Source organism: Strix aluco, chromosome 15, assembly GCF_031877795.1.
Source record: "Strix aluco isolate bStrAlu1 chromosome 15, bStrAlu1.hap1, whole genome shotgun sequence".
NCBI classification, from domain to species: domain Eukaryota; kingdom Metazoa; phylum Chordata; class Aves; order Strigiformes; family Strigidae; genus Strix; species Strix aluco.
In genome coordinates this window covers 20,135,627-20,689,156 of record NC_133945.1, presented here as the reverse complement: position 1 = coordinate 20,689,156, position 553,530 = coordinate 20,135,627, and the positions used below count along the sequence as shown (strand labels likewise).

Below are 553,530 nucleotides of genomic sequence, written 5' to 3'. Positions count from 1 at the left end.
ATGCCTGAAGGAGCTGGGTGGCCGGTGTCCCCTGCCCACCTCCAGCATCCGCAGCTGGCAGCTCATGGCTGCCACCTCCACCCATCTCGGCTCAGACCCACCAGCTCCCGCCTCCTCCTGCCACATCATCTGGGCTGTGTCCACGTGGTCCCTGCTCGAGTCCCACCTGCCCTTTGCCACCACTGGTTTCTATTTGCTTTTCAGGTTCCTTGGCTCCAGTCTCTGCTTCTCTGGGTTTGGAGGACAAGGTCTACCCACGTGCTGCTCTCCGCCTCACCGCCCTGGCAGCGCTGGCCCTTCGCAGCGCAGGCAGCTCATTCCCGCATCTGTTCCCGTGTCCTTGCAGGAAGGTGACTCCCCCCCATCCCAGGACAATGGAACCTTCCCAGGCTAAATCCCAGGGGACCCTGCCAGCCCAGGACAACTGTTTCAGGGGGGAGCCACCCCAGCTGCCAACTCCCCATGGGAACCATCACCCCAAAACCAGGCTCGGGACAAACCTGCCCTTGCAGCCTTCTCTGCTGCCACCGCCCTGGTGCTGCCCCAGCCCTGGGGGGAGGCAAGGAGTGAGGGTCCCAGTGGGGTCCCAGGGGGGTTTCGGGGCCAGCCAGAGCTGGGAACATCCCTGCCCTCTTTGTGCTCCCCCTGGTAAGCGGCGCAGTGCAAATATCAGCCGGGTTCTTTGAAATGAAAATAAAACTGATAAAAGTCGGGCAAATCCTCCACCCTGGCCCCCGCTGCTGGCCCAAGCAGTGGCTCTTTCTGCCGCCGAGCCGGCTCCCGCAGTTATAAATACATTATGTATGCCGGTGTCCGTCGGCCAGAGCCTTTTGTTGATGCTGAATATGTCCTGGCCAACAAAAGTGGACTGGATTAGCCACAGTGGATTAAAAGATTTTCTTCTTGGAGTTTACCTAATAATATAACAATTGACATAGAAGGTCTCTTTGAACCCTACACGACTCTCTTATTTTACCATCTGTGAGTTTGCTTTCCGTGCCGCTGATGGGGCGCCCGTCTGCCGGTGGTGCTGGTGGTGGGAACGCTGCCTGGAGCTGAATTTGTCGCTGAGCAGAAGAAAGCAGCCCGTATTTGAAGGGAGGCAACGGGAAGGGAAAGTGGCACAACTTCTGTCCTCCTGCCTTTGTCCTCGGCCCTTCTGCTGGTGGCTCACCAGGCTCGCGATGCTGCGGCGCGAGGAGGGAAGAGACCCAAGGAGCGGGTTCAAGCAGTGGGGAAACCACTCGCTCGTCTGCAATTTGAGGTGTCCGGAGAGGTCCCGGCTGGAATAAGCTCCTTTATTAAACATGAATTTTGGGAGAGTTGCCGAACTGTGAGCCAACGGAGTTTGCTCGTCTCGGTTTCAGCCATTGGGATCCGGCCGCCGTCCCTGGTCTCCATTGCAAGATGGGTCAGGCAGCGGCAGCAGCGACACCGGGAAACATGGAGGGCAGCGGCAGCAGGGGAGGAAGACTCCCCCCCACCATCCTGCGGCGCCGCCACCGCTCGCCCCCTCCTCCGGCACACCCCGGCGTCCCAGCCCTCGGGCTTTGATCTCATACGGGGGGGCTCCATTCACAAGTCTTTCATAGCAGCCTTTGGAAATACCCGTCCTCAGAAGTCGCGAGTAATGAGATGGGGAGACGACGAGCAATTTAGGCGCCGCTCTTTCTCGCTTGCATTTTTTTTATCTCCATCTCCCCCCCTTTTTTTTTTCCCCCCTCTTTTTTTTTTTTTTTTTTCAAAGACACTTCTGGAGCAGCGCCGACTTTGTGTGGGATTGCCGCACCACCCCCAGACCTGCTGGGGGGGGGGGCAGGAATATGGGGCTCGTGCCTCTCAGCTGGGGGCCTTTGATGAAGCTGCTTTGCGAAATTTGATTTGAAAGGCCTACGATGGCAATTTGGGGAGAATGGTGGAGCCTTTCTCCACCCGCCTCTCTTTGTCTCTTGCCCGAAGGGGGGTTTCATTGTGGGTGCTGGGGCGAGGGGGTCGGGGCGGCGGCGTGGGTGGGGTGGGGCGCTGGAGGGGACCGCGGCGCGGGAGAACAATAAGCGGGGAGATGGGGAGAGTTGGGATTTCTCACCTGCCCGGGCGTTCGCAGTCCGCCATGACGGGAGCAGCCGCCCTGCTTGCCGCCGTCCGGAGCACTTTTTTTCCCCAGACTCTTGAACCTATTTCCCTTTCTTGGCAAGTGCGTGGCTGGAAGATGGGAATCTTTACTTTATATTGCAGCTTGGGCTTCCCAGCCTGATTGGCTGCGGCCAGGACCAAATGCTGGTCCTTCCATCCCATCGTCACTATGGCAACCGGCCCCGTTAGGCACCACCGATTTACTTATAATTGCTGGGTAAATAGTCAAGACAGGCCGCTTTCATCCTGCACCGAGAGATTGCTCTTCCTTGTCGCCTATTTTTCCCTTCTTTTTTTTCTTTGGAGGAGGAAGCCCTAAAGAGCAGCGACACTTAAGGAAAACTCTTTGAAGGCTGTTGCAGAAAGCAGTGCCTCCCCCTTGGCCAGCCTTTCCCCATTGCTCCCGCTGCACAATACCTCGATGCCAGGGCTTTCCTGCACTGTTGTGCAGCCCTCACCATCATCCTCCTCCTCCAAGGAGCAGCGCTGGGTGGGGATGCGTGACGCCCCATGGGTGCAACGATCTGGCCACGGCAGGCTCTTGCCACCAGGCTGCCAGCCACCGCTTCTGCCTTTCATGGGGATTTCACACCGGTTCATCCAGAGCCAGGATGGGGCCGAACAGTCCTCCATCACCTCTGCTCTCCCTTCCCCACTGCTGCCATTAGCAATTTGTGTTCACAGCGCGTGGGGTTTCTGCCCGGGCACCAGCACTGCCTGGCTCAGCCGGCCTGTGCCCCAGCTCTGCAGGACCTGCTGGTGGTGCTGGCTGGCATGAGGAAGCTCATCCCTCTGGCCTTGGCCACGCTCATCCCTGGACGCTGGGATGCTGGGGCACCTGCTCTGCCCAGCTGCCTTCATGCCGAGCCGCTCCTTGCCAGGTCTGCGAGGCACGGAGCCTCTCGTTACTCCTGGAGGGTGTTTAATTATGATGGACAGAGTGATACGTGCAGGTCTTCTTGCCAGACCCATGAGCATGGACCAGGATTCGTGCTCATAGCTGGGTGGGTCCTGCTGAGGAGAGACAGGTGGGAGCGTGGTCCCGGCCCCGACCTCATGGTCCAGGGATGGATGCTGCAGCCAGAGAACAGTAACGGGTGCTCATCCCAGCCTCACCTGCTGAAACATCTGCACAAGACCCACAGGGTACTTCTGTCCCCACCGGTCATCACAGGCACTGGAGAGCAATTCCAGAAAAATGGGAAAAAAAGGGTCTTAGGGAGAATCTAAGGGTGGGAGAGATCTGGGGAAACTCTCATGGGTGGCAGGGTGAGCTTGAGACATCTTCCCATTCCCTCCTCACAGCCATCCAGAGGGAGGAGTCCATCAAGGTGGCTGCAGGAGGGGCACTGGGAGATGCTGCCTGAGCTCCTTGCTTTGGTGGGAGAACCAGGGGAATCCCACCCTGCTTGCTGGGGAGCGCAAAGACCACAGATAATACCGTGAAATCAGTTGACAAGGGAGCAGCAAGGGGCCGTGGTGCTAGGAGGCATCTCCAGGGCTTCTGAAGGAACTGGGGGATGAACCAGCTGATCCTCAAACAGCCCAACCTACCTGCTCCCAGAAAGGGCAGTTTGGAGCGTGGCAGATACGATAACATCTTCCTTTTCACCTATTCCAGGGAGATCCAGGAAAGGACAGACCACTAACTCCGACAGCTACACCAGTGAGTTAGCAGAGATGCTCCTGAAAACAGACTTTGCGGGCAGCCAAGTAACTACACCCTACCCGGGAAACTGAGATGACTCGCAAAGGGAAGGCCTGTCTGCTAAGCCAGGATGGAAGGTGTCAGCAGCAATGTCTGTGGGTGGTGCATGCAATACAGCCCTCTCACGTGTGCAAAGGGCTGGTGACAGTGTTGTCACCAAAGGCTTCCAGAGAAGTGGAGCAGCCTGCGTAAAGGGGCTGGCTGGTGCCTGGAGCAGCTGACGCAGCTGGTCCCGGTGCTGGGCCAGCCAGGCAAACAGCCCGCCCGGGCTGCGGCAGTGCCGGGGGTTGCTGTCCCACTCGTGCTTTCTCTATTTTAAAGGCAGCTTCTCTGTGAAGTGCTTCGGAGCTTGGCTGAAAGGGGATCGCTCGCTTTCTGCTGAAGACAAGCTGGTACCTCTCCAGGTATCTACGGGCCGGGGGCCCACCCGGCCCCATTCCCAGCAGCGGGAACCTTCCACCTGCGCTTGGGGCTGGGGCCACGGGCACAGGCACCGAGGCGGTGGAGCCGTGCAGCAGAGCTGCGCTGCCCTCCCGAGCATCCTCCGGTGGTTCCCATGGTAACTCCCTGGCTCACAGGCTTCCGAGCCGGCAAGGTTTTAGCCACACGCCATCATGGCTTTAGCCACATGTGCCCACCGCCCCAGCTCCCGTGACAGGGTGTCGACACCCTCCGCCCTCTCCTCCCTGTGCTGCCCTCCTGCCTCCCGGGACGCCCTGGTCCCCCTGCAAGGTGCTCCACAAGCCCCCCCAAGCCCTGCAAAGGCCTTAAATTCTCCTTTTTTCTGCAGCATGTCATACAGAAAGCAAGGAAAAACTGATAGCAGGGGAGAGGAGCACAGCATTCATGGGAGAGAGGGGAGCTAAGCAGGACAAGCAGGTCTGTGTATGGGCGATTTCCCACCTCCACACTGTGCTGGCTCTGCACGCCCCAGGACTGCCTGGCCAGGCAGAAGCCTGCTAGCCCAGCGCCTGCATTCGAGGAGATTTCCCCGGTTTTGCTGCCAGTGCCCAGCTCCTTTAAAATCAGTAGTAGAGAACTGTTGCAAAAAGAAAAGGCCACAGTTAATGATTTCTAGAGAAAAAGCCTTGCAGCAAGGCTTGAAACCTGATATCAAAGAGACCGAGAAGTTACAATGTGAAAAAGAGGAGAAAGTACCAGGTACAGCAAAGTCTTGCTCTGGGAGTCAGAGTGTGACAAGGCTCAATTCCCAGAGTTGGAGCAATGCAGCTTAAAGACTTTCCACCACTTGAAACCACCCAAATCCATGCATGGCTTACAGGAGGAAGGATTTAACCAAACTCAGGTCCTCAACCGGGCTCAGAAGTCAATGGACAACATTCTAAGGTATAAAACGAGCAGACACACAGATAGTGATGGGCTACTGGGGCAGAGTCACCCCACATCCTGCTGGGTGGGTGAGACTCAGCTGTGAAGGTCCACCCGGGTCTCACAACACATTCAGGAGAGGTCTGTATCAAGGGCTCTCAAGGAAATTAAGATGCCTTGGAATGCGTGGGCAAGTCCCCATGTGAATAGATACCTGGCTAAAGCACAAAGTGGGCATTCTGCAGTGGTGCGAAGGGCAGGGCAGCTCCCAAGGGCCCTCTGCACAGTCCAGCACTCCTCCAGCTGCTGGGAAAAGGAAGCTGATTGGGTTTGCTGACAATACCAGGTTGATCAGGGTGAGAAAATGAGGGTTGATGAGGAGGAGATGCACAAGCACCTTACAGGACTGCCTGAAGGATTAAACAGCAGGCAGAGTTCAGCCTCTATAATGAAACAGAGGGAAAAATCCAGCCTGACTGTACGACAGTGAGCTGTCCTCACAAAAAGGAACAGACTACTTCTTACATGGATGAATAATCCATCACTAGCTAGGAAACACCAACATGGTGCTGGATGGCTCTGACACGTGCGGTGAGGATGCAGCTCCATGAAATGCCTGCCCCGTCCCTTGTACCAGCCCCAGGCTGCTTTGGACCCTGAGGTTGTCCCAGGGATGAGCCCTGTCAGTCCCAGCCCCGTCCATGCCAGGAGTGCTGCCGGAGAAGCCCACTTTGTGGCTGTTCCCTTTTCCCTCGCATCTCCCATCCCACAGGCTCCCTCCACCACCTTTTGCCCCAGCATGGGACACACATTCCCGGGGGCACTGTGTCCTGAGAGGACCTTCTCCAAGCAACCATGTCCCAGGGCCCTGCGAGCAAAGCTGGGCTCCCATCTCAGGAATGCCATTTTCTGCATTTGTCAGAGTGCTCTAACTGGCCTGAAACAGCACCATTTTCAGTGTTACCATGGCGATGGCTGCCTGGTAAATGCGTGCAATGGAGATGCACATGAACGGCAGAGTCCAGCCAGGCAAAGGTGTCTGTGGCCAGTCCCCAGCTGGCACAGCTGCCCCTCGCACCCCGCAGCACTTCCTCCTGCAGCCAAGGAGCCCAGTCTGAGCCTGTGATGCGCAGCAGGAGCTGTGGATGGAGGTAACCCCACATACTTGCCTGTTCTCCATGTGCCCAACACCCCTGGTCCAGCATCCCTGTCCCAGCTCAGCCCACTGCTGTAGGAGAGATTGCAGCAAGAACATATTAAGGGAGTAGATGCTTTTGGCAATTAATGCATTTGCATATGTAGATTTTATGAGGGTTTTTTTCCTTATGACTCCTTACTGTAAAAACTAAGCTCCCCTACAGATCTGCCCGTGCCCCTCTCCACCAGGCTCCAGCCAGGACCCCGTGTCTGGCCACAGGCTGGTCTCACTGGGCTGCCCCGAGCCACGTGCCCTGCCCGCAGCAGAGCTCTCCCCCGCGCTGTGGAGCCGGGCACCGCCAGGCCACCGGGTTTGCCGTGACGTGAGCGGCTGTGCCATCTCCTGCCTCAGCCCCTCCAGGGCTGCGGCATCTGGCCAGGACGAGCAGGGAGTTGGGTACCAGCAGCACTAGAAAACCCAGCAGCCACCCATGGAGAGCTGCCGGGTCCTTCTGGCGGGCACAGCCAACTGCCACCCAAGGCCAGGCACCCCAGGGCACCCCCAGGGATGCTCACGCAGAGCCAGGCTGTTTCCCACTGCGCTGGGCTCCCGGTGATCCAGTGTGTGGCCAATGGCTCCATCCCACCATCCCTGCCCACAGCCACTTCTGGAGGCGATGGCTTGGTGCATGAGATACTTCCTTGGGTGGATGGGAGAAGAGGGAGCACGGCACATGGCTGCAGAAGGAGCTTCAGGTGGGGTGGGGACCGTGCATACCCGCAGGAGGCAGGGGGCAGCAGAGCTATTACTCCTGCCCAGACAGGGCCCTTCCCCTCCAGCCAGCACTTGGTAGCTGGTTTTCCTCAGTTCATTACTCATCCCCCCTCCTCAAGCTGATGGCCGTTTTGCAGGGACCTTCACAAGGTGGAGGAGCTACTAGAAACTGCATCACAGAAAAAGTGAGGCTGGGAGGACCTCCAGAGGTCTCCAGCCCAAGCTCCTGCTCTGAGCAGGGCTGGCTGCAACACTAGAGCAAGTTGCTCAGGACCGTGCCCTGTCCTTCTGAAAACCTCCAAGGACGGAGGTGCCACCACCCCTCCAGACCCTGTCCCAGTGCTGCACCACCCTCCTGGGGAAGAAGTTTTCCTTACACCCAACGAGCATTTCCCACGGCACCACCCATGGCCTCCTGCCCTTCCCTGTGTCCCTCCGAGATAAGCCTGGCTCCATCTTGGTCCCAAAAATGCAGAATGACTTGTCACAAATGTTACTCACTGGCAGAGCCATGAGGATGTTTGCTGTCATTTCCCCATCACCTCTAAACATCACAAAGTAAATCCCAAGCAGTGAGCAAAGCTGTAGGAGTGAGCACAGTGTGTACCCCACAGCCACAAGCGCCCTCAGCATCCGAGTCCGGCTTTTCGGTAGAAATTGAGTCCTGCTGATTTGAAAGCAAACAGCAGTGATATTTGAAAGGCATTTGCTGGAATTGCACAAGAGTGTTTCTAAATCTCATCTCTTCTTGATAAATGCCATAGGATGGGGGGTGACTTTCAGACTGTTTTGATGTCTGCTGACCAGGTTCATGATGATTCACAGAGCTCCTAAAACCCATGTCCCTCTGCAACGGCCACCAAACCAAGAGCCTCAAAGCCACAGGGGAAAACACAGGCTTGGCTTTGAGACCAGTGTGAAAGGCAGGGACACGCTGCTTTTGCTAATGCTCCCAAGATATTACTTCTGTTTGAGTATAGATTTTTTTTTTTTAATTTACAAGTAAAACACTATGTAATTCATGAATATAAATGGGTAAGAAAATAAGTTTGTTGAGAAACATGGCCTTAACCTCAAGCTCTTGTTTTGGATCAGTGACCACGACTGGGAATCACGAGCGAGGCAGACACAATTCAAGTGCTGCTTCAAGACACCAGCTAACACTGACTGTGGAATTCAACTGCGACATCAGTATACATGTCCTGCTACTGCTGAACAGCAGAATTAGTCCAGCCATCCCAACCAAGGCTTTTCCAGTTTGGGTGCTTTCCCCAGTTAATCTTCTCTGCTTCGTTATTTTGGGGGTGATTGCCAAGCCCCCGCCACAACCAGCACATGGGCCCAATTTGCATGTTTCAAGGGGCACTTTCATTTTTGTGGCAGGCTTGCTGGGACTACGAAAGAGAATAGCATATTTTTGTTACCTGAGGAATGAATTAAACAGGAATTTCTCAGTCCTGGATTGATCACCAATCATGATGACACCTGCATGCGTGCATCTCCCAGCCCGCCATTTCAAGGCTTTGTCCACCAACACCTGGAAAACTGCCCCTCGCCACTGACCCATCCTGGGCTGCAGCACCCTCTGGGGGAAGGTTTTTCCTCATCTGCGACCTGAACCTGACACTTTGTGGCTGTGTCCACTCCTCGTTTCGTCTGCCACAGCCATCCCTCCTGCTCCTCTGTTTGACCCACAAACAGACTAACACAGGGGTCACCCCAGCCAAGCTGCACCGCTTCGGGTGGGTGATGGGCCACTTTGCACCTCACCTTGGGCCCCCTGGCCCCGGGGACGCTGGGAGGGGTGTCACCACGAGACATGCCTGCGGCAGGCGGCCTTCAGGGTGGCCTCCCCGGCTGTGACTCTGCAGGACAGCTCTTGGGAGCTCAGAGCTTCGCAGTCCGTGGGGAGCCGTGGCCCCTCCCCTTGTTTGCGCTGACAGATGCGCTGCCGAGCGGTGCTCACCTGCGACGGGCAAGGAAACCCGGGGCTGGAGTGAAAGCCTCGGGCAGAGTGCTACGGTTGGGTTTGGGTGACTAGCCCCGTTGTCCTGCCCCATCAGAAGTCCTCCTAGCACTGGCTGCAGTCCCTGCACAGGAGAATAAAACAACCAAGTGATTCTGCAGTCAAGATGTCAGCTAGCAGCCATCTCACCCAGGAAGTGCATCAAGAGACCAGCACAAACCTTGGCCTGCTGGTTTGCCTTGGGATTTTTCCTTTCATTGCTGCCTTGCTGAGATAATTTTTCACTGTTCCCCCTTCCAAGCAGTCTCCACTGCTACCCCAGCTTTATCTTCAGCTGCCAAGTTCAAGGTGACCCCGGGCAGGGCTCTCTGGCATGCTGGGACTTGCTGTGCATGCCTGCTGTGGTGCTCAGGCTCCTCATGGTGGTTGGCGTTAGGCACGAGTGGTGCCTGGCCTCGGGCCAAGGCCGGGGGCTGGTGACCTCTGCTGAAGCCTGAGGCAGGACTCGAGTCTGAGCTGTGCTCAGCAGCCAGACCCTTCCCCGTCCCGAGGTGGATTTGCAGCCTCAGGCCAACAGCACCCAACTGCATCTGTGGGTTTGTGGCCTGTGGCTTCCTGGGAACACGTTGTCATGGCAAACTACCAGCTCCTCCGATTGCCCTTGCAAGGGCAGTGAAGGAACCCGGTATCTCCAGATTGAGCCGACCTAAACAGGTTTACCACCACCACCCTACAAGCAGAATCAAGCTCTCTGCGGTCAGAGCTGGAAATGAACAGGTGTAAAACCCAGACAGGTCTAACACGGGGCCTTGAGCTATTCCTCCTCCTCCTCAAAGTGACCTGGCTGGCAGTATCACAGCCCAACTACCCCAAATGCTGCGCAGGGGCTCCCTTCCCTCCTCGAGACAGTTGCTACTCTGCTTAGCTGAAGGGCAAGCCAGCCCTGCACACTTGCAACTTGGCTTTCTCTGAAGCTGCAGCACCCCGGGTCCGCAAACAGTTTCCAGTTTTCTTCAAGTCAGCAGAGTATCTCCATGAGAGCGTGTCCTTGGGGGGAAGCTCCCAGCCACATCCAACACAGGTGTAGGGAAAGGAGCAAAGGGAAGGTTTCTCAGCAAAGGCAGGATGAAAGAATGGAGGGCTCCAACTCAGAAGTTAGGATTAACCACATCTCCAGTAGCTTTTCCCCTTGGAGAAGCTCCTATTGCACGCTTGCAGTGCCCCTGTTAGCACCCCCCGCCCCCAGCGGGACAGGAGCTCTCCCCCAAGTCTGGCTGAAAGCTCCTGCTACCCCTCATCACCCACAAACCTTCCCGAGGCAGCAGATCCTGCAGACCGGGCACGCACAATGGGCAGCACTGAAGAACAGAGTCAACTTCAAGGACAGGCAATACCAGCCGTGCAGCCAGAGCTCTCCCCAAGAGATACGGCACCACGCAACTGGAAGCTAATTTTACATAACTAAAACCTACTAGCCCCAAGGACAGAGAAGGAGCTGATAATTGCCCGCTCAGCCAGCCCAAACAGCCCCCTCACTGCCGAGGAGCTGTGAGGCACTCGGGGACCCCCAGCCAGACCTGCACCGGCACATTCCAGTAAAGCCACGGAGGGGGGCCGGGACAGAGGCACAGTGTGGAGCTTTGCTCAGAGCCGCATTAAAATGCATGAGCTGTGCTAGCCTTAATGATGAGCAGAGCTGTCAAACAAGGAGCTTGTCCCAGCTAATTATCTCTAACGAGGGCAGAGTGTCAGGGTCCCTGAGGAGCTGGGCAGCAGCTTCCCACTCAGCTCAGTTGCAGAAGAGGGAGAAGATAAGCAAATGTCATTGTGCTGGCCCAGCTACAAAATCATTAATTAGGCAAATGTGACCTTCTGTGCCAGTTTGCTCTTGAGAGCCTGGACTCGCCTGAGCCAAGACATACAGGCAGGCTGGAAACACACCAGCTTTTGCCACCCAACCCATCCCCTGCAGCACGGAGCCTCCTGTGCCTGTGGAGAGACAGCACAGCCCCAGTCTGGCAGCCCCTGACCAACCAGCCCTACCATCAGGGGCTGCACAGCTGTGCCACACTCACCTGGGGGCCCAAACAGCCCTTGCAAGGGCTCCAACCCATTCCCTGACCCAAAAAGCAGCAATGAAGTCTGGTCTTCACGAAACACCACCATTTAAATCGCATTCACCTCAACCACCTCCCTCATCCCTGGCCACCCAGTACTGCCCTGCAACGGCTCTGTGCCTACCCAGCGACCACCTCCGCAGCACCTCATCCCCAAATCTTTAAGGCAGACGTTAAGGCACTGGGAATTTCCACTCCCCTGTGGTCCTCCTCCATTCCAGTGCAGAGGGGACCAGCTGCATGCTGCTCTACAAGCCCAGTTTCTCTCTCATCATGGGTCTTGTGGCTCAGAAACAGACAGTACACTTGCCGTTACGTGCTAGCGAGGGGGAGCACGTCTCATCCCAAGACATGGTGAAGGTGAAGTCTCTTCTGGGGGCAAGTGACAATCCAGAGATATGGCTCACATGAGGTCCATCCTGCAAGCTCTGTGCTTGTCCCTCACCTCAGTGCTGAGGGGAAAGGGAGGAGAGGCTGGTTTTTCTCTAGCCAGAAACCCACTGCAGGAGCACGAAGCTTAAGGACGACACCAGTGACACACAGCACTGTTCGCTAGCGTGTAATTATGGTAAATGCTTTTCAGTCCCTTGTTGCCAGACAGGAGCAAATGCTTCAACACCCACTTCAACTACATTTTTACGAAATAAAAAGATTTCAAAGTCACCAATTTCAAACAGAAGCAGTGCTGGAACCACGCAAGGGGTCAGAGTGAGCTGTAGGGCCAGTGACTGCAGCCGGGGAGTTCAGCCCCCCGTGCTGGCAGGCACCGCCTGAGACTGGGGGTTCGGGGTCACACTTTGGGGGCACAGTCACCTCTGCTGCAGAAGGCTGGGGATTGATCTAAGTTACACCACCACTGTGTCTCACAGTCCCTGCTATAATACACTAATGAGCAATGAGTACCAGAGAAAAATTTACTGATATTCATTCCCAGAAAGCATGTTCATTTTACATCATGATCAAGCTCTCAACAGCAAGCAACTACTTGTACAGGCAGAAGAATGACATGAAGTCAGTCTTACAAGAACACTTTGAGGCCACAGGCCAGAAATTCTTTCCTCAACCCACAGGAATGGTTCCTCACTGAATTTAGGCTGTTGTTAGACTTCGATAACTGCAACATGCTCCTGGGCATGCTCATCATGCATCCCCTTCCACACAAGCGTGGTTCAGACAGAAGACTCACTGAACCCCATAGCCTGATCTGCAGCAGGGCTTTTGCTCCAAAGGTTTCTTTCCTTCTACTGCTTCTGCAGTGCCTGTTCTTTCAGTTGGTTGACGAGCTCTTCAGCATACACCTTAAAGAGTGGGACAGGGTCCTGAAACAAAGCAGAAGATAAACCACTTAAAAGGAGTGAACCTGAGCAGCACCAAGGGGTGAAGCCTAATGGAGAGCCCAGGGAGCTAGTGCTGAGGGAGTGCTAACAGTTAAAACCAGAGGAAGATGCAAACGGTTTTTTTTTCAGTGGCTGAACAAGTCAACCTGCTTTGCTGCTCCTCCAGACACAGCTGCTGCTCAGCTCTGTAACACTGCCTCAAAGATGACAGGCACCTGTGTGGGACATTCATCAGCTTTCTCAGTTCTGCCTGCAGATAAGAATCATCAGTAGCTCCCAGGGATCCCTTTTCTTCTAAAAATGCTTCCCTCCCTCCTCACACTGCCCTCTATCAGAGCTGTACTGAAGCATGTTGGGGGAACACACCCCTTTAAGAAGCTGGAGCCCCACAGGGTTCAGGGCCCAGCACTACCTCATGCAGTCAGTGCTCCCGACCTTTCGTTCCTGCTGCAGCCAAAACCAGAGCAAACAGATCTGGGAGAAACATCATCAAGTGACCACAGCACCCCAGGAAGCCCTTTTGCCTCAGCAGCTCTCTGTTGCACCCTCCTCTGCATATAGCCTCTAACAAGTGAGCTGCAGCGACAGAGGGTCACTGACTGCACGGGCCGTGAGCTTGTATCCACGTGTCCCAAAGCACACGTACAGCAGGCGGCAACCAAAGGCAAAGATGTTCACACAGCACAGCACGAGTTATGAGCCATCCCCCTAAATATCTCTCCCTTGATTGGGGGATCTAGTTTATGGTGTGCTTTAACCTAGTCCCAGGTTTTGGGCACCCAATTTTAACCAGGTTCATGTGGCTGTTCGGAGTTCTGGAGCACCACTTCCATCACCCCGGAGTGCTCAGGCTGTCACATCAGCTGGATGTGCAGCCTAATACAGCTAAGACACCTTGGTGCTAAGCATTGTCTCAGAAACTCACCTTTTTTTCTAGAAGCCTCTGTTTTTCTATTGCTTCTTCTAAACTCAAGCCAACCCACTCAGCTTCTTCTTCTGGGATCGCAAATTCCTGTGATAAAAGAAGGAGCAGGTGGTACAGTCTTTCCAGGTGATGCAAATCCTCTCCATGCCCAACTCACACAAACATGTGATCTAGTAGGAACGTTACTATAGACAAATCTTAAAACACTGTTCCCTCTTTTCTGGCAACCAAAGTCCACTTCCCTTCTCTCCTCTTTCCTTAGCGAGGGTCCTATTTTCTTTGATCGGCCATGTGTGTTGCTGTGTCTCTCCTTTGTGTAGTTCTGGGGTTGTTTCTCCACACAACTCCACGGACCATGGATGCTAGTGGTGTTTCTACGTTGGCAACCATCACCAGCTGCACAGAACTAAACCGCACACAGGCAGTCTGGACTCCTCGCTGCAGCATCAGCACAAATTCTTGCTGCTGTCAACAGTGCCAGCTCCTATCAGTGCTTATTGCAGACCCTTGCTGACCTGGATCACAGCAAAAATACATGCTTTTGTCTTCCTAAATGATCAGTACAGAAATTAGCAGCCCACAGAGAGACAAGAAAAACCTGATAAATGATGTTTAGATCTTCTCTACCTATACCCTTAACACAGGAGCATTAACACCGGTTTGTGCTGTGACAGGGTGATTAGGGCATTATAGTCTGGCCAACCAGCAAACATCACTGCAGACACCAGGGCAAGAACTGCAGGCCAGGCACCCACCTGGTACTTATTATAGATGGCCTCTCTTCTGGCTGGATCATCAGGATGCAGTTTAGGATCCCGCCGTGCAAGTCGCAGCAGCATTGTTCGCTTCAAATCCATCCCAAGCTTCGAGCACATATCGGCTTTTGGAGTCTGGAGAGATAAAGTCTGGTGTTAAACTGCACCAAGAGACCCGCTGCCAGAGAACACGTCAGCCTATCAGCACATAGACAACACTGGCAGTTTATCCACGCGCTGTAGAGGCGCTCAGGTCACATGTTATGAAAGGAAAGATCTCTTGGATTTATGCTACAACTGAGTCTGGTTCTGATCTTTAATACCGAGGGCTCCAATCAAGCTTCAGACTGGCACTAATACATTAACAGCTGCCCCCGGGCAAGGGCAGCGTGGGCGCAGACCTGCCCCACGGCGGCCGCTGCTCAGCGAGTCCCGCCAGTCCCGCTGGGCGCAGGGCCTCACCTTGAGGATGTAGAAGTCAAAGCCGTAGGCCTCGTCGATGAGGTCCAGCGTCCGCATGGTGACGGTGATGGTCAGCGTAGCGTCGAGGATCTCGCTGTAGAACTGCCGGTTAAAGAGCTGCGGCTTCCACGTCTTGGGCAGCCTGGTGGAGAGCTGGGCAGAGACCGGCGGTCAGGGCCCGGGGACGCGGCCCTCCCCGGGGGATGCTGCTGCCCGCCCGGATGGACCGAGGCCGCACCAGGAGCCGGGGGGGCCGCCTGAGCCGCGCCCCGGTGACGCAGGGTGAGAGGGAGGCCGCTGCCGGCAGGCCCTGGTCGCCCGGGATCCCCGCGCGGGGCACCGCCGGCTCGACAACACCGGCCTGGGGTAAGGAAAGACCGGAGCGCTCACCTTGTCGTTGCGCGCATATCGGAAGCCGCGGATCCAGCCCTCGCCGCCCCAGAGCCCCTCGTGGGCAGCGGGCGGCAGGTACACCGGCACCGGCACGTCCTGCACGCGCTCCCGCTCCCCGGTGCGCGGGTTCCGCCGGTAGCGCACGCCCAGCGGCCGCCAGTGCACGGGCGTAGGCGGCGTCTCGTCCTGCAGCGCCGCCAGGTAGTGCTGCGGCAGCCGCGCACAGATGCCCTCCTGCAGCCGCAGCGCGGGCCAGACCCGCGGCGCGTACCGGTGCAGCGGCATCGCCCTCCCGCCGTCCCCCGCTTCCGCTCCCAGCGGCCACCGCGGCCGGAAGCGGGGCCGGAGCCGCCTCCGATTGGCTGGCGCGGAGGGGCCGCAGGGACGACGACGACGGCGGCCGGCAGGAGCCGTGCCGCGCCCGCGTTTCGCCCGCAGCCGGCCCCGGCGGGCCTCGCTCCTGCCCCATGCCCAGCCGCCACGTGTTTGCCCTCAAATACCATTACCTTTATTAAATTATAAAACTGTAAGCTTTAAAATTTACCATATAAAATAATCACAGGTATTAACAGCAAAGGAAAAAAAAAAAAACAAAACAACCCACAACCTTTTTTTTTTTTTTTTCCCCCCAGACACAGGAATTCGCTCAGATTTTACCCAAAATAATTAACACCCCCCCACCCCCCCGGCACCTAACACAACCTTGTGCCAGGGCCAACAGTGGCAGGGGTGGAGGACAAAAGCAGAATTTCAACAATCAAACACAAAATAAACAATCACGTTAGCGGGATTTCTCGCCCCAAAGCTTCTCCGGCCTGGCAGCGGAGGCCCCTGAAGGCAGAGCAATTATTGCTTTCTCTGGGAACCGCGGCCTGCTGCGGGCCGCACGGCCACAGTGCCGGGGCTGCAACGCCGCTGTGCAAACCGAGACGGGGAGGGGGGGAAAGTGCCTAAAAGTGATAAAAGTTTGAGGAAGCCCTGAGGGCCCCGCGTCCCCCCTTCCCGCCCTGCTGCCGTGGGTGGCAGCAGCCAAAGGAAACGCGGGGGACGTGGGGACGACAGCGCTGGGCACAGGCGAGTGCTCTTCGCTCGTCCTGCATCTGTTTAAAAAGTCGGAGTTTGCAGAGGAAGGGGAGGCAGAGGGATAAAGTGCAGAGCTGAGCAGAAGGCTGGGCACTCCTCAAAGCAAAGAAATAACCTGGAGGCAAATCCTTCATTAATAGCTCATTCCTCCCCAAAGCCGCCTGAGGAGGGGCTCCCAGCAGCACACACCAGACCAACCACAGCTGGAATAAACCAGCAAGAAACGATGTATTTGAGCCCTTATCTATAGACTGAGGATGGGCAAAGACAACTTTCCTGGTTGCCAAGTTTCTGCCCTTGCTTTCTGATGCCTGTGTGCCCTATAGTAAGGCTAAGGTGAGACAGATGCTGCAAAGGAGACTGTAGCCATCTGGGGAGCCCGTGGTGATGCTCCTGGCTGGGGTGGGACATCACTGGTGGCCTCAGATCGGCCATGACTCCGCAGCACATTCAGCCTCTGAGGCACAGCAGGCCGGAGGAGCAGGGGGTGCGCAGCTCAGACACCATCCTGGCCCACCTACACTGCCCCAGGCAGATCTGTACACATGCCAAACCCACAAAAGGGAGGAAGACAATGAATACCTGAACATCGAGAGAGGAAGAGGACAGCACAGCAGCTTGGCTCCTTCCAGATGAGCTAAGAGGGCTAAAGTTAAACTTAAACTAAACCCTGCACTGCTGGGGGTTTCACAGCTCTGGGCAAGATGCTACTGATGCCTCTTGCATGTCCCCACACGGGGTTTTTTCACATTCCTGCCAAGTCTGATCCTGAGCACTGGGCCCAAGTCTGAGCCTCATTTTCCTCCCCGCCTCCCACCCCCCACCCTGAATCAGGAATAGGTAAGAGCAGCACCGCCTGTTTCACAGGGAGAGAGGCTCCAGACCCCCATGGAGACAGTGGCCAAGGGCCCAGCACACGCCAAGATCAGCTCCTTCCCTCCCCACCAGCACCAAGGGCATGCAGCATCATTTGCCCCCCCCCCCAGATCAGAAGAAACCCGTTCTCTTCGGTTCAAATGCTGATTGCAGGATGGCAGGGGAAATCCCCATCCCAGAGCCCTCTGCTAGGACAGGGGGTGCAGGGAAGAGCCCAGCAGCCAAAGCCCTGGATCCAGCTCAGCATGGGCTATGCCCAAGCCTCACGGACGCAGCAGGAGGGGAAGAAGGGTTGGCGATTTCCCCCAGGGCCATGTGGAGCTGGGGGACAGGCTATTCCTTGATCTAGAACCATGAAGAGCCTGACCCATCCCAGCAGAAAAGCAGAGGTGGCCTCAAACTTGCCTTCACAAGATAAGCGCACCATTTTCGTCTTTAAACCCGGTTCATACTGCGCTCTCCCAGTCAGTGAATGAGCACGTAAGAGGATTGCCAATGTGCGAGAGCGGGGCAGCCCAGGCAAAGTGCAACCTCACCAGCCCTCCACCTCTGCGACCGGGAGCCAAGCAGTTCAGGTGACAGCATAGAGCTCCTCACGGTCATTCTGGCAGATCTGATAGCGACAAGTGAGCTTCTGTGACCAAGCCCAGGGCTTCTTATGCTTGTCCCGGGGAGGAAGCAGGAAAGCAACGCTGCAAGCCACCAGCACGTGCCAGATGCTGTGGGTGTAGTAGTAGTTCTCATTGGTTTCCATGAATGCATATACTGAGATGGCAATGAAAGCCAAGGTGATCCCTGGGAGGAGGTAGAAAACCCAGCGCTTCCACGAGGAGGGGTAGCAGTGTCTGCGCTTCACTCCGTGGTAAACCTGGAGGTATGAAAGCACAGAAGGGTTAAGCAGCCAACCAGAAGCTTAGGCAGGGGGAAAGAGGCAGCGCTGCCTGACCCAGGAGCACCTGCCAATCTCAGAGCAAGAGGCTGTGCCTGCTGCCCCTGAGAAATTCAGCCTCCCCGCTTCTTGGGCCCATCTCTGCTATGCAAGAGCCCCAGTCCAGCTGTGGCACCAAAGCCCAGCATGCTGAGGGCTGTGGTGATGCCACAGCTCCTGCCCAGGGCACAGGCAACAGCCAGCCATTCTGGGACAACACTACAGCCGCAGGCATGCTCTCAACTGCAGCTGCAGCAGACAGACTCTGCCAAGACCCTTAACTGAGGGATTTCTCAGCTATTGGAGGGATGGAAGGTGAATCCCTTGCCCTGCCCTCCCTCTACTTGAGTGTTTGAAGGAGATCAAGCCCTGCCTGTGGATCAGCTGGAGTCTGGGGTCTGCTCTGCTACCATCATTCCCTGGAGGGGAGCTAAGGGTAGCAGGTCCTGTCTGGCTGCCCTTACTTACCCACGCTGCAATCATGATGACGAGGGCAAAGAGACAGGGACCCATCATGTTCCACACCCCTCTGCGGTCCAGCTGCAGGGACATGGCAATTAACAGGGTCCCCAAGATGAAAAGGACCTGGGAATGAGACACCACCAGTACTATCAGCACCTCATCTGCTGCCAAAGCACAGCCAACCATGCCAGAGGTAGGGAGGGCCTCGCCTCCTGGCCACCCAGCCCCACATGCATGCAGGACTCAGGAGCACCACCTTCAGAAGGAGAAATCAGAGGACCCACAAACCTTTCCCACAAATCTTAGTCCCTTCAGCCCCAGTCCCGACAAGCACACAGGTTCATTATCCTGGGACAAAACAACCCACTGGTTTAAAAATCAGGGTGGCATTGGGTGACAAACAGGCTTTGTCACCAGGCTGGACTGTGTCATTAAAATACAGCTGTGAGAGGGCTCAGCACGGCCACCCGTGGCTTGGCTGGCTCAGGTCTGGCCCTGCTGCGCAGGGTTACCCAACACTCACGTATTTCAGGATCTTCTTCACCCGGGACATGCACAGGATCGTCACCCAGATGGACACCACAGAGCCCAAAAAGTCACAGTACTGTAGTGTGTCGTAGTCCATGATGCACATCACTGCAACACCTGGCTGGTCACACGCATGGTAGAACTAGAGCCGGGGACAAAAGCAAAGGCTAGCATGAATCCAGCAGCACCACACAGCTTTCTGGGAAGGAGAGGCAGGAAAAGGCTCAGCCCATGGCAGCCAGGACCCCTCCTGGCAGTGCCACCAGGAAGCTCCACCAAACCACCATGCCACTACGGAAAGCAGAGAGCAGCCATCAACCTGCACCCTTCTGTCAGCAGCTGAGAGCTCCTAGGACAGCACCCTTCAAGTGCTCAATGCTCCAACACCATCTCCCCTCCCTGGGGTCCCACCCCCAAATACGAGCACCCGCAGTGTGCGTGGAAGAGCCCAGTGAAAATAATGTTTTTGCCAAACTCTGAAGGGGCAGGACATGGAAGCGCTTGTCCAATGATCCTAGAAGCATCTTGTGGAGCTTCAGGATGGACTGCTCCACTAAAGACTTCATTCTGATGCAGCATTTGTGATGCTCAGGGGGAGCTTGCAGGGGACCCAACAAAAGGCAATCCCTACCGTGGAGAAGAACATGGTGTAGGTGTAGACGGAGGCCTCCACCAGGTAGTAGCGATAAATAGCAACTGCTATTGCTGGCAGGAACATGAGGTTGCTCAGGGTTAGCAGGAGGGTGGCCAGGTTCTGCGCACCAACAGACTGGGCCTTGGTATCGTCCGTGCAGCTCCACCCGCCCCAACCTGTGGAGTGGAGAGGATCGTGTGGATCTCGCATGCCCTGCGTTGTCCTCCTGCAGCACCCAGCAGGAGCCTGGGATGCCTCAGAAACAGCAATCACAACCCAGGACTATCCCTGAGCCTCCTCTCCCTTGCTCCATCAGCCACTCACACTCCTGTTCTCAGGATGGTCTCATTACGTGCTCTGCTGGGGAAACTCTTGGGGAACCCCAGCAGAGCCCCATGTCTGCTCTGAGGACATCCCCCAGGTTGCTGCCACATAGCAGGGGCCATCCTATGTACAGTATGGGTCTGTCCAGCCTGGTACTTTTCATCCCTACAGTAACTCAACACACATGCTGCTTGAGGGTGATACATCAAGTGTTTGAGGCTCAGGTGCTGCGGATTGATGCTGTAAGCTGGGTGCAAGATCCCTAGATCCCAGGAACCAGGGTGGAGAATGGCCCACAGCACTGAGGAAGCCATTGGGCTCCTGTCCTACCACCTGTCACAGCAGGGCAAACTGCAGAGCCAGGACAGATTGCTCTGGGCCTTGTCCAACTGAGTTTTGAAGATCTCCAAGGATGGAGACCTGGATACTGTGCAAAGCTGAACAATTCTACTGGAGGAAAATTTGTCGTCTTCGATTTAGCTGGAAGTTTCCTTGCTGCAACCTGTGGCTGGCCTCTTGACCTTTCCCTGTGCTCCCACAGAAGAGCCCAGCTCCAGGGTCCCTGTAACCCCTGGGGGCAGTGAAAGGTGTGATTCGATCCCCCTCCAACTCTTCTCCTCCTCCTCATGGTGACATCCACATCTGCACAGAACAGTGGGAGTGAAAATTTCCTAGAGGACAGTGCATGACACAGGGCACAACGCTCAGTCTGCTGAATGGATGCTAAGAACTGAGACAGTCTCCTATGAACATAAACCTGCCATATTTTTAAAATTTAAGTTATTTTAATTCAACATTAGGACGCCCATGCCCTCCTTTTGGGGAAAGGAGGTCAGTCGCAGGCAGCCAGGGTATGTGCAGGCACTCCACGGTCAACAAGCAGAGTTAAAAGTAGCATCCATTCTACTACAGTGCCACTAGAAACCAAGCCAGCATCTTGGCCCCTTCTGCCGGCTCCCTGCCAGGCAGGGCCCAGGGAAGCTGCTCTCTCCAGTTTATTTCTGGGTCACAAATATGCAGATGGGGCATTTTGCTCCAAGCAATTCAGCAGAAAGCTGTCCTCAGCCTGATTCCCCAGTTCCCTTGGGGTGCTCTGTGCTTCCCAGAACCTGGCACCCCTCGGGGAAATTAGGATGCTGTCCTCCATCTCACTCCTCACCCAGCATCAGCCCTGCAGCAGACAGCAGGGACGTCCTGGCTCAGGCCCAAAGCAGCAATGAACCACATTTTGCCTTGTCCTTCTGCTGAGAACAGGTACATGTACCCACCCAAGCACAGCAGAGCTATCATCTTCCCTACACCACTGACTCCCGCCCAGTCTTCTCATCCCATTAAGATAATTAGCAGCTGACTAGATGTTCCTCCTCCAGGGGCACCTCTGAGTCTAAGGACTGGCCTGCATGCTGGCTCTTGGCAGGAGACAGAGCACCATGGCAAAGCACGGACAGGGACCGCAGCCCGGCCTCATCGCATCCTGTGTCAGGACCCTGCGTAACAAACTGCCCTGAAAGGCAGAGGCTCCGACACAGGCATTTTCAGGCAGCCCTGCCAACACCATGATCTCTCTAGGGATGCTCAGATGCACCTCTCCAAGCCCTGGAGAACTCCAAGCTGGAAGCAAAACGACCATTTCAGCAGAAAGTTGTCCTCAGCCTGATTCCCCATTTCTCCTGGGGCACTCTGTGCTTCCCAGGCACCCCTTGGGAAAGTCAGGGTGCTCTCAGAGAGGCCATCACGGGTGCTGAGGGCTCTCTGGGTAGGTGATGCGACCCCAGGCTGCTCCTGGCAGCTGCGGCAGACCCCAAGCTCCTTCTACCCAAACACCACCATGGAAAAATGTGGCTTCGCCTTGGGGAGGACAGAAAAGCTTCCTAGGAAAACGCACTCACCAGCCTTGCAGCTGCAGCCAGCATAGAGGTAGCCGTGTCTTCTCAGGAGGCTGCACTGCCCGTACGGCCCACAGTCGTTGAAGCAGGGGGTGAGGTATGCAAAGACGGTCACTTTGGCTTCTGCGGCGTTACATTCACTGCAAGGAGAGCAGGTCGCGTTGGTAGCCCGGTCCTTCGGGGCAGCCCTGTGCCCAGGGAACACTCTGCTCCAGTGGGTCAGGCCGCGCTCGTGCATGCAAGCTCCCCGCTATTTCAGGATCTGCTCCATCCCTCCTAAGAGCTAGGAGCAGTCGTCTCCCTCTCCACTTGGACTGCCAAACTGATGTGCAGGTGGATGTCAGCTCTCCCCAGATCCCCATAGCAGACCCCTGTACCCAGGACCAGCATCACCAGCACTGTTTTACAGCATGTTTGGCCCCTTATGCAAGGAACCGTCAGGAAGCCAACCCACAGGAGTATGGGCATAGCTGCCTGCATCTCAGAGACCCCTCGAAGGAGTAACAGCAGCATTTTCATTTACCCATTTATCACCTCAAAAATCCACCTGGGGAAGGGGAAGCTCATCCAGGCAGGCTCTGCCATCTGCAGTCTGCACGAGATGTGCCAGCTTGGCAGCAGACATGCTGCTTGGGTGCTTGTGAGACAGCACGTCAGCACTGCCACCCACCCTCTGCAGCCACAGTTCAACTGCTACCAGGTGAGACAAGCCCATGGCATGGCAGTGAGGATGGGGGTTCAGTTTTGCTCATGCTAGCCAAGGGCAGTGGGATGCTCTGAACCGGCCCCAAGGCAGGACGACACACCAGACTCACCCCTGGCCCTTCGGGCAGATGAGCTGCAGGGAGAGGAACCAGTCATCTGTCTGCGGGTACAGGACAATCAGCATCGCTTCTGCAGAGGACGTGCTCACGCTCAGAGGGTAGCCCTGGAAGAAAGCTTAAAGAAAAGAGGGTGCTGTGCTGCGCCAAGACCAGGGAAGAAGGGCCCACAGCAATCCCAGGCTGAGACCAATTGCACAGGAATCAGATGCTCCTGTGGCTCCTTGCTTCCATCCTCAGGAGGCACCAGGGGGACGGAGAGGACCCTTGCTCCTGAGACCCTTGGCTTTTCTTTCATCTCAGCTCTTGGTACCTGCCTCGACAGTACGAGGCACCTGGAAGAGCCTGTTTGCTTGGCTAGTGCTCCAGTCCAGAGCTTAGCTTCTCTGCAATACATTGACCAATCCCAAACCTCCTGCCAACGAGGCTGGAAGAGCCCCAGCTGGTAAGCAGACCTTCCTTTGGTGGAGGCTAACTCCTGGTGCCAGACTAGCACCTGCACTTCAGCACCTCTGAGCACGTGCCAGCATGAGGATTTCAGGAGGGTTCATGCCAAAATCAGTTTCCCTGGGACATCCCACAAAGCCCTTAGTCAGTTAACAGCTGACGAGGTCTAAAAGCAAAACCCCAAGTTGGTGTAGCTGAGCTGGCAGCGGGTGCCAGCATCTCTCATACCTGTGCTGCAGTTCTGTGTGGCAGTGAGGGACAGCACCGGCGAAGCAGCACTCACACACGCCACCACGGTGGCATTGCCCAGGCTCACGGACGTCTGTGCAAACAGAGCAGTGTCCCACGTCAGAGCGCCCTGATGCCACCCCCCTGCACAATTCATCTCCTGCCCACAGTATACAGGAGCAGCAGGTGAGAATAAACCCAGCAGATCAAGATCACCCATCAATTCACCAGCTCTTTCTGGGCAAACCCACCTTCGCTTCACCCTACCCTGCCCTGCCCTGCCCTGCCCTGCCCCTGACCGCAGAAAGTCAGGAGAGCCTCCCAGGGGGGCTGTGTGGCAGGGACTGCCACCCAGTTGGGACACTCACGAGCCCATCGCTTCAGCGTGAGCACAGGGCGGCAGAAGTCAGAGGCAGCAGGACATCAGGGCTGAGCCCTGCTCCAGCCCTTGGGAAGGCAATAACCAGCCCTTGCGACAAACTTCATTGTCAGAATTTCAGGGGGCTGATTTCAGGGTGTCACTGAAGGAGTCTGGGAATCAGCAACTCGGGCAGGAACATCCCTGGGTTTCCCTGCTCAGCCTCCTCTCCTGGTGGCAAGACGCCAGGCTCCCATGGAGGAGATGGCATTGCAAATGCTTCCCACTTCATCTCCTCCGTGTCACTGCCACCACATGCCAACAAGCTGTGGCATTTGAATTGGAGTTGGCAGGTGGGACACACTGGAATTGGCTAGAACAGGCTCAGAGTGTTTTGTAACAACGAAAAAGAAAGGGAAATAGTCCCACTGGTACCTACAACCCCTGGAGTTTGCTGCCAAACCAGCCCAGTAGCAGGGACAAAGCCCTGCAAAGGGAAGACAATCCCATCCATCAGCCTCCGCACCTTGTTAAGCAGGAGACTGACCACGAGGGAACCCCCGCTGTCCATGCCAGTGTTCAGGTTGAGGAGGAGGAGGGTGGGGGAGACGGAGTGCACAGGCACGCTGGGACCGTTCAAGAGCCTGTAGCGCACAGACACCACATCCAGGTCCTCACGAACAACAGGCTGGTTCTGCAGACAGAAGCTCCTCTTGTTGGACACATTGCGTGAGGCTCCTGTAGGCAGAGTGGAGCTCCCTGCTGCTCCTGCGCTACCTGGTCTGGGACCAGCTTGGCTCTGGTTTAGGCTGCTGAAGTTAAGGAATGAACTTGTACTACCTGGTCTGCAAGCTGTAAAGCAAAAAAGGAGAGGAGTCAGCACAGCCAGGACTAGCACCTCATCCAGGCAGGGCCCCAGCAGCTCCAGACCTTCAAGTGATAGCACAAACTGGGGGTATTTCAGCGGGGTCAGGCCACAGTGTTGGCCACGGCCCCTGAAAGGCACCGTGAACTCTAGCATCAGCAGGTTGGGACACCGATGAAAGCCAGTGGGTGGAAGCAACCAGGAGCTGCGGGGAAGTGGAGTGGGAACAGAGGAAGGGATAACACACAGCATCCTAACACATCAGTGTACCCAGGGAGTATTCACTGGCCAGTGGCAGAGCACAGCACGTAGCTGTCCCATAACCACAGACTGCATAAAAGTCTCTACCAGCTCCCCAGATATAAGCAGACAAGGCTGAGCAGAAAAGAGAAGCTAATCCAATACAGCTACAGGCACAAGCCATCATGTCACGGCAGCTGGAGTCCCACAGCTGGAGCCTGTCCATCGCTCTCAGAGACTCTAGTGCTCCCCTCTAACACCTGAGCTACCAGTGCCAGGCCCTCAAGCACATGGAATGAGGCTCTCCTTTGAGGAAGAGATGGCAGAAACCCCAGTAGAATAAAACTTTTAAAAATGTACCTAGTTGGTGAATTTCCAAGGCTCCAAGAGTCAAACAGGAATCATGGTCATGTAATAAGAGGATGCAAAGATGCCTATCACAGCCACGAGGACCTTGTGACCTCCTGAGTCACAAGGTGCCACCTGAAATGGTGACATCCCCTCACTACAGCCCAAGACATTACCCCAAGTAAACCTCTGTGAGATGGTTTCCTGTCTGTAGCCTGCTTACGGCCAATCAATAGTCAACATATCATTAGTTTGGTGCATCTACACAAAACTATTGTCCCCGTAAGATTTTAGGCCAGCCACTGCTTCCCAAACAGCTTTCAGAAAACACTATTGCTTCAGAGACCCTGAAATTTTCAGGCATTTCCCAACCAGGCAGCTCCAGTGAATATCACTCCTTGGGTGGACACTGGAGCCTTCACTTCTGATCCCAAAGCAACAACTAGGTCTCAGCCCCCAAGGTTATGCCCAGGCAACCAGCGCTCTAGGGAACGCAGGCCACTACTGCTAGTCACCCAAAGGCCCGAGAGAGACAGCAGACACAATGTTCTCTCTGCTCCTTCCCATAGGACTAGATGAAGTGGAAGCCCACCTGTGAAGGAAGCCACCATCTCCACCGACACATTAGCATTGGCCGCACCAAGACTCTCCACCATGATCTGCAGCCACTTCTCCCAGGGAGGCGAATCCAGGGCCAGGCTGCAGTTTACATTCCCCGTGCAGGTGATGATCCTCTGGAAGGACTGAGGCAGCATGATGGAGCCCAGCACCACGCGCACAGTGCATGATTTTTGCTCGCTTGTCACACAGCTTCGCAGCTCAAACCGCATCCCTGCGGCGTGCTTGGGAACAAAGACCCTGCAGGAGGAGGGACCAGCACTTTGTAGAGCTTGTACTCTCAACACAAGCCAGCCATGACCCATCACAGTCCCCAGGGCTTTCTGGCAAGAACTAGTGTCATGGTTTAACCCCAGAATATCAGTTGGTCAGTTGGGATCAGCTGTCCCAGCTGTGTCCCCCTCCAGCTTCTTGTGCACCCCCAGCCCACTCACTGGCGGGGCGGCGTGAGAAGCAGAAAAGGCCTCCACTCTGTATAAGCACTGCTGAGCAATAACAAAAACACCCTGTGTTATCAACACTGTTTTCAGCACAAATCCAAAACATAGCCCCATACCAGCTACCGTGAAGAAAATTAACTCTATCCCAACCAAAACCAGAACAACTAGATTGCCCTGGCTGGTGTTGTGAAAATCCTTCCCAAGGGAAACATCTCAAAGAACTAAAATTCCTGCAGCTGAACCTCTAAGAGGGAAGAGTCGAAGAAGGGTGCTCGTGTGCTCCCCCTGCAAACCCCACCACCGCAGAGAGCTCAGCAAACAGGCTTGGAGACCCCCCAGCTCCAGCCCCCCACGGGAACAACAGTGGCTTCCCCTAAGCAGCACCCATGGAAGATCCCACCCCACCATGGCCCCAAGTCTTTCCATCCGCTGCCCTCACTTACTTGACATGCAGTGGCTTAGCAGGTGAGACGATGGTTTGCAGCATGGCAACACCAGGCTCCAGAACAGGCATATCAGTGAGTCTGAGCACAAACATATCTGCCTGGAACATATAGGGGCATGGAGTGGAGAAACCCTGCAGGAGGGGAGAGCAGACAGGTCAGCTGTGGCGAGACACACTGGGCAGAGTACGATGGCCAAGACCCTCACCAGGACCCTCACCTTCACTTCAATCCTGCCAGCAGCCTCAGGGAGATGGGCAGCGATGAACCAGTCTCCGGCAGCAGGGGTGGTGATGTTCACAAAGGTGGTGTTTTGCACAGCACTGCTCAGAGTGATGCTTATGTTATAGGAGGGACGGACGGTCGCATTTGCAGGAAAACGAGTGCCCAGTGGATTAATCACAGGAGGGGCTCCGTAGCGAAAGTGCCTGTGATACAGAATGCCAATAAATCGAGGGATGTAAAGACAGTGGCAAGATAAACTGGGATACAAACTCATCAGTGGGCACCCAGGCTGGCCTGGGATCGGAGAGGAAGCAGGCTGGAAAAACCCCACATTTTGAAGTGAACCACAAGAGCCATCATTTTCATCTGGCGATGACTGGCTTCTATTAGCTTATCCGGGATTTACTTAGCGATTGGTTTAACTTGACTGCTTATTAAGATAAGGATTTACATGGTTCCATCGGCCCTGAAAGCAAATTTCCACACTTAGTGAGGTTAAACCCCAGCTGCAAGACTACTCCTTTTTTATAACCATCAGCAAATTCCCCATATAGACTAAATCATCAACGAAGAGCTTTCATTTTCTAGCTAAGATCTGCATCTTCCCTATTTCCTCTCGCAAGGAGGGTGGGCAGACAGACTAGAAAGATACTTACCATGTGACTGACTTCAGTACACCAGCACTTCTGCTTTCCAGATAAGCAGCCCAATGTTTGAAGTAGCAGAAAAGCAGGCAGCTAAGTAACATGTGAGATACTTATTTCGGCAGCCAATTTGGCATTTAATTTGCTCGCTTTTGGACTACACTCCAACAGCACATAACAGGTCCAGCAAGCAAATGTGACAGGTGATCTGTTATTAACCCATTTGAGCTTAGCCCAAGAAATGAAGACCAGCCCAGCTATGGTTTAGCTGTTGGCTTGTCCCTCACGTCCCCAAACTACTGGGAACCTTTCTGGGAAGCAAAAAGTGGAAGATCATCTGTGCCAGGCTGCTCTGGAGCAACCAGTCTGTGCCCAGGACACACCAGGGAAATGCAAGCCAAGCAGCTTCAGTCGCTTCTGAGACCTCTGTGGGGTGGGTGCCAGAGAGCCACGTGTCTCTATGGGCACAACTTGCCCAGGAAACTTGGTACCTTCCCAAGAGACAGCTCAAAGTCTTGCAAGTTTTTGACTTCAAATCCTCCAACAACTCAAGTACTGCTTTAAGCAGCATTTCTTTCACTGGCATTGAGTTTGCAATCTTCTCACGCTCTTGTGTCTGCAGGACTCAGCATTCCTCTCCTATCTCTGCTCCACACAGAGCCGCATCTCTCACAAAGTGTCCCCAGTCTCTTCAGTTCCTCTCTACTGGGGAATTTGTCCGTCTCCAGTCGGTTTGGGTCTTCTCAAGCCCCTTGCAGTCCTGCCACAGCCTTTGGTACCATGCGCAGGATCCTGCCAGGCACAGGAAGGTCCGGGAACACCTTTGCTCATGAGCAGCAACACCAGCCTTGCTGTGAAACTCTCTCCAGTGTTTCTAAGGTGTCTCTTTGACACCACATCTGATAGACAACCCCACATCCACTGGTAATGTGAACACAAAGTACTCCTACAGGTTTAAACACAGATTTAGTGCTAGTACATTAAGAAACTGGCTGCTGCAACTGGGGAACAGATGCCCTGCCTCCTACACCCAACCAACCACAGGCATGAGCAACAAGGACAAGAGAAGGACAGGAAGCCCCCATGGGCAAGCACCGGCACAGGGACATACGTACACTGTAATCTCCATGCTGGTGCACTCAGGTCCTTTCCCCCGGGATGCTTGCAGGAGCCAGCGAAGCAGCACAGTGTCTTCTGGCACATGGAAGTGGAAGAGCTTGGCGTTCCCATACCAGCTGTAGAAGGACAGCTTCTGTGCGCTCTGAGAGAAGTACTCGGAGACATACAGGGAGTCTGAAAGGGAGAAGGCATAGGAGTTGCTGGGGCGGCTGCTGGGGGCAGGCTACACCCACCCACAGAAGCACAGAGGAGTTCTAAGGCTGCTGGAGAGGAGCCCTGTGTGTCCCTGATTTCTCATCCCAGTCCCACTAGATACGTGGTGATCCACGTTGCTCCTCCAGTCAGAACCGTCCACACCCCCACTACAAAACCATCACCTGGAGCCAGAGAGCACTAAAAGATGCCTTAACTACACTCTGTGGGATGTGCTCTGAAGATCACAGATCACTGGAGACACAGAGGAGGAGGAAAAGGTCAGGAGGAAAAGTTGATGGCAAAAAAAAAAGGCAACAGAGTAGACAGCAGCAAACGCTGGGGCAAATGGTGCAGAGCAGATGGGTGCTGGTAGCACAGGGGTGCTCTGGGCTCCAACAGCAGTTTAGGGTGCCAAAAGGCAAGAGCTGTGCCCTTGTCTGTCTCTGCTGAACGCACAGGCTGATGTTATTGGTCTTACCCAGCTCAGGATACACGTACCACACAACACGCCATCTTCCTATGACATGCAACGTGATGAAAATCCATGTGCTGCAAACCTAACTGTGCTTTCAGATGTACCTTCCAAAGTCTAAAGAGTTTCCTACCTGGAAGAAAGGCTGCTGGGATAGAGAGAACAGCCCTAGGGCAGGCTGAAAGCTCATGCAAGAGGACAACAGCTCGTCAGTCAAAGTGCCATCAGGGCTAGCTAGAGTCTCCACCCATCCCTCTGCACAGCTATGCCTACAGATCCCCACCAGCCTGCTGATAATTTCACCTGCAAAATTACATATTGGTGTTATTGTTAGCACGAAACTAGCCAGACTGCACCTCAAGGATGGGAAAGAAACATCACACCAGGGTTGGGAAGGGGGTAAAACTGCACAGAGAGAGTGGAGCCAAGGCCATGCCACCCACCCAAAAACAAGGTTCATAAAACTCAGCAAGGGGGTAGAAGAATGTCTTCACATCTCTGCTGAGTCCTCCCAATGCTCCTTTCCTACTCTGGAATTCCCTGGAGTGGGGAGAAACCGTGGCAATTTTCAGACACAGGTTCCTCATTTCTATCGAGAATAAAGCGGCAAGTGTGGTTTAACTTTCCTTCCTCCAACGCTGCACAGGGTCTTGTTGGAAATACAGAGGACCCAATCGAGTTTAAGAAAGATGCCAAAGAAAGAGGAAAGCAGTCTTCAGGCAGGACCAGAGCCTTGGGACGTACTTCATGCCAAGAGGAACCTAATCCTAGCAGGAACTACGATTCATGCCCCAAAGGAGGATGCATGCTGGCCTGCACCCACAGTGCTGCAAAGACACAGGAATGGTAATCATGGGTTTAATTCCCTGGCAAATTACCAAGCCAAAGCCTCCGGGCATCCTGCAAACCCAACAGAGAAAGGAGGAAACAGGAAAGCAAGAAATACCAGCCATGCAAGCCAACTGGAGGATTCGCTGGTGGAGGAAGAGCGTGGCTGCCTCGCCTCACCGCAGGGGCTGCCCCGGTTGGGCACCCACAGGGTCCAGCCAGGGGAGCAGCACCTGCAGCACCTTAATGCACGGGGCCAGGCGAGGTCACCAGGAAGGCTGAGCCCCAGGCAGAACGGCAAGAAGTCCACAGCCTGTGGGCAGAGCCGTTCCGCTGCAGTCCACACGCCGGGGTTACGCTGCTCTCTAGGCCAGCAAGGAGCAGAGACCACAAAAGGGGCTTTTCAAGCAAATGCTCCCTGGCTGCAATGCCAACACAGTGCGTGGGCTATTACAGACAAGAGCTGGCTGCGATCCCCTACAAGCCCAGTTACATTTCACGCACAGGAGGTACAGAAGGGAGCAGTCTTTGATCAGCAGTGTCCATACCCCCAGCTGCACTCCGCACACACATGGCACGTTCGTTTCTGGAAGTCCATGGAGATGTTTGGGCACAGGATGAGGGCAGACAGGGACACAAAGCATAATTAGAGCCTGGTCCTGCTCAGCGCAACAGGTCCTGTCAGACAACCTGCACGGGGATGAGCCCTCCTGCCTTGATACAAGCTTCTCCAACCCCCTGCATGGCCAACGGCCACGGTCACCACCCACCCAGCACGTCCTCATGAAGCTGAAGTGCAATTTGTGTGGTTTTTGGGGAGGAGAGGGCAGGCAGGCTGTAAAATTAAGAACTCAAGCAATCAGCAGTGCTATTTACGGACTGGTCAATTATATGGAGCAAGCTTAAGCGCAGTGACAGGCCGAGGGCACGCAGGCAGACCTGCTCTGCCCACGCACTGCCTGTGACCAGGTTAGCAGCAGCTGTGGCTCTACCAACAAAACGCCAGCGTGGCCAAAGTCCTCACAAACAGCTTCTTGTGACAACAACCAGCCAAGCCCCCGCTCGCAGGCTTCACTGTGCTGGGCACCCGAGAGCTGGACCCAGGGAGGGAGCAGGCTGACTCCTGGGCACGCTCTGCCTCGGCTGACAAGGAAATACCACAGGCAGATAAACTGAATATCAGCAGAGAAAAGCCAGAAAGACAGGTCACCGCAGGCGAGGCGTGTGCTCCCGCAGCCCATTTGCATCGGGAGAGCGTCCTCTAGTACTTGCTGTGCTCTGTGTGTCTGTCTCTATTCAGTATGCTCTGCACCAGCATGGCAACACCTGGAAAGTCCCAATCAGCTGTCCCATGACGTTAAACAACCCTTTAAACTGAGAAAGGGAGTTGTCAAATGGATGTTGTTTCTATTCTCTCCCATACAGATTTCACATAAGCAGATCTCAAACATATTATGCAAAAACCAGAAGTGTTTTTGTGACAAAAAACAAAACACAGTAGAATCACAGATGTGCAGAAGAGACACGTAATTTGAATTTCAGAATAAAGAGCCACCTGCAATAGCTTGGATGTGTTGGTCCAAAGATGATCTCATGGTAGTTTTAGGAAATGATACCTTGCCTGCTGGTTTCAGGGCTTCCCATCAAAAGGATGAAGCCCTCATTTCAAAGCAGATGCTGTCTAAAGCTACAGAGATGGCCATCAGTCCGACTCAAGAAAAGACATGGCTATGTGGCAGGACGTTTGGCCCTTTATAATATAACAGAAACCCTCTTCCCTTAGCCCAGGTCAAAAATCTATCTATAGATGTTCCAGAAAGAGGACACCTTGCCCCTCTAGGGCTGATGTTCACTGGCTCCCAGACCTACCCCTCCGGAGGCATTCCCCCAGCCGGCGGGACGGCGCCAAGACAAACCAAGCACGGCACCTCAAGCGCAGGGTAGCTCTCCGGGGCTGGGAACCCAGCTAGCAGGATGCCAGAGGAGGGTGGGCCTGGGGCAAAAGGCCACCTCACCCATGGGCTCCCCGGCACAGCCTCTGTGCTTCGCACACGGTGGAAGCGATAACCACTGCCACCAGCCAATAGCCTCCGCCAGCACAAGCCTACCTCCGGGACGGGGTGAAGCTGGCAAACAACTTCTCCTTCGCTTTCCACCACGGCACCCGCTGGCTGCCCCTCAGGAGGGGGAGGCGCGGGCCTCAGGGACCCCAGACCCCCACGAAGAGCATCCCACTGCTCTGCCAAAACCCCGGCTCCCACCCAGCTGCCTTGATGCACTGGAAATAAAGTAACCTGAAAACAAAGCAAAACCAAGCAAAACAACCACCGCCGCCACAAACCCAGCAGAAACCCCTCTGGGTCCGGCCTGACCTCCCGCTGCTCTGCGGCGCCCGACACAAGGGCTGCTCCACCGCGGAGGGTTCACAGACCCCCCCCGAGCACCCAAATCACTCGGGAAATCACGAAGCCACCCCAAAGCCACCCCCGGCAGGAGCTGCGGGACTCAGACCGGCTCCCGGGGCTGCGCGGCAGACAAGTCCCCGCTCACTTTAACGTAAGCCGGTTGGTTTCCCACCGGCGCCTCTACCCTCCGGGACCCCGCCGGCCCCCGGTCGGGCCGCGGAGCCCCCCCCAGCCCGGCTCCTCTGCCAGCTGTGCCCCTCTGTCCCAGCCCTGGTCCCCGCGGAGCACCCCCGAACTGCCCCCGAGCACCTCCGCGGAGCATCCCCAAGCTGCCCCCGAGCCCCCCCCCCATCCCCGGCCGGGACTCACCGGGGCCGGTGCGGTTGCCGCGGCCGGCGGGGAGCGCCAGGAGCTGCAGGAGCAGCAGCAGCAGCAGCCGCAGCGGCGGCCCGGCTCCCCCCGCCATGGCCGCCCGGCGCTATCCCGGCATCGCCGCCCGCCGCCCGCCCCGCAGCGCCATCGCCGCCGCCGCCACCGCCCGCTTCCGCCGGCCCGCCCCGCCCCGGCCCGCCCCCGGCGGAACCACGGCCCCCGGGGCCGCCGCTGCCCCCGGGGAACCCGGGACGGGCGTGGGGACCCCCGGTCTCGGGGCAGCCCTGGGACCCCCGCGATGAACCTGGGACCCGGGGCTGTCCGCAGAGCGCAGGAACCTTGGGGTGCTCGGGGACAAGCCTGGAGCTTGCGGGTGCTCAGATCCTGGGGGAGACCCGGCACAGACCTGGGGGACCACCCCCCACCCCCCCCACCCCCCCCCCCCCCGTCCTGGGGAACCTCCGGGATAAGTTTGGGGACCCCCGTGATCCTGGGGAAGTCCTATCAGCACCCCAAGACCCCAGATAAGCCCAGGGAGCCCTGTGACCCAGAGACCTGAGAGAGTCCTGGGGTTCCCCGGCACCCCGATACTCCACGAGGTCCCTGAGAGCCCCGGGAGAGTGACCTTGGGGAGGGGCTCAAAACCCCGGGAGCACCCCGGTCCCGTGGGAGAGGGCCCTGGGGAAATGGGGGTGCCTGGGTGCTGGAACCGGGCTGCTGCCACGGCAGGCAGGAGCTTCTCAGTGCCGTGAAGGCAAGGTAAAATGGTAATTTAGGATCAGTTTAATCTGAAATCACAAACATTAATGTGCCTCAGTCATAACCAAACAGCCCACCATACCCTAGCTCAGCGCAGAAATTTTTGGGGAGGCTCAGCCCTTCCATCTATCTGAAGGGTGGTTTTACACGTGTTCCTAGAAAGTCCGATTGCCTTCTCAGCCCTCACACATCTGCCACATTCACAGGACTCGTAGGGGATGTGGCTGTCACAGGAACGAGCAACTCATTCTCTGATTTGGACTTCAAAAGAGCCAAGGATCTTCCCTCTAACATACCTTGTCTTTGGGATACCTTCTGACGCGTTTGTGTTCTCCACAAGAATAATCCAGTCTGGACAGAGTTCCTGCTCAGGCAAAAATCCCACCACTTGCTTACAGGTCAGCTTGGCTGAGGACTTCAGACCTTTTTCCAGTCAACCACAAACTCCCTGAAGATGGACTTTCTACTTCAGAAGCTCAAAATCTTTTCTTCTTCCTTTCACAGACCTGATACACTTCTGATAAGCTTATTAGATATGGGAAGGAAATCCCCTAGGGAAGAGACAGTCATTTTCTAGGGGCTCTGACATCACCAAAAGCCCTGTCAGAGCAGCTTATGCAATCAATAGCCAGCAATGTCCTCATCTGATTTACGAGAAGACGTCCTTGAAGTCAGCCCGAAAGCTTGAGCACCTAAAGCGTGGGATGGGAAGGGACTATTCTAACTCCCAGCTAGATTTGTTCACTGCCTGTTCATTTCCATTTGTCCCTGTGTAATACTATCCTCGGATGTTCAGAGCTCTCCTTCTGGAACGTGTCCTGCTGCCTAACGACATCATCAGCTTCCTCACCATCTTTCGGCTGGGCATGAGGATATCATCCCCTTTCTGCTATGTTGATCCTTGATGCCATGCAAGTATCCTGTAATATCCTGGTCCTCCTCTATTGTGACAGTACCCACATCTTTTTTTTTTTTTTAATGTTTTGGCCATTAATAAAAATTCCAAGGCCAGATCCAAGGTCAGATTCCATCAGTAGTTTCCCTCCAGTCTGATAATTCCCTTTCAACACTCCTGTTATCTTCTTCCTATTTTCTTGAGTTCCATCTTACAAATCTTCCACTAATTGATATTTTCTCCAGTTTAAATCACATGGTCCCAGCACCACATGATGCTGCTGTAACACGGCTCATGACTTACAACAAAGCTTATGACTGAGCTTTGGATCTTGACCCACAACTTGATGGATTTGTCTGCTCTTACTTCACTCACGCATATTGCAAATATCAATCAAAGCCTTCTTTAATGGATAGTCCTCTTCATTTTTCATAATCTGCTTATTCCTAATAGCCTTTTGATATTAGGAAATCACATTCCAGTTAGGTATTAAACTCTTTTCCTCTTGTTTTTCCTGGTTCTTTGGATATAAAGTAATTTTACAATGTTTTCCCTAAGGAATGGCAAGCCTCTTCCACATTAGCTTTGAGTTCTCCCAGTTGATTGTGCTGTTGCTCAAAAATTTTTCTTCTGAAAGAAGAATAAACAAAGTCTTCTATTCTCATTCTACGTTAACTTAGCCTTCAGCTCCACTTTAAAGGTAGTAGCTCATCATCAATCAATCCTTATGAATGACTTCCCTGCAATGTTGTCTCTACTTATAGTTATTTTCCTCTTAAAGGACAACAAATGAGATTCAAAGTCAAAGATCTGAGAGTTCTGAGCATAAATCAAACTCACCTAACGTAACGCAGAATCAGATCCCTGACACATTACAATACCTGTTTTCTCACAGCTCGGGCCCCTTAGACTTGCTCCCGTTCCCCAAGAAGAGCATTCACTGTGACAGTTTGGGGTGGTGGATGCTGTAGGACATGTCACCTCCAGACTGCCAGCTGCTCCAAACACATGCGGACACTAAAATGTTGTCATTGGCTTAGCAACTTTGTGGGTTGCTCCTTTCCCTTTTGGCTAAGCAGCCTTGCAATCTCAGAAGAAGAGGTGAGTTTGAACCAGGGAGGGTCTCCCTTTAGCTGCAGAGCTGGAGCTGGAGCTGAAGCTCCCTCCACTTCCACAGGCAGTGCTGCAGGTGGACACATGCAGATCACCATGACCTGCAGCCAAGAAGAAGATCCAGCTGCAGTGGTATCTGCCTCCTCTTGTGGTGGCAACAAAAATTGCAAGGTTTAGAAAACGGGTGATCTTCTGTCTGTGCTGAAATCTGAGGAAGCATGGTTATGCCGGGGCCAGGGCTTCTGTCTGGCTTAGTGACACACTTGGCTCTGAATAAGGTGCAGGTGCCTGTGTAATGGTTAGGGCTCACCACATCTGCTTCTTGCTCTTTGGTCCATGAGTCCTGAAGCGCAGCCCCTCCTCAGAAAGTCAGACACAGGTGGAAGACCCTGTTCTGGAAAGTGTATTTCCTACTGTGTTTTAAACCGGCCTGGGAAGAAATCTGGACTATATACTGGAAATATCCCTGTCTGAAGCTACGAGCTGGAAAAGTAAATAATGGTGACCTGTCCAAATTGAATCTATGGAGCTTTAACAATGCTGACCCATGAATTTTGATAAATATACTTCTCCTATTAATAAAGGCACTCAGCTGCTCAGCCACTGAAGGAGGTATAAAAGCTTTCTGGTTGAGCAGCTGCAGTGCACATTTTGCTGTATTGCTTTCCATAAATCCCTAGTTGGGATCTTCTTGGCCATGTGCAAAGGTCTCTGGAGAGCACAGAGCTGGCACAGTCTGCTCCCGTATTTCTGCCTGGTCAAGGAGTAAAAAAGTGGTGCTGGCTGGAAATCCCTGTGTTTTAACCATCTCAGCTAGATCCTCATTGAGTTGTGTCTACCCAGCAGCTCATTCCCTACTTGAAGTTACTGTGACAGGAGATCTGGGAAGAAGGGTATAATGAAGAACTGTGTCCCAGGAATATGGACCAAAAATCTGCTCTTAGTGTTGCACACTTTAGCTTTTGACAGAACCATCAGACGATGCTCCATCACTGCAGGAGACTGGTGAAAGGCTGTCTGATGTAGTCCATGGAGCTTTGCTATATGCAGCTTTCAGTGTTATTCACAATGGAAGAATAAGAGGTCAGTTGTTTCAGTGTAGATAAATAAGGTGACACAGATAGGGAAATATGGTCTCAAACAGAGGAGGTTGAACTTAAACTGGCTATTACAGCTCAGGAAAAAGATGCTGGAGTCCTCATTGATGGGTCACAAAAATTGTAGCCTTGATGTGCAGCAAAAAAAGCCAGCAAGATGTGGTGATGTCATCAGGAGGGGCAGGAAGAAGGCATCTTTTGCCTCATGTGTAACAGCTTGTGCACCCACATCTGTGCAGTTCTGGCCTCTGATCTAAGCCCATAGTGGACTTAGAGGCCTGAGCAGAGCAACTGAGATGATCAAGGGAATGGGGCAGCTGCAATATGAGGAGATCCTAGGAAGGCTGGGATTTTTCCCTGGAGAAGGAGGAGCAGAAAGGGCATAAAGTGAATGTGGACCTGGTGCTCATTGGATTCTGCATGACCAGCGTTAGAGGCCATTGATGAGTCTGGTAGATTGGTTTAAAATGGACATACGGGGCAGGGGGGAGAACGAACTTCTGGAACTTGCTGCCACAGGAGGCTGTGGAAACAAATAGGATCAGCAGGTTTATAAAAAGTATAGCAAATTCATGAGCTGTCAACAGACAGCTGCTGAAGGCAACAGGCAGGAATGTACCCTCTGAAATTGCTATTACTGCTGGTGTGAACGCTGGAGGAGCACAATCTAAAGTGGCTAGGCTCGTGTGCTCTCCCCACATGGCATCTCCTGTTGCTGAAAACACTGGGAGAGAGGAACCAATGATGTTACCAGCAGAACATTTTCTATGTTCTCAGTTTCACCATCCCTAAGCAAATTCAGATCTTCTCAGATGGTTCGTGTGTGGTAGGAAGACAGGGTAATCCGCTGAAAGAAAATCTTTGCATTTTTATTCAATTTCCATCCCTGTAGTGAAAATCTGATCAACCCCCAGTGGACAGTGTCAAGCAGGCCTGACTGAAAAATATTATAATCTCATTGAAAAGGGTTGCTAGTGGTACAGTTGCAGTGAAAATCTGGCTAGATCTAATTATCAGAAAAGACATGGTCAGCCACAAAAAGAAGGTGGAAAACCAGTGCAAAGTAGGCGTGGAAAGTTTCTGCCCTTTAGTTGATAAATGGCTTCCATACAGCACTGAGAAGCCATCAATGGCCAGCACTGTGTTACCACAGATCTGCTCCTTCTCCTCCCACATATAAAATCCAAGACCTGGATTCTGTTGTGAGCATCTGCAAGGATGGGGGATTCATGCTGCTTAATGCCTTTTCAGTCATGAGGGCTCACAGAACAAGACCTGGGTTTTTCACAGGTCGGCTTTGAGGTGGATCAGCAAAAAAGGTTTTCTAAGATGTTGCTTGCAATGTTGAACTTCTTGTGATGGCAAAGGGGAGCAGACAGTGTTTCAAGTTTTGTGAATACCTGTTTTTATCAGTCCTGTCCTGTCTGGAGGGGCTTGTACAGCTGTGCTTGATGTGGCTGCTTCGCTGGGAACAGTTTCTGCTTTTAGGAAAAGAAGGAGAGAAAGTGTTTGAAGTCCTTCATCAAAATGGGCATTTTAGTGAAGGCAGACTCTATTTTCTGTCTTCTGTGACCACTTTTCCTTTTTCCACTGGCAAAAGAGCCAGTGGAGAAGGTAGGAGAATCCTAAAAACTGTGGATTAAAATATGTTTCAATATCCCAGTATTTTCAGGCTGCTTGCCTGAAAAAAATCCCCTTTACCTCAGCAACTGATTGAAGCCATCTCCAAACAGTATCTCTGGAAAGTGATGGAGGGTGATGGGGTCGCAGAAACGAGACAATAGGGTCTCTTACAATTAGCAGGGCAAAAGGAGGAAACTAAGGAACTTTACACCAGTCAACTTCAAATCACAAAAAACCAGTGGGACATTTAATTGAAGAGAGAGGTGAGTAATAACTATGGCCATTGCCAAGAATGAATAATTTCAGATGAGTCTGTTTCCCTTCTGTGACAGATTCCAGTCCTTGGTTCAGCATTATTATTCACTGTCCTTTCGTCAATAACTTATGAGTTGTAATGGAGAATGTGCTTATTAAATTCTCAGATGTTCCTGAGCTACAGAGGCTGTGAGCACCCCAAAGCACTGGGTTAAAATTCAAACTTATCTAAACAAATCAGAGATCAGTTCAGTATGGAAAATCTGACGTTTAGGAAAGAGTAACTGTCCAAATACAGGGCAAACAAACTGCTTATGCAGCAGCTTTTCAACATAAGACCTATAGTTTGCACCAATCATGAGTTATTCTATTGGCATATCGAATGCCAATATGGGATGTATAAACAGAAGAACAGTTTGTAAAATGTGTGACATTTACCTTCCTCTTTCCAGCAAGAGCATCTCTCAGCTGGGGTCCCAAGATCAGCTTCCAGTAAGAAATGAATTCTGTATCTTCCCGCTGCTTCTCTGCAAAATTTTGAATGGGAAATTGCTGATAAACTCCCCTAGGACGCTTGACCTACTCCAGAAGTATGTACTTCTGTGTCCATTTCCAGGTCACGCTCTCTAGGGCCATTGATTATTTATCAGATGCTAATAAGAGTGCTATCCAAGCTACCTGGACAACACTGTTTGCAACCCCTCAAGAGACTGGTAAAAGTGTTGTGTTCAGGTAAGTCATAACTCTCAAGCTTGTTTCCTAATGTCGCTTTAGCTCCTCTTTCAGTAAAAACAAGCTCTGAGATGCCATTTGCCTTGGTGACTATCATATAACAAAATACTGTGTTGTTCTGTAGGTATCTTTGAACCACAGATGCTTTGTCCATCAAGAATAAATGTTGACAAGAGGCGAGAAAGGCCTCCAGATAGTGAAGACATCAGAACAGGCTTTTGTCTCACCTGAAGATGTTCATCTTCCTTCTTCCACTGAAGCTGCTTATTGAGACTGCCTCCTGAGCACTGCCATGGCCTGCATCAGAGGGCTTTGTCCCCAAAGTCCACCTCCTCCATGTCGCCTCATGCCATTTTGGACTGCCGCTGCTCTGGCAATGCAGAGATTGCTGCCGCCTCTCTCGTCAGCACCGGAGCTGCAACAATACGAGCTGCAGAACCAACCCAAGCCAGCACTGGGGTTGGTATTTGACCTGCCCCACTCCAGACCACCCTGCCGCGCAGCCTGCAGGGCCCGAGGCAGCTGAGCAGGAACACTGGCTCAGGCAGAGCCAAGCTGTAGAAAGCTGCTGCCAGCGTGTCTGGCCCATGGGGCAGGCTGTGTCCTGGGGCACACAAAGCCATGGCCACCAAGGGATGCCCAGTGAAAGGAGCCTGGGGCTCACATGTCCCTGTGCTATGAGCCAGGAGCCATGGGGTGCCTGACTGCTGGGGCACCCAGTGCTGGAAATGGGCTGCTAGGGAGGGTTCCTGCACCCCTCCGAGCTGGCACCAGTGTCCCCAGTGTGCTCAGGACCTGGGACTGGCTGGAAGCCCATCCTGGTAGCCTGCTTCTCCAGCTCAGCCCTGCAGGCAGGACCAAGGCTTGGCCCTCTGCACCCTCTGCCTGGCCCCGATAAAGCACCACAGCTGGAGGTCCCCATCTTGTGGCAGCAGGGACAAATGGCTGGGACAAAACTCATCTCTGTTCTTTGGAGCTCAGCAGTTCTTTGGCCAGACAGAGCCCTGGGAAAGTGCTGCAGAGCCAGGACACTGCCCACTGCCACACGCAGTGTCCTGTCTGAGGACACAACACGGCATGGGAGCAGCTGGAAGTGAAAGCCTGGCAGAGGCTGACAACTGCCAACCCCTTCCCCTCCACATACATACCATCTCCTGCATTGCTCTTACACCTTGTCTCTTATGCACACACCATGCTCAGGACCACGAGAGTCCTTTATGGCTGGGTTTGGAGGAATCCAAGTCTGTGCAGAATTTGATGCTGGCTCTTCCAGTGCTTTACACGCCAGTCCACACTGCCTTGCACACCTGTGTGCCATGACGCCCCCACTATACCCCTGCTCTCCCTGAGCTCCCCAGGGAGCAGAGGCTCTCAGCAGAGCAGACTTGTGCCCTCAGCTATGTCTGGGTGATGTCAGCTGGAAGGGTGCAACCTGCCCCAACACCCTGCTCCATGCAAAGGTAGATCAGGTTGGTCAGTGATGCCCTGACCAGCTTTCTCTTCCTCTCCTCACCGTGCCCAGGTGTGGTGGGCATGTGGGGTCACGATGCCTGTGGTGCTCTGCAGGAGAAACCCCAGGGGCTAGAGGGCCTCCCTCTTTCTCTCTCCAGAGTCATTTGGGGTCTCTCCTGCCTCTGGTGCATTCATTGATGGTGACTGGAGGCCATGGGGCTAGGGCAAATGTCCATCCTTGCAAGTGTCAGGGAGCAAAGGGGCCCATGGCAACCCCAGCTTAGCTCCATGCTGTGGCTGCGCCAGCCCCTCAGGGCTTTTCTCGAACCTTCACCCCAGCACCGACCACCTCCCAGCCCTGGCAGGGACCAGGAAGCCTTACTCAGCACCTGGCAGGTTGTAGCCCCCTGGGACTATCTGCTGCCCCGTCTCCCACCACACCCACAGCTGGAGGAGAGCCCGCACTCTCCTTTATCAGCCACCTGCAGTCCCCCCCCCCACCGTGACTGCTCTGCTGTGGGTCGCGATAAGGGCCAGGGGCTGTGCAGACACCAGCACCGCAGCACCCAGCACCACTTTGCTGCCTCTGCTCATGTTCCTGCCCTGACACCCCCTACCCTGCTGTGGTTCAGCACCCAAAGAGCAGGATCTGGGGCTGAGCTCTGTCTGCTGCCCTTGCAGTGCCCCATGCTTGCTGTCTCCCCAAGCCTGCCAGCCCCCCAGGACCCCTCCAAAGTGACTCCCCAGCAATGCAACATTAGGTGGAAACAGACGCCCTACAATGCCACACAGCCCTGCGTGCCAGGGATGCACAGAAAGATGCCCATGCGCTTCGGAGTCCTCAGGGTGCCCTCACTGTGCCACCATGCAGGGGGTCACAGGTGCCAGGAGCCCCCCTACCTCGCTGTCTCCCACGAGAAATACCAGAAGCAGATGATCTCCAACAATTTGGCCTGAACAGGGGCAGGGGGTACACAGGGCTGGTGGGGATCCCAGGACAGGCTGGGGCTGCAGGGAGCTCCCAAGGGCCAGACTCTGGCCACTCTCTGCGATTCTTTCCCCTCCACTGGTGCCTGGAAACGCTCTGCTCACTCCCAGAGCCCCACAGCTGGCCAAGCAGCATCTGCCTGCCGGGCACTGCCACCCTGATGCTGCTTCCTCTTGGAGACAGCAAAACCAGAACCCCTTTCCTCCACCTGCCCACCTGGCACTGGGAGTCCCCAGAGCAGATCCCTCCCACTCCCTCCCCACAGGCAGCAATCAGAGCAGGACACCAGGGCTGGAGCACAAATGTCAAAGATTTTATTTCAGATCATTTGTCTGCTTGCTGTCGGAAGGCTGGCAGTGTGTTGGGTCCAGCTCTAGCCACGGTGCCGTCTTAACGGTACTTGGCAGTCAGCACATTGCCCACGGCACACAGGAACTTGTCCAGGGAAGCGTGGACCTCCGGGGTCAGGGCAGAGGGGTGGTGGATGGCCATCACCACCAGGAAGCAATGGCCCAGCAGCTAAAAGGCAAAAGGAGATGGTGAGCAAGGAGGTGAGGTGAGGGGGTGGCCAGGGGGGTGCAGGAGGGAAGCCGGGCTGGTCACCGCTTCCCAGACGCTCACTTTGAAGTTGACAGGATCCACACGGAGCTTTTGGGCGTGGAGGTCACTGAGCTTGGAGAGGGCACCTGCGATGTCATCGATGTGGTTGGCAGCCTCAACCAGTGCAGCCGCCACCTTCTTGCCGTGCGCCTTGATCTGAGCAGAGCCATGGCTCAGGTCGAAGTGGGGGAAGTAGGTCTTGGTCTGGGGATAGGTGGCAAACATCCTGGGGGACAGAGGGGGTCAGGGATGGATGAGACAGGGACACATAGGACAGGGACAGTTGTGGATGGGGAGAGGATGGGGGCAGATGGAGGGAAGCGGGGACAGACAGACAGAAGAGGGGATGACGACAGGGAGGGACACATACCTCTCCAGGGTCTCAGCGCCATACTCGTCGGCATGGCCGCCGATTTTGGAGAAGACGCCCTTCACGTTGGTCTTGTCGCTGGCAGACAGCACCATGGTGTCACCTCCGCGTTGGCAGCCCCCAGCACGGGTGCCCCCGCCGGCCGCCGCCGCCCTTATATGCGGTGCCGGGGCACGGCCCGCCCCCGGCCCGCCCCGCTCCGGCCCGGCCCCGGCGGCCCTGGACCCCGGCCAGGCGGGGCCGCCGCCCGCCAACCCCCCGGCCAGCGCCGCGCCCCGCTGCTCCCCCCGGCACCGGCACCGGCACCGGGCCCGGCTGGGGGGTCTCTGCCCCCGGCACCAGCTGGGCTTTGGGTCAGGATTAGGGTTAGGGCTGCATCAGCGCAGGCTGGGTGGCCCGTCCCCTCTGGCACAGGCTGACCGCAGGGTTAGGCTTCGGTTTAGGTTTAGGCTTAGGTTTAGGCTCTGTGCTGGCGTGGGCTGAGGTTGGGGTGTGCACTGGCACGGGCGGAGGGGGCCGTGTATCCCCTCCCGGCACAGGCTGGGTTCGGGGCTCGGCGCGGGGCAGGGGCTGGGGTCCCGCTGGGGGGGCAGCTCTGGCACAGCCTGGCTGTGCTCTGGCAGGGTGCTGGCGGCAGCAGCGTGGGGCCTGGAACTTCAGTAGCGTGGTGGGTCGACAGTATCAGTAGCGTTTAGGATCGACATAGCGCTGAGAGATATGGTGTAGATGGGAACTGGGCAGTGGTAGGTTAATGGTTGGACTAGGTGATCTTCAAGGTCCTTTCCAACCTAGTTGATTCTGTGATTCTGTGGGAGTCTGTGTCCCACAGACCGGGCCTGCCCAGCACCCTGGCACCCACACGTGGCCCCGCAGGCACGTACGGACTGACCCATCCAACACAGCCTCCACGCACACACGTGAACTGCCCCGGTACCTGCCGTGCCCCGACACGCACTGCTAACGCGGCGCCTGCACCTACACCATCCTGGCACGCACACACACTGCCCCTGTACACACCCTGCCATCCCACCCAGCCCCTATCACACATCCCCGCTGCTCTCGCTCCCTCAGTGCACCCCAAACCAGTGTACCCCCAAAGTATGTGCCCTCTTCACCCCCTGCTCCCTGAACTGCAGTCACATCCCTTTGCATACAGACCCCGGAGCTCCCCTGCCCCAACCATCTCTCCTGCACACGTGATGTGTTGGCCCCAGTGCTGCGGGGTTCTGGGTGACCCTGACTCCTGGGAAGGGGGGACACTCGGCAGAGCCACGGGGATCAGCGCTGGGCGCTGACACAAGCACTGGCCTGCAGCGACAGGAGCTCACAGCCAGGGAAAGAAGGCATGCAGGGCCACAGTGCCCCACGGCGAGTCCTGTGTTCCCCAAATGATGAAGGCAAGAAGGGCAAGGAGGATGAGGATGGTGAGTAAGACGAGGAGGGTGAGGGGGCCTGTGGTGCTTCCAGTAGGTTCGAGAGCTGGCGCAGGCAGGCAGGGGACAGTTCACACCCGTGTTTCCTCCATGGCCGATGGTTCTTATCGTTTGTGTTTGGGGGAGATTAGGTCGAGCTGGCACCATTTCAGGGCAAGGAAGGAGGGGAGGACGGAGGGGCTGATCTTCTGGGAAGCAGAGCCCAGGGAAACTGGTGGGGGAGGGTGTCTGCTGCCTGTATGTGCCTCAGGGGGGCAAACTGCAAAGGCAGAAGAGCCCTTCAAACTGGTGGCACAAGAATAAATGGGTGTAAATGCACCCAATGAAAACACCAGGATGTAGACTGGGATGTGTCTGAGCATGGAGGAAAAGCACTGTGGGTTCATGAGTGCACTTGCAGGAGCAGGGGCCGCTGTGGCCCGGGGACTCCCAGCCCTGTATCTCTGTGCAGGCAGGGTCCCCGCATGCCCAGCACCCGGCAGCTGCCTGTACTCGGCCACCGCAGGCACTGCTCTCCTGATACACTCTCTCCCACCCCTCATGAACACTCGTCTCCCTCTGGTGTCACAGCGCAGAGCAAACCCAGTTTAGTATCTTACAACCCACCACCTGTGATCTAAAGACAATGATTTTTTTTTAAATTCAGGCTCCAGGCCCCTGAAACCAGTGGCCCTGTGCTGGACTGCAGCTCTGCCCGCCCCACTGCCACCCTGCCCAGGTGCCAGGGGAAGAGCAGACACCCAGGGCAAGTGTGGGGGCACTTCCCTGGCAGTCAACAGGGATTTGTGGCTCAGGGGCTTGAGCCCAAGAGCAGGGTTTGTGCTTAATGGATTTTTTTTACTCCATGAACTTGTTTGATTGCTTCTGGAGCTCATGCAGGCACTCAGCTCCTACAGCATCCTCAATAAAGTCCTAAGTAGCCGTTGTGATAGATGGACCCAGGAGGGATTCATCCTACCCCATCAGAGAATCCTTCAAGGGGATGCAAGCACCAAGTTTGGCTTGGTGCACCCTTCGCCCCTCTCCCCAGAGGGATGCAGACACAGCAGGGTGACAGGCTGAGCTCCATTCCCCAGGGTCCTCTGACAGCATCAGCCGCACCCTAAGCTGGGTCAGGGTGGAAGCAGGCAGGGCCCTGGGGGCACCCAGGGAGCCCATGGCCGGTACCTGTACCATGGCTGGCCTCACCAGCCCCTCCCTCCTTCCCCCCCTCCAGCAGGAGCACCGTGACGCTTCAGCCCACCCCAGCCCCCAGCCCCGGCACAGACAGACGCAGTGCTGTGGCAAAAGAGTCTTTATTGATGGCATCCAGGCACAGGTGGCAGTTTATCTGTACTTCTCAGCCAGCACAGCGGCCACGGCCGACAGGAACTTGTCGAAGGCAGCATGCACCTCGGGGGTGTAGTCCTTGCCCAGGTTCACAGCCAGCACCACCTGGAAGCACTGCGACAGCAGCTGCAAGGCAAAGAGGACTCAGCACCACTGCTATGGCCCCCTTACCCCCAGCCTGGTCCCTGTCCCTCATCCCCCATCCCCCATCCCCCATCCCCCGTCCCCCGTCCCCCATCCCCCGTCCCCCTCCTGCCTTGAAGTTGACGGGGTCGACGCGCAGGTTGTAGGCATGCAGGTTGCTGAGCTCAGACAGGGCCTGGCTGAGGTTGTCCATGTTCTTGACGGCATTAGTCAAGGCGTTCACCACCTTCTTGCCATGGCTGCGGACCTGCTCAGAGCCACGGGTCAGGTCGAAGTGGGGGAAGTAGGTCTTGGTCTGGGGGTAGGTGATGAACAACCTGCCGGAGCGGGACGGTCAGTGCTGCTGACCCTCAGCTGGACCCCCCCCACCAGTCCCCCATGGGGCTCCCACCCACTTGCCCCCCTCGCCCGTGGGGTCCCCAGGCCGTCCTGCACCTCCACAGGGCTTCTTCTCCTATGGCCTCTGCGTGGCCTGACACCTTGTCCCAGGTCTGCTGGATCATCTTCTTGTCATCGGCGGTCAGCATGGTGGCAGCTGGCAGTGGCGAGCAGGTCTTGGTGGCAGCTGGCAGTGGCAGACAGGTCTTGGTGGCAGCACTGCCCACGAGGACGCTCTCTTATAGCACCCAGCACCTCCATCCCGGCCTTATCTTATCGGCTGTGCAGTGCCGGGCCCAGGGAGTGGCTGCTGTGTGGCCTCGGGGGGCCCCGACTGCCTCGGGGGGCCCAGCCCTGAGGAGGCCCCGAGGGGACCCGGCTGCCCTGCCCTGTCCCGCCCCACTGCACCAGCCCCACAGCAGGTGGAGGGTGGGGGGCAGCACCCGGCTGGGCTGTCCCATGGTCAACAGCAGCCACAGGCATGCCCTGGGGGTGCCACAGCCTTGGTCTCACCGGCTGGCACATCCTCAAGCCCCCTGTGGGGACCCACCATTCCCCCTAGCCAGGCCAGGGTCCTCCCTGGCTCCACGGGTGTCCGAGCGAGTCTCACACGTGTCCCTGGTCCCTCATGTCCTCCAGCCTCTGGCACATCCAGCCCCTCTCTGTCTGAAGAGCCCCTGGGCCTCTGAGCAGGAGCCATGGACAAGCCCTCCTGGGCTCTGCTGGGCATCTGCCATGAGAAACATCATCTCTCCAGCAGCCCGAAGAAACCTGGGTGGGGAAGAACCTCCTTTTTCAGCACATGGTCTTCCCAAAGTCCATCCTGGGATGCCTGTCAGGCCTGTGCTTCTTCCCTTCTTCTCAGCCCAGCGTGTGCTCCTGCCTCTCCCCATACACACTGGGACATCCCGCAGGGCATACGGTGGTTGTTGACTGTCACATCCTTCGCTCAGCCTCTGTACAAAGTCATTGGTACAAATTTGGGGTTAGGGCCGCACCAGATGCTGACCTACCTAAGTTGTGGACTTAAATGCTCAGGTTACCTGAGAGCCACAAATGTAGAAAGTTTTAAAAACTGCTGTGGTTCAATGTGTGACACGTTTAGAGCAATTTGGTGGCTTCAGAGCTTCCTCACTGTCTCTCTCCCCCTTGCCCAAACACAGTCCCAAAATTTTGTAAAGATGAGGACCACAGCTTGCCATGCTAGTTCAGGTTGTCGATCAGAGCGTGCTTGAGACTTTGCACCACCCTTTTCATGTCAGAAGTCGTCTGAGAGAGGCATGGGCAATGAATGTAACCTGATAAATAATTCTTTTCACAGCAGTTCACACGGTGCTGTGTTACAGGTTTTTGACCAAACCAGCCCTGCTAACACACTGATGTTCTGGCTTTTGCTGAGCAGTGTTTGCACAACATCAAGTCCATCTCTGCTTCTCACTCTGTCCCCCCAGAGAATAGATTTTGGGGTGCACTATATACAACTGGGCAGATAACCCCAACTAGCCAAAGAGGCATTTCATACCATATAACACCATGCTCAGCAATAAAAGGGAAAAGAGAGGAGTTTAGGGAGTTTTAGGAGGGTTACCCATCTTTCTTGATCAGGAACTGGCTGGGCATTGGTCTACCCATGGGAAGCAGTGAGTGATTGCCTTTACAACACCTGTTTTGTTTTGCTTTCTTCCCTCTTCTTCCAATTATCCTTCACTTATTAAACAATTATTTCTGTTTGATTGTTTGTTTGTTTGATCTTGACCCCCAATTTTTCTTGCTTTTATTCTTCCTTTCCTCTTCCCCTCATCCCAGTGAGGGGGGGAAGTGTGTGAATGACTGTGTAGTGCTCAGCTGCCCACGGGGATTAACCCACAACAGGCATGTATGGAGGATCCCTGCAGTCCCCCCAGGGTGACCATCAGTTCTGAACTCTTCCCCGTCACTGCTTTCCAGGGAAACTCTGGGAATCTGTGGTCCCTCAGACACCATCAACACTGATCTCTAGTAGCCACTAGTATTCCCAAATTTCAAATGTATGTGAAGTTCCCCGGATAAAAATAAGAGATGTCAAACCGAGTGGATGGTTCCTTTACCACACCTGTCTAGCAGGTGTGATAGTCCAAGGTGTTCATGAAGCACATCAGATACTCTGTCCATACACCGTGGAGAGGAGCATGAGAAGACAATGCCCAGCATTGCTCCGGGCACATCACAACATATGGCAATGCAGGTTTTGTTCACAGCAGGCTGTGACAGGTTTTGGATAGGCCAAACCAAAAGCCTGGGTCCATTCAATATCCCAGCAGGGTAAAAGACTGTTTCCTGATCAGCCTGGAAACAGGCTTCAGTGGATTGACCTTTGGTGAGCAGTAGCAGTCGTAGGGCTTTAGCCTGTTCTGGGCTTCTGCTCAGTGTTTTGTTCTTCCCACTGCATTTACCCAGCTTCGCACATGAATTAGTACATGAATTCATTAGAACCAGAATCAGTACACAAATTTACACAGCTTAGTATTTCCTCCTCCATATTGTGTAGACATCTCAGAACACTCCTGCCTGAACACTAAGGTGTAGGTGGAACACATGGGAATGAAAACACAGAGACCATAGCTCACATTTGAATTATTTATTGGGTTTTGCAAATGACCGAGCCCCTGAATAGGGGATTTGAGAGGACTGCATGGGAAAGGATGAATACCCCAGAGCCTGGCAGCTGGGATGTGCCATGGATGTGCATTCCTCACCCTCTGTGGGGGCCATTTATCTGTACTTCTCAGTCAGAACAGAGGAAACACTGGACAGGAACTTGTCCCACGCAGCATGAGCTTCTGGGGTGAAGTCACTGGGATAGCGGGCAGCCACGGAGCACAGGATACAGTGCGAAAGCAGCTGTAAGGGAACACAGGATGAAATCCATCATAATCAGTAACAGATGTCAGTCTAGGGGTCTGCAGTGGACCTTGGTCCCAGTGTGCTTTGGGATGACAACAACGTGTCCCAAGCAGGTAACGCTGCTGCCTTGTGCTACATGTGAAGAAGCAGAGTTGCCTTTGGCATAGGGCAAAAGGCACTCCTTGATCCCACTCCCTCTTCCAAATGTCCCTTCCTTCCTCACCAAAGGGAAATGCAACAAGGTGGAAATGTTTAGAATTTACCAAGACTTTGTTCAAGACAGGAGATATAACCTGATGTGTGAGGGAGATTCATAAATTACAACAAAGGCAGCAGAGACGCGAGTCCATCTAACACAACCCATAGGAGACCCCTGAGTAGTACTTTGCTTGAGCCAGACCAGATCTTTCATTAAAAGATCCAATCTCAGGTTAAAAATCAGGTGGGGAACAAGCAGCGACATGAGTTGACGAGGCTGTGCAGTGCAGCCAGGGACCAACCTGCCATTAGCCAAAATTATCTGTGGTCTCTAATTCTGTGATGGCAGTTTTCATCCCTGAAAGTCTCTGTGCTCACTCACCCTGAAGTTCACTGGGTCCACCCTGAGGATGTAAGCATGCAGCTCACTGAGTTTGGCCAAAGCGCCTCTGATGTCATCAATGTTCTTCACAGCTTCCCCAATGGCATTCATGACCTTGGAGCCATGAGCACGAAGCTGAGCTGAGCCTTGGCTGAGATCAAAGTGAGGGAAGTAGGTTTTTGTTTGGGGGTAGCTGGAGAAAAGCCTGGAGGAGAACATGAGAATGAGATTTAGCAGTGGAAATGGCATGCATGAGATGGTAAAACCCCAGCGCAAGTGCGATGTAAACCTGCCAGCTACAGAAGTGCACTCCTTCAGCAGTTGTAACAAAGATCTGGGATCTTGAAGCAAGCATCAGGAGGGTCTTTCTGCTCTTAAACCTCTTCTGCAGTATGTGCAGATTAAAGAGTGGGCTAATCTGTGCATACTAGAGAAGAATGAAATGTTAAAAATAATTTTAAACTTAATGTATTAAAAAAAAAATAATAGCCCCAAATTGTCAGTACATTTCCTATATTACATTGCAAGCCATTTTGCAGGACCTTCAAACTAATATGAGCTGAACGAACCAGAATCGACATGAGTGGCACTCAGAGTTTTGGAAGGAGTAGTGCAATACTTTATATTGAGCTGTAAATAACATTTAAATAACTTTGAATAACATCATAATTTCTGAACAGTTTCCAGACTATTATCCCTTTTGTGCCAGCTTGCTTCATTTGTATGAATTTTGGATTACTGTGCTTACTTCATGCAGGGGGTCCAGTTGTCTTGTTTCCTAACAGTTCGTTACTTATCAACTGGAACAATGAAACATGAGTATCCAGTGAAATTAGTGGATATCTATTCTCTCAGTGCCTAGAAACTGCAAGAGAAAGCGCATCACTTATGCAATAAACCACTTCAAGTTCATTTCCTAACAGTGATAAGCCTGTTTCAGGACACTGAGTATGAATGACTTTGAATTCCTCACCAGGGCTCCTGGCTGTGAATTCTTCTGGATTGCTATAATGAAAAATAAACCTCTAGAATTAGGTTTAGAAAATTATGTTTTGCTATGAGATTTTGGAGCATTTAGTAGCACAGATATAATCCCAGAAAATTACATACCAAACGACATAGAGGTCATCCATCAACTCTCACCAATCCCTGTGTGCTCTCACTCATGCAAGTTTTGCATGAGATGCATCCTAATAGCAAAGCCAGAGGAGGCACCCTCTTTGGAGGAGTTCGGGGGGACTTACCTCTCCAGTGATTCTGCCCCAATGGCATCGGCTTGGGTAGCCACCTTTGTCCAGATGGTGACCACGGCGGCCTTCTCGGCTTGAGTCAGTGTCATCGTGCAGGAGGGTGCAGGCTCAGGCTCCTCGCAATGAGTGCTCAGGGCAGGTTTGGACTCATCGCCCTGACAGCCCTGGTTATAAAGAGGAAGGGGAGAGCAGACCTTGGCGCCTGTCCACGCTCATTGGTCACTCCAGAGGCCCACCCATGGAGGTGGGAGACTCTTATCTCCCCGTGAAACAATGCCTACTTCAGCAAGGGTCAGTGCACTGGCCTCCTCGCTTGCTGGTGTTATCAGCTTCTTGTTTCTTAACATAATGGCCGTGTGGCCAGAAGAAATTGTCTGGACATATATTGATACATGAACAGAGAGATAATGCTGGAAAATTCCAGTGACAGAGTGTTAGGACACATCTTTAAGCTGAGGAGTGTATGGACTTCAAGCATACTAAGGAGCTTGAAAAAAATCTGCATTTTCTGCCTTGCATCACAGATGCGGACACAAGACTGGGCCTTTCTGTGTCATGTCGTACACTTCCAGTATATGTGGCTGCCACGTGGCCCGATATTTAATATAAAATGTTTCCTAAGTAGTACGAGGGACAGGCTGGGAGATGTGCAGTATAGTTCAGTGGGCGAGTGAGACCCTGATTTTGGGGGAATCAGTGGAGATTTTGCCATTTGCTTCACCGCTGCCAGGACTTCACTTTGCCAGCCTCTTGCAAAGAATTAGGGATGCACTCCACAACTGATATTGCTTATAAAAGCACCAGCAGTAATGATCCCTATGGATACAGGGAGAGGGAGCTTATGAAATTGATAAGGGTCCTAGAAAAAAGCACGTGTGTGTGAGAAAGCCCAGCCAGACTTCTTTTTTTCATCACTAAATGCCTCATACTGCACATCTGTTTTCTAGCTGCGTGATCTTCCTGTTAATTATCCTTCAAACTGTACAACAGCCCTCAGCACCACAGCCAGAGCTGGCGTGTGCCGTGCTACAGCTGGACATGCACAGGAAAGCCTGGTCCCACCATAGGTGGCTTGTAGCTTCAGGGCATGGGCACACTTGATGTGTGAAGGACCAAACAAGCAAAGGGAAGATGAGCACAAGTCTGTAATCACAGATAAGTGGGCAAAGTGTCAAAGAAATACCCTAATGGAGATGGTCACTGCTGAACCTCAGGGAATTAATATCCTGCCAGCGCATGAAGCAGAGGTAAATCTTTCTGCCACCCTGATAAACTACAGCAGTCGTACACACCACTGAGCGCTGGCAGCTGTGCATGGGAAGCTGCCTGGTACAGTCAGAGAGGTCAGATAGTGTTCTGTGCCCAAATAGCTTTGCACGCTTGTGCTGAGAAGGTTTATATGTATAAGCCAGATTCCTTGCAAGACATGTCTGCATTTCACAGCAATGCTACCAACTGCTCCAGGGGATGCTCCCCAGACACGGTTGTCCTGCTAAGAGGAAAATTCTTCTAGGGATCTAATGATACTCGGGTCCAGCATACGGTTGGTTATCTGTACCAAAGTAGCAATGCCAGTGCAATCACACCACCCAGCCCCCCCTAAATATCTCACGGGAGCATACACTGAACTTGGAGCCTCTCTTGGGAGCCACGGTGCAGCTGTGTGATGTTGCTGGACAGGGGGACCTGACTGCCGGCAGGCATTGGGTTTGGGGTGGGAGCTAGGCTCTCCTGTGTGCTGTGCTCATGGTGGGGGTTTGCTCAGGGCTTTCAAGTGGGGATAGGCCTCTCCTCTTCGGGTAGACTCTGCAGCCTGTAGGAGTTGATACATTCACTACAAATAGATGTCACTATCCTGGGGCTGTGGCTCTGCCACTGCATCCTGGGCTCAGGTGGGAATGAATCAGTGGTGCCAGAGAAGCGGTAGGGATGGGGTCAGACAGCTGCTGCTGTATCCTCTGGTGTCCCCAGTGTTCTGGTGGCTGCAGTGGCACTCGCAGAAGGACTCTGACCCACCCCCTGTGCTTTGCGCTGGGCTCTGAGTTTAAGTCTTCCTGCAGGTGATCTGTCGGACGAAGAAGGAGAGACCTTGGGCTTTCCCAAGGGGCAGGCACAAAGCACTTGATGCTTCTTGGTCTGCACGCCTGGCTGGGTTCAGTGATCTTGTATTATCACCCTCTCTGTGGAGGCCAACACCTTATCTGGGATTTCATTAAGACTGTGTTCAGTACCACAGCTCCCTCCCCAGCCCTCCTGCCCACTGCCTGGGTGGCTGGGTAATTCGCTTCTCTTGGTACCTCACTTTAAGAGGGGATACAAGAGGAGACTCTCTTGACACCCGGTGAAGACAACTGATTTATAATAAGGAATATTATCAGAGTGCTTGTTGTATATCCTCCCTTTAATAAATGCCACATGTGTCCATTGTAAACCTGGAGCTAACTCTGGCTGCACAGATGCAGTGCAGAGCAGTCTCCCATTAAAAGTGCCTCTGAGGGCATGGGCAGCAGTCCTTCAGTCAGGGCACAGGAAAAGGCAATATTCAGTTTATACTGCTTAGATGGATGGAGTATCAAGGCAGGATGAATTCATCATCCCTTGCTATACACATTTTAAAAAACTTGCAGTTTTCTCATCGGAAAATTGCTTTGAAAATTAAGATGTTGTTGTTGAATATACATTTATATAATGTTTTCATTTCCTCCCCAAAGTGCTGCCTCTTACATTGCCCACTGCATGGCTGTGCCCCAAGCTCTCCTCAGTGAGAGTGCTTTTAATCAAAGGTCACTCAGTCAACACATGAGGGAAGTGACTGTGACCCAGATATACCCGGGCATAAGGCAGAGACACCATCAGGACTCCTTCCTGTTTTGCTGCCCACTGTTTAGCCTCCTGTCTAGCCATTGATCCTCCAGGACTGTAGGATTACAGTCTGTGTAGACATGAGGATCAGAGCAATGCCCGCACAGGAGGGTTCATCATGGCTGAAATCTTTATGGAATTTGAATTAATTTATCGAGAGCTACACTTGCACTATCACAAAAGCCAGAACAGCCAAAAGATGACCGCGGTTTGCTAGGAGGTCATCGCTTGCCCAGGATCAGGGCTGCACTGGGGACGGCTGGGGACACTCCTCAGGAACGTGCCTGGTGGGAGAAGCGTGATCCTTGGCCATGCTGCAGTGTGACACGGAGAGTGATGGTCTCTGCCCTTTCATGGACCTTTCAGCCAGGTTTCTCCATCCCGGTGCTCCAGCTGCCCACGGGATAGTGAGACACGGAGGTTCTGGCCTGAGTGACACGAGGAGTTGGAAAACATGATCACTGGTCACAGGACCAATAATGAATAGTCCTATGGGAAACCCCACAGACCTGCCCTCCTCCCTTGCTGCTGCTTCTCAGAGTTATGTTCATAAACCCCTAGCAGAATGTCCACCCTTGAGCAGATGACGAATATTTGCCATGAACCTGTGACGTGTGATTTTTAGTGTTAAAAAAGGTGATTTCCAGTATTAACGTAGGTCTTTCTTAATCCTGTTCCAAAAGCAGGTTGCCAGAGTTTCTCATTTTAAAAGGCAGAAGCGATCAACAGGTCTGTTTGCTCATCATAAAAGTGGGATTATCATTTTCGTCAGCCCTGACTGTAAATCCAGTGACCGATTGAATGGCACCACTGTGAGATCAGGGATAACTTTCCCCATGCACCTGTATTCTGCACAGGGCAGCCTCCCCCTCAAAGGGAATTCCCATGGATATGGTGGCACATACGTCTAACTGAAAAATTTTGGGTGTATTAAGTTTTGGAAATCTTAAAAGGGGAATTTAAGTCCTGGTTTTATCTTTAATTTCCTACCAGCTTGCAACAGTTTGCTTTAAATAAACCGCAGCCTCCAAGATGTGGAAATGACAAGAATGTCTGTAATTTATTATTTAAGAAAACAAAATTATGCTTTGAAGCAGACACACTGGGAAGTTTCAACGTAGCTGCCCAGTGCTGGTGCACGAGGAATGCTCTGCTGTGATAATACGACTGCTCTTTAATCACCCTTGGACAACTCTCTCCCCTCAGCGACACCTTCTCCTGCTTCAATTGTTATCGCTGGCCTTGCGGAGAATGGCCCTGCAGATTACGCCCGCGCCGTGTGTGCTCATCTCCCTCTTCAGTCACCCACCTCTGCCCAATGTCCTCGGGGAGGAATTGCAGAGCAACGTCCAGAGTGGGGATATCTCAGAGTGTTCAAATATCCAAATATTTTAACCAAATGCAGAAGACTTTCCATGCAAAACCCAGGACATCCTCTAACATAACTGCTGATAATTTTCTGATCTCAGTTAAATACAAAATAAGACGAATGCGCCAAGCCCGCTGCCAGCTGTTACTCTTACAGGAGTACATCTTACACCTAGAGGCAGGAGTAAGTTTACAAAGCCACAAGGCGAGTTGTACCAGTGTGGTAAAGCACCCTGAGATCTCGCAGTGAACATGAGAAACAAGATGAAGTGTGCCCTTCCTGGAGCACAGAGGGCCAAGAGGACCGACTTCCACAGCCTGCCTGCTGCAGGCATCCCGCACCGGCTAACCCACCAGGGAGTGATGAGCCCTCGCTGCCGTTTGCCACCGGCTTTTAATAAAGTTCTGGGCTCGTAATGCTGAACTGGCAGAATCACTAGAAATGACCCAAAGGGGCCGATGGAAAGAAACAGGGACGGGTGGTCCAGGCCTCCGGCAGCCCCTGCATGAGGGCTCCAGGGCCAGCACCATGGCTGGGGGGCCCAGGGGGGCACCACACACAGGCTGGGTGTGTGGCTGAACTGGGGGTGCTGGGGGCACTGGGCTGAGCTGGCTGTGGGTGGATGAAGCACTGGAATAAACTGGAGTGCCAGGAATGAAGAGTGGTGTCCATGGGCATGGGAAGTACTGGTCTAGGCTGAGGACACAGGGCTGACTGAGTGCTGGTGAGGGGGTGTGAGGTGCTGGTCTGAACTGGGGGCACTGGGCTGCACTGGGGGAAACTGCTGGGGGCTGCAAGGTGTTGGTCTGAACTGGGGGCACTGGGCCGTACTGGGGGACAGCGCTGGGGGGGTGCGAGGTGCTGGGCGGAACTGGGCTGCGAGGCGCGGGGGGCCGGCCGCGCTCTGCCCGCAGCCCGGAGGCCCCGAGCCACCGGCCCCGGCCCCGGCCGCTCGGCCCCGGCCGCTCCGCCCCGCCGGCCGCCGGGAGCCGCGGCTGGTCCCCAGTAGCGGGCGGAAGCGGAAGCCGGCGGCGGCGGGCGGCCTTCCTGCGGGCCGGGCCGGGCCGGGCCGGGCCGCGCCGCGCCGTCATGGGCGAGAGCACCAGCCCCATCAGCGTTATCCTGGTGAGCTCGGGCAGCCGCGGCAACAAGCTGCTCTTCCGCTTCCCCTTCCAGCGCGGCGCCGAGCACCCCGCCGCACAGGCCAGTAAGTGCGCGACGCCCGGCCCGGCCCGGGGACTGCGGCTGCTCCGCGCCCGCAGGAGCCTCCGCCGGGGGCTGGCGCCCCCCGTACCCCCTGTGGGGGCCTGGTATCCCACACCCCCCCCACGCCTCGTACCCTGCGTGGGGGCCTGACACCCCTGACACGCCTCGTCCCCCCCAGGCACCCCGCACACCCCCCGCACACCCACGGTAACTGCCCCACATAGTGCCAGGCGCTGCTGCCGGCCCGGTGCCTTGTGGCTGCTCCTGGGCCGGCTGAGGCGGTGGTGCGATTTCAGAGCTGTGGGGGAAGGAGGAGGCAGGCTGAGAGGTGAAGGCACCGCTCTGGGAGAGGGGGTTCGGAAGGCACTAAGTGAGCTTTAAACCGACAGCGGGTAGAAGCGGAGACACTTCAGTCCCTTGCGTTGAATAACGGGCTGGAGCAGGTTTCATTCCGTGTGGAAAACAGGAGCACGGGGCCGTGCAGGTGCCAGCCGGCCGCTGCGCAGCCCGCCTTGGTTGTACCTCTGCCTCTTGACATTCCCGATCCAGGATGGCGGCTGGGGCCGGGCTCGGACCCGCCTGCAGCCGGGAGCCCGCGGGGGCCGGGGGCAGGATGGCTGCGGTCAGGGCCAGGGTCCCCCCCGGCCTCGCCGGCGGGCGAGTGTCCTGCTGCGGGGCCTGGAGGTGCCCCGGAGCCGTGAGGCTGTGTCACTTGGGCCGCCTGCTAACTGCTGTATGTCACCAGAGGTTTGACACCCTGGTTTAGGTTGTGAGTCACTTTTTACCAGAAGAGAATTCTCTTCAACCCCCTTTTTGTTTTTATGGGTAAAATCTGAAAAGTTTTTTTGGGGGGGCTGGCTGCTTTCCTCCTGCCCCCCTCCTGGGTTTTGTTGGTAAAGGATTTCGATACCTGCCACTGCAGGAGGGGTTCTGGAGCATGGTCATTGTCCTGAAACCTAAGCAATAATGAGGGAAATGCATTGGTCAGAATTTTATTTTCCACTCTTTCTCTAACTGCAAACCTGGCACTTGAGAGAAAAGTTATTTCTGTGAATGTTTTGCTTTTTCCTCTTTAACCCCTGAAGATGTAAACCTCTTCCTCCTACTTTTTATGTGTTTTTGAGTGAGAATAGAAGAAACAAGATCTGGTACTTCTACCTAAAAAGGAAGGGGCTTTCTGCTTTTAATACTACTTTTTTTTAGATCTACCTTATAGATAATTTTTAAAAGGGCACAGACATCACTACAATGATGTACTCTTAACACAACTTTAAGGAGATTGTTCCTTGAAAAAGTTGTCTTTATTCTTTGCTTCAGATAAACCAAGGAGTCGATATGCGGTGAACAGCTCTGGTGACACCACAGAAGATCAAGATGGGGACTCCAGGTAGGGGGAAAACATTTCTCCTTGCCTAAGAGTTTGAAACAGAGGAGAGGTGGCCGGTTGCTCTCTTGCCTCCTAGTTCACTAGGCAAATTCTCTCAGACTGTATAGAAGATGACCTGCCAATAAATGCTTTAATGCCAAGTTATGAGCAAATTAGTGCTTAGTAATGAGGAACGTCTCATGAGGGAATGCTACTGAATCTGTTGTTTTCTGGGCAAGGTATAGGTCAGTTATTTTATGCTCGTTAGAAAGGCAATATTACTCTTTCAAAATTAGGAGTATTAATCCTTTGGCAAAATTCCACTTTTCTTTACCTGCCTCCCTCTAACTGGATATATTATTCAATTGCCTCAAATTCTTCCCTAGCTCATGTAATTGTCGTATGGAACTGCTGTGCACTAATGAATAACTAATTTTGTTTCTCCAGATATAGCTGCCTTTGTGTCTGTGGAGTGAAATAGTAACTCAAAAGGAAACCAAGACTTAAAGATAGTTTTAAAATTACAGGAAATCAGTGGGTTACAAATGCATTGCAAATAGGCAGTGTTACGTATGTACGAATGGACCCTCTAATTAGTTTTTGTAGAAAATTTGAAATCTGCTGTGTGGTTCTAAATTTATGGCTATCAGATATGAGACAAATCTGGGAAAGAAAAGGGGGTTTTTGTCTGTTGGACTATGGTTCAATTTCAGATCTTTTTTGTGATGCGTGTTTTGATCTCCAATGTCAATAAAATGGGGTAGTTGCTGCTCTTCTCTCATATAAGAGTGAAAAAGAATTACTCATCACTTGCCCCCCCCAAAGAAATTTAGATCCCAACCTTGCAAAATGTAAGCTCGTTCTTAACTTTGAGAATGGTTTAGCTGAAATTAAAATCACCCATGACAGTAAACTTTATCAATTCATATGTTTTTCCAGGACTGGGATACAAAAAACCATATTTTGCTTGAGGTCATTCGTATCTCTTGCCTCTTCTGGTGTCTTTCAAACCTTCAAACACTGTCGTGTCTCCAGGGAGTGCACTCTGGTACAGGGCACAACTCCAGTGGGAGCGAGCCGTGGTTTTGTAAGTTTGGTGACTAGTGAACGGTGTTTCAGACTGCTGGGGACGGCAGCTAGTGTGCACACGAGGAAGGCTCAGTGCACACGTTTGCTGGTTATCTCAGGGGTTTTGTTGGTTGCTGTTCAAAACCCTGGCTCTAGTATTTCCCTAGATAGATTCAGACAGTGTTGGAATGGTACCAACTTCTGTCTGATACTGATTCTTGTTGCCTCTGCCATTTTGGCAGGTTGGACAAAGCACTTAATGCAGAGCTGCGTTTGCTGGATGTTACCTGTGGTGCTGAATTACTGTGTTGCAGCATGTGGCTACTACAGTGATGCAGGAAGAGCTTTTATCTTTTCAAATTATGGTCAGATGAGAAAACTGCTAGTATTTTCCTGAAACTGGTTTTAAGTAGATTGAATGTGCTGGCGTGTAACCTACATAAAACCAAAATTTAGATTATTTCATTGTAGTGATGTCCAGAGCTGTGGTTTTGAAAGTTAGTGCTTAATCTCCTCATTAGGTATTTATTATTAAGCTTTTAGTGTTTAAAAGAATTTATGATCTCTCATCTGAGCTCGCTGAATCAAAGTATCACAGTTCTGAAGCACTGAATGAAGGAATGTTAAGACAGAAATCGCCCTCTGCAGTGATGGTCTTCAGAGAAAAGAAGTTGTCATTTGTACAGTTTTGTATTCATGCTGCAGTGTCTGCACTTGACTCTTACTAAAGTCAGTGTTGATAAGCCCTATAACTGCTTAGATGAAGTTGAGGTGTCAGCCAACGCTGGCCTGTTAGGAGGGAATCCCTTAATATTATGTCCTGCGGATCTGTTTATAGCTGCCATGGAGGTGAAGGGGAAATAGAAGAAGAGAAGCATTTATGTTGCTCTGAAAGTGCTGGTTCTGCTAGAGGCCAGATACCAAGGTCCAGCACACTGCTTGTGCTGCTTATGTGACTGGGCATCTGCACTCAGAAATTCAAAGTCTCTTTGAAAATTGCATTTGTTTCAAGTTTGCTTATTGAAAAGCTTTTTCCCAATACCTGGGTAATCAGTGTTGTAAGTCCGCTGCATCCCCTACAACTGATGTAGCAGCTAAACGTGTCCTTCTCTTCAATGATAGCAGCTAGTAGAAGAAATCACTGATTTGCTTTATATACTAAGTACTATTAATTTATACTGGGCAAGAGGAGTTTTGTTGGCAGAGTTAATATCTTTCATTGGACTTACTGATACAGGTGGAAAAAAGGGATCTTCAAAACTGTGTACAACAGGTTGCTCAGACTTTTGATTTGTATCAGACCATTTTGGGAGTAACAGAAGTTGACGCCTGTGGTGCAGAAGAGATTCTAAGGGGAGAGTGGAGGCAGAAAGGTGCAGATGTCTTCGAGAGAGTGAGATGCATATGATTTGTAAACTAGGAAAGGAAAGAGTTTAATTATCATTTGCTGTAAAAACAGTGTTGCCCTTGAGCTCCTGGGTTTTTCTCCTTACCAGTGTTATGAATTTTTGCTCCCGGGCTCCTGTTTGGAATGTGTTTTGTATGTTCCCATTGACGACCAGGCTGGAGACACCAGGAATGGAGAGACTGGTTTTGTGAGAGCCGTTCCCATTACCCCAGTGGCAGCTCTGCCCCTGTAAGTTCGTTCTTCCGCAGTGCGGTGGTGCAGCGGTTCTCTTGCCGAAACAGTTTAGTAGTCCATGGAGACATTTCATCAGCCTGAAGTCCAGCCTATTTTCTGGTGGTGGTGATTTGCTGATTGGAGTTGTCCTTGATGAAAGTAATTCATTAAGTGGTTTTGTATTATTTCTGGGAGGCTTCTTCAAGGAAGAGTTAAAGATCCCTTTAAATCACCGCATATCAGTAGCATCTGTGGAGGTTTTTGGTGGCACAAATTGAGGCTTTGGAGTGGACAGACTGCTAGGTTGAGTTGATGGTGTGTGGCAAGTTTGATAATGTTGAAGGGTTGGGTCTTTCCCATGTTTTTGTGTTCAGTAGCAAAGGTTATTTCAGATTTGTCTTGTTGCTGCAATAGTTCTTATGATGGTTGGATTCATCCATTTTTATACTGGATGGCTGTCTTTAATTTACTAGCAATCTAGCACCAATGGTCTCCTAGATAAGGTTCGTTGTGGTTTTTTTCCTAAGCTACTGGAACCCACATCGATTACTTTTGAGCTGACCTTTCCTGGAGCAGTTGAGGTGTATGTATTTGTTTATGGCATCAGAAAGGACAAAATTAGATCAGTTTAGGTGCCTTAACTCTCCATTTCCATATAGCACATATGTATGTATAATTGGATTTCTTTTAACCTTCAGACTCAAATTTACTGGTGATTGTTGAACTCTTTGTTTTTTATAGACAATTGCAGCCTATTCATAACAATCCTACCTCTAGGTTACTGGTGTGTATTTGTATTAGTTTCTACAGTGTAGCATTTCTACTTGTATTAATTCCTACTGGAGCTGTGTGTTTGGATCTTCAGGATATAGATTTTTCTTCCTTTTAAAAGCAAGTCAACCAGCAAAAGTAGTTGAGGTGTGTTGATGGTGGCCATGCAACAAAAAGGTGTTCAGAAGAATCTGTCACTGTCAAAACAAATTGCCAGTCAAGTGTTTCTCTGTTGGCTTCTTCTCAGCCTTTCATCATTTGTTTTTGCTCTCTTCAAAAACATCCTTCAGTTTTTGCATACTTTACCAGTGATACATACCCCTCACTGCTCATCCAGATGCCTGCCAGTCTTTTTTTTTTTTTTTTTTCCCTGAAAGAACATGAGGCAATTACTCTTTTGAAGCCATAAAATAATGTTTTGTTAAATTGGTTTGAAATGTTTTTTGTAGTTTTTCTGAAGGTGGTATAGTCAGCAAGCAAAAATTCTAATGAAGATGCATGTATAGTAACATATGTTACACCAGACTTTGCATTTTTTAGTAGCGTAACTGACTAAGTGAAGGAGGTTTAGCAAGTTTGACAGCATTGATGTCATTAGTTGGCCAAATGCTTCTGTTATAAAAAAAGTCAAGTTACTGACAAACAAGGACTTGAATGTCCCTTTCTAACAAACAGTAGTTCTCCTGTGATAACATTTCTGTATCCTCTGTCCCTCCTTCACTGGACTCCAGTGTTCTTCCTTGTATTTATTCTGAAAGGCTTCCTTTCTGTAAGCCCATGCTTTTCCATTCATCCGTCCGTCCCTTTAAAAACACCCTTCCTGTAATATCACCCCCTTTGTATAGTTTGTCATTTGGGATTGCTCTAGATTCCCTTTTCAAAATGACCAGTAGAAATGTGCTGTCTTTTGGATTAATAATTGTTGGAGGTTTTAATTTTGTCTCTATGGACAGCATAAAAGTTTTATCAGATTCGTTTTTCAGTATATTTAGGAAATTTGTTTCAGGAAACAAGTCCTTTTTTTTCTTGTTATTTGGAACAAACAGCAGCAGACTGTTAAAATGAAAATAGGTGTTTGTTTCTCTGTTATAAAAGTGAGTACAGCTGTTAACAGAGCCTTGCTCTCTACCCCTGTTGAAAAGAAGGTTTTCAGGTTCTTTGCCTTGAAAACTTTTTCAGCCTACTTGTCCTAAGTTTCTGCTCCTTGCCTAGGGAGACAGATGAAAAATGACTTCATGCTTGTGCTGTGATTCTGGACAGACTTGTACCTATTGTTTAGATCCCTGGGGAGAGCAGCAGCAGCTCTGTGTGCAAGGCCCTTTACAGAATCCTGGCTGTGTGTGCAACAATAAATGTTTGGCATCCTCTTTTTCTAAGTCTTGTGGTATGGAAGCACCAGAACCAATTGTGAAGAGCTGTGGGTCATTTGGTGCTGCACAGGATGTTCCTTGGGTGAAAATGCTAGTTAATAGGCTAGAGAAAAACCTGAAGTTTAGAATCTGCTCTAAATCAGACTGCAGCCTCTTCTATTTTCTCCTAAGGTAAGCATGAATTAAAAAGTACAGTGTAAATACAGCTCCATAAAGGCAATGTATTGTGGGAACACAGTACAGCAGCCAGTGTTAGTGAGAGGTCTGAAATGCCTTAGCCTGTTTTCGGCATGTTGTCAATCTAAGCCTGCAATATATCCCTGGAGTTCACCTACCATTAACTTTTGACTCTCCTCTGTAGTTATATTTCCTTTACAGGAGTTTAACCCTTAATAGTTCATCCTAGTTTTTAATATTATCTCTTTTTTTTTTTTTTTTTTTTTTTGTATTTTGTGTACTTGCCTCGTTTATTTTCTTTTGTTGTGTTTTGTTTTGTGTTTATGGCCATGTTCCCATTTCAGAGACCAATGTCCTCTAACTGATGAGCAATTGGTTTCAGGGTAAGACCAAACGTTCTAAACAATCACCTTTGTCTAGAATGGCTTTCTTTTCTCACCATCCTTTTAATTGTGCTTTGTTTCTGGTTTCTGTTTTACACTGAATGATGAGATAATTATATGCTAAATCACAATGTCTGTAGGAAACATATTGCTAAAGGTTTATGCTAGGATAATTACAAAGGTCCTACTAACATTTCCGTGCTTCCTGTAGGGTATCCAGAATGGGTGTGGTACTGTCCCTTCTGTGAATTGAGAAAAGTTGTGATCCTTCGAGAATGCAACAAGTGTAGTCTTGGCATTGTAGTTATTCCAAAAGGAGCCCTAAAATAAATTGCTTTCTGATGAGCAATAAAAGTACAGATCAATGGGTAAACTATTTAATCCCACAGTGATTATGGAGAGCTCTTCAGAGACCTGGTTTTGAGCACCTGTGCTGGTTGCTTGTTCTTGGTGCCCCACTAAGCTCAACTGGATTGATTGCATTATGCCCCCTTTTTGAATGTGTGGAGGGAAAAGTGGTTATCTCAGCCCAGGGCCCCAGAAGTATTAAACTGTCTCTCTAGTCCCTGCTTAACATAAAGATGCTCACTTAGTTACGCAGCTCCCATTCTAAACTATTTCAAAGAAGAATTCTTTATTAAAACCTTGTTTTGAATTCCTGTGGTATATAAAAAGTTATTATCCATTCTTGGGGAAAAAATGAATTTGTGTTTGAGATTCTTTTCCCCCTCCCTTTCCGTGTGCTAAAGCAATTGTTGTTTCAGCTGGGTTTCCAGAGGAGATGCTGGTGACAGCAGTCGATCTGCACTAGTGTGGTTTGTATCGTACTGCTGGACTGTCTGCTGTTGCTGCTACGTTGAGCTTGTGATAGGAGTGGTAGGATATTTTGGGCAAACCAAAGCTTTTGGTTTTTGTATTTAGTTTCTGCCTGCTGAATTCCTTAGTACAGGAGAGGTTTGCTTCCCTCTGGAAATCACACTGCTCAGACTAATCTCATAAAAGGAGAAGGGACTGTTACTGCCCAACTGTGAAACCTAATCTGCTTCTAACAAGCTCTTGGACTCTGATAAGTCAGTATTTTTAGGTCATCTTAATATACCTCAGAGATTAGAAAATCAGTATTAAAATATTTAAAGTAAAAGTGTTATTTTCTAAGATGAGTTGATGAATTGAAATGATGGGAATAATGTATCTGCTGTCCCTCAATTTCCCTATCATCCTGAGGCCTAAGGAATGTGTAAATTATGTAGAGCATTGGGGGGAAAAAAACCCAAATCAGAAAAACCAAGAAATCTAGGCTGTCAGATGAGAGAGCAGGACTGGAGTCCAGGTTGCTCTTGGGAGAGCCTGTGGTGATACCAGGTGTCTGTACCCATCAGGGAGCACCCGTGTAACCCATCACAGGGTTATCTGTCCTGAGCGTGTCATCTGGCTGCAGTCACCGTACTCTCCCAGAAAGAGAAGTCTCTGCTAGTGAGAAGATACTGAGGACTTTACAAAATCAAGCTTTTAATGTCCGCCTCCCCACAGAGCCACATACAAGGTAGAGCAGACAGAGGGCTGTAGGTGTCATGAGCTCTGCTGAGGAACTGCTGAACTGTTATATTAGCACCACGTTTATCTGTTAAAAGATCTGCTGGTGTAATTCCTTGTAAAAGTCAAATCTTAACAGTGGTGAAAGTCATCATAATGATCGGTTTTCCAGCTCCCAGGGTATCCTTTGCCAAGGCTGGGGGAGGGAAGAGTAACTAATTTCTCACCAGCAAGCAGGCATTTTCTAGTTTACCCTCCTTCTCCCTTCACCCCACAAAACATATGCTTGTTTTGGAACCATTGCTATTACAGTCTTCCTGGCTCCATGATGAGTCAATTAATGAACACAGCTGAACAGGGCAAGAAGAGGGGGAAAAGCTCACTGCTGTCACGGTGACATTTTTTCCTATTTTGAATGTGATCTCCAGGGACTCTCAGTCCAGATCCTGTTTGAGGACGCTTTGCCCTTTCTTCACAAACTCTGTGTGCTGTGCAGCCCCGTGCAGTGCGGTGGCCGAGGAGCGTGGGCTCGGTGGCCCTAGGAGTCTCTGGCTAGTCTGCCCTCTCTCTGCTTGCCCTTAGCTGTGTTTGAAGCAGAGCAGCCAGGGATCTGGATGTTTGTACACAGCTGCTCCTTCCATAAGCCAAGTGTAAGCAGCGTGCTGTGGTCAGGATGACCTGTTTGTACAAACACCAGAGGCTTTGACAGTTTGTAAAGTCCCTCTGTTGTCCTTCATTTTCAGTCTATGTAGGTCTAATAAAAGAAATGCCCCATGGGTCATATGCAGATGGATAGACACAAAAGATCTGTCTGTGTGCATTTGTCTTAATTTCTGTAGTACTCCATAGCTCACTCAGACTGAAGCAGGAATATGGTGCATTAATTCCTTCTCTGGGCATCGAGGGCTCACTTGTGGCCAAGAGATAAGGTGAGCGCAGCACACACCCATGCCTGCCCTTTTCTCTGAGTGATAGTGGGTTATCTGGGATACCTGCCTGGTGGAGGGGGATGGTCTGACAGGGACATATATCCCTGAATGTAAATAAAGAAAATGAAATAAACGTCTTCATTCTTAAAAAATTGGTCTCATCAGAAACTGGTTTGAAATTTATGTGGTTAAATGGGAGCCTCTGAGAAATCGGATGAGGAAAGAACTCACTAATATCAAACCTTGCACTGCTCCTGTTCTAGAACAAGTTCCCTCCGGCAGCTGAGGTGTTCTTCCCTGTGGATTTGAGCTTCACTGTCTCAGGGGACACCCTGAGGAAAACAAGTGTTTGTAGAGACCAGACAGATGTAAGGCCTTTGGAAAGAGCAGTTGCAGAACTCCTCCCTTGTCACTCTGGATTCTCACCTGTTTTTGCAGTGGTAGCTGTATTTTGCAGGGGCAGACTCCTTATAGATACTTGCCCTCCTGTCTCGCAGCTGCCGCCTTCCCACCACGGATCCAGAGCAATCCAGTAACACCAGTGGTCGGTGTTGGGAAGGGCCTGCCCTGTCACAAATTTGTCTCAGTTTGGTTTATCGAATGAGAAAGCCCAGGTGAAGCCAGGCAGCTCTCAGAAGGGTGCTAGTGGTCTGTTGACCACAGGTTCAGATCTGTTAAGTGAGTAACTTTGAATCTCACTGATGAGCTTTGGGAAAGGAAGGACAAGCATTGGTTGTATGTTTCTTCTAATTGAATCAGCTCTTTCTTGCCTTCCTCTCTGCCATACTGGGTGGCTTAAAGATCTCTGTTGTGCTTGAGTGACAGGCTGTGTCAATATGTAGTTGCTTAGTAAGTTCATTAACCTGCAGCTAAATCCAGGCAATGGCTAACTTGAGCTGTTTTGATATTTAAGCGAACTGCATCTAATCTTTCCAATGTATTTTGCTGAGCATGTAATTAAATAAGCATGACCCTGCAGTCTTTGTTGTGAATGCTTCCTGTTTTATAATTGTGATGATCTGAGAGAAGTAATTAAAGGGTTCTTAATTTTCCATAATTGGTGGTACTCCAGGTACAGCAATTTAGACACAAAATGCTTTAAAAACTTGTGAGTTAAATATACCTGTATTTGGAGGAATATTCTGGGGGTATGCTTTTTGAAAATTGTAATAACTTCTGTTTCTGCTCTTCAAGGTTTTCAGATGTCATCCTGGCAACAATTTTGGCTACCAAGTCAGATATGTGTGGCAAAAAGTTTGAACTGAAGATTGATAATGTTCGCTTTGTTGGTCATCCCACGTTGCTTCAGCATGCGCTTGGCCAGGTACGGTATGAAGGCCACTCTGGGGACCTGCCTTCTTTATAAACTGTCTGGCTTAGTTAGGAAACTTAGAATTCAGAATGTGCTTGTTGGCTTTTGATCCTGTTTTTACTTCCTGATGCTCAAAGCTGTCTTTTACTTACTTCCAGATAAATACAGTGAGTGGGAAACTGAGGGAGCCGGGTCAGTGATTCACAGAAACCCCCTTCTGGTTACTGTCAAAAAGCAGTGTGGGTAAAGAGAAGTAATACTAAGCAGTCCAGCTCAAAAATCTGTTTCTCACTAGGTTAGTTATTGCAAGTTAGCTTTTTAGCACCTCTAATTAGGCACCTCTAATTAGTATAGCAGCTAAAAAAAACAACACCCAAAACCTTCACAAGCGCTAAAAGCTTCATCAGAGCCTTGTTTGGCTTTTAACTCTTTTCTGGTGCTGAAGATGATTCGCAAGGCTTGGTTGGAATAGGTAGGATGTTGAAAGAGGTCTGATACTTTCTTGTGGATGAAGTCAGGCTGCTGTTTGCATTGAGACCTTGCTCTCTGGTCTGTGTTTTAACTGCTTGGAATGAAAGCAGTTGCCACCTAGGCTATGGAAAAGGTCCTGCTTAAACCCAGAAAAGAACTTACGTGCTTCTATGTGCAAAATATCCCCTGTCCCATTCCTTCTTCCTGATAGACTGTAAGAATTAACTAGGCTTTGGTAATTTCTGAACCCAACAGTGATCTCTGTCACTGAACTGCTTTGGTCTCATTTTTCATCAAATTTACTAAGTCGTTCATTTTTTTAGGGAAAAAAATCTGCTTGCCAATTCTATCATCCTCTCTATCTATAATTAGAGGTGCAAGCAGATTGTTGGCAACTGCTGCTTGATATTTAGAGGACCAGACTGCTTTAATCCAAGTGAGGAACTGGCCTAAGCATCAGAAAATGCTAGTGTTCCACTTTCGAAACTCAGTTGTGAGTCTACAAGAAATGTGACTCACCAAGACTCTGTCCTCAAATGTTTGAGCTGTTTTGGAAGACAGAATTCAAGTGTCCCCAAGTGCATCAGCAGCCCCAGACAAGGCAAGTGATGGACCAGGCCCAGGGTCCATACAGGGACCCCAGCCGGGAGCAAAAGGAGGCAGGACCAGAGACAGGGCTGGAGGACGAGGCTGCAATGGACTGAACAAGGGTCCAGCCAGGAGAGAAGCTACATACAACACAGGTCGAAGGTCCATCCAGGAGGCAGGGCTGGAGACAGGCACACCTCTAGGCCCTGGGCTGAGCTTAAATGGGACTCCTGGGTCATGGGCTAGCATGTGTGGTGGGGGAGCCATTGGGACTGGCCAGGGCCATTGAGACCTTTCGGTGCCCTCAGGACCCTCACAGCTGTGGCCTGTTCTCTCACAGTGTCAGATTCTGTTAATTTTGCTAATCTAGTCCGAAAGGCACAACTTCCTAAATGTGGTGTAAACAAGGTTGTAAATTTGTGTTTGGAATTTTTTCACCACACATTACTATACCTTTTTATCCACTTCCGGTCAGTTTTATCCTAATTGCATGAAATGTCTCTTCATTTTCAATTTGTCTAAATAAAATTGCATCTGGGTAGACAAACTTATAAAATGCTGTGAACACTTTTTTGTTACTTCCTGTAGGATCTTCTTTTTGGGTGTGTCTTATCACCCCAGTAGGCACCCCAGAACTTTCTAGTGTCCAGAATGTTCTAGACGTGGCGGCCATCTCTGCTAGTTCATTTGAGTCTAAATCTGGGCCCCTTTTGCAGTTAGGAGGAAGCTAGATGGAGCTCCTTTCCCATGGAACAAAGGCAGTGGCCAGAGTAACCTGACAGTCTCTGGTTTGGGTTTCTTCAGAGTTCATACTGCAGTAAATTAATCCATGGGACAGCTCAGCAAATTCTTACTCAGATGAGATTCTGGAGTTACAAGAGCACAAATATTTAATCATGTGTGCCAGACCACCATTTATGTAGCAATATTCTGAATTCTTCAAATTCCTTCAGCATTTTCTTAACCAGCTTAGTCATTTCTTCTTTTTTCTGGACAAGAGGTGATATGAAATCTGGCCTGCATCACAACTGATGTTAATGGTGGAAGCTTTTTGATTTTAAGGAAGGAATAGGATTAGCCCCTACACTCAGAAACGCTTTTGAGTCTTTCTTGAAGTTCACAAGACATCCTGGAACCTGTAACACCAGAACAAATAAACACAGTAAATTGGCTTTACCACCCTCCCATCACTGCCTTTTTGATAGAACTTCACTTACACTTAGCAAAAACAAAAATACGCATCACTTCTTTTAGTTTCTCTATTTTTTAAGACTACTGAGTGAAAGCACTCGGATTTTGGAGTTCGCTGCCGAGCAGTTCGTTGCTGATGCTTGGGACCTGTCAGGAAGGGTGGATGCAGCTCTGCTTTTGCCAGCTTCTCTGTGTTTGCCCTTCTCAGATGCACATATGTTGGGTAGAGACCGAATATTAGGTTAGCTGGGTGTTTGGCCTGGCAGGTTATAGCTGTTTTCACTTGGGATTGGATGGGTGTTCAGCAGGGAGCTTCGGGGGTGGCAGGAATGTCCTCTGGATTTTGTGCTCCATCTTGTGGCGACGCTTGCTCGATTCAGAGTTGTTAGTCTCGGATGTGCAAATTCAACTTGCTTGTCTTGGCTTCCACTGTTCCTCCCCAGCAGAAAGTCTGTGCCTGCATTGGGGATAAAGATATCTGCTGCAGAAACAATAGGGGAGGGCAGAGAATGTGTTTGAAGTCCTGCAGGAAGGGAAAATCAAACCTTTTATTTTAGTACTACAGTTCTAGAGCATATTTTTTCTGATTAAAAGCAACAGTTTGTAACATGATGCAATCCAAATGAGGATTTTAGGAAAGGAAAGAATGTGTGGCCTGGGATGAGAAATCTATGGACTTCTCTTTAATTAATATATATGACAACTGTGCTAAGGAATTTACACCTAGGGTCCCTAATGATGCTAAAATATGATAGTAAAGACACCTAATAAGACGGCTGTCTTAACTGATTCTCATTCCCATGGTCATGACCAAAATGCTTTGGTTTAAGTTTTCACAGCTTCTCAGAAAAGGTGGTTGTTGTAGAGTAACTGTGGCTTAAAAAGTCCCATAGTTTTATTTTTTAAAAGTCAAATTTGATGGTATAATTTGAATTGTCTGCTCTCTTTTTGCAGCAAACTTGTTACTTGACTGAGTTAGCCTTTTTATTTTTCAGGTATCCAAAACTGATCCCTCACCAAAGAGAGAGATGCCCACTATGATTCTCTTCAACGTGGTATTTGCACTAAGGGTAAGGACTGTCTTCATTCCATCTGACATTGGGATGTGCTTCGGATGTATAAGAGAATGCAGCAGACTCGTGCTCCGGTAATCTCTTGTAAAACATTCAGTGCCTGATTTCATTGCGATGTTTTAATTTGAAACAACAAACCCAAACAACGTGGAATATGACGCTAACAAGTGGAAAAGTTTTCCAGCCCAGTGGAAAACAAGTACAGTTGTTCTCTTCAGGACATTTCTAGAGTTTTTGGTTTTAAATACCCAGAATGTAAAGGCATGCAAGACACTTCGCAAAATAGCTACAAATGCAGTTGCAGGTCCTGTATGTTTCTTGTCTTCTGTTATTAGTGAGCTGGTAATCTGCTGTGATTTTTCTAGACCCTGCAGTTGAGGCTTGTCCAACTAAGCTGTGTAAGGAGGCAGCCTGGGTCTGACCGGCCTGTGTGTCGGATACCGTTCTCTGTACGTGACTGCTCTACTCCTGCCCAGGATAGGACCAAATCCACCCAGCTGCAGTAGTGTGCTGCCCAGCCCTTGCGACACCGTGCAGCTCGGGCCTTGGTGGTCGGTTCTGCTCCAGAAGCAGAGGCAGCAGGCGGTGTGGACAGTGCCTCATGCTTGGGCAGCCTTAAGAGTCAGGTCCCCACCATGGCCTTGGCCAACCCAAGCTTGCTCAGTCCAGAGTCATTCAGAAGCCTACTGTGGCTCTGAACAGCACTGTTTTGAACGCTTACTCATGCTGTATGATACAGAGACATGTGCCTTTGCTCAGTGTCTCTAGGCTTTTTTTTATAATTAAATGGCCAGTGTTTGAAAGCTGTCTCCTCTTATCAATGAGATCATTGTAAAGGAAGAGTGCCAGGGAGCAGCAGCTGTAGCATTCTAAATGAGATGAAGGTACAAGTGAAGAATAAATAACTTTTGATGCTCAGCAAGAACCTGAAGCAAATACGTAGTTTTTGCTTGGAATTTTTTTCAGGCCTACTCTATTGACTAGATATTGGTATCTGTGTTAAGGGATGCTGGCCTGGCTAATTAGGTGGTATAAAACCCCAGAAATTTCATTATGTTCGAGCATTATTTGATTTCTGAGCTCTGGCTTTCTCTTCCCAGCCCACAGGTTGCATCTGTGGAGCCATCGTATTATTTTTTTGTCATGTATACGTATGAAGAAACATTTTAAAAATAAAGGAGTTGGAATAGCTGTCTTTATGGAAATGGTTGATTTTTGCTCAGTTGGATATAATGTAGTGATTTAAAAGCCTCCAGCTCCCTGCTTATGAAATTACTTTTTCTTTTTTTTTTCCTTTCAGCACTAGAGCACTAGTATTTTTCTTACCACTGGCTTTCCAGTGGTGACTAACATGGACCTGGCCACAGTCCAGGTGACTTGTCCTCAGTTGAACAGCAAGGCTTCACACAAGACAATTATCCTGGCAATTGGTCTGAATCCACCAAGAAATCGTTCACTGAGTTCTGCTGGGGATCTAGTGTTCTTGTGCTCTGGGACATCGTTAGGTGCTGAATTTGCAGTACAGGAGTTGATTTTAGATTTCACACATTAAGAGACATTAGCTTCAAGAATGTTGGTGTTCTGGTGTATTGGTGAAGCACCATGCTTTGGTTGTAGGTAAGTGTGTGTAAATGCACATGCAGACACAAACATTCATGCACATTGAGTCATGTGGAAGCAGAAGTGTTGAAACCAGTGCTCTTTCATTCACAATATTGCAAGAGCTTGGTGAAGTGCAATGAAGACTATTATCTAGCCTACATTTTCCTAGAATGTAATTTCTAGTGGTTCTCCTAGGAAAACTTACTTCCTTTTGCATTTTGGCAATGTGATGATACTGATGTAATTGTGTGTGTAATGCAGCACTAACTCATATTTGCCAAATGAAACACTCTTAGTTCATAGAGAGCTGTCAAGTTTCTGGAAAGTGCTGTGCAAGAGGCAAGTGGAAATTTTCTCCTAGCATGGTGTAGTGTGCTGCAGAGGGTGGGTGGAGGCATAAAGAGATAAAGATGAGAGTCCATCTGCAGTGGGCAGACAGAGCAGGCAAAGTCCCAAATGCTATAATCAGCACTGATCCTGCTGTGTTTAAGCTTCAGGGTTACCAACGTGTCGTGACTCAGCAAGAACAGTGGAATCAAAAAATGATGACTCATGGTTTGCTGGTTTACATGCCAAGTTATCGCTTGCTAGAACTGTAAATTCCTTTAAATGTCTTAACAAACAAGAAGCAGCTGCTTACTCAGACTGGAGCCACCAAGTCCCCCCCCCCCGTCAGCTGTACTTACACGATAGATTTTTCCAGCACTTTCACTCTGGGACTTGCACGAATGCAGTGTTAGCAATAAGCCATATTTGTGAAATGTTTGGGAGCGTAAATCCAAATTCATTTCGGTTTGGGATCAAATTGTTGATCGTGTGTTGGTAATTCTTACCTAGTTACTGTCTTGTCAGTATATAAGACAAACAGCAGTATAGCAGCATGGGGTGAACGGGCTATGTTAAAGGCACTGCAGTCCTTACACCTTCAGGGACTTGAACATCGTAATATTTCACCTTTTCAAATAGCTTGACACTTTCTTTTCTCACTGTGTGAAATTGGTCTCTCTAGCGGAAGGCCCGTTAACAACTGGAGAAAATAAACCAGATGAGAGTATCATACTCCAGGTGCTGTGTTCATTTGATGCACATAGACAAGCTCAGAAATCCTTGAGTCTTCTCTTTACCTTTGGACATCTCTGAGCTTCTGCTTTGCTGCTGCTGGAGAAAATTCCTTTCTTTTGCCAGTTATCAGAGGCTGACTTTTGGTATCTACTGAAGATAATTATTTTGACTACTTATGCATCACTGCAGTTCCATATATGTGATTGTGGCTGAATGACCAACCTGTTTCTTTTCTGTGTTGCCTGCAGGCCAATGCAGATCCATCCGTGATAAACTGCTTACACAACCTCTCCCGGAGAATCGCCATCGTCTTGCAGCATGAGGAACGCCGCTGCCAATACCTGACCAGGGAGGCCAAGCTGATCTTAGCTATTCAGGATGAAGTGTCTGCCATGTCAGAAAGTGAGTGCTGAGCTTAGCTTTGTGCAGGAATATGTTTGTCCAGGAGCACATTTTCAGAAAAGTGCTGATTGTGCCTTCTTACTTCTTTTGTGGCTGGGATCAGTACGAACAAGTTCTGGTGCTCTTTAGCATTCTGACAGCCTTTGATGGCATTTTACCTCATCCAAGATCACTATCCCTATGCAGAGATGTCAGCTTTAGAAGTGAAGTAGCTTCTTTACTTTCCTTACTAGCTCAGTTCAGCGCTATCACTGGAGAATGTGCGCTGAACCATCACATTTGGATCTTCTTCTCAGGCTGAGATGGAAGAACTCATACGTAGCCTGCTTCACCCAACCTAGAGCAAGTTTCCCATGCTTTAATGCTGTGTGCTGAGTCACCAGACTTCTTGTGTGGAAAATTTATTCTTACATGTTGTTACCATAGCTAGCAAACAGTTACAGAGCATTTTTATAGACTGTATTTCAGAGCAGTTTACTATAATAATGTGCACTATTTAAGGTGAACTCTATCTGACAGTGATGCATCATCTTGCTGCAAGCATTAAAAATTAAAACTGATGTATAAAACTAAAAGCACTTGAAATCATCACTTGTCAAATTCACAGTTACATGTGCTTAACTGAGTTGAGGTTTAGGACAAGTTGGCAATAATTCACTATTATTATTCTAACACATGACTTATTGTAAAAGCTTTGAAAGATAATTGTAGATTGAAAAGATATGGATTCTGTCCCTAAGATACTGGTTGGTACCTAGTACGGGAAGAGGAAACTCTTTGCTTCGAAATCAGTTGTTTGCTTTCTTGTTTTGAAATTTTCCATAGCCACAGAAGGGCCCCAGTCACCTTTTCATCACATCCTACCCAAGTGCAAACTGGCCAGAGATCTCAAAGAGACATATGACAGGTAAGTGGGATTTTCTTCCTAGCTCACAGTATATTGCTTCTCACTGAGACGATGTTATCCACCTCTTCATGCTGTTGACTCATTGGGATTTGTGTTTCAGACCTAGCTTGCCAGGCAAAATGTTTGCAGAATTGCTATCCTAATCATTACCTTGGTCTCCCTTTGGATATGTTATGGTTCTTAAAAGTTGGTGATGTTTGTCACAGCTTTAAGAATTATTATTTTCATCCTTAGCACAGACACACATAATGACAACTGAATCGTAGAATTGGAAAGTGTTGTAATATGAATATCATACTGCTGCAGAAATGCTCTAAACCTGCAGCCAAGTGAAAAATGCTGCACCTAGCACTGATGGCAAGTCAGATACTGCCCTGGCTTCATTTGGTTACACTGTGCATGTCTGGACAGTAAATTTGGATTAGGTGGTGAGACTTTCAGCCGAATGAAAAGTGTAACATGCTGTTTCTTGACTGGATTAAAAGTTCTGGCAAGGATTTCAAAGGAGTGTGGAGTTAGTGTTGAATTTCAGCAGGAGCTGGCACCAGCTTCCTCCAGCGTACTTCTGCTCTGACAGCTTGTCAGTGCAGGCTCCTCAGGCGAGGCAGACCCCTCGCTTCGGGATACGTGCTTGGCGAAAGACCTTGACAAGGGAGCACAGAAGGTTTTGGTGGGGAGGGAGATGATGTGCCCCTTGATTAGGGTGCTTGTCAGGCCTTGGGAGAATTACTCTGGAGCTCTTTGACTGTAGAGCACATTGTATGACATCAGACAGACCCTTTAGCCTCCCTAGATTGCGGTTCCCTTTGTACAAAGGGAATAATTGCAAAGCCCTGTAAGGTAAGGCACCGAGAGCCTAAATAATGTAACGATTGCAAAGCACATTAAGAAAACTTCTAATAAGCTGGTTTTTGCTATGTTCAAGAGCTGTGAATTTCAGCTTGTTTGGAAGGAATTTTGTATGTTGTTTGATACTTGATAAACAACATGAAACAACATACTAAAGCTTAAACTAAGGCACTTTTTATGTAGCCTGTAATGCTAATACTAAACTTGACCTACTACTTAGATTTTTCTGTTCCTCTAGGGCTATGTCTTTGTGACTGGGCAAACCCTAAAATGCTTCCAAACATTTTAGTGACACAGTGACATCTTGTGGCATTTAGCAGTGACTGGAGGAACATGTGGCCCAAGCTCTTGGAGTGTGCTAAGACAACCCTTCCATGACATGAGGAGGAATAGACTGACCACGGAGAAACACACATTGGTGCTGCCCCCAAGATGTAAAATCAATCAGTGTCTTCCTCATTTAGTCATTGAGAGCGGGGGAGAAGTGGTGCAAGTTAGATTTTGACACTTTAACGTGACATTGTCATAAGCTGATATAAGAAATAAGGTGTTGATAAAAAAATATCTGTGCATTTGGTTGGAAAGCTCTATTTGAAGAATAAACAGCTGGCTGGGTGGTAAGGTGGTGTTCTGTGGTATTTTTCCATTAATGCTTCATATGAGAGAATAGGAAACATGCTTATTTCATCTGCAATCAGATCAGTTGAGAGAGGCAGCAGCACCTTGCCAGGCAGGCGTAGAATTAAAATTAATTTTTGGTAAGGTAGAAGAAATGGTCTAGAAATAGGATTTTTATTTTGCAACTCCAAGATGAAGAATTCCTGTGTGGCAACAACTCTGGAGTGAAGTCTGTGTGGTCTTCTATGAAATGAGCGTTAGTCACAAGTGACATGGGGTTGCAGGAAAAGCAAGTAGACAAGAATGCATAAAATAAAAGTCTTGTCTGTAAGATAGGAACCAATCCCACTCAGGATTGTAAAGCCCCTGCTGTAATAAATATTGTATCCAGTTTCGGGCATCACATTTCGAGAAGGATTTGGGCCACCTAGAGAGTGTGGAGGAGTGTGAATGACCTAAGAGGAAAGATTGAAAGATCTGGTCTGTTTCTTTTAGAGGAGAAGAGACTGCTGGGAAGTGTTCAAATGCATGCAGTGACAATGTGCTGTTTTAAATTTACAGAGATTTCTGGCATAGCCTTTGGCATAGGGGAACAGCACAGTAAAGTGGAGGGAGCACTTTGAATTGCAGATGGGAACGCAGCGCTCAAGCTAGCATTTCCCAGTGTCTGCTGGTGTCTGCAATGCCAGTCAAAGGCCTCTCCAACGATCAGGGTTGCTCCAGAGGTGCTGTCGAGCCCTTGGTTTCCTGTAGATGGTGCTGAGGTATTTCAGGCAAGACCCAACATGTCCCTTAGCAAGTTGGTTTGTGCAAAACCATGAGTGTATGAATCTTTTTATAGTTCAAAATGTCCCTTGCGTTTTGAATGAAATGCCTGTATTTTATAACGCGGGAACAATAGCCAGGTCATCTTGACTGTAACACTATTGCTGCTATAGTTAATGGAGTGTTAATAAACTGACAGTTTAGAGGTAATCAACATCTAGTTCCTGGGACCTTTTTAGAGAAAAGGAATGGAGAAAACTAGAATGTTTCTTTTTAATTAGTTCAGAAAATAGATTAAAATAGTCTTCGTTCAGCTTGTCCCCAAACTCCAGCATTGGTGTGGAACAAAAAGCAATGGCTTTAGGACTAAGAAAGTCCAGTTGCCAGTATCTCCAGCACTGAAAAATTTACCAGTGTTGCAGTGGGTGTCTCTTTTAAGCCAGTGTTCAATTTAGGGAATTAAGACAGCTTTCACCAAGTTTTATCTGCAACTGCATATAATATGTTAGCTTGATACTAGCTAACTGCCTGCTGTTTTTAGCAAAGTTCTCTTAGCTTTATATTGGAATAGAAGTGAAAGTATGGGGAGGTTTTTGGGGAGGATTGGATTGTTTGTTTCTTCTTTTTAATACACAAAGAGCCTTTATACATTTTTAGCCCAGTGGGATTTGAACTGACTGGTAGATCTAGCCTATGTCAGCAGCTCAGGGAGAAGTGGAATAATTATATGAGACCTAATGAATTATTAGATATAATTTGTGTGGCTGTACTGTAAAATATAAACCCAACTACAGTTACTTATCAAAGGATGGGCAATGTGTCCTTTACAAGGAAATGTGAAATAATTTCAAAGCTCTAAGTAGTCACAACCTCTAACAAAAATAAACAAACTCCAAAGCTACAAGCTCGTCTTCACCAAACTAGAAAACTTATTATTAATTTCTGATATAAATAGGATTGACATAAAATGAGGTGTGCATATGTAAAAATTCATAATCCTTTTATTGAATATCAGGTGGGATTGTCTCTGTTTTGCCAATAGTTATGAAAAAGAAGGCTGCAGTTCTGTGAGATACTGGCCAGCTTTTGGGTTCCCATTTTGGGGCAGTGGCTCACAGTTGCTGTTCAGGGCAGAGCATAATAGAGCAAAAGAGCAGTGATATTCCAAAAAATGTTCCCCAGCTTCCTGCAGCTCTGGAGGTGGTTTCTGTATATTCAACAGCCTTCAGCTGATCTCACTTCCCGGAATTACTCCACAATCCTGTGAGCCAGAGTAAATATTTAACAACCACAGCATCCTCTGATAAGGAGGTCCATGGCTTAACTAGTTTCTGTGTTTCTTTCTATTTGTTCTGAACTTTGTTTCTTCTAGTATCATGAGATATCTCATAGGTCTTACAATGGAGAGACATTAAACAGCTTTTTTCCTATTTACTTCTCCCTGTCTCAGTTTTAGACTATGATATCCCCTCTCAGTATCCTAATCCCTCACCATGTATCCCTCAGTATCGCTCATCATGTATTATCTAATCAGAGATTTAAAAAAAAAATGTTAAAACTAAGTGTTCATGGGGTAAAATGAGATGTCTTTGAGGTTTAATAGCCAGTTAGAGTATGGGAAATGAAGCTATTTTTGCCCAGTTACTCTTGAAGTCTGGGGGAAGAAGGAAAAGTTGCAGCAAGGTCTCTGGATACCAGTTAAGTGATATAACAGCAGATGAAATTCCCTATAGATAGATGTAAAGTAATGCGTGTAAAGCCAAACAACCCTTATATAGTACCTAACTGCTGTGAAAAGAGTTTTTGGAATTACATCAGGTAGTTCAGTGAAAATGTCAACTCGGTGAAAAAGCTCAGGGTACAGTAACACCACAAAAAATTCTCATAAAATGTGAAGAGTGGTTAGGAAATGAGCAAAGAACAACAGAGAGCCTTCTGTAAACTCCTGGTGTACCTACTTCACTTTTGAATCTTTGCAATTCTGGGTTTCCTATCAGGAGCTACTTAAACTGTGTCCCTGAGGTTCATAGCGTGCAATGCAGCCTGGACTCTTTGCTCCACAGTTTTAGTTGGTTAAGGATAATAAAGTAGAATTGGAGCTAGGTGACTCTCTGATGCGACTTTGAAAACTTGTTTTCTTGGTATTCTCTTCTGTTGCTGGTTTTTGCCATTCTGCTTCTGCCCATAAAAGAAGGTGGCTTCTGGGTCTGCTGGTCCCCAGCCAAAAAGCTTGGGGCAACTCGTGGAGGTTTGTGAGGCTCACAGTAAAAAGCTTGCTAAATAGGTGACTTATAGGGGAATCTGTAAAAATGAAGACAAGTGTGGGTCTGAACTTCACTTTCTGTGACTTGACTGTATTTCATGTTGCATGAATCTTTGTGTATATATTGGTGAAATTATTTAACTCTGTTGGCTGTTAAGGGCAGTCGCATACATTGCTGCTGGAGGATGTAGCTTATTCCTTGTCAAATTATTAGAAACTTAAATTATTTTCCATTCAAGGAGGGGCAGGTGAAGGAGAAATCATGTACATAAAGCTATAATAAAGGCTTGAAATTGCACAGTTGAATGCAAATGTAGAAGAATGAAATTAAGATCCAGATCAGAACTGAAAACTGGTTTTCTTGTTGTCTTTAATTCTAGGCTCTTGTATAGTGCACTGTAGACAAAATTATGCTGAGGAGAGTATAATTATGTAATTAAAGCTTCTGCCTTAGTGCACTTGGACCGAAGAATGAAAGGAACCAACTGTATTTTTTTTCTGTTTCCTGAATGTTAAAGGGAAGATATCCTTGCAAGTGTTTCATGTTTTCGTGTACCTCTGCTTCTTTTTGGTAACCTGTTTTAACAACCCTGATAGCTTTCAGGTAGTCTCTTAACTCACATGTTCTGTTCATTTATTGTCATGTTTTCTCCTGTGGGTATTTGGCCCGGTAGATAGTGTGGATAACTGCTGCTTCAGGATGCCCTTTACCTTGATGTATTTTGAGAGAATCCAGCTTTATCTGTCAGTTGGTGTATGTCTGGTGGGACAAGCAGTGTTACTGGAGTTGCAGCATTTAATGCAAGAAAAGCAGAGGTGTTTGCTGTGCTTTGCATGTTCCTTCAGGGTTTGGAGCCTCTGATCAGATGTGAGGTGGTAGTGCCAGAGAGACAGTGGATTCATCCTTTCAGTTCCTCTTAAAAAAAGGAAAACATACATAGTACCTACTCCATTTGCAACTTGAAAGATCTGTTATTTTTCAGAGGTCAGTGCCAGATTTGAGAACAAAACCATGGCCTTTGCTTTTGAAAAGCATTGTCTGCAGTGAGATTTTCCCTAATGAGTCTGATCATGCACAGGGCAGGATGGGATCGTGTTGGCTCTCTCATCACTCTGTTGTGGTTTGGTGAATAGTTACACTGGCAGCCAAAGCTACCCAATGTTTTTGTTTTAAAGCTGAATTTTCAGGTCTTTCTAATCCCTGTATACAACCAGATGAACTTGAAAAAGAGCATGTTAGTTTGTGGCCTACAGTTGAATGCTAGGTATAAATGTTTAAATCACCACATAAAGAGTTTCCAAGACACTTATCTGCTCCTGGCCTGTTCCTGGCATGTTTTAAAATCTGTTTTGTGTAGAGGGGAAATTCGTGGGTGTTAAGGACACAAAAGTCATATTACGAGTCTCAACACACTTGAATTTGAAATTCAGACTGGAATTTTCAGAGTGCAAACTTTGAAATTTTATTTTAGGCCCCAAAAAGTTCTTTTGGAACAAAGTTTAAAATCAAAGGACATACTGAGAAATTCAGCTCTCCAGTGTAGACACATTAGCTGTTGCTTAAGATTGATTTGCAAGTTTATATGTATTCCTAACTCAGTATACCTGAAAATATGTGGTGGGCCTTGCCTCTTCCTCCCTGTTCAGTCCCACTGCCTTGAGCAAAGCTGTTCCCTGGGCAGTGTTGTGAAGGTTTGCAAGGTGGTGCTTGCTTAGCTCCTTGTGGTATGTTACCCTTATGGTATCTTTACTCATATTTAAGTAAATATAGTATATTTCATCTATAGGTGATAGATGAAATATACTGGTATATTTCGTCTGTTGTCTAGATTTACAGACTTCTGTAGAACTACCTGAATCACATTTGTGCTCTAATCTCCCAGCTTTCTGGGTTTTTTCAGTAAAAGAGGCTTATAGTTGCTTTCAGGCTGAACATGAGGGTCAGACTTTATTGTCATTCCTGAGATGTCCATCACTTCCACTCCAGCCCTGGTGTCTGAAGTCAGCTTAAAGGCTTAGCTTGGTCCCTGTGGTTTCCTAGAATGAAGAAAGCATTTAACAAGCATGTGTGTGACAAGCAGGAGTAGGTTAGTAGGAAAGAGCAGAACCGAAGGAGTCCATTATTGTGGAAATGTGCTGCTCATAACACCCCTTGCCCAGTACAGACATCTCCTTTTCTTTTTCCTTGGAGAGGAAGATGGAAATTGGAGGTTAAAACATTGTGCCCAATTCATCTTGTCCTTTGCAGCTCTGGTCTAGGGAATTTTCCAGTGCCTTGTAGTAGATCTTCAAGAAACTCTTTTAACTTGAGATACTGCTGCAATGTTAAGAGCAGAGGGAGCAGAAGATCACTGGGTGAAGCCTTTCACATCCCCCCAAAGACTCATAGGGGATAATGCTCTGTAAGTACAAGTTAAGGAAGCCCTTGCAGCTATGAATCAGCTGGTCCTTAGCCAGTCTGGGGATAGACAAGGTACATTCAGTCTTTTCTTGTCCTGTGCAGGGGTGAATCTGGACCACTGTTTTCATTTGTTATACATGGTAAATGTATTTATTTTCTTCCTGTTTTAGTCTCTGCACAACAGGGGTGGTCCGTTTACATATCAACAACTGGCTGGAAGTGAGTTTCTGCTTGCCTCATAAAATTCATTATGTTGCCACAAACTTTATACCCCCTGAAGCAATTGAGAGAAGCCTGAAATCTATCAGGTAAGAGCAAGCTCTGTCCTTCAGAGTGTGGCCAGTCCTTCCAGTTCCAAGTGTGGTGCTGCAAATATCTGTGCTGGCACACCTGGGAGGATGAAGTGACACTGAGCTGTAGCAGTGGTGGGGGCACGGACTGATACAGGACTCCCTGAAGCTGATGCCGTGGTACCATGATGCTGCTGTATACGTGGCGGTGTGAAACCACAGCTTTTGTGTTAACGTGTTAATATTAGGTGGCTGTACTGAGGTGATGCTGCAAGAGAGGTTTGTGCTGTTTCCAGTCAGAGGAATTGTGTGTTCATTTTAATCTGTTGACCCAGAAGTAATTTTGCTTTTAGAAGAAAGAGACCCCAGACCCTGTGATATCTTAGTCCTGCATTCCAGGTTTATAGCTTTTTACCTGCAAAAGTAACTAACTTTTGCTTTCTTCCTTTCTTCTACTCTATTCTGTATTTCAGTAATGCAGATGAGCAGTTTTCAGACTAGTTCTCCAGGCTTAATTGCACGTCAGCACAGTGCAGTCTTTTTTTATCTAGTCACTGGGGCATCCAGTTACCATATAGCCCTCTATCCCCATTTTATAGGGAGCATCTTACTTTGTGACATAAAAATAAGCTTATTCTGAACCCACTTACAGCAAAAGAATGATATTAGAAGCTATTTTTTACCAGTAGATTGACCCCAGGTATCATGGTCTGGCAATAACAGCCTTTGGGAAAAACTGCAGTTTACTGTGCAAATGTATTCTATTTTTCTGCAGGCCTTACCATGCCTTATTACTTTTAAATGATGAGAAGTCATTGCTTAATGAGCTCCCATTGGACTGCTCTCCTGCCCTGGTGAGAGTAATTAAAACTACCTCTGCTGTGAAGAATTTGCAGCAACTGGCTCAAGATGCTGACTTAGCGTTGCTGCAGGTACGGGGAACTGTCAGCGGCAGCTGAAATTCTTTTAAATCACGAGGTGTTTTCTTTCTGTGCGCCAGCGGGTTTCTGTGGTACGTGAGCACATCAGTTCTCTTGGTGTGAGCAGAGCGCACAGAGAAAGCGTGAGCCTTAGAGCGTGGGGAAAGGTTGGAGAAATGAAGGGCAGCAGTGCAGCAACAGCACTCGACAGTCTTACAGCCACATCCAAATCACAGATTGCTGTGGGGTAGCAGGGCTGCCTGGAAGTCTGGAGTTACACTGCCCAGAGCAAGTCCATTAAAGCAGGCTGCTCAGGAACTTGTCTGTTCAAATTCTAAATACCTCCAGGGGTGCCTCCCACAGCCTCTCTGGGCCCTGGTCCAGCGTTTGACCAGCATCAGAGTGAAAAACTTTCCTCATATCTAATGGGAATTTCCCATCTTCCACCTTGTGTGTGTTGCCTCCCGTCCTGTCTCTGTGCCCCTCTGAGAAGAGTGGCTCTGTCTTCTCTGTGCCTTCCTGTTAGGTAGTTAAAATCAGAACAAATACTACTCTTGACTTACACCACAGTGGTCTGTCTTGGTTCTGCCACGTTGATGTCTTGCAAATGGAGGCACCCAAAATGCAAGTGAAAGCTTACAGCTGCCATGGCCAAATATGTTGCTTCCCCTGGATCTGCCAAGATCTTTTCTACTGAAGAGCTCTGAAAGCCTGTGCAAACCTACCTATTGATTTCCCTTATTCTGAAAATTTTTACCGAAGCCTAAAGGAGAGCTTCCCTGGGACTTTGCTGAGTCCTGGGAAGAAGCTCTACTTCAGGCTTCGGCAAAAATTTTGAACCAGGCAGCAGCTCTTTCTGAATGCCTTTCCAGTATTGACAACCAGATTTCAAATCTGAATTGCTCAAGGTGATGTGATGAGCCCTTGAAAAGGGAAGTTTATGCCAGTGAAGGGAGCGAGACTGGCAATCACGTGAGACACGAGGCCACTGAGAGACCACTGTGGAGGACTGCAGTCATTGCGGCCCTTTCCTTGTCGGGCCTGATGGTGATATTAGATGATACAGGAGAGGGGGGAGCCACTCTGTACTTCTCAGGGTTGGTTCAGACCCGGGGATGCAATCTATGCTTTGTGTGACAGTGGAGAAGAACGTGGCTTGTCATCTCACATGCTCCTGGTTGTAGGTCTGGGCCTTCTCTTATTCAAAGGGAAAGATCCTGTTTTGTAATAAAATTTCCAGGTCTGCTTACAGTGGCCTGTGGTGTTGCTTGGTGTTATATAGCTATGGGATGAACTCTGGAAATTCCCTACTGCTTCTGTAGTTTTGTTCTCCACAAAAAAGCAAAGTTAAATGCATCTAATGATACAGGCTGGATTTTATGTCTCATAGACGCTATTTATGTGGCTCTTCCAGAGCCATTAACAACCACTGACTTGTTTAACATATTAAACTACTTTGTGTAACTCATTACTGAAATATCTCAGTGTATTAAAAAGGCAGGGTTGGTTTCCTTTATTTTTGTGTCATAGTAGAGGTCGAGTCTTTTGTTTTATTTTTCATGTATAGCGCTTAATGCATTTTGTGCATAAACAAAAATAGGTTTTTGGGACATGAAAAGTAACTAAACTTCTATTGATACAGATTGAAGAAGTTCCTTTAAGGCAGGAAATACTTAGAAATGTGAAGCGAACCTCTGGAAATTCATAACCTTGTCAAATGCTTTTTGATGTGCCACATGTTATATTAAACCATGAATTTATTCTGAAGGCAGGGTGAAAGAGTGGAACATTTTTCTTTCATTTAATCTCAAACAAGACTTTTCTGTCATTGTATGGAACTCTTGCTGAGTTTCAATTTTGCTTTTGCTCCTCTAATTTTTCCCTGTTTTCTCAATGCAGGTTTTCCAGCTTGCTGCACATCTCGTTTACTGGGGAAAAGCAATTATTATTTATCCGCTGTGTGAAAACAACGTCTACATGCTTTCTCCAAATGCCAGTGTCTGTCTGTAAGTAGAAGGAAAGTGAGTGACTGTAGCAATGAGGTGGTGAGAAGTGCAGATATGCTTTCCTTCCCTGTCTTACTGGATACAGAGTGGGATGTTTCTTCACGTATGGATTTGTTCAGACTGTACAAAACACAGACCATTACATGTGCCTGAACTCGCAAAGCCAGTGTGTGGTGGGGAGGAACATCACAGCAGATCAATATGCTTCTGCAGTGATGTGGGTCTTGGAAGCAATATTTATCCTGTGAAGCTACTTTTAGTATTTTTAGTACGCTTGCTCACCGAATGTCCGTATCAGAAAGGCTGTATGAACCTGAAGCGATATGGAAACATTTACAAAACAACATACTTCATGATTAAGTTAAATAAATGAGTGTTTCATAGGACTGTCTGTGTATCTGGCACATCACCTTAATTTAATCAAAAGTAACAAATCAGGGTAGCGTTGCTATCAGTGTTGTGTTGTTTCACGTGATGGCATTTTATACTGATAGGCCTTCTCGCAGACAGAAGGCGATGCGGCCATTTTGAGAGCAGGCAGCAGCAGTGCAAGGAATATGGAGACAGTGGTGGGTATTTTTGCTCTGCTGAAGATTGGCAACCCTTTCTGTGTTGGATTTGAGATGTTTTTAGAATGTGTGTTGGAACTCAGTTATAGGAAAATAGTTTTAAATCAAAACTTCTGTGATGGAAATATAAAAATAGGGCTGGAAGGGACCCTGAGGTCATTCAGGAACAACTGTGCCTATGTCATATATGGCAGTGCTGTTCTTAGAGACTTTTGTAGATGGAAATGATAAGAAAGACAGTTTTCCTAATATTTAACTTGACTCTCCTTTACTTCTGATCAGTGATACTGCTTGTCCTGTCAGCATAGGCAGGAAGAACCGTCACATCTGCAGCTGCATTTTGCATATGCAAAGATTGAAGATTGTGTGTCTATCCTGCCCATCCCTGTCTTGTCTTGACTGCCTAACCCCTGTTCCTTTGATCAGAGACTGCGCAGGTCTAGACTTTTTATCATTTTTATTTTTCTCCTCTGGATTCCCTTCACATGAACGTTAATGCCAAGATAAAAGCACATATGCTTCTTGCTTACTTTTGCAGGATGGAAAGCGCCATAAACTATCCTTACTGTTTTTCTAGATCACACAGAATATTTCATTTGGGAATTGGCACTTCTGTAATGCTTAAATGGATAAGTGTTATGCTGACCAGCAATATAAAACTGATTTCTGCCTTTACCTCTTTTCTGTAGTTATTCTCCATTAGCAGATGCGTTTTCTTGTCAGTTCCGAGGCCACAACCTGCCGTCGATGCTTTCCAAGTTCTCCCTCCCAGTGTCACTCTCAGAGTTCAAGAATCCACTCGCGCCACCCGTTCAGGAGGTGAGATGGGGAGTGTACACAAGCCCCTTGTTTTCCTGCTAATGAGAGCAAGGAATGGTGTTGCTTCTGGAGTTACGTAGTCAGGAACCTGCTATTGCAGGTTTAGAGGTTGCCAATTACTGTGTTTCTAACCATATGATTTGTTGTTTCATATCCACATGCCAAAAAGCTGTGGGGATGTTCAAGGTGAAGTTGTGTGGATACTCTGCTAGGAAATCACAATCCTAAAAGAAAAATCAGAATGTTTCTTTTTCTTGAGTGATATAGTAGGGAAGACTGAAACTCCATTTGGTCTGTTGAAAACTGTCATAAATTAGTAGGGCTGAGTGCAAGTTTGTGGATTCCTCACAATCACATTTAATTTTATTGTATTCCATCTGCTTTAGGTTCACAATCTGGTTTTAAAAGCAAACTGTCTATTCACTTAGCTTTTGCTATGAAACTGGAATTGTTTAAAGGCTGTTAGAGGAAGTAGACGCAGCATGTAGTCAACAGAAGTCCATGTGTTACAGCATTAGCATTTTAACGTTCAGATTTGGGATAACAATATACGGAGTTTGGATTTGTGAGCTGTTGTTTTGCTTACATATAGATCATGGCTTGCAGCATTTCTGGGAACTGGTGAAATGCAAGAAGGAGCTCAGTGATGTGAGGTCTCCTGGCTGACGCTGTTTTCTTCCCAGATGAAGAAGCCTGGACCTCTGTACACAGCTCATTGTGGCAAAGGAAGCATAGGCAGATTTCTTTAGCTGATTTCTTGCAGTGTTGTTGCTAGCCTTCATACTTTGATAACTTGCTGGCTATACGAATTTAGCCACTGTTCAGATATTGAGAAGATTAACATCAATTGCACACACAGGCACAATTGTGAGAGAAGAATTTGTTGTAATTACAGGTTGGCAGAGATTATGATCGGAGATAAAGATAAGTAATGATGTAGTGTCTAATCCCAATAGTATGTATTGGTCAGTTGCCACCTTGGGAGGCAGGGGAAGAGCAGTTTTACTGTTCTGTCAGTACTTCTCTGTAGTTACAGACAAATCAGTGTCCTGGAAATTGAAGCTGAATTAATGGCATTGATTTTACTCTAGCTGCAGTAGCTTCAGGAGACATTCTCAGTACTCCTTTTAAAATTAATTACTTGCCTTAATACTTCTCCTTCAATACTTTTGGTTGTTCTCAGACGTCCTACTTTTGTTTGAAATACACGAATAGACTCTGCCACTTACTACTGCAGTTATGCCTTGAAACAACAGTGTGTGATCAATGTTTGCCAGAGCTGCTGGAGTGCTAAAACGGCTCTTTTAGAGTGTGCGCCTTCTCTCTGATGCTCACCTGTCTGTGGTGGGGTCCTAAAGGTCAACAGCACCCCTTGTTTTCATCATCCCTTCAGCATGTGTGGAAGGAGGAAGGGTGATGCTGTGATACAGAAGTGCCTTCTACAGTCTGAAAAGAGGAGGTGAGAACTGTGGTTGCAGAAGACTCGGGGCCGCATTGGCAAGACGTGTGCATGAAGATGAAGTAGACCACCCTACACTGGTGGGCTGTTTTGAGTCAGGGCAGGCTTCTTTTTGATAAAGCTAAGTGTGACAGTTCTTGGGGGAGTTTAGACTAGAGAGTGTTTTTTGATGTTTTCATATCGGTGCATTTTCTTCTACTTTGATTTACCTATGTAGAACTATTTGTATTATTGTTTTATTAGGAACTAGCCTTTTAAGAGAGATGAATCCAATCCCTGTCCTGAAGTGGTCAGGCTCCAATTGTAATTAACAGAGATCTAGTTGACAGAACAATTAATCTGATGAAATGTGGGTGGGTTTTTGTTCCACTGTGCGGTGATAAAAAATGCTGTACTCTGAACTGTAAATATTGGCAAATTGGATTTGTTTTGCCTTTGAAAAAAGTTAACAAAGTTGGGACCTTTCACTGTAATTTTGTCCTTTGTTTACATAAGAGGGGATGTGGGGAGTTTTTTGACTTTGAAGATTTTCACTAGTGGTCTGTTATCTTGTGCTTTTCATCATGCTGACTGTACTGTCTCCGTATTACTGAAGGTCATCCGTGCTAGAAGGTCAGTACTGTGGGAAGGGCTGTATTTTCTGCAGAAACTATTATGGTCTCATGGCATCCATCCCCTTTGATTCTTGTCTTAAGCATGGGATTGGCTCCCTCCTTTTGGCATGTGCTTCTGGATGGGCAGAGGATATGGAAGGCATTAATAAAGTCCACAATACAAAATAGGAAAGCTGTTGAAGAGCTCTTCCTCCTGTTTTTATACAAAGCTGTGCTGCTTGATTTGAAAGAGGACAAAGTTATTTTTGTTTGCTTACTGTTACATGGGTGGAATTGCTCCATTCCTTTGAGTAGATAAAAAAAATGTGACACTGGCATTTTTATACTTAGGGTGCTGTGGTATTTTTTGACTGGTAGGAGGTACAAACAACCTGCAATACCCGGAGCAGGGACAAGACTGTCTTGAAAGACGGAGTGCATGTCTACATGCTGTTTTTGGTGTCTGTCTGTCAAGTAGGCAGGAGATGTCTAGTGAGTGGTGTCTGCCAGGACCACTAGTGCTCTCAGCTGTGCCCCATGCTAGAGACAGAATTCTTCTTGAGTCTGTCATCTTGATCTCTTTTCTTGCCTGATGATGAGCAGTATATTGCAGTTGAACTCTGTGGTGGTAGTATATTTATCAGTGGTCTTGTGCTTATAATTTTAAAAGATTTTATTATTTGTGCAGTAATCTGTATGCTAGCTTCCCTCTCTCTGTGTTTAACCTGCCTTGCTTGGATAGCAATATTGCAGCAGCATGAGGATAAGCCTACGCCTACAGCTCAGCTGATCTAACGATATCTTGGTGCTGCTGAGAGGAGGCCCTGGTTTTCCTTTCCACCCTCAGGTGTGTGCACACATGCCTTCCTCCTTTCCCTCTTCCCTTTGCGCTAGAGCTCTGGATCCTGTCCAGCTTGGCTGTTCACTCCACTTGTTTCAGCTGCACTAGCTTTCTACCAGGTTAGCAGGTGGAATTTGCGCAGGGGGAGATCCAGCAAGCTCCAGGGCTGGTGCTGAACAAGGGAGGCATTTCTGCAGCTGGGGATGTGAGTGAGGAAAGCAGAAGCTATTCTCCCCTTTTTCCAGTGGTGAGTTGTCTGTTAGCTCCACCGTGCTGTATGGTGTCACCCGGATTTGCAGCAATCCAGTGCAGCCTGGCAGTGTCCTGAACAGCAGCCAGTTTAGCTCACGCTGCTGGTGCTAGATCTCACCAGGGTGCGGCCATGGGGTGAGGAGATCCTGCGAGCTGATACAATAGGTGAACTCCTCTTCCCTTTCAGTGTTTTTACTGGAAAAGAGACAGTTTGCATCTCCTCTACCCTGACCCCAAAGGAGCCGTCCTTCCTCCTGCTGCCTGTAACTGTTGGTTCCTTCCCTGTGCTCTCCTCTCGCACACGTGGCACAGCTTGATGTGACTGCAGAGCACACCAGAGTGGAGCTCTGGTGCTGTTCAGTGTGGTGCACACCCCTTCATAACCTCCTGTGAAAGCACAGAAACACTCGGTGACCTAAAACCTTTAGGCTGGCACACGTTCATTGATATATGTGTACTAGGCACTGCGGTTGGGGCATGGGAATGCTTTAACCTGCTTTTCAGTGCAAGGCTTTCTTTGCACAATATCAAAGTTTCTTCACTCAGCTACTCTGTGCTAAGTTTCTTTGCAAACCAAGAGAAAGGGATAGTGCTTGTGGCTTTCCCTCATCTGTGCATTATGGCCTCAGCTAGTTCATCTGTTTCAGAAGCAGCTATAACGTCTCTCTAGCCTGCCTTGAGGAACAAGCAGGAGGGATCTTCCCACCCATAAGGTAGGAGTGTACCTAGGTGAATTAGACATCCTGTTTCCTCCCTGCATCCCCTTCACTACACTAGCTCTTTATCACAATGCACATTGTTATTATTATTGTAGTTATCTAGTTCTCCCTTGATGGGGCTAGGATAACTGCGGAAAAAAACAGATGGGAAAGTATGACAGCTGCTGCTGAACAAAATAATGTTTAATTTTTCACTTTTGTTTTAATAAGTCTGGCCATCCTGTTGGGAGTAAGGCACCGGTGGATGAGGCCTCTGCCTTATGCATCCGGAAAACGTGCTGTGCTTTGTGTAACAGCTCGGTGGAAAATGAGCAAGTATGTCAGGGGATGGGAGTGGGAGGAGAGCTGCATGCAAATACTGAATGGGCAGTTGTGTCTTCCCAGAGACACACTGCAAATGTGACTGTTCCGCTGGGCATCTGGAAGGCATTAAGAGTCATGGGAGCTTTTGTTGGCAGCAGTATGGGAGTAATGTTAAGGTGCATTTATATTCAGTTGGACTAGGTATAAAATCAGGGGGTTTTAGTGTGGCAAGTTAAAAAAATATGTCTTTCTACACCTAAATGGAGGGTGTGGTTAAGCTGAGAATTCAAAGCTGTTACCTAATGATTAAAATGGCAATATGAGACAATAAATGTTTTGTCCTACACTAATAGGGGGTCTTTAAAGACTGTTTTCTGTAGAGCAGGGAGAAGTTTTACTAGCTGATCTATTTTCATAAAATAGCGTGGTTTGAATGGTAAAGAAAGGTCATACATTTCAGCAAACATCCATTTACCCCAGCGACTTTGAAGGTGCTGTTCTACTGAGCCAAGGCAGCCCTTAGTTCTCAAGTCTGACTTTGAAGAGTGCACGTGTCAAGTAACTATATAATCCAGACTGGAGAAAGGGGGCTCATATACTTCAGTAGGCAAAACAGGCTGTGTTTTAACTCATATTTTATGGTCATGTAGTAAGAAACAAGCTAGGATTGAGTGCTTCTGGGTTGCTGTTTTCCCTTCCCTTTCCTGAACTTGTTGCTGGTCCCAGTTATCTTGGCGTTTTCCTCAGCTTTTTAGGTCTGGGAAAGAAAACAGCCTTATAAAGTCCTTGCAGGAAATGTGGTTTATTTAACACATTACTCAAGAGTTTTACAAACGCTCCCTTTGGTTCCCAGAGGGAAGAGAATAATGAATGCTGGATCTTGTCCCTCCAAGACTTGGGGCTGAGCTTTCCTCTGACTGTCCCAAACTGCCCAGATGGGCTGACGTATAATGCCCGTGTTTTCAGAAGCTAATACATCTTCTCTGCTTTTGTCAATAAGCACAAAGCGATGTATTGTTACCAACACGTTCCGTTCAGTGCTGCCTCGCATGACAACATGCTCTAACTTTGCCCGGGGCCTGCTGCGCCGTGAGCACGGAGCGGTCCAGATGCTGCAGCAGACAGGACCCTCATACAGCAGACTGGAAAGAGGCAGCATGGGGAGACGGGAAGGATGTAAAGAATATGGATGAAATTTAGAGTTGATTTTTAGTTAAATTAAGCAACAAAAAATGTTTTGTTTTATATTTCCATCATGGTCCTGGTGTTTCAGCCAAGAAAGGCTGGATATAGACTCCTGCCATGCCAGATGATGACAGTGAGTGGAGGCAGTCGTGGGACTGAAGTATATCCTTGCCTGGGAAGCTACTCCCAGCCCTTTTGGCTTCAGCAACGAGCCCAGCTAATCAAGTAGACTGAGACCAAGCATGAAGATAACCCTGTATCTCTGAGGGAGGAAGAGCATTTCCAACAGTCAGCACAGCACAGATGGTGCAGAGAAGCCTCTTCTCCTGCAGACCTGTCTGTAAGCTCCATCAGAGCTCAAGAGGAGCAGATGGAGAATGGATGTAAATTAGGTGTTTGTGTCCAGAAGGACAAGCAGCAGAATGTATTAGCAAAGCTTCTGCTAGACCTTATCTGTGAAAACACTTGCTGCTTTTGGTAAGAAATAGGTTTAAACCTGGAAAAAGTGGAAATGGTGTGAGGCACGTTGGCAGTGATGGCACAAAGCGCACCATTGTGGGCATGGTGCTAGTTGCAGGATGCTGCATTGCTTGGGCTTTTTTCTAGGACTAGATTTTAAGAGGTACCAAATTCTCACTGAAGTCTAGCTTACTATAGAACACTGTCAATGATCATCATTGTCTCTTATCTGGGGATGGTTGTTCAGGCTCACTTCAGTATGGAAGAACAGTTTTCTCTAGTTCTCAGGTTAGTCACAGCCAATCTCCAGCTCTCCCACTTACAGCACAAAGGCAGTTATAAAGCTGTAACACCACTTTTGCCTGGCTTCTTGTTCCACTGAGCCACAGCTGCTGGCTCAGGGGTGGCTTTCTAGATATTTACACAAGAGCGTAGAGGTGAAGGTGCATACGCAGGATTAGAGTGTGTTGGATAAGACTTTCCACGCACATGGAGCTGTAAAAAAAGCAACTGGCTATTATTTTAATTCATGAAACCACCAAAGTGACCAGTGGAGGTTGGTCTAGGTCAGGCCCTGCCCAGCAGATTCTGCAGGTCCGGTAGAGCCTGTCTTACTGTCTCCTTGAATTGCCTTGGATTTTTCCAGAGTTATTTTGTGCTGTGAAATGTGCAGACCTCTTTCATTTGATGTGAAACTAGCTAATCAGACATCACTGTGTGCCAACAGGTTGGAAATTTAAGTAAAATATATGAGACATCTTTCCATCCAGGCCTGCATTTGGAAGGAAGGTTTTTAGCAACGTAATCACTGGAGTAAGCCTCCTCTCTCTTTCAGGCTGATTTCAGATGTTAGCAAAGCACTATGCATTTGGTATCTTTTGCCAACTTTACTCGTCTTTAGATTTTCTATTAAACATGTAAAATGAATTATGGCTTTTCTAAAAAAGATGTTTGAAGGCGATCCCAGATAATATGTATTAACATTAAAATCCATTCAGCCCCCAAAAGTGGTAATCCCTGAAAAGACAGGGTGTGGGTCTGTCTGCAAACAGAAGATGTTTCTTTTGTGATTTGATAGCAGAGGAGGAACTGAGAATTACAAGATTTATGGAAAAAGGAAAATTATGTGGGCTGATGAACTTCAGTTTGGGGCTTTTATTGAGATTTGGCCTGTTATCCTGATGATTAATACAGCAGAGCCAGCTTCCTTCTCAGAGTCTGAGCTCATTCTGCATGTGTTTCTCTCACCAAAACAGTGTTGGTTGCTATGAAATCCCCAAACAGCTTTTGTCAGTGAATCAGTGTTTTCAGAGCCATTAGCTATGGGAAGGGTTGCCTGCAGTGATATGAAAAGGCTTTTTGTGCAGAAATTCAGACACGGTGATGTGTTTTGAATGCTCCTTCAAAACTCCTGAAAATAGGCCATGCCAAGAACCTACAAATGCTTGTCCCTCACTCTGCCCACTGTTTTCAGCATCGCTCTGGGGACATTGTGCAGGTCTTCAGCTGCTGGAATACAAAGGTGTTGCACATGTTTGTTTAATATGAGCGTCATCTCTTGGAGCTCCTGAAACTCTTGCCTGTCTGCACCCTAAAAAACCAGACGCCTTTGTAAGCTTAGCCTGTCCTATTATTGCAGAGGAATGGTGAGCAAATGGGGGATATTAACCCTTTGCATTGCGAGGGGACTCCTTGGCAGCAGCAGGCTGCTGTCTCTTGCCAAGGTTTCTGGTGCTGTTAGCACTGTTTCTGTATCGCTGAGTCCTGGCAGGGCTCTGATCTCCAGAGTCTCTCCCATGGTTATGCAGCAATTTCTCATCTGACAGCAAATGGCTCCTACTTCTGGGCACCTGTCTTGGTTGCTTCAGCTCTGCCCCATCACCCTGCCCTCTCCTTGGGTTTCTGGGGGAAGCTGTACTTTAATCTGACCACTCTGGGATTAACCCTTCGGTGATTACTGATTTTAGTGGGCTTTTTGTAGAAACCAGCAAACTGGTCTCAGGGCTCACGCTGTTGGGCTATGGGCATCAGGGCCTGCATCCGGTTGACTCATTTTCCATGCCTTGTCTCTCAGAAGGAAGACTATCCCATTTTTGTAGCACCTACTAAACATGTTTTGTTAAAAGAAGATGGAACAGCTCCAGGTGGGCTTGTATGGCTGAAGCCATATGTGGTGAGGGCGGTCAGCTGCTCTGCTAGAACGTGGCAATGCTGGAGCTATGGCAAGGGGCAGGGCTGGTTCGTTTGAGGACACTGGCTGTGGTGGTCAGTGTTGCATAAAGATACGTTGATCATTAAAGGCTTGATTACAGCCTGAGCACCCACAGAGGCTTTGGGTGTGATGAACGTGTGTGCCTGGTCACCTTTTTATGATTGGAGAAGAGATAAAACTGTTGTGTGTGGGGGAAAGCATTTCTCCTTGTGACTCCTTAGTCACAAAGCTTAACCTTTGTGCATTGTTTTCCTCCTGTGTTTTATTTCACGGTTGTTTAATACCTCATTTCTCACTCTGCAGACTCAGCTCATTCAGATGGTGATATGGATGCTCCAACACCGGCTTCTTATTCAGCTTCACACTTATGTCTGTCTGATGGTGCCACCAAATGAGGAGGATTTCCGAGCCCAAGATGAAGACATGCCCTTTACTGCCAGAGTTGGAGGCCGAAGTTTAAGCACCCCCAACGCTCTCAGCTTTGGCTCTCCAAGTATGAGCACACTTTTCTCTGCTGTTCAGAGTACAGCCCACTTCTAGAGCTTCCCTTAGTGATGCCTAGGGTAATCAGGCCTTGGTTGTCTTTGCTGGAGTGCTTACTAATTAGGTCCAGCCCTTCTTAAATTTAGAGCTGGGCATTGGTGAAAGTCCTAAGGGCTATTAGACCTTAAATTCTTGTTTTTAAAAAGAAGTAGTGCTTTGTAATTTGCCAAGTTCTCATTTGGTCATGTAAAGTATCAGAGGTACTTCTGTTTTTTTGAAGCAACTTCCTACTTCCTTGCTATACTCAAAAGTAACTGCCATGTTCCTCTGGCTGCACCACTGTTACTGCATGAACCTTGGTTTTCAGGAGAGAAGGACAATTGTGACAATTTGTTTCAAACAGCATTGATTTCTGTGGGCTGTAGAGCCACCTAAGGAGATGCAGAGCCAGCTGTCTTTCTCAATCACAATCAATCTCATCACAAATGGTTGATTTCTGTTTGTCTCCTGATTTCTTTAATCTCCTCAATGCCATTCTTCAGGGTGATTCCAGGAAAACATTTTTTCGGGGTAAAAATCATACAATGCTGAAATCCCCAAACTTTCCTGTCTCTGCTGCTATGAGCAACATTCTCAGAACGCTACTGGGGTTGGATATCAAGAGAGATTCTCTGTACAACTTTCAGCTTTACAGAAGTCATGAATTAGGGCAGAAATCTTGGAACATGAGTCAGATCAGTCTGCGATCTGCTTATTCTGGCTCACTCACAAGAGGATATTGCTTCTTGGCCTTTCTTTCTGCTTGCTCCCACCTTCTGTGCTGTTAGGCTTTTCATGTTACCACTTCACGGTATTCCAGCACTGCTGGCTGGGAATTTTCTTTTCAGTGTTTTTTATGGACTGTTTATGGTCTCCAGAAGTACAATTTTCCACACAAATTGATGCCTTCGTTGAAACATTTGACTTTCCCATTGAGAAAATCGCTGTGTTGTCATATGACTAATTGCAGATACATGTAGCATTTCAAGAGCCACTTTCTTTGCTCTACAAATCTGAAGGGATTATTTGGAAAGACTGTATAGAAACAGCCTGAATTGATAATCTTTGCATCATTATGCTGAGGAATATAAAAATTATGTGTCTCTTTCTCTCTTCCCCTGATAGCTAGTAGTGATGACATGACTCTGACAAGCCCTAGCATGGATAATTCTAGTGCTGAGTTGATACCTGGTGGGGACTCACCCCTAAATAAAAGGATGACGGAGAATCTCCTAGCAAGCTTGTTGGAACACGAGCGGGAAGCTATCCTTAATGTCCCTGCTGCCCAAAATCCAGAAGATCTTCGCATGTTTGCAAGGTAAGAAATGAGGAGTGCAGAATGTAATCTTTTTTTTCTTATCCTTGTTGTTTTATTGAAGGCTTGGTGTGGACTCAGCAAATCCTGTTAGCTTGGGATTTTGGAGGATAAATTCTTTCGGGTTTGTTCCCCTTACACCTATTTCATCTGTGCACATCAGTTTTTGACAAAAACTAATGTACGTGTCACAAGAACACTTGTTAACAAAGAGTCCTAGATGTGTGAAGGAGCATCAGGGCGTATGGTTGGACAACACGGACTTCACTGTTTGCCTGCCAGTTTTCCTGAGTCCACACATGGTAGTTATAAAACTGCATAGCCTGAAAAAACCTTCTAAGCTTGCAAAGCAAAGACCCAGTCATGCTGATGCTGTCATTCTGTGTCCGTTGCTATTTCCAAGCCAGCTATCCTGTATTTTAAGGTTTGTAAACTCCATGCAAATATGAGACAGAGACAAAGAGCATAAGACACAAAGCCAGCCTGAATACTTCTACAGACCAGTCTACAAACATTTCAAGGTCTGTTCTGCGGAGATGAGCTGCTCGTTACGTTAGGTTAGTTAGGTTAAAGTCATTAGGATGTGTGATTAGTAGCACACAGTTTTGTTACAAATTTCAACACAACAAAATACACAAGATGTGGTTCTGCACATGGTAAAAAGCAGAATAGCTTCCTAACCAGCCATCTGGGAAAAAGGTGTGGGGGAAAATACTTTTTCTTCCTAAGCATTTCAAAACACAGTGGCATCACTGGAATGCAGCTTTCACTGGTTTTCATACTTGTAGAGCAGAAAACCACCTGAGGCAAGTACTGCAGCTTTTTCTATACTTCCCACATTCAGTTGGTAGTCCCCTGAAAACCCGGGTCTTGCCCTAGGATAAATATAGTCAAGTAGCCTAGAGAAACTAATTGCAAGAAAATGTTTTTCTTGTCTGTGTCAAAGTTTGCAGCTGTGCTCTGCTCGGGTGTTTTCATAGAGCTCTCCCAAGCTTGCGGGTAGTTACTGCTGAGTTACTTGTCTTCTCCATCTTCTGTAAACTGTTCAGAGGATATTCTGATTGAGAGGCAACACTTTGGCCATTTGGGAACTTTGAAATGTTTTTGCCTCATTACCAGTTAAGCCATTACCAGTGAGAAAGGCAAGTAAAAACAAAATCATAACTGGTGATATCTTAAGACTGAATTTGTGGGGGACGCTTTGGACCAGTTTAGTGGCAGTGCAGATTCTTAGATATCCTAGGGAGAGGAAAGGAATTCATGATTGCTCCCCTGTCACTTCCCTCATCTGGGTAAAACAGCCATTTGAAAGCTTTGGAATTGCAGATGCAAAAAATTACTTTGATTTCTTCATAAAATCAGTTGCCGTAACCAGGCAGCTGTCTGAATGATGTTTATTTTGCAGTTTGCTTGTGCACCAGGTTCTTCTGCAGATCCCCAGGATGGCTTTGCTAAGTCTGAATTTCCATTCTACTATAGATTGAATTGACAGCAGCATAGCTTACTTTTAAGTCAACAACGAGGAAGAGAGAAGATACGATAAACAAATGGGTCCTGTGGGTAGGATGCTGGAGTGTACCCATAGAAATGTTTATGCAAGACACTCTTGGTTACTGGTGGCTTTATGAGACACCATAACTTGGAGGTTGTGGGTGTATTTTCTCTCATTTCGTGCCATAAACCATCAGAGATAAATGTCTTCTGGGTAAACCTATTGCTCTTAATGATAGTGTAAACAATTGTGGAGAAGTGAATGAGCTGATGTCCCTCATTACCCTAATCCAGGTTACTGTGCCAGCTTCGTTTTGAGGAATAGCAGCCTAATGAGGGCTGTGCTCTGGCAAATAGCTCTGCTGTATCAGCTGCCTCCTAGAACAAACTCCTGCTATAAATGCATAGTTAGTGCACTAAATGTACTCCAACTGCCCTTCCAAGTGTAGTTGTGTGTGCACACAAAGGGATGGGCTATTTTCAGCAGAGCAGTAAAGTTTGTCCTGATACATTTTCTTGTGTCTATGCCTCTGAACGCCTGTTACTCATTAAACAGATGGCAGAAAGAGCTTGTGCCTGTCCATTGCTATGCACAGCTGGTATTTGCAAGACAGAAACCTGAAGGGGAAATAAGGAATAGTGAAGCTTGGCTTCAGCACTGGCTGCATTAACCCTCATTACATTGAATAGGAATTGAAATCCAAGTTCTTTACTTAGGTGCTGCTGGTGGAGGGTTGGCATGTACTTCCAGAAGTAAACTTAAGGAGGAGACAAGTTTTTTTTTGAGCTAAATCTTCGGTAATGTACACAAAGTGTTCCTCACTGCACATTAATCAGTGCTTTTAAAGGCAGTTTGAGGCTTCACTCATGGCTTCTCTTCCAAGCCATGGCTGTGGAGTCCTTTCAGGATGCTTTTTCTTGCTCTTAGATTGGGAAATGGAGACCTTTTACACCACTGAGGAATGCTTATTGGTGGCACTAAGCTGTGGACAGTTCTCCATTTTCAAGCAGTGCTGGTGGAAGGGTTATCTCCTTGGCCAGAAATAAGCTAATTTTATTTGAACGACTAGTGTGAGATAATGCTTTTTTTTTAGTTTTTAAGAACACTACACTGCTGTTAGATGGGCAGCTCCTATAACTTAAAGAGGGGAGAACAGTGATGAGCAATGGAAAGCAATAATCTTCCATCACTGGATCTGGATCTGCACATCTGTCAACAGACACATCCGTGCAGCTTCAGAGGCACTCAAATGCAGTGTTACTGCCCCAAGAAGTGCCATCTTATGTCCTGTTTGGGTCCTATAAATGTTCATTGCCCAAAAAGGCAAAGGTAGTGCCCATCTTCACTGGAGCTGTGAGCCCCAAGTTACAGTTTTGTAGACTCTAGTTGGATTTTTGGGAAAACTTCTTCCCTGGGAGGGCAGTGCAGCCCAGGACAGATTACCCAGGCATGTGGGGGGATTTTCATCCTTAGAGGGTTTCAGAGCTTGGCTAGAAAAAGCTACAGCATTGGCAACAGTCCTGCTGGAGCAGGATGCTGGACGGGACTTTGGAGGTGTCTTCCAGCCGGCATTTTTGTGATATTCTTTAATATCCTCTCTAACTTTTATTGGAGTGGAAAATATTTCATCTTGACCGGTTACAAATCCAGACTCTTTTTGCATATAGGATGGATTTATTTATTGGAAAACTGCTTAGTCTGTGTTGCTGTTGAAAGCCAGTTTGTAATCATTTGCACGGGAGACAGCTGGGCCAGGAGATGGGCGCATGGGCAATCACAGTGAGCAGCTTTATAAAGGGAGAGAATACGTAGCTTTTAAAATCTTTTTCGAAGTCACTTTTTGAACAGTGATACAAGTTATAAGATGCAAAAATTTCTGTTAATACCTCATGGAATGGTCTGGTTTTGACACATACACACACAAACCGACGCTGTCCCTGCTGATGGCTGCTTCTCAGTGCACACTGGTTGCCGTCGGCCCAGGGGAGGAAGCCAGTTGGCCTGATTTAAATACCCAGTGGGAGATAGTGCAAAAGGCAAATGCACAGCCCGGCTAGTGGAAAGGTAAATATGGCTGGAGCTTGTCCGTCTGTTGTTTGTTTGTACTGCAGGTAGAGACGTAGCAATAATGTTCTACAGAATGGTGTCAACTTGAGAGCTGGCGGATGCACATCAAAGCAGAAGGGAGCCTGCAGCGTGCTGGGGGCTGCACAGCCCCAGGCTGCCTGCAGGGATGAGGCAGTGAGGTTCCTGGCTCCGAGCCTACATACAGGTGTTTGGGGAACAAGAGAGGGGTGAGAGGAGGGACATGGCAAATCGGGGAGCAGAGAAACCCAAATGGCAGTGGACTAGAGGTGACGCCCACTCTGGGCACTGTAGAAGGAGGGTGTGATGGAGGGAGACTCGTTGCACAGTGGCTCCTGTCCAGTCACCCATGAAGGGTGATGGGTGCCAGGAGTGCTGAGCCTGAGCAGCGGAAGGCAGCCAGGCAAACGCCAGTCCTTCAGGGAGAGCACAAGAGGCCCCATCCCACTGTCATGTGAAAATAGGCAGGAATGCTCTGAGGGATATTCGGTGTCTTTTGAGGGCTGTTCCTGCATGAGGACTGTATGAATGAATTGGAAAACAGATCTTGTCATCTCCCCTCATTTTTACTGTCAGTTGGCATGAAGCAGCAGCCCAGCATATTCCCAAACTGCAGATGGGTATGGAAACATGAGCAAAAGCTGCTGAAGCGCAGAGCACAGTGTGCTGTGTAACACATGCGGACGCACATCTGGCTGCGGAGCTGGGGAAGTGATTCTGGCATATGCGTTCAGGCCTTGACGGGTAGAAGTATTTGAGTGAAGTGTGCGGTACGGTTCCTGCGATTGGGAGACTGTCAAGACAATTAAGAGACTGACTGAGCAGCAAACTCAAGCTTCATCAGGAGGGCTGGCTTGGTGGTACGGCTCTGAAGGCTCTCGGGGAGCAGGTCCTCGGCCATCAGGGACTTGCTGCAGTGCAGAGGCTGCAGCAGTTTGTCTTAGACCCTGCCGTGACTGGCGGTGCAGGGCTGAGCTTATCAGATGGCTGTAGCATGTTGGTGGCCAGCAAAGGGGTATCGGTGCTGTTTCTGTTTAAAGAGAACTGTAAATTTAAGAAGCCAGTGTGGTTTGAGCTTAGGCTTCAGGGTTTTCGCTCCCTTTGGGGGCTTTACAATACCCAGAGCTTCTCTGGGGTGCGTGTCACCAAAATGTCCATCTCCCTGTTGTGACTGCTCCACCTAACCCAAACCGACCGAACCTCAAGAGTGCATGACCTGTAGTTACCAAGCTCCTTGGGCTGCTGTGAGGGAAAATACACTCTTCATTCTAAAAGCAGGTGTAGGTACCTAGGCCTCTGATGTGGAGCTGTGACAGAAGGGTGTTGTAGACCCAGCTAAGAGAGGACAGAAATAAATCTGCCACATCCTGACTTCTCAAGGCTTGTTGGCACTTGTGGTTTCTTGCTTTCTGGAGTTAAAACTATGTTGAAAATTGATAATCATCTCAGGAAAAGCCCCAGGCTAGGAAACCTTTTAGTACAAGGAAGACCTTTGCAAAGCTCCAAAGCACGGGGAGTCCCCTGGTTTTGCAGGGGATTTCTCTGCTAGGCACGCCTAAGGTAAGAACTCATTTAATTCACTTCATTTTTCATGTAAATGAGGGACACAACCCAAACACCTTCTGCTTTGCATCCCAGGGGAGAGGAAACCTTGAGGGTGGCAGTGTCAGTTCTTGTTGCATGCACTCGCTTTTGGCCCACGTGCCTCCCTTGCTCTCCTTCCCCACAGGCTGCTGCACTATTTCCGAGGCCGACACCATTTGGAGGAGATCATGTACAACGAGAACATGCGTCGCTCCCAGCTGCTGATGCTGTTTGACAAATTCCGCAGCGTGCTGGTGGTGACCAGCCACGAGGACCCCGTGATTTCAGTTTTTCAGTCTCTCTTAAAGTGACTCTACTGGCAAAGGAAGGGAACCTGCTACAGGCTCCACACTGATAGTCTAAAAGATGCCTAAAAACTAAAGGAGGTGATTTCAATTCCTTCTTGCCGTGTGACATAGAGCAGGTTCTTCCTCCTCCGTGCCTTGCTTTCCCATCTGCTCCCTGTGGCGACAGCCGGGGCCGGTCTGTGGGCTCGGGGCCTGCTGCAGGACAGCACACGCTTGCTCAGCCTGGATTCCTGCTGTGCCACGTTCACAGCACGGGAGCTGCTGGTTCACAGCCCTTCCCTGACCCTGCTCCCTCCCCATGGCTCCCGAGAGTGGGCCAAGATGTCCACTGCAGTACTTCACCTGTGGGTGGATGCTGGTGCATCAGAAGCGCTTCCTCTGCTCTCCAACAACGTCACTGCTGGGTCATTCCGCCGCGAGCACCGTTTGTGAGCAGCCTGTCCCCATGGCAGAGCGCACGCGGCCTCTGCTCAAGGGCAGCATGGAGTTGGCCTGGCTTTTAGGGAAGTGTCCCTGGGCGCCGAGGAATTCTGTTTGATTGTTGTTATCTGGCAGCAGTGAGGACAGAGGTAGGAAGGCAAAGTATCACAAGTAAACAGTTTCATGAATGAGAATGACTCGCTCATTGTGTTACAGCTTATTTCCTCTCCCGGGTATCCTTATTACTAAGTGTCTATTGTCACATGGCTGTCACCAAGCAGCCCATGTGTTTGTGGGTTTTCAGGGTTTCCAGTTTTTGACTGAGGGTGGGGAGCTTGGTTGTGGAGCAGAACTGAAATTAGCTGGCCAAGCTGCAAGTGCACAGATGTGTTGGTTCCACACAGCCAGAGGCTGGTGCTGAGGGCACTCAGACTCATCCCCCAGGGCTTGTTTTGTTCGTCCATTCCCCTCGCTGCAAGGATGGCTGTGGCTGCAGGGAACCAGACGGGGAACCTGGCCTGGGTTAAAGCTCTCCAGCTGAAAACCAAGATCCAGGTCTGTACGTGGCAGCTTCAGGACTGTTCCTCCCGCTGTGCTGGGGACAGCAGGAGCTTATGCCACCTCCCCCCATCCTGCGTGAGGCCACCGGTCCCCACAGCGGTCACTGCTCTGTGCTGTGCACCCGGGAAGGGGGGGACACACCTTCACCTCCATGGTGGTGGCTTCCAAGGCTGCGTGGTGTTAAAAGACTGCCAGGCTCCTCCTTAAGACCCTCCCTTACACCACACACACAAGCTGGAGTTTTTCCCAGAGTTTCAGGCTCTCGCAGAGCAGCTTCACTTGCCCACGCAAACTGGGTTAAACTGTGAGCTTTACGTTAACTTACCGACCACCAGCAAGGCACAGTTGTGCCAGGGAGCCCAGTGTCCCCAGTGCACCAGATACCCGATGACAGCTCCGCTCTCATGGTCCCTTCCACGAGTCTTCCCCTGCAGCTGCAAGCAGGGATGTTACGGAAGAGCAAAAGCAATATCTGACCTAAAAATCAGATCAACATGGCTGTAGGGCCCCAGTCCCAGCATACCCACAGCAACTGCATCTCAGGGTGAGCTACTGAGATCAGTGTAACAAGGGCTGTTCAGAAGGGCTCAAACAAGATTTTTTTCATGTGATGGGGACAAGAGTTTTGAAAGACTTGAGCTTTTTTCTTGCATGTGAATCCTGGGGGTGGGGGGGGAAGGGGGTGGTATCCCTGTCACCCTTCAAACTGCCAGTGTGGCTGCAGTTCTGCAGGTTCTGCCCTAAATCCCAGAGGTGTTTTCCTCCTGTATGTGGCAGGCTGCAGCATCGCAGAAATCTCAGTGTTGGTGCTTTCTCTGTGTTGGGGTTCACACGGTGGTAAGTTGAAGTGGTTTCAAAACCAGCTAGGAAAAACAAAAAGCATTCTTGTTCTCTAAGCTGGATGTTATAGACTGGTGTAGGTTGGAAGGGGTCTCTGGAGGTCTTTTGTCAGAGAAAATGTGTTAGATCAGGTCACTCAGGAGCTTGTCCAGGGGAGGTCTGAATGTCCCACAGCTTCTCTGGGTCACGGTTCCAGTGTTTGACCACCCTCACATGGTGAAAATTTTTTCCATACAGCTAATGAGAATTTCCTGTTTCCTGGCTTGTGCCCATTGCCTCTCATCCTGTCTGACAAAAGCCTGGCTCCCTCTTCTCCACCCCCTCCCAAGAGGTAGTTGTAGAGAACAGTAAGATCCCTCCTTTACCTCCTCTGCTCCCAGCTCTCTCCTCTGTCAGCAGCTCAGAGCTGTGACCCTTCACCACTCATCCCCCTAATTACGCCTGGATCCATGGACAAGGGAGAAAGTGGCCTTCAACAGCCACAACCGACCTCACTGCTGGCTGGGAGACCCATGCCCCTCTACCCCACAAATAGAATTCCACCTTGCCCCATCCATTGTGATAAAGTACATTTATTGTTAAAAACCCCCAAGCCCCTGTGTGTGCCCTGGCTGCTGCCGTGACGCAGCCTGAAGCCATCATACAGAGCACAGCTCAGGTCCTGGCCAGTGGCACACCTGTGAGACTTGTCAGCTGCAAGAGAAGTGTCCCATTGCTGCCATCTCTCTCTCGGTTTTCTTGTCTACAACACTCACAAATTTGTTTCCTCGTAAATAAAACCTGAGAGGTTTCTGTGCCCACTCTCCCCTGTTGCCGATACCAATCCTCGTTGTGGCCACCACGTCCTGCTCCCCGGGCGGGTCGTGTCCAGGTACCATCCAGATGGCTGCGTCTTGCGTCAGGTCCCTTTGGTCAAAAGCCTTGTCAATGCCAAACGCCTGGCAGAGCTTGGAGGGCCCGTTACACAGCTGCCAGTCCTTCAGGAGCTTTGTGGGTCCTTTCCTTGAAGCACTGCGCAGCTCTCTCATCGCATCTAAACCCTGAAGAGGTTCCAAAGAGCGAAGTAATACTGCGGCCCCTTCCCCTGTGCAGAACAAGAACCAGGTGTTAGCACAGGTTTATGTGGAGAACATCTGGGCGTTCAGCCCTGCCGCCAGCGGCTCAGCTCAGCCCCAGAGCGCAGGGAGGCACCCGCAGCCCCCAACCACAGGGTCTGTCCTTCCCTCGGGTCGCTCTGCTTCAAGTGCCAGGCTCCAGAGTCAGCAGCTAACGCAGGGTCAGCGCCCTCCCTTCCCCCTTCGGAATGCCCAGTGTCCCATAGCTCCGCGTCATTTATTCATCAGCGCTGACTTGCTCTTCCCCAACCCCACTTCTGGATGTTACTAAGCCTAGCTGCTGCTCCAAGGCTCACCAGAGGGCAAGAGGTTTTTCTTATGTCAACACAATGTTCAGGAATAAATACACATATGGTTCAGTTTGGGCGTAGCTATCTAAAGCTGCTCCCAAACCCAGTGGATTTATAATAAACTGATTACAAGAACTCCAGCTGACAAAGGAGAGGAGGAATGAGTGGGGATGCGGCCAGCAGGCAGAGGCAGCTCGCAGAGTTAGGCTGGACAAAGGCGGCTGGGAGGGAGCGGCAGGCGCTTGGGGGCAGCTGCTGAGTGTGCCGCTGCGGGAGCCCTGGCTGCACGTGCTGCCAACTCAAACTGCCCCGTGGAGGTGTAACGGCAGGTGGGACGCCCATGGCTCTGGGGAACTGCACAGCCACGCCACGGAGCGAGCCAAACCCTCGGGCCAGGGAAGTTCAGGGGACCTCGGGGCTACACGGTCTCTGGCTGTGGGATGCGCGGCCCTGGGAGCATCACTTCGGCAGAGAAGACCTTTCTATGACAAGAAGTGAAGAAAAGTGACAGATTCTCTTCTTAAATGTGATTTGCCACTCTGTCAGGAGCCTTAGGAAGCTCCAGCCCCCCACAGCTGTTGTAGCCAGCTGCCCTCCCTGATTTTGGTGACAGTGAAGCAAAGGTGCAGCTGTGAGCACAGGCATTCCCCTGAGACAAGGATCTCCAGCCTAAGTGGGACACAAACACCTCCCTGGTATTTTCCACTGGACAGCACGGAAGGTCTTCTCATGACCTCGAGTGGGCGAGGAGCGCGCCTGGTAAAGCGGTCTGTGTGCTGGCCCACACAGCAGCCCTTGTGCCGGGGCCGCCCACGACATTCCTCCCCGCCAGCATCTGCGAGCTCCGTGATGCCGCTCCGCGAGAATCCCCTCTCCCTCTCCAGCCTCAAACATCTGGAGCCATGCTCACGCCTGGCAAAGGCTTTTTTTGTAGGCACTGACAGATCCCTGAGGATCTGCGATTTCCAAAAATAGCATCCCTCCCTGATTTTGTACAAATCCCACACTAAATTACCCTCCTGGGCTCCCAACTGAGCCTATCAACTGAGGACCTGATGTCTGGCTTTGCAAGGTGTGCCTATTGCCCTGAACCTGCTCTAACCCCCCCTGCCCTCAGTACAGCTCCATGAAGTCAACAGACTTATTTCCAACAGCTGTCAGCAATCTGTTCCCCGGCACTCCCTTCGCTAAGGAAGGGGATTGATGCTAATCTGGCAGCCAAAAGCTGCTTCCCTGTACTACAGTGATTTAGAGCTCAAAGGTCATTTTAGATTTTTAAGAACATGCTCCATGTCCTAAATCTGCTTTTTATCCACGCACAAAGAAACATCCTTCACCTCAGGATGCCGCCTCACTCGCCAGCAACAACTGTGGAATTCTGAGCAATCACTAATTACACTGCTCGCTTTCATCCATCACAAATGGAAACCGTGGTTTGACTTGAATTGAACTGAGTCCTTGGGAGTTCATGGGAAGAGAGACAAGCACTTGGAGAAACCGCAGGTGCTCCCAGAGCGCCGGCAGAGCCATGGCAGGGGGTACCTGGCATTTCTCTCTCTGGCTGCTCTTTCTGCACTTCCACCAGAAGGTCTTCACGCTCTCTCTAGCTCTGTGCAACACAGACACCACGCTCTGCCCCTGAATGTGACCACAACCCCGCCAGAGCTGTGGGAAGAGCTGGAGACAGCAGGCAGGGTAAGAGTGCAGGGATGCCAGGGACCTACTGCCTCCTCTGCCCCCATCTGTCCCTGCACCCCGGGGCTGATGCTCAGGTCCTCCTGAGCATACTTGCCCATCAGAAGTTTTATTTTAACTACCAAAGAGTAGCCAAATCCTTCTGAGTCAACTCCTGCCTGCCAGAGTGCTTCAGGCTGCCTTCCTCCCTCCCTGCAGCCTGCGGCAGTTTGCTCTCAGGGGTTATCTGGCCGCAGCATCTGCCTGACACGATCTGGCCGCTGACACGCCATCCGCAGCAGTGCCAGTCCAGAGATGCCGAGTATCTGCCTCCCATGCCTGAGTCACTCCATATAATGAGGAGCATTCAGAGCTAAAAGCTGGGATCTAATAACGCAGAGGCCAGTTCTCTCCTTGAGCAGCTAAAAATCAAAGCGATAGGGAAGTCCCACACCCCCACTGCGCAGCTTGCTGCTCCTTCCCTGGAACAGCTCCAGCTCCCATTCTTGGAAACAGCTCTTGGCCACTGAAGAAAATTTTCTCTTCTCTCCACCCGTCTGACTCACTGCTCCCAAAAACCTTCCTTCAAAGTCCTAGTCTAAATCTGAAAGTTAGGGGGAAGTCCATGCAGTGGGACCCCGGGCCTGGGTAGAGCACCACTGAGATCTCGATTTTACAAGTTATTCTTTCAGATCTGGCAGCAAAACGCACACCTTGGCAAATTCCTGAGGAACAAACAGGGCAAAGTCAAAGAGAAGCTTGACTGGCATTTACCCTCTTCCTGAAGTGCGGGAAGCCCAACATCCCTCTTAACCCTTGGGAAAGCTCTTTGTACTAAGATTACCGTGCTGCTCGGGATATACTGTAGGATTCACGCATGCTGAAAGACTCTGGTTATATTTTTTCTATAAACTCTTCTTCCTCTACCGCTATGATTTCTCCAAAGAACCAATGTAGTGATGCCCTCCATGGCTTCAGGCAGTGGGAGTATTTCACCCAGTGATGGAAAGACTTCTCACAGTAAAAGCCCCACGACGCAGCTTTATCTCAGTGATGTGCACAAAGAATTCCCCTTCCCCAGCAACAGAAAATATTTGAGCCCACCCTTCAACGTGTTACGGTTTTACAAACACAAAGATACAGTCAAGTGAACTCGACTGAACACACTAACAGCCACAACTTCGTGCCCCAGCAAAGCGGCAAAACAACCTACAGCTGAAGCGCTTCTGACGTCTGTTGGCAGCATCAGGCTGGGCTGGGGACATGCTGCTGAGGACACTACAAGTGGTGGTGGTTCTCAAGGCGAAGTCTCTGCTTTTGTAGCTGCTCTACCAAGCACCTCTGCCAGCACAGCTCTGCTGGTGACACCCCTTTTTCTATCCCCGAGTGGTACTGCTGAGCCTGAAGTCTAGCATAAGCCAAATATAGAAAACAGAAGAGAAAGTTTATTCCACCTGGTGTTAAAACAGGCAAGGCTGTGAGGTTACAGTCAAAACAGGAGATCTCTAAAGAGCCAGAGTCTCACAAGCCAAATACCCTGTTCTTGACAAGCTGAGCGGAGGGAACAAGTACGAGCTGCATGTAATGCTCTGCACATCTCATACAGGCCTCAGATCCTGAGCTGGTTAAGGACCAAGAAGGCCCCAGCATGATTCAAGTCGGTGTTAAACTACTTTTTAAAACAAAGTCTGCTGCACAGTCCAATTCATGCTGCTTGCCTGGTCCCAACAGCGTGTGTCTGGGACAGCCCTGTGCAGTGTCTGTGCCAAGGAGGCAGGCACAGACAGCCCAGGGATGGTGCAACACTCTGACCTCTCCAGTAAAAGGACAGCAGCCTTCATTAAGCTAGCGACTCCAAATCAGCTCTGCGGTCACTCAGGTCAAGAGTCTGAGAAGCAGCAGGACAGCAGTCACTGCCAGCACTGAAGAGGATATACTGGTTGTCTGAACTGCTTGATTTCCTCCTACAAGGATCCTGTAATTTAAGCAGCACAGGGACTTGCCTGCACTACAAAACTAGATAGTTTAAGCCAGCTAAGAATTTGTTTGTGATTATTAATTTGTGCTGACTTTAGTAAACCACCTCAAACCACACTAGATCTCAGTTAAATCTATGTGCTTGTTCCAACAGCCTCCAGAAAGAAATGCTTTGTTAAAAATCAGTGTACGACTGCATGAGTATTTTGATGCAAACCACCCAATGGCCAAACAGAAACACCTTTCAAGAGTCATTTGGAAAATCTCTATAGAACTGATTTCTCCTGAAATCAACCTCTGGTTTTCCCCTAATTCTCATGTCATTCAGTATGAACTTTGCTAACATGTATCCAGGTCAAAACTGAAATGGCTTAACACAGGGTCAATTTGTGGGTGTTTGAAGACATCAGGGAACCCCCCAAAACCTTTCCCCTTCTCCACTGCTCCAATTTGCTGCAGCAATGCCATACGATATTCCCAGATGTAAACCCCAGCGACTCACATAAAGCAAGTTGCTCTGCTGTCCCAAAATTTGTGTGCATGTCTAGACTTGTTCTGCTCCTCCCCTCCATCTACAGGAAGATATAACGAAACTGGAAGAGATTCAGGGACAGGCAACCAGCATTACCAAAGTTACAGACTGGTTTTGGAGCAAGAGCCTAAGGAAGGAATAACTAAGCAGGCTAGAAACCTTCAGCTTGGAAGACAGTTGAGGGGAGAACATGAAAGATCCTGGGAGATCATAGGAGGCAGAAGATCATACATGGGAATAGATGCAAGCATTCCACATTTGTGGTGCTCTGAGCTTTGCACTACCAAAATCCAAGAAAAGAGTGATGCAGCTCTGAGACATCACTGGAGATGTGCCCTTTGAAAAGGGAAAGCATTTAGTGTTCTCTCAGTAATTTCTGTTCAGTCTTTCCAAGCGGCACCATCAGAAATAATATGTTCATGTTCCTTTCCTGGTCAGTCACTCAGGTTTTCTCAGCACTCCCAGGGAGACTGAAGTACTCAGATAGTTTGCATCAAATTCCCTGCACAAAGATGATGAAATCCTACTACATCAGAAGTTCATGCTGTAAGTGTGGTCTGTGCTACTAAGAAAGACCAAGCTATGCCACAAGAGGGTGTTTTTTTTTTTTTGCCAGTGTTTCCTTGTGTTTTCTGCACAGCCACAGCCAGATTCAAAACAAAGTTTCCAAGATCTGCCCCACCCACACCCAGAGAATGAGATGCTTTTGCCTTCTACCCAGGTGCATAGTGCCACCACAGAAGAGCACTTCCTCAATCCCTCCTCAGACTAAACAGGGCAAGCTGCTTCTCAGTCTGTGTTAAGATGAGAAAAGCATCTCAGGTATGGTTCCTCCTCAGATTCTTTCAACACACCTGCACATGGGCAAATATACTGAAGGAGTAAATCCTACTGGTGTAGATGCATCTGTGATACACACCAGGCAGAGCCATGCCATTTGCTTCAGTGCGTCCCTGACAAAGCTGGCAGTGACAGCTGTGCCTGGTGTCAGCATAGCTGCATGTACCACAGGCCAATGGAGACTAAGTTTGTAACAAAAAAATCCAACTAAATCCATCACAACAGTGAGCTCTCTAACTGATTTGCTACAAAACTAAACACAGGTATATAAGGGAAAATTTCCCAAAGTATACGCTTCAAAGAAATCTTTTTAGAATTCAAAGGCTAAGCATCTTTTTTTAATAAAAATTCTTATTCCTACTATTTCAAACACTAAGAATCCCATCCTGAAAAATGAACCGTTCTGCTTTCATTATCTGAACAGATTTGGCAGAGACAATGTAATGAAATTCACATGTGTTCCTCCACCAGACTCCAGACCTCCATTTAGAAAGACAGGCTCTTCCCCCACAGTATAACCTGGCACTGTTTTCCCGCGTGGCTCCTGTCCAAAGGCCAAAACCTGAGGATTAATGGTCACTGTTACAACATTTGCTTTCCACTTAGGAATATACAAGCGGTGAGGTTTTTTAAGCTGTATCTTTGAAGTGGCCAAAAATAAAAGAAATTATTTTTGACATTTTTTTTTAAACAAAACGAGTATTTATCACAAAATACCTGCTGCTGTTTCAAGGTGTCTAATTAACCAACAGTTTTATTGCAAGGCAAACACTGTCATTCTTACAGGAAAGAAAAAACCCCAAGTTTTAGAAGTAACACTTGCATGTTAAGAGGAGCTGTGGAAGGAGAGTCTGAGTAAATTCCAGAATAATTTGATTAGGGGTTTATTATATTATCTTGAGAATAATAAAAGAAGATTGAAGATTCTGTAACAGTCTGGGTATTTTGATTTGGGTTGGGGTTTTTTTTTTCAGTTTTAAGATACAGCAAAGCAGCTAAAACACTCCTACGTTGACTCCTTGCTTAGGATATCTCAGACTTTTTTGTTTTCCCCAACATTTACAGCTTCTGAAGATAAAGGTAGGAGACAGAAGAGTTTCTTGTCATGATAACAGACACCAAGATTTAGGTTGTCATTAGACTGCAAGTTTACTTCTACGTCACCACTTTCAAGGAACAAAGTTCAGTGAATCACATGAATAAGGCAGCAGCCCAGGTCATCAAAACTGAAAGCTCCATCCTATCAAGATTCTCCTCCAGTTCTTAGTCTTTATTTCTGTTCCTGAACAGCTCACACAGCTCACAGCTGGGACCAAAACCCCACCGGGCTGGCCACCATGCAGCTGGAGAGGGGCCCTGCTTGTAATATTGGAAGTTAATTTGCTGTCTGTCCACTGTTATGTACTGTTCACAGTGGCAAAACCCCAGTCCCAAGGAAAGACTCTGGCAGCAAGTCACTGACTTCACAGGGCCCCCAGGAGCTCACAAGCAACTGCAACACAGCAAGCGTAGCTTGAAACATCATCCCTATGCTGTAGGCGTTAAATCTCTTTCAGCCTCAACTTACCTTGGCTGGAAACATTCACGCAGAAATAAATCCCGTAGATCTGATACACGTACAGAGTTCCTGGTTTCATGAACATTGCCGCGTTCCGTTGAGTTTGCTTCCCACCTTTTGAGTGGGAAGCTTCATCTTCCCCACCCAGATAAGCTTCTGTTTCAACAATCCTCCCCCAGAGTTCTCTGCCATCAGGAAGTTTGCGAACTAAAATCTGAAAGAGAGGTCAGAGTGTATCAGTTAGCAACCCTCTGTACAACACAACCAGAGCGCAAGAGCTGTGGAAACAAAGAAGTCAAAAACGACCTGATGGTACTACCTACTGTCCTCTCCACCTAGCAGCCCAGTGTGTGAGCTAACGTGAACTTTTTCAGCTTCTACTGTCCAGGCCACACCTCAGGACAATAAGATCCTACCTGTCATTCACCCCACAAAATGCCTGGAGTGTCTAGATGTGGCAGTATCATAACGAACCAATTTACAATCCTATAAAGCACAGAGCACAGAGTTGCTTTTGTGGTTATTTTCTGTATTCTCCACCCCAGTTCACCAGGTTTAAGGCAAGAACGCATGACCAATATCAACCTTGAAGCATCATGAATATATATTCTTTAGATCAGAAGAAGTATGACAGTGGCACAGTTAAACACAATTAACTACTATGATTAGATAGACTCTCTACATAGAGATGTTCCAAATAAGTCCTAGTCCCTAACCATAATCATGACCAGAGTGAGTATCAATGCTATTTCTGTATTTTCTGCACCCCGGAGAGGGGCAGTGCAGGGAAGCTGGGAATTGGCTTCAGGCAGAACAACAACAGATCTTTGTTATTACAGTGTGTTCCTTGCTGCTGATCCCTCCTTAAATAAAACAAAGCAGATGCGGGGGAAAAAAAGCACATGACAGTGAAAAGATTCTCTTTAAAAATAAAACAATCACTAAACTTTGTATGAAGTTTTTGGTGGTTTGACCCGATTTCTAAACTTCTTATTTTACTTAATGTGTGTTTAAGAAATACTGCAGTAATAGTCTCACTTGGGCAACAGCTATCAGTTTAATTATACGACATTCAGCGCTTCCATATTTGAAAACCGGCCATTCAACAGTGTCCTTCAAGAAACAAAGCTTAATTCCTAACAGATGTTTGTGCTGGATTGCTGATGCAGTTATTGACCTGATCTGGTATGGGTGCTCCAGAAGGCACCTTCAAATGTTGTGACTCCAGTATATCACTGTTTCCCTACAGCACTTCTCAAACGTTGAAAACAGTTTATTATTTCTATGAAAAAGGCAGTGATTTCGGAAAAGCACTGGTGTTTAGCAACTGCCTGTAAACACCCCAAAAGCACACCCATGAGGCTGCATTTCTCTGTCAATATGATGAAATGCAATGGTTAGGTTATGATTTTAAAAGCATGCAGGCATTTCCCTGACTCTTCAGACACACCAAATATTCACAGTTAAAACAGTTAAAAAATGGTTATCATTCACAATACCTCACAGTAAACTACTTTATAGAGGTTTTTATTTCTCACTGAGGATGTATCTTGGTGCTATGACAGTTCATTTTGAAAGGCCATTTATTGTGTGTAGGCTTTGGGGTATTTTTTTGTTTCCAAGAACTCAAGTATCATGTTTAAGGTAAACGATATTAACATACTAGCCACCTCCAAAATTTGATACAATGAAGATAATGAATGAAACACTAAATTACCCTTATAGTTATAATTCTAAGAAAATGACAGAATAGACTGGGTCATGGGGGACTGGGCATTACACTTTAAAGAAAAACTAAAATTAAGATAGAAATAGCCTGACTTGTAATTCTAGGCCTAAATAGGAAAAGTATAGAATCAGGACTACAATATCATCTGCCCAGGGTAACTGAATGCATAAGGATGTCGGAGTCATTAAGACAACAAAAAAATGCATCAGTACTGGGAGACTTCAGGTACCCTCAGGTAGACCAAGTAAATACCACAGTAGGACAGGACACAGGCTACGTTAAGACACCATCAAATGCTTTGCAGAGAGAGTAATCAGGGATCTCTCAAGAAAAGACTAAACTCTCAAACAGAACCAGAGCAAAATGCAAAGTCCTTTCCAAAGACTTATCCCTGAAAAACAACTCTGTGTCATGACCATGAATTATAAAGTTCAGTGTCCTTCCACAAGCATTAAGGTCCAAAAATAATCTATCAGAGTTCTGCTTCCCAGCAAAAGGGGGAAACTACACACAGGGAGGAAGCTTGTTAGGAAGAACTTAAGAGGCAGCCAAAGGTTAAAACTGGAAAGGCGAGCCTCTAGCAGGATGTCTATAAAGATAGCAAACACACTACATATCAGAGTGAGGTTAAGACAGACCAAAAAAAACCCCAGCAGTGTTAAAAAGCAGAGCAAAGGCATCTATTACAAGCAAGACAATATCCTCAGAAAATAATAAAAAAAAAGCTAGACACAGTAAGACAGGCCAAAACCAACAGTTTGTGGAAAAAATTTCTGAATTTATCTAAACGAATGAGAACCCAGAAAGCCCGTTCACCCTACAGACAATAAAGGTATAAAAAAGACTCACAGAAGATAAGACCATAGCAGTGAAACTAAAAACACATTTTGCAATTGTGTTTAGAGGTCCCAGACTGGAACTCTTTATAGGGAAAACACTGGAGGAACTCCCTCTCATGGAAAAAGCAGGAGAGATTTTAAGGACTCACTAAGCAGAAGAGACACATTCAATCTCTCCCACTCTGATTTCCACAGGCTTTCAACAAGGTCCAAAGATTCCTCAAAGTTTCTGCAATGGGATAAGGAAGAAGGTCCTTTCATGAACAAGTAATGGCTTGAAAACTCAGAAACAAAAGACAGGAATAGCAGTTTTTGGAGTGAAGAGAGTTTAACTGGAACTGTGGAGTCCTAAACATCTCCACACCAGGGCCTGTGCTGCCTGACATGTTTGTGTTAATAACCTCAGAAAGGTGACTGTTAGAGAGCTCACCATGTGTACTGACAGTATCGAGTTACTCAGAACAGCAAAAATAAAAGCAGGTAGTATGAGATACAACTTTCAAAGCATTCAGGGCAGCATAAAAGAAAGTACCAAGCAGTCTGCTGAACTTGCAGATAAGTATGAAATATTTGAGTACACTATGACAGTGGATACTGGTCAAGAAAGGCCACGGGCCTGCCATGCTCTCAGCATGACAGGAGAGTAAAATGGAGGCAGAGAAGGAGATGTTGCTGACTGCAGAGCATTACTTTCCACTGGGCTAAGCAAGAGCAAAAAACAAATAAAGGCATACCTGAAAGGAAAATAATGGGCTGCAAACAACCTTCAAACCACAACCAGAAAACTACATTTCAGTAAACCAGAAAAAAGGGAGAAAACTCCACAAAAAAATAATTCTGAAATGTGACAGTAAACTAAACCTGAAAAAATACTCCTCTGATTACATCCAAAATAGATTTGGCTACTAGTCTTTAAATTCCACTGTACTTAACAAGAGAAGGAATGAGAACTGTATTCTTAAAATAGCAAAGCCTTGGAGTCAAATGACAAAAAAAATATTTCATCTTTTTACTCCAAGTTATTAGCTAGCACATGCTCCAGTACAGTAATCTCAGTGTTCGTGTCTTACCTGCCCCAGAAAGGACTTGGCCAGACTAATACAGGGCTGGTTGAAAAAATCTGCTTCTAGCTGGTAAGAACTTTTTTTCTCTATCGCAAAATATTTGCTGCTTTTTGGAGAAGAATCCCCATCAGGCGTAGTGTTCAGGTTCTCCAAGGCATCAAATGGAGGGAAGCTGGAGTTGCTTTGGAGAGTACTTAATTGAGCCAACAGCTTTCTTTTTCTTGACATAGTTCTAGAAAATCGATATAATCATAATTAGGAATATAAAGCTTATTTAAAAAGTAACTAATTTCCACAAACTCTCATTTTTACACATCTCTCCAGAACAATGAATCTGAAAGCTGTAACTAATTGGACAACCTAGACAAACTACAGAAGGAGGTGACAGATTTAGCTGTGTCTACATGAGGGTAGGCAAATATTGGGCTCTACTATTAAGCAAATAGAAAACTGCAGTTTGAGTATTCATCTTTTAAGGACTGCAGCTAAAAAGCAACTCTGCTCCACTGAAGTTTTATGTTAGGAAATTCAGAAATTGAAAACAAAGATGAAGCAGTACCACACACTTTTTACTGAGAACTAACGGAATCTGTTAAGCAGATGGAAAAAAATAGGAAACAGCCACCTCAAAAATTGTGCTGACTTAAAGTCCACAGAAGTCACGTATCAATCATTTTAAACAGTAATGTCACTGGATCAGAATCTGAAACTCCTCAGGACACAGAACATTGAGTTGGGAGATGCCCTTTTTACAATCAGTGACAAACTTGTTTATCATGCTGTAGAAATGTTTGTGTTAGAACCTCCAAAAAATAAGCTTTAAGTTCAACATACCAGAAATATGAAGAGTAGTCTGTTCCAGTCAACAGTATGTATTTGAGGTAACTACAAAACCTGAAATTGTTCTTCCAGGGTTGTCACCAATTTACTATGTGAGCTTCAAAAAGTTAATGTTTCTTCTTCTGTGCCACCTGTCGAACAGGAACAAACTTATTTATTCCCTGTATGAAGCACTCTGAAATAGGCTACGAGATTCTGGAGCTGGAGATCATGATACCAACAGTGCAACATTAGCTCAAACTCAAGAACAATTTGCAGTTTTCTACTGGTCTAGCAAAAGACCATCTCCCAGCTGGGGCATCGCTGGAGATGCTCTTTAGTTTTTACACAAAAGGCTATGAAAACAGTGGGGAGTGCACTTTTCCTATACTGAATACACAAAAAGCTGAAACCAAGCTTTTAAAATTCCCCCATTGACACTAAATTTGAAAAGCGTCAGCCTCAAGAAAGGACTCTTACAAGACAATGCAAAGACACCAGGTTTTAGAAGATGCCTCATCAGTTCTGAAATTCAACCACATGTGGATATAAGGGAAAAAAAGCAAAAGTTCAACATCACACACAATCAGAAACGGAGAAAGAATCCTACGTACAGCTGAACCTGCAAGGGAAGCATATACATAATCAACTAGCTGTTGCCACTAATTTTTCACCAGGATCATCAGCTTTTAAAAATGACTACAAAAACTTTCACCATCAAAAACAATCTTTATCTTGCTCTGACGTTTCTCACAAAGAAAGATCCACCAGCAATAGTTTCCTTGAACCACACTGAAACAAATTCAGCATTGCTACACCGCTGCCAATTCCCCAACAGCGTTACATTTCACTTCAGAAGAATCCAGACACAAACATATAAAAATAGGCAGCCAAAAAAAAAAAATCACATTGGCACAACTTGCAGAGAGATGGGATTTTTTTTTTCCCTAAATCTTTATTTCAGTAATTCAGTGACATCAGAGACTTGCCATAGAATGCCCAGCTCCATGCCAGGTATTCTGCTCTGAACTGTGACTTTCACCTGGTGGGAATCCTCAAAAATTTTGTCAGAAGTCACCAGCCTGCCTCAGAAAAAATTGCCTGGTGGACTTTGCAAATGAGAGTCCTGTCTAGGAGAAAGGGTGCGAATAGGAAAAAGGGTTGCAGGAAGGAAGGGATGGAGGAGGGACACTTCCCTATGCTGACCCTGTAAAAGACTCAGCTGAGGGAACGTTTGACACTGAAGTCAGTAGCTCCAGACTTCTCTGACATTATTAACTGGAACTTCCACTTCATCAGCCATACATAAAGACATGCTGAAAACATGGCCAATTTGAGTTGAGCATTAACTCATTTGGTAATTTGTGCTCTTATGGAATGCGACATCAGAAACAGGATCTGAGTTGTGTGGCACCTATTGCATTTCCAATTAAGTAATTCTTAAAAGCTGCAAGTGCTCTCATGTAAATGTTACACCGGCAGCCCCAGGGCACTTGTAATTTCATTGCTATGGGCTGATCCTAGACAGATCTCAGCATCTTCAACTCTCATTAGAAATAGCAGTAGGAAACTGCCTTACAGTCATGAGAAATGGGTCACATACAGAAATGTGATTGCTTTAAAAGCAAAAACACAGAATGAGGGGACTGCGATACCATCTCGGAAATCCAGAAGAGCACCAGTCTAGCCTTTGTCTCCCTGCTTGTTCATACCAAGATATGAAACATCAAACTCTATGCCTCAAAGCCTATCTACACTGTCCATGAAGGATGCTGCTTGCATATACAAATTCCTTCTTGCCTGTGAAAAAGCACACTGTAGAACACAGTACATATCAAGTGGCCAAGTCCTATGTATTTGGGAAGCAAGAGACACAATCTCTGCACATCTAAATCTACAAATTCTTCAACTCTTCATTTCCATCTAGATTTTCTTGCTTGTATAGTAAAACAAATTCTACTTCTGTGCCTAGAATAAGGACCATCTGTGGGTTTAATCACTTTTTACTAATCCTGTTGTAACTAGCTACAATTTGTAGCAGGAGCCTAGGGAAGAACAGAAGCACACATCCCCCAGGTCTCCAGACCAGAACCTTCTGAACCAGGCATAGTTTCTGTGTACTTCATAATTGTGAGCTTATGCAGTCATCCCTGAGCCTGTGTAAAACTACCCAAACCGAGGCTTTACTGAAAGAAAGCTGCATAGAATTAGTCATTATGGCTCCAAAAACTCACTCATTTTGTGTGTGAAATTAAAACTGCTCCCCACCCACATGAATCACTTTACATTTGCAATTCATCATCCTCAGCCCTCTTCTTTATCACCTTAAATAAGGTAAAGCCAGCTGGAAACATTGTTTTTCCAGGTCATTTACAAAACATTCCTGCGACACCCCAACAGTCACTTCCAACCACCACGAGGGCTGCCCATTTACTCATATTCTCTTTCCTATCTTTGCACCAATTGTTTATTTACGACAGGGAACTCCCTTATTATGTCAAGGGCTGCTCAGGTGAAGGCTCCTGTTTCAAAGCTCCTGAAATTTGAGTACTGTAAGCCAGAACTCTCAACATGCTTATTTAGACCTTCAGAGAATTCCAAGATTTTTTTAAGGCATGACTTTCCATTACAAAAGCCACATTGGCTCTTCCCCACCATATAATATTTATGCAGGTGTCCAATAATTTTCTACTAATTTAGTTGGTAGTGGTCAAACTTCCAGGTCTGCAGTCCACAGATTTTGACACTATGTGCAATCCTACTAATACCTCAAAAGTATGGCAAAACAAATGGTTTTATTCGCCTTACTGAGGGCTGGGGATGTCATTTACTGTCAAGACCTCCTTGGAATTCCACTCTTCGCTCCTACTGCCTACTGGACATCTTGAGCTTTTTGGACTGAAACTGACTCATGGTTCTGTAAAGAATGAGAAAGATAAAAATGAGGAAGAGTGATGAAAAGTCATGAAAAACCCCAAAAGCCTCCACAGCAAGATTATGCTCCATTTGGCTGACTCTCTTCAGCCATTTTGTTCTGTTTCCCCCTCCCTCCAACATTCTGGCTGCTATTTTTAACTGAGTGCCAAACTTGCATATTAAATGCAAACAAACAAGTGAAATAGAATACTAACAGTGATGTTACCTAGCTCAGCCTCCTGAGATTTGAGTTAACCAAGGCAGCGTTTAGTTAACCAAGGCAGCATTCAGAGAGGTCACAAACATTGATCAGGAAATAGACATAAAGATTCAAAATCATCTGCAGTTCAGGTTTTTTCTTTATATCTACATTATTTGTAGCAAGTGTATGTCAGGTATATTGGGCTAACCATCCAAGAGCTCTAAGTCTTAGAGACTCCTGATTTGTAAAGCATATTGAAAGAGCTATATAACGGGATACAGAACTAGTTACACTTAAGTGCTAGGTACCCATCTTATAAAATGACCCTAGAAAACACAATCCTTCCCCAGATCTTAATACTGCATGAGAAATAATTTAGCTTTGGCATGGGGATTTGACTCAATGAACAAAGATGTTTCATCAAAGCCTTCATTAATGCATTGACAAAAAGGAAAACTTAGACTCAAATGCTGAAATACCTGAACAATATCCACAGAGAGAGTTCCACTTAAGAGTTCCTGTTGGAATACTAGTAACTTGAAGACTAGGAAGAAAAGTATAAACAGCAAAGACACAAAGACTTACCTGCAAAAGGATCCTGGAGTTGCTCCCTTCTCACACCTCCTCCTGAGAAGTCAGCCCTAGGCTCAGGCTCAGAGAAGGGAACTGCTCCACATCCAGTTTTACAAAGGAGGACCATGTGAAGTCCTACAAGGAAATCTTTGACTTAGAGAGAAAGAGAACAGATTATTTCAGGCCAAGCTACCCAAAGAAAGGCCTTAGAATTCATGCTCTTCACAAAGAACCAGAGTGCTCCAACAAAACCATGTGGAGGGAATCACAGCCACACTTTGTAATCAGTCATGAGACAGCTCTGTAACAGCTAAGGTGTTGCTCAAGGCAATTAAATTGGGACGGATTCAATGCACATGCTACGAGCCTCTCTCCTTAGAGGAGGTTGTTTTCTTCTATTTTCAACCAGAGGAAAGGCTTCTCCTACATTTAGTGATTCAGGATTAATCTGTACAGTATATCCTTGTTACAGAGAAACTATCTGTGTGTACTTTGCATTGCATTACCAGACACTGTATAACAGTTATAGTAAGAAAACAGAACACTGGACCAAAGCCTTAACAGCTGATGGTCTGCAGAGATACAAGTGTAAACGCAGGTGATGATAAACAGCTGATGTAAGGTCCACCATGAAAGTGGTGGACGTTTTCAAAACACTAGAAGAGAGCCTTCAGGTCCTATATAAACAAAGAAGCACAGAGGAGAGAGGACAATTTCCCGCACAGCTTTGGATAATATGCTGTGACAATAGTTTGCTAATGGCAAGTGAGGGAAAACAAAAGAACAAAACCAGAAGTCTCCTCTATAAAAAGATGCTTCCAGGAAACCAGCAAATCACTGCTGACTGCAGAGGCTGTGAAAATCTGAGTCAGACACAGATTTGAACCAGTAGAGTGCAAAGGCACTCTTGTTATGCCACTGTAGCCTTGCTTCTAACATGGCAATCTTATTTTAAAAAGCCTCATTTTTTTTTTTTTCAAAACAGGTTTACAGCACATTTCTGTAGACTGGGTATTTTTCTTTCTTACAGGGTCCAAACTACACCCCTTTTGTGACACATCTGTACAGCAGCTGCTCTTCGAGCACTTGACTGTGAAATCACTCTTCTCCCCAAATCTCTACAGCATATATTATCAATTTTATAATCTATTTAATTATATACAAAAATGCCAAAGGAGGCTCTCTGTAGAACAGAAGTGACATGAGAGTTAGGAAATCACCATGCAACATTATTCAAAGTGCATCTGTACACCTTATTTAAGCAGCTGATCACAGACCTCCTTCCCCCCCCAAACTGTATTCAGAAAAAGGGGTTGGTACCCTTTCCTTAGCGCTCATTGCATAGTCTTCGCAATATCTTTGACTCACAATATACGTAAAACAGGTTTTATAGTATTAGAAGGGGTCACTTGCACAGGCAGGCCTGTCACAGGGCAATAACCAGTACTGATAGCCATGGAGGCAAGGCAAGACACAGCTCCTCCTGCTAGAGCCGTGGGAAGCATTGACGGCTTCTGCTGGTGAAACCTCCCTGTGCAAGCCTGGCTGCCGGGGCACTCCGCCGAGCCTCACGGCCGTTATTTGTACACACTACAGTAACTCGCACGCTCACGTTTTTAACGCGAGTCAGGCCTCGGAGCAGCAGCGCCGGGCCTGGGCCGCAGCGCGGGGAGGCGGCGGCCCCAGCACGGCCCGTGGCGCTGGGGCTGGCCGGGCCCGGTCGCTCCCGACCGGCCTTTCCGAGCGCGGCGGGCGGTGCCGGGGCCGCCGCCGGGCCCAGGCCTCGGAGCCCGCCGCCGGCAGCCGGAGCTCCCTCCGTCCCTCCCCCCGCCCAGGCCGAGCCGGGCCCAGCGCCCGCCCCGCGGCAGCCCGGCCCGCCCCGGCCCCGCCGCACACGCACCTGCTGGGGCCTCGCCGCGCCGCCGCCGGCCGCTTTCCCGCCTGGGCCGGGCCTCGGGCCGCAGCCGCCGCGGGGGGGGCGCGGGCAGGCCCAGCCGGGGGCCTGGCGGAAGCCGGGAGCTCTCCTGTGGGGCGGGCCCGGCGCGGCGTGAGGGGAGGCGGGCCCGGGCCGGCGGCCGGACCGGTACCGGTAGGGCCGCGCTGCGGGTGTTAGGACCGAAGATCCTTCTTGTACCTGACACCTCACTCTGTAGATGGCGATGGGCCACAACCAGGTTGATCCACAGCCTTTGCTCTGAGCTCGCTTGATCGCAGCTTTTTTTTTCTGGACCACGGATTCTCCATGGGCCGTCATGGAACTCTCCCCGGTTTTCAGCATCCACTCTCACACTCCTCGCTGTTTCTTATTAATAATACTCAGAAAAATAAAGGGATGAATATACATTCGGATGAATACGAATGGTCACAAGCTGGCTTTATAGAGAGCTGCGTTAATTATTCCTTCAGTTCCTCAAATAACAAGTATCTGGCCTGTAGAAAAAATTCTTGGCTTCAGCTTTTAACCAGATGGAGCATATGGTCAAAATGGGGTCAAAATACAATTTTCCTCACAACTTTCTGGAGACGTGCAGTTAGAGCCATTGATTCATAAACAAGTGTTTGCACAAAGGGTATGAGGGAAAGTCTGATGGATCAAAATGGATTTATTCCCATTTGTATAATTAATACTGATTCCAGGCTAGCACTAGCGAGGACAGCATCAGCTGGGAGCCAGCAACACAGAGAAGGAGCACTTAGTATCTACCCTGTTAATGAATTTTCAAGGAAGGAGGATAAATTACTGATTTAAATTTGAGGAGACATTAACAGCTTTGGAGGTGCAGACAGGTGTACAAGTGGCTAAGTGTGTTCTTATGGAGGCAGAAATGGGGACCAACCGTCCAGCGGTGAGCTCAAATGTGAGTAAGCTGAATAAAAAGCTTTGACATTCCTGCAAACCCTGAATTGAACCCAGAATGTCCAAATTTTACTATTCCTGTTTAATAAGATGATGTAAAAAAATCCCCAAACCAAGCATGAATGGAGCAAATTCAGAGTCTGTTACACAATATTCATTCTTTCTGACCATGAAAAAACAGCTAATGTACTTCGGAAACCAAAGCAACACCAAGAATGCACTGAAAAGCCCTTAAATCATTGTTGTGAAGAATGATAGCACTGCTACTGTAGTGGTGTAAAAAAGAAAGGGAAGAAAACATGCATACATCTCGAAGTTGTTGATACTTTAATTGGAGATCTCTGTATGATTTTTCAGTTAAGATAGATACGCTCACAAGTGTTAGGATTCCTCAGAGAGTTCTACCTGCTGGCTGCATAAATGTGTTTAGCTCCAGTCTGAAATCAGCCATTTGTGTTATTAGCAAAGACAACAAGAGAAGTTTTTAAAAATCATGAACAATGTTGACTGAGTGTTTCTGAAAGAGCATCTTGGACTTCCTGACTTGCATGGTTCACATCCCAGCTTTAATGTGGTATTAATATAAGAAAGGAAGACCAAGGAAGTGCATGAAAAGGAAGATAACCAAACATGAAACCGGCCTTTCAGCAAATTCTGAAAATTAAAGGAGAAACAAAGCAAGAATGAGAGATGTGGGAAGGATTTCCTGGGGTCAGACTAGTTCAGCTCTGCAGACTTTCTCCTGTGGGAGTCTGTGGGACAGGCACTGTCAGGAATGCTGGCTTCTTTGACAGCAGATCTATTTCATGGCCAAAGGAAGTATTTAAAGCTTTTAGCACCTGAGGAATGAATTGCTCCAAGCTACAGCATATGCCATGTTCTTCATTTGTCCAATAACTTCAGTGTTACAGAATCAACACTTAAAATAGCCTCCTGTAAAAGCTGATCTGTTTGGGAAGATTAAAATTTCCCTCCCTACTGGGCAAAAACATTTTATTTTTTTTTTTTTATGTGAGAGGAATGCCTTGGAATCCATGGTTAGAAGGTCTGGCTTTCAGACACCCTGGGGTCTGTGGTACAATGCATGCTATACAGTGCGCTGGGCTTTTCTTGGAGCAAAAACTGTGTTTGCAGAGTGGTTCCCTACAGCTTCCAGGATATGCAGACTGCTGACTTACCATCCTTTTACAGTGAGGATAGCAGATCAGCATAAAAGCAGAACAAAGCAGAAGGGACAGATTTTCAAGTTTTCTCTGTGTAAGATACAAACCAAGCTTCAGCGGTATCTGCTGAAATCCTTCTCTGCCCAGTTAGAAAGAGACATGGAGTTCCCCACCAACAGCCATAGACTGGCCACTTCACATGGCCACGCTACTCTTGCCAACATTTGCAAGACAGCTGCAACATTTCATGAGCCAACTACTGAAGAATTCCCGTGGATGAAAACGCTCCAAACGGCACAGGGTTTTTATGACATCCACCCCTGGCCTCCCCTGACATCCAGTCTTGGCTGCTGCTTCCTACTTATCCTCAACTGCCAGTGAGTCTTATTCAGAGCTACTTCCAATCAGCGCCTGTTCAAGGTACACACAACCCTCAAATTAGTACCAGAACTAACCAGATACTAGAAGGGAGAGGTGCTCATAGCCGCTTTGGTATCTCCCACACCCAAGCTGAGCCACAGATCAAATGTCTAGTTCTGTGAACCAAGCCCATTCAACTTGTTATGTAAGCAGATGTGTATGTTTTATTCTAAATTTGGTGACATCCATGGTGGATACCATTCCACCCGCTTTGCACTCAGGGTGCAAAGAATCCTAGCAAGTGCACTGCATGTAATGAGAAAACACAGTAAATTAACAGACCTCCTGGGAGCCCCAGCTCTGGACCGGAGAGGACAGGCAAGTCCTATTTAGTAACATAATGGATTCCACTGAGTCTTTTTTGGTTGTTTTGTATGCAAGACATTTCTGTTCTCTGACGAGACAGAAATGCTTGGCTTTACACGATGGCTCAGTGCAGAGAAACAAATGCAAAAACCAAGTGAGCAGGGCAGACTGCTGGGCTGCCGGGCTCTGCTCACTACGTCTGCAGGACTGATAGCTCACGTGGTGTCCCCAGTGAAACTGGTTTTGGTGGTGCCATAAGGATAACCATGCCTGGGGGTCTCAGGACAGGAACAGTGAGAAGCTGAAGACTGAGACCAAAGGCTCAGCTGAACTAGTAGAAGGTTGGAATGCATGGGATAGAGCTGCCCAAGCAATCAGCCAAGCTTTTTTAAACACAGTAGTTTCTTTTCTGAAGGTGTTAAAGACAGATTATTTAGTATTTCCTAAATCAAGAGGAGTCGTACTGCAAGCATGCCTTATAAATCAGTCAAAACAGAAAAAAAGTATACATGAGAGTGCGAGAGGATTTGTGTATATATCTATGTATGTATGTGTGCATGTATGTAGAGTCAGAGCCTTGCAAGCCTAAGAGCTATTAGCCACCTCCAGCACTGCCCCTCTGCTGAGAGTGCTCAGAATGTGCTGGATGCAAGGAAAAAGCCAATTTAAGAAATTCCTCTGGCTCTTTGCCCCCAGCCACTTATTCTTGCCTCTGTCCTTCAGAGCAGTTTCCCCTCCACTGTACCAGTACAATAACTTGCAGACCTGTGCTTAAACCAACTCCCTGAACTGGTTGAGGTTAACATCTCTTCCACGTGCTGCTGCTACCATGTCCATACCCTCTGGACATAACAACAGATCACCTTTAGCATGTATAGCCTAGAGCAAAAAGAGGAGAAACAGGCACAAATGAGGTGCATCAGCAAAGCTGAGGTCAGGGTAACACACTGAGGAATAACTGTTTTTCTGCATCCTGTGCAAAGTCAGCATGCCAGCTGCTAGCAGGAGTTCAGATAAGCTCCACCAATGTCTCATAACAGATGAAAAATGTTCAAATTAGGATTCAGTTGAGCTGGTGATGATCATTTGTTTTTACAGGACTAATCCTGTACCCTTTGTAAATACAGAAGAGCTGCTGGGAGGGAACTTTCAAAGGTGATACTTGTATGAGTGTACTGGGTTAAAGACTGGTCACCTACTTACTAGCTCCCCTGGGAAAACAACAGAGCATTTTCCAAAGGAGACCAGAAATTATGTACCAAATGGGACCCAGTCACTCTCTGTCGCAGAGGCTCATTACAAAACTTGGCATGGAGAGGGTGAACAAAGACTGAAAAGGAAAGAAAGTGGCCTAGAATGTGGCAGGATTGAAAAAAGACAATTCACACATAGGAGCTTGTTTCCATAGGTCTCTGTGGGTACTAAAGTGTTGTAGGGTTTCAAGATCCTTTTGAAGAAATACCAGGAAGAAAAGTCTGTCCAGGCTATTAAACACAGACACACCATCTCTAACTCAGGAAGTCCCTGAGCCACAAACCACCGGGTCTGGTGAAATATTTAGGAGAAATATGACTGTATACTTGACCTTTTTTTATACTGTCTGTAAGCTTTTGCAATTGGCCACTGTTGGAGGTAGATGTCTTCTGCTCGGTGGATCTGTTATCTGACTCATCCAGCTCTTAGAGACATTCTGCAGGAGTCACAATTCTCTTGCTTATCCTGCTTAGCTGATCTCTTCTAATAAATCTAAATTCAGCCAGGCAATGCTGAGAAGGTGAAAGAATGTTCATAGAGCAAAAATGCCCCAAATCATCTTTGGTGAAACAGGACTGCCCACCCAGACCCTGTTGTTTGCTATCACAGACATCCAGATTTAGGATACATATGGGTGTGGGCATATTTAGAGTCATTGACCACAGGCATGACATAGCACTGGTTACTAAAACTGACCTGAAGTTGTTTGCTTTGCAGGATATGGTAAGGAGGCTTGGATTGAATATCATTGACTAAGGTCACAAGAGTTAAGCTTGAAATAGCAGAACTTGAGAACATTTGGGATGTAAACAGGTGACTGGAGGGAGTATGTCACAAGATTTTTCAAGGGATAATCATTGACCAGAACTGTTGGCATGTAGGACCCAAGCTGAGAAAGGCTTTACCGCCTGTGTAACAGTGCTGGCAACAAAAAGATTAGCTCTGCATTCACTGCAAGTTAATTATATTCCTAGTGATTTGTAACTCCATCTTGCTCGTTCTCATGGATTAAAAGAATGATGATCAATGCTACCAGAGAGAAGCTCATCTTAGGGCTCACAAGCCAGAACAAGAGACAGAGATCCCCTCTCTTGGGGTTTGTGTTTCAAGTTTAGTCATTGTAACTAAAATTGCTGTTACATTTCCCTTTTGAACTTCTTTCACAGGGTAAGAAAATTTACACACTCACATTGTCTATATATCTATCATCTCCTTCCCTTTGAAGCTGCGGGCTGAGTTCCTCTAGATTTTATAAAACCTGGTTTCTAGGTAGAGGGGAAAGATCTGGAATCATGTCCTTCCTTGAAAAAAGAAACAAGAACGTGGTCAGCAATTCCCTACACTGTTTGAAGTGTTCTAGGCGATCAGCACAGGTGTACTGGCCAGTCAGTGCATGCTGCTTATGGGACACAGGAGGTGGCTGCTGTATGGTGGCAGGGGGAATAGGGGAGCTGGCAGCATTATGAGGTCCCCAGGAGGACAAGAAGAGACAGAGGTTATTGTGGAAAGGGAGGGAAATGGGACACAGGAGCCTAGGAAACTGTACTTTGTTCCACTGCTCAAAGAGCAACTGGGAGCAACATGAAGGATTGCCAGTTTCTGTCTGAGGTCCCATTTTAAAAAGAGGGTTCTTGAACCCTCAAATCTGTCTTCAAACAAATCCCTTAGGTTTGATGTGATTATTTGCTGCTGCAGGATTTCCCAGAAGAATGCAGGAGCCTGAGCTCTGGGGTGAGAATTCAAGTAACTGGAAAGCAGTGGGGTGCACTCTCTGCATATCAATTTTTCAGCTGGCATCAGACTTAGTGTTCCAGTTCCAAGAACTGCCACTGAAAACAAACTCCTTCTTTTGAAGAGATGGGAACTCAGATATTCCCAGGGAAAAAAAACAGTCTGGGGACATAAATACAGTATAGGTAAGGTTTGATTTTGCATGCAAATCACTAATGCTTTCTGCAGTGCATTTTTAACATTTTTAGCATCTCTGTCCTTACCCACTGCTTCAGTCAAGACAGGTTTGTGTTGCAGCTTTGCTGTGACTTTTACTTTAGGAATGTAAAAAAAAAAAAAAAAAAAAAAAAAAGAAACTAAAAAAAAAAAAAAAAGGATCATACCCTGACCAATAAGATTATGTTGGGAAACCCCCAGTACAGATTTAATTAATAATGAAAAATGAGTCCCTTTGCTAAGAGATCTTACTCTGTTTGAGGTAGTAATTCCTCCAAACTAATTAAGAACACTTTTTGACAGTATAAGCTGGATCTCTATGTAAGTGTCTTTTAACAGGCTTTGAAGGTAAATCAAGTGCTTAAGGAATCATCTCTGCTGAGCAATGGCTCCTGAAATTGGGCAAAGATGTTGATTGGGCTCCAGTTCTTCCAGGACCTTCAAGCCCCTGTGAAACCAACTTTCAGATGACCTTGGCTAAACAGCCAAGACTAAATCCAAGACACCTTCTCTGCCAAGAAATGCCCTTGCTAAAGCCACCCCTCCTGTCATTCCTGTACAGTTTGGGGGTGATTATACTGAAATCAGCAATCCCCTAGAGCATGTCTACACTGCCCAAAGGTCTTGACACTCAAAAAGCAGCCGATTTAAGTAGCAGTGCTGAATCTGGTTCTGCCCCATCTGCTCACCCTTCCGCTGTCATGGGTGGCCAAAGAGGACACTGGAGGACTGAAATCAGGAGCAGTTTGTATTCCCATAGTAGAATACATACATTCCTGTAGGGGACTGTAAACTGTGCTCTCTTTCCAAGTAGGAATCCCTTTCCCCCTACTGCAGATCAGTGTCTGTCAGAGGCTTGTTTCACGTTTTAGCCTCGGAGCTGGTTGAGATAGACACCGTGTCTGGTTGCAATGATCTGAAACTTTCTTGCCCTTCTCCAGGCAGCCTTACTGAGGGCAAGTTATGTGCGTACAATGTGCACATCAATGTTGCTTTAGTCGGAATATGGATCCCTTTTGGCCTCGTGTTAAAATACATTGTCACGTGGTGAGAAACAGAATTTTGACTGGAAAGATAGGAACACACAGCCAATATAAATATTCACTGAAAAAATAGGAATTACTTTCAAAATAGCTAAGCTCCCAATTTATTTCTTCCTACTTCCTGAAAATTTATCACATTTGCTTAGCTCGTGGCTTTTTCCTACTTATCTGTGTTTTCTCTCTGCTGACGTGTTTCTGGAAGTGCAGCAAGAGCTGTGTCTTGCTACATTTTGTGGGCTGCAGTAGTTACATCAATTAAAAGTTGCAATTGTGTCTTCCGCGGGATTGTGGGTTAGCCAGTTCTACTCTTAATAATTTGTAGTGATACAGGGTAACCAAAAATACTTTGGAGTAAGTCCGAATTCCGGCATTCCTCCTGTACAAATAAAATGACCAGAGTTGGGGTTTGGGGTTTTCTTTTTTGGTCTGAGCTGCTGGAGAATTCCTCTGCATGTCTACAGAGAAAAAAAAATAATTTTGAAAACAGCCTGAATGCAACCAACATGTTTATTTCACTTTTCTCTCCACCTTTCTGGACAGTACGTCAAACAGTACGAGAGAGACAAGGACAAAATGGAGAGTCTAGTGAAGGGCTGCTGAGAGGCTGCGTGACTTTGGTCATGCTGGAGGAGGTGATGGAGGGGGATGGAATCGCACCTTGTGCTGCTCATGGGGGTTACAAGGACTTTATAAGGGCAGGAAGCCACAGGTAGTAACAAGGAAAGCTCTGGTTCCCATGCACCAGACAGTACCCAGAAAGGTGTTGAGACCTCCATCCTTGGAGATTTTTCAAAACTCAACTGGGCAAGGCACTGAGCAACTTGCTCTAGCTTTGCAGCCAGCCCTGCTTGGAGCAGGAGGTTCAGCTGAAGATCTCCAGAGCTCCTGTTCCACCAAAATCCTTAGTAATAATTTTGTATGACTAAGGATCAAGCAGTACATTGCTGTTGTCAGACACAATCACCACTTTTCCCAACACAAAGCACACAAATTTGCAGGCCTTTTGCTGCAAAAATCCCCTCAACAATGGGTTCCTTCATGGTTTCACCAAAAAGATAACTGCTGCTCTAGCAGAAATGTTCATCTTTCACAAGCCTGATGAGTACAGATTTCTTACAAAGAATGCATGAAAAATCTGCTCTTTCTACCCATGGTGGAACTCAAAGAGCAGTTGCCTGTTCCCTAAGGGACTACTCTAAGCCTTTCTTTGTGAACCTGTTCCTTGAAGGAGGCCTTCCTACCCTCTTTGCCTTTCTGCTTTTTGCCCAGCTTCTGAGACAGATGCTGAGAGACCCACAGATAACACCTCCATCTGCCATGCCCCTCTATAAGCCACGTTGCCTGCAGTCTCATCTCTTGAGATGACTAAAACCCCCAAATACCATGGAGGAGTTATTTCAGATGTACTTTTGTCTTGGCAGAAATAGCTACAAAGGATGAAAAGATGGGAGAGAACTGGGTGGCTTAACAAGGACGTGGGAGTGATGAGCAGAGAAGGACACTGGAGAGGTGTTGACTAACTGGGGGGAGTCAGATTTCAGGGAGTGCCTTTTTCCAGAAACTCTGTCTGGCCAGATGTCACGTCTCTCCTGGGAGGCCCCTCAGTATAACAAGATTTCTCGCCTGTTTTTGCATTAGAAAACTATTGACAGTCACTATATCACTTATTGACTTGCATCTGAAAGTCCATTAATTTTGTTCTGTCATTACATTTCCATTTCCATAGCATATCCCATATTTGGCCTGCTGATGTGTAGCATTTCTGCAACATCACTTTTCCAGATGTCAGCTTCAAACTGGAGATTGAAACATATGGGGAGGAAAAAAAAAAAAAAAAAAGGCAGAGGATTTGCCAGCTGGGGTGGGGTGTGTGATGACAGGTTTGTAGGGGAAGCATAATAGCTTGATGTGTTTGCTCCAATGACCTACAGCCAAATAGCTAGGGTGTTATTTACACATGCTATTTACACACCTCACAGAAGCATCACTAAATTCATTACAAGCCAGTTCCTATTGGAATTGAGTTTATTTTTTTCAACTGAGAGAGTTAGAAATTAAATGTCGTATAATACATTTTCGGAGTCAGTGCTGTCTGTCTGGAGCAATTTCTGTGGGTTAGATGAGCCCTTGTGAATGCTTTCAACAAGCAGTTAGCTGGACAGTTAGAAGAACTGCCATACTATTTTCCCAGGCTGACTGATTAAAGTTAAAAAAACCCTGCTCTAATCAAAGATAAACTGAGTGATCATGAGAAAGGAAATGCTTCTGTGAGTAATTCCTCTGTCCTGCCCTGTCATCCTGCAGCGTGCTGTTTGTCTGCCCTTTCCCAGCCCAAGACCATGAACATGGCTGATCCCACTATTTTGGGATAATGTATATACCCGGGATTCAGTGTGATCAGGAACAAGAGAAGCTGAGCTCCCATGCCAGCATGCTCCTATGGTCTCGTTCAAGAAGAATTGTCTCCCGTGGCACAGCAAGGTGCTCCCAGGGTCTAGCTTCATCCTCTGGCTTTGGCACCTGGGTCTCTGCTGCCAGGAGAAACTGTCCCCACAATGGGTTTTGAGCATGGCTGGCTTCTAAAAATGGAAAGACGTTAAACTATGTTTTGGGACTGCTGGGGGAAATGTCAGGGGAGTTTCAGAGCTATGGGGAAAGGGAAGGACACCAGCAGAGAGGGGTGTGGGACCAGTGACATGGGATTCCAGCCACAGACCTGGGATATGGAGATGTTCCACACTGAGAAAGATGAGCCACTGGCACTGGCATACTGGGCTACAGTAGCAAAAAAACTGGGGGATTAAAGAAACTGTCTGCTGAGCAGTGTTTTACCCACCTGGTGTCTGTGGGACTGGTGTTTCCAAAGCTCAGGATAGATACCAAAGTGGCACTGCATTTGCAGACCACAGGAAACTAAGCAAAACAAAAAAGCCCTAAAAGCTCCAGACTTTGCCTTTAACCATCCCAGTGCTGTCAAAATTGCTTGGTCCTCACTGTGATGTGTGCAGGAAAATCCCTTATGACAGAGACCCCCTACGAGCTGTGCACACAGCAGGCCAAGGCTGGGGACTTTCCAGGTGTGCTCCTGGATTAGCTAGCAGATATTTTCTGAGAGTTGTGTGGAAAATGTGCACCGCAGGCCAAACGGCCACGCAATCACCTCTCATACAGCCCTGAGATCAAAACCTGTCACTCGCCTTAAAAGAGTGTTACCCTGCACAAGTGAGGGTAACTTGTCTGGACAAAATATTTTTTAAATTCTCTGTTTTCTGCAAAGAGCTGTGCTCAAGGTGAAGCAAGTTTCATGATAGTGAAATGGATGGGACCCTGGAAGCTGACTGCTATGGGCTTTTGCAGCGGGGCATCCCCAGGGGCTTTCTCAAGGAGCCTCTGCCCAAGCAGGACTGGAATCCAGGGTGTGAAGACTCCCCAGTGCCAGGGAGCTGTCCTGGAGGGCCCTGGGGGAGCAGAACAGGCAAGTACTTGCTGTCCTGGCCAGAAAATTAATCTAACATCACAAACTGGATGCAGATCTTCAGCTGGCGAGGTGCCATTGCTCAGCTGATAGCAGGGAGAGAGCATCTCTGTGCCCCCTGGGGAGGACCAGCCCCCATGTGAAAAGGGGCAGGGTGAAGGGCAGTGTAAGGGCCCTGGGGGACCGTGCACGGGATTTGAACCGAGCAGTTCTACAGCTGTAAAATAAGCTCTAAACTCTGAGTACGTTTGGAGCTAAATTTAACCCCAGTCCTTCCAAACCTGTGCTCACGTAATTGGAGGTCTGCCAGAGTAGCTCGCTGTAGAAGACGTGTGATATTTTGGGAACAAGACGGGATTTTTTTCCCCAGAGCTTTTGCCAAACCTCAGCTTCTGAGCATGAGGACATAGCTTAGGCAGCAGGGTCCCGGTACAGGGTCTGTCTCACTAAATGACCCAGGAAAAATAAACCTGGATCAAGCCCACCGGTGTTGGATTCTTGCAGGCCAGTGGCTCTCCCAGGCTTGCTGAGCTGTCCAGCATCATGGCACTGCGGGACTGTGGTCAGGCAGGACTCGGCTCTGCTCCTTCCTGGTCCCAGCATGAGTTGTGAGGGAGCCCAGGATTCCCAAGCTACTCTGGGCGCTAAGCCACTGGCCTCCTTCCCGTTAGCCATAATCACTGGTTTGCTGGAAAATTTATGAGACGTACTGCAGTGATATTCATGAATATAGAAGCTGTTGTAAATGTAATTTGTTGCTAGGATTTGACAGTGTTTATCTGAGTGACGTCAGCCACCCATCACTCGCAGTGGCTACAACAGTGCTTCTGCTGATGGACTCAGATAGCCATGAGCTTCTGTCAAGGGTTGCAGATTCATCCCCTGACTCTCCTGATGTTCAGCTTGTGCCAAGAAGCATGGCAGTTAGTCCCTCTGGTTTAGTGTTATTGCTGGAAATGTTGTTGTTAGTCATTAAATTCACTAACCCTATTTTCAAAGTTATTACAGTATTTAACTTGGCTGCTCCAGTGTGGTTTTAAAGCTGTATTTCCAACATATGATATGAGGTAAAAATAGCCAGTGTCTAATTAGAATAATCCCTGGAGAAACTCAGATTCTTCAGTTTCACAGTGAGTTGTTCTCCTCTCAACATGGCAGGCACATTTCGGCTCAGTGACAGTTCCTTCTCCACCAGCGTGGGTCAACCTAGAACTCCATCAGCTGGGGAGAGGCTGCGATCAGAGAGGCCAGGGGAAAGCCTCAGAGAAAAGCCCTGAGAGCATTTCACATCTCAGGAGACAGCAGCTTCTTCAGGCTGAATGCTTAGGTAGGGCTTAGGTGACCACCAGCAATAGCTTCTGCATTTGTATTTAGCTTTTCCTCTTCTAAGTTCTTGTGTGGGTGTGTGAGAAAAATTCATTGCTGGAATTTCTGGGAATTGGGCAGACTCCGGCTGCAGTGTTATGGTTTGGGGTTTAGGCTGGCGATGGTGCCAGAAATAGTATTTTGCAAGCAGCAGCGCGCAGCAGTGCGGCGGGCAGTCAGATTCCACGGGGCTATCATTATCCCATGAAGCATTCCTGGGGTCTGCAGCAGGGCACGGCGGGTGAGGGCCATCAGTGGCCTTTAGGCTGCCCACCATCCCAGCTCCATGCCGCAGAGGGAGATGAGTCAGGCCCTCGGCTCTGCTGCTCTGGCAGCTGGAGAGCGGTCCAGGCCCCCACAATACCCCAACAGCAGCCGGGAGCTGTGCTCCAGGGAGCTGCAGTACAGGTGATGAAGTCTGAGAGGACTGGACAGGCTGCTAGCAGTGCTGGGCAGCCCCCTGCTCCATGTGTGGCTTTTGAAGTCCTGCTAAACCCCCCGTCCTTGTCCTGGGGTGCTCTGGGAACATTTTATTGGAGAAGATGGGGAGGCTGGGGAGTGGCTTAGCTTTTCCTCTCAAAGCCTGCCAAGCCAGACTTACCATGACTTTGCCCAGACACACTGAGCAAGTGCTCTTCAGGGCTTGCTCTTGTTTCATTTTTTTGTTCAAGACTGAAATAAGATATACAAACAAAAATGTGAGGCAGATGCTACCAAGTTACCGGGAAGTTGTTCGGACATCTCCATGTGCTCCCCAGGGCACTGGGAGGTGTCCTCAGCTGGCCAGGACCCGCTGTCCTCCAGGCACACTGTGAAGCCACTGGTGTTCAGAGCCATGCTGGGCATAGTGCTCCGTGTGGGCCACGTAGTGCCTCCCTCCCCCAAACGGATGGAAATATTTCTGTTTTCCAAAATTAGTTTCTAAATGTATTGGAATTTCCTTTCAGTAGGAATTCTTGAAAATCTGGTCCTCATTGGGAAACTGAATGGCAACTTTTTCCAAACCCCCTTCACTGTAATTCCTTACCCAAAGCAAACAGCAGATTTCAAGCATTTTTGTTCACAGGACAGCTCTCAGGATTACCCTGCTGAGAGACTGAGGCAGGGGCTCACTGTTTGCTATGTGGCTGATTGGATTTTCATTCTAACAGAGCTTTAGCTGTTACAGCTAAAGAAAATCATGGTGCTGGTTTAGAAGATGCTTCTCATCTCCTCCAGTGAGACCAGACTGCTTGGGGACCTGTCTGTGTTCAACCCCATGGACACACACAACCCCACACGAGTCCCTCCAGCTTAGCACAGCACCCTCTGTTTGCAAAGGACTATAGATACGGGTCCTGCACCCAAACTACACCAATGCAATTAGAGTACTTTACAGTGAGGCAGCATGTCAATAATCTTCTTTAAGAATGACATATCTTATTTTCCATGTCTTCTGGTACCATCTGGACCTCTGGGGAAATATCTGGAGCGGCCTGGCAAATTCCCAGTCACACATCTGAAAAGAGTTACTTGCAAAAGGCCAGAGAAACAACTGTTTGTGAGGGCTGATTTCAAAGTCTGACTTCCCTTTGAGCAGCAGCTCCTCATTGGTTTGGTTACCAGGGTCATGCTTTTTTAAAACTTAGGACAAAACTCAAGCTCTAGACAGAAAACACAACTGCCTTTCAATATTAAGATGGACTCTTTAGCCCTAAACAACAAGGCAGATAGTTTTATCTGAAGCCTCGGTCACAGAAACTCTTTGTTTGAAATTCTTCCAGAGCAGCATTATCTCATTGCATCAGATAACCAGCTTCAGCAGGCACCAAGGAAGCATCTATGCCTGGGCCTATTTTGGGAGTCTGATCCCAATGGCTCTTTTACTCAAAAGTAGGTCACATTTTATTCCTTTTCCAGAAGAAAAGTTAAGAGCAAGCTCAAATACAAGATTTCCAGGAAACCAGAAGAAATTGCTGCTTCTATTTCTAGAAGCCCTGCCAGAGACAAGATCCTTTGTACTCAGGCTAACTCCTCTCCTAACTTTACCATATGATTGATGACTCAAATTATGAGGTTTTGTTTCCCATTTCTACCTGAGATTTCCTGTTTGGGCTCTTCCCAGATGCAATGAGAAAGGTTACCACAAAGATATTTATGGATGTATAACCCTAGCTGCTAAATTTGTAATTGCCCAGCCCCAGGGCGGAACATCCTTTTAGCTGAATCAGTGGCTGTAAGAATACAGCACGTACCGTGGAAAACTGGCCTCACTTGCAACACCACTCACCTACCATGCTGGCTCCTTTGGTGTAATGAGGTGCAACAAAATTATATTTGACTTTGTGATCACTGAGTCTGAGTCAGCAGCACTGGATGTTGCAGTCTCTCCATCTTGCCTGGTCCCCGGTATGCCCAGTGCTGTGCTGGCACCTTCCTGTCCTTCAAATGCTTCTCCTGGAGAGATTTAAAGGTTTGGTTTTTGATCCTTCCAGGGATTGCTGAAAATTTACATTGCCAAAGGCATTTTTCCTTGGAAATGTCCATTTAGAATCAGCACCAGCGGTCCTTGTGCATAGCACAGCCTGTATATGAGCCAGGGGGTTAGATATGATCAGTGTGTAAGATGCCAAAGGCAAATCTCAGCTCAGCACCCAGGCTTATGCTGGAGATGTGTCTGGTCAAGGAGCTCTGCCCCAGTAGCCTGGGATCCCTCGTGCACATCCCAGCCATGCCACTGTTTGAATGCCAGTGGGACTGGTGCAGGGAGCCCAAAGGATGTGTGCAGATCTGGGACTCAGAGCATTACCCTGTGGATCTTCTGAGCAAGATGTCGAATCATCTTTGCTAATCAGCTCCAGTTGCAGTTAGATCCGAACTTCAACTCAGTAAAGGCACAAAACCATTTGTTCTCTCCCTGGGAACCACATGGAAAGGCTGATAGTGGGGATAGGCCCATTTCCAGAAAGGAGGGATCCACACTTTCCAACCCAACAAGGCTGGGATGGCTCCCCTCTCCCGGGACAGGAGGCCTGGTCCAGGAGATGTGAGCACCGACATGCCTCGGCTCCCTGCCTGCAGCGCCTCTGTCCTTCGTCTCTGGTGTCTGAGCTGTCAAATCCTTCCACATTCCTGCCCTAATCCACTCTCATCAGCTCTTGCTGCTCCTGCCAGAGGCATTTCTGACCCTCGTCTCAGGAACACACCATGGCAGAGCGTGATGCAGCTGTGCGGTCAGGTGGCTGTCCCACTCCCATGGCTGGGCTGTGGGGAGCCCAGCACAGGTGGCCACAGCCCCAGGCTCCTCCGCCACCATTGCTGCTGCAATAAGGCAATGTTTATGGCCCACAGCCAGGGTCAGGTGTGAACACTTTTCTTCATGTACAAATAGCAACAGCTGAAAGAGCAAACACTCAGTGAACAGAAAGGGTCCCCTTGCTGCCAGGAAACCACATCTGAGCTCATTTACCACTGACCTGCCACAAATGATCATCTGTGCAGTCATTAGGCAGCTTTGGTGGTCAGCATATCAGCACGTTGCTGATTAAATAATTCCAGTTGAGGACAGTCTGAGCTTACCAGTGTGGTGCTTGCAACCGTGAAAGAGCATGGGGCCACTGGAGCGAAATCCTGCTGTCTCACACCACCAGCTGGGTGGGAAAGTCCATGAGGACGCAGCTTGCTCAATTATAACACGAGAGCTGAAATGATTTTGGCACTGTGGAAGAAATACACCTGTATCCATTAGCACACGGATCCTTCCCCATAGGTTGTGGTATGTTCTGGGGAAGGCTGTCTCTTGTACGAGGCAGATCATTTTACTGGAGACATCATGGACATGAAGATGTTCTCGGTTCCTCCCTGTGAGCTGAGCAGCAAGTGTGGCTGCAGGGAATGCAGATACTACATGGGCGTTTTCCGGCAAAAGGCCATGTAGGAGGCTGAGAGGAGAAACCGTACTGCTGGCAGTCACGCTGAAGTCACAGATGGTGAAAAAACCACATAACGAAAGGCTGGCCTTGAGAAAACATTCTGATCTACTCCCCCTGCAACCAGGAGCCACCACTGACCCGCTCACTGCAGACACTGGTTTTCCCATAAGCTTGCACAGACCCAGGGGTTTCTTCTCCTTGGTAAACCTATGATGTCCCCAGCAGGGACACGCTGCCACCTCAAACCGCTCCTGGGAGCTCAGCCTCCAGCTGAAAAGCACCTGGACAGTCCTATGCCCTGGCCTTTCCTACACGTCCCCAAAGTGAGATGGAGCTGAGAGCATACCAGGAAGGATCTGTCGATGCCAGTATGAAGGTGGCATTGTGTTGAGCAAGTTTTGTCCATTTTGCCTGATTTCCCTGCTATAAATGAACATAAGAGCTGAAGGGCATCTTTGTCTCTGTTCCCCAAAGTCTTCCTGTAGGTTTTTAGACAAGACATTGAGTCTCTTGATCCCATGGAGGATAATCGCTTCCAGGGCTGTTGGCAAGGGTAGGAGCTGGCTGCCCTCAGTGCTCAGTAGCTTGAGGCTGAGTATTTGCTCCATTCCCTTGGGGAGAACAGGAATTATTTACTGGGGAGAAGATCCTCATTACAGCTGGAACATGTCCCAGGGACCAGCAACTTTGAGAAAAAGCAAATTTGGTGATGAAACCAAAAGCAGAGGTGAAAAGGCCAGCCTGGTGATGGGGTCTTTACTCAAGCTGAACCCCATCAGTAATGCCTGATACGCTGCCAGGCTCGGGGACGGCCGGAGGAGCAGGGTCTCCCTGCAGCAATGTGCGCGGGTTCGGGGCTCATGCCCTGGCTCCAGCCCTGCCACTCTGCAAACAGGAAGCTGGCAAGCAGCTGCTGAATAAGTCATTTTGGGGAGTTTGTACCAAACTGGCTTTCAACTCCTGAACGTGTAGGAAGGAAAAAGCCATGAATACGCCTTTGTGACCAAGTTTGGCACCAGCCACACTCTGCAAGAGGGACAAGAATGTGGCCATTTAGAGGGGAGTCAGCTGCCCTTTAAGAAATGAAATGATCCCTTCCCTTTCCTGCGAGGCTTTATTCAGGGGAGAATAGGAATGAGACAGTGAGCAGCTTCTTTCTCTTGCTGGCACTGAGGGCTGTGATCCAAACTGTGGATGCTGGAGTGCAGGAGAGACCCCTCTGCAGGGAATCTGCACAGCCCAGTGACGAGCCCGTCCGACTGGTCCCTCTTGCTGCAGCCTGTCTACTCCAGGAGGAATCGGACTGGGGCAGCGAAGCTCCAGGTCTGCCCTTTCCCGGATGATTGTGTGCACCCTGCAGTGATTTCGCTGGGACTCCAGCAAAACATCTGTCCATCTCCTCCACAGGGCTCGGAGGGGTTTTGGAAGCAAGCAGTTTGGAAGGTTTTGCCCTTTTCTGAAACAATTCCCCACCCAGTTTTTGAGAAGTTTCTGTATGTTACATTAAAAATGGACTGTGTCCAAACATTTGTGGGTTTTTTTTTGGAAAGGCTTAGATATTTTGTACAGATCTTTCCTTTGTGGACAACTTGAAATCCAGGGGCTTTGTAGCAATCTGGAATGAAGACACGCTCTGTTTTATCAACTCCTTCGGGAGGCTGGCCGCCTGCTTTCTGTCTAGTTGAAGCTTTGACCAGATTCACTGGCGCAATTGTTACGTCCAGTGAAAGAGGGAGCAGGTCTCTGGGGCAGACAGTCTGCCTTAGCTGAGGCTCTGAGAGGACAGCTTGGTCACGCGTATACACAGAAGTTTTCCAAAGAGTGACTTAGGAGTTTTTGAATGACTGGCTTTGGGACCTCACAAGTCCTGAAGCAGTAGGAAGCTCCAGATGATTTCAAAATGCTTCACGTGCCAGGAAAAAGGAAAAACAAGCAAAGCAGATATTTGTAGGTCGGCTAGTGCTAAATTGTATCGCTCCACTGGGATCATGTGCTCCAAGTGGAGACTTTTTGTAAGAAATGCTTGTAACAAAATGTAATACATGCAGGGGTCTTGCGAGGGAGTCAAGATTAACAGTTGCTTTCTTCTTGAGTTTGATTCCTTTCTTGCCTTCCCCTGGTTTGCCATCTTATGACAAGCATAAACAGAATATTGGTTAAAAACTTTGCTGGCAGCTTCCTCTTTCCACCATGTCCTGCAGAAGGTCTGGAAAGAAAGAGACAGCTCCACCAGTGCTTCCCCATTTAAGGTCACCAGCAGCTTATTCGGTTCCTGCACCAAAAAGTCTGCTGGAAAATGGGGAGTCTTTACAGCTTGGCATGTTTTGACAAATGTTTTTAGGGTCACTGTTGGTGGGGTTTAATTACAATTCTGTTCCTGTTTGCATAGTGTCAGTGTTTCGGTGTAGATGCATCACGGCATCCTGGTTTGGATGGGGGGGCTACAGGGACCCTGCAAGGGCAGGAGGCCACAGCAGCGCCAAGGGAAACCGGCTGCACACACCGACGGGGCTCTTCCCTGTGCGAGCGGCACAGCCCTGGGACAGGACCCGGAGGGGCGGTGGGACCTGCATCCTCAGAGGTCTTCAAAACTCAACGGCAAGGCCCCAGTCTAGACATGCCAGAGACAGAGCGCATAAAACCTTTGGAAGCTGGTAGCCCCCTCCTCTTCCTTGCCTCCTGTTTCAACCTGGAAAATCAGGAATAGCATGGAAAGACCAAACCAGCAAAGCAGGGACGGACCGGGAGGAGGAGCCACCTTTCCAGCTGTACCTGTTCCCATTTACTGGGCAGCTCAGGGGGACCAATCAGTTTAGACCAGAACCCTTGAAATTAGATTGTTTGGAATAGTTTTTACATTAAATATTATTGTTCCTTAAGTCTAACTAACTACAGTATGACATGGTTAAATTATTTGTTCCTGGAGAGTGGATCTATGTTACTGAAAAAGGGAGAGTGGATTTTACTTTGAAATTTTAGCCTCTTACTTTGTCTTTTACTTGCCTATGCCAGAACTATTCTTAAAGATTTGTTTAAAGATTTACTGGATTTATACAAATCCCTGTTATTTTATCTGAGCAAGTTCTTTACAAGATTGTTGTCAGTAACCGAATTATTGTTTTCTCCAATTACTGAGTTCATATTTTTACATCAAGATAGCATATCTCTGCTTTTTCTTCAAAAATGTAGTTTATTTCCGACAGACCAACCAAAATTCCTCGGCTCTTTTATGAACTGCTTCAGTTCATTTACAAGTAACTGAACTGGAAATATTTTTTTTTTTTTAATTTCAATTCCCTTTCAGTTAATATGGAATTTATGAGATGGTGAACTGCATTGTGGCTAATGCTGGGTTTGAGTCCCTTTTCGTGATGCTCTCCTTTCTGAACTGAACTAAATCACTCACTATTGCCAATTTTGAACATCCTCCTTCAAGGCTTGTCTCCAGCAGCAGGTTAGAAGCCACCTGGAATAGCCGGGAGGGATGCACTTACTGGCTGCAGGTTACCAAACCATGCTTGTCCCCCTGATGTAATTTCTCGCAGTGCTTTTAGGGTGGGCTTCTTTGGCATCTGTCAAGCTAGTGTGCTGTGTTCCTACCTCTTGTGCACCTCTTCTTCATGAACATGAGTAACTCTTAGTACTCGAAGCAAGTGTGACACTGGTGGCTGTTAACCAGCTCTGGCAGTGGGGCAAGCAAGGACCCCAGACAGCACCATGACATTCAGCTCCTGGCCACAGAGCTCACACTCCTTGTGGCTCATCTTTCCCTTCTGCCATCCATTCAGCATTAGCAGAAGTTGGATATTTAAGTGAAAGTCACCGTTCAAAACTCAGGCACCCCAGAATTACAAATCACCAATTAAAAGGTAATTTGCGCAATTTGAATTCAACCTCTTCCATGCCTGTGCTCTGATAGTGAGGTTTGATCACACGCTTGGCGACTGCGCTCCGTATTTGACTGCTTTATAAGAGTCCTCATGTGCCTCTTGGAAATAAATCTGTCTAGTTTTGAAATTCTGAAGCAATATTATTTCATCTCTTGCCAACAGTGGATTGGAAAATGATAAGAGTCTTTCAGGCTACATAACAGCTATTTGGGGAGTTTCATCTTACTTCTTCCATGACATTTTTATTCCTTCCATATGAAACATACATATATGTATATGTCATATATATATATGCTAAAAGCTCCTTTTTTTTGTTGGAGTAAACTGGGGAGAAGGAAGCTATTTTGCTAAGTGACATTTCCTAAGTATTTTGGAAATAATAGCTATCTTTACATATGCTTTTTTTCTCTCTTTTTTTTTTTTTTTGGTCAATTCCCCCAATGGGTTGACCAAAATGAAAATTGCTGTTTGGATCTGAATGGATTTTCTGGGTGAAATACAGTTGAAAATAAATATTTCTGTAAGGGCTGGCCATGAAATCCTTGTTTTATGTTATTTCCACTCCTCCACCTCCTCCTGGCACCGCAAATACACACATTCCCTGCAGCTAGAGCTAGGAATGATCAATTACGATTAATCTGGGCAGAAAAGGAAGGGGTTGAGTTTTGATGTGATTTCCTCATGCTTCGCTGGGCAGCAGCTCCTGTGGCTGTGAGCGGTCTGGGGTGTCACCACCTTCCCAGATCCTCAGCACTTTGGCTCGTCTCCCACTTCGTCTCTGGGTTTTGGTCCCCAGCCCCATATGGACTTGCTGAACATGCCTATGAAGTGAAGTATCCATCCTGGTTTGGGTTGAATAAGCTACGGACTAGGATGGTGGGACTTGGTTTTATTTTTGGGCCTCTTCTCTGGGCTTTAAGTCTCTGGCTTAACACCCCATCCCTGCTCTGTGTGCAGCCCTGCAGGCTGCTGCCAGCTCAGCACAGCACATCCAGCGCCTCACCAGGTGCATGGAATTGCCAGGCTAAAGTCACTTCTGTGTCCCTCCTTTCCCCTGCATGATCCTGCATAATAATTTCTGCAATGTCTGCTGGTGCCTGAGGGTGACAGAGGCTTCAAAAGACTTTCTGCCCAGTGTCAGGTTTTTGAACTTAATGTAAATTGAGTGGATTATAAGAAATTCAAGTTGCAACATAGCTGCTTGTTAGTAGAGTCTTTTTTTTTTTTTTTTTTGAAAACAAAGGGTGTTTCATTTGCACTCCAAAAAGTGTCAATATTTTTTTTGCAGGTCAGCAACACAATTCTCAGCTTGGCATCTGATCTGGAGAGGAGGCATCTGTACTCCAAGCATTTTGCGCTGACACTCCAGATCAATGGGCTATTAGCACCCATGGCATGGGAGAAAAGGCACTGCTGGGGCTGGGTGCTCAGAGCAGCCAGCGCTGCTCTTCCTGGCGTGAGGCTGGGGCAGAAAGCAGCAATGCCAGCGGCACACGCAGGAGCTGCAGGGTAGCAAGGAAGGAGAGGGGGAAATTTCTGTAGGAGCTCTGGTGAACAGCAACCCCACTTCTCCTGTCCACAGGATCCCCTCCGCACACGGGGCTGGGGATGAAAGCCTGACCTGCTGCTGGTACCCAGGAGCCTGGTTTGTTCCTCCATGAGGGGATGCAGGTGATCTCCGATCTGCCCTGGAAATGCATTCCCCAAGGGGAATCCCCGTCCTCTCACTCCTGGCATTTCCCTCTCTGGCTCCTGGCCAGGCCACCTGCATTTGAAACTCTGTGGGACTTTGCTTGGGTTTCTGTGTTATTAATCCTCCCCAGAAGAAATCCCAGGCCTTTCTGGACCTCTTCCCTGTTTGCTAGGACAGCTGCCAGGGCTGCGCCGCTGCTTCATGTCAGCACAGGAGGCACTGCAAAGCCTGTGTATTTCCAGAAGGCAAGGGGAGCTCTGCTTCCCCTGCGAAGGCTGCAATCTGATGCTCTCCGCTGTGCTTGCCGGATACTGGGATGCTTTCTTGGCCTAAACCCTGAACAGAGCAGCTCAAAATCAAATCATCGGTCTAGATAACCAGCGGTTCAGATAAAAATAGACTTCTGTGCTCCTGGTGTGTCCCAGCTGTCCTCACATAACTGTTAGGCAACACATGCAGGCTATAAGAAGGTAAAGGAAAAGGGGCTGCCCTGGCTTGGAGCATCGCACGCCTCCCTGGTGCCACGTGTCCCAGCGGTGGCTGTGAGCACATGCCAACACCACCATTTGCCTGCTCGGAGGTGCAGCCTGATTTAATATTTGATGACACAGGATCAGTGCTCCGAGGAGCATTGCATACAGATGTGTGTGCAGGAGGGAGAACCGTGGGGTGCTGATGAAGACGAGGCATTGAACATACGTGTGAAGTACCCTTGGGCCGTTCTGCACCGCTCCTGGTTGGTGCAGACCCACCAGTGCCCAGCTGTAAGTGGGCAGGCGTGTGGCTCACCCGGCTTTGAAGGAGCAGTTTAAGCGAGCTGCAGCAGTAAAAGTGCTGCATTTCACATGCTGATGGATATCTATTTCATTGGGTCTTAACCATGTCTTGTGGCAAGATCACAGTTTCTCATGGGTTTCAAGCAGAAGGGAGGAAATTCCAGTTTCCAGCAGAGAAGAACGAAGCAACTTCATGTAATCACATGTTAATGCTAAACATAACAAGCACCAGAAGAGAGCTCTCCTTCAGCTGGTCCTCAGAGGCCACGTTTCAAACAGAAGTACTCCCTGCAAGCATTCATGGGGGAGAAAACAAACAAGGCTGCTGGACTGGATGACCTGCTCCAGACCAGGACTGGTGCATCCTCAGCACCAAACTGCTGCCGTGCACCAGCTCATGCTCGAGAGAGCAGCAGTCAGGAGCTGGCCTTCAGTCACCCTGTCCCCTGTGGTTGAGGCTGATAGGACTCAGTGCACTGAAGGAGAAACACCCTGGGTGGCGATGGGAGCAAGGAGGGCATATTCTTGACCAAGAGGGTAGATTTTGTCCGACTAAGTGCAGATGCCTGCTGTTGGGTGAAAGACTTGCACCCCACAGGCTTGGGGGGGCTGGGCTGGGAAGCACTGAGGGAACAAGATCTTGTGGGATGGGGTTAGCAGTGCGGTCTGCAAGAAATCATGTTCCAGTGACAGAGCTTTGTTTTTCTTGCAAAATGCACATACTGTTGGCAGGAGGCTAAGAAAGAGCAGGGGTGGGTCAGAGTCACACTCCAGCTCCAGAGCGTTCCTCCTGGGAGACGCTAAAGGGCCCTGCAAGTTCATCTCTGCTCTGTTTCATTACTGGACAGTTCTTCTCCTTGTTTATGTGGTAGAAACATCTGAAAATAATTTGTGCCTGTTAAGCTTTGTGGAGCTTTGCGGACGTTCAGGTTTCCGCGTGCAATTTGGTCTCCACCTCGGCCAGGACTAGCTGAGGCTGATCCGCGTTTGCTCATTAGCTAACGAGACGCAATGTAGTTAGCAGGGCTCTCCGGGGGGCTGCCTTCGAAGCGCGGCTGCCGCGCGTGGGCACGCGCAGGGGTGGGTGCGGTGCCGATGAGCTCACCCGTCGCAGGGAGCGCCGGCCCCGGCAGCAGCAGCTCCCCGCTCGCCTCAATCGCTATCGCGCGCGGGTTGGCGGGGAAGACGCAGTAAGATGGCAAGGAGTATGCGCCCCCCCAGTTATTACTAATATTAAAATCATCTGCAGCTGTGGGTTGGGGACCTGCTGAGGAGGGATGCGCGTGCCGCAGGCCTTGCTGGAGCTCTAGCAAAGCTCTGCGTGAGCAATACATGCTGACCGCTGCTCCGGAGAGGACGGATGGAGAAATCTTCGGCAACTGTCCCAGGACAAAGGCGAGGACGGCTGAGCAATCGAGGTGAGAGGATACCATCCAGAAGGGGGAAATGTTTAAGCTGGGAAGAAAGAAACAGCTTAGGGAAGGGATGATACGCTAACCACATGGCTGGAGGAGGAGGTGTGAAGAACTTGATGGGAAACACAGGCCTAAGCGTGTGTGTGTGGGGAGAACCGAGGCAAGGAGCAGGTAAAGGACAGTGAAACAGCAAGCGAGAGTGACGTGACTGGGAGCAGCCCAGGCAGGCGTTAGCTGTCCCGTGCGAGGGCAGCGCTCGCCAGCCCTGCGAGAGGCTCGGCAGTGAGGGCTCCCGTGGGTGGCCATGGGGCCCGCGAAGGCCTGGCTGGGCCCCGGCAGCTCAGCTGTGCCCGTCCCCTCCGCTGAGCATTCGGGCCGGCCCTGCGAGAGTGACCCCCGGCCCCGGGGCTCCCCACACGGGGCTTCCCCCCAGCCCCCCCGGGCACGGCTGCTGTCGGAGACGGGAGCTGCGGGGAAGCAGAGCTTCCAGCAGCCGCGGGAGCACCCCGCGGGCCCGGGGCTAACGGGACCGGGAGCCGAGCGCCGTCGCTGCAGCTCGGCGGCTGCACGCCTCGAAGGGCGACGGCCACCCCCGAGGCGGACCCCGGCACGGCGGCGGGGAGGCGGGGGCTCCAGGCCGGGGCCACGGGGGCCGCGCTGCGGGGGCCGCGGGCGGGCCGGTGGCTTCCGCCCGGCGCGGCGCATTCCTGCACCGTGAGTCAGGGCGGCGGGATGCGTCGTCCCGCGGCCGCGGGCGCTGGCAGCTCCCCGGCGGGACTCCCGCCGCCGAACCCCGCTCGGTTCCCGTCTCCCATTTGCATGCCGCGGCTGTGAATGGCGTGCCCGGCCGGCCGGCCCCTGGCACGGGGGAGGAGTCTCCGCGCCCTCCGCGGGCCGAGCTCGGCGGCGCCGGTCCCTTAAGCCGCACTGGGGGGTAGCCCGGCCCGAGCGGCGCTTCGCCGCTGCGCTTCACCCGCCTTCACGGTGAGTGCGGACCGCGGGGGTGTGCGGGGGGGGCACGACACGACGAGGCGGCGGGGAGCGGGGGGGGCTGCCCCGGGGCAGGGCGCACACGTGAGTTGCGGGCTCCGTCCCGGTGCCGTCCCGCGGCCCGGCCGCCTCCGCCGCGGCTCGGCAGCCCCCTGCTGGCGGCCCGGCCGTGAGGGGCAGCCCCCGCCGAGGGCCGTTCCCTGCCCGGCTGAGGCGGCGCGGTCGCGCCGCCTCAGCCGGGCGGGGAGCGGCCCTCGGCGGGAGCGCGGGGCAAGGCCGGCGCCCTGAGGTGGCGGCCCCGACCGCTGCCAGCCCTCAGAAAATGGGCGCCCGCCCCCGTGAGGTGAGGCGCGGTGAGGGGTGGGGGGGGGGCGGCCTTCGCTCGAGGCCCGGTGGCTCAGGTAGGGGGGAGCCCCGGCCCTGGCAGTGACAGGCAGAAATAGCAGCGTTGGATCTGCGGGATCTCGGGCCGGGGTCCGGCTTGGCCGCGGTTCTTTGGACGTCGGGAGCTCGGGGACCTTTCGGCCGTAGGTGAAGGGGCGCGTTCACGGCTCGTTTCAGCTGATCCAAGTCCACGCTGGAGCTGAAAGGCCCCTCCACCCCCATCTCCTGCCACGTGTTCCCACCCACCCCTCCGCTGATGCTGGCACGGGGGTTTTGGCAGCCGCTTTGTGAGCTGAACCGGTGGAAAACACATCCCTTTTTACACGTGAAGGTTCGTTTTCCTCTGGATCGAGTCCCTCAACTGACTTTTCACACTCTGCGCTGCTGGCATGAAGCAGGGGATCGCAGCAGCCCAGCGTGAGCCTGAGCAAAGCTTTCGCAGGATTGCACCAGTGCTGAGTCCTTTCGGGCTCCTCAGAGAGCAGCCTGTCCTTCCCGGGTCGTAACACAAGCGCCAAAGTGCCCCTTGTGCCTATTCTGACTTGTGCTTTTCTCCCATGTAACTCAGGAGAGGTGAGCGGCAGCACAAATGAGTTTTAGCCGGTGCTTGTCCTTGTGCACCGCTCGGTTCTGGCTGCTGATTCTCTTGCAGGTTGGCTTCACGGAGAGGTGCACAGGGTTGGTCAGGGATGTCTCCAGGCTGGGCTCGGAGCAAGCAGGAAGTTGTTTCCTTTCTTCCTGTTTTTGTCCCCATGGCTGCGAATTTCCTCTGGGAAGAAAGCTGGGCATTCTGCAGTAAAGGAAAAAATAGTCACACGTAATGGGAAGGGATAAGGTAGCAAAGCCAAAGGCGGTTCTGCATGAAGCATGGGGCAAGGAAGGAGCACAGGGTGTTGACTGCAGTAATGCTGATAGAGGAGCAAAGACAAGTAGCTGCCTTTGTGCCGTGGCCACAGGGGTAAAAAGGGCCCACTTGGGACAAGCTGGGGAGCAGACCCCTGGAAGCAGAACTGGCTTTTCCCTCGTGTGGGAATAGATGTTGCTCTCTAGCTCTTCCCTCTCAGTGGTGCAGGGTTTGCAAGAGGAGGTGATAACTCCTGTTAGATTGGTCGATGTAGTTGGAAGAAACAGGTGAACTTTCAGATACTTCCTGCTATCAAGTTTTGATTGTTAAAAGGACTTTACAAATGGCCTTGCATGCCTGAAAGCTTGTCTGCCTTTTTTTTAAACCCTCTCTTGCTCTAATAACAGCTATCATCCCTCCCTCCTGCGGCATCCCTCTTGTGTCCTTAGATCCTGGTGGCTACCGCTGGGCAGCCTAGGTCTCCACTGTCTGTGTGGGCTCGTGGGGAGCCTGTGCCATTCCTGAGCTGGGACCCTGCCAGCCTCCCAAGAGGTGCTGTGGGTTTGGAACAGGGGAACGAGCTTCGTTATGGTCTCTGTGCTCATTTGTCCTGAGCCCCCCCTGGAAGGCAGCGGCTCTCACATGTGCTCATGGGTCAGCGGTGTGCCCGCTTCTGTGCGTTCCCATGAAAGGAGGTTAATGCTGTGCAGCGTAAAAGCAACTCCCACAAAACTAGTTCTGCTCCGGGACTTCCCACCATGACAGGCCTTTTTTTTTTTTTTTTTTTTTTTTTTTTTTTTTTTTAAGCAATACACTTGCAAGAGATCTGCCTACAAACTGGCTTTTCAGGTTCTGAGGAAAGCCAAGGGCTGGCCTCAGTCTCAGGAATGTCTTGCTCTGCGCTGGGTAGGCTTCAGCCAGGGTGACGAGCTTTGAATGCGGAGAGCGCTGCTTGCCTGCAGAGCAGGCACCTCTTCTCCAGCAAGCTCGTCCTTCCTGTGGCTCAGTGCTGAGAGTGCGTGGCCCTGACGTGTCACCTCAGTCAGGAGTTAGGTCCCTCGGAGAGGGCCAGCGCCTCGTCACTGGACTTGGCAGATGGCTCGTTTCACTTTCGTGGCAGGGACTGCAACGAGGCTGCAGCTGAGCGAGGTCGGGAGGCAGGAATGGGAATTCCTTTTGGGGTCATCAGTCCTGTTCCTCTGGAATCCGGCCCCAGAGAGTAGCCAGCAAGTCCCGGCATGTTCCCCTGAAAGAGGCAGGGTCTGCTGAGTGTGGCATGATAGGACAGTTTATTCTGGGCACAGAGCCCACATGCTCAGATATAATTAGTAAAGATTTGATTCCATTCAGTGTGTCGGATCTTTCTGCAGTGCAAACAGAGCCTGGTTAGTGCTGAAGGCCTGAGATGGGCAACACGACCAGGAGTCCTGGGTTGTTTTCCTCTTCCATTCAGTGCATCCAGCACCTTTTAGGTTGGCAGAGCACCCCGTGTGCTGCTGGCGATGCTGCCTGCTGAGTGGGACTGGCTGTGAGCTGCAGATCCTGCTGTTTTTCTATCTGTATCTCTAGAGCTTTTATCCAGCAGAACAGTCTTTGATAAGATTCTTCCCTTGTGGTTACTACCTTTCTTCCTTTGTTATCTCTGGAGTCTTTGGCATGCCATGGAGACCATGCACCCTTCTCGGAGGTTCCAGCATTAATTGTGACCCAACATGACATTTCTATTAATTGCTGTTCCTGCAGCCACCTGCATTGCCGGTATATGACCCATTTCAGTAGAAATACTTAAAACTTGAGGATGGGTTCCTTCCTTAACACTTTCCCTGAGCTAAGACGTGGATTAGTTTCCTTTCAGCTGAAGAGGTGCTGGGCTCCAAGTCAAACTTTCTCATCATCTAGTTGGAACGAAACGGACATGAAAGGTGCAGCTCTCACGCTGTTATTGTAAGGTTGCCTGCCTGCTGCTGGGTATGTACTTCTTGTAGTTTTAAGTAACCCACAGAATGTATGTGTTGCCTGCCTGCTGAGGGAGCTGTGTTGCATCCTCTCTGCCGAGAGTGTGACAACGTCTCAACGTGTGCTGAGAGTGCTGCAACCTGAATTTAGTGGAACTTATGTCTGGGTCATGGGTAATACGTCCCAGTGCTGCTGGAAAGTAGAGTGAAGATGGTTTCTTTTTTCACAGGAAGGCAAGCCCTGGTGTTCAGGGTCATGCAGGTTAGTTGTCTCCCCCATGGTGGAGTGTTTTTTAGGTTTGTGGTTGGTTGTTTAGTTTTCTGTGTTTTTTTTTTTTTTTAATCCTTTTGTTGGTTTATTTTTTGCCTTGTTCAGTACTAGTAGACAAACCAGTTGAATTGAATGGGCATCAGGACCTGTGTCCTCACTCCACTGGTGTCAAGTGAATCCCTCTGGGTCAGCACCCACCATGCAAGTAATAGAAAAATATTTAGAAGGGACAGTCCTAGCCCTGCAGCTATTAGTCCCAAGAGATTAGGGAGGCAACAGGCAAGATTTAACCTTGTAAGGAAATGGGTCTATTAGACAGATTTTCCCATGGTCATGCTGGCAACTCTGTTTCTGTGTCCTTGAAGAACCCCAAACTGATTTGGTGTGTGATGTGTGCTTTTGCCATCCAGGCCTGCATGCATGGAGCCGTAGAGACCCTCACTCCAACACTGCATGGGGCGGGCAGGGCTTGTGCCAACCTCTCTGTTTTCACAGGCAGGCTTGACTGGGCCATTGGGAAGGTCTAGGGGCAACCTTGAGAGGGTGAGGTTTCCACAGGGAGCTGTGGAAATTGTGTCTGTGCCGAGATTGCCTTATTGTTGTGTCCTTTGTGAGTTGAACTTCAGGGGTTTCCGACTGCTTGCTCCATTTTTTTGGTCCTGCTCATCTAGCTGCTGTCCAGGACTGGTTGAAGCCCACTTAAGATCACATCTCTCATGTTTCAGTCCATGCGGCTGTAGCAATGAGGAAGTGGGGTTTTTTTCATGTGTGTTGGGATGATGCCACAACGAGCAAATTAGTAGCTGAGTTTTTGAACAAGTCATCCAAACTATGGTCAAATCCTTTTGAATAACAGTGGCTGTTTGCTGCTTGGTGAAGGCAGAGAGCTTATTCTTCTGTTAACCTTAACTGTTAAATGTCCCAAAGCTATAGAGCGCAGGTTTCGTCGGTTGTGTGCTCTGTTTGCTGCAGAGACAGCAAATGTCAGATTGACATAAGGCTTGTTATTTCCTTTGGGTGCACTCTTCAACTATGCAGATACACCATTAGTTTCAAATATAACTAAAGCTTTTTGCGTACCATTAAACTAGTTAAAACTATCGCGATGTAGACCTGAGCAGCAGATGTGGTCTGAAATTCTGGGGCCTTTAGCAACAAACAGATCTTGCCTTAGTAATCAGAGCATCTCTAAAACACAGTGATTATTAAAGGAAATGTAATTTCTTCTCAGTGAACTAAGAAGTATCATTGCAAAATACTTCCCTGGCGTAGTACAGCCTTCCCAGGGGTAGAAGAAATATTGAGACATGCCTGATCTTGCCTTTTCTGGAAAGCCTACCTTTGCCGCCTCCTCCCCTTCCTGTTTCCACTTTGCTGAGAGACAGCCCCTTGCTCTGCTGGTCAGCAGCAAGCCCTGCTTTGAAGGTTTTTTTTCCTTTAAAAAGGAACAATCCGTATGAGGTCATCCTGAAGCTGTGCAGGATGCTGCTTTTACTGTTCTACAGGTCCGGCACTTACGTGGCTTTGACTCCATGAAAGTTATAACAGCTTGAATTTTAAAATCTTGAAGGCTCAGATGGCTGGATTGACGAATACCGCTTCTGTATTTCAGGAGTTACTGCCCTGGAGCAATCAGCACACGGGAGGCGCATTTCTCTGTCGCTTGAGTTCAGAGCCCAATGCTTTAAAGTGAACTGTAGAACACAGCAGGCTGAGTTGTTTTGCCAAAAAGTGTGAGCGTACCTTCCTCTTCTCTGACTGCTCTGGGTTTGTAATTTCAGGGAGAACAGTGAGAGAGAATGTGCTGTTCGTTCAGATTGAAGAATTACGGTTCACTTAGATTTTTAATTTTTTCTGCTAAAACAAAGTTAGAATTATGATTATTTCTATTTGCTTTATAAATGGGTGGGTGCATTGAGCACATGTGAACGTACACATGTGTACACACACCTGCAGCTCAAGACAAACTCTTCCTGCAAGTGCTTTCCAATTAGACAGAGCAGGAGATGGTGCGTGGCTGGCTGTCGAGCACTGCCAAGAGTAGAATTTAGAGCAGCAGAGTGGCAGGCTGTGTCCCCCTGGCTAAATCAGCTAATACTTAGGGAGAGCAGCTTCAGCTGAACCAGCTCTGCTCCGAATCCTTGGCTATTTAATTGTTCCTTTGAAGGGTCCATTGGGCTGCATTGCTGTGGGCATTGTTGGTGGATGCAGGCTTGTTCTCTCCGTTGTTTCTAGGAGAACAGAACTATGATTGTGTTGGAGAAAGCAGGTGTGTGAGGATGCTCTGAATTTCAAAGGAACGTGCAAAGAAAGCTGGCCTGAATGGCTCAGATGCTGTGGCTTCCATCCTTCCCAAATATAAATTCTGTCTTCTGGTGGCTCCAGCATTTGTTATTGTTATTTCCTCTAAGATTTTTTTAGATTGCTATTCAACATGGTTTTATGTAACTTTCCATAGGAAATGTTGTCATTTGTGGCAGTTTTGATTTCATTTGCCAGTGAGGCGTTTTTATTTAGCACAACAAACAGTGATTCTTAGCTGCTTTTAGTACTGAGAGTCTTTGCCATAGAGGTTGAGTGGCTTTTGGTCTAACATAATTTTTGGTTTGGGGTATTGTGATCTTTTTAGGGGAGGTTGCTAATTTTGGCAGTTGCTTTTCCATCAATTGTTTATTGATGTCATATTTTCTAAACGAACAATGTTGTAATCACTAAGAAGCATTACTTTACCAAGAAAATTGCTCTGGGCAGCAGCTATTCCAAAAGCAACCAGAGCCAGTGTTTATTGCTGTCTTGAGAGTCATACCAGTGCTGTGTTCCTAGCTTTCCTTGCATCCTGGACCCTTACAGTACTCCTGATGAATATGAAAGCTGGTAGAAAAAACTTACGAATGCAGAGTTTGAATGAAAAATTATACCTTTATTAAAATACAAGTGGTAGGATTTTGTTGGGTTCGTCTTTTGTTTTCTAATGTGTGGTCACGGCTGTGCTGACAAAAGCATTTTTGTGAATCTTTACCTTGCTGTACAACTGAGGCAGTGACTGTGTCCATGGTACTTGTGGATCAGCCAGTACTTTAGAGTGCATCTGTTTTATTAGTAATGAAAATAATTCCGAAACAGGGTCTTCTGGAGCCCCATTGAATTGTTGCAGTGAGTTAAATGTGTACTAAAATAGTTTCTGTGATCACTCTTTCCTGCTTCTTTGTTAACGACGAGCTGAAGAACGTGTGGACCCAGGCAGAGTACTGACACAACTGTGCTTTGAGGCTGCTGGGGACCCCAGAGCGAAGGGCTCTGCTGGCTCAGGACAGGCACTGCCAGCCCAACAGGCACCCGTTGAATAGGGTGCATGAACAAGGCTTGCGTAGATGATCCTTCCTCTGGATACACTTCCAATGCTGGCAGTCAGTTGTTTATAATTGGAATTGTTAATATTTGAGTTGTTAATGTGATTATGCTTGTTATCCATTCTGGCGACGTTCACTGTGGCACTGGACCAGCGGTAGTATCCTGGCTCCCTGCATAGGCATGCTGAGATGCATCAGCCATCTGGTAGCTGGTAGCGGATCTCTAGGTGGAAACCAGCTCCTTCTGAGGACCAGGCAGTGCTGACTCTACCGGCTTCCCTAGGGAATGGGAGTGCTGGTCAGTGCTGGCTTCTCGCCCCCTGTGCTGGGCGTCCTGTCGCTGGAGCTGTTAGCAGATATCGTCCCCAGTCCATGCCCAGACGTAGCCTATAAGTGGCGTGCTCTGACCAGAGTATTGGGATGTGGCTGCGGGAAATGTGGCTATTGTGTGTGGTGGCAGGTCAGCGTTCTCTGCGCAAAGCTGCAGGGTGTGTTCACAGAGAAACACCAACAGGGTGAAGACGCCAAATTACTCCAGAAGGTTTTCCACTGCTCCCCCCTCTTTGTTGGTTATGTTTTATGCTCAGACTGTTCCCCTTGTCTAGGTAGGTTGTAGGTGGCTCTATGTTGGGTTTACTCCAGAAGGAGGAGTTGGATGCTGAGTGCTCATCGCCTGGGCCCCGTGGGGGCTCTGGGGTGCAGGCGTGCTGGCCAGCACTGTGAACCTGCTTCTGTCATCTGGGTCACACATGCTTAGGAGATGGAAAAGGCAGCCCCTCTGACAGAGCCCAGCCTGCTCTACTGGGCTCCCTTCCGCCTAGTTGCTTTGTGGGTGCCACAGGCCATAGGTGGGCAGGGAAATCTCATCCCTTGGGAACCTTTCTGTGGAAGCTGCCCATGTGTGAGGCTTGGCCATCAGCTCTAGAGAAATCTGTGGGTGGTGTGGGTGTTTTCCCTTCTAATGACCCCACCAAAAATTCTGCCTCTGGTGATATGGTAGTATTTTATTCCTGCTGCACTCAACACCTGCACTGAGGGCACTTCTCAGAAGTTATTTAAGCCTCAAGAGATGCAGAACCCACCACCTTCCTTGTGATAATTGTTAGCTTCCCACAGTGCTACAGGTGTGAGTTTTTGGCTGTGTTTTCATGATTGCTTTAAACTGCGCTGCCTTGAGAAGCAGTCCAGTTGTCTGGCTCCAGCTGCTGCTCTTTTTGTTCCTGCTTCTTCCCCTTTCCTTCTGCTGGCACAAGTGTTTGTGGAGCCATGTGGTGACTTGGATCAGGGAAGGAGCTTGGGCTGGAACAAACCGTTTTCTTTGCTGAGCTAATGTGGGTCGGTTCCCAGTGTGGATCACCCAACAGCTGCGGGGATGCTCATGCCAGCACGAGGAGGGGGGCAACACAGAGGGCTGGGGGCACTGCTGCTTCTGTTGGCTTGCTTCTCTTTCAAGTGGCCGTGACATCTTTATAACTTCAATTTTGAGTATTGGCTTCTGTATTCTTGTTACTATTGTGCCTTTTGTCTCCTGCAACAAAGGTGGTACCTTGCAGATCAGAGTCTGTTGCCTGTGTGAGTGTTTGCAGGTTGCAGTTTGGGGTCATCTTTTAACCTGCATTTGGAGAAGTTCAACTACAGATCCGGGGATTAACAGGCCTCAGAAGAGTTTTTTGAGCTCCCTGGTTTTCCTCTCTTCTGTATGAGGGCAGCAGACCTGGATACCCTTCGGGTCCCATGTGAAGCTGCTTTGAAAGCTTTTAATGCTGGTGTTCCAGTAGGAGCTGATTTATAGTTGATTTCCATCATGACCCACATCTTTCTGAAAATCAAGAAAATCAGTTCCTCAAAGGGACATCAGACCTGTTTTCCTGATCATGGGATTGGCACACATATATTCAGGCTTCACTGGCAGATGTTTTTATTACCTATATTTAAAACCCTCTGGCTCTGTGTATAGCTGAACCTTCTGCAAGTTCAGTGGGTCCCAGTTGAAGCTTTCACTCTCGGTGTGCCTCTTGCATACCAGTATCATTCCTCAAGGCTTTGCATGAAATCCAAACCTTGGCTTTTTGTAATGTAGCTTCCGGTTTCCTGTTTAGGGGTCTGCCTGGCCTCTTCCAAGCCAGGAAGTTTCCACTGGAATTTCTCAGCTAATTAAATGAAGTGGTTCATGGTGAGATCCCTCGGCACTGCCTTGGTTGCTTGGGTAGCCGCAGAAGTTAAAGAGCTTCCCCATAGCATTCACCCCGCCTTGAAGGGTTCCTGCTGGCACAGTTCTGTGGTGGCACTTGCATGCTGCTTTTCCATGATCTACTTGCAGGCTGGTTTTATGGCTACCTGCTCGAGCATGTAGCTCCTGTTCTAGCTCTTTCTAGAACACTGGTTGAAAAGAAAATTCTGAGGAGGAAGATTGTGTGCCTTTTAATTCACTCTCTACAAGGCGAAGGCTTCTTCCATTGGAGCCTGCGCAAAGGCTTTCACTACACCAGATCCATTTCTTCCATGTTCTACTTCAACATAAAGTCTAAAAGACAATTTGGGTAGGGACAGGCCTTTCCAGTGTGCCACACTGGCCTGCAGGAGAGCTTTGTCTATTAAGAAGAGGTCAGCTATTGCCCAGTCCTCCTGTCTGGTCCCTCTCCAGAGGAGAGTGCAGGGGCTCACTGTGCTGCATGTGTGTTGGTGGGGGCAAATGCAGTTCCCTGAGCACTGATCTGCTAGGCTGGGGTTGGAGGAGCACTGTTTTACATGGGCCGGGGACAAAGGCTTGGGCTGTAGTTTGATGTTTCAGCTAAGCTGCTATCATGCTGAGCTATCACTGAATAGGCTGGTCCTACCCTTCCTCTCTCAGGTTGCACAGTTTATCTGAAATTGTCTGAGCCTCTTCAGGATGCCAGACCAACAGGAAATAATTTACTAGGGTTAGTTTTGTGCTGGTAAAACACCTTGAAGTGGCTCACTGGAGTAAGGCGAGACTGCTCTTTGGGCAGCAGCTAGCTGTCAGATTGGTTTGCTTGCAAGCGGAAGGCAGGGCCTTGGGGAAGTGTTGCCCGTGTGGTGTGGTGCAGGCTGTTGTAGGCAGCATCAGTCTCCACCAGCGCTCAAGTAGAGCTTGTGCTTGGCAGAGGGCAGTGAGAGGGGCAGTGGGTAGTGTGTGGGAATGGTGGTCCTGCCAGCTCCCTGCTGTGCAGGGCTGAAGGGGCAGTGTCTCTGCCTAGCTCGCTGCCAGACTTGTGCTCAGAGGTGCCTGGGGTGCTCAGAGGTGCCTGAGGTGCTCAGACTCCAGCTTCTGCTTGGCAGCCTGTGGGTCTGCAAAGCCTTACGGCATCGCCACCGAACTCGGCAGCAAGGGTCGGGAAAGCAGGAGAGCCCAGCACAGGGCTGCTGCCAGGGCAGTCCTGATGGCCTCGTTTCATTTCCGAGGTAGTTTCTTAGGGTGGGACATGGTGGTGGTCTCAGCTGAAGACTGAGTGTTGCTGTGTTTCTCCAAGAGTGCAGGGTCACAGGCCTGTTCCACCTTCCCTGTCCCTGCCTGCCCTCAGCCCCCATCTGGCTTGTTTTAAAGGTCTGGCTCATGCCTGATATTTGAGATATTATTTGTAACTTGTTGGGTCTGATCCATGCTAGATGGTTTTATTGGCAGCCACAAGACTGAAACCCCACTGCTCCTCTTCTCCTTGGACTTCCTGCCTTTTCCCTGCTGTGCCAACAGAAATCCTTGTGGAGAGAGAGGCACAGCCAGCAGCCCGCTGTCCCCCCAGGCTCGCTCGCTCTGGAGAACACATTTAGCATCCTGGGTTCTTTGCTGTCTCCACCTGGATACCTGTCAGTGTGCCTCCACCAGAACAGCTGCATGGGCAGACCCCTTCAGGTACTTGCCTGGGACTCTGCATAGCAGGCACTGCAGATACAGGGGTTTGAAAAATGGAGGAAGACAGCTGGAGGCTGACCATGGGACGTGGTGATTGGATTGCAGCGGAATAGCCCTGATGTCTGTTACCTCCTGGGGGTGTCCATAACAACATGCACACGCTGTGCTGGAGAGGAGCACTGTTGGAAAAAGCAGATGATCTGTGTTTGTGTGGTAGGATTGAATGAAGTTGGGTTTTGGTGCGTTTGGAATGTTTTTGGGAAAAAAAAAAGTGTTATTTTAAATGGGAATGCTGGTAAAATAGAAATTTTGGAAGAAAAAATCAACATGGGAATAGCTTCGGCTGTCTGTTTAAATGGAAGGATGGTCTGTCTTTGAAATGACTGTGCAATTTCTGAATGTAGTTGAGATGCCTGTCAGTTTTAGGAGCATGGTCAGGCTTCTGTACAAGGCTTCTCCTTCTCTGTTTGGGTCGGTGGATTTCACTAAGCAGCTTTTCTTGATCATGTGCCGACTTTGGAATTTAATGTGCTCTCCCCCTCTCAACCTGACCCACACCACAGTGGATTTGGCTTTTGTTCTGTTACTGTGACCTTGCTTTGGCATGGGGCTCTTGAAGATGACTTTCCCAGAGTATCTGCAATATACAAGCTTTTTCTTTCATTTGTTTATTTTAATTGAAATGGATTTTATTAATCGTTTTTGTGCTGCTACCACAGTTGTACATGCAGCTGATCACAAATTGCAAATGCTGTGCATTCAGCCTGAATGCTGGTGAGGAGTTTGTATTTCCGAATTCCTCAGCTTTGTGATGCTGAGGGAACAGCTTCTGGGCTGACTGATCAGTGCAGGCGGTGGCACTGGGACTGGGACTGTGGCAGCACTGGGAGGAAAGTCCAGGAAGGTATTGGGCAATTCCACCTCTTCCCAGTCTCTTCAGACAGTCTCCTTACCCACATCTCCAATGGCTCTTACGTGGTTTTGGTAATAGTGGAGACTTCTCTCTTGATGGAACCTGCTATCTGACAGTTTACAAAAGTTGTGTTTCAAGCCCCAATGACAGTTCACAAAACCGTGATGAAGATATTTAGCTGATGTCTAGATTGGTGGAGCATTTTCTGGACTTTGGGAGATGCTGCAAACCACAAGCACAGGTGAGAGGTTTGGAACAGCTCCTGCCCAAGGACTGAGCAGCTGGATGTGGATCCTTCTGTGTTTGTGGGAAGAGAAGATGGTGGGAAGGACATGGAAGAGATCTGTAGAGTCAGGATTGGCATGGATAAAGATGACAGGGAAAAACTGTTCACTCTCATAGCCCAGGAAGCAAGTGAACCCAGGAAATGGCAGGTTTAGAGACAAACTGATGAAGATGGCTTGTCACACAGCATGTGTTTCAGCTGTGGAGCTCTTTGTCATGTGCAGTTATGAATACTAAAAGTTTGCTTGGATTAAAAAAAGAATTGGATATATCCTAGAAGAAAAATCATCCGATGGATGTAGAACCCTTAAATGCAAAGACATCTCTGGTACAAGAAGCCTCCGAGTTATTCATAGCCCATGCCATGACTCAGTCATGGGAGATATGACTGTCGAGTTATCCTGTACTCTGTACCCATTGCCAGGCATCCTCTGTTAGAAATGAGATACTGGCTTTAGACGGACACTTGGCCTGATGTTGCATGGCTGTGCTGTGTATGTTCCTGTCCTGCTGCTGTCAGTGACCTCTTGAAAGGACAGTACTGAGAAACTGGGATTGAGGATGTGGGACCATTCAAATGAAATATGTGTCAATGCAGTCAACTTTGAAACAAAGCCCGTTGGCCCAATCAAATATATGGACACTGTATCCTGAAATACTAACCCCTAAAAATAATCAAGAGTTAGTGTGAAACTCAGTGTGTGATTTTATCACAGTCCTGAGACAGAAATTGGTGACTGCAGCACTTTGAGTGAGGACCAGGTGTAATAAGGCGTGTTACCTGCCTTCCAAAGACTATGTTCCACCACAGAATCCTAGACTGGTTTGGGTTGGAAGGGACCTTAAAGATCATCTATGGGCATCTATGCTATGGGCAGGGACACCTTCCACTGACCAGGTTGCTCAAAGGCCCGTCCAACCTGGCCTTGAACCCTTCCAGGGAGGGGGCAGCCACAGCTTCTCTGGGCAACCTGTGCCAGGGCCTCACCTCCCTCACAGTCAAGAATTTCTTCCTTCTATCTAATCTAAGTCTCCCCTCTTTCCATTTAAAACCATTACCCCTCATCCTATCCCTACACTCCCTGATCAAGAGTCCCTCCCCACCTTTCCTGTAGCCTCTTCAAGTACTGGGAGGCTGCTCTAAGGTCTCTGTGGAGCCGGATCTCTATCGGGGCTTTGTCCTTCCTAACCTGATCCCTGCTGCTCGGACAGTTTCTCTGTATTCCTCCTAGGCTGCCTGTCCTTGCTTCCACCCTCTCTAGGCTTCCTTTTAATGTTTGAGCTTCTCCAGGAGCTCCTTGTTCATCCCTGCAGGCCTCCTGGCATTACCTGACTTCCTCTTTGTCGGGATACATGGCTCCTGAGCTGGGAGGAGGTGATCCTTGAATATCAACCAGCTTTCTTGGGCCCCTCTTCCCTCCAGGGCTTTATCCCATGCTCTTCTGCCAAGCAGATCCCTGAAGAGGCTGAAGTTTTCTCTCCTGAAGTTCAGGGTAGGGAGCTTGCTCTGCTCCCTCCTCACTGCCCTAAGGATCTTGAACTCCACCATTTCATGGTCACTGCAGCCAAGGCTGCCCTTGAGCTTCACACTCCTCACCAGCCTCTCCTTGTCAGTGAGAACAAGGTCCAGCATAGCACCTCTCCTTGTTGGCTCCTCTATCACCTGGAGAAGGAAGTTCTCATCGATGCGTTCCAGGAACCTCCTGAATTGCTTGTGCACTGCTGTGTCGTCCCTCCAACAGATATCGGCGTGGTTGCAGTCCCTGTGAGGATCATCCAGCTGTACATCTATGTACACAGCTATACATCTATGTGCAGCTAGTCTCTATGTCTCTGTAGACAGCTGGATCCACATTCCGTCTCACCGATAACCTCCTGGAGACCTGCCTCTGTGTCCATACCCCAGTCCCTTTTGTGCTCTGGGGCTGAGGCAGTTGGCTGACCCATGCTGGGGCCGTGTATTCAGTGTGCAGAGAGTCAGGCGCTGCTGGGGCAACCACTGCAGTTTCATTCTCTGTGTTTGTAGGGTTTATTCTTGGCCACTCCAAATGCACTCACGTAGTTGGGAATGCTGAACAGCTCTGCCTTCGCTGCACTCTTTTATTGGAAAAAGAACATTTTAGTAACTGAAAGTCAAAGTGGTAGAAAAATGTGCTCCTAAGTACTCTGTTTGCAGTCACCCTTGAAACTCACCTTGTTTTAAAATACTGAGTAACTTACACAATTATTATATATGTATTTTGATGCTTTGCTGATTAAAGAACTCTTTAACTGCTGGAGTTGGGAGAAAGCAGTGCATTGCTCTGTCAGCTCCGTGAATTTCTTGAGATCTGCTTCTTGCTTAAAGTACAGAATTGAGTCAACTTTGGGTTAATCGTAAGGCCATGGGCTTGACCCCCACGTGTGTGCATGCTCTGTCCTCTTTGCAGGTGGCGTGTGTGCACACTGCTGGAGATCCCCCCGCACCAGGCTGCAAGGACTGCCGCAATGGAGCCGGCATGATGGGTACATGGACATCTGTCCATGGCAATTCAGGAAAGGGGAATGAAAACAGATTTCATTGGAAAATCTTTCACGGAGTGCAGCATTGTCACAGCAGCTTTCGGGCAATACAGGAGTGACTCATTCACTGCCTTCCTGTCTTGGTCTTACTGATAAAGCTGCAAATCTTATGCATTTGTATGCTTTACACCCAAAGCACCTGCTCACAAAGGCAGCTCTGTAGGTGGACAGGAGGGAGGTTGAGTGATGTCTGCTCACTGAAGAGATGCTGAAAAAGAAGAGTTGCTAGTTCAGGGGCTCTGAATTTGCCCTTGAAGGCACAGAAAGGAGGCTTTTGAGTTGTGTCATGAGGGGCATGTGTGAAACAGGTTGTGTTGGGTCATGCCAGAGTGGTGGCTCTATGCCTCTTGGCTGGTCTCTGATTAGAGCATCTCAGGAAGATCTGGTTATTTGTGATCCTCCTGGGTAAATGCTGGAGCTCTTTGCATTGCACCAAGGGAGTTTTTCAGGTATGAGAAATGTTTGCGTTCTGACCTCACCATGAAGACGAGTTTGCTCATTTTTTTTATGCAGGACTGAAAGCTGTCTCATTGCAGATGTACCCTTACCAAGAGCAGGCGGGAGTTCCCCTGATACTCTCACTGTTCTCATCTTAAAGGAAGTTAGAACAGATGCATTTAGTCACCCCTGCAGCTAGGGTTGGAGGGAAGGGAGGAATTGTGTCCCTCTAACGTACAGCGCTGTGTCAGTGCACGCAGAACCGTGGTGCATGTACGAAGGGTATGTCTGTACAGGCTAGATCATGAATTCCCAGACTTTTGGGGGCCTGTGGTATTTGCTGAAACCCAACCTTCATCCACCTACAGCTGAGTCCTCCCTTTCTGTCGTTCCAGCTCAGCTGAGCATGGCGCTCCTGGCAACCAGCCCAGCTTGTGCGACTGAGCTAGCAGCTGGTCTTCAGCTCCTTTTAGATGAGATTCTCTTCTAACCCAATCCAGATCATCCCCCACTCCCTTTTGTTGACCTGTTTCCCCCTGCCACCATGTATCTTCCTCAATAGTAAGCTTCACCCTTTGTGCAGCTCCCTTTCCAGAGCAGCTGCAGTGAGCTGTGGGGATGTGGTGGAAATGCCGTGAAAGGCAGCCTGTGTTTCGGAGAACCACCGCCTAATTTAGGTTGGGAGGGACCTTCACAGGTTGTCTGGCTCAGCCACTGTGCAAGGCAGGGATAATTCATGCTGCTCAGGGCCTTGTTTAGTTGAGTGCTGAATGTCTCCAAGGATGGAGGTCCCTCTGCCTCTGGTCCTGTCCTAGGACTTGGCCACTCTCAAGGAAGAAGCCTTGTATCTTAAACTCACTGTGCATTTAAAATAAATTGACTGTGTTAACATTGTTAACTGGATTTTAACCCAGAGAGCTTTTCTTCTACTCCCTTTCAGCTCATGTGTACCTGCTAGGTTAACTGAATGTTTATTCCATTTGTCCACCATGGTGGGGGAAAAAGCTGGGAGTCTTGATTTTTTTTTTTTTTTTTTTTTTTTGTCCTCTATGGGATCTGGGGCCTAGGATAATGCAAGGAGGGAGCTGGGAGAGAATTGGATCTATTGTCCCATTCAGCACACATTTTCCGCTGCTAGTTTGCAGTTGCATGTGTGCTAGGAGAGGAAGACATATGGGTTTGTAGAATAATTTAGGCTGGAAGGTACTTATAGAGGTATCCGAGCTGATCTCCCTGCAATGAAATCTATTTTCTTAATTGTTTCTCTGAGCATGCACAGTAAAGTAGGTGCTCTGCAAGCCTGAAAGAGTTGCATGGTCCCTGTCCCACTGTGTGCAACCTAAACGGGAGGAGAAAATTGCAGTATAGTAGAGTGGGCAAGATGACAGCAAGCCACTCCAGCTACTTTGGCATTTTTGTAACACAGCGGTTTTTATTTAAATACCATATCATTATTATTTATGTATGAAAACCACTCTTAGTTCAGGATTAGTGCCAGTTCTCTAATGTTCGTGCTATACTTGTATTACTCTGTGCACTATGTCGTGTTTCTAGAAAATGACTACATTTAAAAGAGATTAGAACCAGCAATGAGAAATGGCCACTTGCTAATTGCTAAGTAGTAGTTAGGTAGGAAAGTGTGGTGCTTGGCTTTGGGTGGGCAAGGGTGCCTGTGTGAGTCACAAGCTGTTTTTAGAGGGAGGTCAGTGGCTTTTGGTACTGCAGTTACTTAGCTGGTTGGACTGGATCCAGATCTCATTAAGATTTAATTCATGACTGGTTCTTAAGGGATCTGGATCTCACAGTAGTCTCAGCAAAAATCTTAATGTGAGGTGACTCTCAAACTTGTGACTGTGGTCTGTGGCATGCCTGGCTCGAGGTCCTGTGGGCCATAGAAACACGCTGTGTCCTCTGAGTGTCTGGTCCTGGGTGACCAGTGCTGACACAAGCTGTGACGCCTGAACCCTCACGAGGCCCTTTGGGAAGTCTTCCAACGTGGAGCTTGGGTCCCATCAGTCACAGCCTGGAGGAGGGTGCTCTGCTTGGCCCTGCTGGCATGTACCATGTCAGGGATGAGCCTGGCCCCCTCCTGACTGTGATTTCTCCCCTCTCCTAGGCCTGAGGACAAACGTGGGACAATGTCGGAGACACGACACGACAGCACGAGCAGTTTACAGCGGAAGAAACCACCATGGTTAAAACTGGACATCCCGGTGCCGGTGCCCGTGTCGGTGCCAGAAGAGCCCCAGCCTGTGCAGGTACAGAGGCTGGGGGCAGGAGGGAGGGTCTGCGGAGCCGTGGAGGGGATGTGCAGAGCCCCACTGCGCTGAGAACGTGCCTGTGCCCTTGGTCTCCGGCAGTCCTGGCTGAGAGAAAGGCAGCGTGTGATGGCAGGTCACGAGGCCACGTGAGAAGGGGCAGAGCCATTGGGTAAATTTATGATCAGTAATTAACTCCCCCTTGAAGGGGATGTGGGAGGGATGAGGGTGAGTTGCTGATGTGCTCAGATCAGTGGACATGACTGGATGTGGGGACTGTGAAAAGTGTGCTGGCTAGGGGATATGGGAGTGAGGTATTCAGACAAGCATTTCTTAAGGGGACTGGAGGAATGAAGGGCTCCTAGGCAAACATGAGGGCCTGGAAGTGCTGGAGCTCATGCTGAAATGAGCAGGGAATGAATCTGACTTATGAATAGCCAAGATAATGACAGGCTCTCGTCAGTAACAGCAGAGAGAGAACAGTTGCTGGCAACACAAAGCTGTTACCAGCATCAGAAACATAAGAAAATTATGTGGGATGAGAAATTAGTAACATTGAAAAGTGGTGAAGTAGAGATGGGGTGATAGGTTAATAGGAATTGTGCAAAGTACGAGAGTAAAACATCCGTATTTATGCTGGGAAGAGGAAGAGTAACAGGAATTTCTGCTATAAGGTGGGAAAAACTCTCATGTACGGGTGAGACCTGGGTAGGATGATTGCTGGTGGCTTGTGTGACCTTGCTGCAGGAACAGAGACTGCCTGCACCAAAGGCAGAGCCGGGGGGTTCACTGCCCAGCTCCGTGGGTGGGTGCAACGCCTGGGTTCAGTTGCTTATGTGAAAGAATAGTTTAGTCCTCAGAGAAATGGAGGGTTATACAGCTTCCCTCGAGGGGAATTGAGGACAAGCTTGTCCTAAGAGGGAACTTATGTTGCACTTGGAATAACAAGGACTGGCCTCTTCACCATTCTTTGATCCAGGGACTAAAATGCACCTCAGTTATGTGACAGCTTCTGGCAGTTAAATCTTGGTCCTGGTCTTCCTGGGAAGGAAAACGATTGGGGTTCAGACTGCAGGGATTAGAAGTGGAATGCAGGGCTTTAACAGTGCAGGTTGAAACCTTCTGAATCACTTATTTAAGGCTTTGATGGATGTTTTCATACCTGAAATCTCCAAATCCATCTGGGTACATTCTGGAGAGACACTCTGTACTTACGATGGAAGCTGGTGGAGGGGATGTTCTCTGGAGGTCCAGTGTGTACAGCACAGGCTCTCAGGACAAGAGTGCGTAATGGGCTCCTTTGGTTTATAATCTGAGTATCTATGCATTGTTTTCACACAAAACTTAACAAAAACTTTAAGATTAGTGGAAATTATTAGCTTTCTGGGCTAGAGGGGCTGGAGTAGCAAGTAGTCTTGAGGCAGAGACAGTGCCTGACCAGAGAAACAGTTGATCAGAGCGTCACTTGCCAGAGGGGCAGTCTGCTCAGCCTGCATTTTACAAATGGGAGATGGTGTCTCTGCCAAGCTGATGAAAAATTAATCCAGAGCAGCCCTGGGGAGGCCGCTGTATGAGCTGAGAACAGTCTGGTGAGTTGTGTTATATTTGGTAGGTGACATTCAGCCAAGACATGCCAGGAGCTTTCAGACCTGAGTGTGTCCAGACAATTAGGCTATGAACAAAGCCGATATGGCTTTCCCAGCTTGCACCAGGCTGCACCAGGCAGCAGCTATAGCACAGACCCACCCACAGCCCTCGCAGGCTTTTAATGTAGATGCAGTCACTTATGAAGCAAATCTCACTTGCTGTGCTTCTCTTCACCTTGTGGAGTGGTCTAGGAGTGTATGATCTGGGTTCCTTCTGGCTAGAAAAAAGCCAGGAGGATACATTGCAGGAGCTCATGTAATATACCCTATCATCTACAAATGGACATCAGTCCATGGGCTGGGCTAGAGCCAGTCTGAACTGAGACCCACCACAGCAAGCAGGTGCTGCATCCTTGATGCTAACTGTTCTGCACAGCCATTGCTGGCTAACATGAACACAGTCCTTGTTAGCCTGATTTTACTGCACAATTGCATGCACCCAGCTTGTGTTTGGGGTGTTGGGTGGCTGTTGAATTGCAAACAAAATGTTTCACAACCTGACTGGTCTTGTAGAGCATCACTCTGAGAATGCTGATTTCCCTCTTGCTTTTCTTCACAGCCAACGAGACGTCAGGCCTTTCTGCGAAGCGTGAGCATGCCCGCCGACAACACCCGTGTGCCCTCCCTGCCTAACGAAGTGAGAAGACCAGTGCTACAACGACAGACCTCAATCACCCAGACCATCAAGAGGTGAGACACTGAGTTCATGGTACCTGCTTTAGTGGATCCTGCTGTCCATTGCCGTCCTTTATTTGTGGATTTATGGTCCTCTGCTTGTCCCATTGCCTGGCACTTCAGTGGCACGCTGTCACAGCAGGATTAGGTTGTCTCCCTTGTTATCTATCGTGACGTTGCGGAAGAGGGTGGATGCAGATAAGTCCCCAGTATATAAGCCCAGTGGTGCTACATAGCCTGTCTTTAGTAAGTGACGAGACAAGTCCTGGGAGGAAGATTGTGGTGATCAGGACAGTGAATGGTTCTTGCCACTTAGGTACAAATTTTGACTGCCCCCATGCCCCAGGGAGCTGGCTGTTTGAGTAACAGGATGCCTCAGGCCCTGATGTTTAGCTGAGGCTGTATGATGTGGTGTGCTGACTTGCTTTGGTGTGGTATCTGAGAGCATGTGATTGCTGGGGGAGGCAGAAGCCCATCCTGAGCAGTCCAGGGCTCTCAGCAGCTTGGCTCCTAGCACTAGCTCATTGCCAGGTTCTTGAGATGGCTATGAGGGGTGATGGAGAGTAGGGAGAGGCTGCTCTGGTCCTGCCCCCCACGCCTGCACAGAGAGTTATCATTTATCCCCACGACCCAGAGGTCTCTGAGACATGGCCACACAGCTGGATGCTTCTTTCCTCCCTGTGACAAAGGCTAATCCCAGTTTGTTCAAAGGGAGTGGCTCTCCCAGCTGCTCTCCTGAGATGCCTGGCTTCTATCCCTGGCAGTGTGTCAGGCCCGCCTGGATCCCAGGAGCATCCCTGGATCTCCACAGGTCAGGGGCACTTTCAGACAGCCAGGCTTCGCCCACTCACAAAGGAGAAACTTTCTAGCTATGGGAGAGACTGACCTCCCACACACTGTTTTCATTTACCTCAGATGTTCCCCAGCTGCCTTGGTGGTGAAGCTCTCCCGCAGCAGCTCTCTGCGATCCTTCTTCTTGTGAGGTTGGGAGGGCTAAGCCATGAAGCAGTGTCTGTTCTTTTCAGGGCTGTGGGCAGCCTCTGGGCCTGCCTGAGGCTGTCCTTGCACACCTAGACTGCGTCTTCCCTCACCTTCCTGCCTTTGGCCCGCTCCTTGCCAGGACAATTGGGCAAGAGCATGTCAAGGATAAGGGGTATCCTGGGAGGGCGCTGACAAGAAGCATTGTGTGGGAGGCCAGGGTAACCTCTCCCAGAGGTGCTCACAACATGCAGCTTGTGTAGGGTGGAGGGGTTGGGGAACTGCAAACCACTTTGGTGCTGGGGGAGCAAATTTTCCCCCAGTGCTACTACAATATAAGGCAGACAAGGCATGTGGAATTACAGTGAGCAAGGAGGGAGTGCTGGACAGTGGTGGTGAAGCTGCCACACACTGAGGGAGATGCTGATGTCCTGCCTAGCATTGGAGTGGTGGGCAGACACGCGTGTTGCACCAACAGACCCTGTGACATGTCTTTCCCTTGCCTGCCCAGGTTGTAATGAAGGTGCCGGGGCTCGGATTGGTGGCTGCATCCCTGCCTGTGCTTAATGTGTAGCCATTCTGTACCCTGGGAGTACATGTGGTCCCATGAGGAGGGGCCCAGAGGTGCACAAGTGGCTTTGGAAGTCCTGGGAGTCTCCTGCTCAGAATATGTATGGGGGGGGTTCAGCGCTATTTTGCAGAGCTGAGTTGTCTCACGCAGGCTGTTGTGCAGCACAGGGGGTGGCCAAGTCTCTTCTTCCTGAAGGGCTCCCAGCTTCTGGGTGACTTCTACAGAGCGCTGTGGGATGTGGGTAGGAGAGCAGGTGCAGCAGTGAGAAGGACTTTCCAAGGGGCAGAACTGCAGGAGATGCACACGTGACATGACACTAGCAATAAAAGCATGAAATAAGTGGATCAGAGACAAGGACAAGGAACTGGAAGGTACCAAAAAACATGTGCTCCATTTAGCAGAGCTAGGGATGAAGCAGAGAATTGCAGACCATGTGTTCACAAAGGTGTCTTGGGGATTTGTTTTGTGAGTCTAGGGAGACTGACTGCCAGGTTTTCTACTTAACACAGTCCCCAGGATGCACAGAAAGTGAAACTGTTCTGGCAGTAGGACTCCACACCATCCTGTTCCCTGGGGCTTGGAGGATACAGATCAAGTGTGAGCCTAAGGTCAAGCCTGTGTGATCCAGACCGTGGCATGGGAGTGATTCATGTGCCTGAGTGTAGGCATCTAACACCACTTCCAGTCTCCCGGGGTGTCCAAGGTGTCCATGCAAGGCAGCAGATGTGGCACACATAGATTTGTGCATCACGCAAGATCCTGCCAGGGTCAACCACAATGGTCCCAGGACACATCCAGCGACATCAGACACCTGTACCTAAGCAGATCATATCTTGGCCCGCTGACACCTCCATGGTTTCACACTCCACTGTCCAAAGCCAGTGAGCGGGATCTGTAGCTGGGCATCTGGGCAGAAGAAGGCAGATCACAGAGGTCTGGGGGTTCAGGGGACTTGCAGTATATCTGGTATCTTCAAGAACAATGGGAGACATACATCAGAGGTGCAGATGTACCAAAAGGATTCAGCAGCCTCCTGGGTTCAAAGATGGTGTTGTGTGGCTCGAGTTTGGTTGTTTCTCTTAGGTCATGCTCTCAGCTGGAGGCTGCTGTCATGTGCAGCGTGGCACAACTGCTGCCGATGGGGCTATGGAAGGAGACGAGGAGGTGTTGGATGCAGGTCGCTGCTCGCCTCCACAGCCCTGCAGGCTCCCTCCCTTCAGCTGTCTTTTCTTTGCAGCAGACAGGTACGGTTTCAAAGGAGTCAGACCCTGCCCGTTCACGGGCACCAGGTGGGCAGGAGTTCCCTGAGAAAGCGGCAGTCCCTGCCCCGATCGTTTTTCAGGTACTGGTAGCACTGAGTGTGAAACCCACCCCTGCATGTGTGTGCAAGGGCTGTTGTGAACTGCACAGATTCTGGCTGTTGCTGGGACCACACTGCCTTCCCAGGGCTGGCCAGGAGGCCTACAAACAGGCGGGAGTGAGAAAGTTCATGTGTGCTTCTAACAAAAAGCATTTGTCACTCCTACTAAATGTGTAGGCAGCTGTCAGTAAGTAGCATGGACTAACAAGCTGTCCACCCACCCACCTCACTCCCTCCTGCCTTTCCTAACAAGTAGTCAACCTCCTGGTGTTCACCGAAGCTGGAATATCTCCCCAGGGCATCCACAACGCAGCCTGCCTTTGCTAGCACCAGTGCAACATGTGGTGTATGCATACGTTGGCCTGAAAGCCTCCTTGGGGCAGAAGGGGAAGGAGAGGAAGCAGCACCAAACAGTCATGCTGGTCCAGACGGGGCTCAGAAGTTGGTGAATGGAATAAAGCATCCACTCTTTCCCTGTTGACATCATGGCTTTTTCTAATCCAAATGTGACTGTCTTCTTTTTGAGGTGGAGGTCTTCGTTTACTTAGCACCAAGGAGATGAGCCACTCCAGGAGTCCATGGCCCATTGACCACCACCCCGAGACTGGAGCTCAGTAAACTTTTAAATCAGACAGACAATGTGACTTTGTGCATGGCAGGGACTGGACCTAATGCGCAGCAGTCCGTTCCTGTCCTACCTTCCTCTCTGCTACGTTGGGAGTACTCTGGCACTGCACCCACCTTTGGCGACTGCTTGTGTTTGGTCTTGGGCTTTCAGGGCTGGTCAGCTCAGTGTGATAGAAGAGCAAGAGCTGACTTCTGATGTTCGTTTGCTGCTTTTTACAGAGCTCCAGGGAGTCTGTAGGATGTGATGGGGCTCCCCAGTGGACAGGGGCATTCAACATCTTCCCAGGGTGTTCCCGATACCCTAAACACTGTAGTCAGCTCTCCTGGACTATCTTGACTATGACCAGAGAGTAGGACAGCTCTTTACCCTGGCCCTGGCCCAGTAGTGGTCTCTACAGTTCAGGAGTGGTCCTTGCAGTGCAAAACAACTGTGGTGGTGCTTGTCCTTCCAGGCGAGTGGGAGCACAGTTTTGGAGGGCTCTGAGGTGCTGCTGTTGGCGCAATGGGCCACTCATCAGCAGGCTCATACGGGCACAAACGACCCTCAGTCCTCTCCCTTTGAGGAGTGGCCCCATGTACCCACTTGTCATCCAAGGTCACCTTGGTGTTGAAATATTGGCTATGGCAGTCTATGAGAAGCCCTCTGAGTTGTAAGACCGTTTTGTGGCACGTGTTGTGCCTGTGCATCTGCACGGCCAGAGCGTTGCCTCTGTGCCGTAGGCTTGTTCTGGGTCTGTCAGACCAGGTGCTGACCCTAGGCCCTTCCACTCTGAACAGAGACTAAGATTGCTCTGACAAGATATGGGTCCGTGGGAGCAGAGCAGTGCTCGGAGACATGTATGTAGCCCTGACTCTGGGGTCTGGCCCGTGTTGACTGGCTGGAGGCATTTGGAGACATTTGGGTCAGTGAGGTCAGGGGAGATCTAGCAGTGCCCTGCGTGACCTCCCGCCTGCTGAAGGGTCTGTTCTGGATCACTGGGAGAACGGGGAAGGCTGAGGGCAATGCGTGGGGGTTTGCATCTGGAGGTTTTAGCTGGGAAGGCTGTGGGACTCAATTTCACATCTTTTTACTGGGTGGCAGGACACCTTCACCTGTTGGTTGATGGTATTTTTGCTCAATAGGGTGCAAAACACAGGACTAGTTTCCTGTCTGCAGTGCACTGACTCAGTTCCCCTGTGTGACCTAATTCTAGATTTAACGCAGCCTTTACTCCAGTGTACATTTTAATACTCCTTTTGTGATCTGTGAGGTCTTTCTTCTCAGCATCTGGAAATCCTGCCCCTGCGCAGGGGGTCTGAGGCCAGGGTTTCGGGTTTGGCTTGGAAGGACTTTCAGGTTTCGACACCTGGGCCAGACAACTGTAGGCTGACACAGCTTGTCATCTTCTGAGAGAGGATTAACCACAGTGGGAAAGGCTTGGCAGGGCTGTGATGATCTTTGTAGGTTTAGGGTACCAGCTGTCCTGCTGTATTTGAAGTAGGTTGTTAGTCTGACTTATCCTGATCCCTCTCTGCCTTCCTTGGGATTTTGCTTCTGATCCACTGCTCTTCTGTGACAGCAGCCACTTGACAGCAAACCTTCCTCGTGGCTGCAACCTTGTGCCCCTACTTCTGCAACCAACAGCTTAGAACTGTGTGTGTCTGCCTTAGCAGAGATCAGATCACAGCCCACATTTGCCATTAACGTTACCTTTGAGGAGGATAGAAATCCTGCAGCTTGAGATGGTGAGGTTAGGGATATCCTGGGAGTGTGGGGGGGGAGGCTGGGAGACAACAGTGAATTCTGATGACTCGGGAGAGGCTACAGAGCCATGAAACAGTACAGTCCCACAATGGGGACCTAGAGCTGGCCTGAAGATGGTAAGTGTTTTCAATAGATGGTTTTTGAAGAAAAAAACCCCACCTTTCACAAAGTTCTTTTCTGAATTTCTGTTCCATCTCTTTTTCTTTCATTTTAGAATTTAGAACTCAGAACAAACTGTCCTTTACACACAGTGAATCTCTCCTGTCATTATATCTCTCATCAGAGATATAATGCTGTTGGTGGTTGAATATTTCTGGCCAGCATCTGTCAGGTTGCTAAAACCAGCTGAGGACAGGCTGTAGGATACTCGTGGGGAAGAGTGCTGCCTGTCTTTGAATTGGGGTGGGCTGGAGGTGACCACCAGGGTTTTGTCTTTTCATAGTCCAAGCAAACCTAATGTCTCTTTGCACTTGTATGCTGGCATCTTTCAGAGGCACAGCGGACTGGTTTGGGGTGAGCAAAGACAGCGATGCTACTCAGAAATGGCAGAGAAAGAGCCTCCGCCACTGCAGCCTGCGATATGGGAAGCTGAAACCTCAGGTCATCCGCGAAATGGACTTGCCCAGCCAGGACAATATTTCTCTAACAAGCACAGAGACTCCTCCTCCACTCTATGTCGGACCCTGCCAGCTGGGCATGCAGAAGGTGAGTAACCTGGGACAGAGTCAAGGCCATCGTGAGTTTCCTGCACAGTGGCTTTACCACTTTGGCAGCTGTGACCTATCTGCAGGCTTAGTTCTGCCTGAACATGTCTGGGCTCCATGCTCAGACACTTCTCAAGTCTCAGATACAGTTTGGCAGCTTCTCTCCGGTCTCGCTGGCTGAGATCCCTCAGCTGTTTCGCTGATACGCTCAGAGCCATGTTTGTCGTGTTGTGGCTATGGTGGTGATTAGACGTGTGCAGCATGTCCAAGAGCTCTCAGCTTGGGCTTTTTGCTGCCATTTTGCAAGGACAAAATTCTGTTGTACACACAGAGTGGCTGGTATCCTGGACCCAAGTATGCAGTAACAGGCCTGGTATCACTCAGGACACTCACCTAGTGCATCCTTGTCCCAGGCAGAATGCAGGCAGTAGCACGGCTACTGTCCTCATAGAAACCTGCTTATGTTTTAGGACTTTGAAGAGTGTCTCTTGTGTCAGCAGTACTACAGCTCTGCTCACAGGTCCTCAGAAATGGCTTTGAGTGCCTGCAAAGAGCATCTGGTCGCCCCCTACTCGCTACCTTCAAGTGTAACCCCAGGGGACAAGACCCAGTCAAGCCATCCAGTTACCAGCACTTCAGAACTAACCCACAATATCCCAGCTCTTCCCTTTGCTCCACTCAGCGATAGTAATCGATGTGGTTGATTACTGTATGTTAGTGACCACCACTGCAACCTGGGCAAGTGGGGAAACAAATTCCTTCTGAAGCAGGTTAGTCTGTGACCTGAAGCCTGGCTGCATCACTGAAGCAGAGGAGAGTATTGTACATCTTGCAATCAAGTTTCACCTTGTTGTGCTCTTTCCTGTTTTCTTACTAGCTGAAGTGTCTTGCAGTTAGTCTTTGGTCACAGGAGGCTTGGAAGTATTGTTGGGCTCTATGTGGGCTACATTAAATCAGAACATGGTATCAGTAGGTGTAAGCTCATAAAGCTTCCTGTTGAGGGTGCAACTGTGGATTAAAAAAAGCTCATAAAACATTAGGATAAAGCATAGAAGTCTTATGGAAACCACAGCTGTGATGATGTAAGGACAGAGGCAGGGTTTGTAGCTGAAGGCAATATTTTCATTAGGTTGATTTGTATGTTTGGAAGAAGTTAGAGCTTTGGCCTGAAGAGTCCCAAAGAAGGGCTTGCAGCCCCCGGAAACTTACGCTCTTTTTCCAGCTGTTATAACTTAATTAATGGAAGCGGATGTAAATACACAGTCAAGCTTCAACAGGAGACTGTTTAAGTCCTGGGCTGTCCAGTATCGGAAAGGAAATGAGCTGGAGAAAGAGCATGGCTGTTTTCAGGGATTTCTCAAACTCCTGTTCAGACAGCACGTTCTCTGACTGTAGAGCTCACTGGCACAGGAGGTAAATGAAACCAAGAGCTTTGGAAGGGCTGAAGGAGGCTTGGAGGAGTCTTCTGTGAACATCAGGAACATTCTGGGTGAAATTAGTCAATACCCACAAAAGAAAAAAGAAAAAAAAAAAAAAAAAAAGGGCAGAGGCTTGAGGATTTAGGTTTGAGGCTTACAACTAGGGCTTAGCTTGCAGCAGGTTATTCTGTATTTCCCCATTGTAGAATTGCTTGTTGGTCTATCCAACCTGGTTCTTGGTCATTCCTAGGAGCCAGGCCACTGTCATGGTTCAAGATGTTTGCTTGGAGGGAGGGGGACTTGGTAGGGAAGAGTTTGGGGGTGAATGGACTGATGAACTTCTCTCTGCAGATCATAGACCCCTTGGCCCGTGGCCGAGCTTTCCGTATGGCTGACGACAATGATGGCTGCAGCATCCCCCACACACCGATCACGCCAGGCGCCACGTCGCTCTGCTCCTTCACCAGCTCGCGCTCAGGGTTCAATCGCCTCCCACGACGGCGGAAACGGGAGTCTGTGGCCAAAATGAGTTTCCGAGCAGCTGCAGCTTTGGTGAAGGTACCGTCTGCAGCAGGGCAGGGACCAGTCTGGCAGCAGGATGGGGCTCTGCCCTGAGAGAAGGGTGAGAGGGAAGGAGCTGCTGAGCAGAGAGGATGGGAAGAGCAGTGGTGGAGGGGAAGAAACCAAGCCATCTCCTGTTCTGTTTCTGCCGTCTGTCTAGGAGGCAGGATTTGCAAGAAGCAGGGATGATGGCTAGGTTTTGGTACAGGTCTTGCTTTCTCTTTATTGGCCTGGGGGCTTTGATTCCCACAGCCAGCAGCCTCAGTGTTCCAGCAGGTCCAGTTCAGCCTGCCTGGACTTCTGGGCAGTTATGGAGGAGCAGAAGTACCTGAGGTTCTTCATCCTGCCACATGTCTGCTTCCCTTTTTGCTGTGTCCCGTACCACCCATCACTGCGGGTTGGTCAGAGACATTGTACAATTTGTGGTAGAGGAGCATGTTGCAAGCCTCACCCGCATGGGAGACAGGCACTGTGGATTGAGAAGCGGGGTCACACCTGTGGGTCTCACCAGGAAGTTGTCACACATCAGCTGTGCTCACACACAAGCCTGAGCCAGCTCAGCCCTTGGGCTCCCTGTGTGCTGGCTGGGGTAGCCCTGCACATGCCTGGGGTTCAGGTTTCTGGCAGTGTCTTGATGGCACTTTCTCTGGCTTCAGGGGCGCTCTGTGAAGGACAGCACCCTGAGGAGAGCTCAGCGGCGCAGCTTCACCCCAGCAAGTTTCCTGGAGGAGGACACGGTGGATTTTCCAGATGAGCTTGACACTTCTTTCTTCGCTCGGGTGAGGGGCAGGGCTGATGGTAATGTCCCTGGAGGCAGTGCAAGACTCCAGGTCTGGCAGGACTGTGTGTTGCAGAGAGCAGCACTGCTTTCTGCCAGGGCTGGTGTCTCAAATGTGATGGTGGCTTCTTCTGATGGGACTTCTTTTCTCTGCCCAGGAAGGAGTCCTTCATGAGGAGCTCTCTACTTACCCAGATGAAGTGTTTGAGTCACCATCAGAAGCTGCGATCAAAGATGCTGAGGTGAAACCTCCGGATCAGACAGATCTCACAGGAGGTGCCTTGGACAAAAATGAGCTTGAAAGAAGCCACTTGCTACTGTGAGTATCTTCCTGGAAGGTGCCGAAGCCTAACGTGGGGTGGCCAACCCATTCAGAGAAGGAAGCCAGGACCTGAGTGCTGCGGGTGCTTGGTGCAGAGCTCAGAGAGCAGTGCAGTGATGGGTTTTCTTTAAACTCAGCTTAAGACCCCCTGCCCCAGCTACCCATGCGTATGAAAGGTGACTCTAAGGCCACCTCTGCCATTTCTCCAGCAACTTCCAGCCTCACATGATGTGTTTCAGAGACTGTATCGTGCCTTGAGGAAACAAAGGACACTTTAAATCAGCTGTGAGGATGCTGGGGGCCCAGCCTTCGGCTATGGGGAATGTAGCAAAGACGAGAAGGCTGTTGCCATTGCCACAGTCACCAGGAACTGTTGTCTCGCTCCAAGGAGCGGTGTGAAGCATTGCTGAGTGTCGAGCTGGGCTACATTCCTCACTTGTAACGAGAGAAAGGTGTGGCACTGATGCCGAGAGCCCCACAAATATGTGGGTGGTACTGTACTGTATGCCTAGATTTTTTCCACCTGAGTAACCGGTACTGAGTAATTGCTCTGTGTCGTTTCCGAGTCAGCTCTGGCTTAGCTGGCAGCTCACCCCAGCAGAGAGCTCCGCTGGGTGTGAACATGGAGCATACAGGGAGGTCCTTGTTGTGGTTCTGCTGCTCATGGCCCATCTTGCTGTGTTGGCGCTTTCCCTTCAAGTGTTTCCAAGAACTCGACTCAGTCTTAACATAAGTGGAAGCATCAAATGGTGGGAGTTTGTTGTCACTCCTCTGAAATGGTCTCAGTCTTCTTGGCTCCATTTGGATCTCCTTAAATAGTTTCATTTATTGAGGAAAATACATTTCTTTCACACTTCAGAGAACTGTTATCAGAATCATAGTCAGGTGTCCTTTTAGGTGGCCAGGTGTTTATTTTGGCAGAGGCTGATAGCCCAGCACCGGAAGTGTTGGGAAACAGCACGTCCGTAACACAGAAACCACTTGAACTGTCAGGGCAGGAGCAGGCTGCAGTGGAATCTGCACTGTCTGTTGGAGAAGAACTTCCCAAGGGGGGAAGTTGGGACTTTCAGCTTCATAAAAATGTGTCTTCTGCAAGGTGCAATATTGAAAATAACTGAAGTGGTTTTGGCTAAAGAAGTTCAGATTCTCTCTCATCCTGTTGCTTGTCTGTAGTTCAGAGCTGTCATGATCTCTCCAAGATTCTCTGGTGATCTTTCAGAAAAAAGCTTGTCAGCTGGTTTCTCTGACTACTTCTAACAACCATTGTTTTTGTGCAGAGGGGTCATTTAGGAAGCCAGAGGAGGTAAACTAGACTAGAGCGTGTGTCAGGGACATGCCTGCTACAGTGCTACATACACAGGGAGCAAGGATGAAATGGTAGGTAGGTTTTTGGTCAGGATCTGAATGCTGCACACCTGATGCCCAGACTGCTGTTTAAGAGCAAAGAAATACAAAAACATCTGAATGTGGTGGAGACTTACAAAGCAGGTACTATTGACCAGTAGCTCGTGCAACGTTCATTGCATACTCTGTTTTGTAAAAAAGCCTTCCTGTAGACAGTGATCCTTGGGAGATTTATGGTGTTGTGGAAGCCTGGTTTCGTTGTTCTCCTGAAAAATGCATGCCTCAGTGCAAATAAAGGGAGGAATGGAAGACAGCGTGTGAGAGGTAACTGGCGCAGCTTGCAGCACGTGACAGCGTCACTTTCTTGGTCTGGGAAGCTGCTTGGATTCCTGCTCTTCTCCTTTGTCCGATTTGGTGGGCATGGGGGTTTGACTTGCCCGTCCAACCACAGTAAAGTGCTTTAAGGGTGGGGATTTCCAGTGCTGGGCTAAACTACACTTCCATTTCATAGTAAAGAGCAGAGTAAGAGGAATGAAGTAGAGGATGAAATAAATGTGCTTGAGGCTGCAGATGTGTCCGGCTGCAGCCTCCCCATTTTAGCCTGTTTCTGAAACACTTCTTTAAAGCCTTGAGAGCTCCTTGTCGGTGGCACTTAGTTTGGCACAGCTGCCTTGTGCCACCTTCTATGTGTAGTCCTGTGCTTCCATCAACCAGTGCTGTGTAGCCCTTTGAAATACAGCTTCCACTTCAGGGCACCTTGTCTGCCTTCAGCTGCGGCTCCGCCCAGCTGTGGTGGGACGGACAGAGGGTCTGCTGCCACCCAAGACTAGGGAGGGGCTGCTCCCCATTGCTGTGCCGTGCGGAAGGAAACCATTGCTGCCCTGCTTTTTATTTCAGCCCACTGGAGCGAGGCTGGAGGAAGCAAAAGGATGGGGCCCTGGCACAGCCCAAGGTCCGCTTGCGGCAGGAGGTGGTGAGTGTCAGCCCACAGAAGCGTGGCCAGCGCATCGCCGTGCCTGTCAGGAAGCTCTTTGCCAAGGAGAAGAGGCCGTATGGCCTGGGTATGGTGGGGAAGCTGACAAACCGTACGTACCGCAAGCGCATCGACAGCTACGTCAAGCGGCAGATTGAGGACATGGATGATCACAGGTGAGAAGGGGTCCCCAAAAAACGAATGAGTGAGTGATTGCTGTTGCCCCTTGGTGACTCAGGTCACTGCCTCAGGGTGTTTGGGTGAAACCTGCTGCTCAGGCCCCCCAGTCCAGATCCCAGTGTAAACTGCAGCAGGCAGCAGCATGTTAACATCAGTGTGCATGGGGAGCTCACCCTGCTGCTCGCGTTGCTTTGGGTGTCTGTATCTCCTCTACCTGGAGGGACTGCAGATCTCTGCCCCACCACCACTGTCCTGTGATGAACAGGAAGGCTCGGGTATCCCTGCCTCTGATCATCCCCCTAAAGTCATTATTTCAGACATGCAGCACACTTAGGCATTGGAGTTATGTGTTCTCATGGATGTTTTCTTGGGAAAGGGTGGCTTGCCCAGTGTGATGGGGGAGTGAGAGTAAACAGGGTCTGTCTGCCAGCAAGACCTTAGGTCACTGCTTCCAGTCTTGTGCATCCCTAGGTGTTCTTGGCCCTGTACCCCAGAGTCTGCCAAGGTCCCTGGGGAAAAACAGCAGCTTTTCTTCTGTGTTCTGTGAGTAGATGTAATATGCCTGGGTTTCTGCCTCTGATCTTTTCCCTTTCCCTCCACCCAGGCCTTTCTTCACTTACTGGGTCACCTTTGTGCATTCACTCATCACCATCCTTGCTGTGTGCATCTACGGCATCGCCCCTGTGGGGTTCTCACAACACGAAACTGTTGATTCAGTAAGTAAATCCCCCTGACTTGCCTGGAGCGTGATTTTGTTTTGGCCTTCAGCTGCTGGCTCTTGTGTTGTAGTCTTCAGCATACTGGCTACTTGCCTGAGGGCCTTGACAGCTGGATGCTGGGTGTCCAGCCTTGGGGGGCTGCCTGCAGCATCTCTGTGAGCCCCCACGCCACCTTCTCTTCCCTCCTGCAGCCATACTGCTCTTGCCATCAAATTATATCTGGCACAAAGCATGGTGGGCTCTTCGCAGTCTCTGGTCGTGTCTGTGCTGGGAGCCCTTTCAAACAACTTGTTCCCCTCCTGGTGGAGACCAGAAGAATGTTCATGGCAGGGAAATATTTCAAACTTGAGTTAAGTTTTTGCAACAGTTGCAGGATCTTGCTTCTGCCAGGAGCAAACCTGACCTGTCTGACTTTGAGAGCTGATCTTGAAGCTGTTTGTGGCCTTCCCACGTGTTGTTAAAGGTCTCTGGGGTACATTCAGCCATATCCCTGCTCTGTGCAGGGAATGCCCTGGGGAGCTTCTCACCTACGTGTCTGACAGCTTTCAGAGCACTGTCACCAGCGCCTGGCCCTACGCTGCCGGCAGGTGCTGCTTATCCTTCTGAGCTGTGTGAAGCTTTTTGCAGGCTCTCAAGCCACTCCCAGGTCTGCAGGCCCTGGGATTTCTTGAAAGCTGAAGTAGCCAGAGATAGACATTTTAAATGAAATCTTAAGATGAAGGTGCCCACGCCTCGATGGGTTTTTTTACCTGTGATCCTGCAAAAGACTGGTGTGAGGGAACCGTGTGCCCAGTCACTGGCCGGGCGGATTTCTGTTCATCCTGGGTGCTGTTTTCACCAGCCCTGGCTACTTGCCCTGCTGGCCCTGTGGGCAGGAGCTCATGGGGCTCTCGCTTTCTCTCCTTGCAGGTCTTGCGAAACAGAGGGGTTTATGAAAACGTCAAATACGTTCAGCAGGAAAACTTCTGGATCGGCCCCAGCTCAGTGAGTGCTGTTGGCTGGGACTGTTGGTGGGCTGGCAGGGTGCTGCAGCCATGCTGCCCCAGGGACCAGAGTCTTCCGCTGCTTGAAGCTTGGTGCCAGCAGCTGCCGTTGGCTGGGCTTCCCATGGGGCCCTGCTGTCCCTGGCAGGGTGCAGTGGTGCTCCCGGCCCAATCACCCTGCAGAACGGGCTGCCTGGAGGCTGGGATGGACCTTGGCACTCCTGCTTTGCACCCTGTTCCTACAAAGCCAAGAGTGGGGCTAGAGAAAATGCAGGAGCTGTATGGTGTGTGACAGCTTTCCTGATGCCGCTCCCCCTGGAAAAGGCTGTTGTGTCCCAAAGTTTCCTTTCCTGGCCACGGTGCTCACCTTTTGGAGGTCATGGGCAAGGAAATCCCTGAACTTCTGTTCCAGGCTTGCCTTCTTCAAAGCAAATACTGAGAGTAATCCCGGTGTGTGTTGGGCTTCATCATGCAGGACTTGTCCCTGGTCCCTTCAGTGCTGATAGGGGTACCCCTCTCAGCAGCCCCAGCCTGCTCAGCCCCAGGCATCACGGCCTGCCCCTTGGCTGAGCTGCCTGTTTCCATCTCTGCCAGGAGGCCCTGATCCACCTGGGGGCCAAGTTCTCACCGTGCATGAGGCAGGACCAGCAAGTGCACAGCTTCATCAGCGCCAAGCGGGAGAAGGAGAAGCACTCGGCTTGCTGCGTGCGGAACGACAAGTCGGGCTGCGTGCAGACCTCGGAGGAGGAGTGCTCGGTGAGTGCGGTGGCCCCTTCCGTGCTGTCCCTCAGGCTCAGGGCCACTTATGTTGATGCTTCTCCCACCCTGGGCTTCATGGTGACACCTCTCCTCTCTCCTGCAGTCCACGCTGGCCGTGTGGGTGAAGTGGCCCCATCACCCCAGCACACCAATGCTGGCAGGGAGCAAGAGGCAATTTGGGTCTGTTTGTCATCAGGACCCCAGGTAGGTCCTGCCTAGCCTGGCTGCCATCCCAGGGGGGACAGGGCTGCTGTGACACTAGAGTCAGAGAGGCCTGGAGTCCAGGCCAGCTGATTGCTGGGTGGGACAGCAGCTGCTCTGGAGACCAAGGGACATGGGGGCGGCGATGTCCCGACCTGACCTGACGGCTGCAGAGGAGGCTGAGACAGAGCGTGATCATATTTCTGCTCGCCCCTACTCTCCATTGTTGTTGGCCGCCCACCTGCACAGTGGCCTGTTGGGAGCTGTGGGTCCTTCCTCAGCCCTCTCCCCTTCCTCCCCTGCTCCCTGCACAGGCTCCCTTCTTGGGGTACAGCAGTCAGGTTCCCAGCACACCTCTGCCCCAGCGTGCTGCCTGGTGCCACAGCACACCTTTGCCTTTGGTCACCGTGGTGCTGAGAGCTGAGACCAGCTGAATGCCCACCTTTGCCCTTGTGTCCACCTGGAAAGGGGCCAGCAAGTTGCTGGGCAGCTGCCTGCCCTCGGACGCTGCCTTTGTGCGGAAGCCGTGATCTCTGCTCGCTGGAAGGAGGCTGTGGCTTTGTTCAGCCTTGGCTGACCCGAAGTAGCGCATCACCAGCCCCTTGCAGGGACAGAGGGGAGCTGTGGGACCCAGCCTGGGGGCAGGGACAGTGTGGTGGCTCCCTGGGGGATCCTGCCTGGTGCTGGGGAAAGTTATTTTTCAGGCTGATCTCTGCTTTCTGTTGCTGCAGGGTGTGTGAGCAGCCAGCCTCGATGGAGCCGCATGAGTGGCCAGATGACATTACCAAATGGCCGGTGAGCATCGCTGGTGGCACAGAGCCTGTACGGGCAGCTGGAGTATGGCATTTGCACCCCACTGTGCAGAGCCACAGCTGTGCTGGTGGAAGGGGGGCGGTCTCTGATGCAGCCTCCTGCTTGTCACAAACACCAGATGAGGGCAGCCATGGCTTTGTCTAGCCAAGGCTCAAAGCCCTCTAACACCAAATAAGTTCCCCTGTGCCAACTAAAGCCCTGGGCCCTGCCAGGGTAAGAGGGTGATGGAGACAGGCTCAGCCTTGGGGCTGTTTTCATCCCTCGGCGGTGAGGTGTTGGTTGAGGCTCAGGCAGATGGGGTGTCGGGCACCATCCTGCTGTCAGAGGGAGGCCTGGGTCTGCGGGACTGGCTTCTTCCCAAGGGGCTGTTTTGATTTTACGCAGGCAGCAAGCAAAGCCATGGCTGTCTGACTGCAGCCTGTTGTCGTTTTCCAGATCTGCACAAAAAACAGTGCTGGGAATTACACCAACCACCTTCACATGGACTGTGTGATTACAGGCCGGCCCTGCTGCATTGGGACCAAAGGAAGGTAACGAGTTTTACCTGTATAGAGAGGGGCTGGGTGTTGGAGTGGGACACAGGACACCCTTCTCGGGTTGTGGACACAGCCATTTGTCCTCCTCGTCCTTCCCACACACAGCCCAGAGCCCTGCTGGAAAGGGGAGTTGGACAAGGAGCCATGACAGGTCTCCCAGATGGGACAGGGCTCTGGGACGAGCAGGGGATAACAGCCAGCCTGAGTCTTCAGTGCAGCAGGGTGTCTCACTCAACTGGTCCTGCAGTTTGGAGGGACTCAAATCCCAAGGGATTAAATATTTCTTCTGGGAGTGCACTTTCCTTGGGAGTGGCCAGCTTGGTCCTGACAGGCTACATTGGCCCCAGCCTGGAGTCCCTGAGCACTCAAGGATATGTCAGGAAACGACCTGCTCTGGGTTTGCCAAGCAGGAAGATGCTGTTCTTCCTCATGTTGCTCCTCAGCTTGAGTAGTTACCAAGTGCTTGGGCCTGGCGTTCCCTGCTAGGGAGAAAAATCACTGTTGCCCCGAGGAGTTTCTCTGTCCCTGAAAGTCATAACCAGGACACTCTGGGCCTCGGCCCCCCTTTCCACTCTGTCAGCCCCAGATACACGGCTTGCCCAGACTCTGATGGTTCTTTCTCAGCTGTAAATAGCTCAGCTTAGCCTTTGTTCTGGAGCCCCTGTGTGCAGGGCATTAGTCTGCAGAGGTGCCTGTGGGACAGAAGCAAGTGGGGTGTATGGAGAGTGGCACTGGGCTCCAAGGCAGGGCTCGCTGGCACTGGGCTCGTTGCAGAGACACTACAGCACGTCAGGGGCAGCCGAAGGCATTGGTTCTCACAGACAGACTTGGGGTGAGACCAGAGGGAGTGGGTGGCCTGGGAGGGCACAGGATGGTGCATTGTGCTTTCCACCTGTGACTTGTTCCTCGTTTTGATTACTTGTGCCTCCTCCAGGTGTGAAATAACCTCCCGGGAGTACTGTGAATTTATGCGGGGCTATTTCCATGAGGAGGCAACACTCTGCTCTCAGGTAAGTGTGGAGCTGGGGGTTTGTAGGGCTGCCCTTCTCCCTCCTGTTCCCCTTAGCAGCTTGGCAAGATCTGGGGGTGACTGGGCTGCAGTGTAGGTGGGAGTCCTGTGTCCCGTCCCATGCTGAGCCCAGGGGAAGTTGCCGATCCAGACTGTAGTGGCAGAGCTGGCTGCTTCGGTCCTTCTTTGGAGACCAGTTTAGGACTTGGGCTGTGGCAGTTTAGGACACGGGACCACTGTGGAAGCAGCAGGAGAACACAACCTGCCTGTTCCACGGGCGAGCAGATGCCGATGTCTCAGTTGTGCATGTGCTGGGGTGAAGAATGAGGGTATGAAGCTGCCGCAGGGAATGGGTGGGGTTGTGTGTAACTTGCTGTTGGAGACAAGGGTTGGGACCTGAGGGGGGACAGCCCCTCTTTCAGAGCCAGCAGCAGTCTCTGCCCTGGCCCTGGTGAGGGCCGTGCTGGCTGGCACAGCTCACAACCCCGCTTCTGCCCCAGGTGCACTGCATGGACGACGTCTGTGGGCTCCTCCCTTTCCTAAATCCAGAAGTCCCTGACCAGTTCTACCGCCTCTGGCTCTCACTTTTCCTCCATGCTGGGTAAGCAGAGGTGTTAAAACTCCCACAATCCGGCTGGGGGAACTCTGAACCCTGGGGTTGCCATGAAGCTTGTTCTGGCAGTCCCTTCCCTGGGGGACACGGGGTACTGAGCTGTTGTCCCTGCTGAGGTTTACCGTGCTGTGTTTTCTGGGAGGGAGATGAGAGGCGTGGGCAAGGCCAGAGCAGGAGCTCTCAGCAAGGCTCCCCGAAGAACACGAGCACAGGGGGGACTTCAGTGACTGCTGCTTCAGCTCCTGTACTCTCAACTTGGCAGGATCCTGCACTGTCTGGTTTCGATCTGTTTCCAAATGACAATCCTGCGGGACCTAGAGAAGCTGGCAGGATGGCATCGCATCTCTATCATCTACCTGCTCAGTGGCATCACTGGGAACCTTGCCAGTGCAATATTTCTACCCTACAGAGCAGAGGTGGGTCACCTGCAGACGAGGGTCCTGGTAACTTGCCCTGAACACAAGCCTTCTCTACATGCCTGTGCCCCTCTGGCAGAGGCAGAGACACCAGAGCTGGGCTCTTCTCTGCAGCACGTGCCTTGTGCAGATTGGTAGCTACAAGACAGCATCACACCATCATCTAGCTGTCGAGCAGCAACATCCCGCAGAGTACCTTGGGCTTCCCAAGTGACTGGCCTGGTCTGGCTGCAGTAGGAAGGCTGCCGCTCGCAGTGAATGGGGGGTTTGTCCAACCACAGGGTAAGAGAGGCCCCGGGCAGGCTGGGAACTGAGAGCTGTAGCTGCTGCCAGAGCCCCTCCACATGTGAGTGGCAGGCAGGAGAGGGGCAAAGAGCACAGCTCACCTTTACCCCAGACTGTCCAGGACTGTCCCTGTCACATGCCACAGCGGGAGACATCTGATGTGACTATCCAGCTTCAGTTGAGAAGTGCATGGCAGGACCTGGAGGACTGTCTTCCAGGTCCTTCAAGGAGGAAAAGTGCATGGTGGGTGGGGGGAGCCAGGAGATTGCCTTCAAGGGCTTCTCCCCTCTGGTGACTTAAACCAGAAGTGCCCTCCTTAAAGTCTGTTCTGGTGATTGCTGGCTTCACAGCTACCTTGATCCTAAAGCAAACCAGGCCCCTTTACTCCTTGAACCCCATTACAAGGATGAAGTTACAGGCTGCAGGCTGCAGCATCTCCTTCCCAAGAAACACTGAACAAGGAGTTGAGTAACAACTAAGTGCGATGCCTGGAGCTGGCTGCGGAAGCCAGGTGGATGGCACGTGCCTGACGTTACCTGTACTGCTCTTCTTCTGCAGGTTGGCCCTGCAGGATCCCAGTTTGGGATTCTGGCCTGTCTCTTTGTGGAGCTCTTCCAGAGTTGGCAAATCCTGGCACGCCCATGGAGGGCTTTCTTCAAGCTGCTGGCTGTGGTGCTCTTTCTTTTCGCCTTTGGCCTCCTGCCTTGGATTGATAATTTTGCTCACATTTCAGGATTTATCAGTGGTTTCTTCCTCTCCTTTGCCTTCCTGCCCTACATTAGCTTTGGGAAGTTTGATTTATATAGGAAGCGATGCCAAATTATAGTTTTCCAGCTCATCTTCATTGCACTCTTCTCAGGACTTGTGATTCTGTTCTATTTCTACCCCATCAAGTGCGAGTGGTGCGAGTTCCTTACTTGTATACCATTCACAGACAAATTCTGCGAGAAATACGACCTGGATGCACAGCTCCACTGAAAGGCAAAGACTGGCTTCTCGAGCAGGCACTGGAGATGGACTGTCTTTGCGTTTGCTGTGCCAGTTCCATGTGGACAAAGTCTCTAATCCAATGACACTTCTAACCCTGCCCGTGGTTAATTTAAACTGTCTCCTTAGCACTTGGCAGGCATGTTTTGCCTTATCTCAGAAGACTCTGAAAACAGAACATTTGTGCCTTGTTCAATTGTATTGAACCTCTTCTGCTGCCATTATTTTTATTACACTAGTTTCAATACTACATTTTTAACCAGAGTTGTTTACTACTGCTAAGGTGGTGATTAAATGGTAAGGTAGCGTTTTAGCTACTGTTAATTGTTCTGCATAGTCTGTGGCTACGTTTGTTACTTTACCTCACCTATGCTGTTTCATGTACCAGTACCATCAATCTTTTCTACCATGTGAAACAGTCAGATGCAGATTTGCAGCTGGAAATAAGGGCCTTAAAAGCCTCAGAAAACTACAGGGTCTCTTTAATCACTGAAGGCGCATTCCACATACAGCTCAGAGGCAGACATTTCAAATAGCACCTGCAAAAAACATGAGAATGTCCATTCAACTGGAGTTGGTTTCTCTTTGAAATGTTACAACCTTTTCCTCCAGGGAAGTGCTGAATCCACAGTCTGGTCTTGGTATGGCTGGATTCTCTGCTCTCTGTTAAAGAAAGAAAACGGGTGGCAGTGACAACAGTCACTGCGTGCTGGGCTCTCTTATCACCACAGCACCCCGCCAGGACAGTCCGGGGGGCATCAGCCGGTGTCAGAGGTGGCTGCTGGCCAGAGGCACCGTGGGGCAGATGGCTTCTGTTACAGCACATTTCATTACACTGGATGTTGCAAATGTGGCAGCGTTGAAAGAAGAAAAAAAAAGTTACAGTGGTCACAAAGCAACAGTTCCTAACCCAGGTAGCTGGAGCCACAAAACAAAAACCCAAGCATTTGCAAAAGCTGCTCTTCAGACACTGTGATTGTGTTTTCAGATGCAGAGAAGAAGCAAACAAAACTGTAAACTTACTAAGCTTGAGAGTCTTGGCCACATCTTGTGTTTGTGTGCACAAGTTTCTAAAAATAGCAACATATACCAGACTTATGTCAACATAGGTTACAAACAGGTAAATACACACGCTACTAGTGCTGCCTGTGCTGAAGTGTTCATAAATGCATCAGCTGCACAGAAATATCATGACCAAAAGTTGTCCAGTGGTGCGTCTTGTCTTCTGAGAACAACGAATTCGTTGAACTCATTTCTATAAATCAGAAAATGGAGAAACTGGGAGTCAAAAACTACAGGATGTGTAAGCTCACATCCCTTTTCCTAACTCCATACGGCTTGCAGTAATTGAGAAAAATGGCTCAAAATACACTCACTGTGGCACAGCAAAGAGCATGCTGTGCTTGCTTGCTGCCTTTATGTGTGCTCCTGGGACAGTGCGGTTTGTTAGCTGCAGGTGCTCTGAACAGTACAGGAGCAGAAGGAGTGGGGTGGGAGAACAGTCACTGTGTATGGGTCTGAGGCACACGGAAGGACCCACATGACCAGGGTGATGGCAGCTGCCTGCAGCACAGAGCCCTGCACCCTAGTGATTAGTTAGCACCCAGCCACATTCCTGACAGTGATTTCCAGGCATTCAAGAAGCCTAAAAGCAAGCAAGGTCCTAGACGCAATCACAACAGCGAACAAAGGGATACTGCATTTAATGAGTCTCAAGACAGCGTGGGAGCAGATTCAGAGTCTAAGCATGAAGCAGGGTTAAAGATACACTGCTGCCAGCACCACAGTGTTGCTGTGGCTGCTCCTGATGTACGTTAACTGAAGTAGCTGAGTTATCATTCCCTGCCCCGAGAGAAGCACAAACACAACCAGAGTGTGGAAATAACCACAGCCAGGGCACAAGCCTACTGCAGACATGGGCATTCAGAAATGCTCTGCTACACAGCAGAGAGCACCAACACCAGCTGCTACGAGCCTCAACACTAAGGCCCGAGGAAGAGGAAGAATTGGTGGCTCTCAACGGATATTCAGGGCTTACCTGACAGGTCACTTCCGAAGCTTCTTTATGAAGCTGACCTCATCCCGGTTTCGGATGCCGTACCTGGACAGAGAGTTTTGCTGTTTGCCCGTTTCCCAGGAACCTCTGATATCCTATAGCTGCCTCCTTCCCAGGGGAGGATGGACGCCTACGATCCCATTCTGTTCTCTAACGCAGGACAAGTTAAAGTTTTCACTTGTGTAGACAGAACATACTGCCAGTACTGACGGATCTGATCATCTGCCTTTTTATCTGCAACACCCCCTTAAATACAACATCTATTACCCATGGCTCAGTCTTCTGAGGCCAGCTTTGATCAGGGCTGTCTTGCTAAATTTTTAATACTTCAGACAAGGTTTTCTTGGTGGTCCGCACGCAGGCTGGCATACCCAGCACTGCTGTGTGCAACAGCTAGAGCGCTCAGAAGCGCCTCCTTGCCCTGAGAACGGGCATGGAAACACGGGAGTCACTTGTCAGTGTTGTTACTAGATTGTCTCTGGTAGGTGGCTGAGCAGGTCCAGAGCCCAACATGCTTATCCTTAGTTTGTTCTTTGCTTGACATTCTTTCACCCTCTTTCCTACCTTTTTCCATCCTCCTTTCACCTCAGTGGCTCAGCCAAGCCGCTGTGAGGGTGACTGAGCACTGGAACAGGTTGTGCAGTCTGTGTTCCTGGAGATACTCACTGCCCAACTGGACGCAGCCCTGAGCAACCAGCTCCAGCTGACCCTGCCTGTGCAGAGGGTTGGACTAGATGACTTCCAGAGGTCCCTTCCACCCCATAATGTGTCCCCATCCTCTGCTGAGTGGCTGCTCGCCAAGTGCTCCCTGTTTCCCTAGAACTAGTGTGCTGCACACACGTGATGCCATCCCTGGCCTTCTCTGCGTTCCACTCCCCTCACGCTCATGCTTCTTCTCACTAATCTTGTCTCTGCAGGATACCCCAGGCACAAACACAGTAAGCATAAGCTATTGTGCAGGCGCTGGGCACGGACGGCCAAGGGGCAGCGCGCCCAAGTGCCTCGGTGGGGTTTGAATCGGGTAACACGGCGCAGGGCGGCTGTGGCTGAGGAACTACCCGAGGGCTCCGTGTCCTGACGGCCGCTCGGGCTCTCAGGGCAGGGCCTGTCCCCGCGCTGTGTGCGGCGCTGGGCCCGTCTCCCACTCGGTTTCAAGCGCAGGACCCATCCGAGCCAGGGCACAGCGTCCCGCGCCGGCCCTGCCTGTGTAGATGCCGGGTGGACGCTGGTGAGGCCCCTCCAGCCCCCAGAGACCTGATTACTCACTCTCTCAGCTTCTTCCTGTCATCCGCCAGTTTCTCTCCGGCGTAGGTTAAGTGGTACGTCCTCCATATGTACTTCCTAGGGGGAGAACACTTAGGGGGGGCCGCAGGAGGCGCCGCCGGCCAAGCGATGAAGGTGGGGGCGAGCGGCCAGAGCCCCCCCGGCCCCGCTCACCAGCTGAGGTGCTGGACGCCGCCCTGCCGTGCCTGCCGCAGCTGGACGTGCCGCCGCAGCGCCTTCTTCAGCTCCAGCACCGAGGCGTTCTGCACCACCACCACGGCTGCAGCGGGGCGAAAGACTCGTCAGCGGCCCGCCCCGGCCCGCTCCTCCCGCCGCCCCCCCGGCCCGGACGCACGCATGGTCTCGCCGTCCGCCTTGCAGACGCGCACGGTCATGGCCTGCCCGTACTCCAGCGCCACCTGCGAGCCGATCTCCTCCGCCGTCACCTGCGGGCGGCACGGTGGCGGCAGGCGGGCGAGGCGGGCCTGAGCCCCCCCGCCCCCGCTCCCCGCCGGCCCCGCCCGGCCCCCGGCCCCGGCCCCACCTGCGGCGGGAGGTCGCAGAGCAGCGGGTCCTGCACCAGCCGCGCCAGCGCCGCCTGGAAGAGCTCCAGCACCTCGGCGTGCGCCAGCTCCTCTTCGGCCTCCGCCGCCATCGCCGGAAGGGGCGGCCGGCGCGGCGGAACCGGCGATGCTGCTCTTCTGCCCGGCCTGCGGCAACGTGCTGGTGGCCGAGGAGGGGCCGCGCTGCCACCGCTTCGCCTGCACCACCTGCCCCTACGTGCGCAACGTCACGCGGAAGGTGCCGGGGCGCGGGGGGGGCGGTGCGGGGCGGGGGGGGGGGGGCGGCGGCGCGGAGCCCTGACCGAGCCCCGGCCCCCCCCGCAGGTGACCAGCAGGAAGTACCCGCGGCTCAAGGAGGTGGACGATGTGCTGGGCGGCGCCGCGGCCTGGGAGAACGTGGACTCCACCGCAGGTAGGGCCGGGCCGGGGGCCGGGGCGGGGGGTCGGGCCTCGCCTCGCCTCACCACACCGCGCCTCCCCCGCAGAGCCGTGCCCCAAGTGCGAGCACCCCCGCGCCTACTTCATGCAGATCCAGACGCGCTCGGCCGACGAGCCCATGACCACCTTCTACAAGTGCTGCAACGCGCAGTGCGGGCACCGGTGGCGGGACTGAGGGACCCCCCCTGGGGCGGCGGGGCCTGAGGGGCGGCGGGGCCTGAGGGGCCTGGGCCCAGCCCGCGCTCCCTCCGCAGAGCCTCGCCCGTGGGCACGCAGGTCCCGCGGGGATGGGCCGTGGGTGTCTCCTCTGGCAATAAACGTGTCGCTGGGTGGAAGTAAGCGGCTGCTGTGTGATTGTTTTAAAGCCTGACCTGGGCAGGGCGGCCCTACACGGCTGGAAACGACAGAAAAGGGCGTTCGTCAGTGCTGTGGCACTGGGGGGGCCGCAGGGCCCTTATTGCACAGTGCAGTGGTTTCACTAGAAGCACACGCAATGAAGTAGTGCCATGTACACCAGGAAACCTGAGCTTAAAATAGAGACAGAGCTGAAAGTAACCAAGCTAAAGAATAATTACCAAACCTTAGCACAGCCAGCTGCTGTGCAACAGAACAGAAGGCAAAGCAAAGGTAAAGTGTTAGCACTGTAGCCGTAGGGGGGGGGAAGAGGGACCCTTGCTGTGACCTGTGAAGACCCCGTAAGATAAAGCAGAAACTGAACTGTTATGCTCTACAAGCAATTATTGGTAAAAAGAGAATATACTTAAAGTAGGATCAAATATTACCTGTGTCTTAACATTAAGCTTTATTCTGAGTTTAAATACATTCAAAAGTAAAAAAGGACAAATAAATAAAAACATGGAGCACAAACTGTAACATTTAATCTGCATTAACACTCACTCCTACAGGCTAAACCAATTTAATGTGACTCAGCTTTACCTCTTATACAGGGATGATCTGCACCCACTTATTCCAATTCACTTCACAGGGGAACACTCTTCCCAGCCTGAGAGTACAGTCTATTGTAGGCTCATAGTAGATTGTTGGGGTTTCGCTCAGTTTGGGATTGTTTAGTTGTTCTTCCATAACTGGCTGAGAAAAGAGCGACACCAGGGACGGCTTCTTCATGTAGAATCGTCTGATGCAACCAAGAGTTTCCAGACCCTACAGAAAAATTCACATATTTTAGCTTGAGTTGCCGCAAAAAAAACCCGCACTGAGTGCTGTTCTACCTACAGTGTTCTCAGGAACGTCAGACAATTTATACTAAAAGCAGCTTCACCTCACCCCCTCAGGAGACCATGGGGCTGGCAAAGGTTACAGCACAACAGAGCAAGTTCACACAGCTGGATATATGCTCATTTGTTACTTTTGGCACAGTGGTTGACATCTGGCTACTGACACAGAACACGTGTTCAACAACAGGTCTCAACATTTAGGACCAGTTACAAATAATTTAAGGCTGGTAGAGATGTAAATCCCAGACTTCCGGGTCAGCTCTTGCTAGTGGGTTAGTATTTGTTCCCAGAGCAGCACCCAACAAGGAAATTTATGTGCTCTATTTGCTGAAAACATCTGGTGTGTATTCAGTGATCTTACATACGTATGTGTCTAGATTTACTAATATTTGGTATATTGCAGATACAAGCTCTCTCTGTGGTTTCAAAACCAGTTCTTATCAAATTTATTGATAGAAAAGTTACATTCAAGTTCTCCAGTCTGCAAGATGTACAGGTAATTGCTTGATTTTGTGGATTTTTATTAAAATTGCCTAGGAATGTGTATTGCTCTCCCACCTGTGCACGCCTCACCACTATACACTCTGTACTGCTGCATCTGAAACCTGTCCCTACCCCAGCTCCCCTCGGGCAGCGTTGCTGTGCCGCAGGACGTGGGGGCAGGCTGTGCAGGGACACCCAGGGAACAAGGACGTCGCTCGGTGCACAACTGGTAGTATAAACAACTTGCATTGTTACCAAAATGTGTGAGCCGTTGGACAGAAGTGTGGCATACATATGCCGGAGTATTAATTTCCAGCGTTAGTAGGGGAAGTCATGCTTACAGGAGGGACTGCAGTATTACTGCTGTAGTTAAGATTTTGAATCCTTTCAGGAAAAAAAATACACACCAAAGTTTCACTTGCAAAGTAGCAGTGGTAGCAATCAAACTTCAAGATGTGGGAAAAAAAAAAAAAGAGAAACTCAAATTTTCTCACCATGTATTGTTTAAGAATTAAGGATGTACACCTTTAAGCAGGTCTGTCAGGACAGGAGGTCTTATTTATAGTATTGTCTAGCACAGACACATTTCAGTCTGATTCTTACGTCAGAGACCACTCACCTGAAAGGTGTGTAAGGAAAAAATGAAGATAAACTCTGTGGTGATTAACACTGCATTAAACAGTCCAACTTACTATTTCACAGCGAGAAGCCACCACTCTTCAGTAACCAGCTAGAATTTCAACCACATGTGCATCCATTTCAGATTTTAAAAATCAGTAATACAGTAATTTCAAGGACGGGCGAAGCAGCCTTCCTTCCCTCCTCATTGTGAACAGTAACTTGCTTTGGTTAATTTACACTAAAGGGAGAAGGTTATTTTTCATGGTTCATTCACAGTCCCATTTTCCTGGGACTTCTAGCAGAGTAGTGGCTGACTCTTAGGTGTGGAAGCTGAACCAGACTAACGTTCACACAGCTGATGATTCGCATACCTGCAGTATCTCTAAGACGGCAACAGGCTGCAGTACCCCCACGTAATGCTGCAGCAGCATGCCTTCCGTTACACCTGGTTTTGTCATGATGTGGTAGAGCACAGCTTCCATCATCCCCTTACACACAGGTTTATTCAGATTCCCATCCACGATCCTCCACGGTCTCCCAATGAAGCAGACGTTCTCGCAGGCCCTGCAAAAGACAATTTAACTTCAGCTCTGTCAGGAATGACTCTTCTAGCTGGATTTCCCATCATCGTCATTTCTGCATAACAGATTCTTACTAGAGCCACTGCCAGTGTCTGCTGACATGCTAGGTGTGAATTCTGTAGTTGCTCTGAGCACAGACCGCTGCTAATCTACTAGACAGTTCCACAGACCTGAAGTATTTCACACAAGGTGTTCACCACCTGAGAAGCACTTTTAGCACCATTATACCACCCAACAGGTACCCTGAGTCTTGATGACCAGGAAAGCTTTATCCAAGAAGTTATCCAAGACCTGCTTCAACCTGCAACGTGCAGCAACAGTGCTCAGATAGGAAAGAAATTCCTCATTTTCAGCATTTCGGAGTTAAAAGACAGACCCTGCATGAAAATTCACATTTCCCATATTGCAGTTTCTCCAGACCTTTCCTGGGCACATGGAAGCTAAAAACTTTCTGGCACTGGACTTATTTGTGAAATAACATTAGTTTTGTTCCTCTGATATTTGGAGCTAGTTGTTTTCTGGGAAAAAGCATGTATCAGAGAAATTTTTTCAGCATGCATATGAGCATGAGTAACTGGAGGAAAACGTGGGGTTTCTCCATCGTCAATGCTCACTGCCCATTAGAGCATAAAACTAAAGTTTCCAAATCATTTGCTTCCCGATATTATTCTGGTGGTGCTGTGTGTTTAGTTATGCTGCACACATCTGTTACTCACCGGTCCCTGGCTGCCTGGGATACATCTGTCACAGAACTTCCTGGAAAGGAAAGAACACATAAGTTTTAATTAACCCAAACTCTTTACCTAGTGGAAGGAAAGATGGCTAAGCTGTAAAATGCCACAGCTTATGCTAAAAAATGACACAAGCAGACTACACCGTGTGTTGTTCTCAGTTGCATGGGGAGCTCTAAGCTTCCCTTCTGACCGCCCTTCCCTGTCTGCAGCCTGCTCCTTCCTACATCTCTTCTCACAACCACCTCTGTCTGCTGCAACCACACGTTTTGTGGTTCCATTCCCAAATCACAGCAAGAAGTTTTATTCCTAGAAGTCTGATGACATGGCTGAACAACAGCTAATTCTATGGACTGAAAGACCCGAGTTTCCCACAGACAGCTGCGCAGGGCTCAGCTTGCAAGCACTCCCACAGGTTGGTTTAACTTTAGTGCTCCTGGTAATTGTAGGGAAGCCGAGCACAAGTCCGAGTAGCTGCAGACTTGAGAATGCAAACTCAAGATTTCAGCAGGGTTCAGTTTCAAAGTGAAGGTTGTCTCTGCAACTTCCATTATGCATTAGGTCATGGGTTTTAATTTACACAATTACTTAATGTAGGTATTTCTACCACACCCAGAGGCTAACGGCTTTGGCTTAAGCCCATGTAAACTCTTCAGCTGGCCTCCACCAGTAAGACTGTTAAGAACTTTATGCTTGATAACATAACTACTATTTTTTCCCCTCCTGTGTTACAAACAAGTAGAGGAAGTTAAATCCAAAACAGTCCTTTAGTAGTTTCATGTTAAGAACTGCTGAAGTCTAGGCTGTTCAGATAGCCCTGAGTCTACTTCCTGCAGGAAGGCTCCAATTAAACAATACCAGGCTCTAAGATGCTACGGATCAGTCTGCACTGAGTCACGTGGGACTCTGCAGCTCTAAACGTGGGTAACGGCAGATCTTGCAAAACACCACACCAGCGGTTAGCTTGTGATTCAATCTGAAATCAGAGCTGATAAAAACAAAAACAAAATAAAATCTTCAACAACCTACTTAATGTAAAGCTTGGCAAGAACTACTAGCTATTAAGAAAGAAAACTGGCAGTAAAAAGGAAATGAAAATGAAGTCAAATTGGGTTACAAACGAGGCTATTAATCTTCTCGCTGGCATGTGCTGCTTTCTGATGAATGCTTTAATGACTTTACAACGTTCAGTCATGGGCATTCTGATGTACACCAGTAGCACTGTGTTTTCTAGGTTTAGAGATGTCTAGCCTTTGGACTGAAGCCAGAGATGAGAACCTTCAGATCCAAATATGTTTTTGGAGAAGAGCAAGACATGGAAACAAAGTTTCTAAGGAAAACACACTTCCAGACTAGTCATGAACGTTCCATCAGTAGGCACAGGAAGGAATCTTCGATGTATTTGAAACCTCCAAGACCTTCCAGATCAAGTAGCGTTATGCCACTTTGTCTGTGAGAAATGGCAACCTCTCTCTCTGGTATGGCTTCAGAAAGAATCTAGTATTTGCTTATAAAATGGAGCTACCTGTTTGGGATCAACTGGTGATGAGCTAGTCCATATTTCTTGGATGCAGAGCGCTCCTACGTACCTTTAGAGACTCCTGGGTTCTCCTGTAAGTAGGAAAGATCATCATCCTGCTCACTGGCTGATTGTTCAAGGCTAGCGATCTGCTGCTTGTGCTCAGTGCTGAGCTCATCATTCTCTACTTCAAGTTCTTTGTCTTCAGAACAAGATTTATCTTGTTCCTTGTAAGCGTCCACGTTCACAGCATCTGGAGCACACGCTGGCCGTTCGGCTAGGTGTTCTGTCTGCCCTCCCAGGGAGCCTGTTTCCTCATCCGTGATTAAAGCTTCCTTCATTGTAACAGGACTAGCAACACCTGCATCAATGTTATTTTCATTTGCACTCTTCAGATCACTCTGTGAACCCTGGCAGAGTTGACTGCCATCTTGAAGGACATCATTTTGAATCTTGCATCTCTTCCTTGGGGGTTCTTCATCACTGACAGATTGTGTGTCTCTTCCCAGCTGCTCCCCCTCTCGCAAACATTCCTCTCCCTTCTTTGGATCTGATGGCAGGCAGTCCTGTCGTACATCTGGGACAGTGGTGTCTGCACCTTGCTGATCAGAATCATCTGGTTTATTCTTCAAGCATACTGAATGTAATAGCCATGGCTTGGCAAATATTATTGCAACCAGTCTTACAGCATGGCCTCCTACTTCTAAAACCTGCTGCATCTCGATGAGATCCTATTAAAAAAAACCCCACAAACACAAAAATTGTCTCAGGAGCTTTCACTGGAAAGCGTCAATTTAAACAAATATCATGAAATTGCCATCTTTAACTGGCAGCAAAGAAAGAAGAAGAGCTTAGTAGAGTATTCAATTTTCTGTCCTACTGCACTGAAGTTGAAAAGATGTTTTACCCCTTAAACTCTACTGAAATTACAGCACAAGACATTTTTGTTTAACTTAAAATGTAACTGGGAAAGCGTATTTTGCTTCCAAAAGGTGAATGTTGGTACCTCTAGGTTTCTGAAACAGTTCACTCCTATCTTTGAGTGAGTGCTGCTTTAATTTTTGGCTTTCCTAACTTTGAGGCAAGATTGCTATCAGCTATTGGTATGTGATCTCTTGCCTAATATAAATAGCTTTGTTCAATTTATATTTGTTTCCTACAGCCTGGAAGATTGTCCTATTCAAGGGGAATAATGTCCTAATCAAGCATGCAAACATTAATGTATGGAAAGCAGCTGGCTGTAAAACCACCTGAATGTACTGCTCCAAGCTCCTGGTGCGTTCAGGTTCCACTTCTTCATAGCTGCAGAAACGTTTGCTCAGCTCAGTTTTGCAAATTCCAAAGTGGGAAGTTGCCTCTATTGCATTACGGATCTCCAAAACAGCAGCCACATCTCTGGGATTATAGCCATAACGTTCTGTACACTCATGAAGAAACTGATCCACCTCATAATTTTCTTCTTGGACTTTTATCAGCCTGGTAAAAGTTTCAGGGAGGCAGGAGACTCCCACAACCATGTTATCAAGCAGAGAAGAAACTGCAAAGCAAATAAAAACCAAGCGTATAAGCTGTGAAGCAGTTGTTACTATGCAATACACTATAGAAAGATAAATATTCTGAGACAGATTAGAGGTGTTCTAGACTACTGAATTAAAAACAGAGCTCAGTTTTCCATCTTCATTGCTGCAGTTTCCTTTTGTCTTTCTGCCTTACATATTTGTCTCTGAAAAGACCTGCAGAAGAAGAGAAAGCTGGTTTACAAGGGCTTACCTGCACAGCAAAGTGAAATATCGCTGAAAGCCAGTGTAGACTTACTGGTATTCTCTAACATGAGGTCAGCTTAACTCTAAATTAATGAGGAATCATCTTTTTTCTCAAACAAGGTCAAGTGAAAAGTCTAGGGCAAGGAAATGCTATGGAGGACCCTACTAAACAAATAATTTGAAGCAGCTGATCCATAGCAGAAAGCTTTTGGCCAAATATCCTATAAACTACAAGTCGACAATGTCTTAGTATAATTAGTATAACAAAGCATCTCTGTGTTTGGAGACAGGTCCATCACTGCACAAAACTGACCCCCACTGTACAGAGTATTCCGAAGCTGAGGTAGTGTAACACCTTTTCCCAGGCCCGGATGATTAGAGGGTAGCTCTGGCACTGTTCTTACCGCTCCCCCCGCTTTTATCTGCGGGCTGCCTTTGCACCGTGCCTTGTGGGACGCTCGTGTGACAGCTGCACTTCTTTGACAGCCAAGAAAAAATGAGAAAACTGTAATGAGCCATCAGCTCAGTAGACCTGGAGGGCATGTGTGGCAGCAGAGATATGAGAAAGAATTTCTATTTTACCACAACTGCAATAGAAACGGGCAGGGACAGAATTAGACCTTCCAACTACAGAGCTGAACAACTAAAGGCTTTCCTGGATGCATTTGCATTACAGTTGAAATGAAGATGCTCTTTAAGAAGGGGAAGTGCTGATAAATTACAAATATTCAAACTCTAAATATTATAAAAATGTTTAAGTTATTGTAGGTAAAAGGCCAGAGACTGGACACCACTATTTCAGGCATTTGCATGAGACAAGTAAATGTGAATTTCCATTCAAGGAGCTCTGAAAGATTTTATTTTCTCTTTCAGAAGAGAGCCTGGGTGTGACATAATATGGTATTTTAACTTGCAGAAGGGACCGAAAAATGTCCTGGAGAAGGGATAACAGAGCAGAGAACAGACTTGCTCTTTGGATTGATAGTTGCACACAACGTGAAATACAGGCAAGGACTTGTACCAACAAAAGGTGCCCCTATAAGTCAACCACCTGTTTGTTTTAAATCAGGAGAGAAAGCATTACAAGGCAAACTGCATGTGTAATGAAAAAATAATGTTCCTGTTAAGAGGAAATAAGTTCCTCAGCTGATGCATTCACTATCTTTCCTGCTCCAACCCACTTCTGTGGGTTGGCCAAACAGAAACTAACCTGGAGAGCTGAGTCTTCCTGGAAGTGGTGTACATCGCAGCTTAACCTTCACCTGGCAGGAATTGACCACAATATTGTCACTGGGACTCAGATTGCGCATGCTGACAATTCCAGGGGCATAGTAGCCTCTCATCAGTAAGTAATTGGTATGAGATGCTTGACGAGCTTTTACTTCTATTCTCCGTTTGCCTCCAGAGCTGTCATCTAAGTCATCATCGTCGTCATCATCATCCTCAAGTCCTTCTTTTCCTAAACTACAGCAAACAGAGGTGTTTTGTTTGTTTGTTGGGATTTTTTTTTCCACAATAACAAGGTGACGCATTACATCGAGCAGAGCAAGAACACATGCTATTCTGCATTCTAGTATTCAGTCATGAACAGCCGTGGATATGTCCATAGCAGGCTGAGAAAAAGCAACTACAGAAATGAAAATACACTAAAGGTCCCTGGAAAAGGAAACGCTCTCTTTTTTTGCAAACATGTTGAAGTGAACCCAAAATATCTCAGCTTACAGTGCTGAAGCTCTTTGGTTCAGCAGACACTTCATCATGAGGGGAACATCTGTCAGAGCACAAAGGCTGAGACCGTAAGGGATACTGCAGTATAGGGCAGACTGTGTTTTGTTTTTAAGGGAGAAAAGGAGAAAAAAGCATTACAGGCCAAAGACTTCAGGTAGTTTAGAAAAGAAAAAAAAACCAACAAACCAACACCCCAACACAAAACGAACTGCAGACAGCGTCACAGAATCACAGAATCATTCAGGTTGGAAAAGACCCTCGGGATCATCGAGTCCAACCCTCAGCCCGACTCTACAAAGTTCTCCCCTACACCACATCCCCCAACATCTCATCCAAACGACCCTTAAACACACCCAGGGCTGGTGACTCCACCCCCTCCCTGGGCAGCCTATTCCACTCTCTGACCACTCTTTCTGGGAAACTCTTTTTCCTCACGTCCAGTCTGAACCTCCCCTGTTGCAGTTTAAAGCCATTCCCCCTTGTTCTGTCACTAATCACCTGTGAGAAGAGACCAGCACCAACCTCTCCACAACGTCCTTTCAGGGAGCTGTAGAGAGTGATGAGGTCTCCCCTCAGCCTTCTCCTCCTCACACTGAACAGTCCCAGCTCCTTCAATCTCTCCTCACAGGATTTATTCTCCAGGCCCTTCACCAGCTTCGTTGCCCTCCTCTGCACTCGCTCCAGCACCTCGAGATCTCTCTCGTATTGAGGTGCTCAAAACTGGACACAACACTCCAGATGTGGCCTCACCAGTGCAGAGCACAGGGGGACTGTCACCTCCCTGCTTCTGCTGGTCACACTATTTCTAATACAAGCCAGGATGCCGTTGGCTTTCTTGGCCACCTGGGCACACTGCTGGCTCCTGTTCAGCTGTTTGTCAATTAGAACCCCCAGATCCTTTTCTTCCAGACAGCTCTCCAGCCAGTAGCAGCAGCCAGGATAAGTTTCTCAGAAACAAACAGTCAAACACACAGTATTTTTTTCTAGGACACAAGCAAGAGCCATTATGGATAAAGGTGAAGGCTCTGAACAACCTGATCTAACTGAAGTTGCCTCTGTTTTAAGGAGGTTATGCCAAAGACAACCAACGGTTCCTTCCAACCTTATCTATGATGAGTTAGACCTTAAGTACCTTCTCTTAAAACGTATTTAAAACCAAAAGGGAACACATCATTTAGAAAAAATAGTGCAAGTACATAACCAGTGGAAAACTGGACTCAGATGCCTGTACTCAGAAATGGGACTAGTCCAGGGTTTAGTGTATTTCTGCTAATGGCTTGGCTGATAAAACAGCTTATTAAGTTTGCAGAGGATCACCAAACTGGAGAGACTGCAAGTATATGAGAAGACAGAATTTGCATTCAGAACATTTCCAACAAACTGGAAAAGAGCAGGGAGCAATTTCATATGGACAAAGGCATGTTATTTATGTTACAGCACTATGCACCTCTCCCTCCACACTAAGAGGAAACAATTAATTAGATAAAGGAAAAGAAACTTCTTAGAGTGAATCACAAGAATCATAAGCTGTACATGAATCACCGCACTGGGAGTTTTTGGCTACTTTTTTTTTTTTTTTTTTTTTTTTTGGCAAGACCATGGCTCTTCATCATCTTGGGATATATTAAAAGGCATATCACCTACATAACATGATGTAATTGGCACAGAGCTGCCAGCAAGAGCATGGCATTTGTTTTTTGACATCACAGTTCAGTACAGAGGAAAATAATGAGAAAGACAGAGATCTGGATAACATGAATAACATACCAAAAACACAAGTAAAGGAACTGAGGCTGCTCATTTTAAAGAACAGCATATTATGGGAGGAGGACTATGATAACAATCTTCAAATAGGTAATAAGCTGCTCTAAAGAGAAAGAGAACAAGTATTTTCCATGTATATATACAACAGGAAGCAACAGGTTAAACTACAGCAAGAGATTTCTGCTGCACGCTAAGCAAACACATAATGATTGTAAGGATAACTATTCATAGGATTAGACTGCCTAGGGAGAGAGTTTCAATTTCAGTGGTATGCAATTACTGGAGGCTTAAAAAAAACCAAAACAAAATCAAAGAGGAGACAATACATAGAACGAATATTGTGGAGACAGGTTTCACTGATAAAGCTGAAAGCTTGTTACTAATCCTTCTTAGTCTTTGAAATGGGAAGGTGCAATATTGATGAGAACACTCATCCAGCACACGCTGCTCTCCTTTCCCCATTAGCTCTGATGGCAGTGAAATGTCTAGCAATTTAAATGCCACACATGTGATGACAAATGCAGTACAAGGCTACAATGACATGCACTAACTAAAGTGTCATTAAGTCTTCAGACTGCCCCCTCAGGAATCAAAATCTAAACAAAATCATAGTAAAACATGCCACAATACTGTCCAATTTCATTCAAGTTACCCCCAAACCATATTTACTAATAGAAATAACAGTGTTTACCTTTTTATCACTTCATTTTCCACCATAGTGCTGTCCACCACAACTATCTGCTCTGGGATTCTCACATTCACAGATACAAGTCCCAGGGAGAATAGGGAGAGCATCGCCACACACTGGCCACCAGGTCCGTCCATAGGAAATGCAATCATGCCTTCTGATGCTTTGTTTTCTTGATCTTTAAATGAGAAGCTGTCTGGCTGGTCTGATTTTTCAGCATCCTTGAGCTTCTCGAGGAACTGAAAGGACTCTGTGCAAATTGTACTGGGAAACCGCCACGTAAACACTCTGGACAAAAAGACAAATTCAAAGAAGCATGAACTTTTCAGTCCCTTCTTACTGCATATGAATTTTAGAACCATGGTAGCACAGAGCAGTCAAATAGTTGAAGTTCCATGCTAGAGCTGGTGACCAAGTACCTTCTACATCTGCTTTCACAGTCCTTTTACTAGTTCCAGAACATTAAGTATTTATGCACCATGTAAAGGTCAGGTACTATATAGCAAATACAAAGCAAAGATGTATTCAGTGCTCAAACAGAAGATGACATTTACAGTTAAACTCTCCTCCCCCACCCCGATGTCCAGGCACAGTGCAGCACAAAGTACCTGGAGAGGAAAAGCAAGCAACATCAGAATGACAAGGGTGCTAAAGAAATCATTCCACTACACCTAGAACTGTGGTGCTACCTCTCCTCAACTCCGCGTGTGTCTTTGTAAAGGCTTGCCCAGCAAACCTGGCTCTATTCCCTGTACAGCCCTAATTGCTCACCCAACAACAGGCTAACATACACAGATGTTACCATCACCTCTTCAGCTTTGGCTGTGATGGTCAGGTTCCTTGCTCCAGATACTCCATGTGCATTCTCTCCTCCACACCAAGCATGCCTGGGTAGATTCTTTTATTTGCTCAAACATAAACAGCGACCTTTCTGACACCCACCTGTAGTAACTCTGAGACAGCTGATAGGACATGGGTACAAAAGGCAAAGCCCGGCTTTTCTTTGGACCCAGTGTGTGGTTTACTCGACGGCGATTGACCAAGCTTCTCTTCTGACACTCTAGGAAAGCCTTCACGAGAATGTCATCTTTGTATTCCCGGTACAAACGAAATGTCTGCAAAAAACCCCCGTTCAATGTAAAAGGCAGCGTTGGCTCTGAATCCACTGTTAGACTCACCTACCTGAGGTTTATGTTAACTAAATTAACATGAAGCTACAAGCCAGAACATAAGTGATACATTTACTTAACTACACTATTCCTTTTATGGGCTTCCAGACTTTTCACGGTAAACGCCAATTAAATTAACTAAATACTATAGAACATTTGATATTCAAAATGGGATCAGGCTCCCACTAGAATGACGTATGTAAAAAATGCTCATCTGCAACACCTTTTGGTAGACTCTTCCCATCATTTTACCAGGAACACATGCTTCTATGAGCTTGGCTTTCTAGGCCCCACTCTTGTCTGCTGATGAGATATTAAACTCCCTTTGAACTTCTAACTTTATTTTTTTAAGTGCCTGACTGATAGATGGTATATTTTTGTGGTCCCCAGTGCTGAAGGAGAGGCTCCCCAGCACCAGTGTCAGCTGGATACTAGGACTGTCTTTGTGCTACCTCCTCCAGAGCGTGCTTCCAACTGCTCCAGTGGGCACCGAATCATGATACAGTTTGACCCAATGGAGAGATGTGGAGTTTATTTCATAAGGTTTTTTGAGGATTGCTTCAACTTCACATCTTGCAATCTCATCCTCAGAGAGAAAAGCCACATACTGAAAATCTGCCTAGAATATATCATTTCCTAAAAGCAGAAGAGAATAATCTCCACAGAATGGATACAAATCTAAGCTGCTAGGTCTCTTTTCTCACATCTGAAAAAGGCATCTATCAAGGTAGGAAGGAGAAACTCTTTAGGGTTGTACGACCAGTAAAGCTTGGTCCAGATACTGTACCTGAAACGACTGGCAAGATTTCATCTGGTTATCTGAGAGTGCCAAAGTGCTCTGAATCAAATTCTGTAGCACTAGAAAATGAATATCATAGACACTGAAAGGAAAAAAAGAAGGGTTTATTAACGATGATTTTTGAGCATGAGTTACCTAACTATTAAACTAGCACAAAAATATACAAGCTCAATCACCTGCTTCTGAAATAGATGCACAAAGGCATGAGATCACTACAGCCGAGGATCACTCATGTAAAGGAGCCTGTCACATTTTCCCTGACCTTCCACCCTGAATTTTTGGATCAGTCCAGATAATCAGATACAAAACAAAGTTCTCTTTGTTAACATTTCCCCCTCTTAAGGTATAGCACCCCCACAGAAAACATACACAGTTGTCCTAATGATCACAGACCACCACTTTGAGAAGGGCATTGCTGCTGGCATTTTATTCATCAAATCTATAATCTGTCAGAGGTCCCTGCAGCCTTGTGAGAGTATTTGTCTATTAATAAATTTATACACTGCAACAAACAGATGAAAAATGTACTGAATTAGAAGACTATATACATATACACGACTTTCACAGATGTGAGGGCTGACATGACCTTGGAGTCCTAATGGAAAAAAATGGTGCTACTGTTACTCACCTGCTTAGACTATCCTCTTTTGTGTTCTGATTTGTGTCTTCTCCGATTGCCAAAACTCGAAATCTAGTTAAGGGAAGGGAAAGGAAAACACTGAAACAAAAGTAACATTCTGTGATTTTATATCAACCGTGAAACCCAGAGGCTGACAAGCGCAACTGCTAATAAGGCAAATGTTGGAACAGCGCAGCAGAACTATCTGCTCCAGCAGCCCTCGGTGTAAGTGTCAAAAATTAGAAGAAGTGTTCAATCTCCCTCACTCCACTAAGCTATCTGCTGACAAGGAGATAAAACACATGGACAGAAGACAGTACAGAACTGTATGGATTGGCTATTCTATGAGGTTTTGGACTTCCAGTTACCATCGACAGCACTTCTGCTGTAACATATAGCTCTTCCCAAAGTAAGAATATTTAAAAAGGTGATAAATTTGTTATCATAAAATAGTTTCAGACTCAAATTTTCACATTTCTCTCCAAGTGTTATTCATCTTGAAAGAGCTTAATGATGTGGGGCTGGGAAATGCTATACAAGGATGAGTGCTCTTCTGTATCAACAGTTTTAGCAGCACTGAGATTATTTAGCTGAGCTACCACCTTCAAATTGTGATATAAAATAGGGCCAGTTAATCTGAAAAATGGTAAAGGTAAGTCTTCTGTTCCATTAAAACGTTACACCTGACTACCAGCATCTCTAATAGCAAAAATCAGAATTTGACAATTTATGAAAACGTGACATCGTGAATTTCTGGTTTACAAAAGGTCTTATTTAGCAAAATGGGAATGGTTTAAAATAAGCCAGCTTGTGCGAATAACTGAAAATTAATTATATATATTTAGGAAGTATGGATTCGAAAGAAACATTGCTTGTTGTGTTTACTGAAGCTTCTTTTGATACGAAGAGTACAAGTAACAGAGGGTGTAAATCACGCACAGCAGAGAAGAGGTCTGCTCTGAACTGCCCTCCCCTCTCACTGTCTCAGCCCATGTGCAGAGTCAATACCTGGAAAAGAGTTCCTGCAAAGTATCAGGAATCTCAAGTTTGGGATTCCCCAGGGTTGAACTGAATTTCTCTTTCAGTCTTTCCACAAACTCTTTAAACTCCTTTGCACAAACCTTTGAAAACAAGAGATAGAAATGTTATCAACCTCAATTTCTCAGACTGGGAAAAGACACTCTACATTTAAAGTGTTCATGGAAAATTCCAGTAGAAATAGCTGGTTTTGAATTATCAAGTCAGAAACATTATACCACACAAGAGAATGCATCAAAAAAGCTCTGTGGAGGTTGTGTTTGCTGATAATTACTTAACAGTTGCAGGTTCTGTCTGTAATCACGCTCACAGCTACATGCAGCCCACTGTGTACATATTTTCTAAAAACAATTACACTGAGTTAACAGCATAAGATCTCTTGGTAGAGACCTTTGTTTAAGCTTCTTCTTAAGTCCTTGTTTCTCTTCATACCCTTCACAATCTTTATCGTGTTCTCCATTAAGTCTGTTTGTACAGTCGTGGCTTGGAGGACACCTGTTACAGGAGAGGAACGGTCCTGTATCTCTCCGGAAACAAGTTTTTATTTGCTTCCACAGACAGATTTCAGGGATGGGGACACATGTTTATTTCAGCAATGTCTCATCAGTGAACAACTATTCTTCAATGAAACAAAAACGAATCTAAACAGAACTGGTTGGGATTTTCTGACAATAATATGAATTGTCATTCCTGGAGGAAAACAAAGAAAATCTTGCTGTGACATTGTCCCAGTTGTGGAAGAGTTTTGAATTCAAAACGGAATTGTTTGCACTGAAAGTGTAAACAACTTTTCAGTTTGAAATTGTGGTTGATTTAAGCCATAGAAAGCTGAAAAAATAAATAAAATCTTTTCACTGATCAAATCAAGGCTTCTCTCAGGAAATTTGCTTACATTCCTGCACTCATCCACAGAAGCTAAGGCAGCGTTTTGACATGCAAGCAGAGTAAAAAATAAGAAATTACAGAGCAAAAATGTTTTCTTGCTCAGATAACAAGGAGGCTGAGAGGATAAAAAGAAAATAACATCAGTGCATATAGATGCTCAGTCATGGATGTTTATAAACAAGCACATGGAAGAAACAAAATTTTTGTTGCACAGCAGTGATGTTTATGTGCCTTTGGAAGGCTGCCTGTGTCCACTTTACTCTCAAAATAGCAATGATGCTGCGTTTTTACAAGGATGCTATTTTTAACACAGCTAAGGGTACAAGGGAGAGATAAGATATGAAATCACAGTAATCAAAACAGTGCAAGTACTCAGTTATCCAAACAGCGTGAAGTACTCTCTGACCTTTAGAATACTTCCCTCCTACCTGTGGATCTTCATAATTATTTTCTCTATTCATGAAATCTTCAATAAGGGCTTTATCTTGGTAAACCTCAGCAAGGCAAACTCTGCAACAGATACAATTGAAAGTGTTGTACATAGTTGAAATTTTCCCAATTCACTACAGATTCGACAGCACTAGGGTGCAAAAAAGTTGAAATTTATATTCACATGAAATAAGAAAAAAACACAGGAGGAGCATATCCCTTCAGGATATCCCTCGATATCCTTTCAGGAGAATTTAGCCTATACCTAGAATATAGACAGAAGCCTTCTTACTTATAATTAAGATAGGTCTGTGGATTTCTGACAATGTAACGAGCTCTTCGTCCAACAGAATGAGAAGTTTTATCGAGGGACTCCTCAAAGCTGGCATGCATGATATCCCGAACTACTTGCCATGGAACAAAGGGCCCTTTTACCTGTGTAAAGAACAAAAGTGGTTGGAGTTAAACTTCAGCTTTTGCATACACAAATGCTGATTAGAACCAGGATGAATTCCTAGGACTGATGAAATGTGTGTTCAGTACACAGACCTCTTAAACAGGGGTCCTACTAAATACCTTTGCATTTAGCACATGACTAGCGATTCGGCACAGCATGAGCAGACTGTCTTCTTGCACTGTCCAGGTGACACGCAGACGTGTCATCCTCTGCAGGGCACTCTGGTCAGCTTCATCATGGTAGCGGAGTCTTTTGCTTTTTTCTACGGAACTCTCTTCTAACAAATCCAGAAAAAAACCTGACAGTTATCTCAGCACTACATATTCTGATTAATTCAAACTCCTATCACAAGCAGTATCAGCACCAATTGCAGTTTGTAAGAATGAAAGACAGAAGCAGAGAATGAAGTAGCAGTTCAGAAAGTAAAATGCATTAATACCTCTCCACAGAATGAGAAAACAAGCACTTTAGTTAGCAAACTGTCTACTTGGAGCATCATACCATGAAGAATCTTTAAGCCAGCTATCAAAAGTTGAATTGCAAGGAGTTGACCTGGTGCAGACACGATTAGAATTTCTTGATTCGTACAGTACAGTAGTGCCATCATGATTCACACACAGCTAACGGTTACAACACGCTGCTGTTTTTCTCCAGAGCTAATATACAGCCCCAGGACATCTGAACCTCTTCACTGAAAGAGGCAACCCAAAGAGATGGCCAGTAAGTTTCCAGTTCTCACACTATGTGACAGTCACATCAGCTTTTCTAAAGCAACTTACAGCAGGCCACATCAGGAAAAAGAAAGCTTCTTTTTCCTGATGTGTTAGTTACTTACCTTTCTTTCTCTTCTTTGTCTTCTTTCCAACGTCTTTCCTAAGCCTCTTCCTCTTTTGGCTTTTCCCACCTCTCACTCGTTTGGTCCGATCCTCGGTTGGTTCTTTACTTATTTCAACACATTCCTCTTTCTGGATGAATGACTCGGATTCTACCTTTGCTTCTCCCAAAACATTAATTTTGTTACCTAAAATGACACATATTTACAGTAGTGGAGCTTTAAAGCAATTACATTCTACAATATTAAGGTATAAAGAGCAAATGCCAAAGTTTCAATATAATTAAAAGACAGATGGCCTCTCAGACTTGCCCTTTGTTAGTCATGTCATTTCATACCACTTTCTCAGCAGCTCACAGAGTAAATCCCACATAAATGAGGAATCATTAAGTAATTACTAAGTCTAGCACACACTGCACAGACACAAGAGAACTGAGTTGAGGTTTTATATTGAACCGGAAGCATTTCATCCTCCTTAGCTTAAATGTTAGGATATGCAATTTTAACAGTGCCTAGTCAAACAAAACATTGGTCCTTCTAGAATTTCTGCAAACTGCATATCAGAAATTACAAAGGATAAAAGTTATTGTTCCATAGGAAATTATTTACATATCTATTTTACTGCCCCAGACGCATCCTAGATCATTGTAAGGAGACAGGAACAACCCATGTCATCAATACTGGATAAAAAAAATTATTGTTCCATATATCCAGAAACAGGGAAGGAAATTATTTATCTATTTTACTGTCCCTGAAGCATCCTAGATTACCAGAAGGAGACAGAACCAACCCACATCCTCCATACTGGGTTTGACATAGACAGTAACAGCTATAATACAGTTACAGACCTCACCACCAGCATCACCACCTTACCTCCGGTACTGAGTGGAAGGGGATGTTTTGTTAAGAAGGTTTGGAGTCTCACTGTCAGTCCATTTTCAGCAACTGTACCTTCCTAAAACAACACAGCTTTCAAAAGAGGTGATATGCAAAGGGAGCGCACCGGTTTTAACATCACTATATATGATATCCTTTGAGTAGTGTCAGAAATGAATTTTCAGTATAAAGGAAAAGATTCTTGGCTACAATGAAAGATTCATTTGTCTTATTACTACCACACATTTGAAGGGCTCTAGTGCTTTTTGTAAATCATAGTGCAACATCCACTAGATTATGAAGGTTAGAACTTCAGCAAATCTCAAGTTTAAAAGCAGCCATCACTGGAAAAGAAATGTTTGATTCTTTCACTGCTACAGAGACTGAGCAGAGTTTTCTGTAAAACAGTACTTTTCAAAACATGCTACATTTCAAAGGAACTTCTAAAAAGCACAAAACCAAAATGCAAACACAAACATTGAGTAAATGCCTCCTACACCATATTCTATTCATCTTGAATCTCAGCCCAAACTGATTGCAATGTATTAGAACTTTTGCCATTCTCAGCAAAACCCATTTCTCTTGTGTGGAATTCATTGGTGATAGAAGTTGGTCACAGACATCGAGAGGAAAGTCAAGACTGAAGAACTGCAGGAGGTCCTGTTAATGCTGAACAACTAGGTGACAGAACAGCAGATGAAATTCAGAGTGAAATGATCCTGCCTGAGGTCAAAACCAAGGAACTCTAATTTTACATAGACACAGATAGGCTCTAATTTGACCACTACGTAGGGTAGGGCAATTACAGACAGTTCTGTGAAAGTACCTGTTCAATGCTTGGTAATGGTTAAAAAGCAAAGCAAATGTAAGGAATTCTTAGGAAAGGACAGCAGCACTATGCAGCTATAAAAATCCATGGTTGGCCACAGGCTGAATGCACTATGTGATTCTATTTTCACCTGAAGAAGGATATAGTAGAACTAGAATAGGTTAAAAGAAAGGGAACAAGAATGACTAAAGGCAGAACAGGTTCCATGCTGGGAACAGTTAAGTAATCTAGTAGATGCCAGTCTTTAAAAAAGAGATAATAATGGGAAACATGAGAGATATTTACAAAATCAAGTGAAACAGAAAGAGTGATGGAGAATATTTTTTACAGCTTCCCTTAGTACTGCAATTATTAGAGAGCTTAAACCATCAAAAGGAAGTGGTGACACATAATAGGACTTTGAAGCATGTTGCTACAGGAGGTTGTGGATACTAAAGATTTACATGTGTCCAAAAAACAATTAGACACATTAGTCCCAAAAGAAAAAGCTATTAGCAGCTTTGAAACATCACCGTCAGGTTTAGAATGTGCTTGAGCCAAACTTGCAAACATCTGGGAGAATATTCTGAGGAAATATCACTATACATCTACCTTGCTCTTACAACCTTCACTACAAATCTTTTTTTGGCAACCATCGGAGACAGGACATTAGCCAGAACTGGAATGGCCATCCTTATTTGCCTATGTTGGGCTTTCTAGAATTTTTTTTTTTTTCTGTATTTCCTTGTTCCGGATATTTCAGTTTCCATCTGACAACTTCTACATTTCAGAAAGGCAAGAGGCATCACTAAGTGATCTAAATTGCTTGCTTAATAAAGTATTTCTCCTTTGGCTGAATGCATTATCAAATTCAGTTCAGATAAAATTTACATCCAATTCTTTCATTCACTTCAGCACCAAGAGTTACCACATTTGGCATTCATTTCTTTCCAGTGATGCAAAGCCTCACTAAGACACATGACTGAGAAAGCATGCGAGCAGTAACATTTTGCTATCAGTATCTCAACCTTAAGAATATTAAAATTTGGAAAACTCATTACGGTATATAAATTGTAAAATACCCACCTTCCTAGTCTTATTGATGATGTAACTTGTCCAGATCCAATTGCGTTTTAGATGCCCATAAAAGCTGGAATCCAGACCAGCAGCTCCTAACCCATCTCCAGGGATCGTTCCATCATCCACCACCTCTCGGCTGCCTCTAAGAGAAAGAGTAACAAAATATACAGTAATTATTTTGTAGGGACTGCCTTCTCAGCTGCTCTGAAGTGATGCGTGTGCAGAACCTCTCCCCTTGCCCTCCTGATTTAGACAGGGCTGGGAAAGAGGAGGAGAAAGAGAGATGCTCCTTCCCTTATCCCTGTTCCAGAAGTAGCATGACAATGCTTTTCCATTAAGTTTTAATCCCTGATATTTAATTACTAAGCTTTCAGTTTAAAGATGATGCCCAGAGCAACTTCATTATTGTTAACTAAGTTCCAGTGGCCATGTTAAACTCTGCTCTCAGCACTATTCCTACCGCAGCACTAGAGAAAATACCTGCTCAGATGAAAAACTTTCTCAGGACAAGTGTGGGGAAAATCTTCCACAGGAGCTGAAGGCAATCATAACCCTGCATTTTTCACACTGACTGTCAAGCACTGGTCTCTCCAGTTTTCCAACAAACACATTAAAGCTTGTTTTAATACACACGCAAGCCAAAAAACCCCAATGCACTGCAATTCTCTCCCTGGAAAGGGGATGAAACTAGCCATGAATAACACGTAATGGATGAACTGGTACCTTTTGCGAATGAACTATTTAATTATTAGTGTGGTGTTACAGCGCAAGAAGTCATGGAGACAAACTTACTTCCTCAAAAAATGAAAATCTAACTATGAACAAGCTTTGCATATGCAGTAGATACGACAGCTCTGACAATCCAGTAATAACACCAAGTATTTTTGAAATCCTGTTTCACCTTGTGAAAGACTTTTTGAAAGCTGTTGGAAAAAATTATTTCAGTCAAGCTTTCAACAGACAGCTCTTTCATTACAACATTACACCATCAATTAAATCAAAAAACTATTTCTTGACCTTAAAGATGTTTGCAGCCTAACTGCAAGTCAACACCAGATATCCAATTTAAAAGATTTCTTACCATACAGTGGAGACCATATGTGAAAGCTGACAAGTGGACTGAACAGAATTTTTTTTCTATCAGTAAGGATCAGTGGAATTAGATTTCCTCAACTCCATTAATTTTTTTAAAGATAACTTGATATATCTACCTGTAACTGAACTAACTGAAAATACTTTTAAACAGGCTGTTTATTAAAACAGAATAGAATACCGACAAAACTAAACCACAGGGGACAACACTCAATAAAAAGTATAACTGGCATTCTGCATGGCTGTCGCAGGTTGTAGGTATACAATCCTCTCAAGTGTTCTGGCTGTGATTAGGCAGACGATGAAGTGCTCCAGAGACCACTTCCAGATTTCATCAGTGTACACCAAGATCATATTAGAAATTAATCTGTAAACAATATGCAGCAAATTGCAACACAGAGGACAGATTTCAGAACATGACATGGGAGCTACTGAAGCTATAGGGTACTTGAGATACAAGAGTGATACTCATGATATAAAGCACAGGAACAGAGAAGCTTTAAATTTTTCCCTGGTGTTAACTGCACTTCGGAAACATTCCTTCCCCCTCGGCTTTGCTTTCCCCAAGACTCTTGCAACGCACCTCTGTACTACTTTGGAAGGAAATCTGAATCTTTTTCCCATTCCTTTAGCACGAAAACCTGCTTGGTAGACAAGTTACTTGTAAACATGATACATAACTACATATCTTTTTAATCAGAAAGCCTCTGAATTACAAAAAACCAAACCCAAACCCAATGCCCACTCTATTCAATCAACAAAACAAAGATGAAGATGACATACGTGGTATATTCCAACATTGCACACTTTCGTTCCAGATTGTGTTTATCCACTGCTGACTCTTGTTCCATTTCTACATCTAGTGCAGTCTCCTCCCCTTGAAGATTACTTCTCTTTGAACGAGGACAGCGGACAACTCCTAGACATACAAATGGTTTTGACCATCAGCATGAGAAGTAAAACTTCAACCCATTTTCAATCCACCCTACTATGGCAAATGACTGCTCCCAAACGGTACTAATATTTTTTCCACTTCTCAGTAAAACATGTCACTTTCTTACAGAGGCTAATGGTGCTCCAGTTAATTTCCAGTGCAAGGCATTAACTTGTCCAAAATTGTATTCAGGGAAGAAGTAATGGGAGGCTGGTATCCTTCATGAGGAAAAAAAAATTCAGCAGTCGACTGATATTCTAAGTGTGGATCACAGCCTTTCAGATACTCAAGCATGTCAACAATCCTCAAAAAATGATGCACAGGTTGTGACTGCTGAAACAGTGTGAATGCTGGAGATACATTTAGGATATAGAAGAGGACTCATGTGATGGTTTTATAGTAACAGAACTCGAAGATAGGAAGAAAACCCAACTACTGGCTTACTACTGCTTTTTGGCTGCCCATGCTACAAAGACAATAGGGCAGGGCTGGATCTCTGGCAGGTGTCTGACCTAGAGAGTCAATATAAATTTAAATCCAGCACAGAGCAATTTTCCCCTCAAGGCTTAACATGGAAAATACTTAATTGGAACACAACAAAGCTTCCATAAACATGCAAACTGCTGAAACAATGTGATTCCCATATTTTGGGGGCTAAAAGTAATCATGGTCTGACTAGAGCCTGCAAAAGCTGCAACAATCACAAACACACTATCATTTGACAGATGTGTAAGGAGCCTTTTACACATAACTGCTTCAATGCAAAAGTAAGACAAAATTACAAATAGATCTTTTTACCTGGCTGACTAAATTACAGAAATACAGAACAGAGTTGTCAGGGTTTCAGGAGAAATATCTTACCCCCAATTACTTATGTGGTTTTTTTAATAATGTAAACTTGTAGCTATTTAAAAATGTAAAAGGATCAAACACAAAAATAAACTCAAAACAACCTGGGGTGCATAGACTCCTTTAACTTCCATTTCTCATCTAACTCAGGCTATCTATTAGAAAGTTTAGCAACATCTTTCTAAGGAGAAGGGATCTCTGTTTAAACTAGTAGAGAGCTATGGTGAAAATATACTAGTAACTATATTCAAAAAGGCTCTTTCACAACTGGATTAAAATCTAACACAGCTATTACAAATCTGATACTTCTAGCAGGACAGCAACACTCTTCCATTAACAGTGCTCTGAAAATTTCAAGTGTATAGTTGTCTTTCTTGGATCTCAACTTCATAGAATTATACAGACAGAACTTCTAGCTTTTTTTGAGGCACAAGGAGAGCAGCCAAGAGAACAAAACATTGGAAGGGACAAAACAGAGCCTGCCTCAAGTTCTAGAAAAGAAGGAGGAACTGTGGTATGTACAGAATAAACAGTAAAGGTGATAAGAATATACAATTATACCATACCCAATGGTGTATTAAGGCAGACACACTGCAAATCAAACCAGAAGTTTTCCACATCCTGCATGGTATTCAGAACGTATAAGCGTCTCTCAAACGGGCGGCTGCTTTGAGCCAGGTTATAGTGGGGGTCACAGATGGTGGTATCAACAATCACAGCATTTCTCTTCATATACACAAAGACCTGTCAAATACAGTATGTTTCAGGCTGGTAGGTAAAAATAATTGTAATTGTCTAATCTACAGAACACACAATTTAATCTAATTTAGGACTGTTTAGCATCTTCTCAGTCTTTGCTATTTTGAGACAGTACTCTGGCAGAGGACACAACCCTCCCCACCCTATTGCATTCTAGTACCAAACTTCCCTTGTCAGTGATCCAGAAATTTCATTTCTAGATTTAGAACAGTTTCTTTTCTCCCTTGTGCACAAGATAGTCATTCTCTGTGGAAACTTGGAATATTTCCTACAAGCTCTCATTCAGGATTAGAATAGATGTGTCTGGGGACTAGTTATCTTTCTTATCCTAAAGTATGTTGGGACTACCTTCTCCTTTGCATGTGCTCTCTATTTATAAAAAGATGCATATGAATGTCATTATTTTACTCGGATCAGTGACTTTATTCTGTGTCAGACATCCAATGCCTAACACCTTGATGGAACAAAATGTGGCATGCTCATTTTTCATGAAGCACTGCCTGTCTGAAACCTCCCAGATCATTAGTGTATGCAACATTCAACATTATACATTTCAGTACTGTCTTTCCAGATAAAGAGGCAAAAATTATCTGTACAACTTGCAATATGTCACTTGGATCTGGAGGTTTACATATATATCTGAAACACCAGTATTTTACTTAACTACTTTAGGTAATTACAAACTCCAAATCCTGCATTTGTTTCACTGGACAAATAACATGAAGAATAACAGCTAGATTTTTAAAAGAATTACCTGGTCTTTGTCTTGAAACTTCTCTGTTGGGCCAAACTGTATCAGTCCCATATAACATAGTCTTTGAAGGTTTTCCACCACTGAAAAGATGTACCTCCTGCAGCAATGATAGGAGGATTACAATTAGCACTCATGAAAACTGTAACGATGATGCCAGAAAACACGCCAGTTCCATGCAGCAACCTGAAGTTTCAGGAAACCCTCCTTTTTCGAAATACTGTGGTTTAGAATTTCTGAAGTAGTATTTTGTTTGAATTGTCAGCTCACAGAAAATATATAAAATCCTCTCCTCAAATCGTAAATACAATATTTTAGTCAAATACTAACTAAAATTTTGTTAGCAAAGAACAAAATTAGCCAGAAATACCATATGTAAAAATGAATCAAAGTCAGAACACCAGCGGATCTGCAGACAGTTTTGTGTTATGAAAAGAAGACATGAGTAAGACAACATGACTGCTAAATATGGGCTGATAAGCCTTCACATGTGTACATACAAAGAACTGGGTAACAATCCTTGCAGTTACGGTTGTCTAGAACTACTGCTCCAAGAAACTGCTTTCAGTTGCTTATAGCTTTGGCAGAGCAAAAAGTGCAACATTTCCCATGCTGTATATGGCCAAATTCTGGAAATTTCAGGAAACTTTTGCAAGATCTAGCTTCTGAGAGAGAGTTTGTCAAAAATTCAGCTTTGCCCACATTTAACTCACCAAGATCTGTGCAGTTAAATGGGAATTGTATTTTGGCAAGAGTTTTCTCTGGGGCTCAGAAAGACCATTTGACAAGCCTAGAAATACTGAAGCAAATCTGGCTGAGTTAGAAGTGAAGGGGGGGGGGGGGGGGGGGGGGGGCAAAGTGACAACTTGGTTATGTGTCATGCTGTTTTGCATAAACCTATCAGATGGAGCTGCAGATTTCAGAAAATACCATAAATCCAGTTTCCTTGTTACGAAGGTTTAGCAAGTAATATATTAGGAATTGCAAACCTGAGCTGGCCACGAGTCCTGACAGCTGACATTGTCTGTCACTATTCACTCAGCAATGACATGTTTGCAGGTTTGCAAAGTGTCGTATAAGCCTCCAACCATCCTAATCCTGTTAGCAACGACTTTCTGGGAAAACTAATATGGTGCTGTTGATTCCACATATTCAAATAACTTTTCTTTAATGTTGCTCTCCCTTAGTATCTTCAGTCCAATCTCAATTTTTAAATCTCCTAGATGAGGAATGGCAAACAATGGCAGACATGCCACTGGGAGCATGAGTAGAAATTGAATGGTATGTATAACAGGCAGGAACTGCGAAGTGTGGCATCTTCTGAAAGATTTATGAAGGACAGCAATATTTAGACTCTATTAAATTCTGAATTTAGCAGCAGTCAGGAGTGTGTTTTATATGGAAGTAACATCCTGCTGATGAGTTATGAAGGACAGAACCTCCCAGCACTCAAACACTGCCTGACAGCATGCATGAATATTGTTTATTAGTTTCTTACTACCTTCTATTTGTGAGAGAAAAATACAATTTGGCACACTATCCTTAGAAGATTGATGATCCTTGTCTTAAGTAACAAAGTTCGCTTTGACACAAACAGGAAATAACTGAGAAAACAGTCAACCACTGTTGTTTCCTCCCTAGAGCCATTTACTTTGACTCATCTGCTTACCTTTTGTAGAGAAGCTGCTGTCGGACTGACCTTGGAAGAAATCTTATCAGAGTGTGCTTTTTTAGTGGATCATTTAAAAAATCTTCCAGACCATCCACCTAGAATTATTTTAGAAGTTAATCAAAATGTGAAATATAACTATCCTTTAAAAGTATTAAGCTTTGCAACCAGAACTGCCCACTGAAATATTTTCTAAGCAAACATTACTGCTTTTGTAAAATGCTTAAACATTATTCTTGTTAATCAACGAGGCAGAATAATCAGGGAGATTATAAAAAGCTCTTTGCAAACTATTATCTTAAGAATTTGCAGTGTTACAGGGCTATACATTTTTTTCAGCATGGCTATAAAAGCAACTAGCTTTTCTGTAAAAGAAACTACCAAGAATTAAAGTGTCTACTCTTCAATAGCTAGTTTTGCTAAAATAGACTAAACCGATATTTGTTACTGCTTGTGTAGGCACAGTTTGTGTTATCAGACTTTAAAGTACAGCAAATGCAAAACAAAAAAAGCACTATACCTTGTAGCTGACTTGTACTATCTGAACAAAGAGTGAGAGGGGCAAGCAGAGAAGAATGTCACTAACAAGAGCCCATCCAAATCCAAACTCCCTGTGAACTGGCAGAGGAGGGACATAGCGCATCCATGACATATCATCCACATACACTAGGAACAAGAAGGCTGGCTTAGATTCAGACAGGACAAACCTAATACTTACACTAATAGTGTTCTGCTTGAACGCTCACAGTAAAACATTTGGCAGTTCATAGTCTGGAAATCTGAAAATCTAAAATGACCTGAAAATTATCTAGGCCATTGATTTTCAACCTTTTTTGAAGTGGACTTTTACAGGTCTTTTTCAGGGCTGGTGAGGACTCTTGAAAAGCACATTTAAGCCTACTAACAGTAAGTCTGCCCTTCTTTCTTAGCTTACACAGACATTTCAGAGGATGCCTGAAAGCAACCAACATAATGAATTCCCGTGTTCTGAAGTATGAAGATGGCACTTAGACTACCCTCAGAAGATTCTGTCTTTCACTAAGATAATCTGTTCCAAGACTTAACTATCCTTACAGCATATTAAAAAAAAAAAATAAATCTTCTGAATACCCCAATCCTCTTATTTCTTTTTCTATACTCAGTAGCATGGAGAACAGTTTATCAACTACCTCTAACATCCTTTTTCACTTTGGAAGACTTGTATCCTGTTCCCTTTACTATAACTTCTTTTTTGTAAAAGAAACAGAAGGTGGCAACATTTTCTAAGTTAGTTTAAGCAGTAATTATATAACTATGGCTTCAGTGTAGACCCATCCCTACTAAAATTAAATCTAAGCCATTTCTCCAAATTATTCCAAATCTCCAAGATTATTCTGAATTCAAATCCTGCTCTCCGAATTACTAGTAAACTTTCCAGCTTTTTATCATCCACAATTTGAGTCTACTGTATTTCACTATCCAGAACTAGGCCCCTGTATGACAACCCCTTCAATTTAAGAACAAACCATTAATAATGTCTGAGTATTTTTTTCAAGCATTTGTGTTCCTGCCTTAAAGTGTTTTCACTGAAGTCATATTGTCAAACAGTTATGGAAATACTACACTGAACCATGGCAAAGTCTGTAAGAAACTCAGGATGTGCCATTTCTTACCTGTTTGATTAGGCAACTCTACTTCAGTCTCCTGCACAGAGATTTCAGGATTCACCACAGTTGTCATAATTTCTAAGGTCCCATCTGGTTGAGCTTCAAGTACAGCTGCATTCACATCCAGCCCTTGTTTGCTGCCTTTTTTCTCACCATCACTACCTCCTTTTTGCTGTGTTCCATTTAAAGGGTGCCCATAAACTAAGTACCAGAGGAACATGTGCACCATTCTTAAACGGGGCATTTTGGGAAGAAAGCCAAGAGAACGCCCAAGTCCTGGAACTGGGAGGAAAGATTAAGTACCAAACAGAAATAAAAAGAGGATTAGAACAGGAGAAATAGATACCTCTGCAAAACTGGTGTGAAGAAAACTGTAAGGAAAGACGTGCAGCTGAAAGTAAACATAAGTTACAAATATTAAGTCACAAGGAGTAGTGAATGTAAATACTGCAGTTTGCAATTGTAAAAAAAATAAGCAGCTAGGAAAACATTGGATAGTGAGATTGCTTTAATGTAAACCCAATTTATCTTCTATAAAAGAAGAAAAAAACCCAATTGTACCTTAGGAAAGCCCAACATCTGAAAGTGATTATTAATAGTAGATGGGAAAGTGAAAGATGACAGAAAAAACAAAGGTAGCTGTACCTGTAACAGGGTGATAGTTTTTCAGCTGTGTTATACCCATTTTTTCATCAGTTTTTCTTGCCCGACTATTATTATCAGCTTTACATGACCTTTCTGGTGTTTCTCCCGAATCAGGAACTGCCTCTTGCCCCAGGTTTTCTTCCTCAGCATGGTCCTGGGATGTTGGTGTCTGGGGAACTTTAATCCTGTATTAAAACCACACAGCACTTTGGTAAAAATTTAGCAGAGTTCAATTCCTCTTCTTTCCTGACTTCAGGAGATATTCAGCATCTTGCTTCATCTTTGTGCTTCCATTTCTCTGTTGCTAAAGAAGATACTTTTATTTTCTTTTGCTTGCTTTGTGTTTATTTCCTCTGCATAGTTCTGCATGTACTAGGTAAGCCAAGTTCCCCACAAGCCACCCAAACCATCATTGTAACTTGCCTGTTTGCGGTGCTTGAATTGGAGATTCGGAAACGCACCTGCTCAATGGCACTTTTTACAAGGGGGTCATTAGGACTCACTGAAGGATGCACAACAAACTCTACCTGTTCAGAGGTAGAAGACAAACAAAACGTATTTATGGAGATATTGGCTCTTAATCAGCTGCATCAGAGATGAACAGACAGTTAATTAACAGTAGCCACAATGGATGAATCCTATGAAGGTTTAATAATCCACAGGGTATTAACACTTTTGGATCAAAACTCCCATTGCTAGTTTGTATTAAGCAAGAGGCCAGACTGTACGGTCTCTGTACCAATAAACAGTTAGTGTCCTTTCTACAAACCTCAGGTTTTTGGGTTTTTAAAATCTGAAATATTTGGGGAACAAACACTTCAACTTGCAAATATTAGGCTGAAAGGGATAAATGAAAAGTCATACCCCATAAGGCCAAACTAATACATATTGTTGCTGAAAGTCCACACACAATTCAGGTTAATAAGATTTCCTGTGCTCTACAGTAATTGTGCAGCAAGTAATTTTCTATAGATTCTCACATTTCACACTAGAGCTACAATGACAAGTCTCAGCTTTACAACTACAGACATTTTAGATCCATAAGCCTCAGTAACAACAGATTTTTGATTTAAAAAAAAATAGATCACATTCTATAAATTTCAACTCAGAAGCTAACTTAGGATTTCTCATATACTCTCAGTTTTCAAAAGGGGACTAAACAGAATTGTGTTGCAGCCTGACAGTGCAGGGAGAGAACCACGAATTGCATAACTGGTAAGCAGCTGAACCTCTTAGAAGGGAGATTCAGAGACTTGATCTCTGGACTATTCCTTGGTCTCACAATTATCTGCAGCACAGTAACTGAAAGCATTAATCTGTTTTTCACAGTAGCTTAGTTTGGGACATGTAGCTTCTGGGCAGCTTGACTGTGGGTTCTGCTACAAAAAGTGAAGTCATCCCTGTATATCAGTAAAAAGGACCAAAACATTTTGATAAACCAGAAGGTTGTGAGAAAAGCTGCTTCTGCTGCCAGGATTTGTGCAGTCACCTTTTTACTAATGCCATCTTGAATAACTGTAGTACGATAGAGTCTGAGGAGTCCTTCTCGTGCAAGTTTCTGTACCAGTCGTATGATAGACTTCTTGCAGCATTTAGTGGAGACACCTTCTTGCTTCTCTTGATCCATGACCATTTTCTGAAGCCTAAAAGACACAAAAAATACCATGCATTTTAAGCCCAGCAATGCTCCAAACTGCCTAAGAGGTTTGTTAGAGGATATGAGGTGAAAGGATACTTCCTTACTTCTAGCAATTACTGCTCACTTGTCCTTTTGCTGTAGATAACTGGTAACTAAGCTTTGAATTTCAGCTGTATTTTCTTTGTAACCAAGCTGTTCCTTTTCAAGTGAAGACTGCTGTTCTGCTGACAGCAAATTCTCAATGCCTGATTTCTGGGTATGGCTATACTGCAGTTATGAATCCAGCCTCCCTAAGGTCAGGAGAACCTACAGCTTTTTTAAGTGGTGATTAAACATACACAGTTTATATTTCCACTTGTGAGCTCAGTTCAGCTTGGGGCAGAAAGAGTTTATACATAGTGGCGTTCAGAGCTCAGAAACTACACATGCATTCACAATATAGATACTCATATCCCATCACCTGAAGCCAGCTCACTTCTTGCCTTGTAGCAGTCTGCAGGGGCATGCTCTCACCCTAGTCTCCTAATGCTGGTTTTCATGCACTTTTTCACAAATGCCCCAGGCCCTACTTCTGACTCTTTCAATCCTGAAGAGTCAATTCTGAGAAAGATATAGAAGGGTATTAAAGGAATAAGGCAGTAAGTGAACATATACATGGACTTCAACTTTACCAAAAGACGACCATATCCTGGTAACTAATGTAACTGGAGTAAGAACACCAGCAAATTTCCTTGGCAGAGACTGCGGAGGGGCAGAACTTTCACTGGTGCTGAGGGAACCTGTGAGCTACCTGTTGGCAGCACTGAAGGGGATAGCAGAGACCCAAAATATCTTCTGAGCCTGCACTTGTATGTGACTAGATCAATCGGTGATGAGTTGCCAGAAGACAAGGCTCTAATTTTACAACACTGCAACTGAACTAGATGACAGAAGGTTTCAAAATTCTCAAACCAGAAGAGAACAAGGCCATGATTTCTTACTAAATTCCTAAGCAAGCAGCCCTGTGTGTATTGACATGCCAGGATCTCATGTGCTGACACAAAAGATGGATGGTGCAATCCTATTTGTGGCAAGAGTCCTGCCAATTTGGGAGCTGGGACTCCAGGAGAGCACCAGAATTTCCATTTCTCTTTGGAGGTGAATCTTAAAAGGCTGAAAGACATTATAACATTCAGGGAAGTATCTTTAGTCCAGACAAGGCAAGTCAGAAGACCTATAACCATACAACCATGCAAAGAAAAGCAAACCAATGATGACTGACATGAAGATATGAGTCTCTATAATCCATGACAGAATAACACGTGAATAATTGTTGAAACCATGCAGAAATAAAAAACCAACTTATGCAGATGAAAAAATCCTCAAGCAGGGAAGTGCTATATCTTACTATGTGACCCCAAGCACTGGCATACTGTGAACAGAAAAAAAAAAAGTTCTCTAATCCCTATTTATGGGACATATACCATATAAAAATTCACTTGTGTAATTATCTGCAGAGAACTATTACTGCTTCCAAACAGCTGATTAATTTTTAAGATGCAGTATAACTGCAACCTCCCACACCTTCTGTGTTCCATCCTCTGCAGCATTACAGCATATAGAGCCATCAGGGACAAGAAAAGCCAACAATGGAACCAGCACACAGATTGCTTGCTAAAGTAGTGCTCCTACTACCAGAATGCATCAGGCCCCCAGTACACTGTTTTCAGATGGACTCACGTGAACAAGCTTTCAATTAGCCGGAGGTTTCGGACAGCTTCCACAATGAGATTCCGGCGCTTCAGCAGCCTGTACGTTTCATGAGATCTCTCCACTGCTGTAGCTTTGGAACGCTTTTCCTTCTTTTGGCCACACATCTTCTAGTGCACAGTATGGACAAAACAAAAATTTTACATGAGCTAGTCAATGTCTTCAGCCAAACATTGGTTCCTCACACAGTAGCATCCGAGGAATTCAGAGTTTTGATGTATTTATTTGTAATGAGCTAGTCAGATGAGGATTATATTTCCCCTTCACAGGCAGGGAGACAGACCAGATGGTATGTACCACTTGTGTGTACAGACAGACATTAAGTGATGACATACATTAAACCAACACAGGGGATTGGGAGAGCACCACGGAACTAACCCAGAACTGTATTTTGGACCTCTACCTCCTTATCTCCTGGAATAATTTTCACTTAGAACTACAGTGCAGCCAAAATATGAATGTACTTTGAAAATAAATTTAAAAACCCAAACCAATCCCATAAATGACTACAAAAACTATAGCTTGAAGTCTTGCTGTAAAAGTACGTAACTTAGCTCAGACAGCTGTACCAACAAGAAAATAGTAAGACATGTGATCTCACCTTAGGGTCTTCGAGTCTGACCTCCTCCACCACAGCCACATCCCCATCTTCATCAGTGGAATGAGCACAGGTGGAAAGATTGGACTCCTGCTTTAGAGTTTCCGTAGTAGAACTCTCCCCTGAAACCTTGTCTGGGAGCTCATCGGGTTCTTCAAGAATTTGAGGGGAAGGCAGCTTCTTCCTCTGAGACTTCACAGCTGTTGGCTTTGAGCCTGGTTTAAGGGCAAACAGCCTTGTGATTATTCTGCTCTCAGCTTCTTGTAAATGTTCAGCTTCTCTCTCTATAAAAGGCATTCCCCCATCCACCCAGGTAACTGTACTTAAAGGCATTCTGCTTTATTTTTCACATGTTCTTCTACCCTGCTAGAAGCAGTGGTTTGACCATGAATGACTGCATTCAGCCTCCAAAAGTAATGTTTAAAAAAAAGGGAACTCCCTGTCATCAAATAATTTTCTCCATGCAGAAGCCTCTTTGCAGGCAGACTTAGAAGACAATGAAGGCCCAGATTAGCTTATACAGAAACTGCTGTCTGAGGAAAGAAGAGTTTCTGTCACAGAGATTCTCAAGTTCTGTGAGAAACCTGACTTTTCTGACTCAAAGCAGAACGAGAACAAGAATTTAGTATTGCTCCAAAGATAATATACATAAGAAATGGAGATCTGTTCTCCTCTTCCCCCTTGGAGTTTATCAGAGAAGTTGTAGGAACATTCAAATAGTTAAAATAAATAAAATTAAAAAAATAAACCACCATATCCTCTTTAAAATCCCCAAAAGGCTGGTACCTTTCACATTAAGATGTTCCAAATTAGTAAAGAAAAAAATGAAGCAGTTAGCTTCAGGGGACAAGGCATTTTTGTTACAATATGCTCAGGTGAGTAAGGCTGTGGGTCAAGTCATTCTAAGCCTACTGCTGCTTGAAGGTAGTTAGTTACCATCTTACCTGGTCTTAGACAAGAAGTCAGTATTACTCTACACACACTCATCCCACTTGAAAGTTCGCATCAGTACATGAAAAAAATACATTTTGCACAGACTCTAAGGCTCAATACCAGACATTTCCAACTGAAAAAGAACCCACTGCTAAGAGGGGAAGAATTTTTATATGATACAATTTAAAAAAAATGTTAACTGGCTGGTGTGTCAGCTCCTGTGCCATTTCCCACACCTAAGATGACATTTACATATCTGATGGAATGAAATGATGCGTTTTAATGAGAGGCACATCCCACCTTTTTCCTTAGCGAGGAAGAAATAGAGTATTCCAAGAAAGACAAAGTGTGTGCAAATCCTTTCTGAAGTCTTCAAGGACGTTAAAAACTAAAGCTCTACCAAGATGGTGCTCTCTGATGGGCACAGCCTGAGCTGTAAGATATTTTGAAAAACAGTGCCCATGCCAAATACCTTGTCAGTTCAGCACAGAACTTCCTTGGAAGATATAAAATTTACCCAAGGATGCTGATCCTCTCAGCAGCTTAAAGCCAACCTGACTGCTAGCTACCCACTGTCTCCCCACTATGCTCATTTTTAGCCACATGGACCCGCCTCCTTCCTTCCAACAGTTTTGGAAGTTGTCTGAACCTCTTGCAGAATCATTTCAGTCCTTCAAGCCACCAGAAAAAACAACTGAATATCCAAGGAGCACAGTGCGTGAGCCCATTTCATTTGCATGGGGAAAAAAGGAGAAATGACATAGGGGTAAGGAGAAGCAGATTATCGTCTCAGTGATTAGTGATAATCAGAAACACTATTTGGCACACAGACACCAAAGCACACATCAGCCCTGAGAATCTCCAGAGATTACCACACTTAGAGTATTCCAAAACATTAATGATTCTGGGAGGAAAGACAACAGCAAAAAATCATTGCAATAATCAAATAAGTGTAAAAATCAATATATGACAAAAAACTTTAATGGAAGCTAATAGCTTTCTTTTTCTTTAATAAAAGGATCTGTAAGAAAAAGGAAGGATTCTCTCTAAATTTCAAAATAATAATCTACCTTTAGCTGGTGTTGACTGATCATCTTGCAAACTTAATTTCAACGGAGAACCAGAATTGGCCTTCTGACCTTTTCCTCTCTTCTTGCCATCTTTCCCTTCTTCTTCATTGTCAGACTCTGAGACCAAAGTATCATCTTCTCCAGGAGACACATCTTCCACAGGTGGGGAATCTTCTGGCACTAAAGCCAAAGTAACCGTAGCTAACTGCTCACTTCTAGCCTTCTCTCTCTCAAACTGACGGTTTAAATCACTCTCCTCTGCAAAAATGTATGAAATATACTTTGTTGTCCTTTGCCGACCTTCATCCTCCATAAAACCCTAAGGAAATAGTTGGAATGTTATTTTACCACCTTATTTCTCCATTCTTGCAGTGTTCTCCAGCATCAACAGTGGGAAAATTTTCTAACTGTTTTCCCCTCACATATTCTCCTTTTTTTCTAAACAAAAATGTTGACTAACCTTAACATATAGAAATCAAAAGAAGTATTATGCTTGAAAAAACAAATAAATCTGCATTACCTGCATACTAGAATGAAATGCCTACAGTATGTGGGATGTAGAAAAGTCTAAGGAAGAACAAACTGTATGTAATCAGACTGGAAATCACTTTTTTTTCAGAAAAAAATTTCTGTGAAATAACTGCAATGCAGAAGTGAATCAGACATAAGTGGAACTGCTGTTACCCTGTCTACTACATCAGGTGCTTTCAAGTATCTAGAAACTCAAACACTTAGCCTATCAATAAGGGAAGATTTCATCTTCACAGTTGACTTAGGAAAAAGTATGTTTAGATATTCCAATGGTTTATATGGTTTGTTTTTAATTCTTCAGACTGTTTTACCAAATGACAAGATTTTAGTAAAAATTTCTCTATTGAGGTAAGATGGCAATTATCCTGCCTTTGTGAAAAGGGGCAGGGGGGTGCATGTGAGAAATGACAGCTGAATTTGTTCATCTTGTTGAAATGAAAAAAATATTGAAATATCTGGAAATAACGAGGTTAATCACCAAAGCCTCTACAAAAGTAACTGGTTTTTTTCCCAGAATTTACAGGTATTTTCAAAAGGCAAGTAGATTAATCATTTTACATGTACAGAAGGTCACCAACAAGATCCTTCAGTAGAGGATCTTACAAAACAGAAGTTGCCTTATAATCAAAAATTAAGCAAGTGGCATTTTGAGTTGAGAGACATTTATGTTCATCTCTATAAAGTACCAGCCCCCAGGTCACTTGGGTTGCCACAGCTTACAGTGAACGACTTCAGTAAGTCTTTGAGGCCAGGTGAACCAGGGTTGAGGCCAGTTCCTCTGCCCCATCTCTTTTTGGAGGGCAGACCTGCATCACAGTGCTAGGAACAGTGTTCTCTGGAATGCTGTGAAGCAGCATCCAGCAGAATCCCACCAGCTAGTGTGGATCACCAGAATGCATGCTCCATACTGATAGAAAATCTAGGGCTATGTGCATTTTTCTCCACAATCTTTATTACTTAAGCACCCAGTCACAAACCAATGTAAAATACATCTGGGTCACCAAACTATCAAATGTCAAGGCAGCTAACCAGGAAAGAATACAGAAAAGGTGTGCTAGAACAGGAGATACAGTACATTCTAACAACTAGGCCTAGTCCTCAGATTACAGTAAGTTAAAAACTTAATACTTTTTGAACACTTGTCTTATATACATTTTCTTCAGTTGAAGTCATACTCTTATCAGTCTTACCAGGACTCTTTCACAGTCAATTCTCAAATCACTGCTCTTTCGATTGTTTGAGGTTAACAACGTTATAGCATAGTACCACAGTAATCACGATTCTATTTCCAGCTTCAGTAACTATCTAAATGATTTTATTTTAACCTTACCTTGACAACTTTGTATCTCTCCAGAAGACGACAGAGCATCCTTGCTTCTAGCTTCCCCACATTCATAGCCAAGCGAATTTCTGCCTGAGAAATACCTTTGGTTCCCCTACTTTCAACTGTTTCAGAAAGGAAAACCAAAAAATAACTCAGGGAAATAACCTGACCAAATTTTATATATATATATATATATATATATATATTTGTATATACATTCATATTTGCTCTGAATAACTGTATATATCAAAATATAAAATTTAACATTTCCCACTAACAACTAAAGACATTTTCACAGACATATAGGATATACAGTCAAATACTGTCATAAACCACAATTTTATGCAAAGCAGTGCCCCAGCAGAATGAGGTTTGAAGGTGATAGCTTCACATGAAAAGCAGGGGTGGATTTTTCCCCTGAGAACTTTCCACAGTTAGATATTAATTTCTCCATTATGAACGGAAAAGAGATAGAAGAAGGAACACTGTTTTCTTCATCACCTTTTCTCATCCCACCACAACATCCTGTTTCTACCATGCTGTTTTATTTGGGTGGTACTGAGGAGTTGATAAGCTTCCAGGGAGGGCTAACAGGTGGCAGCACCTATAGCTCCAGTCTAAACTGAACATCAAGCTCATCTTTTCCAGGAAAAATTGACACTTTGATACATAAAAAGCAATAAGAATTTTAAAAAACCCCACAATATATACCTTTCTTTTATACATACAAGGAGTAAGGCAATGGTAAAAATCTTTAGCATGTCTTACTATATCACCTACTTAGCTCATAAGCCTGGGTGAGCATATCCCTTTCACAAACAATATCCACAGGCTGAACTGCTTTTGTGATGATCTCCTCTTCATCATCATCATGATAATCTTCCATTTTCTTCCGAAATTCCTTTACTAATTTAAGGCAGCGGACCATGACATCAGTCCCTGTGAACATGGATGTTAGTAACAACTCAACAAAATGCAAGGTGTGTGCGCTTGTTTAAACCACTTTATTTCTTTCAGCAGCATGAAGCAGCAGTGCAACGGGGAACAAATGACTAAAGACAACTGTTTATTTCTAGGAAGTGTTTGCAACAGCTTTTCCCTATATATGAACCTGTCAAATACTGACTAGCTGAATTTTTGAGGTACATCTGTGTCAACATTAGGACTGCCCGATACAGTGATTTACGAGCAGAACAGAAAACACTGCAATAACAGGAGAAATTTCAACAGCACAAATAAATCAATGAAAGGATTAAGTGCTGATCCACAGTATTACATCTCCAGAACGCATATCTGACTGTGAGATCACTCACTGGGTATAAAAACACTCCTTTTCTTCCACAGACTCAAAGCATTTTCACTTATGTGACTTAAATGCAAGTCACATAATGAAAGAAAACTACATTTGAAGAATCAGAACTTGTACAATAAGCTACCTGGTTGTAAAACTGTTCCTTAACACAGGATTGCCCTTCCTTGGCACTGATCAAAGCGGGTATCAGTTGGTGGGCCCTATCAAATGCTACCACGAGTTCCAAATCATTAAAAATCCCAGGACCTAGAAGAACTATCAGCTTACTGTATGCCCTAGCACCTTCTGTATCTGTATGCATGCATGTTGGAGGAAGCATACACAAAGCAACTAGCATTCTGAAGAAAAGGCTCAAACAGAAGAGTCCTACCCCATCCAGTAAGCTCTTACAGCATAACTAAAATGTACAGTTATGTTGCCCAGGTCCAACATCACTTTGAGAAGAGCTTCTTCTCAGCCTTTGTCTGCTGATTCCACAACACATGGTATCAGTTATATTATGGAAGCTTTATGTGCAACCATGTATGAGCAGCTGAGCTTCTACATTTCTTGTGCAAAGTCCTCACCTACTCTCTCCACCTAGGAAATGGCTAGGTTTGTCAACATGTATAGTGTACTATAAGTATATGCAATGAAAATGGAGACACAAAATCTAAGGTTGTTGTATACAAGGACAGAACACACTGATGCCAGCCAGCCACAAGAACATCATACATGACTGAATCCCACATCTTAACACGTTACTGTGCACTGGCTGGGCTGAAGTAACTCTCTGCCTACTTTACCCGTCTGGGATCTCATAGGAGAGTGGGGACAGATGGCTTCAGGAGAGCTGTAGCGATGCTGCTCCCCGATATAAGGATGACCTCCTATCATCAGTGTCATCTAGCTCCTGCTGAACAATTTAAGAGACCAGTGGTAAGTGAGAACTAGGTTACTGCACACTGCCAGCTTATCAAGTTGCAGTGATTCAGCAGCTCCTGCAGAAGTAGCCAATTCATCCTGCAGCAGTGGGTGGGAACACCTACAGCCATCCCTATTCCTCTGGCACAGCCCTGCTGTGAAAAATGCCAGGTGAAAGCTGTAGTTGAAATCATTAAGCTGGTGAATTTTATCTTATGTATATATATGATCAGTTACTGAAGCCTAGCTGACATGAAGTTAATTCACAGTAACTTTATCATGTGACTGAGCTCCAGGCCAGACAATTCCATTATTTCTCCTCAGTCTGAATCCCTTCTCTGCCAGCATCCTAAGATACTGCTTAGGATAGTAATTAAGTGCTGACATTTTGGTAAGGCTACAGGCACTGTTATCACATTCTTTGTATTTCTACAGCCCATTAATTTTCACTTGAAGCAGTATTTAAAAAAAACAAACCACCACCACACAACAAAAACCAACCAAACAAAACCCAACCAGTTTCTTTTACTTTAGCTCCTGCCACCCAATAATGTGCTTCCCATAGCAGATGCTCTGGCTTCATCCTCAGCGTGTCCCACATATTTCTATCTGCTTTTTCATGTAAATCCAGAGATTACACTATCTTGATCTCTGATTAAAATCAGCTATTATTAATTCATCAAGTTTAATACCTAGTGTTTTTTAAGGTGTTTTTGTGGATTTTCAGCTTTTTTATCTGTAAGATGGAATGATCATTCACATGAAAGATACATCAGGTGGCATTTCTCATGACAAACTTAAGCAGTAAGATTGCCACCGCGACAAAACATGAAACATCTACCGCCTTGTGGATTGCCACCAAATTTATAAATGGACTTGTATTCTCTTGTCTTCAAGTAAATACTTTAATTGGAAATCAGATATTTTTGCTACAAACTCTTTCAGCAATACTATCTGGTCTTTTGGGTTTTATTTGCAAGTGTCTTCAGCTCATTAGAACATCTGTGAAACTTAAGTGAGTATGAGGAGGTATAACCAAATATAACCTGGTGCAATACTACTCAAACATAGTGTAAGAGGGATTCTAGGTTTTTGTCCATGGCAATACTAAACGGCCTGACTAAAGGAATCCTTATCATACAAGCCCCTGTACGTTGAGACACCAGAATTTCAAACCAGAAATATGCTATGTACAATACTTATTTTGTAAAAATGTGATAGTTTTCCCCATATATTTTATTGTATACTGATCTATTCTAGAATATTTTTTTGAGGATCTCCACTGCCTTTTTGAAACTGTAAACTTAAAATGAATTTTCCTGTGTAAAACTCCCTCTGATATTATTATGTGAAGGAGGCAGACCTGTGTATTTCATGACAAATGAACTCGTTCAATCACTCCCTTATTTATTGGGTACAATGTGGGAGATTTCTCTCTGAACCATGCTAGATGCTGTACCTACTTTCGGCTGTTGCTTCTCTTTGTTCATAATACAGTTTTCCTACAGAGGGATTTCCGTCCCCCAGACTTAAAAGATATAAAGAAATTTGTTGTCTTATCAAGAGCCTTAATCCAACTCCATGTAACTGGCATTTGCTTTTGTCTTCTTGAAGTTCTCACGTTTTTATTAGCTCTTTCACTTCTTCCTTTATGATCACTCCTATTCACAAAGACTATGTAATTTGCAATGTTTAGTTCGTATCAGGTTTTTTTTTTAATTTTTTCACAAACAGTTCACTACATCTCCGAAAAACACACTGTTCATCTTTTAGAACTATTTTCTTTTTAACCCTTGCAAATCTGCATCTTCGGATTTTCCTGTGATTAAAGATTTGGTTCAGATTTCTTTAAGCAACTGCATTAATTCCATTGGTGACACTATCCTTCCTCATACTTTCTATTATTACTTCTTGTAGTTTTTCCCCATGCAAGTTTTATCTGCATCTCTTTCTGAGAGCAGTTGCTTTTTGTTCCCTTTCTTCATGCAGTTTTGTTCTTCTCTGTCTTTCCACTACATGTTTGGAAGTCATCAGCAGTTCTTGCAAACCCATTAAATTTGAATTCAAAGCTGGTTATGCATTAAACTATCCCTATGATTTTTTTGAATAGCAGTTGTTGGCTATCTTGCTTACTTCAAGAATTCCAAGGCAGTGCTGTGGAAGCTGACTTTCCTAATTTGATATGAAACTTTCCAGAGAAACTTTGTATTCTCATGACTTTCAGCAAAAGCCATAACTATGATGGTTTGTTTCTTTAGCTTATTTCTAATGGTCTTTTTTGTTTCATATAACTTTTTATATATTTTTGTCAAGTTTATTGACTTGTCATTCAACTTCAACCTGAAATGTCAGCAGACTGCTCTTTGTCCCTAGTCTCTGTTTTGGCTTGAGCAGTCTTATTAAGAATCACAATCCACTGAAACAGCTTGCACTGATAAACAACAAACTTGCCTGCAGCCATTTCTTAAAAATCTGGAACAAATGCTTAATTTGAGTGGGCTGCAGTGTTCTACCTTAATTAACACCTTTTTCCATGTAACTGCATAGACAGATTTTCACTTACGCGCCTTTTAAGATTTGAAGCTTATAGAGAGAATGGCATAAATATAACTACACAAAAATAAAGCAAAAATAAGGTTCTAGCTACCTTTCTTAGTCTTGTAGGGTCCTCCATTGGGGTGTATATCTTGTAATGGGATGGATATTACCTTGGCTAGGCCAGCATTCATCATATACTGATACAGACGTTTGAAAGTTCTCTCACAAAGACCCTAATGCAAAGAGAAATGGCAAAAGTCAGTGTAGTCCAAAAGCCTCACCTGTAGGTGACTGGTATCAAAGACATTCATACTGCCTGTTCTTAAAACACACTGATTTGGGGTAGGATATCGAAGAAGGATCTTAAAAGTCTGCTAGTGCTGACACCAGGCGCAGCGTGAGATGCTTCTGGAACGTGTTCTGTCCCTCCAACTCTACCTTCCAAACAAGCAGCAGCAACCTGCAGCAGCACTGTGCAAGTAAGAATTGCATGATGACATCCATTGACAAAAAACCTATTCGATCCACAGTTTCAGAAAGAACTCCTTCCTTATGACAAACAGCATCAGTAACTTGATCTAGTAGGTTTTGAAGATCTTTCTTTTGATATCCTACTCCGAAATTTTGTGCAACTTTAAAAACACAGGCAGTATGAATGACTGTCTTTGATACTAATCACCTAGATTCTGTACGAGTGAGAATTTAAGAGAGTAATGAATCTCACCAATTCGTCCCTCAAGTTTCCTAATGTTTCCATCTGGTTTGAACGAGCACTTAGCATACTTGAGAGCTTCTCCATCAGAATATCATATTTGCTCCTCCTAACCAAGAAAATTATTTTACATGTAAGCATGCATGTAACTTTATAAACAGAAGTTATATCTTTACAGAATGTCAGTCACTAGCTAAAGTATGCCGAAGTGTTCTCAGATTGTTTTAGGAATTATAGTTTTCTTTTCCTTCTGCGAATAGCACATGAGAATTTGTCACTAAGAAGAGACCCTGAAGGAACAGTTACTCAGCCCAGACTGTTATTTCATTGGCAATACACAGAAGCACAGGTTACTCATAAACAAAATAGGAAAACAAAAAATGAGAAATGTGTTTTAAGTGAGAACACTCAAAATTAACAGAATGATTAGTGCCACAGTAAGAAGAGTTAGGCTTATGTAGGCAGGTGACAGGCACTAGAATACCCTATTGTTTACAGCTCCAAGACAAGTTTAGAACTGTCTAGCATTCTGGAGAGGAGTTAATAAAGAAATTGAGAAGAGTTAATACCAAGAAACTTTGATGATTCTGTGGCAATAGAGCAAACTTCCATCATAGTAAAATGTCACAGTCTACTCAGGAGATCTTTCAAACGTCTGAGTGTCACATACCTATCAACATGAAAGCGAGTCAGAAGTAGAAGAATTGAGTGTTGCTGTGCTCCACTTGGTAGTCTTATGACATGGGACTGCATTGTTATGAGGCCATTTCTGTCCAGTACTCTTCGGTGATAATGAATTTTTCCAGCATCCACCCTAAAGAAAAGATGGCAAGGTATCTATAGGCATAGGAACTTCTGCAAATAAACTCTACCCAGTATCCCAAAACACTTTACCTAAGTTATCTATGGTCTTAGTGACATATGTTAATTTATAAAGTGACAATCTCAAAATTAGGAAGCACCAAAATCAAGATAACCTGTGAAATTGATTTTCATAGTTAATCCAAGTAAACAAGAGAAAATACCTCCAGTTTTAACCCTCCAGTCTCTATGCACAATCGCAGTGTCATGACATGGTTTGATCAGACAGCTGAACCAATACCGCATCCTCAGGCCCTCCTTCTCCATCCTCTCTTTCTAACTCCTGGCTACACCACAATCACTGCCCCCCTGGTATTCATCTCATTCCTTGGTGAGCTGACAGAAAAGTATCCACACAAGATTTCTCCTCTGCCCCTATCATTTTAGTTACCTAAAAGAGCTTCCTAAGTGGCAAAAAACAATGCCAGAGTGGTTTGCAAGCTACATACACTTCACCTCCTAGAAGCAGTGAATCCTTAACAGCAATGCTAATATTCTCCAGCACTGCAATACAAAACCAGAAGCTCTCCAAGAGGCTGTGTAATGCTCCTCCGTCAATGAAATACATGGTCTGATCTGGGAGCTGGTAGCTTGGGCTCCCATTCAGGTCATACAGAGGAAGATGTAACACTGGGCAAATGCTGGGGACAAAAGGTGGGCGTCCGAGAATCTCTTCAGAACTCAGGCAGGATAAGATGCTTACTTAGCAGTTTAGAAAAGGAAGTGAAAAGCATCGTTCCATCCCAAATTCGAAGAAAAAGTTATTTGGAGAAAGCAAAAACTTCCACAAAATCAAAACTTGTGTATTGACCCAATAGACAATCTCTGGTTCCATGAGAAAATATCAGGAAGTATAATGAACTCAAGGAAGAGACCAGTATACTTCTAGCAGTACAGGCCCCAAGAACCAAGTGCTCCTGGTAGTAAGGATGAGACACTACCAACACAGATATGAGTTTAAATCAATACACAGGAATTCTTAAGCAGACAGATCTTTATAAATAACCAGTGGGAACTTACTAGCTTTGATTTAATTCATACAGCAAGATGTACACTTACTTGAAAGCCCCGCTGTGAAGGTCCCTCTGAAGTTCTCCTTGCCACCTAGCACGACCTAAACGCTCCAATATACAGTAGGAGAAGTCGGGGAGTTTTAAGTCAGGGTCCCCCTCCCAGCCTATCAGAGCTCTGTAACGCTGGTCTTGGGAAGCAACAATGACTAGTTTCTCTCCCCATCTAAGAAACAGAAGGGAAAGTAACAAGTTATTCTTAGTTCCATAAAACCAGAGAGATCAATCACTTTTGCCCCACAAACATGATCCTTGATATAATCTGCAAGAGTGAGGACTAAATTCTAAATCTTAAGTTAAAAATCTTTTAATAGATTAAGGCCAGATATAAGGATTTCACTCACTTTTCAACAGCTTCTGTATAAGTATAGCAAGGCTGCAAATCCTTCCTCCTTATTTGATCAGTGATATCTACTCTCTCTTTAAAATACTGGCAGGAACCTTGTATGCCATCTTTATTATCTAAAATCATGTGGACAGGATAAATATCATCTGAAGAAACAGGATCTCTTTTGGTTTCCAGTATTCCTGTCTCAAGGTCTATTTCTTCGTATCTGAAATAAAAGCAGAGAGCTAACACTTAACCAAGCAAGGGGAATTTGGAACTGAAACATAAAATTGTCACAAACCATGCTGATACCTCTATGAAATATCTTGGACAAGTGAAGCTTTTTGGAAAATTCAAAACTGGAAAAACACAAAGAGCAGAGTTGTGTTCCTTGAGTACAACCAACCATTTATCAGCATGCAGAGTGTATGAGGCAGGAGGAGAGGAATACCTCTGACCTTCAAAAATTCAATGATACTGAAGTGGCGAGAATAAAAGAAACATACATAAATACTAGTTTACAGAAAAGGAAAACAACAGGTACATCCACCCTGATGAACTGGGACATATAAATCCGGTTTGTACCCAAGTGGTAAACAGTCACTGTAATGGAAACCTTGCCGGGACTCCCATGCAGGCCTCCTAAAGAGCAGGCTTCAGAGCCGCCCGCCGCCGTGCTGCCCTCAACCAGCTACTGAAGAGCCCTTCCAGCGAAACCTGAGCGGCTCCAGAGAGCGAGCAGAGCCGCCGGGGCGGCCGGAGAACCAGGCCCGAGTGAGCCCCGTCAGCGGGACAAGCCCTCAGCGGGCGCCCTGCGGGGCACTCCGCCCGGCGGGAAGGGGGGAGCGCGGCGGCCGGCGAGAGGGGCGGACCGGGCCGGCTGGGCCCGGCGGAGCGGGAGGCGCGGGGCCCGCCGGAGCTGCCCTCACCGGTCGTGCAGGCGGAGCGGCTGGCGCGCCCGCGGCAGCAGGTAGAAGCGGACGTCGGGCTGGGCGCTGAGCGCGGCCCAGAGGAGCTGCTGCGTGGCGGGCTCCAGCGGCAGCGGGAAGGGCGGCGTGCGGGCGCCCAGGCGGTGCCACAGCGCGCCCGGCGTGATGCCGTCCAGCCCCTCCAGGGCCACCTCGTCCAGCAGCGCCCACAGCGGCTCCATCCCGCTGCCGCTACCGGCCGTGGGCCCGCGCGCCGGAAGTGACGTAACCACCGCGACGGTAACCACGGCAACGCGCAAACAGGGCAGCGGCGGCGCGGCGCGGCGCGGCCTGGCCCGGCCCGGCCCGGCCCGGCCTCGGAGGGCTTCCGTCCGGCGGGAGCTCTGTCCCCGGGTTTCTCCCAAGCCCGGCGCCGCAGAGGCAGAGCGTGGGGGGTCGGGCCCGGGGCCCTGCTCTGCCGCTGGGGAGAGCTGTCAGTTCCGCCCCAACGCTGCGGGGCCTCAGCGAGGGCGCGGGAAGGGGCGGTGTTTTGGCAGAGGTACTCTGTAGTCGGTAAGAGACAAAGTACGGGGTTTCTTTTTGTGGTACAGAACTAAATTAAACGTTCTGGTGGTAAGTTTAAGCTTCCGAGCTTATAAGAGGGCACCCTATCACAACTTGCAGCAACTTTGGGATACTTGATGGGAATTACTGGAAAAGTTCCTATTTCCTGAAAGGCAAGCAAGGTAAAATCTTTAATTAAGCACTGTAAATGTATACAGTCTCTGCAGCGAGTAAGTTCTAGAGTTAACTGACCTCACGAGCAGTAGCAATTCAGGAAAACCATCCTTCAGTTGGGCTTTGGGTATGGCCCTTTCAGCTTGTGCCCCAGAATTGACTTGCTTGTCAGTTCTTGGATTATAAACTCATTATAACATATGCCTTCCATTTTTAATATTTTTAGGCTTTTCAGTAACTTGTGAAGGGATCTGAAAAATAAGTCAAACAAGTAACACTCCCTCTGTTCTTCAGGAGCTTGATTTGCTACACTGTCAGCTTCATGCTTTGTTGAAGGAGGAACTTTTTTCAGTTTATAGCATTCTTGTCTATTGAGGGTGCAAAACCAGTAGTACTCTATAATAAATCATTTCTATACTTCAGCGTGACAATTATGTTCTCATTTCAGCTTTATATTAAGGACATGGTGACCAACTTTGATGAAAAACATGATGAATACTTAATATCCCTTCAGCAGAGAAACCGGTATGATACAGAATTATTGCCACCATTGAGTATGTAATATCTGCTGTGTGCTATCTAATATAGTGTCTAATATCAGCAGCTGTGAATATTAGTTTAAAAACTTGTTTTTTAAGCTTGTGATGCAAAGTCTGACTTGGTGTGTCTTAAAGCATTCAGGTGATTCTCTTCCCTTTCTTTGCTAAGTACATCAAAGTTCTTATTTCTAGAGGAGATCACAGTATTTCTTCAGCATACTTTAAAAGATACATAAATTCATTAACAAAATAGTTATTGTTTCCATGGCTGACAGGGAAGATTTTTGTTTATAGGACAAGAGGTTCTCGATTCAGAAGTAATTGGCAGGTCACACTGTATGAGGATGATGTTGTGAGTCAAGGTTTCTATGTTGTCAGAAACACAGACAATTGTATGCAAAAGTTGCTAAAGTTAAATGTGTAAAGTTAGATTCTGCTAAAATGGGAGATAAGGACATCTAGGTTGCTTTTGCAAACTTCAGTACCTTTCAGACAAGTATAAAACATTTCTTTTAATCTTTGTTCATGTGAACCTTCCTGTCGTACCCTAGACAGATGAATTTAATAGGTTAATTCAGAAGGGTCTGCAGAACTTTGTTGCTGGATTCCCTCCTTTACAACAAGCCATAAGAATTTACTCAACTCAACATATAACAAACTGAATGGGTTGGTGAAAAGACCAAAAAAACCTACAAAAGCCACAATTATGTTAGAACTGCCAATTTTGTGAACATGGGTTTCTTTTGTATATAATCTCCTAAAGCAGTTTTAGAAAATAATAAAACCAAATTATTTAATGATTGAAACAACTTGCATCCTTATTATTGGAGCTCTAATTCTGAATTTTGGTGGACACAAATGCTACAGAATTACACCCTGACAAGCAGGTGGGAACTGTACCTCGCAGAAGAGGCACGCTCATGGATGGGCACAGCGGGGGATGCAGAGCAGCCTGTGTGGGAGCAGGTCAGGTACCGCCCTTGGCCAGTCACAGCCACTTCTGCTAGATCCAAAACTAACAGAAACAGCTCGTCATGTGCCAAAACATCACCAGTCAGAGCAGCCTGGGGTGGATTTAAGAGAGCGGTGGCTGCAGGGGGTGGGGTGCTCCTGCAGAGGCCTGCTGCCTAGAGGACGGCTGGGGACACGGCTGGGGACACACTTGTAAAAAGGTGACTCATGTCAGAACAGATACACCCCTGGGGGACTTTGGCCTGTGGATTGACCCACCCTGGAGTCAGAGGGAAACCAGGAAGCAGCATGTGCAGCGGGTGCAAATTGTCACCCACATGACCCCAACCTCCTGGCCTGCATGTCACCTCACCAGTGGAATTAGGGTGGACTGAGTATAACACACGGCAAAAGGAGGAAAGATGAGACTTGGAAGAGGGAGGGTAGGTGTTTCACTGAGATTGAGCCTGGGGAAGGGTGCTTTTTTAACCAGACTAATTTTCTGGTATCGCTAACTGCATTATTGATTGGGGGGCTTTCCCCCTCGAGTTTCAAAACACAAATAACCTTTTTTTTTTCCTTGAAAAGACCTCAACCATTTTTAAGCTTTTTGAAATTCTGAGTAAAACTCTTAAAAATTCTCAAGAAGAAAAGTTAAACATGCTAAATACCAAATGGAAAAAATAGCATGAAATTAGAAACAACATGGAAAAAAATCTCAAAAAGGAGAGGCTTGATCTAACTTTGTATGTCACAGCATGTGGGTACTCATACAAGCATTACAGAACAGGAACAGGTCCTGGAAGCTATATTCTGAAATTGTTATTTAAACTATGAACATATTTTTCAGCTTTGTGACATTGTGTGTTTTTGTATTTATTGCTAATCTGACCATCTGTATATGCACCGAGTAAGGATGAATTACTGTCTTTTCTACTCCAGGCTACTGGGACGTTTAAAAAGAAAGGATCCTATACAAATCAAACTGGAGCAGTTAGAACAAGGATTTTCTCTGTATCTGAATGGAGCTAATTCAGAGCTGAGAAATTACCGCAAAAAAATCAACTCACGTGGCTACCTTAAAAAGGAGATAAAGACCACCAGGACAAATGGTGAGTTACATGAGAGTTTTACAGAGATTGCAGTCTAGAACTATTTTAAACATTTACTCACTGGAGCTGTAATTCAGTTAGTGAGGTTACTGGTCAGGCTGTGATAAAGAGACAGAAGCATTTGAGCTTGGTGGAATGAAATTCCGTGGGACTCTTTCATCAGAGTACTTAAGCTGGTTGTATGTAAGGAGCGGTCTCTGCAACACCCTATCAATTTTTCAATTGATCCCTGGCTAGTTCCAAAGTTTAACTTCCCCACCTCTCCATTTGTTAAACAGTCATAACTAAAACTAAAATATTTGAAATGTATATAAACTGTCAGTGTAAAATAATGGTATACCTTTGTCTGATACATAACACCATTAATGGGCTTTAAAATCTGATGGACTTCAATGTTATCTGAGTCTGGTGTCCTGTACACAAATGACATTTGATGACATAGACCAGGGGTTCTCAACCTTTCCTTCACCACGGACCCCCTTTAAATACCTTTCATGGCTGCGGACCACCAAGACTTAATTCAGGATTTAAAGCAGTAGACTGCATCAAATATTTATTTCAGTTTTCTCATGAAGGGTCTTCAGATTTGGAGAGAAGGGAAAATAAGTTAATCTGTTAATGCACGCACTCCTATTATCTTTATTGCAATGATTCCATATGAATTTAAAATAATAGCATCAACACTCTTCTTGCTCAAACGGCCCATGTTATGGTATTTTAATGTGCTAATTCCAAATTTGATTCCAATTTTTACATTAAAATTCGATGAAAAGGTTTTAAAATTCTTCTCACCTCCCCCCTTGTTTGTCTGTGTTCAGTCACCATATATTTTTGTTTACGGGTCCAGGGCCACCATTTGGAGGAACAGACTTCAGCCCAGTTGTGGCCCTAAAGAGGGGGCCGGGCTGTTGGATTAAGAAAATGTCTTTAAGAGAGAAACCGCCTAGTTAAAGTGGGTCCCACCAACCTTACTAACACCGAATATACGAGTGCGTCAGGGCAGGTGGGGCGGGGGGGGGGCTTGAGTATGAGAGGAGCATTGAGGGGAGGGGGCTGTGGGAAGAGGAGGCGCAGTGCTTGCCACTGGCAAGACCAAATGTTTCCGGGCTGGATGTTCCCACCCCTGCTTTAAGCCTTCACGGACCCCCTGTGACAACATCACGGCCCCCCAGGGGGCCACAGACCACAGGCTGAGAACCACTGACAAAGACTATAATCAAATTATATGCAGTAATAGCTGCATTAAGCTCATAAATTATGTTTAAGCTCTAATAGTTGTCTTAAAAAGACAGCTAATCTTTATTTAAATATTTGAAGTAAAGAAAATCTATCATTTTCTGCCAGTGACTGTCTGGCTTTATTTGAAAATGCGTATTTTGTTTCTAATTTAAATCTGTCAGTCATAGAGAGCAATGTAGTGACAGGAATAATTTTACATGTATGAAGGTATAAAGTGTGAGTTTACTGGCCTTCTAATCTATTCAACGTAATGAAAATAAAGTTGATTTCACTAAATCCCTGTGGAAAGCAGTTTACCAACCTTAGTCTGTTATCTGCATTCTTGCTATAATCTATCTTAGAGTGTATGTTTTTTAATGTGTTACTGTGTAGATAGTGTCTGCTTAAGCTTTATTTTCTCCTAAAAATGAAGACAAAGTATTTAAAAAGTTACTTAATAAGATAATTTATTATGATTGAAAGTTTATTAATCTCAACAATACTGGAAACTGACTTTTCTTTCAGTAACTGTTCTAACCATGACTCTAACCTTGATTTCTTTTCTTTCTTTGTTTTCCTGCTACACTGGGTACATACTATTTGTCTTCAAGTTTAAGTGTGTTCAGATTTATCTGTCTGCTGTATAATTTCTTGCAGGTTATACGGGATGGTGATGGGGAATCAGCTAGTTGCCTGGTTTTGCCGTTCTGTATGAAAGTGAAAACTTGTGTGTAATGATGCAAAAAAGTTCATGTTCTTGGATATTGGAAAACGAAGGAAATTGTGAGCTCTGCCACACTGGCATGATAGACCTTTAGGTATCTAAAGAGGGTGTAAAACAGCGTCCTTGACTTTTTGGTCCAAAAATTGTGCAGGGATATTGTGGCAGCAGCTGTAAGAGAACTCATGTCAAGAGAAATTTCCTCTTATAGTTCTGCTGCGCAGCGGGTACCTTTACGCTTAACCAAAGTTGTTTATTTTTATGGTCACTTAATGCCATTTGATTCAGTTAAGGTAGAATACTTCGGTTTGTCTTACGGACCTCAACTCCATCAACTTAGAGACTGTGGCATTATCTCTGCAGAAGGGAACGCAGTGTTTTGCTGTTTCTTAGCTATCCACTGTTGTTATTTTAAACACGTGTAGCTGCAGTGAAAGATATCAACTGAATCATCATCCTGTCATTTTTCTTCTTCCATTTGATTTTGCCACTAGAGTCTAGAATGGGAGTCATTGGTGATCTGTATAAGCTTCTTGCCTGGGGGTAGTACCTTAGCAATTTTGTGGTCTGTTTCATTTCTGGGCATTTCTTCTCAATGACTGAATGTGATTTTACTTACAGAAATGATTTCTAGCTGAGATACAGCACTGAATTTTCTTCCCTATCCATCTCCTATGAGAGTTATTGCATCATTTATTACTTCTAAAACATCCATCTATAGGATTAGTCTTCACTGAAAAATTAGGAATGTGCGATACTTAATAATACAGAATGGGCACAAATCCCTCTTTGTGGTTCCTGAAAGTGTCATCATAAGTCTATTTATCTGGACTGTTTTCTTTGTCTGTGTTCCCTAGGAGTAATTCATGATAATAGTGATTGATAAACTTTTTATGCTTAGGCTTGGTAAATGAATTAAAGTAAATGATGGGCTTACAGGGTAGTGAAGCTGGTCTCTAGGTATACTGTCATTTCTTTGGATGTATAACCCGAACATAGTTTCACAACCATGTATGTACTTCCAGTGAATGTCGGTGTGGTCACAAAGACATGGCTTAAGGGTAGCATGGCGTCTCCTTTGATTATGACTAATATTTTGATGATGTACTACTCAGTTCTTGACTACTAGAATAGGCACTGTCAGCTCAAGTCTCTGAGGGAATGACACCAGCGGACCTATTTTGTGTGCTGAAGCAGGTAGTGGTTGGTATTCATATCCCGTCTATCCCATGAGAAGGATGTTTTTGTTCTAAGGTAATGTTTGTAGCACAGATGATTAGCTCAGCTGCATCAACTTCTGCCTGGGATTTGAACTACAGTTTTTCCTGGTTTAGAGAGACCTGGTCACGTGAATCCATCGCAAAATACACAAACAATTCCGAGAACCAAATACTCAGCAGTGGTAGCATGAGTCCTACCCTGTCCCCTTTTCCTACTTATATTTGTAGCATACATGAGTGGTCTTCTGGGCAGTTGCTTAGAAGAGATGGATTGCTTAGTGAAAGTGAAAGTGAAAGCTGCTTCCAATTCTGTCCCAAAGTAGTGGCTGAATCAGACCACGCTTCTAGCACTGTAATCTCAGAACAGTTCACCCTCAGTGCCAGAAGAGCCCTGTAGCAATCGGCACCAATGCTAATGACTGCAAAGTATTTCTGGAGTTACTTAGGAGTAGCCTAATGGAGTAGCAGGAGCTCTAGTTGGAAGGGGTGAGTTTCTTCCTTGAAGCAATCCATTCCTTTTCCTCTCCGTTCTTAGTTCTATTTCAGGCCCAAGAGACAGATACTTTGTGCTGAAGCAACAGAACAACATCTTGTTCTTCTTGCTCTGCAATTTTATGATCACTCTAAATTGACATAAGCATACACTGTTCCCCCAAGATCAGTCCTACCCTGTGCCTGTTCTATCTGCCTGTACCAGCATTTGTGCAATCTCATGGTGAGCCAGATTACAGAAGTGACTACAATTAAAAGTAATTTTTCTTTTATGTTTTTCCTCGGTTAAAGCTGGCTCATATCAATTCTCAGAACAGTTCATTGCACAGGTGCATGTAGGGTTGTCCAACACAAAAAAGAAAATGTGGTATTGAGAGTTGTAATGAGCAACCTGATCTAATTTTGAAGTAAGCCCTCCTTTGAATGGAAAGCTGGACTAAGTGACTTCCAGAGATTCCTTCCAAACAAAATCTTTCTCTGATTCTATGACCTTTGTAGGATGAGTACTTCTTTTATTGGTAGTGCCAGTTTCTGCTGGCTTAGGGTGACCATTAAATTATGGCTTAAAGAAAAAAGGTTTTGCATCAGCTATTTTTCTCCACTGAGAAGAATTGGAAGCTGTAAATCTGTCTTGGACATAGGAAATGAGATGCCTTTATTTAGGATGCTATTGAGAGTGTTGGTGATGTCCTTGGTCAATTGAGGATGCTGATGTGACCTGGAAGATGTCTGTCTCTTTGTCTCAATCAAAGCATCTTCTCAAAAATCCACTGTTCCACTGTAAGTTGGGACCATTTCCAGCACAGGAACCCTTAGTTCTCCTTGACCATACACAGAATTTTTGCAGAAGTTCTGAAACCAACTTTTTCTTGCCTTAGAAATGAAGGAAAATGATTGTTTGTTCTTCATTTATGACTTGCACCTGAAGAATTCTTCTTAACAGTATGTTAAATACCTAATACATTCTCTTTAATCTGCCAATACCTTATGTTTCCTTAGTTTGAGAGTAAATACACACAATTCCTTTGTAAACCCAGCATATCACCTGTTGTTCACAGTGACCCTGCCTATCAGAGTCTGCCTTCAGTAGTGTGGGGTCTGGGCTCAGTTAGCTTCCTAAGACAGCTTACTGTCCATCCAACTAGGAGTTAGAATGGTGGGCACCCCTGTTCTAGAACATTTTTCTATACTTTTATATCAGTGAGTGAGGGGCTTCCCTTACTGTTAAGCTAATGTATCTTTAAACAATTTATTCTCTTGAATAGACATGATGATGGCTGTCCCCAAAGAGGTTCAGAACTCCTGCTACTAATACACAGCCAGCCAGCAGCTGAAGTGGAATGCCTTTTCAGTTGTTGATACCATTCGCATGTCAAAGGCTTACTCTTCTGTCCTCATCTAGGGAAGAAAAAAAAAAAGAATGCGAACTAAGTTGTATATTGTCAAATACCTTATTTCTATTTTCTGTCTTCTAATTCTTGTCTCTGTGTTGTGAACAAGCAGCCCAGCTAGAAGAGAGTGAGTTGCAAGAACGCAGCACACAGACTGCACCAAGCAAAATACAACGCAGAGGTTGGCTTCAGGTAAGAAACAGTTTGAAAGAATGCATCTTTGAACTAATTTTTAGATTGTAAATGATTTTAGGGGAAATTGGTTGCAACTAGTAGATAGCGGGCAGTTGGGACTCTCGTAGAAGCTGAGTCTTGGTTTGGTCTGGACACTGAGTGACAATGTGACGTGATACCTTGACCAGTTTTGTGTCTACTTTGAAGCCTAATGAGGCAAATCTCACTGAAGGGATCTGGTTTCAGTGACATCCATCACAGAAACTTTTGTAACCTTGACATGATTGTTTCAATCTGTCCTCCGGCAGAATAGCTGTTGCTTGACGTCTCTGATGGCAAGCCTAGAGAGCTTGTCTAGTGCAAAGGATGGAGAATCTCATTTTGGAGATACATCCCTGCCTGTCACTGCTGTTCTCCACCCTGCAATATGTTAAGGGACACAGGGGTGTAATTTGCATAGCTTGAGCTGTAATTTGGGACAGATTCTTCTAGATCAGAAGAGAGGAAAATGCATATAGGTAACAAAAATACCCTACCTATAATAAATTTGGAGCCATTAGCTACATAGTTGCTGGTTCATCGGAGAAACCTCATTGGTCTGGTTGGTTGGGGTTTTTTGACCTAAAGAGGGATCTGACTTAGCCTGCCAAGGAGTATGACTTAATGCAACAAATGTGAATTCTTAACAACTGAGACATGTCACCCAAATAACTACCCTACTTGATTAGCAATTGCCCTGGCTGGATGTCCAGTCCGTGCTTGAGTCACTGGGGATCAGGGGTCTGTGTCACTGTGGATCAAGCATTCCTGTCGTGCAGGTTTTCTTTTCTTTCAGCAAATACTGCACATTCAAGTTTTGAGGCTGCATAACTTTATTTATCACCCTTACTGCTTAGCTGAATTCATTTCCTCAGCTGCTATTTCTCTCAGTAGATCACTGCTTACATACTGGCCTGTCAGAACTTGTTTGCTAACTTTGCCAAATGTGTGGCTGGTCAAAACCTGCGTTATTCTAATCACAGGAGCCAAATGAAGAAGGAGGTATCTCCCCTGGATTGGAAAGTTAGACAGATATAGGGAGCTATACTAAAAACTACCTACTACTTGAGACTAGCATAGAATACCATAAGTCTTTTGTCCAATTGGATGGGAGGATAGCAGTTACAGTATCTTAATGAACAACTGGAATTATTTAGCTAAGGAAATGTGCAACCACTGAGTAAGATGTAGGTTGTGTCAGACAGCAGTGTACTTTCCCAGTAATTTTTCCTGTGGGTTTTTTTGATAGCTAGAGGATTCTCTAGCAATTCATGTTCAAAACTGTCAAACTTAGGCTGTGCTAAGGTATGCTGTGAGGCAGGAGGATAGGCTTACTGAAAGAACACATTCTACCAAACACCAGGTTGTCTCAGGATATTCTGGGACATCTCTGCTCCTGGCACTTGCCAAATGGTAGAGGAGTGTATGAACACCAGATAACTAAGTTTAATATAGACTTCTGGATCATGTCACCTTTAATGAAAAGTCCTCTTTCCATTGTTCACTTATGAGACTTCTCCCTATGCAATATGTCTACACCAGAGTTCAAAAGTGGGGAAAAAAAGTTGGTTACAGGTAACTTTGATCCTTGAGAGAGGGGTATGTATTTCCTGCTTCCTCTTTTGTCATCTTTTGGAGTACTGAAAGTCTGTGCTATGGAAAGATGAGTTTCCTAAATCTTCTACCCCTCTTTAGCCATGCTTGAGTAACTGACAGTGTGCATACTTTGATTGCATCCTAATTATGAAGTAAAACAAATTAATTCGAACAACTTTTGCAGCCATGTCTGACATTTACTAAGGCAAAGAAATCTTTGTGCTTGAATGCTTATGACATAACATTTCCCCCTCATTATATTATACACAAGAGTAATACGTCTTCAAAAAATTGCAGTTACTTCAAGTAGTCATTTTCATACATAGACATTACAGAATCACAGAATTATTGTGGCTGAAAGGGAACTCAAGATCATCTAGTCCAATCCCTGTGGTCAAGCAGGGTCACCTAGAGCATGTTGCCCAGGACTGTGTCCAGTCAGGTTTTGAATCAGATGGAGACTCTACAACCTCTCTAGGAAACCTGTTCCAGTGTTTGATGGAGACTCTACAACCTCTCTAGGAAACCTGTTCCAGTGTTTTGATGTACCCTCACAGTAAATTTTTTTTTCTGTTCAGATGGAATTTAATGGTTTTTTTAATTTGTGTTCATCGCCTCTTGTCCTGTCAATGAGCAGCTACCTGGCAGGTATTTATACACATTGATGAGATCCCCTAGAGCCTTCTCTTCCCCACGCTGAAGAGTCCCAGCTCTCTCAGCATCTCCAGCAGAGCACCTTTGCTTGTTGGCTCCTCAATCCTGTGTGCACTCTGGAAATCTCCTAGATTGCTTGAGCCCTGCTGTGTTGTCTTTCCAACAGATAACCAGGTTTGGTAAAGTACCCCATGAGGACAAGGGTCTTTGAACTTGCACATTCTTCCAGTTTTTTGATGAAGGCCTCATCTACTTTTTCCTGATCAGGAGGTCTATAGCAGATACCCGCTATGACAGCAGCTGTGCTGGTCTGCCTGCTGATCTTGACTCAGAAGCTCTTGACTGGCTCCTGAACTGTTCCTTGCAGAGCTCCGTACATTCCAGCTCTCTCTCACATAAAGGATGACGATTCCTTAATGCAGGAGAGCTCAGGGAGGACAGAAACCTTCTGTGGAACAGAGGGGAAAAAGCATTGCTTGATCTAGATACAGTTATGTAAAATGTGATGATTATTATTCTTGTACTGCTGATAGCACAAAAGATGTCTAATTTCTTTGAATTCTTCTTTAACAGAAAACTGTGGAGATTAAAACAGAAAGGGGGGCTAAACTCTGCATTAAACCTCCTCTTGAGTACTCTGAGGATTTTGAACCTTATGAAAGCTTGAGCATGGAGACAGATGGTGATGATCCTCTCTGTTGCTCCCAGGTACAGTTGACTTCTGTTGTTCATGGTGGTGTCAACTGAAATGTGAACGGGCCCAGGTATCAGTCGTGTCTAGAGCATGCAAACCCTGTGTGTAGTGTTTCTTTCACTGGATGGTTTTGTATTGATGAGGTGTGATGTGAAGAAGGAAAAAATAAAAATAAAAAGTAAAACTACTTCAAGAATCTAATCTCAGTCAACAGCGCTATAACATGTTAAGTCCTAATTTAAAGAGGTAGAATATTGTCTCTTGGATAGAATCAAAGTATTTCATGTAAGGAGATTCTCTCGGTTTACTGAATGGTTGTCCACATGAATGTCACTCTTGGCTGTCAAGTTAGAAAAAGCTTAAACAACAACTCTTTTTGGGTTTAGGTTAGTTTTTGAATAATTTTGCTAAAATTGTTGCATGTCATTGTTTTACCTAACAGAAGTCAGACTAAAGTTATAAAAATATTTTAATTAATACAGTTGCTTTCTATTGAGGGTTGTTATTATGTTGACTCCATTGTTAGACAGTTCAGCCTTCCATTTGGGTACTAGTTGCAGTTTGTTCTACAAAACTTCACAAATATCCCTTCCTTAAAAAAATGAATAAATGAACAGAAATTTATGAATGGTTTTCTGTCTAACCAATTAATGACATCAGTAAAGCTTTTCTGGGTAGTGGAGTAGCCTATATATATGAAACTGTCTACAGATCTTACCACTGACATCAGATGAACTTCCCAAGTATATTTTCCTAGCTTGTGTCTTTCTACCTTTCCTATGCTGCTTTTGAGTTTAAGATTTTTTTTTTCTCTGCAAACCAGTAAACTTGTTTACAGAGATAGATATTTATAATCATTTATGTGTAAGTAATAAGCTAATAATTTTAACTCAAGCCCCCACTTTTCTTTGTATCCCAGATGGAATTACTTTTGGTTTTCCTGAAGCTATAATGTGTTTTCTTGAATGTCTTGTTACAATGCAGATGTCATGAGGTTTCAAACTGAAAGAAAGCCTGTACAATTCCCTGTCAAATATCTAGAAATATCAGTCTTGATTGTCATAAAGACATGCTCAATATCAAGCCTCAGGTTGCTTATAGACCCTCTTTTGAACCTCAGTTTGCCTGCTCTTTGTAATATGTTTCTGTCAACATGGATTTCCTAACAAGTGTAATCTGTAGCAGAAGAGCGACTTGAACCTTTCACTGCAAACTGAACATAAGCTGTCACAGTTCATTTGTACCTAAGATAGCTTCAGGTTTTCATTTTACTCATACAGTTTGCTTACCTATACTTATCTCCAAACTCTAATACTAAAAAAGTCGGAACAAAAAAGTGTTTAAAGTATGCAAGGTCTTTTCCTTTTGCATCCATAAAAACACAAGGCTCTCCAGCATCATCTATGCTGTTTGTGGCATATGCTGAGAGAGGCTGGGCAGTTTTTTGCACAGGAAATTTCAAAATAGATACATTTTTGCATCAAATCCTGTTACAGTGTGTCCACTTTAAAAATCTGTGCAAACTGGAGGCTTAATCCATTAGACCACAACTCTTCTACTGTTTTTTGAAGTACAGATGTGTACAAGACAATTAGCGTCTCTCCAATTGCTTATAAAGAAGTTGCTGTTACATTAGCTTTGCAGCGTTGTGAAGGCATTTGGAAAATCTGGATTGCAACTACTCTTCAAGTAGGAAGCCAAAAGATATTGTTATCTAACTGTGTGAGACTGAAAAAAATACATGCCCTTGCCCTCTCCATTACTTACCTCCTATTTGTAACTTATTCCTAAAAATTGGTTTTGCACATAAAAATTCCTTGGCCTATAGAATTTGCCTGCAAGGATTCTGATGAGAAGGAACAAAGGAGTTGGAAGATGATTTTTCTTTACAAGTCCTCATCAGAGGAGTGAAGACATGACATAGGAATGTGAATATTTTTAGCTGCATCATGTCTCTGACTTCATGAGAAGACTTTTCTTTCTTCTAGGGGAGGAAGAGGCACCCACATGAGTTTATTTTAAAATACATGTTTAGCTTCTTTCTAACAAATCTGTTTGAATTGTACCAGAAGTTGAGAAGAAGCTTGCAACTCGATATAGAAGAGAAAAGCATGGAAGAAGACTCCCTTAGTGATGATTATGACTCTGTTGAGGAGGATGTGTTTTCAGAACCATCTCCCACTGAGGAAACAATTACAAGCTTCGAAGGCCTTCAGTTGCATAGCAGTAGATCACTGCAGAAAGAAGCTTCTGAACATCAGGATGCTGGGAGATGCTCTGGCCTTGATTCTGGTGGCCTCACTGTGTTGGAGTTCAACCAGGACCAAAGTAGTAAGTCTCTGTGTATTATATACTACTACAGTACTATAATAATAATGGTTCTTTGAGAGCATTACTTTTAAGGGAATTGCTGCTGGTTAATCATTAATGGTGACTCCATACTTTCGTGAGTTTTCATGCTCTTCAGCAAACCTGTTGTTTTAATCTCCTAATCTGGGAGACTTGCATCCTCTTACTACTATGTTAAGAAGTTTTTTTGCAAAGACAAACATATAGCCCTGGTTAATGCACTTACGTCACCAGGTCTAAACACTTGAACTAAGATTGTCTCAAACTGTCTGAGATTTCTCAAGAGATATTTACTTTTTTTTAGTATATTTTTAAATTGTTTTTGCGGTAATCCAGGTGGCCAAATCTTCCCAGTCTCAACTTCGTCCGTTTCACATCCTGGGTGCTGGGTACTTGTTGTCATAGCATGTGCTATTCAGCCCTGATGAAAGCTGTATTAATTGCAGAAAACATATCTATCTGGCTATGAGACACTTCTTTTTGTCAGGTCTTCTCCTTTGGAGACCTCAATGTCCAAACCCAAAACCAGTCACTAGGTCTCAAAGATGTTTAGCTTGTTAAAGGTAGAGAGGTCAGGCAGAAACCAGACTGAATTCAGTATTTCTCAGAATTCCCTCCCTACTCATTTCAGGTACATTCATTGGTTTTGGGATTTGGTTTTGGTTTTTCCTTTTTCCTTATCCATAGTTAATTGCTTAATTTAAGAGGAACAATCTTTGAACAAACTGAGTAAAGGAGTGTTCCTCTCGTCATAGAGGTGAGTGGAGTGTGAATGGGGAGAGGTGGCAAAAGAAGAGATAGGAACAAGGGATGGAGCAGCAGTGAGAAGATCTTTGGGAGAGTACATGTTGTTTTTTTTTTTTCCAGAGAGAATTTCAAAGCTGTGATGCAAACAGTGGGGTATTAAATAAAATCAAGGTATGAAATAAAAAAGGAGGTATCAAATAAAAAAGTGAAGAAATACTCTTATGAACTACTCTAGGCAACCCTATCCTCCTTTGAAACTTCTAAGTAAGACAACATTTTAGTCTGTATTTTAAGAATTTATTTTGGTATAATGATGTTAATAAGTGACTCAGGACTTCTTATTTATTTTGGCTTTTCTTGACAGTAATGCAGGTAAATATCTGGTACAGATGAATTATATTGGTACCTTATAATGAAGTATTTTATTTTGTTTCACTCAGTCAGTGCAAGTCATGCATGTGTACTTCTACATCAACAGAACTGTATCAGTGAAAGGGAGGGAGGATGGAGGTTATCACTTTAACTATGCCAGCATAATTAAAGTGGCAACATTTTAGCCGTTAAGATCCCATAAGTTTTCCCTTGGCTGACTGCTCCTAAATATCTCTGAAGTTGATTATTTATTTTCCCTTATTATCTTGCAGAAGTGAAGCCACTACGAGTTCTCTCGGCAAAAAGAAAAGATAATGCTGAAATGTACATTCCTGTCAGACCGATATTGGTAAAAAATAAAATCACTCGGCCACTATCTGCTGAGTTCTTGCACCAGGAAAGACATGAAAGAATTTGTTCTAGTAAGAAATAAGAATATATAATCTCAATAAGAAGAGTTTTCTTGCATTTTCCTCCTCTGACTCAGATGTAATTTTAGTACATCTGTCGTGATTTTTCTTAACGGTTGTCTTTTTTGGTGTTTTTTTGGTCAGGTTTTTTGTTGTTTTTACCACCTTGAGTGTTCTGACTTAAGTAAAATTGTGAGAAAGTCCAGAGCCTGTATACTTCAGTTTTCTGCTACATCTTTGCTACCTTCCTTTTCTTTTTCCTCTACAGCATAAGACTTTTTCCTCTCCCTTTCAGTCCTTGTGCTTTCTCTGTGTTTCCCACTTTCCTCATGGAGATCTGTTCCCTATGGTATTGAGAGAAGTGCATCTTCTCAGAATCAGCAGTTGACACTTTGGTGGAAGATTTTAACACAATGCGTTTATAACAATAAAGGCATAGTTTTCCACAGCACAGCAAAACTAGCTCTGTTGCTGCTTGGGCCTGTACTCCAATTACACCTTGAACACTGCAGATCTGTCTCCAGTGCTGGGGTAGATATGCTGCTATCTAGTACCATACTGGAAAATGTTTTTCCTGAACTGGAGAACACCATTTTGAAGGCACTGCTGCTTATTCTACAGATCTGCTGCTAAGATGTGGTCTTCACCTGGGCTAAAAAAAGCCAAAAACTAAACCCCAAATCTAGGGCCTGAAATCATGGATGCAGTTGTTATTTCAACACAGTCCTTAATTGAACAAGCCTGATGAACTTGAGTTTTGAAAGGTCTGAGAGAAAGTTTTCAGACTTACCATACTGTGTGGTTAAGACACTTTTTTCAAAAGAGCAGAATCCAGATGTGTCCCAAGAAAACAGTAAAGTGAACCGTTTTGAAAAGTCAAAATATTAGTTTCTTAATTGGCAGAAAACCAAATTGAGGAAAAGAAGCTAATTCTTTTTGGCTTCAGAATAAATCCTCTTTGTAGCTTCTGAGACCCTCACCCACCATCTGTCTGAGCAGATGCTTGCTTTGACCACTTTCCAAAGATGTGTGTAGCATTTTCTCAGATTATAATAATGCTTGTTAGAACTGTTTCTGTCCTAATTTTAAATCCTTAAATTAATTTCATTTCAGGGGGTGGTATAGTTCAGAAAAATAAAAAGGACTTTATTCTGTCCTGTATTTGCAGAGATCACCAATGCTTGTTGAAAGTTTTTATGAGTATAGATGGCATAGGGCTTAAAGGGTGTGAATGCATGCAAATCTCAGTTCAGTTTTAACTTCCTGTCTTTTCAAGGTAGACTTCGTGTTACTAGTATCCACTACCATTTTGCTCTCCTGCTTAGTAAACCTCACTGCAGCATTTTGAGCACGCTTGCATATCAGCCTGTTCATCCATATCTTCACTTGATCTAAATGTCTGTACAACTTCGGTTTCTTTTTTTTCCTTGACTTTTGAAGTCCTTGAATACAACCATTGCTTCTCTTTTAGTCCAATCTCAGATCCTCTATCGTTAAATTTTATTTCCTTTCCTTTAAACCTGTTTATAGGCTGTGATGTTTCGATTTGTCTGTGATGTTTGGGAAGATTGGGATGCATATGGGCATTTTGATGACTACTTAAGTGATAAGGTCATTTATTTTGCCTTGCAAATAGCAAGTCCTGACTCCCCTTGTTTTGCTAGAACACTCTGGGGATTCCTCCAAAATAGCTGAACACCCCAGATACACTGAAAAATTCTGGTGTGCTGAAATTATATATACTTCTTTTTCAATGAACTGTTAAAAGGCATTTACATTAAATACTGGAACAAGGTAATTACAAAAAATCTTAACGCATAAAAATTATGCTTCTCATTTATCTGTTTTCCTCCTCTTATGATACTGCTTCAGCTGTTGTCTACAGTAGATGCATCCCGGAATCTTAATATAAAACCAAATTGGAGCAATTCAGCCCCACTTGGGATGGTTACAGACTGCTAGTAAAGCCCTGTGTCAGTAACTAAATCAGATGTTTCAAATGTATGCTGCTGTAATGTTCCATACTTGTATGACTGCACAAATGAATATTCCTTCCTTCTTTTGGTGGCAGGACCATTAAGTCGACCAGAAAGACCACTTTCAGCAACTCGAAAGAATGTGTGTGAGAAGGATCCTGATCTCTCGGTTTCAGCTGTGGTTAAAGCAGTGCAAATTGAAAATGAAGTCTTGCAGAGAGATCTGCAAAGGCAGACAGTTTCGACAAGCCCTCAAAAGGTATGGCAAAATACAGAAGAGGGCTGTTAGATCGAGTAGCAAAACTCCATGAATTACAATCTCTTATACATTAAGATTGTGTATGAATGAATGATGATGCCTCTTAAGTGTAACTGAATTTGCATTATTCTTCCACACGGTGGTTTTCTTTAATCCGCTTCCTCAGGCTGGCATCCCACAACTCTCTCTTGATTTCAGGGATCACTGAGCAGCTGATAGACCAGTCACATGATATGTCTATACAGTCAAATGCACAGCTGCAGGCCCGGTTGAGGCATTTTTATTCTGGAAGTTTCTTAGACAAGATAATGTGTGATTTCCATACCAATAAATCCTGCCTTTCTACTGGACTCATGAATATGGGCACTGCTCCCTGTTAATACATGCTGTGCTTTTGGAGCAGAGCTGTCATGCACTGTTAGCTCTTAGTGAGGAGGAGCTAGTGTGGGTTTTCTGCAGCAATGCATGTACATCTCTTAGCTCCAACAACCATGTTTAAAAACAATTAAAAACTCATAAACAAAGAAAACAACAAAAATCCGTGCCCTTCTGATTCAGGTCAGACCATTATTCCTTGTTAAGTTAAAGAATAAGGAGGTTTGTGTTGACAATCCTAGCTAAACTTTGAGCATTACCAATAATTCAGTTCTCCTAACAGAAATAAAGTACATAAAGAAATTTGAGCAAAAACTGAAATTTACAAAACTATCTGATATGGACAGTGTTCATGGGTTCAAAGTCTGCTTCCAGTTTGGTGTTTAGGAGACTCATTTTTATAGGAAGGAAAAGAGAGAGGCCTAGACATTCTTGGAGTTACTCATTTGAATTCTGGGTGTCCAAGACAGCTGACTACTTTAACGTAAGCTGATGCTCCCTGAAGTTGTGAGTTGGTGCTATGATGAATATATATCCAGTGTCATCGCTGAGCCAGCATTAGGTTTCTGGGGAGTTTTGGTTAGAAACAAAGGTGAGAATGTTCTTTTAATATAGGTAAGTACTTTACATACGATTTCACCATCTAGATCAACTTTTCAATTTTATTCCTTGTGTTTTTGAGATGTTTATAGCTTTGTGATTGAGAGAACAAATTCCATTGAATATTCTCACATGATATATCTTCTTGCTAACATTAGGACTAATTTTAACATTGTTGTGCTTAAATGAAAAATAATAAAATAATACTTAAAATAGATGTAATTTTACCCTGACACTTGAGACAGAGTTTCAAAAACCCACTGTGAGTTTTCAGTCTTAGAGCTGACCTAAGGGATCTCCCAGAAGTAATTTATTTTTTCTTACATAATTAAGGGAATGTGGAACTTGGCCTTTGGTATCTAAACGTGTAACAATGCAGGATTTTTAATACCGAAAAAGTAATTAACTTCTAAGCATTTTAAAGTCCTACTCTTCAAAAATTACAGAAATGGAAGTGACCTAAGAACAGAAGGACTGCCATTCCTCATCTGACTAGCTGTTCACTGTGCTGAGTATTGTGTCTCTGACAGAAGTTACCAACAAATTTTTAGGAAAAATAACAGAGGGAGCAGGATATACTTACAAAGTGGGATACAGGTAGAGAAAGAGCCCATAGCACTGTAAGAACTGCAGGACTTTTCCTCTGTTTTCTCTTAGATAGTGACTACTGATAGTTCGATATTTAAAAAAATAAATCAAGATTTTTATTCTAATAAACCTGAGCTTTTTTGGGTTTAAAAGTCTGTATGATCCTTTTTTGGAGAAGGAGGAAGTCTACGCAGACCTGTGCCAAAGCTTTGGCCAACTCTGAGTCCTATCAAATGTATACAATGAGATTTCAGACATATATATATTTTTAAATAGTCATCAGAGAATGCTTTTACATTACTTTTCTTCCACATAGAAGATCAAGCTCCAAGCTCACATCTTTCACTGCAAATCAAGATCAATTCTGTTAAATGTACTTTAATTTAGTGTAGAGTTACAGATTAGTGAAGGTTAACTGAGACCAGAGCTGGGCTCAGCTTATTTATTCCAGAGATGTAGATTGATACTCATTGGTATGTTGAGAACAATGTGAATGAAACATGTTAATCTTTTTCTTACTTAGAAGAAATTTTCTGTTTCATCTGTTGTTTCTGCAATGGCTGAACCTCCAGAAAAAAGAAAGACAAGGACTGCAGTCACAAAAGCTGTTGAGAGAATTTGTCCTTTTGGAAGCAGGTATATATATTTCCTTCAAGGCTAGCTATCTTTTTTGAAGAGGTATTGTTCCATATACCACCAGGTGTAGTGTAGTACCACTACACCTGATAATCTCTAGACACCTGAGACATCGTGCAAGTAGTAGCAAATCAGGGAGAAGGTTCCAGCCTTGGGCCAGTCTCTGTGGTTCAGGGAACTGCCAGCATCTCCCTCTGTTTGTCTTTGTGTCACCTATGTATTACTTTCCCAGACTGCCTCAGAACCAGCTGAGAACTGGAGCCCAGTCTTTTAACCCAACTCTGTGTGTCTAAGGTGGGATGCTGCAACAGTTGTAATTCAGTGTGGGGGTACCTGAGATTCTTCTGTGGGGTGTGTGGGTTCATCCCATCATCTCTTCAGCTTCCCACCAACTAAACTGTTTCTTAAAAATACAAGAATTATGAGGAAGTGACACATAAATGAATATGTATGTTCCAGACAACAGAAGAAACTTCTGAAAGTCCTTCCGGAGCCTGAGAGCCATTCTGCCTGTGATAATGACATATTCCTGTCTGACAACAAATTGGAAGTAGATTCCATGTTGAGAGAGAAGGTTTGTGTATATATGCACCATAACTGATGCTTCCCAGTATTTCTGAAATAAAAATACATTGAATAATCTGTATGCCACTGCTTCTGCCCCACAACTATGGTGGGGTAAGAGAAGAGAATTTATTACCGTTCCCTTGTTCATCAGAATGACAAAGGAATCAGACAAAGAATAGAGAGCTGTGTTCTCCTTAGGCTTTGTAAGAGGGTGATAAGTTTTCTTCTCTTAAACTGCCATAGATTTATTAGTTGATGTGGAACCCAGAATGATTGAATGTCATCCACAGAGCCTTGAGTTTGCAAGCTTTTTGCTTTTGACTCGTCAGTATTGTAGTCTTAGCAGTCTTTATTTTGTCCACATTTTATTGTTTTGTCACTTATGTTTGTGCCATATTTTGTTTTGGTCCAGATGACAACCAGTATGGAAGTACATGATGCCATTTATGTGACTATGGAACTTCTTTCTAACTGGGGAAATCCAGTAAACGTGGGCCTGAGCGAGGTGGAATTCTTTGATTTATACAACGAAAAGATATTTGTGTCTCCTCATGATGTGGACATTCGAAATGCTGACAACCCAGGGGATTTGTGCTGCTTGGTCAATAAGAATTTAAATGTAAGACAGCTTCGTCCTGGATGGGAACATTTCTCATTATATTTCTTTAATATTCTATCACTGGGTTTTTTGTTTAGAAACGTGATTGCATTTTGAACCTGACTTGCATAACAACAATCTGATAATTAAGAAAAATACTAATATTGCTTATTAGTAACAAATCCAGCTTTCCTGTCCAAGATGTTGGTATTCAGTTATAATTTTGTTTTAGAACAGAATTGGATTAATTTGCCTGACTTAACTGAGCAACTGGAAGGAGGCAGCTTTAACTCTGCCTCCTTATGTATTAGCTCTGTGGTATTGTCTTGGATGAAAGAACACACTCGGTTTTTAGAGTATTGTAGTGTGATCATAGTGTCTGTAGAATGAGATCACAAAACTTTAAAGACAGGGGATTTCACATTTTTACAGTATGTCTGCTGATAAACTTTGGTAATTCTTGTGATCTGAAGGTATAGGAGCTTCACTGCTAACTTCTTCCAGATGTTCAATATGAGTTTAAGTAAATTTAAGAAGGAAACATGCTTATTTTCTCCTGCCCCTGTCTTATCCTTTTACCTAGGGAATAATCATGGAAGAATAAGAATATGTAGGTAAGTAGTTTTGAACAAGAGATTAAGAAAAATGTGTGGCACGGTAAAAGTATTTCATGGCTGTTCTGTGAGATAGTAAGATGAGGAGACATGAGGTGCTTACATACTGAAGACAGTGGACAAAAGACGACTGGTATGAAATTCTGATGCTACTGAAGAGATTAGCAAATGTCCATAGTCCTTCAGACACACATAATTTCATTTGTGCTGCACATTCACTGTGTGTCCTTTGTCTCCATGGGCCTTCAGATCTAGGATTCTAGTAAAAATTAGTATGATTTCACTGGATGAGGATGCTAAATGACTTAGTCTATTAAAAAATATAGATTCTAACTCATTTCATGCTAGTGGTACTTTTCTGCTTGCAGGATGAATGAAAATAGAAAGAAGGCAAATATGCAGTATTTTGAAATTTAGTTGAAACTCAGTATGGAGTATTATTTCCATACAAATATTTTTACTTGAAACATCTTTCTTACTGTCTCCTGAAAATTGTAGTTTGGGTGTCATAAATACCCATTCTCCTTTATAGGCCATGCTCCCTGGCAGATGGCACTCGGTAGTAGTAGCAGTAGTGACTCTCAGACTTTCTAGATAATTGTAAATTATGTAGTAATATATTCATTAAGCCATTATAAACCTGTTATTCTCAGCATTTCTCATGTATTTATATGTCCCATTATTCTTAAGTAATGAGGTTTAATATTTCATTGATTAATATATTCCTTTGATTTGTGACACTGTAATCTCTCTTGAAGCTGGAAAGGTGTTGCGTGAGAGAAGATGCAATCTGGACAGGGAATGTGGTCTTAGAATGTGGATATGTGATAACTGAACTGCAGACTCCTCCAGAAGTCAAAGCAGCATTTCCAGTTTCTGTACATTTCAGATCATACAGAAAAGCTTTTGGGTGCATTAGAAAAAAACCTCAAATTAATGAATCTCCGAGCAACTAATACTTTCAACAGAATGAAAACAACATAAAAACTTACTTTGGGGAAAGCTCACTTTACCATGGTTAAAACACTTCCATCTCTGATCATTTAGATGTACGTTAGTCTTTGAGAATAGACATACTCTCAGGGATTTTATTTATTTATTAGTTTATTTATTACCCTTGCAGACTGTTAAGAGGAACAATTAAATTGTGTCCTCCCTTGTACTGTGTGATATGCTGTAAAAGAAAAAAATGCCTGGCAGAACATCAGGTGCTCTCAGCTAAGGAAATAGTGCCTGATGGGATCTAATGCTTAATAAGACATAGATTAGGCATTTCACTGAAATTGTTTTCTGTAAACCTTTTTGATTCTTACATGCATATATAGGTCTTTTAAACCTCAGAATAACAAAGATAGGTAACTGTAATTCTAGAAATGTCTAACAAAGCTATTTCTTCACAATGATGAACCCTCAGACCCACATCATTCCTCTGCACAGTGCTTGAGCCTTCCTTTACTCTCCATCAGCAATACCTTCAGTGCCCACACAAAGCCGTGTCTCGGGCCAGTCACCCACAAAATCTAAGACCAAAGATTTCCATTCCATTTTTTTCCTTTGATCCAGTTCAAATGCAATTCCTACTCCTGATATATCAGGTTCACCCTGATGGTTCAAAGAACCTTTGGGCTAGATTTTTCACTGCTAGTTGTAAAAACAGTAACTCAAGACTCGAGTACATCATGTGAAGGCAAAGCCATCACCATCACTCTTACTGGTAAAACTTTAGAGTCCTCAGTCTCGTGAGTTTTGGCATAGATTCATCAAGGTGCCTTCAGGTTCTGGTGTCATGTCTTTGACGTACTGACAGAGACTGTAACACCTGTGAGTTTGTGTATCCTCAGTCCTAAGCAGTTACTTCCACTGAAAGACAAAATGATCTCTACAGCTGCCTCTCCCTCAAGACACAATACTCGGCCTAGCTCTGATATGCCTCTGGAAAGACCTGTTGATCTCTCCAGAGTCCATTTTGGTGCTGAAATCTGGTGCCCTCCTGTGAAGGCACTTCTGGCACTATCTCAGTACACACCAGAACCTATTGATTTCTAGGGCATCAGGTCCTGACTTGAGAGGTCTGGAGATGATTGCTCATCAGATGTTGTCTGCTGTTGGGAAATGATTTTTCTTAATCATTCTTGTACATAGTATGACTTCAGTAACATGATCTAGCTTTGAAGTTGATCCTGAAATTGGGTTCACACTGGGTTGAGGCCTACCCTTCATTTCTTTGATGTTAAGAGGCTTCTTTCTTTTTTAATATAGAAAGGATTAAACCTGTCTGGCACTCTTATGGCTGTTTATGCCCAAAACTGACATTCAAAGCAACAGCAGTCTCCCAAAGCTTTTTGAGAGGCCTCTGGGGCAGAGATATCGTGAACCATCAGAGCTTGGAATACAAAGATGACCGCTCTGTGAAATCGATCTATTTATGATATCTTTGAACAGACTGGCAGAGCTCTGTCCTTACCATCATTAGGCACACATCTAAAGTACTCAGTAGGAAAGTTTTGTAGATACTGCCTTCAGGAAAAACTGAAAGTCTCACTTCAAAGTGAAAGGATATGGAAAAATACCAACTTTGCATATCTATTGTGTGACTATATGTACTCTGTATCCTTGAAAATACAAAGGGACCTAATTTATCTATTTATCTGCTAATCTTGAATCACTGAAATGTTGTCTGCCCTCTTTCATCTCTGTTTTGGGGTAACATTTGACATCAGGTATATTAATATTTGACATTTTGATTCTGAAACGCTTTACTCCTTGCTTCTTTCTGAGCTGCCACACATCCTCTTCCTCCATTTCAGAACATGTAGAGGTAGCAGTTCTGAACAGTGTCCAGAATTAAGCATTCTTTGGTACTTTAAAATGTCTTGATTGTCAGTTGTCTATAAAATTCATGTTGGAAGTTTCTGTGATACCTTAGAAAATTTCAAGTGTCAAGTCCTATATATTGCCCTAAGGAATAGATCCATAAGTGAAATTAGTTGTCTGCAAAGCCTGCTTAAAATAGAGGCAGTGAAATAAAATTCTATGAGATTCCCTTCTTTAGAGATCAGAAGAGAAGTGTAAGCACTTTAAAAAATTGTGAAATGATTATACAGTGTCCACTGTGCTCAGTGATCCCCTCTAGTGCCTGCAAAGCTGATCAGTTTGATTAAAATAAACTGGGCTTGCTCTGACCCTGCAGTTACAAAGCATGGCAGGCTGCCTGTCATTTGTGAGCATGCAGATGTCTTACTGGGACAGCAAGCAGCTGACCTTTATCTAATTGTCAGGTGGTTGTGAGCTGTCTTACAGGCAGGAGAGTCGGATTTCCTGTTTGGAAATGAGGTTAAGGTTTTGCTCTTAACGTAGTAGATTTTATTAAATGGCTACTTTCTAATCGACGTATATTTTTCTGTGGGGTGGTGAGTTAATTAAAATATCCTGCTTTAGGAGAAAGGGTATTAGTGACAGTCTACTTCTATGTGTTTTTAGATCACGAAGGAAAGCTTCCTTTGGATGTGCCCTTTCCATCCGCCCGTCCAACTGTACTTCGTTATCCGCAATCCCACCCGGTCACGTGACTTTGGTATATCCAAGATCAAGATTTGGAATTACAACACAACAATTCCCAGTGTAAGTAGTCTTTTCTCAACTCCTCTGTATGTGTGCTCTGCCTTGCCTAGGGAAACTCAGTTTGATCTTGTTTCCAAAAGTATGAAATAAAAGTAGATACGATTTTCTCTAATAAAATAGGGAGCTAGGAGGGGTCCACGTCTACTGTGAAATTTGCTTTTGTCTTAATGGTAAGCGGCAGCAATGTAAGTGTTCACGTTTTCATAGGCACAATGAGCATTTTCTTTCAAAGCTATTAAAGATCTCTAAAGACCTAATAAAAGGCTTGCATATTCTGTCACTTAATCCTTTACTGTGGTGAGAAATAAAGATATAAAGGTAAGTGCATCTTAATATTCAGGACTTTCAGTTGTTTTATCACAATATAAATAAATATATGTTTAAATATGTATTTTCTCATGTATATAAGTATAAATAGGTAGGCTGTTGCTCGATTTCAGTTTTGTCACTTTAATTAAAAAGTATACTAACTGTGTGTTCATAATAAAGCAAGTAATCTTGTGTTACAAGAGAGACATCTCATGGCAGATGGTCTCTTGTTTGTGTGTTTGAATGTCGCCATGAAAATTATTCTTGTTTGTACACTGCAATGTTAAGAAAAAGATCCCAGGTACTGGATCAAAGAGGATTTGCTGTCCTGGATTATAAATAAGAGGCTTTATCCCTCTGGTTTTTCTCTCATCCATGTTCTTATATAAGCACATATGGTAATTTATACGTACGGAAATGGCCATGGAAAGGACAGCTTAAACAAATTTACTATAACATGATGTATATTTATTTTCTGGAATTTTAATAGCTTTTTCTATTAAAATGTGGGCTACAGAATGTTCCATCATCATTACAGAGTGCGAGAGGAACTGCTGGTTTTGGAGGTAATAATACGATTTGTTACCAAACCTATTGAATTTAATGCAGGAAATACACATAAATGTATTTCTGTGTTTCAAGGCACTGTTTTTTAATAAACCTCTATGAGACAAACTGTAAAATCTGTTAGGAGTATAATCCCATGGATTTTGGTGGCAGTGCAGCAGTCTACACTGACTAAAGAAATGTCTCATTATCCTTAAGATGAAAGAATAATACAAAGCAGTTCTGCCTAATTCTATGGGGTTTTTTATGAGGAAGTTTTGTCTGAGAAGTATAAAACCCAAAAATACAGTTAGCTAACATTTTTCTTCCTGCTAATGTAAATCCAGAGCCAGGTTTCTGTGTGTTTTTTTGGTAATCATTTAAACCTCCTTCTCTCCATCAAAAACCACATAAGTGAGAGGTCCCCAAGTATTTCTTCAAAAAATAGGCAAAAAATTAATTCAGGCCAGTACTTCTGTATGTTTGAGTTTTAGAACCTGAGTCTGGCAGTAGAAAAAATATGTCTGAAGGAAGCCGTAAAAGTCAGATTACATCATTGTCATAGATTCCTTGATTCATTGAATTACAAGGAAGGTCTCAGAGAATGCTTCATCTTGCTTTTATTTACTTCAGATGAGGTCTGTGAAAGAGGAGGTTATTTTTAGTCTGCAAGAAGAGATCAAATGTAAGTAAAGGCAGCCAGTTCTTTTCAAATGTCTGAAATATTCAGACATTTTGTAAATACTTGCTACAGCCTTGAAACTGCATCCTTAATTGATGCTATTAAAACTCTTTTCATAGGATCCAGTATAATGTCCATTGTCAGTCTTCACAAATCTGTGAATGCAGTTAGTACTTCAATGCATGAAGGTTTTAGTTGCTTTCCAATTGGATAATTTTCTTCTTCAAGCAGTTGCTTATATGCGTTGTTCCCCCTGTGTGTATGTTCATGTCCATTCTCTTTTTGAGTTTGAGATTTTTTTCAGTGCTGGACTGTCACTGGGGTGCATTGCTTGTAAGGATGTAGCAGCTTTGTTCCAGCAGAATTGGGTTTATAGAAGAACTTTCTCCTTCTAGTTCCTGACTTCTTTTCTATTGCTCCTTCTTTTTCACACTTCTGCGAGAAGTCAGGCAGAGGCAACTTCAAGTCCTTTGTCCAGGTGTAATTTGCAGAAAAGTGCCTCCGGTTTTAAGCTTTGTCTTTTGTGCACAAATACCACTGAAATGACCAGAAATGCTATCACTGTTGCTTCACAGGAGAGCACTAGCCCAGCAGGCACTCTGTAAGGGCTGAAGATGCAAGCTGGGAAGGAACATCAAGAGAAACTGTAGAACTATTTTCACAAAATCTTTCATTTTTTTCTCTTTGACACTGATCATACCTACTTGCTTGTTCTTGGACATTGTGCCATTCTAATTATTCTTCTTTTTCCTAAAAGACCTGCTTTGGATGAAGTATTGAGTGTTTGTTTACAGGGTGGCTTCCTGATAGAATTACATACGAGGAAGGAATTTCTCCAACCTCCTCGTGCTCGAGGAGATTTCAGCAGTGGTACTAGGGAAGCTAACCGTTCTGTCAGTCTTTCCCACCACATCTGATCACTAAGCAACTGGAAGCTCAGAAGAGGAGTGGGAGGGAATAAAAAAGAGCAGTTCTTAGTCTTGTGTCTGTATGTGTTTGTTCTTGGAGTCCCTGAGATCTGTTCATATTTTTCCTCCCTGAGCCTCAGTCTGCTTAGAATTTTGGTGCAAGAGATTTTCATTAGCTCTTCTACCGATTCTTCATGAATAGATGGTTCCTCTGAACTATCAGCTGTTACTACAGGAGCTTGACCCCTACAAATCAAGGGGCCCTGATGTTGTCCACCCGAGGGTGTTAGGAGAGCTGGCAGATGTCGTTGCGAGGATACTCTCCATAATCTTTGAGAAGTTGTGGAGATTGGGGGACATCCCAGAAGACTGGAAGAAGGCTAATGTCACCCCATCTACAAGAAGGGCTTAAAGGAGAATCAGGAAATTATAGGCCCATCAGTCTTACTTCAATCCCTGAGAAAGTTATGGAACAAATCCTCCTGGGGCCTGTCACAAGTCAAATAAAGCATGTGGTTGGGAAGAGCCAGCATGGATTCACCCAGGGCAAGTTGTGCTTGACAAACCTGATCGCCTTCTGCAACAGAGTAACCTGCTCGGTTGATGTGGGGTGAGGGTTGCACATTGTCTACCCAGATTTCTCCAAGGCTTTTGATACGGTTCCCCACAGCCTTCTCCTAGAGAAGCTGATGCATTATGGTCTAGACAAGTGATCTGTGTGGTGAGTGGGGAACTCTCTGCCAGGCTGCACCCAGAGGGTGGTGGGTTGTAGCTCCTTTTCAAACTGGCAACCTGTCACAAGTGGAGTCCCCCAGGAATCGATATTGGGCCCAATGTCATTTAATATCTTCATAAGTGATCTGGGTGATGGGATCAAGTGTACCCTGATGAAGTTTGCTGACGATACCAAACTGGGTGAGGAAGCGGACACCTCAAAAGGAAGAGCCACCCTGCAGGAAGACCTGCATAGGCTGGAAGAGTGGGCTGACAAGAACCTTATGAAGTTCAACACGGGCAAGTGTAAGGTCTTGCACCTGGGAAAACATCATCCAGGAGTGCAGCACAGGCTGGGATCTACCTGGCTGGGAAGCAGCTCTGTGGAAAGGGACCTGGGTGTCCCGGTGGACAACAGGCTCAACATGAGTGAACAGGGTGCTGCAGCGGCAAAGAAAGCCAACGGGATGCTGGGTTGCATCAACAAGGGCATCACCAGCAGAGATAAAGAAGTCATTATCTCACCCTGCTCAGCGCTTGTCAGGCCACACCTGGAACACTGTGTTAGTTTTGGTCCCCGCTATACAAAAAAGCTGTGGCCAGGCTGGAGAGGGTCCAGAGGAGGGCCACGAAGATGATCAAGGGACTGGGAAGCCGTGTGAGGAAAGGCTGAGAGAACTGGGTCTGTTCAGCCTTGAGAAGAGGAGGCTTAGGGGAGACCTCATCACCATGTTCCAGTATTGAAAGGGTGGCTACAAAGAAGACGACGACTCCCTTTTTATAAGGAGTCACATGGAAAAGACGAAAGGTAATGGGTACAGGTGACTCCTGGGGAGATTCTGATTGGACAGAAGAGGAAAATTTTTCACAATGTGAACAATCAGCTAGTGGAAGAATCTCGTCAGGGAAGTGGTGGATTCCCCAACACTGGAGAGTTTTAAGATTCAGCTGGACAGGGTGCTGGGCCATCTTGTCTAGACTGTGCTTTCGCCAGGAAAGGTTGGACCAGATGATCCTTGAGGTCCCTTCTAACTTGGGATTTTATGATTAATGCCTGCCCATGTTCAGCTGTCTTTATTGTCCTAGAAATGTCTGTACCTTTGGCTGGTTCATCTTAATGCAGTTTGGGCACCTCTTTTGCTTCCTACAATACCTATCCCAGACATTCCAAAACATCAGAGAGTGGGAATTCATTTCACACTGAGTGGAATAGTAATTTTGAAGTGACTGGCCCTTTTCTGTGCTTGACTGTCCCTCTTTCAGGGAGAATAATCTCCACCATCTCATTTTGTGATGTTTTCTCTGTCTACATGTCCTCCTGCAGTACTGGTGAGATTCATTTCAAAACATGCTGTCCTTAAGAGGTTGCTGATTTTAATACTTTTCAAAATATACATGTTTATATTTCTGTGGTTCCATGCAGTTTATATCTGTTCCCAGGTAAAAATACAGAACTAAGGTTTGAGTATTCCTAACAGCAGTGGAGGCTAGGCTGTCATGTAGTAATGTTGCAGTTATCCCAAATACAACCGTGAATATCCAATATCTCTAACATTTAAGGAGGACATTAACAGTCTAGACATACAGAGATTCAAAAGATAACATTACTTGGGCATCCTGATGGTCTTTCTCTTCCCCATCATAATTTCAGGCAAAGTCATGTAGTTAGTTTTAATATATATAATTATTAAAGTGTTTTGATCCCCAATTATGTTAATCTAGCAGTGTCCTTGTTCAAGGGGAAAAAATATCACATTTTATGGCCAAATGCATCAGTACAGACATATAGCACTTTATGATACTCTAGGAGTAACACAGGCAGCCATGACATAATGGCCAATTAAACTGGGTTTACAGCTGTTCTCTGAGAAGTTAGTGAAGGTTATCTTTTTCTATCAGGAATGTATCAGGAATGTGTCTTGCATTCCTACACCTACTCCTCTCCCTCAACCACAGCTTTCTTGTTATGCCTGCACCTTCTGGTTTTCCCGCTCTGTGGGTCCATATTACATTTTTTGCCTTATACATGTTATTATTTGGAAAGCAGTAGAAAGGAAGCTATAAAGACTTGCAAGCTGTAAAGAGCGCATACAGTAGTGAAGAACTGGAGACACTTGTGCTTGAAGGTGATGGAGTAACTGGTTTAGGCTGGGAGCAGAGGAAAATTTAAATCAGTATTCCAGGAGAACTGACATCCAGGAGATGAGCAAGAGGGATGAAACTGAAGCTTCTCACTTTTCATGAAAAACTTCTCAGTTTCCATGAAAATAAGGAAAGAACAGAGAGTCTTTAAAGACTCCACATGATGGACATGTTATGTAGAGGGCAGAAAGGAGATGGATTTTGTCTCATCTTCTATATTTTCTTTGAAGATACCAGTATTTTTGTCAAGAGGGAGAAAAGGTTAGATGGAAATGATAAGGAGAATAGAAAAAGCATTAGTTCCAACTTCAATGGAATGCAAAAATCAGGTTTTAGTGGGTGCCACAGAAAATGAGAACATAATGTTGTGAGCGGCAGAGTTGTGTCTGAGATAAAAGCTAGTTAAGTGTTGGAATAGGCTATCAAGGCAGATTATTTGAAAACTGTTAAAAACAGATTTCTTCACAATAGTATAGGTTATTTTGCTTTCTTCAGTGGAAAGAAGTGGACCTGATGATGGGGTTTTATGTCCTTTCTAGTCCTGTTTTTCTATAACTCTTTGTAATTGTCTTTAACTCAAGTGGCTTTGATCTGGGTGGTTGTTTGCTGTGGAACATGTCACGAAAGTGGTGAATCTTAAAGATGCTGAAGCAAAACATACCTCTGGAATTTATATCCTGATCAAATATAATTATACTTAATCTAGGCTTCTTTGCTCAAGCTTTTCTAAATTTTAAACCTTGTCAACTGGAATGGTTCACAGTAGTGTCTAGCACGGTTTTTAGTCCTATTAAATAAAATCTTAAATACTCCACAGTATTTTTCAGTTGTTTGAGCTTTTGATTAAAAAGTGGTCAAAAGCATGATACTGATATGGGGTTTTAATTGTTTACATCTGTTTATTGGTTAAGGGTCAGAGTTCCAGAACAGTGATATCTGATGCTTGAACAGCATAATTGAAATCTGCATACTTTTATTTTTGTAGGACCTTGATGTTGGAGCAAAGAACGTGAAGTTATATGTTGATGAGAACCTTGTATTTGATGGTGAACTAGAGAGAGCCTCTGGAGATCTCACTGACCATAGCACTACAATTGACCTTACAGATCACAAGCAAGATATCGCTACATATTCTTCAAATGAAAGTAAAGAAGTAAATGCACCTGCAGTCACAGAGAAGAAAGCAGACCAACATTTTAAGTGCTTACAGTCAAACAGTACTTCACTAAACTGGAAATCTCTGCCAGAAGAAAATCTTCTTGAACATAAGATGAACTCATTCAACTTTACAAAGAAAAATTTGTCTGAGTTGGAGGATGATCTAAAAGTGTTGCCATCTCAAGTTTGTATAAAAGATGCCAAAGAGAATGCAACAGTACAAGCAGTTACGGAGCATGTTCAATCTGGTGGTGAACTCACTTTGAACGAGCAAATGGAAAAGCTAACAGGAAGAAAATTGTCTGATTCTACAGGTGCAGTTCCTTCTTGGTTACAGTCACCTTCCCAAATAACAGAGAATAATCAAGATACTTCCAGTAAGCAGAAGCCTCCCTGGCTTGCTACAGAACATTGTTTAGGCTTGAGATTTCAAACGCAGTCAGATGGCATCATGAAAAACTTTTCAGATATGACTAATGAGGATGTCAAATGTCGAAGAAATGAACTGGGAAGATCGAGTAGTAGAAATGCAAATGGAGATGAGAGATCACAACTGCTAACCACAAAGGATGGTGATGAGGGCTTGGACATTTGGGAACCATTTTCTAACAAAATTTGCTGCAGCTTACAGCACCCTGCAAATGGAAGGAGAAGTGTCAGATCTGTAAAAAAGGCAGGATTAAACACTATAAATCTTGGAGGTGATGATTCCGCTCTCAAAGGTAAGAGGTCACAACAGCAACCTTAGTGCAAGTGCAGACATATTCTCCATTTTGCAGAAGCACAGAATCATTTAGGTGGGAAGGGACCTCTTGAGATTCCTGGAGGTGTAGACAGGGGGATTTTAGTTTTGCTTTTTGTAGTATTCAGTTTTTCTCATTCATACTACAACAATGCTCAGAGTCTCTCTCCTTGTCCTACACCTGATGTGAAATGCTCTTCTTCTGAAAAATTTACAATCTGAGTTAGTGCTTATAAATTTATTTGGAGAAGATTGAAGACTAAATTTCAATAAATCATATTCTAAAAATTGGCAGTCCTGCAGACAGCAAATGTTTACTAATATCAGTGAAACTCTGCAAAAAGATAAAGTGGGACCTCAAGGTAGTGAGTAAATTTACAGTTTATTTGTGTAGTAGGTTTTTGTTTGTATAGTATGTTTGTGTCTTTCCCAGTGAGAATATATGCTGAATATATTTATTCAGAGTGAATGAAAACTGTCCTTATTTTCCCTTCTCTGCTCATGTCGTTGCATACCTCTTTCAAACCTCTCCCGCAGACATCTCTGCTTATTTATGAAGAGTTTTCTAGTAAATTTAGCTGTTATCTACTCCATGCTTTGGATAATCCTTGTCATCCTTCTTCAAACCTTTTTTAGTTTGCCTGGATCCTGTTGGAGGTGGAGAATCCAGATTTGTGTAGCTGTGTTCTGCCTCTGGCAGTAGCCAACAGTGTGTCCCCAGGGAGGAGTATGAGAATTGCACAAATTCTGAAGTTCCTGCTCTCTCCCAAACTCTGGCAATCTATGGCTAAGAAATTTTCTGGGTGTGGGGTAATATTTTTGTGCTTAACAACTGTAAATAACACATGAATAGAATTTCTTAGCCACATGTTCTACTTAGTCTCGCTTTTAACCAACTTTTTTGGATTTCCTTTGCTCGGGATATATTTTTAACCTCCCCTTTTCAGTTTCGAGCCATGTGTCACTCTGTCTCTTAGTTTTTAGATCCTTCATAGCCCTTCTTTGGCATTCTTTAATTCTTCAGCATTCAATAACTTGTCTCAAATGAAGAGAGTCTGGCAGAATAAGGACGACAAGGTCCAGGGAATTGGAAAAAGAAATACAAATTGAAATTTTGGGACTGGTTTAGCATCAGAAAAATTTACATGAAAGTGTAGCTTGCTGTATATTGTATTTGGGTATTTACATTAAAGTAATGGTCATAAGGGACAGGAAATATGCCAAAATACAAGAATGCCAGTTCCAATTCTACAGCAGGTACTCCATGAATTTTTTGGACAAAGGTGAGGAAAATCGTTCTTATTAAACTTAGAATGTCTGAATTTTTCCTTCTCTGCCCCTCTGTGGAGAAAACAGCAATTTTATAAGTATATCTGAAATTATGCCTCAAAGAAGAAAAAAGTACGGAAGTAGTGGGAATAACTGCCATCTTCCTTTCACCCACCTACTCACTGCAGCCCATTTGCTGTTTCACACATTTTGCCATATCTCTGTTAGATGAAAAACTTGTCGACATTATGGAAACTGTAAATAAATCCCACCTTAGTAATTTCTGTTCAGTTGTAACAACTGTAACAATTTAGGAGTTCTAATGTAAACTATAAGATGAGTGTTATCACGATTCTAATGATAATGGCCTCTAACTTTGCTCAGAGCACGTTTTGTCATCTGGTGCTTAAAACTCCCAATACATGTTTGTCCCTGGGAAAACTGCATGCCATCTAGCAGCTTTTATTCTCTCTGTACTGTACTGTGCAGGGTAAAGCCATCTTTAAAGTGGAGCTGAGTGAGCATTAACAACAGGGAAACAGTTTTAAGTGTTTCCCTAAGAGTGGTGAATTTTAATCGGGACGGGGCTAGGGGAACTGCAGTTTCCCAATAGCAGTATGTGACAAAGGGGAGGCTGCACAAGCTCATATGCAATGTCACAGCACACCTTTGGTCACTAAATGAAGCATAATGAGAACAACAGACATTAGAAATAGCACGTACGTGCATACTTGGTTTGAGTTAATGTTGCTATTAAAAACATACAGTTTTTCTTTGAAAACTGGTTTAATGTGCAAAGGAAATGATAGAAGTATGCTGATAAAATTTGCAAATAAGATATAATTTGGAGTATTATGAGTTAAGAAGATTGAAGAACTGCACAGAGAGATGAACTTGAGGACTGGAGTAGTAGCAATGGAATGCAATTCAATAGTACTGCTTGCAGGGTCATTTGGGGACTAATAACAAAAAAATTAAGTTGTAAGCTGAGTAATCGTCAGTTGCAAATGACTGAGGAAGAGAAGGATCTTGGTTGAGTAGTTGATACAGATTGACTATGAAATGCTCGTGTGACGCAGGCGTGATTATAGCAGTGCACTCCAAGGATGTATCAGCAGAGGCATTTCTGTTAGTTAGGGAAATGTTAATATCTCAACACAGGCACTCGTGAGATGTCAGTTGGAAAACTGCAGTTCTGATCATCCATTTTCAGGAAAGCTGATTACAAAGTGGAACAGATACAGAAGAGAGCTTTTAGAATGATTTGGGAAATGAAGCGTGTGATTGCAGCATGGAAATATGATTGCTATTTATAACTGCAGGGAGTAAAAATGAGATTAACACAACAGAGGGAGAAGAAAGGTGTTTTTTTCAAGCTAGTGTTGCCCCAAAATGTAATTTCCTGAAGTTTTGAGAGGAGTTGTATGTGTGTTGCCATCAGAAGCAGGACAAGGGACTTGGTGATTCAAGACAACCCTCCTAAACCCACAGGGCAGATGCATGTGTGAGTTGTCATTATTTCTGGACTTTGGGATAGCATCCATCATACAATCCTCTCAGGCATGCGGAAGGCTGGGAATGTGTCTGTAATATCTGTAAGTGAAATACTCTTTATCTACAGGCAGAGTTTATTGTTCACATGGCTCCAATAAAAATAATGAATTTTAGATTAAAAAAAATGCCAAACTCCCTAAGCCTTCAGCCCTTGACCTCTGCTTTTGGCCCCTTCTCTGCTTTCCTTTCAGAGCTCCACTTCTGGTGTCACTCCTTAATGCAGCTAACAAGCCTGTTAACCTCCCATTGAAAATCACTCCCATTGAACTGCTGTAGAAGTGCTTCAGAGTTGTAATCTCTGTACTGCTTAAAGCTCTTAACATTAAAAAAAGTTAAAAAAAAAAAAATGGAAAAAACCTCCAAAACAAGGAAAGCCAGTGGATGTCAACTACACTTCTGTACATGCTCCTCCTGAAATTCTCAAGCCTTGTCATTTTAAAGTGGTGAATTTGACATTGTAAAGTGGTGATGCAGTATCTTCGTCAGGTAAATTGTGAGGCTCTGGGAAGTACTGTTTGGGATCACCCACCCCATGAGTATCCATATGGACAATGGTTTGAACAAGAAAGTGACTTATAAATGTCTGTTGTTCTCTGAAATATGTGCCTTTGCTTCCTATCAGTGTTTCCCTTGTGGGGTAAGGAGGAATGGCCAGGTTGGTCTCCAGCCTTTCATTCTGGAAGGCAACCCTCTTTCAGGTAGTCTCCCATCTGCTTTAAAATTCTTATTTTTTCTCACTTGTCCCCAGTGTCAATGGTTATTGTCCATAGGTAGATTAGGAACATTGCCTCTTTCCCAGCATTTCCAAAAACAAAGTTAAAAGTTAGTCTTGAGCAGTCTTTTGGGAAAATGTTATTTTGCATTTTACAGCAATTGGCATTTATTCTTGATAACCATTTGTTTTAGTATCTACTCAAGGATATTGTACAGAAGTAAAATCTAGCCCATGGGCCTGTAATTGTTTAGAACTCCACTTGCTTTTCTTCATTTATTTGAAGAAAATATGTAAGTGACAGCTTTATTGAAAATCTTTGCTATTATCTGCTCTTAATTGTTTTGAGATGGAAATTAAGGAGCTCCCCAGTGCGGTCGCAAGGAGAGCATGCTTTGCTCCCACTGTGCCCCTCTAACTTGTTGTTCCCACTGTGTTCCTGTTAGATACGTTGTCATTATTCCCCTTCTACATCTCACACTAGCTGAAAAGTGAGAAAAATATTTTGGACATTACCTGCATAGAATGTGATGCTCACCTCATCCTCCTTGTGTGCTGAACCTACTTCTTTTCTCACCAGTTTTCTTTATATACACATGGCTGATTTTGACAGAAGGCACTAGCTTTTCTCTATAATGCTTTAGAAACTTAACCAATTCAGCCATTTCCAGCTGTGTGAAAGATCTTCTGCAGAAGTGCAGACAGATGATTTAAACTATTGTGACAGCCACACAATAAGTATCACTGGGCAAAATCCCAATTTCTCTAAGTGTTGGGTGAAGAATTCGCAGTCTGAAACTTAGTTGCATTTTGTATCTTGGCATGTTTTGAAGTCCTCTGCTCTTCAATAGTTAAAAGTGATTGTTTTCGTTATGTCTAAATGGAGAAGGGCAATTGGGACATGTAGCCTTCATAATAGGGAGGTGATACAAAAGATACAGAATTTCACAGTAAGGGAACACAAATATGACCAGCATAATTCTGGAAAGTCCGTGTTGTGGTGGTTTGCTTCCAGTCCTGTTTATGCATTAAATGCCTATGTAATGTTGTTTTCAGATGAAGACTTTTCTATCAAGGACATAGCAACCTCTAGAGCAAAGTGGCACAATGAACAAGAACACACTCTGCAGGAGTCCTGGAACTCCCTGGTAAAGTTTAATTATTCCCATCGTGGTCGAATCTCTAACATGGATTTTCAAGGGGATATCTTTGATGAGTTTCTCCATCAACAGAAAATCAACCGGCCTGGAGAATATCAGCAAATGAGAAAAGAGGGACTACAAACACTACCAAAAAGGCCAGAAGAAGAAAACTCTATGGAGGCACATGACGGAAATGATTTTAAAATTCCTGTTTTACCTTATGGCCAGCACTTAGTGATAGACATTCAAACAACATGGGGAGACAGACATTATGTTGGTCTTAATGGAATTGAAGTTTTCAGTTCTAAAGGAGAGCCTGTTCAGATTTCAAAAATAACAGCTGAACCACCTGATATAAATATTTTACCAGCTTATGGCAACGATCCCAGAGTAATAACCAACCTAATTGATGGGGTAAATCGGACGCAGGATGATATGCATCTCTGGCTAGCACCATTTACCCCTGGAAAACCTCACTTTATCTTTATTGACTTTACAAATTCCTGTCAAGTAGCTATGATTAGGATTTGGAATTATAATAAATCTCGCATACACTCTTTCAGAGGTGTGAAAGACATTATAATGGTGTTAGATGAACAATGCATCTTTAAGGGAGAAATTGCGAAAGCTTCAGGAACGTTGTCTGGAGGTATGCTATCGTTTCTTATTTTCTTTGTGGAAACAGCAGTACAATACAAACAAATACATTTAGCTTGTTTGTTATCACTTTCCCCTTCAAAGCAAGCTGGCACTTTGTATAGTATTTAGCCATTTTAATTTCAAAATGTAATGCAAAACCCACTAATGCATTCTTCAATGATACTGTGAATTTTAGCAGCATATAGAGCTAATCCCTATTCTGAACGATGTCTTAGCAACAAGGCCATATTTCAATAACATCAGATAGTCACTAAACATTTAACAGTTGCAGATTCTGACTTGCCTTCACAGATATAGTCTTTTGGAAAAGGTGATGGAGAAGCTTTTTCCCATTTTCTTTTATATGTATTTGAAATTTGGCTTTCTCTAGGGTTTTCTGCTCTGCAGTATAAGTTTGAGAATGAACATACTAATTATATCAGTTGTCAGTATCAATTTACCATATATTATCTTTAAACACTACTGCAAATTAAATGTAAAGAAGGACCAAAAATAGTTTTTATCACTCTATATATTCTTTTGTATGGTTTCTACATTTAATGCTGTATGTTGCCTTCAGCTCCAGAGCACTTTGGGGATACTATATTGTTCACTACTGATGATGATATACTTGAAGCTATATACTGCTATGATGAGACATATGATGGAGAAATGGAAAATGCCAGCTCCTTGAGATACGAGGAAGAGCTAAAGAGGCCAACAACTGCTGATAGGGAGGGAGATGAAAGACCTTTTACACAAGCGAGGTTAAGAACAGAGGATCAACAGGTAGGGGCCTCTGTGTTCAGAACTCTATAAATGTCTTTCTGAAACACCACATGGAAGTGATAGACACTGATTTCCATGATGGAGTAAAGCTCTGCAGAAGAACTAATACAGCTATTTGTCTATTTTGAAGCATTTTTTTTTTCACCAGCTCAATAATTTATGTGATTGTTTTAAGTCCAAAAGGTCCTCCAAATTTTGTTTTTCCTGATTAGTTAATAAGACTGCAAGGAAGACCATACTGGATTGTATGTATGTATTTTTTTTTACTTACTTGGACAGAGATTAGAGGGAAGTCTTTTTGATTTAGGTACTCCTGAAGGTTTATGCCACTGTCAGTGATTTTTACCGTATGGTAATTCATGTAATGAGTAGCTGTGGTCCCTGTCATTCCAAACCAAAGATTTTTCCATGTTTTCCACACAGAGTATACTCTTGCTAGTTTCCTCCTCCACAAATTAAGTATTTTATGTGAGAAGGATCTCCTCCTTTCAACCCTCCCCTTCTTTTTTCCTCTTTCCTCCTTTGAGAAGCATCTCCACAGGTCTGTGTGCATTTTGCAGCACAAAAGTACTCCTTTACTATTCTATGCAGTAGGTATTTTACTGCTTGGAGGAAGGCCATATTTTGAAGTACTGGAGTCTTGCCTCATACCATTCCAGCCCAATGGTCCAGTGTCTGGGCAAAGATCCCACAAGATTTTTTGCTCAGGATGGTGTGGGGCAGTCTTTGACCTGATTTCCATGAAATCTTCTACCTTAGACTCTTCATGAGCACCTACTGTTGCTTCAGTGAGGTTATCTTTTTCTAGGGGATACAATCTTACTTGTAAATATGTGAGGACATCCAGAGCTGAATCAATCCAAATTCCAGCTGGTTTAGCTAAAGTGCTCCCAGTGATACATGGTTCCTAATGTGCTGTTGTCAAGCCTTCCTGTTCTGTCTTGTCCTCTTCTCCTGGTGGCTTATAAGACAAAGGGAAACATCATGATGTTGGAATTTGATCTCTCTTGAGATCATGAGTCAGTGACTCTAACCCTTTGACTTCACCAGTGTTTGTTACCACTGGAAACAGTAATCCTGGTCCCATCTTTGCTGGTGGTATCGCAGGCACCTTATGCAGTGCAGGGTTTCATGAACAAAAATTGAAGTTCACCTTTCTTTTCTTGATCACTTGTTTATTGTGAGCATTCACCAGGACCTCTTCCATTGCAGAAGCCTGGACCTGGACTGTCTGGTCCTTACTCAGAGCCTCTGCCTTTTATTTTGCTGTTCATCTGTGATGCTCTTTATACTCCTTTTCTAACTCTGAAACACGCTGTATCAGCAAGGGACTAACAAAAGCTATTGTGACTGAGCCATTGATCTCCCTGTCATTCTGTATTTGCTGGTACCATCAAGATTTTGTAGATGGATGCATATCAGAATGATACAGATCTACTGGATGATTTGTCTTCCCAGCATAACGTTGTCATTCAGACTCATAATGGGTTTGAACAGTCTGTACCTGTTGATCATCACCCTTTTTGCCTTCAGCATGTTCAGTCGATGAAACAGTGTTTTACTGCACTGACTACAGAACTTTTCAAAAGCTTTTATAGAAGTGTCTTACTATCTTGTCAATATTATCCATGGTCATCTGACTGTCCCATGAATTCAGTAATCCTTAACATGTCAACTTTTATAGCAGGTCGGACCTGTAATGAGTGCACTTGACCCAACCCCGACTGTGGCCAATAGTAGATGCCTAGGGAGAATGTAAGAATAGAGCAAACATGCAGCGATATTTCTCAGAAACATTCATCCAGTCCTTAGAAATTTGTCTCACAAGGGCTTTTTGACTTAACTTTGTGTTTAGTATCCTGCCATGGATTTTTATTGCATTAATTCATCCCCTAGCTTTTTGAACCCATGTGCACTTTTACAACTTACAGTGCTCTGGGGTGAGTTTCCCCACTTAACTTGCGTAGCACAGAGAGAACCTCTTTCTATTTGTCTCTAGGTTCATTTAATGTCCCCTAGTTTTTGTGTTGGAAGAAACTAAACAATTATTCCCCATTCCCTTCTTCAAGCCACTCAAGATATTTATCCTCTCTGTTACAATCCCTTCTAAATCTCTCGTTTCCAGAATGGTTAGTCCTACTTTAGTTATTCCTCACATGAAAGGTGCTATGCAGTATGGTCAGCTGTAGGAGCATGGTAATACTTTCTACTTTTTATTGCTTTTCCAATAATTATGGTGGTATTTTGTTCAAGCTGTAAGGATCTAAGAACATAGGTAGGACAATGTTCACAAGCATAAGTAGTTGAAATAGTAGAAAATTAGACCATAACTGAAAGAAAAGATAGTGGACACCAGTGGAATGAAGGGATCTAAGTAGCCAAGATGTGAGGAAGAGGGAGAAAAAGAGGTGATAAGGTGGTTTGGCACAGATGGTTTACAGCCTGCAAGGGAGGGCATTATTCTGCATTCTATAAAAGCAGTATTTTTATTGTGTCCATGGGTTTAGATATTCAATAGAGCTGCAAATTTTAATTTCCAGCTGGTCTTCTAAGTTGTTCTGAGAAAAAAGCATGGCATCAAAGATGGAGGCACTGTTTCGTGAGGAAGGTACCCCCAATACGAGGGTGATTTCCTGCTTCTGTAGGTTATCCGTGTGTCTTTGAACAAGAACTGTGCACTGAAATAGTTTCACCTACTTAATTACCACAAGGACATTTGCTACTACCTGAAGTATATTGCAGTCTGGGAACATAGAAGATCCAGGATGTCAGTGGTTATACTGCAGAGATCTAATATAACAGTAGGAGAAAAGTGTTGACAAGTCTATTTTTTCTAGGCACAATGTAGGTCCATTTGATGTATTCTGGATGACAGGAAGGCTACTTCTAATAATGAATGAAACTATGGAGAAGGAGTCTGGACTTCTAATCTCCTATTTGGCTTTTTGAATACTAATGAAGATTGAGCTGATATTTTTGTAGAACTACTTACAATAACGCCAAGATTTCATTCTAATCTGCTATTATTTTGTTTGGAGCTCAATACTGTATATGCAAAGTTAAGATTGTTTCCCTCATGTGTAGCATTTTTACATTTACCTACAGTGAACATAATTAGCCGTTTTATCATGCACATTCAATGAAGTGAAGTCTTATCTGCAACCCTTTGCAGTTATCTTTTGTCTTTGCTATCCTAATTGCCCCAGTATGATCAGCAAATTTTGTCATCTGTTTATTCATTTTCTGGTTTGCTATGCTGAATAGCTTAGGCTGTTATTAATTAGTGTTGTCAAAGAACAAATGCAAGCTTTTGGACAAGTTTGCTTGTTTGTTCTGCCCCTTAATTCTTGAGAAGAAATTGTGGTGGCACTCTCTGAGGTCTTAACTTCCTTCCAGACTTCTTGTCTCTGCAACATATTTGCAATATGTTGTAAATACAGCGTATTATCATTTGCTAATGGCGGTCTGCAGGTAAATAAGAGTGACTTAAACATTTCAACCTCTTTGAGAATAGGGAGTCTCCCATTTAACACTCGTATATGCATGAAAAAACACCCCTAATAGTCGTGACTTTCTAAGGATCCAGATGATTGTCTACATTTTGGGTCATGTTTTCAATTATTTGCAGGACGGCCTGCATAGTGAGGCAGTGGGGAGATTGATATATAAAAGGCTGGGTGTAAAAAAAAACAAAACCAAAGAAACAGACAAAAAAATCCCACCGAAAAAAAATTCAGTTTATAAACAATATTTCTGTAATGTATATATGATATGCATGTTCATTGCACCTGTTGGTTTACTTTTTAGGTTCAAGAGCCAGACCCTCTCTCTGAATGTATATCCAAGGAATCAGGAATATTTACTGGAAAATGTAAGTTCTTATATTCACTTCTTGCTTAACCACCCTCCCCCCTAACATGTTACCAAGGAGGATCTAATTTGTCAGAGCTGTACAGAACTTTGTGACAGATGTCAGGTCTAGAATAAAGAAGAGTAATTGAATATTTAATGCTGAAGCTTTGTTTACTATGGCATTTAGAACATTGTATTGTAACAGTTGGCTTTTAATCTCAGAAAAATAACACTAGCCATTTGCCTAGTCCCTGAATGGGATTTGTAATAGCTATGTCCCTTACCTAGTAATTCTCTCCCAATCCTATGTATTTATGTAGACTGATTGAATTTCTTAGATCAGATTGACAATATAAACCCTACAGTAAAGCTAGACCAGAATGTTATATCCATACTTAAAGTACCTGATTTCTTTATTCTGTACAAAAAAACTCTCTGTGGGCCTTTAAATTATTGTCTGGAGAGCTTCTGGATGGCCCAGAAGTTTTAGTATCAGTTCCTGGTCCTTTGACCAGCACAAGAGAAATTGGGTTGTTGCGCCTGGCATAAAGTCTTTAGCAACCTGTGATGTGCTCTCTGAAAATACACACAATGCTGTGGCTTAGTCAGCCACATATCTGTGAACTATGCCTGTGATCTGTGATCTATGACCTGTGAACTATATCTACATCTCTGAACTTTACCTATGAACCTGTCCATGATCAATTCCTATCTGTGAATTTAAGATTCCTTTCCTTCCTCCAATTTCTCAAAGTAGGTGAAAAAGATAGTGAGGGTGGTTCAGAGCTCAGCAGATGCAGTCTCTCACACTGACAAGATATTGTTAATCAGCTGATTGGACTAACTTGTCTCTACCAGACAAAGAGGTCCTGATTTCCATGAGTTCTTGCAGGGAAAGAGCAGGAGAAAGCTAGTTGTATTTAAGGGAGGATTTCCATGTCTTATGAAATGCAGAGAAACTCCAATTTAGTCTCTTACACAGAAAAAAATTGCCATTAATTGCTACAAAGGACTATCTTTGAATGACCTTGCACAAAAGCAAAAAAAACCCTAGAAGGTACAATCTCATTTTTGCCAATGATTTCTTCATACCCTGTCCTGCCTGTGTATATTGTTCCTTGTTCTCCTTATTCTGTGGGGTGGTCCCTTAGACCTGGAGTGAGAGTCCTCTTGCTGGGAAATTACTGAGAAATGTGCAGAACTTAGGATCAGTACTGCCTTCTTCATCTGGGACTCCTGGTAATAAATTGTGCACAGAGTCCCTGAGGATTTGTATCCTTGACCTGTTGTAGGTAGTTTTCAACTCTTTCATCCTGCTACCTGTCATGATGTCAAGGAGAAATAGTGCCTCAAAGTGTGATGATCACTGGTATAAAGTCCAGCTAGTGGCTAGTTACTAGAGGGATCAATATTACTATAGTCTACACTGATTGATGTCTTTTTTTTAAAGAACTTGGATGATGGGATGAAGTACAATCTCAGCAAGGTTGTGGATTATACCAAACAGAGGGGAGTGGGGGGACAAGGCTGTTCTTCAGAGGGACCTCAGCAGGCTGAAGAAATTACAACCTCATGATGCTACCTAATGTAACGTCATGAAGTTCAAGGCAAATGCAAAGACCTGTGTGTGGGATGTAATAACCCATGCTACAGGACAGGCTGGGGGGGCAACTAGCACAGAAAGCGGCTTTGCACTGAAGGGCCTGAAGTCCTTGTGAGACCACATGTTGAACAAGAGTCAGCAGTAAAGGTGGCCAGCTGCCTCCTGAGATGTAAAAATAAGAGTGCAGCCAGCAGAGCAGGGAAAGGGAAAGGGATTCTTTTGCTGTATTTGACACTTGTGAGACTGTATTTGGAGTAGTATGTTAAGTACGGAGCTCCCTAGAACAAGAAGAAAATTGACATACTGGTTGTGCGTCCAGTGAGGAGGGTGACCAAGATGGTCAGGCAGCTGGAGTACCTGACTTGTGAGAAAAGTACAAGAGAGCTGGGTTGGTTTGTTCATCCCAGAGAAGGTGAAGAGGAGATCCTGATGTCTATAGCTATCGAGAGGGCGTAGAAAGGACAGATCCAGGCTGTTCTCAGGCATGGACATAGCACTGGGTTGAGAGGCAGCAGAAACTATAGGGTAGAAGACGAGAATTTCCAACTGGGTATTAGGAAATCTTTTTCACCCTGAGGGCAATCAAACACTGGAACAGGGGTTGAAAGAGGTTTTGAAATCTGTCAGCCTTGGAGACATTCAGACTTCCACTGGATGAACTCCTGAGAGACCTGATCTAATGGACATGCTCTCAGCTTGGAGTCAGACTAGAGACCTTGAGAGGTCCCCTCCACCCTGCATCATTCTGAGATTCTATGAAGGCATTGGCATGGTGATGTGAATACTAAACCTTGTGTGGATAGCTGCTTCACCCTATCTTTTCCCTTTTGTTTGAAAATATACTCTGGTTTTGCCTGAGAACTCTTGCATGCTTGTACACTAAGCAAGTTCAGTCTTACCAATGGCCTTGGGAATAGCATCTAATATCCATGTAGCCATAGCTCCAAACTTGTCAGCTAATAGAACTATTTATTTCTTAGTGTCCTTGCAAATGCTAATGAGATCTTACACCCAAGTGAATTTATGTATATATCAAGACAGTCTTGTGTAAATTGCTATGGCTATTTAGAAGTAATTGGTCTGGATGGCTTAATAGGTTTAATGCTTGTTTGTTTTACAGGGCATCATGACTACTGGTGCTTCTTTAGATGTTATCCAACTTAATTATTCTGGGCTTCTGTAATGTGTGAAATGAAATACATTTTTAATTTATAGTGATGGATTTTTATGGAACCTGATCAGATTGGAATATTACTTGTTATATCTGTATATGGTATTTATATTTTTTCATTAAGGCATGAAACAGGTGGATCTGAAGATACGTGTACAATCTTTTGTCTGCCCAATTTTTCTTTCCTATTTATTTTCTGGAGATGCAGGGTAATCAACATTGCTGCTTTTCACTAATGCTGTCCCATTAAAATACTTCCAGATGTCCAGTTCTGTTGTGAATATAGTAACTTAAAGACATTAGTAAACCAAATTTGTTTTTTGGTTTAACTATGAGTTCGTGTTCTCTAACAATTTGTGGATTTATGAGAGACTGGATTTATATGACTCCATATAGTTATTTAGCTGGCAAAAGATGATAGATAGACTTCAGACTAATAGGTCTTCTCTGTGTCTGCATAATCACAAAATCTGTCATGTAACTGCTTAAATGTACCATTGAATTACTGTCAGTCTACAATCTAAGTAATGAGGCACCTGATGACATATTTGATCAGGAGTTGCATAGTTACAAGTGAATAAGATGTCAGTAGCCCACTAAAGGGGTCTAGCACAGATTTACAGAAGATACTGTGCTATCACATGGAGGCAGGCGTGCATCCAAATACAGCATATCTAAACAAAATACACATACTGCTAATCGTTGGGGCTTGCATGCATGCTTATATCGGCTCCTTACTAGTATATATATAGATTTATTACATGTATATTATTTTATATAGGCCTGCAACTGAATTTTACCATGACCTGGGGAGACTCTCATTACCTTGGACTGACAGGACTTGAAGTGATAGGAAAGAATGGTCACGCATTAAAAATAAATACAGAACAAATTTCTGCTTCACCCCAAGACTTAAATGATCTTCCAGAGTATACTGGAGATTCCAGAACATTAGAAAAGTAAGTAGCAAAAGAGTTGGATTGTCCAAGCATTTTCTGCAGGGCTCTTTTTTTAAATTATTTATTATTTATGCCTGTTGTCTCCACAAACAGTTTTGGAGTTTATCAGTTTTAGATGCATTTTACATCAGACTTTACAAAGTGACATAATTATATAAACTTTTATTATGTTAACACATATTAATGCAAACATGATTTTCATACCATCACTGCTAATTCTTGGATTTCAGAAGCTACCCAGGAACAGCTTGTTGTAGAAATATGAATGAGATGTTTCCAAAAGATGGTGTTTGAGTTAGGAGATGGTAACGTGCCTGGTTGGTATCTCTGCTAAGGACTTTCCAGGCAGAAATGTGGGTGTTCTGTAGCATCTGTCTATGCATATGCAGTGATATTTATGCAGGATTTCTGGATAATTTCAAGGAAAATTTCAAGTTAGCAAAGGGTGAGGAGGTATGAGGGAATTGCACAAATAGGTGCTATTCTTTTGGCAAATCTGCAGCTTTTTTTTTGTAATTCCAATTAAGTTTTATTCATTGACAAGTGTACTTCCTCAAATTAACTTGTACTCATAGGCTATAGGTCTGGAGCAGACTTGGCATTTGGTTGTTATTGAAGCTGCATCCTGTTGTTTCTGAGTCATATCTCCATTTTAAAGGATATTTTCAGTGGTAATCCTGTCCTCTGGCATGTTTATGGGCTGTGAATAGGTTTATGAATTAAGACTTCTCTTTTCAACATCTTTGTTGAGTCTTCCTTAGAATGTTGTATTTATCCACATGGACATTAACTGTTCTTTGTAATTTCTGCCAGTCTAACTAATACAGATGTCAAGCTTCCTTGTATGTAATTCCTCAGTTCTGCCTATTTGTATGAAAATCTCTTCTATAGGCATCAAGATATAAGAAATCTTCCCATGAGACCCCCTGTGATGAAGAGATTCTGGTGGTAGAGTCTCTCCATACTCCACCATGATGGACCCAGATGCAAAGAATTAATTTAGCTTTTCTGTTGGTGTCCTACCTTCTCTGAATGCTCCTTTTACAGCCTAGTCATCTGTTGATCCTACAGAATTTCTGGCAGGCCTTCTGCTTTTGATGTATTTGAGGAATTTTATTTATGGTACCTTTTGCGTGCTAGCCTTCATATTCTTTTTTGGCCTGTGCATACGCATTTAGCCTTCCAGAGTTTATGATCCTATCCATTTAGGGTTTTTTGATCATGAATTTTGTTGAAAGATGGCTTGTAATAGCTTTCTTTATCCTGCCACTGAGCCAGGCTGGCTTTGATTTTTCAAGTTCTCCCTCTTTCTAACATCTTTCTTAGTAAGTGGGATACATTTGTTCTGTGCTTCCAGTATGATATCACTTAATATTCTCTCTGCGGTGTGTAATGATTTTATTTTATTTTGTTGCTCCTTGTTTTTGCTTAAGAACCATTTTGGGCACAAGAATTAGGGGTAGTTTTGGCTTTTCTTAATTCTGCAGGCATGTTGAATTTGAGTACACTACAGTGCTCTTCAGCTGTAGCATTTGGAATAGCTACTGTGTACTATTCAGGACCAATTCAAGGATTGTATGGAATCATAGAATCAAAGAATGGTTTGGGTTGGAATGGATCTGAAAGATCATCTAGTTCCAAACCCCCTGCCATGGGCAGGGACACCTTCCACTGACCAGGTTGCTCAAAGCCCCGTCCAACCTGGCCTTGAACCCTTCCAGGGAGGGGGCAGCCACAGCTTCTCTGGGCAACCTGTGCCAGTGTCTCACCTCCCTCACAGTAAAGAATTTCTTCCTTCTATCTAATCTAAGTGTCCCCTCTTTCAGTTTAAAACCGTTACCCCTCATCCTATCCCTACACCCCTGAGTCCCTCCCCATCTTTCCAGTAGCCCCTTTAAGTACTGAGAGGCCGCTCTAAGGTCTCCCCGGAGCCTTCTCTTCTCCAGCTGAACCCCCCAACTCTCTCAGCCTGTCCTCACAGGGGGGTGCTCCCGCCCCCTGATCATTTTCGTGGCCTCCTCTGGCCCCGCTCAAGCAGGTCCATGTCCTTCTGATGTTGGTGCCCCCAGAGCTGGACCCAGCACTGCAGGGGGGTCTCAGGAGAGTGGAGCAGAGGGGGAGAATCACCCCCCCCCCCTGCTGCCCACACTGCTCTGGGTGCAGCCCAGCACACGGGTGGCTTTCTGGGCTGCAAGCACACATTGCTGGCTCATAGTCGATTTTCCACCCACTAACACCCCCAAGTCCTTCTCCTTGGGGCTGGTCTCTATCCACTCCTTGCCCAGCCTGTATTTGTGTTTGGGATTGCCCTGACCCATGGGCAGGACCTTGCACTTGACCTTGTTGAACCTCATGAGGTTTGCACAGACCCACTTCTCCAGCCTGTCCGGGTCCCTCTGGATGGCACATCCCTTCCCTCCAGCCTGTTGGCTGCACCACACAGCTCGGTGTTAGCGGTGAACTTGCTGAGGGTGCCTCGATCCCACTGTCCATATTGCCAAGAAAGATGTTAGATGCTATGAAAATATGAAAGATGATATCTTCTCTCGTGGGCTCCCTAATCAGTTCCTCTGTGAAAGAGTCATTATTCAAATCTTTTTCCTTAAGGAACTGCCAAATCTGGCAGTCATTCTTCCATTAAACTTCTAAATAAATTTTAAGTACATAGGGCAGTGTACTGAAGTAATTACAGTGGACAATTAGTTCATATTCTCCTTTACTCCATCTTTGTATGCTGTAGTTTGTGGTAGAAGAATATAAAGTCAGGATTCCAAAATGAGGAAATAATGGAATTTACTTTATCTAGTCAGCCTCAAGTCTGTGCTCTTATGAAAAGACATTGTCATGCTGGTACAGAGCTTTTTTAAAAAGCAGAAATGTGTCTAACTGTGTGCATGAAGAAGGTTGTGAACAAATTCTGCTTCTTCCCTGGGTTATCCAGCTGCTATCCAACTCCTTATCAGATTCAGTATGATTGCATTGGCATAGTAACACACTGCAGAGTGCCAGATATACTAGTTTAGGCATAGAACTGTGTTAATAAATTATATTGTGTGTGGGCCTTAGAGTTTTGCCTTTGGCCATTTTGGTACAAAGGTATTTGAGCTCTCCTCTGCCTGCCCCTGTTCACCCAGGGAAAACCTAAGGATTCTTCTGTTTTTCTTCAAACAGACCCAACTAAAGGAAATACTGTGTTTCTCCCCCCAGTGTCTTTAATTCAACAATTACACATTATTTTTGATGTTTACTGTGCTTTTTAAATGCATAAACATGGGCACAATAAGCCCTGAAAGCTAGAAGTGGCATGTAGAAAAAAATTAACACCTAGTAAAGTACCTGATTTACATGAGAAAAGCAAGCTTTTCCTTTTTTTGCAGCTAATGGGTTTTGCTCTTTGTAGGTTAATAGATGGAACTAATATCACAGTAGAGGACGACCATATGTGGCTCATTCCCTTCTCTTTTGGAGAAGATCATCTGCTCACAATCCATTTTGATAAAATTGAAAGTATTGCAGGGCTTCGCTTTTGGAACTATAATAAATCTCTGGAGGATACCTATAGAGGGGTAAGTAAAAGAAAAGGAGCATTGCCAGCAAAAATATACAGCAGTGCATTGGAAAATTGGTACTGTGATGAATGAATATAGCAGCCTTAATGGAACACCATAAATCTTTCTAGATTGTCTGAGTCTGAATTTTGTGGCAGGTATAATGCATTTCTGTCTCCACAAACAGCAAATATTGAAAAAAAGCCAGAGATAGTTTAAAGAAATCTTCACAGCTGATTTTTCCAAGAGACACATACAATAGCACGTATTATTTTCAAGATATATGATTCCGAAGTGGTATCCTCTCAGTATCTAGTATTTAGGCCTACCATATGACTCTTTATTTCCTGGAACACAGGGAACAATAGAACAGGGACACTTCTCCAACAGAAATTCTGTTTAGGTAAGTTACAGGCTAGTCAATCAATAATACCTTTTCCAAGAAGGAAGAAGAGTCTCTTGAACTCTAACATTTATTAGGGAAACTTGACATCTTCAAACAGTTTGGCTAAAGTAGTTTAGCTAAAATTGTATAACATACCTCCTCTCTTCTTTTTCCAAATTTCTTGGTTTATATGTTTTTTCATATTGAATTCTTGGAATTGACACCTGTTGGAGATCATATTCCATCTTGCTGGCACTCTGAGTTTGGCTGTCCCTCATTTCCATGGCTTTTCTCAGAAGCTGTACATGCACTTGTAATGATAAGGCAGAAGTAGTTGCTGTTCACTGCACAGAAAGTTTATGAATCCATTTGTTTCCAGATCTTCACCTTCACATCTAATTGTTGCATTCTTGATGTCCAAACTCAGTCAATCAATAAGAAGAAAAATGTTGGTATATATTAAACTAGAGAGAGACAGGACAAAAAGGATTAGCAAAGTTCTGGAAAAAATTCTCAAACTGAAGTTGGAAGCATGGATATTTGATAGGATTGGTCAAGATAGTGGCAAAAGTTGCAGAACTGCTTCTTTGTGTAAATTTACCTTCCAGAAGTTGCTTTAATATGAACACTATATAGATGTGTGGAGAGGTGTTCCCTCTCCACAACAGAGCCCTGGCATCTTTTACTATCAGCATGGGGTGTTGTTGAGTGCCAAAGACCCTCAGAGGGCCAGAGCATAAGATCTTTCATTTAAACCACAACTGATCTAGAGATATTAACATATGGCACCTGATTTTGTAATACACTGCATTAACCCAACATGTTTGACCCATGGGAGGGTTCAGGAGCATGTTGAGCTTACCAACTAAACATACCCCCTGTATAACAACTAGGTTTTTTTAGTAAAATCTGTTACTTAATAGATATGATTCATCATAAAGAAGGGACTCTTCCCTCTGAGAGGGATACAGCTCTGGGACAGTATGCAGTGAGTTCAAAACTAAATTTGACAAGGCCCAGAGCAACCTGATTTATCTTTGCAGGCTTCTCTGCTCTGAGCAGGAGCTGTGACTGGACACATGCCAGAAGTCCCTTCCAACCTAAATCTTTCTGTGATTCTGTGTACAAAGTGCAATATGAAGAACTGTCTTTAAGTGGTGATATAGAATGTTTTTTCACTACGGTTGTAAGTCTTCTTCAAGGCAGAGCAGGGGAGAAAGGAGGGAAAGAAATAGCCAAATCCCTAAAATCTAACATGGAATTTGGTTTTTGGAGGCCAAATCAAAGAAGAAAGAAAGAGAGGTATATTTTCACAGTTTACTTTGCTAGATAGAAAAAAGAGGTGAGTCTGATAAAGTATGCATGCAGGTGGCACACCTGTAAGTCCCATAACAGTTAGTGGGTACAGTTTAAATGAGGAGTTCATACTTGCAGTCCTGTAAAAGGATGAAATAAATTATTTGGAAAACTGAAGATGTAAGGTATCTGCTGAGCCAAAGTAAAGAGGCTTTAGACTGTAAACCTAGGGCATCATGACATCTGTCTCTTGAAGTATTGCTGTTCCTTCTAAGAAACAGTCCCCCAGTATGAGATATAATGATTTGCTAGGCAGCTGTAGACTGGTGGATTCTATTCACAGCTTTAGTATGAGAGGGTAATGGCAGTGAACTGTCAAAATGAAGGCTTGTGTGCTATTTCCAGCTCTATGAAAAATTACCTTGTGAAAGCTTTGTTATGCGATTTGTAAAATGCTATGTGTGATGGTTGAGTGCCTTCTCAGATGATGAAAATTACTTAGAAATGAGGGCTGTAAAGGGCACATAAATATAAGCAGCTGTGGTATAATAGGTAAGATTTCATCTCTAAGTCTCTAGACTTCCATTCAGTACGTGTTTGCTAAACTAAAGTGTATTTCAGTGGATTTTTCACTTCCTCTCCTTAGCCTGGCAGACTGATTCAGCTGGAAAGTAGCATGCAGAACAGTGTCTGATATGAAAAGGATATTTCCTTTCTTTGCTCCCAAGTGTATTAAAGATGAAACCAGAAATAGTTATTTCTCCATACTTGGTACTCATACAAACATTCCCTCCTAATTAATCTTCATGCTGTTTGGAAGTGAACTGAGCATCTCCTCTAGTCTGTACAATACCCAAGGTTTTCAAATCAAGAAATGTTTGTGTAAAAAAAAATATCTTCTGGGGATGTTGCATCTGTAACTTACTGAAATTATAATAGAATAAAAAATCATTTAAAAATGGAAAAATATGAAAACTGTTATGATATCAGGTCACTGATAATATACGGACTTAACAGAAAACTCTGAATGTTTTTAAATTCTTCTCAGATAGACACCTGAAATGGGAATTTTAACTTTAAATGTTGCCTATATATTTTTAATAGAAATCCTAATAATGAAAATTAAATATTTGAGTACAATACTGAATTAACCTCAAATTATCATATATACATCTATCAGTATAAAATCCAAATATTAGAAAACTGACTCACATTGCCTTTAGACTGAATTAAGTCTTTTGTTAACTAAATGAATCTATTTTGGTTCAATCCATTAATCAGCAAGCTTTAATCATAGTGCCAGTTATAAGGCCATTTGGTTATATTTTACAGGTATTATTCCTTCCTTAACCAGTAGTTAGTGAAAGACTCAGTGCAATAAATGCTGCTTGTGCTTAACGTTAAGTTATATTTAACGTATTTCGGAGCAAGATGCAGTGATAATTGTTGCTACATGATTGAATTGTTATGTGACTGGGATCATGCATACAACACCAGATGGTGCTAATGGGGGAGGGTGAAGAGCCCAGGACTCCTGCATCATCTCAATAAGTATGCCTGAATTATTTAGCTTAATCTTCAAAGATTGTATAAGACGTGCATGCATCTGTGATGTGGACAAGGCTCAATTCTTTCTGCCTGGTACAGGTACCTCATCTTTATTCATATGCCCTTAGGTTACATATAGCACTGCTTGGCAGACAAGTTTGCATGATCCTGGAAAAGTCCAAGTGCCACCTGTCACAAAGATGAATAGAACTGGTGAAATACAGGCTCTCTATAAATGCAACAGAGACACAAAAGAGTCTGCTCTCGAGAGAGAGCACAAGGTTATGTGATTTCTTAAAGGCTAGCTTCAGCCCGTGCTCAGCAATCAGGCCTGGCCTAGCAGTGCATTCAGGTGCATGATGACTCTTAACTGTCTCCTCAGATCACCTCTGTGACATAAGCTGACTTGAAAGCCGAGTCTTTCCGTTCCGTTGATGTGTGTATGTATGCTGCAGGCTCAGGAATCATAGAATCATTTAGGTTAGAAAAGACCTTTAAGATCATCGAGTCCAACCATAAATCTAAGACTGCCAAGTCCACCACTAAACCATGTCCCTAAGCGCCACATCTACAGGTCTTTTAAATACCTCCAGGGATGATGATGCAACCACTTCCCTGAGCAGCCCGTTCCAGCGCTTGACAACCCTTTCGGTGAAGAAAGGAAGCTTCAGTTTGCTGAGATCTAGTGAGATGAAGTGTTTGAAGGATCTCTTCAATACATTTTTTTTTTCTTTTTTTCCCCCAAATTCTTACCTCTCCCATCCCCATCAATATCAGCTATGATGCTCTGAATTGCACACTATGGGTTGCAATTGGTATCCGCTTGTTTAGGCTTTCTTTTGCTGAATTATGGAATTAAATAAATATAACAAAATTATGGAAACAGAAGTATGGAATTAAATAAATATAATGAAATTATTGAAATTATTTCAGCTTCTGAAGTGAATGCAATTGTTTTGGATCTATTTTATTTTATGTAATGTCATGTCATGTAATCTTACGTTCTGTTATTTTAAACAAGGCTAAGGTAGTCCATGTGTTGCTGGATGGTCACAGCATCTCCCCATCAGAAGGCTTTCTTATCCGCAAGGGACCTGGCAACTGCCATTTTGATTTTGCCCAAGAAATTCTCTTTCTTGACTATCTGCAGCCTCAGCTGATTAATAAAGTACAAAGGAGGTAAAGTAGGATGTTTTTGCTATCTGAACCACACAGTTTCTCTGTTTAGTATTCTTTCATATTCTCTGTTGAAGCCAGTTGGATGAGGCACCTGGATGAAAATATGAAGCATTTAGAGCAAAAAGTTTCATTGCAATTTAACTTTATACCGTTAACCAGATTTTACTGAGATCAGAGGACAATCTAGTCCATAATCACAAGTGTGGGGGGTCAGGGGGTGGTGTTTGTGGAGGCTTAGTTCTTTGGTTTTGTTCTTTTCTGAATGAGCCAAGGGTACATAAAGAAACTATTTTGTCTTGGTTTTTTTTGACAGAACTGGTTCAAAGAGAATGGAACAAGCTAGTATGGACTATGAAGCACCGTTAATGCCATGTGGTTGTATCCTTCTCTGTCATATTCTTACTTGTCACATAGAATGTTTTAGAGTTATATACTATGGTTATGACTCATGAGCTTTTTGAATCCAACAATTTCTGGTACTTTAAGAAATTAACAAGATACCAAAAATATGAGAAAGGCTTCCATTAAGTATGAATAAAGAATAAATAAATGGAACATAGTATATGAATGTGACCTGTTTTCAGATACTCTGGTAGCTTTTTTTCCTGCCTTTTATAATCCATCCAAGCTGGAACTAGAGGTCCATTAGCACAGTATCCAGCCAGCCTATCAAAGCTAGAAGTAGTGTTTGTATTTCTGCATATCTTTGAATGTTTGTCTCATTTTATACCTTTATTAAGGTTGACCAGAACTGTGTAATATCTTTGCCATTTTTCTTAATGTTTGTGGCTTTTTAAGTTTCCCTAGATAAGCACAGCCTTTTGTGATAATACTTACTGTCATGCCATCCATCTACTCGATGGCCCTTTTAAATCCATTATGCTATTCTAACCAAGTTTGGAGACAATGAGGTCTCAGCAATACTAAGTTCCTGCCAGTTTCATGAAAATCAGTGTCTGAATAGAGCAAAGAGACACAAACGAGTGCTCCATTAGAGAAATGGACAGCACAGACTCCATCATTACATTTTCTGCTGTTCAGTTTAGAGGCATATTTGCTGGCCAATTACCACTCATAAAATTCAGAACCAGGCAAACATAGGAAGGCAGTAAAGGCTCCAGATAGGAGCTGTGGTATTAATAAGTTGCAGTGTACAAGAAGGTAAGGCATACACTAAAAAAATTCAGTAGTTCTTCACCTGATGGAAGAATATATATGAACATATATATATGTGAACATGTATATATATAAACATATATAGGTAGATTTTTGCCTAGCTGTGCCACTTGCAGGTGTTCATTTGTGTGTGTATTACCAGCCGTAGAAAAGGCAGACTTCTTGTCTTGAAAGAAAATAGTTTATTCAAAGAGGTTTAAGACATAGTGAAGTCAGAAGTGAAAAACATTTTCTTTCACTCTCTTAAATTGCAGTTAAGAGTCTCTGGCATCAGGATGTGGGCTGCACAATAGTTTTTGAAACTGCAAATTAAGTAGACTGCTAGGACAAAGTATTAATATCAAAATTTTCCTTAATAGCATTTTGGTTTTTAGTTGTTTTCCAGTTTCAGCTTCTGACGAGTTGGGGTGATCCATACTATATCGGTTTGAATGGACTTGAGTTGTTCAATGAACATGGAGACCAAATCTTACTAACTGAAAACAGTATCCTTTTACAGACCAAGCACCTCTATCTCTTTCAGACACACTGTTTGCTCCCTCACAAATTATCATATGGCATCACTTGCTACTTCTTCTAAATTGCCAGTTTATCCCATGTTGCTACTCTGCCTGTATTTCTCTGTATTTGCGTGATGATACTTGTATCCATATGTTTTAATGTACTCTATATACTTTCAGAACATTTCTTCTCTTAATGGGATGCACTAACAAAGCAGGACAAGGTTAGAGAAGGGAAGGCTTAAGAAGGATGTGGTATTTTTTGCTATCAACATTTGTTTCTTCAATAGTATGGAAGGACCAGAAAGTTTGATGAGCTATAAACTCATAATAAAAGGTTGAGCTCAGTTCTTTGTTATGGAATCTTTCATTGTGCCACAGGAAAGAAATTTTTCATAACTCTTGTTTTGGAGCTTTAGGCTATTCTAGACACCCAATCCAGTCATGAAGATAAGGGCTGAAACTTTGAATTTGATTCAGTGTTCCCTGGGTAACGAGACTGAGTGAAGGACATCTTTGAAAGATTCATAGTCATCAAGGTTATACTTCAGTGCTCTGTATCAGCTAAAGTCTCTTAAGTGCTGAAAGCTTCATACTCCAACGTGGAATTCATGTAGTTCGGGCACATGGAAGAAAGAGTTTCTTAGCCAACGAGAAGGGATAAAAAGCATGGATACTGCATGAATTGCATGTCTCTAAGGATTCTTATTGCCTAATAAATAGAGGATACAATGAAAAAGCTAATAAAGGCTTTTTACTGAATGCTATTTTTATTTGTATCTTGTATGATACATGATGAACTTGGAGCATCTGTAATGGAGAAGAAGCATTTTGAAATTGAAAAGTGGTAGTAAATTACTTTTAAGAAGAAGGGATCCTTAACTTAGCTTTTAGACTGTGCGTCTTTACAGGACAATACAATACCAGGTGAAGATACCTCAGCTCGTTTTGAATTATACCTGCTCCTCCCTGTACAGTAGTGTCGCTTGGGTATATTAGGATCCCCAAAAGAGAATATTTGTCTTAGTGCAGTACTAAATGTGATGCTTTAGTACTGAGTCCGGAGCAAGCTTTTCTTAAACAGTTGAGGCATTGCTGTTTCTTTATCATTTTTTCCTTAAATATATTCTTAAATACTTATAAACATTTACAGACTCAGGCCTTTTAGAAAGCAGGACAAGGGGAAATTAGTGTCCCTCAAACTGGATTGCTAGGGATTTATAATTCTGAAGACAGTGTCATCCATCCACATTTCTTTGCATGTCTTTAAAGTACATATGTTTTTAGCATACATGTTCTCTTACAGAGAAAATCTGGTTACCCAGAAAGCCTGGTTTAATCTTTCCCTCTCAAAGAACTGAAAGAAGGCCTTATTAGACAGTTACTGATTTTTATCACAAACCTTGAGGAACTCAAGCAAAACTTAGTCTGAGTGATGACTACTTCCTGCAAGGATACTTGAGATATGTTTCATAGGAGGAGTTTTCACAAGTTCATGGTAAAAAAATGGGGCTTTGTCACAAAAAAGCTAGGAATTGCCTATTCCTGATAAGGGAACTTTATTGATGAAGTCATAAATACATATTTGAAAATAAATTGAATGCAGCTAGTTAATTTAGTCCTATTTTAAAAATAATTTCAAATGCCAGAATTTGTAAGGGTTGTCCTGCTTTTAAAAATGTGCCCCCAAGTTCCTCAGCTACTTCTATGAAGTACTCAGAGTATTTTTAAGTTTTACTGCTGTAGTGGCGAATACTCACCCATGGTATCTCAAAGCGTGAACTTTTAAATATGGTGTTTCTGAAATGTCCTTTTTGGTTATTTACACTTAAAGTTTTTTTCAGATATTGCTGCTTTTCCAGATAGTGTCAACATTTTGGAAGATGTATCTGGAGACATCCGAACTCCAGACAAACTAATTGACAGAGTAAATGACACAACTGATGGCAGACATATGTGGCTTGCACCAGTTCTTCCTGGTTTGGTACATTTTCCCTTTTCATTCCATTTTAGTGATGTGCATAGATGTAGCTGGAAGCATAAAGGAAAGAGGAAGCATACATTATTTTTAGGTAAAATTGATATTGGTAAATGATGCTAAATCACTGCCTTTTAGAAGAAGTTCTTTTTATTCCAGTTTCTCTTCACTGCACAGATAGCAGCAGTATAGATTTCCCAAGTTTGTAATCTCCTTCTGTCTCCATGGTGCAACAGCAGAAGAATTTCCAAGGCTAGCATAGATGTTCTTTCAGTTACTATGATAAAGATACTGACAAAGGAGTTTAATATGTGTGTTTTGTACAATAAACACCTTTTAAATGGGAGCAGACTGGGATCTCTAAATTCATTTTTACAAAAAGCAATGAATGTGTTCTAGCAGTGAGAATTTTTTCTCTCATTATCTGTGTTGAATTGAAATTCATAAATTAGAGATGACAGACTTAGTACTTGATGTCCTAAGGCCCCAAGTGATTCAGCCCTTTTAGAAGCCCCATGTTTAAAATATGGGGTATCAAATATCTAAGCAGGAAAAGTAGATGAATTTAGATGAGTTCTGACTTTGTTTTGAGAGAGGACATTTTTCATGGGCCTATTATGAACATGATTAAAATGTATTTCTTTCTTAGAAGAGGATGGATTTCAAAAGTAACAAAATGTAAACCTGACATGTGGTACACTGTAGCTTACTGTGTTGGAAAAATCCTTACTCCATATATTACAGTTATTAATTATAATAATACAGGCAAATAATTAAGTCAATTGTGAAAATACTTCATATATCATTATATATTGTAATGCAGTGGGTATAATTAAGATAAAGCTTTTAAATATACTTGGGAATACTGACCAGTTGCATTTCTTAGGAAAATGGTAGGTCTGTGTAATGCTTGAGGCTCCTACTGTGTAGATCCCACATCTTGAATCCTGGTAATTAATTTGATGGGATGCTCAGATATCCATTATAACATCACGAATGATTAACTTGACAACCATCTGAGTTTGCTCATGTCCTTATAAAAGACATACTTGCAGAGGCTATTTCATTTTGGCAAAAAGGAAAATAATGGTACCTGGAATTCTAGCACAAATGCATACACTGGTTTCTGGTGTTATGTCTGACACCAAAGTACTGTAGAAGAACATAAGATAATAGTATTAAAAGGGTAAATTGATAAAGTGTGATATGCAGGAGGGAAGAATAAGCAATTTAATGGATTTTTCCATCCTTAAACTGTAGCAAATTACATCTTTTTGAGATCCACATAGTACTTTTCTCTCTTCCATCTTCCATGGTATGGTTGTACAGCCAGGAAGTGCAAATGGTTTAAGCAATCAGCCTGTTCATGATCATCCTCTGTAGCTGGGATGCTGAAGCAAAGCTTGTGTACACTTACATCCTCATTGTTAGGCTGCTTTGAAACATGCTACTCGCCTAGAAAGCTGAATTAACTCTTTGCTATGTTGGAAGGTTTGAGAGCTTTAAGGAAATCTTATATTATAGCCTTTTTTTTTCCTTTCTAAATGTATTTTCCTTTCTAATTCTAAAAGTGTTTTTCTCTTTTGGAGATTTATTACTAATGAAGTACAATTTGAATTCTTTGTTCCCCTGTTACTGACTGTCATTTTATTTATTTGTTTGAATGTGTTTTCCATCAAATTTATCATTTGCTGTGAGACTAACAATTGCTATTGGGGACTATGTCCATATTGTCTTCTGAAATCTCACAGATATAAATATTTCTATTGATCACACCTACCTTTCTTTCTTCAGTAAAAGAAAATGCATTATGATTTAATACAACGAACAGTATCTTCTCCAGTGCATCAAAGGATTAAAACTTCAGAGGATGCTAGAGATGAAGCTTAAGATATGTTTGCCCAAAGTTGATATAGTAGCTGGTATAAGGAATAGCATAGAATTAACTGTAACAGGCAAGATTGGTTTCCTACAGCCTAATCTTTGGTCTTAACATCTTGACATTAATGTCATTGAAAGTAAAATGAACCATTCCTCAAGCAATAATTGTTTAGCAAGCATCTGGAGAATTGTCTCTCCATCCCTATTAGTGTACCTCACACAAAAATTGCAAAATTTCTGCAAGAGCTTTCAGAGTCAGTGGATATAGGAGAAATTTTAGTCTTGTAAATAGAAAGCTTAATTCTGTTCATATTTGGTAGAAAATAGAATAGAGGATAGGATAGGATAGGATAGGATAGGATAGGATAGGATAGGATAGGATAGGATGGAATAGAATAGAATAGAATAGAATAGAATAGAATAGAATAGAATAGAATAGAATAGAATAGAATAGAATAGAATAGAATAGAATAGAATAGAATAGAATAGAATAGAATAGAATAGAATAGGACACCAGCTTGTCTTATCCTGAAGCATGTGTCTGTATTTGGTTGATGAAATACTCATTAAAAGTGTCTCTCTACCCCTCCTCCAATTGACTAGCAGTCATTTGAGAGGGCAGCTCTGGGGTAGAGACAACACCTGTGAATTATCCGTAGAGATGATGATAGCTGAACTGAAATCCTTAACATCAGTTATCTGTCCTTTAGCTATATGCCTTTAAATGGACCTCTTTTGATGCAACATGCATGAGAATTTAATTTCTTTGGGAAATTTGTGCTGTTAAATATAAATTAAGTCTCTTTTACAGGTGAATAGGGTGTATGTCATTTTTGATGTACCTACTACAGTGTCAATGATCAAGTTATGGAATTATGCCAAAACACCTCAGAGAGGTGTGAAAGAATTCGGTGTAAGTAATTTTTGTATGCATTTTGTATGTTCTGGTGAGTCAGCTTGCTTGATTTCTTACTTATTTTCACAGTTTTCTGAAGTGTGATTCCATATAATCTCAAAGGATGGGATTCATCTCATTTAACTCTGCATTTAGTAATAAAATGACTAATCCGTGCCAATCATCTGTCCTCCCTTTCTTGTCCAGGGAAAGAACACTTTATCTTGATTTTTTTCTTAGATAATTATCTTAAGATAGGATAATGCTTTCCTTTTCCCACGGACTATAGAGCAGGCCTGCAATTCTAGTTTAAACTACAAACCCAAGTTTTAGACAGCTGAAGTGAGGTGAGATTCATTAATTCCTAGATTTAAGAGTGAATCACTCCAGTTAACAGAATGGCAATTATGTAAAACATGAAATACTTTTTTAATTACCTACTTGAAAACTGCATTAGAAACATCATTGAGAAGACAAAAACTTAAAAAAAAAAAATCAAAACCCAGCAGTGAATAGAGAGAAATGGAAGTTTTAAGGAACAAAAGCTAAACTAATGACCAGACTTGTGAAACAAATAGAGCAAAATGATTTCTTGTTAATCGATAGAGACAACTGCTGAAAGTGGTGCCTAATTTCTTGATGTTTTTTTCTTAAATATCTTTAGCTGCTAGTGGATGACTTGCTGGTCTACAATGGGATTCTGGATATGGTGAACCATGTAGTATCAGGCATCCTACCAACCTGTGATCCAGTGGTCCCGTATCATACCATTCTCTTTACAGATGATGAGAAGATTTGCCATCAGGAGAAGAGAACTGTTATTAGGTATGTGAGTGGATCTTGATTGGAAGAAAGAATCTTGTTTTCAAAAAATGTTTTTATGTGACTAATGTCAGCAATATGTATATTGCTATAGAAATTCCCTTCCAAACCATACTCAACCTTACCTAATGAGAAATAACCAATAGTTTTTTAGATATTAGGACCAAATTACCAGCTTTATTGTAAGCATTTTTTAGTACTTACTGGGCTTCATGATTCATATTTACATATGGTTTCATGGAAGCCTATAGTAGGCTTAATAAATCCAGAAGAAAGAAATTAGACTTCCTTAGAGAAGAAATGATAAATCCCAATGATATTACACAGGAAAAAAAGAAAGTAAGTTAATGAAAAAGAACCATACATCAAAAGTAAAGAAACGAAAGTCCTCTGATTTGGCACAGATACTAAGGAACCAGAATTCTACTATTTTATGAATGTTCTAAAATAATGAACTTCTTAAGTAAGAAATTAATTACATCCAGAAGGATGACACTTTGAAACCCCTAAATTGCCAATATCACAGAAAATATGATGAAATGCAGTGAAAAAATGCACTTATATTTAGAAGGTCAGCATTGATAGGGTCTAAAAACCAGTCCCTAGCAAGGAAGGAATAGAGAAAAAAAAAAGTTGAAAGATAGTTTATTTTAAATGAGACTGAAAAGTGAAAAATTGAAAGCTTAAAGAAATAAACACTTTCTTATACATTGCACAGCTAACAAATAGAATGTCTTGCACATACATCACTTGGAAACAAAGGAGACAGTTTTGCATTCAAAAATGACACATGATTTGTTCAGAAGAATATTCAAATGTTTAAAAATAAGTGGAAGGAACGTAAGGTCTCCTGATTAAGAACAGAAGTTCACATTTGCCCACGGGGTTTGTTTTCCCATGTTTCTCTAAAGCATTGGCTCTTGGCCACTGGTACTGTCAGGTGTTGAAATAAATTGTTATTGTTTGGATGTATTGTATTAGGCTCATGTTTTTGTACAAGTGGCTGTGTTGTCATGGTAAAATTTGGAGGTAAACAATTTTTCAAGTGAAAAAGTTACTGAAATGAAAATGCCTTGAGGAAATACAAGTTTTGAGAAAATTTTCAGAGGAATATAAAAAGGATGAGGAGAAATAAACCTTTACTTTCTTCAGCTTAACTTCTTTCTATGAGTAAAGTTATTTTATTGGAAGCAGAGAAGCACATATTTCTCACCTAACTTCCTTTTCACATAACTTCCTTCGCACATATTTATAAGACCTATATCCTTTGACTTAGTTTTACGAGGGGTTTACTTTTGGGGTCATGCAAACTTCATGATCTGTTTTTCAGTCAAGAACATGCCAAGTCTCTTCTCTTCTAGACTTCTGTGCAGGAGCTTTCTTGGTCTTTCTTCTTAGCCCGCTTTGAAATCTTATTTTCCTTTTCTTCACCTACTACCCTACTAAAATATAGGGTACTTCAGCAATAGAAGACAAATCCCTTACTACATGCTGGATGATAATGCTCCATTTTAAAATTCCCCTTGAGCATTTATATGTTGTTCCTTCTGATTTTGGCCTATTGTCTTTCCCATGTCACTGTTCAATACTTTATGAGCCCTGAACTTGAGTCTGATATTATCATCAGTAGCAAAGTTCTGATTTACTTCACTATTGGTTCTCCTGTTGCGCTCTGACAGTTTGAGAGACATTTTTCTCCCAAAATAGAAACCTATTTTGTGCAGTATTTGTAGAGAAAAGAAAAATACACTTTTTTTCCAAAGGCATGGATGTTTTGTTTCTGTCTATGTGAAAGGGAGATGTTATTAGTGATGGTTTCTTTAACTTTCAATTCAGCTAACATTTTTTGTCTGTAATTTATTTAACTTTGAAGTTATTACTTCTTTCCCAGAAAGGAATTGTTAAAATTTTGCAGCAGCCTGCAAGCAAAACTTGTCACAGTAAATGAATTTTGTTTAGTTCAGAAAATTTTCAAATAACGCTGTATCAACATTACAAAACAGTGTTAAGTTCCATATAGGGATTTTTATACCCTCTTTGTACAGCACTGATTTAAAATCTCACTTTGGTTAATGTGGTTCAAGCTGTGTAGGCAGGCAAGAAAATTGTGGAGTGAATATGATATTTATATTTGAATGTGTGCCTGAATGAATGCCACTAATTAGAACTGGCAAGAAATTCTTCAGGTGGATGCAGACAGAATGCTTTGCCTTTCAGGATAGTCTCATATAATGTGGGCTGTGCTTCATAGCTTTGTTTCGCCTCCAGGACCTAAATAACTTATTTGGTAACCTTCTCCATGGCTCTCATAACTTTTCGGAGTGTTGATTATTTTGGCTGTTGTACTGATTTTAATGTTTTCAGCAATCATGTGGGAGATCAGGATGTACGAATGATGAATGAAAATGAGATTGTCACAAACAGCAAAAAGAACCAGGCTGCGGCTGATCCAGGTTAGTTCTGTCTTCTAGAGTTTTCTTCTGCTCACTTTCTACAGAGACGGTATGGATAATGAACATTGTTATAGACCTAAACTGGGAAAAGTGGGGCAGCTTACACCTCTTCTAAATATATTTAACTTTACTTTTTCTACCATAGGAAGGCAAACCAGGAATGTCATACTTTGGTGGATTTTTATTCTATATCTAAGTCTGAAAGTGGATGGTATAAATCAAAGATGTACGTGGCGTGTAGTCATAGTTTATACCAACACATACATAAAAGTCCTCAGGAAAGAAACTGACTGAAGATAAAACTGAAAGCTGGTGTTAATCGTGCAGGTTCATAGGTAGCTTTTGAAATAATAGGCGCATTGCATCCCCACTGACCTTTTAAGGAGCTTTAGAGATGATGCATATGTGTCTCAGAATTAGCTGCTTGTTGCTCCTCAAGCAAATCCAAAATCACGATAAGTGTAACAAGGGGGAAAACATGTTGACTTTATTCCTCCCACTGTCTTTCTGTTTGGTCTTTTCTCTTACAAAATGATAATTAAAAAGACAACCTCTTTTTTTTCCCAAGGAGAAAGAGTAGATTGTATTTATAGTCTGAAGAGTCCCAGTCACTCATTGTAAATTACTCAGAATAGCTCCCTAAATACATTACAAATTCTCAGCCAAGCTGGTATGTTCATGATTGGTTTTCTCTCCTGAGCATGACACTTTCTCCAATTAGTTCCTCTAGAAAGTGTTACAGAAATTATTTGATGGCTTTTAATAACAGTTCTGTAGGAGAAGGATTTGAAATGCCACTGCCTGTACGAATACAGCTTCAAAGTTATTAGTACATTAGCACTAGCAGCGTCAAAAGTATTTTGAACATCTCTGTGCCTGTTGTAATGACATCCTGGGTTCCAGTGCAGACATACCCTATTGTCCAGTAAAGAATAGCTGTCCTTGCCATGGCCATCACATGTACTGTCCAAGCATTAAGGGCACAGAATACCTCTGAAGTCATCAGTTGAGGATTGCCTATTGCCATCTGCCCCGTGTCTCCTCTTCAGTACTTACTAGTATCACAGTGGCTGATAACATAGATTTGTAGAATCATTTAGGTTGGAGGAGATCTCAGGGAGTCCCCTCCTGAAGGAGGGTCCAACCTCCTACTCAGAACAGTGTCAACATTGAATTCAGACCAGATTCCACAGGAAAACGATTCCATGGGACTGTGAAAAAAATTGGCAGCACTCACTGTCAGTGTGAGAAACATTACTGAGAAGCAAAGCTTAGCTTTCATTCTGGGATGGAAAGAGAAATGGGCATGTTTCTTCCTCATTTTAGTCCGTGGCTTCACTGTTAATACCGGTACAGTCTTAAAACAGCACTCAATTTTCCTTAACAGCTTTGCGTCCAAAAACCTGCATATGTGAAAAAGGACTGCAAAGGAGGAAAAGATAACAAGGGACTGTGATTGGAAAGTCCTGAATACATCCAGCCCTAAGTAACCACAATCTAGATCTCCAAGATACGTATCATCACAGTGAAGATTCTCCGTGGCTGCTGCTGCTGAACCACCTTCTGTCTTATGAGAGGAAGTTTTATTCACTACAGGAAATTGTCTCTTTTTTTTTCATTTTTCTTTTTTCTTCATTTTTTTTTTTCCTTGCTTAATTGAAAATCCAGGGAGGAAGGAACATAAAGGAGTGAGAGAGAACCTTTTTGCTAACTGACAACTGTTCTTGCCAAGCACCAAGAACTTGGGTGAAGCAGGATGGTTAGAACGAGAGGTCTTTTGGAGTATTTCTCAAGCTTTAATTCCTAAATCCTAGCTGGATGATCACAAAGCTCCTCACTAGAAGGAATTGTCTGCTTTGTTTCTGATGCCTGTAAATAGTTTGTTGGGAAATGCACTTATTAGAGGAAATATTCTTTACCTCTCTGTTTCTGAGCTGCCACTGTATGTTTTGATGCCATGTCTCTCCCTAGGGGCTGACACTGTTTCTGACATCTGTAGAGGTTCCTTTGGGCACGCAGAAGTGTGATGAGTGCTTTTAGAAAATGGACATCAGGAAGTGAGTTTATCAAAGTTTAATAAGTAGGTTTCAGCTGTCACGTCTTTCATCTTTTGCAGTGAAATAATGATTTCTTTCATTATTTCACTGCCATGAAAAAGGCAAAATAGGTGTTTTGCCTGAAGTGCCACTGACAGGCGCTCTACACATTCTTTGGAGTCCTTCTGCCACACAGCAATGCTCTTTTCTCCTGTTTTTCCTGAATTTGGTTGTATGAACAAGGAGGCCATACCTCTGTGCTGCACCAGCCAGATCTGTTGCCAGCAACACATCATCATCACTTTTGAGAAATGGTAAATGCATTTCAACTAGCAGAAGGCAAGGACTGAACTGCATTTTTAAACACAAAATACCCTGCATATGAGTCGTTTAAGCAAGAACTAATCAAATAATTATGCTGCAGGATTCATAGCTATGCAAATGTACTTTTCACTGAAAATCTGTCAGTTGTGACAACCTGTAAATCTCTTCCATAGAAGATTCTTCCTTTCTCGTTTAGACCTTGCTCATTGTTTCCAGAGAGAACTGAACACTCAGTATATGCTTTTAGACATGAAACAGAGATACACTATTGCAGCTCCTGATACAGAATCAAAATGTGCTGTTTTCTTTTCTTCACTAAGTCAGGAGTGCAATATCTTGTATTTTGCTTATAAAAAGCATACTTCTTAACTGTTGTTGGCTAAGCTGAAAAGACACAAGATAGCAATGCATTTCCCAGATTTCTGTGTGTTAATGGAGCAACAAAATGTATTTTGTACTAAATACAAAACACTTTTAAATGCAAAACAGTGTATGTGAGTATATTGTACTTTGTTTAAAGGCTTTTCCCAAACTTCACTGACAAAAAGAACCCTCTGTTGTTCTGCCTCCCCTAGTGTGTTTACCGGTGTAGCTCTACCAAGAACCAAGTTTTAATTTTTGCTCCAAATCAGATAACTGTTACATGGAACTCCAAAACAAAAAAGAGGAGGAGCTGAAAGGAGGGTTATTGATAGGGCTAAGAACAGATATAAATGTATGTGTTTGGAAGAGAAGAGGCTACAGCAAGTTTTCTAAGACTTAAGTCACGATCACAGATTTGTCATGTAGACAATCTCTAGATGAGATGAGGCCTGTCACCTTGTTTGTTCTGAGAAAATTGCACTGAATGTGAAGAGAAATGAAGTTGGTCATGTTTCCCAGCACAGAATAGCATCTTTCTTATTGATCAGAAAAGGTGTGAGGGGGAGAGAACTTCCTATGCTCATCTGTCCTCTCTGTATCACTCTGGAGCATCTCAAGTCCTATGCAATGGACTAAAAATTTTTCAACCTTAATCCTTTGAGGTAACTCCAGGTTTTGTAAATTATTGCAAAATCCTTGGTCAAGCTCAGGTGGGTCACAGTTCTCTCTATCATCTTTCTCTGCCACCAACTCTTCCTCACCGGTCAGATGGTAACTGCAGCCAGTTTTCACAACTTTTTCTCTGGAAATCTGTATCCAGTGCAGCTGATCTGGCACAGAGAGTATTGGCTTGTACCTTCTGCCAGCCTCTCCTAGCAGCTCCTTTTACCCGTTCAAGAGATTCTCCACAATTGCCGCACTGTGGAAAGACCATGAAAGTGTTTAAAATATTTCTAAAAAATTGTTAAGTTGTGGAACATCCTCCCCTGTGGTGTCTCTGGAAGAAGGGTTTGCCAGCCTGTTGTCTGCCCTGGGATGACATATGCCACCAAGGCAAGGCCTAAAAAAGTCCTCAATTCTAGTCGGTCATATATAGAAAATAGCATAATATGTAGAAAATACTTCATTAATCTCTGTGGGGTAGGAGATGTCAGCATTTGCCCTCCTAATTGGAGCTGAGAAGTAATGAACCTTTATATAACCAAAGATAATTAAGTGTCCTAGTCAGCCCTGTATACTCAAACATAGATACTTGACTCATTTCCACAGTGAATCAGGGTTTAAAAAAAAAAGTTTTACTCAATTTTTCACCTTTTTTTAACTAACTAGTCACAAGTACATTCATGTCAGGCTAGCATTTACAGGAGAGAAAAGAGGAAGAGTAAACATGCAATCAAGAAAATCCCCACAGAGCACTTCAGTCAATGTCAGACACAGTTTCAGCAAGAGTAGTTCAGCAAGAATGTGTGCAGTAACATCATTCGACATTGTCAAAAGCATGACAAAGGAAAAGGAGGGATTAATATGAATTCTTGCTGAAGCCTTTGATGTAAATTATTAAACTTCTGCCCAGTTCCAATTTCTGGGCCACTCAGAAACCTTTATGTCGTAGTTGCTCACCTTTACCTGTAGTGACTTGCTTTCAAGGGATTGGATCAAGATAACAGAAATGAGTTTGTTTGTCCCACAATGACACTGAGAAGGGCAGAGGATAAAGCAATAATCTGTGAGGAAGTACATGTCATGCTGCCTACTTTTTGATCTTTAAAAAGATATTTTTATCAGTCTTCACAGTGTAATCTGAAAACCGGGATGCCTGGGAAGGCCTGCAACTTTTGCTTTCAATTTCTGCCTTTTTGTGATTTAATCCGGTAGAATTTAAACAGCAGTGAGAAACACCTGTCTGTGAACAAGGGAGCAAGCAGCGATGCAGACAGTGTAAAAGGCAGAATAGAAAACATGGAAGCTTGTGTACTATTGAGTCAGGAGACTCGTTCTCATTTTGGAGGATGAACCCATGAGAGCTACATGAGGAGCTACATACAGCAGCTAAATTAAACTGAGCCCTTCTCATGGCTTAGACTAGACCTGGACATAAAATTGCACCACAGCATCTTGCTTAGGTGATGCTGTTTTCTGTAAGATTCCCTGGTCCTGCTGGGCTTTTACCATGTTCCTGGTGTGTTGGTCATTCCCCACAGGGATTCTCAGTCCTGTCATTTCAGGGATGTGTGCCAGACTAGTAACATCTGCAAGAGCCTGACAGTGCCAATGAGTGATGGGGTGTTTCGAGATTGGACAGAGATCTTGTGTACCAGGTAACACACTGGAACGACCAGAGAGAGGACTCACTGCCAGTGATGATGTGAGGATGAGAGCAATGGGTGAGGGAGGTTGTATGTTGAGTCTTTAAACCCTCTTACATCACCAGGAAAAGCTCACTTCTCAGCCTTAGTCAGGTAAGAGCAAACATGAAATGCTGTATTAACATCTGAATGGTGGCTCATGCAGGGGGTGATGGCTGCTTTTCCTTTAATTGGGTCAATGGCTTTTACTCTGTAAGAAACGAACATTTCCCATTCCCTCCTGCTGTCTGCTTCAGCAGTTCTCACTGTTGGATGTGCCTCTATACTGGCCTGGGGAATGTAGCAAGTGATTAGAGTCCAAACCAGCACTGGTGTGAGCCGACACGTTGTGTAGGGCTGCCTTAGGCTGGACTCCATGTTCTGGGGCTGCTGATCCAGGAGGCTGAGCTCTAACAGGAGCCGCTCTTCTGGTAAGAGTCTGAAGTAGCCAAAATCTCTTCCAATATTCTTCAAAAAAATGTGAACTCCAGAACACACTGCCTAGTAATGGCTTCATCAGTACTACAGATAGCCTAACTATGCACACTGCAGCATTTGATGCACCTTCCTGTATTCCATTTTATCTTTTTCATCATATCTGTCTTTTAGCTGCATCATTATGCTTAGAACATCACTCCTTTTGTCTTCCAAAACAGTCCTGAAGGTCCTGTCCAGAATCATTGGGTGTTGTCTTGCAGGTGTGACCAACCTGTTTTGCTCTTCAGACATATGTGCTCAGGTGTATTACAACATTCATTTCATTTCACCTCATTTCCCATATGTAGGCCACCCACTATCTGTGATCGGTGGTGTCACCAACCCCTGTGATCGCAGCGCGGCGGCTCCTGTTTGCATGGGGCCCTCATTTGCAGGGGTGCCAGTGCTGCATGTCCTCCTGCTTGATTATTGTCCATTCAAAATGCCACAGAGATAAATGTTCATTTTGGAGATGTGCACTGACATGTCTCCTCTAAAGAGCAGAGAGGGAAGCAGAGAGCAGTATAACATACCGGAAGAATGTTTGCTTCCATTTGAGTGCTGAGGTCCTGGTATTCAGAGCACAAGAAGGAGGGCTCCTGGCTCAGTGGTCTCTTTGCCCATTTCTGTGACTATTTGCTTGTTTGCTGAGAAATGACTTACAGCCCATGTGAGACACAAACATCCCTTTATCACGCAGCTTGTATCACCCTAATGGAATTCTGTCAGCTGAGGATAAAATGTGGACTAAGAAAGCAATTATAGAGTGAATCTCCTAGCTGCAGGAAGAGCTGAGAGATGGGGACAGAGTGCCCAGCTGGAGTAATTTCCTGTCCGACTGGCCTCTAAATCTTGCTAGGAAGAGATCAATTTTCCACCCTTGTCTAATAGCATCAGCTCCAGTCATCCTGGCTCAGGACCCTGTGAAATGCTGCAGTGTTGAGATCTAGGCATGAAAGGAAACATTTGCAATTTGTGACTTCTTTCTTACTGACCTAGAAATTACTGGAAAAGGGGAAAACAAGGCTACAGACCTTCTGTCTGATGGCTCTCTAGTGTTCCCTTTCTCAGCTCCTGGTTGAAGGAGAGGACTGACAATGATCAGCAGGGTAGGTGTTTCCCAGCCTGGACTTTGCTTCCAATGCTGCACAGTCCACCCATAGCTCACGGCTTTGGCTCTAATTAGGAGAGGAGAACCACCACCTCATGATCTGCTAGCAGCCTTACCCAGGTGTGGTCTTCATTTCTGGAAGGTCCCAATTATACAGTGAGACCACAGTGAAATCCTGCCTTTAGCTTTCAACTTGCTCAAGGTCTCCTGGGTGTGACTAAAATCAACTTGACTCATAAATTCTTAGTGTGTGTCTCTGTTCTATTGGTCATGGAACTTTCAAAAATGTCAGCATGCACAGATCTTGTGCAGTTTTCCCAAGAGGATGGGCATTTTGGGGAACTGTAAACCTAAGGAGATATATCAGACAGATCAATTAACTTGTGCTCAACTCTTTCCTCTTACTCGTATGTGATCTGTTGTTTCAGAGCTCAGTTGCTTGTGTTCCTTAGCTTATCTGGATCTAACTGGGAAAGGAGCTTCACAGTGGTTTTTGAAAGTTCACTGTGTTGGGCTAAGTATGTGGAGGTGAATGTCAAAGAGCACTAAAGGAACTTAGAAATAGCCAAGTCTCCATCTTCTCAGCAAAGGCAGCAGTTGCTACCTGAAAGTTTTCTGGCCCTGGAGGAGGCAGAGGGTGGGCGCAGTGCTAAGGAGAAGGTTTAGATCTGGGCATTGCATCTCAGAACCATTGTAAGGGCCAGGAGGAGCCTGGTACTCAGCTCCTGCCTCCTGAGAATGGGAGCTCAGCTGAGCATTACGGGCTGAACTGATCTCCAAATTACAGTACAGCTGGAGCTGAAGCAGATGTTGGTCAAAGGCTCAGAGGGAAAGCAAGCGTGGTAGGCGTAAGGGTAGGGGAATACAGAAGAGGCTGCTATGGCTGGGAAAGTTTCTCAGGGAAATGACTCTTTCCAAGAGGAGCATTGTACCTGGGAGAAGAGATGGTCCCTGTGGTAAAGATAATGAACTGGGACCAGTTGAGCCCTTTTATCTTTTTCACTAAGATTTCTCTTCTGCCTGATGGCAGCATAAGGTGGCTGCCAGAATAGACGTTTCTGTCTGTAACAAGCTGGGGAAAGAACTTTCATCTTGAGCAAGAGAGTGCTTTCATCTTTCATCAAAAAGGGTGAGGACTGAGGCAGCACCAGCACAGCAACAGCTTTACTGAGTGCACAGAGTGGTTGGCAGGAAGATGAGTCAGCCAGCACAGCGAACTGAGCTGAGACACTGACGACTGTCAGCCCCGCTTGCTTACAAGTGTGGCTTAGCAAGTGTAAAACACTGATGGTGCTGTTCCTGCCTGTTATTCATGGCTCTCTGCTCCCATTCATCAAACATTTTCCTGGCTGCTTTCTGCAATTACACACCTTTTTTTTTAACCTTACAAAAGTCAGACCAGGTTACACAGGGCTTCATCCAGTTTGGCCTGAAAAACCTCTAGGGATGGAGTCTGCACAACCTCTCTGGGCAATCTGTTTTAATACTTGACTGTCCTAATAGGGAAGAAGTTTTTCCTTTGACACATCATAATCTATACTTTCCCCCACTGATTAAAGGCCTAGATCAGCGTGGATAAGACTTCTGGCATTGTAGAAAGGTCATCTCTGCTGTCGTCATCTAGCTGTATAATAATAAATTCGGTCTCCTAACTATAATTTCAGATTTACAGATTAGTGGAAGTCTTATGATCTGCCTCTTTCTTGGTCTGCTGGAGGCGCTGCTAAAAATAGAGTAAGTAGCAAAGCTACCTGAAATGGCATAAGCCTAAACAGTGGTAAAAACTAATCTACAATGAATGTCGGTTCTGGCTTGTTTCCAAAGGAATGTTTTTGGATTGCTTGCTATATACTGGAAATTGTTTGGTAAGGATTAGTTGGTGAATGGATGAATCAAACTGACATTTCCATTACCAACAGGAGATCTGTCTGTGGCCAGAATTCATGGAGAAGGATGTGGGATGATAGTAAGACTTTTCATTATGTTTAATATTGTCAGAGAAATGAAATAGCTCCTATTATTCATCTCTCTGGGATGGTAACATATCTGAATATTAACACAAAACGGGAGATCTGCTCAAAACCCACTGACCCAGCAAGACTTTGATATGTATTTTAATTACTCTCTTTGGGGCATTGAGGAAGTGTACTCTTCATGATAAATCTGCAAGAAGCCAAGATCTGCTTTTCTCAGTACAGTCCTTGGGTAGATCAGTGCATGTTCTGTCCTTGTATATTCTGTCTCAAGTCCTTTGGGAACCCCCAATGTCACTCTTTTTCCTGGGGGAGTAGTATTAAGGCCCTGAAGAGATCTACACCTTGGTCATCTGCTTGTGGTTTGAGAATAAGGGTCGGGAGACGACTCGTTGGACACTTGTTTGCCTGTCAGACTCCAAGGGAAGGAGAAGTCCAGAGGGGAGGGCTCCAGCTCATAGTGAAAAAGTATCATCTATAGAAGCATCTGGATATAAGACAGGCAAGAGTGTCTCCAGAGGCAGTTTCACCTTGGGAAACAAAGATTGTAGATTTCATGTGAAAATTACTAAAGTCAAGTTCAATTGGCGTGTGCAAGAAGAACTAGGTCTGTAAATGTGTGGAGAACACCTCATGAAAAGTAGGCATTCAAGTAGGAATAATGGAGAAGGGATTAATGGTAATTAGTGGTACTCAGTGACTCAGATTTCAGTACAGATGATGCCAGTAATTAGTATAAAGATGTTGATGGTCGCCTAAAACTAGTTTTGCTATATTTTAAGTTATAAACCAGAAGGGCTGGTGGACTTGCTTTGCAGAAAGCGTTCACATTATGCAGGGATATTATTATTAACAGTATGAAGGGGTAAGCATGAGGTCATAAAATGTATGATTCAGTGACTGATTTTGACTGCAATTATGCATTAAAGGTATTAATGAGAAGTCTGAAAAATGAATTGACAATGCATGTAGATCTAACCATAGCAAAGGGCCCTCCAAAGCAGTGCCGCAGAAACTTTGCCATTTATCTTCTTTATCCACTGAAGCAGATGTAAATTAAGTTTCTACAGGCTGATTAGCCTGTGGAGAGCTCCTGTCTAGATGATCTTCCAGCACAGTGATTTTGGGAGAAGACTCCTCAGATTTTCCTATGGTGGATCTGATCTGCAGGTGATTCCAGTGCAGGTTGTTTGTATGGCTTCCCTCTCTTTTTTTTTTTTTCTTTTTTTCGGTTGTTGTCAGATGTTTGTTGTATTGCAGTGGTTTAGTTTTTGCAGCACAGATTTGATTATTTGGTTTCTTTTACTAGATTACTGTCTGATCAGAGGGGTTGGACCAGGGCATCTTTCCAGCCTAAATTATTCTGTGATTCTATGACCAGTATGGATCAGGACCCTCTGTTTAACATAACTTAACTGCTGTAGAACCTGTTCTGCCAACTGAAGCCTACCAAGCCACAGCATGGTGACTATTAATAGGTTGCTTATTTAACGCAATCAATCAGTACAAACTACAGCTCGCCTGAAGCTGGAAAAAGTATTCATGTCCTCACACTTCTGACTAGACATCTGCTCCTAGAGATGACGCAGGGGAAGACAACCTGTGTCGTGGCTTCCAGGTCCTCAGGTTACGTGCAGGGATGAATACATAACAGACAGTGCATGTTACTTGATTAATTGTAATACTAATGAATCTCTGGATCCGGGTGTGACAGGAGAATAGCAAATGTAATGCCTATAGTTAAGAAAGGAAAGAAAAAAAAAATTTTGTCTGGTATTGGGTCTTCAGACTTGAAAGTATGTCTTCAAGGGAAAAAAATAGAGTTATACAGTTTAATGGAGAATAGATGGAATGCAACATGGATTTATAGACTAATTTTTCACTATGTGTCTGATTGCCTTCTCTGTCTGTCTCTATACAAGAGAAGGTGATAACATTTTGGAGAGAAGGCTTATTTAGGCTAAGGAGCAATGCAGGCACAGTGCAAATCAGTATGAATTGTCCAAGAAGAACAATGGCGGAATCTTTTTAACTGTCAGAATAATGGGACTGTGTAATTGCCTTTCTGTCTGAATACCAGGCAGCAAGACCTAAAGTCTTAAGACAGAGCATGCTTGTAACAGGACACATTTCTGGCAAGCACAGGATGCTAAAAGCGAAAGCAAAAAAATTGTTTTCAGGCCTGTCTATTTAAGATACTGCTGTCTTACTTCTGTTATGCTGACTCAGTTTTGTTACCCCCCAAGGAGGGGGGTGTAGGCGTTCAGCCCGCACCCTCCTGTTGTGTTAGGAGTGGGTGACTATAGAAAAAAATAGACTCGACACAGAAAAGCTCTTCAGAATTGTGGGAAGACAGCTGCATTTCTCTCCCCAGCAAACCTAGGTAAGCACAGCTAGCAGGGAAAGCTAAGGCTTGTAAAAGGATGAAAGGACTTGGTAATGCACAGGAATACAAGCAACAGGAAGCACTCAGGAAAATGAGTAGAAAATTCGTGGATTTTTCTCCCTGTAGAAAAATCAGGGAAGGTGGCTCAAGTACTGGAGATGGTCACAAAGGTGCAGATAGTGTAGTAACTGAAGAACAAACCATCTTCACAGAGGTAGAGCTGCCTTCAAGGTACAAATGCAGCAGAGGAGAAGAAGGAAGCAAGGAGTCTGTAAAGGACAAATGTAGTGGGTATGCCCTGTTGCTTTTCTCACAGGTTCCCTGCAGCTGATCACTGGGGCTGCTGTGGCAGGGAAGGCACCGGGGACAAACTTGAGGCCTCAGAAGCTGCAGATACCTCATAGTAATGTATGGAAGGTCTGGCAAGTCTGCCCAGCTCTAGCTGGATGCAAATAACCTGGAAGCTCCACTGGAATAGCTAAAACCATGACTGTCAGGGTAAAAGACCTAATGCACATCTCAACAATGGGCAGAAGTGATTCATACCACAACTGATCCAGAGGAAGGTGGACACTGAAAGCTGAAAGGGACCCAGAACTGGCAATATCTGGCAGAGCCGGCCTTGATGGTGCAAGGCTAGTAAAAATAATTCATAGACCTGTGCTGGACCTTGTTACTAGTAGACATGAGGAGAACAAGGCTAAAAGAGATAATCCGAGCATATTGTCTGGCCTCATGAACATGAGAAGCCACAGAGCCTGTTCTTATAGGAACACCTGTATTAAGGTATTACAGGCAGAGAGGGCAGGTAATACAGCATATTGATATTGCTAATACCTACATTGCATTTTTCTCAGCTCTGTGTCCACTGGAGATTATGGAAAGCTCTGAAAAGAGACCGCTCAGATTGTTGGGCGGTCTGGTCTGTCATAGAAAAGCAAGTCTGGAGCAGTACCTATGTGAGTTCTGTGAGAGGAGGGCCAGCCTGTTCCCACCCATCTGAACCAAAGGGACACATTTTCCTACACAAAAGAGCCATGAAAGCAGAACATAAATGCTTGCAGGCGGGGTTGCTTGTGTGAGACACAAACATCCCCTCCATGGTGCACAGAGCCTTCCAGACTATTTGTCATAATCTGCTGCAGCACTCAGATTTGCTCTGAGGGGACCCTGCATCTCCAGCAGCTCCGTCCATCCCACGCTCACCTCTGTGCCACCTGCGAAGGGAGCTGGCTGTGGAGGGGGGTGTATCTTTTCCCCAGCCCCTTGCTCTGGTGCCGTGACTGCCCCAAGGACACGCGCTGTGCACAACCCTGTGTACTGCCGGTAGCTACCCGGGAATTTGCCAGATGTGGCTGTAGATCTTGGCTGTAGTGTGGTACAGAGAGGCTACATGGGCAAAGTGCTGTGCCTGTGTCTGCACATCGGCTTGTAGGTAAAATAAATTTAAAAATGTATTTGTAAGCCCAGCAGAGAATGGTATAAATACATCATGCTCAAGGACAGGTAGGATCTCTCATACAAATGTCAGAACATCCTTATGCAGAAGAATCCAGTAGATACAGAGCATGTCCTTGGAGTGAACTGGCCCCTCCCACCTCTGAAGATGTCTGGAGCTGTGGTGACATGAGGAGTGATCTGCTTTTATTTTTTTTTTTTTGGTAATTGTTTTTTTCTTCCTCCTCCTCCCTGTTGTTGGAAAAGCTTAAGAAGTGGATCATATCCCAGCAGAGGGAAAGGTAGGCTGAACTCACAGGTTACCTTTTGCTCATCTTGCCATTCTCGGTGGCCTGGCAGGGAGCAGCAGCAGTGTGCAGGACAGACGTGTTCTGGGTTTTGATGTATTTGTCACACTGAGACCAGGGAAGTGGCTGTTTCCAAGGGTCAATGACTCACTGAAAGGGGGTGGGTGAACCAGTAGGGTAGGGAAGCAACATCTTCTATTGGTACTGACCAGAATGGCACAAGGACATCCCTCCACTGCTCCACCCTCACCAGATCTTTACAAAACAGGCTACGAGGCCAGCCCTGTGAGCAGAACCTGATGGACAAACTGGACCCATTGCACTTTGCTGGGTCCCAGATGGGGAGGAAGGATCTTCAGGGCCATTTTCCTCTGTGTCCACCATGACCAGCAGCCTCCTTCCCTCGAGGCAGGCTCCGTAGCAGCGGTCACCCGTGGGGCCTTTGCCCGGGGCCAGCCGCTCGGCAGCGTTGCCGTGGGAGGGCAGGGCACGATTGTTTACACGCGTGAGCTGCTCTGCCAGCACGGCCAGCGGAGGCTGGGAGAGAGGCGGGTCACAGACCTTCACCTGTTTCACTGGTGGGTTGGTGATCTAAGGGCACACACACACTGCACACTCGGGTGCCCTGGCCCCCAGGTACCTGGAACAGAGACCTGCTGACCTTGTGCCCTGGTTTTCTTCTCATGTCACCCAGGGTGCAGATGGGCAGAGGAAGGTGGTTTGCTGCATGCCCAGGTCTGCTCCCACTGTGTATTCAAGTTATGGTTGTTGATTGATTTGATGTGCAAAGCATTTTTTTGACAAAAAAATAAAAAGAAAAGAACAGGCACAATTTTCTAACAAGTAATGTTATTTAATGAATGATATACTCTAGAAAATAGAAACTACCCAGATGCTGGTGGGTTGGAGTGTTTGGGGCTGGGAGAAGGCCCTTGCTTGGATATACAATGCCTTCTCTGGATTCTTTTGTCACCATTTGTAGTTGCTGGAAACAAGGAAACGTCCATATATTGAAAGAGACACTAAGGGGGCAAATTTTTTTCTAAAATGTGGGAAGTATGCAGAATGCCTTCCCACCCTGTCTCATTGGGCAAGTGGCATGAAAGGGCTCAGAGCTCACCAATATCTCTACAGATGGTTCATACCTAAAAGGGATAGACTCAACCAACGGTACCTACCACAGTTCAGTCCTCTAAAATCATTGGAGACTTCTCGCTTTGCAGAACATCTTGTGGGCTCTGGTGTTATTGCACTTCTTTCTGGGTGCTTTTCTGCACGTGTTGTGTCTCTTCCCTCAAGGTCTGGCTGCTAATTCCAGGGAATATGTTTTTCAGAATGTCACAGTACACCGTGTACAGCTCTGGGTCTATTTTGAGCTTGGGCAGAGAACGGGAGTTGCAGGCCTGTTCAGTGACTGAGTGCTGTAGCAAGTAGACATCGCTGAAGAGTGCAGTGAGGATCTTGTCTGCAGCCTTGTAAGGGTTGTCTTCAAACTGCACCATTGCCTTGAGCTCCGTCAGGGTATAGCCATTGTAACGCTTCCTATCTTCGGCCAGGGGCTGCACAGTTTCACCAATGTGTCTCACTTTCCACTTCAGGCATTTCAGTTCTTCTTTTATATCCTCTAGTTCTTTCTCCATGGCTTGGAATTCCTTCATGGTTACAAATCTCCTGCCAAGGAAAGAAGTGCCAGACACAGTGTGGACTTCAGAGGCTCAGAGGAGTGAAATCAACCCAGCTTGCCTGGAGTCGGACCCCAGAGCCTGAGGTCTGGGAAAGGAGATACCAGCCATGTCACTGAATCCCATCCCTGGCTCTTATCTGTCAGGCTTCATAGTAACAGCAGAGTTTCTTTCTGCTACTATAGGGAGAGATGTGCTTTCTTATTTGGAAGGAAATGAGGCACCTTAAAACTGTGCCCTGTTGGAGGAGCTGAGGTTGACAACCTGGCCCAGGGATGGTCTGTAATCAAGTCTGGAAAGCTAAATGAATGCATGGAAAATATGGTATTTTGCTTCTTGGATAACGGGGTTTAGTGGAACCACAAGGTAGTTACTGGAAAACAAACACTGGGAACATCTAAATCATAAAAGATATTTACATTTTTTTGTGAGGGGCTCTTAATGACCCTATACGAAGTTGAGTTATTTGAGGAATTAAATATGTGTATTGTCTGGATACGTACCTTTCATGATCAGGATCTTCCAGATCTGATTCAAACCCCTTTCCTGTATTCTTTAATCCAGTTTTAGAATAGCCAGGAGACTGGGAACTATCTTCAGGAGTCATTGTTGCTGGAGGCCTTGTGCTTTTCCTGTTTGGGGTCAGTGTGTGATCTGATGCTGAAGCTTGTACGTTTTGTGCTGTGTAAGGACAAAAGGTATAGAAGGAAGTTGCATTGATCCCTGGACTGACTGCAGAGGAGTCAGAGTATTGCTGTGGCTTGGCTGAGCTGTGTGTTAGACTGAGCCTGGGGGTGGCTGGGCAAGATGCTGGAATAGTTCTTGTTCCGAGTGGGCTGGAACATGATATTGCTAAATTTTTAACTCTTTGCTCAAATGGTTGAGGGTTTGGTGATTCTCCTGGGGCCAATCTAGTGATGGAGGCAATGTCCAGCAGGGTTTGATCCTGAACCATGGAGATCTGGCTGGTCGGTTCCGATGAAAGTGAAGAGCTGCTTGATGTGTCACTGGAAGAGCTTGACGTAGCGAATGGGGGTATTTTCTGAGCATTATGGTCACTCCTGTTCCTCTGCGTGCTAGTGACATTTAGAGCTGGGTGTTGTGAAGCCCTAAAGAAAGACAAACACACACTTTTTCCTCTGGACTGGGCTAAAGGCTTATAAGAAAATTTTAGGCCTATTTGGGGACAATTTTAAGCCTGTTTCCCATAACTGCATTTGCTTCTCATGTCTGTACAAAACCCTCTGCTTCTCATGACCAAGAACAAAGTGTATGAGAATAAGGCACATAAATTCAGGACCAATTCCTCCCTGGTGCCAGCTAAGCATTTGTCAGCTATCATCAGTGCAATAATCACTGGCACATCAATGTTCTTCCCAAAAGTCATAGAGCTCTGCGAGAACCAAGGATTTGGTGCTGGGGAAGGGCAGGAAGGGAAGAAATCTGCTGGCTTATTGACTGTGACAAATGCCAGTAAGGACTCAAAATGATAAAACCTGGCTTGCAGGTTCTCACAGCACTTGCCCTTGGTCATCCCTGCAAAGTGTGAAGACCTGCCTTCACCTTGGACCCACATGCCTTAGTCTCCTGGTAGCTCTGTGTGGTTACCCAATGAATTAGGGGATGAATAAACAGGAAAGATAAAAACAGAAGGGCAGCACAGAATGACATCATTGTTCCTGTGGTGACATTGTAGGACATTTTTTTTTATACAGCTCAGTGTGTTAAGGACTTTTCTTTGCCCCCCTAAGCTGTAGACTGTGTACAGGGCTGACCAGCTATTTTAGGTGGCTGGAAATGCCAACTGCACGGGATGTCAGACCACCCCTCCTGAATATTGTTTCCTGTCCTTTTCTCCTGGCTGCTGCCAGGCAGGAGAGATCCCAATGCTTTTTTTTTTTTCCTATGACTAAATTTTACTTAGTTTGGCAAGATGGGTGTCAAGAGAGGAAGATGTACCCTTGTAGACTGGAATTGTCCTGATAGGTAGCAAATGCAGCTAGAAATGCCTTGACCTGGAAGGGGAACGCAAACATACCCACTGTGCAGATCATGATTCAGGATTTCTAACAGCCAAAGGACATGACAAACTTTTGTAGCAGTACCAGTGTCCAACTGAATCTTCTTGTGCATCTGGTATATTCATATTCATCTTGTGGTGGAAGACAGCAGAAGATCCTAGTCTGGATGGGTTATATGAGATCTGATGCATGAAGTTCTGTCCTGTTAGTACCCGTGGCTTGAATTAGCTACATATTCACTTCTCCACCTCCGTGCATCTTTCTCAGTGTTGGATGCAATTAAACGCCAAATTTTTAAGGTCCTAAAGAGTATGCCTCACACTTACTGGCTTCAATAGGGTTAATAAAGGCCTTTGCTAGACCACAGCATAATTATCAGGTTTAAATCAAATTTAGAGTTTTTATAATTGGAAAAGCAGACAGTAACAGAGTTAGTGCATAAAAATAGAGCCAAAAAAGAAGCAGAAAATGAGTTTATAAAAGGCAGGAGGGAAAACAAAGACACACATCTCAGAGGGAGTGCCTTTCCCCAGAAATGCCTTGCTTTCATAAACTGGCTGAACAGAGGTGGAAGACAAGAATTGCCAACTAGATATAAGGAAAAGCTTTTTCACCCTGAGGGTGTTCGAACACTGGGACAGAGGCCAAGAGAGGTACTGGGATCTCCATCCTTGGAGGTATTCAGAACTCAACTGGGCAAGGAACTAAGGAGCTGGATCCAGCCTGGTCTGATGGACATGCTGTGAGCAAGGGACTAGAGTAGAGACTTCCAGAGGCCCTGTCCACCCTCTTAGTTTATGATTCGGTAATTCTGCCTAACTATGACAATAACTTATTTCCCCCCATTTTCCCTTTCTCCTTTCACTCTTCTCCCCTCTAAGTCCCATCTCACCATCCTTCTCTTCCATTGGAGTCTCTGGGCTGTTCCCTCCCATTCTGACTTTATAGTGCCTGTTGCCGGAGAGTTCCTCATAAATAAAAATGTTTTTAAAGGAAAACCAGTGTTACTTGCAGCCCTCTGGCTCAGATGGGTTGCCATCCCTTCTTCGCGTAAGTCAGAGTTGGTAGCTCAGGCCTTTGGAAGAGTGGGCTGTGGGAGCGAGGGTAGCCTGGAGCTGGGCATCTGTGTTGTGGGCCCTTTGAGATTGCATTGCTGTTTCTCAGTCTCTCCTGAAAGCAAGGAATGATGGCTTGTAGCGTGTTTGGTCATGATGTGGAGGTGTTCAGAAAGTTGGAATTTGGCACAGGTGAAGCTGATTGTTCATCTCTTGCCAGAGTGACTCAGAAACCTGGTAAACTTGTGAGGATCTAGAGCCAGAGCTTCTGGCTGAAGGCGAGCATCCCCATGGCCCAGGGAGCAGGTGGGGAGGGAGCTGCCTGCTGGCTCATGGGCTGCTCTGGGACCGAGAGGAGGAGTGGAAAAGGGTGATCTTCTGGCACAGAGAACACAAAATTACCAGGTATTTATATCAGAGCCAAATCTCAGGCATGCCTGAATCGTTACTACAAAACCCCACAGTCAGGAAATACTTTTTGCTGTAGCAAAGTGTAGGAAACATTCTAACAAGTGCAAACCCCATTTTAAGGTAACTAGAATAAAAATGCATGTTGTAATTTTTTTTTTTTTTGTTAAAAATATATGTATTTGTCCTCAAATATCTTACACTATAAAACTATCTGCACATTAAGTGAGCAACAATCCCTACCTACGTTCTGGGGGGAAAATATAATACGTACAGTAACTGAAAGGCTATTTGGGTGCATATGCAATCTGAAATACTTCATTTCACATATTTAGCAGTGTTGGACAGGGTTGGCTTTTTGTGGTTTTTTTGTTTTTTTGTTTTTTTGTTTTTTTGCATAAATCCAGGATTAGCTATAGGAGAACATTTATTGAAAGACGCAATTTAAGAGTGACAAAGAACATGTTTCATAACTAATCTCACTGAAATTTATATAAGAAACATTTCCAAGTTACCGGTGCACTGGAGGAAACAAGAAAGTAATATAAACTATCATTTTATTTTGCTTTCCTTTTCCACCCCTTAATTTTCACTGGCTGTAGTGCTAAACAAGGGACTGAATTTACTTTTATCATCATGCTTATCTCAGAAGCAGAGGAGCTGGCTGTTTAAGAAGCAATCTGAAGCTTGTTAAAGTAAAATGTCAGCCTGGATTTTAGCAGAGGTAAATGAGGACAGAACTGAGACCTATAACTTTGGAGTTTCCTAGTGGGCAAGGGTTTGCCTGAAGACAGGAATGAAATTCCCATTGCTTTCAATAGAGCAAGGCTGGATCTTAGATTTGTAACCATGGTGCTTTATCAGAGGTTTTTTTTTTTTCCACCTGTTTTTATGTAGTGAATCACTATGAACTGAATAAATTACAGGAAGAATTGCAAGACCTGGAGTTGAAATCAATGCTGACATGAAATAGGAAGGTGATTGCAGCTGTCAGGTATCTCCACAAGGAGAAACCTTGACTCAACTTTGAGCGACACTTCAAATGCGTCAAGCCCTTGTTGTCTGCCTTCTTCCAGCCCTGTGCTGCTCAGCATATAAAGCATGTTCCCCGTTGTCAGAGTGACCTTGTCTGCCGTCTGTGCCTTGCCCTCTCCAGCTGAGCTTGTGCAATAGACTTTTTCTAGCACTGAATTTGGAGATATTTGAAAGTTGCCTGCAAATCCAGTGCCACTTCCCTTCTGTGGCACTTGCAACCAAGAAAAAACAGTGGATATTTTTTTTTTTATGAATCATTTCCACCATGTTTTAATTCTAGAGTTCTTCTGATGATCTTGTCTGAATAGAAAAAAATGACAACGTGCTTTACAGTGAAGCACTGAAGGGCTGGTTGCATAAATCTTACTGTAGACAGCCAGGGGTGGGAGGATGGTAGAAGAGCTGTGGGATGGACCCAGGGGAAATGCCTGCAGGGTGATGATATGAGAATAAAATTATTTTTTTCAAGGCCTCCTCTTTGTCAGGTGACTCTCCTAAAATGCCCACACTGCCAAAACAGTGACTATATTATTTTTTTAATGCTGAATTAATTTTGAGTAGTCTTTCAGTTTTCAGTGAGAAAAGCTGGTGTCCTGGACCCTGGGTTTATCTGCCTCAAATAACAAGCAAGGCTTTTAGCCACGGACAGTAAAAATATGCTGTTTCGTGCTCAGCTCTTGGCTCTTTTGAGCTTCCCGTCTCCTCTTTGGCTGTGCCACCTACCTGTCCCTCCTTGTCCTTTGTGACATTTCTTCCACCTCTCTCTTGCCCCTTGTTCTACCTCTATCACCCGTACCTCTCCCATCTGCCCTGTGGATCCCAGGCACGTTGATCTAAGCAGCAGGCTCATCATATTAATGTCCAGTGGTGGGAAAAGACTGGAGGAGAGGGTGGAAGTGTCATGGACATACAGATGTCTGAAATCAGGTACAATTGCTGTCTGGAGCCTAATAAGAGTGAGCATCTCTTGGTAATAAATAACTCTGCAACCACCAAAAAAATCCTGACTTGAAAATTTCCCTTCTATCATTTTTGTGTAACGACTGTGCTCAGCTGGTGCATTGAGATCTGCAAGCTCTGCACATCTGAAAGAAAAAGTGGAGACCTCCAAGGTCAAAAAGGACAGCAAATAGACTTAAGAGTGTTTATTGCTTTGCAATGGAAATGCTAAGTTTGGTATGAACAAAACATGACTGGGGATATTAGATATCTAGGGGCCAGCACCATATGTTTGCACAGGAAGGCAGCTTGGTGAGAGCAGAGGATGCCAATTTATAGCTAGAGCTCCCTGATGCTGCTCTTATCCCAGCTCAGGCACGTTTAAACCCTGTAAAAGGAAAATTATAGCTTAGTGGTGGACATTAAGTGGTTTAATATAGAATTACCAAGACTGAATATTACATTGCCCCGATCAAGACTCCTCTGGAATTAAGCTTCTGATGAAATTTATAATTTAAGTGCATTTCTCAAAATGGATACCTTAGTCTTGCCAACAGAGGAACCTGAGGAACTGTTGCCTCTCAATAAGGACCAGATGCCCTGTTTTGTCTTTGTGGAAGGACAGAACAAAGCATGGTGTCTGAGGATGAGTGAATATTCCTTATACGCTTTTTGGTTCAAATTAGAACAGCCTCAGAAGATTTCTAAGTGAGGGCAGCTGACAAGTCCTCCAGGGAATGAAATGCTGGTTGAAGTGAGCAACAGAAATAACATCTGGTGATACGTCCTTGTGTGCTACTGGTACAGGACCACCTCTGTGTGAAGAGTTCAAAAAGAGCTCAAAATGATCTGCCAGCATTCACTCTGCTAGTGGAACGCAGGTGGTGAGTTGACCAAGCAATGGCGAGGACTTGGTCTGCTCTAGGTGATGTGCCCTCTTCTTTCATACAAACAGGTCCTTGGACAACCAAAGGGACAGTGTAACCTCTGTGGCTTCTCTGCCTTTAGCAAAGCACTTCTTATGTCGTTCTCTTGCCATTAGCAATTCTCTGCTGGCCATGAGCTCATTGCATGGGTAACGCAACAAAGAAGAGTGGGAGTGTATGAAGATAGAAACAACATTAAGGAGGATCCTCTGATCAGGTACATGCCAGTTATGGCTTGATGGGGCTTGTTGCAGGAAGGAGACTTTCATCTGAAGGTTGTGAGGCTTTGTGCCATCCTGAGCAGCAGTAACTAATGTTCTTTCCTCCCCAATAAGCATGAATAATGAAGATTCTGAAGCTTAAGTTGGATTCATAGGTAACCTGTGAACTGAGAGCAGAACTTCACTCATGTCACTTTATTAATATTGATCTGATTTCATTACAGTAGGTAACAGTAGCTGAAACGGATGTCATATTGAAGAATGGTCACTGTTCTTTAACCTGATACAGGACTTCTCGTTTGCAGTTTGCTTTTACAGTGCTGTCAGCACACCTACGGAGGTAAGCTATGTGCCCTTTAAACTGACGTACTGGGGCAGGGCTGGGCATAGAACCAATAGAGCCTTGTTTCCATTCCTTGGAACACCTACCGTCAAGAATTGTTTTTTGTTCTTTGAAATAAAGACCTTTGGACAGTCTTCATAATGAAACAAGCACGTCTGATCACTAGCCAGTAGCTTGGCAGGTAGGGAACTTTTCTTGGGAAATATGACCCAGATCGATTTTGTACTAATAGACATTTTTCAGGCCTGTGAAAATGAAGGATGTGGATCTGCCTGTGGAAAGGTCCATAACTGACATGACATTTTCAAGGAGCAGGAGTTACCAAGTGAGCTGATGACAAACCAGGCTGGAGAGCAGTGCTAGCACTATCATGCCTGTGGGGAGACCACCTGCAGTGACATTGGACTGGAGAGCTGTTCCAGCAGGTCTGATGAGGGATCAGGACCCTCAATTATTAGAGTTCTGAACACCAAGCTTCCATGAGTATGTGGCTGAGATGTGCATCTCAGCAAGAGAGAGGCAGTAAAAAGCTTTGAGGTTTCCAAATTTTAATAGCGCAGAGTCAGTAAGTCACTTTCCCAAGTCTCCCTCCCGCTGAATGAAGAATCACTTGCTCTCTTTGCAAGGAAATAGATGCATGAAATGGCACACATCTTCCCTGGAGAATAAAGGAAAAGTATAGTATTCAGAGCAGGGCAGGAGCCGTGCTCCAATATTGCTCCATATGTTGAAGCACTGATTCCCATGGCTTAAAGTAAGAATTTTTGCAAACACTGAATAAAAGCACAGCAATTTTCTGAGTAAGTGCAAGAAATGGCATTAATTATACTAATGTTATTGTCTACCAAAGCTGCTTTCAATCATTTTTATATTTAATAGCATGCATCATCATGAATTGGTGATAAATATAGATGAAAAAAGGTAGTGATAATGAAAGTTATACAGGTGTAAATTAGAGCATATTTTTTTAACTACTGTGAAGTCACAGCTTCTTGAGATAACATAAAATTATAGGATATGAGCACATCCTAAATTGAATCCTGGAGAATTTTGTACTGTTCATACGCTAGTTGGTTGTCATTTGGGCAACGTTGTCTGGGAAAGTTACAAACCTCTATTTCCATAGCTTCCTACTCCAAACCTTATTCTTAACCCCAAGGAGCCAGCGTGGGGATGGTACAAGCCATTGTGCATCGGACATATTCAAGCCATGGTCACTTACTATTTGGGGAGCAGCTATGGAGGCACTGTAACCTCAGGTCCCCAGCCTCAGCCCTCTCCTCCTCAGTCCTGGAAAAGAGAATATAGAAGTAGCACCTTTAACAGAAACAAAGGCTGCTCCCAAATGTACAGAAATGGAAGGGTCAAAATCGATAAGAGTACAACATACCTGGGCTCCTCCATCTATAGCCAGCCAGGCCCATTATGGAGATCGTAATGGTCTCAGGAGGGGCTTGGTTCCATTGGCTTTGCCCCTCTGGGGGGAAAGCTCATGTAAAGAGGCCATGGGGAATAGAAATGAGGGGCTCAGGGCTGCGTCTCTCCCACTCTTTCACTCTTCAGGATGAATCTAAGCGTCGGGGACTAACAGCATTGTACAGTACATGTGTGTTGAAAGTGGGTATGTTGCTAGTGCTACACCATTTAAGTGCCAGTCCGTGTAATTTTCCAGAAGGAACAGCTCTGCGGATAAACCTTCCTGTGTTGCAGAATAAAGTACAGAATAAATCCAAGGCAGAATGTTACACTCATCTCTGTGTGCTAATAAAAGGTGAATAGTCAGATTGGAAATTCTTACTGATGTCCATATGAAAAGATACTGACTCTGTAAATGGGATGTATGGTAGGTCAGCAGCTTAAAACTGGTTCAGATATCTAGGTGGCCAAGGAGGAAATCAGAGCAAAAGGTTGGCATGTCTTTGGAAAGCATTGATATGATCTGCACGACATCTTATGAGCACAATGGAGTTAGAGAAAGAAAGCTATGAGAAAGATACAATTAGAGAAATGTACAAAAAAGGAAAAAAATAGCTTATGCTATGAATTGGAAAGGTCTGATTCTCATTGTGTTTGGAGTAGTCCTGATTTATTATCTCTGCAATAGCTTTAATCCTGCTGTCTGTTTCAAACTGCTCCTAGCACTTCAAAACTACATTTTCTATCCCTGCAAAGACATTTTGTCTGCACTGGTATCAATGGCAGTTTGAACTCAGTTCACGCTAGAATTTCACCAGTAGCATCTGCCTGATGTTGGGTTGGTTTCGCAGATCAGAGTAAGGGTTCTGTCAGCAAGAAAAATGTGAAATCAGCTACAATGCCACAATGGGTGTTGATGGACAGCTGCAAGTTGGCAAATGCTGTGCTATGGATGAGTGAACTGTGGAAGGCTGAATCTTCCAGGTTTACTTGCTAAATTTGTGTGTTCGTTTAACAACACCTACTAAGTGAGATTTGCTTCACAGGGAGCAAAAGGCTGGCTATCAGACTGGAGACAGGGCTATGCTGATCTCTAGGGTCCCCTCTCCCACCGGTGCTGGGGTGGGCTAACCTCCTTACCCCTGTCTGCAGTGGCTTCAGCTCCAATGAGACTCAACACCCCTGGCCCAAGCAACTTGACCAGGCATAGATGCATTTCAAAAAGCTGCTACTCTTTCTCCTCTTGTCAACAGTAAAAGAAGGCAATGGGTAATTCAAGTTTTCTCATATCGCTTCACTAACTTGTTATTCATAGCTCAAGGCAGTGACTAGCTCTACACAAGGAGCTCACCTGGGTTTTATTTCCACCCTTTCAGACCCCCTATCCCTGACCCCAGGCTTAAATCCTCACGTACTCTCACCCCAAGTCTCTGCGTTCCCTTGCCCCAAGTCTTCCTCCCCATAGCCTCAGCTGTCCATGTTCCAGCAGCTGTGACTATTGCCCAGGGTCTCCATCTGCCCCACTAACACTTTCTGCCTTTCCCCCAGCATACCAAAGAAGGTGAAAGTTTTTGTTCCTTACCTGAAAGCAAAGTCCACCAGAGTTCTGGGAACTGAGAAAGGTGGTGGGGAGTGACTGAAAGGGGCTTTTTTAATATGTAAAAAAAAAGGAAGGCAAGAAACTGTGAACAAGCTTGGGAAAGGCATTCAGTGTGAATAACCTACCTACACTGTCCCTTGCCTGAACAGATGTGATGATAGTGTTGGTGTAGCCAGTTGGTCTAAGTGAGCACAATTCTTGTAAATGTATCCTAATTATTACACAGCCATATGGGCAAAGCTGCTAAAACTGCTACATCTGCTACTGATTTCTATCTTGCCTTCCTCTCACTGCCTTTTTAAAACCCCCAAACTAGATGGTTGTACATTTATTAGATGTTACACTAAGAAAGCTGAAGATTTGGTAGTCTGGGTGCACTGAAGTTAGTGCTGCACTGGAAGGGTTACCCCAGTCCCCTTGCTTGTGGGCCTTATTTTGTCATGACCTTACAGGTACACTTGTGCAGGGTAGGGAGGAAAGCGTGGGATGTCATGGCATGACCCCACTGTGGAGCAGCTACATCTCTGTGGCAGCAGACAGTGGCAAAGGGACAGTGGCCCTGGAACCATTATGTGTGTGCTGCAGGGCCCACAGAAGACAAATAGCTGGGTAGTGGAAGAGGAGAAGGTCCTGGCATGTTGACATTCCTTCAGCTGACTGTCACATATAGTTTATCAGACTAAATAGGAGACAACAAAAAAATCCATGTCCCTTTGACTTATCTGGAAGGATCCTCAGAGCAAAGGAAGCAGAAAGATACGTGGAGAGTTCCTCCTCTGCTAGCTGGGGTGAACTGCAGACAATGGACCATGCTCAGGATGATATGGGGCAAGAGTATTAATGTGAAACAGAACAGAAAGAGGAATTGAGAGGAAAGGGAGATACCTATTATGAACTGACACCTAATAAACTAAAAAATTGAAAAAGATGAGCAAAAGTTATAGACAAATACTCAGTTAAAAGGAAAACCAGAGAACAAGGAAGGACAACCAATAATAGGACAAAGACTGAAAGCTGACATGTTGCAGATAATTCTACTGATAATTTTATAGAACATTTAATACATGAATAATACCTCCAAGCCTGTATTATTTAACTGTTCTGTTTAGAGTTACTCTTAGGGCTGTCGTATCTTTTATATCTGAAGAGTTGTAATATCTTTTGATTTTATGGTGTGAACTACAGTCTACTTTGTCTGGACTTTTCAAAGTATCCCAGGCCTGAGAAGGAAATAATTGTTGAATATAACATCATGAATATTTGATTTTTCAGGAGCTGTTTAAATGTTTTCCCAGTGATAGAAACAGTACGACGCTTAGCTGTTGAGAGGCAAAGTCTGTGTGTGTGCAGTTGCAGGTAGTCAGAGAATTTGGCCGTCTCTATGTAAGTTGCCTCTGTTTGCAACCTGGTTGTGCTTAGGTGTGGCCTTAGGGCTGGATTACTCTATGCGCTGTTTAAGGTGGAGTCAAACCAGGCTGTGGAGCAGCATTTGGGCTGTACACATACATTCATGTAGTTTTAAAGGTCTTTCTTATGTTCTTCACAGCTGAGGCGGTTCTTAGGATGCAGAGACTGAAGTTAACAAGCAGCAGCAATGCAGCCTGTGCGAGGCTGACATGCTAGGGGAGGGGATGGGGTGAGCTGATGGAGGAGGGGGTCAGGACAGCAAGGCATGCGTTGATGTGGCTCATCCCCTGCATCTCCTGTGCTGGGTGGTGAATTGTTGAATTGGGAGCTCTTAAGAGAGTATTTCAGCTCTTTCATCTAATACGTCTCTAGTAAATATTCTGTGTTATATGCAGTTACTGGCTATTAAAATTAAGTGAAATACAATTATGTTTGAGGAAGTACTTGGAAGATTAGCAGTATTCTAGTGTCAGTATTCTTCATAAAGCAAATGTCTTCTCTGGGAGAAGGGGCCTGCAGAAGAACATTCCAACAAACAACTTTTATCAGGCAAGATGGGGCTAACACTTTTCTTCCCTGTCTCCCAGAAGATAAACTGCAGCTGTTGGGAATAATGCTAAAGTTTCACTTCCACTAGAAATACGTTGCTCTTAGAAAACTGCCTATTGCACAAAGTCTATTCACCACAGAGGCTAGATGGCGTGTGTACAGCACGTGCTGGATGTGTACTGAGGCAAAGGAACGTGCAAAGAGGGTGCTGATATGTACAAAGTAACTGGAAGGAAAGAAAGGCTGGAGGGTTTTATTTATGAGATATGAAAAGGAACATGGAGGTGTAGGAGTAGGAGGGAATGTGAAGTATCCCTGGGTATATGCACAGGAAAGAAAGAGAGTTTAAGTTATTTTCTATTCGTGCAAAGGAAGATGGGAGCTAGAGGAAGTTGTGTGCTTGCTGGGACTGCTGGCACCCACAGCATGTAGCAACACTGTGTTGCCAGTTAGTGATCCCTGGACCCCTGCAGTCTCAGAGTATTCCCAGGTCACAGTAGCGAAGCTGATCGTGAATATGCTAACTTAAAAAAAAAAAAAAAATGGATGTAATGCTGCACAGCTTTAAATCTGTGGAATGATCCCATGGTAACACTGTCTCTGGGCTTCTTATTTTCTATTCAGATACAACAATTAAAATAATGTGATATAAAAAAAGAAAGTCGTAATCATGAAGTTTGGGAACACCACATGCTTGAGCTGTGTTTGCCAAGTGTGTGTGGAGGGGCTTGGAGGATGTGACCAACGAGTGACTTGTTCACACATATTCAAAATGAACAGGAAGGACAGAATAAAATACACAGTTCAGTCATAAAGCAAGTGTAGAGACAAAGCATTGTCTCTGTGTACTGGTCAGGGTGGCTCTGACCTGTCTACAGAGCAGTCACAAGGAATAGGCTGTTCTGTACACGTTGCCTAGTATGGAGCTTGTTTTGAATGATACATATAAAATAAGAGTTAAAAACCACATTGGTTTGTACTGGCCGAGGTGGGACTTGTTACTTGCCTTGGACATGTGCGTGTCAAACACCCTGCTAGTTGCATCAGTTAGGTTCAAACCTTCCTTCCAAGAGAACTGAAAAAGTCTTGATGGTGCTTTCAGCTTGAGGTCATTCCTTGGGGCCCTTCACCTGTTTATCCAGCATGTTGGGGTGATTACAACTAGTCCAACATGGATTTGGTTGTAAAGTGTTACGTGGTATGGAGTTACAAGTAGGTAAAAAGGGGCGGGGAGGGCTGTATAACATGGCAAGTGCAAGAGGAATCAAAATCAAACCACACAGTACCTATGTGAGATAAAGAGGTTTACTGTCCTCTATGCCATTAATGTTTTCTGCTATTTACTGTTTCAGAAAGGGCAGTAGTGGTACTTTATCAAGTTTCCTTAGCATTTCCCAATGTAACTCAACATATTCTGTTGCTTACAATTCTGCCGGTCTCTCATCTGCAATTCTCACTTCAGTAATTCAGCTGACTGTTTTCCCTCGGCTGACTGTTTTCCCTCACTGATTTTTGATTTCTCCTGAGGCACATGCTGACCAATTCCTCTTCACTGTGTCTGGGTTTTTTTTTCTCACACACAGTATTTTTAAAAATTCACTGTCATCTCTAAATGCAAAATTAGGAAAATCATGGTTGTTTGACTCATTTCTCTCATCCTTCCAGACTGTCTGCAAGGTAGAGTGAAAACTTGGAAATTGGTAGAGGAATACCTATAACAATGGAAACTACTAGTTAAGGTTGGGTAACCAAAGCAAAGCAATAAGCATGGAAGTTCTCTCATTCTTCCTGCTCAGGAGAGCTCCTCACTTAGCTTCTAAAATGTTTGATTATTTCAAATCTTCTGTCTTCTCAGAGATTCCCAACCACTCTCTTCCACCACTGAGAAACTGCCACATTGGTCAGAAGAACCAGAATGAATCCTCCTTATGTTTTCTGTCCCCAAAATATCTTTATATTACTTCCAACAATAGGCTTTTGGTGAGGATTCTCTGTACTTATCAGCTCCTCATTCCGTGAAGGTACCCCTATGGAGTCCATCACACACCTTCCCCGCTGTGTAAGGTCAATATTTGTGTGTTCTTCATGTTCTGCAATTTTAAGCAAAGCCTTAATCTTCTCACGAAAGAACAAGGGCACCAAGTATCCCAGTGCAGGCACATGCACCGGCTAAGAGTACATGGGGTGAGCAGTGCAGCCGGTGGGCAGCATGTGGTGACAGGCAGCGTGAAGGAGCATCTCTGGGCCTTCAGGGCTCAGACAGGACTTAGAGTCCATCAAAGACCCTGGTAGCAGTATGGGTGGCACTGTGTGGATGTTTCTGCAGTGCGATATGATGTATGCGCTATATTTGTGTGGAGGAGCTCAGGAGGAGGATGGGTTGTATGGGGGAGCTCAGGAGGATGCGTTGTGTGGAGGAGCCTAGGATGGGCTGTAGGCATGTGGCTATGGAAGATGGCAACTCCAAAGCGGTCTAGTGGTGGCTGGAAAATGTCTCAGCAGCCATTAGGATTATTTGGGAGGTGCCTATTACACGTGCTGAGAAAGGATGGCTGTAACATTTGTTATATCCCCACAATTTTACCTTTCCAGAGAGGGAAAATCGTCTTGCATTGGCAGCATAACTTCTTATGAATTCCTATGAATCAGATGCATACTGTAATGACTTGTCGGTCTTGTGTTTTAATGAGTATATAAGAAAAGGCAGGCACTGGGACATCACAGAATTTAAGAAAAAACGTATCAAGGAGGATCTTTAGTGTTTGTCTTTAACACAGATCTTCTCCAAGTATCTCAGAGACTTCACCCACATGTGCTGAAATGGGTGAGAGCCTGGATTTTTGAGACTAGCAGAGTCCATGAAAAACTCCACTGATGGAGCGACTGACTGCACTGACCTTTCTCTGAAGTACTTGATGGCTTCCCGGTCTAGGAAGTTCTGCTCTTCTCGAAAGCCCTGCTCAAAGATTTTGCGCTTGTGTCTGAACTCAATGACAGTCTTAGTGTAAGAGTTCAAGGTAGTAACGGAGGCCGCCATGCAGCAGGTGAAAGAGCCCCATGCCAGGCTGTGGAGAGAGAAACCAGCAGACAGAGCTGGATTAAGACAGCAGCTCATGTTATATTTCTGACGCCAAGAGACACACATACACAAGATGCGACGAGGCAGGTAAGTCAGTGGTGACAAACCTGTTCTCTTCATCTTACCTCCAATGACCTGTGGCACATGCTCAGGCATGCAGGTAGGATGTGGGGCTAGGGGCTGGGCACAACTTTCATCCCATGGAAAGCCATGTGTCAGTGCTAATGTGAACACTTGGTGCACTCTGACAGAAGAGTCAAACACCTCTTGACTTGCCTTTGAAATGTTTCAGAGCCTTGCAGACACGTGCTAAAATCTACAGAGCAGTAATGAACTCCCTGAAGGAGTAATGCCCCAGAGAGCACATCTTTTGGACCAGTGGAAGTTCTCCAGCAACCACGGGAGATGGACTCTGCACAACACTATTGCAAGGATGGTTTCTATTCCAGTTTTTATGCCTTCAACAGACTATTGTATTTCCTTCTTTCCTGGTTCATGGACATTTCTAGCATTCCTGGCTTATATCTGGTCTCTGAAAGCCTGACCAGAATAGAAGACAGCACTTCCATTGTGTGGAGAGATCCAACCTGAGGGCAGTGCCCCAAGTGTGCAGACAATGCTAGCCAACCTTGGGCAGCCAGTGGCAGGACACCTGCAAGTACTGACCAGGAGCATGGTGAGACAGAGGGAGAAGGAAAGTGAAAGAAAAAAAGTGACTGCCCCAATGCCAGCCCGGAACAGCAGCAAGTGTTGTCCTGGGTCTCCTGGCAAGGAGAGTTCAGCTGGGAGCTGCTCTGCTTCCTGCTCGTGGACTGGGTTTCCCCCCCGGGTTCCTTCTGCCCTCCCTGCACATCTCTCCTCCAGCCTTTACCTCACTGATCTCAAGTTCAGATGTGGCTGGAGGGAACTCTGACCCCAAGGAGTTTAGATGCTTTTTGAGCATGAAATGGGGCTACAAAAAAAGGCACTGAACTCCTCCTTTCGTCTGCAGAGCTTATCTGTGTTCAGGTTTCCCTTGACTTCACATTCAGCCCATCAGCTCCAGCTATATGTAGTTCACAGTGGCTTCCTAACTAACTTGGATTAGCTTAATCATCTGTGGCAGCTACTTTACCTGCTCCTTGCTTTCACCTTTTCTATAACCAAATTGAACATTGATATAAATTATGCAGAACAGAAAGAATACAGACACAGTAGCATTATCTTATAAATACACATTATCAACAGAGCCCTCAGCATGAGCTGTTTTCCCATTCTGCAAAGGATCTGCAGACAAGGAAACAGTTTTTCATTTCAGATTAGACAAAACTTGAAAAAGAACACATATTCATGAACTGAAAAATCTGGGAAAAAAAATATTTAAGTAAACAGAAATGGCTCATTTCAATGATTTCAAAATTCAGTGCATAACAAGTCCTTTAGGGACTCCCATGGCAATGAAGTGTGTGGTGGCAGCCCTTTTCTAGTCATTTTTTAACCTGTTTGCCAGGTGGAATCAGATGAGAAGGAAGTGCAGTGAACCCTGGGGTGATGAAGTTCCCTTAGGTTTACCATGGCTGGGTGGAGAAGTGGAAAGGAAACTCATGCTATATGTGAGTGTCCAGGCACAGGGAAGCCTGGCAAGTGTCTTCCTTCTCCACGGAGTGTGTGGAAAAGCTCTGACAGCTCTGAACATTTCCAGCTGGGCTCCTAAACAATATCAAGGATGAAGCCAGCTGAAACCACATGCTCCACCGTGCCTGGTTGTGCCTGGGGAATGACAAACGGAGGAATATTTCTCTTGAAAGTTTCTGATCATTTCTAATCATTAACTCAGAAATGCTGAAAAGTTCAGAGAAGGAAATACAGAATGAATACTCTCAGTGTGACCTCAGATCTAGCATTTCGTAAACAATAATAATGAGACAATTATGATTAATATGTTTTAGTTTTTATGGACCTTGGTTAAATGCTGTTTATTTTTAAGCATAAAGAGTGGTTCTCCTACCTGTAAGAGTTACATCCTACATTAGGTGAAGACCTCTTTAAGAGCAGTGCACCTCCATGCCAGCTGTGCCCCAGATGTGTTGGGACGGCACCTATAGTGCTTCTGGTAGCTGAGCTCAGGGCTGGCTCTCAAGTTCCTTGGTGGCTCAAACAGCACAGGTTTTTGTATTTGTTTTCCTTCTAGAGGGGCTGAGCTTGAACATCCACTGATCCTCAGAGCCACTGAAACCCCCTGCCTAGAGAATCCCCTGCCCAATCCTGGCTTGTGCCAGAGCACAGCCCAACCTCCAGGCATTGCCAAAGGCTTGACAATGGGGTAACATAACAGGGACCAAGAGGTGCGTTTTCAATCCCGGGACATCGGAGCAGATCACAAACAGATCCTCATTTTGAGGAGAGGTATTTTTATCCTTCCCGTTTAATAGAGGGGAAATAGTCACAAAAAAATAATTTTCCCTTTGGCACTTGGGAAACAAAATGGCAGTCTAGATCTCGGCTGTTCCCTGGCCTCACTTTTCAGTGGTGTTACCATTCTCTCTGCTCTGACAGATTGCCTAGTAGGATGCTGCAGTGGTACTTTTTACAGAAGGCTGTAAATGTGATGTTTGCACTACTGGTTTAGGGTTATTTAAAGTTCATGCTTCAGGCCATCACCTGAACCCAGAAGGAAATTCCTACATGTGTGGTTTCCAAACTCCACCAGGCTGGGTAGGCATTTGTTTTTAACCCTTCTTAAAGAAGGTGTTCAAGTCTGGGTGATGCCAGAGGAAGCTCTCTAGTCCATACAGCAGTGGTGGTTCGGTGTTAGCTGGAAGGAAGAAGCCTTGTTTTTCCTGTGTTTGAGTTTCAGACCTTCCTTTGCCAGGTCTGCTACCAGTCAGTGACATGGCATGAGGAACCCCATGGCCTTCCTCAGGCTGCTGAGCACCACTGCAAGCTGAAAATGCTGCTGCTGTTCATGTCTGTCCCAGGGGAGTTACTGAGTTGATGTGTGCATCTTGCCCAGCGTCCTGTATAGGCAACTGCATTGCCTTGGAAGGCATGAGGGCAGTGAGAGAGGTTACCAAATCTGAGAAGCTGCTTTGTGACAGCAATAGCTTGAGCTATTGAACCAACAGTCACTGTTTGGAGTGAAGCTGAGGTCCCACTTCAGGAATATGGGAAGAGCTGAATTGCTCCCCCTTATTTGCCTGCTTGTGGGTGTCTCCAGCGTCCTACACAGTGAGGCCTAATAGGTCCCGACATAATTCTTATAAATATTTTATATAAATAATAAAAATATATGAATGCAGCATATTTATAAGTTCATCATCATGTGCAATAAATATTCATTATTGATACCTAAAATAAGCTGTATTTTAAATATAATGTGATTTATATTTTGTAACATGTTACTAAAATGTTAGTAACTCTTCCCATAAAACACAGTATCGTGAGGGAAGAAGCAAAGACTAATAATCCCCTGCAGTGCTGTGCAAAAGAAGTATCTGTATTTATTTATTACTGTTAGCAAAGGTTGTTGTCTCTGATTTGAGATGGAATGAAAATAATACACTATATTTAGAAATGAAAAAAAGAAAGTATTTTCCCTAGCCATTCAAAGAGGCTGATGCCTCTAGAGAGATGTGAATGTTGTTTGCAGATATTTGTATTCTCCACAGTCTCCTATTCTTGTTAAGCTTCTTATAAAGTTGCAAGCAGTATAACACAGTTGGCATATCTTGGCCAAATTATTTTTATGTGATTTTGAAAGATAAATGGGAAAGGTAGAGAAAAAAAAAAAAAAAGTCAGTTTCTAAAATGTCATGTCCATTTTCCCAAGCCTCCCCATGATCCACAGGGAAGTATCATGGTGCCAGGAGCACTACGCCTTCCTCTGCAGTTGTTAAAAGTTGCACTATGAGGTTCAACTGAGACATTAATTAAAAACAAAAACAAAACAAAAAAAAGCTAGAAGTCTCTGAAATGCCATGGCAATTATGTACCTAAATTGAACTTTAATGAGAGTGCTCAATCTGTGTTGGTAATTGTGGCTGCTGTTTATTTACAAATGCTATGTACCTGCTGATATGCACAGCTGCTGCTGCACAGTCACTGATAACTGTCCTCTACACCTCGACAATTGTACAGCCACGGTGGGTTTTTGCTCCTAGCATTTTGGCAGCTAGAAACTCACACGTGTGTTCCTGGAAATTTGAGATGACATGTACAATCTCCCAACAGACTGATAGAACAAGTCAAAAATGAAAAGATATTAACTGGTGGTGACACTTACCAGAAGGACCATCCATAGTCCCAAGAATGTGGTCGCCAGTCCTCTGGCCCAAGGCTGACTGTCACTTGGAAAACTTGAGTATACATCATGTGTGCCACCATCCCCAAGAGACCTGAGAAGCAGGGATTATAACAGGAATTTTTGTGCTAATGTTTTTTATAATTCTTGAGATAGCTACTGCTGGAAGTGCTTTGAAAGCTCAGAAAAAAGTCTTTGTTGTACTTTTATGACTCCTATTCTACTGTGGAGGAGGGAACTGTATGGGCAGAGGAAAGGTGTGACTGAGAACTCATTATTTTACATCATACTGAATTCTCAATTAAGAGAAGAGTTAAAGAAAGAAAATCGTTGAATAAAATGTTGCACAATTAGCATCGCCACCAACCTTGCTGCTGCAAAACAGGGGTATGCCACCCACAAGTTATCTCACTCAGCCCATCACAGACAGGCCTCAGGTAAGAGAATAAAGAGAGAGGCTTCTGTAGGCAATGAAAGATTGAATGTGTTAACGCCAAACAACGATATTTTATCCAAACAGTTGCTAAGATTTATAAATTTGAACACTTATAAAACACTTGGAAGTTACACAAGGAAGTTAAGTGAACTCAGTATTCCTGATGATGTGTGGTGAGAGGACACCATAGGAATATTTTCGATGGACAATATTGATGATGCTTGCTTTAGTGACACCATTATATTTTGCTGAGATAACTACAACTGGGTGAAGAATAGACAATGTATTAGACACTCTACTCACCGTGATGTTAAAGAACAGGGTTGCCGTTAAATCACAGGGTAGCCTGAGTTTGTTCTGTCACTTAGCTGGCCAGCATGGTTCTTCAGCTTAAGCAGAAAAAACTGCCTGAACTTTACATTTAGACATCTCTCTGAGGAAATTCAAACCCCACTTTTCAAGAAGTTGGTGGCCAGGGTCAGCTCTGATGCTTGGAGAATTTTCTAGCTACAATAATTTGGGGTGTGTCTGCTTTAGTACCTAGGCAGTGCACAATGATGCTCCCAGCTGAGCCCACGAAAAGCATGGGTCCAGGCTGTTAGCTAACAAGTGGGGCAAGATCATCATATCCCAAATAGACCTTGGACCTACAGATATCAAAAGCTCCTTGTGCTGCAATGACAGGTCAAGGCACTTAGAAATGCTGATGTTTTGCCACAGTGGGGTACAATGTGATCCAACAGGTTACACTTTGCACCTTAACCAAATCTGCCATTTACGTTATCTCTGACCATCTATTTTTTTCTGCAGTTGCCCTTCCTCCATGTGGAAGATGCTAATTTTCCTTCCCCAGACCCCAATTTTAGCTCTTCTTTCCCGATTACTTTCAGATTCTAAAGCACTTCGTTAGTCTCACCAGACATGTGGATGATTCAGGGCAATTCTGGGGGAGGGAAGTCAGGGAATGTCATGTTTGTGTTGTGGGTATGTTAAGCAGGACCTTCAGCAAGACAAATGTCATTTTTGATACAAACAACTGCAAAGGCTAAAATAAAACATTTTATTACAAGAAGCTGTGGTGACTTGCTCAACTGCTTCATGTCGGTGTGACACACTGCAAAGTTAGGAGGTGGAAAGAGCAATTCACATCAGAAGAAGTGATATTTTGGCAGGGTGGGCAGACTAATGGGAGCACAGCAAACCGGTACACACCTTGCTTGTTTCTGGCTATATTTAATTTCCAGAATTCTCTGGGAACCTGCTGTACTTTTTAAACCAGTGGATTTTTCTCCAGCTGACAGTTGTGGTGTTGATCTTAAAGTCTGGAGTTCTCTGTTCCTATACCTACTGTCAGTAATTTTTCAACCTTAATAAAATATTACAGACTGCCCTGAGACATGTCATAGTCACTCAGAGCCATCAGGAGGATTGACACAGCCAGGACTATCTTCAGCAAGGCTGAGCTGCTCTGTTCTGTCATGCAAGACCTTAATGGGGTTTCAGCAACGTTCAGACCTTTTGCTGTGGGAGGCCAGGATGACAGCCCACTGATAGAGGTAAGTAGGAGGTCATCAGCAAGACCTGCTGTAACACAGGGACCACAGTGAAAACGTGACATTTATTGCTTTGGCTTCCTAATGACAGGGAGGGTCAGGGGCATTATGCCATGTATCAGCTATAACAAAACAATACGAGTCTTTCTTTCATCGTGCTGTTTCATGCACTTTTGGTTTGGCTTGTTCCTGATGCCACCCATCAGTTTGGTCTATTTTAGCTATGCCTTGCTGGGTTCTCCATGGGGATATCCTATGGTACTTTCTGTTGTACGTTTAATGGTCACATTTTGGATAAAATAAAATGCCTATAACAGAAATCAATAAATTTACAAGATCATCTTTTCCTCCAACTGGCTGCTTAAGGCTGGACAAAGAGGAGAAAATGCTTGTATGCCCACCCACCTGGGGTCCAGGGCAACAGTTGCTTGTAGATGGAAAATCCCGATAGTATGGTGGACTGGAGTGACTGGATTGGATGGGAGCACAGAAACACTGAACATTTACAGTTGGCTTGAGATCATTAGCCTTTCAGGACCAGAGCTGTTTCTAGGTGTCAGTAATGGGAGAGCTTAAGGAACTAAATTTGGAAAAGACAATATATTTTTAAGCATTTTCAGATACCTTTACTAAAAATGTTATTTATGGAATATATCACATGAATTAAAATGCTTTATTATAAATATTACATAAGAGACATATGTAAGTATTTTAATTTGTATAAGGTTGAGAAGGATACCAAAATTCACGATGTTGTGGGGGTTTTTTAATGACTTGTAAGAAAGAAGAAACAGCAATAAGTGGCCACACTGTTAGGATAATTTTTCCTAGCCTTTAGATGTTGAGCTATGAGAATATGAAGATCCCATTGCACTTTTAGGAGGGAATTCTAGCATGAATTTAATGAGAGGTGTGTTGCTGCAAGGCAAAGTCCTCTTCATTACCTAATTTCTATTAAACTCTGTCATTATAAATATGCTAAGCTTAAATAAATACACTTTTCTTCTTCCTTCTGATATCTCTGTCACTGAAAATAACAACTAGCGGTGTTTTGGGGTTTTTGGTTTGGGGGTTTTTTTATTGCTTCTTCCCATTTTTCTATCCTTTTTTCCTGTAAAATTTTTAAAGTTTATATTTGGAACATTGTGGCAATGTACTTATAAAGAGGGAAAATAAAAATAGAAAGATGTGTAGGAAAGAAAACTTCATAATCTTTACAAAACTTTGAAACTGCAGTTAATGGTGAAGAGAAAGAGAAGCAATATGGAAATAATCATTTGAATGCTGAAGAATTCCACATAGTTTGATTTTTAAAATTGAACTGACTTTTTTTAAAAATCCAAATTACATCCAAAACTGAAAAATATGCTTTGGCAGTTTTTACCAGATTATTTTTGTCCTCTCAGCTCTACTTCTGATCTAAGTTTTACACCACTAATTCACAATTTGGAGCTATCCCTGAAGATACAAACTCCTTCACAGAATGTACACTGCCTGTTATAATCTGTTTCAGCTTGAAATACAGTAGAATAAAATTCTTTCTGCCAGAGAGTTCCATGCAGGTGTGCTCACAAAAGCCAGCTGTGGCTGGTTGCTTGTATAAATCCTGAGAAGTGGAGTTTTTAGCCAGCACAGAAGTGAAGGGGCACTTAATTACATGGTTAGATTTGGTAACTTCTTTTAGAGAAGTGACTTCCTCAAGTTCATACACTGAAGAGCTCCAAGTACAGACTGAGCATTGTTGTTCTGAGAGATGTACATGTCCCCAGATTACTCTTGGGGTTGCTCCTAAGTGTGATTACTAGAACCCTTTTCATTCTCAATTTTGCTAATGAACAAGATGGGCTTCTTTCTTTGGTTTGAATCATCAAGTCTTCACCTTTAGGATTAACACGGAAGAAAGAATTTTCAACACTACATGTTTTTCATTTTCTATTGGATAATCAGTGTGATGATGCTGAAAATGGAGGCTCAGGCTATGGCTATGGTAATGGCTGTGCGGTCTAGGGGAGGGTTAATTATTGCATTGCTGTTGTGAAATCAGGAATATGTATTTTCACTTCTCCCTGACAAGAGGCAAATTTATCATGCTGTGCTTGTTCCAAAGGAACAAAAAATTGTAGTGAAAAATGTGATAGCTAAATGGGGATAAGAGAGTCTTACAGTCCCCAGGTTTTATTCTGTCAAAGTTTTAGAATTTTGTTTTGTCATGGCTCCTTGGGCAAGAGGGAAGGGGAAGGTTCATACCTGAAAGCACAGTGAAGACAGCAGCAAAGGCATTTAACTTGAGCCCATCTATCACACTGCTTGAATGAAAGAGCTCAAGGCACATAAGGCTGAATCCGACGACTAACAGCATGATGTATAACACCTCGGATACTACTGATAACCACAGGACACCTGCAATGCACAAGAGCAACAACCAGTCACTTACTTGGTAAATACTTTCAAGAGGTTAAAGTTTGTAAAAGTTAATTAGGAAATCAGGAATATCTAGGAGTAATTGTGTATTCAGAAAGTTTAAATTTAGCAAACCACCACCCAAACTCTGAAAAATAGAAAAAATGATGAATGAAGATGTGAAGAGCAGCAGGGTGGTAAAGATACTGCAGAAAGAACAAGCTGTTCCCTAAGATCTCAGCTTGGCTAAAGAACCTTTTTAGGTATATCTAGAACCTCTTGGCTCCTCTGACCCAAAGCGTAGGACACAGAATCTATTTTCCATCCCTGTGTCATGGTTTAGATGAGCAGAATCTAGCATACTAGCATACACAGTGGTGATGGCACATAATACCTTACAGTATATGGACTGGTGGGAGATGAACAGGCTTGGATACATCTTTTTCACAAGAGTGTTCAAATAAATTGTTTTTAGTCCAGATTTTAAAATGCTTATCACAGCATAGTGTTCGGGCCTGTTATTAGAAGCTCTTTCACAGAAACTGTGGCTGTCTGACTTGGATGTTTGGATCCACTGCATGGGTCTCTGTCACTGGGACTAATATGAAAACTGCCAGAATACAGGTGGGGTGCAGCCAGTTATTTATAACATACTCAGCTGAAGAGCTGCAGATAGAAAATTTGGACTGCTTTCTCTTTTCTCAGCCCCTAGGTACAATCCCTCAGCAGAAGGGCAGAGTTGATGTGCCCTGTTTGAGCTGCATGTTCTGCAGGACTTTGGGGTTGTGCACAGGTCAGTGGGTCTGGTCGCGTTTGGTAGTGGCTGGCTGAGACTGAGCCATCCACTGTAGATGTCACCTGTGGGAATTTCAGCACTAAACCTCTAGCAGGATCTGCTGAGCCTTTTAAAGTCACCAAGCCATGGGGTAAATTTGAGAGGATGGTAACAGATGATAATATTGAGTCCCTGCCAAATTTCCGATTGCTGTTTCAGCATGAGAATCTGCTAGAATTCTTCAGTACATTTGCTAACCTGATTGCTAGAGAATTCACCTGGAAACAATAAGTGGTGATGGAAAATTTCAGCCTAAGCAGTTGAAACATGGAAAGTTAAGCATCTGAAGACAATGGCTTATATTAGAAAATGTTAGCTGTAACCATAGAGACTGCTACAGGCTTCACTTATATTAATACATTCTCTCCTCACTGTAAGAACGTATGTGTGATAGTGCCTATAGTTGAGCTTACCAAACCAGATATGCAGACTCACTTTTACAAAATATTTGAGTGTCCTCTTAATGACCGGGTTGATCCCAGCTCATATTTTGTCTGGGAACTTGTCTTTATAATTGCATCTAATTAATATCTGTTATTTGTTGTTGCCACTGTATCTGACCTTTTGAGTTTTTAAACAATACTACAGAGATAGTAATAAATAGACCTTTTAATTTCCCACAGTGTCTGTATCTGTAATATTGCATCTATCAACAGCAAACAGCTGTTTGTCTCACTCCTATTAGTCAATTTGGTATCAGGGCAACTGGCACACTCTTCCAAAAAGAAATATGAATGAGAGACAGCAAGGGTGTTGTGCTGTGATACAACAGGATTAAGAGGGGGTTTTGCCTCATTTTCTCACACATAGAAGTTTCTATGACAAGAGAATGTTGAAATGGTTTGAGTTGGAAAGAATCAGATTATGTAAACTTGACCTATATACTGAGGCAGCAGAGAGCCCTGACTAACGAGTTCTAATTCATAAATGTTTCAGCCCAAATTTGAAAGAGTAATATACAACATGTCTGCCCAAATGTTTATTGCCCTGTTTCAACTCTTGAGGATACTCACTGCTGGTATCTACACACAAGGGCAGTGTTGTAGTAGTGACTGCAGCTCCAGACTGTGGGGTGGCTGTGTCTTGTACTTCCTTGGGTGCTCAACTGGATGAAGAGTGGAGCTCAAAGAGTTGTAGTCGATGGGGTAACATCAGGCTGGTGGCCAGTCACTAGTGGTGTTCCTAAGGGCTCAAATTTAGGGCCAATTCTTCTGAATGTTTTTATCAGTGACCTGGACACAGGAGTTGAGCGCACGCTAAGAAAGTTTGCTGATGATACTAAATTAGGAGGAGATGTTGAGTCCCTCGAGAGTAGAGAGGCAGATTTGAGTGCTGGGAAATCATCAACTGTATGAAATTTAACAAGACAAAATCTGTAACGTAAGAAATTCCAGGCTGAGCGAAGCAAAAAGGTGCTCAAACACTGGAAGAGGGGCCCAGTGAGGCTGTGGGATTACTCTCATGGACCTGAGCAGCTGGATCTAATGGACATGCTTTCAACAGGGGCTAGGACTAAAGGCTCCAGAGGCTCCTTCCACCCTAAATCATCCTATGATTTTTTAATTTCACAGTTGTTCGACCTGACGTGCTGGGGGAGCAGGTGGAGGGAGGAAGTTAGCTGGGGTAGGGATAACTGGAGAAGAAACAGAGTTGAACTACGTTCAACTTTGAACTATGTTTCAACTTTGATGAACAGCTCAATGAGACATGAGTTTGGTGTCTGGTGAAACCTTTTTCCAATGAAACACAAAGACTGGGTGAGTTTCCAGTGGAAGGCATAGGCAATTTTTTCCTCTTTTTTGGACCCTGTTCCTATCTGGAAAAGTAGTCTATGTCTAACTCTTATGTCTTATAGAATCATAGAATGATAAAATCCCAGGTTGGAAGGGACCTCAAGGATCATCTGGTCCAACCTTTCTTGGCGAAAGCACGGTCTAGACAAGATGGCCCAGCACCCTGTCCAGCCGAATCTTAAAAGTGTCCAATGTTGGAGAATCCACCACTTCCTTGGGGAGATCATTCCATTGGCTGATTGTTCTCATTGTGAAAAATTTTCCTCTTCTGTCCAATCAGAATCTCCCCAGGAGTCACCTGTACCCATTACCTTTCGTCTTTTCCATGTGACTCCTTATAAAAAGGGAGTCGTCGTCTTCTTTGTAGCCACCCTTTAAATACTGGAACATGGTGATGAGGTCTCCCCTAAGCCTCCTCTTTTCAAGGCTGAACAGACCCAGTTCTCTCAGCCTTTCCTCACACGGCTTCCCAGTCCCCTGGTCATCTTTGTGGCCCTCCTCTGGACCCTCTCCAGCCTGGCCACAGCTTTTTTGTACAGTGGGAACCAAAACTGAACACAGTGTTCCAGGTGTGGCCTGACAACTGCAGAGTCAAGTGGGATAATGACTTCTTTATCTCTTCTGGCGATGCCCTTGTTGATGCAACCCAGCATCCCGTTGGCTTTCTTTGCCGCTGCAGCACCCTGTTCACTCATGTTGAGCCTGTTGTCCACTGGGATCCCCAGGTCCCTTTCCGCAGAGCTGCTCCCCAGCCAGGTAGATCCCAGCCTGTGCTGCACTCCTGGATGATGTTTTCCCAAGTGCAAGACCTTACACTTGCCCGTGTTGAACTTCATAAGGTTCTTGTCAGCCCACTCTTCCAGCCTATGCAGGTCTTCCTGCAGGGTGGCTCTTCCTTTTGAGGTGTCCGCTTCCTCACCCAGTTTGGTATCGTCAGCAAACTTCATCAGGGTACACTTGATCCCATCACCCAGATCACTTACGAATATGTTAAGTGGCATTGGGCCCAATATCGATATTTCATGGTGTACACCGAATATCTGCTCTGTGCCTTCTGTAAATGTGATGTAGGGGAAGGTAAACCACACATGTAGTGTTTGCATATGTCCGAGTATGTACTGTCCTGCCTGCTTTGATTCTGAATTTCATCTGAAATAATATCATCTAGAAAATGCAAGCTATATCTGGATTTTGCATCTTTCTGTGGTTGCCAGAAGCAGAACAGTTGATTCAGGTTATTAATTCAGGAGACAGTGTCTTTCTATTCTGTGCTGATGGTGAAGTGATCTCCCACTGCTCTTCTCTCAACATGAGATTCATGAGGCAGTCACTTGGCATCACTTACTTCCACTTACAATCTCTTACAGCTTCCTTCCTGCAAAGTAGAGAGCTCCTTTTCTTGAGGAGACCTCAGTCATTCCAGGTGACAGGGAGGAAGGTCTCCAGAGGATATTTCTCCTTCCCTGTCTTCTCTGCTGTCACCTTTTCTGTATGTCTTTCCCACCAGCCTGTGTCCTCTGCTCCAGGGATTTGTCTGGCCTAACTCAGCTGCTGTGAGAAATCTTTCCTTCAGAAGAGTCAGCACTTGATTCCTTTGGAGACTCCTAACTGGATGGCCTGTACCTGAGGGTCTGTATTCTTATAAATCACCAGCTTTCTCTCATTTTTTGGCCTTTGTCCTGTTCATACTTCTTCCTTACCTGCTCATCAAACTGGCTGTTATGTGTGCAGAGAAGGTGCTGTGAGTTTGTGTACAGAGCTCAGCTGGGATGCGCCTGTTATGCCAAAGATGTTTCTTGTTAATGCAGAAATATTTCAGGTTCTGACCTGCCTCCTCCTCAGTATGTGCAGCATTTGTCAGATGGTGTGTCATCCCTGCTCACCTTGTAGGAAATAATGCTGTGACATTGTGGCAGCAATGTGAGACCTCCTAGGAAAGGAAGGTCTTTTACTTTAAAGCAAAACTAAATCAAAACTGATTTCATTCACACTCCTGTACACACATCCTCACAAGCATGAGTATGTGCAAGGAGTCCATCCAGCACGCAAGCACCAAGACACAGTCAATCATTCAGGGATTCCCTGAAATAATACAGAGGATGCCAGCTGTTGAGGCCTCCTCACGTCTTCTGGGCTTTCTGTAGGTTAGCAAAAATGTGACAGGTTTGCATGTCCCTTTTTGTCTTGGGTAGGAGCTGACAGTGATCTGTCTTGCTGCTCTGTTCCATCTCTGTTACAGATCATGATTTACTTGTTGTCCTGTACCTTCCAACCTGGTGTCTGAGAAGCCGCAGGTAGATGGGCACTAGGATCTTGATGACCCACTAATCTTGGTACCATCAACACCTGCTATTCTAATACACCTTATCCTGCCATTTTTGACTCTGATGCTTCTACACCACCAATCACATCCTCAACAGTGTTGCTGACAATGATACTTTTGTGTGCTGTGGGCCACTTTGGATCTTTGCTCCTGGCACACAGATATTATGCTGTATGTCACAGGTGGTGTTGTTCTGAAGCTGAACACCAAGATTGTGAAGCTGTTTCTGGAGGTAAAGGGGTCACCACCTTCAGGACCACCTCCTTGCAAAGTGAAAGTACTGGAAGTACAGGACCTGGGCTGAGCTTCTCACCTGGAACTTGAGATGGCAAAGCTGGGACTCACCGAAAAATTTCACGTAAGTCAAATTATATCATAGGACTCCCACCTCAGAAGAAATCATATCACCTTCACATCATCTGATCTCAAGACAGGTTGCACTCTATATGATCACCAGCTTTGCCTAAAATGAAAACATAGCCCCACTGAAAGCATATTTTTCATTTGTGCTTCTGTCATTGTCCAGAGATTCTGATTTTGCAAGATCAGTAAACTAGCCAGGACATTACTGAACCTCTTCTTGTCTCTAAGCCGTTGTTATTTCCTCAACAACGTGCTAAGAGATTGTATTCTCTGTGGAGTCCATGGTGAAAAACATCAGTACCACCTCCTCATGGACTTAGCCACTGCATCAGCATTGCTACACACCAAGGAAATTCATTTTCCAGCAACCCCAAGTGACATGAACAAACTCTTCATTGTAACTGAAAAGCTAACTGTTACCCACATGATCACTGAAATTTTAGGAACTCAAGTACATCATGAACCATCTAACAAGATCAGTCCCTTGTATTTCTGTCAGACAGTGGAGGGCAGCATCAACATTTTGAAAGAAGATTCATAGATCCTGAGTGCGTTTCTGCAAAGCTGGTGATATAGTTAAGTGCATCTGTCAGAGACAACGTGTTAACAAAGGGATGTTGCAGACAGTTCTGAATGAATTAAACAAATGGAATATTTTTCTGACAGTGAGGTAAAGAAGCTTTACCTCAGCTTGCAATGAGTCTCAGGGCTCAAAAGTTCTTTGCAAAACTTGAATTTATTTCAAGCCAGCCCCGATCACCAGGGAAGGCACTGTAAATGAACACACTATTACCTCTCACCAAGGAGCCCTCTGCAGCAGGAATTTCCAATGCTGAGTTTCCTTTGAAATAGAAATTCTGAAAAAAGTCATAGAAATTCTGCTTAGAAGAATTCGAGGCATTGTACCACATTTCAGTGAATTCCTCATTAAGGAATCCAAAGAACAACGTGGTTAATGACTTCCAGGAGTTTTGAGCTGATTTTGACTGTTTGGTATCTAAGTTAAGAAGTATAAATGTGAAACTGAGGTAGCTGCTGTTGTCACAGTTTATTCTGTTGGTATGCATCTGGCCTTTTTCCTTTGGAGTAAGAAGCACTAAGGACCATTCACAGTACCGTGAGTGAAATACATATCAAAACATCAAGTATTCTTTGTTCAAATCCACTGCAATTTCCTGTCACAAAAAAACAACAGTTGCTGACTCCAACTTTTCTGTGAGAGCACCTTGGTAAACTGACCTCAAGAATGTAAAGAAATTACTGACACGATCCTCTATGCTCCTTCCCCACAACATGCAAAGATGATTCTTAGTTGGCCTCTGTTGCATTAGTAAAGCCATTCTCAGGCTTGTTAGAAATTTGGACTGAAATACCAAGAACTTGGATACCATCTGAATGGGGTTATGGGCAGGATGATAATGAAGCATTTGCTGCTGTTTCTGGAATCACAAAGTTCCACAATTTCAACCGCTGTTGAATTTTTGAGATTAATACAGCTGACAAACCAGTTCTAGAGAGTCTAAATACACATCTATACCTCCTACCACCTACATTCACATGCAGCCATGGAGTTTTATGCATACTTGTTGGCAAATCAGAAAAGTTGATTTTTGGTGCCAGCTCACTATGCCAACAGCTTCTGATGCCAGATTGTGAGGTCCTATCTCCAGATGAAATAACGATATTGCAATTCCCTCCTGGCTCCTTCTCCAGGCTGGTCAGGTCGTGAAAATGACTGTCAAAGATCCAATATTAGTACATGTTCTCAAGGCAACACTGAAGAGGTGGCCAACAGAGAAATTGCTGTTAGAGTTCAAAGCATTTTTAATCCATAAACATGAGCTGTTTGCTCGTAAAGGATCTCTTCTGGGAAAATCATATTGCTATTCCTGAAGGAGATTGCTGAGTCATGTTAACTATGTTATATGCAGCATAGGCAGGAATTGTGTGCATGAAAATGTTAGTCATGCGTTTTGGCTAGTGGCTTGAAAATTATTCCAGCATAAAAAAAAAAGATAAATGAATGTATTACCTGCCAAGCCATGCGATGCTGCCTGCTGAAAGCCCCAGCATTCCCTGAGCAGTGACCAAGAAGCAATAGTCCAGAGTCTGTATTGATTTCTGAGGGCCCTTTCAGACAGAAAATTAGCTTCCTAAATTGGGGTAAACTCATATTCGGAATGCCTCAGTGGGATTTCATCCTCCTTAGAAACACCTACTGCCTCAGACTCTGCTCCCTGCTGAAGATGATCTGTGGTTGCTGCTCACCAGCCCTTCTAATAGCAGAACTGCCCTCCTGGCTGATGAGTTCAAGGATCTGACCAAAGCAGCCTCATTTGAACTGTCACACGGTGCCATGCTGTCCCTGAGCAAGTAATCAGACTGGACAATGGTGCAGGCAGCAAAAGGATCTCGGAAAGGTTTATACTTGCCACATTCCTCATAACTCATCTGCTCTGATAGCCGGAGTCCATCTGAGCTACAATGAGACATCACCTCAAGTCACTCCTCTGTCAATTCAACCTTGATCTGTCTGAGAAATTCTGATAGAAGCAAGATAGAGGCTTTGGGGTTTTTTCTACATCACAGTTCATCATATGACAAAAAACTTCTATATGCTAGAAACAGTGGAGCTGAGCAATGTGTGCTCCTAAATAACTATTGAGATGATAGCACCTGACTGAGATGGAATCCACAGCACTGCACTCGAAGGACAAGCTGGGTGCTGCGTTGTTGAGCAGCTGAAGAGCCGTCAGTGTCCAAGCAACACTGTTCTGGAGAGTGTGCATCCTTCTTACCTCCTCATTGGCATTGCTGCTAGCCCCAGACACTGATGCTGTTACTTGAGGAGCAAAGTGCTCCTGTTAGCCCATGGTTCACAGTCGTTGTCCCCAAGATCCCTGAACTGCTGAACAACACAGGGAAACCACAAGAGGCTCTGACAAGTTGAGTAGGTAGATGTCATCCAATGTGGGAGGAAAAGAACCATGTATGAGGGCAAAGCTTGGTTTTAGGTGGTGTGAATTTGCATGGAGGAAGCCATGGTGCAGTTGTTGTTCCTTCTCAGTGCAAAAATATTTCGCTATTCTTCTTGGTCTCTGTGCATGCTGCAGCAGTCAGGGAGATGGGGGAGTTGTTACCCTTGTTTATGTTACCAGCAACAAAAAGTTATGCTCACTTGCCTTTGACAGCCTCAGGTCTGTATGCCCTGCTTTATCAACGTAACACTTGCATTGGAGATGGTGGGGAAAGCACCTGTGTGCTAGATGGGAATGGGTCCTTCCCCTTGGTTTGTTTTTTGATGATGAAACTCTAAAGTCCTCTCTGTAAGGTACTGTGTTAGACCTAAACAGTGTGTGAGGGACCCAGAACTTCTTAGTAACTGAAAAATTGGGGGCAGGCCCTTCCTGGGAAAGGAAGCAAAAGGGAGCAGAGATTGCTCCTTATTCCTTATCAAGATCTGTTTCTCAGAAAAATGCTGACCATCCATAGCCTGTGGCACCCACACGGTGGTCTGCCGCATTAGGCAAAATCTGGTTATTTCTTTAATACTCAATTCCAGAGCTAGTAACATGATGCTGTGAGTGCACTGGCAGCTTCAAAACATGTAGTAGGTGCTGGTTTTCATGGTGAGTGCTCCATAGACCTAATGGGTGTTTGGTTTTCTTGCACTACTGATTTTTGAGATATTCTGTTTACCTATGTAGAATGGCATTCTCTCTGCATTTTTGGTCCTGTCTGCTTTGTTCTTCCTGGTTTATATTTGTTGTCTTGATGTTTCTTGACTTGGGCTGTCATTGCTCTGCTTTTCCAGACTTAGCCACTATGTTGGAACTGACACCTGGATCTCATTTTAATCTCTCCTCTTCATGTTCAGTGCAAGAAAGGAAAAAAAATATACAAATGGGTACACATTGAGAAATGTTGCGCATCTTGTTTGGGAAGAACATTAAAGTAAGCTTGAAAGGGCCATGTAAATCTCACGCTTTCTCTTCTGGTTGCATTCTAATGGTTTTTGAGTTATTTGCTCATCTCTGCTGCTCCAATACTGGGAATTACAAGCCAGAAATATTGGAGTGATCAATAAAAAATGGTGAAAGGAATAAACATTGAGCATGCTGTTGTGGCTGGCGAAGGGACTCAGCTCTGAGCAGTCAGCCCGTCTGTTGGTTAATGTAGTCTCATAATATCAGACCATCTGCCTGCCACTCTTGTGCTGCAGTGTAAAAAAACTGGGAGAAGTAGACCACAGAGCTATGAGAGACGTTCCTCCAAAACAAAGTAAGCTCATGATCCTAAAAGCCATCTGAGATACCTAAAACTACCTGTTATTGTAAAACAAATAAGACAGTCAAGACAGCTAAAGGGCTGGTACGCAGACAAGAGACTGCAGTTTGCAAACCACGAGACACTGTATGATAAATACCCGGAACTGCTTAGGTGAGAGAAGAAATGCCAGCTGTTTTGATTTTGTTTAGCTTTAGTCCTTCATCAGTTTAGTTTGAAAGGTGAAGTGTAGCTGTGAATCATAAAATGATTCTCTTCTACATGATGATGTGTTTTCTATGACTTTTTATGGTTCTGACATTGAGCTTGGTTCTGAATTTAATCCTGTGTAAGATACTGAGCAGACTGTGGAAGATCTTTGTGCCTATAATATCTTTTTCCTAGCGCAGTAGTAATATAGCAAGTAGAGTAATATAGTGGAAAAGACTATGAAAAATACTCTAAATCAGGAATATCCCATATGCCTTAATATTTGGGTTAAATGTTTCTCTTTGAAGACCTAGAGTGCAGGGCCTGTGGTGTACTTCCACTCTCAGCACTGGGCTGAGAAATGAATTATGTTCAGACCTTCAGGCTAGTAGCCATGCCCACAGCAGAGAAGCAGAGTTCTCCATGTCTTTGGCATCACCACCATAAAAAGCAAGACTATTGCTTCCTTTTAGGAATTAGGTATTTAGCTTGAATTCTGCTATTAAGTATGGTTTCATCTTTGTATATCTAATTATCTTTTAAAAATAACTTCAGTGATTCATAATAGGTGTATAAGAAAACAGACAAAATGTTAGTAACATATTTTTTTCCTTCATACTTAATCATAACTCTCCTAATTCAAGTGCACAGGTACTTGTCTGCGTCGGTATGTATACAGCCTATTGCAGATATACTAAGAATAACACAAACAGAGTACGAGATATTCAAGCAGACAGTAGAGACTGTTTTGGAAAGTATACAATTCTTGTGGGGAGACCCAATCACACTTCTTTTCACTGGATGCAGGTCTCTAAGTGGTCCTTTTAGAAAATCTATCCCGTTTTTTTCTTCTCAGGAACAGCTAGCTACCCAGTACATAAAAAAGGAGGCTTGTTTTTTAACTTGGCTGTTACGAGTTTCATTTGTGTCCTTTCCAGTCTCAAATCTGTTCTGTGTTGTCCTTCTCAAACAAAAAAGCATCCCATATCTTTGACCCTGTGAAACTCTTCTCTCCACCTCTACATTTTATCAAATTTTTTTTTGAGCTGGAGCTAGCAGGGGAGGGATGAGAGGTACACACAGCGTGCTGTGGGTGGGTACACGATGAATACATGTGGTGGCATGGTGACTTTTTTGTTTATTCTTTATTTCCTATAACAATCCTAATATTTATCCTTTTGGCAGAACCTTTAATTTGTTTTAATCAGCTCTTGTTTTTATGGCATTCCCTTCTTCACAACTTTTTAAAAAAACTTTTATTGCTTCTGCAAGGATGCTGAATCTCTCTCTGTTAGTCATGGATACAAGGTACCTTACTACTTACATTTTGAACGAAGATCCCCACATCACTCAGGAATAAGTCAAGAGTTACAAGTTTCCCAACTAATTTCTGCATGCTCATAATGTTTGTCCAAATTTTAGTCTCTCCATCATACCGACCACGATGTTTTCTCAGTCTGTGCATGGGGTTTTGAAGTCTGCTCCTACTGTTTTGTTTTCTGTCCTTATGCCTTCTCTGATATTAAGTTTAACCCTGGTACTGTAAGCCATCCTAATGGGTGATCACTAATATAATTCTGTAGTTTTTATCTGAGCATGGAATCTATCCATAGAGATTGTGTTGCTCATTAATGACATTACCTTGTTATTCTGATTCAGCTTTAGTACATGACATCTGCTTTGTCTTTCAGTGTAATCAGTACCAAGACATTATTGTCCCACTAATTATCTTTCTCCCATCAAATTTCTGGTACACCTATTATGTCAGTATCCATTAAAATCAGGCATCTAGTTTCTCTTCTCATTAATTGCTGTTGTAGTGCTGGCTTAGAAGCATGTATAGATTTGGCTCAGCTGTCTTTTTCCGTGCTGTGTTTAGGTGAGACTTTATTTGATTATTTGCTGTTTGCCATGTGCTATCTTAGTTTTGCCAGCTACTTTTTAGACAATGTAGAATTTTTATTGCTTTATCTCTACAGGATGCATCATCATCATGAGCTGTGTAGAGGACATGCAGAAGACATCTACCTCTGCCAGTACAGTCTCTAATTTTAAAAGTCCCCTGTAACATTTTGGACTGTTAAATGCTCACTAGCAATGAACATTTTCCTTCTGCAAGGTTTTGCCTTGCTTCAACCTCCATGGTCTCCAAAAAGTCCTGTTTATTTTATGCATGTGAACTTCTCTATAAATGAGTAAAAAGCACTGCAATATAGGCAGTTGCTGATGACCTGCTGCTTTGCCATTCATGATGGGTATTATTCTATAGATATCACAGCTGAAGCAAATGAGGTCCTACAGAGCATTAGAGTAACTTAGATCAGATTGCACCATACCTGTAAAGAGTTAGTCCTGTGAATCCTGTTCTATGTTGGTGTGGCCATCTTTAAATTTTGAGCCAACACTGACCTTTGAGCCTGTTCCTGAAGCAACTTCCCAACAGTACTCCTCAGGCCAAGCACCTCACTTCAGTACGTGCCGCAGGCACTCCAGGTGCTTGGAAAGTGCCTGAGTCACAGCCCCAGTGAACACCATCCTGAAAACTCTTGGGGCACCACATTGCCTTCAAACCCTCGCTCTCCCTCAGCAAAGTTCTTTCAGCACAAATGCTGCTTCCCACTGATTTCCACTGAATACATCCCAGCCTTCACTTACACAAGGAGTTTGGCTGGTCATGACTCCTCATTCTCCGGCTCTCACTATGGTTGACAGCTGACATTTGTGCATTTATAGAAGGATGCGGGAGTTCAAATCCCCACACAGTTCTAGGCAGAGGGAGGAACAGTCCTGTATATGTATGAGGCTGTGGTATTATGCTAGTCAGAGAATCTATCAGATCATTTGATGGGACATATTGCTACCTTCTGCTTTCCATTGTGGTGCCACGGTTTCCAGACATAATATTTGGCCTTAGTTTCTTCCTTTTGAATATATCCTCCACAGCCTCTTGGAAGTCCTATTGGGCACAGATTTGAAGCAATGGGAAAGGGGAGCTGGAAGGTGCACCCAAAAGTTGTGATGAGAGGAGGAGAGTGGTGGAGCATGTCCCAGCCTGACTGTTCTGGAGGGAGAGGAAAGCTGCAAGCTGCATTCAAAAATAGACCAAGTAGCTGAAAACGGAGTGTACTTTTCAGTGTAACACATAAGTGTCCCTCACTAAACAGGTTATCCTTTTTTTCCTCAGACATCAAAATACTCAGCAGGAACAAAACTTTGATTAAGTTTTGTGGAGAAAATCCCAGGAGCAATTCAGAAATGGAAGATCAGGTCCAGCCTACTGTGGCAGTTTCCTTCCAAATTCTTTTGGAAATACTTGCTCTCTTACTACTCACATCTGTGATGAAAATTAGAAAATAGCGCACTTCATGGGACCCAACAACATCTGCTCTGTGAAAGCCCATTAAAAGTTCTGGCCAATGTAACCAGCTATTGCTTTATTGTCCTTTATCAATAGCGAATGGAAACTGCCATAAGAAATATTTGTGGACACAGAACATGTTTTTTTCTAGTTATTATCTACCATCACCAAGCTGATTTTGTTAAGCAGATTTGGCACTAACAACCAGCAATAGCTAATAAATTCAATGTTAGGCTTACAAGGTTCTGACAGATTGTTGGCAGCTGCCTTAAATGCAGGGAAGAGCTCTCCTAGTGTGGGTTGCAAATGCTTATTTATACCATACTGTGGGTCTGTTTGCCCCAAATTTTGCTGCCTCCTTTTAGTAGATGTCATTGGTGCAATATATGCAAAGGGTATAATAACTGATCAGGGATGTAGTATCCAGCTACACTGCAGATCAGCACAAATGGATTAAAGATAGGAAGTTCAAGCATAAGCTATTGCATTTTTACAGTAAGAATAAGAAACATTTTCATTTATGAATGCAAGATTTGTGGTAAGGATGTAGCTAGGCCTCACCATAGAGGTTTTATTTTACTGTGGGTTTTGGTGATTAGCTTTTCTATGCTAAGAAGGCTTTAAATATTATGAAGGAGTTTTATACTGACTTGCTGTTAATTGGTGATGGACTCTAGAAGAGACTGGCTGTACAACTAGACTAAGTTTGTTCTTAGGCTTCCTTTTAGCATGTCTTAAGTGGAAGAACAGTCTTCTAGTTCAACGGCCTGTATTTAGCTTAGAAGTTGGTTGGATAGAGGTCTTCTTTGGATCAGAGAAAACCAACTGAAAAGAAAACTTTGTAAAGCCTGAGTCTCAGTTGCAGTAACGGAACATGTACTCATGGAGTCATTTTAGATAACCAAAACCTTGAACAACCATTTTTACTGGTAAGTGATGCTAAGAATATGTACAGAAACTGTATAAGCTGAAGTCTCATTGTGAAGATAAATTTTGTCCAAAAATTCCTAGTTACACAATGGACTCTGAAAACCACAATATCTATAACTCAGATTTTGATATCCACTTATCTCATTTACTTGGAAGAAGAATCAAGAGTCTGTTCCAGCACTGGGTGTAACTGAGTAGCTGACAGGCCTCTGATGATTAAAGTCAATGCTGAGTGGGGGGATGAAGAAATTAAAAGAGTAGGAAGTTCTTTCCAACTGGAAAAGAGTAGATTAATTCAAGAAGTTAAAGAATTCTGCTGTGGAAGTAAGTTGAGCATTACTGACACACGATTTTCTCTTCAAATGCGGTGAAATTATCTCTGGACAGTATACAACTGATGGTGAAAAATTCTGATTAACTGCGTTGCGGTGTCCAACTTGATCCACAGCTGTGGAATTTATCCTGGTTTTGTTTATGAGTCAGAAGGTCAGCACTCTCCATCTCTGACAGAGCTTTTCCCTCTCTTTCTGTCAATATGCCTTACAACTCCATGGAAAGACTTCAGAAATAGATACCATTTTCTTTATACCACAAAAGAGCCTTCCTTCCTCAAAAAGGAAAAATAGAATGGTCTAGAAATATACACTGACACTGTGCAGCAACTCTAAAATTCTACTGAAAAAAAAAAAAAATTGCTGACAGCGTTTCACACAACCAAAAGAAATACTTAAAGTAAAGCACTAAATGCTGTTTTGGAAAGTGTGTGGGTGATGCAGCCAAGCATTATGCACCATAATGAACTTTCACAAAAAGTGGATAAAGCACAGAAACATCCCATTGCCTTTATAACAGACAGATTGTGCTTGTTTTGAGTCTGTCTCCTGGAGGTGTCATGCAATGCCCACTAGTCCTTGTGCTGGGAAAAGCAGTGAACTACCATTCCCCAGGTTGCCTTTTCAGTTCCTCTTACATATTTATCAACGTCCATCATATCTCCTCTCACAAGTCTCTCCTTCAGGCTGAAGAGTCTTAGTCTCGACCTTGTACAGAACCTTCCAGAGCTCTGGTTATCCTTGCTGCCATTCTGTGAGTTGGACTAAAAAGGACAAAATACCACACTATGTTTTATATAAAGGTGAGGCTTTCAGATGTATACAGTCCTCATGTGACAGGCTACTGTCTGCTCTCTTCTCAAGTCCTTTGCTAATGCTTTCTCACAGATAGTTTGTTTTTTGACCGCTGCTGAGTATTGAGCTAGTGGTTTCATAAGCACAGTTATGCCCCAAGGTCCCATTTGTGTGTGTAAAATTTAACTCAGAGCCCATTAGTGGCAGTAATCCCAGGATTGTTCTTCCCTTATGTGCATAATTTATTTAGGTTTACTTAGAATGAATTTCACAGAGACTGTCTCTATTACTAGGTCTCTCACTGAAATACCCCATTGCTTTATTAATGGTAATTGCCCTTCTCTTTCAATTTGTCCAGCTGATCAGCAATTCAGACAAACTAAGAACAATTGTTCCTTACACCACTTACTGCCTCTCTGTCAGACCTGATGAAGGTACCATATGCCCAAAAGATTTTGTGATTGTCTCAAGTGCTCTAACAAAATATATTGTTTCTTTGTACCATGAAATTTCATCTGTCCTTCGGATACTCCAGAAGGCCATTGTTAGTGTGAAGTACACTGTGAGGCTCCTTCACCTCCTCAGCTGTGGGCAGAGCAGGGAACAGGATGGGCTCAGCTGCCTAGTTTGTTAAGTGAACGCTATTCTTTTTTTCCCCGATAAATACTATTTTGAAATATGGGTTAAGCTGCTATTGAGAATTTACAACTCCAATACCAGAGTAAAGAAAACCTTTACAGCCTGCCTCTGTGCACTTGAATATACTTTTTTTTCCAAGGGTAAATCAAACAAACAAACAAACACCTAGATGATTCCCTCTCACAAAGAGACATTTGGTACTGTGACTGCAGTTTTCTGACCATGAATGTCTTCATGGCCTGAGGAAACCATGCAGCATGTCCTTCCTCACTAGAGGAAGAAGGGAAATGTCTGTATTACAATATAAATCTTTATTTTCTTGGAAAAAAATTCAGCTGCATGAAGAGAAAATGCATCAGAGAAATGACAGATCTGCATAAACTGAGCAAACTGCTGTCTTAAACCCTTGGCATTTATTTCACCTTGTTGTGTGTAATCTGACATGTAGGTCCTTGTGTGCTTAGTCAGTAATGTTTCCCCTGGCACTGAAGTATGACAAGAAACAATACTGATGCAATCTGTAAAATGGGAAGAAGCCTTTCTTGTCTTACCTTTTTCAGAAGCCGGGGCAAGGTCAATAAAACTTCGACATTTTTCACCTTTAAAAGAAAAGGATTATTTTAGGAGACAGAAGTTGATTGGTTTTGCTCTGCCTCCTCTTTCTGACTGGTGTTTCTGCCATCGCTCCCACCTGAGTCTCTACAGGACCACTACCTTGTCTCACACAGAGAGCAAACTTTTACCTGTGCCTCCCTCCTGGGCCAAAAACACTGTGCTCACAAGGCTGGACTCTCCCTTAGGATTACAGTTGCTTCATCAGGTGTATGAAATACAGTTAGTAAAGAAAACTGTTCTCTCTGATGGTTGGGTCCCTGCTGGGTCAGTGATGCTCGTTCCCAAGGCCAGGGACCGTGTTGCGCTCCAGATGGAGTGACACAGTGCAACACACTTTGGAGGGGTAGCGCTGGGAGACCACAGGCCTCTTTCACCAACTCTTTTGCCTTCCTTCTTCTCATCAGGACAATGCCCGTGCCCCACCACAGTGTGACCGAACCTCCCAGTGCCAGAAAGCATTGCCATGGGCACAGATGTCTCAGTAGATAGATACGACACATGTGACTAGGACAGACAAAACCTGAAGCACAAAGCAAGATAAGCAATTGCATAGCATTTAAAAAAATGGTTTAAAAAGTAGGCAGATGCCTTGCTATGACCATCACAGCCCTGTGCCACTCCCTCTGCTTTGTGGCTGCTGCATCCATTTATCATTGTAAATTAAATTTTCTCTGTTTAGGACTCCACCTCCGTTTTCGCAGGCATTTTTGAGAAGCTTATTGCTTCTGGGCAGGAAATGTATCTTAAGGGTGGATGTTTTGACCTTTCTTTTTACTTCTTAAAAAACTCAGAGGTTATAAAATAATTCCTGGGCTCTAGGTGCATCCGCCCACCAAGTGTATGTATTTCCTTCAATATGATATGTTCCAAGGTGACCAGTAGTCTGCCTGCCTCAAGGAATCAGAGCCCAGCATGCCTGCCAGAGGTAATGGAGATGAATCCATTTTGCCCTTTAAGACTTTAATTGATGCAAAGACAACTATAGGAGTAGGTTTTTTTACTAGTTTTGCTCAATTTTAATTGCACAGTCAAAAGACTGATTTAGAAAATGTGAGCCATTAAAAAAAGAATAAACAGTGAAATGCTGTAGTGATGTTCTTGAAGTCAGTGTGCAATTTTTTTTTTAGTTATAAATAATTATATGTGCAAACCAATACAAAATGTGAATCTCTCTGGTGTCTTTGCTGGTGGGACTGAGATAAATGTAACCATTCAAATGATAGCTGTGCTGAAATAACAATCTATTATTATAATGCTATTATTACCACTTTTTATTTACTTTTTGCCATTTTAAACCTATGCGAAAAAGTGTTGTGTACGTAGTCTGTTCATTTATGTGTAAGTTGCTATAAAAGAAATGGTTCACTTGACATTGAAATAAAAGTTTCAATATCTCCATGGCAGGGGGAAGGATTTCTACTCTGCGAATCCAGGCACCGTCAAGAGGGCAGTCAAGAAAAGGAAGTGACACTTGACTTATCAAAGCACCATCTCTGCTTCCAAAGAGGTCTATGTTTGCGCAGAAGGAATGTCAGATGAGTAAGTTATTAGGTTTGGGAACAGACAGACTGAAAGAAAACTGATGGATCACAGAAATCACAGCCCCCCAGAAGCGTTGTGTTGATGGGACCTTGCAGGTCTCTTGTCCAGCCTCCTGTTCAGAGCAGGACTATCACTAACATCTGATCAGGTCAGCTCTGATTTTTCCTAGCCATATCTTGAAATACTTCAAGGATAGTGATACCCATTATTTAGTGACCCCAAAGATAGAGTTTCTCTCCTCTGGTCCCAGGGCTGCACCACCCTTCTGGAGAAGTGTTTCCTTATACCCAACCTGAACTTCTCTAGTTGGTCTATCATCTTTGTAGTCATCCTTTCTCTATTTGTAGCAACTTGAACAAGCCCAGGTTCCTCAACTTCTTTTCACACATGGTGTTCTTTAGGCCCCTGACCAAGAAGTCCAGAGAAATAGGTGGACTATAAAAGATATTGTGCTGTAAGTAAGAATCATTCTCATCCAGAGACTCTGAGTTTTAGGGCTTGAGGTGTGTCAGGAATGCATTGACATAAGATCAAGGGAATATAGGGGGAGTGGCCATTAGATTTGGACTCAGTATAAGCAGATTAAGCAGGATTTTTCAGTCTAACCATATGGATCTGTGGTTTTGGTTTGGTTTGGTTTTGTGGTGGGTTTTTTTCCAGATGTAAGCTATTACTTTTATCACAGTTTTATTTTAACCTGGCTTCAAGCTAACTGGCTAGCACTCAGTCATCTCTCACCTGTGCTTGCAGTGAATCTGAAGCCGTATTACTGGAAACCTTTAAGAAATACCTGACACTCTAGCATGTTAACCCAAAACAGCCGAAGGGGAATGGCATTTGCTACTACAGAAACTGCACAGGCTATTCTGAGAGCTGGAGATACATGGTGCCTTTCAGATACGTGGCAAGGTACGAAGCCTTTCTGACATGCATGGGTACTGAGGAAGCTGACGGTACCATAGTGTTTGGCTGCAGGTGCCTTGTCTGCAGGACAGATATAGAGTGTGATCACACATTATTTGGAGGAATGTGCATCCTCGTCCTCCCTCAAATCAGCTTGCCCAAAACACCATCTCTCCCAGGAGACCTCGCTGTGGCTGAGGCCTCTAGTTTAAATAATATGGACAAAAAATGCTGGAGTGTCCAGAAAAAGTCCTTCTGCAGCCATAGCACAGAGAATGACTGTAGCTTGGAGCCTGGGAGGAGGTCACTTCACTTTCAGCAGCTGGTATCTCAGTTGTGCCTGTCTTACTGCTAAAAGTTGTGGCAGGAACTGCACAAACAGTTCCTGATGAACACTTCCCCATGTTGTTCCTGTTGCTGGAGCACTGGAAACCCCATCTCCATTTTCAGTGGTAACCACTGGTGGTATTTATAGACCACATTCATACTTCAACATGCAGACATGCATATCACTGAGAACTGAAGATGTCAGCAGTGCTTTCACTGTTCCTCTTAGGATTTATTCTAAGTTATTTTTGGGTATCTTGTATAACTGATCTCTTAAGCCCTCTTAAGTTTAATTTTAGACTTGGCAGAGTTTATCCTGCTGTGCTGCCCTTTTCCAGATGCAACTTCTCCTCATAACCAGGCTCCTGAAGAGCCTTTAGAGAATATAGAAAGGGCTGTTTACAGATGCAACAAGAACAGTGTCTAGGATTCATCCCCCTGACAGTCATGCCTTCACCCAGTTGTGGCAGTGATTCTGACAGAGGAGAAAGCCAAGGAGTGATCTCTCATGCACATAACTCACATAAGAAGACATGTGACCTGGCTTGAATACTCTCCACTTCCATGCAGGAGCAATGGCCATATACAGTGCATGTGAAGCTCTCTGGAGCTCAGCAGTGTCAGGGAGCTACTGGAGGCTGAGGAGAAAGGACTGACCAACCACCTAAACATCAATAAGAGCAAAGCACTTGGTACTGGCTTCTTCTATGGCTTCCTGAGGGTGAGATAGAAACATCATCTATACAAGCCCTTGCAAATACATTCCCTCGTAACCAGACTGGCTCAGCACGGGCTCAGTTGTGTCTCTGCTGGGCTTCCCGAGAAGGGAACATGGGTCATAGGGGCCCATAGGACTGAGTACCAGCAATAGCCCAAAATCTGTATGTGCTTTTCTCTAATTAATGTTAATTAATTAATCTAATCCTGCATATGTGTATATCTATGTGGTTTTGTAATTTGCTAGGGAACATCAAACTCAACTGCAGGACATTGCTGACAAGCAGTTTGCATATGGTGGAGGGGTCACCCATGTGTCCTTGTCACCTCAGGTAGGCCAGTTGCCCAGACACCTCCCTTTCCCTAGCACGTGGAGGTAGTGGGGCTGCTCTCTTACCTTCTCCACTGAAGAGTCCTACTTCAGAGTGCCACACACACTGTGGACACCTGGGACTCTGTGCTGGAGGCAAATGCTTGTTCCTCTTACCTTCCTCAGGCAGAGTTCAGAGACATCTGTACCTCCCTAGCCTGAACAATAGTTTGGAAGAAAAAGCTAAGCAAGAGAAGTGGCTTTTTCAAATCCCTCAAATTCAATCCTGCCAGAAAATTAAGACAAAGACGTCCCATAGAGCCACCAGGTCTGCACGGTTCACTGGCTCCCAGGCTCTGGGCTACTTTCACTGTTATGCTCTGCATACCTTGTTGTGGGCACAGTGAAACTCCATTGCAACAGCCCAGATGTGCCTAGCTGCAGCTTCCAAAGTGGATGCAGGCTGACGTTCTTCTGTGGGTCTATGGAAGACACTAGGGAGCAATTAGCGAGCTATATAGGGCAGCTGGAAAGGCAGGTCAAGGTGCACATAGATTGGGTCTAAACTATAGAACACAGATGTACTTCCAAGCTCAATGTGCATATGGGAATCACTCTGACGTTAAGCCTTTGTGAGACCCACATGTACTCTACTGTTTCTTCCACCAGTTGTCTAAAATGTATGGTTTGTTTGCTCCTGTCTTCAGGACCCCACACTGCACAACAGTGGTTGGATTTGTCCAGAGTATACCTCAGTAAACTGGTATACTCTGTGGAAATTGGTATACTCTGGATTGGAAATTGGGAAGAGGGCAGAAAACACACCCAAAAAAGCATAGGCTTTAAGACAATATTCTAAGCTTCTAACATGGCTATTGCAAAACAAGGACCAGAAGTTGATGTCCTGGATAATACTTATTGGTCCTGCATTCCTGAGTTCTTTTCTCTCTAAGACAGTGACAAATGTCTCATTAATAATCAGGGCAGCAAAATAAAAACATCTCTAAAAAATCCTAGTTTGTATGTCTTCCAACTACATGGTTTCAAAATATTCTAGTTAAATAATTCGACTCGAAATAAATCTGGTAGTTCTGACTGAAAGAAGGATCTCTGTTTTAACGTTGCTTTTCATCTCAAAAAAAAAAAAAAAGAAAAAGCTGTCTGTATTCACTTACTCTGCATAAAATTTTACGAGTTCAAAAGTACAGTTCTGATGGAAATTTAAATGATTAAATTTCATTTAAACAGCATTCCCTTTTAGTAACACTCTGGCTCCCAGCCTACGAAAGACAAGGTCCCCTTTTTTCCCAATAGGCTCTAACAAATCTTTATCTCTCCAATTATATCTAGAGTCATGTGATCCTGATGAGATCCCACATCATCTACTGAGAGTAAAATCATTGCATTTGTCTAAAAAAAGACATAACCCTCAAGGGATCCCAGCCTAGATGAGGCTGAGGACTCCAACACAACTTCAGTGTAATAAAGTACTACATTAGGGAAAATACAGGTTAATGAGCACACTCAAACTGAGTTGTATCAGGTTAATTAATGAGTGATATATTCCATTTTTGATTACAGTGATCCCAGACAGAGTATTTAATTGATTTTTTTCCTAATGAAAAATTGAGTATTAATCTGCAAAATCAACATTGTCCAGTTAACCATGTTGATTTTGCTGGAGTGATATTTTCTTCTGGAAAATAAACAATCATACACTAAAATATGTCTTAAACTATGAAAACAACTGTTTTCTTTCACTCTGCCAACTGTCATTCATAGCTGATGCCCATCAACATTTCTCTTACTTCCAGATAACATGAGAATTTGTTCAATTTCTCAGCCTCTGCTGAGATAACTCACAATCTTTTTCCATTTTGGGATTGTTTTTAAATCTGACTGCTGTACTACTGTTCTCTATCAACAAACTCAAACTCTTAAAACTTTCTAATTTTTAAAGTGGAAAAGCTTAAAGCTTTCCACTTTTTCACTTCAGGCATGCATTTTTCCACAATTCACATATTCACGAAGAAATGGTAATAATTTTTTCAGAGCAGTATCATTCACACTGTGGAGTTTCCCCTTCAATTTGTTGGAGCAGTAGATAGCTGTGCAGGGGGCCACGGGTGCAGGCAGGGCAGGACATGCCCAGCACCTTTGTGCTAACTGGGACTAAGTGCCATGGCAACTGCATTTTCTGTGCTGAAATTCTCCCTGATGTGAAAAATCTTGCACAGTATCTGAAAGCAAACATCTTCACAAGCTGCTCTCAAATCATGTCTAACTGAAACACATCCAAGTCACAAGACTCATCTGATTATCTTGGTAAGACCTGACGGATGTGTACACACATCTGTCATTTGGAGAGTTGGAAAACAGTTCTGATTTCTAAATGATTGGGAGAATCAAGGAAACAATTCTGCTGAGAGAGGCTTTCAATGATTCTGGTGTCAAATTAGACCTGACTTTATAATCTGGAAACCATTAAATCAGAAAAAGAGTTCTGAGTTGCTTTAAGCATTTTGAGCCACGAAATGGAAAGAGGAGGGTTTCACCTATTCATCCCACAGGTGACCACCTGACACACCGTGCTTACTCTGTGCTAGTGTAAATATGCCAAAATAAACTGGTTATGGGTGGTCCAGTATCTGTGGGACTATAAGGTCTCCCCAGAAAACTGTGAAAGACTAGAAACGATGATCTTCACAGAAGGTGTAGCTGATATATACCTCATTGTATGAAGCATGACATGCCTTCTACAATCTCCCTTGTGACTGCATTAGCAGTTCCTTTCAGGCTGGTGTTTAACAAAGATCAGAGGAGTAAGTAACCGATAAGACCCTAAAGCCCTGGTTGTAGAAGAAATGTGGTCCAAGAGCTCCCACTCCCTCCAATTATCAGCTGTAGATCAATGTGGATTCTCTTTTAACCATGCCAGTGCTTCTCTCCAGATAATGCCCAGCCAGAGTATTTGCAATGGATCTGTGCCCTAGCTCCAGAGATACGTGAGCAGGGCAGGCAGAGATGAAAATCACTGACAGCAAAGGAGGAAACTCCTTTTCACGGATGGGATTACTCCAGAAAATGAAAACATAAAAGCTGATGTGTGCCAAAATGGAGGGAAAGACAGATTTGGGACAGATCATTATTCTGATGGCATGGCATGTCACTGTAAACACAAGCCGTGAGGTTGCAGCTTGAAACATGTGCAAGTGACTATAGGTAAGAGTCAAAGGGATTGCTGGAGGGGAGGGCCCATGAATGTCAGAGCCTGTACTACATCAACCCATATTTTTTTCTCCACAGTTAACACCATAACAGTATTTCTTCCCTGGTTTGCCCATCTATCTGCTCTCTGTTCCTCTTAGCCATTGCAATTTAGGCTGCCTGTTTCAAAGTGAACTCCAGAAACTTCTCCCACCTTCCCTACCCAAAGATGATCAGTTGTTATCCAGGTTGAGCTGTTCTGTTTGTCCAGGCAGGCACACCTGACCTGGAGTGTGGAAACTGAGATAACCTTAACTTTTCAGACACAGATTTTTAAAGGAAGTACACTGCAGTACACTGCAAATGAATTTTTTGAAATCAAGTGAAAAAAGTTGTGCTTGCATTACTTCCTGTGAACCTTATTTCCAAGCTTGTACCTAATAACTTTGCAGCATTTAGTAGTTCTTGCCTGGGCAGGTGATGCACAGTGAAATCAGGCTGAGTGACAGGATGATGTGTTTTTTGGACTCTGCAAATCTAGTGAGTCTAGACATGGTGGAATGGCTCTGCTTTGCGATCAGTTTCCCACATTGTACACATGGCTTCTCTCCTTTTCCTCACCAAATGCAGCCAAATGCAATGTGGAACACCTCAAAGTGAATTTTGTTTGCATGTGACTATTCTACAAGCCATGCCATTGCATAGTAATAATGTCTGCTTCTTCTTATTTACTGTCATCTGTAGTCATTTGTAAGCTAGATCAACAAAGAGTTATATTACCATTTTGTTTAGCAACAAGAATACTGAATAACATCACACAGTTTGACAGAGGATCCTGCTAGAAGCAGCCTTATACCCTGGTAAGTCCCCATTTTGGGATGTGTCAGTGAGCCAGCTCTGTTAATTCCATATAAGGGAAGTTTTAAAATCAGGGTTGAGTCTGGTGTAATTTAAAAACCACGGGCATACCATGATGATTGATATTCCGTCCCATATTTATTTCTGTAGCCCTGAATACATCTGTTCATATTTTGCACTAACTGACACTGGGGTAAGCATCTCCGTTCTCTTTGAAATATGGGACCTATGTGTTAGTCTTCTAGCACTTCGAAGTTTATTCCGTTTACAAGGAACTACCAGAACACCTCAGCTGCCTCCTTTAAGGCTACCGGGTTAAATGGTTGAGAACAGACACATCCAAAGAGAAAGCATCACAGTTTTTGATGAGGTACAGAGTAACTTGTCAAATAAGGAGTGGTTCGCTGCCTAGTCCCTTACTTTACTCTGTTATGAGTCTCAGCCTGCAGGGACTTTATATCCACATTTTATGTATGATAGATGTTCATACAGCTAGTCTGTCTAGCAGGATCAGAAGGACCTAAAATCCAAAATTCCCAGTGCACTGCAGACACAAAATATCCCCAACATCCTATAAAAAACTGAATGTCTATAATAAAGCAATCACTACCACAGAAACCACAGCTATCATGTACCACAGGAAGAAAGCAAGAGTCATTGTGAGGAACGTGAACAAAACTCTTATCATATAGCTTAAAATTCCTACGGCCAGGCCTATCTCATACTATAAGAAAAAAACCCAGGGATTTGTTAGGAGTTCACAAGTGCTGTTCTGAAATGGACCCTTCCCCATGTTGTAAAGGAAGGCAAAAATTTGTTACTATCCCTGTTATCTAGCCTGAGGGAGATTTCCCTTCTGATCCCAAATTAGATCATCAGTTTAATGTTCAGTGCATGAGCAGACATACCAATTAGATACTGAGAAGCTGTAATAATGTCAACAGCAGCAAAGAAACCTCCTCATATACTGTCTCCACCTGTAGCCAATTTCTGGTGCTTTAGAGAAGGCATAAAACCCTCCAGAAAATGTGATATGCATCGAGTCACAACTCTTCTTTTTTCTTGGCTCCCACTGGTGACCAGTAACAAATCTGCAGCATGGATGTCATGAAATAGAATATAGATGTGGTGTGAGCAAGGCAGTCAAACCAAGAGGGCTCCTTTCAGGCCTCCTTAAGATACCAACAAACGAGCTATGCAGGGCTCACTCCAAGCTTCTTCATGCCAGAAACATTCCTCTTCCTTCCTACAGTTCTTCCTGTGACTTTAAGAAGTATCCATTTCAGCCCATGGATTTCCTTTGCTCACACTGCCCTCTGTGGAGGTGAAGTCCAGAGACACACTTTCTGGAAACCTCCCCTTGGATTTTCACTTTTTTTCTCAATGAGAAGTTACTTAAGTCACTTTATTTTCTTGATATTTATCCATATATACAAGGTACCATCACATCCCCTCTAGATCTTTTGTTATACTAAAGAGGACCAGTTTTTCTTTTCTCTTCTTGAAGGAGATTCTCTTTTCCTTAACTACCTTGGAAATCCCACTCTGCATCTGTTTCACCTGCCCCTTTTTCTCACTATAACTATGCATGATGGCACTAACAAAATGCACTGGTGTCACCTGTGCCTTGCACAGTGGTGTTGATTCTTCACTGGAATAACACCTTTCCTTTATATCGCAGCACTCTGCAGCTCACCGTCACCCCACAGTCAAATACTGACACACAACTTGTTTCTTATCTTTTGCCTGCAATTGGTAACTACCTATGACCTCACAGAATTTTATGCCTTAGCGTTTGGTGCTTTTAACCATTTTTTAATATTCTTCTCACAGTTCTATCAGCTCACAGTTTTAGTTATGCAGAAAAATTTCTCCTCTGTAATGCCAATATTCCCAGACTTTGTGTCACAGCATATGTAAGCAGTGCATTTAAAGCAAGATTATTCTCTTCAAATAAAGACTTCTGTGTTAGAAATAGCAACTTCTTAGATTCCTTTTTGGTCAATAAGGAAAACATGTAATCCTAGGGCTCAGTTCATCCCATATGAGGAGGAATTTAATCTCCCCAAGAAGTACTCACTACTTTCTATTGACTGTAATGATGATGTTGATCTGTTCAGGCACAAACATCTACATTTGCTAATGTCCACAGGTTTGCTGTAGGATTCATCTTGCCTATTTTTTTGTTACAGATTAGGTGACATGACTTGTATCCCCAGTTCTTTTTCCGAGATAGCTAATCTCAGCAATAACACAATCAGTCACAAAACCAAATTTGAGGACAACTAGAGATATCTAACCTCCATTGTGATAATTTCCCTTTCTATATTACTTGCCACAGCCTCCTTATAAGACTGTTCTTTAGTCAGTTTACAATCTCTCTATTTATCCCCATCATAATAAATAAAGTGAAATCTGCACCACAGATTCAAGCAAAAGGTCTACCTACTTCACTACCTTTGTATTGTCCTCCAATGATAGATATTTAGGGAAGAACAAAGAGGTGAGTATAGGGTGATTCTGCTCATGTACTCCCCTTGTGATACCAGTACTGGATCAGTAGTTTGAGAACTGGTCAGAGGTTGCTCTCAAATCATCATGTTAGTAACACAAATGAATGTTTCCTCCCTGGATCCATCCAATCCCCAGTTTTGGTCTTCACAACACTCCCTGGCAGGGAGCTCTGTAGGAAGGAGTATTTCTTTTTGTCTGTTATGCCTTACTGTTCTTAAATCAGGGAAGCAGTCAACAATATTTCCTGTCTGATCTCTGTCATTCCCAGTTGATCCCCACCAATATCATAGTTTTCTGTACATTGTGCCTGCCTTCCAGTTTGAAGAGGTTCAGGCTGTTTAGCAATCCCTAGTGTGGACGGATGCCTACATCTATCAGCACGTTGTTACCATTCTCTCCGTGCTCTGTAGTTCTTCTGTAAAGAATTTTCAGTGGGACATTCCATCAAATGGTTTTTTGTAAATCCATAGAGACTGGGTCTAAAGCATTACCCTTGTTTAAGAAGTGATTCATCTTGTTAAAAGATTTACCTTTAATAAAACCCTACCTTTGATAAAAGCCATTTGTTCCCATGTACTGAGTGCTTTCCCTGAAAACTGTCCTAAGGTTGCTGGGTCAAGTGGCCTGTATAATTTTTTTCCAGTCTTCTTTGAATACAGCAATGTACAGATTCTGCTACTAAACCTGCATTTTCATGTGCCAATTATTTCAACATCCTCAGATGGAGATTATCCAGGCCCCCTGGGTTCAGTTCCTCTATCACTGGACATTTTATCTTTAATATAGAGCTCTACCTCCTCAATTCCTTTTACCACTCTTTCCTTCCTAAACAATTTATAACTAGCAATTTTTACATTCCAGTCATGCGAATAAACCCGCCAGGTTTCAGTCATGCCAATTATATTGCATTTCTCATAATCCAGCAAGAATTCCCAACTCCTCTTGCTTTTAATTATATACTCACAAGGTGCTTCTCCCTAGTCCCTCTCTCTGGACAGCCGCCTATGGTGAATCACATATGCCTATTATCACATGGTGGCAGAGGAGAAGGGTGATGCGGTACCACTCTGGAACTGTGAAAGTGTATGGCAAGTTCTTGTCTTTATATGTTACAGATTTATTCATTTCTGCAAGATACACCTCTCTCATCCTCTGGCTCCTTCTCAAATGTGCATTTAACATCCATATTTATGGCCCATCTTGATGCATCCTTACACACCACGTAAGTTCCGCTCTATCATTTACTCCTTAAAGAGTGCTAAGGAATATGTGATACAGAGCATACAAAGAGATACAGACCCCTTGCCCTCAAAATATCATTTGAAGAATACAAAACCAGCCTATGCATCTCCATTCCTGATGTCCCTGACTTCTATGGAGGACGGTGAGCAACACTGAAAGGCTCACTATTTAATGGGACAGTACTCTTAAAAGGCACCTAGGCAGCTGGTTTTTGCTCTGAATATGGATGTTATTACTGAGATTGTCTGTTTATTAGCAACTAAAACAAGAGCTGAGTTCATGTTTTTTTCTATTAAAATCAGAGCAAATGCACTATTGAGCAAATTTGGCTAACTTGTCATTGCTTCCCAGCTCTCAAACTCCTCTACCTGTGAGGATAAGGTAGGTCACCTTACCTACTTCATGTTAATTTTTTCATGGCATGTATGTTCTTGAGTCACGGAATCTACCAGCTAGTTTACCACCGCTGCTATTAACACACCACTTGTCTGGTATCTTGTGAGGTGTCCCATACCGACACAAACACAGACCTAGACTGCAGGTGTGAAGTAAGATATTCACTCAAAGTAATACTCAAAAAAGAAATTAAATGCTAGAGAGCTCAGCTCTGAGATGCCTGGCCATAGGAATTCATGGCCCGGGAGGAGGCACCAAGAGCCCTGTGTGAGTGCAGGACAGGACTCGTGACCAGCATGATCTGCACAGCTCCTAGAGTATGCTTTAGCTTCATGTCCTTCAGGAGATCAGGTGCATTGCTCTTACAGAAGGTACCTCCATCTGTGTGGGAACCAAAGCATTGAACCCTCTCTGAAAGGGAGAGCCTTCATCCTCTTTTTGGTAGACTGGGATTCAGCATACTTCTGAGTCAGAAATTGTGCTAAATAATTACAGGACTCACCCTCCAATGAAATATATATGCTCCAGTCCCTCTATTCTCAGAGGGGATTCACAATTATATTTCTCAGGTGCTAAATGCTTTTTGGACTCTTTAGCTGTCCTAGACATACTGGATAAAAATAAACTCTAGATTCGCAAATTATTTCAGAAATAATCACAGCATTCAATCTCTGTTAGAAATGTCAGTGAAAACTAGAAACCTGCAACAAGATGAAGACCCGCTTCACTAGTCTCTGCGCAGACAGCGGATGGCATGCTTTTTGCACCTCAACCTCTGGAATCTAAACGGACATTTCGGATAAACAGTGGGAGGAGCAGGCACTCAAAAATTTCTTTGATTGCATCCTAAATGTCATTTTAAGGTGTGACTGACTCCCAGCCCCTCCAGCCAACTGGAAGCCCTGCAATCCTATCCCTTGAGTATCAGCGCTCTGGGAACTGGTCCTGTTGTGTCTGCATGACAAGATCCGCTGTGTTGCAGCTGCACCAGTGCAGAGAGCAGAAAGTTTTGATGGTACTGTGACTGTAGGGAGAGAGAAATCAAAAGCCTGGTGGTTAGATGAAGAATGTGGCCCACAGCTGGGAATGTTAGGAGTCTCTGGAGGGTTTTGACAGCATCACACCACTGAGTGTTACTGACATTCATGTGTTCCTAGTGAGATTCGTGTTGCTTAACCTCAGGCATCGGCAGTGAGGAAAAGGGAAAGGACTGTAGGAATAGTGCTGACCATAGAGTGTGGCCATATGTTCTGCTGACAGAGGTGTGAGGCTATGGAGTGGCTACTGAAAGGACTTTGCCTGAGGAAGGCTGTCGTTGCAGTCATTTTCAGTATGCTGTTGGTAAAGCTTTAAGAAAGATGTTATCGAAAGTATGGAGTGCATTCAAGCTAGGGATTTTGACTACTTTAATACACTACTATCTGTGTGCTTTGTGGTATTTTCTGGATATTCTCCTGGCATCCTAGGGTGTTTACTAACAACATGGTGACCTGTGATACCTACAGGACTGTGGTCAGTAAGTGTGTTGTGGACAGTGTGATGACCCCACAGGATGCATTACTGAAAGATTTATTGAGCGTTGGGAGTGTACATATAAGCATGATCACAGTGCTGTTGGATTGGGCCTGGCTGGTGCCTCACTGCCCTGGAGCTCAGATAAAACGATCACCAGTCAGGCTGCAAAAGGCCATGACAACATACTGACAGGCTGGTAGTACAAACCCATAAGTCTGAACGAAGACCTTTCATTGTTATTTTGTGGTGACGCTCTTAGGGACAAATTTAGACCTGTGTCCATTACATTGTTCCTGTCCTTATCAGAAAAAACTATGGTAAATCCTGAACAAGGCAGCTGTCTGTCTAAGCTAATATATCCCTGTACCTGGCTGGATTCTTTCCAAAGGTTGGTCACTCCTGGTCTGCTAACTGAAGAATAATTTTCACCAAGTTAGTGTTTCAAATAAGAGGAAACACACGTGTGGCTGCTGTGACGGTGTGGGGAGTGAGAAACAACACCTTCTCCCCTGAGTTCAGCATAACTTTATAAAGCTGGCTTCCACTTTCTCCTGAAATCACCCATTACAGCACAGCTTTGTTTACCCAGTACAGAATAGATCACTGTATTTCTCTTCTCCCACAGATAAGTCAGTTTTCTGAGTGGGCTAGAGTCACACAGTTACAACTTATCTCACACATAAATCTTGGCTTGGAAAGCTTTCAATATCTGCCAGAAACTTGGGCATGCTTGATTGTCCCAATCCCAGCTAAGATGCTCAAGAAGTCCGACAGTCTTAAGCTGCTCACTCAGGCTGCTGTGGCCTAAGTTTATTTTCAAATCAGTAAGACAAATCATCTTTTCTCTACATTTTTTTTCTAACATCACGAGGGTTACTTTGGTGGCCTCATTTCAGCATGGAGCTGTTTATTGACAGTCCCAAGGTTGGAGTTCATGAACTTTTCATACACTAAATTGAGTTTTAATGACCAACTAATTCTTGAAGCACTCTTCTCAAAAATATCGGTGAGTATACACAGCACCTTGGGATGAAATGGAACTGTGAGCTGCTCTTCAAGTTTGCCCCACTTTATAGTACATCCTTCCAGAGCAGTTTTACCAGGATCTCAAAACTTCCCATTATCAGGGAGGTTGTGTCCTCAGAGACACAACACGCAGGATGATTAACTGTTCCTCTCTCCCAGTAGGGGTGAAGGACCAACTCCCCAGCCTACTCCTTGGGCAATGGCAGGACAGAATGGAAACAGCCCAGCAAGGAGGAATCAGTATCCATAAGCCATTCTCATCTCATATTGTGTCACATTTGTAAACTTTATTTTCCAGTCACATAATCTGGAAAAAAAGCTCTTTTGAAAGCAGATTTCGGATGTTAGCTCTACCAGACAGCTCTGGGAGTAGGGACTGTTAGTTTGCGTCTTTTGAGACTTAAATCAGTCCCATGGCTGCTACCTTCCATCCACCCTCCAGTGTTTTATTTCTTGATAAGTGCCAGGGTACAGCAGAGGAAATGAATGCACTGATAAGCTGGAGAGATGTCTTCTCAAGTGGTTCTCAGCAAGTAAGTGGCTGAGCAGGGAACAGAAATGAGCTTTCTTGTGCCCAGTTGTGCCCTTTAACTGCCATTTCTCTACTCCAATAAACATACAATCCAGCCACCAGGAAGGGTTTGTGGGTGGTCTTTTACTTAAGGGATCCCAGAAAAGAGATACTCTAGGCTACAGCATAGTCAAAACCATGACCTTTGTGCTTTCCCTATCATTCAGGCAACTGCCCTAGGGGTTATTTCAGGGGCAATTACAATTAGATGTCAGAACCTCTTTAACAGCTACCATCGGCTGTCTTTTGTGCGCTCCAGAGAGCAGCTCCCAGGAGGGGAGCACTGACTTGGCTGCAATGTCCATGAGGGTAGCACATACTGCTTATCGGAGGTTCGGCTGGCTTTAGAGCACAGACCCTGCATCAGCCAGCAGGTAAACAAGCAAATCCTTGCTCTCACTGGAAACAGGTTGCTTTTCAACAAGGAACTGTTAAAATCCTGCTCTTTCTGCAGGGTGAATCTGCTTTATGATACAGCACAGAACAGCTTGCCTGTGTGTTTATCACACTGAGCCAAACACAAAGCAACACAAGCTGGAAGGAAGTTGTTTTATACTTACCAGCAGCATTGATATTTTCCTCACAGGAGTACCAGATCCCAGTGTGGAAATACCTGAAAAGGAAGCGGTCATCTCCCGTCTCCCAGCTGTAATGAACCACATTCTGGTTTGTCTCATTTGCAGTCTCATTCCCACTGTAGTTGAGGCAGTTTGTCTTCTTGTCTTTCCCACAGCTCGGCTTGGGGACCCTCTGTGTGCCCTCACACCAGTGGGTCGTGATAAAAGCTGTTGTAGAGAAGAGGAGAGCCATCAGATTCAGACTCACTGCTAGCAGGGCTCTGCATCTTCGATTTGTCTTCATGGTAAATCCGCCCTCCCTCCCCCTCCTGCTGAGAGAAGAAGTCAAAGGGTTTTGTTTTATTTGGGGGGGTGGGTTCAAAGCCTCTCACGATTCAGAATCCAGTTTTCCAGGCATCAAAACTCTCAGCTTCTTCCAATCTGTTGTTGTAGCAGTGAAGGAAACGCTGCAGCCAGACTCCCATTCTTCTCTTCACTTGAAATCCTGCCTTTGTACGTTAAAGGAGCAGCTGCAGGCGCGGGAGTGCGGCCGTCCTCTTGTAGCCAGTGTGCTTCAGCGCGCTGACAGGATCAGAGAGGGTCTGTCTCACACAGAGCACCGAGAGCAAGCGAACATCTGTTCGGGTACCACACATGATCCCCGGGGGCTCCGCAGCCTCCTCCGCTGGGAGACACCACCAGGCTGCGGGACTCGCCGTCCTCTGCTCCCATAGGGTGAGGCAGAAGAAACTCAGCGGGAGGCAGGCGGCAGGGACAGATGCTGCCTGCTCCCACCGTCCTCGTCCTCGTCCGACCTCGGGGACCACTGCAGCGCGCTGACAGCGGAGTGGGACTGGGGGGAGGCGTCACATCTTAGTCCCAAAAAGAATCATTGTTTGGAGCTGCGAAATACATTTTTTATGCACCAGAGGTAGAGATTTGTCCAGGAGGAGGAGGGATCAAGAGGTACTTTAGCTTTTCTGCTCTGAGCTAGTGAGTAGTAAATCAAGGGTTTGATTCTGCTGTCAGCGTACTGGTGTCATTCTCTGTCTTCAGGGGCTTGCTCTGACACTCAGCAAAGCCCCAGAGGAATTTGGATTTGCAAGTGCGTAATGAGCAAACCCAGCGTCTTTCACAATACCAAGTGGAGCCCCTTTCTCAGGCTTTCATTTCCACACACAGCCCATGCAGATGCTCTGTTTGAAGTGGGTCTGTAGGACATTTTGTAGGTCCTGGTTTGTGCAGACAGAGAGAACTAATTAAAGAAAACCCTGGCCTTTACTCGTCAGATGGCAACGCTGTGAGAGCAGGGAGCACTGCATAATATCCCATTTCCAAAGAGAAGTGTACTGTCCTCTCTTGTTGGTTGGCCAACTCGTAGAGTTTATGACCTCTTTCCACACTGCTCAGAGCTATCTGGTGAATACCAGGTGCTGTGAGGGGACCAGGGCACCTCATGGTGGTGGTGGTGCAATCTGTAAGACCTTGTATCCAGGCACTGAGGTTGGCCACATTTGTCACACAACAGTTCTGTGTCCTTAGTAAATGAATGCAATTTTCTGTGGTGAAGAAGTTGCATGTACCTCCTGGGCCTTGGACTGAGTGATGTTTCCTTCCAGTCTTGTCTGGGGTCCCTGCAAGGGCCATGGGGATGCTTGTGGCCTCTCAGAGCAGCCCAGCACTGGGTTTCCAGCAAGCCCTGGAAATAACCATGCAGCCACACAGGCTCATACTAATAGATGGGACAGCACTCTCGTCTCACACCCTGTACTCTGTTAAGTCAGCACATTGACTCAACATGCAAAGTTCATCCTATGCCTTACTGCCCGAAGACATGAAATGTGGTGGTAGTTTCTCCAGCTCCTTGAAGAAAGCCAGGAAGGACCAGGTGAAGCTTCTCCTTAGCAAGCCACCACACAAGACTTCAGGGACCTGTTCCTGCCTCCCTAATGCCTCCCTCACAGGTAGCCACAGGACTCTGCATTATGCCTCTTGTTGTGCCTGTCTTGCATGCCTGGTGCCAACTGTTTGTGAGATTTTTCATGATTTACAGATTCACTTGGCTTTAGCCATTTTGCATTATAAATAAGCTGGAAAGTTACTAGAAAATTCTGCTCTGTGAGAACAATTGTGATGGCAACTTTGCAAGGTTAGTGAAATAGCTTTGTACTGCAGATACTTCCCTACCTAAGTGCCCTTCATTTTGTCCACTCCTACCTGCACATGATGGCTCCCACCTCTTCAGTGCCAGATTTTTCCAGTGGCCTGTGCTAGAAGAGTCAAAGTCTTCCTTGTCCTGTTGGAATTGCACTGCACCTCTCCTTGTTCCAGTCCTTTCAGTATTACATTTTGCAGCCAAATAATCAGCATTATTTGCTTGGTTTTAATTGCACACAAGAAATACAGATGATAGCTATTTAGAGGACTACAGGATTATTACTTCAATTATTTTTATGTTGCGGGACATTCCGCTTAGTAATGCATTTGTATGTTCCTGTGTTTCTCAGGGTTAACTACCTGCTTAGAGGAATAAACAATGCACTTTAAACCTTGACAGAATTCCTTCACAAGAAAGCTAGCACTCTTCTTCAGGATTATATTTCAAGTCACTGGCAGTAGCTGAATCATCACACTTTTCCAAGTGTGAATACAGGTCTTTACAAGTCTTTTCTCACAAATCTTCTCTATCTACTACTCTGTGGCTTGTGTCTTCTGGTCCCAGCACCAACTTCTGCACAGTTTCTCCCCGTGCCTATCTCCCTGAGGACTGGGCATCCAAGAGTTTGGTTATCTGCGACAATTTTTTTGTAAATACTTTTTAGATTTTGTTTTTACTCCTAATCCTAACAGATATTTCTATTTCTGTTCTTCCTTATCTTCTTTATTCTTGTTTTTCAGGCTGTCAGGACTGTTGAGAACAGAGACAGTGGCAGTACATAAAAAAAGGCAAAATAAAGGAGAAATTTGGTTTCTTTTGTAATATAGAGCTTTTAGAACCTTAAGCATTTTAAAATATTCAGCATAAAGTAAAGTATGCTCAAAGACAGGGAATTTTTATAACATTATTTTTTTTTCTTTTTCCTAACAGAAGTCAGTTTTTTTCTAATTATTAGACTCCTCTGGCTGTATACGTTGGGATTACTTGAAGGAAATGCGTCTGTGCTGTACTCATGCTGTAATGCTCCAACTATTTCTCTCTATATAATCCCTGTTCATCAGATTTGTTGTGTATAAAAATGGAAAGATCATACATACATTGCAAAAGGAAGTTCAGATGCCTGGATTAAGCCGTATTTATGTATGTATTTATGTATTTATAATAGTAAAGCAGAAGGGTTTGAATGCCATAGAGAAGTAGTTTTCGTATTGTGGCTACAAGAACCCTTAAAATCCTTTTTGCAGCAATAGCTTTTCTCTGATGTTGTGAGAAAAACTACCTTCATGAGTTATAGATAAACCCCTTTTCCTTTACTATTTCTTATAGGATTAGTGTAAATTGTTATTACTCAGTATTTACTCGAGTACAAAAAGAATTTGACCGAGAGGATTTAAAATAACGACAACATTTGCAAAGGAACCCTTTCAGTCAGGCTCTGCTTTTCACTAGTGGGAATCAGAAGCAAAATGAGAGGGAGAGGGAACTTTTGGGTCCTCTGATGGTGATGGGTGGCATGGTGAGCTGGCTGGCTGTTTATTTGATACCAGCAGTTGACGCCGGCATTATGGGACTATATGCTCATTTTAAGTCAACAATTAAAAAACTCTATAGTTTTTCGTTAAATTCTCATTTCTTACAGCTCTGTCCTCCTGGGCTTCCTCATGTATTTTTATTGCCTTTTTCATCTGTCACTGGACTGCGCTTCCTGGCTCTGACTGCCACCTTGGGTTGGACCCCTCCTCGTAGTTCATCTTTGCTTTTCCTCAGCACCACAGAGCCACAGAATCCACCTGTTCAATTCATTCATCTTGCAAATAGTTAGAAATCTCCTTTTCTAGTCAGAATTTCCCTCCTTTGACATAGAGATCTGCATAGCCCATCGCTTATCTTGTTTTCTTATCATGGCAAATATGAATTGTTGGTGTGTCCTCAATATACTTCCCCTGTCCCCACTCTGTCCAGCAAAACGTCAAACTTTGCCTTACCTCAGTCACATAACAGGATTTACTTTTATATTTGGGGAAGAGGGTTAGGATGGAAATGCTCTACATACTTCCCTCAGAACACTAACATGTCTGTTAGTCAACTATGCAGTTTGTCTTCTATCCATTCCATATGCAGGCTACCTTTTGCTGGTTTTACCTAATTTTTTTCTTTTTTTCTCAGAACTCTAACCCAAAGTAGTCTGTGTTCAGCAGCGATGCTTACCACTCTGAGCCCACGGGCTGAGCTGTACAATCCTGCTCATCTAAGAGATGCTGCTGAGAAGAGATTACTGATTTTTTAACAGAACTTAAGCCTTCAGCAAATGGACAGTCTCACTAGGGTATATTTCAAGGTGGGATGAGTATTAATACCATAGGAAATCTTGGTCTTCAGTTTAACTTTTGACTTGAAACATGTCTTTCATGCACTTTGCTTGTGGGCATTGAGTCAAGCACAAGATGATTGCTCAGGAAATTCTTCCTGTTCCTAAACTGACCAGGCAAAAAATGGTTTCTGACAGTACTGTAGCAAAGACCTTTAGCAGTCTTGACAGAAAGGAATGCAGTAAAACAAACTGTTGATTCTCCTGTATTTTTTCCCCATAACAATTTCCCTGGCCCAATGTCACTGGTCAGTAGACAAGACATTCCTCACTGCCTTCTTCAGAGTAGCTGGTTTGGATATTTTAATCAGCTGTCAGTGTTGCTCGTCTTTGTTTGGACACCAGCACTGTGCCACTCAAAGACTACAGGCACTCTTTCTCCTGACAGCAAATGGGATCTCAGTAGCACTCTGATCTGCAGCCTGTCCCAAACAGAGTTAGATTAATCATGCAGCACTGCTCTCCGAATAAAAACTGGCTGGTCCATATTTTTGTAATAGGGCTGGGATGCTAACAAATTTGTACTTATCTGGTATCTGCATTTAATTCTTCCAGCAGCTGGTGGAGAGGAAGGGAGATGAAAGGAAGTGACAGGTCTGAGTCATGTTGTAAATCGTGTCTAGGAAAGTTGACTGGATAAGTTGCCTGAAAAGGCAGTCCAAAAAGTCATTCCCAATAGGCCATTTACATGTGTCCACCTATTCTGGGAGTGCATAAAATGTAATGGTATCCTGCATTTGACCCTGAATTAGAAATTCTTCTGTCTTGGAGTTATGAGAATTATTTCCTCACAATCAAGATGCATACTGTTGGATTAAGATAAAAGCTTAATTAATATTTAGTACTTTTTTTAAGACTAACTTTGTTCAGATACATTTAAGTTATCATAAGAAGTTACAGGTCCACCTAAGAAGAACTCTAAAAGCAGAACTCACCTTCTTTATCACTACAGTTAAAGAAGCATTCTTGCATAACAAAGCCTTAATGACAGCTTGTGAGCCTTTCAAAATTTGTAGACTCCTTGGCCTGGCTAAATAGTAGTCCCAAAGCCACAATAAACATAGCAATGCTGAGAAAGGTTCATTACACAAACATGTTCTTTTATAACCCAGGCATCTGATTTCCACATTCATACAAAGTTATATATTGTCATAGCCCACTGTGCCTTTGGAGGTGCCTAATCTGCTAACTACAGATGAATTCATTTATATCACTTCCATTTTTTGAAACATTGCTAGGGTTACACTGACGCTAGCTGATCACTGACAGTTGATCAAAATCTTTTTAAACAATACAGATCTCAGAAACATTGCATCCTAGTCCTTGTGGCAAATCAACCAAATCTAAGATGGATTTAATGAAAATTTGATTTCTTCCTCAGAATAGACTCAAGCTCTGAAATAGCATTTTAACTCTTCCTTTTTTTTTTTTCTTTTAAGACTTTTTTTTCCTTTTTATTATCAATATATTTCTAGGGACAGAAACTAGAATGTTTAAATGACTGTAGTTTTCAGGTTTTGCCTGGCAAAGAGTCACCTGTGTATATCTGGAGTCATTTATTTGAAGAATAATGTTGCTTATTTGTATATCTATGTATTTTATTCCCATAATAAGGATTCATCCATATGTCCAGGCACTGTAAGTTGTAGAATATGATTTGGCAATGAGATTTTAGTTCAAAAAGGGGTGGTCAGGCAGATTTGTTTGAGCAAGGCCTGTACCCTGGGGTTCATGTTTCTGTATTCTCTGCAGAAATCATACCCTGTACAAAATCCATTTGGGAAAATAGACTTTACCAGAGCAGAGCAGGAGAGGCTACTTATGTACAGGGATGACTTTTTGATGGGGCCAGTATGACTTGCAGAGAAAGAGCATACATTCTGTCACTGAAGGCATATTCCAAGCCAATGGATCAAGAGCCCCTAGGCCGTGCTCATGATCTCAAGTGGTGTTGCTGGCTTGGAGACAAATGGATGCAGGGTAGTGATCCTGAAGGTGAGAGCAAAGTCTGGCAACCACAGGAAGGCAGGATAGTCAGGTTGGCTCTAGAAGCTGAAACTGAATTTTACAAAATGCTGCATTCAGTCTACATTGAGACAGAAGCTACAGAACACAGGAAATTTACACATACAGCAAGCAGATTTAAAACATTTCGGTACCAAATCTCAATCTGAGCAGAAGTCTTTTCCCCTGGGAAGACAGTAGAAGACAAAGCAACAAAAGTAAAAATCAAGAGATGATAGTAGAAGCAAAACAGAGAGGAAAATATATCTCTTCATGGCAAAGCTAGGTAATTGCATAACTGTTCCAAGTGGAAGAGAAAAGGTCAACAGGCAGATGACAGGCTGGTGCACAGAAAGCTTGTGCCTAGCAGGGGACAATATTTCACAGTGCATTGGAAGAAAAATCAATGATTATGCAGAAGTGACTAAGAAAATGCCAAACTGTATGAACAATATGAGAAGCTGAGAAGGCCTGGGTAAGACTATCCCATAATGACACACAGCATCATGGTGAGAGACATCCTCTAAACTGCAGGACATCTGAGGTAGCACCAAACTCAGCAGAGTGATGGGAACAATGTCAAAATTAACAATGAAGTTGTACCAGATGGCAGAAGTGGGAGTCAAGGCCAGGACTTGGCAAAAAGAGGGAAAATGTTAGCCATCAGCCTGTCTGGATAGCAGCAGGAGGGATGAGATATATGAGCAACCTGGAGGATGAGCAGGACACTACTTAACTGAATGAAAGCACAGCAGTGAACAGATAGGGATTATACAGTGGGAGGTTGGTTTGAAGACCACAATATGTTAAAAAGTATAGAGCTGCAGCTGGTTTGTATCAAAGACCACTTTCACAGGACTATGGGAACTCTCTGGTCTCAGCAGAGGGGCAAAATAAAAGAGCAACTGTTCAAAGGAAAAATGCAATAAATCTTCCAGGAACTTAAATGGGAATGAAGTTGCAGGAGGGAAAAAGTTCAGCAGTAGCATAAGGACTGCCTGCTCAGCTCAGGAGCCTGGGGCTGTATTTCCAGGCTCACAGCCGATCATGAATATTTACCCTTTCTAACCCCTTCCTTGACTGAGTTTTGGATGGAGAAAAGTCCTTTCTATTCTCAGTTTCCTGCAAGCTCTCAGGTAGGGAGCACTTCGCCTCTCCACTTGTCCTCTAAGGTTATGTGCATCTTTGAAGAGGTCACCCTCTTCTCCACCATGTTCACTATTGGTGGTCCTCAATTCGTTCAGGTTTCACAGAATTCTGATATTCTGCACGTTACTATAACCCCCATAACACAAAACGGACTGCATAACTTGATAGAGATCTAGAACACTCAGTTAAAACAGTTCTGCCAAATGTGAATTGTAGAATATTTGTGGTTGGAAGGTCTGTCTGGAGTTCTTTTGATCCAACCCCCTACTTCAAGATAACTTCAAACCTAGATCGAAACTACTGGGGGCCTTGACAAGTTTGGTATTATGCCCAGTATAATGCAAGAGTGTTTCTGTTCAGACTTAAGGAGATATTTTTTCACTCTAAGGACAGCCAAGAAGGTGAACAGGTTGCTGAGAGAGGTCATGTAGTTTACAGTTTTGGAGATTTCCAAACCCAGACTGGATAAAGCCCTGAGCAGCCTGGTCTGACATGAGAGCTGGCCCTGCTCTGAGCAGGAGGTTGGACTAGAGACATCCTGAGGTCTCTTCCAGCCTGGATTATCATGGGATCATATGAGGAGCTATGCACCACAGCTAGTATTCCACTCTCCCACCCACACACATGAACCCCATTTTGTTCCTAATGAACAAACATTCCAAGCATATCTGCTTATGAAAGGTAATCCTGTGCTTTCAGGCATCAAGATTCAGCATGAGAACCTTCACAAACTCCTTCACAGTAAGCTAAGCTGTTACAAATTTAGTTTGTTTTTTTCACCCGTTGCTCTAACTTCTCTCAGAGCTCCTTTGATATGTGATCATCTACCGGCCCTGCAGGCTCCCTGGCAAGCATCCAATTTCTAGGATCTATAATTAGTTTAGATGTTTGTAGGGAATTGTATCTCAAATTCTTTTTGTCCTCATTTATTTTGTGTTTACATTTAAGCAGATAGAAACTGTGATCCCTCCTTTTTTTCTCATTTGGATATGACTTCAAGTTTTTGAAGGGTGCCTTATTGCTTTTACTATCATCTCTCACCTTGCTATTTCACCATGCCAACACTTCTCTGCTCTTCCTAGAGTCTTTGTTGACAGGTGGAATGCATTTACGTTAAGACTCTGCTATGTCTTTAAATAGGCCTCATGCTCTTGATTCAGATGTCTCATAAAAAAATAAAGGATAATGTAAAAATAAAAAATGCTGTTACTGTCCCAAGGGACAATGAAGACACGGGTCCTTCGGCTCGCTTGCAGAGGAGGTTGATAACCCCCTGGGGTCAGTGGCTGGAGGGCCTGTGTCCATGACCGGCTCTGACATGGTGCACCCGTGTCACCCGGGATCAGACTGCTGTGCTGGGAATCCTTACCAGGACCTCCCCTCTGTCGGGAACTGCCTTTGAGCTCAAGGCCCGGCCCTTGGTCCTTGCCAGAGCCAGGCTGTAGCTCTGTCTGTGCCTGGCCATGTTTGATGTCCCAGTTCTGGCCCACCTGCCTCACCACTGCAGAGTTGTCCAGTGACTGGGCCTGACCCCGGCCATTGCCCCCAGACCTCCCTGAGTGGGGACTGCGGGAAGTGCGCTCTGTGGGGAGATGGCAACAAGGGGCCAGCTCACCTCACCGAGCCAGCACCGTCCACCTGGGTGCGTGGTGAGGAATGACAGACGCTGGGGTGGCACAGCAGACCCTGCTGCGGGCAAAGTGAGCCACTAACATTGTTAAACACGGCTGCTCCAGGAAAGCTCAGGCTGGCAGTTTCCTCTTTTCTCTATTTTACTCCAGTGCTGAAGATCTGTAAAGCAAGCGCAAGCTCCTGTCAAACCTCGTGCTGGGACCAAGGGCTGTAGGGGTGAACAGGATGTCTTTGGGGTAAGATCACTGCCTGCTGGCCTGCACCGTGAGAGCATGTCCTTGGCTGTCAACGACGGTCTGAGCTTGATCCCAAAGCAAATCATGAACATTAAACTCCTCAGAAGTAGCAATTTCTGCAGTAATAGCTAAATTATAGCCCATACACTGAATGAAACAAAATTAGGGCTCCATATGTAGTATTTATTTGGGCAATTTCACTTAACCTTGACATCTTTTAATTCCTTTTATACCTTGATTTAGTAATTTCTGAAATTTTTTATAGCTCTGTTTATTGAGAAGACCACAAGAGACCTGAACTGAATAATTTTCTGTTTCTGCAGTTTTGTACTTTAACAGCAACAGCATTGTCTGTACATAAACTCTTTAAACAATAAACATCTTTATCTGCAATGGTTTAGATGTTTATTATCTTTGTAGTACTTCATTTGTAGGACACAGTACCACCTTCAGAAGAAATTGAATCAATTTGTAGTCAAATTAGTGATTCTGGTTATTTTTTGATTTTGTAAGAAAAAAGGTAACTTTTAAAGAGACAAAATATACTGTAATAATGCAGAAAATACATAAAATGGTAATTTATCAAATTAAAGATCTGTTTGATTGGACAGTGAAATGCTGGACTGTATATTAATATCAGACCTTAAACATTTCTAGCAGTAATATAGTTCAAAGGAAATATACTTCACAGGAAAAATTAGGTTATATTCCAGCCAGTTAGTGTCATGGAGCAGGTAATTGAATCCCTTGCTTTCTTGTCAACCCAGTAATATCATGTAACTCTTTTTAAATGTTCATGTAATCAACAGTCTTTATGCTGGTAAGCATTTAATAGACTGAATCATTTTTTCTTTGAAAGCCAGTCTTCTCAGCATTTCTTCTGTTCTGTTTTTACAACTTCTTCAGGAGGAAGTTGGTTTTTTGGAATCAAATCCCACAGGTTACATGCAGCATAGAAACAAAATTCACTAAAAAGGTGATGCAGGTTTGTGCAACGTTTTTTGAGGAAAGTAAAAAAGAAGTATATTTTCAAAGAAATGAAGCCACTTGCCACCACATCAACAGAAAGAAAGAGAGAAAAGTTCATCAGTACACATTGCTCTTCACTTTGGTTACTTGTCTGGTCCTTCTTTGAAATGTAGTATCATGGTCGTGGGAGCAAAATCAGTCATCAAAGGCAGCCGTTGCCATGACTGCTAAGGCACAATTAACTCTTGCAATGCACAGAAATGAACTAAAGAGCGACTGATGGCAGCTGCCTACGCCAATGCCACTGTGCTGCTATGTACATGGATGGCAAAGGAATTGCTCTTGTTCTATACTGTGATTTTCAGGCTTAACAAAATGCAGCACATAGTGTGAAGTGAGAAGCTTTCCAGGGACTTTCCATCAGCATCTCAAATCTGGCTTCAAGTCGCCACAGATACAAACTGGAATACCCTGATACAAATTGAATATGGTCTTACTAAGATGGCAGTGGCACTGAAACAGTTCCCTTCCATCTCCCTGTTCAGGTGTTTCTTTCATTTAACATTGCCTGAGCAGTTTCGTACAACTGTTTAACCGCTTTATTGGCAATGAGGAAGGGCATAAAATCTGTTATTGCAAGTGGGAAAGAAACATATGCTTAATATGCAACTGGAAAATAATAATTTTTAAAGCCCTTCACATTCAAATTAGCAAGCTTCTTTTTCCCCTGCTTTCCTCTGTATCCCTAAACAATTGCTGGTACTGCCATAATGCAACAATGTCAGGGGGGAAGAGCCAGGAGAAGATGCTAATAGCCATGGCATGGACAAGTCCTGTATGGGGACACCCTGGTGGGGCACACTAGAAACCAAGACACTGAACTCATCCAAACCAAGGGGTAATAAAATAAGGATAAATGCAAGGCATGAGAGCTCTCTAAACCAGCTTCACCACCAAGGCTGCTGTAATGGGGAGCTATGCACGAGACCTTCTGGGTCCCTTGGCACTTGCCATGTCAGCCCATGCACATGCCCTTCTCATCTTTGCTCCCAAATCTTCTCCTTGGCTGGGCCCACCATGGGTGTTTGCAACTAGGCATTTCTTAACTATCAACAACCATGAAAATCAACCCTGAGTCTTCAGTGCTCAGACTTGCACAGATACAGATTCAGCAGTACCAATCTTACGCTTTAACCCCAAAGCACTATATCCCACTGTTGCCCAGACAGAGGCTAGCGAGACAGGAATAAAACAAGCACCTGGGCTGCAACACGGAGGTGAGGTGCTAGCCAGGGTCTGGGGCGTGAACACAGAGGCAGGAATAGTCCTGAGTCACTTCTACTTTTTTCACGGTGCTTTGTTGCCACCTGATGGCCTGTTGCCAGATTGCAGGAACGACCTGACCACAGAAGCAGCTTTGCCTTGGTGACATAAGCAGTGTCCTGCTTCTGGTGTGCTGCCGAACCCCAGGGACGCCCAGCAGGCACCCTGGATGTATGCTTTGGACATCTTCTTGTCCCCCTTCCCGCTTCTTGAGCCCACCTTTCTCTGTTCTTTCCTTACCTTTCTCCACTCCAATCCCCTCTCATTAAAACATTTTCCCCCTAATTATCTCTTTCTTAAAGGTCCTAGTTTTCCTTCATGCATATCCAGCTTTTGCATTTCTGACACCCTTGCCTACGTGATTTTGGCCCTATATAAGTATTAGCGATGCTGCTGGTCTGGCAAAGCTCTGCTCCCCAAAAGGTTCTCAAAGCTCCCTCCAGCCATCTTTGCAGTCTGGCTGTTTCTCACATCACTCCCCCCTAAGCACTGGTGAAACCCAGCCATCCCTCAGGGCTCTGCCTGTTACGTTTTGTGGGACTGTACATTGTTTTCTGTCACATGCAGCATGTTATTATGTTGTATCCAGTCACTGTCAACATCCTTTTCAATGAGTGTAACCTCAAGTCAGTACCTGCGGCCCTGATGCATAAAACATCATTCCAGATGTTTTAGCCACATAAGAAGCTCTTCCTGGCTGCTCAATTTCTTTTAAAAGTACTGAGGCAAAAATACTGAGGCTGAAATGGTTTGGAACTAAGGGACTAGGCTCTATCTTTATTGTTCTGGTGAAGTCCCGGTGGCTGAAGGGTGGGCTCTGCCTTGGGACCATCGATGTGGCTGACAGAGGTAACGTGCACATGAGTTAATTTATCTCCGGACATGGCGATGATTTGAACAGAAAGGATAGAAACTGGCAGTTGTCACCTGTGACCTTTACTTGTTCCCGCCCCGCAGCGGCCGGTTCCGCGCATGCGCCGGGCGGCGGCGGTCGTGAGGGGAGGGCGCGAGCGCGGGGCTCAGGGCCGAGCTGTGGGCGGGAACAAGGGCGGCGGGGGCGCCGTGTCCTCTGCGCCGCTGGGCCGGGCTGCGCCTCCGCCTTGTGCTCCTTTTACACACTGGCAGCAGAGATCAGGACTTTTCCAAACACGCCTGTTAGATCCTGATTGCTTAGTGATTAACATACAATTAGAACGCGGCTTACCTAATCCTTCTGCTGCTCCCCATGCTCAGGGGAAGGGTCTTAACCTGGGCAGGGGCCTTTTTGCCGTGTGGGGGTGGTTTTTAGTGTTATAATGAAGGTCGCTCACTTGCAGGCCGCTCAAAACATCTCCTTGCTGCTAGCTCTGATTTAAATTGAATTTGAATTTAAATTTGAATGACTCGAGTGTGTCCAGAGAAGGGCAACAAAGCTGGTGCAGGGTCTGGAGCAGAGGTCTGATGGGGAGCGGCTGAGGGAACTGGGGGGGTTTAGTCTGGAGAAGAGGAGGCTGAGGGGAGACCTCATGGCCCTCTACAACTCCCTGAAAGGAGGGTGCAGAGAGGGGGGATGAGTCTGTTGAGCCAAGGAACCAGCGGCAGGCCAAGAGGGAATCGCCTCAAGCTGTGCCAGGGCAGGGTCAGAGTGGCTCTTAGGAAGGATTTCTTTGCAGAAGGGGTTGTTGGGCGTTGGAATGGGCTGCCCAGGGCAAGGGGGGGAGTCCCCATCCCTGGAGGGGTTGAGGAGTCGGGTTGACCCAGCGCTGAGGGATCTGGTGGAGTTGGGAACTGTCAATGTTAGGTCAATGGTTGGACTTGGTGATCTTCAAGGTCTCTTCCAACCTAGACGATTCTGTGATTTCTGTGATTTCTGCAGACAGCTGAAGGTGCTACAAAGAGGATGAAAGCAGGCCACATGCCCATCATACACACCACCTTTGGTTTGCAGTAGCAGTTACACACAAAGAAAACAATGTTACATATTGGCACTCCGAGGAAAGTGGCTGGGGCACAATCTGCCAGCTCTGCTGAGGAGATCTCTTTCCACAGGCTGTTTTTTTCTGGGGTGCTCTAAAGCGTTTCTTGAAACCACATTCGGAGAACTTCTTCTGAGGGCATCACATGCACCATCAGATCACATTGCTCAGCTTCTTCACTGCCACACAGTATCAGCTGGGTGGGGGGCTCTGATACTTTCTGTAAAACAAATGCACTCACTCAAACACCCTCAGGCTGATGAGCTAGTCTGTCTTCTACTGTTCCCCACAAACCGTTCCTCTCATCCTTCCTGCCACAAGTGCCCGGAGACCCAGTGCTCAGGAACCCATAGCCACAAAAGCTGCTGCCTGCATTCTCACTTGAACCGAACAGCACATTTAAGCTACTGACTTAAACATACTCCTCCAGAGTGAGTGAGAAAAGAGGCTGCTTTTGACGACTGGCTTCTCCTCACCAAGGAGTTGAGAAGCTCAGTGCTGGTACCAGGGGACATGGAGCACTGTTGCCAGTGACACAGCTGTGTTGTTCAGGGAGCAGCTGGCCGGGCAGGGTCAGTCCATGCCTCCCAAGCTGCTTCCCCACAACTATCAGGAACATTATCTGTTCAGGGCTCCAAGCCGAAGGCAGTGACAGCCGTGCAGACAACTCATGGGGGCTGCTTGACCCCTGCAGCTCAGCTCAGCACACTGGAATGAGCAAGGCATTCTATGCATGTGTCTGCTTTTTCAGCCTGCCCCATGCTCTTGTGAACACCCAGCACCCTAAAAAAAAAAAATAAAGCACAGTAAAAAAAGTTACCAGTGTGTCTGGCAGGACAGCAATGGGGCAGCAGGAATACTGAAAGATTTTACTTGTTTTCCAGGTAAGGAAAGGCAGGGTCAAAGCAGCCACAGCAAAGCCAGCAGAGGAGATGAGGGCAGTAACCAGCCACATGGACGTGCCACCTAGAAATAACAGAAGCAGCAAAACTTCTCAGAGAGACTGTGAGGACAAACCACTCAATGCAGTCAGCCTGCACCCTCTGTGGCTGCTCTTCCCACCCACCCTGGTGAGACTCTTTGTCGGCACACTCCAGGAAAGGGTACCAGCGCCAGTGTAGGGGGCTGTACTCCTGAGTTCCTTTTTTACTCCCCCAAGGAACAAACGGGCAGCACATTTTCAAATACAACGGGAGATACTGGGTGGAAACCAAAGGAAGAGCTGCTGGGGTATCCTTCTTGGGCATTACACCAGGGGAGCAGAAAAGAAGGCTGTCTGTTACCTTGTGCCCTCACACACTGTGTCTGGCTGAAGCTGCTGCTTCTGTTGATCGCCTCGACGTATGTCTGAGCTTTTACACAATAATCAGGTCCTGCCTCCATGGTGTCCAGGTGAACCACGGAGCTGACCTCTTTCACCACCTTCTGCTGCATCTGCCACAGGTCCAGGAGAGAGAGCATCAGAACACAGGGCAAGGACCTAACTGAGGAGTCCTAACATGATGTTAGCCCAGACTTTACTGAGAGAAAAGGAAGGAGCAGCAGGAGGTATCAGAGAGGACTGTGTGAATAAAAGGACAGGGGGAGAAAAGCAGCAAACAAGGAAGCACAGTGGAGTGCAGGGTGAGACCACACACATCTGGAAGGGTAGGAGGGGATGTAAAGAAGGAATTGGGAGGCAAAGAGGCATAATGATGATGTTGAGCCACAGCACTAGATCATGACCTACTCCCCTGGTGCGAGGGCTTGATGACTAAGGTCTTGACCGGTCTGAGTTTTTGCTGGGATACCAAAATCATGCCTGTGCTAGCATGATATGACAGGAATGCCAGAACCATGCTGTGACAGGGGTGTGAGAGCTGTGCCGTGACTCTAGAGCACAGAGAGGTGATGGACTGGGCTAGTAAGGAGCAAGTGAATTTGGAGTGTGCAACTGTAACACACTTCAGCAACTTTTAAACAGCATATGAACACCAGTATATTCTTTTCTTGCAATATACAAGACTTCATTAAAAGTTGCTATTCCCAGTCTCCCCAGTCATGAGAGGACAGGTAACAATTAGCTAGTTGCTCCTAATTCTTGCTGTGTTGCAGATGCAAAGCCTGCGCTCACAGAAGGCCTGCTCAGCTTCCAGCATCACACATCTATGGACGCCTCCAACAAGCCAGTAGGGCTCTCCTGACAGGGCAAGCCCCTCTCTCCATCAAAATATCCTTCTCTACAGAAATGTGATCTTGGGGGCCATTAGTTTGAAAAGATTTCAAGGACAAAATCAGGTCAATGACCACCTGAGGTGTGTAACCTGTTGCAAAAACCTCAAACCAGACATGTCAAATGTGACTATTATTTAAAAAAAAATTAAGAGTCCCAGAGAACTGGACATGTACTGACCAGCAAACCTGATGCTTGTGACAGTCCAGTTGGTAGAAACTATTTCGAAGTTTGGAATTAATTTTTAGGTGATTAATATCACATACTGAAGAAAAGTTAACACTCCATTCATAAAAGGCAGTCAGATATAAACCTATGATTCTTTCTAAGGTGTCAGAAAGCTCATGGACACAGTTGATCTCATTTACTTGGATTTCCAAAAGATACTCAAGAAGATCTATTTCAAAAGCCTATCAAGCTAACAGCCAAAGGCATCAGAGCTCTGAGTGCACTAACCAGGCTGCGATAGCCCTGATCAGCCCTGCCTGGCCCCCCATCTTCACCCTCCTGACCATGGCCCAGGACCCCCATTTAAGCTCAGCCTGGGACCTTCAGTCCCAGTCTGAGCTATGCTGGAGGTGTGCCTGCCTCCTGGATGGACCTTCGACCTGTGTTGTATGTAGCTTCTCTCCTGGCTGGACCCTTGTTCAGTCCATTGCAGCCTCGTCCTCCAGCCCTGTCTCTGGTCCTGCCTCCTTTTGCTCCCGGCTGGGGTCCCTGTATGGACCCTGGGCCTGGTCCATCGCTTGCCTTGTCTGGGGCTGCTGATGGACCCCATAACCAGTGCCTGGTTCTGCCCACTGTGGTCAGATCCTGTGGGCCTGTGCTTCACTGGGGAGGGCACTGCTTGCACTGGGATTACCCTTGGCTCCTGGCTCGCCTGCTCATAGTGAGCAGCCCTGCTCCTGCTGCTTCCTGATAAAAGGCTTACGTATGGCTAAACTGCTAATCCCTTCTGAGAGTGGAAGGGAGTCATGGTGGAGGCCCATGCAGATCTGTGCTCACCACTATTACCATAGATGATCGGGAAGAAAAATGAAAACTGATACATGCTAATGATACTAAAAAAACACTTCAGCACAATGAAGATGACAGCCAACTGTGAAGAACTGCAGGAGGATCTTGTAATAAAATGATAAATGAAATTCAACATGGATAAATGTGAAATGATGCTGTCACATCCCGTTGTCTCTCACAGCTGCTCATGAGAATTTTTCCCCTTTATTTTTACAGTCAGTGACTGGACCTTAAGTCGAGCATCCCCCATCATAAACAGGAACTTGGGGTTCAGGTTTCATGGAATAGTCAGCTCTGTGGTAGTCACCCATGTTAACAATTGCTGGGAAAAGAAAAGAGTGTGAAGACTTGATTTGTTTTATGGTGCTAACCCACAGTGCTCCTGCACTTGAACTGTGCAGATTTACTCCCTGCCCACCTTAGTAAAGTCAAAAATAGCTGGAGGGGCTTCCACTGCACAACGGTTAAGCTGTAGAACTCCTGACTACAGGAAGTTGTACATGCTAAAAGTTTACATAGTTTGAAAACCAGAACAGATAAATTGATGGAACAAAAATTCAAGGGCTATTAAAGATACCATTTCTGGCTCAGGGATTTCCTGGAGCTGTGTCTCTGAATTCTCAGAAAACAATATAAGTATAATTACATACAGGCTCTCTCCTCACTATCTTCCTTGGTCATCTCCATTGCCCACTGGCAGAGAGAAGATACTAGGTTTGAGGGTCCCATGGTCTGACTTTATATGAAAGCACCAAGTTCCCAGGAGAAAAAAAAAATTCACTCTAGTGAAAACAGAGGGACCAGAGCGGAACAAATATTGTCACTGCTTCAGTCTTACCCAGGTATAAGCAGTGCCCTCAGCTAAGCAAGTTACAGCTCACTGCCACAGGCAAGCTGTTTTACAAAATGTCTTGAGAAAACTTTATCAGCACCTCAATGTGACACCTTAACCATGGTCTGAGAATACTAAATGATGTTCAGAGAAGAAGGTCAGTGTGAACATCTTCAGTTCCTGACTTCTGGTTTCTTTCAATAGTTGAGGTCCCTGGGAGGATTCCTCTTCCCAGAGAAGGAAATGTGGAAAGAACAGACAAGCTTCTCCATGGGGGTAAGAGCAACCCACTGGTATGTGCAGAGAAATATGGCACACCCTGACTCCGGGCAGGTCCTCCAGCCCCGTAGCAGGAGCTTGGCTTGGCAAACAAGCCCTGGGCAATATCTGTATGCTTTCAGTCCAAGTATGTGGGCTCTCTGTTATTGCCCAAAACCCGAGGGTAAAACTCACCCTACTCTCCTGGCCCTTCTTCCAATAGAGAACACAGAACTGAAAGGCAGGCCCCATGTCTTCCAGCTCCACTAGTAAATGATACCCATCTGCTATGACCTTCATCAGAGGTGGGGTCAGGGAAGCTGCCAACACAGAGAGAGCACCATTATCACACCAGAGGCAACCCTTAAAAGCTGTCTTCCTTTTCCCAGCTAGGAGAGGAAGAGAAGCTGCCATCATGAACACAGTAACGTTAACCTGGAACAACAGCTGGTTGCTTCAGTGGGGCACAAACTTCTCTCTGCTCTACCTCCCAGTGCATCTAGATACAGTAGCAGGCTTTGAGCAGGAGAACCATGACTGGCACTGCAAACGGGAGTTTGGCAATAGCTGAGTTGCACAGAACTCAGTTTGAATTTTCTCCAGTGGAGGAAGTGTCTGGCCTGAGGGTCCCGTGTGATCCTTCTGAGGAAGGATCCAGCAGAAGAACCAGCTGGGCAATCTGAAGTTGAGGCACCAGATCAGGCCAGTTCCTCTGCTCCTGGGCATTAGCTTAGCACTAACATACAGAAGAGGAGCTGTGAAACCACTGCTTCTTCAGGGGAATTTTGGCAGTTATTCAAGGTGAAGGAAAAAGCAATATGAGCCTCAGGACAGCTCTGGCAGTTCACATGAATCCTGATTTTCTTTTAGTATCTACATGGATAGACTTGGGCTGATGTCCTGCTGTTACATAAGTTTTTGTAAATGTATGCAAGTAAATCTGTAGGTGATTTGCTTCATGCTTACTTTGATATTCAAAGCTTGGTTCAGTCTGGGATTCTGCTGTGAGGAGTATTAGTGAAACAATCAGAATCAATCATGCATAGATGAAACTACACACTGTACATTTGCAAATTGGGAATCAAGGCAGTACAGAGATTGTATCTACACTACTTATCGATGCCATTCTTTACCACTCTGTTGTAGCTGAAAGTGGTTTCAACCTCCTTGTTTTCAAGATAGGAAGGAGAGCAATGTACAGCCACATACAGAAGAGATGTTCTTACTAGAACATGCTCTTACATCCAGTGAATTGTCATTAATACTGAGCAATACAAAAACATAAAATCCAGGTATGTTCATGATGAGTGTGCCACAAATGGGAGGCCTGGAAAACTACTTTATACTTTTAAATTAAAAACTGAGAACCTGCTTAACACAATGTCTCAAAATAATAAAAAAAAATTTAAAAGTGATAGCATCATTTGGAGGTTAAAAATAAATATTGGGCTAACATATTAACAAATGGACATTGCAACATGCAACCACTAACCAAACAGGAGCATTTATATTTATCTCTGCACTGGCACACAAGTGACTATTTGAATTTTGATAAATGAAGAAGTAAGACTGACTGAGTAAATTCTTAGTTTTAGGAAGACCTTTTAAAAGGGTTTTCCATATGTTATCATACTCTCTGTGTATCTACACCTAAGGCTTTGACACTGGAGCTGTTTAGTCTAGAAGTACTGTGGGCTGACTGTCTATGAACCACACACGGAACCTGTGGGCTGTGCTCTGAATTCCTTAGTTCCTCTCAGCCTCAATGCCAGGTTTCCTAAGAGGTGCGAAAGCAGAGACAAGGGAAAGTGAGCAGTAAAAATGCATAAGGACAAGAACTTACAGTGACTTTTTTCTCCTTTAAACATTTGTCCATATATGCATATTCACACTGCAGTCCATTGCAAGCTGTCTCCTCTGAACTTTCAGAGCTTGGCCAGAGGATTGTACTGAGGTCACTAAGACACAGGACCAAGCTCTCAAACACTTCACTGTGCCATGAGAAAGTTGTTGCTTTTCTTCATGAAGAGGGTCAAGCTAAGGAATATCCTTCCCCTACCTCTGCCTGACAGTGTGGTCTGTGGCTCAACTCCCAGTGCCACCATAGCTGCTGGAAAAGGGAAGGATTCTTCATCTAAAGCTCTATCTAGAAAACACTTTACACCAGGAAACACGCTCACCAACTTAGGTGGCACTTCTGATGGTGCTGCTTTGACTAAGTGGTCTGTATGAGTGAGGACTGCTCACTCATGAAGTAGTAGATAACTTTCAGTGACTGATGAAGGTTTGTTTAAGATCAGGTCAAATCTGATCTTGGACAGGCAATTTCTTCCCTGGCTAAAACTGATGACTGCTGCGCATCCCAGACTGAGAGTTGCACTCAAATAGTGACAGAGGTTTTCTACCAGAGTTTTTATTGTTGAAAGCAGCTGACTACATGACAGAAAACAGAGGTAATGACTGTAGAGAAACACTGGAAATAGTATGTTATTTTAGACTGCAGCATGATCCTTGGGTTGAGCTGGGCTGCAAACTTTGCAGGAGTTGGAAGCATATGGAGAAAATACCCTGCATTGCTAAGACTGCAGCAATGCTACGGTTTCCATTTTTCTTTCCTGAGGTTACTGACAACATGTGAGGAAGAAATCATGTCTGGAAGGGAGCAGGATTTCCAGGACAGCATGAGGCAGATCAAGGGTGACATGGCTGTTTTCTAGAGTAAGTGCTTCCATAAGATCAGGTTCTAGACCGTCAGAAGTGACTAGGTGACACGGATTAGATGGAGCATTGACAGCAACCCTGATTGATCAGAACTCTTTGAAATCAGGGGCAAGAGAAGCCAACTTGCCAAAAGAAATACCTGGAGTCTTCTCACCTATCTTTGAAGCCCTTGAAATTCAAGCTCTGGTAAATTTGGCCCTGCTTCAGGAGGAACTCATGTCCAGGAACACAGCACGGCTATCTAAGGCTGAAACATCTCAACCCTGCAAGAGAGGAGCTGAGAAGTAGGATGTGCTCTGCAGGTTTATGGGTTTTCTGTGATGTGCACAGTACACAGACATGCACGTGAGCAATCCCTCAACACCGAGCTCTGAGAAACTAACACAACCAACGTAGCTTAAGCCAAATAGCAGGACTCACTTGTGATGCGATTGAAGAAGCCTTTCAGGGCACCCCACTCTGATCTTCTAGCACCAACGTTTGCCCTTACACGCAGGTTATAGGCCACAGTGGCTGAGATATCCTCTGTGATGTTACACACTGTGGCTGTGATGAGTGAACATTCACAGATGGGAATCCAGCTCTCATTGGCGTATTCTCGTTCATACTCCCTGAGGAGAGGAAAAGAGAGCAGATAGGCAACAGCATGAGATGAGATATATTTGTGATGTGAGCTAAGGCTGCTTGCTAGTTCTTTCCAGGTAAAACCAGTACTGGGATACCTGGGGCTGGAATACCAGGAATGTATGAAACCTGTATGGGTGTGTTCTAGATCTTATCTAGAGAAAATCTCCCAGAGTCAGTTTGTTCATGAGCCAAATGCATCATGATATTGTAGGAGGTGGGGATAGCCAACGCAGTGTTGATGCATCAAATCCTGCCCACTCACTTGACTTAATCATCCCTGGTAAATCAGAATTCCAGAGCCATACTGTGATACAAGTCATAGCTCAAGATGTATCAGAAACCTCCTGTAATGTGTGTTAAATGTTTAAAAGATTAACACTGAATAAATCACAAATGTTTTCTCTTTCCTCTTCTAAATAAACTGTTGCTAGTCTTCCTAACTTTTGAATTCTCTGGGCAGAGACAGTTTTCATATGTGAGCTTAACACACACCTTGGACTACTGAGGTATCTATTAACCTGTAAACACTCTCAAAATTGGAGCAAAAGGATTTATTTTTTTCCTCCCACTTGTGATCAACAGTGCTGGAGTATCAAACTTCTCTTACATCTGTGAAGTGTTCAAGACATCCAAACAGTGCAGGATTTTAAGTCTAAGTAAACAGTGTTCAAAGAGCAAAGAAGAAAAAAATCACAAGTTACCCCTGAAACTCAACAGAGTATCTCACAGTTTCTCCCTGGATGATCACAGGACTCCAAGTTAAGAAGTGTTTCATGTTGGTAGAAAGAATAGTGATATTCTGAGGTGCTGGTAACAAAGCATCTTCACCTAAAATTCCCAGCAAAAGAAAAAAAAGAGAGAAAAAAGGTATATCAATATACTAGAAAAAAAATCTTAGAAGAATAGTGCAAAACTGTGTTTTGAATCACAAACACACACTCTTCATTTCACTACTGTCACTTCAGTGTTTGAAAGTATTTTACAGAGAAGAAATGACAACCAAAGAGCAAATGACAAGCAGTTAGGCTGGCACTGTTTACAGAAAGGCAAAGCATGCTTTTTCACAATCTCAGAGTTTTTCACTGTATCAGTAAAACAGCGAGAAAAAGTCAGGCTTTTATAAAGCCATCCAATTCATTTAATGAAGTCAAGTAACTCTGTTGCACTCCATAGGCTGTTCCAATGGATGTCATGTGCTATTTCTTTCCAGACTTGACTGGACTGGACACTATAGAAGATCCTAGTTCTGATTCCTTGGCGTTAGTTATATGGCTCTGTTGACACAATGCTCAGCCATTCTTTAAACTAAAAGTCAGATCCCTCTGGGATGAGGAGCTTTCTCCCTTGTCATTTAGACAGCAGAAGAGTCACTGTCTGCCGTATCAGCAGTTCTATCGCTTCTGGCCGGTTGGGGGTCCATAATAGTGTCAAGGCAATTTTTGCCTTTAAAAAAAAAAAGTCTTTATTGACCTTCATTCTGCAGCTTAATCACTGATTTGGTTTCTTGTATTCTCCAGGCTTTTCAACATTTAGATTGTTTGCTACTACTTTTTCTTGTACTCTTTGTTCCCATGTTAATTCTGGGAGCTGGCGTACCCAAGTGTATGAATTACATAACAGACTTCAGTTACATGATCAGACACTAGTTTTTCCACATGACTCATGCACACAATGATGTTCCAGGTCTGAACAGGGGTGAACTGCACTGGAGTGTTTCCTAATTTCTTTGAGTACTTGACTTTAGGACTTTTTAGATAAATAATTTTTTGTATTCAGCAGTACTGAACCCTATGCTATTAAACTGTCTAGAAACCAAATTTAAAGAAGACAGTTCTGAATTAGACTATCTACATTTTAATGGCTTAAAGATTATTTTCTATGTGTTTTGAGACCAACCTTCCTTTCCTGCTACGCTTAGCTTAGTACACTGTTCTCCTGGTTTGCTGGCAAAACCAGTGACTCTTCTGTTGGTACAATGAGACCTGTCACCTCACTTCAGCTGAACTTTCTTCCTTTCTTTAGGAAAAACTCTGGGCTTAATGACAGTGTCTGTGTCCCTATAAAAAAAGTTCACTGATTTAAGTTTCTGTTTGGTATTAACAGATTCAGGATGGGCACAAATTCTGCTACTCATAAGAACTCTGCTCCAAGAAAAAAAGATAAATTCCTAATACTCATGTGTATTATCTACAGATATATTTGCTGATTTTTACTGGGCCACACACCTTCTGTGGCAAAGCCAGAGCACAGAGCAGCTATTCATTCAGTGCCATGGAGGGTTTGCACTTTAGTGTCAGAAAACGACCTGTCCAGCACTGCAGATAAGATGGTGGTGGTGCAGTATATTGTTATGAGCACATAGTTCACATGAATGGTGCACTAGTTCGGACATTTGCCTTCAGATAAAGGGAACTGCATCCCTAGAGAAAGAGTTTCATTACCTTTCATAATCAAAGAATATAGAAACAGATATCTGTGTGGGCATAAGTATACGTGTGTGTGTGTGTGTGTGTGTGTGCAGCTGTTATATGTAAAAATGATAAGGTTTTGTGCTTGTAAGGTTAAACAATGAAATAACAAATACACTAAAAGTGAAACTTATCATTCAGCTTTAGCACGTCTCACTCGATTGTACGTACAGAGATGTTTGTAACTGCATAACCATGCCCTACGGCAAACAGAGTGGACAGCCGTCAGGACTGAATCAAAAAAGTGTAAAGCTAAAACTTGAGATCTTTTCATCCAGCACACAAATTAAATGGGGTCCCTGAGCAATAAAAGCAATGATGCACTTCGCTGCTTTCTGCCTGGGACCCAGAGCCATGCTGAAAGCTGTAGTTTGGAAGAGAGGTTCATGCTCTTCCAAAATACTGTTGATCTAGACATAACGTATCCTGTGTCATATCCAAACAAATTATATTCATGGTTTCTCCAATCCATTTGTTGCAACAGCCCACAAAACAATTGTAAGCAAATGTTTAACATTGGGATATGTTTAACACTGGGACAAAAGACAATTCTAGGTTATATAAACAGGGAAAGCACTGAGTATACACAGTGAAGTATGTTGTTTCAGTACTAAAATACTCCATTAACTCTGGTCTATGCATTTTGAAGGGAAAAGAAACAACAGTCATACAAAGTGCAGGAGACAACTGGACAGAGAGAGCGGGCAGGACCCAGAAGGCCGTTAGCCTGGGGCTGTGTACCACTTCCATTCCATTTTGGATTCACAAGCAATATGTAAATAGCCTCACAGGAAAAGCCAAACTACAGTCTTTCAAGCCAGGGTACTGACTCTCACCCTAACATCTCCAGTCATGCCAAAGAAAAGACATGGCCAGATTTTCTCTGTAAATAGCATTTTTGCCTTCTACCCTATCAGCAGTATATTCCATTTCATTTGTTACACAAAGAATGGATTTCCATTTAGGATGGCGATGACTTCTCATTCGGTGCTTTTCTCCTCTTTGTGTTAAACTTAAAGAACCTACAACTTAAAAAAAAAAAAAAAATTCATTATCAAGTAAGGTACATTTGTCTGTCTTTTCAGTTTAAAATGACTTAAACCCTGATAAAATTCCATTGCTCTGGGATAGATTTTGATACCCTTCTTTGTCTGTGAATATAGAACACAGTAGTATTTTGTCACTACTACTTCATCACTACTACCACCACTACTTATTGTTAAATGTAAGCGAACACTTCAAAAATATTCATAAAATTATTCATAATAGCCTCTTCTTTCAGGGGCTCAACAAACACAGGAAGAAACAGTAACTCCAGAATCAGTGTTGCATAATGCTTTTTCTGGCATGCCCGTCAAAATTTTGTGTACATGGCTGAGAAATTGTTCCTCACTGCTGTGCTAATAAGCATTGTCTTTTAAATTCCAAGCATTGTACCACCTGATCTCCTTTTCCTACTCTGGAGGACAACAATGTCACCAGCTTCTTGTATCTTTGAGCATGGTCTGCCTCTCTGCATTTGAGGAAATTTCAGTGAAGAGGAATCTGTCAAGGGACTTCCGAACTCTAACTACTGGGGACAAGAAAATAGGCAAAAGTCTGTAACACCCCAAAAAGCTAAAGGAATTTCTTTGTAAGCTAAATGGTGAAAATGGAAGCCGTATGTCCTTAACTCATAGAAACACAGCATTTCAGACAACAATAATAAATTATGCTAAACAATCTCTTTGGCTGTAACTCTAGCCTGAAGGCTCTGGGAACATCCCCTCCTCATCTGCTGACTGCACAAAATGACTGCAAAAGGCAAGACCCTAGTACATACCCCTTGCCTGTTTTTCTCCCCAGCACTCTGGATACAAAGCCTGGACTCCCAGGCTAGACAGGAACGTACTGTCTTCTGACCTGGTGTCTGCCCTGTGCAACCCTAGGGGCAGATTTAGACATAAACATTCAATCAAAAAAAGTTCTTTGCTCAAAAAAGAGACTAGGACACAAATTTTCGTATTTCAGGTCAAGGCTAGAGAATGGGGGAGACCGTGTGAGTCATCCCACCTTTCTCTCCTACTGTCTGTCACAGTGTAGAAGACAAAATTGGATGAGTGTGCAGCTGAGCAAGGCTGGCAGTCACTACCCACACAGGCAACATGGTTCCTGTGCTGAAACATCGCACAACTAGCCAGGTCTTAAACAAAAATACAGTAAAAAGAAAACCAAATTTCTTTATAGGTGTCCAGCTTTGTCATCTTTTAAAACACATTTGTCATAATCTTCCCTATTCTACAGAATAAACTTTCAGAGCATATGCAGCTTGACACTGAGTCAGTGGTTTCCATACCTAGTAACCAAGATCTATACATAATGATCCAAAGTGTTTTGTTGGCTAAGGAAATTATAAAATTATTTTTTCTGAGGCAGAGAACAAAATGGAGCAAGACACAACCTGAATTCAAGAGTTAAGATGGCACCTTTAGAAAGACAGAACTCAGCAAAATCTGAGCACACTGGCAAGCCACGTTTGCTTTCCAGAGGACTGACCATCACAGAAACACCGAGGAGTCAGGAGATCTGAGGCCAAACTCCTTCTAGGAGATGTGTTTGGAGCCTAGCATTTACTTGGAGAAGCAGATTACAAATTGCACAACCTCCTTCCAGGGTAAAGACCCTCAGAGAACATTTTTGAGCTATTAATTAACACCTTATACCCCTCCTCTCTGATCCACTCCACAGGCAGGGCATCCCCTGTGCTCAGAGATCAGCATTAAAAGAGGACTTGAAAATTCAATTTCTCACAGAACAGCAAAAGACCTGAGACAAATACAGTATTAGTAAGTTAATTTCCTTCAAACTGAAACTCCCCTTTAGATTTCAGAATTGACTTGCAGAACATAGAATTTATGGATTGTCTTTTTCTTTTGCTTATGCTAGTATTAATTTTAGATGAAGAATTAAAATTCCAGATCCCCTGACCTCATACTATTTGGCTTAAGTTTTCTAGAGGCATGTTTAACAAAAGGACGAAAGACTTTTTGTTTCTTACAACACCTTAGTCTCCTGACTTAAGTCAGCTGAAGATATTTTAGCCATTTACCTGTGACATTTGGTGCAATCAGAGCGCAGAGGAAGAAGCAGATGAGCTTTAGTGACATTTTGCTCACGCTTGTCGCCTTTTCCCACATTCATACCCTGTTGCGCAGCTCAGAAATTTCCCTTCCTAGACAGGGAGCCGTATCTGGGCCAGCCATGATGCGAGCGAAGTGGAGACTCCAGGGGAATACTGCAAACACCTCTCCTCTGCCTGTCCGTGCCAATGCCAAAGTTGTACCTACATTGTTTGTAAGGGTGTAGTTACAGGGAGTGCCTGGGTAATCTGATGCCAGCATTTCTTTACAGGTCTGTGCAACTGCTCAACTAGATGGCATAACTCTTTCACTTAGTTAGCAATTATATGTATTAAACAAAGACATTATAAGGAGGAAACAGGATTCATTGGATATTTCCATGTAGTTTGTATAGCTGTAAACACTCAGCCCCCAAACTAGATAAATCCTGATGCTTCCAAGCACCAGGCAAGTTCCCCAGTATTATTAAGGCATGCCTGTAACCACAGACCTCGCACAAAGGACTGGTGAAGGACTGTGTGCCTCTGGGCTGGCAGAAGGGAGCTGTGTGCTCCTATTTATCTTCAAATACTATTTTTATGGCAGCTGTGTTGGATGTGTAGTGAGGAGGACTGTCTGTTCTCAGATCTGATTTGGTGCAGGCACACGTATTCCAAGGTTCTTCCGTCTTCCAAGGTCCATTGCTTTCCATCTCAGCTCTTGAGCAAAGGCAGGTCTTCAGCTGGATGCAGCTCTGAGACCTGCTTAGAAACTCAAACCGCTTGCTGGCTCCAAGGCTGCAGCAGCTAGAGCTACCTTTGTGCTTGTGAGGCTGGTTTCTTCAGAGGCCAAGGGAAAGAAAAAGTTTAGGTGGAAGCTTCTTAGGTTCTGCAAAAATTAAATGAAATTCTGACTGTACAGATAAGGGGGGGGAGGGGGGGGGAAGCCAAATCCTACCAAATGCTTTAGCTCTGATGAAAGCGAGTATTAGAAACCTCTCCTCTGAAACCTCTTCCTCCTCCTTACAGTTTGTCACCTTAGAAAGGGCTTTGATTTCTTTAAAAAGATATTCCCTTTCTGATACCTTTTAATAGCAAATACATGCCTTCTGTTTTCAGTCGTGAACTAAAGGGATCTGTCAAAACATGTTTAGTTCATATTTTCTGAGGAAAGAAAGGATATTTTTTAATTTATTTATGAAAGAATAAAATTAGTATTCAGTTTATCAGGTCTCCAGATTCTCAAACATGCAGGCACTGCACAAGCAGCTACACCCCAAAGTTTACTTCTTACTTCAGTCCTCTCTCTTCCTTCCCTCTTTCTTTCACATCTTCCTTCCTTTGCTTTCTCTGCCATCCCTTTCTTCCTTTCTTCCTTTCTTCATTCCTTCCTTCTTCCTCCATTCCTACCTCTTTTCCTTCCTTTGTCCTTTCCATCCTTCTTCTTCCTTCTTCCCTCCATGGAAGAGGATGTTCTCTGAAAGTATTTCATAGCTTTCAGGTAAACTTTGATCTTCTTGCTCTTCATTATCCCAATCTCCTACTATTTTTATTGTGACCGGTGCTGTTTTTAACATCTTTGTTGGTGACATGGACAGTGGGATCGAGGCAGCCTCAGCAAGTTTGATAATGACACCAAGCTGTGTGGTGCGGTGACACGCTGGAAGGAAGGGATGTGCCACCCAGAGGTACCTGGACAGGCTGGAGAGGTGGCACGTGCAAACCTCATGAAGTTCAACAAGGCCAAGGGCAAGGTCCTGCCCATGGGTTGGGGAAATCCCAAGGACAAATACAGGCTGGGTGAGGAGTGGACTGAGAGCAGCCCTGTGGAGAAGGACTTGGGGGTGTTAGTGGATGGAAAACTGACTGTGAGCCAGCAATGCACGCTCACAGCCCAGAAAGCCACCCGTGTCCTGGGCTGCATCAAGAGAAGAGTGGCCAGCAGGGTGAGGGAGGGGATTCTCTCCCTCTACTCCACTCTCCTGAGACCCCCCTGCAGTGCTGGGTCCAGCTCTGGGGGCACCAACATCAGAAGGACACAGACCTGCTCGAGTGGGGCCAGAGGAGGCCACGAAGATGCTCGGGGGGCTGGAGCACCCCTCTGTGAGGACAGGCTGAGGGAGTTGGGGGGTTCAGCTGGAGAAGAGAAGGCTCTGGGGAGACCTTAGAGTGGCCTCCCAGTACTTGAACGGGGCTACAGGAAAGATGGGGAGGGACTTTTCATCAGGGGGTGTAGGGATAGGATGAGGGGTAATGGTTTTAAACTGAAAGAGGGGAGATTTAGGTTAGATCTAAGGAAGAAATTGTTTACTATGAGGTGGTGAGACACTGGCACAGGTTGCCCAGAGGAGCTGTGGCTGCCCCCTCCCTGACAGTGTTCAAGGCCAGGTTGGACGGGGCTTTGAGCAACCTGGTCTGGTGGAAGGTGTCCCTGCCCATGGCAGGGGGGTGGGACTGGATGATCTTTAAGGTCCCTTCCAACCCAAACCATTCTATGATTCTATGAAATGTCCATCCTGAGAACAAAAAGGTGGATATTGTGGTGAGTGTCTTGATTATTGCTGTGAAGGGCATACAATGTCCAAGAGAAAAACATGAACATATTCAACAGTATTAGCAATAAGATACTATGCTTTTGCTGGGAAGCAAAGTAAGTATTTGCAGAAGAAAGGCAAAATATAATAATCAGTCAAAAAAAATCCATTCTCTTGTTGTACCAAGAAGGTATAAATAAGGCAATCCTGAGTTTTGAGCTATCATTCAGTTAGGCCTGGGTAGCATATTTGATTCTTCACTGGTTTATATCCTGTGGTGCCCTAAACATGTGGATTTATGCACACTGATTAAATATTCAGACATGAGTTGAGAAGTATCTCAAAATCCACATGATCTGTAATGAATTATGCCTCATACCATTCACTTTATTACTGAAACATGCACAGAAAAGAGTTGACATACAATTTACAACAAATTTATTGTGATCAGGTACATAACTAGAAGTTTTCCTTTCCAAAGATTTCTTGCTGTCTGTGAGCCAGTCAGCCTCCTTTTCAAAGGTGGGGAAAATTAATACAGCCCCATATCACAGTTAATCAGTTATGAGCAATAAAAGAGGTAGAGTGAGTCTGAAAAAGAGAGAAGTATCTTTCAATTTTACTGCTTTGCTGTCAGAATTTTATCGGTTTTACAAGTCATTTTGAACTTGATGAAACAAATGTTTTGATACCTTTTCCTTCACAATTATGGTTACATTAATGTTTCTGTGAAATATTTTTACATTATTAAGCATGTATTCCAAAAGATAAATGCTAATAAGCATGTATTTCTAAAGATAAATATCTGCCTGATCAACTTCGGTTTGTAATGTTTGCCTTGTTTTTCAAGTAATTCAGGCCAGTAGTTACACCAGTAAACCTGGATGTAGAGACTTGATTCAGTTCTTTTCTGGCTTGCAGGTTTGTGATCTTGGAAAGCAACCTGATTTTTCATCACAAAACAGAGCACTGGACCTAGTTAAAACAACAACTTAAGGGGCTAATGAAAAACACTGAGAAAAAGATTAAAAATTCACAGATCAGTAGAAATCAGTCAGAACTGGAACCGGGTCAGTAAGAGACTACAAGTAATTTCCAACAGTTGCCTAATTTGGAGGCATTCTGAATTGGTTTTGCTCATACAAATCAATGCAAAATGCTGCAAAACTATTTGGATGGTCAGTTTAGCACAGTTTACCATCAGCATCACAATCATTGGCTCAGGAGATGGACAGAAATGGGATTCTGTCACGTCAAAGTTAGCTAATATAATTTTGATGATACTCAAAATCTACATCCAGAAAAAGAAGAGACCGTACAGCCCTTGACATGCCGTTTCCAGTCAGCCACCAGCTTAACCTGGCCAGGAAATAGTGGAGATCTGGACAGAAAGGAAATTGGCAGAATATGTAAACAAAGTTGAGCTTTTGGTATGTTTGATACAAATGAGGACTTCTAAAATAAATTGGCAATAAATTGATTTATTACTACGTGGGTAGACTTGGCTTTGCAAGTGAAGATCAGCAAAAGAAAGACAAGGACATACCGAGAAATTGTGGAATTTGCCATAGAGTTTTAAAAATTTTTGTAGCAGCTCATGAAGAAAAAAAGCTGCCACTACTGGGAAAAGAAAAAATTGATTGTCCTAGGGCCTGTGAATATAGTTCTGTTTCTGATATGTGTGATTGAACAGGGGAACTCCAAAATAGGTCATGACATTTGCCAAACACATTGGCAACAATGATCATTCAGTTTGTAAAACAGAGGAAATCAGCAGTAATGCAAAAGGTAAGGAAAACAGTTCAATTATCTGCTACTATTCCGGAAAAAAAAATATTGCTCAAAACCCAGAAGGACGTTTACAAACATAAGGCTTCCTGATAGGTATGTCAACATTTCCTAAGGGAATACCCAATTTAGAAGGTTATCAAAGCAAAATATGTAAATCTGATCGGTTTGTTTACATTCTTAGTAAGTCACAGCAAGTTTAGCTGCAAGGCTAGCTATTCTGTGTAACAAACAGGTTTGCTAGGTCAGTGGAAATCACAGAACTGGTTAAGAAAGCCTGAGAAAAGCCAAGTGTGCTTGGGGAAGAAGCAGTTACCAAGTTGAGCTATGCAATTAGTTGCAGAGAGAGATAATATATATGAAATAGGCACTCACTCAGAAATGGGTTTGAAATGTGTGCTGCTAGAACTTGAGAGGGAATTACTGATAGCCAAAGAGATAACTGCTAACAATACTTGCTTGGATTTCCTTGTGATAACAGACATATATAAAGGCCCAGTCAGATCTTACAAATTCTTTCTGAGGAAAATCCTTTTGAAGATGTGCATCAGGTGAAACAAGAAGTTGACAGACTGTTTTCAGTCCTGTGTCTGGGGACAGACTTTTGGGACTATTGCCACTGTGGTAGCCAAGAATAGTGTTCCAGCAAAAGATAGAGAGGGATAGCTTGTATGTAACTTGGAGCCTCAAGCAAATCTTTTCTGTATCTAAAGCAATGATGACAGAGACCTGCTCTCTTCGCTTAGCTTTTTTGGATAAGATGCAAACAGTAAAAGGCATAGTTGCAAAATGTGAACAGGATGCCCTTGTGAAAACTTGCCAAATAAAGTAAGTTTAAGGAAAAACCAGATGAACACTCCCAGAGTGCGCCTTCTGGGTTTGTTGCAACAGAGGGCTGAAAACTCGAGTTGCTGCAATGTAAGGAAGCAGAGTGGTCTGGCTAGGAACCCGTTCTCCTTCAGAGAACAGGTCACACTGCCCCGGCGAAGTGTATCAGTGATATTGTAGGAAACCAGATTTTTAAGTAACCTTCTCACCATTTATCAGTAGAAACGAGAGAAGAGGTTTGACAGGTAACTGAGAAAATGCATGAAGAACTGCTACCGTAGTCCTGGAACACAGATTTAGGCAAAAAGTACATAGCTACTCTGGTTCTCATGTGAATGACAGAAAATTATTTGAAATTAATTTATGGCTGTTGCCACTTACTGCCAATAAACAATACTGTGGAAGCCATACCTAGTTCAATTTGGGTCGTTCAATGTGGTTATTTGCAAGGAAAATGGATTGAAGGAACAGAAGAGAGAAGGCCCAGGTGAGAATTTGGAAAGAAAGCTTTCAGCTATAAGTCATATTTGAAAAGCAAGTGGACAGGATTTTATGTAACTACCTATCACAGCCTCTTTGCTATACTTAGATATCCTGGTGGATGCTAAAATATTTGAATAACTGATTTATTTATGTATGTTTTGTGATAAGCTTAAGCTGCCAATCTATGGCAGAACCTAAATAAATGTGAATAGTTTAGAAAGAGGCAATTTATCTGGACCAAGTCACTAAGAAATTCCCTCTGATTAGGAGAAGACTTGAAGCCTTGCAAAACTGACCAACATGTTTGTAGACTGTAGACTGTAGTCCTGTCTGCAGGACTTGTTATTGCAGAACATCTGAATTTACAAACATTGCAAAACCATTGCATGGGATAGGAGGGAGAGGAAAACCATATTTTAGGAAGCAGTGTGTGGCTATCATTCTCAGGATTGGAAACATTTCCTCATAGTTCAAAATCAGTTTCTTATTGGAGACACGACTGTCTGCAATGATGTTGAAAAGTAGCTGAAGATTTAGCTGAGCTGGTTGTGAATACAGTAATTCTGATCCAGAAACTATTTTGTTGGGCAACGCAAAGCTCAGTGTGGACTAACATAGATGAGTATCAGCATAAATAAGCTGCTGAGCTTCCTGCTGCTGGTGAATAAACTATGTTGATCTGGCTGAATCAAGTGTCTCTACACTGCACTTGGGTGGAATACCAACTACTGCTGTTGTTTACGAGGTGGGAACAGGGCTGATGGAAGAAAATAAATGACTAGAGGGAGAAGTACTATATTAAAACACAATTTTAAGTTCTTCAAAGAGAAATTATAGCACTACCTGAAAGAAACTCCTGTCTGTGGTTAAATCTATAAAACATTTTCAAAGCTCTTTATAGGGAAGACGTTTGGTCAGGACAGACAATACATCCCTGAAATAGCCCTTTAAATTCAGGAGTGTTGAAGGATAACTTTAGTACATGGCTGGAAAAACTGCAGTGCCGTGCTTTCACAGCTGCTTATGGGCTTGGGCATACAGGTGGTACGAAGCTTTCTCCAAACGGGGACACTAATTGCAAATATTGCCTTACGAGGGGGAAAAAGGATTTAAGTGCCCAGTGGAATGAGTGGACTCAGGAAGAGATAGTCATGTCCTGTTTTCCCATAGTTAGTCAAATAGCAAAACTATCAGTTTTATCCATCCAACTCTCCCAAGGCTCTCATTTCTATTCCCTCAATGTAGGTATTAATTTACTCCTTCCATTGAATGGCAGTGTATAATACAGACAAGATGAGTACAAGAGCTGCTGCTGTGGAACTCAAAATGACATTAGCTGAATGTCTGATTTTCTCCTTTGGTCTCACAATGAACATTTTATCTATGAGTATTAGAGACCCAGTATGGGACACAGGATGAACTCTCAGGAGTTTGCACATCAGTAGATATGTGGATCCTGTCAATGGGCTAAGATAAATAATTCTGTTTAACAGGGCCAAAAACTCTAAATGTCATTTTTATGTTCCTATGATAATTATAAAACACCTGATCTCCTTTGTTAAAATATATTGAACCCCTGAAATCAGAGTGAAACAAAACAGCACAACCACCCATATTTATTTAACGCTTGTAATCCCAGTGGAACTCATTTTACATGTAATGGTCTATTAACCCTTCACTAAAGCTGCTTCTATATATGTAGTGAAGTGTAGTTGACATCTAACAATACATAGCAATGTATGGGCAAGCGTACGTGAGGGAGTGAAACCTTAGGTGGACTCTGAATTTGGACAGGGGGTAATTTCCATCAGAAATGTGAGGAATAGTATGTAGGGTCACGAATGTACTTCAGTGTTCTGGTATTGAAGGGTTAGGTCGCACGCGCTCAGCGTTGACCATTTCTTCTCTCGGTGCCCTGCAGGAGTTTTCCTAAAACCTACATCAGAAGGAACCTGTCTATTCTAAAACAGAGTAACTTTGGACTATCGCACTGGCTATTAGACCCGGTTGTTCACTGCGCTGAGACAGACCATGGCTTGGATTGTGCTGCAGAGTGAGTGGTGCCTTACGGTCCTGAGCTCCTAAGGTCAGGAAGGGAGCTGCTTGTGGTGTTACAGCATGCCAGCTAGAAGAGTTTAGCTCTGCTCCTCTTCCCATTTAGTTTGCAGAGTTCTGCAGACACAGTTTAAAATTGTATCCATAGGGTTACAGAGATCTGGGAAAAGGGACTTCCTATGAAGTGAAGCAGGAAACAGGGACTTTGAACAAGTCCCTGTATGTCTTGCTCAGGGTTCAAAGCAAAACCACAAATGAACAATCTGAGCTTAATACCAGAATGCTGAGATAACCAAGTGAAAAATTAAGGGAAATAACAGTTCTAGATAATCCTTGCAATTTGATTTGTATAACGCACTGCTTTGGTCTGATTCTCAAGCAATTTGGTATTTAATTAGTATTAAGTGTTTTATCATGATATGCAGAAGACCTGACTTTCAAGGAAGACCTTCAAAACAAAAAATTATGTTGTTAAAATGCCTGTGGTAGTCTATTAGAGAAAATAGATTTTTACCCCTTTACAAATATTACATTACACAATATACAGAAGGATGGGGATAGAAGGGAGGGGAAATTAACTGTGAACCACAGAGAGGGTGACAGTGTATGCTAAATGGTTCCGGGGTCAACAAGACAATAAAGGGTCAACAGGATTTAGGAATTGTTTCAGTGGCCACTAAATGTCACTGTTGCTCCACAAAATGGCTGTAGGCACCTTATTTCATCAAAGATAACTTGACTTCTGAAGACAAAAACCTTTGGAAGCTATCATACACACGTGTGAATGTATTTCTGTTACTTCTGGGTAAGACCTACCCCCAATTAATCCTTAATTTCAGAAAAACAAGCACTTTGTTAACCCTATCCACAAGATTCAAAAAAAGGGAGTATTTTTTTTTTCTCAAAACCCTTGGTTTCTGGTATGTTTTCTAGAATCATAAATAGAGCAAACCCAGTGTATTTTTTTTTTTCCAAAATTCAGTAGAAGAGAAGCAAAATAAGGCACCTTTATATAAGAAAAAAATTGGTAGAATGTATTATGGAAGTCTCTAAGAGATACATCCAGCAGTTCAGTGTCAGAAGATAATACAGGAGTCTTGATTTTGAGAACATACCTGGTGTATATTCTTGTAAGGATTAATATTTTTCTTATTTGAAAAAGTATCTCTGGGTTGGATGAATGTTTAAATAATTCAAAGTGGTCCAAGAATCCCAAGCATAGTGACGAAGAGAGTCTTGCAAAGACACAACAGAGCTATAGTTAACAAAGAAAATACCTTCTTTCTATAGGGTGAGATGGTTTTGAGTTTTGCTGTGTATATAGCAGTTGCTTTTAATTAATTCTATCTTAGATTTTCCAGAAGTAAGGAAATAAGGAAAGAGAGTGTAAGTTAGAAGAAATGCAATCTGGAAGGATTTTAAGAAAAATTGAGTTAACAGGAAAGAATTAAGCATGTTTTGAAATATTTATGCAGGTGTAGGAGCCAAATTGCAGTATTAAAAGCCTCCTGGAGTTCAGAAAATATATGTAAGCATCCAGCTAAGGGACAATTCTTATTATAAATCATGTTTCTTCTCTTACTCATCTCTTCTTTTGAATCCGGTTATTTCTCAGGACACTAACATGGGAACTGCATATTTGTTTTTCTGAAGTCCATCTCCTCCAATTACTGTCATTTGCTAAAGCATGACTTTACATTCTCTGTTTCTTTACAAACTAACCCAAATTCGGTGGAGTTGCAGTAGAGTCAGTCTGGGGAGAACTTCTTCCACATATGAGGTTACAGCCTGTGACTGAAGAAATCATTGTGAGGTCACTAATATTAATTTTTGGTTCTCAAGCTCTTATTGTATGCAGCACTATGGCATTTGAATGCCTTCTGTAACTGCAAAGCACGCTCATAAAGACAGGTTTACTTCTCTGACTTGGAGAAGCCAGAAATGGTATACATTTCAAGAGTATATACAATATATGATATATACTAGGAATCCGTGGGTGAAAACAGATTTCTATTTTATAAAGTAATTTAAAAAGAAAGACTCCAAAGCCATCTCTCTATGGTCCCAGTAACTGCCTGTAGAAGTTTATAAGACCATCCACACTAAATACTCCGGGCATATGCAGCAACGTGCATATGGATATCTGACGCTTCTTAATGTTTGTAGGTCTATGAGAGAGACCATCCATTATTGTTGTTAAAATTTTGTATTTGCCCTGATGATCAGATATTGGCAGATGACTATGGAAGTAAACTCAGAAAACACTTCTCAGCCTGCCATTGGGACTACAGGATAAGGATATAAGAATTTTTAAAGACAATCCTATTTGTGCTACAGATGTCTTTGGGAATAAAAATTAAGAGAAAAAAAGAAATATGTTAGATAGCATAGATGTGACCAGTGAGAATAATCCGTCCGGTATTCAAAAATTGTATTCTAGACCGTTTAAAAGATGTGCTTAAAAGCAAGCCCATTAATTCTACCAAATCACCTCAGATTTACATTTCCTATTTTAGTCTGTTACACAGGTAACACACATCGGTTACACACTTCTGATCATCACAGGCTGTCTAGCTTATGAAGTGTTTCCTTAGAAGAGTCTCTATTCTGTAACATGGTGCTACTGCTACTGAGGTAGTAGTCTCCTAGTTCCCCTAGTCTCTAATACTTGTTGCTTTAAAAATACTGGCTTGGATTCCCTGCTGATGCTATTCTTTATAGACTTCAGCTACCAATGCTCCACAATTTCTGGAGTGCCATTTTGCTATACACCATATGAAGTTTGAGCAGATCAGAAGGATTCTCTGACCTCTGCCTGACATTAATAGCTGGACACAGCTATCTGCCATGTGGTAATAGCTGAAGTTCAGCCCACTTATCTCATACCTCTTTGTCTGGCCTGTACACAGTGGGTGAGTTTCTGGTCCGGTTACACAAGTTTGCCATCACCTGCTGATATCCGTCTGCAGTCTTGACTTAAGGTGAGACACCACACATTAAATAAATGGCTGGAGAAGTGGAAGGATAAGAGAGATAAGGTGCCTACAGGGCCAAGGTGCCCTAGCCTCTGTTAGAACCCTATGCCACAAGCACATACTTTGGAAACAGCTAATATAACATTAGCATAAACTTCATGATTTCTTGCTACTACATGTGAGCATGAGGAAGTGAATGAGCATAAGCAATATACATTGAATTATTATCTTCAAGTTAGTGGAACTGACCTTAATAAAATTTAAAATATAGTCCTTCTCATGCTGATGTTCAAGGAGCCTGCTAATTCTCTTAACATTTACATGGAAGAAAAGTAAAGGCAACCTTAACTTAACTTTGAGCAAAGCGTGAATTTCTAAGGGCCAAAGTGTCACTTTTCACAGACATTGATCTATTTCAAAATAGCCTTAGCCACTTTGAATCATTAATGAAAGGATCACATTTCCTTCTCTAAAGGTACAAGGAACAGTGCTGGCACAGGGAAAAGTTTTGACATCCTCTCAATAAATTTAGACTAGATACAGACTCTAAATTAGTTTTATGATTTCTCTGGTCACCTTATGCTTCATGGAATGAATTAAAAGCAGAAGTTCTGAGCTACTGCCTTTGATTGTGCCACACCTCATTCCTATGGTCAAAAGGCAAAGAACCAGAAAACGAAGTCTTATGAACCTCCCTCTAGGTAGCTTCAGCTTTTGTCCCAACGGAAGATATTTTACAGTGAGATTCTCATCTCAAATAATTCCATTGCATTCAATGGTCCTAAAGTGAAATCCCTTCTCATTCCTACTGTTCTGAGTGACAGCAGCTGTTGGTTCTGTGAAACTCCAGTGTGGAGTTGCAGAACTGAAACCACCATAGTGTTTTATTTCCCTTTTAAAATTGGGCTAATAACATGGATTAAAATAAAAAATGTAATCCTGCTCATTATGATAATCATCTATCTACAGATTATACTGATTTACAAACAGAATTTACATCTTTCTGATGGAAGGCCTCAGGTGATATCCAAGTGAACCTGCTAAGGCAATATATAAATTCAGTGATCTTTCTTTATTATAAAGTTCTTTGTTTTAAGGACTTGGAGAAACTATAGACCTTCAAAATGCTTTTACCTGGAAAATTTCTTTTTGCAGCTTAAGATGTCTGAAGTGCCTAGACTTCTAGAAAGGCAGTAAAAAACACAGACCAAAATATATCCTTTCAATGTCTTCCACTGTAATCTATTATCCAAGGCCTTCATGCATGCTACATCATCAGAGCAATGCTCTTTGATGACTACTGAGTTCTTTTATAAATTATTCATAAATCTTTTTATATCACCTACTGTGGCATCAGCCAGGGACAAACAAATATTACAAACATGGCACCAATAAAAAAGAATGCATAATCAGTCTCTAAAATTTCTTTATATTCTGCCAAGTCCTGCACATTGCTGTAGAATACTAACAACCACTGGATCTCTCTAGTTTGAAGGTCCCCTTCTACAAAAAACATGTTGCTAAATATTATTTGACAAACTGCAGCCCATTTTCTACTTCCATAGATGTGATTGATTCCTTTTGAACACGGGGTTTCTTTTTTGGGTGTTTGGGGGGGGTGTGTGTTTGCATTTTAATATGAGATTTTTAAATGTTATGAGCAGTGTAATTCTTTTGTTACTGATGAATAATAGAGACTTTGAAACAGAGGTGGAACAGCAAAACATGCAGAAGCTTGAATGAAAGACATACACACATGCTGATGCCCTTACCACTGCATTTTCAGTAGGGTGAATGAATTAAGAGAAAGATAGAGACAGTGGATTTGTGGATGTTGTGAAAAAATACTCCAGTATGTTGATATTACTTTATTAGTACATATTCCATTCTATATTTCTTTCATCAGAAGGATGGACACTCAAACAGCCTTGGTTCTATACTGCGCTGTCATTCCTGGTCTACACGTTGGAACCTAAATATCAGAAGATAGATTCAGTAAAGCCACAAAGACTTTGGAGAGCAGTTTAGAACTATCTTGCATATTGGAGAAATTGTCTAAAAAATGATAAAATGAAGCAGATGTGAGTACAAGATAAAAGGCACTCTTTGGTTAGTCAGTTGTACAGCTAGAAGATGGAAGGAATTGATTACTTTGCAACTACACCGTCAGCTGCCGAAGTGCAAGCAATAATCCTTGACTTGGGGCTACCACAATAGAGCAAGTTCAGGAATGACACAGCTGACAAGGGTCACACACAAACAATTAGGGTTTGCATAGATGTCCTGTCCTGCAGCTCCTGAGCCATCTCCATGTCCCAATACAATTTTTGAACACGACTGTAGCCATTGTGTGTCTAACAAGCACAGATTCACTGTTCTGGATGTCAACAACATGAAGAGGATTTTCAGAAGAGATCAATGAGAAAGGAAGACTCAGGGAACAAAAAATGGTTAAGGGCAGGAAACAGAGCAGCATTTCCACTGTTTTGTTTAGAAGGGGTTAATGTCCAGATCTCATCCCTTTATTATGTCACTGCTGAAGTTTCTTTTCTGCTACCATCTGAGGTAACGAGCACAGCAGATCTGATGATGTAGACAGTAGTTTAGAGTTAACCTGTCTGTGCCAAACACACCTGTTTGAAAATTGCTTCCTTCTTTACCTTTTGAAAACGTAGTACTTTTTTGACTGAAGAGATGGGAATGGATGCTTTCCATCTGACTCTACAATCTAGCATGCTCTGTTCCTCATTAAGGATTGAGCAGTAAGGTATAGAGATAGGAAAATGCAGACTCATTCATCCATTCCTCTACTGAAGGAACATACATACTATCATTTGTAGTTCCTACAACCTTCACTTAGTAGTGCAAATCATTTCTTGAGCTTTATCGTCATTCTTTTAATTAACACAACCTAAGAATTGCCCTGGACTTCATAATCTCTTATCTATTGTTCCACCTAAGTTATAAAGTTGTTCTCAGTAGCCCAGAATTTAAATTATTCCTTTTTTTTTTTTTTTTTTTTATTAAATGAAATGAAACTCTGCAGCAAAGAAATGAGGCTTGTGAGGAGAACAGAACTGGAGGTAAGAGCAAACAAGACTGCAAGGACAGCTTTGATCAGCTCTAACTCTCTTCTGTAGTTGCTGCTCCCCTGGAGTCCCTGCACACCTTTTACAGGAGTCTGAGAAGAGGTTTGAACGTGTTTGGCTACCACACTGCAGCAATGGCAAAAGCACTGTCTGTATCACCAGTGCAACCACATTCACCAACCTGCCCCAAAGGTGAAGGGATGTTCAGCCCTGTCATGCACAGGTATGTCAGAGACCCCTGGGGCACCCCCCAACTTCCCCACTGAACTGTCCATACCTGCAGATCCTAGGGCTTTTATTGTCTTCCAAAGGCACAGGGTTTTTGAACATCTAAATTCAAACAAAAAAGGTTGTCTGCCTCATTTTTTTTTTCCTATAAATAAAGTTTTGTTTTAGTTCCTGTTGTTGCTTTGTCCCTTAGGACACATTTCATTCTTGTTTTTTCCTCAGATTCATATATGTAATGACGCATAAGCTTGGCTGTTCTTAGCTATTCTTCATTCAATGAAGACTAAATAAAATGGTGCCAAACCATTAAAACAATTTGAATTTACAAGGTGAGGCACCCCTCTAAATGATGCATGGCTGAGATTTTTATTTATTACCTTTTTTTTCCATATAAAATGAAGACTCCATGAGTAAATGAAAGGAGTTTCCTTAAAGCTGAAATGCTGCCAGTATACTACAATCACAGAATCCAGAGAGTTTTCTGTAGCAAAAGGTTTTGTGTCATCAAAGCAGATGGTGGTTCTTTCTAAAACCATAAAGTCTATAAAAGCCCAAGATAGAAATAACCAAAAAACAGGGCAGGTACAAGTGTTAGGCATCACCTGTCCATTTACAAACATCAGATTATAGATGTTTCAGTAGATCTTAAAAGAAAAACCTGATAGTTGTGCTGTACTTAACTGAAGTTATAGGTTAACTCCATATGGAAATTAGAACAGGTCTGGTGGAAGCTAAAATTAATAAATAGTCCTGTTGGATTTTTTCTTTAATATTAACTTTTTATCTTTCTTTTGTTTCTGGTAAAGATGAATGTTCTAGCCGTCACAAAAGACCTACTTGTATGTAATTCAGATTTGAGCACCTCCAAGAGGAGGGAAGAAACCACGAGCTCCAAACTTCAAGCCTCCTTAGTGTCATGTGTAATCCTTACTCTGGACATAATGGGCTTATGGCCCTGTTGCATTCACTGTAGTTATCTATAAAATGAAGGATGTCAGAAAGTAGAATGAGGAAAAACTGTACAGAGTATAACTGAGATTTTTATTTTCCTTTAATTGCATACATTTGTAAATACTCCTTCTCTAAAAAGGCAGCAAACATTGCCAAGTGATCTAGAGTGATCTATACATTATGTTGTCCCTAACATCAAGCATAAATGGGTAAAAGATATGTAGTGTGTAATCTCATTAGTGCTGCTGTGAAGCTGACATAAATTAATTCCTGTAACACTTTATTCAACTGTGAAATACAACTGTAGGGAATATACTTAAACTGCAATAAAGCATATAGTAGAAAAGAGTTCTGTTTGCAGCATTGTCTCTGACTAATGAGTCTAAGGAAAGAAGAGTCTCGAAAAGAGGCAAGGAAAGCTAGCTCTCCAGCTATTATCTTCTCTGCAGAGTTGACATACACAGGCTCATTACTGCATTATGTTTTATTCAACAAAATCACTTTAATGTTGCAGCTTAAATTGAATTCACTAAAGCATCTTCATCTCTTACCTAATGTGTCTCAAGTGTCTGCTTGCTGTTTGCATTTTTTTCAGAATTATGGCAGGGAATCTTTGGAAACAGCAAAATTATATTCAATCCACAAAACAATGTGGCTGTAATGGGGTAATAGGCCTTCAGCGTAATTAAAGAAACATTCCCTCATCAAAGTAATTCTGCAAGAGACCTAGAGGCTGTATTGTACAAATCATCCACTTAGTAAAATTCTTTATTTGATTTGCATTTAAAACCTAGTTATGCAAATAGGTTTGCTCAGTGGATTGCAAGAAATGTAATGACTTAAAACTACAGTGATTAAACAAAACTGCTTCTTCTCCATAAATGATGGTGCGTAATTTCCTTTTATTCACCTAGAAATATTTCAATTAGTTTGTTATATAAAGTCTTCTGGAATAGAGGAATTCATTTGCTACATACACAGTCATGCATGACATCCTCTGGACATGACAATTCTACTTCTCTGAAGTAAAATCATCCCAAAACATGGGATCTAGCTATCAAACTCTAAAGATTTGTATCAGAGCAGAGGAATTACATTTGCCATTTTGATCTGAAAGCTTGATTCCCAGCTTAAACTAAAGCAAATGGCAGTGAAAGATGATGTGTCGGTGAGAATTAGCAATGCACTGTGGAAAAGGCTCGTTTTAACAAGGTTCAAGTTCACTTGTGGCAGGTGGTAGAGTCCCATTTCCTAGACTAGCTTTAGCCTTGAATACCAATGCTGGTGTAAAGCTCTAAAATCAGGACGTAAGGTCTGCAAGTTGTGTTTGTGTTTTGCTACTGTCCTGTAGCTACTAACGCCTCAGTTCACATGACCTTTTGTCAGAATATATTTTGTTTCTTTCATTGTTCATAGGATCTGTACAAACATGGTACTCCTATGGTGTTTTTCTTAATAGCAGGGATAGTCCACTAAGCCACGTTCAACTTCCTCTTAAACATCACTTTAGTACATGAACTAAAGCATTTTAGATAAAACAGTGTATGAGGATGAGCAACAGAGCTATATGAATGTCTCCTTCAGTCAAACCGTTTTATTCATACTAACAAATAGCCCATACCTGGACACACCATGTTTCAGTCAGAGTATCTCATGGCTAACAAACTCTGGGACTGGAATTTGGGGATTTGCAGCCATTTAAGCCAGATCTCGAGCTACTTGTTTCAGCTGCCCTGAGACACAGTCTTAACAAATAATTAGTCTCTTCCTTAGGATTATTCAGACACTAGGTGTTAGAGTGACCTTGGGTTCAGGCTCACACTGGGACCTTGAATTTTAGGCACTGGAAAAATCTCGTTTCCTTTAAAAGTGTCACTTTTGCAGCCACCGCTTCTGCTGTGTTTGTGCTCAACCCCTTGTGTTCCTTCCCTAGGCCAGGCTTCCCTTGCTGTTCTCTGACACCATCTTTGAGATGTCTCACTATTTAATAGTCCCAACCCTAAGGGCATTTTCCCAGGAAGTGATGGAGAGAATAGCAGGATTTCTGTTTTCTGTGTCGCATCCAGTGAGTTTACATTCAGTCAGAAAGGATCTGACACACAGGAATATTTTGAGAAGAGAGGATTTTAGTTTCAGTGGAGCTAGATGAAGTTCCAAATTGATTGTTAAAAACTTAAGACTACTGTTTTGTAGTGATCAAGCACTTCATTGGGTTGCTTTATTTTGATGCTACTGGGAAAAAAAGTGTTCCTTTTTCCCTTTGATTTACCTTGAGAGATTTTCTAAGTTTCTCTGATATTTGTACATTCCCTTTTCCACTTCAAGGTATATACCCTTTATGGTTGTTAGTCTGTAAAGCTGAGACAAAATATCATTACCTATACATTTTACTAGATTTGCATTGTCTGAGCTTTCATGTCAAGGGAAAACATGGAATAATAAAAAATAAGCTCCAGAACTTATGATAAAGTATATATTAAGCATTAAACTCTCAAACTTGTGGAAGACTACAGCCCCATAATTCCCATCAGTGTTGATTTGCATAACTGTCCCCCAGGCACTATAATTTAGCAGCACATAAAGAATAAAAGCAGAATTCTCTTTTCTCCACCCAGCTTTCCATTCTCTACCAAGTCTTCAGCGAATGAGTGCTTTCAAAGAAAACCCCAAAAGAGTACGAGGGCTCTCTGCAGTGCTGGAGGGTGGAAGAGGAAGCAAGAGAGATGCAATGAAAAAAATGAAAATTACTCAAACCAGATACTAAATCTTGACTTTGGAAACAGGCTAAGAATTCTTATATTTAAATAAATATAAAATATTAAAGTTAGCTTCAGGAAACAGGTCTCTTCCTGTCCTTACTGCGAACTTCTGTCACTCTGTGCCTCTATTCCCATTTATGTGAGGGGGGATAAATATTTTTAAAAGCTCTGAGAACTGTAATGTTTTAGAACTCTCATGTGAATTGCCACTGAGTAATGTAACAGTATTTACCTGTTTTTCTTTAAGAAGTTTTCTGTTCAGTGCATGCTTCTTACAAACTGAAACAAAGAAGTTGACAAGAAAACACCAGAGAAATCTTAGTACAATGCAGAATAGAAACTGTGTTTTGAATATATGGAAATGTAGTTTCTATTCACCCTAAGAACAGCAATCAAATCCTGGATGTTTTCAAAACCAAATGTGTCAGAATTGTTCATTTCATCTAAATTGTAATCGACTATCAAAACTTCTGTGTGAAAAAAAAAGAATTGTGAAAAGAAAAAACTGTTTCAGCAGAGCAGTGTTCTGCCTTGTATTTGTTCCTGCGCTTAGAAGCTGCAGCACTGCCTGTGATAGAAAAACAGGCCCAAATAACTCGGTGTCTTCAGAGCCAGATTTTGAAAAACAAGAATATGCACAGCCAAACATTGAACAGCCAGAGAGAAATAGAATACAAAACATCTATAAATTCACTAGGCGCTCTTTATTCTAGGTATTGAACAAGTGAGAAGTCTTGAAAGAAAATATGTGAGAAGGCAGTGTCATCAGCCATGGTCATGGGCACTTGAGTATAATGTTATTTTTCTAGGTCAAGTATTAAACAAAAAATGAGTGTGAAAGCTCCTTTCTTTTTAAATGTTCAAGCATTTCAGTATCTCAGAAGCTTTCTCCCTTCTTGTTGAGCTATTTACCAAGCTTGGTCACAGTTTCAATCCCCCTGAAATCTAAATATTTTTACAATTCTGCTATTTGTCAGAGTGTTTCCTAGCTCAAAGAGAATGTAAAAACCATCTAGTATAGCCACAAGAAATGACTCTATACAAAAATCAATTAAAAGACTGCTGAAGTTAGGTGCAAGGAACATTGGCTATGTTTTATTGACTGAGAAAAATGAGATATTGTAGACTATCCCTTCAAATTCATTGCAACCCCTAAAGGATGTGTGAGGGGTAGTCATCAGCTGTTCGATTTTTATTTGTTCCTGTGTAGTTAAAAAGTGTGATTGGGAAGATTTTCTGCTATCCAGGTCCCAGGACTGTGCTCCAGATCAAGTTGGCGGCTCTGAAGGGAGCAGGACTGTTTTCTGTCTCCTGAGCCCCGTGCGTGCTCCCTGGGGTGACATCGCAGCTTCCCGCAGGCAGCCAGGCAAGGAAGGAGGAAGCACCCAGGTCTGGGACCCGGCCTGGGCAGATGCCAGAGTGACACACAAACTCCCTTGACTGCAGAAAAGGTCTGTGACTGTGCTTAGGAAGCAATGCAAACATTTTTCCTATCTGGGAAATATCTTACAGGCTTACTCAATTTGAAAACCCTGAAAGCTATGTGAGCAGAAAGACTGAAATAAGGATACGTCTTTGCAAGAGAAAAATAGGCATCAGAGAAATTTATTTTCAAACCTTCATTAATTCTGTTTCAAACCTTAGTGTTGCATAAAGAGGTAGCAAAGAGTAAAGAGATCATTCATAGTACAGAGCTCATATACCTCTGGATTCATAGTTTATTTTAATAAACCTATTTCTTTTAATAAACCTTTAGCAACTGGTGACCTTTGGTGTGCTCCCTGCAAAACTTGAGGCAGATGCATCTAACAGCATTAGCAGTGGTTAATGCTAATATTATTGTGTTCTAAATTGTTTTTTAATCTTATACTATCTGTGGAAAATTAAAAATTGCAACTCTACTGTCACTTTCTCCAGTCAGTAACCACTGAGATCAATAACCCACCTGTGCCAGGATTACCACTATGGGTGTGATCTGATTACACCACAGATGTTGCTGAGAGAGAGGTGCAAAATCCTATCATGCACTTTTTAACTATAGTTCAGGTTAGTCACAGGTTTACTTGTTTTGGGATCAGTGTTTTTCAGGATCTCATCCTAATTCCAAATTACTTCTTTAGTGAATCCCATGTGTTCTATGTTTTAATGTAGTTCCTGAGTGACAAGTAGGTAAATTAACATCACTGGTCTGTAGGGTTGACCCACATCACATGCATTGCTCTGACTGGAACTGAAGTTTACCATTTCGTTTGCCACTGTTCCTCTGGGACAGTCCTGTGGAATATAATTTTCTTAAAGATCACGCTATGAAAAAAACCCAAATCTCTCTAAGTTGATTTTTCTAGTGTATCTCTCTTTTTCAAGTCTCCAGCCTTTGCAATTCTCCTACTGCACCTTCTCAAACCCAGGTATTCTTCAGTGATGTGATACATGGTATTCTTTGCACACCATAAAGTTTTGTGTTTCTGGATCTGTTCATCCATTAATTTAATATGTTTAGCATTCTTCCGTTGGGTTAGTGAGAGCAGGCCATCTGTGTCTGCAGAGGCATAATTTGACAACACTAGAAAAACTACAGTAATACTCTTTTGAGATAATTTTTCCCTCTTGTCCAAATTGTGTTTATTTGGGGTAACTTTAATAACATCTTCCTTCAAGTGAAGGTAAAAGGAATGAGAAATAACAATTGAAAGAGCTATTTTTAGTATTAATTCTTCAGGCCAGTTCAGTGAGATGAGAAAATATATAGCTTAAGGATGTCACAGGATAATAGTTGCTGGTTTTATACTTTGCTTTATATTCTGTAATCCAGCTTTAATTTCTCTAAGTACATTTACCTCAGAGCAATTAAATATTTTTCTCTTAAATTCCGAGTTGAAATGCTTTTGTCTATGTATCGACAAATACAGATACCATGACATTTTTTTACTAAAAAACCAATAAATAGAATACATTGTGAAGTGTGTTCATGAAAAAGGGTTTCATACTTTCAGAACAACTGCAGGAACTCAAACTATTAAACCCTTTTGGCAGACAAATCAGTCTGCCACTTTCTCCTTGTCCTTACCATGTAAGATCAATTCAAAGAAACAAACAAAGGAATTTCTCTTGTTTATTTACTGTTCTTTGATGTGAAATATGTTCTCTGTTACCTTAAAAATGCTTCCTGAATGTATTAGAGAAATATATAATTCAAAGGTGAACAACTGTTAGTGAGGTGACAGTGGGGCAAATATCACATCTGATTTCTTCTGGAATGACTGGTAGCACTACTAGCATAAGCAAAAGGAATAAAAATCATATTGTTCCAACCCCTGATTTTGCTTTCCTTTTTTATCTCAAGATAGCAAGGGATCATGGCAGAGAGGTAGCCAAGTCTGCTTCCACAGTGACAAAATCTCTATATTCTGTGGGGATGATACTACACAAGAGGACGTGTCTTGCAAGTGCATACAAGAGAACTGGAAAAGGCCCTCTGAAAAAGGATAACGCCTCTCTGAGGGAGTAGCAAAGCTGGGGGAAGAACATCTGTTGGGAATTAGTCACAGTATTGCTGGTTTGTAGAGGAATGAAGCCAGACTTGGCTTGAGATACTGTAGCTAGTCAAGAACAGATTTGCAGAGCTATATGCTACATATAATTCGTTATCCTACATACGGTTAAAAAGAAAAAAACAAACAAGAAACCTACTCCCCAAAACCCCAGCTGCCCCCCCCCGCCCCCTATAACTTCAAGTGCAAAGCGGAACTTTCGTTTGAAATGGAATAGCTGACTGCGATCTACAAAACCTTCTATGAAGAATACTGGTGGGTCATTTCTGGGCTATAAATAGGAGATATTTCAGATTTGCCTTTACAGTTGTTACAATCTAAACATTTGTTTGCAGTGAAGAACGATCTGGGCAATCTTCAAGTCTCACAGCTCACTCCTGTAAACTGAGCAGGCTGGACGGGCAAGGCGGCAGGTCAGGAGTACTGGCTCGCTATGCCATCGGCTCTTCTGGCTTCTGCTGAAAACTTTGATGAGTTTTTGCAAAATACATAGGTTCCACTGATTTCACACTTTCTTATGAGGAAATAAACTCTTGGAGGTGGTGTGTGAACAGTCCTAGTCTTTGCTTTTATTCCCTTATTGTCTTACTCGGGTGTTGCCTTTCTTCAAACTGGAGTATATACTGCAGGGAGCAGAGGACATTGGGATTTGAATTACAAACGTTCCTGAGGCTTAGCTGGGCACGAGAGACCTCATGGGGTAGGTGGCATATGCAAGCCTAACGTGCCTACTGAAGCTGCAATTTACTTGTGTATTTTGAACTGGCTTACATTAGCACAATACAAATAGCAAGTTCTATCCCCACATCTGCTAGCTCCAGATTGGGATACATAATAAATATTTTCTTTAGCTTAAAAAAAAAAATATATATATATATATAAGCCAAGAAAGTAGCAAAAATATCCTAATAGGATGAAGTCATTCTGCTGCTGCTAAGTTCACATAACTGGCTGTATTGTACTTGGATGTCAAATGCAGTGAAAAATAGAAGTCTTAAACTTTGAGACTTAAAGAGCAGCTCATGAGTCACTCTTACAACTCCTTATTTTTGCAGTGTGCTTCATGTGAAGGAGTCCCATAGAGTACAGCAGAGCAACTTAGGACTGACTAGTTTCATGTGAAATAGAGACCAGTCAGTGCCCTTGGGTTGCTGGGCACCTAAGAACAAAATGAGTTACCCCATTCAGGAATGGTCTGTGAAACTCCTGAAGAGGTGAGGAATGCCTAATGATATTTGCTTTGGGCTGGGCATAGGAAGGAAGAGAAATGAGAAATGAATGGCTCCAGTTACAAGTCTAGTACACAAGTCTACTAAGAGCTACTACAAGAATAAAGGCTTCAGGGTGGCTTTTCTTAGCTCTCTTGTGTGTCCTGGCTGTACAACACCAGTGTTCGGTTCATCAAGTCCCTGCCATCCCCATGTAGTGTTTTGTAGGAAATCTAAAATAGGATGGCACTGAGTTGGATAGAGGTTTAGACATCAGGGAAGGGTTTTTTTCCCTTTTTTTGTGTGTGTTTTTTGTTGTATTGTTTTGGTTGGGTTTTTTTTTTTTTTTAGTTATGTGTCTTCTTCGTGTAGGCTTGCCAAGCCTTGTACAACTTTGCAATGCCCTCCTATGGTCAGTCTTGGTATACCCAGCAATGATCTATTTTTCAAAATTCAGCATTGACAAAAGGTTTTCTGTGGGTTTTTTGTTGTTATTGTGGGATTTTTGGATTTTTTTGGTCCCCAAAACAAAAGGCAAAAGATAACTTGCTTCCAACAGAACTAGCTTGCTTTCTTGCTTCCAGTATACACATACCTGGAACAGGGAATGCAGGATGCTAGATATGAGCTAATTTAGTATGTAGAAATTGCCACCTTTTTTTAATTAACTATTGATTTAGGGAATTTGTGTACTGAGTTTAATCAAGTGTGACAAGAATAGATCATTTAGTTTGTTTGAATTTAAGGTATACAAATTGTGGGAGTGTCAGCTCTGCACAGCTGTGGGAGATTCAATATGTTAAGAGTCAAATCATGTGTTACTGGTCAATGATTAAGAGGCAAGTCAGCATTGGCCTGTCAGCCCTGCACAGCTGTGGGAGATTCAGTACTTAAGAGCCAAATTGACATCAGCTGGTCAGCTCAGCCAGAGAGCTCATTTTGGGGAGCTTGGCAAAGGTGGAGAGCTCTGCTTAGGCGAACTCTGCTTGGTGAGACAGGCGGGAGCTCTGTCCTGTGCTGGTTTGGAGCAGTACCAGCTCTGCTCTGCACTGGCCTGGAGAAGCAGTAAGGCGTGGAGGAGAAGGAGGCCTTGGATGAAAGATAAGTCAGCTTGGAGAAAGTATGGAACTGTTTCTGGGAGAGAGGGTTGATGACTGTCTAGTTGCTGATTAGCTTATCATGAAGTAAGAGCTAAGGTAGTGAGAGCATAAGTATGTACCATTGTAATAAGAAAGGATTTTCCTTCTGCACTTCAATGGAGAGTCCGTGCCTTGGTTGCCACAATAAATCTGATGCAGGGGATCTATATATTAGACTGCTAGGAGCAGTCAGTATCTTCCCTGAAGCCTGGAACTCCTGAACTTCCCTGAAACTGCAACTCCTCTTCATTTTACTGGTATCTCAGTTACAAAGTTTTATGTGGCAACACAGATTTTGATCTTAAAAAAATCAGTTCAACATTACTATCACTGTATGTAACTGGATATGTTCTGGAAATGATGCAGACACTACTTTTCATTGAGAAATGAAAGATGATACCACCAGCGTTAGCTGAAGCCTGAAGTTCAGCTGCGGAGTTGGGGGAGAGTACAGCTGCCTTCAAAGGTGAGAGTTTCTTTGTCTACAAATTATGAAATAGTGTGAGGAAAATATTCTGCTGAAGAAGTAATTTCCTATAGAAAAATGGGGAGAAAAGTCTTCTCTGACTTTCATTTGAAAATCTCACCAATTATTTCAAACTAATTGTTGTAAAATATTTAAAAGATTCCAGTAATAGACTTCATAGGTCTATTTAAAGATGATGCCACAAACAACTTTTACGGTCTCATGCTTTTCTCTACAGTCTCACTGCAAGTACTTTGTCTATATAGTATTAATAGAATGCCTCTTTGCTCTGGTGATACCAATTATTCCATGGCCTAATAGGTTACACTATTAAAGTTTCTGATATTCTAAATTTTAATCCTCTTAGCTTAGTCCCTGAAGAGTCATCTCTCTCCTTGGTGTGTTCATCCTCCATGTATTTCAAGAAGGTTATTATTCCCCTCTGTGATTATTTAGTCAAGGTATTACACATTAAGTCTTTAATTGTTTTTTTTTCTTAAGAAATCCCCTTAGCCCCATTTGTGGCTTAAGTATTTGTGCTTATTGACCAAAGTCCATCTTCAGTACAAGTGCATGCTGTTACTGCTAGGTAAACAAGCTTTAAATCAACAGGCTAGCTTTCAAGTTCTTATGCTAAGCTTTTTCTTAGCCCTAATGTTGGCTAGGTTCAACAACTACCTGATGGTCTTTCACAATGTTTTGCTTGCTTTTCCATGGTAAAGATCCCAGCTTCTGTCATTGTGCTCTGTGACTGGTATCACTGACTGCTTTTTTGTTATTCTTATACTGTGAAAAGATAAGCCCCTGCAAAAGGACTGCAAGAGATGGTTTAATGTCACTAGCTAAAAGAAAAGTATGGTAATTCTTTTCATAGTGGAAGGATCTGGATTTTTGGATAGTCATTTTCCAGTAAATTCTCTTTCTTTTTTCCACTCAAAAAATGACTATCAAATGTAGTTGACAGTCTGGCCCTCAGCTACTCCTCAAAGTAATAATCAAGTTCATGATATACAACTGAGGTTAATTGTTAAGAAGTAATTTTTCTGCTTCAGATTTTGAAGCACAAAATGTGTTTTGCGCTGGCTAGTACAGCTATCGGGACTAACTAGCCTGCCTTGTGCTGTGGCACTGGTAAAGTGCCTTTAGACTAACAGCATCTGATGTGTCTGGTATCAAACTGTGACTGCTAAAATCTCTACTAGCTTAATCCTGCAGAACAGGTGCAAGGGAGAAATTCTGCCTTATGCAAGGGAGAAACAGGCAAGTTTTTAAGCGGTATGTAGAGGGGTTAGGAATGTCACCATTGTTCAGGGTCTCTTGGTAGCTCATGCTTTAAATAAAGAGCCATAACTTAACCTACTGTTGAAGGAACACCAGCCAGGTTCTGCACTTTGGTTACAACAACCCCCAGCAGTGCTACAGGCTTGGGGAGGAGTGGCTGGAGAGCTGCCAGTCAGAGAGGGACCTGGGGGTGTTGATTGCCAGCTGGCTGAACATGAGCCAGCAGTGTGCCCAGGTGGCCAAGAAGGCCAATGGCATCCTGGCTTGTATCAGCAATAGTGTGGCCAGCAGGGACAGGGAAGGGATCTTACCCCTGTACTCGGCACTGCTGAGGCCGCCCCTCGATGACTGGGTTCAGTTTTGGGCCCCTCACTCCAAAAAGGCCATTGAATGACTCGAGCGTGTCCAGAGAAGGGCAACGGAGCTGGTGCAGGGTCTGGAGCACAGGTCTGATGGGGAGCGGCTGAGGGAACTGGGGGGGTTTAGTCTGGATAAGAGGAGGCTGAGGGGAGACCTCCTGGCCCTCTACAACTCCCTGAAAGGAGGGTGCAGAGAGGGGGGATGAGTCTCTTGAGCCAAGTAATAAGTGATAGGCCAAGAGGGAATGGCCTCAAGCTGCGCCAGGGCAGGGTCAGACTGGCTCTTAGGAAGGATTTCTTTGCAGAAGGGGTTGTTGGGCATTGGAATGGGCTGCCCAGGGCAGGGGGGGAGTCCCCATCCCTGGAGGGGTTGAAGAGTCGGGTTGACCCAGTGCTGAGGGATCTGGTGGAGTTGAGAACGGTCAGTGTGAGGTTCATGGTTGGGCTGGATGATCTTCAAGGTCTTTTCCAACCTAGATGATTCTGTGATTTTGTGAGATCTATCTCTTTAAGCACATAAACATTATAGTTGTATTAAATGCTTTAATGAAAAAAAGCCCTATTTAACTGTAAAAACTGGGATGTAGCTCATTCATTCTTCATTAAAAGATTTTGAGTAACAGCTTTCAACTTGATACCCAAACTTAATGGTTTGCCTGGGTGGTACAGAAATGATCAATCAAAACATAATGGCTAATGCTGTGCATGTGTTACTCTAGCTGCTGTAGGAGTCAGCATTATTATTAAACTTAATGGTTCCTTTCCAGGATTTCAAATTCTATGGCATTTAATTACTTCCTTCCGTGGTTTGCACCGCAAAGGTACAGCTGTTTAAACACTGTTGATAAACAAAGGGGAGACCTTTAAAACTGGGAGATGCAGAGGCCATATCTCCATTTTAAACAGATTGCTCAGGTTGGATTAAAGCGCAATAAATAAAACTGCCCTCATGGTGTGGTGGCAGATGCCAGCAAAGCATCCTCTGGGTGTGAAGGGTGGACAGGGGTGTTGTGCTCAGAGCAGAGCTGCGACCCCGGGTTTGGGGGAGAGGTTTTGGGAGGGTTGGGGGCATTCATCACTACTCTGGTGGCTCCGCTCATCTACCCTCTTGCTTGTGAGGACGCAGATGTCACAGCTTTGGACCCCACCACCCAAGTTTAAGTTTAAAGCGTGATTTGCCAAGCCAGCCAATCTGCCAGCAACGACTCCCCTTCCTCCTCTGGACAGGAGGATCCCACCTCTCCCCAGTTTTCTGTGGTGGTCGAAGAAGGTCCTGTCACCACCGGATCCAAAGCCCTGGCAGTGACACCAGCCACAAAGCCAGGCCTTGATCTGCGTACCCCTGCCTCTGGCAAGCTAGAGGAGATCACTCGGGCCACTCCCCCCTTCAGCTGTGCTCCCAGGGCTCTCAAGTCCCGCTCGAGCTTGCCCAGCCGGTGCTGCCGCTGCCCCCGGCGGCGGGGGAGCGGCTGAGGGGCGGCCCTGCCCCTCTCCTCGCCCCAGAGACCTGCCGCTCGCCCCGCCCGCGGCTCCCAGGCTGCGGCGGCCTCCCCGCGCCCTGCCTCGGGCTCTGAGGGCGGCGGCACGCGGCGGTGCTGTGTGGGACGGCGGGTTCTCGCGGTTTGAAGCACCCACGTAAGTGATAAAAATCCCACGTCCGATGAGTCTGTCAGCCCTGAGGGTAGCCGGCAGTTCCCTGGTTTAGTACAGCCCGTCTCTGAGTTGCGGTGCCCTCTCGCTCTGCTGCCCTAGAGGGCAGCTCTCGCAGTCAGGTTTATAGGTGTCCTTAGGGTAAAGTCAGGACAGCTGCAGTGACTTGATCTGGACTACATAAAGACTGGCGTAATCTAACCCTTTAATGTTTATAACTTCTTGGTCTTTTATCTCCCTGACAGATTTCTTTAGCTTCTTGTAGGACCTATACACCACTCCGTAGTTGTGGGACTCCTTGTCCTTGCTGTGCAGAGCACCACGTGCAGCTTGCTCTGACCGAGGCCTAACTGGAAATTAAATATACGTGCTTTACTGGAGCTGCTGGCTCTGCAGAGGTACAGCACGTTTCCTTCCCTTTCCCTTTCTAAGGAGAACAAATAAGGCACTCCATCCCTTGGTCCTGTGTTGTAGAGGATGTTAGACTGATTTATTTCCACAAAGGTGAGTATAAGAGATTATAATTCTGTTGCTTAGAAAAATACATTCTGGAAGTTTAGGGCATTAACTAAATGAAGGCTAGTGATTACAAAGCATCAATTCTCAAATGAGAGAGGAAAGAAGCGTAAAATGTGAAATGTCTTTGCATTCCAGGTTTGGTTTCTTTCCCTGACCTCCCCATCTTCTACTTCAGTGTGTCTTTAAAAATATTTATTTCACCATAGCTACATTCTGAGCATAAGATCAATGAAATAAGTGATACTAAGAATGAACAATGGGCACTTAAGGGGGTTAGGAGTCTTTTACCTGAAATACTAGACTCATTTTGAGGCTGATATGAGCAGATATGTATTAATCTTTTCTGTTGCCCTTGGGCAGGTTTAAAACTCCTAAGCCAGAGCCTGCTTTACATAATAGCAGATAGTCAGACGTTAGTTGTGGCTCCAAACCCTGTATTTTATCCCTTGGATTAGAGACTGCCTGTAGTACTTTCTTGAAATTTCTGCTCTTTCTTACGTAAATTGCTTGTATAGCACTTAGGCACCTGAGATAATGCATGTATAAACAAAACTAGATAGCAGCCTTGCCTTTGCCATTTCAGAATAGGAACAGGAGGAGGCAAATAACCTAGCTGTGTTTATTAGCCACTGAATGCATTTCTATAACTGTGTCATAAAAAGCTCTGATGGATCAGGACACACCTTTCAATCCCATGTAAAGCTGAACCCTCATCAGTCATGAGACACTCACAAAAAGCAGAGACAGGTTCTTTCTGCTTCATGACTGAAGGAAACAGGATCTCTCCCTTTCAGGACTGATGCTTGGAGGAAAGTGAACTTGCTGAAAACTGGCTGGGATCATACGCTTTACTTATTATCACAGATTCTCTGGTGTAGTAACTTACTTGCTTTTAAGGCAGTAAGGTTCACCTCCTGCTTTGGGTCTTGGTCTTTTTTGTGACTCGGGTAGTAAGACACACAGAGTTATACTTTATTTTCTTCCTTTGGCTATGATGAGAAGATTGTTATCTTCTTTAATGGAGAAATGCTGTAGCTCAGTTATTTCTACTTCTGTTGCTTCCAGGTTGACCTAAACTGATGACCTTTCTTTCAGACTCTACCAACTTTTCACTTGCCTAAGCTGGTTATCTTGATGTAGTCTAGCACATGTGCTTTTGACCTGACTTCTTTACTCCTGCACTATGTACAAAGAATATTGCTTTTGACCGATAGAGTCCATTTATTGTATATGTGGATTATGGTGGTATCTATTTGCCCTAGTTATGATCAAGGTTCTGCTGCATTAAGCTTTTTAAAGCAGGAAGCATGACACCACTCCTTCAGAAAGATACAAGGCAGACAAAGAAAAGGGATGTGATATCCAAGCAAAGCAAGAGCTACAAAGAGTGAGAGGAAAACAAAGCTTTTTAAAGGAGGGTTTGAATGAGGCTATACTGAAGAGAGAGGTAAGGAGGAAGCATTGAAGACAGCAGAAGTTGTAAGATGAAGATGCTATGTGGACTGGAAGAATATTTAGATGACAGTCACCATGTCTGAATGGTGGCTGAATGTTACAGCAGTTCCTTTATCTCTTCCAGCCATCTAATTTGTGCCTTTGTGTCTTCTCCTGCTCCTTTAGTAAGTCGCTTTTCCAGTATTGTGATGATGTTAGCTTTTGAGCTGACACTGATAACGTTTCTCTTGACTTCACTGATCAAGATCTTATTGTAAACTGGAATAGTACTGGAAAGAGGAACAAAAACCCCCAAAGAGTTTAATGAGAGCCAATTGCTGCATTTTTCAAGCTGCTTGTTTTGATTTGTCAGTTACTTCCTTGCAGTCCTGTGCTTTATCATTGTTCACAGATGTGCCAGTGAATTTGGGAGATACGTAAGAGTTGCAGAGTGAATTTTTGTTCAAAGACCGAGGAGAAGAGAGCAAAGGGCATTTTTATAAGTTTGAGCTGTTTCAGACACATGCCTTGGTAATACAAATAAGTTTATTTCAATGCATGACAGCTGTTGCTGCCAAAACTCTGAAGTCTGTTTCTAGCATGAAATCTAATGATGAATGAAATTAAAGCTTTGGAACTGCCAGTACATTATTAGTCCTCAGACACAGATGGTGGGATAGAAAACACTACAAACCGGAAATTTTTAAGGAAAAAAAGAAGAAAAAGAGTTTGTGGAAAACAGTTTTCTTGGTGGTACTGTGTAGGAAATCCTGACCTTTAAACCTGGAGAAGGCAGGAGATTTCTGTATCCTTACAGAGGTAATAGGTGCTTTAAATAATTTTTTTGTGTACTTTATTTTTGGCAAGAAGGATTTGGACTGATGTAGATTTTTAACATTTAGGAAGTAGAGTTTCATGAAGCTGGTCTCTGCTTCTGCATGTTCCTGCTTACACCACTTATTCAAAACTTTACAAGGATGCTCAAGTGGAAGGAAAGGGCAAATAAAACTACTTTTCAGTATTTTCTTTCCTCTTTCCTGGTTTGTACTTGCCTGGTTGGGGTGGGGGACGGTTAATTTGAAGCCAGTTTGAAACAAGTGAGGCAAGCTGTTGTGGTAGAGAAAGCACATGTTACTTGACTGGAAATGACACCTATATTAAAACACAGTAAGGGTGGAGAAAAGGGTGAATAAAGCAGAACCTAGCTGTGCTCTTGCCTGAAGCTTCGTCGTGTGGTAAGACAAGCAGATATGTAATATTAACCACACCATGTACTAGGAGCTTGAATGGAAGGCATTTATTTTATGACCAAGGATCCTAAAGGAAGAACCTAATCACTTCCTGTACTGATTATATTATAAAAAAACCCCAGGTCTATAAAACAGATGTAAAGACATCCTTGTCCTATTTCTCCCATCCTTATCTAGCAGTCTGTTTTGCCTCCAGCATGGAATCATTGGTCCTGAGAGCACTAATGGACCTTAATTGCACAGGGCAGCCTCAGCTGGCCTCCTCCCACATGCTGGGTGGTGTACAGGGGATTCTGAGACACTCTCAATTTGTCAGGATGATATAGAGGTTCCAGAAATTTTCCAGTCTCAAAGCTTGCTAGTTCCCTGTAATGTTTGAAAGTAACAAGCTTTCTGACTGACATCTCCTATTTCTTTGTATTCTTTGGCTGAGGTACCTTTTGCCTGGTTTCTATACTCCAAAAGATATTCTGGATGATCTATCCAGGGTTGTGTATCTTTGTGAGGCTGCTATTATCAAGGACTTGCATTGCAAAGTGTGTTTGGTTTGCCAGCTGGCATTGAGGTCAGAGTGAAACCTGCTGTAGAGATGTTGTGCCAAGCAGCTTTGTAGCATGACAGTCAGTGCCTGAACTGTGTCTCTGTTACATTTAGAAAAACAGGTCTGGCTTCCCTGAATTGGGTTTAGGTGTTTTTCCTGGTAACTTGGTTTTCCTAAAAGCAACAACTTGCTGAAAAAAAGCATGAACCAGCTTCAAGCTTTTCATTGGAATTCAAAATGGAAGCTGTATGGGTCTTAAAGTTTGTGAGCCAACCTGAGATCTGCTGAAAATGCTTTCTCCAACAGAAACTCCTACACCAAATAGTCAATTTAAAAATGTTAAACTAAAAATTAACCCTTTTAAGAGGGCTTAATGTCTTGTGAAATATAAATAAATATAATTCTAAGTCTCTGAGTGTATTGAGGCTTGTAAATTACTTCAACTTTTTATTGCTTTCTTAGATAATGAGGTAACACACTGTACGTCTTTTAAAATAAGTGTGTATTATGAATTTTAATGCTATGAACTAGTCTTGTGCAACAGTGAATATAGTGCTTTACACTAATCATCTTGAGCAGTTGCTATGTCACCAGCATACAAAGTTCTTCATCTGGTTGTGTTTAACTTAGTCTTGACAGTGGCCAGCAGTTGGCCACCTGAGCATCCTTCAGAATGCCTTGCATGTGGCCTGTGCTCCTTTCAAGGACTAAAACAGGGTGAAAATGTTCTGAATACCTTTGGCTGATCTGCACAAAACTGATGAAACCCACCCTCAGCAAACATGTTGTTATAGCTGCAATATGAAGGTTACTTTGGAACTTGTATTAAACTGCTCTTATTCTGATATACCCAAATCCAAGCTCCTTTCAAATTAGGACATCTTTATCAAACCATCAATGGTGGTTTTTGTGCCTTTGTCCTGTCCTAATTGCACAACAAAAGTACAGGACTAGCCAACACAAGTGGCTACTAAACAAGATGCTTCTCAGGTTCTTACTGTATATTTGTTGTATCTTTGTTTTCAAATAAGTAGTCCAAATACTTCAAAATACTTCTTTCCTGAGGGAGATACTATAGTTTAAGGGCACGTAAACTGAAAATTAACTTTGTGCTTAGGTATGTTTAATGTGACCTCGTAAGCAATATTCCATCACAGCCAGGTCCTTTCAGTAAGCTGACATCAAAGCACTTAGGCTGTTGCAAATGACTAAGAAAAGCTTTCCTCCTGAGGACTTAAAACAGCATGAGAGAAAACATAAGCTGTTTATTATCTACTTAAGAGTTTTCTATTTGTGCATGGGTCCAAATTAGTTGGGGGCAATGTTTTCAGTCTTTGTCTGTAGCCCTGTCCTGTGGATTGGGTAGGCGTTTGCTGAGGGGGAGAAAATGATGCTATTTGTGCATGCTGCACCAGCACAGTGCTGTGTAATCCTGCCTGTCAGTCTGTCGCTTAGGAGACTGCGAATCCATGCAGTGGGTTTAAAGGGTATAGTTGTGTCAAAATGGATTCTGACCTTCCGATCTGTGTAAGTCTGGGATGCATCTGAACATGGTTTTGTGTCCTGTCAGCTATAGCGTTTTTTTCACTAGTGTGTAATATTCTCTCACTTGACTTTTATAATCCTGAGCTTGTGAAACAATAACTTTTTTTAAACCTTTCTTCTATACAACAATTTTTTCAGAAGGAAAGATCCTTTTCAGAGATTTCCCCCCCACGCTTTCAGTCCTTTGGTTTGTTACTCTCTGGCCATTTAAGATTCTCTTTAAAGAAAAGATAGGAAAGACCTGGGATTTTGATGCTTTCAATATGATTTTAAATGTGATAGGCTGTGTTGATAAAGCCTATAGTAATAGCCTGTCTTTATAAACTTACTCTGGTTTGTAAGGGTTACTGGATGTTCAAATTCCTCAAAACATTTTAGGTGTCATCTGCTACATGGAAGAGTGAAATTTGGTCTGAAAAACTCAGGCAGAGCAGTAGGTGATATGTATAGTTCCTGCCAGTGACTGCCCACTTGAACGGATGTTTGACAAACTTACTCATAAGTGTGAATTGGTTTGGGTGTGCTGAGACTAATATGAAGGATGGAGATGGATCATACAACATATCTCTCATGCTTAATGTAAGCCACAGAGAAAAGAGCAATTGCTTTGATTAAAAATTAATCCCATTGCTCAATTAACTACCATATTCCGTCCTATAGGCTTATTAGTGACATTAAAACAAACCAGCTCATCCAGTTAAATGCTTAGTTTTTGTGATTCAGCGTTATTAAGGCTCAAGATTATCAATAATGGGACACTCTGGACTTGGAGGTTAAACATTGTTTAATCAGAAGTTCATAGTGCTAATTGGTGATAGGCAAGATTTTTTGTTAAGAAGGATTGCAAAGTGTTACAGAAAATTATGTGGGAATAATCTACTTTCTGGTGAGGATTTCATGTCTGCTGTCTACATTTGGAGCTCATGGCATGGTAAGGATAACAGAACTCCCACCCGTACAGTGGTTTTGTAGCAAGAAAAGCACTGGGTCAACAAGGGGAAGAATGGCCTTTATAAATGTATTTAATAAGAAATAAATCTTTTTGGTGTGACTGAAATTTGTTGAATTATAGATTTGAAAGTGTCTGTTTCTAATCCCCTTTGATTTAAGAAAGGAGATTTGGAAAGTGGATTAAAATGCACATGTATATATCAGCCATAGTTGTGCATGTCTTGCATAATGATCCCGAAGGCAGGACATGGTCCTGTCATCAACCAGGTATGGTGGCAGTGGGAATGGAAATTGGTATGTAATCCTGCACAGAATGCAGCTTGTGGCTTTGGAGAGAAACTTGAGGGCATAAACATTGGGCTGTTTCTGATCCTCCAGGGCAGATGATAGAAACAAACCATCCCCTTTGATCCCCCATTGGAGAAGCCAGCCTTTCCATTGTCTGTGGGTAACCGTGAATCTTTAATAGTTACTGAAGTCCTGGCATGTTTCTGGTAGAGTTTCACAGGGATATTTTGTCTGATTGGTTCTCAAGATTTAATAGTCAGCAACATACCCTATTTTGGTTTTTTTTGTATGACCATCATAGCAGATGTAACTGTTGCATCCAGGTGTTCTTCCGAAGCTGCAGTCCTCCTCTTAGGCACACGCAGCACGCGGGGAAGACGCGTCACAAGGCTGTTATTGGGAAGGAGGATTTCTGCAGTTTGGTCTTTTGCCAAATCTTACCTATTACATGCCATCTGCAAGGGGCTGTTTTGAAGCTGCCATGTTACGGCATGAATTCCAAAGTGCTCTTGGAAGCTACAGAGACCTTTGCAAATACCTACAGCCTGTTCCAGTACCTTTTGAAGAACTTTGTGAAGGTTTGGGATCATACCTCTAGAAACTCAAATGTCTCAACAGTTCAGAGATATCGCTTTGGTTTGATCGTGACATGTGGCTTGCAATTATATTTTGAAATATAGGCAATACAGAAGCCACCATGTAAAAAGATGATTTCTCTCTCTACTCCTAGTACAGAGCAGAGTAAGTCTGTAGAGAAACCTGAAGCTATAGACAATGGAGTCAGTGCCTCCAGTGTTTGTCAGTGAACATATAAATATTTCATTATTGTTTTAAGCTTTTAGAAGTAATTACAATGATGAGATGCAGAGTTGAATTTGGAAGCAATAGCAAAATAAATGAAATTTTCCATACTTACTGGTTCATCTTCAGACTTATTTTTCAATAACCTGTCCTCCTGTAGCAATAAGGTGTGCCAAATTACCCGATTAAGGTAAATGTACAATTCTGTTCTCCTCCCATTACAGTAATTTACAAGTGGCTTAAGTTGTCTGTTGTTCCTTTTTTTTTAATCAGAGCGTATATGAACAAAGATCTGAGCTTTTAGTGCTGATTATATTGCCTTTCATTGGCAGGACTGACATTTTATGTTCTCTTGTGACATGAATAGACTTATAGAGCCTGTGTTTTCACTTTGAAGAAGGCATACATTAGAGGGCTTTAAATCAGAAGATTGGTTTTACATTGGCTTGCAAACTAAAGTGAGGTAAGGGAATGCAACAAGTATTTCATTAAATTAAACATCATAGTGCTCTGATATAAATGTCATTCTGAGGTAATTCCCATCATTTTACTCATTAAGACACTAAAATCTATGAATATACCAAACTTTGTTATGGTGGTTGTGAACTGGTTGAGCTGAATTGCAAAATCACTTGGGAATGGTCTAGCTCTGCTTACACTGAACTTGCTTTCAGTGGGAGCACAGTTAGTTAACAATATAGTCTCTTGGCTGATCTGTCCTTGAAACTTGAAATTCACTCTGAGTGTTGTTTTCCCTAGAAGAGTCTAACAAAGGGATCATTGCCAAGTTTAAATTCTGAGAGATTCAGCAGGATGTGAATAGTGCATAGGCACCATCCTGGCATTCTACAGGAGATGTTCACCCCCTGGACTGAAACAACTGTCCTTGATATTTCAGTTGCCTGTTTGTAAAGTGGATACAATAACATAAACCTTCTCTACATCTGAGTGTTACAAGATTCAGTCAGAAGGGTTTTTTCCCTTTCCACCTCTGCCCAAACCCTTATTTACTCCCTGGTTCCTTTCATCCAAACCCCAGGCTCTCGGGTGGAGGCCAGGCTTCCCAGGAGGAGACAGCATGGGTCTCATCATGCCTCCAGTTGCCTCATGGCTCAGTGTATTTTGCTGTTGTGCAAAACGTGGAAATGGAGAAATGCAAGTTTCTTTGCCAAGATCGTAGGCCACACAAATGTGTGCAGGTATCCAGAGCATACATAATCAGAGTTGTAGCTGCTATCCCCCGTGTACCTCCCAGCTACTGCTCTGTTTGGTTCCAGGTAAGCATTGATGTTGGTTTTCTTTGCTGTTAGGGAGCACACCTCTGTGAGAAGGTAAACAAAGGGGAGACAAAGATCAGAGGGAATTCTGAGGTGTGTTTTCTGGCAACTCGTATCCAGGATGTGTTTGTATCTCTCGCTCAGTTTGAGCACTGGTGTCTCAATACAGTGCCCTAGGATGCTCAACATGCCTGTTGTGTTATACGTAGTGTACCTTACAGTCCAAGAAGAGATGCTGACTAGAGTTGGACTGACTGCTGAGAATGGTATTGCATATGATACCCGTGGAAATTTGGCTGTTCTGTTTTGTTGTTACTGTTGCATTTTTTAGCAATGATTCCAAGCTAAATGTCTTGAAAGCAGGTTGTGTGAGAATTCCCAAGGGCTCAAAGCACTTGGTTACTTGGTTTGGCATACCTTCCTGGTTAATGGCCTCTTAGATTTTACTGAGTTGTGCTAATTGCTCTATTTGGCTCATGATCAGTTTTGTGAAGGGTTCTGTGTGAGGAATCAACACAGGACTTGAAATCTAAAAATGCTCATTAGGTATAAAGTGAATTCTGTCAAAAGAAGAGAAGGGAGTGAATGTGGCCAAGACACTAGTTGTTAAGCTAACTATCTAGTCAAGTCAGAAGGTGAAACAATAAATCAGGCTGACATTAAGCAAGGGATGTAGTGATACGGAATAATGAAGACAGCTAGGTATGTCTGTAGCACCAACTCTTCTCCCAGGTTGATCACTTCATCCTCTTCTGAAATGCACAATGATCTGAAAGATTTGGACTCTGTTCCCTGAAGTAAAGCTTCGTGTGTACAGCCTGGTGCTCCAACCTACAGTGTAGGCTTACAGTGTAGGTATTGGAGAACTGCCTGATACCAGGGATCCTTTTAGTGCAACGTGCTGTAGAAACATAAAATGTAACAACTTCCTATTCTTGCCATTGACCATTTGCATGCTAAGAAACAGGAAGCAAAGGCCTGACCAACCTTCTCTCCCTGAATACCAACAGAAATTTGTTTGTTGTCTTGCCATTTCTCCTTTCCTTTGCATGAAAATATTGACATTTAAAAATGTTTGTTTTAAATTAGAAACAAAAATACTGTCTCTGTAAATATTTATTTCTTCAGAAACAGAAGCTATGCTTCAAAAACAAGGACCTGGATGTTTTATTTTTTAATTTGAAAGAATCAGACTCTGCCTATGATCAGGGCACCCTGGAGACACAAATGTGCAAGGAGCCAGGCAGCTGCCTGGAAAGCCCACTGGCAGGAATGTGTCTGGACTGGTCATTGAGGCAGCCTGTGTGGCTGCCTGGTTCCACTTCAAACACAGCATGCTGGCAGAACTGGCAAGTTCTTGCAAAACACTTGGATTCTATGAAATCAAAGCTTTTGGATGGAGAACTGTTCCAACCGAAATTGATGCAGTTTACTGTACAAATAAGCTATCTGCCTGAACAGTATGATAGTTAAAACAACATTTTAGTTTCAGGATTTCTGTTTTATAGTATTGTAGGTAAGGTTAGGGAGTGTATAGAAAGAATAAGCAGAAGTAGAAAACAGGATTAAAGGACATGGTGGGAGAAGTGTGATGGTAAAAGCAGGTATCAGCGGTGAATGAACACTAGAAAGAAGAAAGCTTCAGGCTTTTGCAGTCTGACACCTCTTGCTGTTTAGAGCTGCACCTTCCAGTATGGGGCAGATGATCTGAACAGTTGCAGAACTCTTTCAAGAGCGCCAAGCCAGGGGGAAAGCTGGGAAGTGTTGGATCACATTGTTAATAAACAGGGAAAGAGGGTGAAGGATTTTTCTAAGTCAGCAGTTCTGCCTAGGGGATGTAGCTTCTGTACAAAATCCCAGTTGTTGCTTGCTACTTCTGCTGCTGTTGAGGATACTGAGTAGTGTTTTAAAGTCTTCCTTTTCTCCTGAGCTATATGTGTGTAGGAGCTCATGGATCTGAGAAGTGGGGAATGAGCTGTATTAATTTGTGCTTCTGCACTCATCTAGAGTAAAACTCTTCCTGCTGTAGCTGCCTGGCTGTGCTCTTGCTGACAATCTCTTGTTTATTGAAGATGATCAAAATTACCAGCCAAGCAGGTTACTTCTGTAGATGGTTAATTACAAGTGGACATGATTCAAAAGAGAAGGCCAAGCTGTGGAACTAGACCACTGCAGATTACAAGGCATGTGTTTATTTAGCACCATGTAAAAAGCCTAGCGTTTTATTTTTCCTCTGCTGAGCCCACTTGGCTTGTGTTCATCCAGCTTTGAAAGTATTTACAGCTGCAAGTTAGACTGAGGCAAATGCCCACACCTTTATGACAAGAAGTTTTATTAGTAGATATTTAATGTCTCTAGTTCTGGGTGTGCAGACTTGCACATCTTGGGGCTGATTATCAGAACTGTTCCCTTATACTTCTGCAGATCTGGTTGGGGTGTCTCTAATGACTGATGCCCGTTAGGATTCCTCCCCTCTGTGTTTATTCTTGACTAATTAAGTTAATGCTACTTGCTCAAACTAAAGCTTAGTCTATAATGTCTGTGTTGGGACACAGACTAACTCCCTCTAACTCTGTCAGATTCCTGGAAGACATACCTTGTTGAACACTGGAAATACTGGACAGTTGATTAGATGCATTCATCCCCAACTGAGTGTTTGGTCACCACTTCTGAAGCTTAGTCCCTAAGCCTCTGCCTGGAACATATCTAGATATTTGCACAGGGCTTCTTAGGGATTTACTTCAGTCTGCAAGATATAAGGAACCTCACTTAAATCTATAAGCACTTAAGCAAGAGAAAACTCATATTACCTTTTTTAAACTCTACTTCATATTGACTTCTGTATTGGAAGAATGGGGTGAAGCAGCGTATTGTAGTCTATATGTGAAAACACTAGGTTACTGGGTTTTTTTTAAAAAAGTCCAGATATTACATCAATCCTTTGATTGTATGTGTTGGCGTTTTTCATAAACTGGCTGAGAGAGCAAAAAGGGATATCCAAACTGTCATGTTGGGTTGTCCTAATCTCATTCTAATCTCATTCCTACAACTGTAGGATGGAACACATTGTTCAAAAATTATGTGACAATGTGGAATATAGATTTAGAAGATACAAAAGTAATTTACAAAGTAAGGACACCCTTTATAAAAAAAGCTACAATGAAATAGTTTTGAAAGATGCTGTCTGGAATTAAAACAATCTTTACGTTTGCATGAGTAATCATTCTTGGCATCAATAACAATATATACCCAAAACCCACTGTGTCCCTCAGGGACAGAGGTAAATTTGGATTTAAATAAGGTGCAGCAAATATTTTGTACTTTTAAGAAAGGCAATTACTCTGGATCAGGTAGAGCAGAAGTACAAGAGTTTTGGCAATGTAAGCAGCAGAACTGTGCATACAATCAATATAGGAAAGGTTATTGCTTTTTATTAGGTGTAAGGGGTGGAATAGAGAAAGAAGCTTGTGAGTAGCCTGCTCTGGGAAGTCCTCGGGCACACAGTGCTACCCAGTGATCAGGAGAGGGCGGCAGAGAAACAGAAGTGCTATGTGCCATTCCTGCAAAGGCTTCGAAACACCACTTAAAAATTTAAGAGGAGCGAGAGCACATCGGAGCTCTCGGAAGCCAAATCCCCTTCAAGAAAAGGCAGCTTCATCAGTCTTTAAAAGAAGTCCATAACACTGTAAAAATGTCAAATTCCTGTGGCAGCCCAGAAGACGTGGTGAAGCAGCGAGGCAGAGATGGCAAGATGAGAAGGGAGGACGGGGATGATTCCCAACCTGAGGGGAAGAGGTTGAAGCTGGGCAACGAAGGAGGAAACATTGGGAAGAACAGAGGAGCAGCAGCAACAGAAGAAATAATGCCTTGTTTAGGCAGAGAAGAGCCCGTGCCCGAAGGAGGTGGTGAAGGCAAAAGTGTAAGTGAGGATCTTCAGTGGCTCTGAGCTGGGAAAGGGGGAAGGGCCGGGAGGTTACCTTTGAAATTATTTGTTAACCTGAAGTTGGTAATTGGGCATCAAGTAGTGTAGGACGAATGAGATCAAATGTCCCGACTCACTGAGATTATAAGGATGTCACTCTTTAGTTTCTTGTCTTGGCTACATGCTTTTTAGTGCAGGAGTGTGTATTTTAAACTGGCTCTCACCGTTAGCTGCTTGGAAACTGTATGTCAGAGAAGTGATGGGGTTGGGGTTTTTTGGGGGGGGAAGGAATATTAACTGCTAAAGCTTGTTTTTGGCTCCCTGTATCTATTTAGAAATTGGGTAACAGTTGGTACATTGAATTGGACATTTGGGGTGGTTTATCAGTCTGTCCATTCAGACTTTCAACTGCATTTATGTTGTGGAATACTATTTACAGCTGGGGGTAGGGGCAGAGCCTCCAGGGGAAGAGGAGAGTTGGTGGTTAGGGATCTCATCTGGTGAGAGAGCAAATGTCATCTGAGATTTTGCAAAAAAGAGCTGCTGAACAGTTGTCTATATAAATATCACCATTGTGTGAGGTTAACTTTGTCAGTGTTTTCTCTGGTTGTTTAGCTCAGCTGCTGTGCCTGTCACCAGGTTTCTGAGGCATAGCAGAAAACTGGGTGGGAGACAGGGCGAACATAAGGATTCCCAGCCAGCTGAAGCTTTTCCTCTCATGTTGCAGTTTGGGCCAAGTACTTTTCCTGGATACATACTAGCTGCTTCCCTCAGTCAGAAGTGGAGGGGGGAAACAATGTCTTGTGTGTAGATGTGTCCTGTTTAAGTTGTCATACAGTGAGAGCATAGCTTCTAGAATTCACTTAACAGCTGCTGGAAATTTTAGTGTACATATTTTATCTAGAAGTTTTCTGAAATGTATTTTCTTCTCTCCTGGGATTGATTTCCTGAATTAAAATACTTCTCTTCAAATGGGGAGTCAAGTAGATGCTCCATGTTCCTGTAGGATTTATGTTTTCAAATAATTTGAAAGGTGGTTTACTTGGTTAATTCTGACAGAAGGTCATCTCTAAATGCAACAGTTTTCCTGACTCACGAAAGTATTTAAAATGTGTCTAGGATGTCAGTTTATACAAGCAAAAGTCACTTTTATCAGTCCATGTAACTGCATATCGTCACACTTCAGTATCAGTCTACATTTTGGGTTTCCAATGCATATGAAGGCATGCTCTTTTTAGCTCTGAAAGTAGCGCTCTTGTTCTGATACCAGTTCTGGTAGAGATTTTTTTTTTTCACCCAAAGATATACAATATATGGGCAAGTTAATTGGTCAGATCATAACTCTTGTTTTTGTCTGTTTTGGTTTTTTTTTGTTGTGTTTTTTTTTTTTTTTCCTGGAAGTAAAGGCTTTAAATCCATTCCACTTCATGATAAATATCCAGAACTGAATACCACTATTTGTTGGGGTAAAGTCTTTTTGATCGTACATCTTACTATGATATTTAATGTGCAAGTTACTGAAAAATAAGCCTTAATTGAGTAAGTTTACTTTTTTGAGGGATCAATTTTAGAATGTAGATATACTAGAATGATGCATACCTAAATCACTGGGTTCTACCTCATTTGTGAGGCTTGGTTTATTCCCTTATTAATGTTCTACCACTACAGAAGAGTTCCGTGGTGATGGATACCTGTCCTTTTTTTTTGTCCTTTTGAGGACCTGTGTATATCTGCTCCAACACTATATTCTGACTTTTCATCAGGGAGTTGCTAAAAATATTAACAAAGCAAATGTGATAATGAGCAATTATTTCACTGTTTGTCTCTTCCAAAAAACTATTCTGAAATTCTTTTTTAAGAATAAAGGTATATAAGTAATAGTTCTTATAATAATTCTTAAATTAAACTGAGTTTCACTCAAAATTCATCAAAGCTCAGTGAAGCTATTCTTTCCACTCACATCAGTGGACTCTTGTTTGGGATGTTGCACTGTATTTTGTATAAAGTTCCAGTATTTTTTTCCCCCCTTCCCATTTAAAACACTGAGTTGGAGACATTAGAAATAAATTATGTGACATTTGAAATTCTGTTAACATAAAACCCTTTCTAAAAAACAATAAAAACTTGTTCAACAATCACTGTAAGTGTCTGTCACCTTATAGAGAGCAAACTGCTGGAAAAGATGGACTGTGTGCCCTTAGGAAACACTGGAATGACTTCATTTCTCTGCTTAGAAGAATCTTTATTTTAATAGGTATGGTGGTATGGGTAATCAATGCCTGCATTGGAAGAACATTTCCTAATAGTCCATTATGTCTTCTATTTTAAAGAAGGACATTAAAAAAAAAATTATAGGCTTTGACTCATTTTTGGACTAGTGATAAAAAATCAGCACAGTAAATGTGCTATTTCTTTATTCCATTGCTCTTTGCCTGGTTCAACATCCATTCTTAGGCTTAGAAGAAAGAAATCTACCTAGGTCTCCTGCTCTAACTAATTACTCCACTTACGAAAGTCTTCTATTATGAGAGAATGCAAACACCATCTATATTTTATGCTTGTGAAATGATGCATAATACTTCTGGGCATTAACTTGGCATTGTGCATTTATAACAGTAGCTGCTGCTGTGCAGAAGTTGGTTGCAGAAGGACACTTCACTGGACAGAGCCGTTCTGTTTGCCGTGGGACTGAAGGGCTGCATTTGCCAACAACTAGTTTGCAGCAGTATCTAGAATGATTCCTTCACTTACTAGTAGCTAGTTAATGTAGTAACCTGGGGTAAAACTGTAACTGTTAATTTAGACATCTATTAAAATAATTTGCTTCTTGCCTTCTCTTTTTATTACTTTCATTTATAGTGAGGAAACTGCTCACAGCATGTGTGAATCACATAGTCTAAGGCCATGTCATTTTTTCCTCTGTAATGTTTCTTTTTGGCATAGCATCAGAATGAAGTATTTGGTTCAAACAAAATGGAATGCAGTCTTTGTAGTAAGGCTCAGCTTAAAAATTTCTCATTTGGCACAGATGGTGGGGAATTAACATTTGGAAGAGCTGGTGAGTCACCCCTTTTCATCAAAACTTTGGGTAAAAATATTTAACCGGGGTCTCTGTAGAATTCAATTTACCTCTTGTATGCCTGGAGGGTGACCATAACTGTCAGCTACATGATGTCCTATGGTTGATTGTCACCCTACCCATGCTCCAGCACATACTGGAAATTATTTAGTGTAAAATAGAATTTACTGAAATGGAAAGCACGTGAAGAAGTAAGGATGCGAGTAATGATTTTTTTCTAGACTGATAGACATCCCCTGACTATGAGTTATGAGTTATATCCATGAGTTGTGATCACAATTTAAGAGGGATTAAGAGTGTGTGTCCTTGTAATCCATGTATCCTTGTACTTAAAGGATACACTCTTGTTTGGTCTCTCTTTAACCAACAGGTAGTCCATGAGGCCTGGTGAAGGTTGTTTGGATTTTGGAGCAAAGATATTTCTGTATTCATAATGCCTGCTGTGTTACAAACCAATCTTCTCTCTTTTTTCCTTCTAAACATCTGTGCAAAATTTGTAGAACAAGACCAAATTCCTGGGTTTGATTTGACTTCTCTAATGTTCATATAGCATCCAGCAGTCTTAACTGTGTTTTCATCAATGTCACCTGTGCAGGAGTGTAGGAGAGAGCTTGAACTTTTATCCCTTTAAACAACTTTCAGAAAGACTTGATGCATTTGGGAATTAAAGCACTGTTTCAGATTTTTACAAAAATTGCCTTTGTGAAAATTTGGAAAAAAGTGTAGAAATACAGTGAAGAAAAATTGCAACTTTTTGTTAACATCAAAAGCAGTGTCTTAATTACAATTTTGGGGCTGTCATGTTGTAAAAGAAAATCTGAGAAAAGTATCTGAAAACTTGTGCTTTAACACTTTTGTAGAAGAAAAAAAACTGCTTTTGCTGATCAACTCTGAACTGACTACACTAAACTTGTAGCCTGTGACAAATCCAGCCTTCTAAACCTCAGATATTAATAGATATTTTAAATACAGTTTAGATGGGAAGATGTGGCATGCTATATACTGTCCTCATCTCTGCACATAGAACAAATTGAACCCTGTCATTACTTCTTTGAAAAGTGCTGGGAGATCCACTCCTTGAAAATACTTAATCTTTATAAAAGCAGGTATTAATCTGTTGGGAATTTTGGGTCAGTTGAAATATGAGGAAACTACCTTTCGTGTTGGATTAAACTTTTAGCATGCTTTTCCCTTGCTCATCGCTGCCTGCATGAGACATTTGGAATGAAGAACCACAGGGACTGGAGTGACCTTTCCTTCTGTTCTCCACAGTGACACTATCATGTGGTATCTAGGTCCTGGGTGCTTGGTCTGACCAGGCCATGGTTAAGGATAAGAGAAGCCTTCCCTTTTTCATTGTTCCCTAACATCTGCCTGCTGCTTCATGTTAAACTTGTACTGGGCCCATTTGATAGAAGCATTTTGCTTCAGCTCTTTGCTGGTTTACCAAGTATTCCCAAACTGTAGAAGAACATGCCTTGGAAAGCTGATCATTTAAAAGGTTATTTCTCAGGAGGAGAGGAAGGATTTTCTAGGAATTAAGATATGAGCTTGGAAATGAAAAGGCCTAACGTTCAGTTCTAGGTAAAATTTCCTCATGTGAGGGACAGGTCTGGGTTCATGACCTCAAATTAAAAGCTCTGTAAAAACCATGTGAGAATATACAAACTGAACCCTGCACCTGGATTCACTACAGAAACTTTTGTATGTGCCTTTAGCAGCATGAGCTGCTGTCATGCTTGAGGTAAATAACAAAGATATAAGGAGGCATTCAATATCAGAATAGTGTTAATCTAGACAAATGCAATGTGCATTTATTGTCTTTTATGTTTAGCTCAGGTTATACAAAAAGTAGCGTTTGGCCCAATAAGTCAAGTCGTTTTCATGAAATACATGCATAAAATCAAGTCTAAGACGTGGAGCCAGTTTGACTTTTCTGTACATTGCCACACAACTTTACACTGTGCTAGTGCTGTTTCTCATAGATTTTTTTGTTTTAGAAAGTTTGTTTGCTCCTTAGGGTTGGTTTAAGAAAACTTGTTTGCGTGTGCATGGCTTTGTGCTCTTGATAGTATTTATGAATATTACTTTGAAGGGGAATCATGTTTAGAGAGGGAGAACCTGGGATAGTGGGTCCATACAGGACTGGGAGTCCAAGTTTAGGTGCTGACTTTTGACTTTTTGGGTCCTAAGCAGATTGAAGCAATCTGCTGTCAAGGCTGCAGTTTAGGTTTTTCTCTTCCTCCTTACAATATTGTTTACATCTGTTGAGATCCTTTTGTCCTCAAAAGTTATGGAAGGGACTGGACCACCTCTAGGAGGACACCATAGATTTGGAACATTTGGAACATGTTGTGTAAAACAGTCTACACCTGCCATTCCTCTATTGCCTATTTTTGGGTTTAGTTACCTGATTTAGAGGTTAACTTAAGGATTTAGTCTATTGTCTTGTTAGGCAAACTGTGATATATGCTGGAATTAATGCTTTTGTTGTTTTGATTCAGAACACAATCAAATTCTGTCATCCAGGACAGAGGCATAATTATTTGTCTTTAGAAATTGAAAGAAAGGAGATAATAATTCTTTAGAAGATGTGAGTGATGGTATTGATATAAGCTACTGGAGTAGCTTATATCCACAGGAATGTTTGCTAAATGCTAGTAAGGGAGCCTTTTGTAGAAAGGTGTGGATAAATGGTCTTCAAAAATTGGTTTGGACTTGATTCCGTGTCCAAGATCAAGTCGATGGAAAATGTTCTCCCTGAAACTGGTCCATCCTCCTGTTAACCTTCTGCTGGTTACTGCCCGTGTTGGTAAACAGTGGCGCTGTGACTTGAGCAGGAATAACTGCAGTAAGGAATTGACCAAGACAGCTAAAGGCAGCAGAAATAGACCCTCATGGATGACCTCATTTTAACATTTTTCCTGTAGTTATTAGGACAGATCACTAGATGGCAGGGGGTAAGTGTACAACACTAAAGACTTCATATGGACTGCCTGATTGCTTTGACATGGAGGAAGTTTCATTATAGTTAGTGAATGACTGCCTATTTTTAACACACAATTGCAACAAGCCCTTTGTATTTACCCATTAGAAGTTTAATTTCACTGATAAGGAACATTAATGGAGCATTTCTGTCTCAATTTGAATAATCAATTACCTAGTACTACATTTTTTGTAGAGTAGCTGGAATATTACTTTTCATTGAAATTACAACCAAAATGCATTAAAATCTTCTGAAGTACAAAAGACGACATTTCTGGTCTACAGAGTTGAATTAGTGGAGATATGAAATTAAGATATTTATGCATTGCTCTTACTTGCTACTGTATTTCTCCTCTGTAAGTGAATATAGGTTAGTGTGCATTGACTAATCCCCGAGTCATTATGAAAAATGTTTTTATTTCAAGTCTTTATGATCTAGACTTTAATAAAATTCTTTACTTTCTGGGTGTTCTGGTTTTTTTAACGTTTGCAGTCATTAGCCTGGATTGAAACAATGGGGAATATGCCATAAAAGCTATGCAAAAATGGAAAATGGAAGCAGGCTGGTGCTTCAGCAGCTTTCCCTTTCCTGTGGAGTAGTCAATATTCAGCCTCATTTGTGAGTGCATTATTACTAGTTGCCTATTTTGTTCCATTAGACTGTAGTATGTGATGCACTGCCACCCATGTAATTTCTCCCTAGAGAATTGACTTAATGTGTTCTAATGCTTTGTCCACTGTGCAGTTCTGGAACAGCCTAAGGAGTTACACATTGTCTTGTCTACACTAGAAAGGAACTTACCCTTTAAATTAAGAATACAGAACATTTACTTTTGATAGTTGTCTTGTGTCCTGAACTTTCCTTTTGGCATCTTCGTTATTAAAATGGACTTAACTTTTTCCAATGGTTGTGAAGCAAGCTGGTCACTAACAGGAATCTTCTAATAGCTTGGTGTAGGAAAATGCAGCAGCTGAGTAACTTAACCTAATGTCATTGACTGTAAGTGGTAGATAATGAAGTAATTGTCAATTAGTTTTACTGAGATTTAATTAATAAAGGTCCATCTAAGATTCAGAAATCAATGAGAAGTGGTGGGAGAGAACATGTTGGTAGCTGCAGTCCTTGGGAGGGATACTTTCATTCTAGTCCTAAAAGCAAAACTTGTTTAAAGTGAAAAAGAATTCCTAAGCACAACAATTCTTAAATCTATCTTTTTTTTACCTGCTCTTTTCTTACTGCATGCTTACAATGTAATGCATTTCAGCCATATTACACTAGCCATTACGTGGAGTTTTATCTGATGATAATGCTACAGAATGCTAATGTTTCCATTCTGCTGTCTTGGGTACTTGCAAGGAAATATAGATGGTGTTGTGGATCATCGTGCTTCAGATGCTGCTGTGTATTACAGATTGTTTAGGATCCCTAGGAAATAACATACTTCTGCTCCTTCACTTCATTAAAAAAAAAACCACACCAACCATTCTTTAACTAGTTGGTAACTGTACAGACCAGTCAGTGAAGGGAGAGAGAAGCACATACTTGTTCAGGGCTGTACAGCAGGTCATTATCTGAAATGCTCCAGCTGCTCAGGTTCCAGGCCTCAGCTGTTAAGACCAGTGATACCCAAGCTGTGACTCAGAACGTCTGAAACCTTTAGTTATTCTTCATTGCTATAAGAAAGTAAAGACTGCTAAAAGAGAGCAAAGTTGAGTATCTGTGGTGTATTACTTGCTCAGTGTTATTGCCTGAAGGCTAGCAAGAGTTGTGCAGGGTTATAACAACATTTAATAATTGAGCAGGGCAACCTTAGAATCAACCATCATTAGCATAAACTTAAAGGGCTCTATTTTTCCAAGGTCGTAATGACCTTGAATAGTTGAGCAAAGACAGCATAGGCTCAGTCATTAATGGCACATGCTTAAAGGGCTTTGTATTTCCCCAGCTCCTGTAATTATTTAGATGGTATTGGTACCTTTGATAGTAAGGAGATGATGAAAAATGTTACAGTTTTCACAAAGTTTCTGTTATTGTTAATGCCCATGAATAGCCTGGTGAATTCCTGTTTTAGAAAAGCAGTGTTATCTATTCAGTCTCCTTGTTCTGAACTTAATGATTAGAGATTTTAGTATGATGGTATTTGCAAGGTTTCTCTAAGATAAGAATTTCAAATAACGAGTAAGCCCATAGGCATTTAAAATTCTTATTTCTGCATTTGCTGTAAGTCAGAGTGACTGCAGATGTTAGAAGGCTAAATAGCATGGACCACTTCTGCAAGATCTAAAGGTCAAAAATGTGATGTATTGTCAAATACTACCGTGGTAATGATCTGTGTTTTTTAAATGCTGGTTGCATCTTTCTTACTGATATTCTTGTTGATACCTGAATCTGATTTAGTGCTTTCTATTGAACATTTTTTCTTTTAACTGGGGCTTAGCCTTACTAGTGCAAATGCAAGATAAATATGCATAGCCTTAAATGAACTCATGGTAGAGTGAAACTTGCTCAAACAGCAAGGACTGAATTTCATCCAATAAATTGGTACTAATCTATAGCATAGTAGATCAGAGTTGTTTGCTTCTGTCATCTATTTAGTGAGCACTAATTGCACACTTTGTGTGGGTCAAAAAAATCAAATTATTTTATATTCATTATGCTACTCCCCATATTTCAATATCAAAAGTCACTACTCTGTGGCTGGTTGTGATAGGCCATCCCTGTTTAGAGTCCCAGCAAGAATGAGAGGTGTTTGGCAGTTTCTGGTAAGGTGCGATAACTGTATTGTGGTTGATCAGGACACAAAGGTGTGCTGGAGAGGAGTAAAGAATATACTTATAGGAAGAATGGCTGTGCCTGCACACCAATGGGCTTTTTGTTGCTACCGAATTAGAACGATGGGGGAGAAATGAGCCCTAACTGAGGTACACTGGAACAAGGGTAGAAGAGGGACAGTGAGACAGGCTGCATAGCCTTATCTTGCATCTGTCAGTCTCATTTAAGTGTACATCCCAGTTCCACTTGTACTGTACAGGCTTTGGCAACCTCTTTATTTAATTATACATGTGCTTTAAAAAGGGTTTTTTTGTATTGAATTGATACATATATAAACTTTTGTCATATTACAAATGTTTCTTTTACTAGTTGAGATGTACTGTGTATTCAAAACTTAATATTTTCAGCGAGTGTTATTTTCCAAAAACTGAAGGCTAATCGCAAAAAATATAAATGGATTTAGTATGTAAAATTCCAAACTGTCACCATGCTGAGATTGTGTGAGTTTCTTGAATTGGGCCATAACTAAATGTAAAGTAAGTGTTCTGATCAATAATACACCGGTAAAGTAATCTCTATTCTGAGATGCTAAAGTTTTTTTCTTTGACTAAAATATATATTTCAACTAAAACCCATAATCTTTTCGCTGTCTCCAGAGAGCAAAATCATTGAATTAGAAGAGTCTATATAAAATGTAAAGAATGCTTCTTGAGCAATTAATCACTTTTTACTTAATTTAAAATAAATAATGACATTGTAAAAAACCTGTTGCATTAGATTAGAAAAAAGACTGATTCTTGGAAAAGCAGTAGAACAAAACTTCTTCCTCTCACTATAGGTTGGTTTCCAAATCTTGCAGGCACAATAATTTTTGGTTATGTGACAATATTGTCTTCTAATGTCTCTAAGCAGATGTAAGTACATGACCTTCCTTAGATTTCAAGGCTAGAATTGACTGTTAGACCCTGGTTTCTGTTAAGTTAGTACTAACTCCATAACTTCTGTTTGAGCTAGAACATGTAACTTCAAAAAAAATCAACCATTGTTGATTAAAGGCTTTGTCATGGACAATTCATCAAATCCCCAGGTAAATTTCTTTCAGTAGCTAATTATTCTCACTAAAAATGTATATATGTACTTTGCTGTTCAGTTTGCCCAACTGCACATCCCAGCCTATATAATAGACTCATTGCACCAGATGTTATTGACTCCCATGATGGGAATAAAGTCTTCTCTTGGATAAACTAAGTAACTCTGTCCATGTACTTGGTTTTTCCATCTTGAAGGTCTGTGTTCCCCATCTGAAATACTTTATCTCCACCCTTTCTGGCTCTGCAAGTTCAACATTTTTGAAGAAAGCTGGTTCTGCTGGATGGTCCCTTGTTAATATTTCAGTGGTTTAGGTACTGCTCTGCCTTGGATTTTTGGTTCATTTACCAACAACAGTGAGTGAGACAGTGAACTTGTTGGTATGTTGCTGCTGAGCAGAACTATACCCTCATCCTGCTTTTGTCACGAATGATTCTGTGTTTGTCCATACACAAGTGAAGTTCTGTCAGACAAGCCCAGAATTTATCACTGCTACTTGATTTGGTTTAAGCCGTCTGAAAATTACCAGTGACTGGACTTATACCTACTCACTTTCCTCAATTCATTGAAGAAATCACTGAATAATATTAATGGAAGAACAGATCCTTGTGGGATGTAATTGTAGAGGTATCTTAATTGGAATGACTCTGCTCCTTTTTTTTCCTATGTGATCAGTTTTAATTCATTTTGAAGTGTGCTGTGTAGCTGCACAGTTAAACTAATCTGGATATGTATGTTAGTACTCCAGAGTGGTTGATGTATATTATAAATAATTATTTTTATAAATGGAACTCCAAAACTTCAATCAAAAATCACTTCAAGTTGGACCATGCTTTTTTCCATAAGTTGTCAGTAGTCATTCTGTTATGTAGCCCTGAGCTGTATTCTAATTTCCCTAATTGTCCTAGATGAGTGCAGCATTAGACAGCCACTTCCTACCCTTACAATATGCTGAATGGTGATTTTTTCCAAAAATTTTTTCCAAAAATATTTCATTATATAAGACAGCCAAGAAGTCTAAACCAAATTTGTATCTTGTTATCTGTTGACAGATGGATTTTGCCCCAAAGATTACTTTCCAAAATCCTTAATCTTCCTAGTTGATGGGCCAGTTTGGACAAAAGGCCAAATATTTGTGACACAAACGACTCTTTGGTGTTTTAGGATGTAATGCTTATGACCTGTATATAAGGTAGCTGCTAAAGCTGTTCCCTCGTGGATGTGTACAGTGTGGATTGTTCTTAGCAGGGAAGCTTTTAACAAAAACAAAACAAACAAAAACCAGAAAAAACCCAACTGTGTGGCTGAAATAAATTATAGGCCAATGTGGTCTTCAACTTCTTGGTCACTGTAGCAGGGTTGTGTGATGCTGCTGGAAGGTGATCAGCTTATTATGCATTTCACAGAAAAACCCAAGTGACCTGTTTACTGAAGGTAATTAACTGATGTCTAAATACAAGACAAAAGAAATCTTGCCTCCAGAGGTGGTTGGAATCATCTCTGGATGCTCTGAACAAGGCAAAGGGAAAGCAGTGAGGGACCTTCAGCAAACAGAAGAGTTGAGTTCACTTGGCAGCTGTATGTACAAGTTTGACTACTGATACCTTTTAAGAGGATGAAGTACAGTGTTATTAGAGAGTAGTGGCAGTTTGGCTGCAAGGCCTGGCAACTTAGTGTTCTCCTGTGCCATAATAATGTTCTCTTAGAGTTTTGTGCACCATACTGGATTGCCTCTGCTGAAACTGAGCTATACTGTAATATTAAAGGTTCACCTGCACTGGGAAGTTCATTTTGTCGAACAGCTATTGCACAAGGTTAGGGAAGTAGGATGCCTGGTAATGCTGAGATGTCAGATGCATGGTTTTGTTTGCTTTTTTTCACTAGGGAGAAAAATCATAATCCCACAGAGCAATATCTTTGCTCAAACCACCTAGTAAAGAAAAAAATACAGCAATTGATGGTGTTTCAGGTGTCAAGAATGTGTCCAACAGCTTCAAGTGTCAAACTTGAGGTTTCATATGTAATAACAAGTCATATAAAATCATCTGAACAGTCTTCCTTATGAAGACGTTTTATTATTTACAGACTTTAAAGGGGATTTGGAGGCAGTTTGGTGGAATTTCAGTGCTTTCACCTAGCAAGGAAATTGTATTTCAGTCAAGTAAAGCCCCTCAGTTGAAGAGATTGAGTTGGTTGGTGGGGAAATACACATAAAATGTAAGGGAATAAACAGGGGAAACAATCTGCTTTCCCCAAAGGTGTCAAGAAGAGAGGGAACGAATGCAAGGAATTGTTGTGAAGCTCCCAAGGTACTTCACTGTTCTTGAGGCTTCTTCCTCAATATCTAAGCATAGTGTTTGTGCTCACTTCAAAAACCAAAGAAATAGGTCACTAAAGTCATAGTAACAGAGGATGAAACCCATTAAGAGTGTGTATCACTGGAGCTGGATGTTAGGTTCTGTTTAAACAGCTTTGCTTTGTCTTTGACAATGTTTAGATTATTTGGTACTCATCACAGCATTTAACCTTTGACATTAGTTGTATCTAAAGCTTCCTGCTATTCTGTAGATGGATGGCAGAAGCCGATGCTTTAGTGTCTAGTGTTCTCAGATCCATTTTTCCATAGGAAACCAAGAAAAATAATGCAACTGTGTATCTGACTAATGTTTTGTTTTCTCCCTTTGCATGGCAATTTTCCTCCTACATCTTTAGAACTTAGAAGTGAAAATTTTCTTGCTTTTAGCTGTACTTCTGTAAGTTCAGTGAAGGGTCCCCTGATTCCCAAAGTGGCTTTCTTAGCACAATTTACTAAGAATTAGTTGAATCGCATAAAGCAAGTAGTTAAAATTCTCATTCTAGGTTTATTCATTTTATAAATGGCAACAATGACACTTTAACATGCATGCCTCTGTGAGGTTCAACTAAAACTTAACTAAAGTTTGAAAGGCATCATGAGTTTCTCTGAAATGCCTCATGTAAATTTGGGAAGTGTGTTTATTATTGCTGATAATAAAAGCCTGGTTTCTTCTGAAGGGCTTATATGTTAAGCTACAGCTTGAAGGTGACTTGGGGTCATATTCAATACAATCTTTGTCTGCATTCAGTGCCAGGAAGCCCTCCAAAGGCCAGACAGACTCCCCAACCTTCAAAATTAATTTGTCAATATGACAGCAGCAGAGTCTGATTTGCAAACACGGTAACTAATTTCCTTTACTTTAGGCCTAAAGGAGATGATTGCTTTCTGTATAACACTAACTAGACATGTTGTGATTTCACTTAAACTGAAGGACATGGTGAAAACTCCATAGGTGACATTGGGATTCTCCTAAATTTCCCAAGACCTGAGCCAGAATCTGTTTTTTATGTATACACCAAACTTAAAGCCTTCTAAGACTAGAGTAAAAGTGCACTTGTATTAAAAGAGCCTTGATACTCCTGCAGAACTGACACAAACATTTCATTAAACAAATTGTGATGTTTATTTTCTTGTGTTGAATTTTTTTTTCTTCATTGTATGGGGCATTTGCATGAAATTGGGATCTTGAAGAGTTCTTCTGTTCCTGCTGCTCATTCCTCACCTGGAGGCACAATCTTTGCTCTGATTTGCAATTAGTTACTGTGTAATTGATTGCAGTGTCAGAGTTGGTATTATGTGTTTGGGTGGAGAGGGAGCAGCAGGAGCTGATGAACACTTAAAACCAGTCAAGTTTTATGCAAAGATCTCTGCAGAATTACACACACTGGGGGGAAAGATGAAATTGAGGAGCCACAGAGACTGAGTGGAATGGTCCTTAAAACACTATTTTAAATGGCCTGCCTCTCATCAAGCTAGTGTCATATTAGGAACCAATTGTAGCTGTGCTGGAGCAGGAACAAAGTTTGATGGAATCTACAGGGAGATGTCCACAGCTGTTCTCAGACTTTTTTTTTATTTGATCAGAGTACCTGTGTTTGGAGCAGGATTTTGTTATCTAAGGGTGGAAATCATCACTTCAAGGTATGACTCAAGAGTTTGTTCCATCATAGGAATGGTGACTTGAGCCAGGCACCAAATCTACCTCTCAAGGAGCAACACAGATCTGCACTAACATTGTTTAAAATCCTAGACATCGATGATATAACTGAGAAAGCAAAACAGATCTGAATTGAGGCAACTGCATCTTCTGGGAAATGGATGTTTTGTAATGTATGTGGCAGTGCCAGGGAGGGCAACTGGCTCCTTGCATCCAACTCTGTCCTTCTGGAAAGATGTAGTAGGTGGTTCTGATGAAGTGTGGACCTGAATTCCTCCTCTGAGATGGAGATGAAAGAGCTAAACTGCCTTTGCAGTACTCTAAGGGTGTCCCTCCTTTATCATAACTAGTTTTTGTAATAACATGCTTAGTTTTTATACTTCCTAGCTGTTGGAAGATCCGGCAGGTTTGTTATACAGATGTTCTAAGAATGTCTTTGGGAAACTCACCTATGAGCAGTCCTGCCTGTTTCATTTCGTACCAAACGGAGGCATGGGATTTTAAGTGTGTGTGGAAGGAAGGTCATGGTAAAGAGGGAATGTAACATTCATATAAAAGTATTTGTTCAACTTCGCACTTCATTCCCAAATTCATTTTGAAGCCAATGAGTTTTTTCTGTGGATTCCTTCAGTCTGTAGGTTGTGAGCAGGGTTGGGGGGATTACTTCACAATTTTCATGGAGATGAAACAGCCAACATAAAGCAAAGCCATGTGCTTTCCTCACTGTAGCATCTCAGGTGCCTTGTAGAATATGGTCAGAAGCTATACAGCTTAAGTGACCTGAAGCAGGATATGATGACATGTTTCCAAGTAAACATTTCCTAACAAGTGCAAAAGATAGGTAGGGTGAACAAATTGTTCCCTGGAAAATTTGTCTAGTTGTAGTGATGACTTGGAGTGCTGGAAATGACTGAACTGTTGTTGCTGACTTTGATATGTATCTGTGTATAAGCTCCACTTACATGGCAGGCTTCCATTGCAAATGAGCTTTATTGTCTCGGGGGAAAAAAAGTCTTTGTTTCAATATCATATATTTACTAAAGGAGAGAATTAGAATTGGAGTTTGTTTTGGTTGGTTTTTTTTTTAAATATAGGTACCTCGGAAAGCCTCATTGCTTTGTTCAGACTAGATTCTGGATGCTTTGGGGAGTACTGGCCTGAGCGCTTGACAGCAACACACAGCGATCTGTGAGAGCTAGTGAAAGATGTCTTACTGTGCATGTCCATAGGTAGGTCATATCCCAAAATAACATGAGGAACTTTGAAACCCAAACAAAGTGCTGAGGCCATTATCACATTGCCTTCGATTAGGGGACAAATCAATGTTTCAGCCCGGCTGTCCTTTCTGAAGTTGTTTTTAGAATCTTGGTATTTAGGAGTCCCCTATGACTAGGTCTTATTTCCTGCTTACCTCTTTTCAGCATTCCCCCTGCCCTTTTGTCTCCCTCTTTAGCAGGATGTATATGGCTTACAGTGCCCAGCACAGTTGTCCAGAGTTTTGGCTTTCACCTCAGAGACTTCGGTAGCTGGAAGAAAAAGCTTCTGATTAGAGAACTGACTTGCTTACCTCAATGGCCTATTCATCTGCAAGATGCATGTGTTTTCAGCTCCTTGAGTGATTAAGTAGGCTGAATTTAGAGCTTGCTTTTATTATATTGTCAGTGTCAGTTTGCTTTCTTCTACTCCTTTGCTTTGTTTTCATAAATACTAGATAGCCATTTCACCTTTCCACTGTAAATGCTGAAAAGCTGCAGTGGGAAAGTATCCAGCACTACATACTTTGAAGAATAAAGAAATGAAATAATCCTGAAGCTGCTATTCCTATCTTTTATCACGGACTTTGGACTGCACATTTTGTGGGGAAAAAAAAGAGTTTCTGTAGGAATGACAGTTGTATCTGTGGGGACTGAACTGCCAAATGTCACCCTAAGCATTAGAAAAAATGCCAACAGCTTAACATTAAGAAATACAAGAAGTTATACAATTAGTATGAAAAAATTGTGTGTATGTATATATATAAAAAACTCTCTAAATCTTCTAATAAATATGTAGGATTAATCATAAAGCTACTTGTGAATTACCAACTCCAAGTACTAAATTGTAAGTAAAGCTCTCTTTTCAAATTCATGAACCTGCCTTCAATCATGATATTTTAAAAGTAGTCATTCTAGATTCAGTTTTTCTGTTACCTTCTACATTTTAAGCTGTTTGGGTGATATTTTAGTGACAGATTTATCGGTAAGACTGCAAACAGGAATGTAAGCTGCTACACAAGAATGTAAATTAAAACCTGAATTTTTGGTAAGGCTGAGTTTCTGAAATAATTCCATCACTTCAGCATACAGAATTTCAAGAATAAACCAAAATGTTAATGAGTCTTGATTTATAAGCTCGAAATCTAGAAGCATTGATACTTGCTTGAAAGAAAATTGTTTTAAATCAATGGAAGTTTTGAAATGATTGCCAGATCAAGCTTTACTGTGAGAATTGACTTTCTGTATCCTCTTCATTAATAACCTTTGGAGTTCTGGCTTGCCAGGCAGATGAGCTCATAGCACTGTAGTCTCACCTCCTATTTCAGCAAAATGCAGGATGCTCAGCTGCTGGCACTGTGGGTCATTTAGTTTCTTTCAGTAGTCTTCCATAATAATTTCAGGAACTTGAGGAACATTTTAGGCAGGATGAAATGGAGCACTTTCTAGGAATTTGACTTCATTTCTTTTTTTTGAGAAGGTATTGAGGACAACTGCTAAAATATTACTGTCACTATTTTGAATGTTCTTTGAAGAGAAATTTTTGTTCTTATTAAGATTTTGCACAAATTCTTCATTCTCTTTTTCCTTTGGTCTTTATAAAAGATTCAGATAGTTTGAAAAGCTCAGTTGAATACTTGGAACTATTATACTAAGACAACACTGACATAACTCATTCAACACCAAATTGCTGTTTTGTGCCTGATCTTGTAGACGGCATTCTACCTGTGTGCTGTCATTAATGGGTTCACTCTGTGGAGGCCTCATCTTCATAAAAAATACTCCACCCATCTGTGAAGTGGTGAACCAGATGCAATCAGCATTTTTAAAAATAATTCACAGTGAATGCACTTTTTCAAGGAACAAAATGGCTAACCTCTTTAACTTTTTTAGAGGAACCTGCTACATAAGTGCAACACTTCCATTTATCAAAGGGAAAAAGAATATGCTATACAAATCAAAACAAAATCCTTTGGAAAATCAATTCTTGGAATAAAATGTGGGTGGAAGCGGTTACTTTATAAAAAAAAAAAGGGGGATAAATTGGATAAAACCAAGAAAAACAGCTCCTTAGGTCAGGGTTGCCCATCTTCTTCAAGCAAGTTAGTCACACAGTTTGTAGGCAATGTCAGAGCTCTGTGCTGGGGCCTCTTCCTGCAGCACACCTGATGCAGGGTTTGCAGTTGTTCTCTCCAGGGGCAGTAAGTGCTAATGTGCTATTCTGAAAGAACAGCATCTCATTTACAGAAAATGCCTTACCCCATTCTGAGAATTTATGTGCTTATGAAATACTAAATGCTAATTTTTTTTTACTGTAAATAATTCCTGTAGTTGTTCCTGTTGGTGCTAATTTCTGTGTATTCTTCTGCTTCTATGCTATTTGCAGTAAGATAAAAACATTTCTAAAGTTGTTGTTTCTTGCTTTTGTTCTTCCACATGGTCATGCAGCTTAATTTTGCTCTCCATAACTAGGGAGGGCCTATTTATGAGGTCACGATGAGAATGGGATATATCCTTCTTCAAACAGGGCCTTCGATTTGGCCTATGAAAGCGTTTGTGCATGCTTTCCAGTACTGTGTAAATTCCACTTAAACCAGTGCTACTGAAAAATTATTTTAAAATAGGGTGGATGTAATCACATCCTCAAAGTCAGGTCCCTGTTTCATTGTTTTGCTGAAGAGTAGAGAGAATCTAGTGCACGCTGCAACAGAATCAAATTTTTCCTCCTGAGGTCATGGGTATAGTGAAGGCAGTAATATAACAGTCTTAAACTACAGTAGAGTGTTTCTAAGAAATCTTACCTTGGATCGTTGTATACATCTGCTTAGCATATGGGAAAAATAAGATGTTTTTGAATCTGTACAGTGGCAAACTTAAGCAGGCTCTTGTTGAGGTGATTGCCAAGGCTCCACTACTTAAAAAGCGATGCAAATGCATCCAGGATTCAAACCATGGTTACAAAACCGCTTGCTGTGTTTTTTTAAGCAGTTGCCTTCTGCAACTTTTGGTCTTCATTTCGAAGTCCCTGCAGTTTTCTTCTAAGTGGGTTGATTTCTGTTACATTTAGAGACAAAACAAACTGTCCTTCCACAGTGCTATGAAGAAATATCTCATGTCAAAGACTGTGACTGCTTCAGGTTTAGCAGGTTAAAATGAATCAGTAGTTACTGAGTCAGTTAACAGGAGAGCATTTGGTTGTGTTAAAACTCTGACTATATCAGGTAAATACTGAGTGTAATGAGCTTGCACAGGTACAGGAATCACTGGATGATATATTTGATGATCGTAGGAATACCACCTGGTTTCAATATTTGCTGATCTATGAAGCTTCTTTATTACTCAGGTGTCTAACAGTATGCAATTATGTGTATTAATGGTTTCTGTGTCATATTAAAATTCCAAATGTATAATTTTGCAGTTTATAGAGCCTGTAGAATCTAGTTAGCCAACTGTGCTGTTGGAAAACAAGATTGCAAATCAATTACTTCATGCTTGACACTGTTTGGATCTCTTTGCTTTGCTAAGATCCTTGTTCAGCAGACACTGCGAAATTGAACATGCTTGTGAGTTTGACCTATTATTCAGAGATAACTGCAGACTAATAACAACTTTGATCATTGAGAAGTCTAGTCTTTTTTAACCTACAAGACAGCGTAAATGGCCCAATTTTATAAACTGAAATTTATAAGCTTATCAGATCGAACATTCAAGCCTTTATTATCTGGAAAATTAAGGCTTATCCTACATGCAGAATGATAGGCATTTTAATCAAAACCATATCCTTTGCTGTAGTTAACTCCCTAGGGAGACAAAATGCAGACAAGCTGATTTTGGAAAGCATCTGCAACATTCTTAAAAGTGATTTATCAAAATACTGCTTTGAAAAATGACATGCATTTAATGGTACTGAAACTTCCTTGTAGTCCATAAAAAATAAAACAAAGATCAGATCTGATTTGGTTAGTGTCGTTCAAATGCTCTTTCCAGATTCTCAAAGCAGACTTCAGTCTCACCATTACTCTGTTTGCTATGAGTGTTAAGGTCATCCACTACTAAGAGGAAGGTGGATGACTACACAATTAGGCTGTGTATAGTATTACTAGAGTTGCCATATGGTAAGTCAGCTTTGCTTTTAGAATTTCTGTTTTTCAATGTGTATAGTTTTATCACAGAATAATAATGCTTAGAGATTTACTGTTTATCTTCTCAGGTTTAATATTGCAGCAGAAATCTTCTGCTGACATTCACCATGTTATTAAGCAAATGTTCCAGTATGAGGCATGATTTGTTTTTATTTTGAGTGACATGACCATACTTCCTTTTTAAAACTCAGTGCAAATAAAATCTCTGGATTTAATATTCTTTGGAGTTTTTTTTCTGCTATTGAATAGGGAAGTCAGTATAGGTCCTTGTTATTTAATATTCATTCAGGGTAATATGTGAAAAATCCCCTCTTTAGAAGTTAAATATGGCTGTCATATGATAACAGGCATTTGGGACCTAGTGCAAAATCAAAAGTAGTCAGTAGTGACATTCCTGTTGCTTTTATATATCCATTATTGCTCTTTTGAGTAAAAATTTAAAGGTGTTCTTTCTCTGCTCAGAACTGGGCTCTGCACTTCTCGATATAAGCATTTTGTATTGTACTTATTACCACTTCTTTGCAGTGATGTGAAGAGATCCTGGTATTAACACATCTTCATGGACCTAAAGATTCTAGGATTTTTGTGTGGTATAAAACTGGGAACATCTGATCGCTTAATGTTAGTTTCTGAATATCATAGGCCTTTGGTACTTGCTACTCTACTGAGTCTGGTAAGATGACTTTGACGGAAGTGTACTTCTTCCAGTCTGAAGGCTCTCCGTTTATCTTTGTGTTGGGAAACTCAAACTTGGATAGCGAATCCCTCACTTTTTTGGGATGCTTTTCTTGTGAATCACCTTGACTATTCAAAAATACGCGTGTGGTATGTCTGGTTTTTGTTTGGTTTTATTTTACTTCAGATTCTGTGTGTTGGTTCTTGTTTCATTTTTCTGTGCAAAATTAGACATGTCTTTAATACCTAGTATTTTTTTCAGTGATGAAGCATTATAAATTATGACCAATGCTGAATTTGGAGACTGAATTAACAGTATTTTTAGGGCATGGAAGACTGCAGCTATCTAAACAGAAGTAAGCATAGATGTTTCAATAAGTGCTGCAAAAGCCTGAATCCTACATTTCTGGTACATAAGAACTGGAAAATGTTAAAGTATGTATGAAAATACATTTTCATCATCCCAAATCTTGCTTCGACTCATTGGTAAGCAACTACCAAGTAATTAAATGTAATTGAGGTGCTATGCCAGAGGATGTGTGATCCAAAAGTAATTGCTACTCGTGTAATGCTCTCTAGTGTGATCTAGAAGCTGAACTTGTGTATCCGACCTGCACAAAATGAATAGCAACTGCCATCTTATTACACTACACCTGCATACTAAATGCTGCTTAATTAGTCAATATTGAACTACTAATGAAGCAGGAATAGGCACTACTGACTAAGTAAAAAGTGAATGTTAAGTTGTATTGAATGTGCATGCTATAGAGGGAAACCATTTTCTCATCTTGTTTTATAACTAAGAGCATTCAAGGTTTCCATGTGTTCTTTCAATGACATGAAACATCTCTGAATTTAGTTTTTCTGTGGAGATGCTGCTGGATCTAACCAAATAATCTTTTATAAGTGAGGTGCTCTATATCTTCTGTGTATTTCTTGCAGCTTGTATTTAAGACTGTCTCAGACTAAGCTTGTTAATTCATTACATCAGACATTCTTGCTTGCACTGCATTTGAGCCTATAGAAGGAAACTCCTGTTCTGCTACAATGAGTCCTAGAGTGATTAGAAATAGAGAAAACTTACCACCTTTGGCTATGTCTTCATTAGCAAATAGCAAGGCCTAGTTAGAGTGGATCTTTAGAGCAAAACTTAGTGCGAATGACCCACTGATATCACTGTCTACTGATTTCTGAATGTCAAATTTGACACTAAAGTTAGATGGGAAATGGGTTTCTATTCTAGGGGGGAAAAAAAATTTAATTTTTTCCCCGAAGTCCACTTGAACTTAAAATGAGGTGGTGCTGCTGATGTTGTAGGCATGAGGCTGCTGTGTGATGGAACTTGTCCCACTATCTTATTGAAAATTTACTGAAGAATCCTTAAGTTATTACAACACAAACCTCCAGCATGTGAAAGTAATCAGTGTCTGCTTCCATCCCAGATCCCCCGAGTCTTCTGAATTAAGGCTGTAGAGTTCTTAGAAATTTGGGCTGACTAGAATACAGTTGTTAATAAATGCTATTTCCAGATTTGTTTTTGAAATATAGTGGAATCTTATTTCCAGTATTCCTCCTAAATATAAGCCAGACAGAGATAGGTGTGCTTCAGAGTAGTCAGTAACTTGAACTTCCATTTGAAGAGTAGGAAGTCCAAGTTTGGTGTGTGCTTTATTTAATTCCTAGCAGGTACTTGAACATATCTTTATGCCAAGCAATGCCACAAGTTAGCTATTGCAAGTCAATTCTTCTTTGCGCTGAAGTCACACTTCATATAAATAACTGAATTTGTGGCAGGCTGGAAAAAGGCCTGAATCTGGCTCTCCCCTATCCTGGACAAGAAAGAGGCACTGGAGTCTCTTGTTTAGTCTTGAGATTCCATTTTCAGCCCAAGACCTTGTTCTTAAGCAGCATTTCTTTGGCTCTCCTGGTACAAATTGCTTAGTTTGGAGCAATGTAATTAGCACAAGTTCAAACATTTTGATAATAGCTTGAGTTTATCACCTCCCAATTAGCTCAGTGAAGAGAGAGGTAGTTTTTGCCTCTGGCACTCTTGTTTTACTAAGATGTATTGGGTAATCATCAAGCTAAAGGCTCAGAAAGCAGCACACCTGCATATTCGTCCAGAAGTCAAAACTCTGTCATAAGACTGGCCTTGCTAAGATCAGAATCAATGTCCCTTTTAATTTTCCTAGTGGTGCATGTTGCTTCTCATTATTCCCTCCTAAATTACAGTATTGTCATGGCTTAACCCCAGCTGGCAACCAAGTACCCCGCAGCCGCTCGCTCACTCCCCCGCAGTGGGATGGGGGAGAGAATTGGAAAAAAGTAAAACTCATGGGTTGAGATAAAGACAGTTTAATAGGACAGAAAAAGAAGAAAGAAATAATAATGGTAATAATAGAAATTATAATAATAAAAGAATTAGAATATACAAACCAAGTGATGCATGATGCAGATGATGACCACTTGCCTACTGATGCCCAGTCAGTTCCCAAGCAGCTTTTCCCCCTGGCCAGCTTTCCCCCCCAGTTTATATACTGGGCATGATGTCATATGGTATGGAATATTTCTTTGGCCAGATTGGGTCAGCTGTCCTGGCTGTGTCCCCTCCCAACTCCCTGTGCCCCTCTAGCCTTCTCACTGCAGGGCATGAGAAACTGAAAAGTCCTTGACTTAGTATAAACACTGCTTGGGAACAACTAAAAAAAAAAATCAGTGATGTTTTTTATACTAAATCTAAATCACAACACTATACCAGCTACCAGGAAGAAAATTAACTCTATCCCAGCCAAAACCAGCAAAGTATCTGAAATTGCTTTTTGGTCTGCATGGTATTGGAAAAATTCAGGTAGAATGGAATCAAGGGATAGGTGTGAAACACAAGCACTGTACTGTGACTTGTTACCTTGTCACAAATAGCCTGTGCTGTCCTTGGTGGATCATTTCTCTGAAAATTGAAGAAACTCAGGCCTCAAAAAAAAAAAAAAAAAACCAAACAAAAAAACCCCAAAACTAGAAGTAGCATGAAATGATGACTAAATGTCATGAGTGACTAGTAAAGATTTTAAGTTGTGCCCTTTCACTGAAGGGCCAGAGTTGTCAATGAAGGAATTCTCTGTTAGAGATCCATGGATGAGGCTGACGTGAGCAAACGCAGCATCTGCATTCATATGTGATGGCACAATATTTTTATAAACTGCCACTTACAGAAGCTGAGGCAAATACTCATTATACTGAGAAAAGGATGTATGAGAGTAGGGCTTTGTATGTACTGCTCAAATGTAAAGGCTTGGAAATGTATTTTTTTTTAGTTGAGCTGCAGGGAGGCTACAGACACTCTCTGCTCCTCATCTCCCCTTTGCTGTTATGGAGGTCAGCACTGATTTTTTTTCTTCCTTCCTTTCTATAGATTTCTACTTGCTGCTGCCCCTAGGGCTCATTTACCCATGCTAGATTTTGAGAGAGGAGTCTTCCTACCTTCCACAGACACTTCAACAGTGTGAGCTGTACTCACGTAGTTTTTTGTTAAAGAAGAGAAATTAAAGTACCTCACTTCCAAATCTGGAGTGGGGAAACCCATGTGCCAAGGCTATGAACATTTGATAGTCACTCCTTAGCCTCTTTGCTTTTATTCCATAACCTTGGGTGGTGGTGTACATTTTGGAAGAAAAAGCAATTTGGAGTCAGCATAGAGTTTGGGTGACCTTATGGACAAAATTTCTGAAAGACTGCAATGGAGAGGCACTCTAGTGAGACAAAACAAAAATGTCTCTAGAGGGGAACTGCAGAAGTTGTTTGTAGCCACCAGAGCCCAGTTAATAGGTCGTGGTCAAGGACAGCACAAGAGAGTAGGGGTGGTGTTTACAGGCTGTGCCTTCCTTAAGGGGAGGTTTTTTCCCTGAGATGAACTTCTCTAAACTTTATTAACAGTTCAATGGAAGACTTTCATGCTTCCCAGGTACTTAGTATGGTGTCATAGTGGAGAAGATAGCAAAAAAAATTTAATTGGGAATTACTCAAAAAGCTGTCAATAGCAGTTTTTCCTTTTTTTTTTTTTTAATTTAGAAAATGTTGATGGTGAGAAAATAGGATGAACTTTCTTGCCTTTTTGATGAATTCCTACCACAACCTTTTTCTGGTGCTGTTTGCTACATGTCGCAGCTGAAATCAAGCCTCTTTTTAGGGGAGGACTCATTACTGTAGAGTTTGATTACATAATATTTGTAGAAAAAGTATTTTATGGGTCAGCAGGAAAAAGCCCAATTACTACAACCTTCTTGCCACAGAGCATGGGTGAGTTGCTGTGTTTCATCAGATACAGTATGACACAAGTCATTGTAAGCCATTCAGTCATCTCCATAAATTAGACCCTCTATGAAAGGAGTGTTCAAAACTAGTATGTAGTTTTTTGTATTTGGTGAGAGGAGATAAAATAGTTGGGTTTTAAGTCAACAGTTAACAATAATGTAGCTTGTGTTTCACTTACAGACGAAATAGATCTGATCTGAATGATTCATAAACTTCAGCCATCTTTTCAAAAGTGATCTTGATATGTAGGGTTTAAATCTCAGTGGAAGGTAGTTGATTTTGTATGTCCAAGTCAATTTGCTCCAGATCTTTAAATGTATTTGAGTGCCTTATTGCTGTTGACAGTAAGACAAGATTTTGATTTCTAATTAGGTAACAATCTTTCTCTGAATTTCTTACCTGAAGAAAAGGTAAGTTGAAGTCTAGATTAAAACAAACAAAAAAAACCTTGGCCTATATGGTGTAAAAACTGACTTCCTAGTCATACATACATTATTACTTAAGGCAGTCCCATAGCCTTTGCAGTGTTAGACTTTTATTGGATTCCATAGCTCAATAAAAATTGCTTTTTTGACAGCCTCGGTGGAAGGAAATTTAAACACTAAGGTTTCAGTAGATGTTACATAATTTTGTTCCTTTTTATACTTCCTCAGCACTACATCAAGTTGGTGCCCTTCTGGAAAGAAAAGAGACAGACAGTCCTTCTGCAGATGCCTTTGAAAAGTATGATAATGCACAGGAGGCATTCAAACCACTGGAAAGGAAGCACTGGCTGTTTCAATATTAACAACGAACCTTCTGTTAACAAAGTACATTAATTCTGTTAGTGCAGGTAAATATTTTAATTCTATAAACCTTTTTACTGTGAAATAATTCAGTGTTGTATGGAAAGACTAAATATTTAGCTGAATCTGGATATAACAAAACAGGAAATCTGAAGGGGATCAACTTTTGTGACAATGTTTTTCTGGGTTACAAATGCAAAAACGCTTTCCTAGGACTTGTATTTAGGGAAACAGTTAAGCTCACTCTTAAATCCTGAAGTGTGATTTAAGATCTGCAAGCTTCAAACAAACCTAAGTCCCTGAGTGAGGGATGCTTTGTTAAATAAAAAGCTAATCCTCCAGATGCTCCTTCCCAGAACGTATCGATTTTTCTTTAAGAAGCTGGCATGCATCCCTGGGAAAAGGTCTTTGCTTATAAACCTTGATCAAAGATACTCACTGTAGTACATGCAGGTAAAAACTCCTGTAGAGGTTTTTTTTGTCTAAATCATCAGGCTAATTTGTAATTTGTCTACACAGTAATGGAATGACTATACAAAAAAAAAAAGTTGTAAGTAGTTAAGATTTTTTTTTAAGTGGATGAGATTTAGACAAGAAAGCAAAATAAAACAAAGGAACTAGAGAAAACATGCAGCTGAGTACTCATGGCTGTGTTATCCATTGCAAACCCTCTAAATTGAGTTCAGGATAAATACTTGTGTAAGACAAAGTATAAAACCTTTGTCGTTGTCAGTAGACCACCACACTTAATGAAAACTGTGTTCCTCATTCTCTGGACCAACCATGAGGTTGCACTTCCACAATTCAGTCATATCTAGAAATATTACTTGTAAGGCTTACCATATACCTGATAAGAAGGACCCTCAGTTGTAGGAGTGCATTTATTTAGAGACTTAAAAAGGAAGTTTTGTGCAACTTCAGTAACCATAAATCTCAGTTGCATATTCTTAGTTACAGAGGTGATAGCTAATACTATGTTGTGAAACTTGAAGTGGGGGAGAAAAAGAATGATTTGTTTTTTCTTCTGTGCACTAGATCACTTTGATCAAACCAGTTAAACCTTCTCAGAAAGTCATTTACAATGTATCTTTAAAGTGACATATCTTTAGCTCCTTTTTATAGGTACCGGTCTGTTTTGTCAAATCTGTAGTGTTGCATTTATTTCTCAGATGTGAGTGCAAGCTATCTCCAATATAACTGGAGATAATCTGAAAAAGAAATGCTGAATATATTGCCCAGTGCTATGCAGGCTTGTAGAACGGATCTAACGCATAGCTGTATCTTAAAGAAATATATAACTGCTAAAAGTTCTTGCACTTAATGCTAAAGATGAGTATTGTGTAAAGGAGAAAGGCGGCTATTAATATGCTCTGTGACTAAAATATAAAAATACTGGAAAATGAGAACTCAAAGAACATATTTGAAATAATCATTGATGTGAGTGGTGTTGTTACAGGAGGTGGTGCCTGTGAATGGTTAGTTGTTTAAAGGTTTTCTGTCAATGTTGCTTGCAGGTTTTTTTCTGTCTGGATTTTTAAAGTTGAGCCCTCTATTTAGTTTTGGGGAAAACGTTAACATAGGCAAACTTCTGAAAAAATGTATGTTGTATTTGAAACACAACCTGGATATTTGACTTTTGTTAGATGTTTGAGATAGAAGAATCTCTAAAATTAAGGAAAAAATAATAATAATTCAGTTTCTTGACCCTGAAAGTTAAGGAAATAAAAGGAAGCTATTGTTATTTCTTCTGAACTTGTTTGCAGATCTCTTCAGGGATAAAACCAGACAGCATTGCAAAAGGCTTTGTCAACAGATGCAGCAGATCATCTTTAACATGTTTCCAATTTTTTTTAGTCTAGATACTATTATTAAGTTTTTTTTATTTTCAACATAAGAAATGCTAAGAAGAAAACTATGATAAATGCTGCCCTAGCAATACTTTGTTATTGAGAAGACAGTTGAAAACTTCTCAAGGCTAACTCTGGTATATGAGAAGGCAGGTGAAATTTTAGCCTATCACAGTTGATTGTGAAGTTTTATTTCTATTCTGCCTGTCAGCATCTGTGCTTTTGGATGGGGGATATTTTATCTCTCTTCCCCCCCTAGGCCTTTGTTTTTCTAGGTTTTAAAAATAACATAAAACATGCTGCCTATATGATTGGCCAAAATTTCAATATTAACAAGGGAGGATGACTGAAAATGCCAGTACAAATGACATGTATTGCTGTCATTCAGGTTTTGAAGTTGTTACACTCCTGTATGAAGTGTAGCAGATGCTCCTGTTATCTTCAATTGTCTTTTTCTAAGTCTTATGATTTAAAACTAGCATCATCTCTCTCAACCCTACAGTCTTAATTTGATACCAGGCACATTTTTAGCCAATCTGAGTAAACATGAAAATATGAAGGGAAAAATAGTGTCTTAGGGGAGTTCTTCTATTTGTAGAAGTATTCTCCATCCACACATTGTGTGATCATTCAGAGTAAAGAGAACAGAAGATGGGGAGTGGGTGGATTTTTTTTCCATACTTTCCTTATTTGTTCACCATAGACAGGACCTTTTTATAGGGAGATTTTGTTCTGGGGAGAGGAAAGAAAGTGTGTATAGGTAACCAGACTGTTTTCGAATGGTGGGTTTTTTTTAATTTTATCATAATGAGATGCCATTGCAACTACCCATGTATTAAACATTTTGCTATCTGGTGCTGCTCCAGACTGCAGTGAACATGTTTTTTAACTTTGTTATGGGACACTAAAAGAAGTTAATAAAATAAAGTGCCAGTGAAGTTGCAAAGTACTGCTGATTGAGGATTTGACTGTCCTAAGAAGTGATGTTGCGGTGGGAATTCTTCATTAAAACTCACGATCTTTATTCTTTTAGCACAACTGCTCCTTTCATCTGGAAGGAGTAAGTAATGTTGGAATTCAAGTCTGCAGGTTGATGCTCTTTTGAGTCTTTAGTAGCTCTCTAGCATTGTATAAGTGGTGACAAAAATAGTTATCAGTGGATTGGTGACCTGCAAGAGCCAGAAACCAAGATAATTCCAGGAATCTGCCCCATAGAAACCAGACAGCCACAATAGTAGATTTTAGAGAACTTTACTTACAATCTTGGCCATGCAATGCACAAACAAAAACCATGCTTTAGTACAGCACAGAAGTAATGTACATTTCGTTACAGAACTTCTGAGTTCACTGGTGTGTAATTTTGAGAGATGGATGTCTTATATCTAAAGATTAAGATCCTGCCTTTAAGGCTCCCTAGGAGGTTACAGACTTTCCAGTGAAGACCTAGAGTTCAACTTTGTGTCTGAGTTGCCAAGACAATCTCTGCAGACGCAAACCTTTTGTATGAAGATAAGCTTGACGTGGGCAGGACACCATCTTGGAGGGGTTCACTATTTTTGTAACTTGTGAATAGTAAGAAGTAATCTTAATTTATCTGAGAAAAGTGAATGATCTGTTTTATTGGAAAAGCACTTCTATCTCACCTCAGTTGCTTTAACCTATGATGTTTTCCCAAGGCTGTTTCCTGTGTACTGTAGACAGCTGAAAGAAAACAAACTACAGGCTGTAGATGTTACCAGTTTCTCTAGACTTAGATTCAAATTGGTATTTGCCATACTGTTTAGCACCCTAAGGCTTGTTAGGTAAAATAAGGCTGTGCTTCCAGCCTAATGGGAGCTTTCAATGTACACGTAAAGGATGTCCAGGGATTTACTGTAGCTACAATTTTAATATTCTTTACATTGATTAGTGCATGTTGGACGGACAGCACAGTGCTGCAAAGTCATTAAAGCTGGTAAATGAGATTCCAGCCCTGCTATCAATAACAGGTGGGCTGTGCTTCTGTATCATTATGATGCCATTTGATCATAATGATATTGGCATTGATTGTTTGAACTATTGGGCTCTTCCAGAGAAAAATGTAGCAAGTTGTTTAAGCAGGCTGATATTTACTGGCTAAGAACTTCCTAATTTTGAATGTTCTCATTTAAAGATTTTTCAGCATTCAGTACTATACTAACAGAAATCAGTGAATGCAGGTTCCTGTAGTGGGAGCACTGTACCCTCCAGAGCACGTTCAGTTACTTGTCCAGACAAAATTCATTGACCAGATTGTTTGCAGAAGGAAATAGCTTACCAAAGCCTACATCTGGTTTGAGAGTGCTGTGAAGATTATTGCGTTAGCAACTTTCCATGCTGGCTTTTGTTTAAAACAAAATCCTAAACCCAACACAGGTTCCCACTCTCTGTGGTTAGTGTTTAAATACTTATACCTGAAAGAAGAAATAGAGCATATATATTATTAGCAATATTCAAATTTTAATAACTTCTGCCTTAAGATATTTAGAAAACATGTTTAAATCCTGCTGTTGTCATTGTGTTACAGTGTTTTCCAGATAAGGATTGTGTGTTGAAATTGGGAACAAAGCGAAGAAATACACTGTAATACATAAATCTTGATATTTTGTGGTTTTGTGCATTTGGAGCACCATATCTAATGATTCAGTTACTAGGTCACATAGAGCTGCTGATGTTTTCATCTCCAGAGTTTACTTTCTGAGCCTCGACCTCAAAACACACCAGAAGGTACTGGGAGACACTGGACCATGTATACTGGTACAACTGTTAGTCTCCTGTTAGTTAAGTCTCCCTTAGTAACTTGTGTTCTTAGAAAACAGCTTCATCCATTCAAAACCTTGTGCTGTAAGAGCATATTTGTTGGGATTCTTTTTCCACCATGTCTGCTTTTCCTCCTTATTAAATTATTTAGTTGCCTTAAATTTATGTTATTACTGTCTTTTATTTGAATTACAGATGTTGGAGAAATGTAAAAAGCTTTTAGCAAATTTGGTTCATATTTCTGCTGGAGTGCACTCTCTTGTATATTTACCACATAAAGTTTACATTTCTTAGGCTTCTAGGGCCAAATTATCAGCCAGTAGAAGCTCATGTGCCTACCCCTACCTTGTCTCACTTCTAGCTACTCTTCTACAAAGCAGGGTCACAGTGCTAAAATAATTTTCACAACAGAATTGCATGTTTTTAAACAGACAGTAATTGAAGTATGTAGGTGACAGGATAACATTAGACAACAGTAAGTCACAAGTTGTCCCACTGTTAGCGTTCGGGTTGGCTCAGTTAGCAGTCTTACCTGAGATGTCTGAATCTGAGGCTGCAAAGTGAAAATCTTCTACCAACAGACTCTTGTGATTTGAACTGTAATTCTCCTTTCTTCTGAGTCAGCTAGAAATAACACAGGAAAAAATGTATCTGCATTTTTTCTGCCTTCTGGAATCAGTAAATGCAAAGACAGTGGAAAATGAAAAATAAGGAAAGGACAGTTTGCCCTGTTCTTTATTTCTAAATAAAATGGGGGTTGTATTGCTTCGGGGAATGTAAAGGAGACAATGGAGGAGACCTGATGTCTATATGTGATGATTTCCAGCCATTCCTATGTAAGCTACATGTGGCAAATACTGTAGGCTTAAAGAGGTCAAATGCAAAGTTCCTCATACACCTTCTACTGCTAGCAGGTAGCAGGGGTTTTGCTAACAAATCAGAGTGTCTTCCAGCTGTTTTCCTTCATAGGTCTGGTACTACGGCAGCTTGCTTAGCTCCATAGATCTATGCTGTTACTGTTGAGACTATTGTTTCTTCTCATTCTACTCTGTGTGTATCTTCTGGTTCTTTAAATATAATTTCCATGTTAGATTTCCAGAACTCTTTTGATTCCTAACACTTCTCAATTCATGTTAAATTTCCACTGAGCTTGCAGCACTGAAATCCAGTATTTTGTGCATTTAACATCTGAACCTGAGACCTAAAGCATTTCAGAGTTCACTATATTTAGGATGGGATTGCCTGTAAGTTATTAGAAACTTACATCCCAATTATCAAATCCAGTTTATTTTCTATTTCCCAGTAGTTTTTCATCTGTGGTTGTGTAGCAAACTTCAGAGGAAAAATAGAAGATTAATTTTTGAAACATGCTCTTCATGTTCTTTGGCTCTGAAAGTCAAAGAAATCTCACTGGATTGTCCCACTCATTTTATTTATGTCTTTATTTATACTTTAAAAAAATCTTTACATCTTTTAGATATACTAACAGCTTCTGGGTTGTCATCCTCAACCGCCCTGAGATTTGAAACCGTTTCCAACAGCTTCTATTCTTCTGTTTACTATCTTTCATTTCAGTTGAAACTCTTAGCTACTACAACTCAAATATTTGTATCAGAGAAAATGTCTGCACACTCAAGATATATTTTCCAAAGTAATAATATAAAATTGCATTCTGGCCAGTAGCAAGGGACAATAAGAAAAGCACCAGAGCTCTTTGCCTGACTCTTCTGTGACTGCTGTTTGTGTCTGGCAAGCTGTGGATGGTCTTCTGCTGGTGGGTAATTAAGAAGTGTTAGAAAGCTCTTCCTTTGCTAAGGCAAATTACAGAGGGCAGATATATCTGCTGTGCTTCCTGTAAGGGAAAGAGTATTTGCAGTGTGAAGAATATTTTCTGCTCTGTGGACTAGCCACCGTGTGCAGTGAGCAATGGATTTCCTCTGCAGCTTCGTATTGCACCAGAAAGCCTCCGGAACAGTGGGTGAAGCAACGGGTTTTCACAAGTCAAACCTGCTATGTATCCTTTCAGAGTTTTGCTATTGGAGACATCTGGGGGAGATTGTTTGGCCTTGCAACTGCCCCTTCCTTCATAGTTCTGCCTTTGGACATCTTAATTTATCCCTTGGATTTCACATTTCTTGCATGAATACGTACTGCTTGGGTGCTTCTACTACATCTGTTAGCTTTTCTGCTTTACTTAAGACGTAATTTCTTCCTCCAAACACATGCCTCCCTGTTTGCCTGGAGTTGAGCTAAGCTACCCCAATGGGCATGAAGAATTTGCTGAGTTATTCTGAGTTGAATGCAGCTGTAGCTCCATTGATAGCTGTAGGGGTTAAGCTCTCCCAAATGACGATCTACTGGATTAGCGGACTTGAAGTATTCTCATGTTCTCTACAGTCATATAGAGGAAAGACACTGAATTTGTTCCTAAACATGTGCATTCCGATATAGGTCTGCCATGCCATTTGTTTTTTAAACCCCACTTCTAATCTTGGTGAATGAACCAGTGTTGGCCAACAGCTTCAACCCATGTTAGTAACTCCAGTTCTTTTCAAATATTGTTTTTCCAAGGAAATTTCTTCTTTCTCTCACAGAACAAACCTCATGTAAATTGTGCCTTTTTGCATTTAGGAGAAAGTAAATCAGTGATAAGCAGTTGTTCAAAGAAATTGTATGAAATACTCTTTTCAGAAGCTGCTGTTTTCAGGCCAGAAGTTAAACCATCTCGTTCTACCTCCCCTATATGAAATTGTCCACAAGAAACATGCCCCAAACAATGAGCCAATGCATCTATCTGTATCAAAGTTAATAGTGGAGGAAAAAAGTGTTCTTGAAGGCTGAACAGTACAATGGAAATGTATGTTACAAATTGGCTTGACTCAACATATTCAACAAAATTTTGCCTTTATTTGATACGCAGAGCTACTACTTGCTTTTTGACGCATGAAGATACTAAACATTGTTTAAACATCGCATTTTATACTCTAAGGCAAGACTTTTCATTATCAGCCTCTTCAGATGTCTCTCATTTTAACATTTAGATGCATTTAGGTTTATAAAGAAATATGTTTACTGGGATGTCTTCTCAAAAGGTGTTTGCAAATTTGTGTTTAACAACACTGTTAAGAGTAATTCACATAAAGATTAAAGGAGAATAGCTGCCCTCGGTGTATAAAGATGTCTAAACCTGTCTTTCTCAAAATCATATTTCTATACCTTGTTTTTGAGGAAATATTTTGAATAAATGAGTGGTTATCCAGGGAACATCTTCTAGGAAGTAAAGTGGTCAAAACTTAATTTACAGAAATGCACAGCTTAATTCTTCTGAGGAGGACATAGCACTTCCTGGTATGTTGAGAGGAGCTGAGGGGAGCATCAGAGGTGTTCAGTCCCTGATGACTGGGAGCTTGTGCTAACATCTAATTTATATATGAAATAATATCCCTGAAAGTGTTTCTGGCATGCCAAAACTATGGCAAGGTTTAATGCAGTTACTGAAGTGCTACCAATGTTGCAGCAGCAGTGTCATATTTCACGAGCGGGTTGCACAGGGCTTTCTTGGGGATTGTCTTTTAGATTCAGCTTTGTCCTGTCTCCTGTTTACTAGCAGATCGGATTAAATTGACTCTAATTAGTCCAGGTAATTTTGGCTAATATGTCAGCTCCAGGCTTCTAATCAGTCAACTCTGCATGTGTTTCTCAATGACTACAAGTGTAAGTAAGAGCCTAGTTTTGTTCTTCATCAAAATGTCTTATTTTCAGCATCTGTGCATTGTTTCACTGTGGAATAGAGGCTTGTATCTGTTGGGACTTCATTTATGACAGAATTTACATGTCAGAGCTCTTACTCAGCAAAGATACTGCCTTATTTTAATCATCTAATTCCACTTTAGAATAGGTACTTTTATTCTGAATAATAGCATTTGCTGGAAAATGTCAAGTACAGTTATTCATACTTAATGTAAGTCTGTTTTCTCTTCCCTGTTTAACAAGTTCTCTGTAATCTCACTGGGTAAGATATAGGTGGTGTGAGATGGATACTTGCAGTGTTTAGAGGAAAAAAAAAATAAGGGGGTTCAGTCCTGCAATCTTTGCTAAGATGAGTGATCTTATTGAAGCCACTTGTTATTTAGGGCCTAGGATTGGACTTTGAATGCTGTAGCCTTCAGATCGTGAACAAAGGAGTGTTTTGTTTAAAACAAACAAAAAAGCCTCAACCCCATGTTCAGAGCAAAGGAGAAATTAAATAGGGAAATGTTCCCTTCTGTACTAGCCTAGATTGGTATTATTTCAGCTGACACCTGCACAGCACTGACAAAACTACACCAACTGGTGTATAGATGAGTAGTTCAGATGTTAGTCATTAGAGATGTATAGAAATATAGATCAAAGGCTTTTCATTAAAGCTTCTTTCGTCGTGCATGTCAGTAAGTCAACATTACCTGCGACTCTGAAAGCACTGACAAAAAAAGTATTAAGATCCAGTTAAAGGGTTTCTAAGAATGCCTCTGTCCAGTGAAATGCGTTGGTGTGTTCTTTGCTGTGGTGCTTGTCTAAGCTCGTAAGTCCCTTCGTTACAATGCACTGACGTGCGGGAGGCATTAGTGGGGACCTGAAAACATTAATGCAGGAAGAGATGTGAGCTAGCTAGCTTTGTCTCAGCCTTGGTCACGGCACAGCGTGAGTCTGTCACAGCTTGGAATCACCTACAACTCAGATGAGCGCAGTGTGACTCTACCTTTTGACTCTGGAATAGGATAGATGAAACTTTGCTTTGGGTGGTTTGTATGTGCTTTAACTCTCCAGAGAGCAGAGAAGGGAACGATGGTGATGAAATAAAGAAAATTATAGCATGTACAAGTTGTTATAGCACTGTCAAAAGCAAATCCTTGTATAGTGTATGTCAGTGTGAACATTATTTTACTAAAAGATGAAACTCAGGCAGGTATTTTTGGGGGTGTAGGAAGGAAGAGTATGCCTCTGATGTAAGGTTAGAGGTCAGGGGTTTACACTGATCAGAGATGAGTTCTACTTTGCTTTTTTTTTTTGCTACATTTTGTGTAGGTATCTGCATGTCATTAATTTTAATTGCTTAAAAACCTGCTGGAAGGCAGTGATCAGGAATTCCTAGAATCCCACTGATATAAATTCACAGTAATCATGTTGAAGTCGACAGTTCAGCAGCAGGTACACACACTGAAGAGCAGGACTGCTGGGTGTGTATTGCTGACTTGCTGTGTAAGCTCATCCAGCTGCTAAATGGGGATGAATGTTTTGTCCCTTTCTAGAGGATTAATAATGCTAGTAATGTGCTTCCATATCTCTGGATAGAAGGTGCTACAGAAGCGCAAAGTTTAGTTCAGAGCTCAGCTCAGCAAATGGTAGTACCTTTGCTGAGTTGGAAGAAACTTAACAGATACACTCAGCCATTATGATAAATCTGGCTTTAGTTCATATTAATGGGGTAAAATTCTGTGGTCTTCTGAGAGAGAATGCTGGTCCACTCTGAACAATCACTCTGTTCAAATTTGTTTAAATATAAACAAACAAATGAAACCCCACAATGGCTTAAGATGCTATCAGTAGGCTTTATGGCAGATCAAGTCTCATCAGTGTAACACTAAGTTTTTGCTGAGAGGCTATTGTTTATCCTTTTGCATAAATTCTCACCATACTGTCTGGATAATATGATGTATTCAGATCAAATTTGTACTGGTGAGTGATTTCAGTAGTGCACAGAACTGGCACTTGTTATTGTGGGATTATGATCTCAGTGCATGCTTATGATAATTGATGCCTGTTTTAATTTTTGCCCTGTTGACCTCATCCTGGCTTTCACTGATGCTCATGGTATGATGAAACCTATGTAGAACTGTATAAAATCTTGAAGTCTAGAACTTGGAGAGATTAGAGATTAATTTAATCAAATACCTTATGTTGGTTTATCTGTGGGAAGGAGGAGAGTGCAGGCAGCAAAACCCCAGGACTTGACTATGACATTAAGATGTAGAAAAAAAGCAATTTTACTGAGTGTTGAAAAGTTGAGAGAAATTGATATCAAAATCAACACTGGCCAAAAGAAGGGTTTGGCAGTCCTTTCAGTGCCAGTACTGCTTTAAAATGACATTTGAAAATCTATATTTAATTAGACAGTTATTGTACTCTGTGCTAAATAAACACTAACTAATTATTAAACATGGCATTTATTGAAGTGTAATAGATGTATCTAAAACTCTAATTTACTTAGGCTGAGTAAACAAGTATTAAATGATCGATATAACCTCCCAGACAAGAGCTGCTGCTGCAACTAATATATGACAGCATTCAGAAGCTGTGATTATCTTACTGTTTTCTAATATGATTTTTCTTAACAAAATATACCTCAGCATTATGTGTTTGTATATGTGATTCATTGGAAGATCAGGGTTATTGTCTATTTGTAGAACACAGGTACCTTATACACTTGTTCAGTTGCCATTGAATTCCTGAACGCAGCATGTGAACCCATGGGTGATAAATTCAGGATTTCTTTAATTGAGCACCTTGCTTAAAAAAATCGGGTTAGTAAGGTACTTGACAACACTGCAGGCTGAAAATTGAAAACAATAATTTCCCTATCCTTCTCCTCCTTTCTCCTCTTTCCTGGCATGTAGAGACACACAAATATACAACATGTTGTAGTGCCAACCCAAATGCTGCATATTCTGATCCTGTTGTCTTTTTTGTTTTATCAGTCTCCAGAATTAAAGGTCAGTCTGAGATCCAATAAAATGCACTTATAGCTTTCATGATTTTGAGAAAACTGAATGCTGTTAAATCCTTCACAGAATAGAATATGATCTATTTAGTGTCTGAAAAGGATCACCAATAAAAGTCTAGGAGAATACATCTAATGTATCAAGATCTTTCTAGGAGTATTTTCTAGCATGTGCTGCCGCATGTGGGCATCCGTTCATTTTTGCCAGACTATCCAAGAGGTGTATGCTAGAGATGTGAGTTCTGGTAAAAGGGAAATTCTAGGCTTTTTTTGGAAGAGCTCTCAAACAGTCCCTGACAGTCTTTTATCTTGGGTATCTAAAAAAACCCAACCCATCAGTAATTACTAGACTATATTTGGAAAATTCAATGTCTGATGTAAGCAGGAGACTTGGCAAGGAAGAAAAGAGTTTGTATTCTGCTCAGAATAAATATAGCATTTCTAAGTGCTTTGCTGCTTCTCTTTGCAGTAGAGCTTTTTCTGGTTTAATGCTGCTTTTAGCAGGTTTGAAGATACTCTCAAGTTGTTTTTTTTTCCCCTCTTTCTCACTAGGCTCTCAGAGTTGCTTCTTTAGTTTGAGAATGATTTGATTATTTACTGAAATGAAGCATTCATCTGAATTAGTCAAGAGTCAAAATACCATGGAAGTGATTGTAAGTGAGCTTGTAAATAGGAGACAAGTTACCCGACTGCTTAACTAAATGCTTTACTGAGTTGGGACCAAATGATGGTACTGAACTATAGCTTAAGTGGATTTGAACTGACTTATATTTGATAGTCATTTTCTTTCCTGGGATGTTCAGGTGATGAACAAGCTTTTTTATGCAGATCTTTTGACCCCCTCAGTCTCGGGTATTAGGGACTGATGTTTTTCATGCTCACTTCTACTACTTCAGTATTTGCTTCATCTTCTTGTCTCCAAGCATCCCAAATGGGTTAGTTTAATAGATCTCACTGAACACTGATATTAAGAAAATAAACCCCATCTTACCTACCCTTCCTTAAGGCCAAAGGGTCAGAGCTGATATAATTCTTAGGATGTTCAGGCAAGTTTGACTATTAATTCCTCACCCTGCTCTCGGCTTTAGACCAGGGATCTGGTGGAGTTGAGAACGGTCAGTGTTAGGTTAATGGTTGGACTAGGTGATCTTCAAGGTCTTGTCCAACCTAGATGATTCTGTGATTCTAATTGTTTTAATGTGTTGTAATTCTGCTTTTTGTTGCTCATTGGTTATTTTTTGGAGGGTGGGGGTGGAGTGGTTTCACAGCCTTTGACCTGCTCAGTCATTTCTGTGAGTTGTGAAATAGTGCTTTATAGTGATTTCATTGGTTCATATATTGAGTAGTGCAGGGTAAAATACTAGACAGGGATCAGAACAACTGAGAAATAAGCTTGTGAATGTGCACCTTAAGTCCTTAAAAAATCAAAGGAAATTGTTTTTATATAATATGTCTTCAGAGAGACAGCACTTCAGCAATGTGCTCATGCAGTTCATCACTAAGGTGACAATACTCTAATGATGTATTAGTAATACATCACTGGCATGCTTTCACACTATTGATGTATTGGAGATCATAAACCATAGAGAGGGGTAGCAAACTTGCAGACTGAAGTGCCTGTTAAGCCCTTTCCAAGCCTTTTCAAGTTATTTTATTGAGAGGAGTTGTCAGCAAGAATGTTGAGATTTTTCCATTACCGTGTGCAGTTGCATGCATGCGTAGACATGGAGCACTGGTGGGAAGGGAGAGTCTTGCTATGAAGATTCCTGATTTTGATGGCAGATGCCGCAGGCTCTATATATGTCTTCAAAGAGTGTAGGGAATCTTGATAAAATGGTTTGTTGACTGACAGTCTGGGTCTTACGGCAATTGAAAATGCTTAAGTTATTTACTTTTTTTAATGCCTCTGGTAGACACCATGAAAAGTCTTTGAGCCTTGACATCTCAGTGTGTAAAGACTGGGCAATATGACATCCCTGCAAGTGTCATGGTAAGAAAAAAAAGAATTCTGTCTCCACGGCTGTACATGCTAGCTGCTTTTCTGGTATCAGCATGGGTTTACACTGTAATATCACAAGCTTTCTCTCCCTCTCTGGAGATCATGTTTAAAAGATCATCCAATAAAAAATTGAAATATATTTTTTTCACCATCCTGATGATGTCTGCTACTTTGTGTACATTGTCCATAGTGTTAATAGTATGCTACATGTGCATACATGCCTAGCAAAGAAAACAAGTTTGCTTTTATTTAGGTTCACACTACCTTCCCCATCCTTCAACCACTCCCTCAGAAAACTCTGTAAACCTACCCTGGGTAACCTTCAAGATAACATCCTAGAAATGAGTGCCCTGTGGTCTGAGAAGATCAACTTGAGGTAACAAGATCTCTTGCAGCAGTTCCTATGCTGATGCTGTATTCATAGTCAGCTTACTATTACCTGATATTCTCCCAGTTGTTTGTTTTCATTTTTTACAATTGCATTGTTACATCCTGGGAAGGCACCATCTTTTTCTTTGTGTGTGACTTTTATTAGACAGCTGTTCCCGTTTGCAAGAGCTGCAACAATACAAATTATGGCAAGTCTCTACCATTGGCTTGAATTCAAAACGGTTTTGACTTAGATTTTTGCAAAACTGAGTTGATGCTAATGTTGAATAGAAAGGGAAGGTGGTGTCCATAATATGAAAATAGGTTTTTCTATATCTTATGAATCACCTTTGCTAGAATAAAATGCATTGTGAACCTGGGAGTCACAGCCACAAGCCAATCAAGGAAGCTTTAACCCTTTTAAAAGCTTCCTGGGCTGCTACTCCTCGATGAACTCCGTTACTGATAGAATATCAAGGAATTTAACTGCAACAAACACTCTGCCTAAAGGCAATAGTAAATCATAACCCGCTTTATGATCAAGAACAGAAGGTAGAGAACTCAGCAATGGTTGGAATGTTATTAGGTTTTATGCGTGCTTCATCAGCTCTGTAAAAGGCTACTGGGGGCCAGAAATACTCAGCCTGAACCATTTTACAAATCTAGGACCAAATTCCTGGCTGTATGACTGCAAATACAGTACTTCCATTGCCTTCACTGGATCTTATCTATTGATAAAGTTAAAGCGATGCTGAATTTTGATCAGTGTTATCAGAGAGGAGTTTGGCTGTTTACAGAGAAAACAGAAAAAGCATAACCCTTTGGTATGTATGGAAGTTAGATTGCAACTAAAAGCCTGGTTTGTGCCCCAGCAGCCACTGCATGGGAATTCATAATGATAGATGTAGCATACAGTCCCCTATATTTTCCATTTATTGAAACTTCCATATGCAATTTAATGTTAATTTAAAGGCCATGTGTCTGTGGAGACTGACTGGGCTTTGTTGGGGGTTGGTTTGTTTTCTTTTGTGTCGACTTTGCCTGATTTTTATTGTACAGATCCATTTGTATGGAGAACATCTGGCCCTTCACCTCATAAGCAGTCTGCTCTTGTCTCCGTGGCATTGTGGGTTCTGTAGACATGTTTTGCTCTACGCCTTTCTGAACACAGATTAATTACAGTGTAATTCAGCGTAGATGGACTTTTAAAGCACCAGCTTCATTAGAATGTATCTGCTTGAAGCATAGCAAAGTAAAATGCACTTATCTATATGTTAATAAGTTAACCAGAGCCCTTCAGAGCATGTAAAATAAGCTGGTGGTTTTTAACTTGATGCTATGAAAATGTATGTTATTTAAAATCATTCATGTCAAAGCCTTCTATTTAAATAGCTTCCTCAAGGCCTGGTTTAAAGGAAGCAGTTCTTGCATCTGTCTGGAGTCAAACCACCTTTTTTGTATTTTAAAATGAAAATTAAATTGCATGGGCTAGGCTGCACTGTGAATGGCTCTAGTATTCCTTTCGAGATTCACCAAGAGGTACTTATAACATTAAAGTTACTTGGCAGAGCAAAGTATTCTCTGCGGGTATTACCTAAACAACATTTGACATTTGTCTGATTTATCTTGATTTGGCAACATGTTGATTCATACCTGTGGCTGTAAAGATGAACAGCAGTTGGACTGGGGAAATAAATGAATGAGAGTGTTTATTCTTGATTCTCAGAAAGTCAATATATAATGTAAAAATGTAAGTATAATATAAAATATGAGTCAAATATAATCTTAATATACTGTGTTGCATTACACCCATATCTAGAAGCTAGAACCAGGCAGCCTTTTTGTCCTAGATAATGTAAAGCACTTTGTGCCAGGCAAGAGAGCCCTGAGCCAAAGAGGCTACGTAGTAAATCAGGAGTAGTGGATTGGAAGAAAGATTTCTATTCCCATTTTACAAATGAAACTGGAGAACAGAAAAATGAAATGATCAGCCTAAGGTTATGCAAGGAGGCTGAGGCAAAGCTGGAAACTGGTATCAGATCTTTGGCTTTACAGTCATTTTCCCTTGTTCAACAGTGACTCCTATCACAAGTCTCCTTTCCTGCAGCTCACCAGTTTGGTGGGAGATGTTAAGGAGAACAAATCTCCCCATCACTGTTCCAGGGGTTTCTCTTACGGATTCCAGATGTTCTGTTGTGGAGAAAATGCAGAGTCCATCACTAAGGGTTCACAGAGAAGAATATAAATATGCATTTCAGTCTCAATAACTTCCTGCTTTGAATTTTTCTTTTGACTTTGCCTTGATGGGGAAAACAGAAACTGTCGATAGACATTTTTTCTATTCATCAAAGGATGTTTAGGTCCAAGTAAACTTTTCGCATCCACAGCATCCTGAAGCAATGAATTCCACAGTGCAACTGAGTGAAGCAAGGAGCAATATTTGTTTCTTTTAAACATTCATGCTGTCAATTTTACTACTTCCTCTCTAGTTTTTCTGTTGATAGACACAGTAAGCAACCATTTCCCTTCGACCTTACCTGTGCTGCTCCTGGCTTTATATTCCTTTTTTGTCTGCTCCTTCCCAGGATGAAGTGCATTCAATTTAAATATTTTTGAGATAACTTCAATCATCGTTGTTGTTCTCCCCTCTACTTTAATTTTAGTACATCCTTTTAAAATAGGTGACAAGTCAAGCTGTACAAAATACTGAAATTGTGGACTCACCATGGATTTATTCAGTGCTGTAATGATGCTTCCTTTTCTGTTCTCCATTTTTTCCTAGTAATTTTTAACATGCTATTTTCTTTCACTATTGAGCATTGAGCTGACATTTTAATTGACCTGTTATAGCTCCAAGATATCTTTTTCCCCCAGATTCTAATAGGTTGCCAGATTTCGTCAATCCAGTATTGCTTTTCCTCTTGCATGCATCACTTCACGTGTATCAACACTGAATTTCATTGCTTTTATTTTTCGTGCCCTCTGTGTTATCAAGTCCATTTGCCTGTCCTTTGCGGTCAGATTTTACTAGCTTGAATGTCTTGCTATGATCAGCTAACTTTGTCATCTCACTTTTCCAGCAACATAGGAGACTAAGCCATAAGGCTTCTAACTTTATTAAAAAAAATAAATTAACTACCCAGAGAACTTGTTAATTCAGAATTAAGGTTGCTCATCTGAGTTCTGTTCTATTACTAGCTCACTGTGACTAGTTTAATCCTTCTGTGTTTTGCACAGGAGACGTGAGTGAATGAAATCTCTTATCTACATTAGCAAACAGCAGCAAAATATTTACTGAGTTACTTATTCAACTTGATTAAATGAACAGAATATTAAAAAGGCAAGTAACGGGGAATATGTGTAACAAAATCATTCAACCAAAACAATTCTATCAGCCATTCAAGGAACAGTCTTTTGGCATTAGGGGTGTTTGTTTACTAATTGGATTTACTATAACAGCGATTACTTAGTCTCTAACAATTTTCTGTACTTCAACATTCACCTCCTGTCTGAATGAAATCTGGTGCTTATGGCAAGATTCCCATTTCCTTCAAAGAGGGTTGGGTCAAGCCTCTCTTGTAAGAGATTTTTAAAAGGTCTGCATAGTATAATCTTGTTTTCCAGCTAACTAATATTAGAGTAGCTCTGATATTTCTTTGTCTGTGCCTTTCCGGAGATAACACAGATCATGTAAAAACTAGTTTGATAATTTTCCACTCCGTATAGAGCAGTCACAAAACATTTATGAAATGATAAAATCTGTCACAATAACCTGAATTTGGGTTTTGAATTTTAGGGAAAGGTTTCAAATAGTTCAGGTATGAATGAAAAACTATGATTTGTATAAGGTACTGTATAAAACAATATTTATTTCTCTAGCATGCTTACAGTAATGTCTTCTGTTGAGTCTCTGCAAGTTTAAAACCAAATGAGTTCTCTGTCGCTGCACCTAAAACAAATCTAATATATAAATTGATTTGACTGGTAACTAGCCAGACTCCAGGCATACGTCTTCACAGACTTGATTTTTATGATTAGTGTGTGTTTTTAAGTCAGCGCAGTGAATACGCTTTTCAGCTCCCTTTCCCAGATGAATTGCCTTGAGTGATTTTGGACCTCTCTGTCTGGATCTGTGCATTCCTCCCGCATTGCACACATGGGCACGTAGTGGAGAGGTTCCCCCTCGTGCTCGGGTAGCCCCATGGGTTGGGGAGACTGGCTGCAGTCCCTGTTGGAGCCTCCCTACAGAACAGCAGCCTTATCAACTCTTCACAGTCCATGATAAAGGTACAGGAAAAAGGCAGTTGTGCTGGATGGATGGGACAGACATTATTACCTTTTTCTGCCTGAAGTGGGATTATATGGTGGTTTGGGGGCTGCTTGCTTCTGTAAACTGGCATGGAGTCCAGGCAGAGAAATTAAAAGCTTGTTTAACAGACTGGTTAGGAAGCAACCCATGCTTTCTGACCTCTTCTGACCCTAATGAAGTGCTCTTTCCCTGAAGTTAAACATTCTCAATTCTAGCTCTTCTCAGGTGGAGTCCAGAACCCCCTTGTCTACTCTCTGTAACAGTTTCTCTGCTTTTTTACCTTTTCCCACTCAGTATTGTCTGAAGTCTACTGATTGTGATGGTTCTCCCTTTACCCATCACTGCATAAATATCAAGTCTAAATTTGAGACTTGTGAATTTTGAGTGGTACTTTGATGTATTACAATTATTCATACTTCATATATTGATATTGTAGTTTTCATTCAGAACATCTTCAATCCTTTTTATTCATGTTCCTCTTCTCCTTTGATCTGTATCATTAGTGAGTTCTTACTCTCTGTGTGGTGGTGATACTTTTTCCCCCCACTCGTACAGATCTCACCACTTCACTATTGATTTTCTCTTCTTTTGTTAGAGATGACTTCTTTACCCTTTTGGTTTGGATTTTTTTCTTTTTTCAACTTAAGTGCAATTGTTTATTTTTTTCATCTGCTTGATCAAGTATCTTTCCTGTAAGCCATTTTACCTAGAAAGCAGCCAGTCAAAAAGAAGCAGACAAGAATAGGATCAGTTCCAGGAGAATTTTAATTTAAAATGAAATCACAGGAAATTGCCTTTCACCCCTGCTCCCAGCCCAAGAAAGAAATGATCAGAACAGAGGCAAAATATTCATTCTACTTCGAAAAGAGTCGGATGTGAAGAGGCTTTCAATTCATCATTTTAATTTTTATTTTTTGGGGGGAGGGAAAAAAAGTATTTTAAAAGGTGTTCAGGAAAGACAAATCCATTATAAGGAGCCAAGAATCTTTTACCTCTTCATTCAGGGTTTAATTTTGTTTTTTTTCCTTGTGTTCCTGGTGATGTTTTAATATCCCACTAGGTCCACCAAGAGAAATTTTCTGATCTAATTCTTGAGTACTTTCTGCTGTTTGTTTGTGGATAACTTAGTTATTGTAAAAGAATGTTGTGCAACCTGTCTTGGTTAAGGAAGACTTGTAAGCCTGTCTGAGTTGTAGGCAACCTTGTCTTTCACTTCTTGAGACTAAGATAGAACATTAATCCGTTTTCCTTTGAGAAGTTTGTGATCAAGGTAGATAAAAATTATGAAGGAAAAGAAAAAATACTTTATTTTTGATGTCAAGAGGATGAAGTGGAAAACCCAACATAAAGTGAATTAAAAATTTAGTCAAGAATGTCTCCTATTCCAGAGAATAACAAAGAAAACTTATTTTTCCATCTTGTATTTAATACCCATCTATTTAAACTCAATCTTACAAACAGTACTGTGGTTTTTTTAATGCTAAATAATTACTGATGACAATGAGAGTAGTATTTGTTTTTGCTTAAATATACATTTTCATCTGTGGGACTGGTGTTGCATAGGGAGCACTGTGCTACTCCTATCTAGGCAGTTTTCTAGAGGCAACATAGCTAGAAGCCAACATCCTCCCTTGGGTGTTAGGTTGCACTGTCTCAAATATTTGTGGCACTTGGGTAGGATTAACCTCTTCACCATGTAGGAGACATTCCTGCTGAACTAAGCAGTGAGCTGAGCCAGAACTCAGTCTCTGCACATCTGTCTCTCTGTCTCCTCTCTGCCTGTGTCTCTCAGTCTCTCGCCTCTCCCTCCTTCTCTACCCCCCCCGCCCCCCATCTCTTCTGCTGTCCCCCATCTCTCTACCTTTAATTTCTTTGGGACAGCAGTCTTTCATTAGCTTTGTCTCCTATTGCTATAATTGGGGTTTAGGAACTCGGTGAACCTGATTTTCTGGGCAGGTTATGTCATTGCGAATGTTGTCTTGGTCTGGTAGACTGTGACTTTCTCAGAGACAGGGTTTCCTGGCAGAAAAATTTAAGCAAATTACAAAAATTTTTGTAGCCTGGTACCCTGCAGACACAGGATCACAGTTCTCTCTTCCACAGACTTTTGGTGGATGACTTTGAGCAAATCACTTAATTATGCTGTGCTTTGGTTATCATCTTTCAAAGCAACAAGGCTGAGGGCTCTTCTGTATTTCATTAGAGAAATCTGAGCTAGATGCACATCAAAAACTGTATTGAGATGCTGTAGTGTTGGAGGCCATACAGATATCCAACAAGGACTGTAAATCTTAACTGACAATTATGAAGGATTCTTGCTTAATGTCTGGGACTATTTTATTTTATTATGGCTCTTGTACTTGCCAAGAGTTACCTCATGCTACATGAGATACTAATCTGAGTATAGGAGAAGTGGTGGCTTATCAGACATCACTGACCTGGTAATGTTACAGAAAGTGTCGACTCTTCTGTAGCAGCCACTGCAATAAAGGGTTAGTGCAGGGAGTCAGCTCAGAGTTGCAGGCAGCAACTTCTAAAGAGTAGCAGTCCTGGCCTTGCTTCAGCAAAGTCAGATGCTTCAGATAGCCCGTTTGACAATTTTTTTCCTTTCTTCCTCCATACCTCAGTGTCTGTTTCTTCTCACCAATCAGAATACTTGTGGCCTGCTGACATAATTAGGAAAACAGAACATGCTGTTCAGAGGTATTGACCCAGCACTTTATTATGAAGTTAGCAATATTTAGTTTCTTATTGTCAGCTTTCATTGTGCTAAAGAAATAAATTCACTGTTCTCTTTTCTCCATTATTCAATTGTCTAATGAGCTACCTTTCAGTCCACTCAAAATCAAATTTTTGTGATGAATCAGTGTAGGAAAGAAGAGTACATGAACCCACATACATGAGAATTATCCCAAATCCATAGTAGGCGAGATGCACTTCCTTTCAATTAGAAGTAAAGTTTTCCTTTTCTCTTTTTAAAAAATTCAGTAAGACAGGTTTTCTGTACTTTCAGTAAACTCCACAAAATGTTTACTATTACTTGTTTTCTCTTATTTATGATTTATGTGTCATCCAACCCCCTCTGAATGAGTAGAAATCTTTCTTGAATTTCACTGTCAAAGTGATACTTCTTATTTTTCCCTTCCTACCTCTCTCATTCCGCAGGAAATTAAACTTAAAAAGCAAAGACAGAATGGTGTTGTAGGAGAGAAAAGTATAGTCAAAATATATCCCTCTACTCTGGTTTTCTACTGTCTCACAATAAAGCAAATGCTCTCGCTCTCCAAAGCAACTACCATAATGATTTGCTTTGTATAGTGCACAGCGCAGTCCTCCCGACCTTCCCTTGCAATTTCTGAGCACTGCCACAGTACAGATGGTGATGATACAGGTAAGAAATAAATGTGGCTATACTTGTTTATAGGTTACATGGCTACATTTATTTGTTGTTCCACATAAAAGGCTATGAACTTGCTGTTGCTACTGCGCTTTTCTAGCTCAGATTCTGTGGGTACTTGGTTTGTAGAACTGGGGTCTGCAGCTTAATCCTGATTAATTGCCTGAAGAATAAAGTTTAAGAGGTGATTTAAGTGGAATAGAATTTAAAGAGAAATTAAATAAATGTATTATTCGGTGCAGGTAAATTAGGCTACTCTCAGAATCCTAAGGAAGGTAAAAGCACTAACTCATAGTATTTCTCTGAAATATAAAGCCAGATCAGTCTTTTTCATGTTTAAGAAAAAAACCTGTTTTAAAGCATTCTTACCTCAAAAATAACTTACAGTACATGTATATTATGCCCAGCAGTTATTTTGTAATATTTATTTTCATTACAAATAGTGCTGTTTGGTCCTTCTCGAGTTTTAACTCAGACTTGCCTTGCTTCTAAATATTAGCTGAACACAAAAGGCTCCATGTTCTTGGGCTTACAGATAAATGAAGCAACTTTACAAACACAATAAAAGGAATAACATTCTTCAGGAAAAAATGTGCCTGAACACTTTTATTTGTGCATTAAGTAATTAATCATTTTGTATGTTAGGAAAACTGTAACATAAATTTTAATAATGTAATACACCCTCAGATGTTGTTTCCATCTATTTATAAATCAGAAAACATTGTAGCCATCCTATTTTTGCAATTTGCCAGGTAGTAAAGTAAGAAGTCTAGTGCAAGTCGGTAATAAGAAGGGAAGTAATGGCCTGAGAGGCACAAGGGTGAATGAGTTAATGAGTGAGCAGTTTGAGTTTTCTCATTGGTTTTAACCCTGTATAAATTTAATGGCTTGCCTTTAAATGTCTCTTAATGAGAAAAAGCAAAGTGTAAGTTACTTAATGGCATTACACTGAAGGCTTTATTTTCTTATTTAAATTGAATGTTATAGTGTATCTAGTGTATATCTACAGCAAATAACTTTACATCTGATATGTATACCCTTTCTGGGCTTGGTGTTAGTAGGACAGACAAACTGCAGTGGTGTTATCTGTCAAGGGGAAGAAACTGTGGCTATATTAAGTATATAACTAGTGATCTTTTATAGCTCATATAGACTGTAAGTATGATAACGCAAGCATGGCAATAGCAAATACTATTGTCAGTTATGCTTGTCTATGGTACCGTCATTATTGCATCACATACAATTACGTTAACTGGCAATGGAAAACTCACCAGCATGCAGTCATGGTAAATATTAGCAGTGTAGCTTAATGGTTGTGACAAGCACTCAGTTCCTTGAGCTCTCCCATCCTGTTAAGGTGCAGAGGACCCTTCTACTGGCCCTTGGTCCATGCTGACAGTACGGAGGCTTTAGGAGATGTCTTGCCTAACGTGTGGAGATGGCTTGGAGGTGTGTGCCTCCAGGAGTCGGTTCTCATGTGCCAGGGTTTTCAATACTGATCCTCTTCTGATGCCATCCTGCAGCCTCTAAAGAGCTGTTCTATTCTATAGTCTGTGGCTTTTCATACCTCCTCAGTTTCTCCTGAAAGATTGGGAATCCATATTAGAAATAGTCTGTGTGGGGATACAGTGCATGGTTACATATAATCAGTTATCTAGAATAATCATAATTGTAATTCTATAATTATCAATAATACTTTCTAAATTTAAAAAAAGGAATACTTAAGTGTTTAGTACTTCTATATCTGAGATTTTTGGGAGGGGCTGGTAAATAATATTTTGACTAATACAAAATGTTGTACAGAAAATAGCTGTCGAAGTTATAGCATGGAAGATTTTTCAGTATTTACATGCAAAAGTGAGGAAGAAAGGGGAACTTAAAAACACGTTTTCAGTCCATTCATGTTTGAATCAAGTCAACTAAAAGCAAATAAAAACTCTATGGAGATAACATCTTTTTTTCTAAATTTTTCATAGAAACAAATTGTAATTTTTCACTCATTTTTCTAACCAGTCATATATTGCAAATTCACAGGTTTTTTTCAAGGATATAAAGACAATTTTCTTAGTTGGGCATGTAGGCAAAAAGGTTAAAAGAGGGCTATGACCTGCTTTCATTTATACGAGTATAGATCAGATTAAAAATATCGATTTAATTAGATTTGGCCCGATTTGAAGTTTAAACATATCCAACTGTAGAATCTGCTGAGGACAGTGGTGGTCTTCCTTTTCAGGACACCCAGATTTGTAGGTGCATATGTCTTTAGAATAAGGCAGGGAGATGTCAAGGAAGATCTGTGCTTCTGCCCACAGCACATCTCAGAAAAAATTCTATGAATACTGTTGCATACATCTTTCTTTGCCTTATCAAAGTTTCCACAAGGCAGATGTTTCCTTTCTTCAAAGCGCCCCCTTTAAAAAGCCCTCACCCCTATCTAATGATTATCCTAAGAGAATCTGACCGTATCACAGTAGCTGTGTCTACCAATTAAGTTTTCAGCTTCAGTAAACACGAATGTAATGGTATATATATTTGTATGATAGTTTTGATGATTCTACTAGTTGTTTAAAATTAAGCCAGTTTTCTACACAATCATAACAAATATGTTCTTACAAAGCCAAGCAGTTGAGTACAGTTAATTGTGCCACGAATATGTAAATGTTGCTTTGTGACCTCAAACAGCAAGAAGGTTAGATATCAGTTAGTACACTGACTAAAATGAAATAGTTCAGTGAGCACTTGTGCTGCCTTGGAAGGCTGGTCCCCTCCTAGGGACAGGGCTATAGATATGATGCCTCAAATATTGGCAGAATTCTACTTGACAGCTTTAATTTATGCCACTGTCCGATTAGATGGTTGTAACACTGCATGGATCCTGGCATCTTAGCTCAAGTGGCACTGCTATATCTCTGCCCACAGGAAAATGTATTACCTTGGAAAAAAATCACATCAGATGGATTTTTCTTTCCTTCTAATCTTTTTAGAAAGTGTTTGCTAAAGACATAAGAGCTGAACTGAAGAAACCTCACTGGCACTTCTGGGTTTTGGAACTATCCCACTTCTTTACTCTGCGTCAGGAGCACTGTCCTGGTGTGAAATGGAGGTGAGCTTGGTGTTGAGGGTTTGAACCTTGGCCTGCAGCCACCAGGGAGGTGTTGTCCTATCACTGCCCATTGATTTCTTCTGTGATACCTATGGGTGGGGGTCACCTATTAGTAGTGAGACATGGAGACAAACAAAGCGTGAGACAGGAGTAAAATCTCTGAAATATGCTGTATGTGTACAGAAAAAGCCTTGCACTTGCTATTAAACCTAGCTATAAATGCACTGCTGGCAGGAGAAGGAGGCTCAGCAATGCTATTTCTATCAACTTATATTCTACAGCATTGTAAACTTTATAACCTACTGCATATAAATCAAAGCATGTAACAAACTTGAACTCATAAAGATTTGTAATGTTCACTCAAACCTCTGGCATTTCAAATTCCTGCCTACAGGGACTGTAACTTACTTCAGTATTTTATAAATCAATGAGAGTGAATATGAATATTTTGACCCAAATTCTGCTGTTATTAATAAAGTTAATATAGGGATATGTAAGATGAATTGTTAACGATTGCTGTTCTTAAACTCTTAAAGCCAGAAAGGACCATTATATGTGATCATCTCATTGACCTTCTGCCTAGCACAGATTGTAGAATTTTGCTCACTAGTTCCTGATGTGAATCCAACAAATGCTCAGAAAGCCTTGCTCCAGTGTGCTCTGACCACAGAACTTGGCTGTTTCTTCAAGGTGGTTTTAAAGGAAGCATCAATTACTCAGAGGGCTATGGCTGTCATCCTATAAGTAAGAATCATAGAGTGATTTTACAGTGCAGTATACCGCTGGGAGGGATTTTCTGTTCTGTTGTATCCTTTAAAGCTGCTATAAAGGCTGTTTAATAGGCTGGGGGAGGACATCTTTGAGTGCAGGCACTATCTAGCCAGAGGCTGTCCTAAATGACTCAGACTGTACCCTCAGCAGAGACAGCAAGAAGGCATGAATCTTTTGTACAGTTTATAGTTGTGTGCCTTGGCAGCAGCTGTAGGTAGCAGAACAACCATTGAGCTATCCTGAAAGGGAAATACACTGTAATTTAGCAGGTTTTTTTTTTTTCCTGCTTTACTTTATGCTGAAAACCTTACCTGCTCTTATAAAAGTCCAGAATATGAGGTCCAGGATGGCTCAAAGCTGATTTTTATCCCTTCTTTCCAGTCATGGGGAGGGAAAAACCCCCACCTTTTTATTTATTTATTTTTACTGAAATCAGTACACTATAACCAGCCTTCTGTAATAAACTAGTAAAATCTTCCTTTAAGTAACAGAGGTATTTTGAATTGTAAATTTCTTCTGCACAACCTTAAGGTTTGTGTCCGTGGTAGCTTTTAGAGCTCAAATTTAGGTGCCTTGTTATCTGTACTAAAGATGTAGTAAAGATGACAGTGCTATGGAGTGAGGAACTGATAAGACTTCTACTAGCTGTTTTAGAATCTCAGCTGTCTCTTATGACATGCTGTGTTGTCATTAATTTTTATATTGTCAATTTTCCTAATCATAAGCACATTTGAAAGATCTCCGGGCATATCTTGCATCACTTCTCTTTATGGGAAACCAAAAAATTTTAGCCCTGTTCATTCCTATAGTTCTGATGAAACTGTAGAACTACTCTGAGGCTGTTAAGTCTGAATTGAGCAGTTAGTACTGATGATGGACACATGGGCCAGAGAACCTGTCTTCATTCTCAAATCCCAAGCTGATGCACCTTGGTGACAGAAATGCAGCTGCTATTTGTTTTGTTTTCTAAAGTTTCTGGTTCCAGCTGCCACATTCAGCTCAGCTGTACCCAGTCAAGGACCAGATATGGAGAAGAGAGGTGATACTCTACTACTATTATGTACTTTAACGTCTTGTCCAGAGTCCGCTTCAGTCCTTGGTAAAGCTGAGAGTAGTTTCAGTGTTGCTCTAAACTGTACTTAACTACCCCTTGCTTTTAGATCCTTTCAAGAGTCCTGGATGTGCCATACCACAGCACAACTCTGGTCATGTCCTTTGCCTTAGTTGCACATTCCCTACTAGGGACTACATGGGATAGGAGGAAATAGAAAAAGCTTTAAGATTCAGCTACTCTTCAGTAAGCCTTAGGGATGGGAGAGGGAAAGGGTCCTTACATCTGTTATGAAGGTGTAGTCCCTGGTTTATATGGGTCCCTTGAATTTAGAAAAAAAAGATAGTTGTCTTAGGCAAATAAGAGGACCTCCGTTCTCATGATTTTCAATATGTTAGTTGTTTATCTTACTGTACAAAGACTTGATTTTGAATATGTTTTCAGAGTTGAGTATTTTGATTTTTATAACACAGGACACCTGAGTGTTTAATGGACAAGGAGCTGGTATTTTTCTCAAATGGAGCAATGCAGCTGAGATACAGAAAGACGACTGGAATTAACCTTTTCAAATTGAGCAATGAAATAAAACACTTAATCATCTATAAGTATGGAGAATTTAGGTATTCTCTGACATCAGTGAAGTCTACACAGCTCTTAAATGAAAATATATAATTCCCATAATTTAATTCGGTCACAAGATAGCAGATCAGAAAAAGGAGAATGAATCACTGTCACAAATACTGTTCCTTTGCTGCACAGGCAAGGAAAGATAAAATAGAAAGAATCATTAAAACAAGGAACCATTTACAGATTTGAATTTGGATCTCCTGTACTGAGAATCAGCATCGTCTTCCTCACTTAGTATTAAGCAGGAGGAGCGTGTTCTGTCACTGTATCTCACCATTTGGCATGTTTGAGTTAGTGCAGCATGAGGAAATACAGTGAAGAGGGTATTAAATGCCACCTTGAAGCAACATTCTTCTAAATTGCAGTCCCTGCCTGCTTTCTGAAAGTAGCCATGCAGATGGTTGATTTAGTTCAATGTGTGAAGACCATTCAGAAAATGAGACAGAGGGAGGGGAATAGTTTAGACTGACTGTAACAAAGTTATAGTCTTCTGTAATATTAGGTTGACTACTGAATTGTTTTAAGTGAAAATGGATTTCTGTCTGTTTCCCTTCCCCCTGTTTCAGGCAGTTGCAACCCCTTTAAAAAAGGCTTGGGGTGCACTGATCTTCCATCTTTGCAGGCGAAGGGATTTGGTGTTACCCACAGTCTGACAGGATGTCACATCCTCTAATCCTATTGTCCAGCACACAAAGGAGGGGGAGATATTTGTGTAAGGAGCAGCTGTGAGGGAAGGTCTGGTTATAATTACTAACTCTACCCATGTCACTGTAAGATATGAACCTGCTACTGCACCTTTCCCTTAGCCAGGAGGTTACATGATTTGATGGGCAACAGGATGTTTTGGAATGACTTTTCTACCCTTTAAAGTCATTATATTTTATTTTTAAAAATAATACCTATGAACTGGGGAGATACACAGACTTTGCCACTGCTGATTTGAGACTCCAAATCCTGAGTAGTCTGGTGATCAAAGCAAGGCTGTGTAAGATGAGATGCTGTGCCTTCTTCCTGTTCCTCTGTTGTTAAGAGAGGAGGAAAAATCTTTAGAAATAAGTCACTTAAACAATGAAGTGACCCTCCATTCTTTTTCCTTCAGGGTAATGTATTTACAATAGTCATAACTGTTTGTTGTGACTGTATTTCTCATACCTGCTTTTTCACCAAATGCATTTTCCTGATTTTTCAAGAAATGTTTTGCTCTGTCCAAAAATAGCCCCATGTTTACATTTGCTTTTTCTCACAGAGCATCTCCCACTGAAAGCAGTGACATATATGTTAGGGAGCAAGGTGCAGCTTGCCACAAAGAGTGTTTTCTGGACAGGATGCTTCTTGTCTGCGTTGTGTTCATCTTCCATGGGGAAAAATATTGACGTGAAACTTAGAAATCAATAAAAAATGAAAATGATAGTAATCATAGAGTATATGACTACAAGGAGGAAAGGTCTTGTAGTTAAAACTAGGGCTGGGACTCAGCAGAGTTCTCAACTCTTTCAAAGTTGCCTTTGTAGATCAGTGTTTTACTTCCACTTACCCATCATGACACAGTAATATATTTTCTGTTAAGTAAGGACTGAAATCACAATGATGATGTCTGTGAGTGTAGGAAATGGGTTCTGTCCCCGGTGGATTACAGTCAAGATGATAATTACCTATGGTAGTATGTAAGGATAGCATGTTTTCATGTATAATCATTAGGTAGAAGTGTGCAGTTGAAACAGAACAAACTTCCATTCCTTTTCATTTAGACACTTTTGACACACTACCATGTGTAGATGGCTTTGTATTCAGGATGAGATGTAGTTGTGTCATTCTTTGGATGATGTAGTGCTGCTCTGAGGTTCTAGGCCTTTTTTTTTTTCTTCCTGAATTATTTCACTCTTTTAAAAACATCGGTGTGTATGTATCCTGCAGCTGGACTTTTCTGAAAACATGTATGGAAAATAATTTTTTCTTTCTCAAGCATGAGGATTGCTCAGTGGTAATGGCTATAATAAAATACTTCAATCCATCTATGCAGGCCTCTGATCCATAAACCTTAGTGCCTACAGCCTAAAGAAGAACATGGAAACACATCAGTTGTGAAATAGGTCAGAACTCAACTCCTTTTTATGGCTGCGTAAAATAGGGGAAGAGAATGTGGTTGACTAGGTGAAGGTTGTGTAATAGCTTGCAACAGAGCTGAAAAGAGTCTTTAATTGAAAAAACTTCTGAGTTGGAAGTCAAAGTTACTGCCGAAGGTCCCTCTAGAGCATATTTGTATTGGACAGGTGCCTATATTGTATTTAATGTATGCTGTTTACAAACTGACCTTTCTGGGAGGGAATGTTCTCTATCAGGTATTGTTAAATTCTTTAACATAAAACCAGCCCATAAACAAAGAAGGATTTTCTGACTTCTGCATAAGAAGATAGCAATAACTGGCTGAACTTAATGAACTGCTCTGAAGGGAATACGCCTTTGACTATGTTTATTAGTTACAGGAGTTGCTTTGAATTCCAACACTCCATCCCTGTTTCTGTCAGCATTCAGCTCTTCTACTCTCACAGTCATGCTTTAGCTTGTTGCCCTCAGCTGTATTTTAATTGAAGCTCATAATATTTTAAGACTGCTTTGTCTTTCCAGATATCAAAGCAAATGGATTTATAAGTCCCTTGACTCCTGTACTATACATATGAGCTGTTTTTCCACAACATGTGGATTGGTAAAACCAGCAAAATGTCATTCACACAGGGCTCAGCATTTGAAGAAGTTCAATATTAATTGCCTAGCGGATATTTTCTAGAAAAAGTGACTTAATATCATGACATTCTGTGCTTAGTGCAAGGTGAAAGAGCAGAAAGAAAATAACCTAAAACTGACTGGATTTTTAACAAAGGGCATTTATAAAATTGAGGCAGATAAGTTTTCATGAAGGACCCATACAGTCTGATACAAGGTGAAGTACACAGAATGCTATTACATTAGCAGCCAAAATAGCATGGTAGCTCATGACTCGGACCTTGACAGAGCTAGGGATGGGAGATATCTTAAGAGGCAATAAATGGAATTCTGAAATGTCTATGTAGCCTGGCTTTTCACAGAATCATGGAATTGTTGAGGTTGGAAGAAACCTCTTGAGGTCATCCAGCCCCCTGCTCAGGCAGGTCCACTGACAGCCAGTTGCCCATGACCATGTCCAGATGGCTTTTGAATATATCAAAGGATGGAGTTTCTTCAACCTCCCTGGGCAACCCGTTGCAGTGCTTGGTCACCCTCCCAGTGAAAAAGCATTGAACTTCATGAGGTCCCTGTTGGCCTGTTTGTCCAGCCTGTTAGGGTCCCTCTGGATGGCAACATGACCTGCTGGTGTATCAGTCACTCCTCAAGTTTATACCCTCAAGCACATTTGCTGAGGACACAATTCTGCCCCAACATCCAGATCATTAATGAAGTTGTTAAACAGGATTGGACCCAGTATTGATCCCTGGGGTACACTGCTAGTTACTGGCATCCAACTAGCCTTAGTGCCACTGATGACCACCCCCTGGACTCAGATGTTCAACCAGTTTTAAATCCACCTCACAGTCTGCTTATCCAGCCCATATTTCAAGAGCTTCTCTATGAAGATCTGATGGGGGAGGTGGTGTTGAAAGTGTTCCTGATGTTAAGGTAGGCAATATTTGCTGCTCTCTCCTTGTCTACAAAGCTAGTCTTTCATCGTAGAAGGTTCTCAGGGTGGTCAAGCATGACTTCCCCTTGCTGAATCCATGCTAACTACTACTGATGTCCTTGTCCTTCACATGCCTGGAAATGTTTTCCAGGATTATTCGCTCTATCGTTTTCCCAGGCTGAGATGAGGCTGGCCAGCCTGTAATTCTCTGGGCCCTCCTGCTTGTCCTTTTTGAAGATAGGAGTGACATTTGCTTTCCTCCAGTTCCTCCAGTTTGTGTGCTGAATTTCTTCCTCGAGGTGTTCTGCACTCAGCTTAGGTAGATTTTTTTTATTTCTAAGTAAATAAAGTAGAAATGAGTGGTTTTCTGCAAAGCAAGCTGCTGCTGTGTAAGAATGAAAGGAAGCAAAAGGGGGTGAGATAAATTTGAACTTGGAGAGCCCATTGTTCAAGTAATCCTCACTGTATTAAACCTGCGGCAACCTTTTACAGTGACAACAGTCTGAACACTTGATTATAAAAGACAAAGGCCCCCATAGTATTAATAAAACAGCTTTCTGTCTGATCTTAGACTCCCAGCTTACACATGTAAACTACAGATATTAGAAAGTGATTTTTCTTGCAATGTTTTTAATCACATTTCTTTTTCCTAGTAGGTCAGGAACAATTGAGAGCATGGATTGACTTTCATGCAACATACATGCAGCATCGCATGCCACCGCCACCATAGCCAAGGTTCCTTAGATCAAGTGTGCTATAGCTGCAACAACTTTGTTACATGCGTGTAGCAGTCTCACCATGTGAAGTGGAGACAACCTCTTGAGGTGCTTTATTTCTGTGTTAAGTGCACCAGGGGTGTGGGAGGAGGTACCTGCAGCTTCGGAGGATGAAAAAGCTTATTCTGTTATTCTGATGCATACAGAATTACCTATTCCAGATGAATGGTGTGTGTTTCCAAAACTGTATAAATGACTAATACTGTACGTACTCCTAAGCATAGGGTAACATTTTCTGGTTATTAAAAATAAAACTTGGATTCTGAAATTATGTGGAAACACAAGACAAAACATTTCAGACATGTCTGTATCATACAGACAATAGATATCTAAAATCCCCTCAACAGGCTTTTTTAAATTTTCCAGGCTGTATGACTTCAATTATTACTTTACAAGGGAAACAGTGGGAATTAGGAAACCTGGATTTCTTTCTCCTACCTTTGCCACTGATTCCTTGTGTCTTGTGGGAAAGTGTTGTAATGCTTCTGAGTCTCAGTTCTCTGCATGTTGGATGGAGCATGTTGAGGCAACATGCATGCAGAGTATATGAAGGGTATGTATTTATACTCTATGAGAAATAGGGTTTTTCTCTTGGAGAGAACAGATTTGTGTTTGGTGGGGAAGGATGCTGAAATCAGCTGACGTAGAGTTTTATGTGCATAGATAAGAGGATGGAAGATTAAGAAATATAAAAGGCAAAAGAGGAAAAATGAGATTTTTATCTTGATCTTCTTTTCATGCTTAGCAAAATATGTAGCCAGATGCTTGAAGTCACAGATACGGTGGCTGGCCATTTAGGTGACAGCTGTCATTGGGCAGATAAATATTAATCAAAATTTGCATTAGCTAAAGCAAAACCAGGGGCGGAGGGCTGGTGAGGGAAGTGTATCAGTCACAGGTTTTATGAAATCAGGCTCTACAATGTAGCGATGCTGTGTTCTTCTTTCCTTAAGGAAATCAAGCATTTCATGTTGTTTTCCTACTTTGTTTATTATTTTCCATCACATTTATTTTCCTCCTACACCAAGTGCTGCAGACTTCTCTCACTCAGTTCTCCCTTTCCCCTGCCATAATTTTGGTATCCATTCCTTCTGTGATTCAGTGTGGTCACTGGGGAAACATTGCTTTAATGATTTGCTATTTAACTGCTCAGTGTTCCTTGCATCATCAGAGAAGCGGCAGCACTGACAAAGTACAGCCTGCCCATAGGGAGTACTATATCAGTGGAGAGACAAGTTGCTATGGTAATACATTACATAGCAATGAGGGATTTTGGAAGATGCATCTGACAGTTTGAGGTAAAGTATCATCATTTCCTTGCAGCTTTCAAAAAGTGTCGTAATCTGAATTCAGTGGGCTGCTTTTTTCTTTTTTCTATTTTTTTTCTTTTGTGAGGTGACATTTCTGAATAGCCCTGAGCATGTCACAAAACAAAAAGGAAAAGCCTCTGTCCTCAAGGAGACAGCAGTTCAAATTAAAACAGAGGGAGTAGGTCACTTCTGAGGCAATTAATGAAGCATATGGCCAAATGGCTGTACAGGTTCCCTCTATGTCCTTGCCTCTCTTCCGTTTGAATACGCACATCTTTATTTGATAGGCATGAGTGATGCATGAGAGGAAAATATAGAACTCGTGAAAAGCAATCACTAGTCATAAGTAGTATTGTAAAATAGATTAAAAGGACGTTCCTGAAAGTAAGGGCCGAGAAGAAGAAAGTCTGCAAAAGAAAAAATTAACAACAGAAAAAAACCCCAACTAGTTTCTCCAACAAGCATGGAATTAGAAAAAGGAACCAATAACGACATGACTTGAAAAGTAACATTGGAAACTGAAAAGTAACACTGGCAAGTGTATTTTGCATTTTCAAATTCTTCAGATATTTTGTCGGAGTAATAATGAACACCTATGTTTTATCTGTGTATGGAGACACAAGGGCGATAGTATATGGAAACAGGAGGGGGGTAGTAAAATGTTTCCCTCCGGGACAAAAAAAACCTCTTAGGACAGGTATTTATATACTTAACGTTTACATAGGAATATATTTTTGAATCATAGTATATTTTACATTGCCTATCTTTTCAGAGGCGTAAGAATCATCCATGCTCTAGTTAATCCTGCAATTTTGTTATTTTATACCTTTGGATGGAACATTTGTCTGTGCTGCAGACCTGAGGAGTATTATGTGTACTGGACTATTTGGCACTAAATTTTTGCTTACAGCAATTTTGAATTCCACCAAACCTATGGAAGTTAACCTCTCTCTAGGGCAGGCGCAGACACAAGAACTGTATTTTAGAGGATCTTTGGCATGTCATATTCTCTTGGGTAGTCTGGATGCTTCTGTGATTGCAATTTCTATTCACTTCTGAATAGATACCTGCCAGACATGGCTTTACAATGCTTACACAGCCTACTTAATGATGCACACATGTTTCTTGCTCTGGATATTAAAGCATCTTTGGGTTGTATGTCAGGTTTTGTGTTTTGCTTTTGTTTGTTTTTTTTTAAAAAGCAACCAATATTGATTTTCAGAATATGCAATATCAATGCCTAAATTATATTAACTTTTAAAAAGACTTCTGTTCCTGAGGGCCTTAAACAGTTTTGAAAAATACAGCCCATACATCAAACACTGAAAGGCCACTGAAGTAGCCCATTCTTGACTTCAGTTAAAGTTCTCTTAATTCAGATATCAAATTAAGGATTACTGTACCTCATTTTAGCTCCAGGCAGGATTATATGCTTGATCTAAGAGAAGACATTTGCTGTTAGGGAAGAAACCAACATAAGCTGCGTTGTGTAACCAAATCATTTCATACTACTAGATTTGTCATAAATGTATGATGAATAGTAATTCCTTGATCTAATATCAAACCTTTGGGAGCAATGTGTTTGAATGATGTCATTATATAATGTTTGAAGCTGTTAATATGATTACCTGGAATCATTGGAGAAGCATAATACTTGAGGAGACTGCATAATAATTTAGTTGTACTTGTTCTTACAGCATTTCTACTCTGAAAAGTCTGTGTGGTACTGCTGAAACCTATTCTTTTTCCAGGATTGTTTTTTATTTTTGTCACTAACATTGTTAGGCTGTGGCAAATGGTATTGCAGTTACAGTTTTCAAAATCATGGCAGAGGAAGAACCACAGCTTGAAAACAAAGTTTTGTCAAGCTGCAGAACATGACGTAGTCATGGGAGAGCTGGCAAGCTATGATTAGCTAAATTAACTCTCATTTTCTTAATTGTAATGTTTGCATTAGAAGACAGTAACCTCTGTGGATTTGTTTGTGGGTTGGTTTTTTTGGGTTTTGGTTTTTTTTCTAGCAATTTCTGGAGCTGTCATAGAGAGGACCATGCATCTAAGAGTTTGGGCACAGAATAAAGGGTGGTCTGTGCAGACAGAAAAGGTAGAGAAAATGTCCGCTAGATCCTCTTTCTATTGCAATGTGGTGGTTCTTCTGCAAATGTTTGATTACTTCCCATTCGGCTAAAAAATGGTGACATAAAAGCAAAAATAATTATTATTTTCACTTAAACAGGAACCCTATTTCATTAAATAGTTTTGACCTGATTCCTACAGTTTAATATGAATTGCCTTGTTCTTTCACAGCAGTGTTGGTTTATATCTTAAAAAAAGAAAAGGAAAGTAAGAAGGCGTGGGGCTTTTTCTTTCCTTTTTTTCCAAGATGAGCCAAATTGATTAAATCTGGCTTCTACTATTTGTGTATGTGAGTATACTGTATCTTAAAAACCTATATTCTGTTCTAGGCTCATTTATAAAGTGCTCTGAGGCATGCCTATAGTACAAATAGTATCATACCCTTCTGGTACTTGTCTGTTGAAGATAGTAGAAAAATTAATCAAATGATGTATTTGTTTTTTCAAAATAGAGCTTTTTTACAAGAGAATTTTCAGTGAAAATATTTAAGCCACATGTATGGATAATGTGTGGTCTTTATTACAATGGAATCTGAAGATACTATATTTTGGGGGAGCTAGATGTGACTGACTAGAGTTTTGTGTACATGCTATTTAGCAAATCTTTTTGTCACAGTGCTGTTATGTCTCTATCCCGTATGGAAATACCTGTCATTTGGAACTGTTTCATACAGAGCATAGACTGCTTAAATAGTCTTCTGCAGGCTACTGCTGGGGCACCAGTGGTGTTCAGCCTCTGGTAGAGGCTAGAATACACATTTGCTTCCTGGAATATAAAACCTGAAAATAAAATAGTTGAATCAGGGCTTTGTGTATCCTATACATCTCTGATTTTATTCAGTCAAACCTGTAGACTAATGATTTCTTCTTCTTCAGCAGTTTATTGCCCACGTTCTAAGATTACAGAACCAGTTTCACTGATTCTTGGTACTTCTGCTGAGAAGGGGAAGAAGAATTGTGTTTCTCATCTTACACATACGATTCTTGAAATGGATTGAGGAAGGCTTTACACAGCTGGTTTTACACTGCTGCCTCAGTGGTCAAATGCTAGTGATACAGAATAAACCAAGTGCTCTGCTATCTTTGCTCTGTGTCCTCTCTTGACCTGCTCTGCCTTTTTCAGAGCTTCTAAATGGCTTTTTCAAAACTAGGAATTGAGGTCTTGCACACTGAAATTGCCACGTGCAGCACAGATTTCTTTAACCTAGTGTAGCTGTTCTAATGACGATATAATGAGTATTATAATCTCATAACCTACTTTAGCTGTAGGCTTTCTTTGTGTTGACAAGCAAACACTTTCTTTGCAGCTAAGAATGTCTTAGGTTGATCAGAATCACTCAGAATGGATTAAAATGCATCCCAACTTGTCAATGGCTGCATATGGTTAAACTTACTGGAAGAGATTTTTAGACACATGTAATAGTGAAACAGTTTCTTTTCAACGGCAGTTCAAAACCTGGTTGTCATTTATAATTTTTCCGTTAAATTTTCTGTTTACTTAGACCGCATATTTGAACATTATTTTGGCTTCCATGTTGCCATAAAGAAAGCAAAAAAGGTGTTACAAAGTGTTATGCTCTGGCGATGGTGTATATGGTGTAGATGTTGATGTGGTGTAGATGTTGAACATGTGTAAACTCTTCACTGTTTGAATAGGTAAAACAGATGACGGTTATTTTGGGAATGGTAGTATGAAGATTTTGATCCTCAATCCACTTGAACCATATTTGCCTCTGAATTTTGTACTATTAGTGTTGTACACATTCCTCTGAGTTCTGTGAGAGGTTCTAGGAAAGGTTCAAAGATGACCACCATGCTACTGTAATCAGGTGGGATTTTTTTTTTTAAAGATACAAAGTATCTTCAGCTTCTCCTGAATTGAATGGGAGTTGCGGGAGTTGAAAACCTCTTGAAAAAAATCAAATCATTGCTATTCCAGTCTGGTTGCATTAGAAAAGTACAGAGACTTTTGTGAAAAACATTTCACTCCAGCACTTGCTTTAGGTGGGCTACGTGAAGTTATCTCTGTGTGAGCTGTGTGTGGGTAGAAATGAAGCAAGTTTACACCTTTCGCCCACATCTACAACTCGCAGTTAGGAATGAGCTATGGTGTTGGGGAAGTCAGAAAACCAAAGCAGAAAACAGCTTTAACCACTGTGTCGGCTGTTGGCACATCAGAGCATCATCAATGAAACTCAGTGAATTCTTCATAACTATGCACTGTTTTAATCCATGTCTGACTCCCCTCCCAAGAGAGTTTGTGTTGACACTCAAAGTGGCTTCTCTCACAAACAAGTAGTTGTGGATTATGGATGTAGGCTCAGTCCTACTGTGGAGGGAGAATAATGGAGGCTTCTGTGAGGGAGAGGAAAGCAGAGGCCGATAAAGCCCTTCACAAAAGAGGGCAGCTGTGTGTGGTCTCCAAAGCAGAAATGGGTCAGAAAATGGCACCTGGTTATATGGGAGCAGTATGGCTGGGGAGGAGAAATGGTAGGACAGAATGAGGTAAATTCAGTCAACACTGGAGTCATCTTCCATGCCAGTTCACTTACGTAATTGGTCAAGTTCACAATAAATATTCCTTTAGGCAACCTAATAGCAGGGTTCAAGTGTTTTAAACATAATTTTGATCCCTTAAATAGCCAATTTTGCAGTAATGTTTGTGTGGACAGTATGTGGAAAAAGCAAGAGCTGGGACAGGTACAGTGTGCAGCTGCAAATTACATCTCTTTGCCCTCTTTCATGCTGCTTTTTGTTTAAACTCTGGGCAACAAAGATGCCTTAGCGTATGTTGAAGTATCAACAAAGTCTTCTGCAAAGTGTAATGAATGGATCCAAAACCTTTTTCCACCTTGTTGATAATCCCATCTTGTCTCCTTGCGTATGGCTTTCTAGCCTGAGATTTTTGAAGCAAACTTTCATTAAGGACAATCTGCTTTATTTATGGCACAGTCTGATAAACAGGTTGAGAGAAATTGCATTGACCTATATATAATTATTAGATTTCGATATTGCAGTCTGAGTCAACTCTAGGACATTTCTCTCTCCTCCTTTCCTTGCATTTACTGCTATTTATTCTTATCAAATGCAGCCAACTGTAAACTCAGAGCGCAGACTATGCATCCATCTGAGCATTTTGAGCTCCTGACATTAAACCCTGATGAACTGAAGAATCCAACAACCATTAGCAGAAATGTTTCATTCCTCTTTGTGTCCTAAAGCCAGAGAGAATCTGCTAGTCTTGTCCTGTTGTTCATGTACATATGCCTTCAAGTTGTAGGTTCTCTTTTTTGGTCTCTGAGAATTTCTGCTATTATTTAAAGGTAACACGAAAGTTTCTTTGTTTTTCATGGCCATCAGCTATAGGTGGAGCTCTTAAACACAGAAGTCACAGCTGTTACAGGCTTCCTCTGTAAAGTCCTTCCGTGATTTACTGTTGGAAACTGTACCTCTGCAGGTACAGCAATACTAGATATTTACTTACATGCTCTCTTAGCTCAACTTTTTTTCTCTACATCTAAACCTGCCTCTAAACTTAAACTTCTTATGTGCTGTTGAGTTCTGTCCTTGTTCTGACAGCTTTTCCATGCACTCTTACTCATCTTGATGCTGCTTACACAATGGCAAAAGGATATCTGCAGATTGTATCTGAGTGGGATTGATACCCTTTTTAATGTCCGTGTTTTCTGACTAAAGCATTGTTTACTTTATTCGGGTACATCTGCCTCTACTACAGCCTCATCCCACAGATAATTCTGGTTTTTGTCTGCCCCTTCCTCTGCTCTACTTCAGCTGTTTGAGCTCTTTGGGGCAAGGATTGCAGTATGACGTTAGGCAGAGCGGGGTGTGCAGTGGGGCTGCTGCAATTAAAGGCCGTTGTCTGTGAGGGGAAGCGGGGACAGTGGCCAGTCTGAGAGCGGCACATGGTGTTAAATCTTGGCTTCTCTTTCACGGGGCTTTGAAATAAGGATTTGTGCAGAATTCTTAAAGTGGAAAAATTAAACACTGCCACCTGTAACCTAAATAAAAGTTATTAGCGCTTGTCTTTAATGATGTATACAGAACTTGTGCTAATTGAAGTGTAGGTTTCCATCATGATTGATATGCTAATTTAGACCACTGGTAACCTGTTGGGTGCCGTGTATTTTGAAAATGGTTTCTACAAATTCACATGCTGAAGGACTTAAGAAGCAGATACTCCTTTAAGTGCCCAGCTGCTCCTCAAATCTATGTACTAAGTGACGTCCGATCTTGGAAACCTATGTTTTAATGAACTTAAATAGATTAAGCTGCTGAAAAGTATATACTTTGACTTTTGTCAGATTTAAAGCCAAGAAGTTCAAACATTTAAGATCATTATTTCTAGAGATATTCTCGGACATTCTTAGTAGAAGCCCAGTTTTACCTGTGCAGGACTCTTTACTCTTTTATTTTCTTTTTATAAATAAATACATTTCTAGTCTGTGCTTTCTGGCTTACTGTAGAATAGTTTTTCAGAGATGACCTGGATAATAAAAGAAATAAAAAACAGATTTTAGCTTTTAAGAACTATGTGCAGATTGAAAATATGGGAAAACTGTGATTTGAGAGCACTTTTCATTGTTTTTCTTTTGGCAGCATAAGATTTAGCAGCATTAGCAAACCTGTGTATGAAGAAGTTTGAACATTTCTGTTCCCTTCTGTGGGTAGAGAACACTTCCCCCCCCACCCCATGTCATGGGGTTTATATGATGTTTCTTCTCTATATAGCACTCTCTTGATCAAAGATTAAAGAACAAAAAAAGACAGTTATAGGCACTACATCTTTTTGAGCCATGTAAAAAGTAAAACAGGCAGGCTTTCAAGATGCATTCTGTATTCATCAGGCTACAGAAAAATAGAACAATATGAGGCCAGAAAGATAGTGGCAAGATGTGGGGGTTTAAACTGTAATTGAATTCAGATTGTAGCGATCAAAGGAGAGAGAAGAGAAAGATATGAACACACTAAAGCAGAGGTGGGGATAGAAGTTCCCTTGCTTTATAGTTCTTTCCAGATTACAATGACAGGAGACTTGTACTGACTGCAATAATAGGACCCTAACACCAACTAATGATAGTCACATTTTATTTTTACAGGGAGAAATATTTTATAGAGAGCATACTTCTGTGACTAAGGGCTTTGTGAGTCTCAGATGACTCCCGACATATTCTTAAGCAAGTCTTTTCAAGTTTCTCTTAACCTTAAGAAACTATTTATGCAATCTGGAAAAAGTTACTTGTGAGAATAAACACATAGGTTACCAGCAATTTACAGGATGCTGAGGGGACAGGGACTACCCCAAGGAATTGAGGAAGAAATGCATTTCATATTTAGTCTTTCATTTTCAGAAGAAAACTTTTTTCTAATGGTAGGAGTGGTTTATCTATCATCTCTATTCCAAGGGCTCCAGATTACAATTAATTCTACAGTTATATACGCCAGACCCAGACAACACTTGAGAAATGCAGGCATCTTAAAATGACAGCATATATCACAGTTATTAAGCATTCTTTATTACATATGGAAATTCTTTTGGAGAGATATTGAGCTTAGTAAGATTTAATGTTTCAGATGTATAAATCCAAACAAGTCTATAATTACAAAAAAGATCTATTTATTTTTTAAAAAGCACTCCTAATCACTTCTGTTAACACAGGGCAGAAAGGACAGCGCAGTTAGAGAACTTACCACAGCCAGCAAGACACGGATTCTATTTGCTTTCTCCTGGGCTTCCTATGAGGCTGAATAAGAGTCACATCAGACTATTTAGCCTGCTGGGAATTATTTTGTGAAACCTGATTTGGTTTGTAAATGCTGGCTTGTTAAAACAACATTGTTTTTCAGGAACTTATTAGTGTTGAAGAACCTTTCCTGAGCTTCCAGCAGGATTCTTTAGCTTTACAGCTACATTTCTGATTTGGACAACTTTGGAAGTGAAAGAAAGCCTACCATTGTCACTTGACAGCTTTGGAGTGACAATGTTTTTCTGATTCCTGAAAAGGTATCTAGAAAATACTTTTCTAGACCCAGAAAAACATTTTGTAGATAACATTTGGTTTCAGAAAATGTAAACTTCTAGAAAGTCAGAAATACTAAGACTAATTACAAATTTTTAAAGAGTCAATGGCAGGCTTGGAAGATACTGAAAGCATGTAAAAATACAGAAATGTATCTACCAAACCTTTGTAAAGCTTTAAGTAAAGAAAAAAAAAATATATATAGAGAAGGTGTCTTGTCAATTTAGGTTTCTACATATTTTTGTATATGGCTTTTAGGACTCATGCCTCACTACAAATCATTTTTTATCCTATTTACTTTTGATTTAACAAAATTATGTAAGAAATTATAATCCACTGAAATCCCCCCAAACTACCTGTGATTTACTTATGTGATGGATGGTATTTGTTTTGTATGTTTAACCCATTATCCATTCTGATGTAAAATAGAAATACATGTTCTTTCTGGAGAACAGAGAGGTTGCTTCTGCCCTTGAGAACAACTACATACACTTGGGTTTACATGGTGAAACAGGAGGGACTTGAGGTGCTGTTATGAAAGAGCAGGGAGCAAACATGAAGCCTCACCTCAGGTGACAACGATGCTTCTTGGAGCTTGAGAAGGGACTGTGTAGAATTATCTGTGATTTGGAAAGCCAATGAATTGCTGGGCTGAAATCAAACCTGAAGAAAGAGGCTAGTTTATGAAGCCCCTGGTGAGGAGGTTACTCCATCTAAGAAATAATGACAGCAGAATCTCCTCCAGAGCTTTGGCAAACTCCTGGTCTTGTATAAACTAATTCATGGGCTTACAAGAATCTTAACTAAGGGATAATCTTGCATTTCTGTAGGGAACGGAAAAGATTTGCTCACTGACAGTTGGATAATAGGACAGAGAGATCTTCTTCATTTGGAAAAGTACCTCTGCAGTAACAGAAAAATGTGAAGTGTCTTCAAAACAGCCTAGGGTCATTATCCTAGCGCACAGAATAATTAACACACACAGTGAGAGCAAATGACTTGAATAAAGCTGTATAGCAGTCATAATGGCAAAGTCTGACTTTTAGCCCTGTATACACTGAAGTAGGTCAGGTTTGAAGTCTTGTATCTAGTTCCCCAAACACCTTATCAGCACTGATTGTGAGGGATATATTGGGCCAGGTACAGCATTCTGGGAGCACTTTCCATTTTCAGTAAATTAATCCTCTCACAGCATGAAATAAAAAGATCAGAACATGATGTTAAACCTCATTTTGTATTTTCAATTACTAGAGGATAATTATTTTCTTTTTAAGTCTTGGAAGATGACATGATCTGAATACTTGGATACCTGCTGCTTCTGCTTGCGTTCCTGGAAGCAGAGATAGTTCAGCTGGGGGATCTCACAGTATAATCAGATTTATTTTGCAGCCTCGCAAGGCTCTGTATGTACCATTATCTGGAGAAAAGGGCAGCACTTCCATCTTAGGTTTGGTGATGTTTGGCTTCATAAAGTAGGAGTACAACTACATGGACTGAATTTTGTATGTGGATTGGGATCAGTAGAAGGTGGGACAGTGGCAAGGTGCTTTGGACGGTTGTTCAGTACTAAGTAAACCTGATAGAACAAGGCTTTCATCCTGTTAACTCTACTTATATTTCTGAACAAGTAAATGTGAGAGTAATTCACAAAAGTTCTCAAAGAGAATAGCTTTTTTAAAAGTTACTGTGGGCTGGGATTTGAAATATTGCAGATTTCCTATTTCTTTGAATGGAAAATAATGGGTGATTTTAATTGTATCTGTGTGTTGTGTAAATGTGTATGGATGCTGTGTGTATGATTTCCTTTTATTGTAGAGTCTTGCTTTTCTCATGGTTTTTCATTGGTTGAACTGTAGTGATTTTGAAGAGAAATGTAGTAAAATGTGAAAGGCTAAATATGAACATAACAAAGTATAAATATCAGCAGATTTGGCACAGGTAATGGGTTTTGGCATTTGCAGGATTCAAAATAAGCTGTATGAAAAGCACCACTAGTAACATAACTGGAAATAAGTAAGGCCTAACTGATGTCATGCAAAAGAATTACTGGTTTAAAAACATATCAGGAAAACGTTATCCTTTTCTGTCCTACATCTAGACTCAGGAGATGTGAAATTTGGGTGCTTATGCTTTCCTTATCTGGATGCAGTGAATTGCACCTAATTTGGCACAAATTTCTGCTTCTCTCACTTCTTCACTTCTTTGGATTCAATTTAAGTTAAGAAATGGAATGTGCTGGGTTACTCATAATGCTTTTAGCATTTCAAAAAGCATCATCATGACAAGATTCACCTTGGGTGAAAAATGAAAAGAGGTCAGGAAATGAAAAGATTCATAAGAAAATACATTAAAAGACCAGTATCCCCTATTAACAACCTTTTGCCCATTGAGATATTGTACTAGAGATTACATTCACTATGCAGTTATTTTCCTTATACAGTGAAACAGTCCTGGGAAAAGACTATTCCTTTGGAGCACAATAAACACATGACAATCTCGGTACTTCATTGGGGTGCAGATATTGATTATGTTGTATCTTTTGACTTGTATGGGCAGCAGTGGTGTTTAATTTGTTTTTCATTTGCAGCTGATAAAAACAGAAAGCTTTTATGTTTATTTTTCTCATGTGTCTTCAGTTACATCAACCGTTAACACTGGAGATGCAACACAATGCTGATACAGTTCTTCATTTTGGGTTACGCATCTGTTGGCTTTTTAGGGGCAGAAGGGGATAAATTACTATATTATTAAAATGAATTTGAGCTGTGCTTATCCTTAAAAGAACAGTGGAATTTTTGGATACGATCAGTGTATCAGTGAGAAAAGAAAAAAACAGAGGGAAAAATGTGCTACAACTTTAAAGAAATACTATGACTTTCTGGGGCTGTGGCAGAGATGTGGATGGCATTCATTCTTTAATTGCTTCGCTGTATGAAAAGACACATTGCTTGAGTAGGATTTAAGAGAATTGGTTTTGCCTTTTTATATATATAATGAAGTTCCTAGGAGTTGAAACAAAATGGAAATGTTATTCATAATCACTAGCCCCTGTGCTGAATTGCAAAATTATTTTCTTCCTCAAAAATGTTTTGCAATGACAATAAGTGTTCCTTGATCAGATCTGTTACATCTGCTGAAATATATTGTGTGTGTACTCTCCTTTAATGCCAGGGACAGAAGGGAACATAAAAATAACAGTAACAATCCAAATTATAGTTGGTTTAGTTCTGAGAATTGCAATTTAATTATGTATTCATTTTAAAAAGAAACAAATCTTGTGCCAATTACAACAGTTTTAAGGGTTTTGCTGCCTATTTCCAGTTCTGGTTTTTATCGTAGTTCCAGTTTTTATAACAGCTGAAATAGGCAACCTGGAGGTTATCGAAGTGATTGTTTCAAAGATAGACATATTGTTAGTTTATTTAATCTTTCATATTGGTAATATCTAAAATAGATTTTCTTTTAAACTCTTTAAAACCAGAAATAATCTTATTTATATGTTGCATCCAGGCTTGCTTGCTGTTGACTGTTTTAATCAAATACACCCTAACATTTTGCAGAGAAACTATGTGGATGTATGTAATATCAGTTAGAAATTTCATGTATGTGAGAGGGCACTATGGCAAGAAGTCAGTGTTCCGAGTCACTTGCCAGGAGGGCTATGAAACTGGTGATAAGTTCTTCCTTCTTACCTTCTGGCTCCGCATAGGACCGGTTTTATGTTTGCTAGCGCAATCCATTTGCTCTTTCTCAAAGGATTAACAATTTGTTATAGCCAATTTACACTCATTGTATGCTTTACATATGTTGGATTCCTTCTTCCTTTGCTCCTTTTGTTATCCCTAATCCCAGTTTTAGCCAGCTCTCAGGGTTGTTTCTCTAGTGATCAGTAATTGACTATTGGTGTTTATGGCCTTAGTGCCTTTATTATAGTGCTGTGTCAACACTTTCAAGGTCTCTGCTATCATTTGTGGTTGTATTTCTGAGGATCCCTGTTAAAGCCCCTTCTTTGTTTGTAACAGCCTTTAAACTGTGGTTTCTTTATAACATACACATTTTATTAGCACAGCCTAATCACTCATGCAGCCTTGTTTCAGGGTCACCAACTAGCTTATTCATCAAAAATAACAAACCTTTCTAAGAAAAACACCTGTGGGCATGCACAGCACAATGTTCTGGTCATCGCTGCCAGTATCTGTAATTTATGGCCATACTACGTGGAGGAGAACAAGTATAGTGGGATTTTAGATCTGAATTTTGAAAAAGGAGGTGAAAGGGAGAAAGGGACACAAATTTTATTCCTGTAAACCTATGCATTCTTTTTGTCAAGTTTAGTGGGTTTTACACATGTGTAACTGAATGCAGATTTTTGGCTCTCTATTTTTCTCTTAAAATTATTTCTTCTAAGAGGGCATCCATAATAGAAGTTAGAGAGGGAAATGGCCAGTCTTCTTTGCTTTTTTTGTGGAAAAACTTGGAAGTATTGAAACTGGCAAGAAATCTTGCTAAGAGTGAGCTATCCAAGATGACAGTATTTGTTTCCTTTCAGTTCTGCATTTACAAACAGCTATGAGTGATACAAAATCTGTCTGTAATATATAACTAACACTAGATGGCTTTACTGGTGGGAGAGGTAAACCTTCCATGTAGACCATAGTATCTTGAAAGTTGAAAATGAGGTAATGTGGGTTAAATTCTCAAAAATGCTGAAGAGCTTTTAATTGCAGCTGAGAAGCTCTAAAATGTATAGACCCTTTCTTCTGGCAGTATTGGGGTTTGGGAGTCTCAGGCCACACAGAAGTGGAAGTACTTAATTTTTCAAAGAAAATACATTTATGTTCAGCTGGGTTTTGCCTACTTTATTTGCTCTCTTCAAAAGCTTGAAGAGCTCATCAGAGGCAAATATTTACTTTGTTCTTACTGTCCAGTTTTCATCAAGTGTCTTGTACACAGAAATTATACTCAACGTGCTGCCAGGTGATTTATGTGGTTGCTGATGCATTGCTTTCATTACTCTGCATAAGCATTGTGCATGAAAAGTCCTGAATATTCTGTAAAAATTTCAAGTTAACAGAAATCAAGTTCTTGTCCAAAAGTTAAATTGAACTAAGAACTGATCCTATTCAAGAATTTCTTCTTGGCACTAGCTGCTGAATTATGCAGGTATAGTGACATGTGTGAGGATAAAGCAATTACTTATATTAGACTACCTGCATGAACTTCCTATTGTAAGTAAAACCAGGGAAGAAGAAATGCCATACTTGGAAAAATTTAGGCGTGCCAAGTAAAGCTAAGTAAATAATGTTATTTGATGGATTTCTGTTTATGGAAAATTATTACTCTGTAGACCTGTAGGTTTAAAATTAGCTTATTAGGAGATCTATCTCCTAATAGAACTAAACAGTTGTTGGTAGAATATGAAAATGAATATACTGTAAACATACCTGTTGTGAACTGTTGTGCAATATTAAGGAAGTTTGCACAAATTGTTAGCGTTTTTGCACCTTGAGCAACATGTATTTAGGTGACCTGAAAGTGACTAATTCTTTTGGGCTTGCGTGCCTGATCTCGTAACAGTTTGGAGAGAATAAATCTGTGTGTGTAGGTGGGTGCGATATGTCTAGATATGAGCAGTTGTGAGAGCTGAGAACAAAATGAACATGAAGGAAACAGGGGTTTTTTAAAGCGATCCAATGCAACTGTCCTAATCACTAGGAAGTTGGAACTAGTTTCTGTTACTTTAAAATGGAAGAAATGGAAGAGGAAATGAAAAGCAGTTGAAAATCTGCACAAGCCTTTTCCCTCATGCAAACAGTGATAGAACAGTCAGATAATTAAGATGCATATGCCACATGACACATTAAGCAGCCTTTTGTGAACTGTTAATTAAGATTTAATCAGTCACATATTTTATTCTTGTTGAATTAGAAGATTAGTGTTAATTTCTTGTGGTGTTTCCCTATTCCCTGTTGAAGGAAGTCAATGTATCTGAACATAATTTAGAGATCATAGCCTGGTGTGGTAATAAAAACAGTCTGGAGAGACACTAGCTTGACATTTTGGGTAATACAGGGAGTACGATTCAGGTGGGACAATTGACAAATGAAGCTGCTGCTCTCGCTCTGAAATTTAAAATAAGCTATGCAAGTATGTATACAGTTGGTACATGTTAGAATCATCCTACAGTTAACATAAGAATAAATGTAAAGGCCTTTCCCAAATTCTTCATTTCATGAAGCACTAATTGGTTTTGTGCTTACCTCATTACACTCAAATGACAGGATTCAGACCTCAGTTCTGCACCACAAAACTAAATGCAGCTTATAAGATCTGTGAATAATTAAATGATGTTAAACACTAACACAGGTTTGGATTTAACTATACTTATGTGGCTTTCCCTAAATGTGTTCAGTGTATGGAAGTTGATATATTGTTTAAAAATTTCTCCCCCAAAATTTATTTAAAGTAGATGCCTAGAAGATGAATACATTGATATTGCTCTTTGTGAAGGTTATATGACTAGAGACTTTACTAGCATTCTGTTTAATGTCTGTGAAATAGTAACGATGTGATTTATCTACTACTTCATGTTAACGATAACAGATTTATAAACTAGAAATATTTTTCTATATAATGTTACAGATTTTTTCATGTTTGATGTTGGCTGGAAATCTAACTTGGAAGCCTCAAATACTTGAAATTCTAAGCCAAGAAAAAACTGATTATTTTTTTTCTTATCCAACTTCTTGGATATCCAGTTTAAGATGCAGTAGAGGCACCTTTTTCAGAGGGGAGAATCCAGGGTCTTCTGAAAACAAAGACCCTTAAAATTTCTCAAGGTGAGCATGTAGAAACGTGTACAGTTCCATGCTTTACAAAGCTCTATTTTGCCATCTACTTCACTACCAATTTGTGTACTTCCAGGTCATTTTCCTTCTGTAGACATTAGGCCCTTTGTCTACCTTGGCCTGTAAGAAAGAGCACTTCTCTCTATCAGACTCTGAGAGCAATAAGAGAGAATATCGAGGAGCAGATTATTCTCTACACAGATTTAGTGATTAACAGAGAGATGTTATTCTGCAGAAAGCCCACTACCTGGTGCCAAAGAAACTTCAGCAGCAAATTGTCTCACTTTCAATCATCGTCTTGGTCAGCTCTAAGCGCTTATAGCTCTCTCATGAGTTTTTTAGTATGCTTCCTTATGCACACAGTCATAGGAGTGAAAATAACCTTGAAGAGGTGACAGCTCTATTCAGAATCTATGAGAAGGGCCGGTGTAGATTAAAGAGGAAAACCTGAGGAGAGATCCTCTTCCTGTATACTCTTGTAGCCGTGTGTGCAAGGTGTATCTACTGTGTGTATGCAGGAGAGAGGATAAGCCACTGAACTAATTAATTTTCTCCTCTCATCTGTTCTTTGCTCATGCTGAAGTGATTTGTGCAGTGAAATTTGGCTGAGGAAGAACACTGGCAGATTCCTGCTAATGATGTCACTTAAAAAAACGCTGCTGTTGTAGGGGTGATTAGAAAACTAGAAACCGCCTAAGCTACATTAGAAATATTAGGTGGAACTATGCTAATTTCATACTGGTTTTGGAAGAAAGAAAGAGTTCACTAAATTGTTAAATGTGGACAGTACACTGTAGCAATAAAATCTTTTCCCATGGCTTCATGCAAAGAAGATTATTGTCAAAATCTTTTTCTAGCAATTCAGTTTGTAGATAATTGCTACTGTATCCATTAGCTTAGTTTAAATCTTTATCAAATGATCCATTTTTTATCTGTCCTATAGTGCATACCACTTAAATTCCTCTTTATCCCATTAAAGTGCTTTAAGCTCCTATAGTGGCCTAATGCACATAACTGTTCTAATTCTGCTGAAGTACTCTCAAATCTCTTTCACCCTGCTAAAGTAGTTAAATTGTCCTTATTCAAGAGAGTATCAGCCATGCAGAGTAGGCTTGAAATAATATATAGAACTTTCTATCTATGTGAAGGGCTTTCAGATTTGATTTCTACCATCTCAAGAGTGCTCACTATATAGGAGAGTACAGAAAGCTCTGAATTCTAAATAATTGTGGGGTGTGTGTATATATGAATAAAATTCTGAAGTTGTCTTTCAGAAGTCTTCTGCCTGTGTGTCCAGCTGCAGGTGGAAAAACAAGGTCCTAAGAGGTCCCATTTACTTTGTATTTTTCACCTGTTTTGGTAAACATTCTGTTTTCTTTCATTGTTGCTCTGCTGCCTTTTTCATGTGCTGTCTTCTATACCAATTGCACACCTAGACACTTGCCTGTCTATGAAATTGCTGTCATGACCTAGAGAGTTACCCAGTCTACAGGTGTGTGAGGATCATGACCATGGGTTCATAGGATTCATAATAAAAGCCTCGGTGCCCTTGTGTATTATATAAATTTCTCTACTGCAGATTATCATAAATACCACAAAATAACCACTAGCAAGAATACCTATGATTCATAAAGTAAATATATATATCAAGCTATTACAAATTACTATCAGCAATCAATAACATAGTATCAATTAATACAATGGCAGCAGTTAACAGCAAAGAATCGTGTAGCAACCACCGATCGTATAACAACAGTTAATATAATAGCAACAATCAAGTAGGTATAAATTTTTACAGATTGCTACAAACTTACAATCAGTGTAGCAATTTATCAACAATATAACAGCAGATATTCTTAAAATAGATTAATTATATGGTTATATAACATTGGTATCAAGTGAATTAGATTTCAGAAGGGGCCAGAGGGGGGACCCAGCCATCCCAGAGGTGAAAGTACAAACCAAACTGACCCCAGAGTGGGTCCTGGTGAGAGTCCCTGGCAAAAGTCCAAGATCTCATAGAAAATTCATGCAGAATTCAGCCTCATTAGGGAAGGAGAACTATGTGCAGTGCAGGAAGTTCTCAGAGAGAAGCTCCGTTTTGGAAAAAAGTTAAGTCCTTTTTATATCATAGTCATAAGAGGGTGTAGGACAGCACAGCTTTGAGCAGCCAATAGACGCTGTTAATTTCTGTTCTTCACCTGTAACAGCCAATGCTGATGATGTTTCTTTTCTTTAAGACCAATTTTATTTTCCCAGACTTTTTCCATTTTTTACAGACAAGTTCCTTGGGTTTTTGGTGCTTATCAATGATATCTTAGGATGTCTCCAGGTTTTAGGTACTCCAGCTATACTTCAAAGAGGCCAGCTGCACTTTATAAGGATGTTACTGGTTCCCCTGCCTTGTTCCCAGGCTGGCAGGCATTTTCTTTTGTTCAGTAATTATTTTTTTTCCTCTCTTTTAACGAGGCCACCTTTCTGGTTGCTCACATCACTTGCCTGTTTTAAGTTACTATTTTCTTTCGAGAATATTATATGTATCGTGCATTCAATGCTGAGAGTGAAGTCTAATGTTCATATGTCTGACCTTACTAGGGGACTAAAGTCAATACTGCTGTCTGTGCCTAGCATGGAGTTGGATGTCAGTTAACGAACCCTGTTTTCAAGTTCTGCATTGCTGTGGTGTGACTGCCACTTGACAGGCACAGTAAGTTGTGCCTTTAAGATGCTGCTTTTTCAGCTTTGCTTCTGGTGTGTATTCTTTAAAGCAAAAGTTCTCTAGAGAGATTTCTGTTCATGAAGTTACCCAAATTAAGATTTGGCAACCATGGGAGTGCACTGGGTTTTATTTTTCTTCTCAGATTAGAACATGAGTATGCTCAGGAGCCATGAGATGCTGCCTTTCAAAGTTACAAAATATTGCTGGACTTCTGATCAATGACATGTTGCCATTGCATCCTGACTTCTGCTGAGCTTCTCTTTGAAAGAATAACAGCTTCTGGCCTTGCAGTAGCCATGATGTATAATACAAAATTCTCCATATTACCGTGTCTAGCAAACATGCCACAAGTGACCAGCCATGATATATTGTAGTCCTGGACTGGTGGCTTTGTGGTGATAGTTCCGTGCAGTTCAATGCTGCAGACTGGAGGCACTTGTCAAAAGTTGTGCCTAAACTGTGCCAAGAACTCCAGCTGAAATGATTTACATCTTTAATTAACTTATCTTGAACTAGGTATGTCTTTCCCATTTTACAATTAGAAAAAGTCAAGATGCTTCCTCAAAGCCTTTGGAGTTTTGATTGTGATGTCATCTGACTGGATCTTTTCTGCTGTGTTTAATTAACAAATACTATAATAGCTATCACAAATACTGTAACAAATATCATTGTGGGAAAAGATCTGTTAATATTGCTCGATCTGCTTCAGGATTAAACACTATTAAACACACTATTCAGTGTCTCAGTGATTTGCTACTTGGTTGGGTTTGTGTGGTGGTGCTTGTTTTTGAAGCATTCTAACTGCATTGTTATCTTAATGATCATGTTGCCCACTACATAATCCTCATGTCCTGAAATACATGTTTTGAATATAGTAATAATAGATGAGAGATATAGAAGTAGTAAGAAATTACTTACCTGAAGGACTACATACATGGTAGGACTAGAAAGACCAACCTTAAACTCCTTGTCTAGATTCCCCAGTAACAAGCCACTACATGCCAAAGATACTTTCCATAATCATATATAATCTTTCCTCAAATGCATCGAATGGTGCTAGCATACTGACTTCACTGAACAGCTTTTCTTGCTCTCTGAACAACTTAAAAATGACAGGTTATTATCAACCCCTTTAATTTTTTCCATTATCATCTTCAGCCCACTTCTTTTGGTGGTGTTGGTTCTGACCACTGTGACTAATTTCTTGCTTTATTGCTTTATGTTTTTCTGTGCTATGAAGCTTTTATGTAATCTGTTCTTATCTGAGCAGAATCTTGATTGAAGTGCATTTCAGAGCCTTTTTGGTGGGAGATAGGTTTATTATTATGAAAACACTTTATATACCAATTTAGACATCAACTAATGTCTTACTCAAGTAAGGTAGTGAGATTGAATTATGTTTCTAAATTTTCTATGCTTTCTTGGAAACATAAATTGTTTGGAGCTGTTTGTCATCATTGTTTTGCTCAGACAAAATATATTACAGTAAATTTACTGCTTTGTGCTGTGTTTCTTAAAACTACCATGTAAAGTTTAGCTGGACTGAAAAGGAAATTATTTCTCTCTATGTAGTAACATGATAGTGCAGGCTAAGCTCTGTGAAAGTGTAGCATTTTCATACGGTAAAAGGGAGAGATGGTGCACTGTTTAAAGTTTGGACTTTAGGTGCTTCTGGTATACACTTACTGTTTACCAGTGAGAAGATGGGCCTGGGAGCAGTGAACAGGGTATTACTTGAGATAATTTTGGTTGTCTTTGCTGCCAAGACACATTGCTGGCTCATGTTCAATTTGCTGTCCAGCAAGACTTTCAGGCTGAACAGTAGAGCTGCTCTCTGTGTGGGGTAACTACAAGTTCTTCCTTTCCAGGTGCACACATTTGCATTTTCCCCCTGTTGAATTTCAGGAATTTCTTGTTGTCCCATTCCTCCAGTCTCTTTAGGTCCCTGTGAGTGGTGGCCTTGCCCTTGAGTGCACTGACTGACTCCTTACCCCAGTTTGATGCCATGAGAGAGGGCACTCCATCACCTTCTTGAGGTCATTCACAAGGATGTTAAACAGGACAGGTCCCAGTACAGACCTGGTGGTACTCCACTTGCTACCAACTTCTGCATGCAGAACAACCTACTAACCACTACTGCCTGGGCCTGATCATACAACTAGATTATTTTTTTTTTTTAAATCTAGCTCATCATCCACTTACCTACCCTGACTGTAATGTCATCACTTGGATACGAGGACACTGGCAGACAGTGTTAAAAGCCTTCCTACAGCTGAGGTAAATGACAGTCACTACTCTCCCCTCATCCACAAATCCTGTCATTTTATTGTAGAAATCAATGGGGTTGGTCAGGCATTATTCAGCCTTGGTGAGCCCCAGGCAGGCTGTTCCTGATCAGCTGCCATCTCTCTACCCAAGCCCAGCGAGTGCCTGGTGGGCAGGCTGGCAGGCCTGGGCTGGCCCTGCGGTGCTGAGGTACTCAGCCCAGCTGCATGGCGCCTATTGCTGCTGGTCGAGGGAGGCTGACACTCCTCACCAGGCCTGGCCTTGCCCTGGGCCCCTAGAAGTGGGGCTGAGGAACTGGTGGCTGCTCCCCAAGGTCTGTGCTGACCCCACATGTCTGTTGTGAGTCTACAAGCCCTGCTCCTGCCCCAGGTGGCCTGAGTGTGAGGCTGACTGGGCTTGCCAGTCTCACTGCCTCCCTCACAGCTGGGCTGCCCTGCTGAATAAACTCTTAACAGTTGCACAGTCTGGGGAATAAAACCTCTGGTGCTGTCAGTAGGAAAGGATTAGCTCCTAGTTCCCCCAGGCTGTGATGGGGAGGGCAGCAGAGGGGCCATTTCAGGTGTGCTCCTGGGCCTCTGCGTTGGCTCAGCCTCAGAGAGCTGTGGAGCAGGGAGCCTGGCTGGGCAGTTTTTGTGAACCCTTCAGAAACCACCAGACTGAGTTGCTCGTTGCTGGCTCAAGTAAGCAATGTACTTATATACAGAAAATCTTACTTATATATGGAAAATTGTATTGGGTTAGTATTCGTTGTGTGCTCTTTCTCTGCATGGAGTCCAATGGCTTCTGAGATATTGTGTCTCCTTGCACCTTGACCAAGCTCATGGTTTCTCTCCCTTCTTCCCCAGTTAAATTTCCTCCTGGAAGCAACTACTGTCTGGAGGTTGGAATTCACTCAATTGAGTCCAACAGTAGGAGGAAAAATGCCTTGGAGCATCTACCTGCTCTAAGATACATCTTAGCTACAGGGTTCCACTTCAGTTGTTTGGTAGGCCAGGTTTGTCCTTGGTGTTGCTTTTTTTACATCAGAAAAATTGTGTAATGGATTAATTTAATCTTATTATTTTCCACACTTGAACAACATTGTACAACTGGAGTGGTATGTGGTAACTCTTTTTGACAGCTCAGAAATAAAGTGCTCTGGAACATGTGGCTATTAGCAGTACTAGTTTTCTTTAGAAGTAACAGCTGCATGGTGGTTGCAGTGTTTGAGGCCTGTATATATCTTTCAGTAGTAGGACTCTCAGGGGTGATAGGGATTGTTCAATTTGTTTCTTTTAAGGAGAAATACAGAATAGGTTAGCTCTCCATGGAGAAAACCACAACTATACAAAGTAGAAACCAAAGATGCTTTGTGTTCTGGGATTGGGCTGGATTCAGGAAACACTAGGCTCCTTACCACTAAATACCTGCCTGATCTTGAACAAAAGGTTTTTGATTTTTTTGCTTTAATTCTCTGTTTGTAAACTTGTGATCATAGGATTTTATAGTTCTCTTATCCTCTATCCGTCCTTTTTCTTTAAGTTAGAAGCTGTTCAGGGCTGGACCCGTTTCTTTTGTTTAGAACATCTGGCAGTGAATATGCAGAGAACTTGTGCCTTTCTGATCTGCTACTCTTACTGTGATAACATCTAGCTTGTTAAAACAGCTGAAACTACTGTCCCAAGGTTAATGTGAGCATCCCTGCTATTGTGGACTAGCAACCTGCAGGACACGTTGTGATTTGTCCGAGATCATGTGGATACAAATGATTTTTTTAGGCTGTGATATCTTGCCTCATTGGAGGCCTTGTCTTTTCAAGCGGTGGTGGCAAGTTAGGATTTAAGGCTTTTGCCCTAATATTATTATATGTTGATATAACTGCAGAAGAAAGAGCCTGCATTTTACATAGACTAATACTTTTAATATTTAATGCATTCCTCTAGTTACCCATATTGGTATGAATTAACTTGCTTTATTCCATTACATTCAATATGTTGCTTCACTTATAATTTTAGAAGTGTAAGATAAAGAGCTAGTTGTAAATAATACAATGCAGGTGCCTAGGGATCAGATCCTACGCTCTGTAGAGCTTTTAAAGTTCAGTTCTGCTCAGTCACCTGGAGTTCCCAATGCTGAGTGAATTTGCATTCTTTCAGCTTTATTTGAATCTTGTAAGGTGGGAGCATATTCAAAAGTCTGTAATGCTATGGGTGCTTTGTCACTATGCATTTGCAGTATGTTGAAGTATGTTTGGTATCTACCAGTGTGCTTGTAGATGTTTGGTCCCACACGCTTCTACCACAGATATGTGTGTGTGTTAGGCCACTGTTTTGGTCTAGCTAAATCTTGGGGAATTGATTGGTAGTCATTGCCTTAAGTAGTGCTAATGGAAAGGAAGGTTGAGGGATGATGTGTTAGATTTTTTTGTTGTTGACTTATTTCAGGAGATGAGGGTCTGAGGGCCACAGGTGTCTTTGTCTTATGAGCTCAAAGTTTACATCTTAATGCATAAAGGAAGCTCTTTTAGGAATTAATTATCCTGAGTACCACAAAGGTCTCAGAGACTGCAGTGTTAATGAGTATGAAAGCTAGGCAGACTTCCTGGAAAAAAAGTCAGAAGCAGTAGTAGTTACTTTTGACAAGTTCACAAATAAAGCATTCTTTTTGTGCAAGGCAAAATTGTCATGTAAAATCTTTTCAAATTAAGGAAGCGACTGTGATTTATAGCAGTTAAGACCCTAGGAAAATGTACCAGTATGACTTGATCTGTGAAAGAAGATTACATCCTCCAAATTATGTCATCTTCTGAATTTCAGAAAAAGATTTCAAGATGTGTACAAGGTCTCTGATAAATTGCTACATTTACTTAACCTTAAGTCCTGTAATTTACAGGCTTGGGTGATCTGCAGCTTCTCAGATAGGCAACAAGAAGCCGTAAGTCACGGCAGTGCACAGAGGAACCTTTGTATTTCATGACTTTGGAAATTTAAGAAGCAGGAATGTATCTAAATTTATTCTTCTAGGTCACCAAAAGAGCATGCAGTATAGCAGAAATGGTGACCCTGGTTAATTGCATCATCATTTGATAATAGGCTGTAATTAGCATATTTGAGTAAGGGTTGTGATAGTGGCAGCCATTACTTACAGAGGACAGTATGTGCCCCAGTAGTGTAATCTGTCTTGAAATTATTGTAGAACTTGCTCATATCACTGTCTCTGCATTTGCATTTTATACTGTGAAACAGAGACAGATTTGTTCCACCTGTGACTCTGCTAAAATTAATTTTGTGCCTACTGATATTGGACTGACACTAGACAATGTATTTATTAATTTATGATTGAATTAAACAAACTTTATTTAACACTAACAAAGAAAAAAAATGCATGTTAGTGATATCTGTTAAGAAAAATTGAAGAAAAAAAAAATACAACTGCTCTGTTGACTTTCCATTATTAATGCTTCATACTCTACCTGGGAGCCAGTTACAAACATAGCCCTTCGAGGCCTGTCTTGGAACTGTTAGGTTTCATATCTCTGCTAGTGATCTGGAGGAGGCGATGGAGTGCACCCTCATTCAGTTTGGAGTGCCAGATACTGCGAAGTCCTAAAGTCTGTAACAGCTTTTGGAAGTTGGATACTTCTTAGCTGCAGTTCTTTCTAATCAAAGTCTCTAACTAGTTTCTAAGCAAAATTGTAAACTTTGTGTGGATTCCCTTCTGATGATTTAAGCCTCCTAACTGTAATCCAAATTTTTAATAAAACCACATCATCCAAATAGATCTCTTGAAGGATCTTTTTTTTTTAAACCAGTGCTTGTGTGCTGTGCAGTTGGTGCCTTGCAGGTGTGATGTTAATCCCAATTTACTTCACTGTAGTTAATAAAATCACTGACTTCATGGGCATTATGAGCAAGAGCAGAATAAGAGGCTGACGATAATCGTAGAATATTCATTGTTCATTTTCTGTATTTGTCTCTTGAGCTGCATGCAAGCAGTGTCTGCATAACAGTTTCAGTTTTTGTTTAAGGGGTATAGTTAAAAAACAGTAAAGGTAGGCCTCACTTAATTTGATCAATTTATGGCACATTTCCACTTGATATTTCCAACCTTGTATTTAATGCAGAATGTTCTTGCCTGTATGCTAAATTGCTTTTAAACACTCAAAGAACACTTTCTTCACTAGAAAGTCTTTTAGAACAGTTAGGGGTTTGATGGGTGAGTAGTGAAATGGGCATTTAATTTGAGGATTCTTTATTGTTCTCATAAAGAGAAGGCATTTTTAATAATAAAGCTCCATCAGTAAAATTAGTGCAAGTTAAATCATGACAGGCATGATGCAAGGTTGTTAAGGTGTATTGATAGATGGTCTGAACTGTTAGCAGAGACTAATGGAAAATAAAAGTAGCAGCATTCTTGACACAAAAGACAATATATATACTTATAAAATCATACAAGAGAAAAACAGATTGGTTATTGTAACCTTTTAGCATAGTAGTTGATGATATTGAAAAAATGTTTAATGGATGTGTGTGTTTAATGAAGTCCTGTACTTGGAAATCCAATACAAGAGACCACTTAAACCTGAATTTCAGGCACGTTGTTAAATTCCATTGACTTCAATGGAGCTTAATACTTTGTCAGATTGAGAGTCCAATTGTCTACATATTCTAGGCAAATATTAGAATTAATTTGGTGTATTAGATTCCATTTATTTGACATCATAGAGCCTTAATCCTGTTTAATTTTAAAAATACTGTTCAGTAGTCATTCGTCTGCATCCGAAGGCCTTAGTTGTTTTGCATGTGTGTGCAGTAGGAAAAGAACAAGGCTCCTGTGTGTAACCTCATTAAATTTAAAGTGAGATGGAGAAAGACAGGACTATAGTCGCTAATTTTTGTCCTCAGAATTTTGAGTTCAGCTAACTTAAGAACAACTTATGTCAAACATGCAGAAAACACACAGTATTTGAATTCTGTGAAATGATGTGAAAATAGTATTTCAAAGAATCTTTTGTCTGTGTTCTTCCTCAGAAGAGCCAGCAGACTGGCTACTCTTTCCTGTTGTTAGTGATAACAAGAAAAAGACTAAATTGACAGGCTGTGTTATCTTTTCATCTTAGAAGTGGTCCATTATGAGCAGTGCTGTGCAAACAACTGTGACCTTTAACTGTTCCTCAGTGTTGAAGGCAGTCTGTAAACAGATTTTAGTCTGTAGTCTGGCGTGAGTAATAACTGCATTGTTCTCTCTTGAAGTCAGTGGTGTTCGCATGGAACGAGGTATATGTCTTTGTTACACCTTTGCACGATAACTTTTACTGCGATACTAAGAAAAACAATGAAGAAATCCAACTTGATTCCTAGAGGCTTTGTAACTCAAAGTGAATCTCTCTGCAGATCTCCTTGTCATGCAAAGTTCAAGCTTCATCTTAGTAAAATGATGGCTGAAAGGAAAGTCAGGTGGGAACACATCTGTATTTTGGTGTTCTTCACATCATGTCTTTATTCAACCTTTTGCTCAAGATCTAGAAGCTTGGTCAAGCCAACCTCATGTATAGCTCTTAATAGACCAAGCAGACAGGAGTGTATTGGTGGATGCTCCTGCTCTGACCTCCTCAGCCCATGAATCCTATCCTGAAGGACTGAGCTGAAAAGCAGTGTCAGAGCAGAATGCTTGGCTTAGACTCTTTTGGAGGTTTTCTCTTTCCAGTGTGAAGACTCAAGGCCCTAGCACAGACTCCTAGTGCCCGTGAACAGGAAGGGCAGATTTCAAGTTGCTGTGATGAAGTCAGCAGTCTTACAGCACAACCTGTGATTACATGTAACTATGGTGCTGCATGATTTGAGATATCCAAGGCTTGCATGGTTTGGGATGGAAAGAGGTCCTTATCCAGGCCCTAGGTATAAGCTAGTTTTGACCTCATAAACTGGCGAAGTTGTTGAGCAATCTACCTGTGAGTTTGTTTACAGCTTTTAAGAGACAGAAGGAGCACAATAATTACAAACCTATGTCAAAACAGATCTCAAAATTATCTGAACAAAAATAAAAGGGCAGAAAGAGCTCTCTGCTGGCACAGATGGATTTCTGATGCCTCACAGATTTCAAGAGGGATATTTTGACACCTGGCCAAACATAGAGCAGTCAAGTTTTAAATGCAGATTAAGTGCTTTGTAAGGAAACTTAAATGCCTGAGATTCATTAAAAACAAAATTGGAAGCAACAGATACTGGTCCTGAGTATCATTAATAACAGTATACATTGACAAGATTCAGCTTGTACATATAGAGCATAAATTTGAGAGGAAGGCTGTGCCTGTTCCAATATGGAAGAAATATTATTTTCCTGCTTTTCAGTTGTGTTTTACTATTAAGCGTAGTTTTTTTGCTCAGCACTTGAAGTTTCAACACATTTTTGTTTGCTCTTGTATTAAGACCTGCTTAACAGTTTGTTCTTGGGAATCAGACCTCTCTAGAGTATTTTCCTTTGCGATAAGTCTTGTTGTTTTAAGTAAATGAACTTCTGTGTGTGTGTCAGGAAGATTGTACAGAGCTATTTCTCAGTAAAAACTGATTAAAATTGAAGGAATTATTACAATTGCAGATTCATAATATTTCTTTATTTCCAGAGACAATATGATTTACTGAGTAGGGCACTGAGCTGACAGTCAGAAGATGTGGATTCTCTTTTTTGTTCTGCTGCTGATCTACTCCGTCCTTAAGCAAGTCTCTTCCTCACACTTGGTTAGTCGTGTCTAGTTAGATTATGAACTCATCAGACCATACACTGTCTCTTGCCACATGTTTGAACAGTAGCTAGAACAGCGATGACACCATGTTCTCAGGCTTTCTGAGCACAAGAAGGATCGTCATAGTACATGTTTACACTTTTTCAACTAATGTATTGAAGCTGTGTTGCATGTTGTAACATAATGACACTGAGTGAAGGTGGGGAGAAAATTAGGTAGCTAGCTTGTTGTAAGTACAATATTTAAATATGTTTCATATATCCTGAATCTCTAAAAATACTAAGGATTGGCTTAATTGAAAGAAATCAGATCAATGGCATTTTGGTAACAATATTTGATCTTTTAATATCTGAATTGTTAGTTGAGAGATAAATAGATACTTGGGCTGTAGGTCTGCTCAGCGGCTGAGATATCCAAAAGCTTTTATTCCACTTCTGTTTGAAAAAGGTCTCAACATATCTAGAACTTTTAGATATTAGCAGTGAGGCCTACTGTATTAATAAATACAGTCATTGAAGAATCCCAGGACATGGTTTGTTTTGTCCTTTTTAGTCAAAGACAGGGAGTTAGAGTTCAGAGATAGAAAGGTCTTTTGGAAAAACATTTTCCTTTTTCTTTTACACTTTCCAGTTACTTCAGTTTGGGAGGTACAGGGGAAGAGAGAAAAAGCTCATGAAATATGACACAATTAAAGATCATAAATATAATATTATTTTAACAAAAAAAATCTTAAGTCCTATGAGTTTGAAACAGGAGAATCGTGTAGATTTTTCTCTATTACTCTGAGTAAGAAAATTCATGTAGGACTGTGTTTAATGATACTGGGTGTTGCATGACACGATGGGAAGAGATCCCTTTGTTGCTGTTTTGTTTCATCCTTCTTAGTTGATGATTTTTCTTCTTTCCTGCCTCATTTTCCCCCTTCCTATTTTTTTGATGCACCAAAGAAATGTAATTTTTTGAGCTGTGCTCAAAATAAAATAGAGCTACTTGCTGTATTTAATATCAAATATAATCACAAACACAGCAGCCTCCTGCATGTTAAGACTATCTGCATCTCTCTACATGTCTGTTAGTCAGATTTGTAGAGTTATTTATGAGCATGAGACACAGCTTTTAGGACAGGTAGGTGAAATATAACTATAACAATGTAGGTCAAGTAGAAACTGTACATTTTTGTGTTTTCCCCTCCTGTCTTCTGCCTCTGTCTGATAGAATATTGCTTGAAAGAAAAAAACAACACAAAACCAAGCCTCTTTAAAAATATAACATTCACTTAGTTTTCTGAGAAATTAAACTTTTTATCCAGTTCTCCTGACAGTCTGAGGTTATATTGTTGATGTTACTTGTTCTTATAGTTCCATTGTTCACTCTATCCTTGTGTTCACTGATCTGGAAACCACTTATACCGTAGTAATTGTTGCATTTAAAATGAGAGTTCAGTTACTATCCAGAACTGTGGCTTTCTCCGTGGTTACCTAGCGTGTCTGGTTTGGAACTTCATTATGTTGTTTCATTTCCTAAGGCATAACCATTGATGATAATGGTGTGAAATGATGTCAGAATATGCTGCAAATATAGCAGCAGCTAGGGATCATGGTTCAGTTTTATTCTTTATGTCACTGTTAGTCTTCATTAACTCTAGTATCCTTACTTATATTCCTTAAGGTTGACATATGTAAGTTTGTAAATATGTTATACCTTTGATTTTATATACAGTAGTATATTTAGATGAAAGAGTATGAGGGAGCTGTCAAACTCATACTCGTAGCCATTCCTGCTAGTACAACATGGAGGTGAGATGTTACTAAAAGAGAGTATACGTTCACTCACGCTGTATTTATATAGAGAGCTAGTCAGGCTATAGAAGAAGGAAGAATGGGTTTCTTTTAAGTCTTCCCTATTTTTTCAATTAACAAAGAAAATATATATACAAAAAGCTTACATTTAAAGTGGTCCCTCCCACAGACTCACAGTGCAGGTGTGACATCCCAAATATTAGTTAGCATTTTAATATTGAAATGAACATGATCTAATACCCTCAGTTTCCTCAGTTTGACTTTTGATAGATTCTGTTTCTAAAACAACAGCCTGACAGACAGGGCATGAATATATTTAGTATATCTTCTTTGTGGGAATTAAGAGCTACGTATTGGTTCTATGCCGGTGTTCACCTGCGCTTACTTTCATCTATGGTATACAGGCATCTTTGAGTCAAATACTGCACCTTTAAATGCAAGGGTGTTGACCCTAAAGCAACTGATGTCTGATACAGGTTGGTGGCCTGTAGGTGTTGGTGCAAAATAAATACTCAGTAACAGGGAGAACAAGGAGAGGGAAAATGTAGTTGCACGTAATATTTGACATATATTGCTTTGTGGTATATTAAGCAGCAAGCTGCTGATGAGATTTATTAGATGTCAAAATGAAGCTGAGTTGTTTAAACATTCCACAGTTTGCTACAAAATAACTGCAGGAGGGTTGCTCTTTTCAAGCGCTGCAAATTTGTAAATAGGAAAATGTGTACTTTCTTTCTTTTCTTCTTTGGCAGCCCTGGAAAGGAAAGGAGCCTGATTCTTTCAGCTAGCACCCTCTTTCTTACCTAGTACCTTGAAGTACCTGTTCAAAGACAAGGTTGAACTTTCTCCCATGTGGCTGTGAAAGCTGGATTACTGTTTCTATTTCTTCTTAACTGTGTATTATGTTAATAAAGGCTGTCCCTGTTGAAGAGAGATTTCTCCTACACCTGGAATAGTGTGGTTTATTCCTCATGGGACTTTCTGAGCACCTACAGTGAGGCCACTGAGGAATGTCGATTCCCAGCTGATGAGGAATCCTGCAGTGGGATGCATGTGCATGCTAGTAGGGAAGATGGTTTATGTTTGTGCAAAAGAACATCAGCATAGATAGCTGTCACTTCGTATGACATTGTGAATCCTGGGGTTTCAGGGATGATTCCTGTGTTTCTTGGAGGTAGGCTTAGACATGGTTACAAGCCTGTTGTTGAAGTGAACAATAAATCCAAACAGGGGCTTCTGGAGAGGAAGGAGTTGGGTTCCTGGATTCGTTATTCTTGGGCAATTGCTTCCCTAAATGCATGTATTCGAGTAAGAAGATGGCAAGTTACATCAGATTTTTGACACTTTTCATCCACTTGACAGAAGTGATGGAAAGGTCTGCTTTGATTTGTATAAATGTCCATTTCATAATTAAGGACTGAGCTCTGTTGTGCAACGGCAGGGACTTTTAGGAAACTTGTGTACAAGAGGCATATATGTCCAAAGCTGGATGCTCCCAGGACTAGGTGAGAAGCAATGGGAAGATATCCTGAATCTTACTTTGCTATTAGCATTCAGAGTGTAGATAATCCAAGAATAGTAAATAGAGGAGGCTTTGACCATGAAAAGAGGAGATTTAAAATTCCAGTAAAGAATGTATAAAAGAATTGTATTTTCCATTTGGTTTATTATTGAATATCTGTTTCAAGTTTATCCTGTTCAAATCCTTTGCACAGGAATACATAGGGACACTGAGCATTATCATTACTATTGGTGGTTCCAGGTCAAAACTTAATCCTTAGTCTGATTTAAAATTTTGCCCACAGATGTATAACATTGAACATGATAGTGTGTGTGATTTCGCAAATTTGCATGGGCTACAGACTCTTAAATCAAAGTCTTAAGATACTTAGAAATGTTGATCACACCACATATTTCCAAAAGGAACAGCCAAACCCGTTGCTGAGTACTATCAACTGGGGGGGTGGGAGGAGGCATCTGATATATCCAGAATCTCTAGCTCATGTCTTTGAAATACATGCCAGTGTGAAATTTTCTTTTTCAGCTCTTTAGTGAACCACTTCACGTCTGTTGTCAGCTCATACCAGAAGTGAAGTCTTTGTCTTATGAATCTCCTTGTACTGAAAATTGTGTTACGTTATGGAGTAAGTTAATGATGTACCTTCGATAAGAACGAGAGCAATGTTTATTTCAAATTAGGACTTTTAGCCATAATAGTAGGCTTTGCCATATTAATAGCATTATTCACTAAACAGCAGCATTCCTTGTTTCAAGTTATCTTCCAAGTCTAAATATCAAGATCCAGCTTCTCTGCTTGAAAATACCATATGCAGGGAAGAACGATGAAGTGTAAGGGGAGAGGGTTAAAGCAAGCATGGATTACTGGGTTACAAAAAGCATAGGCAGAATGGAAATCAGTATTTTCCCTGTGGCATTCTATCTGGCAATACAGATGGAAAAGAAATGGTCCTTAAAAAATGAAGAGGGGAGTTGCCTCGGACGTTTCACCCCATTCCTTGCAGAACCTTTCTGATTTGAGTTGGTTATATGTCTGAGGAGTAATATTGAGTGTGAATGAAAGCATGATCCCTTGCTGAACTTCATCTCTGCAATTTTATTTTTCTGTTGTACTTGCCATTTTGATGCCTTAAACATTTTATGCTTTCAAAACTCAGTGGTGGGCTGTTCTCCTGTCCTGGGGTTGTAATAGTGCATAGACTTTGACTCTTCCCAGAGATGAACTTGACTCATTCTTCCTGCTTTCTTTCCTGAAACGTAATGTTATGGATTTATTGTATTTACCAGCTGACCCTTGGATAAGTGCTCGTATATTGTTGAATGGTACAGCAAAGGTGCCATGTAACATATTCAGTGCTTTATTCTGTGGGTGTGAGTCTCAGTTAATTCTGTTAATGCTTAAGATGATGCTGAAGCTACCTGTATTATAGTTCATGGGGCAGTTCTTTCAATGGTGCAAGTACTTCATTCTTAAAATTTTGTTTGGAGGATGCAAAGTTGTGCCTGAGCATGTGCCTTTATTTCATTACAATCAGAATCTATATTACTTGAAAATAAAAAGACGTTTCTTAAGCATTGCACAAAAATTTAGTTTCTTCTAGTACGGAATCTTGAAGCGTTTGGCCCATGAGAATGTAATTGAACCAAACTATTCAACACCTTAGGGCAATGTATTTTTTTTATTGATCTCAACTCTACACTATTATTGTTGCTTAATGAGGAACTAATGTAATTTCTAATGAAGCCACATGGCTGTTGGATAGAAGAACTAATGTTTTATTTCCCTTGTGACAAAATATACTCTTTTCAATTAAAATTTAGGAAGTAAAATTAATACCAATGTAAAATTTTGCAAGAATTAATGTCAAGACTGAAACATTTTATTATGTATATAAATTACTTGGATAATGAGATTGAAAGCAAGTTATTGGAGTATCTGGGCAAGCCATGAACTCAATGGAAACCACTTAAACAGTGAAATCTGTAGAAGCAGCAGAAAAAATGGATCTTCTTCGTACTTCTACTTGACAGGTTCTTCTCTATGGAGTTACTATTAAGTACAGAGCCTGAATGCCAAACTCTAGATCTGTTTAGCAGAGAAATTGCATAAACTGAGAGGTCAGTGAGTCTGTTTTGAACTTAAAAGGCAGATATGGCTGGCTGTATTGTAGGTTTGCATTGCCCTGTTCCTGTAAGTGTGCTCTTTTCAGTTCAAACACAGGCTTGGGGTAACCCATTTGTCTAGATGAGGTGGCTGTGACAGTGATTTCTACTTTAGCCCTCTAGCCCACTTTCAGTTCTTATGTAGGAATGGTTGCTAATTAGGAAACAGTCCTCTACTAGCTAGCAACACAGCTAGCTTGTTCTTCTGCCACTTCTCTTACTTATAGACTCCAAAAGATAAGGTTAGGGCTATTTTTCTGGAATGGAATAAATAAATATCACCTCTTAAATTTAAGGCTGCACCCACCAGCAGCTGGGCAGATCAGCAGCAGAAAGAAATAATTTGGGCCTAGGAAGATTTGCACAGGGACCAACATCTTCCTGACTGAAAATTACTGAAACTCAACCTGTTTCGAGTACCTGTTCATTACAGAATTACAAGTGGGAGTGGGAGGAAGGAGTCTTTGCCACTGCTTAGGCGGACACCATTTATCTCCTAGTTAGAAAGCAAACCTAAGAGGTGAGGACTGCAGTTGAAATTAGAGAAAAATTTTAGTTAGGAACAACCTCTGAAGGTCTCTCTACTTGTCCTTTTCCAGGACATTTGGCTCATCTGCCTTTTTTCCAGTAATCAGGGTCCTCCCCTGGTAGCCATAAACTTTCAGAGATGGTAGAGAGCAACCTCAGAATGTTTTTTGGCCTGTGCCCACAGTTCTCTCAGATTCATCCCATCTGATACCATAGGCTTGTATGAATAATTGACGTTAGTGCTCTCTATATCTACTGTGGATAAAGCCTCAGGCTGTGTTTAGTGATCAGGTGGAGACCAAATATGAGCTTATATCCTACTGCAAGAGAGTTTTAGATCTACGCAGTCATATTTGTATTGAAGCTGCGTGCTATGGGATGGGGAAGGAAAGAATGGATGAGGCTGCTAGGCCAGCCACTGCTGTCATGTGCCATGGAGTAGTAATGAGGGGACTTCAGTCTGACCAATTTCCAACTGTGGCTACTGAGAAGAGTGAAAAGTGAAGTATTTGATTATCCTACAGTGTTTACTAAACCAGACAAATGGTAAATCCCTGATCCAGTAATTATTTAATATAAAGCACGAAACTTGTATTAAACACAGTAGCAATGTCGATTCTCTCTGACCTTTATAGTGGTCTCATTCTTCTCAGTGCTTTAGACCATGGGATTGTTTTCTTATCCCTTTCTGATGTGGGAACATTTACGTATTGTGCAAACTAGAATAGCTTTTACAGAAGCAGTAGAGAGAACTCAGATTAGGCATTACCTATGGCTGGCAGCATGAGGAATTATCGTTAGCAAGAGCAGTATTGTTATGTGGTCCTGTACTTTCAAGCTGGTCATTCATCCATCTAATTGCTGAGTTGTTCAATGGAAGCCTGTTCTTAAAGTCGTATGGGGTGAGAATAAACATCCACATAAATTTCCCTGGTTAAAGCCACTTAACCTGAATGACTCCTTGAGCTAATTGGAATGGGTATTGTCCCAGCTGTGGTCTAAAAAAAGCACTAAAAGAATGCTCTATTTTTCCATGTCTGCCATCTCCATCAGTAACGTGGGTTCCCCTCTGCCTTTATGCTGGAATAGTATTTTTCCCAATGGTAAAATGAGTAAGTTATATACAGCCATGAAACTGGGTATCCAAGTCCCCTGGGAAGCTCTGAAAATCTTGTACAAAAATTTTATTCACGGAAATCGTGCATTTTCTTGCAAGATGGATCTTGTAGTTATTGTTTTTTCAAAAACTGATAAAACGTAATGGACTCTGTTGCTTTTTTATGGTTTGCTGATACGATTTATTTTAATATGATTTGTGAGAGGGCATCTTTTCAATTAAAATCAAGATACCCTAATATCAGAGAGGATCTGTATCTCCAATCAGACTGTCCTTTTTGAAACTCCAAGCAGAAATGACATGCCTCAAACAGCAGTTTTGTGAAGACTATTGCTCTTTTTGGCCTGCTGCTTGAAAGAAAAGCTGCTATGTAATGATGATGCTTGCAAGATATCTTCTGCCTCAGTAAAAAGAAAAAAATCGTAAAAAAAAAAAGCCAAGCTTCTCTAGCGTTGAGCCTGAATTTTAGAGCTTAGTTAAAAGGTTTCCTAAGTTCAGAGGTGAGCTAAGCTTGAAGACATTTTTGTTTGTTTGATGCAGTAAATTCTCTGCAGTGTTGTTTTAGTGAGCACCTAAGAAACTGCAGGACTTGCAAGAATCAATTACAGCAATATGCTGCCATGCTCTCGTTTTCTATTTTTTTTTTCTTTTATTTGTACACTTAATGTGTTCAGTATAGCTCATGCTCATTTTCCTGCTGACTGCACTATATTTTGGAGTGGCACGCTCCTTTCATGCATAATGGTAGATGCCCATTGTGGATCACTTGCGAGAAAATGTGATGACTCATAGATAGTGTGAAGTTGCATACTAATTTAAATTACTGCAATGTAATGATAATTACTCCTTTATGAGAAGGGCCCCAAGTGCAAGCTAAATGAATTTCTACCCTCAATAAACAAAGGCTAGTGCTAATGGGAAAAAAAAAAAAAAAAAACACCACAGCAAATTTGAGATGGTTGGCCATGATTGGTATTTTTTTTTTTCTGAGATTCTTAAATCCAAAATAATCATAGTTACTAGAAAAAATGCCCAAGGGCTTAAATGGAAATTTCTGAGCTCTGCTCAGAATAATATGAAAAGAGTTGAAAATGAAGATCTTTTATATACAAAAGCTGCCAATCACGCTTCTACCTTTCAGTTTCTCTGATATCTTTTCTTTCTCAAAAAGTAACTAGATTGCATTGTTGTTTACTGATGAATGCTGTTTTCTTGTCAACAACTCAAATAGTTAAGAGCCTGACAAATCATCTAGTTAATTTACTTGGCTCTGAGACTAACAGCAGAACATACATATACCCAGCACATGCTCCTGTCAGTCCATCACATCAGGAGCTAACTGGAGATGCACCAGTCTTCACAGGCCCTCCAGCTGAACACCACGCGGCATGACTGTGCTAACAGATGTGGTTACTATTTTAACTGCTTAAATTATCATCATCTGTGAGAAATTTTCCATATTAAGACTGGTAATTAAAGTTGCAATGACAAATTATTAAATACGGTACAAAGTACAATAAAGCAGTTTCGAAAGCAAATGTAAATTACAATGGCAATTAGGTAACTCAAGTCCTAATAAGTGCCTTAGAAAGGAGAAGAGTGATGGAAAAGGGCTGTTGAATTACTAGAGGGTAAAGTAACGTACAGGTACTGTGAGTCTGGCTGCCAGCGGTGCTATGAGGACCTGATGCCATACTTTCCACGCAGGGTTTTGGGGTGACTGGTACAATCTTACTCTCTTCTCTCTATCCGCTGAGGATGGTCATTGTGAGCTTACTCTGTCACAACTCCAGATCCCTTTGGGTTTTTTTTGGTATTCCCTTGTTTGCATCTCTAATAACTGCCTCCATGCAGTGCTTTCTGGCAGTGCTGCTTTCACTGTTAAGTCTGGCATTCCGAACAGTTTTTCCCCCGGGTCTGAAAACCTTTTGACACTTTTTGTTCTTCAGTTATTGTTCCAGCTTCCCATCTTAATTTCTAGTCTGTTCTTCCTTTCCTCTCTTCTTTAAGTAACATATGCTGTGTGGCAGGTGTAGTTGTGTAGCCATAGCCTAAAGGTGCCATATATTATTGCTCTATTTACTTGTCTAACAATCGTCTTGGCTAAAATATGTGTGTACATTTGTGTGTATTTAATGAGTTACCACTCTGTGTTGCTTGCTGCCTCAGGAGATTTCAATCCCCTTTCCTTCTGATGTTTTCCTGGAGGACTAACATGATACTGTTTTCACTAGCGACTTCTTATTTTTGCTGGGATTAAGTTGCTATTTATACAGTATTAGCCAGAAGAAAGCCTCATTCAACAGATTGAGTGTAGCCATGAGTAGTACAGTGGCCAGCATGCTTTGTCCATTTTCTCTAATGAGCAAACACTTTTTCAGAAGTAGAGTACCTTAATAAGCTAGATATATCAGCATTTACTAAAGGCAAATTACTACGTTTAACCTTCATTACAGAAGATGGGTGTTTGGGGTATTAGTGTTTCTTGCATATAGCTTTGAAAGGGACATAACTAAAATAAAATGTGGAAGTGCAGGAATTGTTCACAGAGGTAGATTCCTCAGGTTTTTCTCACTGTATAAGATAATTTTAATTTTTTCAGTGGGTTCCCCCCTCCAATCTGTATCTCCCTTTCCCTTGTCCATAACCTATGGTTAGCCTTGGAGCCTCTTTCACAGCCATTTCTAAGTGTTGCTCATTGCACTGAATTGCAGTCATGGGTCACTTGCTGAAGTTGGTTCCCAAGCCTGCTGTGCTCTGCATGCTGCTTTTTTTTTTTTTGTTGCAAGTTTGGCATTGGTTTTATTTTAGTGACAGGCTGTGCTTTGGTCTAGGAAGCCATATCAAATGTTAGGTTTTGCCTTCCCCTATTCCTGAGCAATCATACCTGGAATTAACACAGGATTTGAAATTTTCCAGTGTACTCGAGATTTAGGCTGTGAGAGCCTGTATCCTTCTCCTGCTTAGGTTTCTCTTTACATTATCTTTGCTTTCTTCCAAGGAGTGAGAAAGCCCTAAAACAAATAAATGCCCCATTGCTAATGTTATAGGTGTGAGTCCCCAGTCCTGGAGCTCACTCAGGTGGTATCTGTGACACAGCAAGCTTTATAGTAGTCTCGTATTTGCTTATCTGTGTAACTTTTGTGTGTGTGAAGTGTGGGAGTGGGGCTTGCAAATGACTGAAATGATACTTGATTTTCAAAATGCATTTGGAAAGGCAATCTGAGTTGTTTCTGAGTTTAAGCTCAAGATCCCAGCCACTTTTGTGAGGCTTAAGGACGTATGAGGAAGGCAGTCAGGCACAGTACTGGCTGATTCATACAGGAAAACAGATGATAAGATGGCAAGTGGCATTAGCAGAGGAAACTTAGGAATATGCAATGAGTGATGTGGACTCTAGTGTTCGAGTTAGCCTGATCCTAGCACTTAGACTGCTATCTGCCTGACATCTTTTCTGCAACTTCCTATCCAAATCCTAGAAGTACATGCCACGTATCTTCCTTTGCATCTAGTCCTACTCTCACAGATTCTTCTGTGCGCATGTGAAAGATGACTGACAGCCTAATACAAAGATTGGAAATTCATCATTTGTGTCCCAGAACTCTGGGAAAGAGGAAGGTGGGGACTGTGGCCTTGAGAAAAGTGTAGGAGGAAATGGGGAAAGCCTGCCCATCTCCAGGCTGGGAAGTCAGAGCTGTTCAGCCATGTCCAAGACCATGTTCCATTCCCAGCAATAGCAACCTGCTCCCTATCCCCTGGCAAGCAACTGCTTCTTTCAAGCAGCACGAAGCTCTTTCCTCTCCCCTGTGCCAGTGGCAGCAGCAGCAGGCTGGCTTCCAGACATAGGAGGCATTTGGATATTTGGCAGACAGCGGCTTGCATGGTTGTCCTGCCTCCATGTGTGTCCCACGACCCAGGCTTAAGTGTGTGATGGGCTCATATGGAATTAAACTGTTTTCTCACAGAAGATTTCAAAGCTGGGTGATGTCTTTCACAGGCCTGTAATGGAATGGAGTAAGAGCATCCTGTGCAGTTGCAGGTGCAAACTGGAGACCAGACCTGTCTGGCAGAGTACAAATCATTCTGAGGTCCTTGGTGGCACACACAGAGCTTTATGAGAGTCAGCAAGCACTGGATGACGCAGCTGAGGTCCTAGCTAGATGAACTCAGGTGAAAATGTTGAGAGCTGCGGAGGGAGACAGCAAGGCAGCTCAGCAGAGCGGATGGGGAAAGCAGTGTTTAACATTTCCATTGGAGCTCTCTGAAATGGAGAGCCAGTGCTGCACACTGGTATGTTTGTGTTAACATTTTAAAATTAAGGTTTTAAGATGTTAGACAACAAATCTTTCAAGAGAATAATTTTTTTTGAGCACTTGGCTTCTTGTTCCTGTATTATAAACTCTGCAGGCCTGGAAGGCATGAAAAATGCTGACCTTAGCATAGCTGCCTTTGGGTCCCCATGGAGCAGTTCAATTGCTATTTATGTGTGAAATTCCAATGGAAGAATGTTATTTCAGAAATTTTTGACCACTTAAATTAACCACACAATTTGCATTGAGTCTAACTGAAGCCAAAGACCAAGTTTGTTGATTAACGTCGAAAATCTCTATATATGCATGTCTAGTTGTTAAATGTTACATGTGGGGGTGCAATGATCAGTCCTGTGTGATTGCACAAAGAAAACTGCCTCCTGCATTTCTTACTGGATTGCTGTGTTTGCAATGCAACAAAATGCATCACTAGAATGTGTTGTATTAGTGTATAAAGTCTGAATTTTCTCCTTGGGCTTTTAACATCTCATAATTAATATTTTCTGTGTTCTCATTCTTACCCCACCTTATGATTTCTCGGGGGAAATGAATCACTGGAAGGAAAGTCCTGCTAAAATAGTCATTATTTTACTGAAGCACACAAGGCGTGGGGGGGCGTGGGGGTGGGGGCACATGCAAAAGGGTAGAGATAATCCAAGGGAAGGAAAGGCAAAGCTGACTGGATAATGACTGCCTTGCTAGGATATGGTGTACATTTAAGTCTTTAATAAATAAATGAGAATATCTTTTAAATGATTCTGCCTTTAATAATTGGGATTTTTTTAACATCCACTTGCACATCATCACTTGCTTCATCCTAAGAGACTATTATTCAGCAGAGACACAGTTTTGAATATTATTGACCTGGAGGATTCTGGGATTGGAACATTTGGATTACAATGGTGTGCAAAGCTGGCAGCTGCCCTGGAACCCCAAGGGCTGTCCAGCACCCAGTGGGTCTCCGCAAGCCTGAAGTGCTGTCTTGTGCTGAGTGGAATCTATGCAAGGATTGCCTGGAGCCATCAGAAGTCTTTATAATCCAGAGAAGTGATTTGAAAGTAGATTTGTTTGTCTGTGGGGTTTTCTTAGTATGTTAAAGCCCTAACAATCTAAGGTGACTCTGTTTTTCTCTATTTCACTTCTTGTAGAAACTTATTAACCTGTATCAAACATGTAAAAGCTAAAACGGGAATCGGGAGCAGCTTATTGGATGAGCTGAGCTACTGTATATCATAAGTGCACATGGATAGTTCTCTTTTGAGTCACATCAAAACTTGCAAAAGCTCTGCTCAAGACAGTCATGAAGCATGTCTGTCTTCTTTTTCTTATTTTTTAAACAGGCAGAGGAGTTGCTGTGAGAGCTGGAAACACTTTTAAAATTATCATCGTTATTATTCATCCAGTTATTTATCATGCCTTGGTACTTCCTGATTCCAGACAAGATCAAGAGAGAGGAATGCCAGAATGTGTTCAGAGGGAAGTTAATGTATTATGCAAGGAGTTTCAGTAGACTGTTCAGATGTTTAGGATTCTTATTTGAATAGAACTAAACTTCCAAGCCACAGTGAGCTTGCCTGGCCTGGACATTGCAGTACAGCAGACTGTCATACTACGTGCTAGTCTAAATCTGTCTGGGGTTTTTTTTGTTTGAAGTTTTATTTTAATCTTCAATTTAGTTGTTTTTCCATAGTGTCTTTATTTTTTTTCTTGTTGTTAATCTGTTTTTTTAAAGTAAGGCCCATGGTCTTTTAAGGTAAAATGGAATAATAGATTCAGATCGTAGGAAATGTGTGGACGCCATCATGTACAACAGCTGCTCAAAGCAGGGCTAACTTCAAAGTTAGAACAAGTTGTCAGGGCCTTGTCTAATCAAGTTTTGATCCATTGGATCTCCAGTGATGGAGATTCCAAAACCCCTCTGTAGTACCTGTTTCAGTGCTAAGCCACTCTCATTGAAAAGCTTTTTTCCCCCCTTGTGTTCAGTTGGAATTTCCCAAGTTGCAACCTGTGACTGTTGCCTCTTGCTCTTATGCCATGCACCTGAGAAGTCTGACCTGGTTGTCTTCCCTTGGGTTGTGGTAGACTGCAATTGGATCCCTCCTTTAATCTCTCTCCAGGGTAAACAAACCTATCTCCCCCAGCCTGTCCTCATATGTCGTCTTCTTCAGCATCCCAGCCATCTTAGTGGCCCGCCTTTAGACTTTCTCCAGTTCAACACCTGGCAAGTGCTGGAAGCAGTCTCCAATATTGCCAGCTGCTTTGCACTGATGATATGTAAAAGGACAGGTACCAGCAGTGGAGGCTGGGATACAGAACAGCACCTGTCTTAGCTGAGCTGAGAAGTCATAGTGCAAAGTGTTATACCTTAAATATTATATTTTTGCTAGTTCTTTGTGAATGATTCAAACCTGGACATATTCCTGTGAATTGTTTCAGACCTTGGTATACCAAAAGAACTCAGGGAAGGTTTTGGAAGTCTCATGTTGGATAGAAAGTATTACACAATATGTATATATATACTTTATTTTTAAATAGAGAAACATGGGAAGCATTACATATGAGAAGCTGTCTGCAGTGTATGATAAGAAATTGTTTTATTGATCCTACAATCACCATGAATAATGCTGCATATTCTTGACTACTGTCTACTGCTATGCCACTTATTGACTTACTATTATACTTTAGCATACTGCGGTGCCTATTTGTTTACAAACAGATCTTTATTGTAGGATGCTCCTGTAACAATCTCTTTGAAAAAATCCTCGTATGTCTGCTGATTTTCAAAATGGAATGTTAATTACAGTCTCTTGAGCCTGACTGTGAGAGAATATCTCATAATAATATAGAAAAGTATTTTGTACATCCAGTTTTAAAAATAGAATATTCCACATATTTTGAGTCAAGAAGACATTTTCTCTTCTCAGAGTGAATGTCTTTTGAAACCATGCTTCTAGAACTGTAGAGTCATTTTACATGAAGTTGTTCAAGGTGGCTGAAATCTGAAGATGGGATTGCTTTGAGTAAATGTTAGTAATGAATGTTGTTCCAGCAGAAGAGGGAGGCTTTAATTAAGAAAAGTTGTGACTAAATAGCAATCATAAATTATGTTCTTTTTCTATGGATCAAGGTTAATATTACAAGGTACTGATCATAAATTTTTTCATAAGAACAATCAATTGAAACAGCACACGTTGCTACCTCATGAATCCATGGCCATCCTTTTTGTTAATATTTTGTTAAAGCACTTGGTGGGAAGTTCAGTGTTTGGGGTTTTTTAGAGGTTTTTTATGTGGTTCCCCCCCCTCCCCCCCCCCTTCAGAAGCAGCATTTCAAAACCAGTATCTTTAGAATATTTAATCCAAGTATAGTGGATTGGATGGGAGACCCACAATTTTAGATCTTCTCTTCCCTTAACATCAGCACTGCATATACACTTGCTGCCTAATTCATCTGACTGGTGGTTGTGTGATACAGGTGCTTACAAGTAAGAGGCAGTCTGCTGGGGTCAGCCTTTTCACAGCTGTGCTAGGATCCAGGTAGAGTAAATTCAATTAGTCAGCGATTTACCTAGTGAAAAAACTGTTCCATTCACAAGTTAGATTGATTTTTATGCTTTTACATATATATATAAAAAAATAAACTGTGCATAGTCTATACATTCTAACATAAGGTTTCTGCAATACTTGTAACAAGTCAAGTGTTACGTTAATTGTTAATACACCTGTATGCAGTTGGGTTTTTTTCCATTATGAGTAATTGAGGCACAGAGGTGATAGTTGCTTTCCCTGGGCCACATGAAATGTCTACAGTATACTGAAATAGAAACCAGGTATCCGTGGTTTATGCTTTAAGATCTTTCATTCTCCATCTTGGAGACTGAGAAAATGAAGTCATCAGATGCTCTTACCTGATCCCAAATACTTAAAGGGTTGAAAGAAGAACATTGCCTGTATTGTGGGGATTTTAATTCTTCATTTAAATGGAACAATTTAAGTGAAGACGAATTCTAGTAAAGAAAAACTCTATTCTTAAAACCTTGCTCTTCCTTTCTTCAATTTTGGAGATCAAAGCCCTTTGTTACTGGTGGAATGAGGGCTATAAAAGATTACATTCTTGCCATTATGAAGAAAATACTTCCTGTTACACAGTTTATTGCTAAAATGCAGCTCTAACTCTGTAATAATTGATTATGAATGTCCCTTTTATGAGCTGTTAGAATTAGTAATGCAGACAGTATGTCTGGAATGAAAATATTTTAGCATTTCTAAATAAAAATCTGGATCCAAATCAGGACTTGAGTAAAGATTTCACTATTTTTCCTTATCAACTTTTATTCTTGCTGAAATTTGTAAAACTTCTAAGGAATTTTTGGACATAATGTCCAACTATTTCATCCAGAGCTTCCAGTATTTTATCAAGTGTGACTATGGTTGCTGTGGAGTATCCCGGTAATAAGAGATGCTAACTCTGAAGTCTCATCTGGTGCAATGATCTAGCACTTCTGGTGCTCGTGGTTCCAGTGTTGATTCCTTGATGCTACCTATGGTTGCTGCATGTAGTAGATATAAATATTTGGGAGTTTTATGGATATAGCTGTATTTAGTTTTTTGCAAAAGGTACATCACCAAGAACTGATATTACCGTATATTTCTGCAAGTAATGAGTATTATTTTGGTCTTTATGGTGGTTATGTGGGGGGATTTTTTTGGTATGTAAGGATTGCTTTCAGTCTACTGTTGAAGTTACTGAAATAGTTGAAGAACAGAGTTGTAAGATCTTGAGCCTCTTTTTTGTTTGGGAGAGTTACCATGGATGAAAGGCAGTAAAAATGTAGTTTGTTTCTACGTCAACACCGTCCGTTTTCATTTCTTCCCTTCCATTCCTCACAGCACTAGCCTTTCAATAGTACCCACTTGTTTGTCTTTTAGCGGTTTGCTTTTGCACATATCCCACTATAGTCCTCCAGTTATTCCATGGGTCTAAAAATTTTGGCCAGTGCATGCAGGTCTGAAGTTGTAAATCCCTAGGAATTCCAAATCTGAATTTTAGCTGTGTTCTGTTTGATTACCCTGGACTCTGTGGTGTTCATCTGTGTAACACTTACAGGAATGTCAAAGATTACCCCACTGGACAGCAGAAATGATAATTTGTTTAAATAACAAAGTACTAGCCTTGTAAAAAGTGGTAGCTTGAAATGCTGAGTACTTGTTAGATTGGGAAGGAGATGACTGTTCAAATTAGTCTATGTATAAATCTAAAGCAAGAGCTATACAACTTACTGACTTGTTATAAAACTCATTAAGACAGACTTGCATTGGTTAGAAATATGTCTGTTCAAATTCTGTGTCACTGGAGGGCATGGAGAAGTACAAAGAATGCTCTGCTGCCACAGGGAAAACTGCAGCTCCAGTGTCAGGAAGAATAACTTCTCTTGGTTCAGCTGGTTTGCTCCCTGTTGCTGCTGCTTTCGTTAAGTTGCAGTGATGGTTATTTGATATAACTCGTTTGGAGCAGTTCATGATAAGGCTGAGAGAAGTGACCATTGAAGGGTGAAGGTGTTGAAGTTACCTTGTAATACATTTTTTTTTTTTCCTGCAGATAAACAAGTCAGTGTGTCGAAGTCGGAGAAAGGAAATAAGCCAGTGTTCTGATATGGTGTTTTCCTCAGTTTCTTCAAATTACTTCTGCAGGCCTTACAAAAACTTCACTGTAACATTGAAATTATTGAATTTTACGTTACCATAGTGGCATAGGATTCTGGATTAATTCATATTTTTTTAATCAATCCCTACTTAGGCTGTTTATTTCAACTCTAATTTGTCTACTCTTCTACTCATGTACACAAGTGTATTGCTCCTAAGTAACCAATGTAAGAATTGCAGATAGTCTGTGAAATGCCATTCTCAATCTGAGTTCTCTTCACTATGTTTCTAATATAGCCATCCCTACTCTATTCTAGACCTTTTGACTCAGTGTAGTGCTTAATGAATAGAACGATTATTTATTTTCACAATGGAGTTCTATTAATAATCCAACCACTTTATTTTTCTGACTTTGTTACAATAAAAGGAAACAACTTAAATGATAGAGATGAACAGTGCCACCTCAGGGACTAGTATTAGTTTATATTGAAGAAAGAAAGTAGGCTACATAAAGGTAGATTCTTGCTGTGTAAATGACAGGCATATGCCTTGTATTCATGTCTTGTCTTATTTCCAAAGAGAAAGGGTTTGGATGTGCTTAAGAAAATCAAATCACTGAGGTCTTTATTTTTATTGCTATTATTTATTCTGATCTAGGTAGTCACAGTTTGTCTCTGCAAAATGCAATAGCTATACAATACTCAATGAAGTATTTGCTGCTTGGCAGTAGACGACTACAAATGTGATGGATTAAGCATAGTGTAGCTGGCATCCAGAGAAATGCAAGAAATAGCTTCCTAGAATACAAAGCCGTTCTTTTAAGCGCTCAAAATCAGCTGTGTGGTGGATATCCCAAAAAGCCCACGACAAAGGAGAGGATGAGTTGTCCGTGTGCAGCACTCCCTCTGAAGGGCGGAATACATAGACACCCCCAACTTACGTTTTTTAACTGAGCTGCTCAAGCCGGTTCTGTGCTCCACAAGCTGGGGTCTCTCCTCTTTGGAGTTATCAGCAAGTGGCTCTGCATGGCTGTATATATCTGCTAAAGAGATGACAGCAGCGTATGATGTCATGAGTTTGTTAATGTACCAGGACAATCTTTGCTCTTTAATTCATCCTGGAATGCAGCAGAACCTTGCTATTTATGTTAGACTAGGATAGAATTCAAATATGCAGGTCTAGAAGGTTGTGTGTGGAATACAAAATCCTCCTGGAATACATGCATCCTGAAGCTTAACTCTCAACTCTGTTATGTCTGGTGATCTCTCCTAATGATTTCCCTCCCAAACACCTTGTTCAGTTTAATGCCTTTTTTTTTTCTACACATCCCTTCCTACCTCTGAACTGTTTCTTCCTCATGCAGGGTCCTGTATTTTTGAACCATTTTAAGACTAGAACTTAGGGTATTTTCAGATTTTATTGAGCTTCTAAAGATGTTGCTGGTGCTGCTAAGCACACATTTCCCCAAGTTTCAGTCTAGAAAGCATTGATCTTAGAGTTAAGACCTTTGAGATGGAGAGTTAAATTTCCCCTCTGACATACTGTGAGCATACTGTTCCATCTGTAATACAGTGAAGGCTGTGGAAGAAAGGATGTCATCAGAGTAGCTTTAAGGGTAAGTAAAAAACCAGGAGCCTGTGTATTCCCTAAAAAAAAATTAAGAAATAATTGCCATGTAAATGTCTTGAGAAAAGGGATTGAGATCTCCATGTGGAGAAGTAAAGTAGTAATAATATGTTCACAGAATTGTCTCTAAATGGATTTCTAGTGAGCTATCAGCTCTTTATGAACAGTGACATGAAGGGAAAAGCTTGGGATTTCACAGTGTGTAGAACAAATCTGTCAGTTTTTAAATGATTGCCTCATAAAATTGCAAGGTGGCACTGAGCAAAATAGGCTTATGGCAGGCAGTTGCCTCTAGAAAATGTGGCTATGAATGCTGGCATAAATAGAGCTGGCAGAAATTGTTATAGTGTTTGTCTTTTTGAGACTGGAGCTGGGGTAATCGATAAATCTGTCTTTGAATTTCAGTGTGACACTTGCTATGACTCTACCGCAGAGCAATGGCTGTTGGCAGCGAGCGCGGTACCGTTCACAAAGCAAAGATGCCCTCTGCAGGGCACTGGGGAGAGATGCGCCTGCCTAAAGGGGCTTTGCCCACAAGGGGCAACTCCACTCATCTCTGGCTCGTGTAGTATGCGGTAAATAAAGGGCTCCCTGAAATGTAAATTAAAGCAGGGGGGAAGCGGGTAGGACAGTCAGACGCACAAGCCGCAGGGTTCTGCTTACCACCCTCACCCCCCCCGTTTTCTGTTTGCTGGTTTTGCTTTCGAATATTTGCCTCTGAGGTTGGTTTTTTGTGTCTTCAGGCCAGTGAAACTCATTTATTCAGAAGTATCATGAGTAGTGAGTGTCCGCAGATTGGCTTCGAAATTCTTGGTGCTTGCTTCCCAGTCGTTCAGGTATTGCAATGCTTTGGGGTAAGATTTTGCTCACCTGCTCTATGGAATGTAATAGTAGAGAAGGAAAACACAAAAAAGGGACAACTGAGAGTTCAGATAGGAATTAGAAACAGGGAAATAATAGACACAAAATACGGAAATTAAAGAAAAAAGAGGGGCTGGTAGATCACTTAAGTTCATTATCACATCTCAACAGTAGTCACTAGAACTGAAGAAAACAGCACCTCTTTCTCTATGTAAGAAATATCACAGACCAATTAGTGGTTTTTTGGTTGTATTTATCATTGATATATTTAACAATATTATCACTTTTTTGTTTATAGGTTGACTAGAGTAAGTTTAGTGAGAGTAGTATTCATGTAATAGTTTGCCATCAAACTATGGAAAATGAATAAAACCCAGTTTAATGAGACTTTAGTCTCTACGAGTGACCATAAAACTAGAAGTTAAAAAGCATCTGAATTGAAGTTTCTATTGAGAGAAAGCCTCAAAACTGCTTGAGTGAATTTTGATTTGGGAGTGTCAGATTGGGGGAAAGTAGAAAGTAGGTGGGATTAGGATGTCTAAAACAGCAGTCCTGGGGGAAAAAAAAACTTGACCCAAATGTATCAGTGAAATCATTACACTGCATTTTCTATGCTCATATTTGCACAGGTCAGATGTACATGCTTCATATGGTGGGAGTTGCAGTTAAATCCGTCTCTGGAAAAATATCCATGCTACAGCTCTGGCTGTTCAGTTGAGCATTATCCCACCTATCTAAAATATATTACTACTTCTCTGCAGACTTCAGGATTTTAACTTACTATTTGCTCTCTGTGGTTGTTCCCATATAAGTAAAATTTGTTTCCTAAAATGTTCATAAAGAATGAAGGACGATTGCTGGTACAGCCAAAGTAAATGGATTTTCTAAATGGCATTGCTTACTCATGCTGAAAGCTCTTGTGGCATTTAAGTGCTAAAAACTGATGTAAAAAATGGCCAATAGAAACCAGTTTTGAGTGTTCAAAAAGTAAGTTTTATGAATGCTAGAAACCTAGAGTTGAATAATCTGGATCACCATGTGATAGCACATTTATTAACTAGTTCTTTACATATACACAGTAAAGTGCAATCCTGTTAATGTTTTTAACCGAGAGTTGTGCCACTACAATTAATTGAAGCCAGGACAGAAATAGACTTTCTGTGTTCTGTTGGGCTCTTTGCAGACTCATCAGTTTCAAAATGTGTCACTGGTGGATTTCATAGCCTGAACTGGAAATAAAGAGTCAGTAAAGTGGCATTCCCAAACCTACTTCAAACCTCCACATTTCAGTTTCACACTGATTAAAGATTGCTTGGTTACGGCAAGAAGCAGCCTGAATGTTTACAGATACTGTGCTTGTGGGGAACGGGCTGTAGAGCCGAACTTGAGCAGTGGGAAATGGCAGCGAAGAAACAGGAGAAGAACAAGGGAGTATTTACAGATAGACAGGGTTAAATGGACCCAGGCCTCCACACTGAAACACACAAGTGCTACGTGGCATGTCCAGGGTTTCACCTCAGTCTGTATTGGACCTTTGTTGTTCCTCTCCTGGCTCTTGGTGCGCCGGAATAATTCCGAGACCTTTCTTTTATCAAAAAACTTTTGTTCTGCAACCTTTTGTACAGTTTTCACTAAATTAATGGGAGTTTTACTGTGTGTGGACTATAGGACCAGGCCCCAAGTTATTAATAGATTTTTTTTCTTTGTAGTACAATTTTCAGAAGATCCAAGTGCACCTAGGAGCCTAACCATCACTAAATTTCAGTAGGTTTAATAAGATACTTCGCTATTTTAGACAATTCTACTCTTGTTCACCATTTGAACTGGAAGTGTGTGGGCAGATCCCATCATGCCTGAGCACATTTAGATAAATGAAGGGTTTGACCGAAGTAATTAGTGATATAATATGGGAGCATAAATTAAGCGCCAAGTTAGTAATTTTAGAGCTGCTCAGATGCTTCTGGAGATCTGAACTTGAAGATGAAATCCTAAAAGGTTCAGAAAGCAGATTATCGGGAGGCAAATCTATGTACCATGCACAAGCAGAAATATCTATTTGCAGCCCCCAAAATAAATAAATATGCATACAAATTTAGCTAAGGGGGATCCTGGTGAAATGACTTCCAGCGTGACACACAGGAGCTATTTGTAATGATGAAGTAGATGTTCCCAAACTATTTTACTAGCAGACTTATTTTAAACAGAAACTTGCAAATCTTATTCTCTGAGGAGGGGTAGTCAGTGTTAGTTTACCATTTGATCTATGACTGCAATAGCAAGTCATGCGTGGATTTTTATTAATTCTCAGTAATTGTCTAGCAGTTCTGGGAGCTATAGATTTCCATCCTTGAAGATAATTGCCTGTGTCACAATGAACGATCACTGCAAAAGAAGCATTTCATTCCTTAAATAGTCAATTAATATGTGATTTAAACTACCATAGTTTGTACATGATAGTGGTGTTTCAGGAAAGAATTGCACCTGTTTACTTACAATAGGAAAACTGTTAGAATATTCTTTAACAAAATAAGAGCTTTATAAAAAGCTCTGCAACTTACTCTCACTTCTAAATAAAGTGATTTTTGCCCCAAAGAGAAAGTATTTGCCTAGCTGAGTTGTGGGACTGATCACTGGCATCTTTCAGCTGGCTTCACCTGACAGCTGGTGGTTTGAATCGCCCAGCTGTGAAGACCCTGCCTGATGTAGCAAGGCCCTGCCTGCCCGGACGGCTGGGTGAGACTGGAGAGTAAGATTTAGTAGCCAGACGCAGTACCACCACAACTCTTCATTAGTTTCCCATTTAGTGAAAAGGCACCAGATAAAGGTCCTTTAACCTCTGATTTGCGGCTCACACTGGGGCATTAAGTAACTACCTCTCTGTTTCTAAAAACGTAAGTAGCTGTTCCAGTACTGCATGCCTCCCGCCCTTGTCCTGCACCTTTGGGAGCAGCTGTAACGTGGGATGCTGACTGATTGCTAATGTCATGCTTGGCTTCTAGTCCAGTTGGGATAATCATGCTGTGCTGAAGAGGAGTTTCCATTTTAGCTCTAGTATTTGAAGGATTTAAAGGCTGCAAAACATAAAGAGTCTGAAGCAATAATTTTGGACACTTGGCCATCAGATTATCTTAAGAAAAACATGCATTACAAAGGCCGTGTTAACACTAGAGGTGTGGCTCTACCTTTGATATGTTCTTGCTAATTTCATTTGACTTTTCCAAAGTCTTTCAGGTAAGGCCAAGTGCAAAAAAATATATCTACTCTCTGGTGTAACAGCTACTCCTCCCAGTGTGGTGTCATCTACAGCACCAAGCTGAGTTTATTCTAAATTTTAAACAGAAATGACTGAAGTGCTTTCCTTGGTCACAATCAATTGTAGAAAGAAAACCAATCTTAACAATAATAAAATGGTTTGTCTTGGACTCCCTGTGTCTCTGGCTGCCCTTCGGGGTGGTGCTGCTTTAAGGGGCATTATGGATATTGGGGAAAGGATGGCAGCGCGTAGCAGATTTGTCTTCTGACAGTTATTAAGGCTCAGTGGTGTAGCTCAGGTGAACAGATCTTACTGACTTCTCATCTGAGCATTGCAGATTAAACACAAGTTTCCGCCTGCAACACTCTGAACAGGTCAGTTGTGTCCTTTCATATAAAGACTATTACAGCAGTAGCACAAGCTGCTGGCTGTGTTGGCAGCACCTGCAGTCTCGTGTAGGAAGGAAGCAGAAGCAGAGTCCATAAAAATATATTGTGAAAGCCAGCTTCTCTCAGATGAAAGGAACTTTGGAAGACTTTTACCTCGCCTTTTGTCTTGGCATTGATTGATATTACTGGGATGTTTTTCATGTGCACACACAACAGGTAAATGTAAGAAGCGCAGAATGTGAACGACAATATCTGATTGGTGAGATTGATGGTACAACTTGCCTTTCTCTCTTATGAGGCTTAGCTTACAGTCGATACAGCAATATGTTTGATCTAGTCATTAAAGTTTAATGTTTCAAAACTTTTTTCTTCCCATCTGAGATCCTTTCTAATGTAAGATGTAACTGTACTGGAGAGCAGAGTTACAATATCTTTACTATTTTTCCTACTTTTTCTCCCCTGTTTGCCCCTCCTCCCATTCTGTTGAACTTGTATTTTTGCTACTGCTACAAAAATGAAATTAATCACCAAGTCTCATTTGTAGCTGCAGGGAGTAAAAAGTACATAGAAAAGCACTCTATGAAGCGGATTTGGGCTAGTGTGATAAGGCAGCTATAGCTATTATGACTTTTATTTCCTGTGGAATGTCCTTGTAAATGTTTCTAATCTTTTATTAACTGCTTGTTTCAGCTTGTGCTTGTTATAAACTTTGGTGTAAAGAATTGCTGGAGCAGTTCCCCCCTGCTCCCCACACTGCAGCTGGAGATGAATAAGACATTTCCTGCTGGCGTTATGCTTTGTAGCTAGATTTACTTGCAAAACACACCTAAAAAACTTACCCCACTAATATGCTTATTTAATGCTATATGACTGATGCTTGGGTGTTTCTTTCTGTAGCTCCTAGCATATGATCCTTCCCCAAATAGTGCATTTGTAATTATAAAGGGAGTAACGATTTTCTGTTTTTTTTTCAATGGAGTGGAAAAGATGAGCAAATCTCAGCTCAGAAAGTACATTTAAATCCCTGCTATCTGGAAACCTTTCAGATTGCTCAGTAGTTTTAAAATAGAGTGTCAGCTTGCTGTCAGGGCATGATATAGAAGGGGAAATTGCTGTCTCTAGCCCTCTGCTCTCAACTGTATTAGGCAAGCTTTCTGACTCAAGATGTTACATCTAAAATTTAAAAGTTAATCATAGGCCTATCCTGGATCATCTTCTTCAAACAAAGTTAAACGTAGAAATTTTATATGTTACATTAGAGATGATAATTGTTTGTAGTCCTGATCATAGTAGAAAAATGTAGTATCCATCAGCACCTTCTTGTTTGGGTCTATCTCGGATCCTTGGTGGTCAACTCATAATAAAAGCTATCAAGCAATTACTTCTGCAGGCGTAGACAAACATGCTGTACCTTGGTTAGCTCTGACGGACAGCGCTCTGCTCAGGGGCTGTCCCAAGTCACGATGCAACCGCGTAACAAATCACTTCCAACTGTCGCCATTCACGACCTGCTCAACAGGGGAAGCTGGAAGTTGGGCTTTCCTTTGGACTAGTCGCTTTGTCTCTTTGTCATAACTGACAGATACGCGTGGAGTTCTACTCTCCCAGAAGTTATTTTTAAGTTCTAGTTTGAGTCAGCAGATAAGTCTCTGATTTGTCCATGGTTTAATAAATGTCTGTCCTGTTTGTTATTGTGGAATGCTTTTAGGACTGCATTTGTCACTTAATGACAGCACCAGCAGCTGCAAAGACAGGAGGCAGATTACAGACTCATATATATATATACACACATACGGGATATGCCCAATTGTGGTCTGCAAGCTACTTGTAAGGAAATTTGACAGAAAATTTTGGCTGAGTGTTTGTGGAAACAGAGATGCCTCTCTAATCTTTTCTATTCATTTGGGTCCTACCTGCACTTGCTTGGGGGTTTCTTGTGGGTCCAGTCCTGTGGCCGCTGGAATAATTGAAAAATTACCCTCAGATTAGTAGGGTCTTTGGGCACCTCTCATTTTTTTACTTGTCTGGAAGAATTTTTGTTCTCTCAACCATCAGGTATGCTCACCTATGTACCTCCTTGATTTACATCACTTATTTACCTAATTTTATGATCCAAAAATCATTCTCCCCCCAAGCTTCTCTGTGTGTTTTGAGCTATGCTGCTTCAGTGCATTCTGATAGCTGGTATTACACCTTTAGGGTTAGTTTATTTCTCCTGTCAGGCTTAAGCCTGAAGCTCAGTGGGAGCTCCTAGTACTGATCAGTTCTTAGGAAATGCTAGTTTGCTCACCTAATTAACCAAGGCCCCAGACTAAGGCCCACTGAAGGTATGAAAACTCTGCTCATTGACTTGAATGTACTCTAGAGAAAGGGGTGATGTTTGTACATGGTGGCAGGAGGGAAAGCCCATTGTAGGTACAACTTTAGTATTGTTTCGTATCTTCTATACCTTTTGAACTTATATTTAATCAGAAACGTTATCTTTTGAAATTTGTAATAATTATTTTGTGCATGCTCTATAGATAATTCAGTGTACTTTTTCTGAAATATGTGGTTTTCCCAAAATGTACAAATTTGGTACAGATACTTGCTATTTATCCATATCTGAGTTTTAATGATGCTGTTGGTTAAAATTCCCTAAACCTTATGCACTGCTGTCTGTGGAAACTGGCACTCTGATACATATCATGTCTACAGTAATTTCCTAGGGAATACTGGGAATGTTTTCATAGGCAACTGGGCTGAAGAGTTTCTGTGTTCTACTCATTTTTCTGCAAATAATGTGCTGCACTTAAGCATAGAGCTGCAGCTATTTGCGAATATTTGTCAAGCAAGAACTCTTCACTTCCACCCCCATATATTTCAGAATCAAGCCCTGTCTGTAAGGATATTTGTTATTCTCATATTAAATCTAATACATTCAGCACATTTATTACTGGAGATTGCAACAGAATACGAATTCTTCTGAGTACTGATATTTTGTTTCAACAGGAATTGCTACTTTATCAAAAACACAAAGGGAATAAAGAAAAGGTTTTGAACTTTTTAAAGCAACCAATTTTATTTTGTTATCAGCAGTTACTCCAATTAATGATGTTAATCATGACCATGGCAAGCTATGGAGAACATTTCTGTAAAAGAAAAAATCCATTCCCCCCACCTCACCTTCCTCCCCAGCCTCCAAACCCTGTTTAGAAGTACTCCTGGTTCGGTTTTGCCAGTGTCTGTTTCCACTCTGATCAGAGGCACTTATTGAAGCTGTTTAAGGCTTCTGATGATTTTTTTGGATGCCCTGGGTTTTTTTACTTTGCGTGCTATAAATCATCTTAGTTCTTATAAAATGAGCCATTTGATTCTGAAAATGGAATACTTTAAAAGTAGCTCAAGTCCCCAAAGGTAACTACTTTCTCCAGATGTTGTTCAATTCTGTATAGGTAGAGAAGTGGTATGTACCATTTTAACTCTTGATGGTAAATACCTTAAATAAAACAACTTTTGATATCCCTCAGTATTACTTGTAAAGGTCATAAAGCAGGTGGAGACTTCTGTACACCAAAAGTTCAGATATCCTCAGCTGATCCAGGTCACAGTGGTTAAGTTTAAAAGTTCAGTTTTAAAATACTTGACAGTCAGTTTTAGCCGGTGAAATTATCATGAAACTAGTTTCAGTATTAATGGTTTGTCATGAATGACAAGTTGCAGTAAAACTGGTTGGATAAGGAATTCTGATAAAACTGTCAATCTAGCAAAATAAATAATTTATATAAAATTGGTTGTAACTCAGTAATATTGTATGTGGACCTTCCGTTCTGGACAATATTTAGACAGTACTGAACATGAGAAATTGAGGAGAAGGTTGAGGTGGGCAGACTGCTCTCTGTACTTGGGGGCATTTGAAGTAAGTTGGCAACACCTTGGGGACTGTCTGCACCGCAGAAACTGCATTGCAGTTGTGTTGCTTTGAGGATGTTCATGTATTAGCTGTATTCTCTGCCTTTACGATGCTTTCAGACCACTGAAAATGCATGAGGTATGTAGAGCATGGAACGCTGTCCTGACTTCATGAAGCCCCTGGTCACCACTCAATAGGTGACTGCAACTGAAATATCACCCACTGTGTTCACCCAGGTGGTGCAACATTCACTTCTCAGAATCAGCCATCTGAAGTAGCACACTGCCTCGATAGTTTCTGTGTGCACAGTTTGATTTAATAAGGGGACAACTGACTGTTACAAGGGGTTTGTGTTTTAACCCATCCAAGATTGGTGTGGTGGCTTCTTTTTTTTCTTGGTGCATCTTAAATGTATTTACTGAAAAAGTGTACGAGCCCCCTTGTTCTCTGTATGCTTGATGTGTGTGGCCATGCCTGCCAGGCCCCCAAGCTGCGATAGCCTGGCAGAGCTGCTCGCTTTACTGAAGCTCAGTAGGCGTCTCTGACTGAAATCAGATTCCAAAATTTATCAGATGTTTCTGTAGAATATAGCCCATTTCCTGTGACTTATTTTTAACACAGGCTTATTTTAACGTGTTTTTAATTTTAATATGATCTTTTATTTGATCTGGAGTCACAAACGGATTTGCAAGGAATGTATCCCTTTGAGATTTTTTTTTTTTTTACTTCACTGAGTAGCTGCATGAAGATATTCAGCCTGTTAAAATTCTGGTATTTGCAGCACTTTGTAGAGTTCTTTGAGATGTCCAGCTATGGGGGGGGTTCTTGTGAAGAAAAATAGCTTCACAAGCTGCTTCTGAAGCAAAACCACATGCAGTAGGCATCCTTGTCATGGTCTTAATTTATGAAGGCAGCAAGCAAGCCTATTGCAGTGCAGGCTTTATAAAGGCATTAAAAAAAAAGTTCTTTAAGCGAGTTCATCATAAAGTGAATGCTCAAGAAAAAGTAGGGTAAAGCACTATTCCTGTTCTACAAATGGAAACTGAAATGGGTGAACTTAACTAACTGTGTTGGGAATTGATGACATAATTAGTAATTAATTAGACTTTCTAAGTACCAGAGAAGCACTTCAAGAACAAGCGATTCTTTCTCATCACCTTCTTTATTTGAACATTTTCAGGTATATTTCTAAGAAATAAAATAGTTTTAGTAGTTTCAATAGAAACATCTATTTATGTCATTAATTTTGTGGTTTGGTGTGCATATGAATGCACTGGTAGTTTGCAACTCTTGAGTATATCACAAATTTATAATGATGGCTTTAATTACAACAACCCAGACGGCAAAATCCTATATTACTACTTTGTTCTGCAGTAAAAAGACTACAGCCCATAGATTTTATAATTTCTTTACTTGATTGTGTATTAGCAGTTACTACTTTTGATATCTGGTACCCTATGTGAACAAAATTACACTTATGTCTACAGTTTAATAATACTACTTCTTTAAAAAAAATCCTGTTATTAAAATTGTGAATGCATTTTTCATTCATATCACTCATATTTAGTAATTTTATTGGGAAATAGTTTATCAATCAGAATGCTGAAAGCATTTAGAAATGTGGTTTGCACAGAAGTTTTGCTTGTCCTTTTAACTGCAGATACACTCACTGGTTTTCTAAAATTATTTGTTTGTTTTCAAATATAACCTGGTGAAGCTTGTTTACCGCTGTTTTCATAGACAGAGTGATATATAATAGGTGTAGTACGGTATAAACTTTTTTGTTTAAGTCTGAAGCTGTTTTTCCATAGTTCATGTGACATTTTAACGTGACTCTTAAATAAATAGATAAATATTCTTGGACCTAAAATATGCAGAGGCAAAAAAGTGCAAACAGAACAAAACAGGAATAGTTTTGGTAGATTTACTGCATACTTTTTTTTTTAGCCTACAGATTTCAGCTCTATTACTAAAACATCACTGTGTTAAAAAAAAAAACCTAACTTGGCTGTAAGAAGCTTATTTCAGGAAAGCTTGTCTTCTAGGTTATAAGGTTTCATGTCTGAACTGTAGCAAGCTGTTAGAAGTACAGTTCATTGACTTAAGGGCATTCTGTATCCTCACGGATGTTACATGCATAGCAAGTAGGAAAAAGGCACTTCAGGATCAGCTCTGAGATCATTTAATTTCCAGCAGTTGTGCAAAAAATTCCAAGTGTATATTTTATGCAAAAGAGAAGTGTTGGGCATAATAATCCTAATCCTGTAGGAATTAATTTTATGGGAAGATTCACCTTTCAGATCACCAGAACAGGTATTTTCTGAGACTATTGTATGTGATTTTCTTCTTAGGTCTCATTTTCTCCTTATTGACTTTAAATATTCATAATATCTTTACTTACTGGCATGCAAGCGGTTTAGTTAAGTTGTTGAAGGTAACTTGCTGATTGCTGGAAGAAGGAAAGGTAAAAACTGAACTCTGTTTGAAACACTTCTGAGTTTTAGCACTGGTGTGAAAACCTTTCATTTGGTGAATTAGCATTGTGTGCTGGTGAAATGTTGATCTAGAAGAGAAATGGACAGGCCAGAAGGGAAGCTGTACATATCTCATATGTTACCGCATCACCAGTAGAAGACTTGCCTCATCCCATTTTTAGGGGAATCTGACAGAGGCTTTCAGCTCTCCTACATTTACTTCTGTTGTACAGTGTATGCAGGTCAAACCTTCAAAAGGAAAGTGCTATAGATATGAAATTTTATAATTTCTTTCTGCAGGTTAGCTTGTAAAATGAGGATGTATATCGCAGCATTTCAAAGCAGTTTTGAAACTTCCAGCAAGTTCCTGAAGCCATTCAAGTGATATAAGACTCTAGTTTTTTTGGGTGGGTTTGTGTTGGTTTTGTTTTGATTTGGTTTTTTTTGGTCAACAATAATGTAGTCCACCCTTTTGTTTTATTGGTCTTTGCAGAGAGGTTCCATAAATACAGTAAATGTGTGATGATCAGAAGCATGTAGAAAGGGAATATTTATGTATCTGTAACAAAGGCCATCTCTAATAAGGTGTATTTTGCAAGATGAGCACTAGTTAATCAGTCAATCTGTAAAAGTCCACAAAAAAATCTCCATCAAACTTGAAAAAATGTGCCTTTATCTGAGCAGATCCTCCTGTGATTTTGGACTGGAAAACTTTATGTTTAGGAAGCCGTAACATCTAGTTTATTTAATGTTGTTTCCAATGTGCACATCGGACTTGAAATTAAGCAAAGCATGTATTTGAATTTTGTATTAGAAATTGTAATTCCCTTTTAGTTGGAGCATCCTATTATTGTAACATTACAAATGTTAAACAGGTGCAGTCAGATAATTCAAAAGCTTTTGTCAGAGACAGGTGTGTCAGAGCTTGTTTGACAGAATTCAGGGAGATGGGGTATTGGTGTTGCTAACTGAAGTTTTGGTGGGGAGGACTTGTTGCTCTTGACTGTCCTGAAAATGGGGTTATTGCAACATGTCTTTTTGGTTTTGTGCTTTAACCCTTGCCTTCAGACAAGGCTATGGAAGGAAGAAACAAATTAATATGGACAGAGATAGGTATGACTTCAACTTTTGCATGGAGATGCAGATTGAGTTTTGTTTGGGCTGAGTCAGATGGTCGGTCTGGACAATCTAGTGTACTTGTGAATCCACTAGAAGAGATTGTAGCCATTTACAGAATGATAACAAAGAGGGCTGCTGCTATGTTCTATATTAAAATCTTATAGCAGGGTCATTTTATGGCCTCATGTTTTTGACTCTTATTTTTTACTTTTTCTGCTTTTGAAGATTTCCTTGATATTTGGCAGCTGCAGTCGCTAGGTACTGTCTGCAGTGTTACCAACAGAAATCTATTAGGGTATCTGTAGTGGCAGTATAATGCAATGGGACCTTGTGGACACTTTTCAGTAGCGGGTCGTTAACTAACGCACACCCACACCTCTCTGCCCCCAAATGAACAAACCAGGCCTCTGTCATGAACCCCCTTTTACAGATAGAGAAACTGAGATGAGTTGCTCAGTGTCACCTAGAAGCACCAATCACAGGGCTAGGAAGAGGGTTTTTTTCATTTGGAGTGCCTGTGCAGAGTGCTTATTACTGCTGCATTTAAGGCGACTTACTGATTACTACTTGATGTTTAAATGCTTGTCAGCGCAGCTCGGAGCTTTAGATGTGCAGTTGCTTTATCAGTTGTAGTTAGAGAGTTCTCACAACCTTACTGCCTGAAAAAGCACCAAGATCATGGATGTCTTTATCCTCATAACAAGGCTGTGTTTTAGGGAAGCAGCACGCTGAAGCAGGTGATTGTCATACCTTACTCCTCATAAAAGTCTCCACTTTGGCTGCTTCTGTTCCATGCAGTTCCAAGCACTGCAGCACAGCAAGACTAAAGCAGGCAAAGAAGTCAATTCCTAGGGTAGCAAAACGGCTTTAGCCCCATCTGCTTGTGGTTGTGTCTGCCAGACCCTGGAAAACCAGGCTGCTTCTGCAGCTTCTGGTTAGGTGAGTAGTGCCTGGGTTACAGTAGGGTGAAAGCAGCATCTCCAGTAACAGGCTGCCTGCGCGGTCATAGTCCTGTAATCAGAAGCTGAAACTCTGCCCAATGTTGCTGTGGTCTGTAGCAATCAAAAACAGAGGGGAAAAAAAAAACACCAAACACAAAACCAGTTCTAAGTTCCACTTTTGCTCAAAACCTCATGTAGTTAATAGTTCCCATGTGTACTACCAGCTAGATAGAAAAGGTGTGTGCATTTTGACATTGGAATTTGCTGATTTTCAGAAGATTTCGTTATGGCTTGAATTAGGTTTCACAGTCTAGCTAATACTCTGCATCTTTTTCAGTTGAGTGTTATGGCAGAAGTTTAAATAAACAAATATTTCGATGCTTTATCCTTCTAACAATACCTAATAATTAAGTACCAAATAGAGAGTTATGAAAAGTTATTAAGAAAAAATGTTAAGCTGACTTTCTTAGAACCTCAGAAATATTTTCTGTACTTGTACTAGATAAGCTTGAATACTTAATCTTTGTCATAGAGTTGGAAAAGTGAAGAAAACTGATTTTTCAGTAATGTCTTGCCTTGGGTAACTTTTTCTTAAGGTTCATCTGAGAACACTGGATTTCAGCAAAGATATTAATTAGGCAGCTCTCTGACAAGGTGATAATCGTACCCTCCACTGCTGTGATAACTGAGTTTGAGCCTGGTCCCAGTCTGTCCATCAGTGGAGTAAGAACGCTGTAAAGCTGCATTGGAGCCCATCTCCTAATGAAGTGCATAGCTCAAAATGTAGCTACTTCAATGTTACTCCTCAGTGACACTACAAATAGGAATGCCAGTAATGGATTGTATTCAGGCTAAAAAAAAAAGATAGGTGTCATTATGCAGTAGACAGCAGAAATGTGCAAACCGTTGAAGCAGCAGAAATTCTCCAAAAGAAAAGCTACAAATCACAGGATAAAATCTGGATTTGACCCAATATATTCAGAAAGTGGAGTTTAGGGTTTATGCTGCTTCAGATGCTGCTACACAGCACTGACAATGTTGAGATGAAAATCACAGTGGGACTGCTGATAAGACTCAAAGAACTAGAAGTCATTCATTCATTGTTGAAAATGGAAGCTAGTGTCTAAGGTCTTATCAAAATACTTATTTGTAAGTTAATTTTAACATTTAAACAGATGCTGAGTTCTTGTTTGGAGTGTTTTGCTTTGTCCTGCAAAAATTACCAGTGTGCCTTGGGCATGTTACTTTGTGCCACAAACAGGTTCTATTAGATGTACAGGTTTGGGAAGAAGTGCAGCATTACTTGGTGTTATCTGGAATGTAAAAATTTCCATTAATTAAGATAACTAGTGAAAAATATTTTGATTACACAAGGATCCTCAGGAGCAGATTAACAAATTAATTCTTTATGGTGTCCACCTTTTCATGACGTGATCATATGGAAAAATTAGAACCTGAATTGAGCTAGTCAGTACCAATGTGATAATCTTAGAGAAATTAAAACTTTGTCAGTTCATAGCCAGCACCACTGCTCTGTTGATCTACAGAGACTCATGAAGTCTATGTGCTACGTGGATGAGTTAATTCATTTACAGAGCTGACAAGTAGCTTTAAATGAGTTTTTGGGCACCAACTGAGAGAGGAAGTTTATCTACAGAGAGGGTTTATTAGATCTTCTGAAAGTCCCCTGGTGCCTTTCTAGCCCAGCTTGTTACTGTGCTGAAGTTTTATTTTGTTGCTCTTAGTGCTGTACCTGGTCTTTGTGCAGATTTGTGATGATTACTGTAGATGGCAGCAGAAGCTAAATAAAATACAAAGACTTTAAAAATTAATTAAACTCCTCTCTGCTGTTGTCCTCTAAGTATGTTTTTTCTCTTGGTGCCTGCCAGCTGTTCTTGAGGATTGAAGCAATTATAGGCAGCAGAAGCCAAAGTAAATAAATTATATATTGAATTAAGGTTTCACTCATAGACAGGTGGGGGTTTTTTGTGTCTGCGGCTGTGTTGGTTCTTGGTGTATCCTGCATCAGATCCTAAAAGCCAGTTTTAAAGCTCTCCTGATAATCTCTGAATTCCCCCTTCATTATGCTGTATATGCCACAGTGTCAAAGAAAGCAACACCAATTCTGACAAATGATACTGTCTTTGGGAGTACTTTTTTTCCCCTCTGTAATAAGGCTTCTGTTTGCTTTCTTTCATTGCAGCTAAAATGACTTTATTTTCCTGTTGTTTGGGGTATTTTTAATTTATTTTTCTTAATGTCCTTCCTTCCTCCTTTAGTGTGTTGGCTGGCTGTAATCTGTGTCCTTGGATGTCACCTCCTCTCAGTGTGCAGAACACATAAAGAAAAATGTTATAATGTGCCATCATGCTAATTAGCTGTTTAATAAACCAGCTTATTTTCTCTTCCCAATACTTTGGTATGTGTGAGAAGCACAGTGGACTCTTAGAACAGGCATTGGCCTGTTACAAGTATTTACACTATTGCGAATAGTGGACTGATCTTTAATGGGAAATGACTCCCAACTTTAAATTTATTACACAAAGCAATAGATGACTTTTAAATAATGAAAGGGCATACAAACAAATGATTATGTGTGAACTTGAAAGTGGGCTTTAGGGGCAAGCAATAAATAATAAATGTACCAAAAGTTCCCTACATGATTAGCAAAATTGCTTGAAAAGAATGAGCTGTGAGAGCTAGGGGTCTTTGTTTTTACTCTGAAAACCATAAAACTCAATTTTCTGCATGGCAGACGTTTAAAATTAGGCAAAACGTAGTCCATCAAAATGACTCTGTGCTTGTGAAATATTTCTGAAATCCCTTTATTATGAAAAAGAACCACAGGAAAGTATGGAACTGCTGTTTAACAATTGTGTGCAATATATGATGAAGGTGGTCACAAAGCTCTAGATATTAAAGTTTATGAATGTATTAATGCACTGCTTTGGGGGAATTAAACTTTAATATTGATGATAAACCTTCCATAATAAGATGTGGGGAGAGCAAGAGCAAATCTCTCTTGTAAAGTCCCCAAACTATTTAAATAACTGCATGCAAGCTACAGCATCTCCTGAGATATATTATAAATGAACTTCTACATAATCATATGCATACGAATGTACATTGTGCATAAAGTGGTTTTTTAGCAGAGTTGCTTTCTGCCATGCAAAAGATACTCTCCCAAATGACCGTATTTCTTTTAAGTGATTGAGCTCTAGCATCGATTCCACAATACTTCTCTCAGGATACACATCATTCACTACCCAGAGTGCATACCAGTGGGAGATTTTCTGTTGACTGCTTTGAAATGGTGTGAGATTTCTACAGTGGATTTTTATGCCAGTCTGATGTTGTTACTTTTAGATAACATTATGGAAGAGATATTCTAACACTAAAACGTGAAATGCTGAGGAGATACAGGAAACTGTAAATTACAGGGATCTGGAAGGTAGCATCAGACTTCTGTCGAAAAAATATGTTTGAAAGAAAGCACAAACTCATGCTTCTCGTCAAA

At 43.1% G+C, this 553,530-nt stretch overlaps 14 protein-coding genes across 41 annotated transcripts; 4 read left to right on the top strand and 10 right to left on the bottom strand.

The window, feature by feature from the left end:
• Positions 1-11,708: 11,708 nt before the first annotated feature.
• On the bottom strand, positions 11,709-15,369 carry MRPL28 (mitochondrial ribosomal protein L28). The gene is made up of 5 exons (XM_074840391.1): positions 15,035-15,369; positions 14,645-14,797; positions 14,183-14,317; positions 13,428-13,514; positions 11,709-12,484 (listed from the first exon to the last, which is right to left on the bottom strand). Exons 1-5 carry the CDS (start codon positions 15,320-15,322, stop codon positions 12,407-12,409), a joined length of 741 nt encoding a protein of 246 aa, XP_074696492.1. The 5' UTR covers positions 15,323-15,369; the 3' UTR covers positions 11,709-12,406.
• A 153-nt stretch (positions 15,370-15,522) lies between these two features.
• On the bottom strand, positions 15,523-32,971 carry PGAP6 (post-GPI attachment to proteins 6). 3 transcript variants are annotated; one of them, XM_074840387.1, is made up of 13 exons: positions 32,824-32,971; positions 28,551-28,728; positions 26,787-26,994; positions 26,567-26,700; positions 25,658-25,923; positions 24,139-24,464; positions 23,255-23,348; positions 22,574-22,697; positions 21,762-21,898; positions 19,546-19,724; positions 18,910-19,056; positions 18,393-18,509; positions 15,523-17,864 (listed from the first exon to the last, which is right to left on the bottom strand). In XM_074840387.1, exons 1-13 carry the CDS (start codon positions 32,918-32,920, stop codon positions 17,568-17,570), a joined length of 2,304 nt encoding a protein of 767 aa, XP_074696488.1. In that variant the 5' UTR covers positions 32,921-32,971; the 3' UTR covers positions 15,523-17,567. The 3 variants fall into 3 exon arrangements, with proteins under 3 accessions (XP_074696488.1, XP_074696491.1, XP_074696489.1); XM_074840390.1 differs by lacking the exon at positions 32,824-32,971 and adding an exon at positions 32,158-32,707; XM_074840388.1 differs by lacking the exon at positions 32,824-32,971 and adding an exon at positions 27,448-28,381 and having other exon boundaries at positions 28,551-28,634.
• Positions 32,972-42,032: 9,061 nt separating this feature from the next.
• Positions 42,033-42,869, bottom strand: LOC141930227 (hemoglobin subunit alpha-A). Its single transcript, XM_074840780.1, has 3 exons — positions 42,711-42,869; positions 42,362-42,566; positions 42,033-42,259 (listed from the first exon to the last, which is right to left on the bottom strand). Exons 1-3 carry the CDS (start codon positions 42,803-42,805, stop codon positions 42,131-42,133), a joined length of 429 nt encoding a protein of 142 aa, XP_074696881.1. The 5' UTR covers positions 42,806-42,869; the 3' UTR covers positions 42,033-42,130.
• Positions 42,870-45,422: 2,553 nt separating this feature from the next.
• On the bottom strand, positions 45,423-46,231 carry LOC141930252 (hemoglobin subunit alpha-D/D'). Its single transcript, XM_074840857.1, has 3 exons — positions 46,052-46,231; positions 45,729-45,933; positions 45,423-45,598 (listed from the first exon to the last, which is right to left on the bottom strand). The coding sequence occupies exons 1-3, from the start codon at positions 46,141-46,143 to the stop codon at positions 45,470-45,472; spliced, it is 426 nt and encodes a 141-aa protein (XP_074696958.1). The 5' UTR covers positions 46,144-46,231; the 3' UTR covers positions 45,423-45,469.
• Positions 46,232-48,694: 2,463 nt separating this feature from the next.
• Positions 48,695-50,796, bottom strand: LOC141930330 (hemoglobin subunit pi). The gene is made up of 3 exons (XM_074841024.1): positions 50,702-50,796; positions 49,458-49,662; positions 48,695-48,874 (listed from the first exon to the last, which is right to left on the bottom strand). The coding sequence occupies exons 1-3, from the start codon at positions 50,794-50,796 to the stop codon at positions 48,746-48,748; spliced, it is 429 nt and encodes a 142-aa protein (XP_074697125.1). The 3' UTR covers positions 48,695-48,745.
• A 5,165-nt stretch (positions 50,797-55,961) lies between these two features.
• On the top strand, positions 55,962-101,413 carry NPRL3 (NPR3 like, GATOR1 complex subunit). 10 transcript variants are annotated; one of them, XM_074840811.1, is made up of 15 exons: positions 55,970-56,145; positions 57,462-57,531; positions 62,862-62,900; positions 63,665-63,715; positions 66,557-66,686; positions 69,920-69,994; positions 72,910-73,063; positions 73,889-73,970; positions 81,037-81,174; positions 81,932-82,088; positions 83,976-84,082; positions 85,341-85,470; positions 93,797-93,986; positions 95,141-95,333; positions 100,637-101,413. In XM_074840811.1, exons 1-15 carry the CDS (start codon positions 56,028-56,030, stop codon positions 100,800-100,802), a joined length of 1,800 nt encoding a protein of 599 aa, XP_074696912.1. In that variant the 5' UTR covers positions 55,970-56,027; the 3' UTR covers positions 100,803-101,413. The 10 variants fall into 10 exon arrangements, with proteins under 10 accessions (XP_074696916.1, XP_074696917.1, XP_074696912.1 ...); XM_074840815.1 differs by lacking the exon at positions 63,665-63,715 and having other exon boundaries at positions 55,962-56,063; XM_074840812.1 differs by lacking the exon at positions 63,665-63,715.
• A 1,763-nt stretch (positions 101,414-103,176) lies between these two features.
• Positions 103,177-120,774, bottom strand: MPG (N-methylpurine DNA glycosylase). Of its 2 annotated transcripts, none has more exons than XM_074840822.1 (7): positions 120,649-120,774; positions 118,761-118,901; positions 117,866-117,974; positions 115,073-115,209; positions 114,245-114,470; positions 110,616-110,820; positions 103,177-103,704 (listed from the first exon to the last, which is right to left on the bottom strand). In XM_074840822.1, the coding sequence occupies exons 5-7, from the start codon at positions 114,464-114,466 to the stop codon at positions 103,310-103,312; spliced, it is 822 nt and encodes a 273-aa protein (XP_074696923.1). In that variant the 5' UTR covers positions 114,467-114,470; positions 115,073-115,209; positions 117,866-117,974; positions 118,761-118,901; positions 120,649-120,774; the 3' UTR covers positions 103,177-103,309. The 2 variants fall into 2 exon arrangements, with proteins under 2 accessions (XP_074696923.1, XP_074696925.1); XM_074840824.1 differs by having other exon boundaries at positions 118,761-118,883; positions 120,649-120,738.
• Positions 120,775-145,115: 24,341 nt separating this feature from the next.
• RHBDF1 (rhomboid 5 homolog 1) lies at positions 145,116-183,915 on the top strand. Of its 4 annotated transcripts, none has more exons than XM_074840675.1 (19): positions 145,116-145,247; positions 162,243-162,384; positions 164,590-164,720; positions 167,495-167,596; positions 170,477-170,690; positions 172,459-172,665; positions 173,325-173,447; positions 173,605-173,765; positions 176,010-176,261; positions 176,870-176,981; positions 177,894-177,968; positions 178,562-178,723; positions 178,830-178,930; positions 179,659-179,722; positions 180,176-180,270; positions 181,211-181,286; positions 181,786-181,886; positions 182,161-182,314; positions 183,158-183,915. In XM_074840675.1, exons 2-19 carry the CDS (start codon positions 162,265-162,267, stop codon positions 183,575-183,577), a joined length of 2,670 nt encoding a protein of 889 aa, XP_074696776.1. In that variant the 5' UTR covers positions 145,116-145,247; positions 162,243-162,264; the 3' UTR covers positions 183,578-183,915. The 4 variants fall into 4 exon arrangements, with proteins under 4 accessions (XP_074696776.1, XP_074696779.1, XP_074696777.1 ...); XM_074840676.1 differs by lacking the exon at positions 145,116-145,247 and adding an exon at positions 145,508-145,596; XM_074840677.1 differs by lacking the exon at positions 145,116-145,247 and adding an exon at positions 145,941-145,968.
• Positions 183,916-184,051: 136 nt separating this feature from the next.
• On the bottom strand, positions 184,052-187,635 carry SNRNP25 (small nuclear ribonucleoprotein U11/U12 subunit 25). Of its 3 annotated transcripts, none has more exons than XM_074840680.1 (6): positions 187,450-187,635; positions 187,261-187,351; positions 187,080-187,185; positions 186,909-186,983; positions 185,625-185,687; positions 184,052-184,249 (listed from the first exon to the last, which is right to left on the bottom strand). In XM_074840680.1, exons 1-5 carry the CDS (start codon positions 187,558-187,560, stop codon positions 185,633-185,635), a joined length of 438 nt encoding a protein of 145 aa, XP_074696781.1. In that variant the 5' UTR covers positions 187,561-187,635; the 3' UTR covers positions 184,052-184,249; positions 185,625-185,632. The 3 variants fall into 3 exon arrangements, with proteins under 3 accessions (XP_074696781.1, XP_074696780.1, XP_074696782.1); XM_074840681.1 differs by having other exon boundaries at positions 184,150-184,841; XM_074840679.1 differs by lacking the exon at positions 185,625-185,687.
• On the top strand, positions 187,488-188,241 carry POLR3K (RNA polymerase III subunit K). Its single transcript, XM_074840682.1, has 3 exons — positions 187,488-187,706; positions 187,793-187,880; positions 187,954-188,241. The coding sequence occupies exons 1-3, from the start codon at positions 187,596-187,598 to the stop codon at positions 188,079-188,081; spliced, it is 327 nt and encodes a 108-aa protein (XP_074696783.1). The 5' UTR covers positions 187,488-187,595; the 3' UTR covers positions 188,082-188,241.
• A 443-nt stretch (positions 188,242-188,684) lies between these two features.
• On the bottom strand, positions 188,685-233,096 carry GTF3C1 (general transcription factor IIIC subunit 1). 3 transcript variants are annotated; one of them, XM_074840737.1, is made up of 37 exons: positions 232,854-233,096; positions 231,941-232,150; positions 231,586-231,762; positions 230,336-230,479; positions 229,678-229,774; positions 229,063-229,186; positions 224,981-225,139; positions 224,207-224,322; positions 222,346-222,664; positions 220,346-220,557; positions 219,715-219,854; positions 217,846-217,999; positions 216,780-216,883; positions 216,357-216,541; positions 215,718-215,993; positions 214,586-214,731; positions 214,066-214,163; positions 212,400-212,496; positions 211,453-211,630; positions 209,887-210,022; positions 208,018-208,153; positions 206,121-206,202; positions 205,251-205,436; positions 204,535-204,692; positions 204,251-204,393; positions 203,958-204,039; positions 202,615-202,727; positions 201,616-201,678; positions 200,976-201,069; positions 199,962-200,134; positions 199,023-199,307; positions 196,050-196,303; positions 194,327-194,613; positions 193,147-193,807; positions 191,543-191,582; positions 190,617-190,809; positions 188,685-189,067 (listed from the first exon to the last, which is right to left on the bottom strand). In XM_074840737.1, the coding sequence occupies exons 1-37, from the start codon at positions 233,072-233,074 to the stop codon at positions 188,846-188,848; spliced, it is 6,465 nt and encodes a 2,154-aa protein (XP_074696838.1). In that variant the 5' UTR covers positions 233,075-233,096; the 3' UTR covers positions 188,685-188,845. The 3 variants fall into 3 exon arrangements, with proteins under 3 accessions (XP_074696838.1, XP_074696839.1, XP_074696840.1); XM_074840738.1 differs by having other exon boundaries at positions 219,715-219,851; XM_074840739.1 differs by lacking the exons at positions 188,685-189,067; positions 193,147-193,807 and having other exon boundaries at positions 190,654-190,809.
• Positions 233,097-233,185: 89 nt separating this feature from the next.
• Positions 233,186-299,481, top strand: KATNIP (katanin interacting protein). 5 transcript variants are annotated; one of them, XM_074840403.1, is made up of 26 exons: positions 233,186-233,405; positions 234,019-234,095; positions 236,003-236,172; positions 241,327-241,406; positions 244,251-244,385; positions 246,441-246,702; positions 248,112-248,261; positions 250,321-250,484; positions 252,571-252,683; positions 253,143-253,257; positions 253,663-253,869; positions 257,943-258,083; positions 264,370-265,264; positions 269,876-270,610; positions 271,181-271,389; positions 275,197-275,260; positions 278,797-278,974; positions 282,375-282,540; positions 286,773-286,930; positions 287,244-287,308; positions 288,481-288,591; positions 290,451-290,590; positions 293,277-293,378; positions 294,025-294,185; positions 296,547-296,635; positions 298,023-299,481. In XM_074840403.1, the coding sequence occupies exons 2-26, from the start codon at positions 234,034-234,036 to the stop codon at positions 298,076-298,078; spliced, it is 4,728 nt and encodes a 1,575-aa protein (XP_074696504.1). In that variant the 5' UTR covers positions 233,186-233,405; positions 234,019-234,033; the 3' UTR covers positions 298,079-299,481. The 5 variants fall into 5 exon arrangements, with proteins under 5 accessions (XP_074696504.1, XP_074696505.1, XP_074696503.1 ...); XM_074840404.1 differs by having other exon boundaries at positions 241,324-241,406; positions 246,444-246,702; XM_074840402.1 differs by having other exon boundaries at positions 241,324-241,406.
• Positions 283,318-367,789, bottom strand: GSG1L (GSG1 like). 5 transcript variants are annotated; one of them, XR_012625201.1, is made up of 8 exons: positions 366,892-367,789; positions 351,140-351,187; positions 334,592-334,744; positions 330,338-330,449; positions 325,895-326,062; positions 311,581-312,186; positions 310,574-311,066; positions 283,318-283,371 (listed from the first exon to the last, which is right to left on the bottom strand). XR_012625201.1 is itself a non-coding variant. In XM_074840407.1 (7 exons), the coding sequence occupies exons 1-7, from the start codon at positions 367,190-367,192 to the stop codon at positions 310,640-310,642; spliced, it is 1,815 nt and encodes a 604-aa protein (XP_074696508.1). In that variant the 5' UTR covers positions 367,193-367,789; the 3' UTR covers positions 310,228-310,639. The 5 variants fall into 5 exon arrangements, 3 of the variants coding, with proteins under 3 accessions (XP_074696508.1, XP_074696509.1, XP_074696510.1); XR_012625202.1 differs by lacking the exon at positions 283,318-283,371 and adding an exon at positions 296,596-296,673; XM_074840407.1 differs by lacking the exon at positions 283,318-283,371 and having other exon boundaries at positions 310,228-311,066.
• A 12,987-nt stretch (positions 367,790-380,776) lies between these two features.
• IL20RB (interleukin 20 receptor subunit beta) lies at positions 380,777-393,993 on the bottom strand. Its single transcript, XM_074840385.1, has 7 exons — positions 393,908-393,993; positions 389,051-389,188; positions 388,143-388,333; positions 385,197-385,321; positions 381,966-382,116; positions 381,503-381,648; positions 380,777-380,902 (listed from the first exon to the last, which is right to left on the bottom strand). Exons 1-7 carry the CDS (start codon positions 393,991-393,993, stop codon positions 380,777-380,779), a joined length of 963 nt encoding a protein of 320 aa, XP_074696486.1.
• Between the last annotated feature and the right edge of the window lie 159,537 nt (positions 393,994-553,530).

Bases quoted from the DNA above. Each gene is read 5' to 3' on its own strand.
- MRPL28 (XM_074840391.1), bottom strand. From the start codon at position 15,322: ATGCCGCTGCACCGGTACGCGCCGCGGGTCTGGCCCGCGCTGCGGCTG. The intron at 14,798-15,034 runs GTGAGCGCTCCG...GTCTCTGCCCAG, and splicing joins GATATGCGCGCAACGACAAG to CTCTCCACCAGGCTGCCCAA. The intron at 12,485-13,427 runs GTGAGTTTCTGA...GCTTTGTTTCAG, and splicing joins AGAGGCTTCTAGAAAAAAAG to GACCCTGTCCCACTCTTTAA.
- PGAP6 (XM_074840387.1), bottom strand. From the start codon at position 32,920: ATGGCGGGGGGAGCCGGGCCGCCGCTGCGGCTGCTGCTGCTGCTGCTC. The intron at 23,349-24,138 runs GTGCGGAGGCTG...CTGTTTGCACAG, and splicing joins TCAGTCTCCTGCTTAACAAG to ACGTCCGTGAGCCTGGGCAA. The intron at 19,057-19,545 runs GTAGGGATTGCC...CCCCGGCTCTAG, and splicing joins ACACCATGTTCTTCTCCACG to TTCTACCATGCGTGTGACCA.
- LOC141930227 (XM_074840780.1), bottom strand. From the start codon at position 42,805: ATGGTGCTGTCTGCCAGCGACAAGACCAACGTGAAGGGCGTCTTCTCC. The intron at 42,567-42,710 runs GTATGTGTCCCT...TCTGTCCCCCAG, and splicing joins GGCGCTGAGACCCTGGAGAG to GATGTTTGCCACCTATCCCC. The intron at 42,260-42,361 runs GTGAGCGTCTGG...TTTGCCTTTTAG, and splicing joins TGGATCCTGTCAACTTCAAA to CTGCTGGGCCATTGCTTCCT.
- LOC141930252 (XM_074840857.1), bottom strand. From the start codon at position 46,143: ATGCTGACCGCCGATGACAAGAAGATGATCCAGCAGACCTGGGACAAG. The intron at 45,934-46,051 runs GTGCAGGACGGC...CCGCTCCGGCAG, and splicing joins GGAGAAGAAGCCCTGTGGAG to GTTGTTCATCACCTACCCCC. The intron at 45,599-45,728 runs GCAGGAGGGGGA...TTTGCCTTGCAG, and splicing joins TCGACCCCGTCAACTTCAAG to CTGCTGTCGCAGTGCTTCCA.
- LOC141930330 (XM_074841024.1), bottom strand. From the start codon at position 50,796: ATGACACTGACTCAAGCCGAGAAGGCCGCCGTGGTCACCATCTGGACA. The intron at 49,663-50,701 runs GTAAGTCCCCCC...GTTCTCCTCCAG, and splicing joins GGGGCAGAATCACTGGAGAG to GCTTTTCTCCAGCTACCCCC. The intron at 48,875-49,457 runs GTGAGTGAGCAC...GTTCCCTTACAG, and splicing joins TGGACCCAGTGAACTTCAGG to CTGCTTTCGCACTGTATCCT.
- NPRL3 (XM_074840811.1), top strand. From the start codon at position 56,028: ATGGGCGAGAGCACCAGCCCCATCAGCGTTATCCTGGTGAGCTCGGGC. The intron at 81,175-81,931 runs GTAAGAGCAAGC...ATTTTTCTGCAG, and splicing joins AGAAGCCTGAAATCTATCAG to GCCTTACCATGCCTTATTAC. The intron at 95,334-100,636 runs GTAAGAAATGAG...CCTTCCCCACAG, and splicing joins GATCTTCGCATGTTTGCAAG to GCTGCTGCACTATTTCCGAG.
- MPG (XM_074840822.1), bottom strand. From the start codon at position 114,466: ATGTCAAGAAAAAGAAAGCTGTTGGCTCAATTAAGTACTCTCCAAAGC. The intron at 110,821-114,244 runs GTAAGACACGAA...CCTCTCTTTCAG, and splicing joins CCAAGTCCTTTCTGGGGCAG to ATTTTAGTTCGCAAACTTCC. The intron at 103,705-110,615 runs GTAAGTTGAGGC...TGTTCTGCACAG, and splicing joins CGTGAATGTTTCCAGCCAAG to GGGAAGGGGCCGCAGTATTA.
- RHBDF1 (XM_074840675.1), top strand. From the start codon at position 162,265: ATGTCGGAGACACGACACGACAGCACGAGCAGTTTACAGCGGAAGAAA. The intron at 167,597-170,476 runs GTACTGGTAGCA...GGCATCTTTCAG, and splicing joins CTGCCCCGATCGTTTTTCAG to AGGCACAGCGGACTGGTTTG. The intron at 181,887-182,160 runs GTAAGCAGAGGT...TCAACTTGGCAG, and splicing joins TCACTTTTCCTCCATGCTGG to GATCCTGCACTGTCTGGTTT.
- SNRNP25 (XM_074840679.1), bottom strand. From the start codon at position 187,560: ATGGCGGCGGAGGCCGAAGAGGAGCTGGCGCACGCCGAGGTGCTGGAG. The intron at 187,352-187,449 runs GTGGGGCCGGGG...TGCCGCCCGCAG, and splicing joins TCTGCGACCTCCCGCCGCAG to GTGACGGCGGAGGAGATCGG. The intron at 187,186-187,260 runs GTGCGTCCGGGC...GCCCCGCTGCAG, and splicing joins GGCGGACGGCGAGACCATGC to CCGTGGTGGTGGTGCAGAAC.
- POLR3K (XM_074840682.1), top strand. From the start codon at position 187,596: ATGCTGCTCTTCTGCCCGGCCTGCGGCAACGTGCTGGTGGCCGAGGAG. The intron at 187,707-187,792 runs GTGCCGGGGCGC...CCCCCCCCGCAG, and splicing joins TGCGCAACGTCACGCGGAAG to GTGACCAGCAGGAAGTACCC. The intron at 187,881-187,953 runs GTAGGGCCGGGC...CCTCCCCCGCAG, and splicing joins GAACGTGGACTCCACCGCAG to AGCCGTGCCCCAAGTGCGAG.
- GTF3C1 (XM_074840737.1), bottom strand. From the start codon at position 233,074: ATGGAGCCGCTGTGGGCGCTGCTGGACGAGGTGGCCCTGGAGGGGCTG. The intron at 218,000-219,714 runs GTGAGTCCATCT...TGTGTCTTTTAG, and splicing joins CTAATTGAAAGCTTGTTCAC to GCTTCAGAAAATGGTCATGG. The intron at 206,203-208,017 runs GTGGGTATTTTA...GTGTTGTTTTAG, and splicing joins TCATCAATAAGACTAGGAAG to GAAGGTACAGTTGCTGAAAA.
- KATNIP (XM_074840402.1), top strand. From the start codon at position 234,034: ATGGTGACCAACTTTGATGAAAAACATGATGAATACTTAATATCCCTT. The intron at 236,173-241,323 runs GTGAGTTACATG...GTTGTGAACAAG, and splicing joins AAAGACCACCAGGACAAATG to CAGCCCAGCTAGAAGAGAGT. The intron at 270,611-271,180 runs GTATGCTATCGT...TGTTGCCTTCAG, and splicing joins TTCAGGAACGTTGTCTGGAG to CTCCAGAGCACTTTGGGGAT.
- GSG1L (XM_074840407.1), bottom strand. From the start codon at position 367,192: ATGAAGACAAATCGAAGATGCAGAGCCCTGCTAGCAGTGAGTCTGAAT. The intron at 330,450-334,591 runs GTATGAACCTTC...CCTGCTTCTCAG, and splicing joins TGTCTTCACTGTGCTTTCAG to GTCTCTTGGGGATGGTGGCA. The intron at 311,067-311,580 runs GTACGTATCCAG...TTTCCTTGGCAG, and splicing joins GAAGATCCTGATCATGAAAG to GAGATTTGTAACCATGAAGG.
- IL20RB (XM_074840385.1), bottom strand. From the start codon at position 393,993: ATGTGGGAAAAGGCGACAAGCGTGAGCAAAATGTCACTAAAGCTCATC. The intron at 388,334-389,050 runs GTAACTTGTGAT...TCCTCTCCTCAG, and splicing joins TACTCTGTTGAGTTTCAGGG to GGAGTATGAACGAGAATACG. The intron at 380,903-381,502 runs GTAACTTTTTTT...TTTGTTTTACAG, and splicing joins CTGTCCTGCCAGACACACTG to AAAGTATCAGAGCCCCCCAC.